This window comes from Alternaria burnsii, assembly GCF_013036055.1.
Source record: "Alternaria burnsii strain CBS107.38 chromosome Unknown 752, whole genome shotgun sequence".
Taxonomy (NCBI): domain Eukaryota; kingdom Fungi; phylum Ascomycota; class Dothideomycetes; order Pleosporales; family Pleosporaceae; genus Alternaria; species Alternaria burnsii.
Window position 1 is genome coordinate 1237703 of NW_024066114.1, and position 426100 is coordinate 1663802.

The following is a 426100-nucleotide window of genomic DNA, read 5'->3' on the forward strand; positions in this document are numbered from 1 at the left end:
ACTCCTCAAAGAGCACAGATACTAACTGATCGGTCAGACTGTAATGAAGAGTGAGTGGGCACAAGTGGCAACAGGCCTTGCTGGGCGCTGGCTGCAAGAACCGGTCTTGTCAGAGGCTAATGGATGCGCGGGAACAAAGCCAAATTCCTCGCACCATGACGAATAAGAGAACGACGGAGGCGCGAGGAGGATACTTATGGACTATCACATTGTCACTGCATTGATTGAACCTCCACGCCAGAATTCGTCGATGTCTGTCAATCAGGAACCAGTATACTTCAAAAGTGGAGGGAAGAGGCAGTGAGTTCTCTTTTGCCATCCATATAAGGGAGGAAGCACTTGCAAGCCAAGCACTAGACATCCAAGACAGACCAGACACGGTAGCGATTGACATTCCGGAGATACTGTTACTCCTCTCTGATGACCAAAAATTAGCCAGATCTTTGAGAATGAGAACGAGAAGGATAGGCGGGAAAAGACTTGGTTGATTCGTGTATGAGCATCAGCTGCATAGACATGTAGTGTACGACGGACTGTGTAATATGCTTTTGCATGCAACGCACCTCTGGATGTCGATCAATCAGTCACGCGATTGTCTGATCTTGGAAAAGATGCAACCTTTACTTCGACCATGAGAACGGTAAAGATCCTGATTCTAATCAACCATCCTGCCTACTACACGAACTCCTATCGTTTCATACATTATCTCACACATCTGTTGTAGGCAAAAGCACTGAGGTTCTCTTGCTCTCCAGGTCGTCTTCTGCATTGCTATTGGCGCGAAGGGCGACAACGAAGTCCTTGCTCCAGTGCTTGTCCAGTGCTTTGGTGAAGACGAGCATATTGGTAGCGGTGCTACCAAACTCTCTATTTCAAGAGTGGCAAATGGGCAGCGAACTTTGATGAGGATTGAATGCAAGACTGACAAAACGTGGAGAGCCGACGTATCAGTTCCAGTAGATCGCAGATAGAGGGCAGCTACCAGATTGGGTAGCTTGTACAAGGAATACATATATTCCCGAGCCTATAATCTTCTTGTTCTTGATGTAGCTATGCCAATCGCGCTGCCAGAGCGATATATTTATGTGTCAAAGATCTCTATAGGATGGTCATTTTGTTCATCGGTAAGCGGAAGAGGGTGTGTTGGAATGCATTGTCCCGTGTGACTTGGGCATCGTAGGCGGAACGGAGGAGAGGGTGTCGAGTATGTATTTCAGTTCTTGTAGGCATCATTTCGAGCAAACATGTACGCGTATTGCACTTTATGGCTGATATTAGGCTCCCAAATCACAATGTGTTGTTGCAATAAGCTGATATAGACGTCTTTCCAAGATTTGATGAATTGGCAAGCACCACTGCATTTGTTTCGCAACCTCGTTATACCTGAGAACGCCCAAATCTTTTTTTTGGAGACATGCTTAAGCTGAGCACCCCTTGCAAAAAAGCAATTCAAACACGGGACGTCAAGCTTGACCTTAACGTTGCTTGCACTCGAAATGGCCAATGTCTACAACATTGCAGAAACTCACCCAGAGCATGCGCATCGTCGCATCGCGTTGCTTCAGCTACACAATCGTGTGGTTTCCAGTCGTCTCCACCAGATTAGGAAGACTAAAAATACAAAAGTATGGAAGCGTGCCGGGATCCGGACGCTGGAGCTATGACGTCGAAGAAGCAAAAATGGGAGGACTGAAGAGTGTCAAGTGCAAGTTTGACGATGATCGTCATAGTTCCCGGGTCGGCTGTCTCATGTTTCCCACTCAGACTGGTCCAGACCCTAGAGAAAAGTTGACAAGATCGACGTCGTGTTAAATTGTCCAATTTCCACCTGCCAGCCTTGCGGAGGATTCCTCAAGAGGAGGCGGATCAGATACCCAAGACGGTGGTCAGAAAAGAACGTTGATGGTGCGCGGGTAGGATGCCGCCAGACGGGAGATGGACCGTCTACCGCGGCCGTAGGGGTATGCTTGTTTTGTGCGGCTTGTGCTTTGCATGGCCATTACTCGTAGACTCTTAGGGACTTGTATGAGTTGTTCGTGCAACGTTGGTTTTGTAGCTTGTAAGCGAGTTTGCTGGCAGTTGTTGAGTGATGCCGTGCCTCCTGACTTCTACACTCCATGTTGTTGCGATTGTCCGTTTGTGGACGCATGACCTGCTGCTGTCTTGGGTGCTTTGGGCTGTATCTTCGCTTTTGTGCAACGGCAAGCTGCATGCGTAAGAGCAGACGTGCATGGCGTGTTTCATGAAGGCAAAGGTTGAGTCTATCGTGACGCTGTGCTCTGCGGCAAGCGATGTTGCGAAGGACTGGTGATAAGCGCCAAGTGGGGCATACGATTTGGCCTGGAGGAGGCTGACCGGCGACTAGTGGTTTCCTCTAGGGCTCAGGATTAACATGGAATCGCCCATCGATATGCAACACTTTTACCCTGCATTGATGTTTCCACGGCGCCGAAGGCAAAGGGGACGGTTGCGCGGTCAACGCAAGGCGATCTGTCGGCGGGCATGGAGGAAGTGGGGGGAGAGCCGCGGGTCAAGGTGTCGGCGACCAAGGAAGATACGAACATGTCGACCAGGAAGGAGCGATAGTATGGCAGATACAAGTATAGATGCGCAAAGCGCGGATGATTCCGTAGACTGGTGAGGTTAGTCAGAACAGCGTGTCTCAGTGTGTGGCAGTACTGTTGGACCGGGCGTGGTAGACCAAGGGCCAAATTCGGCGGCTTCCATTGTATCGTTGTAGCACGCAACATGGAGTGAGAGACGTTAGAGCTACTGCATATCGCGACGCCATTTAGGACTGGTAGACGTCAAACGCGGGCGGTGCATGAGTCGGCGGCCTGTAGACGTCGGCGGCGCAAGGACGTCTTTTTGAAACGGATCTTGGGGTGGAAATTGGACAAGTCCCCCCCAGTTAGCCCTGCGACGAGCATGGCGGAACGTTCTTACGGCCAGTGTCTGCTATCTGTGCTTCGGACTTCTGTATCTGTTTCTACCGTTAATTCTCTTTCCACGTCTCCAATCATTGCATCCAGCGCCATTCTCTCACCCTCCCGTTCTGGCTAGACGCGCCCGGCTAGGTGTATTTCCTGGTTCAGGTGTACTTGCAGCCTGCTTGAGGTGTGACGTTCGCTTCAAACCATTGGACACCAGCCCCCGAGCTGTGAGGGCAGCAGTATGGAGTCGTCGTCGTCGTCTAAGAGGTTGACGAAACGAGAGCGCAACGCGCCTCCAATAGCCTACTTGAATAAATCATCGACACTTAAGCGTGCGCCCAGGTAAGTCGAGGCTGTGTCTGAGGTCAGAACCACGCTGACTTCGCATCTTCACGTAAAGCGCAGCCAGTTACTTCAACCCGAATCTTGGCGGCACGAGTGCATCCTCCCTCTCGCCTGGAGGCTCGACTGCAATCCGCCGCAGCCCTTCGCTCAAGCCCACTCCGCACCACCCATATGTAGACTATCCCCAGTCGCAGGTTGCCCACCTTCCTCCCGCCTCCGTCGGCAGCCCGTTTAGTCTGAATGCAGTGCAAGAAGCTCTGAACGCATCCTCGAGCGCCTCACCCAACAGCAGCGGTCCACGTAGGCCCGCTGGCCCGCAGCACTCGTACACCGACCAGCCCTCGAACAACCGATATCTACGCCAGAGCCGCTCCTTCAACAACAAGATGGACACGACCACGACCCCGCCAACGACGCAGTCCAACAAGACGAACCGCTACAGCGACGGCAGCGGCGATGCGGCCAAGAAGCGCCTCTCGGGCGGCGCAAAGAAGAAGGGCACCTTTTCCAACTTCATGAGCAGCATGCTGGGCTCGCCGCGCCGCCCGACCATCTCGACGCCCACCAACCCCATGCACGTCACCCACGTTAGCATTGACAACCACACGGGCGAGTACACGGTAGGTCGACTATGTTTGCGCCTGCGTCTCACGTACTAATTGTCCTTAGGGCCTTCCCAAGGAATGGCAGCGCATGCTACAACAGAATGGCATCTCCCAGGAGGAGCAGAAGCAGCACCCCCAAGCTGTCATGGATGTGGTCAACTTTTACAAGGACAACGCTGAGAAGAATGAGGACGATGCCATCTGGGACAAGATGGGCCCTACGCAGCCTCAGGGATATGCGTACCAGGCCAACATTCCCCAGAACGCAAACTATGGCTCTGCGCAGCCCCCCCTCAGTCCCCCGCAGAGCCCGCGATTCCCACGGAACGACCTCTCTAGCTTCGAAAACCCCCGTGCGCCCCCTCCAATTCCTCGCAGTATGACCTCGCCCGTTGTTAACCCAGCTCCAGTCAATGTCGCAGCTATGGTTCCCAATCGACCGGCACCCAAGCCTCCGGTTGCTGCTGTTGCATCCACGGCCGCCATGCCTACCAGACCTGCCCCGGCAGCCCCGAGTCCGATCGTCACGCAGCATCAGCCCCCTCGCCAGGAGCATGACGTCCCCCAGCCTGCTTACGCCCACCCATCTCCTTCGGAAAGCCCCAATGGCAGTTCGTCCCGTACCCGATCGAATACCACGGGAGGAGGAACACCGCCACGTTTCGATTCCCCTGCCAGTTCTACCCCGATCTCTCCTGCCCAGCAATACCAGCAGCAACAGCAACAGGCTATGGCCATGGCAACCACAGTACAGCCAAAGGCTCCCCTCGGGAGGAGCGCTAGCCAAAGGGTCCCGCAACCAAACTACGCACCACCCGTCGTCCCTGCGCAATCACAACCGACGCCTCAACAGGTTTTCGCACAGCAATCGGATCCCCAGAACATTCCACTACCATCGCAACAAGCTCGTGTTGGCCCAGCGCCCCGGCCACGTCAAAGGCCTCGGCAGAGCCAGGGACCTGATATCGTGGCCAAGCTCAATGCTATCTGCACAAATGCCGATCCTAGGGAGAGATATCGTAACCTCAGCAAGATCGGTCAGGGCGCTTCTGGTGGTGTTTTCATGGCCTATGAAAATAGTACCAACAAATGCGTAGCCATCAAGCAGATGAACCTTGAGCAGCAGCCCAAGAAGGATCTGATCATAAACGAAATCCTGGTCATGAAAGACAGCAAGCACAAGAACATTGTTAACTTCATGGACAGCTTTTTGCTAAGAGGCGATCTCTGGGTAGTTATGGAGTACATGGAGGGTGGAAGTTTGACAGATGTCGTTACTTTCAACATTATGTCGGAAGGGCAAATAGCTGCCGTGTGCAGAGAAGTGAGTCCGCACGCCTCGCTCCAAGACCTTTACTAACCATTTCAGACACTACACGGCTTGCAACACCTGCACTCCAAGGGCGTTATCCACAGAGACATCAAGTCGGACAACATTTTGCTTTCCCAAGAAGGCAATATCAAGCTAAGTATGTTGAACACAGAATCATAATCATGAGACAAAACTAACGTATCGTACAGCCGATTTCGGGTTCTGCGCGCAAATCAACGAGAGCCACAATAAGCGCACAACCATGGTAGGTACCCCGTACTGGATGGCTCCCGAGGTTGTGACCCGCAAGGAGTACGGCCGAAAGGTTGACATCTGGTCATTGGGTATCATGTCCATTGAGATGATCGAGGGAGAGCCGCCATACCTGAATGAGAGTCCGTTGCGTGCACTCTGGCTGATCGCTACAAACGGAACACCGACAATCAAGGAAGAGCATGCCTTGTCGCCTGTATTCCGGGACTTTTTGGGCTTCTCGCTGAAGGTTGATCCTGACAAGCGAGCTAGTGCTCACGATCTTCTGGTGGTAAGTTTGCTCCAGCAATCCATTTATGATAGCCGCTAACATGAGACAGCATCCCTTTATCCAGACCGCTGAACCACTAGGCACATTAGCGCCACTGGTACAATCGGCGAGGAAAGCAAGGGCAGAAGAGAGACGGAAGAAGGGTGGTCTGTGATTTTCTTATTTCGTCATGAAAGTCTCTTAACACCGGAATTTAGGTACGGGCAATGCGCAAGCCAACGGCCACGATTCGTCAACTTCGAGTACGGATTCGTTTGCTGATTGGTATGGCAAGACGATGGAATTATAAGGTGATGGCACGGTGCAATTTACGAGTGCGCACATCCAAACCCAGTGGCGATTCTCCAAGCGACAAGCCTCTCATGGTCGTGTCGCGGCAGCACCACTAGCTCGGCAGTCGGTATGCAAAGGCCGAAGCCTCATACTGCTGTTATACACAACGAGCATTGTCGAACGAATTAGCAAGCGCGTCCCATCTTGTTCAACAGCTCACATCCGCGAGCATATCTTTCGTGCTGTTTCCAAAGGGCCCGAGTGTCGATGTTGGCGTACATGCCCGTCTCATGATCTGACAGTTTTCTTGGGTTACGGAAGGACGCTGATACCTCTTACATGACTGTCTACTATATATTATGTGCAATCTTTAGTGTCTATACTATTTTTGGGGATTTTCAAACTTGTCCGGTGGTGGCATTCCCGGCATACAGAAAAGTCAAATACAAATATGCTTCCTCTTTCAGTGCTCGAACAGAAAAAGTTTGAATTGAACAGGCTGCTTACACCTTACAATAAAGCTGCATCACAATATCAATGCTGGCTGTGATCATCTGCTGAGTTCGGTTTATTCCCAAAGGCAGATAGCCCTAATCTGTCTATTGAGTCGCTCAGCGTTGATCAGAGAATATTGCGATGAGCGTTGGCATAGGCTGCTTGGTGGTTGTAGTGCCCCAAGCTCTCAAGGGTTGCCCAGGTGTGGCTGAGAACTTCGTCATCCGCCCCGCTAGTCCAGTCGGGCGCAAGAGCTCAGCCTGCGCATATACGACACCGAGTTGCCTCTTGCTAGACTTTCACTCTTACCTATAACACGCCCCTCTCCCAAACCAACCGCATTCTCTTAGTACAAAGCTGAGTTCACTTCTGACTCTGCTACCACTCTTACGTTTTCGACTCGGTGCTCTCCCCTCTACTTTAAGGCACCTGCACCCCCGGAGAGCTTCCCCATACCTATCAAGCCACAAGACGCTGGGAAGCAGGCAGACGTCATGTTTCGCGCACAATCAAACATCTTCGACGATGTTGTCGTGAAAGCGACAGATGAAAATCTCACAAGTGAGAACTGGGAATACATACTGGTACGGTCAGCATTCGCAAGGTGTTGGGCGGCGACCTGGGCACATGTCGCAACCATTGCCCGGTCCACGATCATGCGCCCTTCCACTCCAGCATACGCAAACGTTGCTAACTCACTACGCAGGATGTATGCGACAAAGTCGGATCGTCCGACACGGGCGCCAAAGATGCCGTCGCCGCCATGATTAGGCGGTTAGCACACCGAAACGCGAACGTACAACTATATACCCTCGAGCTCGCCAACGCTCTTAGCCAGAACTGCGGAATTCAAATGCACAAGGAGCTTGCGTCGCGGAGCTTTACAGAGGCGCTGTTGAGACTTGCCAATGATCGGAACACACACCAGCAGGTCAAGGCGAAGATACTGGAGCGCATGGCCGAGTGGACCAACATGTTCGCTAGCGATCCCGACCTGGGAATCATGTCTGGCGCCTATCAGAAGCTCAAGTCACAAAGTACGTTGGAGGTGCATCGGCAATGCGCATGTTGCTAACAAGTCCCAGACCCCAACCTCCGAGCGCCCTCCAAGCCACAAAAGACGCAGATCTCCGACGTCGACCGCCAAAAGGAAGAAGAGGAGCTACAGATGGCGCTTGCAATGTCGATACGAGAGTCCAAAGGTGCCGCGCCGACGGCTGCCAAGTCCAATACCCCTCAGCAGGGCGGATCTGCTCCCAGCGCTCAGCCCGAACAGCCTTCTCAACCCCTACCGTCAGGCACAACTGCGGCAACCGTCTCACGTGTGCGAGCCCTCTTCGACTTTCAGCCGTCGGAGCCCGGTGAACTACAGTTTCGCAAGGGCGACATCATCGCGGTCCTCGAATCAGTGTACAAGGATTGGTGGAAGGGATCGCTACGTGGGCAGACAGGTATCTTCCCGCTCAACTACGTGGAGAAGCTGCAGGATCCGACACGTGAAGAGCTAGAGAGGGAAGCACAAAACGAGGCTGAGGTCTTTGCACAAATAAGGAACGTGGAGAAGTTGCTAGCACTCCTGAGCACTAGCTCACAGCCAGGTGGTGGTGATGCGCGAGACAACGAGGAGATCACAGAGCTATACCACTCGACGCTAGCTATCCGACCGAAACTGATTGAACTTATTGGAAAGTACTCGCAGAAGAAGGGTAAGTCCAATATCAGCAGAGTTGTGATGATCAGCGGCTGACTTTAGCAGATGACTTTACACAGTTGAACGAGAAGTTCATCAAGGCTCGCCGAGACTACGAAGCCATGCTGGAAGCATCCATGTCCCAACCCCAACAACCTGCATACGGTGGCCGTCCTGGATATGGCGCCTATAACGCACCACCTCCCTCGAACTACCAAGGATACCCACCTGTATCCTCTACACCGCAGCAAGATCCGAATCGCTTCGGCTATGGCGCACCCCAGCAACATGGACCCCCTTCGCAAGTTCCACCCCCAGGCTCAAGCCCTGCGTTCTTCATGGTTCCTCCTGGCGAACAGCGGACACAGCAGACTCCGAAGCCAGGACCACCATCGGATCCCTATACGCTACCACCAGGGAGAGTACCAGTAGGAGGGCGGCCGCAAAGCTACGCACCTCAAGAGCTAGCGACCAGCCAATACGACTCACCTGTAGACAACCGTCAATCTTTCCACGCTCCTAGTCAGCCACCTCAAGGCTACGAACAAGGCGGTTACCCACCACAGCAAGGACCTCCGCAGGGACCAGCACAAGGGCAGCAGAACCCGTACGAACAATTGTCCTCCCCGCCTCCACAACAAATCCCACAAGATCAACAGCCTCCGTCGGATCCATACTCGCAACAGCCGCCTCAACAAGGTTATGGTTACCCACCATCACAACCTGGATACGCACCACCTGCACCACCTGGTGCTGCCTCTAGCCCCGCGCCACCTGCCCAAGGTTATCTGGCATATCGCCCTGGAGGACAAGCTCCGAGCGCGCCACCCGTGGGAGGAGATGATGCTTCTGGTTTCTACCGATAGGACCGGTCTTGGAGGAAGATTGCGTGATGATATATCATGTAGTTGATATAGTTGCAGTGTAGCGTAATATCCGGTCTGGAAAGATCAGAATACTACCAATTTGTGACAAGTTTCGTCTGAATTATACATTGTGACGTCTACATGAACTGCATATTGTGACTATCCCGCAATCATCAACATCTCACAGTGAACCATTTCAGCATAAATCTTGTAGACGTCAAGCAAACATTGTTGTGTTCCGTCAAGTTCCGAGATTTAATTCTCGATCACACATTGCATCATTTCAAAGATCAAACATGTTAGCCTTCATCTCTGTAATTCTTCTACAGCTATAGCAATATCCCAATTTTGGGTTCGACCAAGATGAAGTCATAAATGCTCCTTCCCATGCTGAAATGAACATCATGTGCGCCCACAAGATCATTTAACCCCAAAATATGCTCCAAGCTTTTGGTAAACAGTAAGAGTCGTCACATCCCTATATATTCGTGAATCTGAAAAACTCCCTAAGCGCGCTCCCTACGGCCACCACCGTTACCACCCTTGGATACGATGTCGAGGATCATCTGGCGAGCCTCTTCGCAGCCGTCCTTGGTACCGACGATCTCGATAGCCTCATCCTTGGCTTGGTCGCGAGGAACCTGAATCTTGGTGCCTGTCTTCTTACGAAGGTCATTGATTGTGGCACCACCAGGTCCGACGACGAGCCTGTGAGATGTTAGTATCGCTGGATTACTGTATATACCAAAGGATTTAGCTTACCTGTAGCTTCGTGGGTCGGGCAGAATGAGGTAGCCAGTAGAGGAAGGCTTGGAAGCAGCCTTGATGGCATCCTCGAGCCTCTGGCGGGCCTTGGGAAGGCTCTCAGTGGGTCCACGCAGGATCCAGGGGATGGTGGCAGTAAGGTCGGCGCCCTTTTCCGGAGCGTTGTTGTCGACAATCTCCCACGAGTGTGAATCGGCACCAGCGCTTGCATCATCAGTAATCAAAGGCAGAGCGCCGTTGGCACCCTTCCTAGCCTTTCCGGCCTCGGCCTGAGCAGGCTTCGCGGGCACCTGTTCGCCGCCGTGGTCAACGGTAACCTTGTGCTGGTTTCTGAGTTGACGGAAGAACTGGCCGTTGTCTGAGATGGTGTGGTGAAGGTGGCGGGGGACCTGGATGGTCTCGCCTTCTTGACCCTTAACCAGCTCAAGAATGTGCTCCTTAGCCTTCTCGACGGCAGCAGGCTCACCAGTGATCTTCACCTGACTACGGGCAGCACCAGTGGTAGTCTGCTTAGGAATATCGAGTTGGATGTTGAGCTGCGATTCTAGGGAACGACGTGTCTCGCCACCACGACCAATAAGCAAACGGTGCTTGTCGGGAGAAACCTCGATGGTCTCAGTTGTTTGGTTCTCTAGCGAGGAGACTTGCGCCTTGAGGGCGGCAACAATCTTCTCAACAACATTCTTGGGACCTTCAACGCGAATAGCCGACTCGTCAGACTCTGCGCGAGGGAAGCGAACCATGCGAGCCAAGTCACGAGAGTTGTCAGGTCCACCAGCCGAGGTAACGATGGAGCGGATGTTGGCACCGCTGCCACCAATGAGGTTCCTGTGGTGCTTCCTGTCAACCTCCAGAGTCTCAACAATGGTATCGTCAAATTCGCGAGCACGCTCTTGTAGGACCTTCTTGGCTGCCTCAACCGCCTTCTTGGTACCCTTGAGCTTGATCTCTGCGCGACCAGATGGATCAGCGCCATCGCGCGCACCGGGAACGTCAATCTGGCAGCCAGTCTCGAGGCGGATGTTCTCCATCTCGCGACCACCTGATCCAATCAGACGAGGGATATTGCTCTGAGCGACTGAAACAGTGTCGCTGAAAGAGTTGTCCTTGATGTACTGGAGCAGACTGAGTACCTCGTCACGGGCCTCATCTGCACCCTTCCTGGGTCCTCGAACAATGACTTCGTCTTGGTTCTGACCAGACTTGACGTTCTTCTGTGACGATGCGTCTCCCGCCTCGTCATCGTTTTGTGCGCGTCTAGGGAAGTTGATGCGTACACCGTAGCGGTCCTGAAGACGCTCGACCTGCTTGCCACCGGCACCGATCAGGTCACGGTGGAACTGAGGCGCAACCTTCAAGATGTGGGTAGCCTCATCTTCGAGCTTCTTTGCCATGTCAAGAATGTCCTTCTTGCATTGCTGGGCCTTGGCTGAAGGTCCCTTCAGCTCGACCTTGCCGTCATTGATTTGAACATCAACGTCATACTTCTGGCGCAGACGTTGAATGTTCTCTCCGCCCTTTCCAACGAGATGACTCGCGTACTTCTGGGGGTAGTCGAAGGTAGTGACGTGGTTGCGCTCAAGCTCGTCCTTCTCAGCTTGCTCGATGAAAGCGAGAATCTTGGCATTGAGCTCGTCAACAGCATTTGATGGTCCACGAATAGCGAAGCTGTTGTTCGAGCGACTGTGAGGCTCCGGTCGTCGCTGGCCAAACAGCGCCTGAACGGGAACCTGGTCAGGGTTGAGGCCCTGCTGCTGTTCGTTGACAAATTGCTCGATCTTGCGGTGGAACTTGGGGTTAGATTCCAGTCCACGGGTATCGATTTGCGGTTGGTTCTTGGTCAACCCAAGGATGAAGCGCTGAGCATCTTGCAGACCTTGCTGGTATGCCTTGATCTCAGCTGGGGAGGGTCGGCCACGAGGAATGGCGTATTCATCGTACGGGGTCTGGCCTTCGTAGACGAGAATCAACTCTGGTGATTGCTCAGTCTCGTCAGGGAAGACAATGTGAACACCGTGATCCTGTCGGACCTTGGGTGCGTTTTGCTGTCGCAAGAATTGGTGGTAGAAAGGATCGACGTCCATGGTCGCAAAGCGGCTAGGTGGGTGCGACTGGAAGAGGCTCATGATGTCGCCACGGGCCTTCATGCTGTTCTTTCCGTCGCGAGCGTAGATCTCCCAGCCAGTTGGTGCGTCACGGTCAGTAGGTACAACAATGCTGGCCTCGTGCATGCGCTCAAGATCGGCCAGGGCCTTTCGTTGGCGCAGGTAGCGCGTCAGGTTGTGTGCGTGTGCCTGTGAGTTAGGGCCCTTGTGCTCACGAGCAGCGTCCGCAGTAGCCATGGTCATGCTAGCAGCAAGATCCTCGAGCTTGTTGATACCCTGCTCGATCTTGTTGGGCGGGCCGACGATGTAAACGGTCTCGCTGTCGTCCGAGCTTGGGGGCAGGACGATGCTGCAGCCAGTCTCCTCGAGGAAGTCATGGAGAGAGTTGCCCCGCTCGCCGACAATGAACTGGTGTCGGCCACGCTCAATGGACCGTTGCTCGATAGCCAATTGTTGGCGGAGTTGCTGAGCACGACGCTCAAGCTCGGCCTGAATCTGCTGCGCGGCGGCACGGTCACCAGAGACTTGGATGGGGAAGTTGGCCTGGGGCGCAAACTGAGCGGGCTGACCGCGAGTGGTCTGGGGAGGTGCCTGAGATTGCCAAGTGTGGTACTGGGGAATCTGGATGTTGACATCGCGGCCCTGGACAAGCCTTTCGGCGTGGACATTGTTGGGACCAGCAAGGAAGGGGTAGAACTCGGCAGGGATGTCCTTCAGACGCAGGTTCACGGTCGAGGTGCGTTCATTGACGATGGCGTCAATCTCACGACGAGCCATCTCAGCAGTCAGGGCATTGCCCTCAATGTGAACATTGACCACAGTATCCTCATCCTCGCCCGGCTCGGCCTTGGGGACCTGAATGCGGGCGCCGGTGCGCTTGCTGATTTCCTGGATCTTGGAACCTTGACGGCCGATGATGTGGGCACGAACGGAGGCAGGGACGGGGACATCGACGGATTGCTGGTAGTGGTTAGCTTTGGTTCCATTGAGATGCATAGGTGGCTTACCTTGGAGCCGACTTCATTGGCGACTTCCTTGAGAGCCTGCCTGACAGCTTCAACCGGACCGGTGGCCTCGAAGATGAGAGCTCCCTGGCCCTGCTTGTAGTCGAGCTTGGCCTTGGAGCGCCTGTTGATATCGCGGACAATCTCGTTGATGGGCTTCTTCAGCTCACCACGGGGAGCGACTTGGTGGGCGGCGAGCGAAATGCGCTCAGTGTGCTTGCCAGGGATATTCATGGACGGGAGGGCGGGGCCACGGGTAGGAGCGGACTGGGCGGTTGCGCTGCCATTGACACCGTTGGAGGTGACAGCGGCAGGCTTCTTGCCCCAGGTAGGGGCAACAGACGCCTGAGCGCGAGGCTTGACGGGACCGAGAGCCGGGAAGGCCTCCTCGGACTGGGTGTTCAAAGCAGGCTTCTTAGGGGCAGCAGGAGCGTCGTCGGCCTTTTGCTTGCCGGCGGCCTTCTCGCTGAGAGGTGCAGCGGTGTCGGAGGCAGGAGCATGGGCAAGTTCGTCCTCGTCGGGGACGTCCTCGACGGTGACATGGTGGTCAGCATGTTCCTGCATAAGCTTCTGCGCCGGGGTCAGGCCCTCGGTGGCAGAGCTAGCAACTGCTTCAGATGCCATGGTTGAGTATTAAACCGTTTCGACAGATACCAAAGGGCGTTCGCGTGGACGGTGAGAGGGGAAGCTTAGAAGCTCGGAGCCAGCTTGACGTGGTAGGAATGAGTATCGGAAAAAGATGTCGTCCTGTTGTACAAGATCGAGGTCAGCAGGTGGTTGAGAAACCAGTGGAGAAATATAAGGGTAGAGGTAGGGTCCAGTCGCTTGCTCACTGGAACTTTAGTGCGTTGGTTGGCTGTGCGTACCTGGGTACGAGGTAATGTCACCCGGAACTTGGCCCACGGAATTCGTTGCGCAGATTTGTGTGCTGTTGCTCAGCAGGCCATAACGTGGATGTACAGACGGTGAGAGTTCAATTGAATAAATATATCACTATTACAACGGCAGAGGCCCGACTCCGAGGATGCAATGTGGCCAGCCAGACCTCGAATGTCCCAGTAGCTTCGAGGACCGTGCCTGCTGCAGCTGCATCCCGGTCCGCGCTATTCTGAATCCCGCTACGGGTAAAGCGCGCTAGCCTCCACACCTCTTACAACCTCGATAATCCCAATCACCTTAGTTGTTGTTGTCGTCAAGTTTCCGCAGTGGGAGGTTGAGAACCAGGGAAACAGACAGTACCGAGTGCATGATTGGCTCCTTCTAACAACCACCGGTTTGCACACACGACAGAGCTCGAATTTGACGTGAAGAAGGGTTATTTGCAAAAGAAAATACAACTTTGACACCTCCATCTCAACCACCCTGTTTCACCCTATCCATCACCAGCCTCGGTCCACTCCTGCTTGTCCCCTCTTTGGTCGAGTTTCCCACGTTACCGTCGCCCAATACTTCGGGTTGAGCTTTTCGCTGTATTTGCCCCCCAGCATGAGGTGATCACGAATATCCCCTTTGTCGTTATCCCATTTACAGTAGACCTTTCTCATTCCCCCACCCTTCTCCTTGGTAAACCCCATAAACTTCTCCTTGCAAAGCTTGGCACTGGGGTAATAGCTCCACTTAAGCTGGCCGGTAGTCGGAAATCCACCAACGGGAGGAGCATTACCATTGTCGACTGCGATTCTGAAGACCCAATCTATTGGCTTGCCGTCGTGACCGTTTAGGGTGAGCGTCATAACGAGTGGTTTGTCCCAGTAAACCTTTTGCTCGCCATGATTGTCGCAGAATTGGCTCATTCCTCGTTCCCATTCTGAGAAACTAGGGAAGTGGTTCTTGTTTCCCGGGCATGCGTTAAGGTCGAGTCGACGAACAAGATGCGTCGAGGTGCTATTGGACCGTTCGTGGAGCGTTGCCCCGTATGTGGAGTAGCGAGGGGCCAGAGGGGTGGTCAGAACCATGGTCGCAAAGGTGACGAGCCATACGAGGCCTAGTATAGTGGGGTACATGAGTTCAAATCCTCTTGCTTTGTTCTGATCCAAGAGTGTGTGTATTCCTGGAAGCGAAGGTGAGTAGGAGCAGGAGACGATTCTATACTGTTCTATCAATTGTTACCTTCCTGGTACCTGGGTGGGTACGACCTACCCCATCACTCACCACTTGAAATCCGAAGCACAGTGAAGGATACAGATACGAGTGCGTGTCATAGACATCGTGAAGCGAAACCCGGCGTGTACTGTTATACTTCTCGCAAACGTTGATTTGGCCCACAGAGAGGGCAGACTTCATAAGGTGTGGTCACAAAGACAACAAAGAAGCAATCTGCATAGCCCTTCACATGTCAGTCTGAGCCCGAATAACGCGATGAAACACGCGAAATTGAAGTACTAACGATGGCTCTTCGCTAAGAGTAATGGGCGAATGTTAGTGATCTGGGTGATGTTGTAAATGGTATTGAGACTCGGTAGGGTAGTGGGTTATCGGGCATCTTTTCAGGCCATGGGGAGAGAGTGAGGTTGCGTTAGTCAGTGAGGATATACTGGATATGGAGGTGCGTAGGGTAGATGAAATGACGATGGCAAATCGGAGGGTGAATTGACATGCTATCTGGATAAGACCTGGATAGCAAGCAGACTGAGACCTTGGCAACAAATCGGTCATCTGTCAATGACCATGAAGTGTATATCGCGCTTAGGAGACATTCACAACAAACACCTTTGACGTATGAGCGGGGCACAAACGACCTTCTTTGTAAATCCGGAGAATAAAATAGACTAACAAAGACTTTGGTATGGCGCAGCATAGGGCAGTGCCATGTCAGGGAGGTCTAAAACATCAGACCATGAACGCTTTGGGAAGATCCGCACAGTGAACGCATGTAGCGTGACTGGCTTTTGCAAATTGTGAAAAAGTTCTTTAAGTCAACGACTATGCAAATTGCAAATTGCATAGAAACTATCGGACACTGATGATTGCGTAAGGGTATGTGTATTGGGTGTCTACTTCGCTTCCTTCTCTACCCTCCCTTTTGTCTTTCCATATGCACCACCAGCCAATTTCCGCATTTCTAGCGCCCTCTTGTACGGTGGCGCAGTAGGTGGTTGAACGGGATCCAGACTGACTCTGTCCTTGGGCAGATGATACGTTGCATCCGAATCATACGCCGATAGATCACCACAAGCCAGGAACGGTGCTATCCATCGCTGTCCGCCTTCCTCGATGTCGTTTTCATCTTCAGTCTCAGAACCCAGATCAATCTCAATAGCTCCATCCTCTCGAACACGTCGAGTGACCTTCTTCTCCTGTCTCTGTGTGTCCGAAGGTGCTGGGGTAGGTAATTGCGTCCCCGCGCCGAGCGGCTTGTCCAAACTAGCAGTGAAACCTTCTGGTGGACAAAAGCCCTCGCATACAACGAACGCCTCGATACTACTTGCGCGACTACTCCTAGGTTTTGCTACACGCACCCTTTCAAACACGATCTTCAACTGTGCGAACAGCAGATCGACATCCTTGCCTCTAAAAATCTTGGCTACGAACTTGCCTCCAGGTTTCAGGACGCAGAGAGCGAGGTTGAGCGCCGCCCACAAGAGCTGGCTTTGTACGTAAATGTCTAGATCATGCAGTCCAGTGACATCGGGCGCGCCGTCCGAGATGACAAGGTCAACAGGCGATGAGCCTTGAGGTGCAGCGGGATTGTACGTGTCTGGGTCCAGGGCTTTGAGCATCAGAGGAATGGTGGAGGGGTGAGTGATGTCTGCACGCATTGTTGTCACACCTTCGAGGGGGCTCATGGGCTGGAGATCGATGGCCACGATGCGCACGCCTTCTCTAGGCTTTGGTTTGTCTTCCGCTTTTACTTCTGATGGAGGGGTTGCCTGCGAAGTTGACTCTTTCTTGTCAAGACCCAGTACATAACTTCTTGCGGCAGCTTGCTTATCCTGCCAACCTGCTCGTCCAAACTTCTCTCCTTTGATGAGTACACGTGAGAGTACTTGACTCCAACTTCCTGGTGCGGCGCATAGATCGACAACTCGTGTGACTCCTTCGAATAGGTTAAATTCTTCGTCTAGTTGGAGAAGTTTGTAGGCTGATCTGGCTCGCCATCCTTCTTCTTTTGCCAGACGGTAGTAGGCGTCTCTCTTATCCTTGGATGATTTTCCCATATCTGTCTGATTCCGCTATCCCTGCCTCTTTCTGTTTTCCACTGTGATTTTGGTTCTCTACTCCCCGCGATGTGACCAAGTTTACTGCTGTGGGGGATTCGCAGCCACTCTTGACCAATATGTTCACCTAGTTTTGTCCTACTCTTTCTACTTCGTGCTGATCACACAGACAACGCAGATCAGAAAAACGCCGATCAACGAGTGCGAGTCATGCACGTGAAGTGTGGGAAAGTGCTGCTCAGGCTAGAGTGATGTGGGGCACCCCCGAGGCCCCGAACGCCGAAAGTTTTCCAAAAAGTTCGCGCGCGCACCTGTTGCACGACGAAACTCAATCGTCCGACATCCACGATGAAGCGTCCTAATACCGCCCCGCAGAAGCCGTCGCAAAAGGCGCACAAACGCCAAAAAGTCGAGCGTACAAAAGCAGCGCCCTTTCCGAAACCTTTCCCTTCGTCGACGAAAGCCAAGCGCCGGGTGCAACTCAACGAGCTAGGATGGAAGCCCGTGTCTATGCCCGATCGGTTGGACGATGTCGAAGGCTTCTATGGGCTCGAAGAGATTGACGATGTTGAGATCGTCAAAGACCCAGTTACTGGAAATCTCACCTTCGAGACTACTAAGACAGAAGAAGAGGTGGCACAAGATGTAGAGGAAGCATGGCAGCGGGAAGAAGACGAGGCAAAACGCTTGGAGGCGATAACTTTTGGGGATGGCGAGGCAGAGGAGAAAGAAGACACTACACAAGCAGACGCTGCACACGAACCAGCGCAGGAGGACAACGAAGAGGTTGCATGGGAGGGCTTCAGCGACGAAGAGGATGCGCAAACAGCGGCACCTGCGCAGGCGGCAGACGCAGATGTTACGGATGTCGCAGATGCAACTACCACCAATGGCGAGCCAGAAGCGAAGAAACTCACAAAGACGGAGAAAAAGAAGAGGGCCAAGGAAGCAAAGCTCAAGAAACAAGAAGAGGAAAAGGCCAAGGCAGGACTACAGACCACAGATGATGCCGAGGAGGATGAGGATGAGGACGAAGAGGTTGAAGAGGACGAAGTCGAAGATCGCGAAGATGGCGAAACCTTCGGACCCGGCGCATTCGATATTCTGGCGAACCAGCCCGACGACGACGATGACGAGACAGATGTGCGCGCATGGAACGAATTGGACCTTTCCGAAGAGATGCTAGGCGCTTTAGCAAAGCTCAAGTTCTCGAAACCCACCGGTATCCAAGCGTCTACGATACCCGAGATCATGGCAGGGAGAGATGTTATTGGCAAGGCCTCGACAGGTTCGGGTAAAACACTGGCTTTTGGTATCCCAGTCATAGAGTCGTGGCTGGCTGCTCGATCGACGGCCAGAGATCCTGAGGACAAAGCACCCATCGCACTGATCATTGCGCCAACACGAGAACTTGCGCATCAGATCAACGCTCACTTGATCGCTCTCTGCGCGAAGGGTGACTTCGACCCCCCGTACATCGCGTCAATCACGGGTGGTCTGTCCGTTCAGAAGCAGCGCAGGCAATTGGAAAAGGCAGACATCGTTGTCGGTACGCCAGGACGACTGTGGGAGGTCATTAGCGGTGGTCAAGGCCTGCTGCCTAAATTCAAACAGATCAAATTCCTGGTCGTTGATGAGGCTGATCGTTTGTTGAGCGAAGGGCACTTCAAAGAAATGGGAGAGATTCTCAAAGTCTTGGAGCCTGACGATGAGCCCAATGAGAATGGTGACGAGAAACCAGCGCCAGAAACCCAACGCCAAACTCTTGTGTTTTCAGCGACTTTCGGAAAGGACTTGCAAAGAAAGCTCGCTGGCAAGACTAAATATAGCGGAGATCTCATGAGCCAACAACAGTCTATGGAATATCTACTCAAGAAACTCCGGTTCCGCGAAGAGAAGCCGATGTTTGTTGACGCGAACCCGACCTCGCAGATGGCCAGCAAGCTGCAGGAGGGACTCATAGAATGTGCCGGGACTGAGAAGGATCTTTATCTCTATTCTCTACTAATGTTCTACACAAAGAAGCGCGCTCTAGTCTTCACCAACTCAATCTCTGCGGTCCGTCGCATAACACCGTTCCTAACAAACCTGGCTCTGCCAGCTTTACCACTACATTCGAACATGCCCCAGAAAGCTCGTTTACGATCGATCGAACGGTTCAAGGAGCGACCTGGATCCATCTTGGTTGCCACAGACGTTGCTGCCAGAGGTCTTGACATACCCAAGATTGACTTGGTCATACACTACCATCTGCCTCGTGCCGCCGATACATATGTCCATCGATCAGGACGTACCGCACGTGCAGATGCTTCAGGAGCCAGTATCTTAATCTGTGCTCCCGAGGAAGTCGCGGGTGTACGGAGGCTTATTGCTAAGGTTCATGCACGTGCCAGCGATGCTCCTAAATCCAAGAAGACAGCTTTCTTCATCCGTACCCTGGACATTGACCGCCGCATCGTCTCACGCTTGAAGCCTCGTGCTACCATCTCGAAAAAGCTATCTGACACCGTCATCGCAAAAGAGAAGAAGCATAGCGAGGACGATGTACTACGACGAGCTGCCGAAGATCTTGGTGTCGACTACGACAGTGAAGAGTTTGAAAAAGAAGCACCAGGCAAGAGAGGCCGTGGAAGTGGCCGCAAAAAGAAGGAAAAGGAAGCGGGCGAAATGACAAAAGCAGAGATGCAATCACTGCGGGCAGAGCTCAAGCATCTCCTGAGTCAGAGGATCAACACCGGTGTCAGTGCGAGATATCTGACAAGTGGCGGCATCGATGTTGATGCGCTTGTGGCTGGAGAGGGCAATATGGAGTTCTTGGGTAACCTGGATGGACTTGGATTTGACGAAGTTGCTGAATAGTTCTCGCTCCATTTGGACGATACCCACCAAGTTAGATATACGTTACCGCCTTATACTACGAAGTTTCAATCTGTAGACGATGTCAAAATTTCTGGGTCTTTCATGACTTTTTTGCTAGTATATTGTGGAAGGGCGGACGGCAATCTCAAGAACCCAATTTACAAACAACAGATTCTTATAACATTCTCGCTATTCTAACCCTTTTGTTGCTAATCACGTTTGCTCGACAAGCTCTAGGGGCGCTCTGGGTGCTTCTGATAACGTAGGGCTTCTCGTACGCCAGAAGCTAAGAAGAGTATGACGAGTTGTGTGTCTGACGGGCAGAGAGAAACTCAATGAAAGTAAGAAATGACGTAACATGTTCCATTAAACCTCCCGCTCGTATAGTGAGATCTGTTGCCTTAATCGGCTGTTCCCAAAGAAGCTGCACCCGATCTTAAATAGCTACAGGACAAAACACCCGTAAGCTCAGAGAAGAATATATGTCTAATCAACGCATGACACACGAGACCGCAGACATGAAGCCCAGAAACGACGGAGAAACGGCGCCTTCGGACGCGAAACGCGGCCCAGTACCTGAAAACAGCCATGCTGACACTGCAGACGAGCTCGACTCAATGTCGCGCGAAGTTGCTGATAGTCTCCAACATACTCGTGCCCTCTTCCTCCAGGACCTGGTAACGATACTCGTTGTTTATACAGCATCACTGTTTATAGGCCACCACTTCCTTGTTTCACTCTTCTTCATGCTACTTCTAGGACTTGTCGCCGAGATGAGACTGCAGAACATGAAACAGAACTTCGAGAAGGCAATCGCCGCTATACGCCTGGGTTACGACGCTACGATCGAGAACGGCAACGCAACCATGAAGGTCTGTTTCAAAGGCAATGAAGCGATCAAAGATCTGGCCCAGAGTTCGCTCGATATAATATTCAATTCGCAGAAAGCGTTGTACAAGAGTAGCGAAGCCTTCGCCCAGTTGAAGGCAATTCGCGAGAGAGACATCCTTATGTTGCGCAAACAAGAGAATGAGATGCGTCTGGGGTGCTTCCAGGTGTACTTGAGTATCTACGAAGGCCTTATCGATGTGATCGAGCAAATTGTCAAGAAGGTCAAAACTACCGCACCACCGAAAGTCAAGGGTACGAAAACCAACAGCAAGAATCATAACGAAGGCCTCCAGAACAACATCACAGACCCTCTAGAGGTCGTGGCTGCCAAGCTGAAGCAACGTCAGTGGACGACCAAGAAACAGATCGCTGTGGCGGAGAAGATCAAGGCTATACTTGAACGCGACGGCTTGCTCCCAGACGAGATTGATCGACTGGTCAAAGAGGTGGAGGGAGATATCCAGCACTCGCAGAACGCATCACTCCTTCAGCGACCAGTAGGCCCTCGTGCACCCAACACTGGGATTCCGCCATCGCCGCTCAACATGGATGTGGATGGAAAGCTGGAAAGGCATTGTGAAGATTTGGACAAGGGGTTCCAGGGCTTGCATGACCGACCTGTTGCAGAAGACGAGGGCTAAGGAGGGAGATGGTACGGGAGGTATCGCCACTCTATCCCATGATCATTTAGGTCGCATAGAATGTCTGCAGAGATCCCGAACTAGGAGTTATACACACCTGATTGCGACAATGTACTCTGCTATCCACTGTCATAGATAGAGCTTTGGTGAAGAGAAGGTCCAATGTCACATGCCGCGCGTCATTTTCAGGTTCCCTGACCGAAGGTTACATTCAAAAGTACAGGTGTTTGTGAAGGTTCATCTCCTGCAATAACCAAGGTTTCCACGATGCGATCCATCAGCTTCAGCGCGAAGACCAGAAGAAACCTAATCAGGATTCTGGCGTCTTGGCAAAAGGTGACGTGTGCATCATCTACACGTCGCTCGACGCGATGTAGACCCACGACTCTTTCTTGTTACCTAGGTAACATGCAAAGCCTGACATCGAAAGTGTAAGTGGTTAGACACCTATTTGAATATAAAAACGTGAGCATGAAAGTTATTTCTCAACGAAAACGACATGTATGTAGTCGTTTACTTCTAGTTTCGGGCTGATGCGCCATTTTCTGTCACCAGGAGCGGCTAACAAGGCTTTTTGTCTAGCTGAGCATTCTTACCTTATCTTCGAATAAGAATGTCTAAAACGCAGCATAGAGCCAGCGTTGCGAAAATCTTCAACATTGACTTCATGTATATCTCTACGGTGTGCGGCAAACAGGTAGCTCTCTACTTCGGTGGTAAAGTATCCAGGATCAGAAGGGGCTCAATCTATCCTAGCTTTTCTCAGCCTCATGCATGTTGCACGCTCGAGGATGTGCTGACATACAGCGTGATTCGTCAAGTACTCACCGGTCACCTCTTCATAACTTACAGTCGCGTTAATTCTAAGAATACCCAAGTCCTCAACCTCGGCCCCGGACGCCATCGCTTCGTATATTTAAGCCTAACTACCCGCTTGCAGCGTGTAATTACCAGCACACACTCAACGATAGCGGAGTTTTCACGATTGTTTTTTAATTTTGGGGGCATGGCGACGACAAATCGTATTCCATGGCGATATGATTACTGGAAGAGGGATCCCCAGAGATTGGCAGCGTACGACGAACATACTCTAGTATCGGTACATGAAGACAGCGCAAGTCATAGTGTCTAGTATCAATGTACTGGACCTAACTGCTAGCAGACAGGAGTGGTGTTTCAACAACGAGTTATCCACGACGAAGACATTCCCAAGCTATGTGAGCGCACGGCATCACTACAGTCAGAGATAAAGTGGTCATATAATCTGTGCGTGCAAAGCCAAATTTGAACAGTATGATCTACTAATCTAGTGAGAGGCTCGTAACACGCCAGAAGGATAGCGATGGTCAAATACGTCCTATCCCTTATTCTTTGGGTGCTATCGAAGCCATCCACTCTTACTGGAATGTACCGTACAACCACATTCCTAGCTTCAAGTCTATAGAAAGCTGTAACATTACCTTCTCTCCCATAATAGGCAATGAGTCTTGGAAAGGTACGTTCGCTCCTACGCTGCTTTAGTCAGAAGAGCACAACGTCATCCACACAGAACCCAAGGGTCAGATCCGCTGCTCATAACTGATGGAAGTAGGCCTCGTCATCGAAATGAGTACCGCTACGTCGCTAGTCACTTATGATAGCGCTAATCATCGAACATTCGGCCTCTGCCTTCTAAGATTTGAGGAGGATGGGGAACGCCTTGTGCGACGTATCGAACGCCTCCCTAATTTTGCTGCCAACCCACTGTTCGCACCATTTCTCATTGCTGAAATCGCAGTACACGGTACAGAATATCAGATTGACAAAGACTATGGGGCAAGTCTGCGCATGGAGGAAGCGCTGGGCTATTGGTCACAAGACTCAGACGAGCGTGTGGAGAAAGACTTGAACTTTGCAAATATGATACAGTCTTTGAACACACTCTCGATTGCAGTTGCTAACACAGAGTACATCCAAACTAGAATGATATCTGCTATAGAGCTTCTGAACGACCAGGTTCCAGTATGGCCCAAAGAACCTGGGGCTCTTGTTGGTATTGAGTTACAGGAGCAAGCCAGATTGCTACAGCAGTTTACTCTGAATTGGAGGGCTGTATCCAGACGAACAAAGGACAGCGTTCAGTCAATGACACAAACTGTATGTTCCTGAGCCGAGACCCCTAATACTGGCTATGTCTAACAGTAATAGATATACGCAACTCTTCAGCAAAGAGACAACCAGCTCAACCATCGCTACGGTGCCGACATGAGATTGATTACCGCGATCACTCTCATCTTCCTTCCTGGAACCTTCATCGCAACGTTCTTCAGTACGACATTCTGGGATTTCTCTCCTGGTAATAGAGGAGCGAAAGTAACCTACTGGGTATATTTGTACTTTGCAGTTACAATAGGGCTGACGCTCTTGGTGCTCGTAGTATGGAGGAGCTTCAGTGTGTTCAAACGACTGACTACAAGTATGGTGCAAGTAATGCACCGAATACCTTTGCTGGGAAGACTGATAAAGAAGAAACGAGTGGATGATGAAGAGCTGGGGAAGAAGGGCGATTGAGACACTCTTGATGGCTGTATCGTACTCATGGCGAGGCTCTCCTTCCAACTGTAGCCTAACCAGAAACTCCTCAGTCATTACGGCAGTATAAATTTGGTGTGGCGTATGAGGTAAGTCTCGAAAAATCCCGCGATTCGTAGTCCTTAATACACCCGCTTCTACTTTCCGGCCCTAGAACTCCCATCTTGTCCAAGCCGTATGGAGTTCAAGCCCGCCCTGTCATCTGACATCTCATCTCCACTCACCGATTCAATCATAGTTTCCTCATCTCTGGATGTCACTCTCATCCGCCAGCTTCTGAACTTTTTTCCACAATTTTTCCACGCCCTGTGACATGAGCGCAATTATGAAGTCAACGTACATATTTCGTTCGTTCTCGTCCAACATGACGAATGAGAGGATATATACGTATGTGGATATGAAGAACAACTCGACCACAACGAGAGCTGCGGGGCGGTAGGGTGAGCGTGCCACTCGTTCTTGGAGAGTCCAGCTAGTGCATGCACCACTTGATTGTAGTTGATGAAGACCTGGCTGCTTCTCGGCGGAGGTTGCGTGTTGCTGGAATGATTTCTCTGACGGAGATGACATCTTGGAAAGTTGAGGACCCCGACTATTCAGTGATGTTGAACACTAAAAAGGTGGAGTCAGACGGGGCTGGATTTCGAGGAAGGAGCTTGTGTCGGTTTTGTAAGTGAGTAGGTGGGCTTATGTCCTTGTGCTTTACGGCACGGCAAAGAGCAAGGTATCTGTTGGTAAGACCGCCTTGCTGTGCCGCATGGATCACTCTTCCTGCGGTGATATAATCTTCACAGCACGTATAGCATTGGAAAGAAGGGTACTTTGCTGAGTTGGGTACGGGATAAAATTGATGAACGAGTCTACGTAAAAGCAAAAGACTCAACATACAAAGACCTGAAACAAGAGCTCTTGGCTGTGATGGAAACAGCGGCTGTTGAAACGATGCTGACTTTGTGACAAGATGAGTCGCTAGTGCGCTGAATGGATGTGGTGCAATGCGGTGCGGGATCGCTGACTTTCCTTGATCCTCATCTTCTCCAGCTCTACTGGGGAAAGATGTGCGAATCGTACAAAAAGGTTGATGTCATGCAATTGAAATGGTAGAGTAAGATGACGTTGCCTCATGTGATCAATGTTTCAAAGTCCTACTGCGCCGCAGCAACCATGGGACTATGCATGCACCGTGCCACAAGAGGCCTCCCAGTCTCCAGTCTCAACACATTTCCTGTTGCTTCCCTAATGACAGGCTTTCATCCACCCTTAGCTCTACCCCGTACAAATTCATCCCATCCTCAAGCTCCTCATCTTCGTACATCGACCCAATGTCCACCTCATCATCTCTGATCGCTCTACTGTGCCTACGGTGCCTGTATTTCTCCCACTGAACAGCACATATGCTCGCCACGGGTGGGAGGAAGAGAATAGAAGATAGGTCGTACATATCCCAGTATATGATGCTGGAGATTTCTAAGGCGAATAGGACAGCGAAGGCGATGGTGACGGGTCTATTGGCGATTTTGAAAAAGTTGATCGGTTCGTCGTGACGATGCGGAGTATACCGAGGCCTGTACTCTGCTTCGGTAGATGTTGTGGAAGGAGTACCGGCGCGTGAAGGTAGTGCAGATGGAAATGAATCCAAGCTTGGGGATCTTGGTGGAGATGGTTGCTTTGGTAGCGTTGTGTGAAGCTCATTCTTGTAGCTGACGAGTCCAGCCATTGCAATAGACGCGGAAGACACTTCCTGGTTAGTCTGTATGGAGAAGAAGCGCAGAAAGAGGACCCACAAACGTTTAATACACTGGGTGGCTGCTGTGCCTCACTCATCCAAATCGCAGGCGGTGTGACAGATCATGAAATCTGCCTTGCTGTGCCGTAAGAGACATTGGGGGTCACCCTTGTCAGCCATTCGAAACGAGAAAGATGTAACTACGCCATACAGTCTAGGCTGAGAGTCCAATGAGGGCGAAGGAGCGGTATCATAAGGCATCCTTATCACCAATCACCCATTTCGGTTTGCATGCTGCGCGAGATACGCCTTCTTCCACCTCTCATAGCCTTCACTGACACTGGTTCTCTCGTATTCATCTTGATCCTCATCATCACTTTCATTTTCCTCCACATGTACTTCCCACCCGCTCTTCTCCCCTCTTGCGACCACCCTCTTAACCCACATCCTCACCAGCCACCTGCTAATGACCAAACTCAATCCACCTACTCCAATAATAAAGGGGATTAATTGTCCGACACTGCTCCATAGTCCGCTGAGTCCGCTTACATGATTCCAACGTAAAGTCAATTCAAGTTGCAGAATGACGATGACGTGTATCAGAAGATCGAGGATGACGTAGTACCAACCAAGCCAGATCTTCTTTGGCGTTGCAGGGCTGGTGAGGAGAAGAGAAGAAGCCAGCGATACCGAGGTCCATGAAGGTAAGTGTTTCGGGTGAGGTGATGCTGCTGAATAGGCAAGAGCAGCGTATGTTTGGAAAGGTCCGTTGAGAGGGTCGAGGAGGCGGGATTGACGAAGGTGTGAATAGAGGACCAAAGCTTGTGGCGGGAAGCGACATGTCAGAAATGCTATGTAGCTATGTAATTGGCAGTGAAACCACGACGGTGGAGACGGCTCTGCGCCGGCTGGCGTACGGTACTGTCTGGGGAAGAGAATCGATCGTGCGATCACTGGGAAGGTGAGAGGTTTGCCATCGGTGCTCATCTGGTATGGACTTGCTGTAACACAGTGTTGAATATATAGCTCACTCTCATAGACTTCGTGAATGATGCAGAGATCTGGACTGTCTTGTAAGGTATTGGAACCGGTATGAGAAGATGATGCCGAGGTTGGTGATGGCGAAGATGAGATCTCTTGAACAGTGATGCGAGAGGACCGTTTGGAGCTTTCCTGGGAAGCGATACGAGGAGAGTATTCCCATTCTGCTGTTCGTCGCGCCAGGGGATCTGAGCGCGTGCGAACTAGGCTGAGTGGACGAACATGCCCGAAGCTTGATCCTGCCGGTAAGCAACGAGTGCAGAAAGCTCGAGGGCTTTCATGATGCAATCGTGTTTCCACAGAAGCATCATGCAGTGAACTACCTTCGCCTTCAGTCGCATCCTTCTCTTCTATCATCTCTTCATCTATGCTCCGTTGCTGAGATTCCTCCCACATCCTGATTGCGTCCACGAACTCTCTCCTCTTCTCTCTTACCTTCCACGCAGTCCACGGCCTCAAGAACTCCACTACCACCCAATAGATCGTGCAGAGTAACACGAAGAGACTCATAGCCATCATGACCTTCCTCGCCCAGCCAAGAAGACTTGTTTTGACAACATACATCATCAACCATGTGCCGCATGGCGTTGTCTTCATGTCATCCACCCCTGCCCACCAGAACCACACATGCAGACAGATGTTCATAAGGTTGACGACCTCGCACACGACCCGCCTCAAAAAGCTGCCGCGAGAGAAGGTAGCCTTTCTGTACGAGGACTTGGCTCGCACGCCCATCATACAACTCCATGCCAGTATCTGTAGCAACACGAATGCCTCTACGGCGTATACATCGGATGGATTCGAGGCAAAAATCAACGCGACGATAAGGATTGCGACGCTAAATATGCTGACGGAATCGCGCAGTACTTGGACTTCAGATAGGAGGAAGTAGTTTGCGAACCAGACAGCGAGGATTTGTGCGTAGATACCGATACGAATTCCGATACCGTAGATGTCGTTGTTGCCTTCGAAGCCACACGTTGGGTCGAGCGTTGTATGGCTGAGGATGTTGGGGAGCGATGGAAACGAAGTGTGGTGGTACATCAACGCTACGTAGGAAACGGTAACCGAGAGTAATCGTGACGGAACCTGGGAACATGTAACAAGCCAGGAACGAGATACTACATGTTAGCAACTTCTAATAGGCATCAATATCGTGTTGCTGCGCCGCACGCAGTCTATTATTTCTAAGCGCCCAGGTTCAGGCGTAGCGAAAGCCTGAGGCAAGCCATTCGCCACAGGCACAAGATGCTGAAACGGCGCGACACGGTCCATCAGCCGCGCGATAAAAGTGCAAGGTGTTGTAGGCCGCGGACAGCAAGAGCTTTGCATGCTCACACGCGATGTGCAGAACGTTTGGCGGAAGAAAGAGGCGCAGAATGAAAGATCTAAACGTCCTATTATCATGAGTAGTTATCAACAAGCTTACGAGCTATTGCTCTATTCCCAAACTCCAGAAAGATCCTCCGCTGTGGTATGCTCGCTCAAAATGTCCCCAAACACCTTATCCTGATCCTTGTTCCCTTATCGATCGCATGGTGCGCCATGCGTAGTATGTCTCCGCTTTCGCAAACGCATGCGCTGCCATCGATGGGACTCATATGCCGCCGTATGTGGTGTTTCTACTGTCGTGTTTACATGACAGTGCAAGGAATGCAGCAGCAACTGCAGTCGTCTGTGCTGATGCAGCTGCACTTGCCACCCTGAGGCTTGACAATAGAGCCAGCGGCCGAGGAGACGGAGTTTGTGGAGGCAGGCATCTTGGTGTATGAGTTTGCGCGGATCGCGTGGGGTTTGGAGTGTGATGAGTGGGTTGTAGACGGTCGAGTTGTACTTGTTGAGTCGCGAGATGACGGAGTTGCGCTGTGATGATGTCAGTAGTGTCCGCGGTCACAGAGTCGAGTGTGAACATACAGGTTGAGCGATGGAGAGAAAGAGAAAGCTAGGTCTGCGCGAGATGCTGAACAGTTGTGTTTGAGGAGGCAAAGGGGAGATTAATACGGTCGCAGAGGGCATCCAACCCTGCTTCAATGCTGCGCTGCGCATGGCGCTAGGCCAATGACACGCCCACGCTAAAGAAACATGACGTCTCCCCTTGTGGCAGTGAACGTGGCTAACGCCGCGCGTTCGGACATAGGCTCTCGACACATGTATCCATGTAAAATAAGACAAACACAAGGGAGGTATTTATGTAAACGTGCATTGAATCTATCAAACATCTAGACGGTAAAACTATACGAAAGGGTATTGCTGAATATGAGATGAGGAAAGCCCAATACCGTGTCTCGCCGTGAACATGCAGGTCTTGTTCGCGTCTGGCACTTGATATCTCAGACGTCTCTCCAAGTCGGCTGGCTCTTCTCAGCGAATGGAGTTTTGACAGCTGTGCTGAGTTAGCTAGCTTCACGAGGAATGTACGCAGCAGTCTTACCGTTGCTGTCTCCGAACGGGTCATCCTCATCCTCCTCTGGCTCACTGTCTGGCTCGACACGCTGAGGAGGCATAGGAATGCTCGTTGGCCGGGGTGGCTTTGGAGGAGCCGACTCGTTCATGTTCATGCTGGCCATAGCAGCAGATACGTTGCCCTCTTCATTGTCGCTGTCACTGTCGTCATCGATGCTCTTGTCCATGATTTCGAATGCCATGAGACCCTTGACTAGCTCGTCGTTGGCATTAAGAAGACCGCCAATGTACTGCTCTGACTCAACCAAGTGGATATAACGCAAGATTTGGCGACGAAGCTGCTTGCACGTCTCGAAACGTCGCATCACTTCTGGGTTGTCGCTGACTCGCTCTTGCTCACGGTTGATGAGCTGCAGCCCATTGAGCAAGTTTGTGCTAGCGACGTTTGCCGATGCCATCGTCTCGAGCATTTGTCCTTTCTCCCTCTCCAGATTGAATGGCTGGCCTTTGGTCTTCTTCTTGTCTTTCTTGTTCCTACTGAAGAGCGAGGTGGTTGGAAGAGGAGTACCAGCGCCGAGTACAACAGGTGTATTGGTTCTTGAGGATGACGCCTGTTGTGGCTCCGGCCGCCTGTTTCGAGGAGGAGAGGGCGAGTTATCCTCGCGCTCACGTGCGGCCTCGGCATCTTGCTGTCGCACAATTCGAGATTGCTGTGGTTGGGGACGCTTGGTACGAGGGAGTTCTTTGTGTAGTGCTGCTATTCGCTCAAGTCCAGGCGTTCCCTTGTATGCAACAGCCCATCCTCGAAACAGAACGTTGGCCTTCTGCCTAACATCCGCATCAACCGTGTCGTCCCTGGCCAGAATACGAAGTCGCTCGAGGAGGGGCTCGTCTGCAAAAGCTTTCTGGAACCTCGTACCAGCATTCTGGATTAAAGCGTCTAGGATGACCAGGGCGCGGATCTGCCGATGTACGTTGCCGTACTTGCTGATGAAGTGTTTAGAGCATGTCGTATGCACGTAGGGATTTGTCTTACAGCTTCTTTCGCAAAGCTCGTGCTGCTTCCGTAGGACCAGATGCCTGGATGCGAATGACTTCGATGAGATCGACAATGCCACCGACATCCTGCAACGATTAGCTTTGATATGAGATTTGCACGGGCCAACTTACATTCTCCTCGTATTGCTCGCTCGTCAATCGATCTATTTGGACCGTGACAGCCGAGAAAGCGTGTTTCTGCGATGTATCCATTGTCTTAGCGCCTTGTGACAGTGTCCAAAGAAACACAGCGGGCAAGGGTTCTCGAAAATTGGAAGCTCTGTATATGCTTTGGGATCCTTGTGGTGGTGAAGCGTTTTGCGAGAGGACTCTGTTGACGACGAAATTGACGGAGAAATTGACACGGACGGAGCTCTGTGATACAAGGGAAGTGCTTCGAGATCGGAACAGGCACTGCTACAGGAAGATCTCCTACGAAGCGACTCTCTGTTGAGGAGCGGTTCACCGTCATACCAAGAGGCGTGGGAAATCATGATTGTAATGAGAAGAGGTGTACAAAGGACAAATTGAAGTGAGACGATGTAATTGAAAGCATGGTGTGTAGGAACTCTTAAAGAGAAACCAATCTGAAGAACGACTTACAGGCATCGTAAGTTGGTCGCTTGATTTGACCCTTCAGGGTAAGCACCTGCTAAATCTGGAGGCGAAAAAAGCAATGCACTCCCGAACAGGATGTTTGCTTGCTTGTCAGAACGAATTTGGACACAATCAGGGCCTGGTGTTTTCAATAAGGTCTGAAAGCCGTCGGAGGGTCCGTCTGAAGGTTGAGATCCGGTGTTACAGATAAGAATAGACGACCCGGGCTTCCACGAACATGAGTTGACGAGTCGTGCAAAGTCCACAGGGTGAGGTGAGCGGCGATGGAAGAGGCTTGAAGCGAAAGTCTATGTAGTAGTGGCTGCCTATGTGCACGCGGTAGGTGAATGAGCTTCCTTGATCGGGCTGAAGCTACCTACCTTACTCAGCCCCCACTTGCGGGGTGCAACCACACGTCGCGCGACCTCCCCCATCAGGTTTCTTCACTTTACCTCTTGCACACCCCTCGCATATCGTATCGCTGCGCTAGAACCACAATGAACATGGCAAACGCGCTGCATCACGGTTGGAGTGCGGAAGTGACGGGTGCAGGAAATGGCGATGGCGCGTGAGAGGCCCGAAGCGCGTTCACTCACCTTTTCCCACCACACGTTGCTTTTGTCTCGCATCGTCTTAACTAACCTGAGGTATGCAGATATACTCAAATTTCTTTTTCTCCAACCTCTAGTTTCACAGCCATCAATCAGCCCTCGACGCAGTTCCCGACGCCCCAATCACCAATAGCAGCACCCATCCAGCAAAACCAAGCGCGGCGAAGAGCGACCGTTCATGGACGACGGCGACATAACCCTGCTGTTGCCCAGTATCTTGGACTCGGTACTGCAAGCGAGCCTACACATCTCGAGATATATGCTTCTTTGCCGGCAACGCCAGCCAGCCCACCGCTGAAACCTACACGCAACCGAACAAAGTTGACTGCGTTGGCTGCCCATGGAAACACATTGGATGAAAGACACACGAATGCGGAAGCGAGGGCAACGGTCAATCAACGGCGTGTGTCAGAGAGCTTCCGGGTAACGAAACCTGTACGCAAGTCTGCGGCATCCGCATCCAAAGCTCCACCATCTAGGACTACACAATCAGCATTCATTGACGATGTGCGACCACAGAAGCCAGCAGCAGATGATGAAGGAACAACTTTGTCAGATCATGTTCCTACCACTCAAGCCTATGATGTGATGCATCATCGTTTCGCAAGCTCTGAGACTGTTCAGAATGTCAGCCAAGACACCGTGGCCATACGGCCTGTGCAATATTCGGTTGACGTTGGCTTGTTCATTCTCGAAGACGATGATTGTGATGCTACTGAAGCTGGACACGTTGATCTCGACCTGGCTCTGCAGCAACATGAAACTCTGAAATCCGCGGAAGATGATTTCGACTTCGACATCGATGATGATGAACTGCTCGCATTGATACCTGAAGATGGTGGTACATGTTCTGACCTTGCAAAGCCTACTTCGAAGTCCCACGCGCAATCCTACAACACGGACAACGACAGATTATGCCCCACTCCAGGCTCATGCACCGACATTCCTATGATGCTTGAAGAAGTCACCACCAAGACGACTTCACAGCAATTATCAAAAAAGTTTACATCTCCAGTCACTCCGACAACGCGCTTATATGGCAACTCAGGTTCCGCGGAGATTAGGACACCAATCGTCAGGCCGCCGTTCCCTGAATCTGTTCGCGATCGCTCGCCTATTATCGGTCTCTCGTCAAACTCGTTGCTCAGGACGTGTTTTCGCATCGGTGAGGTGATCAATCAGAGTTGTCAAGCATCTAAGTCTGGGAAGCGCATTATGATTGAAATGTACGCTAGAATCCTTGCTTCGGAGCGAACTGGCACAGAGCAACAATTCACATTCTGCGACCTCTTCCATGCCAGGCCGCCTTATATCAAAGGAACATACAGTGCTGCGATCTGGAAGTCGGTGCCCCTGTTCGAGTACGACTGCAGTAGGCTTTTACAACAAGGGCGGATATGTCGGTGCATTGGCACCATGAAGCGAGAGGGAAAAGTGTGGACTATGACCGTGCTTAACATTTGGGAAGCTACCTGGGAAGATATTGAGTGGGTAGAGGCCATTGTGACCTTGTAGCAGCGTCGTGGGAAGTACTCAGGGGTGCTCAAAACAGGGATGATCTATGGGTGATCTAAGCGTCATAATCGACATCATAGCGGCAGCCGTGAGAGAGAGAGAGAGAGAGCTCGATATGCAACGGAACAATGTATTCACTGCATGTCAGAAGATAGTCCAGGAACGTGTTCTGAGTTCTATGCATTTAAAGACGCTGTTTCGTTTTGACAGGCTCAGAGCATGGTTCACCCTTGGTAGGGGCTTGCTTCCACGTGATGATAGGCCATGATTAACCGCCCCGCCAACGTACGGGCCATTGCTGTTCCACCAATTTGACTTCTGCTCACAGCACGTTGCTGAGAGAATGAATTATAAGGGTCGTCCTGCCAGATTCACCCTACGACGCAATGTTGACGGCGGCCATGACGCCAGCCATCGGTAGCGAAGGCGAAACCACCGACTCTCGCAGTGCAGCCATGATGGAGCCTCAACCTCAACTGGAGACAACGCCGCCAAAGACGAATTCGCCCAAAGCACGGTCTCTCTCGGACAGCACGCCCCGTCTTGAGCCCTCTCCGAAGTTCCGCGAACCCGCACGCATGTCCAAAGATGACCAAACTATCGTCGCCAGCCCCAGTACACCGCGTAGGCCAGACTTCCTCTCGCGAGGCCTGTCTCTGCAAATGCCCCCTCGAGAGTCGCCTATGCCCAGTCCCGCGCACTTCGCCGCCCGTGTGCCCCTCTCTCCACAGCTAGATTCGCGTAACACCTACGCGTCGCCTGCTTCTGTCCTGCCCCGACGGTCCCGCGGCGCTGAGTTCTCAAGAGCCTGCACCAACCTCCACCACTCGACGCTCCCCGACCAGTCTTCGCCCGATTCTTCGCCGACCATTACGCAGAAAGGTATCAAGATACCGCCGCGGAAGCCTCGCTCCAACTCAATGCTGCTTGACTCGCCCAATGTGAGCCTACAGGGTGGATGGAGTCATGGCGATAGAACCGCCCCTTCGAGTTCGGTCGGCAGCATCAACATGATGGGCTCAGAGGACTCGAGTAGTTCTTCGGATGAGGTGGATCCACTGGACCCTGAGGACAACGACGACCCTATGATCATGACTCCGCAAGCGAAGACCAACACACTATTCCCAGGGCTCAACGCTGGCAATAACGGTGTCTTTTCCAACCTGTTCTCACCCGGTGGACAGCCCAACTTTGCAAGCATGCATCGAGCGAGATTGCGCAAGGGTAGAAGCCGAAAGAGCTCGAGCTCAGCCAGTGGACACAGCTCCATGGCAAGCCCCGGGCCGGCATCACCGCCAAATGGCAAAGACACGGGATATTTTGCGCGAGAAGCGGCGATGCGTAAAGCGGGTTCGCGACGAGAGAGCCTTTCCCTTTTTGCCAACGACCTCCACATCTCATCTGGAAACGATAGCGGTGACGAGGGCGGTAACATGCCCCAAACTCCGGGTGTAGTAAGACGGGTAGTTTCACGGAGGGGCAATCTACTGGTGAGTACATGAATCCGTACGACGGTACAAGTTGCTAACTTTACTAGCCAAAGTCAAGACAATTCGGTCGCATCAGAGCGGAGCTGTTCGAAGAAGCTGCTCCCGTTGACAGCGAATTTCGCCGCGAAGCCGAGATCATTCGACAAGTGAGAGAAAGCGATACAGATCTAGAACGACCTTCGGGAACCGCGCAATCGTCACCCAACTTGCTGCCAACAGTTCCAGGTCTGGACGGACCCCTTGAGGGTGTGCCAGAGGAAGGTAGCGAAAGCAACATGAGTCTAGATGGATCGACGTCTAAGGGACTTTTCGGTGCCTTTGGCAGTCTACACAGCGGTCGCAATTCGGTCAGCAACGGCTTCTGGGGTTCACGCGCTGCACACACTCCTCCACCGTCCTTTCCTCGTGCAGAATCATCCGCGATGAGCGAGGACATGAACATGGACTCCCCAACTATAGGCGGTGGGGCATCTAGAGCGTCTACGCCAGGGGCAATGCAGCCTCCCACAGCAGCCGAAGCTTTGAAGAAGTCGAACAAACGCCGGCGAGATGACGATTTCGATGAAGCTTCAATCAAACGTCGTGCAGTCTCACCAGGTGTCAGCGTTCACGGCAGCCCAGTCATCTCGCAGTCTCCTGCACAAAGGGACAACAGTCTTTGGGGTACAAATACCAAGGCCAGCCGGGAAACGTCAATAAGTGGTCAATCACATGGTGAACGCTCAAACAGTGGAGGCAGCATGAGCATGACGCCAACATTGGGCCCAAAACGGATAGGTCTACAGGGTATGACCGACACCAACGATGGGCTGATGAAGATGAGCATCGAGTGATTGCCAGGCGTGACCTTGTGTAGAATATTTGTGGCATTGATCATGACTTAGCGCGGCGTTTCCGGGTCTACGAGATCAACAAGGGTCGCTCAAGGTGTATAGATACCCATTGTTAAGATTTAGTTTCGACATGAAGTTCAAAAAAGCGGATAGCTCCAAGTACACTATGATGTTCTGATGCTCTCCCCCCTCCACATTTGTGGTCCCTGCACTTCCCGAACCCCACTAAGCGCTCCTGTCCACCCGCAGCTTCGACAACGCGCCAAACAATTGAGGTCGCAACACGAACCTGATCTCCAACTTCCGCATAGCGACACATCGCAGCCATGTCACGCACAGCAGCTCTCTCCTCTTTCGTCGACAGCGCGCCGCCTGGTGAGGTATGCTCTCCAAATCCACGTGTAGCTCCCGCCAGCACATGTACTGACAACAACCCAGCTTGTCGAAGTTACCAAGGCAATCAAGTCAATCCTCGGCGATGAATCAGTCCAGAACGAACTCTCGCCCGCCTTCCAAAAGTACAACGAGGAGCAGTACACCACAACGAAGCTTCCGGGTGGCAGCACCGAAGTTCTGGTCAGCGAATACAACTCGTTAGGAGACGGCAGATACTACGACATCGATACACAGAGCTCCTTCGACTTTGACCATGCGACTGGCAAGGCAAGCGCAGTCCAGAGCTACGTTGTCGAGAGCGCGCATGACGATCTTCTGTACGTTTCACCTCACAGAGACACCCTCTGGCCATACCGCACCTTGTTTGTGCGAGCTTAGTACTAACACACACCACAGCAAGAGCCTCAACAAGTCTCTCAGCACCCACGCCTCAGAACACTACCCCAAATCCTCCCACGGCGTCTTCCCCGTTCCTTCGTCCCCCTCTTCCCTCGCCATCATCACCGTCGCAAATAAGTACTCCCCCACAAACTACTGGAACGGCCGCTGGCGCAGCTCCTACATCTACGACACCTCCTCCGGCTCCATCTCCGGCAGCATAAAAGTTGACGTGCACTACTACGAAGACGGAAACGTGCGTCTGCTCACCACCAAGGAGGTCAGCCTGAGTGCTGGCGGAAGTGCAAATGGAAGCGACATCATGAGGAAGATTGCTGCCGAGGAGAAGAAGTACCAGGAGGATCTCAACAAGGCGTTTGGTAGTCTGAGTGAGGGCGCTTTCAAGGCTCTGAGGAGGCAATTGCCCATTACGAGGCAGAAGATCGAGTGGGAGAAGATCAGTGGATATAGATTGGGCCAGGACATTGGTGGTGGAAGAAGGTGAGAGCGTTGTCCGATCGATTGATTAGCATAGCGGCTGCTCGAATGCTTGAATGATGAGCAAGAAGAGCGGTATCTTTGAGGAATAGAGGTTACTGAATACGATGCATCCAACAATTCCCATGTCCATTACTGGTGGTCGCTTCGCCCCTCTCTACTGAAGGTAAGAGTTGCTATTATCGAGGTCGGCTCCATCAACAACGAGTCTTATTCTTTGATCATCACTTTTCAGCCTCCACTTCACAGAGACCGCCCGTCTACGCAACAGAGCTTTTGGGATCCCTGAATTCCACGAATATCAACGGACAGAAACAGCAGTCATGATACACATACTTTGAAGAACGACTATGCTTCCTCGAAGAGAGTAGATAGGACGGCTGCTCCTATCGAAACAACACTTCCATGGTATGGCTTCGGCTGCCGGAGCAAAGAAGAGAGAAATGTGGTACAAATCTATATAGTATACTCAACTTGACTATGCAACCTGGACGAATGGAGGAGGAACGGCCCGGTAGATGCTGGTCATTTGCGCAATGGGGTGCTACTTCGAGTGTCTACTCTTCTTCTTGTGCCATCGTAGGCTCCATTATTAATGCGTCCCTGGCCAATTGGTTGACTTGATAGGAATGCACTAGTCTGTCGTAAGGGACGAGCTTCGAAGACCATGGTGTTGTATGACTATACCCGCAGAATCGCTGCTATTACTTTCCAAGAGGTTCTTCATGGTAGGTGTTGTTGACGTTTTGAGTGGCTTATCTGCTCTGCATTGTCACGATACCCGTGATTGAAATGAACGATACTCAGACATAGCATTGCACGTCACTGACACATGTCAACAGGGAGAAGACATACTATGCGCTGCGCATCTTCGTACTATTCAAGAAAGACTTCTCCTTACACACCATGGCATCATCCGCATATGTGAATGCCGAAAATGTCGCATCGTTACTTCTAGCCTATACACGAAAGAATCTTCCAATAGCACGGCACATATCACAGCCATGGTTGAGATAAAGAAAGGAACCCGAAAAAAACATCGTATGGCTGATCGCCAGCTGTGAACGCCATGATTCCCACAATAACGCCTTTGCACAAAAAGTAAATATATTCCTAGCTCATGCCGATCATTTCGTGATGAAGCCCAAGTAATCGGCAACGATGAGTGTCACCATGCTATTAATGAAGTTAGTACTTGAATCCACAACACAGGGAGGGAGAAAACTTACGCATGCGGCGCGATACGCACGTAGTATGTTCCAAATCCACGGTAGAATCTTAGCAAACCCTCCTCCTTCGCAACCTTCTTGAAGCAATCAAACATGCCCTTGTAAGGCAGTGTACCATCAGGTCCCTTTGTCTGCTTCTGCAACCTCGTCTTCATGAAGTCGAATGGCAGAGATAGGAACGATGCGAAGAAACCTGCTACAGCTGAAGCGGTGAGAGTCTGTGTACGGGATGACAGTGATGTGTTCTTGAGTTGCTGTTTCGCTTCCGAGAAGAAAGCCAATTGACCAAAGTTGAGTGCCATAGCGCGGACGACGGTAGGGTAGCTGCCCGCCCATAATCGTGTGACGCCTTCTTGCTTGCTGATGCGGACGAGGGCATCAATGACGGATGTGTAGTTTGCGCGTTGAGCAGCGGGTTTCAGTCCATCGGATTGCATGCGGATGAGCGCAAGATCAGCAGGATTGCCCACAATGGCTGCGAGACCACCTGCGGCTAGACCAGCACCTGCACGTTCCTTGAAGCCAATCGCTGTGCCGTTTTCTTTTGCACGTGCGCTGAGTTGCTTCATGAATGTGTCGAAGAAACCCAGGCGGGCGGTTGTGTAGACGGCTTGGCGAAGGATACCAGCGCTGAGTCCTGTGTAAAGATCCAGGACCTTGCCTTGTGCAATGATATCTCTGAAGACTGTAACTGGGGTCGGTTTGGGTCCAGTCTTTACGCCTTCTCCGGCAAGTTGTAGACGCACTTTTACCATGTCTACGGGTTGAATTACAGTTGTTGCGGTCATGCCTGCGATACCACCGTTTACGAAAGGTAGTGCTGCGCGCATAAACGGTGTATGTAGGAAGTCTGCAGTAGCTTTCTTGGGGTTCTCAGCAGCTTTGGACATGGCGGAGGATGTGTCTTTTAGAACGGCTTCTGAAGATTGCTTTGCGTTTTCGAGGGCGCGAGCGGCGGGCATCTTAAGGGTTTGAGAGCTGGCGGCTGCTGTTGTTGACATTGCGTTGTCAGTGACAGCCAACAGTCTTGATAAGACGAATTATTTGAAGATGAAGACAAAATGGACCAGAGGGGTATATCGCTGTCGCTATGCTGCACGAGAATAGAACAAATGTGAAGAAAGACTGGAACTGATGGAGTAAGAAAGTCCACAAAAGAGACTCCATGCCCGGATCTATATCCCAGCATCATCGCACTACGACATGGCGTCTGCGTAAGGTGCTGGCCTGGGCAGAGCCTCAGCCTGAGACGCAGTTCCCATGCGCCCTTCACCGCGGCCGTGGACGTCGCAAGCTAGCCGGCTATGACATAGATGTACAGCTTCCTCCGGCGCACAGGAAAGATTGGCATCGGACGTGTGAGCGCAGCCGAAAGCTCACGCACGTGCGATAACCCTTCTTTTTCCGATTGCACCCGCGCAAGTAAATTGTGGATGCTGAGAGACGGTGTAGGAGCATAGTTGGGTGCGTACCTCGTGCGCTGAAGTCTGTGCGGAGGATCCAGTCCGCGTCGGAGGAGTGGGGTGTGGGTCGCGGGTTTAGTGGGTATGGTGGTATGCGCTCGACTACCCGCTTTCTAGCATCAAACGACAATGCGACAGTGCAGGTCAAGCTGATAGAACAGAAGAACAAAGTTATGAACAAGGCTGTGAGTGAAGATACTCGGAGGACAGGAGTAGTACGATGATCTGTTATTCCTAGTTGTCAACAAGGCCAGCCAGTCGACCGGTGCCATGAATTGAGGGGTGAGCTGCGTTTCCCCGCATCGAAGAGCTGCCCCAACGAGCCACTGAGGTGAACAGCTGCTCGTCCTACGAGGTGCCAATTGCTGATGGGCCAATCGGGCAGCACCGATTTCCTACACTCTGATGCCATCCTTACTTCACAGGTTTTCATGCTGAAGTTTAACGTGCACGGCGGAGCGGCACAAGCTGGGCGCATTGATTGTCGCGTGTCCAAGCCATCCGTTTTCCCATGTACCGTTGAGGCTCATGTCCTTGCCCACGGTACACCTCGGGAGATACACGATCTTCAGGCACAGAGAATCCCGTCTCTATTGCGCCACATGCGGAACCGCTTGCATGTGAGCGATGACGTTGGTCGTAACGGCCAGCCATCGGCCAATCGAAAGATTGCAACTTCAACACCAGAGCGTTCTGTCGTATGCCAATAAGTCTAACTATCAGCGAACCTGTGTGGCAGTTCATCAAGATGCGCTGTCGCGAAACCCTGGCACAAGGTGCAGTGATCTCACTGTGCTTTTCCGGGTAAGATTTGGATTTCCGTAAACACAACGTGCGTCCGTGCGTCGTTCTTTGCCGATGTGCATGATATGCTCTATGCTTTTTACTCGTTGAGTGTTGATATACCGTCGTTTCGCAGATCGAAGTCAACCAAAGAGATCGTTTTGCTTTGGGCGAGACCCTGGATTCTTTGGCGCTCAATGGGGCGATGTTCAGATCTTGTGCTCAGGTGCGCGGCCAGAGTTGGACTCGGTGACCCGAAGGTATCCGCGGCCGAAGACATCGTGGGTGACGACAAGCTGTGAAGCACTTTACTAACGGAAGAATATTAAAGCGGGTTCTGCCATTGCGTGGTATCAGATCTGTTGCCGAGGGAATGTCCGTGGACAAGTGGAAGGTCAGACATTTTTCGGCACAGGGTCGGGGATGTGGAGGCGCACAGCCGGGTCTGAACGCTTGCAGAAGGAACGAAAGGCTTGCGAACGTATTGTTGAGAATTCATTGTGGTACAGAAGACTGGCACCCTCTTCGGGATTAAGTGCTATCCCGCATAAACAGCGCAGCTTGTCCGCTGTCTCAACATCTTCTGCTAGAATCACTAGATGTTTGCATCTTTGGGTATCATTCAGCCCATCCGAAGCCCAAACGCCGAAACAACACCACATAGACTAAGTTGACATCTCACTGTCACTCGGGTCTCCGAGATCCTCAATATTGCTTGATTGTGTTGGTTGTCGAGTTCTGGGAGCCTGTAGATTTGAGCTCGCATCAGGCATGTCATCGTCGCTACCGTCAATTTTCTGAATTTCCTGACGAGGGGCCTTCACATCATCGTCTGAACTGTCACCTTCAAGTTCAGCTTGCTGCATGCGTTTGATCCTGCGTACGAGGATGGGGTCGGTGCGAACGTCGTTTGCGGTGAGCATCTGAGAAGCAATGTCAGCACAGGCACATAGCGGGAAGAGTAGCCGAACGAGTCGGAATAATATGTGGCGGCACTTACTTTGTCGCATCCATTGACGGGACATTCCACAGCTTTCTGGCCGTCCACTCTGTGAGGGCCCTTTCGGATCATATCGAGGATGGCATTCTTCTCGAATGTGTGAGGACACTTGTTGCTCGAATATGGCTCCTTGAACTGCTGGTACGTGATGGGACACCTCGTGCTGACTGTAGCCCTGTCGACTACAATGTCATCATCATCATCATCATCAAACTCTCCCCGTTGTGTGGTGTCCGTAATGCCAGGCGCTGGCGATCCGGACTCGGTGAACCATGTGTCTTCATGGCCCAGTACGGGGCCGTCGTCGCCGAATTTCGCGTCGTGCACCGTACGCTTGAAGTCGCGGTAGTCGTTGTTACGGGCGTAGCGGCTTGTGTGCGAGCGTGCTGTGTAGGCGTCCTTTTCGCGCTGTATGCGAGCTGCAAACAGCTCGCTCGCACCGGTGAGGGCTACACGAGAACCGTCAAGAGGAGTAGGTCCAGGTGTTGGTCCATCATCCATCTCATCATCATCCCTGTCTCGTGCGTGTGCCCGTTGACTCGCTGCTTGGGTCTGGGTTTGTCGCTGATTTTCGCGCTGCGTCATCTGAGTCTCATACTCTTCTGCCAGTTGCGCAGGCGCATTGCTCCTCAACCATTCCAGGGCTTCCTCGATGCGCTGCGCTGCAATGTCCGAGTCGATGACTGCTCGCATGCTTTCCTCGAGCTTTATAGTCGCCTCGTCTACGTTCGCATGCAGTTCTGCCATGACGCGCTCTTCATCTTCTTTGTCGTCCAGGCTCTTGCCTGCGTCCCATTTCTTCTGTCGCCGGCTTATGTACTCAGCGTGTTCGCGCAGCATGTCATTGACACTGGCAGCAGCATTGGTGATGTGCTCGGTGGCTTGTTTGTTGTGCCTTTTGATATCGTTTATATTACGCCCTTGTAGGTTGCGCAATTCTCGTGTCGCTTCTGCATCGAGGGGGTGAGACGGCTTCTTGTACTCTGGCAGGAGGTCGGCATTGCGGTTACTGCTGCTGGTACGATTTGGAGTAGATGCCACGGACTGGCGACTGGCCGACGGTCTCGCTGTCGAGTGCCGAGTTCGAGACGACATTCCGTCTTCTCTGAGTGGTTTTGCTGCAAGTGTCGTGTTTTGGAGATGCGAAGGCACGAAACACGATGCGGGGAACGCGTCGTTGGAACATTTTGGTACTAGCGTGGTCGCCAGATCACATGTCAATCGCTCTAGGGTTGCTATCTACAGATGCATGGATAACTGCAAATCGCCGGTATGCTAAGCAGTTGAAACACAAAAGGGATCCTTACAGATGTTTCCGATGCGATTTTGTAGGAAACGTACAAACTGCTTTACTAGAGAAGAGTTACAGAAGCGAACGTGTACGGCGTATAAGCTCCGGAATCCTCCCACGCCTATGAACATGTCAGGCAAACAATCACCTCCCATGACCCGCGACGATATCTCTGTGTTCTCACTCTCCCTATAATAAGCTACTAGCACCAAGAATACAACACGCTATTCTGGGCGTTCGATTGTAGCATGCAATTTCCTTCCTTGGTGGGACCGTCGTCCCCCACGCACTTTTGGGTCAAATTCCCGGCCATGCAGAGCCGGCATTCCAAGTCAGCGCCCAGCCGGGCGCATGCCGTAACGTCGGAATAGTGGAGTCAGATCAGCTCATGGCCGCATATTCCAAGCCTTCTCTACGCTATTCTCGCCGTTTATCCATAGACATGTGGTCAGATGAGAGGTCTCCAGGTTAGCGTGTAATCGAGTAGTGGTCTTACTGCCTGTCTCACTACTTTGCACTGGTCATTTTTCAAGATGAATCGTGCAAGACAAAACGTGAAGAAGATGAGGTGTTTGCTTGTTTGAAAGTATTGATATTTGGGCCGTATCGAAATCTACGGTCCACGTCTTAGCCTCTTCGACGCTGACCGATGCGTCTATTATCCAATTTTCCCGAAAAGTGTGTGGTATCATAATATGTTGATGAAGAAATAGTGACCCTCCGAATGCAAGTACTCCGTAAGCTTGAGCGAACATCAATCGCTCCCTAATCGCTATCATAACCATAACGTTCATACGTGCCCCAAGAACGCCACCTCGCACACTCTCCAAGATGCCGTCTTAGAGGTACAACATGTGCAGGGACGTTGCCATGGCCCTGAGTCACGAGACATCTGCCTCCAAGCTGCGCTGTCGTCTCCGGAGTCGACGCGTGCCTTGGCCAGCGTGGCCACGCTTGTGTTGCTTTCGATTCCTTCTCGCCATGCGTCTCAATCTTCACCTCATCACGCTCGTGATCGTAGTTGTAGTCTGTGGTGCCTTGTTGGACAGAGGAAGGCCCTTCTCGATATCGCGCATCTTGTTGGCGTTCTTGCCTGGGGGCGGCGAGTTAAGTCTGATGCCTGTTCTTCGGTTCTGGCGGTTCTGCTTGCCTGTGTCGGCAGTGGAGCGGCCAGTGAAGCGGCGAGAGGCACGACGGATGGATGCTCGAACATCCCATTGGCGCTTCTTTGCGAGCCACCAGAGTACTCCTGAGGCAACTGAGCTGATGTTAGTTCATGCATCTTCAATTCTGTACTGTGAAACGTACTGGATCCAAGCACGACTACGACAGCGACCACAATGATCGCTGCGATAGCACCTCCGGAGAGCTCGAAAGCACCCTTCTGCGATCCCGCAGCACCAGCGTCACTTGGATCTTGCGGGTTGTCGTTGCCGCCATTGTAGCCGGGAGGGGGAAGCTCGCTTCCCGAAGACGAGTCCTGAGCAAGGGCGAGAAGCGGGAGGAGAAGCGAGAAGAGGAGAGGCCTGCTCATGGTGTTGGTATCTAGTGTTGAGATGCGGCGCAGACGGGACAAGTGATCGGATATCAGGTTGCACGAAGATGGCGTGAAGGACGTTCGATCAACTGGAGGAATACCAACAACTCGCTACCGGGACGGAGGGCATGTCTCTATATTTGCCTGCCCGCGTGCGAACATCTTTTACCCAAGCCAATACCTTCCCTATCGCTCGTCCAATACCCCGCCAGTCTCAGGGTTCCTGGGCGGTTACCATCGTGCGCTTGGACGGCAGACCAGGTTGGCTGCCGGAGAATACATCAGGCCATCTTCTTAATATAGCGGCATTGGCGTCGACTTTTGTCGGCTTGGGAGGATAAGCTGAGGGGATTGGCAGGGTGTGATGGGTAATGGGCGCGTAACGTCGTGGATGAAGATCACCGTGCAGCGAAGCTAGGGCGGGCTGAAGTGTGATTGGATGGATCCTGGTAAGAAGCGCCCGGCTAGCATGTCGCCGCACGCTTGTGTTTCAGGGGGAGCATGCCAGAAGACAACTCCTCTTCGTCAACTGCAAAGCGTACTTGTGACAGCTGCCGCTTATCGTAGTCGGTGTGGCCGTAGTACGTAGGTATTTCTGGCTCCTCGTCTCCGGTACGCTTCACGTTAGCCACCAACCTTACGGCGCAATGCGAATCATACGATGCAAAAAAAAGAACTCAGATGACAGGCAAGACGACCTTCCCCGCAAACACTGGCAACACAGGAATTAGTCTGGCGGATGCATGCTGTCACCCAAATCCACAACGGCTGTCAGTGTGATGCGTCGGTGGATACACTTTGGTTCGAGTTGTCGCGTTTCACATTTGCCACGGTGTGTCCGCTGCCACGCCAGGCATCGTCTAGAGATCGATGAGAGGACATCGCCGGTAGTTGAAGAGAATTTGAGCGGCTCAGAGCAAAGCGTAGCAAGAGGTATTGTGCTGTCCTCCGATGAACAGGCTACAGCTGTGATCACTGCAATATGAACGACATTCCGACACGACATGCTGAGAGCACTGGACTTGGAAACTAGTAGTCTTTGTTTCAGATACGACGGAGATCAAAGAGGAAGCAATGATTTGGACTTTGTGACGACAGAGTGTGTCGCAGCAAGAGAGGTGGCCGAGTATAATGAGGTGGAATGCGTGCAGTGAAGCTTCGACAATTGTTCCGCTTTTCGTAGGTATCGTTTCTCGTATCATCGCTCCTGCCATCATGTCTAGCTCGGATGTTCTAGTCGAAGTCATGTGTGGCGTCATGTTGCTGAGTTGTGACTTGCCACAGCAGATGAAGGAAAGAACGACGATGAGGGCAGAGCTGCAAACTTCGCCACCCCTCATTCCTTCCACAACACAACATATCGCTTCCATCTGCAATGAACAGCTAGCCTGTAGTGCTGTTTCTTGCCGTCCATTTACTCTGTCTGGTCCTCACCCCATTTCACCTACTCGCATCCGCATCGCACCTGTCACTGAATAGTCACTTCCCATGGCCGGGCAGGCTGGAGAAGGCGAGCAACTGCCGAAGAAGCAGAACCCCTCAAGACTCAGAAATGAAGTACGCCCACAATCAACTGATGATGAGCGGGATCGCACGAGCACCGCCATTCAGGTTCCGAATAGCGATACGATTGTTCCTGAGACTCAGCCTGGTCACGCTGGAGAGTTCCATCGTGACGACCCTGTTGCCGATAATGAGTCTGAGTTTAGTCTGAGTCCTAATTCCGCGGCCCTTCTGGAGCGCACCGCGGTGACGAAGAAGACGGACACGACTGGATGCATTCTATCCTTTGGCAAGCTTCTTTCGAGGAATCCCATTGGAAGGAATGACAGCTCTGCATCAGCAGCTCCAAGCCCTAACCCATTCGCGATTTCATACTCACAGACAAGGAAAGTTTCCAGCAAGCCACCTCCAAAAGAGGTTACTACTGCCGCGCAGTCTGCTCATCTCGGGTTGAGAACACCTGATATCCAAAAGCACAAGGGTCATGCACCTCGAGGTGAGTAAGCGTCCTACCCAAGGTCGATCTGACTAACATCGTCACTGCGATGGTAGAGCCTGCACACGTTCCACCACCGTGTTCTCCTGACAACGCTCATCTTGGTGAGCCATGTACTACGAGCAACCAACATATGGACGTCGTGAATCAAACGGCCACTGGAAGATCTCAGGAAGAGCCTACTTACACTCTGTAAGAGCTCCCAGCAAGCCGGTAGAACTCCACTAATACGCTTAGGCCCCCGCAGGCGAATGCGATATCTAGAATCCCTCCTTCGGTACAACTTAACGCTAGGCCTGCTTCTGGAATCAACAGGGTCACCGGTGTCAAGAAGGGTAAGAAGCACAGAAAGGAACAGCTCTCTCAGCAGTGTCCAGGTTCACGTCCCCGATCAAGAATCACACCAAGCCACACTCGTCAAACCGGAACGATTGGTGGACCAGCACCTGATACATCCAACGACCCTCGATGCCTCTCCCAATCGAACGCGGATGGCGATGGATTACATGCTTTTCGCGCCCCTCTCGAAGATCGACAAAGGGATGCATATGCTCAAGAGTCACAGTTGCCGAATGAAGAACATGGGTGTATTGCTGACAACAAGGAGTCCTGCAACACTATACCAAGCCTCATGGATACGACCTTCCGAGACTTTCAAGATTCCTCCGCTCAACGCCAGTTTCCTACAGCTTCTGTGCAGGTCCCGTCGATCTTACCTAAGACACTCGATACAACCGAGCCAACGCAACAATCGTTGACAACTTTTCACGATCAAGCTCGTAGTCTCGGTCCTGATAAACGGGTTGCGTTGTCAACCCAGACTTCTGGTCCCTATGCCTTGCCCAACAGTCACGAACCAGTCGAAGCACATGCCGTAACGACTCAGTCTCACCAGCCGAGCTTGTATGCGGACAATGATGGGGTCGCACGTCAGCCAGGGATTAACGAAGCTCATCCGCATGGCGTCCCGGATCGAGAGGGACTTCACCGTATAACCAAATCACGACGAAAGTTACGACCTAGCGGACCAATATCGTATGGTACTCAAGGGCAAGCCGTTTCTCCTAGTGTCGAGCAGGCTATGGAGACCGTGAGAGTAGCACTACTTGCGAACAAGTATCGGGTGCAACATGAGACCACAACGCTCACCCAGAAACATAAGACAGAGCTTGCTGAGCTTCAACGAACGATCGACAATCAGATCCAGTCAATTGCAGATCATGACAGGAGGTACCAGGACCTGAAAAAAACTCTTAGTCAACTCACCAACACGGCCAAGACTAATTCGAGATTCGTCAAAGGCCTTCAGCAAGATTCTGAGGACCTGCAAAAGTCCGCTATAAGCTTCCAGAAAGAGTGCAGAAAGGCATTGACTGAGAAGATCACCGAACTCGAGGACGAAAAGCAGGCGTTACAGAAAGAAGTTGGGACAATGACTGACAAGCTCGCCGCAACCCAACGCAAGATGAGATCGACGCTCGATGACCTTTGGATACGATTTCTCGTATCGGAGTCTAAGAGGGAGGACTTGGCAAAAAACTTGGGCAAGCAGGAAGCTGCACTAAAGGAAGAGCGCAAGAATCGCAATGAATTCGAGAAACAGTTCTTCTCTGACGTCCAAAGCATCCCGCGCCAAGTTGTCGACAGCTCCGTTGCCCTCACTAAGAAGATCGAATTGCTCCAGGCTACGCTCGATAACACTACTGCTCATGGTAGCCAGAATGACCATATCAAAGAGTGTTTAGAGGCCTTGCAACCTCTTCGGCTGGCGCCTGTCTTGACGACGCAGGACATCGACAGGATGAATAGTACACTGAATCTTGTGCACGAACGGTCAGTGACAGTGCTATATATGCTACATGTCACTATACTGATTTATCGCACAGCCTGGATTCGGGTCTCGATACTCTTTCAAAGACCGTAACGAGCACAGCACTATCTAACGCAGAGCTTCAAGAGTTCATCAAAGAACAAATAAACGGTCTCCAGACAGAAATGCTGAGATATGAGGAGGTCGCAGCCGAGAACCGCAAGACGCATGAATCGAACGTCTGTCTCAAGTCGCAACTTGACGCGCAGCAAGAACATTGCACCCGACTAGAAGAGCAGGTCAAGGGTTACGAAAAGGCTGAAGTTGATCTCAAAGCCTCGTGCGAGCAACTAAAACGCGAACTGAAGGTACTGGAAGACGCTCCACCTATCGATACATCAGGGCTTGAGCAGGAAGCCTTTGGCCTCCGCCAGAAGTTGCAGAAGGCGGAAGAAGATCTCACAGCGGTCAATACTAAAGTTAGGGAGATTGAGAGAGAAAGGGATACATACGAAGTAACTGTTTCCAAGCTCATCTTTGCTGCCATGGTTTTGACAATCAGCAGGAATATTGTGAAGACGTCAAGATGCAGCTGCGCGAGTTGCAGCAGAGGCCAACGGTAAGCAGGTCATTCTGTCTCGCGACTTCACTAATTTTGTGAACAGCTTGAAGAACACGCCGCCGTACAAGAGCAGATCGCAAAGAACTGTCAAAGTGAATTCTTGGAGAAAGAGCGTAGCTTCAAGAGAGAGATCCAGCGACTAACAATCGATCGCGACGAGAAAGAGAAAACATTTCAAGAGCTGAACGACAAGCTGAATGTTGCGGAAACCCAACTAGATGAGCTGAGTAAAAACATTCGAACGCTTGAATCAAAGTCGGCCGAGATAACGGACCTCCAAGCACAGCTCCAAAATACGGCAGAAGAGTTGCACAGCAAGAAACGAGATTGCGCAGATTTTAAACGTCGCTTTGAAGAGAAGACGGAGAAGATTTCGGAGCTGCAAGGCCTATATAGCAACCTCCAGGCTGAAGTAACCCAGCATCAAACGACCATGCAGACCATGCGCCGGGACGCTGACAACGAGATTACAAAAATGCGACAACACGCTAGTAACACGCTTCAACTATCCTCTAATCAGGTCTCGAACCTCCAGGAGGAAAAGAAAAGTCTGTCAACTCGACTTGAGCAAGCTCAGATGAATGAGGCCAAATTACAACATGAGGTCGCAGAACTACGAGCTGCAAGAGAAGCAGACATTTCTCGAGTACAAGCGAAAGCAGATGAGAAGAGCCGGAAGCTAGCCGAACAGCATCGCATCGAAGTCGATGATTGGAGGCGCCGCATGAGCCAGAAAGATGCTGCCCTTGAGGAGATGGAAGCGAAAATGCGGCTCGCTGAAGACCAACATAAAACCAAAATCGCGACCGATCGTGAAAAGGCTGAGTCAAACATGCGCAAGCTTGAAGAGCAGTATCGAGATTCTCTTCGAGTGATACGCGAGCAAGGTAATCTCAATCAGCAGGTCGGCTTCCAAGTACATGCTGCCAGAGGAATCCTTGTTGAATCAGGTGAAGCTACCCAGGCAGCGAAGCCTCGGAAAAAAGTCAGCCGGCAAAATCATTCGATGCTCGAAGTCTCTGAGGAACAAGATTCTCATCCCAAGAAGCCGTCGTCAGTCTTTCATGCCGAGTCTTCACAATCTCAGCTCGAAGACGATGATCTGTTTGCAACTCAGTTCGAAGAACAGGGAGAGATCGACGACATCTCCAACGAAACAATTGATGTTTATCATAAGCCTCGAACCGCCACAGAAAGCCATGATGCTCAAAATTTGTCCATGACGCAAGATGCTTCCAAGGGGGATTTGTCACGAGCGCCACAGCGACAGCTCAAGCATCAGGTCTCAAGCTCCTCCGATCTCAGTAACATGTCTACTGACGAATTAACGGTAATGGAGAAGTCCCAACCCGCGTCGACTGGGATGCTTGGAGGCCGCGACCGTAATGGGTTCAAGTCTGGCAACGCATCTTCTAAGTTCTCGCAGACACTGGAAGAGACTCAATGCGTACCGTCTATCGGGTCTCGGAACTACAATCGTGATCCTTTCCATCGTGGTACAGTCCCGACCGATACAGGATTCGCGTCGGTAGCCGACAATGACTCTGTGGCTAATTCACAATCATCTCGATCGTCTGGACGACCAAAATCGCAAGCTAACACAGCATCTCGGATGATGCCGCCTCACAGCAACAGCTCTGATTACCCTCGGCCGAGTGTTGAGGGTCATGCGGTGGATCTTGGAGCATCAACTCGGCATACCATGTATGGCAGTGCTAATCTGAAGCTGAGCAGCAATAACTCCCGGCCGTCAAAGCTGTCTTCACCAAAGCAAATCTATAGCCAGCATGAATCGCGACGCTCCGCTCCAACTGGATTACAACACAGTTCCTCGCAAGACATGAAGCAGGAACATACGAAAAAGCGAAAGAGTAGCATTGACCAGACAGAGAGACATTCAGCCACCAAAAAGCAGCGCTCCAAATCTCAGCCCCGTCCCTTTGAATCCTCACCTGGTCTCCCAAGCCAATCTTCGTGTGTTGCAGTCACTCGTCCCAAAGCACAGAAGATCATGCCATATTCCCAAGTCGGTGCTGCAACTTCATCTCAATCGAAAGCTCAGGTCCTCTCCTCCCGCCCCCGCGCTCGTATCTCTCGTCAAGCTCCGTCTTCTGGCGACGCATACTTCCCTCGTGGTCAATCTTCGTCTCACGTAGCCGCTAGTGGCCCAATCCGGCGTTCCTCGACCCGTATCACAAGGGGCAAGGGTGAGTATGTTCTTGTTGTAGTAGTGTCTAAACGAAGCTAACGCGATCGGTATAGGTAAGAACAGCATTGCGTTCGGGAAAGCCTGCAACGAGCGCTTCAACCGGGAGCTGGACCAGTGGCGGTGAGCAAGTCACTGTAGACATTTTGGGTGGAGCGCGTGCGCAGGAAGTTCGTGTATGTTTGAGGACTTATGATACTCGACATCGATCTCGGTTCAAGTCGCTCGTTTATCAACCGGCGTTCGAGTTATGCAGGAACTACGTAACGTAACATAGTAGGAGGACTCCATATATAGTGATTATAGAGGTAGCGAACTATTCAGAGACTGAATGGTGTTGGGTCTGCTGTTTTTTTTTAATTGAACTGTATTCCACGTTGTCGGTATATCTACGTAGTAAACCCAATGCAAGTATCATACAGTAGAATCTCTGTAAGGTCTGTACTTGCGCAGGAGTGCAGCTGTCCTTTGGAAAGCCTGTATCGCCCGAACGCGCTTCACCAAGCGATTGTGGGTGGCCGGTACCGCTGTTCGAGCAATTAGGCGCTAAGTTTTGTGACGTTGACAGGCTGCTTGAAGCGCTCCTTCGCCACCCACACCACCAACCCACATTCAACGACCTCTTTTCAGAATGTCGTAACTACCCTCATGGGCTTCTCTACACCACATTCATCCTTTGTCTCTCATTCTGCGTCCCTTTTGAGCCATTGCGGCCCCTTGACGACGGCGGCGAGACGGAAGTCCGAAATGGCTCCTTCCTCTACCCCCTACAATGCCGCTCCGAAACCTGGCTCAAGTCGGCGAGAAGCTGGCAAAAATTACAAAGACCAGCTCCGGCTTACGGTAATCTCATACGAAGTGCGGTTTGCCGATATCCATGCCCTCGTGTTGACATTATAGCTGGTAAATTCTATCCTGTCCGAGTCGGTGACAACCACAACAGCCTCAGCAAAAGACCACAAATAGTTGAGCAAAAGTACAAACCTCATCCTCGCTCTCAGTACTCGGTAGCCTGACGGAAAGAAGACATGGCGCTTCATTATTCCCGGTTGTTGACCTCTGCCACTTGCTTCCACAGGCACGGCGGCCATGTCCCTGGACGTGTAATTTTAGTGTCTGAATGACACTAGTATCTCGATTTGACTGCCTACCGAGGTTGACGAGCGACTGTGCTTCAAGTACCGGCAGTATGGACGGCAATAACTGTAGGGCAGGTTCGATCTCCGCTACGACAGCCGCACTAAGCGGGCGCACAACAATCGCTCTCACCTTCAAGGATGGAGGACGCCACGAGTACACTGTGAGTAGCTGCGTCTCCGACTGTTGTCATACTTTTATACGAAGGTTACGACCTTGACTTCGCTGACGTATTCTTCAGATTCGACGTCTCAGCAAGAAACCATAGATTCCGGCTCCGCTGCCCTGGGTAAGTCCTGAACACCTTTGGCCCCTCCTTAGTCTTCCTAGATCCTCCTGTAGGCGCAGGGTGTAGGAGTATCGATCTCCCATATCCTTCCTCGTACACCCGCGTGCCAAGATCAACAAAAGACTTGCACGACCGTTCCGTCCGCACTGTGCGGCAGCTTTCGTGCTCAACTACAACTCTCCGGAGAAGCTCTTGGGCAAGGAAGGGGCACTATCTTTTAAGTCGGCAGGTCGATGCACGATTGGTCCATGGCGAGCTAGCTCCTCCCCGCGAGTGCCGCATGTGGTTTGTCGGTCTCATACATCTTTTCGCCTTGAAGCAAGTTCTTGCAAATTACTTACAAGCATGCTAGGTGACAGCTGGGCATGCAACTCATCCAAAAACTTAAAGAAGATGACGAAAGGTAGTAGATACCACTGAAGTACGTCTCATAGGCGACTGTATCGTTCCTTGCATCTCTCCGTATTTGATACATCGAGTCAGAATCCTCCATCAACAACTTTTGCTGATAAAAACGCAGTGTCTCCTGCATGAGAGATTCAGCCGCCGTACGTATCTCTGCTGGATTCCTACTCCTCCCTATACATATTATCTCCGATGATGATATGCTATTACTCATTCCAATCACCGAACACTCGCTGTCGAAGCCTATCGCTGAGGGTCCTCTTCGTTCGTTTTCGATCAAACTGCGAAATACATGGTGCTGGCACCGATGAGTGTACGCAGTCCGAGGCCAGAAATGCCAGACAGAACGCAATCATGCACTCGAGAAGCCTTACTGAGCACATGTAAAGCCACCGGCATCATCCCCTTAAATGCTTAAACTGACTCTTCCACTCTCTTTCCCCCGCGCCAACTTCAGGTCGGCGCTTTGTTGGGTGGTGCGATGCTCTTCCGAGGTTACTTGCTCGCGGTAGCATCGAAGTCCATATCGCCAACCTCTGGAGATCGTCTCTCTCCCAAGGCCTTGATCCGATGCTAGTTGGCTTGTGTATCGCGTTCGAAAGTGGTGGCAGCAATCATGTGAATCCCGCTTCATCTTGATCAGATGCTTACCCGGTCTTGCCCCTTCCGAGTTGGTTCTCCACGATAAGTACTCTGACGACCTCAAAACGGCAGAGTGCTAATTCCGCGTAGTTTGCCCTTTTCAAATCGTTCACCCAACCCCTGCCTTCATTTTTTCCGCAGTGCAACCGATGCGCGTCGAGTCGGCACGGAGTAAATGTGATTGTTGACATGCGTCATGCTGCGAAGCCGCGACTGCTTCATTCGCGAAGGCAGGAGCTGGAGACTAACAGGTTTCCCAACCCAGCGATGACACTTCTCATGCTCCTCCAGGATTCTGATATTGATGTCGCATGCGACTATGGTAAGCCTCATCTACCCTCTCCCATTATAAGCACACCTGTTGACATTGCTGCAGATGTCTTTTGGTCGTGCATGATCGCAGCAGCAAGCTCATAGAGCTCTCTTTCTATCGTCTTGCGTCCTTCTACTTACTCTCCATCCTCTTTGTCCGGTTTTTGGAGAATATCATCGCCGCAGGAGGGGTAACCCCAAAATCGGGGTATCTTCCCGACTTGGCCGGATCTCTGAACGCCCCAAGGACTTTTGCACAACGCGTCAGTTCCGCCCATGTCCGCAAAGACGAAGGCAACAAGACCACAGATCACAAACGTAACGATGCCATTGCGATGCGAGGTGATGGCAAAATCGCTCCTCCTCGTGTCGTAAGGTAGGTGATGGATAAGTCGCTACATCGAAGATTCGTCCGAAGCCCGTCAGCACAAACCTTGCTAACATCGACCAGCCTTCTCATTATCTGCCAATCATCGCCCATCTAGTCTCCTTACTCGCCTGCTCCGTGTCAATTGCTAGCGCGTGTCACGCACCGCCTATTGCCTTGATCGCCACGCACGAGCCTAAAGAGCGGTCGCTCGACAAACATCATCACGACACAATACTGGCAATATATATCGCTTTGTTTATCTTCCCTTCGCCTTCGGGCATTTGGTCAATTTGAAACGATACAGAGAAGATTAGCATGGCCCCTGCACTAAGGATGACACGCTCAATCAAAGAGAAGCTACCATTTTTTTTTTAGCTTTCCTTTTTGCATGTGCATCCAGGGGGATTCGAATACCCAAGGCGACGACAGCACGGGCCTGCTGCTCGCCCTTTTTTCCCGCTCTCTTTTTGCCTTCGACGCCGGCGACATGAGTGTGGCTATACGGTTTCCAGGCTCATTGGGTATTCATTCAAGCCCACGCGTGTCTTTATATCGCATCTGCTTACTGCCGCTAACATCAAAATGCCCTTCCTCAATTATCGTCAGAGCCTGCTGTTGACATTGGCTCGACATCCTTACCGTCAGCTTGACATCAGTACCCCAGAAGGTATACGCGATTCCACAATGTTTGCTGGCAACAACTCAAAGTACTGTGAAGGTAATCACGCACTTTTCTTGTGCTTCCTTTTCCATAGCTCTTCTTTGTCAGCTCCATCCTTTTTGGTACAATCCGGTGATGGTAGCTTCTTGTTCGTGAACTGGGAAAATTGTGCTCTGACATCGTCTTCCTCTTTTTGGTCAAACCCACGCACGCCAGCCGCGGTATTTTCGACGTCGCGCCGCATTTGTGCACATGATAGTGCCATTCTCTGGACGGCATGGACACCGTCGTTCTGAACAGGATGAACTATCCTCGGGTCTTCTTCCGACTCCATCTCCGCCGATTGATCCCTAATATATTCCAACACATCTCGCTGTCTGACCTGTATGGATTTACCGTTTTTCTTGTCGGTTCGATCTGCGAAGGCATGCAGATAGTGTGTGAGCACTCGAGACGACATGACAAAGCGGCGAAAATTCGCTCTTTCGTTGAACCGGGCATAGCCGGCCGTCTGTGCCTCGAGCTTATGTACCTGGATGAAGGTTTTGTGTGCTTTGCCGGGCTCCAGTCGCTCTTCCTCTCCATTTTTCTTCCGTCGTGACACTCTGACCCTATTCGTCTTCTTCGTAGGTTTGGGGGTGTTCGACGTAGTTCCCATGACGCTTTCGGCCTCTAAGGTGCGCTCAAGGGTGGCGCTTTTGGACTTGTGTGGGATTCCTTTGGGGAGGGTAGGGCTTTGGGTGACGTCGGTACTTATCTCGCAATCAGTGGGCCTGATTGCTTTGTCCTCCAAACCCTTGTAGCAGGGATGGATGGTGATGCTCTGTTCCAACATTTCGACGTAGAAAATCGATATGTTCCGCCACATCTTCGAAGCATGCCATCCTACATGTGCAAGCCTTGCTCATTAGATGGGTGATTCTCATGTATCGTGTTATGATCTTTGATATGACGAGAAGCATCCAAAAGTGGACTGTATGTGAATATGAAAGCGGAAACAGCACCACAATAAATGCTGGAAGATTGTGGGTGACAATTAACATGAAATAAATAGAAAGACATTTTGCAGATTGCTGAGTGGAGATAGGCAGAACACAGGGAAATTTGTACATAAGAAAGTCTGAGACAAAGCATACGCATTACCAGATGACAAGGTAAGCTAAAGCGTCAGGCTGAACTAGAGCGACTTCATGAATTGGAAGAAAGTCAGGTCGTAAACTACAAGAATCATCAGCGAACGTTGGGTCGCGAAGACGTCGATCGACGCTGATTGGCTGACAAGGTTGGCGCTGTGGGACCTCCGCTCCAAGATCCGCATCTGCAAATCGTCACGCCGCGACACCACCACCGTTGACGTCGGCATCACACATCTCCGCCTGTCGCAATGGCGAAGAAAGGTACGCGCTCCTGCTCTCGTACTAGATGCTCTCCTCAAACACCCGATGTACTACCCCGGCCGACCCCCATTGCAGCCACCCGCAACGCACATGTTTGTCTACCTGCGCTGACAATGGCACCTCACAGCAAAGTCCCGTACCATTATGGTGCGCCTGATATCCATGGCCATGACGGGCTACTACCGGACCATGCAAAGACCGCGTGCGCACCAACCGCTGAGCATGCTCAAATACGACCCGATTGGTACGATACCATTGTTCTTCCAGTTCTTCGGACATTGTGCCTGCCTGGTGTACAAGATCTTGCTAGCAGCTGGGCAAGCGCAACTGAGGAAGAGATTAGACTTCGTTATATGGAGGGAGGCGCAGGGAGGCGCAGGAACACGGCTGACAATGCACAGTGCGGAAACAAGTACTCTTCCTCGAGGCGAAACGCGGCAAGAAATAGAACAATTTTTATATCACGAATCAAGCGTACACGAATTGGAAATGTACGGCGGGCATGGCGAACACTGGTTCAGGACTATGGACGGGATGAGAACGGTAGGAGATGGCGCATCGCAAAGATGGAGGTCTCGGCAACCATGCCTACCATCTGGAGTCGCCAGCAGGCATGGAGCAAGTTGCATGCTTGCACACACATGTATTATACGGTCAGCATGGCTCGGCGTTATATACGGGTCAGGGCAGAGCATGTCTGCCACACAACACGCACAATTTCTCCCATGGACTCACACCCACCCTTTTCTGCTTCATCTCACTAGTCATCCGACAATGCTCACCTTTATTCATGTATTCTCCCGCATTCATGTCCCGATTGCCGAGACGAGGACGTCCGCCAAGGTACAGGCTCCGCCCCGCTGCTTGTCTGGCCTCTTGGCCCGACTTGGTGTGCGCGAAAAACTTCGAAACTGGGTCGGCTTGCCTAAAAAGGTCGTTCCGGCTTCGTGAATGCTTGGACTACGTCGCCGATGGGCTCTTTACCAGCCACAAATTACCCCATACATGGTTTTGCTAAGACTCTGGGGTTGCAGGTGATGGGAAATGGCGGAGTCGGCATCACTCTTGGTCTCATCTGTCTACTGGCAGGATAGCCGAGCTTGCGGAAGCGCAAAAGTATAAGATGGTGCTGATCGGTAGCAGTTTAGGATGTTTATGAGCTAGAAGTTTATTGATTATCACAGTCCCAATATGGATCCTGAGAAGATTGACGAGAAACGCTCGGAACACTCCCCTGACACACGCACCGACAACCTCGACTATGAAAACTCCTCGTCGTCACAGGCCGCAATCGAACAACAAAAGTTAGCATCACAACCATCCGGCATACTAGGGACCTTCTCCAAACTCGGCAATCTACCAGAATGGCACGTCCCAGGATTTGGTCTGCTGCAGGGGAAGGCGCTGAACAATGCCATCTCCTGGTGCTCCTGTCTAGCCTTCCTCATGTTCGGTTACGATCAGGGTGTTCTGAGCGGAGTCCTTACCCTTGATGATTTCCAACGCCACTTCCCTCTCATGACACCTCGCGATCGTCCAAACAACCTTTGTTGGCTCGATGCACCGACCAACACCATACCCGACCCGAACATGTGCACAGGTAGCCCAAGTATCCTGTCTGCGTGTGTCGCGGTCTATCAAATCGGGTGTTTCCTAGGCGCTGTGCTCATCTTGTTCTATGGCGAGACTTGGGGCAGAAAGAGCAGTAGTTTCTGGGGCAGCTTCATCATGATTGTTGGAACAGTCATTCAAGTAGCCGCAGGGGGTACTTCTGGGGGCGGAGTCGACGGATATGCTCTGCTGAGTATTGGGCGTGTTGTCGGTGGGATCGGTAACGGCATGGTCACAGCGAGTGAGTACTATATTCATAATGACGTATTACCCTCAGCTAAACATGTTTGCAGCAATCCCCACGTGGCAGTCCGAGTGTGCGAAACCCGAGAAGCGTGGACGTTTGATCATCACTTCGGGAGCAGTCATCGTCGCAGGAGTGATGATATCTTACTGGGTCACCTATGGCTTCTATTTCCTCCCATCGGGCGAGTCTTACTCGTCTGTACGCTGGAGGTTTCCCATCATATTCCAGTCATTCTTCACAGTCCTCGTCATGTACGCAACTCTTTCCATACCAGATCATTGCGCTCTAGATTATACTAATAGCATCCAGGCTCGGCCTCTGTTTCCTACCAGACTCGCCACGATGGCTTGTAATGCGTGGTCGCCACGCCGAAGCTCGACACCTTCTCGCTCGCCTTGCCGACGCACCAGTAGACTCGGAGGAAGTAGACACGGAACTCACGAATATCAAGGATGCGCTCGAAGCGCAAAGCAAGGACGGCCCATTCAAGATGAAGGAGCTTTTGTACAACGGCCCAAGTCAGAACCTAAGGCGTACGCTGTTAGGTGTTGCCGCACAGTTCTTTCAACAGATCTCCGGGATCAACCTCATTGTACGTATATCGTTACACACTAGTTCGGAGCAGAGACTAACCTAAGTTCCTCTTAGACCTACTATGCGACCTACGTTTTCGAGAACTCGCTTGGTTTCGGGCCAGACATGTCTCGTCTCTTGTCCGCCTGCAATGGTACCGAATACTTTTTGGCCGGTCTGGTCGCCATTCCATTGATCGAGCGTGCTGGTCGCCGCAAACTCATGCTCTTTGGTGCATTCGGCATGATGGCTAGCATGGCTATCATGAGTGGTATGACATCAACAGCCAGTGAGAATGAGTTTGGTGCTCCAGTTCTAGAGCCCAAGTACGGTATCACAGCTGTAGTATTCATGTTCGCCTTCAACACCTTCTTTGCCATCGGTAAGCAGCATCTCTTTGGTAGAGCTTCGATATACAAGACCATTTCACTAATTCTTCACCCAGGTTGGCTAGGAATGACGTGGTTATACCCTGCTGAAATTACCAATCTCCGCATCCGCATTCAAGCGAACGCGCTCTCGACATGTTCCAACTGGATCTCAAACTTCCTCATCGTTATGATCACCCCACCCGCCTTCGCCAATCTACAATACAACACGTATACCATGTTCGCCGTCTTCAACGCTTGCCTTATTCCAAGCGTCTACTTCTTCTTCCCAGAGCCAAAGGGCAGGAGTCTAGAAGAGCTGGATGTCATCTTTGCAAGTGCGCATCATGAGGGCATCAACTCGGTCAAGCAAGCGAAGGATATGCCGAAGTTGACGGGGAGGGAATTGGATGTGCAGATTGCGAGATATTTCGGAGGGGATGTTGAGGAGGCAAGAAGGAGAAGTGTTGCGAGTGCTGGGATCACTACATGATGTGAGGCGGGATGTGTAGGTGGGCTCTCTTCGGAGATTTAGTAATAAAGCACTTTATCCAACACAATTCTCACTGCTGGGGAATTGATAGATAATGGAGTTAGCATGTTGCGAACTGGTGCTCCAATATGGCCACGCAGACCCATGCGCTTGGAGCCGCGTCGTGCCGGATTGATGCATGTAAGAAGTTGTGCAGTTTTGATCGTACCCAAGTGTGCCCAGGAAGTCGCGAGCTGGCCACTGCTCCTGCTATTGCCAAACGACCATGCTGACAGATTGCGGATGGCCCGTGGATCCGGCACATCTCTCCAATTCATGCCGTATCAGACTTCCTGATAGCACCAAGGTAACGACAAAGTTCTATAAAACCCGGTAAACACCTACTGATGGGAGCTAGCGCGGTACTATCTCGGCTGCCGCGTGGGTGGAGCTTTTCCGGCCTCTTCCCCTCTTTCCTCCTCCACCCAAACCGTGTCTGACCGTGACAACGACATCCAACTCCATCCCAACTTCGTGTATCATGCTAGAATCATGACGTCGATAAGCTTTGCCCGCCCCGGCAACAAGCAAGACAAGCCTTGGCAGATGGCCTTGTTCCGCCGCTGTGCATAGCGAGCTTCTACTTTGGGTAAAGAGCTTACAGGGCCACGCGCGCTGCAGCAAGCTTGAGCTCGTTGACTTGAGGCTTGAACTTCAGCGCAAAATTGTCGCAAACATCTCGACAAGTCGGCCTTATTCGTACTGTTGAAAAGAGGCATGCCGGGAAAAGAAGGATCAGCAAGGGGAATCTGCAGTTACTTGTTGCATCCCTTGCTGACAATGGTAAGGTAGAGTGACACGACAAGTCATCTGTCGGTTACGTACCGGTACAGCCTAGCCGAGATTCCCAACTATTCTTCTCCCACGCATAGCCCGGGGATCTTCAGAGACAGATGTTATCCGTCCAATGGTCGTGTACAGAGCATCCGCAGTTGCCTGATCCAGACTAATTTCCTGTGCGCGACCATGTAGTCTGACGTTGGCCCCGACTTCAAGCAAGGGATTACGAGGCGGAAGGTTGCATGTAACGCTGCTTGGCTTCGTTCTGGGGCAGTATTTATAAAGATGCAGAACCCGCTGCTTAGCTGGGCAAGCACTTACTGAAGTCTTGGTTATTCTTTTCCCCGACAAGCTTCCCACCATGGCGCGCTTCGCACAACTCGCCACCGTCTTGGCGGCTGCGTCTCTGGCCAGCGCTCGCGCACCTTTTATCAAGGAGCGCCAAGTGCCCGCTGACCCTACTGGCGTCACGACAATTACATCTGCCGCAGGTGCTAAGATCACGTACAAACAGCCTGGTAAAGCAGGTGTATGTGAGACTACCGAAGGTGTTGACGACTATGCCGGCTACATCAGCCTCAACCCGACCACCAACATGTTCTTCTGGTTTTTCGAGGCTCGAGAGAACCCAACAGAGAAGCCACTGGTAAGCAGAATCTCTATGACGAATCACAATGATCTCGACTGACCACTTCCCCAGACGCTGTGGCTGAACGGAGGCCCTGGAAGTGACTCCCTCATCGGACTATTCCAAGAGCATGGTCCCTGCAACGTTACCGAAGATCTCAAGACACAGCTGAACCCCTACTCATGGAACGAGCACAGCAATATGCTGTACCTCTCGCAGCCCGTGGGTGTAGGGTTCTCTTACGAGACTACTGAGACAGATGAAGATGGTCGCTACTCACTTGTCGATCCTGATACTGCCAACACGACCGATGCTGCAGCCATCGGCGCATGGCATATTCTGCAAGCTTTCCTAGAGCTTAGCCCACAGCTCGACCCTGATATCACCAACTTCACTTTCAACCTCTGGACTGAGAGGTAGGTTCTCTCTGAGTATGAAATTGAGCATATTGCTAACGAAGTTACTAGCTACGGAGGTCACTACGGCCCAGGTTTCTACAACTACTTTTATCAGCAGAACCAGAAGATCAAGAATGGCTCAACCGCTGGTGTCGAAGTTCAGATGGACACTCTTGGTGTTATTAACGGTATCATCGACGAACAGATTCAGGCACCTTACTACCCTGAGTTTGCTGTTAACAACACTTACGGCATCAAGGCGGTCAACGACACTGTCTACACCTTCATGAAGAACGCCTACTACATGCCTGAAGGTTGCCACGACCAGATCGAATACTGCAAGCAATCAGACCGCACTACTGAAGATGGCTACCTCACGTGCGCAGAAGCCACCAACCTCTGCCGATCGTTGGTTGAAGAGCCTTACTACGCATTCGGAGGCAGGGGTGTCTACGATATCAGGCATCCTTACGATGACCCTACGCCGCCTGATTACTTCGAGTACTTCCTGAACTTGGCTTCTACCCAAGAGGCAATTGGCGTGAACATCAATTACACTAGCACCAACGCCGCAAATGTGTCACGCGGTTTTGCCTCGACAGGTGATTTCGTCTTCCCCAACTTCCTCGAGGACCTTGAGGAGATCCTGGGTTACGGTGTTCGAGTCGCTCTTCTTTACGGTGACGCCGATTACATCTGCAACTGGTTCGGTGGCGAAGCCGTCTCTCTAGCCGTCAACTACACCGACTCCGAGGCTTTCCGCGCCGCTGGTTACACTCCTTTCCTCGTCGACGGCGTTGAATACGGAGAGGTTCGCGAGTACGGCAACTTCTCGTTCACCAGGATCTACGAGGCCGGCCACGAAGTGCCATACTACCAACCAGTGGCTAGCTTGGAGCACTTCAAGCGTGTGTTAGATCATGTTGTTATCGCAGACGGTAGCCAGGTTGTCACGGATGACTACAGCACGAACGGCACGGCGAAGGCTACTCACACTGAGTCCTTTGTTCCACTGCCGCCTACCAGCACACCCAGTGCTGTGAGCAGGGTTAAGCGAAGCACTGCATAGAGCAGTGGTGAACGTACTCATGCCACATGTTTTATGCCAGGTACCGTGCCACCCAAGCTATGAGAAATGAAATGAGTACTAGACAACACACCGATCTGTGCATAGATCATTTTCTGCAGGCTGTGAGAAGTGACGATCATTTGAACTGACTGAGACCCTCATTAACGATCAGATCCTCAGGCTTTTTGCGCAGCATCCCATGACGTCACGTGTCTTGATGCTGCACGAGCTGTGCACGTTTCCTCTGCTTCAACCACTATCACGATTTTAGCTCACCACGCATATGTTTCGCAGCAGGGAAAACGCCTCTTCGAAAACTAGTCAAATATGCGCATGTCCGATTCTACGCGAATGGATCACCGCACCAGCTCCCGACGCGTAGGGTCGCTAACACGCAACGTCCGCATGCCTTAGCTCAGCCAGGTCCTAGAATGATCACCAATGCTGGTGTCAGGTACAGAGCGCCTTTCGTGAAACATCAACAGATACATTTGGCAATGACAGATTACAAGCGATAGGGTTCCTTTCCCTCGGTAACTTTTCCACCTCTCTCGCAGCAGGGGATCCGCAATGCCCTTCCTATACCGACCCAGTCCTGGGAATCCCTTCGAGTGAGACATGTCTGTCTTGCGCGTGCAGCCAACGCCACCCACCCTGGCATCACGGTGCCGATGCAGGTACGACGAAACGCCGTCGTCATTGAGGGCTCATGAATGAAAAGGCTGCTATTGGGCCTAAACACAATGCCTCATTTCCCACTTTGGCACATGCTTAGCCCCAGGCTACGCGCAATGGTTGCACAATGGGCGAGTGGCATGTATACCCCATGGCAGGATCAGGAAGATTCAAGCGAAGCTGCATGCGGCGCGGATATCCTCACGGTGTACGAGTAAGTTTCTCAAGGTCACTGGATAGGGCACATGTTGACAAAATGCAATAGGCGCCTATTTGTAGACGAGCGCGTGTGCGAAGACCCCACCATTGAGGACGGAAGAGACACATCCCAGCCATGACTATCGAATGATGGTTCGGGCAACGACAAGACATTTCACGGTAACGACAGCCTCTTACCAGCAAGAGGGCGTGTTGACAAAACGCCTTGAACAAACGACCCTGACAACGAGTACGAGGTTCCACGCAACTGCTCAGCTTGGCAAGCGTATGAAGCACCCGTATTGTATTGTGCAGCTATTCGCCCGTCGCAATCATTTTGAATACTGTTGTTCGTTCTACTATCGCAGCTGGCGGACTCATTATTAGCAGGCTCTGATACCTAGCTGGTATGCCTTTGGCTAGTAGCTATTCTGCTGCGATCAGCGCAGCATGCTATGCGTTACCGGTAGATGTGGACGCTAGTCTCCTGCCTGTGCGGCAGGGCGCTGTTACACATGGTAAAGTGGATGGCAACGGAGAAGAACCGATCGAATATTGCTGCTTCTCGAGCTTTACAGTTGAGATACCTACTTCAGGGCGATTGTATGCCTAAAGCACGGTTTCTGGTCACAGGTACAACGATACTTCCACCACGAAAACTTTTCACACAACATTGAAAACGTTGCGATGCCTAATCTTCTGTAAGAAGGCCGCATGCTTGACGAAGTTACTGGCTCTGGTTTTTATTTTTGCTCGACGTACATTGGGAATCAGTAACTGGTTTTCATACGTGCAAAAGTCCCAGTCTATCGAGGTGTCGTTCCCCACTCTTTCCGTCAATATATGGAACATTCAGCTCGAACCTCGCCATGTGCATCTCTGCTGTTCCGTATCTTCGGATACCCTGCTTGGAAGTAGTCCTGGTTTCTTCTGCCACATCTGAAACCTGTCATCCAGTCAGCAATCCTATAGTCTGCTAGTAGGAACCTTCACCGGGGCCTATCACAAAAGCCTCGCTCCTGGCAGGTGAGAGAAGTCGTCTGTGCGCAAGCGGTCCTGCCTGACCTTGATCTGTTTCGCCTTCCGAATTGTTCTCAAGCATAAACGACAACACGCAGCTCAAAAGACATTCAACTCCTCGGTCGTTGACACACATACCCCAACCATGACCTCGACTTTGCAGTTGAGCAACCCCAGCGTCCCGGATCCCGGCGGTGCATGTTTCTATCTCGACCTTCCCCGCGAGTTACGAGACATAATACACTCGTACGCCTTGACATATATGTTTGGCCTGATTAGCGCACCGAACGAGCTTTGTCTCTCGACATTCAAGCGTCGCGGACCTGACCCACGGGACGACTCTTGCTGGTGGAAAGATCCTGCGCCCTGGGTCCCAAAACTCGAGCCTTGCCTCCAGCATGAACGTCCACCGAGCCAGGAAATCGAGAGAGTTACAATGCTGGGCGATCCCAATCCACTTCGCCTAGTTTGTCACCAGACCCGTGCTGAGACACACGGGCTCTTGTTAGACTTGAACAACATTCGCTTCATTTATCGACACGAGCACTGCAACTACTACAACTTATATGGGGACGAATTCAGCAGGGAGATTGACACGAATGAGTTGTTTCGGTTGTTTTATCACCAATGCAGCGCGACCGACAAGAATCGCCTCCGCCGGATAACCATCGAACGAACCTGTGACGCGATTGTACAAACACCCGAAGCCCACAATATCCTGGCAGGCTATATGCGAGACTACGCCCACTACAAAAACATCTCCTTTCTAATTCGCTTTAGACTAGTTCATGATAACCCATGGGAGTTTCATGGGAAAATGACGCAGGTCTTCAGTCTGGTTCTCAAAGGACCACAGATTAGCCGTTTCGCTGCAGCGTCCCTCAAGAAAGGACTTGACATATCTCAGGAGGTGCAAAGGAGACTTCTCCATCTCTCGGGGTCGGCAACGGTACCACATAATGTGCATTTCTTGATACAAGAGGAATCTTCAGAGCACGTGGTGAAAGCGTAGCGCAGGGCGCAGGGCGACAAAAGCCTATCGAGGACGAGCGGCAGGAAAAGCTTTACACAGATGTGCAAATATACCAGCGACACGAAAGGGCTTTGGACATGGTACCTAGGTGACATTGGGGTGATGCCTGGATTGGATTTGCGGTGGAGATGGGGGACGAACTTGGTTTCTCTAAAAGGTTTATCGTTTCAGTCGCCGGCTGTAGATACTGAAAAGATTCATTTCACGGAGTTCTGATACAAGTACTGAACCAAGTTGTCATCGCGGCTTGTCATAATGTCGTTCGTATGCGAATACTTTACAATGTATGTTACGGTTCGTGCACGCCAGCTTACCACAACACTACGCTGCCGCACTATTCTCTGCTAGCACACCATTACTTGTCGCCATGTCTCCCATGGCCTTGCCACTTTGCTTCTGCTTACTCTTGAAGTATTGCGTGAAATCGTGTCTAACCTGATGAATAGTCTCTGCGATGCTCTTTCCCCACACCGGATCATCACTCGCCTTTTCACACATCTTGAAAAAATCCTTCCTCTTCTCTTCATGCGCTGGGTCCCAAAGGCGGTGGAAGTTCTCGCGCGACATGGGATCGATCATCTCGCGCCAGATCTTGATACGGATTTCGGAGTATTTATCGAGAATAGATTCGTCAAGTTCGTCGAGATGGATTCCAGTGAAGCAGTCGTAGAGGGAGCCAACGTCGGCGAAACCGCCCGTCAAACCCATGCCGCCGCTGTTGTTATGTTAGTAGAGCAAGCGCATCAAGGGTGTCGATTACTTACAATGGGTTACATAGATGCGCCGCGTCAGCGACCAGTATTACCTTTCCTACACGGAAACTGGGTGCGCATCTTTGTTGGAGTTTGTAAGGACTCATACTGACGAGCTTGTACTCATCAGGCTTCGGATGACCAGGGAGAATTTGCTCATAACGGAGCGGTTGGCGTTTGATGAGTTCCTCTTTCGAGAGGTCTTCAGAGTCGCCGTATGTCACTCGCCATAAGCCGTCGTTTGTGATCTTGGCAGCCATATACCAGTCTGTTGGGTGGACAATGAAGTTGGAATCCCAGTAGTCGTATCGCTCATCGAATGGTAGGTAGACCTAACATGTTAGCTGTGGAATCATACTCAGATGCTTCACTCATACATTAGTAGCAACAATTTGCTGCTTCAGCGTCTCTCCTGGATACTCTTTTCCAAACAATGCAGTGCGAACACCACTTGATGCGCCATCGGCGCCTACCAGATAATCACCTGTGATCCTCTTTTTCTCGCCATCGTTCGTTTCCACGACCGCTGTAGCGCCATTATCATCTTGTTCTACGCCGACCAGCTTATGACCCCACTTGATTTCAGTATTGGGGTAGCTTTCGAAATGCTTCACGAGTAGCGGACCTAATTGATCTAGCGGCAGCACCACCATTGAGTATTTCGAGTCTTCCGGCTCGCGGCCCATGCCAGCCAAGAAGGTTGTGTCCTGCAACCGCCAACATACACCTCTGGGGTGAAGCCCGACTGCACGTACATCGTCTATGATGCCGGCGCGATGGAAGTCGTAAACTGCTGAAGGTGCATAATGAGCCGCTCTTGGGTTGCCATTGATCTTGGTATCTGCATCGAGGATCGTAACTTTGATGCCGAGATTTTTCGCAAGGAGGACTCCGAGCAAAAGACCGGAGGGACCAGCTCCGACAATAACGACCTGGTAGTGTTAGCGACAGGCGAGAGGCTCACGTAGAAACAAAGCAAACATACGTGGTTGAGTTTCGGCATGGTTACGAATCGGCACTACTGCATGTGAATACTGTGAAAGCATCTGCTAACCAGATGTCATTCTTTAAGATGGCATGTCCCCCGTGGTGGGGCTGTCAAATCCCCGCCTCCAAGGTTCTCCATCCTCATCTCAGAGACATTCGGCTGTGATGCAGGTGCGGGGAAGAGCTCGAGTGCCCCACATGGCAATCGACAAGAGGGGAAGGTGCACGTGACGCACTGAGTAATGACAGTGGAGCCAAGGGTCTAGGAGGGGTCGAGTGCAAGGCTGGCGAAGCGTGAGCTATGACGTAGCCGCTGGAGAGGTGAGCGCGCGTCTCCCCTGATGATCGCAACTCCGGCATCAGACTGGACCCTGATACATCCTAACAAGCCATGGTTGCTAGAGCGAGCACGTCTTACGAAGATGGTGACGAAGACATTGCGATACACCCGGAAGTGTTGGGAAGACGCGCTCCACGCTATTGATACCTCCAGGTCGCGAACATTGTGGAGACTGGAGACGCTCGTATTGGCTGGTGGTGAGATACGAACAGAATTAGAACACACCACCCACGCGCGACGTCATGGCCATGGCAAGTCGCCGTATTGATCTTACAAGACTCGTACACGGCCGCCTCAGCATGTGACGATGCGAGCGACACCGAAACATCCGCTCCGATCTCCTGGCGTCGCATTGTTGTTGGGACCTTGGGAAGCGCAGGGACTCCCGGGCTTGCGAAAATAAGCTTTACCGGCCCTTCAAGGGTTTTCAGCCTCTTGTTCGCCACTATCGCAACCACGAACAGCCGCAACACCATGCGACTAATCTGTTCATCGTTGTATGCGTTCAACATATTTCTTTTCAGCTCGCCAACGCTGTTATGACTCGATGGTACAATATACCTAGGCGCTGCTTGATTCTCGATCATCGCCTAGGAGCCATAGATCCACTCATGTTATCATAGCACACCAAGCTCATTCCCACGATGCCCCTAGGTCTGCGACGATTGGGCCGACGCGCGCTGAGAGGCTTGGACGACCCAGTTATACCCACTGTCTCCTTATCTCGGTTTCCCTCAACCAGACTGATCCCAAGCTTTGGCACGGCCATGTCCACTTTTCTTGCTGCGCCGACAGCCGACCTGGGTATCGATGACTGCAAATCTTGGCTGTAGCGGTGTCCGCGCTTCGTCCAGTGTCGTCAGTCAAGAGCTTCATCAAACGTTGTGCAATCCTGCGGGCGGGAAATCGCTATGAAAGTCGTGGTACGCCGACTCCTGACGGCCTTCAAAAATCTCTGCGTCTCCGGCGAATACAGGCATTCTTATACTCAAACCACTTCGGCGCACTTGCGGCTCATTCCCATCGGACCTCGCGGGCTCCCTAAAATACTTACAACGCCAGTGCAGCCACTCCCGCTGCAGCGATCAGGGTTCTGGAATTTTGGGCTACGATTCTGGTGCCTGTCGCTGATTTTGGCGCTCCCGACGTTCCATGTCCCCTGCAACTTCCGCTCCACCCTCCCTTTGCTAAGCTGACGAACCCGACACCGAACCTTCTGGCCGCTGCGTTTCGACTAGGAAAATTGGGTCGGCACGCCACTACAGAGTTTGAGAACTCTTCCAGTGACGTTCGGGACCGTGTGTGGTATACCCGCACTAGCGGCTCTTATCAATCCCACACACACACACAACGTTGAGACTGCCCACTTTCCATTGCGATCTGAACCAGCAGCTCAAGTCAACGACTCAGTCATTTTTGGGTATTCGTCTCTACCAAATCGTTATCCATTTACTCAGACACTCTCATTACACAGACCACGCCGTATATCCATACTGTGTGCGTTCCTTGGGACTCACGATCCTTCAAACATCCACCTTTAGGTGCATGAACGGTCCCAGATATCAGCCTGCCTATTCAGAACTACCGGCGATTTAGCGCACAAATCGGACACACCACGTGCAACGTTATCTGCACCTAGTCGCGGAAGTCGGTGCGTTGGTAATTATTGCGAGCGCACTGGCGACTCCTGGCGCGCCCAACTAGCCGTCCGATAGTGCCCAAGAGAATACAATATCATCATGAACCCCTTTCAAGATGCTGGCCCATCTCGTCAGGCCAACTTCGAACCTGAGGACCAGATGTCCGCCACTCCTGGTAGGAAACGTGTTGGTTGGCATGAAGAACATCCCGTACGCTCACAACAATCACCCGACGACACAGGCTCTGGGGGGCATAACACGCCCCTCGAACGGTCGGATGTATCACATGATGATCTCCAGAAGATCCGTGCCTCGCTACGTCTAGCTCTTGGAGATGAGCATTTACCGGAAGAGGTCATACAGGAACCTATCGCTGCTCCAAAAGATGTACAGAAGCCTCGCCCAGCCATCCGGAAACCAGGTCCCCGAACGCCACCTCCGGAATTCTATCTCAACGACCAGCCAAACCCATTCGACGACAACGCAGCGACCACTGCTTCGGTTGGTCATGACCTCAAGGAGAGATCAGGGCTTGCTGCTCAACGCCGCGCAGCGAGACTGTCCAAGTCTGTCGGTACTTACTCCGCTCCAATATCGCGGCGCAACTCCAAGGAGATCGCGTCTCCACCTGTCGAACTCCAGAACCTTTCAAAGCAATACGAATCGGTGGGGGAGACCACCGATGATGACGAGGACGACCCCAGATTCATGAAGCGTGCATCCATGATTCTTCGTCAGCACACGATACGAGCTGCTAACGGCCAGCCTGCATTAAGTGCTGAAGACCTGTATCACACCGAAGCACCGCTCGCGTCAGGCCAGGTGACACCAGACGCTATGGACGTTGAGGATGAGCATGTCGTTCGTCCTACCAAGTACCGAACGGGAGTGTTGGGTACTCTCATGAAAATGTCTTCCAATGCAGCACCACCGCCATCATCATCACGCCGACCCGTTCACCATCGAACTCTGAGCACTGGCACGTTCAGCGGAGCGTCAACAGCGGCCAACTCCCCGAACCCATCGCCGCCCGCCTCCGGCTACTCGACCCCACGCGGAGGCCGTCCTTGGTTCCGAAGCCATCACAACAACCAGTCAGCAACATCCATCTCGCAATTAGTCGGATCCTCAGCTCACAGCTTTGCTGCACCTGCGCAACAAGAGCTTGGTCAGGAGTTTGATCAGCAATACAAGAAGACAGCCCGTCCGGGCATGGGCAAGCGTTCTAAGTCTGACGAGTCTATTTTACCTTTCAAGAAGAACAAGAGGAAGGAGGAGGAGATCAAGATCAAAATTCATCTTGCTGGTACACTTGCGCGTCAGAACTATCTGCGCAAGCTGTGTAAAGCGCTCATGATGTACGGAGCTCCTACTCATCGACTGGAAGAGTACCTGAACATGTCGGCTCGTGTCTTGGAGATCGAAGCACAGTTTCTATACATGCCTGGTTGCATGATTGTTGCATTCGACGACTCCTCAGTTCACACCAGTGAGGTTAAACTCGTTCGAACTAGCCAGGGTGTTGATCTTGGCAAATTGCGAGATGTGCACGAGATCTACAAAGATGTGGTCCATGATAGGATAGGTGTGGAAGAGGCTACACCTCGACTGGACGCTATCATGGTGCGCAAAGATAAGTTCAACAAGTGGCTTCGGGTGCCGATGTACGGCTTAGCCTCTGCGACTGTCGGACCTTTCGCGTTCCAAGCTCGATTTATCGACCTGCCCTTCTGCTTCCTTCTGGGATGCCTCATCGGATGGCTTCAACTTGTCGTCGCACCTGGAAATGACCTTATCAGCAACGTTTTTGAGATCGGAGCATCGGTTATCACTAGTTTTGCTGCGCGCGCTCTTGGATCCATCCGGCACGATGGGAAAGAGATCTTCTGCTTCAGCGCTATGGCTCAGTCTAGTATTGCCCTCATTCTGCCAGGTTTCATGGTGCTTTGTGCATCACTAGAACTGCAGAGCAAGCACATTGTCGCTGGGTCCGTACGCATGGTGTATGCTATCATCTATTCCCTCTTCCTTGGATTCGGTATCACGATTGGTACTGTACTATATGGCATGATGGACGGCAATGCAACCTCCCGAACGACGTGCCATGAGCCAATGTCAACGAACTTCTACTACCTCTTTGTCCCTGCGTTCGCAATCTGTCTACAGATTGTTAATCAGGCCAAGTACAAACAAATGCCTTCCATGACAGTCATTGCTTTCATCGGCTGGGTCATCAACTTCCACAGCTCAAAGTACTTCAAGAGCAATGCGCAAGTCAGCAACACTCTCGGAGCACTAGGCATCGGTATCGCCGCTAACGCTCATGCGCGTTTTGGTCGTCACATCGAGAACTGGAGCTTGGACCTGTGGGAGAACAAGATACGACCCGAGTTGGTCAAGGTGCGCAAGCTGTATCGTAGGAAGAGCCATGGACCCATCCGTACACCTAAAGTCGAGCGATCAGCTTATGACCCGACGCACAACAGCAGTGGCCATACATCGCGCGCCAGCTCAGTCAGCGACTTTACGCCACACACCAGGAAAATCGGCTACGGTCTTGCCGCAGCTGCCATGTTGCCAGCTATCTTCGTACAAGTTCCGTCAGGATTGAGTGTCCAAGGTTCTCTGGTATCAGGTCTGACTTCAGCCGACCAGATCGTGCGCAACAGCACCGGCAACGCTACAACACTCAGCACTGCCGACGTAGGCAGCAGCACAACCATCAACTCCATCGCTCTAGACGTTGGTTTTTCAGTTGTTCAGATTGCGATTGGTATCACTGTAGGCTTGTTCTTGGCCGCGCTCATCGTATACCCGTTGGGTAAGAGGAGGTCGGGATTGTTCAGTTTCTAGGCACGGCTGTGCATTACCCGCCTCTTGCATACCCTCGTCGCTGTTACCTTGCGGATTGGTAACGTCCAAACTGGTTCTGTTGCATGGGAAACAACGACATTCATAACATACCTCAGAACGCATTTTCCTCTGTTTTTCAATTTTCGAAGCAAGCGAGTCGAGCATTTGCAGGAGTTTGGGTTGTTGTTTTTCCGTATATAGGCAGCTTCTGTGAAGCTATGACATAGACCTAGACACGATTCTCATAATGTATTACTATCCTCGCCGCTCTCGGGTTGAGTCTCTTCCTTCAAGCATCCTGGTTTTTCACACTCGAAAAGGAGATTATCGTGTGACAGCTGCGCAGAGGATGCGTTACCAAATTCGGTATTGCTGCCATAGCCCCTAACTCGGCATCATTACACATCGGACTCTGCAATGCAGAACTTCGCAATTACTTTTAATTATGTCAGTGTGCCGTAGTCGCATCAAGACTTTCAACTCTGGGTATTTTCATCTTTAACTCCCTCTACAATGTATTATGGGTTGTAGAGGAGTGCCGAGGCGCATTATTACCCCGCAAGCTGCACTTGCCAGACTATAATCCAGTAACATGCCAAACGCCGAAGCGTGTACCCACCTAACATCTCAGGCGTGCACACTGCGGCACGCCGATGTGGCTGATGACGCGCCATCGAATGATTGATGACACGTAGTGTCCAATCTTGGAAATCTACTCTGGGTCTGTGGCTGTTAGCTCTCGATGACGAAGCTCGCGACTTATATACGACACCGTGCGCGACTGTGCAGCAAAAGCAACGTCAACACAGCAATTGCGAATACGCCTAGAGCTGAAGCCAATCGCATCGGCTTTGTTGCCCCTCAACATAACTCGCCGACCAAGCTACCCTTCTCGCTCAACGCGCAATCCAACACGATGACAGTAACGCAGATAATCCGCTTCCATGCTCACTCAGCTTCCGAAGCCGACGATCAAGCCAACGCAGCCGTCAAAGCCCTCAAAGGCGCCAAGGCGCCCGAAAACTATGTCCTAGGAACCCAAATCCAGGACAAGCGTAACTTACAGTTGAGCTCGGAATGGCACGACCCCAAAGCCGAATCCTCAAAGGAAGCAGAAGCGTACCGCGAAACCGTCATCAAAAGTCTTGGAAACCCGGAGAAGATGTTCCATGTCTCATTCAAAGATGGACAGTCAGCTTTCGACAACGGCGGCCCTCTATCCTCACCTTTGGTCGAGTTTGTGCAGATTTACTTCCCGACCGACAAGGTCACAAAGGAGTTCCGGGATAAGATAGAGAAGGACTTCAAGAAGTTCGATGATATCTGCACTCCGGCCGCCAAGGGTAATGGCGCGGTAACATATGGCTGGGTGCTGGAAGAGCAGGAGCACAAGGATGTGAAGAAGTCCAAATGCTTCTTTGTGGCGAGAGGATGGGAGGGTATGCAGTATTTTGAGGATGTAATCAAGACGGACGAGTACAAAGAGGCTGTGAAGATCCTGATGGGATGGCAGGCGCCGTGGGATATGTGGCACGTCAAGAGGGAGTTTTGAGGACAGAAATATATTGTGTGCTGTCGTCAGTTACAAGCAACGTCATGCGACGTATCCTCGGCGGACACCACATAGTTGCTGATTATATCTATTCCATACTGGCCATCACAATGGTTGGTTCTAACCGCGCGGTCTTATCCTAGCTATGCTCCTTTTGGTATATTTTTGATTGCCACTGCTCAATAGGTGACTTCTTGTGAGACGTTATCAAGTACAAATACATGTTATACAGCTTGCGATGCAATCGTCGCATCGTATGATCATCATACAGCATTTAAAGCAATCTGTTTCTGCGTCTAAAAGACCACCCAAACTAGATATAAAAGACAGGATAATACAAAAATTGCGGGACTCCAGCTATGAAGGATGTTGAAAGACAATCCTTGGACTGTGTCGGACGTCATGTACAGAAGGAATCGTTTGCCATCTAGGATTCTGCGTGCCAAGTGGTGTGTCGTTAGGCGAGTTAGGCGCATCTTGTGCAATGTCTACTCGAGCATGTGAGCGTAGAAGACTTGGAGGAGGTGATCTCGGTGTATCAATCGAGCGCATCGATGACAACTCATAGTTTTCGACCACCGATTGACAATTTGGCGAAGCGTTTATGGGTGAAGACAAAGGCGAGGAGTATTTTGTTTTCGCACTGCTGAACCATCCATTGATGGCTGCACCCATGGGAGACGTTAGATCTTGTATGGAACCTGGTCTAAAACCTCTCCCCTCATATGCGTCCATTGGCGGTGGTGTCTCAAGATGCGTTGTAATACTAAATTTTGGGGGTTGTGCACGACTGGACGACCGTACCAGCAGCGACCCAGGTCCGGAAGGGCTTCTAGACAATGACAGCTCTGGCGACTCTATGATCCTGGGTGCTGTTTGCGACTGCATGGATCGAATAGGTGGTATGATAGAAGTCAGATATGGGCTTTTCTTGGGTTGCGATGAGTTAGAAGAGGAGCCATCAAGCGGAAATAGCGAAAGGCGTTGTGTGTACGGTGCGGTCAAGGCCGGTGTAGGAGTGCGACTGGAATAGCACGAGCTTGGAGAAGTCGGCATGGGGCTATGAATTCTTGACGGTGGGCTGGGTGCCTTCCTGGAAGGAATGAATGATTGCAAGAGCAAAGCTTGCGGCGATGTGCACGATGGTGACAGTGCGCCTGAGCTCTCTGTTCGTGGACTTGCCCAATCCAAACTTCGTTGCCGTTGAGGATCTCGACATGGTATATAAATATTCAGGCCGCGTACGCTGGCTTGTCTACCCAGCGGTGTATGCGGTCTCGGAGGTGGTAAGGGCGAAAGAGGTCTTGAAGTAGAAGGATAAGGCGAGACTTGCGATAGATGATGGTATTGGACACCTGCTTCTGCAGAAGAATCCCAAAGATCTAGGGATTTCCTCTTGCTATGTCGGCGAAACCACAGCGATGACTTTGATCGTCCCGCTTCCTCATCTATGAAGTGAAGCCGGTTCTTCACAAGGTGACTCTTTCGCAAGTCACTGTCCAGTCCTTTGAATAAAGGAATCATGTACGGAATGCTTGCAGTAGCGATGCCAAGGCACACCTGAACTTGCGACATGATTGCTGGTTCCCAAAGCCGGTATCGAGGATCGTCGTAGGGTGCGACTGGATACAGCAGGATGAGGCGAACGAGCGCCGCACTCAGCACAAGCATGCGTGGCGCAAAGCATGCGAAGATGGCAAACTTCCTGGAAAGTCGTACTTGAAGATATGCCACAAGGTATACTGATAGCATGATGATGGCGACCTCGGTTGACATATCGAATATGCAATAGACGATCCAGAAAATATGCTGCTTCAATCAGCCGCCGGTCATGTTTAGACCAAACAGCCAGTGCTACTTACCATGTTAGAGCATTTTTGACTTGTGATGTCCCATGGTCGAGGAAGATCGCACTGAAATGCGATCGCCATAACCGATGCTATCGTCCAAGCTGACACCAGAATACCAAAGGCCATGACGATTCGGCGGATGGTACGCTGCATTGCAACAACATTGTAGAACAAAACCAAAATTGACAATTTCGCGAGGCCAATAGCTGCGACATACAAGATCTCGGACGCGTAATAGCCTTTGGTGAGCAGGTCGATCTGATCGAGCATCAAAGGGCCGGCGGTGCCGAGGCCCTCGAATGATAGAACGATAGCTGTTGCTGAGAGGCCGATACCGAATGACTGCATGAATTAATACAAGACAAGAGAAATGGTGTTGAGTAGCTTACGAATGCTAGGAACATGAAAAGGTCATCGATCGTGACTGTGCGAAAAACGATGATTTTCATGATCTGGCGTGCGCCAAAGACGATGACTGTGATGACAAGAGCGGTCCATGACACAATCCTGACGGTGTCCATTCTATCCGACCCGCCATTTGGTGCACTTCGAGAGGAGATGTATGCAAGTGGTAGCTTCATAATCGGAAGGAAAAAAAAGAGAAAAGATCAGAACGCTCGCAAAACCGACCCGAGAGGAAATGATAAGGAAATAGTAAATTTACCAGATGGTTGCGCCCCGTAACACCATAAGCATGAAGAAAGAGAAGGATATGAAGCAGAGAGAATATAGCTGGCTAGACGGATGATGCGCAGGACATCATTGAAGAAGAGCCAAGCGTATGCTTCAGGTTGTCCGGGGTATCTGTAGATTAGACCAAAAACAGTACAGAAGACGATCAATCCTAGAATATCGCCAAAAAATGCTAACGGTACAGCTTACTGTGACATCTGGTTCGGCAGTTATTCCCAAGCTATCGTGGGTCCAAACTGGCTAAATACCAGCAAGTGGTATCTGCCTTGCTATCTGTGGTACCAACACCCATTTTCCGGAATAGTGTGCTGTCGTGCTCTGTCGAGTGCATATTCGACTGGAGAAGGCTGCATCATGCACCTAATCTTGGGGCAAACAGGCGCTTGCAATGATTTGTAGATACTGCTGACGGGTAGCGCGGCTGACAAGCAGTGTTCCTCCCGGCGGGTTTACGCGTTAGGGCGCGGCGCCATCCTCCCCCGCCCTCGATGTAGACGCGCACGAGCACCTACGAACGGCACAACAGCACTGAATCACATAATGATTTTGTGTTGAAGTATATGGCTGAGGACAGCCACGTAAAGGAGGTCGCGGGTCGCGATGCTGGAGGCTGGGTGCCAATGGTGGTATACGGAGTATGCTCGGCTTCTATGCCTTCGACCCGTTACTGATAATCATATCGCTTTCAGATGTTAATACTCGAGCAGAAAGCACGAACAGTCCTCCGAAAACTGCAAGGATACCAGTCCCGTCAGTGATTGTTAGGTTTGAGTGTAATGTTGTTGCCGCATCGCTTCGCTTGTCTTTTCTTAGGTCTTCGTGCAGGACCTACCCCCGGGCCCAGGTACCTCATCCTCTACAGGCACCGAACACTCGGTTGGGCGCTTAGAGTGCTCCTGTCTCGCAGGTCATGGTTTGAAGTAGACAAGGTACCTATTCTTGTGTTAGGCCTACTACGAAGCTAGGTATCAGCATGCGAAGTCGATAGCAGTGGAGGAGACATAAGACGGTGACAGGCGGAGGTCCTGTGCTGTGTTGCCAGAGTGGGCTGATTTGGGCAACGTCGAATCTAAACGTGTCAATGCGATAGGAAGGATGGAAGGTGGACCGGGGCAGACGATAAGGCCTGGCTTCTTGATCTCGCCTAGCGGATGATGTCAGCACCGTCACTATGAAGTGATTTCGTCCCAGGCTCCGCGACAGCTTCTTCATGAACATCGATAAGATCGCATCTTTCGTATCACGCACGACGTGCCTTCAGCCATCATGATGTGTGCTTTCTCTATCGTTAGTACACAATACCTGAGTGTATTGATAGTCTAGAGACGCGTAAACGTCTGCGGTAACTACCGGTCAGAAACCTTGTGCGGCACACCAACTGACACTGTCCTCTGCCGTACATCCGTACCAAAGCGAGTTCGATATACTACACGTTAATGCTATTGTGCTTTGCTTCTGATACTATGGCTTGAGCCGAAGAAGAGCCTTCGACAACTGAGTTGGTGCTGCTTTTGGAACTTGCAACACAGCGTATGATCCTCTTCTAACTGCTTCCATTACACTGGCTATCATCTTCGCTTCATGATTGAGTCGGCTGTTCTTTCAGATCGCCCTCCAGGATGAAGCGTAGACACGGCGCTAGTACCTGACGATTTTCGGTCCGAGCGGCGCTTTCCGACGATCCGAACCCCTTTGGTCTAGTCGCCCCTATTTTGGGCTGAACGTCTCGTCCACCCAAATACTGAAACGAACATCTCTCACTCTGAACAGGTCACTGCCACACACACGTGGCGGCACTCCGCCATCCGGAACGGCGCCACGCACTATCGACCCACTCCCAAAGTTTGAAGGAAACAAACATCCCTTCAAAAAAGCTTGGTTGAGCTTAATCGCATCAATCGTTGATGCTTGTTCGCCAAAAGCATGACGAAGCTCGTGGGTCAGACATGTCAAGTCTTGGGCTTTGGTGTCTGAGCTGGAGATCAACGCTGTGATAGCCAAGCAGCGTTTGATTAGGCCGCGTACGAACCCCATAAAGGTCTATCACATCTGCTTGCTTTTCCATAGGCTTGACGTCTCAAAATCTATATCTTTTTCGCGGTGCTCTCAGTACAAGTAACTGTAACTTTTAATTCTTAATATTCAGTCATTACTGCTATTATTGCCCAACATGAATGCCTCAGCAACCATCCGTGCTTCCTACATCCGCCAGGCGCGGATGAGCATGACGCCTCGCCCAGCCAGCATATCAGACATGGGGGGAGTCCATCTTGAGCCACGTCCCGCTTCAACCGAGAAACTCGAGTCTTTTGTACACGTCGATTACGTCGAACACCGCGACAAATGCCATTCGGAGCGCATCGCACAACCTATTGTCTTCGACATTGAGAACAACCTCGACAGCGAGCAGGCATACATTGACAACCGCTACCTCGAAAACACATCGATCATGGAATGGGACAACAACAACTCAATCAGGGTACGGCTCAAGACCATGTTTACCGTCTTCCCTTACCGCGACCCCATTTACCTAGTGGCAATCATCTTCCTTATTGGCTCGATCGATCTTGTGATCAACGCTTTCTTCGAGCTGCTGCCTCGCGTCATGCCATCTACCGTGTTCGAAACCGAGGATACGGTCGCTGTTCCTACTACGGTGTTGATCGGATCAATCTTCTTCTTCGTGGCTGGCATCTTCGACACCTTCAGCGCCCTCAATATTGACCGCGGCACACTCGAAACGTCGAAATGGGATCCCGAGAGAGTCAAATACCGCCCAGCACTCCTCGGCACACCAGAGTTCAAGTGGATACCTTCATGGCCAAAGGCGTTGGACTTGACGAAGAACAACTTGGCCTTTCAGGCAGGTCTTATCGTTCTCTTCGGCGGTGTTATCTTCATGTTTGCCGGCATCGTCGAATTTCCTGGACTAGTATCAGAAGAAGATCCCTCATTTGGTCTCGTCGTCTTTGGGCCGCAGGTTATACATGGCGCCCTCTTCCTAGGCGCAAACGCTATGCTGGCAGTATTTGAACAAGAGCGCTGGTACAAGCCCAAATGGTCTGATCCAGATTGGCAGAGCGCATTCTTGAATGCGATGGGTGGACTCGGCTTCATGGTGTCTGGTTTCTTTCTGTTCCAAAGGGGAGAGACACAGGAACAAGGTGAACTCAACGCAGCTATTGCCGCAATGGCAGGTAGCTGGGCTTTCCTGATTGGCAGCGTAATTAGATGGTATGTCGTTATGGAGTTCTGGTAGAAGTGGTCATCGCATTGCGTAGATGTCCTGGCAAGTCATGCATATCCATCAGTATGCAACTATTGTTGTGGTTCGCAAGCAATAGACAAAGACAATCTCGCTCCTTACCAAAAAAAAAATCGGTTCCTATAGTAGTCTGGCCATCAATTCTCCATCAACTTATCGAACCGACCGCATCGTTCGCTGGTGGCAATGGCCTACGCGGTGATGCCTCATAGCGACACCATTCCCAGTACGCGCGGAACCGCAATGAGAGGAATACGTACGGAACTTGACGGCTACAATGAAGCTACGCCACGCCGTGCTGAGCTGGTGAAAAATGCCTGGGAGTCGAAGGAAGCAACAAGGCTTACAAGAATTGGTCAGCTGCGAATGACGGGGTACAGAGTGCGATTAGAAATGCTGTGAAGGCGCTATGGGCGGCGTTCTGGGAGGTTTTCGATCCGTGTGACCCAGACTGATGGTGGTGAGGACGCAGAAATAATGATCCCGTTGCTCCGAGAACTGCAACCCGGATGTTGAAACCACTAAACAAGCGCGCTCCACTGATCGTGCGTCTCGTGATTTGGTCCTCCATTCAACTTGTATTAAACGCTGTGTATCAAAGGTATATTCTCATGACAGCATACATCTGACGTTGCATGTTCCTTGAATAATCCCTTCATTTATCAACGGATAGCTCTTGCATGTTAGAACGTCGAATAGAGACGCACATGGTACAATCTAGCACCATGTCACCTCGCTATGCTCATAACCAAATTCCGACGTCAAACTTCTTGCCAAGATGTCTGACACATCTGACACAGCTCGCATATGCCCCAATCACGTGAATCGGTCTGAAACAGGTCTTGCGACATTGCGACGAGGTCGATACGCCACGGCATTGAAGCTGCTGATAGGTCCGAGTGAGCGATCGTAGGATGTGTGAATAGCTCCGGGCTATTGAGGAAGGCATAGCATGAATCATGCATGGTATAACTGCCAACGGTATAGGCATTTGCCCCAGACATCCAACGCCCGCAATTGCAGGTGACAAGGCGATCACACATTGACAGCCTCACAGTACAGGACAGCATGACTCTATGCGCTAGAATTGCGCGGCGGGGTGAAGGTCGAGATGCAGTTGCTCAGGCATAAAAGCCTGCGTCGCGCACTATGTTCAGAGGCGATCAAGCAAGCAACACTTCTCACTTCAGCAATCACTCTTCAATTCCATTCTCTTTGCGTCTGCGACTGCAAAACTGACCTGGTGTCACTCGTTCTAAGTACATACATTCTTTGCTTGTCACCAAAAGCTCTTCAAACCATCAACATGCGTTTCACTATCGCCACCTTGGTCGCTTGTAAGTTCTAGTCTGAGGCGGGCAGAAACTTGGAGATATTGTGTATTGACTTTGATCAGTGGCCGCCGTCTCCATGGCTCAAGTAACACCCAACAATGCCGGCGCTAAGAATGTCGGTGCCGGCAACGGTGCCCAGTTTATCACGGGCGGTTGTGTTTCGGATGCCGACTGCAGCTCGGCTTGCTGCAGTCAAGTCGCAGCTACTGGCGACGGTGTATGTTCTGCCGAAGCAGCTAGCCAGCAGAACGGAAAGACGGGTTGTGGCTTCACCGACCCCAACGCTGATGCTGTGATTGCGGCGGCCAAGGAGCAGGTTGCAAAGCAGGGATTCAAGAGGGTCGTTCGTAGCGAGTAGAGTGTTGCTTCGCAGTCGAGGTTGTCGGTCCAACAATGATAAGATGACTTTTATGATGATAGTCTCAACGGACGTATCCGCTCCCTGCTCCAAAAGCGGCCCAGAGCCGACTGACCCAAAGCGCCAAAACCAGCTCCCTACATGTCTGATCCAGATCGTCTCTAAGCTCAATTGTTGGCATCTTGCCTCCTGGGCCCATCTTTAGCACTTCGGTGGCGATGACATTGCCCTCGCTGTCTTTCCATTGGCTAGGTTCCAGCTCGTTCTTCCTCTGTTTAAGCGCCTTTGTGAAGCCGCCTGGTTTCCCACAAGTCATAATCTCAATCGGTCGACTGCCCTGCGTGGGCATATGTACGACGTGCCATCGGCGCAACCCGAATCGAAGCTGCAAAGCGCCGGGTAGCGTACTGCCTGCTCTGCCTTGAATGTAGTACTCGTTGATGACGAAGGGCGGGTCGTGTGCCTCGTAAAGGACGCTGCTGTTGTCAAAGGCGACCGTCGGCGCGCCGGATTGTAGAAACGTGACTTCCTCGGCACGCAACCTTCGTATGCGAAGCTTGTTGATGCGTGCGTCGAGGAGCGAGGATATCTGGTAGGCGGGCGCGTTCGGGGTATGGATGAAGGTGCCGTAGATGGTAAAAGTGGTGGCTTTCTCGTCCACGACAGCGTAGGCAGGCGGCAGTTCTGGCGGAGGCGTCGCTGGTATGACCATGGGTGGTGGCACCGCGTCGGCAGGGAGCTCTTCGGCAGCTTCGGGCTCAGATGGGCGTCGTGGTGCCGTTGTGGGCGGGGGCGCGACGACGGCCTCTTCATATGAAGGGATAGGCGCGTGGGCGTTTGGGCGAGACATGTTTGCCATGACCAAGACGATGCGCGGAGGATTCTGTTCAGTCAGGCTGGCCGTGTTTCCAACATTGCATGAGGTGACATGTGGGAGGCTGTGTTGCGCCAAGCATGCTGTCGTGTTGATTGAGCGTCTGGAGAGACGGAAAGCCCGGCGTGACGTACATCATCTACAGACCTCGGAATCTTATCCTCTGCCAAGACACCCCACATCATGCCACCGTCCCAACTCTCTGTGCCTCCTAGGACAATTGTGCGCCCTCTCCGACGTCAACCACCTGATGTCCTGGACTGGGCGGTACATCGCCAGACTCCCACACAACTTGTTGCTCTCCAAGCCTGAACACAATTTCACCGCCCTCCGTCATGATGCCGCCGGCGTCTTCATGCTCGAACCAATTCTTGCGCCACTCCTGCCCGTTGATACTTACTCCTTGAACGTAATATCCTTGTCTTCCATCTCCATCGTCTAGGCCCTCAGCCCTGATCCGCAGCGTCTTGTCGTGGTTGACTGTCATGTTGATGTCGGAGAACCATGGGCTTTCCACAAGATAGACAGGAGTAGTCACAACAGGATATAATCCGAGCATCTGCCATATGAGCCAGCAGTTCAGGGCGCCTGCATCGCTGTTCCCAGGGATGCCATTGGTTGCATTGAAGTAGAAGTCATTAGCAAGCTGCCGGCTTCGCTCAACACTCTTCCATTGCTTGTTGAGGTAGTTGTAGAGGTAGGGTGTTTGAAAATCCGGTTCGTTTGCAATGTTGTTGATTGTCGTAATGCCGAGGCCATTCACGCCTAGATCCACACCAGACGTATTCGGTTGGAATACATAGTCGAGACGGGCTTCGAAGTGCGAAGGACCGCCCATCAGCGTGATAACACGCGACATATCGTGGGGAATCACGAAAGAATATTCTGTTGTTTCATCAGCATACATTGGGAACTTGTGTGGATGGACATCATGGCTTACCAAAAGCGGTGCCTTCATAGCTTTCGTCATCCCAATTACAGCTGCCACAATCAGTAATGTCGTACGTCTTGTGAAAAGTTCCGTTTGCGTATCGCGGCATGACGAATCCTGTAAAGTTGCGACTCGAAGACTCAGGATCCCAGCTCAGTTGCCATCCCGCTGACCGGCCAAGGTAGAGATCGCGATCACCAGGTGCTTCGCCAGCGGCAATTTGGCTGACGGCAAAGTCGTTAAGGGAGTACTCTACCGTCTTCGAGACTGCTCGCGTGTTGCGATCAGCTGAGACATAGCCGAGTGGTATCCAATCATCTAGTGCTCCGCGACCTTCTTTGAGCGAGCCTTGCATGTCGACAGGGTTCTCGTCGAAGAACGGCAGGACATCAGCGTCTTTCTTGACTGCGGCATACCCCTCCGTCCAATTGATCATACCTGTCAGACCCTTCACGTAAGCGTCAGCGAGCACGTTGTCCGCATTCGATCCTCCCTGCACCAGACCGTTGTAGTTGCCGGATCGGCCATCTGGAAGATAACCCTCTTGTTTGAACATGTCAATCAGAGATCGGATCATGGACTCGTAGTAGCTCGGCTGGATCAGATGCCATAACGAGACCTGGTTTCTGAAGAGATCCCACTTGGATGGCGATCAGTACAACGTCTGCTTTCAACATGAGGGCAAAAGAATTACCATGGTATAGAAATCATCCCAATATGGCTCATCCGATTCCCATAACGGATTCTCGCCAACACGCTCACTTGGTATGAGGTGCATGAAGTACAGACTAGAGTATAGCAACGCCAGCCTAGTCTTGTTCGCCGACTCCGAAGTATCGACACGAATCTTGGAAAAGACGTCACGGTTCCACTCGTCACGCGATGCCTGTGCGGTATCTTCGATCGACCATGAAGAGAGCTCAGAGTTCTTGTATGCGCATGCTTTGTCCACCGACTTGAAGGAGATACCTACTCGCGACTTGATCTCAGTTGCGTTACTCCAGGTGAAGACTGCTCCGATGCGGTCGTTCATCGGTCCTGAACGGGCTGTCGACCCAGTATACGTAGGTCGAGGTGTCGTACCATTGTTGAACGATCGGAAGTACCGACTGGCGGGAAATGTATTCTTCCCTTTGAAGGCTCGTGCCTCGTCAGGCAAACTATCAAACTCGCCGCACACATACACGGTAACTGGCGCACCAATATTCCATCCACCTGCAATTGAAGTGTATCCAGTGTAGGTGCTGGAGTTTGGCTGAATCTCAACTTCACCACCCGTGTAGAATTGAGTATCCCATGTGCGCGTCAGATGGGGAAGATAGTGTGAGAGGTCTACTAGTACGTGCTTCTCCGATGACGAAGGGTATGTGTAATGGTATAGTCCTGCGTGTCGCGAAGCTGAGAGTTCAATCCCCACGCCAGACTCAAGCTCTGTACGAAAATATCCCACTTGGGCCACATCCTCGCCAACCTAGTTTTTTTGTTAGCAATTGCCCATGCGCCGCACTTGATCATCCTACTCGATTCTGCCAATATGTCTGGTTGTCCAGTATATTGACATCTCCATCAATATTCGTCAGCGGCATCTGCGATGGAAATCCATACTTTGGCCCACCGCCTGTACCCGACTGGTGCATTAGACTAATGCCAGTAACATAACCTTGAGGTGTGTATCCGCCATTGAGCACGCTCATGTTGACCATTTCTTCATAGGTATCAATCCCCAATTTGACCATACCGAAGGGTACTGCTCCGCCAACGAATACATCGCCGCCACCATCTAGAGTCTGTCAGAAACGAGCGCACAGGGAGAATTGGGTGTCTTGCATGCAAGGCCAGGTATGGCGCCTTCAGTCCCAATGAACGGGTTCACGTATTGCGCATAGTCGATGTGATCCTGTGCAAATATGCATCGCGCGATTACAAGCACAGGGAGAAGCCTCGTTCCCATCATGATGGAGAAAGCTAAAGAAACTGGGCAGAGCTTCTAGTCACGTCTTATTCTACCACAGGCGTTTGGGTACCGCTCCCCACGATACCCCGCATGTGCATATCACTTCCTGTAGGAGCGCCATTAGTCGTACATAGTAATCCAGCTTCGGGGTAACGTCGTCAAGCAATCCTCCGTAAACAAGCAGTTGCAGTAAGACATGACGTCGTTCAGGCCCCTCCTGCCTTTCTTGTGCCTGCCAAGACAAGTGCGGAGGCGAGCCACGTGCGCGTTCTCGGGCAATGATTCCGGAGCGGCCAGCGCAGCGAGTACCTGAGAACTTTCCATCACATTTCCATTTCAACTTCGAGTCCAGCGCTCCTAGACGATTCCCATCGAGTGTCTGACGTTGCATACTTCGACGCGTAATATCGCAATGGGGCTCGCCAGTCCTAGCGATTCGCCAGGCGGACATCGCGGCCTCAACCCAGCTTTCATCAACCCTCCATCAATGCTGAGCTACCATGCCGAGCAGCCGTCCTGGACATCGAGGGACTACGATATCGCAGCAAAATCTTCAACCGAGGCTATCTGCTTGGCTTCATAGCAATTTTTTGGAGCTTCAAGGTCCCTCCCATCTTCCCTGAACTTTTCAGCCTTCTCTATGGAATGGATCAGTGCCGAGGTGGAGCTATACGTTCCTGATGAGATGGACCTTAGCTCGTATGCATAAAGCCGATAGGACCACAGGTCGAGAGATTGTATTTAAGGCTTGAGAGTGATGTTGATTTAGGGGATTGCGAGCCCGAAACCGAAGAAGGTAGGCTGGCCGAGTCATTCCGAAAACTTTGCCTCGAGGTCTAGCTACCTCAACCCTAGTTTCCGGATTGCCACCAACCTAGTCTCCTTTCCACAGTCCAGTTTAGGGATGTCGATCAGGGTCCCTCAACTCGCGCAACGTAGGTTTCGATTTCCATGCATGGGACAGATATTTCACGGTTCCTGGCTGGCTGGTAATCGCGGCCGACCAGCGCATGCAAGCACCCAAAACTCTATCTCTAGTGTCCATCGGGTAAATGACGCGCTCAAAGTTGCTTGTCTAGGGAAACAACAGCTCTTTTACTCATATCGAGTGTTCCAACACGCTGAAGCGACTCGCGTCGGAGTTTTCCAGACTCAACATGTTCCTCAGATGAGAACATGGAAAGCGCTATTGTTGTACGTAGGTTTTCCTACCAACTTAAAGCGCTGATCATGCAGCCAGTTCACACTGCGAAGTGCTTTCGATAGATTGTACGGCACCACAAACGTACTACTCTACTGTGGCCACGTGTAGGAGTCACTATAGTTAACTCTTCCAGCAGAAGTCATCCGCCTTTCGTACCGTTCTTTAAAGATGCGACGTCATTCGTCAGCAGAGCATCTTGGGAGCAGAATTGGCCAATCAAAGGTGCCCGGTCTACTAGTCCATCTGTCAGTCCAGTTGTGGCAGTACGTGCGATTGTTGCTGCACGTGGCTGTTCGTCTCACGATCAGATCCGTACCAACGTAGTCGGATCGGGCGTGAATCCGCTATGCTCTAGTATCAGGTTCTCCAACATACATGATGTTTGTGGGGTATTAAGAAGAGAAGCTTGGGATAATGGACTTATCTCCGTTATCTGCGGGAGAATAGTAATCATACGGCATTGTACATGGACGTTATTGAGAACGCTGTTGACCGCAAAGTAAGTGAAGGTTCCCCAGCAGCTCGTTCTAATGACGATGTAGACAGAAGTTCTGTACAGCAGTCATATAGCTAGCAGCTGCGACCACATACGCAGACACTTCGCAATTGTTGTATCGATCAAGACTGCCGCGAGTTGCTGGCGCTTTAGATTTGTAGTACTCGCAGTATCCCGACGCAATGTATCGAAGTCGCTCGAGCACTCACCTATCGGGGAGACTACCTGACGTTGTCGCAACGCATGCTTAGCAACTGACTTTGGGCTGGTACCGGATACCAGCATCGCTCCTTGCTCTCATCTATGGACGACAAGCAACGCCCCCGAAAAAAATCCACGTGTACCTGGTTCTGGTTCCCGATCGTGGGAGATTGTGGCTGTCCACTGCTAGCTCGACATATACCAAACTTTAAATCGGAAATGAGGGAGCTGGGCGGGCATCACCCAATCTGGGCGCAGATCCTGGTGCGGCAACGGATACCGACCCCCTTGGCTTCACGGAAGAGATCTGCGATAGCATTACATGGCACCTTGGCACTAATGTCTAATGTATATATCCATCACTCATGGCCGCATTCTCGAGAACGGAATGTCTACCGGCATAGACGGGCCCGTTGCTAGCGCGCTTCCTAGGCGCATGCTAAGCGGATCAGTGGAGGGGTCCTCTGCTCGGGCCGTCGTTCACGCAGGCTAGCAAAAGTTGCAAAACCAGCGATTGGCCAAGGCTTTTTGGATATGACGATAGCCACGGTCTCAACTGAGCCTTCCCGAACACTAGTTTCAGCCCAAACTAGCTAAGCTCACAAAGCACGCTCCAGAAACATTAGCACCGAGACGAGGCTGGATCCAGCATGAACCCACCCTTTTGTGATGCTGTTATGGGCTTCGGCATTAAAATTTCGAGAAATTGCATACCTCACCACCATCACATCGTCGAAACCCGTACAAGCGGGTTCGGCCAGATCTTCGCCGGACCGTGGGGATACGTAAAATCCTCGGGCACTAGCTCGTCCTATAGCTTATGCCCTACACCCCGAAACTCACGGACTGTTACCTATACATTGGTTTCTGGTTCCGCAAAGCATACATGCCTACCTGATTGATACCCCGCTGGATCATACAATAGCCACCGGGCAATTCACTTGCATTCAATATACGGTCTTCCGCGAGCGCACAGATGTCTTCCCAGTTCGACAACTGGAGGAGCGACCCGAGTGAATCACATGGTCCGTTGATGAGCATTACTTGTTGGTCGCTTGGTGGAGTCTCCCTTCTCTTCCTCGTTGTTCGCTGCGGGATCCGCCAAAGTCAAAAGAAATTTTGGTACGATGATGGTTTGCTTGTAATCAGCTGGGTAAGTGATTCCGACACTGAAGCAGAAACCTGGCCATTAATGCAACGCAGTTCCTACTCCTCGTTCAACTTATCTTGAATCAACTAAGCATAAACCTGGGGTTTGGGAAGCACGCGCTTGACAGTAAGGAAATATAGTAGCCTTCATGATACCAGTCTCTAATCCATGCTCTAGTTGACTTTTCCCATTTTGAGCGCATCACGTATTACGGTGCATCCGGACTTACCGTATCTATTGCTGCCATCATCTTGAGCAAAATCTCGTTTGGCGTCACTTTGCTCCGATTGACAGAAGGATGGCTGAAGGCCTACGTCTGGTTTGCCATCATTACCCTCTTCGCCTTTGCTGTACCGGTAGCTGTCCTTCCTTGGACCCTTTGCAAGCCGTTAACGAAAACATTCGTGAATATTTTACCTGGAACTTGTGTCGACAAACATCCTTCTGTACAATATGGAAGGTTCCAAGCTGGTTCGTTGACCTTATAATGATCCGTGGTGACAGGGCAACTGACATATGGGACAGTATGGGCTGCAATCATGGATATTTCCCTGGCACTACTACCATGGAAAGTCCTATGGAACCTTAAGATGCGTACTGCGGAGAAGATTGGAGTCGGCATAGCGATGAGCTTGGGTCTTTTGTGGGTTGACCTTCTTTTACAACAGGGCCGCGCTGACGGAGTCATAGAGCAGGAGCCACCGCTATCGTCAGAGCAAGATATGTCGAACTGCTGCAAACCCAAGATCTTTCATGTAAGACAACTCCAAGATGGGTTCGTGGCTATTGCTAACAAACCCAGATGAAGCATACAATTCCGTCATTTGGTCAACCGCAGAGTCCGCCATGACGATCGTTGCCACGTCCATCCCCATACTTCGTGTGTTCTTCAAACAAGCAGTCAGCCAAGCGATGTCAAACTACCACAACTCGACGAGCCGAAGCAAATCGAAATCCACTGCTTCAGGAAGCAATCCTTCTCAGCCTTCGAATAATGCAAGCACACTTGCAAACGACACACGTCGTCTGAGCAAAAAGATCACACACATCACAGGCCACACTAGTACGGATTCTCTGTTCAGAGATGATGATATTGAGAATCAGGACCGCAAGGAGGGTTACATAGAGTTGGATGATCTTGTTGTGGACGAGAAGACTGGACGTGTGACAGCGTTGACTCCCGACTCGTTGCCAGACTCTATAACACGCGCACCCATACACGCAGAAGATTGGCCTTTGGGCGAATACTCCTTACCACAGAAAACAGCAGGCTCTAGCCGTGATTGTGGAAGATAATCAGATATTCGGATTGGGTATCGTTCATAATGTCCTCGTTATAGTAACGAATCATGAATTTTCGGCCAACATTCGGCATCACCTAGGAACCAGCGTTCCATCAACATATGCAACCTCAGTGTTTGTTTGCCTCTCGCATTGGTCGCTTTAATCATCCCGATTTTGAGTCGTCAACACCAAGTAAAATCTGAGTGCCGATCCCACTCGCCCTGGTGCTGTGTGTGTTCCCAATTCATTCATGGCTAGCGTCATTGGGAGATCTGCAGGCCCGCCTCCACGACACGACTCGGCAGGCCCCCAGATAGCGCAACTGCAAGCCCACCATCTCAACAACGCCTAGTATCCCCGGACCACCAAGACACACTATGCGCGCACCAGGGGCTTTGTCGCTGTCACAACCAACTACGTCGGTGTCAAGCATCCGCCCAATCAAAAGAGACTCAATGCTCCGACCTGCCTCAATTAGCATGCTAGTACGTGTCTATAGCGTGTCAGGCGCGATTTTGAGGCTGCACTGACAATGCCATCCCTCCAACTCGGCCCTTCTGTCGGCCTTTTAACAACAGAATCAGAATCATTGTTCTACGCTCGCACAGAAGGTTTGCCATCATGAAGGCCCGTACATGCGCTACGATCCCTATCCGACGACCAGGCACACACTACTCCTGAATTAAACTTCCGATACGAAAACGATCAAGAACGATTGGATACTCGTTCATGCGATTCGCCATCGCGACTTCACGCTCTCTACATATATCAAGACCACGAGTGCTGAGTTGTTTCACTCGTTGTCGATACCTTCACTCCTTAGTATTTATCAATCCTTGATCGCAAACATGAAGGCCTCAATCTTCTGCGGCGCCACTCTCTTTTCCTTGGCGGCTTTTGCCTTCCCAGCAAACCTTCTTAACAACCTCGACAAGGACATCAGTGCTGAGCAGCTCGCGGAGATCACTGAGTTGGCAGCAAAGATCTCGAACGAGGTACAGACGAAGCGTCAACTCGGTGCCAGCATCTTACCACCTGGATTCGATGCAAAGGCCCAGCGCATCAGCACTACTGGCGATCATGCATATGTATGTTGTCTCACGGTTCTCGAGAAGTTGTGTGCATGGAATGCTAACAGTTGGATGTATAGATCGCACCAGGTTCGGGCGACCTCCGTGGGCCATGTCCAGGCCTGAATGTAATGGCAAACCACGGTTACCTCCCCCGAAACGGAATTGCAAGTCTCACACAGTTGACAATGGCGTCAAACGAAGGTATATTCGACTTTGATACATCACAAGCCCGCTTTCTAACAATGCTATAGTGTTCGGCATGGGTATTGAACTCTCCGGCTTCTTGTCAGTGCTTGCTACCGTTATGGGTGGTGACATCACTTCAGTATCCATTGGTGGAAAGCCAAAGAGTGGTGGTCTGGTTGGAGGACTCGTTACCGGTCTTGGTCTGATCGGAGAGCCACAAGGGTTGAGTGCAACACATAACCGCTTCGAGGCTGACTGCTCTCCTACACGAGGAGACGTCTACAAAACGTACGTCTTACGCTACACTATCACGCAGTCATGTGACTAACCAGCAGTAGTGGCGACCCAGTCTCTCTCAACCTTCCCCAGTTCGAGCAACTCATCGCCATGCCTGTCGGTCCTAATGGTTACGACCTGACAGTTATGCATCCCTTCCGTGGCAAGCGATACAAGGACTCTGTTGCGACCAACGGACACTACTGGGCCGGACCAGTGACACACTTTGCAATCAACACTGCGACATACCTTTTCACCTACCACTTCTTCTCTAACCACTCCGCGGAATATCCAGAAGGTTATCTCGATGCTGAGACACTTAAGTCTTTCGAGGGTGTTACTGGGCAACCAGGAAGCTTCAAGTGGGCCCCAGGTCGTGAGAGGATCCCAGAGAACGTATGTATTTCCTCTCAACTCTAAGTCTCTTACACTGGCTAATCGACATTCTAGTGGTACCGCCGCGCTATCGGTGACGACTACGGAATCGCAGCCTTCACACTCGATGCTGTAGCTGCGCTTCAAGCACTTCCCTACATGGCGGTCATTGGCGGCAACACTGGCAAGCCCAACACCTTCACTGGCGTCAACATTGCAGACCTCACGGGCGGTGTTTTCAACGCTGAGACGTTACTCGAAGGCAACAACCTCATGTGCTTCGCATTCCAGGCCGTCAACTCCGCTGCCCCGGATATCCTCAAGGGTCTACTCGGAAACGTTCTGGCTGCTGTCCAGAAACTGACCGATGCTCTGAACCCCATCCTTGCGGATCTTGGTTGCCCAGAGCTTGCGAAGTACGACAAGTCTTTGCTTTCAAAGTTCCCTGGAGCTGGTGCAGGACTATAGTCGGCCACAAGGATATCGTTTACAAGCAATATTCTCGTCATTTTCACTTCACACATTGTATTCGTACATTCGCTATAGACTATTAACAGAACACCTTGATTCAAAGTATATTTTACCCATCCTTTCTTGGTACGATCTCTACAGCCTTGCAGCATACTTTAGGGGCCATGAGTAATCACGGCAACGGGTACATAGCGGAGCAAGCTGTCCCAACAACGCAACGTCTCTGACGCATTTCAAATGGAGCTTCACTATCATCGCTTTTGCTGTTTTATAGCACGAAATTTGGCGGTTTCATCTAAGCGTGTCGCGCAGCAAGGAAAGGCAGTGGGAAAGCGACATTTACGCCTTAGCCATCCATGGCTGAGACGAAATCAAGCCTGAATTACGACTTGACATGTGCTCTTGGCAGACGAGAAACAGCTGCGACGAATTGGTAATATTCACTATTGACTTTCGGAACCGTGCGCGCGTCGGCACCCAAGGAACACTTTACGACTCTGTCGTATATATCGGCTCAGTATGTAAAATCTGCGTCTGGGTGATGTGGTCCCAAGGCGCCGCGTCGGGTGTTGGGTTAGGCCAAGATGCCGGAAACCCAGCATGCGTTACAGAGGTGCCTCAAATATCGGGACAACAACTTCCAGGCCAACACCAAGCCTTGGTGCTAAGGCATCCACGTATGCTGCATCACCAAACTTTGAACAGCATATAAGGAGTTCTGGAACAGGTCGTAAAGATTTCTGCAGGAATAATTTGCTGTTGACCAGTCTTTCTTCACTTCCGCTCTTTCTGTCGTTCACTTCTTTCTTATTGTCACCTTCTTTTGACAAGACTTTGAACACAAAATTTGTTGGAAAATACTCGATATACACATATTATAACATAATGTATACCACCAATTTCGCGATTATCGTAAGCCTGGTGCTCGGCGCGATCGCTGCGCCACTCGACATCGGCAGCGGCCGAGTTCAGCTGCAACTCTCGATCGATCTTGGCGGCGAAGGGGCTGCTGCCGCTGGAATCATTGATGCTCGGCAGCTTTTCGATTTCTCTTCCACCCACTTCGTCAACGCTGTCCCAGAGGAAGTCGTCAACGGTACCGAGCCGACTGGCGGTCTCGCCGGCGCATCCGGCACCTTCAACTTCGGCATCAACAGTGCCTCGAATATGATCTGCTACAACATCACTCTGCACAACTTTCAAGGCGAATTCGATTCTCCCGCAACCACGGCGACACATATACACGAGGCCGCACGTGGTGCTAGTGGACCGCCCAGAATCTCATTCCCAAACCCGGAGCCGGTGGAGGGAAACGAAGCAGTCAGGAACAGTGCGGGCTGTATGAAAGGTCCATTTACGACTGGCGTTATGGTTGAAGGAGTGGATTCGGGCGAAGGATTCCATGTCAGCATGATCGAAGCAAACCCGGCAGCGTTCATGGCGGATACCCATTCGAGTCTGGCGCTGCCTGGTGCGGTGAGGGGGCAGATGGCATAATCAATTAGTCTAGCCAATGGTTGTTCAATAATCTTAACAGAGGCTCTTTGCATATGGTCATCTCAGCGAGTTGTCCGAATATCTGCAGTCAACAGTGCACGATTGAGTCACGAACTGGTTAGTGGTCACAATGTGCATCGAATATTCATTTAGCTTTCTCTAGAACCTACTGTTTTTCTTTATTTTTAAGCGGCCACGAGACTAGAGATATCTAGGTACTGCTTATTGTCAGGACCCGGACGAACCTGGCCCATTCCGGCCCAGAATAGGCCGGAATGGGTACAAATACCCCTCTCTCAGTTATCGTGGCTCGACAGCGATTCGTCTCTAGTCTACAAGAGAACAATAGAACCATCACTATTACTAGATGTGCATCCAGTATTCCCTAACGCTATTGTTTGACAAGTATAGCAAGGTACTAAAATATCAAGTAAAAGCAGTAGCGGAATTATTAATGTGCAAACTATTCTACCTAGAGAACAGTTTTAACATTTAATGTCTAATTGTTCCAAATTGTTGGCGCGCTAAAAGTGATGGTAGCGTTCTCTAGCTTAGTCCCTACATTAAGCCGTGGCAGACCTGGCCAGAAGTTGGGAAAGTACTCATCGCCCACCGCATTTGCATTGCGACCATCTTCCACATCTCCATCCCCTTGATACATATCAATGATTTCTAGTGAGGCGCTGTCGGTTTTCTGATTTGGCGTTGTGGCCGCCCAATGGTTCGTTCCTGGAAGCTCGTCGTAGGTGCTGTTGCCGTAGGGCAAGGGCGGTTGTGCTAGTAGTGTATCAACACCCAGAAGATTGTATAAGTCCGTGCTGAACGGTAAGCCAACTGGCACGCTTGGCTTGAAGGTAGCCTGGAACCAGGGCTTATCTGCAGGTTTGGACTCGAAATCGTCGCCTGTGGTATCGTATGGGTAGATTTTGACTGATGATTCGCCGTTGTCTCCTTCAACCCACTCAAATTTAGCTAGATGTTTGGGAATATTCCAGTCTGTCAACATGTCAGTGAAGAGCTTTTCAGAACAACTTCCGCATCGAGAATCAACCAGAATTTAGAACTAACGTACTGGTTCTCCCATTCCAACACGTGTACTTTTGACTGACGTAAATTCTGCTGACTCTGACATTCTTCCTCTCCTCCGTCACTCCAACAGAGTCCGTGTAATTGTATTTAAAGAAGCCCGGAACAATTAGTAGCTCATCATACGGACCGACAGGGCTTTCCGTATACCGGATAACCTGTATCTGCCCAAGGATGCCCACATACTCGCCTTCTACAGCTGACGCATACTGCCGTTCGAGTGGCGCAAATGCCTTAGTTGGTAGGTCGATCGAAGTAGGAATGAAGGTGACAGAATAGACGGTGCCCTTCAGTGTCCATGGTGCAGGCGCAAGTTCGATTGGGGCTGTTGAGTGGTTGTCCCACTGGGCTGCAGATAGCACAGCAAGCTTCAAGAGCAGATATGTAATACCGCACTTCATGGTTATAGCTGATTTGGGAGGGTTGAAGGGGTGTCGCTATCATTCAACTAGCAGAAACCAGTGAGTGGGTAGCGTAAAACTGAGTTTCAAATTGGATGAATGGTGGCGAGGCACTCATCGACTCTGAAACCCATCTCCTAGAACGGTCGCTATCTATATGTATTCTTGAAGTTCGTATACGATACCCCCTAATTCCGCATGACTCGAGTTCTGGATGTAAGCAATCGCTATCTGACTATATCGGGTAAGAGATTGCTATCTAGCAATATAGGGTCGGCATCTCCACAAAAGTCATGCCGAAAGCAGTGGGACCGAGGATAAAATTTACACTACCATGCATTCGACAGTCCAATTCGGGAAGACATCCTAGTATTTCGTCTCGGCGATATATTTTTTAGTGTCATTCATCCCTGAGAGATTTTGATTAGAACGAAGGAACAGAGCCGACGTTTCTGTCAGAGGAAAGAGGAAAAATGTTGGATAAGAGGCCTAGTTTCTTCTGCTTCCGCTCACGATCTATCGTTTCCACTCCGAAGTGGTTTTTATCTTTTTTATTTGCACCTGTTCGAAACAGATCCATGCAGGGATCCTGATCTTCATTTGTATCCAAAAAATGTATCTTTGTCATTTGATCCTGTTGCCCTCAGTTCTCGCATTACCGCTCCTAGATCCAATCTTACAACCTATCACTGACAGTGTCTGGAGCACCCAAGGCGGTCTTGTAGAGACACTTCTAGGGAGTCTCACAGGCACGCTCGGTGCCAAGCAGTCGTACGATTATGTCGTAGTTGGTGGCGGGACAGGCGGCAACACGATCGCATACCGTCTAGCTGAAGCTGGTTTCACTGTCGCAATCGTCGAGGCTGGAGGCTCGTATGAGCTAGGCAAGCCTCTTGTTGGTCCTGCACCTCTTGGTGACATTATTGGCGTTGGTTCAAATCCAGCCGACAGCATCCCAACTGTCGACTACGGCTTGAGGACCGTCCCACAAGTTGGCGCGGGAAATCGTGAGATGCATTACGCGCAAGGCAAGTGTCTTGGCGGCTCTTCGGGCGTGAATTTCATGATCCATCATCGCCCAAACCGAGGGGCTTTGGATGCGTGGGCAGAAGCTGTTGGAGATGAGAGCTATTCGTTCGACCAGTTTCTCCCGTACTTCAAGAAAAGCTTTACATTCACGCCACCGAATCTGGAGACACGTTTGGCTAACGCAACCACGGCCTATGTGGAGAGTGACTTCACTTCATCGCCAAGTTCCCCAATTCAGGTGACATACCCCAACTGGACACCCGTCTGGTCGACTTGGGCAGCCAAGGGGCTAGAAGCCCTCGGGATGAACTTGACGGACAAGTTTAATGAAGGCGTCCTGAATGGCTATCATTATGCGCAAACAACAATAGATCCGCACGCCCAGGTCCGGTCCAGCTCGGCTGAATTTGTATACGCGGCAAGAGATGCAAACATGAGCGATAAACTCACTGTGTATCTGAAATCGCGAGTCGACAAAGTGCGTTTCAACGAAAACAAGACAGCCACTGGTGTCGAAGTCACGGGTGCAGGACTACTAAAATACACCATTTCTGCCAACAAGGAGGTGATTCTTTCGGCCGGTGCGGTACACACCCCACAGCTACTCATGTTATCCGGTATCGGCCCTGCGGAACATCTTGCAGAACATGGTATCGACGTACTGGCGGACCGCCCCGGTGTAGGGCAGAACCTGACGGACCATGCTCTTTTTGGGCCTGCATACGAAATGACACTCGATACCTTGAATAGAATAACTGGAGACCCTATCGCCCTTACAGAAGCTGTTGCTGAATATGCTCTGACGCAAACTGGGCCGTTGACAACAAATGTAGCCGAGTTCCTGGCGTGGGAGCGCATGCCAAGTAGCGCCAATCTGAGCCAGTCCACCTGGGAAAAGTTGCTCGAATTTCCCCAAGATTGGCCTCACATTGAGTATTTCCCAGCGGCAGCTTATATCGGAAATTTCAATATCCCGTGGCTCGATCAGCCAAAAGACGGGAGGATGTATGCGTCCATTCTTGCTGCGTTGGCCGCTCCGTTGTCTCGAGGCAACATTTCACTTGCCAGTGCTTCACCTGCTGTCAGTCCGCTGATCAATCCAAATTGGCTGACTCACCAAGGCGACGTTGAGGTTGCGGTCGCCATGTACAAGCGCACACGCGATATTTTCAATACAGAGGTGATACGAAGCATCCGCGCAAACGATGGCGAGTACTGGCCGGGTTCGGAGGTAGAGACAGACAGTCAGATTCTACAAAATATCCGGACAAGCGTGATGGCAGTTATGCATGCATCGTGTACTGCACGGATGGGGCGCGTTGATGACCCAAACGCTGTTACAGACAATTTGGCAAGAGTAATTGGAGTTCAAGGCCTGAGGGTTGTAGATGGCAGCTCCCTCGCGCTGCTACCCCCTGGGCATCCTCAGGCGTTGATCTATGCTCTAGCCGAGAAAATTGCAGATGCTATCATCAAAAAACTCGAATAGTCCTTCTACAGAGATCTATTTTGAACAGATATTCACTTCCCTCCTAATACATGATGTCGCATCATATTACACTAATAGAATTAGAGTTTGAAATGGACAGACTTTTCCGTTTCACGTCTGCACATTATTTACCGCTTGATCTCAAGTTTACCCCCCAGATACTTGACTTGCCTGGTGATAAGATGTCATGAGGGTCCAGCCGGATTTCCAATGTGTTGAGGAACTGATTGAATAGGCCCTCGTAATGGCTTTGCACCATGTCCATGTAGTCGACATGTGTTCGGTACTCTGTGATGCCTCTAGCATACGCATTATTAAGTAGATCACGGTACAGCCTGTCCATGCGCTCGCTTTCCTCCGGTACGAAGACAAATAACTCAATGGCTATCACATAGTGCGTAAAGACGTGAAAGTCCGAGGAAAAATCAAACCGAGCTTTAATTGTCATCATTTTTGAGACCATATACTACTCATGAAGCTCTCCACCAGACGACAGAATGATGGGAGAAGAGCACGTATGTCTGTTCTTTAGGTAGTGATGATGCGGCATTGATGCCACATCATCAACGGCTCCATTGTAGATTTACCATTGGTAGGAATTCCTTCGTCGCCAACGGCAGATGCCCTGAGATAATCTCCTTGATCTGCGATACAAAACCCTTTGTTGAAGACCTCGGCGCCGTTGATATTGACTAATGCTTCTATGATGACGTCCAACGCTGCACAGACAGTCTGCCGGTAGCCAAACAATGCAAAATCAGCCCTTCAAAAGCCCCATCCTTCTTCTTCGCAGTTTTATAGCAAGAAACCCTCCGGCACGAAACTTAGAGGCCCAAAGAAAGGAGCCAGCTTGTTTTGTATAGCTTGATCTGGGCACAACAAAGCCTGACGTGTCACTGTAGCTATCGTGGTTCCCTCGACGCTGAACGCACCACATGATCTGAGTGCTTAATATAAGCAGTCGACCTTGCGGGGCTGCAATCTTGATCTTTGCTATTTTGGCTTCTGTCCTAGCCCACCCAGCTTTTCTCATTTGTGTACTGTCACAAACGGACAAGGGGATGAGGGAAGAGAATCAGGGAATGATGTCAACAGAATGAACGACAACACGGTTAATGATGTTTGTTTTGGCTTTAGAAGCTACTGTGCGTGATGGCGTAATATCCAACCCAAACACTAATAACGTAGGTGTATGCTTTGTGGCGCACCTGTGCTAAGACCCCACCTAAACTATCCCCATTGTGACCTGTTATAACCCACTTTAGCACAATATAGAATAGAAGATATAAAGATAGTATTAAGAGACTACTCGTACTTTATATCATTAGTTAGTAATAGATTAGGATAGGTAATGCTTAGATATTGTTATTCAAAATAGATAGAGTTAACAAATACAAAAATACATAACGCCCCGCTAAGAGATCGGAAACGCATCCTCTCTAGAACATATACCCTACCTTCGACCCTTCTTTCCTAAGCGATTCGTCGCCTACCAGACCGGATCTGTACAGCGTACCCTACGACTAAGCCCAAACTTAGTATAAGCATGGGCACAAGCAGCCATCGGACGGTTTTCTATATGGCGTAGTGGTTAGCTGCCAGGTATCTTATTGTGCGTTCTTGAGTCCGATACTTACTGTCTCATCACAGGCCTGTTTTCTCACGCCGTCATCTAGTTTCGTGATGACTGGTAACATGACGCATGCCGCTAGTTCGCGCGTACAGGTGTATTTGTTGTTGTACTCGCTGAGGAATGTTGGTACGCGGCAATTCTTGGACGATTGGTGATGAAGAATCGTAGACCATATGGCGGACGTCAGTGTGCTGGTGAAGGATGCGATGGCAAAAATCATAGCTATGATATACAAAGCTCTACTCTGGAAGAAAGAGCGAGATTTCTGAGTGAATTATAAGCGGCAAGTAAGATACACTGCAAGAGAAGAACAATACCTTTATCTTGTCTTCCACCACACTTCTTCTCTTCACCCGCGAAACGCAGATACCTAGTAAACCTGCTGCTGCCCCCAATACCCCTCGGACAAGTGCTAATCTGTCGGTAGTGTCGTTATAGTCGACAGCGATCCATTGTTGTCTTGTCTGCTGCTCTTCGTATATGTCGTTCTGTTCTCTCCAAATGTACCAAGCGCCAGCTGGGAAGTATTGCGCCAAGAGCCATATCGTATGGCTTGTAATGCCGAGTGTGCTAACGGATATGAAGAAGAGTAATACAGCGATCGTAAGGGGTAGAGGGCGGTATGTTCCTAAGGGAGACATAGCGTTCCTATGCTGTAAAGGTCGAAAGAGCAGATAGAGGCTCTGTAACAAACAAAGGTGAAGAAACAGCCCAGATCGGAACGCGCACGCTTTCATCCTAACTGCCTGTTTCATCGCAGTTTGTACTGTCAGATGCTACTGATCATCTCCCGCCTCGAGGACCCGCGTACACATTGGTCGGTTAGATACTGGGTCATCGGCCTGGACCTGCGTGGCTGCGGCTTTTTGCCCGTGCTGCACCCATCTGAACACACCGCAAATCAAGTCCGACGTGGCAAAGTGTCTCAATGATACATTTCCCAGCTTTCAATGTGGTGAGCAGGCTATTCTGTGTAACAACCGAAGTTGGTAACATGTCAGTATGGCTATGGTGTGTATGAAACGCCATTGGTACGGTCTTAGGTAAGCGCCGCAGCGCCGCCGTCTTTTCATGCTGACTCGGGGCCAAGACTGGCAAATCGGATCTTAATGGTAGCTAGGGCCAGAGTCTGCCTTGCGAATTGTCGAATGGAGACGCTTCATAAGAACTGTCTGCTCACATGATGAATAGATGCGCTGTGTTTAGACCGGTTGGACGCCACGTCGAGGTATGACATTGGCTAGCGTTTGGCCGGCACCATATTTGGGATTGACGCGTAAGCATAGCGGAAAACGCATTGGTGGTCTTGCGGTTACGTTAATCAATACATCACAGCCCTCTTAACCACATTCATGGCCTCTTATTTTCCCACAGGTCTGCCTTTCTTCACTCTATCGTCGTCCCTCAGCCTCATGTAGCGGCACGCCACCCAGCTCCGCCGTTCCATGCTGCCCATCAAGCTCACCTCCGTTGATTGTGTGACCGTACTTCGTCGCCATTGGTGAATATGCCGGTGCCTCTGGGTATCCATCTCTTGTCATCTCTGGCGTACCGTGGGGATCTGCAGAGTCGCCATCGCTGGACGGAATCGGAGCGCCCGCGGCATGGCGCTTCGAGCGCTTAAGGATGTACAAGATAGCTACACCAGCGAATGCAATGACTGCAAGACCTCCGACAACGCTACCCGCGATTATAGCGGTATTGCCCGCACCGCCGCCACCAGGGGATTGACTTTCCTCGTTAGAAGGACTCGCTGTCGGAGATGGAGTAGATGCCGAAGGCGACGGGTTGCTGTTCGATACCGGTGTAGCGGAGGCTTCTGATTGGGATACGACTGATGTTGGGTTCGCTGTGATATGTCAGTTGTGAGAAGCGTCCAAGGTTTGTGCCATCCCGCGTACCGTTTGCCGGAAGCTCCTTGTACAGAGTTGTAGACAGTAATGGATGACTCCCCGTCCAGTCGCAGTAGATACGAGTGTATGCGTCAGAAGCGCCAGAGGTGGTGAACATGATATCTGAGTAACAGGATCCATACTCTCCATCGCTATTCGTTTCGTTAACCTTGTTCATCTTACACAACATATGAACAATTCAACTCACCAAGTACTAGTCAAACCTCCAGTTCCATATACCGTCGTGTGGAAGCAACTCGTCCATGCTTCGCAGCCTGTCCTCGGTAATGGAGAAGTTGTGCTCGAGCCGTCAACTTCGAAAGCCGAGGAGGCTTTGCACTTTTGCCAGAGGCTGCCAGTTGTGAAAAGATAGCCCTCCGATCGAGGGAAGGTTGAAACCGCCCCTAGAATAAGGTCAGATCGTCAGATGGCGAAATCAATACGTAGAGTTGGCATACTCACAGATAGGTTGATCGCTTTCGGTGCCAATGTCTTGGTAACCTACAACTACGATACCAGTATCTTGCCTAGGGAGCACTGCAGGAGCGGTCGGTGCAGGCATTGGGGGATTTATCAAGGCCGCTGCTGCGACGCCAACAGAGCCCAACTGCAACAGAAAGGAAAACATGACGAGTTGCAACGAACGTCTAGGCGATAGTACAAGAACCGACAGCGCAAACACTGCTCGGAATTGAGGGTAAAAAGAGCGACAGAGAAGCTCTCATAGTTTGCAACATTGTCGCAGGGTGGGACTTGTCTTTTGGACCCCAACTATCGTGTCATTTAACTACGCCCATCTATCCTGACATCCTAGTCGCGCTCGATGACTGTGAGTGGGTGCAAAAGGCACGGTAATGCATTTGGGGTTTAGGCGATATACGGGGCGGAACTTTGCAGCACGAACAGCGTTGAACTGGGAAAGGCACTTGCCCTATTCCAGTATGGTTGGCGCCCGCCAAATAGGCGTCCCGTTGTGGCTGGGCTGTGAGTTTCAATTCCTAGATCCTGCTTGCAGATATCTGGATTTGGCTGCGACAAGCAATGCGATGCGTGGCTAAAATTCGCCGGTTGGTATAGGCGCAGTGTTGTGCTGGGCGCCACATAGGTTACACCGGGACCACGCGCTGACGCTTTGCGACACGCAAAATCCGGTGTGATGGTAAGTCGTCCTACAGCCCTTATCAATGCTGAAACCGAAGGATTCCTCAACCAATTTGCCAGCTACGCGATCTAGCATGGCTACTAAAGTCATTCGGTTCAGCGTTCGACGGTCAGATATATCGAAAGAATGCATCCGCGCCGAGCGCAACTAAATTCACAATAAACCAGAAGATTCGTTATGTACCTTGAGAACACGCGCTTTCGTTTACTCTGTTAGCAGATCAGCATCAATCACAGTGAACACTTGTAACATGAGACCTAGGCGAGCCTCGGGAAGGAACAAGCTTGGTTGTATAAATTAGTGGGTGTCGCATAGCACAATAAGCCGGGGCCATATTATCCCGCGACCGGCCTTAGCATGCTTCTGTCAGGACATGGACCAGAACGGTCCGGCCTGACTCAGCACAGGGTATAAATACCTGGTAATGGCTATCATAGCTTTATAGCGATCCATCTCAAATCCTCTAAAACAACATGCTCTCTTTTTACCTGATACCGTGCTGTAAGGGACTACGCTCAGGAAGGTATCGCACAGACATACTAAAGTTGTATTGGATAGAAAGAAGAACGGCATAGGCTTTGGGTGGTTATACTATTGTGAGATCCATCAAACCCTCTTCTGCTTCTGGCCAAAGCTCGCCACACATCATACCATGCACGAAAGCTGGCCCCAGAAGTTTGTAATGGCCCGTTCCCTCTTCGGTTGGAAGACTTTGATCGAGTTTTCTCTCTCCTGAAGACCGTGTATAAGCATGTCCTCCTAATCCAACTGGTACCGGACGCCAAACCATGGCGACCTTTCTGTCTGTATCATGACTCTATTCACAATCTTGCCGCGCAGCGTGAGATGTCTGCTATCTTCTGAAGATTTGTATCGTGGTCGAGAGTGCCCGGCGGCACCGGGCTTGAATGCGTTCACTTCTACGGGGCCTGGAACCATCATGTTGATCCAAGTTGGCACCCATGATGGCTAACATTAGTTCATAATAACGGTACATACACGATACTCTCATATATGCTGGCCCGAAAGTGGGGCCTCAGAAACAAAACCATGTCCCGATCCTCTTACTTCTGCCTTTCCACCCCTTTTCAGCCGGCTCCATATCTTCCTTAGTGTAGACATCCGTCTCGAGGTCCATTTCACTCGCTTTCCTAAACTTCGTCTTCTTCAATAGCTTCCAGACGACAATCATCAATAGGAATACTGGTAGCTCCAGGTAGAAGCTGACGAAATCTACGGCGGCAAACTTGGGGCTGAATGAGGACCATCCCTGCACTAGGACGATGAAAGAGTTCAGAACCACGCAGATAATCGGACCCCAAGGGTACATCCAGTTTCGGAAGGGCAGCAGGTGCTCCTTTCCTTGAGCCTTGAGACCTGCGCGGAAACGCAGCGAGGAGATACCAATGCAGATCCAGCTTAGCTGGTTCGAAACACCCACAATATTTTGCAGCCATGTCCAAACCTGGCCAGAGCCTGCAAAAGATAGGGAGAAAAGCACGATAGACACCAAGCTCGTCGTTATGACTGCAACCCATGGAACTTGGTAACGTGTCAGCTTCGTGAACACTTTGGGTGCATGTCCGTTCGCGCCAAGTGTGTAGAGCAATCGTGAGCCAGCGTACAGCGCGTGATTACCAGCAGATATAACGCTGGTTAAGACTACCGCATTAACGAAAGATCCAGCTGCTTTCGAGCCTGCCATTTGGAATGCAATGGTGAAAGGTGATGTGCGAGATGACTTGGTCGAAAGTCCTGGGTAGTCGTACGGTATGTTGAATCCGATCATGATGGCCGTCAGGATGTAGAAGAGCAAAATGCGCCAGAAGACGTTCTCTACAACCCTAGGAAGCGTACGTGCAGGGTCACGCGTCTCTCCGGCGGTGATTGCGATCGATTCGGTTCCTCCGTAGGCAAAAGATGCCGTGACAAAAACTGATGCGAAGCCACCAATGCCACCCACAAAGGGCGCATCTCCGATAGTCCAGTACTTTCCTCCAATGTACCCATAATGGGTGTTGCCACCCGCGTTGACGGCAATACTGAGGATGATGAAGATGATGATGGTTACCACCTTCAGCAGACTGAGCCAATACTCAAGCTCGCCGTATGCCTTGACGTTGATGATGTTCGTCAGAACGATGAGGACCCACACCGCTATACCCACGGCATACCACGGGACGCTATCGCTCCAGTACTGTATCAATAACTGCAAAGCCACCAGGTCTGCGGCGGTGCTGACAGCATCGTTGAACCAGTAATTCCACGTCAGCGCAAAACCAAACGCATCATCCACGTAGCGACCTGCGAACGTGCAGAAGGAGCCCGCGACAGGAACGAAGGCGGCCATTTCGCCGAGCGATAACATGGTGCAGAAGACGATGAAGCCGACGATAGAATAGCAGATGAGTAGCGAAGCCGGTCCACCAGTTGCGAGAGCTTTTCCAGTACCCAGAAATAGGCCAGTTCCAATGGTACCTCCGATTGCGATCATCTGCACCTGCCGGGCGCTGAGGGAGCGGCGCAAGCGATCCTCATTGACGAAGTGAGACTGTATCCGGTCCAACGAGTCGGGCGATGCTGCGACATCATGAGGCGCCTTCTCAGGGTCCGAGGTCGCCATATCTTGGGTGAAATCTGCCGTGATAGTATGCTGCAATGCAAGAGACGAAGCTTAGAGGCTGGCGCATGGAAGCTTTTCATGGCGAAGCTTGAGTGTTCTTAGTGGATAACGAGCGTCTTACCAACAGTCCGCGCGCAAGCCGGCGATCGTTGCATCGTTGGCTAATTTCGCAGTGTATGCAACGGAGCACGTCATTTTGCTTGTAGCGGATTGGTGGCGTGCGGGGGAACCTGAGGGTCGAGTAGCATTTTCACTCGAAGTTTGCATAGCGCTAGCGTACATAAGGTTAGCAAGCGTCCCACCGGACCGGTTATATTACTAACTTTACGAGGAAGCTCGCCTTTTTTTATTTTATGCTAGCTAGCTCTAGACTTATCTTCAGATGTTTCTAGTGTCATCAAAGTCTACGCGACGGTTCTACAGAAGGCGTATCCACTCGATGTGAGATTGTAGCAGATCCTACAGGATGTGGCTGACAGGCTAACTGCGACTTCACTCAACCACGAAAGATCATCCAGAACGACATCTTTCTGCTCATCAGTCCACCTCTACGCCTTTTCATTCTCTTTGATTATATCTGCGGCCTTCTCAGCAACAGCATACATCGTTGCCTGCAAGTGCGCTGCCGGTATCAAGGGCAGGATGCTCGCGTCTACGACCCTCAGCCTTTCTACTCCGTAGACCCTCAATTGTGGATCCACACAACCACCCAACTCTTCGGGCATAAGCGCACATGCACCGCTCGAATGCGCATAGGTTGGATCTAAGGCAGCTGCTTTGATACTGGCGTCAAAGATCTCGTCATCAGTCTGATATTGGGCACCTGGCACGGTCTCGACGGGGGCGTAGCGCTGGAGCTGGGGCGCGTTGGTCCAGTGCTGCCTGTTCCACCGCACCAGTTCGCCAAGAACTAGCTTATCGACTGGGTTTTGGAATGCGTTTCGAACGACGATCGGGTTCGCCGATGGATTCGTAGTGTTGAGGGAGAGAGTGCCTCGAGAGAGAGGCTTCTGCACGGCAGTAGTCGCTCGACCCCAAGGTTGGATCGGGTATTCGCCGGTCGCTGCATATTCGGAGAGATAGTGGTCGACCAGGATCTTACGCTGTGCCATGAAGCCCTTCAGCAGAGTGTCAATCTTCGAGTAGCGTTGCGGTAAGTATGCAGTTGCATTCTGTCCAGAGACAATGGCAGTTATATCAGCATACTTGGCGGAAAAGTCTTTGAATGCAAGGAAGAGCGCTGCATTGCCTCTCCCAAAGGTCCACGGTCCAGTGCGATTAGCAGCATACAGCTCGGCAGCTGTGGCGTTAAAAGCTAGGTCGGGTGTCGTAACGAGCATGTCTGGGTTCGGAACGGACTGATTTGAGAGGTTAAAACGCATGTACAAGGCTTGATGATCCTGGAAGTTCGAACCGACAGCCGGGAGGTCTTTCTTCACGGTGATCTTAGCGGCAGATAGTTCGTCCTTGGGACCAATTCCGGACAGCATGAGCAGGTGTGGTGTAAAGACACCTCCAGCTGCCAGGATGACCTCTTTCGTTGCGTGTACAGATCCGGTGGAGGAATCGACGTTGGACGTACACTTAACACCACTGGCTACAAGCGTACTACTATTCTTGAACAGAATTTCATCCACGTGAGTGTTGGTCAAAAGATGCAAGTTAGTGCGTGTTTGAACTGGGTCGTAGTAAGCTCTGCGAGCATGGCTGCGCTGCTTAGTCGAGTTGTCAATGGAGTTTGGCGTCCAGAATGTGCCAATGGGTCTACTGAAGCCTTCCGGCGAGTGGGGTATGTCGGTCCTAGATACAAAAGATCCCATGATGTCGACGTAGTCTTCATACTGGTAGCTGGGTATCGATACCTTTACTGGCCCGTCGCCATATCTGAGAACGAATTAGCTACGACTTTATGGAGATGGTATTGTGCACCTACGCATTAGCATCGAACGTCATGTTGAAATGACGGCGAACCGCTTCTGAAGGGCCGTCAAAGTGAGTGGACTTTTTGAAGTACTTTGCTAGGTCCTCATATCCCCAACCCGGGTTTCCCAACTGTTCCCATGCATCGTAATCCGCATCAGAGCCCCTATCCCACTGCATGCCATTGACGACTGAACCGCCTCCAACAACATTGCCTACATGTACCATCCAAGTCTTGTTCTGCATGAATGGTTCTGGTGCAGATGTGATGGGATAGTAATTCTCGACATTAATGTTGGCAAAATACGGCACACTCGTCGTGGGTCTGTCGTCGATGACCCCATTTTCGATGACCAGCACGGATACTTGAGTTTGTTAACAAGCCAAATCGTTTTGCCAGACGATGTCGTACTCACTATTTGCATTCTCAGTCAATCGGTTGGCAACTACCAACCCACTGAGTCCTCCGCCCACAACAATGTAGTCATAGGTTGCCGACTCTGAGTACGCTTGTCGCACGTTCACTGCTACTGCTGTGACTGTGGAAAGGAGGCCGAGAAGCACGGCAAGCGAGGTATACCTGACCGACGGCATTTTCGTGTCTTTCGGTTTACTCGGCGACGATATTGACGCAGTATCACATCAGTATCATGGAAGATATACGGTCTTACATCCGGTATGCGAAGGGCGACGATTGCCATGACCTACGGATTTACCCATAGGTTGGGTTAGGAACCTCAACCCCTTCAAGCCTAGTCCATACGTGGAAGGTGGTATGCTGTATTCAATTCATTCTGGATGAACAGATTTGGGTCTTCCCACTCATTTCGGTATCATGCTCGATTTGATGATGTTGTGTTGATCGTGCATCCTTCCTCTGCAGAGTCTCAGAAAGCTCCCCTTCCGGCGCTTGTCAGGCCAATCAAGAACGGTAGGTCGGTGGGGTGCCAAGCGGCGGCGCGGCGGCGAGCTTTCCCCGTTGCATGTCCCAAAGCTCCATCCTTCGGCAGATGTCTTCTTTACTGCAACACCGCCTAGCTGAAACTCTCCGAGGCATGTGTATAACAGCTGCTAGTTGTGTTCGTTTCGTTGCTTCTTTCAGAGTGCTTCAACGTACTAACAAGACCCCCTTACTTCTAGATACGTTACATGTCAGACGAAAGCAAGTTGCAATGCGAATGGCAAGAACGAAATTCTCATGCAAGGAAGTCTGGGCGAACTCCACCTCGTCCTCGCAATATTAAATCCGATATGCAGGTCCCAGATTGAAGTCTTGAGATTTCCAGGCTACGAGACATTGAGCCGTCGCTACAGTGGTGTTGACCGGAGATGTCTCCATCTCTTCGTTACCAGTTCTCGGGATCACTCTCGTTTCCATCCAAATGTGTGCTGTCAATTGCATCTTCCGAGTCGTACAATGGATTCGGCGACAGATTACATCCACACCCCCAACGCGCAAAATCTCACGCCTTCTTTCGTATGTCATACCTCATGGGCTCATACACCGTCGACTTGTCCCACTTGTCTTCCTGCTGAAGCCTCTGCACTCTCATATCAGCGACAACAGCATTCCGCTTCCTGCTGACAACAACCTGCGCAATCCACACGACGATCAAGACTACTGCGCAAACCAAAGTTGGCGCCAACATCATTCTGCTCGCTCTCGCCTCTCTGCACATCCTCTCGCTCCACCCCATATTCTCCATATAGACATTTTCTAGTTGGTCGCAAGCAGCTAGCTCGCGCGTGCGAATGAAGTAGTTATTGGTAGGTGTATAGACAGAATTTGGTATGCAAGTTGCATCTTGCAGACGGGCCTTAGTTTGTGATGTGAAGATTGTAGACGTGAGCGACATAGCGAGCGCCGCAGACCCGAAGAAGATCGAAGAAACAAGCATCCATGTAAAGCTAGAGGGATGAGCTGTTGGGTGCTAAATCGTTTTTTAGCAGTGTTCCACAACGGTCTAGGGTGAGAAAACACACCTTCTCCTTTCTTGACATCCACCACACAACCAGCCATCCCATCAGTCCAGCAACCAGGCCAACACACCCACTCGTCAGAATCCAGATGTCGTTGCTGGTCACATACTCTAGTGTCACTATGTTAAAGTCTTTACCTCCAGAGCCGACAGCGTGCCAGTACGCGCCGCGCTCAGGTGAGCCAAGGTGTCCGACCCATTTGTAAGACCCTGCTGGAACTCTATGATCTAGCGAGGTTGTGTAGTCTGTGGTAAGGTAGACTGTAACAGCAGATAGAGCGAGGAGGGTTGTTGAAGTTGCAAGAGAAGTGGTTTGCAGAATGGTAGGGAGTATTGGGAAATGCATAGCTAGGTTGGCGATATTCTACGATTTTGTATTCGATCGGGATGGAGTAATCGAGATAGAGAGGTGCGAGTATGACGAAACAATACGGAACGAGGAGCTGGCAGCTTGACAACGTTATGTGCGTACGACGAGGAGGTTGTTGGCGGGGTGACATTCCACCGCATCACCGTTGTGCAATGGTGGAACGGGACCCGAGTCGAGCATACTAACGAAACTACGCCTCATTCAGACGGCTTGCAGCATACTCTTGGCCTCAATCGACGGGCAGATGCCTGCACGCGGTGTATAGAGGAAAGAATAAACGCTGCTGCATCATGCGCTCGGCATTTATATGGCTCTGATGTAGGCGGGGCGGACTTGAGTGAGACCCACGATGCGCTCGAACAGCTATCGTGGTGTTATGGCATAGTGTTGCTGCGACAGTGTCAGCAGGGCCAGAGTTCGCTACGAGCATGCCAAGCACAGCTCCGTCTACAACGAAGGATTCCCTTTGCACGTTCCTTGCTCTTATAACAGATACCCCGCCTAGCCAAAGTCTCAATTGTCTTTAGAAGAACAATGAACCAAGTCAACCTTGCGGTTGGCATGGCAGCCATTCACATGCGCGATACACCCAACGACTTTCCAATCATCATTACATGCCACGTTCTCGAGTCTTATATTTCATGCTCAGCCATATTATCTTAGTAGTCGTCTTCGTATCTCTGTTCGTCTCTGCCCTCGTCGTACGCATTCTCCATGTTGTCTCCAAATTGCTCCACACCATCCGCCATGTTATCCCACTTGTTTTCGATATCCTGCGGTATGTCTTCCACCGCCTGGACCTTCTCGCCAGTCCATTCCGCAGCGTTTTCTGGGAAGTTCTCGATATCGTTGACGCCGTTGTCCCACTTTTGCTCCACATCATCGCCAAAGTTTTCTACGCGTCCGACTTGCTCGCCTGTCCACCCTGCGGCGTTTTCGGGGAAGTTGCTGATGTCGTTACCGAACTCGTCGACGCCCTGCGAAACGTTGGCTTTGGCACTGTCCCAGCCGTCTTCTGTAAGGTAGAATTAGTGGGCTGAAGGAACGGATACAGAGTTGTGTGATTACGCACCAATCTTGTCGCCCTCGTGCATCAGCAATGCACCACCTGCAAGACCTGCTGCACCAGCTGCGGCGTACTTCCAGCCATTGCCGCCAGACTTTTTCTCTTCCTGGTGGCCACTGCGGGTAGGATCGTATGAGCTCTGGTTGTATGCGCCTTGGTTGCTGTAGCCATCTTGGCTGTAGCCGTATCCACCTTGTTGTGGCGGAGCACCATAGTTGCCCTGCTGTTGAGCGTAGCCGGGACCAGGATATTGGTAAGTACGCTCGCCGTTGTGCTGGTTCACGAACAGCCAGCGGTTTTCGCGCCCATCCCACTCAGCGTACCAAGGTGGGGAGACTGGTGGTGGCTGTGGGGAGTGCTGTTGGGGTGGGTATTGAGAGTAACCTTGCTGCTGTTGAGGTGGGTATTGAGAGTAGCCGGACTGCTGCTGCTGCTGTTGGTTTTGCTTGTCACCGCCGGTGAAATCGGAGATCAGTTCACTCAGGAAGCCCATGGTGAGTATGTTGTGTTTGTTACGTAGGGTAAGAAGATATTGAAAGAGGGTTGTTAATGTCCAGGTGGATGCAGGTGGGGTGCGGTATTTATTCAATCATCAGCATCAGCCCCTCTCGTACATTGATAAACCCACTACATCTGCAGCTAAATCTGTTCGAGATCGCCCACGATGTGTAACAAATGCGAACGGCCGGAGCTTTGAAACGTGGCGCAATCTCGGTCTGGCGGTGAGGCGGTGCCGCTATCTCCGGCGTCAGAAAAAGCATCACCGGTGCGATTGCCAACGGCGAGAATCTTCAAAGAACTCGTTGACGCGAAAAAGACGAGCAAACACCATTTTGAGGCCACAAAACTCGAATCAACACTGCTGGCTTGACGGGATTGTCAGCATGCATCGGCAGGTAGCCAAGCATCACGAAGCTTTACTTGGCAGGCGGATAGTCCCTCCCGGCTGAGCTAGGCTTTGACATCCCCGCTTTGGTGGACTTTGAGGCGCAGTTCAGGGGCATCTGACGCATTCGCTGCGCCACCCGACCGAGCTGGTGTCAGCAGTATGGTACGCATTCCAATTTTATAGGATTCAGATGTAATCTTTCTGAAGTTTATCACGCCACGTTCAGTCAATGAACTTCACTCCTTACACCATAGGCGTATCGTGCACAGTGATGGCAAGCGTCCCATGCGCCCCATTTCTCAAATCGAGGCCGGGGTGTTACCAACTTTGGGACCGACGCGTCGCAACGTGACTACGCGACACAACACAACTTCCAGATCTCACACCGGGTATTGACAACATACAGAATACCGGTTACAAATCGAGGAAAATGCTACGATCTTCAGGAACCAGACGATGTGTATACAGTGTGATACCTACATTGTGAACGTTGCCCCAAGCAAGATCCAACAACTATCCAGGCCGGTTGAACTTTATGTCGCGTTCATGTTTGTTGGACAGGTGCTGTTGAGAACCCTGGAGACAATGATATGGCAGTTTGGCATAGGTGAAGGTGACCATGTCCTCTGACACCAGGCAAATTCACCGCTCACTTGACATCTGTGACCCCAAATACCTTCACCGTGTAAGCGCTTCGTCGCGTCTCTTTTTCCGTCCTCTTCTCTAGATCCCTCACACCACGCTCTCAATTTCCGATGGTCTTCTCAGCCAATTCGAGCCCATCATGAAGCTCTTCGCGACCTCTATCCTCACTCTCGCCCTCCTGGGCATCGTTACCACTGCTTCCAGTCTCGACGATGAAGCCTGCAACGAAGGCGAGAAGCAGTGCGCTCTCAATGGTCAGATGATTGATCAATGTGTCAACGGCAAGTGGACGATTGTCAATATCTGCAAACCTGGCGATATCTGCGCTGAGCATGCTACAGCTCTGTGTGCTTCGAACCCCGATGGAAACGTCCCGTTCAGCGCAGAGAGCGATACTTCCGCTGTTGAGGATTTTGGTAACGATGGTGTCAAGTTCACTGTCACTGAGGAATGCCATGATGGCGACGCGCAGTGCGATATCCTTCCACTCATCCTACTTAGCCGCTACGCTACCAAGCGCTGCAATAACAGCCACAAGTGGTTCATCGATGTGTTCTGCAACCGAGAGGATGTCTGCATTGCGGAGCCTTATCCTCACTGTGCCAGTCTCGAGGCTGTTGACAAACGTGAAGAAGGTGATAGCAAAGATGGAGGTAAAGACGTCATCAATGCTGTGAGTTTCATGGCTTCTCTTTCCTCAGCTCCTGCGCGTTTGCTGACTGTTTTCAGGTTCAGATCAACAAAGTCGAACTGCCATGCACAAAATGCAAGAGATTTCGCGATGAGTGCACCACGGTAAGCCCCACTCACTTGCTTCTATCTCCTATTCTCTTCAAACTTACTAACAACACTAGAATTGTTACAAGTCGGTCCATTGGAGGACGCGGGCGTGGTGCCAGAAGACATGTATCAACAAGATGAAGGACTACTTTGTTGAAGACGGCAACCATGGAACGTACCGCGGTACCTGTAGGTACTACTGCCCGAACTTGTGACAATAAGTTTCTGCAATAGGATAGCAGGCGGGAGTGAAGTATCTGAGGATCCTCTGTGACACTGGATGGACCAATAGGGCATATGGGTTTCGAAAAGTTATACAGATAGCACAGGCGAATATAGGCCTTAGCATAGCATGGTTAGCTTCTTCGCATGAAACGTACAAGACTCTTTTTCACCTACCCATCACCTGCGTTGACATGTTTATACCGAACTTCCTGCTACATAACGAAGAAGCTCACAAGATGTAGAAGAGCGAATAGGCCAAGACAATGCACATGCACAGAAGAGAACCTTGTATTATCAACTCACTTCGTCCGATTCTTGGGTATCTCTTTCAATCAAAAACAACCTTCTTTCCCTGCGGCGCACCCTTGCCCGCAACATCAATCTTCAACTTCTTGCTCTCCTTTGCCATCTTCGCAGCCTGCCAACTAGGATGCAGTTCGCCCTTGTCGTCACGTTTGACACCCAGGCCCATCTTCCTATCCTTTTTGTCGTCCTTCTTACCCAGTGGCTCTGCGTTGCTTCCACTCTGTTGGAGACCAGGTCCCATGGGCTTGCCTCGTCTTTGACGCTTACCGTCGCCGGCAACGGCTCCTCGTTTGGCGTCGAACTTGACGTTCTGTTGTGCTTTCTCGATGTGTTTGGCTTTTGCGCCAAACTTCATCTCAGCAATCTTTTGACGGGCGCGTTGGCCACGGCGATTCTTTCGTGGAGCGACGTCGACGTCGAGGTCGGAGGCTTCGGATTCAGAGCCACTGAAGTAGGCGGCGTGGCTGAGCGCGGGGAGGAAGGCGGACGAGGTGGGTTTGTCTTGTATGGTTTTGGGTTTGCTTTTCTTGGTGAGTATCGCGGCTTCGTCGGAATCGGAGTCGGATTCTGAATCGGCAGAAGACTCGTCTGAAGCAGGAGCCACAGCGCGCGAGATGGCTGCATCCTCATCTTCGCTGGTCCCGTCTGCCTGTGCGCCTTCTTTCCCATCATCCTCGCTTGCGCTCTCGGCCTCCAGATCGTCGTCGGGGTCGTGTTCGCTTTCGCTGTCTCTGATACTTGGGGGTCGATCGTCGTCCGATATTGAGCCCTCGCTTCCCTCCTCGCCTGAAGATGGCGCAGCTATCCGCGCGCTGAAAGCCATGTATGGATCGTCGCCTTCGTCGCTTGCGTCCTTCATCTCTACGTCTTCCGTCTGGGCAGACTTGGAGCTCTTCGCCTTCTTGTCATCCTTCTGCTTCTTCATGCCCTCCGCCTTGATGTCTTTGTCCCCTTCCTCCTTCTGGTTGCTTTCCTTGGCTTTGCCGGCTCCCAGAATGTTCTTCAAGTCCTCAACGACACCATCCACCACCTTCTTCACATGCACCACCTTGAACAACCTCGCGGTAACATTGAGAGTACTGGTGTCCTTGCTTCCCTCCCTGATACCGGCGATGTATTCCCGTAGTTGCTCCGCGTCCTTCAAGCTTTTGACCCTTGCCAGAGTCTTGCGCAAATGCTGATCGCCTAGCTGCTCCAGGTTCAGCGCCTTCAAAACTTGGTATTCGGCATCCAAGCGAGAAATTGCCTTCTGGTCGCCCTTCTTCTGCGCATCCTTCTTCCTGCGACTATGTTTCTGGCGCTCCAGCGAGGAACCATGTTTCAGCGCTGCGAGAAGCGGCTTTTGCGCAGCTTCGAGGCACTTTTGACAGCTCTTGGCTTGTTTCGCAGGCGTGGCTAGGGAAGCTGGGGGAAGCTTTGCGGTGGGAGCAGGCGATTCGCGCTTTCGTTTCGGCATTCTGGGCGCTCTTTTGGCGTCGTTGTTGCTGTTGCTGTTGTTGGTGTCGAGGTGCCAGTGGAAATTTTGGAAATGCGCCCAGGGCTAATCGATAAGCCCGGCCAGAATTCCACTGCGCGGTATCCAGGCCGCTCTCCACTATTCTTCTGTCACCCTTCTTTCAGTCTGTCACTAACGTCACACATCATATGCGCCTTGGAATATGCCATCGTGCGATATGGTTGACTAATTTGAAACTGATAGGCTCAAATACACGTTACAAAGAATAGTTGACAAGGTTGGTTCATAGCCACTTGTCACACCTTCCAGCCTACTTCACCTTAGATTCAACCCTCATCACGTCTCGCTTCTCAAGCATCATCTCATTCTTGTTCGCTCCTGCTCGTAATGCCGCGTCTCCGGTTCCCAAGGGTGTTGAGGCTGCCTCCGACTAGACGTACCTCCGCCCCGAGCTCCTCTAGGAACAGGAGCCTCAGTATCGATATACACGCTTGGTCCCTGCCCTCGTGGTCGCTCACCATACTCCGTCTGCCCTCCTCGCTGCAGATGCGCCACCATCTCTCCGCTTTGTAGCCCTCTACCGTCAGCCATGGTGGGCATCCGGTGGGACTGAGGCTGCTGTTGCTGCTGCTGGGGCGATCGAGCCTGCCCTTGGCCAAAGAATGCCCCCTGCGGTGCTTGATTGGGTGCACTGCGGAACAGCTGTGGCGGTACCATATCATCATCGTCCGTTTCACGGTTATTATGTTGTGGGAAAAATAGAGGGCCGTCTGTATGGCCATCTGCCTCATGGTCAGCTCTCCTGCATCACTGCTTGCTACGAGGCGCAATGTACGATGCGACCTGTCCTCCTCCTCTGCTCCAGAGGCTTTGAATTTCTTCTTCTTGTTCATTTTACGAGCCCTTAACTTATCACCTAGGACTTCCCAGTAAGAGGTAAGGTATTTGCGCTGTTGGAACTTCCTTGTACGCTCTCCTGGCTTCGATGGTGCTGTAGATAGATCTCGAGCCATATTGTCTATCGAAGGTATCTTAGGGATCCAAAGGGGGTGGGAAGCCCCAGGATCAATCTTATACTTGCGCGCAGTGACTAGAAGGACAAATGGAAGAACAGGTGCCGGCACGATGCTGGACAGTACGAAGGCAGTTGTGAACATGTTACTTACGATGTTTTCTTGATCCGCCATGATTTCCTCGACGAGGAGCACCATTCCCAGAGCCACTCTGACCATTAGCGTGGCCCCTGTGTGATGGTTTTGGAGGAATCACATGGCGGTCTCGATTCTCTTCAAAGCCACTGCCACTAGTATGTCCTTCGCTTCTAGGTACGCGTCTCATACTCTTGCCTGTGGAGTGAGCGTTTACTGGAACATGGGTATATCTGCCCGCTGGCACTAGGAGGCCTTGTTAGTAGCAGATCGACAGTTCACTAAGAGTAGCTTGCCGAAACAAATTGGACGTGGAGGAGGCGTGGAGCATCGGTTAAAACAACACATGCTATTGGAACTGTGAGCTTCGGAAATAAGAGGCTGCCTATGGGGTTGATGTTCTAGGTGGCTATGGGTACAGATTGATGTTGGCTGTGATTTGCTATCTATGGATGAAGGTGCTGATCAACTCATTGCAGGATCCATCAAGGGCGCAGAAGAAAGTAGTTATGTAGGATTGCGATTGGTCTTCGAGCCCTTCACAGGCATCGTATAACATTGCGCCATCAAATCATGGAATGAACACAGACGTTGTTGGTAATTTGGACACACCATATCAAAGGCGTTCTTCAATACACGATATTCTAGATAGCTGACCACTTTACTAGATAGGTGACGATGGGTGGGAAGTCTGTTATGCTAATGCGCAGCTACTTCATCATAAACGGGAATCTAAATCGACATGGGGTACTGCTCCTGACAGCTCAAGGTTAGAAGTATTGCAGACTTCATGGTCTTATAAAATTAGGTCGAGGTTAGTATGACTTGCTGTAAGAGGAGAGTGACCCTTGTATGGCAAGCTGTTGTCTACGCTCTGAGCTTACCCCGCAGTCAACCTTTCAAGCACACAGCACTCAACACCCCAACCGCAATCGTGAATGTGCTACCAGGCTATTGAAAGATATTCTGTTTGTCGTTGCTTATACTACAGGCATGCGATCGACCCCTGTGCAGCGCACGGTCAGCGGGGTCACGGCATTCAAGAAAAGACGGTTCTGGTAGGATACAGATGTCCCGAACATCAACTCAACTGGGACAAAGAACAAGCAGTATCCGTAGAGAAGCCTGACATTGTTGATGATTCCTCAGATATAGATGGAAGCTTGACTGATGACGAGAGCATCTTCTCCACCTCAATTGCGTTAAGTAGATGTACGTCTTTTATCGCAACCGATGGGCAAGACACTGTCGCGGAGATACTGAAGATCCTGATTGAGGACCCTGAGTTGAGATGGGAGAGACTGCTGTGCTTTCAACCCGAGATACCGATTGGGAGACAGGTGAAGGATGTACAATTCTTCCTAGCAGCCTTCGAGAATGATCTACGCACTGAGGCTGATTCTACTCTACAATACCATGCCTGCGCGTTTCTGCGGCGTCGCTTCCGACACATCTCATCACGAATATACGAGCATTACGATATTGAAGAGAAAAGCAGTTCCGGGAATGTCCTCTCCAACGACGGGGACGTTTCTGGGTCGTTGGAGCGACTTGAGCCTATTGCTCTAGATGAGCCCGATTCGACGCTCATGCCTGCCTTCTCGAGCATCCAAGATTTCCTGTTTAAAGGAGTTGCATACCAGTCATTGAAAGAGAATATAAGAAATTTTGTACAACATACGCGCAATCATGAGGAAGAGATGATCGATATCATACTGCGGAATATACATCCACCAAAAGCAGTTTCCCATCCTTTTCAAAAAGATTGGGCAGAAGTGCGACGCGCACACCTAAGTCGATTTCTTTCCTGCCTTGAACTTGAGGCAGAAGAACATAAGCTCTCAGCTTCTGATCGTGCTGGCTTGAAGAAAATTCGTCAACATCCATTCCAGCTTATCGTGAGAGTCATGACGTCTTGGACGAGCGAAACACCCTCATGGCATCATTATCCACTCATACCAGGTATCGATAGCTGTTTGACATATGGAGACGTCTCGGGAACCACAATATATAGTCAGACCGAAATCGAGTCTTTCGAGACATTTGTATGCTCAAGCAAAGCTTTCTTGACGCTCGCAAGAACAATTTCCGGTCTTGTACATAAGAATCGAAGGAATTCTGGGTGTGTTGTATGGCAGCGAGGGCTCGATGCTCAGACTCCTTCCGATGGCAACTTACGTAAAGACGTGTATGACACGATCAGTTATGATTGCGTAAGTTTTTCTGACCTCCTACCACAACTGCACCCATGCAGCTGACCTCTCATAGCCATGTGGGAAAACCATCGTCGACAACTACGCACCATTGTCTACAGAAAGTGCTTATAACCGGTCGCGACAACTGAGGTTACTCTCTGTGCGGCAAATATATCAGCAAGCTGCCTCACAGCACTCGCCGCGAAGTCATTCAACGTTTACCATGCGCCGCTTCTTGTCTTACTTTACGGGTACCGAAGCGTCGAGCAATATCCCGCTTCCCCAGCATCAACCCCCTGACCCGACTGCCAATAACGCGGCGACAAAGCAATGCACAACGCAGTCCGGATCAGTACAGCATAAACACCACTTCATTCATTGGTGTATACCTTGGAGTCGCTACGCCGTACGCATGTCTCCACTGCAGTCATGCCAGATCCGGTCAGACCTCGACTTCTTCAAGCTCCTGAAGCAACGGTATCTACAGTCCAAAGGAAGATACAAGATGCTCCTCTCGTTCAAGAAACCAACTGCCCTACGGTTCGTAAAGGTAAGTCCCTACTTCGCTCTCTGGAATACCTGAAGCCGTTCGTGGCTAACATCCGACTTCAGTTCCGTTTGTACCAACATCAGCTCGTAGATATCCACACGACTGATGACATACCACCTGAGTCTTACAAGAATGAGTATGAATATTACCCAATGCCTGCGGAGACCGTTCCTCCAATCGGCCCCAATCTACTGATGCATTTCTTTACGCATCCAGATGAGAGCCCCTCATATCCAGTGTTACTGCCAAGCATACCGAAACGAAAGAACGACAAGCTCGAACCTTGTCCCATACGTGGCAGCAGGTAGGTCAAACTAACCGATCCGATGATGAGCTGATGCTAATGCGTACAGCCTTGGTTGGGGAATCGACGTCGTGACTGGGATCGACGAGTTCAAGCTCTTTTCTTTAGGCTTGATTGGCACGCTGGCAAGCATGATTTTTGGAATTGTGTGGTCAGTCGTGAGACAGGATATACAGGGTGGATTTGCAGTTGCAGGTTTTCTCTTCACACTTTTCGCATTCGCTATTGCTAGCTTGAAAGCGCTAGACTTCTAGTGCGGGAGTGCCATGGACTAACCGCATGAGATTCAGACGCCAGATTCTGGTTGATCTTGAGGCTTTCGTATGTGATCGATAGAGGCGACAGATGCTTTGGTCGCACTATCTCCAACGAACCCACCGTCAATGCCTACGACATGTGCCTCCAAATCCATCCATGCCTCCACCCCCGAAACCTATACCCCTCATGGCTCCAAATCCACCCATACCACCAGAAACACCTGTCTGTCCTCGTCTTCTCTGGCTACCAGTATCAGCACTTCCATTTACATGATCCATATTCCAAGCGGGATGCGAATTTCCAACGCCATCAAGTCTCACCCCTCCTCCTCCTCCTCCTCCTCCTCCACCACCTTCTCTACCCATACCCATAGGCCCTTGCATGAATGAATCTCTGGAACGACCGGTCCTTCTAGGGTTAGGCAGTCCAAAAAAGCCAGGGTTTATTCCTCGGTTTCCAGGTCCCGGGAAGTTACCAGACGCCCCAGAGCGATGACCACTTCTTCTCTCATTCATATGTCCCAGGAATTCCTGAATGACTTCATCGCCACGTTGTAAGCCTACAAGAGCCGAACCGAATCCAGGGGCGTTGCCCGTTGAGTTTCTTCTATTTGGCGCCTGCAAAGATGATGTCATTGCAAATATTTCCGCCTTGGATGAACCTCCTCGGATAGACCTATGGTTACTGCTCTCGCGACCAGATGGATCTGGGTTCCTGGGCCGTACGGTGGACAAGTGACAGCCTGGTTCGCCAAGCTTGCCATGCTGGTACAGTGGAGGTGGGGTGTCGTCCCTTAGGAAGTTGAAGAGACCCATAGTACTTATTGATCGATCTCAAAGATAACGGTCCGCGTTATCGTTGTAAAGTTAGGTAAGTTTGAGTGATAATCCCGTGTGTTGGAAGATGCCGGGGGTGGTAGTGGACAGAGGTATTGTAGGAGATGTAGGCTGATCTTATATACCGAGTATTTGCTGTGACAGCGTCTTTCCACAAACATGGAAGCAATGGCGACGCCGTTCTGTTGACGTAGATTGAAAGCATGTGAGCTTTTGCATACGTCGAATTGCATGCATGTGGTACGCAAGCACGTTGTAATGGCTGGCAACAAAATGGAATTCTATGATCTATAAACATGAATAGTCATAAATTGTGTCAGAGCTCCTGTCAGTACGTGTTTTTGCATGTCTCAGAAGAATGTGGTCATTCCCTCTTTTCTCCTCAATGCGACGTGAAGGAAGATGTACACGACTACACCAAACCCCAACATACCAGAGATAACTCCGAAACCCATGAGATACTTTGGCTTATCGTCGCCGGGGAACAGGTATGCGCCGTATATCTGCGCAAGATTGCCCATAGCGTTGACGAGCGCAACCGCGATAGCCCTAACCTCAGGCTGCATAGACCCAAACGTTGCGCTCGCAAACGATAGAGAAACGGCGTTCGAGGCCCAGAGACCAGCGGCCATGAGAACAAGTAGTGCGTATCGTGCTGTAAAGTTGTAGATTACACACACGAGAATCGATGTTATGAGGGAAAAGCCGAGCCAGCTTGCTATCACGAGACCTCGGTGGTGGGAAATGGCATCGGCGAAGTACGTAGTGACTGCTGTGCAAACGAAGGCGACGGCATAGATGGGGACGGTCATGTACTGGGCTGTTACTGTGTCCGTGTAGCCAAGCCCAGTCATCAGGGTCGGGTAGAAGTACGAGAGGGTAGAAGAGCCAACGATGACCTGACACCGTTAGACGAGTGCTCTATGATCCACATTAATGGACTTACCATGTAGCCAAGGATGAAGGAAATCGTCCTCCAGTCCATGATAGCAAGACGGAAGGACTTTGCCTTGCCTATCCTCTCCTCTCCCTCAACGTGTGTTCGGACTCCGCCTTCTCGGAGACGCGCGATGGCAATAGCTCGCTCTCGATCGGTGAGCCGTTTTGTGTTAGCAGGGAAGTCCAGCAAGATGAAGTATGCCACCATTGCCCATACAATGGTCGCAGCTCCTTCCACGATGAACAACCATCGCCATCCGCGAAGGCCAGCTGTGCCCTCCATACCGCCGGTTATTGCGCCCGCAAGAAGACCACCGAATGCGCCACTGAGGATCGCAGCCGACATGTATACACCGAAGCGTTTTGACTGCTCGTCTTTCTTGTACCAGGACGATATGATGAGGATAATTCCTGGCGCGAAACCCGATTCGAAGACACCGACGAAGATCCGGAGTACGACAAGGTGTTTGAAGTCGTCGATGACAGCCATACAACATGTCAAAGCTCCCCAAATGATCATGATGGCAGGTAGGTAGATGGACGGCTTGAGGCGGACCAGAAGCATGTTGGAAGGCGGCTCGAAGGCGACATAGGTCACGAAGAATACAACCAAAGCAATGGAGTATTGATCGGAGGTGAGTTGCAGATCGTCAGCCATACCGGCAATCTTCGCATTTCCGATACTGGCAACTCGTTAGCATCGTCTGTCACGCCATTTCGATATAAGCATACTTTGTGCGGTCCATGTATGATAGCAGGTACATCAACCATATCGTTGGGAGCAAAAAGAGGTCAATTTTGCGGACCAGCTTTTCCTCTTCCTCTTTCGTCCATGTGAAGTCCTCAGCGATCTCTACATGCTTCGTTGCGTCCATCTCTTTCACATCTATAGGCTCTAGAGAGTGGCGTGTCGACGACATGGTGTTCCTGTGCGCGAAACGACGGGAGCGGGACGGATATGGAAGCAATGAAGCGGAGCCTGAAACGACAGGCTGTATAGTATTGCGATAGCAGTCGCCGATACGCCTAGATGGGTGCGACACCCATGGTGCTTTATAGTGGAAACGTATCTTGCCCTCAGGTTTTGATGTTTGCCAAAAACAGCATGGACCTCCCCAGATTGCGTTCGGGCCTTTTTCTTACCCCAGGTCTTGAGCTACAAGCCGAAGTTCCCGCATCAGACCAGCCTGCACAGAAAGCTTGACAATAGTGATTGGTCGAGGAACACGACAGAACATGTTCCATGCATTGATTCGGTGCACACCCGACGGTGTGCCTCGAGGCGAACTTTGTGCCACTAAGCGAAGGCAAGTGGTAGCTATCACACGTGCAAGTCGCGTCGGCGCGTAAGCTCGCCACGAGGCCGTTGCTCCTGCGAAGATGGTTGAACCGAGCCTTTACAGCATCCCTGCCTTGTGGACCATGCTCGCATCGTTCTCGCCCGTGGAGAGCATTTGGTACCGATCAACCACACTCCGTTGCCACCAGTTTCTTGTGGGGTGTGTGTGAGTGAGATGTACTTAAACATGCGGGGTGCCAGCCAGGTGGTGTTTGCCTCTTCATCATTTCGGTTTTCCATTCTTTCGCCAGACCCGCCGCACTCCCCAAACCTACACCAGTAGAAATCAATCGGAGATGTCTCCTTCCGCAATCGTACCGCAATCTGACCAGACAGCGCCTGCCAACGGGCACGCCAACAACGGTCAAGTTGAGCAGACTGTCGAGAATCCTGTCTATCTTACTACAGAGCCAAAAGAAGATTTCGACTGGAAAATTACTCTCAAGGGCAAGGTAGTCGCTATTACCGGGGCAAACAGAGGTTGGTAGAAAGGAACACCGAGAGTTGAGAAAAGTGCTGACCTTGCAGGTATTGGACTCGGCCTCGCTACAGTATGCCTTGCCAACGATGCTGCTGAAGTCTACTCCCTGGACCTCTTCGAACCCGGTGAGGAGTTCCAGGCGCTGCAGAAGGCCAACCTCAAGCGCGTACACTACCTGCACTGCGATGTCACATCTGAAGAAAGCGTCACGAAGGCCATCGACCAGATTGTTGCCCAGTCGGGCCGTATCGACGGCATGATCGCCAACGCAGGAATGACCAAACACCAGCCCGCACTCAACTTCGATCGCCCACAGCTCGAACAGCTTTTCAACCTAAACGTTTTTGGCGCGTACTTTTGCGCAACGGCAGCCGCGAAAAAATTCATCGAGCTTGGTATCAAGGGTTCGATCGTCTTCACAGCGTCCATGACATCGTACCGGCCAAACAGGGCAGCACCGTCAGCACCATATGGAGGGACAAAGGGCGCTGTCCGCAACATGGCACATACTCTCGCAATGGAGTGGGCAAAGCACGGAATTCGTGTAAATTCGATATCGCCGGGTTTCGTACGCACGCAGATGACATACTATGTCGAGAGGGCGCCCGACTGGAACTTGAAGATGCAGTACTATGGCGGTATGCCTAGATTGGCCGATCCTCGTGAACTTGGCGGTGCGTATGTGTACCTCCTCTCAGACGGTGCCAGCTACACTACGGGTATCGACATCCCAGTTGCGGGCATTGTCGGCGCCTGGTAGAAGTGTTCTGTTGTTGCTTCTTCGCGTTATACTGCATTGGGTGGAGTCTGTAACTGCCGGCTGGCTTTGGTTGTGTTAGGACCAATTCAACAAAGTTTATTAAAATGCTTCCTTCCTCTGCAAGATGTCAAGTGATGCATGGCGATGTTGTTGTCGATGTCCGTAGTAGTGTCGATCATGTCGTGCAGGTGAGAAGGATGAGGCGACACGTCAAGAAAACGAAATTATAACCCGGGATGCGCAACAGCCACAACTGACTAAGCACGTCTCCTTTGCTGCACGCAGCCTGTATACATCGTGAATCCACCGATACTTCGAGTGGACATTGCTGCTCCTCTTCTATCAGACATGCTCCAAGACCTGTATCATGTACATTAGGCCTCCCCAAATCAGCCGGTGGTGGACAGTGCTTTGGACTGGCGCGGGGCCTTCGAGAGAGTATTCGCCGCGGGCCTTTTCCAGAGTGAACACGATTCCCTTCTCTAACCACCGTCAGATCATCCTGCAAAACTCCGCGAGGTATCAGAAATCCGGGCTCTGCATGCGCTGTGGTATCCTGGGCTAGTTGAGCGTCCTTCCCATTGGCCCCAGCCTCGTTCCCCACGGCAGGCCTAACCGGCGAAAGCGGATCCTCAAGGGCCAAGCGAAGTTCCACCAGCATGCGCAACATCATTCGTAATGCAAGCATCGTCAACAGGCAATCCTAAGCCGCGCAAACCCCGTCCATCTCGAGCGCGAGTAAGTCTGATTGTGTTGACTGGGTGTGAGGCTTTCACTGATTCGACGGTTCCGTCGCTTGCAGGGCTTACGTACAACCACCGGATGGTAAGCTGTTCCCCAAGCACGTGTCCGCCTTGTATCTTTGAACTGTCATGTTCGCTAGCTCTGTATTGGTTACATGCTGCAGGTCTTTTCGTTAACCGGCGGCTAACTTGAACAGCCTTACCTGCAGACGAAGGAGGGTGAAATGTGACGAGCTGAGGCCACGATGTGCGACATGCAGCAAATCCGACAGAGAATGTCTGTGGCCGTCGCCAAATGACCCCACGGGCGGCACGGGAAGCAATGCGTCTGGTTCTGTTCAATCAGAAACTTCACCAGCTCAAGATGGCTCTTCTGCTGCTGCCACGTCGCCAGGGCCTGCTAGACGACCGATTCCAGGTGATATCGATTCTCAGCTCTGGAACAATTCTCCCGAGTTATTGTTCGACTCTCCGTCGACCGTCATCAACTCGTTGCCGTCGCCAAATTCGGCACCTTTGGCCTACTACGACCTGCTTGCCGAGGATGCCATCAACAACATCGACAAGTACAACCTCAATGTTGACCTAGACAGGAACAATTTGTCCAGACAGTCAAGTCCTGTCGCTGATACACCAGGTTCAGGCCCGCAGCTATATTCAAGCCAGCAAGCACCAGAAGCCGAATCGTCGGCACATGAGCAATGGAACTCAATCAACCCCATACCCATGTCTGACGATGAGCTCGTGCTTTTTCAACACTACATTGCTGTGATTGGTCCTATTTTGGACCTGAACGACCCTTCCAGGCAGTTCACGGAAACTGTCCCTTCTCTGGCTGTCCATAACGTAGGCCTCATGAAGTCTCTACTTGCTGTGTCGGCACGGCACATGGCACTCCTAAATGAGCCACAAATCTGTCGGCTAAACATACAAGACCCTTCCCCGGACGGTGACGACGGCAGGATGAGGAGCCTTCAAAGCCCTCTACTACAGGCGGGAACACAATATTACTATGAGACTTTGCAGTACCTGTCGAAGAATCTTTTCTACCCTTCCTACAATAGGTCTAGGGAGATTATATCAACATCTATTCTCATTAGTACCTATGAGATGTGGGACTCTGAAGGCCAATACAGCAACGGAGCCTGGGAGAGACATTTGCGTGGTATATTCTGGATACAGAGGAGCCAAAACAACAACGGAGAGTCCAAAGACCCACTTCGGAGAGCTGCCTGGTGGCAATGGATACGTCAAGATACCTGGGTCGCATTCCGCGAAGGACGTCGCGTTCTAACTATTTGGAGACCGACCAAGCGTTTGATGGACCTAAGCCCGGATGAATTGGCTTTGCGGATTGTGTACATATGTGGGCGGTGTGTAGACTTTGCTGCAAACGAAAAGAAGTACGACCTGAACACTCGCATCGACCAAGCCGGAAAGCTCCTGCAAGCTCTGGAAGATTGGCATCGAGCGCTCCCAGCATCCTTCCATCCCATTCACCGAGGACCGCCACCTGGACCTGGCGCCATGTTTGCGCCCATCTGGATTCACCCCCCTTCGTATGCAGCTGCTGTTCAAACGTTTCACTTTGCGAGAATTATAGTTCTCATCAACCAGCCTTCAATGGGAGGTGTCGACGAATTCCGGATTCGGCAACGTAGCCTGGACGAAAGCGTAGACATGATCTGTGGCATTGCGATGGCACACCAAGGCAGAGAAATTCCAAGTGCCATGGTGAACTTCAAGTCCATCTATGCTGGTAAGCCCTATATCGTCACGCATGTTGTTTGAGATAATGCTTACACTATTCAGCTGGTTTATGCGTTCAAGAGCCCGTCAAGCAAACAGCTATCTTGAACCTCCTCGACCAGACGCTCGATGTCACCAAGTTCCCACCGAAGACACTACTCAACGATCTTACCAGCTATTGGAGGGCCGAAGCATGACCTTCCATCGATCGTACCGAATACAGCCATCCTATCTGAACCTTTCTCCACATATGCATGTCAATTTCTTATCGCTGCACCCATCGAACCGTATGCAACGGACTTTTGGCCCCTCGCTCTGGCTCCACTGTGATGCAGTGGTTCTATGAAGGTGGCCTCATCTGTACACAACTGCGAAAAAGCAAATCGGTGCAAAAGAACCACGTAGCGAGGCTATTGTGGGTCGGTGCGCAACGGAGAACGCCCTGAATTCGAGTGTACTTTCTCCACAAAAGTCACAATGTGGAGACCACTCAGCCGTGGCATAAATCCCTGCATCGTGGGGTAGAAGCGGGGTGCATGATAGAATACTCATCACCTTGTTCAGTCGAACGTGTGCCTCGTTACGAGGCACGTCGGCTGGGGCCCAGTGAGCCGGCCGACGTACCGTTCGCCTCTCTGCAACGTCATACCTGATCCTCGGCACGACCACCAATCAATGAGCCTGAGGGCTGCGGCTTCCCCGAACCAAACATGCCGCAGAGAAACAATACAACATCGGTTCCGAAACCGTTCCGATCGCGTGAACTCTATGCGCTCGATGTCTTTCAAGCTCTGCACATCAGTAAACATTTGAGACATTTCAAAGTGCATATTGTTACCATCCATCATGGCGGTCACCAAAGACAATCGAACACTAGCAATACTCAACGCCGCTGCAAAAGGCAACTATGGCGTCATGGCTGCAATCGCGTACGAAGCTACTGTAAACGTCGCTCACAATTCTGACTGTCTCCAGCTACAACGTTGAGCAATTGACAGCCCTTGTTCGCGCGGCAGAATCGAAGCGATCGCCCTTGATAATCCAGCTATTCCCATCGACCCTCAAGCAACTGCCCCTTCTCGCTCATGCGGCTGCGCATGCCGTGAAAACCGCAACAGTACCTCTATCTTTACACATCGACCACGCGCAGAATGTGGAGCACATCCGAGAGATCATCGCGACGCTACCGGTCGACTCAGTCATGGTTGACATGTCGCATTACGATGAAGCCGAGAATCTAGAGAAGACTCGGATACTGACCAAGGAGTGTCATGACAAGGGCATCGCTGTAGAAGCAGAGAGCGGGCGGATAGAAGGTGGCGAAGATGGTATCGCCGATACAGGAGATCTTGAAGGTATGCCTTCAGACTGCAGACGACCACCATAACGTCCCTCCGTTTCTGACTTTGCATAGCGCTCTTCACATCGCCTGAAGATGTCGACAACTTCATCAACGCCGGTATCGACATACTAGCCCCGTCGATCGGAAACGTACACGGCGATTACGGCCCCGCTGGTCCGAAGGAGGGACAACTACACTACGACCGCCTCGAAGCGATAGACAAGCAGATAAATAAGCGCGTCTTGGTCGCGTTACACGGCACCAATGACTTTCCTGCTGAAGTCATGCAGAGATGTATACGATCTGGCGCAATCAAGCTGAATGTCAACAAGCTTCTACTTGAGGTGGGGAATGAAGTGCTGAGGAAGCACGCACCAACTACTTCCCTAGCGAAGTTGATTGATATGCAGATAGAGGTCATACAGAAGGAGACGGAGAGGTGGATGGACATTTGTGGTAGTAGCGGCAAAGCCTGAACGGGGAATAGACCAACAACACATAACATTATGCTGCTACATCGACCGAGCGTATCTTACTCCCTCTATTGCACTGTACCGTGAGGTTTCCTGGCTCGATCCGGCGCCACCAGAGCAGATGCTGCAATGTCTTCGAGTTTCTGTGTTTAACGCTCAATGCTGAGATGTGCTGCCGAACTGATCGTTCGATGTCTCGAAACCGCAGGCAATGACGAATTCCCTTCACAATTATTTCGCGCCACAAAGACGCTCGTTCTGATTGATTTGTACGCAGGACTTTTAAGCACACCCTGGCAGATACACTGTCTGTATGAATGCGCATCTATAAGTAAAAGGCCTAGCAAATGTATTAAGTTCCATGTTCGAAGGGTTGTTGTCAAAATGATGTTCACCGTACCCAAAGCACCGCTTCGCATCACACAAGCAGATGACGCGCCGCATGTCCACCCACACCCAAGTGCGCGCTACAATGCTGCCATATGCAAAAGAAAGCAAAAAGTATACACGCCTGCAAAAAGAAGGTCTTGCCCGGAATCGAACCGGGGTTGCCGGAAAACTCTGATGTTAAGATCAGAATCCGGAGTGATAACCGCTACACTACAAAACCGATACAAAAACAAAATTTGGAAACAATATATTGTGTGACGTTTGAGGAAGGAGCGATGAGTGTGGGGGAAGGTGCGATGGGCGCAGAGTTTTCTGGTTGGCTGCAGTGGGGTAGAGCGAAAATCGGTATTTTTGCACATTGGTGAGGGGTAAATACGACCCTATCACCCAGACGCCGAAAATGCGGAACACCTCTTGGGAAGGTTTCCGTTCAGTCTGCTACAACGAGTATAACAGAAGAGGCATATGCATCGATAGGTTGCATAGGAGCCTACAATACTACTGAAAGCCACAACCCTTGTCACCCCTGGCCTTTGTAGACTGTAACGCAGCAGAAGGGGCTGACTGGGAAGCGTTTGATTTCTTCCTTGTAGCAAGTACATGTACTCTCGCCCGTTATAAACGCCAATACTCACGCAACGTAGTGCTGTTTGAAGTTGGCTACTCCCCTTTTCTCAAGCTTTATCTGATCGAAGAACATGTGAAGCATGACTCTATGTGTCGTTCTTCAAGAGCTCAACGATCCCTACAGAACATTCCATGACGACTACGTAGCTGCCGGGCTAGACCTTCTTCCTTCTCCGCCCAAAGCGCAACCGGTGTCCAAGCTGATAAGCCACTCTATTAGTTGGCTGAGGTCTGTAGTAGTTTTGTCGGTCAGCATCAGCCTGGAGCACTTCACAGTGTCATGAACTTTTGTCTCGAAGCTCATGGTATTGCAAGGACCTTCAGGCACACTTTTTCATCATACTTACCTGATCTGCATGTCTTGTAATCCATTGTAAACAGCAGGATCAATTCGCGTTATATGATATTAATGCCGTTCAAACTTATCCACCACAATCTTATATTATCGCGGACTATTGTACTTGAAAAAGACTCTGGTGTTCAAGTACAAGACATGGCACCTCGACGCTCATGACAGTGCCCAGCTGCAAGGCGCCATGGACAAGTTACTCCGGGAAGGAGAACTAACGCGCGAAATGACTCGATCACGAGAGCCGGCAGGAGCATTAGTTGTTCGGCGCCTCGTCCGAGCTCTATACCACGACGCCATCATTACAGGCACACCGAGCTGGAGTATGCTGCTGAACGATATCGCGATTGTCGTTCTCACCTCATGCTTCAGCTGCCGTGGTGGAGATCTTCTCGGTGATTCTATGAAGAATAAAGACAAGCGTCCGGATCTCCCTGGCCTGCGGTACTCCGACTTCGAATTCGTCGTTGGCGACGATGGTACGATCGATGACATAAAAACGAGGCAAAAGATGCGTAACGCAAGGGTTTGAAGTAAGCACTCTTCTCATCTGAACCTGTGTCGCAAATAAATACCAGACGCTTCAGGCGGTACTCTTGCATTGTTTCCGCAGCACCATAACCTCATGATCGCTTGCGATACTTCTTGGTCCAATCGCACTCTGGGTGTTAATCATATCGATAGGGACAATTAGAAGCTAACCATAACCATCCTTCTCTTACTGTCATCACTATCGGTAAAACTCTATTACAAGCCGCCTGCTTGCAGCATACACGGGAGGTAAGCGCCTTGTTTCTATACGTCTCAGTAGACCCTGGAGCACTTCACACATTCTCGCGCTTGACTTTGAGACCACAGAATACTGCGAGGACCTTTAGGCAAACTTTTCGTCATGCTTCCCTGAACTGCAGGTCTTACGTTCCGTATGAACAGTGGAATCAATCCGCATCGTTTAATATCGATGTCGTTCAGACTCCTCCACCCCAACCCAATAATAAGTACACTACTAGTCCCAGTACTGCATCCCAACCTAACGCTTTGACTGCATACCCGCCATTTCCTAAGGATCCCAAAATACCACCGAATGTGAGGTCCTTCCTCATCATTGCGGCATTTGCTACCGCGAAGCCCCCGGATACAGTAATGCACTTGACTACATCCGCGTCCCTCAGGCTCATGGTTGAGGAGTACGGAACTAATAAAACAGCGCGTGTTACAAGGATTAGTAAGCTGAATATGGAGTTGGATCGCAGAGCCGGAAGAGCGAGTAGAGCCGCATTGAGAAGAATGTTCGGAATTTGCAGTGTTGCTATCGGTTTGCGACGCTTAGGCGATGGACCGGTCTTAGCCACGTCGCTTGCAGCTGATGTGGGAGCTATATCCGGAGATGAAAGATGCAGCTGGATGAGGAAAAGTGAGACCGCGAAGGAGATGGGTAGGATCTGCCCGAGTAAGATGTACGTGCGCATCCTTGTGGTATCGTATCGGCGCGCTCTTGCTATATATAAGTTAGTATACCCCAATCTATGTGACTTTTTAATAGCTACCCTTCTGCCCCATGTATATGTTCCAGAACCATGTCGCTAAGATCGCAGCCTGAGTCCATACAGCGTTCGGCGCGTCTTTGACCAGATCCTGAGCAAAATCCTGGAATAGGGTTGACTCCAACATCCACCTCTTTAATTTTTCCACGCTGACATTACTGAGGGAGCGGCTCTTGTCCCCACTCCACTCTAAGTAGTGGGTAATTAGGAACATGAGCATATGGTAGGATAACGTTGCGAAACTCATGGAAGCGACAAACGCGTAGATATTAATGTGACGCGCTCGCGCCACCTTCGCTGCATCGAGTTTTTCATTGTCTGCCGTGCTAGACGCGTGAAATATAGATGTATATTGGGAGTATAGCGAGTAGGTAATCGTAATGGTCGCGTAAAGTGCTGCGACAATGTAGGAGAGGAAGATGGTGGTACCAATGTAGCTGTTGGGTGGTGTGGCATAGTATGCCAATGCATCATAACCGGGAATATCCATTTCGGCCGTCGAGATCGATTATAAGGTTTTGAACATTAGCAAGGAACATGTGCGATATGCGGGCTGTATATATTGTCCAGCCAGAGGTTTCAGAAGTGTGCGACGATGCCTGACGTCATGACACACTGGCTGTCTGAGAAACTGTTTTACAGGCAACAGAAATTCGGCGACGCAGACGTTTCTGCGACTCTCCTCCTCGATCAACCAACGTAAAACCACCAAGAACTGCTTAATCTCCTACGTACAAGCTTTAGGAATCATCGTTGAAGCCGCTCGTCGCACTGCTCACATTCGTGTCACCTTCCAGACTCCAGGGTTCCCAGCCTCGTTAGATCGACTTCTTGCGTCACGACGCAGCGCACAACACCAGCTATACTACTCTACGTGCTACACAACCACCGTCTATATAAATTCGGTACTCGAGAACTATCACGATTGCGGTGCGATAGTTTTGGCATCAGAACTGTTTTGACAACGCGTTGAGAAATTGCTTATGTGCGCATTGCATCACTACCCACTATATCTATTGAGAAGAGAACCCCGGCGGTTCTCGGAGCGCGAATGAATCTGTAAGGGTTGCGATGTTGGATGCAAAGACTAATGACTCGACGCCTTGGTGAAGCGAATAACATGATTCGTAAGTATGCTACAGAACCACGGGCTCGTCAACAGGGAGGTCTTAGTGCATGCTATGGCTGGAGTCATCGATGCTCAACACCATAACTCGGGTCCAGGGATCCAGCAGTATCCATAATGGTGCCAACCCCGCAGTTTGTGACTCATGTACAACTGCAGTGGGAGTACGAGTGACATCACGTGCTCTTCCAATAGGAGGTCCAGGTTACTATGCAAGTACCTACTTGGGAAGATGCAGCGGGAATTATACCCACAGTTTCTGCCAAGATATATCAGGCAACAACCGACAAGACGAGGTATATCAGGGGCCTGTCGTCCGTTTTCTAGCTGAATCACATCTTCACACTTTTTCGTGTTAACCTATCCCCACCTAGTCTCTGCCAGATCAGACTAGAGTAAAGACACAGCCACAACCATGTCTTCTCGCTACCGCTCTTCCCGCCATGTCTGTGGCTGTTATGTATACCATTCCGAGACATCTGAGCGGACTTACCTTCCTCAGGTCAAACTTGATGCTCATACAACGATACTTTCAACGGCCGCCCGCACCGTGCTGACGCAGACATTCGTCAACCATTCGAGAGATGCATTGAATGAGGTCCGGTTCGTGTCTACCCATAGCTGATGTGCACGCCACTTTGACAAGGCCACCCATTGACATTAAACAGATATGCGTTTCCGTTATTCGACGGCGTGAGTGTTGTTGAGTTCTTCTGCCAGATCGGCGAGCGCACCATTTACGGTCTAGTGAAAGAGAAGAACGAAGCCAGGAAAACCTACGAGGAGGCCAAGGAGCGTGGCGAAAGCGCAGCACTACTTGAGCAACTGCCTGACGCGGCGGATGTTTTCACAACTGCTATCAGCAATATTCCAAACGGCGCATCTGTACAAGTATCCATCAAGTACGTGCAGGAATTGAAGCACGATGCTGAAGTCGATGGTATTCGTCTCACCATCCCCTCGTCGATCTCGCCTCGTTACGGATACTACCCAGGGAAGCTTCAAGAAACCTCAGCAGAGATTGATTCCAAAGGAATCTCGATAACAGTGGATGTGAACATGGCGCAAGGGATTCCCATCAAGAAGGTCATTTCCCCATCACATCCCATCGAAGTTACCCTCGGATCGCTATCAACCAGTACTAACGACGAAGATGCTTCAATTTCGAGGGGTTCTGCCACACTCGCCTTGGGCACCACCGAACTAGACAAGGACTTTGTCTTGCAGGTGGTTGCGAAAGACGTTGGTATACCTCAGGCGATCCTCGAAACACACCCGACTCTCCCCAATCAGCGCGCGTTGATGACGACATTGGTACCCAAATTTAACATCAAGTCGCAAAAGCCCGAGGTTGTATTCATTGCAGATCGTTCTGGTAGCATGGAAGGCCATATTCCCACTTTGAAGTCGGCGCTCAAAGTGTTCTTGAAGTCGATTCCCATCGGCTGTTCATTCAATATCTGCTCATTTGGAAGCAGCCACTCATTTCTTTGGCCGGAGAGCCGGATGTATGACCAGGATACACTTACGGAGGCTATCCGACACGTCGAAACATTTAGGGCAGATTTTGGTGGTACAGAGACTCTCACTGCGGTTAAGGCATGTTTTGAAGCTCGCGATACTGGACTTCAAACCGAGCTCATGCTGCTTACTGACGGCGACATATGGTCCCAAGAACGGTTGTTCAACTACGTATCCGAGAACACGAAAGGTGGCGACGTCCGTGTATTCCCTATTGGAATCGGTAGTGGCGTTTCTAGTGCGCTGATCGAAGGCGTTGCGAGAGCAGGGAGAGGTTTCGCTCAGATGGTTGCCGACAGCGAAAAGCTGGACAGCAAGATCGTCCGGATGCTTAAGGGTGCACTCACGCCTCATATTAAAGACTACCGTCTCGAAGTCAAATACGAAGACGGCAGCGTTGAATCCGTCGCTGACAGCCTCCGTGTGAAACTCAGTATTGCAGGGGAACCAGAAAGCAAAGCTGCTGTCTCTGAAGCGAAGCCAATCTCGCTTTACGACCCTGACGTCCAAGAAGAGCATCCTAAGGATGGTGAGCCAAAGAACGTCTTCGCAGGTCTACCGGAACTCAAGCGCCCAAACCTTTTGCAAACACCTCATGAAATACCATCATTGTTCCCGTTCAACCGTACCTGCGTCTATCTTATCATGTCCCCAGAGTCATCGCATCTGCAGCCAAAGAGCGTGGTACTTAGAGGTACCTCACCTCAAGGCCCGCTAGAGCTTGAGATCCCGGTCGAAGTGAGAAAGGACGCCGATCAGATGATTCATCAGTTGGCAGCTCGCAAGGCAACACAAGAACTTGAAGAAGGCCACGGTTGGCTATCCGAGGCTACTGTTGACGATGCAGGCGTACTGGTCAAAGACAAACATCGCACCCAGTTCCCTCTGCTCCAGCGACGTGAGGCTGTCCGTCTCGGAGTTGAGTATCAGGTTGGCGGCAAACACTGCTCGTTCGTAGCCGTAGAAGCCAATGAGGCCGAGATTGTAGAGAAGCGGAAGAAAGTACTAGAAGCGACACTGAGTCGGGATGACAAGAAAAATGACAACGACTGGGAGGTATTGGAAGACGGTAAGTACGCCTCTATCCAAATGTGCTCCATGCCCGCCTCTGCGAATGCAAGCGCACGAACCGGTGGGGTTCGTCGGCAGCTCGCCAGTAAGGCAGCCCGTAAGTCTGCTCCATCTTCGGCCGGTGGGGTCAAAAAGCCTCCACGGAAGAGGCGCTCGACTTCTACAAGAGACCCTTGGACCACGAAGAAGCGTAAGCGTACTAACAAGCCTACAGCTTCGTCGGGTGGTTTCACAGCATACGGCGGGTCTCCTTTTGGTGCCCCAGAAGAGTTTAGTGCACGCGCTTCTGTAAGCCAGAGCAGCACTGGGTTCTTTGGCGTAGCCTCTCGTGGTGGAAGAGGTTTGGGTCGAGGCGGTGCAATGCGTCACCGAAAAGTTCCTCAAGCTGAAATCGCAGATCCTACCATCGAAGATGCCGATTTTTTTGGTCTGGACATGGAAGAGAAGGAAGAGTCAGATGAAGACATGGGTTTTGCCCTTATGGACAGCCCTGTGTCTCCCCAAAGTCCAGGTAAAAAATCACGTAACCGTAGGCAAGATCGTGCTAACAGATCAGCGTACTCGCCAACATCGCCGTCCTCACCCAACAGCAAAAGGCAAAAAACTGAAGAAGAAACTGGTAAGTGAATGGCTACTCACATTCGCTTTTCCCATATACTGACATTGTCCCAGGCACCCTTCTTCAACGCCTCATCGCGCGTCAGTCTTTCGAAGGCTCGTGGGCAGCTATCGACAAGCTTCCTCACGATGAGATGAAGCTTGATCACGATGCTGCTAGCAAAGCGATCGCCGAGCTCACTGAGACGAATGCTGACCAGGTCTTGGCTACTGCGACTGTAGTTATGTTCTTAGAGAAGAAGATGCAGGATGAAGAAGAAACTTGGGAGTTGGTTGTTGAGAAGGCGCGCGCCTGGCTTGAGAATGAAGTGTCGGAGGATGTTCTGGCTCAGGTATGGAAGTTGGCTGGGGGCATCGTTGGGTAAAACTGAGTGAACCGATATATCTTGATGGTAAGAGAGCCACCCTGCGGGGGAAGGCGCCTAAGCAAAGACTGGAAATGGAAAGAAAGGTATCACACTTGTGATTGAGAATTCGCTGTCGCCCTAGGCACGAGCGAATGATATGTGCGCTCAATCATCAATGATGCCAATTTCGCATAGCAATGAATCAGAATCCGTGTCATTCAATAGTCTATAGTCTTTTTGATCGCATCGTAAACCCCTGGGAGCGTCAGCGGAAGAGAGCATGCAAACGTCAATAAATCGAGACTTACTGGTAACATCCGGAATGACAAACTGCTCAAACATGAGTCCGGTATGTGTTGCCCACCCTGTCACCCTCTTCACAGGCGCTTCTAGTCTGAGAAATGCCTTTTCCTGGATTGTAGCAGCGACCTCGGCACCTACACCCGCGTTCATCATGCTCTCATGCACTACAATCGCTCTTCCAGTCTTCTTCACGCTTTCTAGGACCGTCTCTCGGTCCCATGGGTATATCGTCCGGAGATCTATCAGCTCAACACTGCATCCGAAATCCTTCTCTGCAGCTGCTATCGCTGCTGAGCATGTGTATAGGGGTGTGCCGTATGAGACTATTGTCACATCCTTGCCCGTCTTGAGGACTTCAGCCTTGTCTAGTGGGAGGTAGAATGCGTCGACAGGGACGTGCTCAACGGCTGCACGATATAGTATCTTGGGCTCCATAAACACGACAGGGTCCTGGCAACGTATCGCAGAAAGGAGGAGTCCTTTGGCTTGAACGGGCGAGCGAGGTATTACGACGCGCAGACCGGGTGTGTGAGTGAAGAGGGCCTCTGGAGATTGCGTGTGATAGCTAATGACGTGTCAGTAGATCTCCACATGGAGGTTTTGGTGTCTTACAGAGCGCCATGTCCGACACTGCCTGATGGCATGCGGATGACTAGCCCTCCACAGTTCACACCCGTGCTCCCCGACCGGTATCTGTACTTGGCCGCCTCATTGTGTATTTGGTCAAACGCCGGGAAGACATAGTCTGCGAATTGAACTTCCGCTACAGGCTTCATGCCCTCTGCAGCTGCTCCAATAGCAAATCCCACAAGCCCCTGCTCGCTCAAGGGAGTGTTGAAGACGCGTTCTGTGCCAAAGTCTCCGGCCAGATTCATGGTACACCGGAAAACACCTCCAAACTGCACGTCTTCTCCAAACACCATGACGCGTTCGTCGGTTTGCAAGGCATATCGCAAGGCTTCATTGATGGCGGTGTAGAGGTTTATACGCTTTGTTTGGCCCTTTTGTATCTCTGCAGAAAACTCGGGGTTGGAGAGGGACGATTTGGCGGTGTGGTGGAGGATGGGCGTTGTATCGTACTCTACTGTACCATTAAGGCGTGCACCAGGTGCTGCAGCCGAGTATTGTTTGCGTTGGAGATGGTGTTGACAGCGGGGTCGAAGTGGTGCTTGTGGGCGTAGTAGATAGCGCGACAATGCGCGGATTGAAGGGGTTCTAGCAGCCATGTCTATAGAAACGAAAGCAACAAGTTCATCCAAAACTCGCGAAAAGATACATGCAATAAAGACATGCTGGGCACAAACATGTAAGCCGACGGTTGTGCGGTTGTATGTCGCGGCTACCTACGGCTCTCCAGGTTTCAACGCTGCGGAGTTAAGCGCGCATGCGCCCGGAGAAGAAGGTGCCACACAGCACGTGATTGAGGTCCTGCCAAGGCTAGAGCTGCTGCACAATGACGATGGACGCCCTGATGGTTCCCACGGCAGGTGGAGACTAGCGTACGCATCTTTCGATATTTTGTGGCTGACCTCTTTCATCATTGCTGGCGTTTGAGGCGCAGAGTATCGTGCATGCAGTTTATATGAGCAGCATTACCCAACAGGGCCAGGTACATGCCTGTGGGAAGCACGGCACAGTGTTTGTGCTTGGCGGCTTGTTGTGAGACTGGGGAAAGCAATTAGAGACTAGTACGATGAAGCTCGAACCGGGGTTTATTGATGCCGGCCCCCTCGAGCACACCGAGGACGCGCACGCATGCTGTGTCGAGGCAGATGTCGTTGAGTGACGCGATGGCAGACTGCTGATTCACCCGGGTACACGGTCTGCGACGAAAGCGTAGAGGACTGGCGCATCCATAATACGCGCGCCTTTGTCCACTTTGAGGCTGCATCTTACGTCTAGATGCACTGACCGTGCGCAGACCCACCAAACCGCTGCTTCCGCATCATTATTTGCGCGCCCACCACAGACCTTGGATTCCACCTCCTTCGCCTAATCCATCTCCTCTATACGGAGACTTTCTTCATCTTTCCGCACTCGGGTGCTCGCCCTGGCCATGAGCGCCTCTCCTTCTCGCGCGGCCGCCAATGGCTCTTCGCTGCGCATTGCTCGACTCGCCTTCCTCGGCCTCTTCCACGCCTTCGCGCCCGTCGTGACCGCGTTGCCCATGCCTTTTGGCGATGTCGTCAAGGCATTCAAGGACGCCGACGAGGACCTCCCCAAGGACTCCAGCGACCCCCAGCTCTGGCTCTACCTGGGTATTGCCATCGCACTTGTTTTGGCCGGTGGTGTGTTTGCGGGTCTGACCATTGCGTGAGTACATCACGGTTCCGCCATTGTGCAACAACGCGCTAACAGCTACCCTCCAGCTTGATGGGCCAAGACGAGATCTATCTCCAGGTCCTGGCTTCCTCCGGCGAGAAGCACGAACGCAAGAACGCCAAGAAGGTCCTGAAGCTGCTTGAGCGAGGCAAGCATTGGGTCCTGGTGACGCTACTCCTGAGCAATGTCATCACAAACGAGACGCTTCCCATTGTGCTGGACAGGTCGCTCGGTGGAGGATGGCCTGCCGTCGTCAGCTCTACCGTTCTCATTGGTACGCGCATTCGCTCCCAGCTACTTTGGTCACGTCTAACCCGTCTCAGTCATCTTCGGCGAAGTCGTCCCCCAGTCCATATGTGTGCGCTACGGTCTGCCAATTGGCGCTGCCATGGCACCCATCGTCCTCGCTCTGATGTACGTCATGGGCGTAATTGCCTGGCCGACTGCCAAACTCCTCGACTACCTCCTCGGCGAAGACCACGGTACCGTTTACAAAAAGGGCGGATTGAAGACGCTCGTCAGCTTGCACCAGTCGCTCGGACTTGAGCATGAACGCCTGAACGAGGATGAAGTTACCATCATCACCGCTGTGCTGGATCTCAAGGCCAAGGCTGTTGGCAACATCATGACGCCAATGAAGGACGTCTTCACCATGTCGTCTGACACCGTTCTGGACGAGAAGATGATGGACAACATCCTGTCTGCTGGCTATTCCCGTATTCCCATCCACACACCCGAGAACGAGAATAATTTCGTCGGTATGCTCCTGGTCAAGATGCTCATCACCTACGACCCAGAGGATGCTTTACGTGTGCGCGATTTCGCTTTGGCTACTCTTCCTGAAACGCGTCCCGAGACGAGCTGCTTGGACATTCTCAACTTCTTCCAAGAGGGCAAGTCCCACATGGTGCTAGTCTCCGAATTCCCAGCTGAGGCCCGCGGCGCCGTGGGTGTCGTCACGCTCGAAGACGTTATCGAAGAATTGATTGGAGAGTAAGCAGTACAACCTCTCAAACCCCGAATCGCTACTAACAAAACTAGGGAAATCATTGACGAATCCGACGTCTTCATCGATGTTCACAAGGCAATTCGTCGCATGGCTCCCGCTCCTCGTGCCCGCGTTCCCCGAGGCAAGGTCATCACCGATATCTCTCGCAAGCCGTCAGAAGCGCAAGCTGTAGACACCGAAACAGATTCGGAACAGAACGGCAAGCCGTCTCTACGCAAGACGTCTTTGCCCGAGATGCCTGAAGGTCACCCCAAGCCCTCCTTCCTGATCCGTCGCCGCAGCAGTGGCAGCAAGGGAGGCGCCTCGCCGCTTCGCAGTGATGATCCAAGCGTCATGCAACACCTCAAACATCTCGGTCCTTCGAACGCTGCCACCAGGCCCAAACAGACTCGCATCAACACGGTTAAGATCAAGCCTGGCCAGACAACCCTGACGCCTGATATTCCCAAGACCATACCAGAAGATGCTCAAGCCCCAACCGAAACAACACGAACCGAGGGTGTGATAACCCAGGATTCTCATGCGCCCGAAGGTGGCATTGGCGAAGGCTTGTTAGCCTCAGCGGGTCGCGAGGCCAGTGACGGCGTTCACAGTGTAGCAGTGGGATATGGTACCATGGCTCCAAGTGGCGATCGCATGTCCTGGAGATCAGGTCGCTCTGGTACACGGGAACATGAGGAAGAACCTACGTCTCCGAAGGGTGGTGCTAACGAAGACGACGAGAATACTCATCTACTTGTCGATAATCGCAACAACGAAAACGGCAGTTCAAGAGGACGGTCACACTCCGTTAGTACCATTGCCTCTCTACGCTCTATCCGCTCGCGTTCGAACAGTCCGCTGAAGAAGCGACATACCGCTCGAAGTGGTAGCATCTCTGAGAACGTCGTAGACTTCAACGGTATCAAGAAGGTTGTCTTGGAGACCACAAGTTCTAGTGACTCCGAGGACAAGGCCAACGGTAGCCAAGCTGATGGTAACGACGACCAAAAGCATTCGGAGGCCGAGTCCTCGCATGCAGGAGGCAAAGGTTCGAGCAAAAAGAAGAGGAAGAAGCGAGGCAAGAAGAAGAAGGGTGGTGCTGGAGACAGCAGCGAATCACAGCCTTTGCTCGGTGATAACTAACCTTATCACCCGTCAAGAGCATGTTGTTAACGCGTGCTCTGCAGAGGTCTTGAGCGAAATCGGTGCGAATGCGAGTGCGAAGTTTCTGAGTCATTTCGAGTCTGATAAAACTAATTGACATGCATCGGCGCCTTCTTGTTTGCCTTGAAAGTTCAAATGGGAAACGTATGAAAATGATGGGCATTGTTAGGACAGGAAATATCTTCGCGACTGTATTATAAAAAAGGTGCCTTGTTTTTTGGACGATGGGTAGTCGTCTTGCGGGCTTGGAATGTATTTGTATAAGCTCAAAAACCTGAATTCATTCTCTCATCATTGCGACCTAACTTCTTGTTCTTGTAGTCTCATTAATCTGACCAAGGATCATACCCTGTGTCTGGATGTGGCCATCCAAGATCTTCCGCAACATCGGACCATCTTAACATTTCGTCTTCATGATTAGTATAACAACCAAAACATAAATGTGGTGGATGCTGCCTTCGTGATACAACGTCAACTGTAGTCTTCTGTTTTCCCTTCCTCTTCCTTTGGGAATAGTGCTCGTTCCGCTGCTTCCCTCCCCATCGACTCAGTGCGTCTGGATGGTTCACACACCACAAGACCATTTCTCGTGCCGCGAACGCATCTTCCACGGAGTCATGTCCCAGTTTCTTATCGGTCTGTACCTTGATATTGAGGAGCTGGTCACATAGATCCTTGAGGCCTCGTCTTTTCCTAACTTTAGGTCCAACGGCTTCAGATGTCAATATTGCTGAGTCAACAACTCGTTGATGCTGAATTCCCAACGCGATGAGATCGAAGTGCAATGATTGGCCGATCAAGACAGTCTCAGTGTCAATGTATTCGAATAATGCAGCGCGTGCTTCCGGCCAACCCTGTAATGCCTTTCCAAGGGAGACGGCTGTGCTCATAGCTTCTTTGGTGATTCCACTGAATTTTGTACGCCAGTCTGTGACGGACTGCGTCGGCTGAACTAGAGTATTGATGAGGATCTCGCCTGTGAGATAGTCAATTGCTGAGATGCGCGCTACCTCCGACTCGTTCTTATCGCCTACGCCTACCATTTCGCAATCTAGCGCGATGGCGGTGCGTTTCGAGATCCCCCAGTGGTAAGCAGAAGCCTTCAAAGGGGCGAGAACCGCATCTTTTCCTATCAAGTTGATTCGATCGGTATATAAAGTGTATCCGTTGGCTTTGAGAACTGCAGGCGGGTGACAGCGTAACCGGAGCGCGGTAAGTGCATTGTACTGTTGCTGCTCCGGGATAACCGTCCACTTTTCAGTTGCCTTCGCTTTGCGTGTTGGTGCTCTCGATTTTCCGCCCGCTAGATTCTGTGGCATGAATTCAACGAAAGCCGGCTCTTCAACGAATTTGCCCCGCTTGGATGCTTCTGACGCACTAGGAGATTCCCTGATAACGGACTGTTGAGGTGCGCTTATGTGAAGGGATGACCCAAGCTTCGAAGTAAGAGAGTCCAAAGCCGTTGACGTTTTAGCGACTACGACAGGAGCTGTTAACTTGACGTCCTCTTCTAAAATTGTGCCTGGGGTATTGGATGTGTTCGGATATATCTTGCTTGAGCCATCTGGAGACGGTGGCACGTGCCTGTTTGTACTGATGTTTTGTAACGGTGTGCCCCTCTTGCGAGCATGGGCAGGGGATTCCAAGTGCAATCCAAGTGCGCGACGGTCTGGAAAAGTTTGGGTGCAGCCAGTCTCCGTGCAAGGTACCAATATGTTTCTGATTGTAGTCGATACACTAGTAGTAGTGGCACTGGCAGTAATAGAAGCGTCGTGTTTGGAGCGAGAATGATCCGTCAGAGCAGTGGCTTTGGCGAATGACTGATTGCAAGATGAACATGGGAATGCTTCAAGAGTCCGGTTGCTGCTCTTCTTTTTCGCCATTGTGGCAGGACTAGTTTGTTGTAATCAGAATTTAACGTTTAGTTGCGTAGCTGGACTTTCGTGAAGTGTCAAAGACTATCTGGGATGCGACGGCAGGCCGGTCAGTTAGTAATGGCACCCCACGCCTCCATGCTGTGTAACCATGGAGGACGACGTGCATCCAACTCCACCCACTCAGTGCTCGCCACGTCGAGCTGTAGAGGATGCATGGTATCTTTTGCTCGAGACTTTCTGATATATACATTAGGTAGGCCACATTTCGCATGTGCGGGCGATTCTTGTCAATCTGCAAGCGAATACAGCAGTTCCTGGTGAATAAGTGATGCAGCTCTGCTCATACTGCTGCAATGGCGCTGCATATGGTGGCCATCCGAGTCAGATATACTCAGAAGTTGCTGGCATCTGAAAGGTTCCTAGGCATCGATGTAAATCCAGCTTTGTACATTTACGTCATGCCTAAATAGAAGGGCGCCGCGACGCACTCTAGGATGCCATGCCGGATAAGGAAAGGTTCGGAACGACAGGTCTGCGGACGCCCGCGTTGATCAAACCCTCGATAACTGTTTGAATTCATTCACCATCACCATCGTCTTTGGCCGAAGAAAGTTCTTACCAAGACAACCACGAAGTAACCCCACATTCTAGTTCTCGATGTAGAAGAGATCGTTGTATCCTACCCCGCATGTCTGTCGTCAGCTCGAAGCCCCGCGTAAGGCGGACAAGTGTGCGACAAGGCGCCCTACAGCAGAGCGATCCATACCCAAATCTTGCGATGACAAGACGCCACCGGTGATATCTCAGCAATTGCTAAGTCTTTAGAGAGTGTTCATGTCAACCAGCAGGGATATCGTGGGTGTCCTGAAGTTGAGGTTTTGCTTATCGTATCTATATAGAGAGCGACTTCCCCTTCGAATCTCGTGCTATATTGCAAGCCTATGTTACGCGAGTATGCTCTCCATAACGCCTCTATCTCTATCTGTTTTCATTGCATACGTCGGCTACATTACGATTTACAGAATCTTCTTCCATCCCTTACGCAGCGTCCCCGGTCCGTTCCTGGCACGCTTTAGCAAATTATGGCTTGTCTGGCATGTTCGAAAAGGCAAATCGCACATCCAATTCCCTAAATTGCACGCCCAGTTTGGACCTATAGTACGCATTGCACCCAATCAAGTCCTAGTATGCGAGGAAGATGCTGTCAAAACTGTTTATGGAGCGGGAACATCATTTACGAAGGGAGATTGGTATCAGATGTGTGCCGCACCGGACAAGAACTGGAAGCCCGTTGATGAAGTCCTCGATCTGTTAACGGAAACGAATATGGAGAAGTATCGCAGGCAAAGAAGAGCCATCGGCCCAGCTTACAGTATCACGGGGCTAGAGAAGCATGAAGGGCTGCTTGATGCTTACATCGATAAATTCGTTGCCAAATTAGAAGATCTGAGGGGGAAAGAGATGGGCCTGGCAAATTGGGGACACATCTTCGCCTTGGACTCTATGAGCCAATTTACTCTAGGAAAGAGCCCTGGGTACACAGACAAAGGCAGTGACGATGGAAACGAGGACGCCAGCCATGCGCTTTGGCAATGCTTTACAGTTATTGGTCTCTTTCCCGGGTTCGTGAAGCTGATGCACAGCATACCGAAAGTTGGTATGTTGCTTATCCTACCCATGTCCCTACTCCTAGGCATCAGGATCCCGAAGATATGGCCCGTGTTCAACTTCTGCAGCCCAAGCATCATGCAAAGATTGAGAACACTAGAGAGCATGAAGGATGTGGAGCTACCCGCCAGCCGCCCTGGTTTCCCCCAAGAGTGTGGAAAGGACGTGGGTGTACCGGAACAGAAAGGAGAGAGCATCGAAGAGACGGACATGCTGGCTACTCTGATGCGTCTCCATAACGATAGAGAGGCGCGCTTTCCTCCTTCATGGGTCCTCTCAATTGCTCTTACCAATTTTGGTGCTGGGCACGACACGCTGATGTTCACGCTTTCTTCGGCCATTTACCATACGTATACGTCGCCTTCAATCCTTGCCCGGTTACGCAAAGACATGGAAAGCCAGGGCGTTACACGGAATAGCACATATTCTGACACCGTCACCAGAGTACCATTGCTCCTTGCTGTTCTGAAGGAAAGTATGAGGCTCTGGCCTACGATCGGGTGGTACCTTCCTCGCCTCGTGCCCGCTACAGGAGTTATGCTGTGCGACACTGATCTTCCTCCGGGTACCACTGTGGGAACAAGCCTCTGGACTTCGCACTTCGGCTCCGAAGTCTTCGCAGAGCCCCACAAATTTGATCCGGATAGGTGGCTACTCGATGGCACCGAGGAGAAGAGAAGAAAAATTGGCAGAATGGACAGCGTATGGATGGGCTTCGGAGGCAGAAGCAGAAGCTGTCCGGGACAGCATCTTGCGAGGTTGTTCGTCATCAAAGCGCTAGCTAGACTAGTCATGAGCTGTGATGTTGAGGTGAACGGAGAGCCGGAGATTGGGGGCTGGTTTCAGTGCACGTTGACGGGCGTAGGTATCAGTGTCAAGGAGAGGAAGTTGAAGTGATGGGCTTTGTAAGTAAGCCAGGTCTGGAAGAAGAGAGCACGGAGAATTTGTAACGCTGAAAAGGGGAAAGTGGAGCAGTGGATGTCTCGCCTTTTCGACTTTGTAATGTTTACTCATCCATCATCTCGGTTGAAAGTGCGCAACTCCAATTCATTGCAAAACGACTGCTTCAGTATGTTCCAAGCTTAGTAGTATGAATTATTCAAACAATGATATGGTAAAGAGCCTCTTTGCATCGCATGAAGAGTATCTGCTTCTATTTCTAGATTTGCGGTGTGAGATCGATATGCGATTTCCCCAGATCTCGCTTCACTAGCGGCGGGAGTTCCTTGCGCTAGAATCCACCATGTTGGCTGGATGCAGACGTCATGACTATGAACGCCGCGAATTGGCCGCCGGGACGTCACAGCTGTCATAGCTCCATTTTTCTTTTGAGAGAACTTATGTGAAGAGTGTGATCGAGCCCTTGTCGATTCAAACATATCATTGCCATTGACCTCCACTTCCAACCCCAAAATCTATAACATTCCGGTTTCCCATCAACAACTCTCTACACACAATGGCTAGCCGAACCTTCACACCAATGCTCCGCCAGGCGGTCCGCGTCTCGCAGCGAAATGCCATGGCGGCACCGTGCCGTCGCTTCCTAAACACCGAGACAGCACCGAGCCTCTACACAGCAAAGGCTCACGTTGTTGGTGCGCGTACAGGGTATGCTGAACATTACATTCGAATATGGAACATTCGGCTGACACCTTTCCAGACATGTAGACGGCGAGAACCTCAAGGTCGACCTGACAATGGCCAAAGCCCTTGGCGGCTCCGGAGATGCCGGAAAGACCAACCCTGAGGAGCTTTTCGCGGCTGGCTACGGTGCATGCTGTACGTGCCCGCCCCCTGCTTGTTTTTAACGAATCGACTGACTTGAATCAAGTCCAATCCGCCATGAACGCCGTTGCCCCCTCCGTCGGCGTAAAGATGCCCACCAAGACCGAAGACTCCATCGTTGAATCGACCGTAGAACTTGTCGGTAGCATGAAGGATCTGGACATGGGATTGCGCGTCCAACTCCTCGTCAAGGTACGCGGATTGGCGAAGGAGGACTTGGAGAAGGTTGTATACAAGGCGAGGCAGGTTTGCCCGTACAGCCGGGCGACCAAGGACAATGTGTACACCACTGTTAGGTGCGAGACCATGTAAAGGACTCATGGCTGCATAGCATTGCATCAGTTCAATGTAAAAGAATAGATTAATAATCCTTTTCAGAGACGGTTCTCTTGCGCTGTCTCGACAACAGCAGCTAACATGCCTTCCGCAACATCTTCTCCATCTTCTGCTTCTGTGACCCATGTTACTCGGCCACTTCGTGGACTGCGTACTTCTAACTCCATCTTCATTTGCTGCACTACGCAGATTACGTCTCCTTCTTTCACTACGTCACCCTCGTCAATCAAGACTTCGACGAGCTTTCCAGGGAACGGGATACTGATATGCGATGGATCAGATGGGTTGCCACGTCTATGATGTGACGTGGCTGCTGAAGCGCTGGCAGATGTTGAGGAAAGGGTTATGGTATATGGTGTTGTTTGAGGATTGGCTGAGGAAGCACCAGAAGGAGTTGTAAAGAGCAGTTCCGCGCTTAGTGAGGTTGGGAAATCGTTTCGTAGGACGCGTGTTAACTCAAGGTGATGGGGTGGTGGTTTCTCATTTGCTTTGGTAGCTGGGGAAGATATGGCTATGGACCAGGCATCGCCTTTTCGGAAGAGAGTGTTGGCTGTCGAAACCGATGCAGTTGAAGAAGATGTCGTGATGTCTGGGCCAATAGTGTTAGGATGGGCTTCGGAGATGCGTTGGGTCGATCGAAGCAGTTCCTCCTGTTTACTTTCTAGCCATTGCGTATCGCATTGACCATCCAGAAAATCCGAATGTGCGACGATAGCTTTCAGCATGTCAAGATTTGTCTTGACTCCTGCGATACGAGTATCTTCTAGAGCCCTCTGCGCTTTACGGACCACGTCTTTCCACGATGATGCTGTTACAATGACTTTGGCGACTAGACTATCAAAATCTGCTGACACTACAGCAGGTCGACCACTGATGAGGTGTGTGTCAACCCGAATGCCGTTGCCTGAAGGAAATTGGAAGGATATGATCTTGCCAATCGATAAAGACCAGTCGTTCTGAACATTCTCCGCAGTGATGCGCAGTTGTATAGAGTGTGCAGGGGGCGGGACTTCTGGGCTACTTGGAGCTACTGGTAGGCCACACTGGGTGAGGGAAGCGCCTTGCGCGAGCAGCAATTGTGCTTTGACGATATCGGTCATAGAAATGGACTCGGTGATTGTATGCTCCACCTGCAACCGCGGATTGACTTCCAGAAAGTAGTACTCTTCTGTTGCTGGGTTCACGAGGAACTCAAAAGTACCAAGTGAGACGTAGTGTATCTACGCAGAGATTAGCGAAGTAGGCTTGGAGCGGGCCGTGATACTAACATGTCTGGCCATTCTCAACGCATCTTCAATCACCTTGGCAATCAGCTTGCGATCAGAAACGATACTTGGTGCCAGCTCAATGATCTTTTGGTATCGTCTCTGAATGCTGCACTCGCGTTCCCAAAGGTGTGTTACAGTCCCACTGCCGTCTCCAATGATCTGAACTTCGATGTGCCGAAAATCTTCGACTGCAGCTTTCTCCGCAAATACTTGCTTAGAAGGGCTCTCTTCGACTGCTCTTTTGAATAAAGCAGGTAGCTGGTCTTTGCTGCGAATCAGACGGATGCCTCGCCCACCGCCTCCATCCACTGCTTTGACCATGATTGGGAAACCCACATGTGATGCAAAGCGCTCGACGTCTTCGACATTGTTAGTCGGTTGCTGGAGAGCTGGAGACACAGGGACATTGCCTGTCCTGGGGTTAGTAATCGCCCAATCTGCATATGCTATAGGTCCTACATTGTTCTGCAAGCTGCCTTGCCTTGAGCTTGTCTCCAGTACTACTCAAGATACCCCATCCAGGACCCACCACTACAGCGCCAGCTTCTTTCCAAACTCTTTTCGAGAAGTCTTCCGACTCTGATAGGAATCCATAGCCTGGATGCACAGCATCGATTTCGTAATGTTTGATGATTTCGATAAGACCATCAATATTCATAAAGGTCGAGGCTGATGGTAGCTTGATTGCGTGGTTTGCTCGTACAGCGTGCGAATCATCGCCCGATACGTAGATGGCATGCGTCTCAATCTCGAGTTCGCGAGCAGAAGAGATGATGCGCGTTGCTATTTCTCCTCTTCAAGATATGTATTAGCTTAGCTTTCCATGATTCGGAACTGCTACTGACCTATTCGCGACAAGGAGTCGCTCTATGGGTCTTCGCGGTGGTTGCGTCATTTCCATTGTCCACTCAAATTACGGAATATTCAGATATTATGCAGTGAAGTCGCTCAATGTTACTATTGTCTGTGAGATGACTCGAAAGGGCGAGTCGCGGAATGGCACCAGGCAGAAATAGGCTTTGTATCGTCAACGAGGCCTCCTTGACATGAATGGTCCACCTAGATCCAACTTGATAGCAAAAGATTTATCGGGGATCCGATTCGACATGGATAATGACATGTTTGCGGTACAGGCGGGATGCAATGGGTGAAGGTAAACGCGGGGAGCTTGAAGATGCCTCGGTTTACCAGACCTACCCCAACATTCTACCACGACCATTCCAACTTGGTCCGGATCATCGCGATGTGACGATTCCACTGTCGCTCCATCTCTGGGGCTTAAAGACACGCTTCTTTACACGCGGTATCTATCGCAATGGCCGGTGACGACCAAAAGGCCGCGTCGAAAGACGCGCCGACGTCATCCGAGACGGCCAAAGACCGACTCGCCCAAGTCAGCTCGCACATGGCCCCGAAGACGCCGAAGCGACGAAGACGCAAAGCCGCAGACTCGGATGCACCCGCAGACTACTCAGACATCCTCGGACAGATTGCGACACTCCGAAAGATCGCCGCGACGCCAGACACGAACAACAGGGGCTACCTGAGGCAGAAGCAGGCGGGAAAGCTATGGGTGCGGGAGAGGGTGGAACAGCTGCTTGACCCCGGCAGCTTCCAAGAAGTAGGCAGTGTGAGCGGGACAGTCAAATGGAAGCAACTTGGGCCTGTGAAAGAAGAACCAGAAGAATATGTGCCTTCGAACAACGTGCAAGGTATGGTCATAGAGATGATACTGGGAAATCGTGTTGACGATTGGCAGGCTTCGGGCGACTACGAGGTCGAAAGATTGTATTCACAGCTGATGACTTTTCTATACGCGCCGGACACGCTGATGGCGCTCTCATGGAGAAAACGGTAAGCTGGTTGTAACGCGGCCGAGATATCGTTACTGACCAGTGCAGATATACATGGAGAAGCTCGCTATCGCGCTGAAACTACCCATTGTCAAACTCGTCGATGGCTCATCAGGCGGCGGCTCCGTCACCACCATCCGCTCTACCGGCTTCTCCTACGTCCCCCCGTTACCTTCCTTCGCACAAGTGGTACAACAACTCAACATGGGTATACCAAACCTAGGCGCCGTGGTTGGACCGGCCATTGGCTTAGGAGCGGCTCGCGTGGTTGCCTGTCACTTTTCTGTCATGGCCGCCGACATTGGCTCCTTGTTCAACGCTGGCCCTAGTGTGGTCAAGAACGCGACATTCGAAGAGGGTCTGTCCTTCACAGATCTTGGTGGGCCAGCAATGCATTGTACCAACGGAACTATCGATAACCTGGCACCAGATGAGGCAGGCTGCTTCGAACAGATACGAAAAGTTTTGGGCTACTTACCTGATTGCGGTACGAAGTTACCTCCAGTAATCGACTGCTCTGATCCAGTCGACCGAATGTCGGAAACCCTCCGGTCCATCATTCCGCGTTCTAAGAATCGCATGTATAACCCGCGCGCTATCATAACCGAAGTCGTGGACCAAGATTCATTCTTTGAAATCGGCGCGCTTTGGGGTACCACAGCCATTGTTGGCCTGGCACGGTTTGCAGGCAAGCCAGTAGGCATCGTGTCTCTAAACTGCGAACAGAATGCTGGCGCGCTGGATGCATTGGGGTCGCAGAAGATCACCCGAATGCTGAAATTCCTGGACGTCTTCAACCTTCCACTCATTCAATTCGTCGACGTTCCAGGTTACGCAATAGGAACCGTAGCAGAGCGCACTGCAACCATGCGGCACGGTGTCACTCTTGCTGCAACCTATTACAGCACAACCATGCCCATCTTCAACGTCATCGTACGCCGTGTCTACGGTGTAGCAGGAGGCATCATGCTAGACTGCCGCGACCCTCGCATGCGCGTTGCTTGGCCATCGGGCGTGTGGGGCTCTTTGCCACTCGAGGGTGGCATTGAGGTCGGGCACTCGTTCGAACTCAAGGAAATTGAAAGAAAAGAAGGTAAAGACGCGCGGGACAAGCGTTATACAGAATTGGAGAACGAGTACAAACGATTGATGAATCCAGTCCGCACAGCGAATGCGTTCGGTATCGAGGAGATTATAGACCCGGCATATACGCGACGAGTGTGTTGTGAGTGGACAAGTCATATGTACGAGAGCTTACTGTCAGAGCGGATTCAGGAGCGGATCGCAGGGAAGTTGCAGCCTTCCTTCGCTTAGGCAATCGGATGTCTTCGAATCCAAGTGCTTCTAGAGCAGATCCTTCAATGCATACAGTTCGGTCTTCAATCCATATCATCACCTATTAGACACTGGTTTTTCACACCGAGGTTGTGCAATTATAGGATGGGGGATACGTTTTCTGGTACTTGTTACTCCTACCCCAAGTATGTTGTCAGACCACGGCTTACCTACACCGCACTTCACTCCATTAGACCTATTGAACGTGCGACATTCAGCCCCACCGCGGTCCGTTTTCCAGCGGCGCGGCAACTCCCACTCTATTGGTACCAATGTCACGGTACCGAGACTTTGCTCGGTGAAGTCGCGCCAGGCTGACCATTTAGGGTATCGCTGAACATGGTAAATCAGGCTGCTACTGGTAATATACCCCCCTTGGCATAACATCAAGTCGAAAATACCCAATTAGGCAAGATGGCTACCATGCCGATGTTTAGACGCGTCTCTCGATATCACAAGCATCTGGAAGCTCCTAACGTCCTACTATATTGAGCATACATCACACAGCCGAATGCTTCATCTTACCATTACGCAAACGCGAAGCAGCAAAACACATTTAGACGTGTGTGGCGTACAAACTCTATGGCTGTATCACCATGTTGTGAGCGAGTCTTGATTCGTCACGGGTGGACGTCTTATATTACCACCAACATATGCGGGGCAAAGATCAATGCGGCCATACCCTGTCGCCTTGCCACAGCCCGCTCGTTTGCATCGTCTCACTTGCATCCAATCTGATGATACGAATTATGATGTGCGGCACGAATCTGGGGTATATAGAACTAACGGGCACGCCCGCACGTCCCGGACGCCCATCAGTGCTAGCCGCCACAACTTCGTCGATCTCGAACTAGCGACGACATTACACTGTACCACTGATCTAGGCTGACATTTGAAGACCGAAACCAGGGATGGCGCCTGTCGGCGCTGCTGCCGCTGCTAGGCAGGCAGAACCAGTATTGACGCGCATCGTTGAAGAGGACCAGATACCGTGGTATAAGAAGAGAAACTTGCGGAGGCTGTATGCGCTCTTGTTGCCGACGTGTATCGGGATTGAGATGACGTCTGGCTTTGATTCGCAGATGATCAATGCGGTGCAGATTGCACCGACATGGCAGATATGTGAGTTCTGATCACAACTACGGGCCTGCCATTGCTAACGACCTAGACTTCAACGAACCACGAGGAGTGCTTCTCGGCATAATTTCTTCAGCATACAACCTAGGTGCGCTCTGCGCTCTGCCACTAGTGCCGTACGTGAACGATAGATTTGGGCGACGATGGGCAATCTTCCTAGGCTCCTGGATCATGGTTGTCGGGGCGCTAGTTCAAGCTTTCTCAATCAGCGGTAGGGCAGGGAACGAGAAAGACGCTCGGAGGTCATGCTAACAGTCGTAGCTGGCATGTACATTGGCGCCAGGTTCATCATCGGTTTCGGCATACCATTCTGCATCATCGCTGGCTCGTCTTTGATGGGTGAGCTTGCGTACCCAAAGGAGCGGCCGATCATGACTTCTCTCTTTAATGCACTCTGGTTCATAGGTTCGCTCATAGCAGCAGGGGTATCGTATGGCACACAGAGTCTCAAAGACGACTGGGCCTGGCGCATACCATCGCTTCTTCAGGCCGCTCCGTCATTACTTCAGATCGTCTTCATCTTGTAATGACCCCTTTTCGCTCACCTGTATCTTTCCCACCTCTGCTAACAGCCCCAGCATGATACCCGAATCACCCCGCTTCCTCATCTCTAGAGACCTTCGTGAAGAAGCCTACCGCACGCTGATCATCTACCATGCTGAAGGCGACAGCTTTTCGCATTTTGCTGCTGCTGAAATGGCACAAATCGAACACACCATTCGCATCGAACTTGAGCACTCGAAGCGCTCCTGGCGCGAGATGATCGCTGTTCCTGGTCTACGCAAGCGCGTCATTATCGGCTCTTTCCTGGGTCTCTTCACCCAATGGTCCGGCAATACCTTGCTGAGTTACTATCTGAACCAACTGCTGATCATGATTGGGTACGACGATCCGGGCTTTGTGGGGAGAGTGAACATCGGACTCAACAGCTGGAACTTGTTCACTGCAGTGTCCTTTTCACTGCTGGTCCGACGCTTTCCACGCCGAAAGATGTATCTCATCTGCGCGACCAGCTTGCTTTGTTGCTATGTTGCTTGGACGGTCGCTGTGCATCGTTACACTGCTACGAAGAGCATCGAGCCAGCGAGGTTGACAATAGCGATTATCTTTTTGTATCAGGCATGTTATAATATCGGTTATAATGCACTTACCTACAGTTAGTTTCGACGAGAGAGTGGTGACAAATGGTGATGCTAACTGCGCTGCAGCATTTCTAGTCGAATTGTTCCCTTTTGCGCAACGTACCAAAGGCATCACCATCTTCCAGTTCTTTAGCAGAACAGCAGTCTTCACTACAACCACCCTCAACCCCGTCGGACTGCAACGCATACAAGGGCGCTGGCTTATAATGTACTGCGCTTGCCTAGTATTTGAAATCGTCTTCATTGTATGTATTCCTCTGCTCACCTAGGCTCCATACTTCCTTCCAAGACGTTTCGTTTACTAACACAACAACTATAGTACTTTATGTTCCCCGAAACCTATGGTCGCACATTGGAAGAACTCGCATTCCTCTTCGAAGATCATGCGCGAGCTGATGAGGCGACGACGCATGTCCAGAAGCAGATGGAATGGTCGGAGAGAAGGTGGAGTCGGATAGAGGAGCGGATGAGTTGGGAGATGGATGTCTTGATCCCAACAGTAGCGCAAAATGGCCGCAGAGAAGAGACAAGGAACGACAGTATACTCCATTCACAAGACGTGATACGACGACATGATCTGATAAGATAGACAACGTATCTAGTGAAGCAGTTCAAGACAAACTACACTACAACATTCACGATTGATCATGTTCTTGGAAACCGACCATGTTGACTACTCATCACTCGAGTTCGTAGCTGTGCCTTCGTGCCCGCAGTGCATGTAGCTGTATGTTTGCAACACACCCTCGTCTTACCTACCTTGGATAACCTCCTCCATATCCCCGCAATTCATGACGAGCCCTGCCAGGATTATCGTGAAGCGTACGAGATGTGTGTGGACTTTTGCAACCACCCGAACAATAGCTTTAATAATCTATCACCGGAACTAGAGGACTCTGTTCATGAAGATACTTAAGAGGATCAGGACAAGCAGGCGTTAAACAACATAGACGCGGTGTAGGGTGAGCTCGCCCGCAATCTACCCAACCACACTAGCAACAATGTTAACGTTTTCGACATGCTTAGTCGCCGCCCTAAGGACTAAGTTAACTAGAGTAGCTGTGTGGGCACCTAGCCTGATCTAAAAGACAACTAGTCGAAAGTTTATAAAGCTGACTACCCAGTTGTCTTACGCGATGACGGGCCTATCACACCATAGGAGAAACTTGAAGTCAAGCAACCACAGTGCCCCCTAAAGGCACGATAGAGTTAATGCCTGCACCAAACTATCGCCGTCCAGAGACGGAGAAGCGCGACCTCGTTCCTGGAATCTCAGATATCAGCTTCTACCCAGTTGGTTGCGCTTTGGGCGGAGATGAAAGAAGGTTCAGCCTGACGGTTACGTGTTCGTCGCGGAATGTTCTATAGGGATCGTTGCGCGCATGAAGAAAGACACACAGAGATATTAATCAACAGCTGTAGCCAAAGAGAATCAGGTCTCCAGCAGACCCAAAGGCAAATGCTTCACCCTCAAAGTCAGACAAGAAGGCGAGGCGACAACGAGCGTCAGCGAGTTCGTCGCCTCCGCCAGCCGCGCAGCGGCGCCCCCCAGAGAAGATTAGCATGGCCCCTGCACTAAGGATGACACGCCCAATCAAAGAGAAGCTACCATTTTTTTGCTCTCGATCTGGCGACTGAGACGATGTGATAATCGGGCCTGGGAATTTTAGAGAAAAGTCCTGTTGCATATAAACGGCTGTGAAGCAATGTCAGCTGCAAACGGTTGATATTTTGGTACGTGAGAAAAGGTCGCTAGACCCTTGCGCAGCAAAAAGAGCGCAAAAAGAAGACTTCCACGCGACTCGAACACGAACTCTCGCGCCACAGCACTGTCGAAGGAGTCAGATCGAAAGAGCAAAAAAATGGTAGCTTCTCTTTGATTGAGCGTGTCATCCTTAGTGCAGGGGCCATGCTAATCTTCTCTGTATCGTTTCAAATTGACCAAATGCCCGAAGGCGAAGAATAGCAAAATTTTGCAGTATATGACGACGGCCGTTGTTGACGGCGCTGCGGGTGCTGTTTAAGGCTCGTGCGCTGTGCATAGCACAAAAAACTGGGTCGGTGGCGGGTAAGTAATCCGAACCCCGAAAAATAGGCTAGCCTGGGACTCCTGATCCGAACAGCCTTTGTGCGACAACTGGAGTCCTGGAATGCTGGCTATCACAGGCGGGCACAGCCCGCCATGATAGCCACAGCTGGAGACATGATCCCTAGGAGGTATTCGCCATCTCTTGTTCTATCTGACACTGGATACTCAGACCGATGTATTCAGCAGGCTGATAGGAATAATTTCTCGATAGCAGGTCGGGTACCTACGTAGTTGTCGCTTCGATCAGGTCAACTAAGACTGCTAGACATGCAATTAGCGGTTTGCAACATCGCACAGTATGATCTCAATGTCCAAATCATCTCTTGACGTTCCCCAATAATAATTGATATCTTGCTGTGGCCGCCACGTCCATGTCCTATTGTGCGCGTGCGAAGTCAGTGTATGTCTCACAGACAATCCGTACCGTAAATTTCCTTGTTAAGCGTGAGAAGAGGTCTCGTATTCTGAACCGGGACGAAATTCAATGTAAGAGGAGCAGAGCCTGCAACAGAACGTGGGTATTGTCGGAGAAGATGCGATGGTGCGAAAGGACAAGACTGGTATGAATTTGATGTTTACCCCTCCACCCCACTTGCACTTCGCGAAACTGGCAGGCACGTCACAAGCGCGATTGCCTCGCGCTTGCCGAGACAAAGTTGTGGCCTGTACGCAAGGAATGCGATATCCAAAAGTCTTCCGGACTACATACAACGTAATTCGTATCCTCAAGCACATGCATTTCAACAAGACGCGAGTCATTCATATGAGGAGACAAGAGTATCATTACTACACATCTACTCCTCCAACAAGTCCATCACCAACTGCGGAATGACTTGTACACCTTCGCCCTGTATCGCGCTGATCGGCACAGCCTGTACATTGCGTCGCCATGCATGCTTGCGGTTACTAGGATGAGGTTGCGCGCCCTTGCTCACATCCGCCAAATATACGCGAAGAGCCTCAAAGTTAGCCTGCGTATCCGGCAAGTCGGCCTTTGTCGCGACGACAAACCAAGGCTTCGACGAGATCGGTGTGGTGCTCAGAAAGGGCAGAGGCTTTGGCGACGGGTCCAGATGCGGTGTGTCAATGAGATCAGACGCGTCGCTAGGGGGCGTGCTGGCACCAGCGGGTCTGTATGTCACCGTCCTACGCTCCGTCTCCGCATTCAGTTCCTTGCCGCGTAGAGTCTCGTACTCGGATACTTCTCGCCAGAGCAGCTTGAGAGCAGCCACAGCGTCACCAGCAGACAAGTCGATGACGAAAGCGAGCACTGCGGCACGTTCAATGTGTCGCAAGAAGCCTAGTCCAAGCCCTTTGTCGAGATGCGCATCCTCGATGAGCCCTGGTACGTCTGCAATGGTAAAGTTCTCGCGCAGTTCTCCATTTGGCCTGCGCGATCTGACAAGTGGCCGTCCTTTGTGGTTGTCCAGAACCACAGTACCAACGTTTGGCTGAAGGGTGGTAAAGGCCCAGTTGCCGACTCGCGCACGGCTATTGCTCAAAGCTCGAAGAAGCGTGCTCTTTCCGGCATTGGGCAGCCCTACCAGTCCCAAGTCGGCCAGAATTTTCAGCTCCAACTGCAGTGAAATCTTCAAGCCCTCGTCTCCCCGCGTGGCCATCTTGGGCCTGTTGTTGAAGGGGGTCATAAAGTGTGGATTACCCAAGCCGCCCATCGCTCCTGCTGCTATCAACATAGGCGTCTCCATGTGCTTGTCCAAGTCCAACCACATGGGCGCTTGTGGTTCAAGGGCTGCAAGGTGCGATCGTCGTGGCGGTGGCAGCTTAGGAAACTTGATCCTACTCAGTTCTGAGGCTATAGTCCCAGGATAGACCAGCCATCGGTCTCTTCTATAGCTTGGCTGCCCCTCCTCCAATTCTTCCGCATCTTCGTTTTGCTGCATTTTCCAGTGCTCTTCCTCCATTATCGCGACCGGGTCATGTCTCTGCAACTCGCGCACAATGGTCCCTACTGGCACCGTGATGAGGACGTCGGCCCCGCGCTCGCCACCTTTGACCTTGCCCTGTCCATTGCGTCCTCTGCCAGCCTTGATTTGTCGCCGGCGAGCAAGCTTGTGTAGCGATGTCTCGCCACGGACTGCTTGTATGTAGATGTTTCCTCCACTACCGCCGTCGCCACCATTTGCAGGCCCTTCTTCAATATATTTCTCGCGCAAGAACGAGACGCAACCGTGGCCGCCGCCACCAGCTTCAACAGTCAAAATGCATCGATCGGCAAAAGGCGTAAGGGCATAGTCGTCTGCTGCGGGGTCTAGTCGCGCATTCGGGTGAGCGCCGGGCTGCTCAGCAGACGTAGAGTTGCGTCTGAGCTGGATCGGAAATCGTTTACGAGGCGGACATCTGCGCGCAGCCGAGGCAAGTGGCACCTGGAGAAAGGCGGGATACAGGAACGGCGTCAGCGTACCGCTTAGGCTATGCGGACGAGCGAACGACATGCGTTAATTGCGAACGTGGCGTGGTCGGGAAGAATGTTCAGTATCATGAATTCCACACGCATAGAATCGCGTCGCGGGACTAGCGAATGACGGCCCCAGATCCGATGATCTGCATCACGCTTGTACAGGCTAATCCAACATGCCTCGGTATCAGCATTGTTAAAGTACATAGGACTTCTTGAAACAAACATTCAGTTGTTGGCCCAATTTCCATCGCCTTTTGACCGACCCCACTCTCGTATCTCAATCCCCAATCCGCCCCATTCTCAATAACGTCTCCGCCCCATATCTAGCCCCATCATGATACGCTGTGCCTTACTCACCCTGGCATCGGTCATGCTCAGAGTTGCCAAGCCCGAGTACTTTAGGTTGGGTGGGAAGCTTGGCCTTTCTAGCAGCCAGCTTGTAACCCTCCATTGGTACCTCAAGTGGGCGCTGCCACTATGGGCCGTACTAGACCTCAACTCGGTACTCAATCGTTTTGCCGAAAGACGATGGATTTGGAAGACGGACAAGAGTATTTGGGATTGGAAGCGTGAAGTTGCTGTGGTGACAGGGGGCTCCGCTGGCATTGGGGGTTGCGTGGTCAAGAAGCTCACCTCTCATGGCATCAGGGTCGCGGTTCTGGACGTTAGCCCTCTGTCAGAGATCTTCACCAAAGGTCCGTTGCGGCACACAACTGCCATGTTTATACTAACCAAGGTAGATGAGCTTGCCCTCGTACGATACTACAAATGTGACATCACGTCGCGAGACAACATCCACCAAGCGGCGGAAGCCATACGATCCGATTTGGGTTCACCGACTATCCTTATCAACAACGCCGGCATTGGTAACGCGTGGACCATCAAGGATATCCCAGAACAGAATCTGAACAAGATGTTCGACATCAACCTTCTGAGTCACTGGAGTACAGTCCAGGAGTTTCTGCCAGACATGCTCGCTAAGAAAAAAGGCCACATCATGGGTGTCGCAAGTCTTGCTTCCTTTGTTGCTTTGGCCGGTGCCGTTGACTACAGCTGCACCAAGGCGGCGCTCCTGGCTTTCCACGAAGGACTGACGCAAGAGATCAAGCATCGTTACAAATGCCCATCAATCCAGACCTCCATCGTCCACCCAAATTGGACCAAGTCTGCTATAACGTCGCATGAGGCCATTGCGGCGGGGCTGAAAAACGTTCGCGCAAAAATCCTACAACCAGAAGATGTCGCCGAGGCCATGGTGGACCAAATTATTCAAGTAAAGAGTGGACAGCTGATTCTGGGCCCAGCGCTATCTCCTAAAATCAGGGCACTGCCTCTTTGGATACAGGAGCTCATTCGAGATAGCCAAGCCTACGTCGTCACCGGCGACGGCTCGACAGCGAGTGGCTAGGTGCATGAACTGTTCCTTCGAGTCGATGATGACACTGGAGCGCGGCAGTTACGAACGGTGCGGTACGGAGCGCACCTTTCCAGCCGCTTGGGGCCAGGATCCTCAACGAGAATAGGGCAGGTTCGACTAGAAACACGGTGCCGCAATCTGAACAGCTGCGTTGGAATTTTGCCGCCCAGCCGAACCAGCAAACAGACGCCGTCAAGGTCGCTGAGGTTACAGAGGTCTGCGCCACGTCAATACCGGGGTCGGCAATCAAATCGCGCTTCTTCTGTCACTTTAGCGAAGTCGATAGTTGATATTTTGCGCAGCACATCATGGGTATGCGACAGAAATGCGACATCTTACTATGTTATATTCGATCGGGCGGCAGATCTCCAAAATGCGGACGATTGAGCGCCACAGCCGGGTTCTGAGCTAATCATAGGTGATGCTATGAGTATTCTCGGGGTTGTATGCAGGTATCATCGACTCAGCCCCATGTTCCTACAGGGACCATGCAAGGTACCTCACACCAACCCTAACTCGGCCCGAACAAAGTGTAACCACACGAAGGACATTGGTCTTTGCGCAAGAGGCGCGGGACTCAATAGTTATATGTCACTTCTTTGTTCTCTGTTTCATGTTCCCGGGTAGCTGTTGTGTTGCGTCTGCTTCGCTGTTGTTACTCTGCTTTGCTTTCCTCAAGTCATTCGTTTCAGATCGTGTGAGCATGCAATGGGCTGGTTCGCGGGAGCTGTATTCGCTTATTGCACCGTATATTTGGTAGTTGGAAGTAATGTTGAATTTAATTGGAAGAGTGAGTGAACTGTTGCACGCGTTGTAGTTGTACCTACTGACAGATCGACGCAGATGCAAGACTCTCTAATACACATATCACGAACGAAAGATTTCCTACATTTCCGCGGCGCGATTTATCCTTTAGCAACGGCACAAGTACATTGGAAACAGTTCAGACTACGTCGAGGGTATCATCGTCTCCTCTTTCTTCTACGTCCAAGTCAGAGAGCAGCACGACTTCGACAGTCATCGTTCATGAGATGACTTCCTCTGAACAGCCCAACACCGCGACCCATTCCTCAGTAGCTGAAGCATGCACTTCGGCCAGTGGAAGTCATAATTTGCCCGCGAAAACATCCACTAGAAGCGAGTCGCCAACGGTATTGCCGACCACCACAGTAGTGCGACAGCCAACTGCACTTTCGTCAATCTTTTTGATCGGCTCCAGACAAACATCTATATCCAGTCACACATCTCCAGGTTCATCTGGAACTGCTTCTTCCATACGCACATCGTCTACTGTCAAAGAACTATCGATTGTTTCAGATGCTGGGTCGACCGCGAACAACCCAATATCCTCTACAGCATGGGTCAACACAGATTCGTCGCGGGTCTCAGATGTCCAGCTGCCCACAAGCATGTCTTCTGCCATCCTCTCATTACAGAGCACACCTTCTACAAACCTACAGCTACCAGTCAGCGTCATCAAATCACAACAGAGCACTCTAGACAGCATCTCAAGCCTGACGGTGTCCGCTACAGCAACAAAACAGGGTGCGACTAGGCTTTCCATGCCTGGAACAGCGTTTTTCACCCCTTCGACAACAATACAACAAGACTCATTGTCTGATACATCAACCGAGGTATTCAATGTAGTGCTACCTTTTACGCAGACGTCATGGGCTTTCTCTCGGACCGTCACTGCTGATGCTATTGCAATCACCACGATGGTAGCTGATTTCTCAAACTCGTCACAAGCTACGGCGACAAATATATCGAGCCCAAAGTTCCTTTCACCCATGACCGAAGATAGCGCGTCTCAAACTTCCACCTTGACGCTGCCAACGCCCTCGGGCGCTCCAACAGCAATCGCTGGACTACCACAGCACTCGGTACTTGGTCTTACAAGCTGGCTGAAATCTAGCTACACAGCAACCAACGATGGTAACAGTTTGGCCACCATCACACGCTTGGCTACGCCGACCAGTATGATATCTATCTCTCAGGCGACCAGTCTTTCTAGCCTAGTGTTGTCAGAAAATTTCTTCTGTTCAACGATCTCGGGATCGTCTCTGGGGTCCATTTCAACCAGCAAAGCAAAGAACGACACGAATACAGCAATCGCGATAGAATCTGTTCAGTCAAGCAGCTTGCTGATCGACAGCTCTACTTTCGCTTTTGGTGGCAGTCTCACCATCTCTGCATCAGTCACATTTGAAGATTCTTTGCTGTCTCGAATCTCGATTCCAACGGATAGTATCGTCGCAATCGTAACCAGTAAGACAAGCTCGACGGCGTCAATACAGGCGACTGGACTGGCAGCTCATTCTGCAACAGAAAATCGCACCGTGTCGTCCTCAGTGCCTCTTAGTACTACGTCCCTAGAAACAAGCGTCCTTCCGAGTGCCGGTACAAATGGATCGTCTCACAGTACGGTCGAAACATCTTCATTCAGTTCGCCAATCTCCGTCTCTCTTACTCAAATCATCATATCCTCTACGACGGGCGGGACTCTGAGCACTGCATCGTCCATCCAGTCTGTAGGGATCCCAACTGCACCATTTGAGTCGGATCGTAACATTACTGTAACATCGCCCACCGCTTCAACAGCCAATACGATGATGTCTCTCTCTTGGTCGCACCCTTCCCTATCAGCATCTCTTGTTGGATCGGGTAACATCTCGCTTCCCAGCGCCACTCAAACATACACTTCTACTGGAACTGCTGCTGTCACTGAGTCAATCAGTACTTCTTATGCTAGCAGATCAGGCAGCTCACACATGTCTCCCGCATTTGGGTCAATCTCTCCCCCCACCACCACGTCTGCCAGTTTCTCTATTCCCACGTCAGCAAGCCCTACCTCGGTCAGCTCTATATCTACATCAAAAAGTGCGACCATTTCTCTAATCAGTACCTTTGTGACGAAGACAAGGACTCAGAGTTCCATTCTGAGCTCGCGCAAAAGCTCATCGTCAAACGACGTTCGCAAGGATTCAACACGGACTCCAAGTGCAGTCCATACATCTACTAGCAGTCCTACCGAGACAGTGCTTGCAGCAGCTGCACCTAAACTGACCCCATCGCAAACAGCTGGGGTTGCTTTGGGTAGTACGGCTGGGGTTCTCCTTGCGATCGTCGCTGCGATCTTTGTCGCTCGCCGCTATCATGCGATGCATGCAGCAAAGCACGAAAGCTGGGGATCCTCTGCTGTCTACCCTAAAGTCGCATACTTGTACGACCCTTCGCTGGGTGAGAATGGTGGTAGAGATGGTGAAGACGATGAGGCATTAGCCTTCATGTCCGGTGGTGCCGGCGGATTGCTATCAACTGGAAGCAGAACACCTCCTCGAGCGCCTCAAAACTCTTTCGATTACGACTCTCATAACTGGCAGTACAGCGACCCTGGTAACCCGTTCAAAGATCCCGAGGACCCATTCCTGGACTGGCGAAGTAGTGACGCGATTAACTCGCCAAGTGAAACTGCATCTGCTCTTGCTGCTGCGGTTGCAGAGTATGGAGCAGGGCCGCAAAAGCCTCTTCCGCCTGTACCGCTTTCCTTGACGCCTCTCTTTCACGATCATGTCATTCCATCGCCAACTTTGAGTCCTATGATCAATGGCTGTAGCTTGCGTCGCAGTCACGCACGATCGTCAAGAGGAAGTAGTGTCAGAAGTCAAAGGTCATTGAGAGGTTTCCGCGCTTGTCCTCCAACATCTCCTAGTTCAACAAATCACCCATCAGGCTCACGTGGTCCGCGACGAAGCCTATCATCCATCCAAGAGGGACACGTCGATGATCCCTTCGTAGATGCGATAGAGCATGATCTTCTTCTACCAGTGGACGTTCGAACGGAAACACCAGATTCAGTGATGGTTTATGCGCCGGTGCCGAGGACACCAATGCGATCAGCCTTGTCAACAATACTCTCGGACGACCAGACATCCACAGCTTCATTACCGAGTATAGCTGCTGCGAAGTCTCTATCAGGTGCTCAACCTCGATCAACTGGTAGCATACTCTTCCCTACATCTAAAAACGACCAATATTCGTATGCTTCGCTTGTTTACGACACCTTACCACTATCACATCCTGACCGGCCGGACAGCGATCAAACAACCGCTCAGAAGAGATGCTCTTTCTTCTCTTCGTCTCGATCCCCACAGCCGACTTCAGTGCCCCGAAACAAAGGCTGGGAAGAGATCAAACGCACTTCCAATGGCACATCCAGTCTTCACTCACCTTTGCCAACACCTCCTCTTCATAGTTTTGCTCCGCCGCGGCCGAACCTCTCTCCTCCACCTCCCCTCAAGAAACGTTCCTTGATCCAACTCCGCCGCAAGACGCCATTGACTGGTACAGGCCAGCTTTTGGTATCGACACGAAATCCTTATCCAGCTTCTTGTACACCGTCGGCAGTGAATACAAACTTCATATTCAACTCGAACAAGAGTTTTGAAGGCCCGCGAATGAGTCTGCTTGCCAAGGTGAACAGCATGGGCGACATAAAAGACGAGGCAGCAAGTCCAAAGAAGAGAAAAGGAAAGGGGCTTGGGTACCGCGATTCTGTCTCCCGGAAGGTGGAGATGAGATCCCGATGGAGTCCTTCGGAAGTAGGGAGGTCATTCTGATCAACTCGGCTCAGGCCGCAGTATCGCATGTAATGTCTTTCCTTCAATTCTCAATCGTTGCTATCGAAGACATGACAGCTTCCGTGTATCTCTGAGTCTTCGATACCATGATCTATCTTTACGACCCCAACTAACCTGCTCCTACGCATCTTCTTAGCCTCTTTTCCTGAATATCGCTGCATTTATTCATAGCATTAGTAGCACTGAAATCTCCTTATCCTGTGCTACTACATAATACCGTTTACTGCAGAACCATTCTCCTGTACATAGGACTGATGCCGCTAGCTTCTCATCATACATAATACAATAATAGTACCTTGTCAACTTGACAATGCCGCTGAGCCGAATTCTTCATACAGTCTCTCCAACATGGCCAAGATACGAGGCACATGGTTAACACCCGAAGACTGTCCGAATCATCTTCGCGAGACCGCATACTACCGTGAAGATCTTGCTCCACTTGGTGAATGAAGCGTGCATCCCTTTCTTGCGGTGAGGACCCATATGCAGCCATCTTTCATACCAAATGCTCCACACATACATGCTTCCTTCCCAATACCCCACATCTATTACCGTGTTGCAAGAAATAAACACGCGCAAGCCCTCTTTTGCACTAAAGCTACAAGCAATGCACTCTTCACATGCGCCCAATCTACAAGCATGCCAGTAACCCACCTCATCGTACGACCCGTAGCCGAAAGCCCACCCCTCTTCCGTCATCGCTCAGTGCAGCCTTTGGGCATCTGCAAGCTCTGCCGTCATGCTAGCCTTAAACCTTATCCCTATATCACGACTCCTACCACCTACCGCTACTGGCTCCCGCTCCCCGGGGCAAAATTCCGGTCGGATACAGCGATCTAATAGGGGGGCGCCAAAGTCAGGGTAATTGTGCTTGTTCCGAGGCTGATGGACTCTAACTAAACCTTGGTGGGTATATGCCGCACACCTGCGTCTTCCCTGTCATCTGCGTCTGTGAGCTGCTGCATGTACGATGGTGTTGCATAGTGTGGAAACGAGATCATGAAAAATATGGTCCAGGGATCGCGTGCCGCAAGGAGAGGAATATGCAGGTAGCTTTTGTTTTTGAATCTCAGCTCGTGTGCGCCTACACACTAGCATCTTGCAGTGTAAGCGCGCTGCAGTGGCGGTAGTGGTAGCGGTGAACCGCGAAATGTTCCAACACCCTCGCAATCGAGCCGCAAAAACCAGGCTGGCATGCGGACGGAGTAAACTCCGGAGTCCTGCGATGCACATGCAGCCTCACCCTGCTTTTCCCAGACTACTTGCCCTATCCCGAGAGCTGCCGTTGAGAAAGGGTGTTCAGCCGAGTTCGACCGACAACTTTGACTTCTAGAAAGGGACAAACAACCTGCATATCTGATGAAACGAAAAAGCAAAAATGGAAACGTCATTCAGCGTTCGCCTCGGCGATTAACAGCAAAGAGGAGATTTGCAATCTTGTATGCAGGCTGATCTCTCGTGTGATGCTCATGGTTCGCATTGGGGTACAATCTAATAGTGTTTGTACATCATAATATCGGGACCGTAAAAGATCCGGGCCCCAAGAAATTCCCCAGCAAACCATCTTCGGATAGCGCGGTATCTGTGCTTCTGGGCACAATGCGGCTTTCTCCGCGTGTTCCCTTGAAGAAGATCCAGAACGTGGAAGCCATGCTGGTATCACAAAGATCGTTCCAGATCATGAGAGAGCCATCGACAATCAAGAGCCCAGAGCGAGATTCGCCACTCCAGCACATGCATCGTCAGTATCCCCATTGCTCTTCTGGCCATCAGCTTCGAGCTAAAAACAAAGGCGCTGACAGCCACCACTACCACTGACCTTCACCATCGTCGTTTGATGAATCACCAATATGCTGGTAGGCAAGCATCAGGCCATATCTACGCCACTGCGCTTATTCTTCTTGCGTGTCCACACATCGTCAAGCCACTCGTGGGGTCCCTCCATCTCAATGGGACCGGGGCACAGTGGAAGCCTCTGTCGGTGTTTCTTCTCATATTCGCGGATCGCGATGTGACACTCGACTTCTTGCGCCATGCGCTTAAGCAGCTTCTTTGCTTGTTCATGATACTCAGGGAGGGTACCAAGAGTCTTTTCTGCCATGATTTTAGCCTCATTTGCCGACCCTTGGACGAGGCTGAAGAAAATTTGACGCCTGTAGAACTCCATGGATGTATCCTGGGGAGGTGTTAGACCACCAAGCTCGCGTGTGAGAATTAGTGGACTCTCTGTGTAGATCCAGGATCGTGCACCGTGAAGTGAAGTGTGGTGTAGTACCTGTACGTCTAGGATGTGTACCTTAGTCGCACCCACGCGGACGGCATTTAGTAGCTCCTGTCTTAGTCCATTGGCGTCTAAACTCGAATTGAGAATAGGATCGTCGGAGTCAAGCTTGACACTCTGGGTCTCAGCCTTTTTGATGCGAAGACGAGTGAAGAGTGTGTGAACTTGTCCTGGGAACAGATGAGGGATTGCCTTGCGTCCGTACACATCCAGGACCTCACAGCCTGACTTGGGCCGAATTTCAACGCTCAAGTCAGTCAGCTCGCCGACGGGCTTCTCAGACCGAGCATTCTTCAAAATGCGCTTGATGCGACCAGAGGTGGATTGGTACTTGCACCAGTTACTGGCGAGCACATTCTTGCAGCAATCTTCAAGGCAGACGGTGTCTTGAAAGTCTGGCTCGCGACGATAGGGAAGAAGCGCAGGACTGATGCGATGGATGTAAAGGCCTGGAGATGTCTTCGACACGTCATGTAGAACATGGGCTGCAGGAGAGAGCACGATGATATGAGTAAGACCAGCCTTCAGGTGTTTGCCTTGCATAGATCTGGCTATGCCAAGGATGACGTCGGTCATCGAGGGGTTGGGACGAGGCGGGTCCCATAGCTGCGAACCCGACTGTGCGATCCCCGACGTCAACTCTTGGAATATCTCTTCGACATCCGCACACACGGATTGAAGCGGGTACAGTACCTCTGGCCTGTTTCCAGTGACATCACGGTGGGTGCAATGAGTGGTGTATAGAGCCAGGCGATCTTCATGGCCAAGATGATGCTATAAAAAGTAAGCAGGTGGCTCCTGGGAACTGCAAAATAGTGGCTCACCAAGGCTCCATTGACAGCGTCCAATGACCTCTCCAGACAAGCTGTGGTGACATAGTACCTGTGATCAACGTCAACTACCATCATCTGCTGCATCGCATGAGCACCGACCCGTTGTCTACCACGAAGATCACATCGATCCCGGTATCAGGCAGAGGGGTTCGGTTGTACAGGACACCCTCGATATCAATAGCGACGCCGAGCTCTTGGTACTCCTCGGTAACAAGCTTTTCCTCTGGGAACAGTCTAATCGCTGCCCGAAGAGTAGTCGGCAATAGTGAGGTTGAGCCTGACACTTGTGCATCGGATGTCTCGTGATCAAAGTCCGTAGGGGAAGGAAGACGCTTGGCAATGCGGCCCATAATGGAGCTGAACTTCTCTCCACTGGATGAATTTAGTAGCTGATGCACAAAACCGTTGGGATCAACGCACTTGCGGGCATTACGTAGCAAGTAAGCCTCGACAGCTTCGTCGCCCGGATACTCTACCGATGAACCTTCCTCGATCCCAACATGAAATGCAAGCGATGTAGTGCCCGTTGGCGAGCTTGAATCTGGCGTATCGCCAACACCAACGCTCGTATCTCCGGTATTCTGGCGACGCAAGAGGGGCAGACCATTTGTGAAAAGCCGCAATTTGGACATACGCCGCTTTGGAGGCTCAGCACGGTGTTCAGGTTTGCTATTCACTTTCTCAAGAGCCTGTTGTGCGCTCATGTGTTCAGCGCCAGCAGCAAAATCAGGAGGCTTGGATGCATGCATAGCCTTGCTCGACAGCATGTCGGTCGAGGGCCAGGGGGGAAATTCAGTGGTGTACACGGAACGTACCGGGCCGCCGCTCTCGGGCTCGTCATAGCTGTTGTTGCGCGGAGACGCCATCGAATGTCCTAGGCTTGAGCCTGAGGCTGACGAGCGGCTGTTTCTATTCTTTCGTATTGTCAGAGGATGGTCGCTGGGAGTGCGACTGACGGGAAGAGGTGTTACACTCCACGGTGCTTTGAGTGGGCGTGCCCAGTCAAACACGGACGACTCGAAGCTATAGTCGGGTGGTAACCCCCAAATATCGCTTTTGATCTCGTCGATGATATCGTCTAGCGGCCCGAATACGTACTGGTCGTCGCTGGAGGTAGGGGTCGACTTACGAAATATCCGCCGTCGAAAAGTTGCTTTGCGCGACTTTTTCTGGATGGTGAGTGGGGGTGGGCATAGAGGTGTGCGGTCCGAGAAGACACCACCAGCTGTTATCGTTGTGATCATCGTGGATTCGCTCGAAACAGCAACAAACGGAAGCTCAGTCACCGCGGTGCGCTCACTCTCACCACGAGTTGTCTCCAAAGCGCGTGGTCTCTCAACGCGCAATGACGTCAATGTCAAACGGAATGGGGATGGATAAGAAGAGTAGCCAATGCGTAAACTGAGATATGCGTTTGGGATGTGGCCATGGTAATAAGAGTCGGCGGAGGGAAGTATTCCAGAAGGAGAAGTGTTGAAATGAGTTGGAAGGTGCGAATGGGTACGTCAACAAACCTGTAACGTTCCTGCCCTGGAGAGCACGCTGTTGAACTTCACTTCAAACTGCGTTTCCGTAGAGAGTTCTTTGCTCATGCATTCATACGTGAATCGATGCCCTATAGGTCTTACGCCATAAATTGATAACTACGCCTCACCAATTTGTGCGGCAGCGACTTCCATTTGCTTCTTCATCTGCTCATGCATCTCGTCGTCCGCTTCGCGAAAGCGAATCTGTCGCAGAAGTAAGCACTGGCTTAGTCAGATATTACTGCAACTTACTATGTCTTCCCCAGCGCCAGTGCCGAATAGGACTGGCTCAGATATACTAGCCTTGACTGCTTTTCTTACGCGATCTTCCCATACTCCTTCCCAGTTCCACTCTCCTGGACGTCGGTTGCGTCCAAGTGCAGATGCACCTTCTGGATTCTCCGCTGTGGGAGGCTCAAGGCTTGGAGATGTTGGATTTGACTGTTGAGATTGCAATACTGGAGCCCGATGCGCCCGCCACGCGTGGTAGGCACCTGGGTTCGCAGCTGCCTCTAACGGGAGTGAGTCCAATATTGATTCTTCACTAAATGTCGAGCGGATGTACTCTAGCATGCGTACGATGGAGTATTCGGCCGTTGGCTGGGAACCGCCGAGGACACCAGGGGTAACATTGGAGTCGGAACGCATAGGAAGTACATTTGAAGATGCACTGACATCACGAGAATTTGGTACAGACCGTCGAGCTCTGCCGAACCAGTGTGGAAAGCCGTGTCGTAAACTGAACCCTCCAGGTGGTAGCCGTTCCTCGTCTGTTGCACTTACGGTATCCGTGTCGGCGGATCCAGTCGTGTAAGTATACGTGGTAAGTGGCGTGAGCAGCGGGTGAAAGACATCGGTAGAGAAGGTCACGAGGGGTGGTATGGCAGGATAGCTGGGTGGAAAAGATATTTGGAAGCGTAAGACTGCGGGCGCATATGGTCCTGTCAAACGTGAATAATGCCGGTCTGCAATGACAGGGAACGCAAGACGATCGCCTAGTCCTATGGTACAGCCTACCTTTTCGCACGAATATTACACCAAACCACAGCGACGGGTCGCCAGGTGTGATACTCAAGAAGATGCCATCAAGCTGTGCATAGCGCAGACGGGAGCTGTGCAGAGTTAGGGAACGTCGCCGCCAAGTCATGTGCCTCGACTCACAACTCGACGAGAAGATGCTGCTTCCGAAAAGACGGGAGAGCCGACGCTGAGACGGACAACGGCATCTCGTGAGCAACGATGATGGTTGTTGGTCGTTCGGCTTCTTACAAGCACGGCGCCTGCGATGATGAGAGCCGAAGCGCGTTTGACGCTAGTGCTAACCGATCTGCGCCCTCACCTGCTTCGGCCTAACGCGCTGTCCCACCTTACCATTCGCTGGGCGTGCAATACCACCAACATGGCCCTGTATCTCACCAGGTCGCGTATGGAGATGCGCGCAAGGTAGGATCATAACGACTATATGCTGCTCGTCCAAGTAGCAGTCCGCAAGTCGTGGCTGTCAGGTCGGACTGATTACTCGTCGGATGCGACACCCGCAAGGAGCAGATTCCAAGCATCACCAGTGGATATGTTCGCAGTAACACTGCGCGCATCCTTCGCAACTGCCAGGTGCCGGACTGCCGCTCAACCCTCGTCGCCCATCTATGTCAGGCCCTGCTCGGGACGTTGTCTGCGGCACTGGGACAAGGCTCTGACTGTGTTGTTGAGACCGATCAGGTGTGCCGGCAGGCTCGCAACGGTCCGGCTGAACGCACACCACCGGACTCACGTCAGAACGCAATAGAGGACGCATGACCGCGTGCGCCGTTGGCACCGACGAGTCAGAGCGGAACTGGCTCACACACACCTACAACGTTGCAAAACGTCGGAGTTCGGGACGTGATATTAGTGATCCCGTCCTGCGACTGCCGAGACATCCTATCCTCAAGCATCAGGATAATGAGCCTTTGCCGTCCTATGCTTATTCTGAGACGCCGTGCCGCGCCTGTGATGATTGATGACCACGTCGTACAGCCCTTGAGTGAAAATGCGCTGGCTCCAGTCAGCTCATCAAGGGAAGCCTTACGCAACGGCGTTACCTGTCGTCGCGACCGAAGGCATACGAAGCCTTGTACGTAGGTAGAGTTGACGCCGGATCGAGCAACAGGCTGCTGCAGAATGATCGGGCAGCGTCAATTCCGATCGACCCACGCTACCGGTTTCGAGGCTGGCTTTTCGTTTTTGTACACTCGTGCCGACAAGCGCGTGAACACCCTAATCCTCCGAAATCTCTCCAACCCACGCCCTCGTCTGGCATCTGCTGTCATCTTCGTCACGGCGCTACGAGTTATGCTATTGCCTAAGAGCAAAGAAGCATGGTGTCTTTTTCGGAGGATTCCATCAGAGCAATAAGAGGGCCAGGGGGCGTAATCCTAAAGACGCTAAAAAAGGCGGTGGCTGTCTCAGACGCTTCCATCTTTTTGCGAACCCTGTCCTCGCGTGGAAATCTGCAGGCCAGCCTTACATATCCACACCGCCATGACCGCTTAGGCCAGGTTGCGTCGAAACAGCCGTTGTGCCTTGACACCTCTCCATCAGCCAGCAGAGATCGCTGGAAAACCGCGACAGCTCACTTACAACACACGACGGACGCATGTCCGGGCCCACCGGAAATCAAATTGCTGGCAATGCCTAGCCGAGCGGTCTGAACTGGGCAGCAGTACAGATGCTACGTCGCCGCAGATGGGCGCAGAGCATGGTCAGCTGATGGAATTCCTAGGGTTATGATGCCTTGATGACTGATGAGAATGCAATCACGATGTGTGACCAGCAATGACAGATGCAAGCACCAAGCCACGTCCTGCGACCCGGTTGGGCCCAATGCGCAGTTGTGGGAAGCTTCGAAACCACGCTGACCGGACAGGGGTGCAAAGAGATGATACCTGGGGCAGCAAATGAAATCGCCGCACGCCTTAGTGTGCCAGGTTGCGATCTGAGGGACACGAAACGCGCTGTGTCGTCCTGCTCGGCCACTCAAGCGATACGACTCGTGCCTTGTGGCGCTGACGACAACCCGGATCGTCATGTATTGCAACAAAGCGACTCCGTCTAATGCAGACTGCCGCGTGACCGGTTGTTGTGCAGTCACCCAATGGCACACGATTCACCGCTATTTTTTGGGAGTTTGTCGGAGCAATCAAGGTATGATGCCATGACAGATGCTGCTCATCATCAATGACAGCGAGGGCCATAGCGAGGGCCCCAGCATCGTGGTCCGAGCTGCTTCTCGAAATTCTGCGGCGAATCTTCTGACTCGCCTCATGTCAAAAGTCTGACCGCGGCGGCGTTCTGGTGCCCCTGAACTGGGCGCTGCGAAAATTAGCATCGCCTTGTGTTCTACACCATAGCCGGCACGGCGTCCTATTTGTCGACGGGGCACCGGCCACTGGGCCGCTCTGTCCTTTTAGGAATGAGGACACGGCCAGCTACGGCCGGCATGTCGTTCACAAAGCGACAGGGTCTCCCCTGCTGTTGCTCGAATCAGGGCGCTAGTGCCTGTGAATGTCGGTAGACGCATGCGGGCTCCTAGCGCCGAGGATTTGGGTCCCGGGGAGTCGGGTTGCTCTGTTGATCCTGTTCCTCTTACGAGCCACGTCCAACGCTCTTGCAACTCTCCCTGGTCCGCCTTACTCGGTTCCTTCTAGCTCGTCCAATGTCATGGATTCCGCCCAACCCGGACCGGTTTGTTCGATGAGCAGAAAGCTTCCCCAGCCCAGCCCTGGCCCACTCTCAGGGGTTTGCATTCGCTTTCGCATGCTCACACAGAGCCCGTCCGGTGACATGGAGTCACAAAAAACAGAGCTAGGTACAGCTCGGCTGCCAGCACTGCACATTCCGGTCGCTTATCGACAGACGGTGGGCTGTTTCGTAGCAACGATGGCATCACGGATCCGCTACTCATTTTACATTTGCTGGTCCCTCCGCTGTCCCTATCCGCCCACACTACGTATCCATACCCACTGGCATCACCGCTTGTTCTCCGTTTCTTCCCCGCCGCCACAATCCTTGCTCATCCCAGCGGTCTATCCGTTTTGAGGACGCCACTTAAATCTTGCTGCTCCTTATATACCTTGTGACGCTCGCGTCCTCTGCAAACTGACTCTGACCTCTGAGCCCTGGAGGTACTAATCTGTCGCAAACTCGCACATGTCTTATTTGTCTCAATCGACTCACACTCTACTTGACATCTACCACACTCAGTCATAGTGCTTGACATTCCTCTTCGACTACCTGCACACCTACACACTCGACCTTCACATTCGACTTCCACACTACCACCATGGCTCGGTATGGCGTGGCAACTGCCGCGGGCAGTGACAGAACACCATTCCCAACTCGACAAATGGCTGTACTTGGTGAGCATCACACAGTTGATGGCTCGTAGCCGTTACTAACGACAGCAGCGTTATGCCGGATATGCGAACCAATCGCGTTCATGTCGATATTTCCGTACGCTTACTTCATGGTCGAATCATTCATGATCGGACAAAGCACCGCCCAGATTTCCATGTACACCGGCATGGTCACCTCCTCTTTCGCATTCATGGAGTGCATCAGTGGCATTTTTTGGGGCCGACTTAGTGATCGGGTAGGACGGAAGAAGGTGCTCTTAGGAGGTCTTTTTGGTACGGGACTGAGCATGTTGCTGTTCGGCTTCTCTCAGAGCCTACCAATGGCATTGATCGCGCGGGCTCTCGGGGGTTTGCTCAACGGGTGAGGTCATAGTGTGATCTAGCGTACGAGCCTCGCTAACCTTATATGCAGGAACATCGGCGTTCTCCAGACCACCGTCGCTGAGCTTGTAACGGATGAGCGACATCAGCGTGAGTTTTGCCATAACTCTAATCATACGCCGCGCGAGACTGACTTTTGATAGCGCGCGCTTATTCCATCATGCCTTTTGTTTGGTGCCTTGGGTAAGAAATTACCGAACACGTTCCGAATTGTCCATGCTGACCGCTTTTTGTAGCACCATCATCGGCGGAGCGCTTGGCGGCTTGCTCGCTCGTCCCGCCAACGTAATGCCGTTTTTCCAGGACACCATCTTTGAGACGTACCCGTTTCTTCTTCCAAACCTGGTCTGCACTGGATTCGTGGTTCTTGGCCTTACCGTCGGCATCCTCTTCTTGGAAGAGACGCACGAGGACCGCAAATACGACCAGGATAGGGGACGCGAAGCGGGGCAATGGCTCCTGCGCAAACTTTGGAAGCGAGAGGCAGAGGCAACATTCGACGACAAGGATGCTTCGCTTGACGAGATGCGATCGATGCTCAGCGACCATGACCACAACGTGCAGGCCTACCGAAGCACTGACAGCTCGCCTACCCTGTGCAGCACGCGAACTTCCATTTCAGAGGTGCCTGAATTCGAATTGGACAAGCAGCTTGCACCAGCGCCAACTTTCCGACAAGCATTCACCAAGCAAGTGATTCTCAATGTGGTGTGCTACGGCATTCTCGCTTTCCACACCATTTCTCTCGAGCAACTCCTCCCGATTCTCATGTCCAAGGATGTACCAGCCAAGGGTTCCCAGCACCTTCCATTCCGCTTCGAGGGCGGCTTCGGGTGGTCAACCCAAACCACTGGAGCATTCCTCGCTGCGCAAGGTTTCCTCCAGATGTTCGCTCAGGTCATCCTGTTCCCGTGGGTCAGCAAGAAGCTCGGCAGTCTTCGCACTTTCTGGATTACCCTAGCCTGCTACCCAGTTCTTTACCTCCTTGCTCCTTACCTGGCTGTCCTTCCTGAAAGCTTGCGCATTCCTGGACTCGCAGTTCTGCTTATCGCCAAGGTTACCTTCCAGTCGCTCTCCTACCCATCCCTGGCCATCATCCTCGCCAACTCATCTCCATCCAAGAAGGTCCTCGGCACGCTGAACGGAGTTGCAATGTCTTCTGCCAGCATCTCCCGCGGCTTTGGTCCTACCGTATCAGGTGCCGTGGATAGCTTGGGCACCTCACTCCACATGTCTGGCCTTGCATGGTGGACTATCGCCGCTGTTGCTCTTCTTGGCTGGCTGCCTGGATTTGCTCTCCAAGAGAGCAAGCGATCGGCTTTCACTGCACAAGAAGACGAAGAGGCCCTCATCGACTCCGACTCTGACGCAGAGTCTGTCATCACTCTCACCCCGGACGAAATCGAAATCGTCCTCTCAAAATAGATACACGCAATCACGACCAAAAACAGTAACGACGCATCTCGACTTGCAGGATTCGGCACAGACCACCTGCCTGGCGTCGACGCGCTGGCAGCGACCTTTTTTCTTTCACAACATAATTTCGGATTATAGAGACACTTTTTGCGGGATGAGATGAGTTCATCACCCGCCGGCGCATCATTATGGGTGCGATTTAGCGACATTGTTTACAGGGCGGCATTTTGGGACAAGACTTTGGTCATTATTTATTAGAAGGGAAAGCTCGATTGTATCGGAGACCAGCAATGGTCGTCCACGAGCCGGCGTTTGTTCAAGAACAGAATACCCCAGTAGTTATTAGTTTCCTCGCTACATTGTATGTTAGATTAGGGTGCCCGAGCACAAATTCATGACTTGGATGATTTCTCAAACACATGATCCCACAAAAGAAGTTTGTTTTGCCATGTGCGTTGTGAGGAGTGCATTAGCTGGTATTGAGTCAGAGCGAGACTGCAGCGGTGAGTTTGATGCTTGTCGGGACCCAGGATAGAGACCGCATTACCCGGATGCCGCAAAACAGGTGTAATGGTATGCATTGCCGATGTGGTCCCTTGTATGTTACGGATGCTTCCTTTTTGCTTCTACACGTGCTTGGATCGGTGTGCCTCATGCACGTGGTGGAGCAACGGGCATCGCGAGTCAGTGACGGGCCAAGGCGTGGATTCAGGACGCCTTGCATTCCGGCTTTTGCCATGAAACGATACATCACGAGGTCATGTTCGGCATATGGATCACTGCGTGGTGACGAATGTCCCATGTACCGCTTGTGGTTGTTGGTATCGAAGGATGGCGACGGATGCTTGCCGAAGCCGAGGCAGTCTAGTCATGTTGCAGCTGGTGTGTAATCAGCACGACAGCCGTTTGCGCAGGCGTTGTCGTGATTGCAGGGCCAAAACGCGAGTGCGAGGAAGAAGTGAGCAGGACATGTTGTTCATATTGACTGTGAATGCGCCCCATACTACATACTCAGCAGAGTAAAAGTCCGCCTACATGGCGAGCATGACGTGCAGCAGCAGCACCACCCACACTCCGCCCACGCCTATCTTACGCTGTAGAGATAAGGCCCGTAGCCGACCTGCTAGCCATCCACGAGCGGGCGAGCAGCGACTTTCGGCTGCGTTGGGGATCATGGAAGACATGCTCCTCGTGCAATCGCATCCCACAGCCCTATCTACGTCGCCTGTTGCGGTTGCTGACGCCTTGATTCAGAGTGCGGGGGGGAGTAAGAAGATTGTCGGCCACCCGTCCTGAGCTCTTCAGAGCTGCTTCGGAGAATAGACGCCTTACGTGCGCGAGCTTCACTAGCCCGAACCCTGCCCGACTTTCTTGCCATGCGCCCTGATGAGCGGCCTCAAGCGCTCTTTGGACGAGTCGTCTCATGACGGGGACAAAGCCTCGCCTTCGGACTCGTCCGTGTCGACCGCGAAGCCTACATCGCCCGCCGCGCCCTCGTCGTCGAGCTCCTTCCGCAACGTGAGCGCCTGCAACCGCTGCCGGCTGCGCAAGAACCGATGCGACCAGCGCCTGCCCTCGTGCGCCTCCTGCGATAAGGCCGGCGTCAAGTGCGTGGGCTATGATCCCATCACCAAGCGTGAGATTCCGCGAAGGTATGAAGTTTGGAGGGGAGCTATCGCGAGTCGCCTCGGCACAGGACTGACCAGTGCAACAGCTATGTCTTCTACTGCGAGACCCGAATCGCATACCTCGAAAATCTCCTGCGGGAGAACTCCATCCCCTTCCAGGACGCCGAGGACTTCAATCCAGCCTTTGTGTCCAATGGCCGCTCCGTCACACCACGACCCATATCCGCCGCACCGCCGCCTCGCAATGGCAACACCAACCCCACCGCCGCCCAGGCCAAGGAGGAGAGCGACAAGTACGATCGCGAGAAGCTTACCAAGCTCGTGTCAAACATTGGCATGGTCTCGGTGCAAGGCGCCAGTGACCCGAGATATCTGGGCTCAACATCTGGCATTTCCTTTGCACGCGTAGTGTTTGCTGCCGTCAAGAGCTCTGTATCCGGCTCTTCTTCTGAGCGCGGGAGCAATCGGGGGACCAAAGCGGCGACCAATGTTGTGGACAGCGGCACCTCGATGCGCGACTCCTTCTTCGGACTCCAGACCAAACCCACCATACGGCAGGCGCCCTTCCCCGACCGGGAGCTTGGTTCGCGCCTCGTTGAGCTGTACTTTGAGCACGCAAACCCACAAATCCCAATCTTGCATCGGGGCGAGTTCATGGTAATGTTTGAGCGTGTGTACGCTTCGGGTGAACGGCATCGTACTTCACGAGAGTCGTACATGCTCAACATTGTGTTTGCCATAGGCGCTGGCATCATCTTGGGCAGCTCCGACTCTGAGGGCTCGCCGACGTCGGATCATGGCCGCTCACCGACAAAGTCACGGTCATCACCACCAAGCAGCAAGAAGCGGCGACTTGCAGGCCACCAGCATCAGCCCGAGGAGTACCACGCGTCCGCAATCGTGCATCTGGAGAACTTCCTGGGCTCCTCACCCGCTGCGGACCGTCCCGACGGCTTCGGCGGCGGCCTTGAAGAACTACAAGCTGTGCTACTGCTCGCAGGGTTTGCTCTGCTGAGACCCGTCGCCCCTGGCTTGTGGTACATTGTCGGTGTTGCAGTCCGTCTTGGAGTGGACCTAGGGTTGCATTACGAGGACGGTGTGGGTATCGACGGGGCGGGTGCGGAAGACCAAACCGCCGGAACCGCGTTCTTCAAATCCGAGGGCAACGGGAATACGACAGCTGCCAGCGGCGGGAACCCTTCGAAAATAGACGCCAAGGAAAGAGGTCGCAGACAGTGGGTCAGGGACCTGCGGAGACGCCTGTGGTGGTGCGTCTACTCGCTGGACCGGCTAGTGAGCACGTGTGTTGGCAGACCTTTCGTAAGTACAGTCTCCATTCTCGGATGGTGCTACCGATCATGTTGGTCACGATCCCGCATGTATGCTACGGCAATTTTGCCAAGAGCTCAATCGTGATGTAGAAATGTTTGGAAAGGCTAACAGGCAAATAGGGTATCACAGACCAGATTGTGACTACCGAGTTTCCTTCGCTTCTCGATGATCGCTATATCACCAAAGAAGGATTCCTGGAACCGCCAGTGCACCAGGAAAAGCCCACGTACAAGATTGTAGCCCATCACTACTTCCGGCTGAGACTACTGCAGTCTGAAATTCTGCAAGTCCTACAGCACCGGCAGGCACAGCAGGCAAGAGCAAGTGGTGCAAACCGAAGCAATGAGTTTATGCACACAAAACTGCCTTCGCCATTCCTGATCAATTTTGAGTCTTTCCGCGCATGGCGCGTGGACATCGACAGGCGATTACTGGAATGGAAAGACTCGGCGCCAACACAGATGGACGCTGGTGTGCAGTTTTCACCGCTGTTCCTAGAGCTCAATTATTGGCAAGCGTTGATCATGCTGTACCGGCAGAGCCTGGTCGTCCCCTCTGGTCTGCAAGAAGAACTGGGCAACACTGGCTCCGACATGGGAAGCCCCTCAATGAGTAATCTTGAGGAACGTGAAGACGAAGACCTGGTTTTCCTCAAGGTAGCCGAAGCTGGCCAGAAGGTTCTGAAGCTGTACCGACAACTGCATCGCGTGCACCTTGTCAATTACACCTTCCTCGCAACTCATCACCTTTTCATGGCTGGTAAGTTTAGTCTTCACCGGAATCCAACAGTGCTAACATATGCAGGCATCTCATTCCTCTATGCAGTGTGGCATAGCGTCCACGTACGCAGTTTATTGGTATGTATATCCAACCCTGTTGTGTAACCGTGGCTACACGTAGCTGGTGTAATATGTAAATCTAACTAATGCAGTCCCTTGACGACGTCGACTTTACCGTCCTTGCCGCAACATCCGTACTGGGTGACCTCGTCGACAAGTGTCCGCCAGCAGAAGCATGCCGCGACGCATTTGATCGGATGAGTAAAGCCACCATTCAGATGTGCATGTCCACGACAGGCTTTGGACCTCAGGCTCTGCGGTCACTCCCGCAAGCACAACAGTACCCAACACAGACTTCGCCAACCACTGCATATAGATCTGCAGCCGATACAGATGCCAGGTCAGATACTGAAATGCAAGGTTATGGAGCAAGGAATACGGGTGGCTTCTTTAGCCACCAACAGCAACAGCAGCAACAGCGTCGACCAGTGCCACGCTTCGACATGAACCTCAAGGATCTTTTCTCAGATGACGAGACAGACAAGCGGTCTTTCAGCCGCGTGAGCAACCAGGTCAATGCCATGCGGCCCCCTCCTGCACCAATGAAAACCGAACAACAAATGCAGCCCTTCACAGCCGACTTGAAAATTTCCCCACAACTCCGCAGTACCCACCAACAACAGAACAGCTTCTTTGCTGCAAGTCCAAATATGACTAGCCCGAACCAACAAAACGCCTTCTCCACCACACCACCTGCCAACCCACCCATGCCCTCGCCATACCAGATTAGCAACCAGGTGCCTTACAACAGCTTTGCGCAGAATGTCACGTCCAGTTATCCCGATCTAGGTTTCTCAGATTTGGATTTCTTGGATAGCTTCCCCGTGCAGGGTGCAAGCAGCGGGACAGACGCAGGCAGTGGCGGAGTACAAGACATAGGGATTGGGTTCGGAATGGGCTTTGGTGATGGGACACATGATTGGAGTGATGTAAGTTGCTTCCTCAGCCTATGAGACAATATGCTAACACAACTCTCTAGGGTAATGGACTGGACCTTTTCGATGGATTCTTCTTCGGACCTGGAGGTACTGGCGGTACGGGTATGTGAAAGCAGGTCTCACAGCCATAGACACCGTTCTTGGTATGTGCTTGCGACGATTGATGAACATGGAGGAAAAGTACCGCCAGCATGTGTACAATGTATCTGACTTGATGGCATCGAGTAAAAGGATACCAGGTAGCTGCCTTTGCCACTCTGCGGCGCAGCCGGAAGTGTAGGGGCAGTGTCGTGGGGTATGATAGGGCGCCCTACCTAAGCGGGAGGCGGCGCTCTCCGATGGATACCTTGTCTTTTGATAAAGACATCGACGGATCTCTGTATATTGTATGATAGACGTCTTGTGCTCGAAGGAGAGCATATTCTGTGGGCGATTCCAATGCAGTCGTTACCTATGCTCAAATCCAAGGTTCTAGGCACAGGGTTGAGGGTGCGAGTCTGCGATTGTATCGATACGATTACTTCTTCCTGTATTCTCCATTGGGGTCAATGCTAATCGCACACTCGTCTCAACGAAAGGCTTTATCCGTACCTTCTCCAAAGCATGAGAGAGCGAGATTTCCTTCCCCTCTTCTGCTCACGCCCAATCCAACATCCACCCAACCACACGGACAGACGATTCAATACAGAATATGACTTCTACTCGATCCAGGACTACTATTCACGTAATTGTCGGCGAACATACTTACAATGTTGCTTGCAGCCTCACCTGACCGGAAATGCGCGGGTATCAAAGAAACTCTATCCGTAGGGCTTTGTTCTCTCCAGGCTACCCTTGTCCTGCGCCCAAACCATAAGCCCTTCCAAACCATCCCCATCCCTTCCATTTGAACCCATGTCGCGCAGAATCGTCCGATTTCCTACTTGACATAGTATTCCATCCATGTTGAGAACCGGTCAGCTCAGCTTGGGTCCAATATTATCAGGGCATGTGGTTGACTCACCCATTCACGTATAATCTTGAATGTGCACCTTCCATGGTGTAATCCACAACACTCCACCCGCTTCATACACGCTCATTACATCAAGTTACTTGCTGTTCATTCAAAACCACAATACCACACTACACTAAGACCAAACTTTATTCATCGAACCTTGTCCAGAAGCTCTGGAACACACCGAAACAGCAATGTGTCTCTACATGATCGTTCACTACGGACCAAATCCCTTGTCACTTAAGCGTATCTTCTCACGTCGGGCCCCTGATCCAAATGAACAACGTATGTCGGAATGGCGAGTAGAGCGCCTAAGTCTAGATCGTTTGCGGGAGCTTTGGCATTTGAGATGTAGGAGCCAGGAGGATTTGATCAAGGTGGAGAAAGACGATGATTTTGACATGGGATACTGATACAAAAAGTCAAGTGCATACATTCACTCATTATCGGCATGGATCGTAGGGGACAAAGTGGAATGAGCTTTTTGAATTCTTCCTCCAGCTGATGTGCAGAAGATTGTCTAAGCTAACCAGAGCATGTGGCTCGGCCTGCCCTCCATCCTCTGTCGAGGAGTGGGCGACCAGTCGTCGTGATCTTCATGGTATCGTTTTGAAGCTAACCGTTACTCCACCCATTGAACAAAAGCACAACAGCTTAGTTCATCTGCCTGACGAGCTGGTTGATGAACTCCTCGCGGTTACCAAGGTCACCGCCCTCGATGAAGTGCTTGAACTTGCGGGTGCGGAAACCACCAGTGGGGGAAGAGAGCTTGAAGGGCCAGAGGAAGTTGGAGACGGCCTTGAAGTTGGGGCCGACGGTGTAGATCTCGTGGATGATGTCCTCAATGCAGGTGATACCGAACTTGCCGAGGTTGGCCTCGATGAGCTCGTTGTCGGTGATCGGCAGGCGCTGCTTGTTGACCTTTCCGTAACCGCGCTTGTAGACAAGCTCGCGGACGGTCTTCAAGTTGGGGTATCCGTAAGCGACGAAGGGCTCGACAATCTTCAGCATCTCGCTGGTGGCCTTGGTGAGGCGGACGAAGACACCGTTGTTGATCTGGAGAAGACGGAGGAGCTGGAGGGTCTTGCGCTTCTTGGGGTCGATCTTGTTGATACTGCGCGAGTTAGAATGCAATTTGAACCGTCTTGAAAAACTTGACATACCCCTTGATACGGACAACAAAGGCAAGGCGGGACTCAGCGGGGACGAAGAGAGAGTTGTCGCGCTTCGCGGCACGCTTGGCCTCGATGACATCGCGCTGGGCCTTTGCGTACTCCTGGGTGTACTTGGCGGCGCGCTCCTTGATGACCTCGCGCTTCTGCTTGCTGGCCTAAGAAATCTTAGCCAACCGTGATACTCCTATCTGCTTGCGCAGGTTCTGGGAGACTGTTATACCTCACGCTTCTTCTTCAACTCAGCGGCCTGAGAGTCGCTGGTCTTCTGGTGGGCCTTCTGCTTCTTGAGCACCGACTCGGGGACAGCGATGTCATTCTGGGTGGGGACGCTGGATGAATTAGCATGACTGCAATGAATTGACACGGCGGTATACTCACGATGAGCGGGCCATTTTGCTGGTGGTTAGTATCCTTGTTGTTGTCGGAAGCTGGAGGAACAAAGTTCGGCTGGCCAGCACGAAATTCATGTGCGGGCGCTAGTGGGCCGCCAAGACAGAACGCAGCGCTAATGCCCCGCTCTATTGGCCCGCTCGTCGAAGCTATCGACATTTTTCTGAGAGCTACCAACTTGCGACAGCTGCTGCAGGTTCGCAAATTTCAAGTTTTACACACACCTACCCGCAGCAATGGGACGAGGTGGAGGTCGCGTGAGTAGACACTGCATGCGCCGCACATGTACAACGCCCACTGACTTCGCATAGGGCGGTGGTCGCAAAGCATTTCGCGGCAAGGGTAAAGGTCGCGGCGGTGGCGGTGGTGGTGGAGGACGCGATACTCGCTCAGAGCCATGGTCCACCATCGAGCGCAAGAATGAGCTCTTCGAGAGCTACTACAAAATGGGAGGCTTTTTGGAAGAAGCAGAGTTCGAGGAGATGTGGAAGGCGCTCCAAACCGACCTGCCCAACAGTTTCCGCTTTACTGGCACCAAGTCTGATGCTCTCGCAGTGCGCGAGATCTTCAAGCAGCGCTATGTCCCCGCCATCGCATCCACGCGCTTCGAAGGCAAGCCAGTGTCGCCTCCTGAGGCCGTCGAGGCCTTCCCCGACGAGCTCGTGTGGCACATGAAGACGCACAAGAAGGTCATTCGACGACATGCGCCCTTTGCCGATTTCCAGAAATTCCTCGTCGCCGAAGCGGCATCAGGCAACATTAGCAGACAGGAAGTCGTCAGCATGATCCCGCCACACTTCCTCGACGTGAAGCCAGGAATGGTGGTTCTTGATATGTGCGCAGCACCGGGAAGCAAGTCGGCGCAGTTGGCTGAAATGATCCACGGCGACGAAGAGGAGCGCGTACAGCGGGTAGCGAACGGCGAGTCGGTTGACCTTACCCAAGATGGTGATTACAGCGACGGCGGACGTTCGACAGGTCTCCTCATTGCGAACGATTCTGACTACAAGCGTGCCGGCATGTTGGTCCACCAAGTCAAACGTCTCAACTTCCCCAACCTGATTGTCACGCAACACGACGCCTCAATTTTCCCTTCGATCGAGCTGCCCAGCGATGGCAACAAGAAGCAGTACCTGAAGTACGACAGGATATTGGCTGACGTGCCCTGCTCTGGTGATGGCACAGCCCGTAAGAACCCGAACGTATGGCAGAAGTGGACCCCCAAGGATGGTCTTGGCCTACACGGTCTCCAGCTACGCATCCTGTTCCGAGGTCTTCAGATGCTGAAGAAGGGTGGCCGTATGGTGTACTCTACTTGCAGTCTGAACCCTGTCGAGAACGAAGCTGTCGTTGCAGCAGCTATTGAGGCTTGCGGAGGAAACTCCAAGGTCCGACTAGTAGACTGCTCCGACCACCTGCCAAACCTGAAGCGAAAGCCGGGTCTCAACTCATGGAAGGTGCTCGACACATCCTCAGTAACCGCTGCAGGAGAGAAGACTGCTCATATGTTCACCAACTGGGAGGCATACCAGAAAGCAAGGGCCAAGTACGAGGTCGAGGAGCCAGAACGCCAGTTCTCCACCAAGGTTACTCCCGGATGTTTCCCACCTGTGCCAAGGTCCGAAGAGGAGCGCATCCCTCTCGAACACTGCATACGTGTCTACCCGCATTTGCAAGACACTGGCGGTTTCTTCATTGCCATTCTTGAGAAGCTGGATGACATCAAGATTGCGCAAGTACAGAACCCAGAGAACGCAGCCAAGGCCCAGAGGTCACACGACATTACTGAGACGACTACCGACTCCTCGATCCCAACCCCTGACGAGAATGTGGTCGAGGCAGATGCTACTAAAGGAGAATCTGCGGATGCCTCTGATGCGGGTCCGTTGAAGCGTAAACTGGAGGAGTCTGAAGACGCTGAAGCGCCCAAGAAGGCCAAGACCGAGGAAGCAGCAACAACACCAGACACCAAACCCGCAACTAATGGCTCAGCTGCCCGTCTGAAGCCAGAGAACCAATCCCAAGCCAAGGAGTACTTTGAGTACCTTCCCTCTGATGACCCAACCATCGCCAACATCATGGACTTCTTCGGCATTGACGATCGCTTCCCACGCGACCGCTTCATGGTCAAGAACAAGGAAGGTCTTTCCCTCAACAAGATTTACTACACCTCCGACCTTGCAAAGACCATTCTTTCGCTGAACAAGGACCGCGGCATGAAGTTCATTCATTGTGGTGTTGTGATGTTCGTTTCGCACAAGATCAAGGACCAGGATCGTACTCAAGCGCCATGGAGGCTGCAAAATGAGGGTATCCGTATCCTTGAGCCATGGGCTAGGAAGCGGATAGTCAAGCTGGAGAAGAAGGAGACATTGCACCAACTCATCCGAGAGATGTTCCCCAAGCTGCCAAAGGAGGGCGACACCGGTCTGGGTGAGGTCGGCGAGCAGCTCCAGCCAATGGACGTCGGTTGCTGCTTTATCCGTGTTGAGAAGGACGAAGAGCAGGGCATCCCATTCCGCATGGTACTGCCACTCTGGAGACATCCTGGCAGCGCCAACCTCATGGTTGACAAGGATGACCGCAAAGCCATGCTGCTTAGGTTGTTCAATGAGAAGGATACCGAGATTATCAACCACGTTGCGGACAAGGCCAAGGCGGAGCAGAAGGCCCTCGAAGCTGAGGAAGCGGCTGAAGACGGTGTCAGTGATGGCGAGCAAGCCACTGAGGCCATGGTGGCCGAAGAAGAAGAGGGAGTTGCGAAAGTCGATGAGGAGGACGTGAAGATGGAAGAGGGTGCCTAGGCGTCATTATCCTTCAAAAGTCACTGGGACACTTTCGGCTTTTGCCCACGATCTATGGTGTGCATCTGGGTTGGCGTTTTGTTATTTTTATTTATTATCTGGAGCATAGCTGCTTAGTCTATCACGCATACCTACGTGTAAATGTCATGATGCAATAGTTCAACACCTTTGTTATCTCACTGGTTTCATGATGTACATTTCTCGAATCACTACCTCCAACAGCTTTCATTACAAGGGTATATCAATACAACCGTAGAGGCGCCCAGCGACAAGATATTGTGTCCCATAAATCATACCTAGAAAAATAAGAAGATGACCAGATAACACCGTTCATCCAAGACGATGCCGACTCCGAAGAAAGCCTGCCTAAGACTTCTCCTTGTCAGCCTTTGTCATAACACTTTTCCCGCTCTTGGTGCTCTTCCCACTCTTCGTACTCTTCAAACTCTTCTTACTTGCACTGCGCTTCAATTTCGCCTTCAGCTTAGTCCACTTCTCGCGCAGACCACCATCTTCATCGTCGTCGTGGTCTTTGGGTCTCTCGACGCTGTCCATACTGCCACGCGGATACTCGAGCTCACTGCCCACATCGATGCTATCGTTGTTCCTGGCATGTTGCTTCCTGGGTGTTTGTTTAAGCGGGGTGTGAATACCGGCGGCAATATCTCTGTTACGACCGAGCAGCATGAATTCGAGGGTTTGCCAAGCGGGCATGTTGGCGATAGGACCGTCTTTTGAGTTTGCTTGGACATCTGGGTTCTTCCAGGGGCAGTGTTCGCGGTGGGATTCGAGAAGGTTGAGGCGCAGGCTTTCAATGGGCACGTCTAGTTTCTTGCTCATCTCCTTGAGGCGCGTGGCGGAGGACAGCCAGAGGCCTAGGCGTTGGAAGCAGTGGTTGCATACCGCAAGGGATATGCGGGATTCTGAGACGCCGGTCCAGCCAAAGAGGGCAAAGACGAATGCCACGATGTCACTGGGCGATAGCGGTGGTTCGATGCCTGCTGAAGTGAAGAAGGATGATGGCACACGTTCAAGGATGTGCTGTATGGATGGCTCGGGGTATGTGATGTGTTCGAGGAGGGGAAGGTCGGCGGATATGGCTTTGAGAAAGCGGTATCGATCGAGCAATTCGGCTGAGCTCTTCGTCCGCGATGCGATAGGGACATGATAGATGTCTTCTGTTCATGCTGTTAGTTGTGTGACTGCTACACGCGCACACGCTATCGTACCTTGACAGCCGCGCTTCCTCCACAAGCAGTCATCCGCATGACCTTCGGTGATGAGATCCTTGTATCTATCTACCAAAGCCTCATCGATATCAAAAGCCAGGTCCTCGCTCATCTCGAGCTCCTTGCCGTTAGCATCTTTGCGCTTTGGCCTCAGCTTTACCGCGACACGGTTCTCACATCCGCCCTTGCAAGCCACGGTATTCCAGATATCGCAGCTCCAGCCCCGCTTTGCCCATTCAACCTCGTTGATGGCATCCGGCTTGGTGGTCCACTTCCGCACATCTGCAAACGTCTTCAGTCTTTCGAGGAAGTGATCTTGGCTGTATGGTTGGAAGTTGGGCGCTTTGCGCGGCGTGGAGGCTTTTGGCGTTGAGGTTTTTGGCGTTACCAAGGTCTTGCCCACGACTTTGATCGTGCCTTCTCTTCGTGGTGTCATAAGCTGTTCCTTGAGCTGTCGGATGCGCTCTTGGCCTTCGGATATACCCCTCTGACGCTCCATGCTCAGATTTGCGCTGCGTGGGCGCTTGCTCGGGTGTTCAGGGCTACCTGCCTCCGAAAGCGCCGAGAGTGAAGCAGTAGAAGCATTCGACTCTTGCAGAGTGCTGGCGAGGGAAGTAGTCGAATTGCTTGCCGTGAGGTTGTCGAGGAGCTTGTGGAACTTGCGCTTCGTGGTCGCAAGCGCGGGCTGCTCTGCCGAAGCCATTCTGTCGGAGGGAGAATAGTGCGCTGTGATGCGGATCTATGGGCGGAATAATCCGAGTTTGATTCTGAGATGCGCGCGTCGGTGAGGATGTCTTTGTGTCGATCTTTGTTTACTGTCGCGTAAGTCGGATGCACAGCTCGGGTGACCGCTCAACGTCGGATGGATGTGTCGAAAACAATACGACAAGACTTCTGCTTCGTGAGACAGGACAGCGGTCTCGAATGTCTGTGCATCGAGACGAGTCGAAAGCCGTTGGTGTTGTTGCTATGGCGTCCAGGCCAGGACGAAAGCAGTAACCTCCGCCCGCAGCGCACAGGCCAGCCCTCGATGGATGATGGGTTGCGTCAATCCACCCGGCTGCAGAACCCCACCAAAGAAACGAGGGGCTGAAGATTGTTAGTGCTAGCCCATGCCCGCCCAAATTGCGCCATCAAGATTCTTCTTGCTAGCATTCGTCATCCTGGCTATCTCCATCTCCAATCCATCGTTGCTTTCTCGTAGTGTTGCTCGCCTCTCTCAACTCAAACACCACATCTACCCGTCGGCCGCACTGCATCCATCACAACACTGGTATACGAATTCGAGTCGAAGCATACACACAATGGCCTACGAGAAGGAATTGGAGATTGCTCTCCTGGCCGTTCAGCGAGCATCCATCCTCACAAAGTCGGTTTACTCGAGCCATTCCAAAGGCACGCTATCCAAGAGCGACTCCTCCCCTGTCACAATCGGCGACTTCGGCGCGCAAGCCCTGATCATCGCATCCATAAAGCATGCTTTCCCCGAGGACGAGGTTGTTGGCGAGGAGGACGCCAACGACCTACGCAAGAACGACTCGCTCCGTGACCTTGTCTGGGATCTGGTACAAGCAGCGAAGCTAGAGGATAGCTCTGCCGAGGAGATGATTGGTGGACCCATCAAGAGCGCAGATGCTATGCTGTCAGCGCTTGACCAGGGAAACAGTGAGGGCGGCAGGAAGGGCAGGATCTGGGCACTTGATCCTATCGACGGCACAAAAGGATTCTTGCGTGGTGGACAATACGCTGTCTGCTTGGGTCTACTCGTAGATGGCGTACCTACCGTAGGTGTCATCGGCTGCCCCAACCTCCCAGTCGACGACCAGGCTCCCCTCACCACGACTACCGGACAAGATGCAGACGACAAGGAGGGTAAGGGCGTGCTATTTGGTGCCGTCAAGGGGCAGGGTGCTACCAGCCGACCGCTGAGCAAGGGTGCTCTCACAGAAGCAAAGGCCATCAAAATGAAGCCCCTCTCAGACGTCACCCAAGCCACATTCTGCGAATCCGTAGAAGCAGGCCACTCATCACAAGGCGACAACGCTGCCATCGCGTCAAAGCTTGGCATCACCAAGCCTTCGGTTCGCATGGACTCGCAAGCCAAGTACTGCTCTATTGCCCGTGGAGCTGGGGACTTGTACCTCAGACTGCCAGTCAGCAAGACATATCAGGAAAAGATCTGGGACCACGCTGCCGGTGTGGTCCTCGTTCAGGAGGCAGGCGGTGAGGTCAGCGATGCGTACGGCAAGCCTCTTGACTTTGGCCTCGGAAGGACACTCAGGGAGAACAAGGGTGTGGTAGCTGCGCCAAAGGATGCGTTTGCAGAGGTTATCAAGGTCGTCAAAGAGGTTTTGAGCGCTAAAGAATAGATAATGTGATGGTCTAAGCAATGATACACATGTCTTGACACCAGATCATGCAGCTACCTCGTGCGAGGAAATGAGACAAGCATTCGTCAGAGCAGTCAACAGAGGGCTGACTGAAGGAGAAAGATCGACTATGATACAGACAAGTTCAAACGATTGAATTGAATCAAGACCAAATTCTAGAGTGAACAGAAAGGATGAACGCCAAAATGCGTAACGTAAAAGAATACAAGTTTCCCATGTCCGCCTACTCCTACTCCAATAGTCCCGTATGCCCACCAAGCCGTAGCTATTTCCCATTTCACCGTATTTCCCTTGGGTATCACCTGCTTTAGATCCTGCCTCCTTGGAGACTGTAGATCCCTAACCTTACTCCTTAAAGTCAATTTAATGTTTCTTTGTAGGACTTGCATCCAAAGAGAATTTTGTGCTATGTTGTTGAAATGAGCAGCAATTGCGTCGCGTCTGCGTGGTCTAGTCTCATGCCGTGATTGTGGTTGTGGGTGTAAGAATACCTCCAACCAGAGTATCATCACCGGACTCGTCTACAAAGGTGCTTTCAGCGCCCGCGTCAAGGTCGTCAGTATCTATGTCCGCCTCGGCACCGGTGTCGTTGACCTCGTCAGACTCTTCTCCGTTATCATCGTTTATGTGTTCAGGCTCGACTTCTACCGGCAGATGTAGTATGTGAGCACTCATGCCGGGCACGGGAGTTAGGTGCATCTGAACTAGCCCCTGTTGAAGTGCTTCGACATCCTCGTTTACGTCTTCAGTCATCTCGACGTTGTTTTCTTCATCGTCGGAATGGTCATAAGCGGCGTGGTAGGGTGAAGGTCCAGATGCACTAATCGTCGTCAAGTTTGCAGGCTCTTCCATGACACCAAATTCTGTTGTTACAGTGATAGAGTCTGGGCTCGGAATGGGTAGGTCGTGCGTGAACGATGCGGAGGAGCCGTCCATGGTCGGATTGCCGGTGCTTTCATCGTACACTGTTGTGAAAAACTCGAACATTGCTCCAGCCAACTCATCTGCCATTCCGCGCTCTTCCTTGTCTTTCCTCTGTTTAGCTATCGCACGGAGCTGTTCCTCTTTCTTCTGTTTGATCTCTGCCTCAAGCCGACACTTCGCGCGAACATTGGGCTTGTGTGTGCACGTCGGACAGTGATAGTTGACAGTGCAGAACGTGCATGTGCAAGCTGGGTTCGAGGATGCGCATTGCTGAAAGGTGTGTTAGTGAACACATAAGAAGAGATGTTGGGAATAGACTTACATCACAGACAAGAACTGCACATTCCGAGCATTCCTTCAGAATTCCCGGACACTGTGGTCGGTTGTCTCCTGCAGGCCTTGGGTACTGACAGAAATACGCACCACAACCACTCCACTGCACGGGATGCCGTGGATTGCAGGGCAATGGAAGCGGGTTCATGATAGCATGGTTAACCGGGACACGTTGAGAATTCGGCGACCAAGCACTAGTGGGTCGGCCGCGAACGCCAGATACACTGAAAGAGCGTGGACGTCCGGTGCTGATAGGAACAAAAGAGAGCGAGGTTGCAAGTTGGAAAGGTTCGGGGTTTGAGATGGAATTGAAGGACGTTGTGGCCGACATATCGACTGACGAGTGCTGAGGAGCAACCATGATCTGCGACTGAGACATGGGTGTCTCGGAAGATTCAGATTCATTGTCACCAGTGGAGTAGAAATCTACATGGGATGACGATGCTGTAGGTGTGCGTTCGGGATCCGGTGTGCTGGCCCTGTTTGGATTGAACTCTGGTATAACAAGACGCTGCGGCGGCTCGTTGTGCGATCGTACGTGCTCTCGCTCGGTGTGCAAATCCCGATAACCACACTTGCGGACCTTTAGCGCTCTGAAATCATGCTCTTTGCAAATGGGGTTCTTGCATGCCCGACATGACACTTTCCAGCGGAAGCTTCGGTAACAGTCGTTGCATAAACCTCTCGGACATGTTTGCTGTTGCAAATCAAGCGAGTCCTGCTTCAAGTACGACAGGATATCGACATCCTCCCCAAGCACGTACTCATACAGGCCGTTGTTCTTCAACTCGCGGACGTAGTCAACAGGCCGAAGCGTGTTGCTGAAGTCCGGATCTTCAAACTCCTTCGTCCGCGGTAATGGTGCTGCGCGTATCTTATCAGCGCCTCTGCCGCCTAATCCGGTGCCTAGCACAGCAATGCCGCCACCACCAGAGAAGATAGGCTCCAGGCAACACCAATGCATGTTTAGTTTTGGTGGCTCTCGATTCGCTGGAGGTACTGGCATTCCGTTGTTCCCGCCGTCTTCGGAATCAGATGAGTCGTCGTCCTGTGCGCTCTCATTCATGAGATTTGGTGATCGGGTGGCGCCAGGGGCCCACCAGAAGCGGTTCTGGTCAGCCTTCTCTTCTTGACTCCTGTCCTCCAATGGTGCAGAAGACCCCGATGCGTGTCCAAGTGTGCCGCCCAATGTGCTGCTGCTGCCGAAAGCCAGGTTTGCGAAATGCCGTGTCTTCACGCGTTTTCTCGGTATCGGTCTGTTGAAAGCGCAACTTGCACAAAGCGTCTTCCGGCAACCCATGCAGTGCATGCGGACACTGCACGACTCGCACCGCTCCAGAATAGTGTCATTACATTGCGCACATTTGACCTCTTCAACAAACGCAGTGTGGCTCCTTCGCTCGTGTACTGGGACATGCTTGCCTTCTCCTGCGGAGTTCCCACCCTCTGGGCCGAGCGGCTCGCCGTCCTCTCCTGTCTCAGCAATCTCCCATAGTCTGCCGTCGTGTTCGCCCAACTTTGTCGTGCCTTCCACAGGACCGATGCGGTTGCTTGATCGCCATAATCTATCAAAGGGCACCCAGACTTCCATGTTCTGCGGTCCTGCTCTTCCTGCGTGGTAGTCCTTCCTCCGGTTGCACCTGCCGCCTGGTGTGGGACACCATGCTGTATCTGTCCAAATTCCTAATTGGTGGCAGATCTCGATGAGCTGGTGTGTGGGGTCGGAATCGGAGTCTCTCCGAATAAGGGAGGAGGGGAGATAGGGTCGCCGGCGGTGGTGACGACAACGGTAGGTGTATAGGCTCTTCAGAGCGAGGTCTCTCTGCATCCATGGCGCGTCCTTTAATGTGTATGGCTCCAGGAAGGGGACAATGTGGTACTTGATGGAGACATTCTTGCAGCCTCGTACGGACAGATGCTGGAGGGTGTCGATGCGCGGGGCAAGGACGCTCCCGACCAGCGCAATTCCTGTCACGGCCGTGTTGCAGAGGTCCAGGCTGGTCAATCGTGTGCCATTCGGCGATATGATCTGCTTCAGCAGTGCGTCGAACGAGTAGGCCTTGGACTGGCGTTCCCTGTTCTCGGGCGTCTCATTGCCTGGCGAGCCCACTGCAACGGCGGGCTGAGGCAATCGAAAGGACAGCGTCTTCCACGCGAGCGGATACCTCTGCAGGAACTGGCGCAAATGACGTGATGTGTGGTAGAGTTCGAGGAGGGTGACGGTGGAGATCTGGGCGAGGAAGGATTCAAGGACAGGCGGGTACGAGGTGATGATTGATTCGAACAGACTGAGGGCGGCCCCCGAATTTACGGCGTCGTTCCGCGTTGTCGTCTCGGTGTGCGTCGTCGGCGGGTTGGGGGCATCGCGGGTGGTGCAGGCCCAGAAGTCGCCCTGGCTGCCGTGGTGTTGCGTGCTCATGCTTCACGGATTGCTGGCGAGAGTGAAGGTGTCTGCACAATCACGGCCGGGGAGGCGAGAGGAGCGACATGCACGGGTGGAGCGCGTTGAGTCGTGTCGCGCAAGCGAAGGTGGTCGTGTGAGATGGCTTGGCCAGCCGTCGGTCGCAAGTCAGGGTTCTTGGGCTTGGGCCAAGGATGAAGGCGATCCGTTGGCCGTCTCCGGGCGATCTTTCTGGCCTCACCGAGAGCCAGGCGCGACTACAACTCCAGCTTCACTCTGATATTCGGCTTACGCTGCCGATACATCTCATCACAGACGCGAAACTTGACATGCCAAGCTGAGACTTTGATAGATACGCATTCGGCCCTCCTCATGCTGGTACCGGCGCCAATCAGCCTATCAGCCAGCGGCACATTGCAGTCCCTCCCTCAGCCTTGCCGCCGCAACCCTCTGCCAACTCAACACGGTGCATCACCTGGCGAAACTAGTGCGCTTTACTTTTGCTTGTTGGTAGACTTGATATTCCAATTCGATTCGCCTGTGCGCGATAGTAATCACACCATCCGCGCTTGCTGTGCGACTGCTACTGAAACGCCTTTACCCCGCTGTCCAGCCTGTGCCCATTCGCCACCCCTAGGGATATCATTGTTGAAGGAAACAAACGCAGAAACTGACAATATTACATAGGATACGCTAAAGGTGAATCAACCAGTGCGCTGGAGACAACTTTAAACAAAATCATTGGCCCATTTAGCCGTGCATCCAATGTTCTCCAACAAAAAGAAAGGGTCGCAGGGACCTTGTGCGCTACTGAATGCACACGCAGGGCGGTATCCGGAGCCCTGGGATGAGAGTGGTTTATATCCGGATTAAACAATACCTCAAGCGAAATGAACACCATCCTAGAACACCCAGTTGCCCTGAGTATCGCGGTCTTCAAGACCGTCAAATAGGACAATATCCCATTGATCCGACTCGTCGTCAGCCGGCGGCCACAAGGAGTTGTCGATGAACGAAAACACAGGAAGATGTTGCCCCGTAGCAGTGGCGTTCAACAGCTTCCCTGCGTCAGAGTCGATGTCGAACACTGGCCGTATGGGCAGCTTCATAAACTCCAACTCCACTGTTCCGAAGAACGGTATGGTATGGCGTACTTTGCCAAAGGGCTGTTTGCTCGGGTCTAGCGACGAGAGGATCTTCTTAAGCACCACAGCACTGCGCGCCGCGATTCTTTCGCGTGGGCTTGCGCTGGCCAGCTTTTCCATCTCGCCGATAAGACGGCAGATCATAGCAAAATCTGTTCCTTTGGTCTTCTTCACCTCGCTCTTTTCCTTTGTGCCCAGCTCGATGACAATGTCGAGTGTGAGAGTGACGGCGGCAATAAACACTCCGATCTCGGCGAAACGACAGCAGGCTTGTGTGATATTTGAGTTGCGAAGGGCAAACCATCTCATCAAGACGTTCCGGCAGGCCTGTAACGCGGTGACCTTGGAGTAATCATATCGGTTGTCCAGATGTGCTCTGAGTAGATAAGGCAAGTGGATGAATATTTTCATCTCAAAGTGCCAGACTTGCACCATCAGTCGTTCCAACGTAGCAAATGACTCTGGTGATCTTGCCGTAGACGGGATGTTCGGCACCTCCCAAAAGTCCTTGGGCATCTCCTTCATGCATAACTCCAGCTGTTCGTCCAGTGCCAGCGCCGCTGAGTATGCTTGGGGTGAGACATCGCGATCAAGCTCTGCCACTTGTCTCGTCATGCAATTGAGTTTCGATCGATGGATCAGATGTGCATCGGCATCTGTCGCAATTGGATAGTCATCCGCGCCGAACGGCAGGCGGAGATGTAGTCCCAGATACCGATCAAGGTCGACGAAGGAGCGCCAGATCGATTTAGCATTCGTGACCGCCGGGATTGCCGGGTTAAGATCCTCTTGCGCGATAATGCGTTGGAACCCCATCAGGTGGGCCAGGCTAAGACCGCGGCGCACAACGAGCCACGACTGCCGCAGTGAAGCACTGTTCATGTGAAAAAAAGCCAAGAGCAACATCGTCTCGAGTCCATGTAGCGTCATCATCTGTTCATCTGAGGAAGTTACAAGCGATGTTACCGTTGAAACATAGTTTTGCATCGTTGCGTCCAAATTCCACATGCTCGAGAGTCGCGAACAGTCGAACTCTGGTGGGAGAGAGTTGATACAAATCGCCAAATGTAAAAGCGTGCGCGCCACGATAATGGTTCGCTCTTGTGCAACGGCTTGCATGTCCAGAGCATACGACTGCAAGTCCTTGTGAACATAGATTTCCTTGGAAGCCCGGTAGATGCCTTCTAGGATCATCCACCCATTAGACGATTCGAAGATGATATCTGCATCATGTTGTGAGGGCAATAGGGCTGCCAGTGTTCGATGATTTCTGTCATAGCCTGCAGGCTGCCCTTTGGTCTCCGGTTTGTCGACCAAGGTACGGATAGAAGGCGCTGACGTCCATGTATATGCTCCGAGCTGGCAACATTAGTGTAAGCGATATGCGGGAATAATGCTGCTTACAATACCGTCGCCCAGTGAGGAGATGCTGTACGCGTCACTTCGGTATCCGGACATATCCGGTTTGCTTTCTTTCTCACTAGAGCCTGAGGCAGTGAGGGTAGGACTGCGCGGCGCAGTATTGACTGCGGCTGTGGTGGCATTTTTACGACACACGAATCTCTCAAATAACTGCTCGAGTTTGCACAGCCTTTCTTGGATGTGTTTTGAGCATGGGTTTACTTCGTCTACCCGATCTGGTCCTGGGTTGTCCATACTTGTGCGAGGGTTGATCGTCGCTGGGCTAACATCGACTTGAACCTTGGGTTTTTTGCCTGTAGTATGTTTAGCATTTATGATTGAGCGTGCATCAATGGGTTGTGATCTCACATTCCCAGCATGCCCGGCGAAGACTCTTAGAGGGTCTCTTCTTGGAAGTGTTACTCGTGTTGCTTAATGAATCCATAATACTCTTAACGACACCAAATAATAGACGCGATGTAGTTGACGGAGACCCAAATTCCTGTCACGGAACCATACCAAATAAGGGCGGCCATGTTACTTTCATAGTAGGGTGAAGGTGTTGCGATGGCAATTGCTGATGTGGAGCTGACTCCTCAGGGCGGCGGCCGGGATTCGTCCGTGACGGAGGCCGAGCATTACTCTAGTTTACTAAGTCATATAGTTCCGGGAATGTGCAACGGCTTCTTCGGCTCGTACAAAAGCATGGCCACCTCAATAAGCGCGGTTTTTCTTAATGTCTAGAAATCCCTCGGTGTTGAGACTCTCGAGATGTTCTGATGTCCTTTCGTTGTTCTGAAGGCTCGTCCGGCGATGGAGTTAGGGAATTGGAATTACTGAGACACCACCGGCAGGAAAGATGCCCCGGCGGATGTAATCCACAGGGCGACCAGTGCTTATGCGGCCAATCTCCGCGGTGTAGGTCACATAAACAAGGCCATGCGCGATGTTGACAAAGTCTGGCAAGTGCCTCTCGGATACGGATACTTTGTCACCAACATGTCCTTCAAGATCGTAATTTCTGGTGTCACTGGTCGCATCGGTGCGCATGTATTGCATCACGCGCTACGAAATCCACTCGTATCGACGGTTATCGCATTGTCACGACGGCCCCCACCCGGGATCGAGACGCACGCTAAGCTCGAGGTAGTGCTGCTTGAGGACTTTACAAAATACCCCGATGATGTGCTTGCGAAGTTGTCCGGAGCAGACGGGTGCATCTGGTACCCAGCCACTCGCGTCTTTTCGCGCCATAGTTACTAATGTTGTCAAGGTGTATGACAACGACTGCTGGTAATCCTGTGTTAGAATTAGAGTATCCCAAGGCGTTCGCTGAGGCCTTTGCATCGACAATGCCAGTCGGCGCAAAGCCCTTTCGGTATTTACACTTGTCAGGTGGCATGGTTGAACGCGATCAAGACAGGTCATTATGGATGAAAGGCTCCATGCGCAAGACCAAAGTAGGCGATTCTTTTTGTTCTATAGACCACGCGCGTATATTGCAGATAAAATGATCCGAAACAAGCTGCCAAAGTGCTGACTTTGCAAAGGGCCGGGGCGAAGTTCAGATGGTCGACTTTGCAAAGACCCACGAGAACTGGATCACGATCGTAGCTCGACCAGGCATGGTCGTACAGAGAGGTAGTATTATTGGTGAAGCTTCGATGATGGTTGCAGGCTCCTCTGGCTCTTTCATTCGATATGACGAGCTTGCGCTTGCACTCATTAATGCGGTCATGCATGGCAGTGAGGAGCTCTTACTCCCTGCGGCGCTCGTGCAGCAAGGCCAGCAGTTGGTGCAGGGGGGTCGGTAAAGAACCCACTCGGTCAAGGACCCATTTGGTCAAGATGGAGGGCAGGCATGGTGGGGAAGATATGTCAGATTCCATTCGATCCACGAGCTGGCGGCGAAGGCGTGGCGCCAAACCATTGCCCAGTGCTGAGCCTCTAGATATGTTTCGCAATAAGTTTCAATATCCGGTACGATCCGTTTATGCGCCTGATCGATGATGGTCCATCCATGCTCATCCGCTAGATGTTGGTATACCCTAATTCCGATGCGTTGTGATGGCGCCAGAGCGGAACATTCTCAGGCGTACATATCATCATAGTCTTCTTCTTCATCGTCCGCAGGCGGCGGTGGCGGTTGCTTCTTCTTCAGAAGTTCTTTGCGATCCAGAGGGCATGTTGAATTCAGCTTAAGCCAAGGACCTATGCAGTCCAGATCGAAGCGATGATCCTCGTGGCACGGCAGCTGGACAACGAGGGGATATTTGTCTATGCATGTACCAATTAGCCGAGCTCCTCGTTCGCTTCACTAAGGCACGCGACCTACCCTCAAGGAATGGGTTCACACAGATGGGACATGTATCGGAAGGCTTCAGCGCTTTCTTCGGTACCCGCTCCAGTTCATCCAAGAAGCTGTTGGGCACACCCTTCAACTCTGTGGGCGGATCGTCGGCATTGGCGCGGAGTACCTCAATCATGTTTGCCAACAGATCCCCATGTTCGTCGCTCTCGTCCGCTGGTCGTCCGCGCATAGTCTCAAAAGCGTTGGCAAGCAAGCGGAACGCCGCCGTCATGTTTTCGGGCTGCGGTAGAGCATTGGCATTTGTGTGAGCGTGGGGATCCGACGTGTCAACCAGTTCAAGCTGAGAAAAGAACGTCGAGAGGTCTGGTCGACGTGAGGGTTGTCGCGTCTTGTCGTCCTCTGTGGAGATGTTGTGTTCGACTGTCTGCGTCAGTCTTTGCACAGCGCCTGTGTTTACCCGCAATTACCTTCGTAGCCAGACATGGTGGCGATTTGTCAGTGTTAGGTTGGGATTTGCGTGTCGGCCGATGTCGTTGCCAGCTGAATTTATGAAGCTACGCGGAGTAAACGCGTCACAGCAGCCTACAGCCCAACGACACGGAGAGGGCGACTGACCCCTCAGTTGTGGCGCAGGTGGCGTTGGGCCGCATTTGTCTTAGCGCCTACTAGCCACACCTCCACCCGACGGCCACTTGAACCCAGAACCAAACACCTCGCCTTGGTATTGTCATGCCATAGTCTTTTCCCTGGATGGGCCGCTGCCCTGTTCTCGTTGCATCGACGTGTGGCGCAGTACTATCCGCCACCCCCTCGCACACTCGCAGACCTCGAAGAAAACTTGGCATCAGGAAAGCTTATCCATGCTGTAGAGATTTTCTGCACACCTACGCGTTCACTCATAGTAGATGGGAAGGTCAAGCGGCCGGTGTCAGTCGCCGAAAGCAACTGCGCAAGATTGCCATGTCAGTGTGCGCCTCCCCTATCGAGCGACGCTACCTGGGAACAGCCCTGGAGACAGGTTGTCGCTCGAGTAACACTTGACTCTGTGCGTATTTTTTTGTATCCGGGGAAACAAGCAAGTCAAGGCCAGGTACAAGTCTCGGCAAGACGCGACTCCATTGAAAACCACTGGCGCGCACTCGAAGCAGATAATTGGGTCGTTGTGGAGCCGGTGATCCAGATCATGCACAGCCTCCTAGTGCCCGCAAGTCGTCACGCACACATTTCACTGACATACCTCACAACACAACCAAAGGGGCGCAGCCGTAGCGGCAACACTGCTACAGGAGTCGGACACAAAAGGCGAGGCAGCCTCTGTGACACTTGAGGTCTGACGCTTCACACTGCCAGTAGGAGACTCACAGCGCACTCTACCACAGCTTTGACCGACGCCGACACTTATTACTTCTCTATAACACAACTCTCTCCATGTCGCTGCTCGTCATGTCAACAGATCCACCTTCCACTTTAGATCGGTTATCGCCTTCCTGGATACGACGCCCAATGTCTCGACGATCGACGTCGCCTCAGAAAGAGTCACGGCCAACAACAGCAAACGGCCTTCTTTCACCAGAGCCAGTACAAGCATCTAGCAACAGCGATGGCTCACGATCACCGCGCTCAAGTTCGTCTGGTCGACGTGGTTCCGTTATGGAGTTAGTCAACAGGTTGCGCTCGTCATCAAATGCCAGCCTATCAAGCAACAAATCACAAGACGCAGACTTTAGTGAAATCGAGAATTGGTTCTTTGGATTTCGAAAGTACAACCAACTAGTCAGCAACACCATCACGCCAAACCAGGCCTATCCATCGAAGGAATTTTCGAAAGCCTCTAAAGCGTTGACGAAAAACTGCGGAGGCAACTTTCTTCATGGCCTGCCAGAGGCAGTATTCGATTTCTCTCTACTTTGGTGTCCTGCAGGGCAGATGATTAAGAAGGACGTCAACGAACCATCCTGGAGCTGGACTGCATATGAGGGTCCGGTTAATTTTCCATTCGACCCTACGACCTGCCCAGATGTTTACAAAATTCCACGGAGCGAGGGCGAATGGTTCCAGTCAGAGGTGGTAAACTTTCACATCGGGCCCGAGTCGGCGCAATATACAGTCCGACGCGAAAAGGGCAACTCCCTGCGCATCCGGTACCCGCCATATTTCCACGCACCACGCGGATCAGATCACAGCAACGAGTCGAATACGCTTCGTTTTACAGCACAAACCATCTCTGCGGACGCCTTCATTGCAGAACAAATACAGCATGAAGAGAAGGATATCCCATGCTCACATCTCATCAACGTTGAGAAGAATTCGCACTGCGGTGTCATAATGGACTACGAATCAGCGATATCTGAGCCATCATCCACAGGTCCCTTTGAGTTTGTTCTGCTGTCTCGCAGCCTATGGCGCGAGCCCTCACCCGACAGCCGGAAACCTGGCTTGAACACCATGCACCCTCCAGGTACACCCATCTGGAACGGAGAGCGATTCCTTTGGGATTCGCGCGTCCACGACCATGACGAGCAATTTGCGACCGGACCCTGGAAGATGCTGAATGTCATGCTGATTAAGTGGGTCGGTGAGCATGCGGAGCGAGTGGCGATTGCGCGGATACACGAAGACGAGTGGCTACAACATAACCCTACGAGGGCGGACATTGTACTTCGTTGAATTTCTTTTGTTTGGTGACGCGCGTTTACGAAGGGCGTGATCGCGTCGGTTTCAACATGCTTGCGCACTACATGACGCGGCCTGTTTCTTTCTGGAGTGATGAGGCGGATAATATAGAAAGATACCATTTGATAGTGCTCTACAAGCACGGGAGGTAGCACATTCTGCTACACGTTTGTTTTGTATCAATACAAGGGGATAGTATGACTCGCTCTCGATTCGGAGAGTGTTCTCGTTTACCAGACGATACCAGATCAACTAGCTGTTCTCTTAAACTCTTGCATCTATGGAAAGTCTTATTAGTTCCATAACGAGCTCCTCGACAACGGTCGCGCTGGCGGAAGTGCAGCCACACAATAGCTCTGCATTGCAATTGCCAGTGATGCTGAGACTAATGTACACAAAAACAGCCTCTTGTCCTGGGTGTAGAGGCTTCACGGTGAAGGTGAACCCGAAACGTCTGCCTTCATTTGTCCGCCCTGCCTTGGCAAGACCTTGTTTTGATCTCAGTCCCTGGCGCCTTCCTCTATGGACGTCCCGCCACTCGAACTGCGCAGATTTCGTATTTGGTCCTTTGACCGCCACTCACACGTTACTCTTCAAGATACCCGCGATGACGGCGCGAAAAGAACGGGCAGCGCAGGAAGCTGTGATACAGAACCTGCGCGCAGAGGGTCAAGCACTACAGAAGAGGTTGGCGGTAACATCTTCTATCTTGTGCGTATTGGTGTTCAACGGCTGACCTGCTGCTAGACCGTGGTCTCAGAATACGGTGTATACTTGAAGAAGTCCAACGGCGTGAGCGAGCTTGTTCGCAGCGAAGTAATGAATTCACAGAATACGACTACAGTCACTGTCCCTAAGACTGCAAGCAAGGATGCCATGATAATTCCAACTAACAATGCCATGGATGCGGTTATACTGGTTCTCATCGATGGGATGAGCCACATGGTACGCCTTTCATCGGAGTTTTTTGTCTTGTATTAACATGCTGGCAGGTTCATGACGAGTTGTACAGCAACAATGGAGGTGCGAAAACTGCGATGCGTCTTCGCGCTGTTGTGCGCGAGAAGCTTGCAGCAGTGCTTCCCGCCATCGCGCGAAGCGGGCAGTATCAAATCGTTATCAAGACCTTTGCTTGTTTGAAGAGACTTCGAGAACGTTTCATCGCTAGGAAGCTTCCGATCCCAGGCCTTAGATCTTTGACATTCCACTTTACCGAATTCACCAAAGTCAGCCCATTCTATGACTTTGTGAACACGGGTGATGAGAACCAGGTGTCGGTAAGAATCAGTGGTAATACTTGCATCTTTTTGTCTTTGACCAATGGGCTGACATACTGGGTTTCAGAAAACCTCAAATTACATATGGCGAGTGGACAGTGCAAACACATATTCTTCTGTGCGGCTGGATCACCAAGATACCACGACACATTGAATCGCCATCTTGCACAGAAGGAGAAAGTGACAATAGTCACCGGCTCGGTTGTTGATGAGAACATCCGTAGGCTTGGCTTGCGTACAATATCGTTCGCCAACGTCTTCAAAGCAAGCCGGCTGAACTATGGAGTTATCGACACTACGACCAAGCCAACTTCTATCAAGGCTCCAGCGGAATTGATTACGCCCAAGGTCTGCCATTCACACTGTCTAAAGATGTCCCACTAATAATGACGTTAGCTTTCGAGTACCTCCGTTACTGCTGTACCGACTAAAGGTCTCACCAGTGTCAGTTTGGTCGCCAAGGAAGTAGACGCGCCTCCTCTTCCGTCACCCCTACCTACTCAAGCTCGCTACGGTCTTGTTCCTATCAATCTAGCAAGGCAGCGACTCGATTTTCGGATGCAAATTCCAACTCCTGCAGAGCTTCAGGCCTACAAAGAACGTAGCAAGGTCCTGGAGCTCTGTATCGATTTCCATTTACATGGAAACTGTATCGCAAGCGATTGTATGTTATCCCATGGCAGCCCTCTGAGTCCAGAAGTTTACAATGTTCTGGAATACAAAGCACTCGGGACACCATGTTCCAAAGGAAGTGAGTGCCGAAGCCTGGATTGCATCAACGCGCATGTTTGCCAGAAAGAGGAGTGCGCTCGCGCGGGCGGGAGGGCGGCCTTGTGTGGGCTGACAGATGCTATGCACCATGTGGATCCGCACGTCGCTGAGTGGGTTGTGGGATATGATGACGCTGTGCAGAGCGACTCACCGGCTCAGGGTGATGTTATCTCTATTGCTGGACCCCGGGTAGATGGTGGTGGCTCAGCGGCGTCTTGGACTACGCGCCTGGACGAGCTTTTATCCTGAACAGTTTCTGCATCGAACCTGGGTGACGGAAGACTATGAAAGAACCTCTGTTGATGTATATATTTAGTCTCTATTCGAGTCTCCGACCAGGGGGCTTCATTGTGTGTGGGGGTCATCGACCATGTCTCCATGACAAGCACATCGGCACAGATGGGCTGGCATTAATGTACACTAGCGGACTGCAACCTCATAGCGTCGCAGCTTAATGACAGTCATGATGGTTCAAGTTCCTGGTGCATTGAAGTGACGTCTGAGTAGCGCAGGTGCCCAAAATTACCGAGCTTTCGTCACCGGGGTCCAACTTTCGCGTCTCTGGACCCTGCATCGCGAACAAAACGCGGCCAGCCATCCCATTTTTCCAGAGTTGTATCCCAATGGCCACCGCACAACTTTTCGAACCTTTGTCTTGAGGAGACGTTTCGGACATGGTCGCATAAGATAACGCACGTTATTTAAGGAAGAACTACTGACTGTGCAAAGTGCTGTAATGCCACCAAGGGAAACGACACTCAAATAGCGTAGTATACCGTTCGACTCGATCTTCCTAAGCGATTGACAATCACCAGCGCTACTGTTGTGCCGGTAGGTACGCCAAAACATTGCGGACTTTCCTCGTCAAATGTCCTACTTCCCCGGCGTGCTCGGATACTTGTCTTCGCGATTACCATGCTTATGCGCCCAGGACGAGGCATCCATACCGCTATGCGTTGCCGTCATATATTTTCGGAACGCCGAAGACATCGAAACAACCTGCTTGAGGTGGGCTTCTGTTACTTCTGGCACTTTGCCGCTTGTTTTGTACTTGGCATCAAACACAGCCAACGCCACAGCGGTTTGGAAGGCTGATGAGGGCTTTTGTTAGTAAAAAGGACTAATTTGCGACTGCTTGTAAGCTTACCGTTTCGAATCTCTCTACCATTCCATTCCAGAGCCTGAACGTCGCGACTTTGGACATATCTCTTGGCGTCATACTCATAGGTGATCTCAGGTCCACCACGTTTGTGATCCTGCTGTAGCTTCTTGAAAAGATTGTCCCATATCTTGTCCCGTGCGTTGTCGCTGAGCGGTTCGTATCCGAGCGACAGATGAATGCGTGACATGAAAGCTTCGTCGAAGTGCCCCACACGGTTTGTGGTCAGGAAGAGTATGCCCTGGAAATAGTCCAACGCCCTTAGAAAGACTACATCAGGTATCAGACTTGTTCCGTTATGATGAGGGGCTTTCATTACCAGATACAATACTGTTGCGCTTCAAATCATGAGTTGTGCGCTGCTCAAGGTATACATCTGCCTCGTCAAGCAGAACTATAGCATCCCAGTCGCTAGCCCTCTTGAAGTAGCGTAAGAGGCTCGTCTCTAACGCTTCGGGCTCGTGACCGAGATCGGCTGCGGTAATGCTGAGCAAAGGACGTTTAGTGTACTCAGCAACGGATTCTATAGAATGATCAGTATTTCTTTGCTAGGAGGTCATGTGAATGAAGCTTTACCAGCTGTGAGCGTCTTCCCGGTACCGGGAGGGCCATGCAGCAGGATGATCTGGCCTTCGCCTTTACCATGAATGAAGTCTGCACTGAACCTTGAAGACTGGTCACTATCCGTGTAAGTTCGAGCTATGGCTTTGATCATCTCCTTGTTGTTATCGTCCATTACGAGGCTACTGATAGCGCCTTCAGCCATGCTCGCTGGTTCGAGGCCTTCAACGTCCAATAGATCTAATTTAAAGTCAGCCGACATGCCTCCGTATGGATTCAAGAACGTACCGTATGCTCGATCTTTTAACACAAAGGCAAACATGTGAGAGGACATCACTTTATATTGTTGGCGCTCAAGCGCTTCGATCTCATCGGGTACGATATCGAGGTAATCGCTGAATCGTTTCTTATCGTACGTCTCTTGTAAGTCAAAGGACACTCGGCAATCCTTGCACTCGCAGCGCGCCATGCGGGTCGCCTCGCGAACTCCATTGGGGTATGTTGCAGGCCAATGATGGTCAATCTTCTCGAATCCCTCGTTTGACCAGGGCGACGAGTCATGTTCGACGACAACACGAGCACGTTTGTACTACCACTTGTCAGCCGTAATACTTTCAAATAGACACCAGTAGCTCTACCATCTTGTTCCCAGCCTTTAGGCCTTTGCCCGTATACTGCAGGAACGCCGGTGCTTTGGAGTAAGCAAAGTAGCGTTTCCCACGCTCAACAAGTCTCTTCTCAGATTCGCCATTGTCATTCTCGTCAATGAAGCGAGCAGGAATAACCTTGAGGCTGGCGATATCTCGTTCATTGTCAAAGACATTGACTTCGACAGTGCGGTAATCAGGCGATATGGTTTTTCCCACAAGCACCAAGTTCCAGACAATTATCTTATAATTGCGATTCATCTTCTCTCCTGCACGCTCAGACGGACCCCCTTCCACCGCATCTAGTATATATGCATTGAGGGATCCGTCATTATCTCTAACGTACACCTGGCTTCCTGGCTTGAGCAGCAACCAATACGTGGCAAACGTGACAGTGGGTACTTTTCTTTCAAGACGCGCTTTGAACTCCTTTGTCGGCACCCCAGACTTCGAATTTAGGTAATCATCCAGGAGATTCAGGTGCTCGTCGAACTTCTCGTTGAAAAGAGTTGTGTGTTTGTTACGGAGAGCTGTATTTCCATTCCGGTATTCGAGCAAGTCTGGAAGGTGATGAAAGAGCTCTGGGTAGGGATAATAGAACAGCCCAGTAACTAGATCGGTGTCCCGCTCATCTGACATCTCCGTATACGAGATCGCAGATTTGAGGATGTTGAGAAGATACTGAGAGTTAATCCTCAGGCTTGTGCTGGTGACTCGATCATGGGTTCCAAGCTTCGTCTTCTTACCATCGGTCATGTCCCCGGTTGTTGTTGTGTTCTGATAATGTGGTGACAAAATATTCTTGATCTCTTGTAATGCAGGTAGTCTGTCATTACTATCTGCAACCTCGAACTCCACAGGTTCTTTGGATGTGTTCGTTGCAATCAAGTACTCTTTGCCGTCGGCCTCACTTCGTCGGAAGTTGACAACATACTGCACACTGCTTTCGTATTCTTTGCTTTCTGGCTCGTCTGAATCGTCCGAGCCGTCCGAGTCATACGCAGAGTGAGTCCAAAAATCAATTTGAGAATCATGTTCGATAACCTCTTCCCATGTTTGCGGATGTATATAGCCATTGACTCTATGGAAGATGGTGATGTCGCCATTACTGATGTCACGCAAAGTGTCTTCATCTTCGCGATACCATTCCATTAGAAGTGCTTCCATGGCCTGTATTAGTCAACAGATATATCCGCAGTATATGATGACAAGAAACTTACTCGCCAAGAGTGGCATGCTGTCCATGGCACGACGAGAAGTTCGGAATCACCGAACCTTACTTTGATATAGCGTTGCTCACTTCTCTTGCCTGTCACTACATTTAAGCCAGTGGCGTCTTCTGAATTGGTTGCGATCGCTTTGTTTATAGCAGAACCGAGACGTTCCATGAGAATTCTCTCTCTGTGCTTCTCTTTGAGAATCTCGGTCTCAGGGGAAGGATGGCCTGCTGCTTTTTTCAGTTTTACTCGTTTTATTCAGATTTGTTTTTTGTTACCATTGGTGCTAGCAGTTTTGCCAGCTTCATGAGACTCTTCTGATGTCGCTGTCGTGGAAGGCACACCTCCCACATCATCGGTGAAAGTAGAGGCATCTTTGTCATCGTCGACGGTCGAACCGGTTTCAACAGGTTCTGAAATATGTATAGAATCCTGGACTGTGTCTTGCAATTTGATGTTTTGCACAGAGATTGGCGAAGGGATTTCTACAGCTGCCATGGCGGGCAGCCGATGATAGACCTGAGTGGCTCTCGATGAGTAAATATCTCCAGTAATCAGTAGAGCTCAGCCCAAGAGCACTGTGGCAGATACAAGTATCTGATCAATGCATAATTTCTTGCCTAAACCGAGTTGAGAGCGTTGAGGAGGAAAAGAGCGCGAAAGAGCTTAACGGATCGAAGGCTGCCTCGAATTGGGATACAGCGGAATTGGCCAGTTAATGACCAGCCTGAGCCGTGATCAGATTATCGGTTTCACCGGTCGGCACATATGCGCTGTTTGAATGTCTGCATGAACTAAGATGAGAAGGGTGGTAAGCAGCTAAAACACATCTACCACGACCTGGTTGTGGCGTTGGTGGCAGGAAAAACCATGCAATAGACCGCAAACAGCTCGCTTGGAGATACACGAGGTGGTACGAAGATAACAGTAAACAGGTTGCCATTCGTCAGAGTGGACACATGACATGCATACCGTAATCAGCTTTTGGGGGCGGAGGATCGAGCTGCATAATCGTGACCAATACAGCGCGGGGTATGCATAGCCTCGTTCGTGTTGTGCAAATAGTCGAGTAATCTAGATTTCAATCTTGTTTTCACATCTGCTAAAATGTCAGTTGAAGGCGCTTTTTCAAGAAACGCGGTCGAGCACCAAGAAGGGTTGACTCTAGTAAGAAGATTTACAGGTGAACTGAAAGGCGATACAACGCTCGAGCGCGCAGCTACCAGCGCGCAGCAAGAGCAGGATGTCATCGCAGAAGCGCAGATGGAAGCGCGAATGCGAACTTTGCTTCAGGATGAAAATCCAAGGTCAGTGAAGGCGCGCGTATTTTGAGTTTCAGAGGCTGACAATTGTGGAAGCAATGCTCTTTTTCACGAGGCTGAGACCGCCAGGCTTCTGCTGATGAAGACACATCAGATATTCGAAACACCAGAATCGCCGTCAACATTAGCAAAGATAGGTTTGAGTCGAAAGACAGCTCGAGCGACGGCGAACGAAGCTCTCCAGAACAGGAATGTCTATGGATTCAGTCAATTGAGCGACTATGTCAACAGCCTTGAATCCGCATGGAAGAGTAAACAGCCGAAAGTGAGACAGCGTCCACGACGAGAGACAACTGAACGTACCCTACTTACCGAATTCCTAGTCTCTTCAACGGTTTCGAAGACTCTGTGGCGGACTTGATGCCCACAAAAATGCATTCGCGATCTTCCCATCCCAGAACGACTACACATCTGCATTATGTGGTAGTCTTAAGTTCATAGTTGCTGCTGCCGTCAATCATGACGAGATCGCGGATACCATCTCGGAAACTGTGACTGAAATTACTGAGAAAGCAGCACGCGCCGCCAAGATTTTACTGGTCTTGCAAACTCGTGAGATACGGATGTTGTTCTCAGAGCTCTACGCTCGTGTGTTCAGCTTTTATCGCGACGCCATAGAGTGGTACATGAGAAGCAGAACCTCACGTTTCTTTGCTAGCTTCAATGAAAAGATCAAGGATCGATACGTAAAGGCCGCAAAAGAGATTGAGGATACCGTTAATGAGATGTATCGATTACAGAGCATTGCTCTATTTGCCATGCAAAAGATCAGGCATACCGAACAAGAGCGGCGCGACGAGATTATGCGACAAAGACATCAAAGTCCCGACTTTTCTGATCTGATAGCTGCAGGGGAAAGAGCACAGCAGTTGCTGTTGAGTTTGCATAAGAGCATGTGCGTCCAATCCTCTGCTGTCCAACCTGTACCAAGTTCTGGGCGTGGCGAGTTCCCTGCTCTTTCCAATGGAGACACGAGGGCGCCCGATCTGATTGATCGAGCAACTGCGGGGAGACTGGCAGCTAATTTGCAGCACTATGTTGTCGGGACTGAAGGTCACTCCCTCTTCAATGACGGTAGCTTTTGGCTTCCAGAGGTTGACGTAGCATCGAAACTCCACGATTGGATGGGAAACGAAGCAAGCTCTCCTACGTTATGGATTTCGACCTTGGAGTTTTCACCGCCTGATATACCAGGCTCACGCGCAGCTGCTTTGAATGCGCTGGTCGCAGCATGGACAGCTGAGCTCCCAATCATTTCGCATTTCTGTGAGCGACCTCGCTTTGCGACACTTGCAAGAGATCGCGAAGTCGAGAAAGTCGGTCTGTTTGGAATAGTATACAGTCTGATCTCTCAGCTTTTGCAATTCGAATTCGAGGGCGACGCGTTCGAAGTTGCTCAGTCGCGAGTAGAAAAGCTTGATGGGTCAGATGCAAGTTGGCCAACTGCTCTTGAGATGCTCTCGGCTCTCTTGCAAGCGACTCCGCATCTCGGAACATGCGTTATAGATGGTCTAAACGATCTGACGTTCGCAGAGGGCGCAAGTTGGTGCAATGACTTTCTTCACATCCTCTTCAGGCACCAGGAGTCTTTCGCAGGCCGTTTCCGGATCCTGCTTACTACCGCTGGTCAGTCTCGAGTCGTGCAGGACCATGTGAGCATCACCGATCGTGTGTTCACTCAGACCGGGACGCGGGAGGTCATTCGCAACGGGCGGTGGTATGATAGATTGGAAAGCTGAGTCGTAGCTGAGATGAGCGATGAAGGTTCGGGAATGTGGGGATCAAAAGCCTGGCTGTTTCCACCCTACTTCCGAGGTTTCTCCCATTTCAAAGATAATAATCCAAAGTGGTATATCAGCAACTCCGCGCTTCATATGCATCATACAGAACCAAAAACCCAGACATGTATCGCCTGACCAATGCAAACCCCCACATTCAGAACATAACCAACCAAGGCTATGTAAGATCCAGAACCTCTACAGCGCTTTCTCTCCATTTCCGCCTATCTTTTCCCTTGAGTACAACTTCCGCTACACTGTCCCCGGTCTTCTCAGGGCTATTCACGTCCACAAAGTCCCAGGCGCCGACAATGCTTTTCCGCAAAACGATTGCTCGCTTTTTCTTCTCTCGTGTCTTCCATGCTGCTGGCGGTGACGTTCGAGATGGCAATTGTGGTGAAGTCGATTCGTGGCTGCGCGGTGATCGGCGGAGAGAAGAAGGTGATGTGTGAGTCGGTGGGGGAGATGCTGGTGTGGGGGCTGCAGGCTTCCCACGAGGTTCCGGTGCGCGCTCAAACACCGGTGATGAGAGTTCCGTCAGGTCAAGCATATCGACCTTGGAAGACACTGACTGTGGTCTCGTTGAGAGGAGTCCTGGTGACGTGAGATCCAGGGTATCATGTTTTGGCGATTCTGATCTTAGCTTCGCTGGAACAAGGCGTGGCGATGTGAGGTCAAGAGATTCGACTTCAGAAGGCGCTGACATGGTTTTGCTGAGACGAGGCGAGGTACGGCGGGGTCGCGATGCACCAAACACATCTTTTATGCTCTTCTTCTTGTTAGACGTAGAGGATGCTGTAGAGGTGTGTGACGCATTGGATGATATCGATGTCAATGGTGGACGCGTCGTAGATGTTGTGGGATGTTGTACGCTGCTACTTCGCTGATGTCGCGTTGACCGTTCCGGCGAAGAAAGGGTCAAATCCAGCGAGTCTGCTTCTTCCGATAGAGATCGGAGCTTTGGTGGTGCTGGCACTGGTGCTGCATCGAGTCCTGGTGTCACACCTCGCCGTTTAGTCGGAGTGACCGATGCTCGCCATGCATCCAATGTTGCTTGCGATGCTACAGACACACCCCGAGACGGTCTTGCAGCTGGTGCGGCTTTGGTGTTCCTTGTTCTTGCTTTCTTCGCAGGTAGTTGAGAAGGAGAGGGATGCGCTGGTGAGTCCGCCAAGTCCAATACTTCTATCGTATCCAGAAGGGGTGGTGTAGAAGGCCGATCGAGGATACTGCTGGTATTAGCCGGCAGCGTCTTCGAACGTTGGATCGGTGCGCGTCTTCTCCGTTTGCTCACACTTGGAGGTAGGTCTAGGAGAACAGGAGATAGCGACTTCTCACGTTCAGGACGTGGTGGCGGTACTGTGACCTGAGTCCTCACCGGGGAAGAAGAAAGCAGGCTAACCACATCGTCTTCCTGCAGCACAAGCTTCCGGACAGGGAGAGGAGGTTCGGCAGTCTTTTCTTGTGTCTTCGCAAGTGCTCGCGAGAGCTTTGAGCCCGGTTTGGTCACTTTGGCGAAGGTTTCGATGCGAGCCTGTGGTTGATCTCCGGCAGTCTTCGTTCGCCTGGGTGCGGCCTTGGCCTTTGGTGCAGCATTGCCAGGCTCCTGCACAGTTGCTGCGCGTTTGGGCTTCTGCTTCGTCTGTCGCTCGACTTCCCAGTCCTGAACTTTGAGTGGTACGCCAACCTTGACGAAGGTCTCCATCACCCATATCCGCGCAGCTTTCTCTGGGTCAAACTTGGTAGGTCCGCGCTTCTTGGGTCCATCCTCTTCCAGATCATCGTCATCGAGGTCTGCATCTCCTCCAGCTTGTTGGGAACTGGGTGGTGGCATTTCCACATCGTCGTCCGGATCTTCCTTGCTAAGGTCGATTTTTACAAGCTCGATAGGCGTGAAGCTGACTCGTAGTTCAGTACAGTTGTCTGTGACCGGGTGCTGTCGTTTCCCGTGTAACCCTTTGATGAGAAGGGCTTCGTCTTCTTGTATGGCCTGGATATCGTTTGAGGGCAACCGATCGAGGCTTCCAGCACGTAAGCGTAGCTGTCGCACTACCAATGATGGCGCTAGACTGCGAACAAAGTGTTTTGCGCCTTCGAGCTTGACCCAGTCGAACGCATCATGGGTGAACTCGCGCAAACCCGAAAAGTCAATCTCCTGATCCCAGTGGATTGACCGGCGCAATTTTTCCAAACCAGCTTGATTCGAAATCGCCGGATGTGTGTAGTAGCCTAGAATGTCCAGCCGCGGGAAGTCGTCTGGGATCTTGAGAGCGCCATGCTTGCGCTTGAAGAGTTTGCTCTCATTCGTCTTTAGCTCATGCTGTAGTCGCTCCCGCCACTCGGCCATGGCCCTGGAGTCGTTCTTCGGAATCTTGCATAGGTCTGCGCCAAATCCTGCCTTGGCCGCCTCGCATGCTGTCTTGGGACCACATCCAGGTATACCCTCAGGAACGTAGTCTCCTCCGCTCATGAGCGCGACCAAGATCATGCCCTCGCGATCCAACCCTGACGGACCGTTCTTCGTTTCGACCGCATCGTATACGTTGACGTGGGTTGGTGTTTTCCCAGACTTCTCCGGTGACCAGTTGCGTATCGTGATGCCACTTCCGAACATGAGAGTGTCTACATCTTCACTCAAAACAGCATCCACAATCCCCTCTCGCTGGAGCAGCGCGCATTCTGCCTCAGCTTCGCCAGGCGCGAGGTGTATAGGGTATCCAAACTGCTTCAACAGCTGCTTTGCGAGAAATTCGGGGATGGAGGCGACGTTCGGACCAGTGCGTTTGTTGCGCTTGAAAGGCGGCTTGTTCGGTCCATCGAAGACGAAGACAGGATGGATCGCAAGGGAGATGAGGCGCAGGAGGCGATAGTAGAAGGTGCGCAAAGCGGGGTTCGTGCCGCCTATTCACGTTTAGCATAACTCAAGCTTGCGCGAAATCGGAGGTATTGACCTTTGCTAGCCTGTATCTGAAAAAGCCATATGGATGTGTCAATAGCAATGCGCAGTGGACGACCAGTCTCTTCGAACTTTTCAACAGCAAGCTTAGAGAGGGCTACGCGCTTTCCCGGGCCGATCTCCTTGTAGATACTGCGAGAATTAGTACAGAACAACTCGGTGCAGAATGCTCAGCTTACCCATGAATACCCATCGCGACTCCATAACCTGCAAACGACTGCGTGGCAGGCTGCCTTGTTCGTGGTGTCGCGACTAGCTGGGGGTTGATAAGATAGTTACCCTGACAACGTCGCGTGGCCCGTCCCGCATTCTGACGGATGCACGTTTGTTCCCCACCTGTACCATTCCTATCGCACTAACATCCAAGACACCCCTCGGAACCGTCTCCAAGACATGGCGCCCCGCGGTCGAAGCGCAACGGCAGGCGACGATGCCCTTACCGACCGCAGTTACGACTCGAGCCCGGATCCGCTGGCCCTCTCCTTTGACGGCACCATCCCCATGTCAGGACGAAAACCCATGCCAAGAGATTCAATGGCGCGAAGCTCGCCGAGCAAGCAGAACCGCAGACTCGAGGCATCCGAGATGATGTTCTCCTCGCCCACCAAGTCGATGATCATGAGCACACCACGAGCGGGCGGCGCAAGCCCCTGGCGCATCAAGGTCACCGTCCAGGCCGAGCCCGGAAGCGACGAAGTAAACGCCGAGTCGCCATCCGTGAAGCGAGTCACGAGGACCAAGACAACGACAGTACCATTGAAGGACCACGAGGCGTCATCTCCCGTCAAACGCCCTCGCGGACGGCCAAGGAAGTCTGACGTAGGGGCCACCCCGAAGTCAAAGCGAAAGGGAACACCAGTCAAGAGAGCGGCACGATCTAGGTCTCCAGAGACCAACATGAAGGCTGGAGAGTCGAGCGCAGCCGACGTGGATACCGACGTGCCTCCCAAGAAGCGCAGAGGGCGGCCCAGGAAGAACGTGCAACTACCGCCGGAGGCATCAGACGCACGAGAAGGCTCTGCGCAAGATGTCACGCCCGTATATCCTTCAAGCTCCAAGTCGGAGACCTCAAGGAAGAGCGCACACTTCGCAGATCTCCCCGGCCCCACTACCGAGACCATGAGCGATGCGCTGATGCACGCTGAGGAACTACCCAATCTAAGCTCGCCGATACAAAGAAGTATGCGACAGGATCTACGGACGCGACAGGGCACTCCGCATGCGAACAAGGTGGTGCTGATGGAATCTGATGAACACGAAGAGGAGGGAGGCGACGTTCTTACACCGGATAGTGGAGAGGACGGGGATCCTATACCAACCAGTGAAGGTGCCGATGTCGATGTTGACATCTCTGAAGACGGTCACGCAAGCCTGCCAACACCCAGCGAAAGCTCCGTCCACTCCAGCGACGCAGGCGATGACTACGGTCAAGCCTTCGAAGACGACGAACCCGAAGACGGAGATGCCGCAGGATTCGGCTCTGACCAGGCCACCACGAGGATGGTCGACGATACCACTATTCAGAACGAGAGCTTCACCATGATATCGCTCGATACACTGCTTAGCAATGGAGCACGTAGTCCGTCAAAACCAGAAGAGGCACAGAACACCGCAGCACCAGCTGTCAAGTCGTCACTCAGGAATGAGTACACAAGGCTGTCCGCAGACACGACGCATGATGCTGGATCATCGAATTCTGAAGAGCCTCCACTACCTCCACCCGAAACTTCTACAGTGCCAGCTGACTCTGTACGGCCAAAATTACCGCGCTTTGTGACGCCTGTTGTAGATGCCGATCTTCCATCAGCACCGCCCGCTCTTGAGTCCGTTCGTTCCAAATCACAAACGCCAACGCTCGGTCGCGTGGTTACTGCTGGTGTAGCTTTGCAAGGTTTATTGGATCCCAATCGTCTTAGTCTCACACCAGAACCTTCTCAACAGGCACTCAACCAAAAGCGCGGTTCGTTAGATGATCTGTTCCGAGGCTTCAGCGAAGGCACCCGGAAAGAGCTTCAAGCAGGTCTGCGTCTTGGTGAGCAGCTCGCTGAGGGCCAAACACACGAAGAGAGTGCGCCTGGTCCTTCGAGCCCTATCAGGAGTCTTCCCACGATGGCTCCCAGACAAGGTGTGTTCCGAATGCAACGAAAGTATCGTCAGTCACGCCTTATTACACCTGAAGACCAAGACCATGTCGCGATACCAGAGGAGCCAATATCAACAGAGCCAGCACCAGCAGAACCCACAGCTATGGAGGGTGAGGTGCAGTATCCGACTCTGAATGTGGAAGAAGAGGAATCCGAGGAGGAGGAGCAGCAGCAGCAGCAGCAGCAGGAAGAAGAGGCACCGTTAAGCCCAGCAAGAAGCGAGGGCGAGATGAGCTGGAGAGTCGACACACCTCCCGCGAAACGCCCTGGCTTATCACCAAGAAACAATGTGATCGAAGAAGCCCAGCAGGATCAGCCCGGAAGACAGACCAAGAAACCTGCGCAATGGGACGACTTCGCTGACATCTGGCAAGAGGAGGCCAGTCGCTCGTTGATTTCAGCTGAGCCAGAGGAAGTGCCTGCAGAGAAGGAAGAATCTTTGCATGACATCTTCACAGAGAACATTCCTACCAAGCCGGCTCGTAGCCAGCTCCTAAGAGAGTGGCGTCGCAAGAGGGCGAACGAACTCCGCCGCGGCGGCGAAGTAGAACCACAGAAAGAGCCCAGTCCTGCACAGCCGGAGCCCGAAGTTCCAGACCAACCAGAGGATGAAGAAGAAGAAGAGCAAGGCAGTGATGTTGTGACGCCATTGTCCGAAGACAAGCCAATGCAGGATGGAGATGAGTCGAGTCCTGCGAGCGAGGCTAGTGATGACACTGGTACATTCTTCCAGTCAAACATGCCGAATGTTTTCAATCAGAAGCAACCATCGCGATTCGAGCAACGGAGGCCGAGACGGCAAGAGAAGGAGAAAGTCAGTTTGGAAGAGCTTCTCGACCAAGGGGAAAGCTACGTTCCAGAGTCTTCGCCGCCAATGGCAACAAAGAAGCCATCTCCGCCAACAAAGACGAACCCGTTCATTGACACACCACCTCGTTTTCCAGCTTTGATGAGCTCACCAAAAAAGAGCAGTCCTTTGAGGAGAGAGCTTCAAAGTGCCGATATCTCAACAAGCTCGGTTCAGTTTGAAGAGTCGACGCTACCACTCGCGCAAAGCTCGCCATTCCACACTGTTGTTGATGGTGATAGCAAGATCTCTGCAGCATCCGATCAACGACAGTTTCGTGTGGAGATGGAGGGTAACACAGCTTCTACCATAGTTCGTGTCCGTGAAGAAGCGAATGAGTACCTTGACGCCTACGAGCCGCAAGAGCGGACCCTGAACGAAATCACGGAGATCACCGAGGAACCGAGCAGGCTTGCATCAAGCCCGCCGAAGATGCAGCAGCGTTTCCAGCAAAGCTTGTTGTCAGCACGTAAGCCTTCGCCGCTCTCCAAGATTTCGCAGCGTTCAGGCGAGTCTCCCGCGCCATCATCGGCTCGTTATAGCGGACCGCAAGTTGTCGACGACTCAGTAGAGACTTCTTCCAGCGTTCAGTCGCAAGCCAGCCCTGAAGTAGCCGCTCGCGAACAACCGACTCTTCTCGATCGCGTAAAGTCTACCATTACACGGCCGCCTCCTCCCGCAGCACATCCGATCATCTCGCGCCTAACACCACTTCCAAAGATCGAGCCTTGGACAAGGACACACTACAAGGCGCTCGACAAACTCTACACAACGCACCTCAAGCACCCTGCGCTCTTCTGTCCATCCATTGTTCCCCCTACGCCGCTTTCAAACACCAACGGCTACCTCCTGCGACAGTTCATCTCTAAGAACGGAAACTTACCTTATGTCGGGGCCACGTTCCACGCCTGGGGTTACAGCATGGTCATGACCGAGAAGCTGGTTGTCATGTGCAGCGTGTTCATGCAGCTTCTGAGTCTTCAGGATGAAGAGGAGTATTTTGAGGTCACTGGAAAGAGGCTTCAGATGGGTGATTGCGCGCCTGGTAACCTTGGCGATCTAATCACTGGTCAAGAGGTATTGAGGCGACTTGCTACTGTCGTTATGGGCGAGAGTGTAAGAAGAGATGAGAGGGAGGGTAGGGAGATTGATCGTAGTGGGGGCTTGGAGGTCGAATGGCCGCGGCGCGGTCGATGAGTGTTGGCTCAGTACCCTGATTGTGTTTGGCGTTTGGGGTTGTGGACTTTGGATATAATGCGATGATACCAGTTCTTTTGTTTAGGGTCGGGCTTTTTGGATTTTGTAGGATACCAAGATACCTCGGCGATGCGATTTCAATGTTATTAATTACCTACCAAGACTTCACTCATATGACGCATGAATACAAAAAGGAAACAGAAGTGGCGCTCTTCGTCTACTACAGACCTGATTCGAGCCCAAAAATTCAGCAAAAAAGGAAGATATATCAGGGCTCAACCGGGATTTGCTAACACATGTTAGTGGTTGATGGAGGCCTGAATCGAACTCTGAACTTACAACCCGGGACCTCCTGCACTTAAGCTTGAGAACCCCTGTTGGTGTTGTTAGGACACTGCTCGTCTTGTAGCACATTGGCGGAGGAGCTTACAAAGCAGGAATCATACGACTAGCTGAGTGGATGTTAGTCGTGGACTTTGCCTCGATGGTTGGGAATGCTTACACCATTGAGCCGGTTATCGGACTGGTTATTTGATGACTAATCGATAAATTAGATCTATTATTGACTTACATTTGAGCAAAAACAGCAAAACCAAGTGAAACTGTTCTGGTAAGGTCCAGATCCAAAATTACGGTGTGGACGTGGGCCTCGTTAAAGTTAGTTAGCAGTAAGTGGAGATTGTGGAGAATGGTGGGGAGACAACATGCAGCAGTGCCTCAACAACCTATGAGCATCGCGCAACGAGTTATTCATTGAGAGCTTCTTAGATAAGCGGAGAAGCGATGTGAGTGTAGTATTCTAAGGCAAACGTATGCCTTGCATTATGATGTTTGTCAGATGCCACTGCACGTACACAACAAAAGCTACCTAGGTACTTGCCGCACAAGGCGGCTAGGTAGTGAGCTACGAAAGGACACTCAGCGAAGGATGCGTTTGTAGAGGTTATTAGGGTTATCAAGGAGGTTTCAAGCGCTAGGGAATATATAATGTAATGTCTGAGCAATGATACATACGATTCTACATCACTATGTTCTTCGTTCTGATGTCTGTATCAAGTGTTCAATGTGGAGCAGAAGACATTGATAGTTCTGTTAGATCTCTGTCAGCTACATTTTGTTCTGTTGTCTATTTTCCGCGTCATAGTTGACTGCCCTTCACTTTATCTAAGTACCCGGTTGGCTACCGCTCTTTCACTTCTTCGCGAGCATCTGAACCTTTTAGTGGTTCCAAAATTTTCAAATGTTCGTTCGTGTGTCCAAGCTTGTGTATGTCCGCTCGCTTTCTTCTCTGCTCTGCACTACAAGCTACCCACTACCTAGGTCTACAGTCGAAGTTATCAGCGCCTTGCAACTCACCAGGTAAAACTTTTCAAAGATACCTCTGCGAATTCCAGACATCTGCTTACGCGCCAACAGGACACCATCTTCTCTTTCACGAACACGATGGACCCGGACCCGGACACGGACCCGAACCCACTGCTCGCGATGGATCCTGGTCCTAGACTCACAGCGCAGACCGAGGTCTCACGCTCACAGCCTTTGGTCAATGAAGCACAGAAACTACTTTCCAAGTACCGTCGTACTGTGAGCGATCGCGTCCAAGATGACTTCTTCATTAGTCATGTGGCTATGGGAGAGCTCACTGATAAGTGTTTCGACGATCTTCGCGAGTTACGTCACGAAGTATTCACAATCATATTGAGGAGACTCAAAGCTCGAAACATCACCTCTACCTTACTGAAACAAGACGCTTTCTGGTGGTGTTTACCGACAAAGTCAGTTTGTCAAATCGTTACTCATCAATACGTTTCCTGACATAGTGCAGCCTGAATCAAACAGATTCTTTTCGTCTCCTCCTGGAAGATCCTCTCGCAGTATCCACCCACCAGCTCAACAGTATGCTCAAGCTGGAGCAGTCGACTCCGGATAGCCCCGAGCCGGCCCCAAACTCGACTCTGTTCTACGTACGCTCCTTCACCATGACGGTAAAAGACATGCATGACGTGTTCCAATCGATGCTTCACGACCGATTTGACATGAATGGGCGTATATTTGGCTGGTTAGAAATCATCGATGGCTGGCGCCACAATGTCTGCATGACACTGAGGTACATCGGACAATCAAAGAATAAGCCCTGGGATCGCCACTCCTCCGACATCTACTCCAAATCTCTTCGGTCGTTCATGAACCGTTTCCTGAAGACCGTAGGTATGGTCTGTCCAGCTGTACTCGAGCAGGCTGTTGTCCATGTATTCACGAATGCAAGCGCTACTGGAGGCGCACCTCTTGGACCTAACATCATCGAGCTGCACGAGCAAGTCTTGATCGCGCTATTCGGTGACGGCGTACTCAACACTGAGGCAGGGGGTAACGATATGGTTGCACTCACGAAGGAAGATCATGAGATCTTCAAATCCCTCGGCACCCAAACTATCTCGGCATTGCAGTTTACAAAGGAAATTTCGACAACGTCCCAACAGGCTCTATTGAGGTACGCGAAGGACGTTCGCACTTACGTAAATCAGCATCCTACCACCACCAAAGGCAAATCGAAGCGGCACGAGTTCACCGACACTACCGAGAGTATGCTCGTCCGACAAGGTACCCCACGAGTGCTTCCAGACGGCTCAGCTGTCATGGTCACGCTCGGATCTGACCTAGGCGATACACACGATGACGATGAAGCGCCCTTCTTCGAGGCTGGTGGTCGTAGTGCCGAGCTTGTTGAGGTTCTGTACAACAACTTTGCGTACTGGGAACAGGGACTGGTTGCATCGTTCGAAGAGGGTTTTACGAAGAAGCTAGCCAAGCAGAACCTGCTTCCATTCTTTGATTTGTTTCCTTGGTTTGTCAAGCATTCAGACGACTATCCATCCGCTATCAACTTTGCTCGGCAGTATATGGAAGCTACCACACCCTTCGTGGTATTGACTTATGGTAATCTGGTATGTCATGAACGAAAGTTGAGGTGCGCATTTAGTGATATTGATCAAGAGCTAATTCCTGCAGTCAACGTACGCGGCCACAAAGAGTTTCCAACCCTTTTCTGAAAGGAACTACAACGCAGAATATGCCTCATTGAGGAAGGATGTCAATCGCAAGGCATATTGGATCGAGCATGTGATGGGCGTACCTCAACTGGCTACGTTTGACGGTGGCTCCGGTTTGACCGCAGGTAAAGAGTTCATCCTGATCCCGTGTTACCATCCAGGTCGGAATGGACATGCTGGCATCATGAAGACTCTCATCACACGCCTGCTGACCATGGTATCTGCTGTGGCATGGTCCGCTATTGAACTTGCGATTTCTGTCGATCAGCACAAGGTTGGTTTTTCACGAAAGCAGAAGTGTGAGGAGATCTTGAAGCTTCTCAAGACAAAGATTGATCCAGAGCATGAATTTGGTAAAGAGATGATGAAACTCAAGTCTGAGTATGTCATCGCTCATACTGTGGAGTCACAAAACAGGTTCATGCGAAAACAGTTCCTCCCAATAGGCAAGCCTTCAAAAGGCATTCTTCCCACGAAGGTCCAGCGAAGGGCTCGTAGATCACTGTTCGACACAGACTTTCAGACTTCGGATGCCTACGGTGGTGGATTCGATGTTGCTATCCAAATTCAGAATTGGAATGGCATCTCGCCGATCGACAACAAGCGTTTCATGATCACTTGGACAGAAGAAGATGGACAAGTCTGGAATATTGCGCCAGTCCTTCTTCCTGACGGAGCTCTACCGAAAGACCAGAACGACAAGCGATACTTGTTCTAGTAAGTTCTCGCGTATTGTGTATTAAACATGAATCTAACCTTGAACAGCACCTCTGGCGGCTTGGATATACGGAACGCTGCCGATGAATCAGTAGGCAATCGGAAGCCACTGATAAATGGCAACAGCAAGGCAGAAACCATACCCATCGCAAGCCTCGCCATCACCATATGCGACCAAGCAAATGCCACGGCCTTCTTTTTGCATTGGGAAGAAGTCACTGGACACTCTATAAACGAAGTTCTTGGATCAAGGCTGGTGATGAAGAACGATACGTCAAACTCTTTCAAAACCGCCGATGATGGCTTCTTACCAGCTTCTTTCTTCGAAAACTCGCCTTCCAAGCGTGGCTTGCCATTCTCGTGGGTCAATCCTACTACTATGATCAAGTCTCCGAACAAATACCTTAGCATCATCCGAGCGAACCTACCTGCGTATCCTGGAGATCTCGTCTGGCTCATAAACCGATTTCTAGAGGAGGTTCTTCCCGAAGGTGGCGACATCGACCCTATTCCTGGATCTATCCACACTAACTCGGTATACAGACTGGTCGTACAGTTCTGCAATCAAGCTAAGTATAAGTACCACCCTCATCTACGGACTTTTCTAGCTTTTGCTAGTATGGCCGAGATGGGCAATGATGAGCGGTTCGTTCCCGCTAATGCCTTCATGAACGTTATGAAAATTATCTTCGGTGATGTCGAGCACAAGAGGAAAACAGCTAGGATCAAGATTAACGGAGAGTCAAAGACTATGGACCGACTTTGGCTCACTGTTGGGAAAGACCGCGAGACCGGCGTCATTCATGATGTTGAGGATCCTGAACTCGAGCAAGATATCATCATCGAAGAAGATGTCACAGAAGACGAGGACGACGAGGTTGGTGCGATTGGAGCTCGGAAGCGGAGGAAGGAAGATGATGAGGATCAAGGCGAAGGATCAAGCATACTCAGAACTCATACTACGAGTACTGAAGACACTGGCGACTCTGATTTTGGTATGGACTTTTTGTAGATGGATTTCTGACCCTCAAAGCCTTATATACTAAGGAGATCAAAACCTTGCGATTACTCAACTCCCCCTTCTAGTCAGCCATCTGTAGTGACAGCAAAATCGCTTTTGATGAGTCCATCGTAGAACTATGAAGGTTGTCCAGAATAACCAGTATATTCACAGGAGTATGCAATAATTTTGGTGGGTGACAACAAAGTCCTCGATATCTAGGCAGACCAAGTGTGTTGATGAAATAAATTGTATACAAAGTCTAAGTTCGCTTTTCCGCTTATACAGAGCCTGACCCGTGAGATGCACAACGGCGGCTATACGCGATTACAGTTCGAGACATACTGCTTTTGACTCGCTTGCTCTACGCTTTTGATGATAGTACAAAGGAAATCATGTCTTGAATAGCGAACGTCAACATCCTAACAGCCTCCGCTTCATTTCATCTTTGCCTTCTCCCTCTTCTCTTGCAGGTAGCGCAACGACTTGGAGAAGCCTGCGGTAAGAGGTCCCTTCAGAGTCTGCACAGTCGAAGGCCACTTGACCGTTTGGTTGATCGCCTTGGTGACCATTTGTGGAACGTCCTTCTCTCTGGCAATCCGCTTGTCGAAGTCACCAGCAACCTGCTTCTTAACTATACCTCCAGAAGACTCGTCTTTGCTTGCTTCCAACATTTCCTGATAATCGCGGCCTGAGATGCCAAACTTGCCGCGGTATTGGAAGTAGACCTTTTCACGGAACTTCTTGGGCAATCGCCTAATCATAGTGGCGCGCCTTTCAGGATCCATGTCTTGTGACATCTTCTGATCGAGGCCCTGGTCTTCTATCCATCCAGCCGTGCGTACCGCGGAGTCGTCAGCGTACAAGATATTTGGTAGTGACATTATGAGGTCGTGGTACAGGTATCTGAAGTTTCGTATTTGATGCGTGACGATGTTGTCAATTTTCTTGGGGTTCTCGCTGCCATATTGCATACGCGGATCGCCCTGATAGCTCAAGCCAGTGATTGTGGAGTATAGTTCCTTCTCAGTGAACTTCTCGGGAAGAAGAAGAAGCGCGCATCGTACGGCAGAGAGGAGGTTACGTTGATTTGCGACACGGAGGTTGGGCTCTTCGTGGAGGATCTTGACGGGCTTGTGTAAGCGGCCGGCGAAGTAGAGGGTGTCCCAATCGGTGAGATCGCGAAGGAGCGTTTCGTAGTTGACGACAGCGTACTTGATCATAGTTCCGTTCACTATCACATACGGATTAAAGTAGGCACCAGCACCATATTTGTCTTGCACATGGCTGACGACCCCTGAACCGAGTGACCCCAGGAAAGAATAGTGGTCTCGGTGTTCGCGCAGATTGAGCGAGTGGAAGTGCTGCGAGAACCGAGGTGTCAAGATAAAGTCTATCATCTTTCCGCCGCCCTTCTGCCACTTGAGTATCGCCTCGGGCGCGTTCGGATGAGGCGATTGCGACGTGCGCGAAGCTGTCGCAGCTGACTGAGGGAAGACACCGGAGCCATAGGCAAACGCATAGGTGACGGGTGGAAATTGCCGGAGAATGCCTCGTAATGATCGCTTGAACTCTTCATTCGTTTGTATCAGCTGGTTCTTTCCAAAGTCCTTGTGTGGTAGCTGTGTAAAATCCTCCAGCGAAGGGGGTTCATCCTCCCACTCTGGAGGCAGCGATTGGAATGCATGTGGCTTGTCGGCGGGTACAGTCTTTTCGGATGAGATGAAACGGCGATTGACCTGAGCCAGAGGCCTTCTGCACCACGCTATCCGGAATATTGGCTGGCGTAGATACATCTTGTATAGATGTCGATGCCTGAGGTTGCGCAAAGTGAGAGGAAGGATGACGTAAGCGCGGTTGCTTCCGTTACGAGCCTTGGCGATCAGATGTTTGCGCCGGACTCTCCTACCGCGTAAAGACGCGACTTCCTCTCATCCCACCCATCCCACACCACTCCACATCAGCAACACTTTATTTGCGTGGTAACTCAGCTGCTGCCATTGGAACACAAGGAAAAAGCATACAAGAACATCACAAAATATCTTCACGACAGCCAAACACCATGGACGCCGCGCTGGCATCACTCCAGGCGCGTCTCGCGACTTTTGGAGGAGCAGCAACGACAACCAAGACGCGACGAACAAGCAGCAGATCAAAAAAGGCAGGTGCAAAGTCAAAAGCAGCCGCATGGCCACTCTCATCACCCTCGGCACAAGATCTAGCATTTGCTGGTTTTGTCTGGAGGCCAACTACCACCAGCCCAGACAATGTACAATGCTTCAGCTGCGAGTGCCAACTCGACGGCTGGGAAGAGTCAGACATACCCGCTTATGAGCACGCAACACACTCACCTAGCTGCGGCTTTGCCGTCATCGCTTGTATCCGCCTGCGTGCCGGTGATCCTGGCAGGACTGAGGAGGATCCAACATCTGACGCGATGGTGGCGGCGCGTCGCGACACGTTTGGCAATATGTGGCCTTTGGACACTAGCGCTGGCTACCCCTCAGTAGACCAAATGGTCGCCGCTGGATGGTTTTATGACCCTTCCGACGAAACTCCAGACGGCGTCACATGTCCATATTGTTCTTTGGCGTTGGACGCCTGGGACATTGGCGATGACCCGAACCAAGAGCACCGTAAACGCTCACCCGAGTGTCTCTTCTATACCCTCTCCGATATCTACAACCCACCCGTTCCTGTCGCAAAGAAAGGCAAACGCGCCTCGAAAGCTAAGCGTCCGTCAGCACGCTCATCCACCGCGTCCACTACCAGCAAGAAGGCCACACGCGGCAAGAAGCGCACAAGTGATGCTATGGAAGACACAGAACTCTCTGTGGCACAGCAACCTGCGCGAGGCAAGAAGCGTATAAGCGATACTATGGAGGACACACAATTCTCCGAGGATGTACAACCAGCACCGAAGCGCGTCCGATCTTCGAGCATCGAGAGTTTTCCAAGCGATCTGCCAGTTGGAACGCCTAAGAAGACACCGACTCAGCCGCATGACAACATCAACTCAGATTTCGACATGTCGAGCCTTCCCGCTGATCTCATGGTTGGCACTCCTAAGAGGACCCCACCTCCCCATAGCGAAGCTGACGATATGGGCAACAATCATGGCTGGGAGCCTGCCGACGTAGACATGCTGTTTGCTTCTCAGGGAGAGGCCCAGGGTCTCATGCAGGACATTCTCATCGATGCCGGCCTGGACAATATCGAGACCGCTGGCTCCACACCTGAACAGATCTACGACGCAGTCACTGCAGGTCTGACAGATCATGAGAAGTCTATGACCATCGAACAATGGGTTCTCTACAACGCGAAGCGAGGCGAGGAGAAACTGCGCATGGCCTGTGAAAGACAAATCATGGCGTTTGAAGCAGAGGGACAACGTGCGATGGCTGTCTTGGAGGCTATCCCCTCAATTTGATTCCCCTACGCGTTTAGTGAGATTTGGAGTACTTCGGAGTTCGGTCGCTTATGATACCCCGGCATATGGACAGGCGTTTGGACGTGTCGGATTTCGACAAGGTTTTGTTTTTGCGTTTCTTGTTGTACTTCTCTGGTAGCCGCATTCGCCCTCTGCCCTCTTTCTTGGGCTTAAGGTGAACCCACGGTCGTAGTTCCCGCAAGGGTTGACTCCTGTGGGGGATCCGTCGTAGCCTAGGAGAAGGGCTGGGATAGGCGAGGCATGTTTGTTGTGGAGGATGTTTGTGCGCCATTGGGCTTTGTTGTTCTGTACTCTACGAGATTACGTTGAATGAAGAGAGACGTTTTGCATGACTTGAGGTGGACCTTGGATGTACAAGCTATGTGATGCGCTGATAGAGTATACAATGCCCTACACATGCAGATAGGTTCCATAACCATACGGTTCGAGTCAGAAGGGGTTTCTAGCGCAACAAACTGCAACAGCCATCCATCTACGTACTGGTAAACGCAGTCGCTTCTCACCTCGACACGATTTGACGCGTATTCACGTGATGGCACATTTCAAGAAGTGAGCTCCAATGAGCGAGGGCATGCGTTCTTCATTCCACAAGGCCTCGTATCCTTTGGAGATTCTCTAAGAACCCACCGCCTCTTTGCTGTTGAGGTTGCTGCTGCTGCTTTGGCACACTACCACTCCGGCCTGGCCTCTGCTGACCCCGGTCCTTGTTCCTCTCCTTCTCTCTGTCGAGTTCTCTTTGCTTGTCTTCTGCCAGCTTGACCAGACTCTCCACAAACTTGGCTCTCGCCTTCTCCTCTGCTGTGCCCTTCCAGACCTGCGCTAGGTCTCTCAAAGCCTGTATCCTTATCTCTGCCTTCTCCATGCCACTTTCTGGGTCGCCGGTGATGAGGTCGGCGATCTCGGTTCGTAGCGAGGCAGCAAATTCCTTGCCTTTCTGTTCGCGCGAAGCGCTGTCTGTGCCAGGCTCGGGGGCGGAGACGCTGATGAGCGAAGCACCTAAGGAGACCTCGGACGGTGGTATTGACCAGTGCATGGCCTCGCCAAAGACCTTGATAACTGTCTCGAGACGCGAGCGGACTGTGGCGAGGGTGCGGAGGTCCGAGATGTATTCTGGAGTTGTCTCATCGGGCTCTTCAAGCGTTGGCTGTGGCGGTTGCGTATCCGGTACATCTGTCTGCGATGTAGTAGGGCTCTTGAGCTCATCTTCGGTTGGCTCTGTCTTCATCGAGATCCCGCCTGGTATGAACTTCTGGACATCGCCCTTCAGCCCATCTGTCAACGTCTCAGTAAGCCCGAACGCCTCTCCACGCAGCACTTCCACCTCGTACGCCAATCGCCCACCGCTCCGTAGGATGTCATCGGTCAACTGTGTCAAGATGGCCGATAATCGCGTCGTGTGCGCATTGAGCTGTGAGAGGAGGTCCTGTGTCTGCGAAGAGAGATCGGCTAACGAGACGGCATTACTCGATTTTGGCCTTGAAGCTAGCGATAGCGAAGGCAGTGTGGCGTTGAGGTATTCGGCGGCATCGAAGCGCGGCTCGAGGAAAGGAGCAAGCGCGGGATCTGATACATGTGTTGATTTGGGCGTCGTCGTCTTCTCTTCAGACACGGCCATGGCGATCGCGGGATTACTAGGAGATGTCGCGGGCGTTCCTGAATGTTGCAGGGAATAGCCGAACGCTCGGAACCTTTAGTTTCCCTCCCGCATAGCTAAATTGTGGGGGAGGGGCTATGACGGCATCTTCCATATCTTGGAGTGCGTCTTTCTTCTGACTGCAATTTTCCATTTGAGTAAATCATTGTATCGATGATACCAGAGGTGAATGCTGAATGACTAGCTAGTCATCCTTGGAAGAGCTCCTCTGCGAGCTGCGGCCTGCGTTTGGGTGGCTAAGTCAAGCTCCACTTTCCAGGCAACACAGGCGCCATCATGCACCCTCACCTCTCTCGTTGACTGATATCCGCGGACGCCAGGCAGCGTCTCACAGGCCATTTAGTCTGCCAAGCGCCTGTAGAAGCAATCTGAGCTCAGGTAGGGCCGCCAATCGCTTTTCTCTGGCTTTTCTATTTCTTCTCTTCCACAACTTCATCGCTGGCTTGGGCGTGATTGCCTGGATTGAGCCTTTCCGTGAATACTGTCTCGCACGAACGAGGAAAGTATACCAACACGATTATCAGCGCGACTCACCTGTTTACAACGTAGTACACAGCTGCTCAAGACTTACATTCCGCGTTACTACCGATCTGCACTGCGCCGCAGCGGCTCGCTGAACCACCGGCCTCAATCCAACACGCACCTGCAATAACGCCAACCACTCCGTAACAACACCAACCTGTTGGCTCTCACTATCTGGCAGGCTATCAAAAGCGCGTCAACATGCCGAGGCGGCACTTCCAGGCCGACCTCCAAAAGGCCGTGGATGGCGTCTCGATCGCGGGCATCTCAAATGTACGCGCTGGTGGCGACGACGGCGAGTTCACATTCATGTGCATTGCAGACGGCGAGCAATTGGAGATCTCAGCCTTGGTTCCAGGTATGTCATTTTCTCGTTCGAACGACTAGCAAGGCACCTTCAGCGGCCAAAACAGCCAGCATGCCTACGCTGCCTTGGTTGAACATAGCTGACAAACTGCACAGAAGTATCCGACTACCCCACTAGCCATACTTGCATGATCTTCGGTGCCGACAATGCCTCTGCTAATGTCGCTGCTGCCCTCAGCGACATCGCTGATGCTGCCTTTGGGAAGACCGTTCCTCAGATTCTTGAGCTAGTTTCTACTAGACTGGAATCAACCGACCGCGATGGCGACCAGCAGATGCTCGACTCACAGGAGTTTGACGATTTCGACGAGGAAGACGAGGAAGACGACGAAGAAGAAGACGAGTATTTTCCCGGTGACGAAGACATGATGCCAAAGCCACAGCTCGCAAACGGTAGTAGCGCATTCCAGGGTGGTGGCCATACGGAAGCTACATCTGCCTTCCGACAACGAATCCGGAGTGATCTCTTAATCGCCAAGAGTGAAGGATTCAAGGTTGGACATCTTGGAGGCTTGATGGACGGCCTTGGTTGTTTTGTCTCTCTCTCTATCCGCATGTCCAAACTCGGCATCTCGGAAGAGGCTATGCAAGCATGGCAAATTGAGCCGACAGAGTACCTCGTCGCAGTCTTTCAATATTCGTCAGGATACAAGAGCATGGACGACTTGAGGTCCTACGATGCGCAGCAAGCTCGACGAAACTTCGGCATCCGTGTCGGCGTTTGTACGACATATAAGCCAACAATGCAAGAAGCGATATCAGCTTTCACAATCTTGAGCAAGGATGAGGAGAAGAAACGGGAAGATTCGCAAGGCGACTCCCAGAGTATCTCGTCAGGACTTCCGAAAGGCTTTCGAAACTCATTTATCTCACGACCTCTAAACGAGCTGTTAGAGCAGCGCTTCCACATGCTCCTAAAGTATCGTTACGGAGGCATGCCATGGCAAGGCTCTGAGTCATTTTACAACGACCAGATCCTGAACGCATCACATACAGATCAGGATGCATCGCACGACAAGTACTACGAAGACGAGCGGGTTAGTGATGCATGGCCAAAGATTGTTACCGATGACCACATTACCTCTTCAGTTGGCCAGGAGCACTCCCTACCTCTTGTAGGGATGCAATTCGTGCTACGACATTTTGTTCGATGTACTGAGTTCTGTCTGATCTGCTTCAGTAGGATGCCAGACGACCTACAAGCGATCAAGCCTTACGTCTGCGACAACCCGCTATGTCTATATCAGTATATGTCACTAGGCTTCGGCCCAAGTATTGAGCATGAGATCTTATCACAGCCGAAAGTTGTTGACCTGCTCGTCAGCTTCTGTTACGCTAGTGCGCGTGGCGGCAGGCTTAGGGAATTCCCTACCGGTCTCAGCCTGGCCGTTCCACCTCCAGTGTCTAACGATAAGGATTATGTCCCGGTTCAACTACCACGAACCTGGGCGTCCCCTGCCGACACTGCACAACCAGTACCTCCGCAAGCCAGTGAGCCACCACCAGCCGCCTTGAGAATGCGATTCAAAGCCGCCTCTCTTGAGATGCTATTCGATGATGCGAGGCAGACCTGTCCTGTATCGAACGGCCAGTGGATCGTGATCCGAACAGACGATAACCCAACCAAGACGCTACATTGTCGCGTGATTGATGCGTCACTTTACCCGGCTGTGAAGGTGTCAAGTCCTGTCATCCCAGTGATTGGAGGAGGAGTTCCGAACGATCCATACGCTATGTCACGCCCAGCTTCATCGCAACAGCAGAAGGTATCGGCTCCACCACCAGATTCAGACACGGAGTTCAGATCTGCAAGCTTTTATATCTACAACCAGAATTTCGATGACTTGAGTACCCTAGAGAAGCCGCAGGCTATCGCGGCGCTGCTTGATCTCTTACCACCTGTTCAAGAGATGAGGAAGTATCTTCTGCGGAAGTCACAGTCTACCTTGAATACTTGGGTTGATCGTCTATCCCCCGCTGTTCTTGGGATACTACGCTGGGTAATCGCGTCAAATCGGGCTTGCATTCTACAGGTCGACAGCGAAGAAGACGCATCAAATGGTCGTAGTTCCGAAGAGCGTCTATATGGTATGGCAGGTTGGGCGCAGTTCCGGTTTGCAATGGGTGCTCCTGACAAGGAGCGCCGATTTATCCATGCCGTGCAAGAGACGACCCAGCGACTTAGCCTCAAATATCCCACTCTATTCGCATGGCATGGCAGTCCTATTTACAACTGGCACACCATCATTCGAGAGGGACTTCACTTCAAGGAAACTGCCCACGGTCGAGCCTATGGACATGGTGTTTACCACGCTCCTGATGTTCATACTAGCTTGGGCTATTCCGCATTCGGTGGCATTTCCTGGACGATGAGCGAGCTGAAAGTCCAACAGACTTTGGCTCTCAATGAAATTGTCAATGCTCCGGCAGAGTTCGTGAGCCAAACTCCGCATCTAGTGGTTGCTCAGCTCGATTGGATCCAGACACGATATCTCTTCATTAAATCACGCGAAGACACTGCAGCAACCACAGAGCCGGGCAACAAGCCGCTTCTATGCGTGGAGCAGGACCCAAGCCGCACGCCTCGTGGTGTAACGGGTAATCTCGTCATACCGCTGCATGCTATTGCTGCCTCTCGACGTCCTAAGGCGAAGGCTACTCGGGTAGATGACGCCCTACCTACAAATGGACCTTGGCTGACAGATGCGCAGAAACACAAGCGGCAGAAAGCTTCTGGAAAGACGCAGTACGATCCCATTGAGATTGAACACGACGACGACGGAGCCAGTGTTGCCACTCTCGATGAAGACCGCATTATTTTCGAGGCTGATGACGAACACAAGTCGGCGCAAGAAGTTAACCCTCTTCCCACACCAAACTCTATTATGGGCGACAAGGGCAAATCGAAGATGGTCTCGATAGCGTCGTTCTCGTCGAAGATCTTTGGCAAGTCATCATCTAGCAAGCCTCTCACCGACTACGTCCCTGGCACCCTGGATTACACAAAGCTGCCGATGCTTCAGATGCCTGCATGGGCAACAACTGCTGCTACCAGGCGTTTGATGAAGGACTTCAAAGACATCATCGATATCCAGAACAGGGAGCCGCCGCACGAACTCGGCTGGCACATCGACGAAGACAAGATGGACAACATCTACCAGTGGATAGTGGAACTGCACTCATTCGATTCCACACTGCCACTTGCAAAAGACATGAAGAGCAAGGACGTCAGGAGCATCGTTTTGGAGCTGCGTTTCGGTAAGGACTACCCCATGAGCCCGCCATTTGTCCGTGTCGTTCGACCTCGCTTCCTCGGCTTCCAACAAGGTGGAGGTGGTCACGTCACCGCAGGTGGTGCCATGTGCATGCAGCTTCTTACCAACGATGGCTGGAGCGCGGTCTCCTCAATCGAATCTATTCTTCTCCAGGTCCGCATGGCTATTTCTAGCCTGGATCCCAAGCCCGCCCGTCTACAAGCAGGTGCCCCAATGGACTATGGTGTTGGCGAAGCGGTCGAAGCGTATATGCGTGCTTGCGCCGTGCATGGTTGGACTGTCCCTACTGGCTTCAAGGAGATGGCTTATGGTGGATCTAGCGCTGGGGATAACAACCCAATCTAGAGGAGTCGGAGTGTGCGCATCTAAGGATGGAGTCAGAGCACCGAACTATGACAGTTTTGCGAGCATTATTCGCTAGCAGCATGGAGTTCACAGATCATGGAGCGAGATAAGATGCCATGTGGGTTTTCAAATCGCAATGAAGTGGCATTTTGATTTTTGTTAGAGGAGTTTCGGTGCATAGCATGGTTCACGGAAAACGGCATACGATACCTTTTGAGTTTTGCATCTTGGCGGGATCTACGTGCAGTAGAAAAGTAGCAATCAAGTGCTTCGCCAATAGCTTTGTACAACATGTGATGGTGTGATGTGTATCAGCCCAGAAGAATCGGACTACTTCGTACTGGGTATCATTAACGTTAGAATATTGAAAAGTGAAAGTCTCTACGATCCACTACATGGACTCTATCCAACTTCCCGCAAGCCAGATGCCTGCACAGCCTGCCAGCGCCGCGGCTCCGTAGGCTTGCTTTGTCCACCCTTGCTCCTCATCTACTTTCCAAGCACCTTCTCTCCGTGCACTGTGTGAGACCTGTTCAGAGCTAACGTTCTCAACACTTTGGTCATGCGATTTCGCCATCTTGACCACACTTCCAGCCTCTCGTACCCATCCTGTCTCGTTCCTCCCCTCTACTTCTACATTCTGCACATTGCCGAAGAAATCCATGACTCGTCTCTCCCGTGCCGCCTGCTCTCCTCCTTCGAAGAGATCGTACCGTATACCTGGGTGACTGTGGATCTTCTCCTCGTCGTAGCTGTCGAACAGGTCGCCCATTGTCAGTTTAGAAGTCGGATCGCGGACTTGCGTTTCCAAAAACTCCAAATTGTAGTATGTGTAGCGGTCAATAACTGCGACGCCAACGTCGTTGTCGGCGTGGTGTGAGTAGGAGGATTGGTCAATCTCTGAGGAGCCGGTTGCGAGGATGTTGGGAGAGTAGAATTTGGAGTACATGGTGTTGGCTTGGCATGTGTCTATCATGAACAGGATTTCGTGGTAGCTGGACATTGATTAGCAGGGTGTTCCATGGGCGTGACAGAGTAGATGGACATACCGTTTCTTCTCCCACATCTGTCCGAATGCATCTGCGAGATCGAATGCACTGATCTCCTCTGCATCTTGGAACTTGAGAAACTCGTTTCCGCCGTGGCCCGTCATGTATACGAGGATGTTACTCCGTTCGTCCGTCATCAGCCTCTTGCTCCGCGGCATATCCTCTCCCACTCTGTCCGTCATCAACCTGATGAAATTCTCAACCGTGACTTCGTAACCCCGGTAGTCTACCTCGATGTTGTCGCCGTAGAGGTCTAGCGCGCGGTCTGCGTTGTTGTAGACGGTACCAGGGAAGGCGTTACGAGGGTTGCACGCCATGTCGTCAGGCAGCATAAGAATGATTTGCGAATCGGGAATCCCGAGACGCTTAACGGTGCGATACAAGGAGAGTACATTGGCGAGATGTCGGTAGTTGAACCAGAAGCGTGATGTCGAGACGAGGACGGCCCAGTTGGATGTATGTTCGCTGGCGACGAAAGGAGCTGCCAGTAGAGGCAGAAGCGCGGTGGACAACTTCATCGCGAAGTCGGTATGGATAGTAGATCCCTGGGAGGTTTGCACAGTGCTTGGAGTGGTATGCGGGCCCGCGACGCGCCCCTAGTCTAGCAGTCCGCGATGCACGTTAGAGTGTTGGCCATCTGACAAATCGGAGATAAGCAATCACTCCGCCAATGATATCCGGCTATCACGTGTGGAGCCTTCCACGCTAGCCGATCACCTTGCATCATCGCGTGCACATGCTCAAGCACGCCATTCCATGTCAGTGCTCCGTTATCTTCCTATCTGGACATCCTGATCTTCTTCCTCTCTTCTTGAATGCTTCCTCGTCCGCACGCTGGCTGAGTCGATTCAGCTCCAGAATATCTCGAGGATGGCACCAGACCGGGGATCCGCATCGTTGGAAAATGAAAGAGGGCATGGTGAAGAGACGGATGATCATGCGCTCGGCCGCAGCAGGTCGGGAGCGCGCAAGTACCTGGCTGAACAGGCGTCGCAGCCACAGAACTTTACGCTCCGAGGTGTTTTGGTAGGCCTGGCGATTGGTGTGGTGATTTGCTTCTCGAATATGTACTTTGGATTGCAGACTGGTTGGGTTTCTGGCATGGCTATGCCTTCTGCTCTGATCGGATTCGCATACTTCAAGGTCGTTGCGAAGACACTCAAGTTGCCATTTACGCCGGTTGAGAATGTTTTGGTTCAATCAGTTGCGGGATCGGTCGGCACCATGCCTCTCGGATGTGGATTCGTAGGAGTAATTCCTGCCCTGAACTATCTGTTGAAACCTGAGGAAAACGGACCTTTGGATATAAGTCTATGGAAGCTGATCGTGTGGTCTGTGGGCATTTGCTTCTTTGGTGTTGTATTTGCGGTACCACTACGGAAAGAGATGATCATCCGGGAGAAGCTCAAGTTCCCGAGTGGGACTGCAACTGCTCTTCTGATCAAGGTGCTCCATGGAGATGAAAAGTCCAAGACGATGATGGTACACGAAGAGATTCAAGATAGGGATGACCAGTCCGATGACGGAGAGGAGGCACAGGGCCTACTACAAGGTTCAAGCGCGCAGCGGGAGGAGCACGATCTTAGGCCGTCCATGGACGACAGCATGAAGGATCCAGATCAAGAGCTTGGAGAAGATGGGGATTGGAGATCTAAGATCAGATTGCTGCTCATCTCTTTTGGCGGATCCGCACTATACACTGTCGTATCGTACTTCATCCCGCAACTCCACGACATACCCGTTTTCGGTCTTCCCTTGGCGCAGAACTGGCTCTGGACTCTGAACCCTTCGCCTGCATACGTGGGTCAAGGTATCATCATGGGTCCTGCTACGACGCTTCATATGCTTCTCGGTGCCATCATAGGCTGGGGCATCCTTTCACCACTCGCCAAGCACAAAGAATGGGCCCCAGGGCCGGTGTCAGACTGGACAAACGGATCAAAAGGCTGGATAGTCTGGATATCTCTTGCCATTATGCTGGCGGACTCCCTTGTTAGCCTTGGGTGGCTTCTTTTGCGCCCCGTCATCACAGTCGCAAGAGCTTACTACCCCACTGCAAAAGAAAACTTCCAATCACATACCTGGAAAGAGATATTCACTCTGAATATCACATCCAAGCCACAGTACACTCAGCTCAGCGATGGCACGTCGGCGAACCCGTTGACAGCGATCAAGCAACATCTCGCTGAAGGTGCTGAGCCGGATGCCCCGCCTGAGCACCTTGTTTCGAACCGTACTACTATCATTGGTCTAATTGCTTCGCTGGTTCTTTGCGTCGCTGCTGTCCATATATCATTCCCAGGCCTCATTCCCTTCCGGCTTACCCTGCTATCGCTCGTACTTGCGCTCGTCCTATCCATTATGGGTGTCCGCGCACTTGGCGAAACAGATTTGAACCCCGTCTCTGGTATCTCAAAGCTCACTCAACTCGTCTTCGCGCTCGTCACGCCCACCACTGGGCCTGGTGCCAAGAATGCGGTCATTATCAACCTTGTTGCAGGCGCCATCTCCGAGTCTGCTGCACTACAAGCAGGCGATCTACTACAGGATCTCAAGTGTGGTCACCTGCTAGGCGCAGCACCGAATGCGCAGTTTTGGGGTCAGATGATCGGTTCAGCATTCGGTGCGGTGTTGTCTGCTGTTGTATACAAGCTGTATACAAACGTATACACCATTCCCGGTGGCCTGTTCGAAGTGCCGACAGGATACGTGTGGGTTTTCACTGCGCGATTGGTGACAGGCAAGGGCTTACCGCCAATGGTCAAGGAATGGGCTAGTGGGGCGGCTGTCATATTCGCCGTAGGTACGATGATCAGAGTCTGGGGTAACAACAGAAAGCAGAGGGGTTTAAGTGGATGGTGGATCGACTTCGTGCCTGGTGGAATCGCGGTCGCTGTTGGTATGACTTGTCACGTCCCTTCCGAAATCTCGCCAACTAACTCATCGTGCAGGCATGTACAACACTCCATCTTTCACGTTGGCGCGTACAATAGGCGGCTTGCTTAGTCTATGGTGGCGGCGATGGAAGGGTCGAAGCGAGACACCTATCATCGTGCTTGCGAGTGGGTTGATCCTTGGCGAAGGACTGTTTAGTATCGTAAACTTGTTACTGGCAAGTTTAGAGGTACCACATCTGTAGGACGTTCCTCGACTAGTCAGATCAGGTTGGTTGTGTTGCAACCTGGTGTTCAATACATCTTACGTGTTCATCTGAACAGGCTCAGTTGCATTGGAATACTCGTCGCTCCATCGTATTCGAATTTCCATTACTTTATGTTCTATTGACAGCCTCCTAGTTAGACTTTTCGTCTACGCGTTTGCATGATCTGTATTACAAGAAACGAGCACGTCGGAAAAGAAATGCGATTTATACAATACCTTCCTCTTTTTCTCTCCTTATGTGCTCTCTTCTCGCTCGCATCGCATTCCAGGGCGTGAGCTGCTTCAAGCCCAGCCACGGCGAATTGATGGGACTAGGCCCTGTATATATGAAGATGTCGTACAGGAAACCACCAAACGCACAGCCAAGGAAGGGCGCTACCATTGGGATCTACATGAGTTAGCAGATGTTATTGAAATGGTCGGAAGACGTACCCAGAAGTAGTAGCCGCCAGCGGACCACACTTCGTGACCATAGCCAACAGCATACGACATCAATCTCGGGCTGAAGTCACGAGCGATGTTAATCGCATAGCCAGTCTGCCAGCCGAAGCAAGATCCGAGGCCGAAGATCAGGAAGAACAAACAAAGAGGGAACCATTTATCGGACTACATGATGGTCAGCATCGTCATACGTTACTGCTATCTGTCGTACCTTTGGGACACCGTTGTTGCTCGGGTCCTTCAACGCGAAGATGACAAACATCAGCAATGTACTTGCGATGAACTCTGAGAAGAACTGGCTTGTCTTTGTAAGAAATGGCTGTGGGTAGGTGCAAAATATTGCTGCTGTAGCCTTCTCGGCAGGAGGCACTGTTCGCATCTTTCCACCTTCAAACCAGTCGATGGAGCTGATGTAGTTTGCGTATACGACACCGGATCCAACGAAACCACCCAGCATCTGCGCAGCGAAGTACATTGGGAACCGCCGCCATGGTAGCTGGCGGTATATGCAGTTGCTGAGGGTAATGGCTGGGTTTAGGTACGCCCCAGAGTCGCCTGCTACGTACAGTCCGAGCATTACGCCTAGGCCCCAGCTGCTTGTTGTTAGTATGCTTTGCCATCTTTCCCCAAATCGGCACTCAACTCACCCCCAGTTTATTGATTGATATTGCCCGAAGCCGTTGCCTCCTGGAGCAGTAGTCTGACCAGCTGATAACAAGACTTGCGCAACAGCTCCATCGCCGAACATCACCATAATGGCAGTGCCCCAGAACTCAGCAAACGGCTCCCTCATCACTGTCCTTATACGCGACCACAGCAACTCAGATGCTGCCCCATGATCATGCTCCTCGTCTATAGGTGCCTGGGGATGCAAGCCGAGTACCGATCGCTTTCGTTGAGCGCTCGACGATGTTCGATTAGGCGAGAGCTCTGAGTTGGTGGAATGCGCCGAATACTGTGTCGGCGCCTGAGTCAGAGGTGTAGCGCTCGTTCCAGACGTGATACTATCTAGGCGGTTCTCAGAATGATCGTCTGCCCAGTCGCGTGTGATTGACGGCCCTGGGGCCATTGGTCCTCGAGTGGTCATAATAAAGGGACGTCAAATGCAACACTAGATGGGGATAGACTAATACAAATGCCTCTTGGCCTCGACAACGGTACCAACATGAGAAAAGTGCTAGCAGATGCACACAAACAGCCTACTCAGCGGACCATGGCTGCTTAAGCACCTCGTTCCATACCCACGGCTCCATGCTAGAAGACGTCACAGCATAATCCCTCATCGCGATGGCAACGCCATTGGAAGATGATCTCGTACTTCCCCTCATTAAACTAGTGAGATCTCCAGCTCGGGGTACGATGCCGCGCACCGTCAGCTTGGGACGTGACTGTTGTGCGCCAGAAATGACGTCTGTCAAGCCTCGGGGCGTTATTTCCGTAAGCAACAAAGCGGACACTTATTCCTTCACTGAGCCAGAGGTTGATGAGCTTGATTTGTGATAGCCTGAGAGAGGATTTGCAAGTGTAGTAGTACAACGGCTGTTATAATCACTGATTTGATACTCCGTTATTCCCGATGGTCGAAGTGTGGGGAGCTTTTGTGGGTTTTCTGGGGTGCGTCGGCGATCGCGATGCCTAGTTAGCGTCGATATCCTTCTGTCTCCAGTCACCACTTCAACAATGGCCGACTCACGTAAAATCAATGCAACAAATCACTCACACCCAGTCCACTTGGACTACACAAACCAACCAAATCAGCACCAACACGAACAATACGACCAATCTGATCGCGGTAATGTAGATTACAATTTGACACAAAACAATTACCAGGCCTACGCAAGCCATACAATGGACGAAGAATATGAGTCTCAATACAACACGCCCACAACAAGCGCGCCTCCAGGCCCTCTGCGCTACGAAATCGGACGGTATGTGCCGTCTGACGGCTACTTCGACTGCGACATGTACGTCCTTGTGAAAGATGCAGGACTCAACAAGACAAACTGCTTTGGGTGCGCTCGGCCGTCCTCGATATGTAAACCAGGGTTCCCAAATTGTCCGCCAGATATAAGATGTATATTTTGCGAAGAGCGCTTCGATACGCACCCAGGGTCCAGCCCAGTAAGTGTCTTCCCTTCTCCTAGGTCTGACGAGTTGCCGTCTTATTAGCTCCGTTTAACATTTGTAGTTTTGCCACAAAATGTGGGCGTTTACGAACTTCTTGCAGAAATACGCAGGCTGGGACATGTCACGCGGTCTCCCAGAAGGCATTCCGGTCAAACCGAACGCTAAGGAAGCGAAATACCTCATTGAACAAGGTTTCATGAAATCGACGCAATACTACGACCATAATATGGTTCGAAAAGAGTTTTACCAATGGCTGGACCCTGTCCGAGATCCAAGGATACCTGTGCACAACTTCTATGGTTTGACCAAGAACCAGAAGACTAAACTCCTCAATGAACAAAACAAGGAAGTTGATGCGCGTGGCTATAGATTCAGAGCGCACCAAAAGCAGAAAGCGGCACATGGGCCAGTCACTCTAGCAAAGGGCAAAAAGCGGGCATACAGCGACGAGACCCACGACAATGCGATGCCACCACCTACTGCACCAACAAAGCGACAGCGGCAAGACGACAACACTTCACACTATGGATACCATACTCCTGCTCGAAGAGACTATGTCGACTCGCCCCCTCTGCCAACAACTATGCAGGAGAACACGGCAAATAGGTTTGGTCAATGTGGAATGAGGGACGTCCAAGATGATGTGTGGGCTCAGAGGGACTCTTTGCCTCTTCCAACAACCCAGCAGGCCATATTGGTGAATGCGTCAGACATCAAAGACAATAAGCGGGCTCAGAGGGACGCTTTGCCTCTTCCTACGACCCAGCAGGCTATGTTGATGAATGCGATAGACATTAAAGATAACAAGCAGGCTCAGAGGGACGCTTTGCCTCTTCCTACGACCCAGCAGGCCATGTTTACAAATACGAGAACGGAACAAGACTACAAACAGGCTCAGAGGGACGCTTTGCCTCTCCCTACAACCCAGCAGGCCATGTTAACAAATACGAGAATCGAACGAGACAATAAGCGGGCTCTGAGGGACGCTTTGCCTCTTCCTACAACTCAGCAGGAGCCACGCTCAGCGCCATTGAATCCGATTCCGAATGAACCACAGTCACACGCATATTCGATGACTCAGGAACAATGCGCACAAACGTCCAACAACGACTCCCCTGATCTGCAGTGGTCAGGCATGATGATCAGGGGCGCGTCCAACAGAGTCTTCTCCAATGATCAACCCCGTGGCAGTCGCGGGCGTGGACGTGGACGTGGACGTGTAAATTCGCGCGGACACTGGAATAACGGCCGTGGACGCGGCTCCTAGTGGTACTGACAACGTCAGTTCATGATATCGGTTTCTCTTGTTCTTAATAACTAGCTGTGCTGGTTCTTCGATACTAGACTTGTTCTGGTCCTCATACTAGCTCTGCTGGTCCTCATACTAGACTTGTTCTGGTCCAGATACTGGCTCTGCCGGTCCTTATACTAGCTCTGCTGGTCCTTATACTGACGTGAATCGGTTACAAGAATAGATACCTCTATTCTTGACACTGCTTGATTACAAGCTGGTGTCTTGATCATCATCAAATAGATTGCTTAATTGAAGGTTTTCGTTAAGGATGTACTTGATAGAAACTCCACTGCATGGAATTTGCACCATCGTACTTGAACACGTTACTAATACAGACACCGATGGATGCTTACAGTATTGCTGCAGCTTCCTCTAACTAGTCTCTTGCATAGTGTTGCATGTGGCATGAATATCCGCGTTTCGCCATGTGTGGTGTTCCGCGCTCGATACAATATGACCGTCGTTGAGGCAGTCGCGGCCTCTGATCGTGGCTGCCATCGTTGGACCTCACCATGACCTAGCGTCCACAAGTCTATATTGTGGACTGCTGCTCTCACTTCTTCACTAGAACACCATGGCTCCGCCGATAAAATACGGCCGATCTAGTTCCAATTCCAACCACTCCAACCTTTCCAACAACGGAAGCAAACACCCTGCAGGTTTTCAATCTGCTTTCGAACCCGTCTCTCAAATCGCTGCAGCGCCAAAACCTGCCAAGTATGCTTGGTGCCTTCCGATCTGGGGAGAACTTGTATTGACATCTGTACTAGGAGGAAGAAGTCCGATGTGACCAAAGATGCCTACATACCACCGAGTTCTTCACCTCCGCCAGACACCCAGACAAAACGCAAGCCAATCAGCAATACAGAGATGCGAGCTCTCGGTATACCGACTCGGGAAAGCATGAGGAAACACGCTCCAATTACACTTCCCCTCGATGACGATGCAACCGAGGCAGCAAAAGCGGAAGTGCGTCCATATAACACAGAATATCGCAACATGTTGAACAATTACGGATACGCCTCGGTGATTGACCTAGCTTACAAGGATGCACGGGATGAGAACCATCCCTTCATGAGCCCAACAAAGACACTGAGCCAACTAAAGATCTGGAGAAGATATGGATTGCTACTACTGGCAAGCTCAGAACTGGATGTGTTAAAGTGTCTGTATGCCGAGGGAATCGCCCCAAACATAAACACGAACGACTCACTACGACGCCTGTACACATCACCTGGGGGTGACATGGACACCGAGTGGGTACAGAGGTATAACCAGGCATTTGCGCCGTGCATATATGTCCGCGAATTAGTTAACAAAGACCAAACGTCACCAACGCATGCCGAGGCCAGACGTGCCATACAACTACTACGGGAATACGTGAGCGGCGACGATGAATTTGCAGGACAAAATGCAGAGATCGACCGGCTGTGTTGGCAGAGTGACAGCGCGGAAGATGACATCAAACAAGGTTACCACTTTTTCCTCGAAGGCCGTTGGCAACGTGCAGCCAAGATCATAACGTTCTGCACTGCTTTGGATGCATTGTTGTCTGATGCTGGAGGAATAATGGACGACTTACCATTACCTTGGAAACTCAAATATGTCGGCTATGCGAAAAGTGCCAGCCATCGAATCTCGAGCTACAACGGAGACCGCAGTCAGAGTTGGTTCTCTGGACTACTGCGCAATATCTTCCAGTATCTCTACCCAGACCAAGGCTTTCAATTGGTGACACATGTAGTCGCCTTCTGTGTCTGCTACGAGGAGTGTCAGATTGGGGAAGAGCTGCTCTCACGAAGCGCTCAGGCATACTACAACACTGGAACAGGAATGGGTGTTACACCTGCTGGGTGCAATGTCAGCTCGGCTAACACAGAAGACATGAGCGCGAAGGATGCAAAGAGGTTGTGGGCTCTCGCTATGGGATTTCGATTGCGCGGCGAATTCGATCGCAACATGGCCCGCGATATGGAAGACCTGCCAGTATACGAAGAATATCAAAAGCCGCAAACGCCGCCGTACGATACCTTGTACGCAAGACGCCGACCAACTCGCAGAGGCAATTCGAAAAAAGAAAGAAGAGATCAAGACACTGCGTTCTCTCATCGCCCATATCGAAGAAACCACGATACCCCTTGAGGAAGTGGACAAAGCACATGAGCGATTGCATGCCGCAATAAAGACAGTCACCAATCATCCCGCCCTTGAAAAGGACCCTACACTAAAAGCAGATACCGATGCGATGGTATCTCGGATATTAGCAGATGTCCACGCTAAGATCGCTGCACTCCGCCACCCATCGTCACCAGCAGTTACCGATGCGATGGTATCTCGGAGATTAGCACAGGCCAAGGCCAAGATCGCCGCCCGCCGCCTATCGTCACCAGAACTATGACTGCGTCGTAAGCCTCCGTGTTTTTGAGCAACCGATTGAAAATGCTGACTGTCAGCTTAGACTTGGCGTTCCAACTCTGTTAGAGTATATATTGAGCTTTCGATAGACATACTGCATTGCGGTTCACGATACCCTTTTATGGTCCTCATGCTAGCTCTGCTGGTCGTCATACCCTTTTATGGTCCTGATACTAGCTCTGCTGGTCCTTATACCGCTCTGCGGTCATTATACTAGACTCGTTCTAGTTCCTTATACTGCTCTGCAGTCCAGATACTGCTGCATGCCTGTTTGAATACTGGTGCGCCAGTCGTGGCATTAGTTATCTGATAGCGATAGGAAGGGAGCATATTGGTCAGGTAGTCTTCGCATTCTCCTAGTTACTTAGCAAACGATTTCGGGACTATCCCTTCCCTTTCCTTGAACTTGCGTGCCCATAGCTGTCCCTCTTCTGCATTTCATCGGGGCTACTAAATAGCCTGGTAAACCCGATGCGTAGGTATCTGTTTTTCACGATCAAGGTGAATCGTCGCATTAGGATAAGCCTGTTTGGGCGATGAATGCTCCTTTCCGTTTGCGCCAAGCCGCTACGTCTGGTTGCGAATATCTACGCTCGCGCAAGCTTTGCTGGCTCGGTAGTCAACATCACAATGGCTCCAAATCGAAGGCAAAGATACACAGCTTTTGAATTTACTCGCCAGGAAAGCCTGGACGACACATACCAATCCGACCACCAATCCGACTACGAATCCGACTCGCTCAACGACGCGGAGCAATACGAAACCAACAAGAACGAGCTTAATACCCGCGAGCCAGAGACGAGAGATGCAGGGCTTCGTGCGCAAGACAAGAGTGGAAAAGTAGTGTTCATAAAAAAGGGAGCGAAGGCCATTGAGAAACAAGCCACTGCGGAGATAAATCCGCCCCGATTCATGGATCCGGGTCCGGAACACGTGTGGAAGATGAAGATAGAGGAACAAGTCGCAATCAAGGATTCATGGGAAAAAATCGACGAAGAGGATGCGCCGGTGCCAAAAACTTGGCTCCCGAAGAGGTTCCAAGAATACCCCGAAGACGCTGAGAGCGAAATTGACCCGGAAATGGCAGACAACCCCGCGTATCTTCGTCAAATAATAAGATCAATGGCGAAACAGTACGCGCGTTGTCGTGCGGAGCTGAAAGAAGAAGAGGCGTTCAGAATCAGGGCTGAATGGGAACGCAACATGGCCCAGAGGAAGGCGAAGCGTTACTGGTCTTACTCTATCCACGTCACCGAAACTGTCGCACTTCCAATCTACAACACTCAACAAATCGAAGACGTGAAGCTTCGAAAGCGCAAGAAAGCTGTTGCTAAACGCGAACGGGCCGTCAAACTAGACCGACTTGCGCAACAAAGCGAGCAAGCCGATTACGAAGTGGCAATGGAGCACCTTCGTAATGAGGTAATTGAGACGAAGAAGAACCTCAACGCGCTACGTGACGATGTTCTTGAAAATGACGCCATCAAAAAGTGCCTTCGAAAGGACGTCATGGCTGAACTAGAGACGGACATGATGGAAGAGCGAACAAGATGGCAAGCGTCGCAAAATCAGAAGCGCCAGGAGCTCAATCGCGAGAGGGAAGAATTCGATCTCGAACGCAATGCCTCGAAAGAGAAAAAGGAACTCGCCACTGTCCAGGCTGTCAGGAGCGACTTGATAGATCAAGGCTACGAGCGAGGCTTGGCTGTAGGCAAGAGATTCACCGCCGTAGAGCAATACTTGAGAGGCTATCACTTCGGCGAAAGGAATGCGAACAAAAAGACGTCAAAGCAATGGCTCCAACAAAGGTACCAGGAGGGCATGAAAGCGGGACAAGAAGAGATGTCCAAGAAGCGCGACCTGGAAATGGAAAAATTCATGGAAGCATTCTTGAAAGAAGTCGCCCATACGAGAGATGATGCCATCCGTAGAACGGAGGAACGACTGGCGGAAAAGTTCCGAGTGTGGATGCAGGAGCGAGAGACAGCTATCCGTCGTAACTCGCGCGCTTATGGCCTGTATGAGGGAACAATCACTCAAATCCGCCGCCAGAACAACGTCGAAGGCTCTGAACACGAAGAAGATGCCTTGGCCACGATCATTGCCACTACCATGGCGGATCAAGTCGTCACTGCTTCTTACACGAATCAGGACCAGAAGACCTGTTGGCGTAACACAATCAACGAAGAGTCGCCTTTATGGATGAATTCCAAGGTCGTGGAGAAGTCGAAATTTTATGAGGCTCTGCACCCGAAGCTGACAAAAGAATTCCAAAAAGCAACGCATCGATTCGAACTTGCAAAACAAGAACAAGAGAAGCAGAAGCAAGCTCACGCTGCTCGGGTAGAGAATGAATGGGCCGCTCGCGACGCTACCGCGCAACGGGAAGAAGGCGAATTTGTACCGGTGAAATCGGGCGCTCCTGCCCCGTATCGTCACCGACTCCTGTTCATCGTCGAGGAACCTCTCGAGGCCGATGAAGCTCAAGAGATGTCCGATAAGGATATGGTGGCTACCTTCTTGAAGAATATACGAGACCAATAGATACTAGCTTCGTGCTGGTCGCAATACTGGCTTCGGCCGGTCCTGATACTGGCTTCGTGCTGGTCGCAATACTGGCTTCGGCCGGTCCTTATACTAGCTTCGTGCTGGTCATGATACTGGCTTCGGCCGGTCCAAGATACTGGCTTCGGCCGGTCCAAGATACTGGCTTCGGCCGGTCCAAGATACTGGCTTCGGCCGGTCCAAGATACTGGCTTCGGCCGGTCCTTATACTGGCTTCGTGCTGGTCGCAATACTGGCTTCGGTCGGTCCTTATACTGGCTTCGTGCTGGTCGCAATACTGGCTTTGGCTGGTCCTTATACTAGCTTCGTGCTGGTCATGATACTGGCTTCGGTCGGTCTTCAGATAGCGACCTTGCGTCCGCTTCCCACACCTTTGTTTCGGTTCATTGTATTAATACATTCCTTTCATAATCTCAACGATGGCATAAACATCGGCGAGTTTCGTTTTGTTCTCATAGTTTGTCAATCAGTAATACGTCATCTACCCTGTGTGCATCTATTGCCTGTATATTTTTGGGGTGTTCGATGCAGTCAGCGAATCTGGCATTCGCATTCCAACTAACCGCTATCCATGCAGTCGAAGCAATGTCGCCTCCGCAGCTATGTATTCCATTTCGCCACAGTGCCCGCATTACTCCAGAGCCAGCGTGAATGCAGATATCCAGTCAAGGTCTTAACATCGAACCAGGGTTTACGACGCTCTACATACTTTCTGACGACTAGAGATCATTCCGGTGTCGCGTTGACAAGCTTACTGCCCTACATTGCTGTTTGTACTGCAAAGCAGCTCACTCCCGGTAATGCGAGCAACACAAAGATACTGGAAAGGAGAGGATTCTGTACGGGTCCTTGGTACACGCAGGCCATTGCAGACTTGGTGGGTGAATAAACGGATCTGTTCGCAAGCAACGCTCTGAGCGGTGTATGGTTGCTTAGTCATTCACGTGTGCCCGGGTGTTGGTGTGGTCTGACGCCATTGCCCCGCTGCCCGCAGGCCGCTGTCACAGGCCGCATTCTACCAAACTTTGACTCACTTTTGAACTGCACAACACAGGTCGGAACCTTCGCGCTACACCCATACAAATTAAACGCATACACGCCTTCGTAACCTTACCACACAATGGCGAAAAAGGGCGCTGCTGGCGGTGGCGAGAACTCGAAGAAAGCACAAGGACAAGCACGCAAGGCTGACGCTGCCGCATCGAAGCAGGCTGCCAAGAATCAACAAGCTGAGAAGGCAGAGGCAGAGGAATGGAGCAAGGGCGCAAAGTCGAATGCGAAGGCGTAGGCTGCACCTTTGTCTCTACCTGCGCAGTAGCTAACAGATCGCAGCGAGGCAGCAGCAGAAAAGGCCGCTGAAGCAGCCCGTAAGAAGGCTGAGAAGGAGGCGCTGCTCCGCGAAGAAGAAGCTTCTCTACCCTCAAAGCCCAAGGGCAAGAACCCCAAAGCCGAGAAGAAGCCCCGCGGCATTGACTCGGCGCTCGGCTCTTTCGACGCGAAGCCTGGCGCTCTCAATGCCACCGGTATCGATAACGCCCTCGACGCTCTGGACATCACAGGCAACAGTCAAGACAAGGTGGATCGCCACCCGGAGAGGCGATTCAAGGCTGCATACGCTGCGTTCGAGGAGCGAAGACTGGAGGAGATGAAGGACGAGAAGGGTCTGCGACGACAGCAGAAGATCGACCAGATCCGCAAGGAGTTTGAGAAGCACCCCGACAACCCATTCAACCAAGTCACTGGATCCTACAATATGACCAAGGAGGAGATGGCCGCGATACGGGAATCAGAGAAGGACAAGAAGGAGAAGAGGCTTGTGGGGGTGTAAACTGTGTGGCTGTGTTCTTTTCGCGTGCTATTCACATTCGGGGCGTTCTGGGTAGACCTGGGACAAGACGCCTCAGCGCATGATTGCTAAACGGGCCGAGGCATATCCTGAGCGAGGTTTGGCTAGACTGCGCCTCTCGAACGACACCATGGGTCTGTAATTTGACCTGCATCTTCAACAATCTCTTCTGCTGCTTTTGCCTGTGACGATCTCCACGGTCTTGGCACCACGAGAGCCCCGCATCATCCCCTAGCTATGCAGGTACAAGTACGCGTCTAGCTGATCTTCTATGGTAGTGCATGCTGGTGCGATTAGCTGTGACGTTCGTCGTGAGAGTACGGTAAGCGACGTGTCTTTTCTTAGCGACTAAACAGCGACAGCAAAAGCACCTGGGCTGCACGGCCAGCAAGCACAAGGGATCGACCGAGTCCAAATATGAAGGGTAAGGCGCCCAGACAATATCCAGAGGCGCCAAAAAGATCAAAGGCCAGAAAAGCAACCAGCCGCCGTGCTGAAACATGCGTGCTAGCCAGCCATTGGCCACGACCAATTCTGTTCCTGCGTTTCGAAACGCCCGCTTACCCAATCCCTGCTCTCACCCGCGCGCTCCTCCCCCGACTTCATTCACCGAAGAAATGGGTCCACGCGAGTCAGATCTGTAGATAATGCCTAGCCCCGTCCTTCACTATGGCTGCTTTTCTCTCACTTCACATTCTGCCTGCAGCTGCGGTGTATACAATCGTTACTTTCCTTCCTTTCTCTCTTTCGACTTGTAGTCGCTTACCTTCTTTTGAACTCTACCCATTCGTTTCTCAACCAACATGAAGTACTTTACTACTGGAGCTGCGCTCCTTGCTACTCTGACTGCAACCGCCGGCGGTGTCAAGCTTGACCCGGAGGATGAGGGTGAGGATATTTTTCCTGATTACAATTCCGGAGCTGACTTGAATAGCGTCCATTCTCAGCGCTACTCGGCAGTATGCGTACGGTCTGATGTCGATGTACCAGGGCAACGCCACAGGTGTAGCCAAGGAAGATATAGGCATCTGGCCCCAACCCCACTACTGGTGGGAAGGCGGTGCGGCATGGGGTGGCATGATAGAGTACAGCCAGTTTTCGGGAGACGATTCGCACGTCAAGACCCTCCAGCAGGCCCTGACTGCCAACTATGGCCCCGACAACGACTTCATCCTGTCTTACCGCAAGAGCCAAACTGGCAACGATGACCAGGCTTTCTGGGCGCTTGCCGTTATGAGTGCGCTCGAGTATCAGTTCCCTGATCCCGCTCAGGCGCCCGCGAGCTACCTCGAGGTCGCAACAAACGCCTTCGAGAACATTGTTGGCCGCTGGGACGAGACTTCCTGCGACGGAGGCCTCAAGTGGCAGATCTACCCCGAAAACGCATACGGTTACAACTACAAGAACTCCATCTCCAACGGATGCGCTTTCGCTCTCGGTGCACGCCTTGCCCGCTACACTGGCGAGCAAAAGTACGCCGACTGGGCTGTGAAGATCTACGACTGGACAAAGAAGGTCGGACTCATTACCGACAAGTACGAGGTGTTTGACGGGACAGACGACAAGACCAACTGCGCCAAGGTCGCAGACGAGACTCAGTGGACTTACAACAACGCCATGTTCCTTCACGGATCAGCCTTCATGTACGACTACACCAATGGCGACGACACCTGGAAGGAGCGTACATCGGGCTTCCTGGACCACGCCGAGTTGCTGTTCTTCCGACCCTTTGAGAACGCCACGGACATCATGTACGAGTGGGCTTGCGAGACAGGCGAGAACAACCGCCCCTGCAATCTCGATCAACAGTCCTTCAAGGCATACCTCTCGCGCTTCATTGCCAAGACTGCAATGGTAGCCCCCTTTACCAAGGAAAAGATTGTTCCATTCCTGAAGGCTTCTGCGGTCGGTGCTGCCAAATCCTGCTCTGGCGGCCCTGATGGCGCTACATGCGGTAGCAAGTGGTACACTGGAAGCTGGGACGGAACCTCTGGTGTCGGTCAACAGCTGTCAGCCTTGGAAGTCACCCAGGCTCTTCTGATGATCCAGAAAGGTACTCTTCCTGCGAAGAACAACAGCGCGCCGAAGCCATTGACTAGCGCTACCCCCGAGTCCAGCTCGACACCAGCCCCTTCATCCGCTACTCCTGTCTCCAGCCAGGTACCTGCTACTAGCGAAGCTGCCCCTGTATCCAGCGTAGTTGTCGAGGCCCCTTCGTCGAGCAAGATCCCATCCAGCGAGGCGCCGTCTAGCGAGGCTCCCGAATTGGTCTCATCGAAGATTCCCGAAGCAGTTCAAGCACCTGCTTCGACCGTGGTGGTTTCTTCGGTAGTCGTTGTTACAAGCACATCGGCTGCGAGCTCTCAGCCATCCTCCTCAGACAAGCCTGCTGGTCAGTCTAACGCTGCCGCGACTACTAGCTGCGTGCGCAACGTGACCAGGACTGTGACTATCTCGCGCGCCTCCTCAACAAGCAGCTGCACACCTAGTGTGACTGAGACTGTATACGTTCCGGCAGCATCTACGACTTCAGGTCTCTTGGTGGACTCTTCTCCTGCTCCTGTCGTACCGCCCGTCTCTACGACATTGATCTCGGCGCCGCCTGCTAACAGCAGCTTGCCCAGCTCGACATCCCCAGCGGAGTTCCTCGGCGCTGGCTCTATGCTCACCAGCAGCTCGGTTTTGGCTGCCGTAGTGGCCGCAATGGCCTTCGCAATGGTGTAAGCACCAGTGCGCACATTGCCTCACATCCTCTTCTTCTTTCTTGTACATATACCCTTCTTGTTTTATAGACCACCATATTCCCGGGCCGCTTGACGGCATCTTACAAAATGTATATTGGTCCTTTTATCTGGCAGAATGCACACGTGACTATTGTAGTACCCGCTTGAGCATTTGCGTGATATGATGGCAAATTTGAAGAATTGCAAAGTACGCACTGTCAAATCGCTTCATCGGTCTGGCATGTCTCCGGGGGTGACATTTTCGGCGATGGGCGCAGGCGACTACCCCACTAGGGAAGGCCGCCAACAATTAACGTGCGATGACATAGGAACCATCCCACTACCCCAGCCGATATCTGCAACCCTCCACATATCCGAGCTCAACAACGAAATAGCGTTCCGGATACGCGCTGTTGAAAGCTTGTCATCCTCAGCAACAAAGCGTGCTGATCGGGTATCGGCTATTCACGTGTCCGCGCAGGATCGGAAGTTACTGTGGCCTGATGTTCTTCTACACGCGACATCTGTAGAGAAAGTGCTAGAACGTGAAGGTGCGTGACAACATGTCTCAGTCTGCACCTGCATGCTAACCAACGTGAACCTTGCAGCTCTCAACGCAGCTTCATCGTCAGCGACTGTGATTTGCAGTGCGCACATCCAACCCCCGTCGCCCCTCGTTCGCTATCGCTATCACCCCGGAACCCACATACAATCGCACACAGCCATAGGAGGCTACACCAACCTTGCTCTTTCGGTGGCGCATACCACCTCTCTCACGGCCGCTGGTAGCATACTCGTGGTCTAGGCAGCCGCCATGGCAACCCAGAAGAGAGATGCGAAGGGCAAGAAGCTCGCCGTCATGAACAAATATGTCTACGACGCCTTCTTGTGGACGTTTTCGATCCTGGTGGAGCTCTTCTTCCGAGAAGTGCATCCCAGGAGTAGTTGGAAGGTGCCAAAGGAGGGACCGGTCATTTTCGTGTGCGCCCCGCATGCGAACCAGGTGAGGCACAATGCTATCGTGTCGCGCAAAGGAGCATGCTAACGGATGGCAGTTTGTTGACCCCCTCATGTTGATGCGAGTCGTCAAGAAAGAATCCGACCGCCGAATCCAGTTCTTAATCGCCGATAAGTCGATGAAGCGCAAGTTTGTGGGTGCAATGGCAGGTTTGACAGGTGTCGTGCCTGTAGGAAGAGCCATGGATATGACGAAGCCTGCAGAGGGCAAAGTATACCTTCCCGATCCCATCAACGATCCAGCCCTTGTTCGCGGTGTAGGCACCAACTTCGAAGATCCAAAGTTCCAAGTCGGCGGCTCGATCGTCCTGCCCAAAGTAGATAATAAGGCGGCGACCGCTGAGATACTCGAGATCAAAGGCCCCGAAGAGATCAGACTGAAGCGTGGCTTCAAGGGAGGTGTTGCCATGCAGCAGATGACTGGGCGAAATGACATGACCAAGGACGGCACATTTGTTGGCGGTGCTGATGCAAAGAAGGGTATTGCTGATGGTTACGAGGGAACTTCCTTCCAGGTCGCGCCCAAGCTCGATCAAACCGAGGTTTACGACGCGGTTCATGCGGTTCTCCATCACGGTGGAAGCATCGGTATCTTCCCTGAGGGTGGTAGCCATGACCGCACAGATCTCCTACCTCTGAAAGGTGAGTAATCCAACAATGGTAGTGGATTGCGTACTGATAAACCTCAGCTGGTGTTGCTATCATGGCGCTCGGTACAGTTGCAACGAAGCCAGACTGCAACTTGAACATTATTCCTGTCGGCATGAACTACTTCCACGCCCACAAGTTTCGATCAAGGGCTGTCATCGAGTTTGGTACGCCAATCCACGTGCCGCCTGAGCTAGCTCAGAAGTTTGATGGACCCGGAAGACGTGAGGCCATCGGCGAGATGTTGGAGACCATTCGCCAAGGACTCATCTCTGTTACCGTTACGACACCAGATTACGATACTCTTATGGTGCGTTCAATACGCTCCCATATGCTCTATCGATACTGACTCTTCTCAGGTCATTCAAGCTGTACGCCGCCTCTACAACTCCAAAGGCACCAAGCTCCCTCTTCCTAGGATTGTCGAGCTTAACCGCCGCCTTGTCCAAGGTTACGAACGCTACAAAGACGACCCTCGCATTGTCGAGCTCAAGAAAGAGGTCACCACGTACAACGGCAAGCTTAAGGCGCTCGGCCTCCGGGATCACCAAGTGCAGTATGCGAAGATGCATCCTATTACAGCATTTGGGCTTTTCTTCTACCGTCTTGGAAAGCTCCTCTTCCTGAGTATGCTCGTCCTTCCTGGAACGCTACTCTTCAGTTTGGTCTTTATCGTCACCAAGGTCGTCTCGATCAAGAAGGCGAAAGAGGCACTCGCCGCATCGAACGTCAAGGTTCAAGCCAGAGATGTCATGGCCACATGGAAGCTTCTCGTCGCTATGGCCGCCGCCCCAGCAGCCTACCTTTGGTACGTTTGCCTAGGACTCTATTGGTACTCCTACAACAACTGCAACGGTTACCTTCCTGCCGGCATCCAGAAGCGTTGGCTCATTCTTCCTCAACTCGTTGTCTATATTACCCTTACATATGGCGCTCTCCGATTCGGTGAGGTCGCCATGGACATTTTGAAGTCACTGGGCCCCCTCTGGAAGATGATGAACCCCTTCTCCAACAGCGAACTCGTCAAGCTACAGGAGCGACGCGAGAATCTAGCCCAGCGTGTCAACGACATTATCAACGAACTCGGACCGGAGATGTACGAGGACTTCCACTCGAAGCGTATCGTCGAGGATCCTTTTGTCAAGCAGGAGCACGACCGTACACCGCCGCAAAAGTCAGACGAGGACGCGAAGACAGAAGCAGGCCAAGACATCGAGACATACGATTACCCTGCTTCGCCTGGTTCCATCAACGAGATACCGCGCAACGAGTCGTTCCACGATCTTGCCAACCAGGACTTCTTTTCTAGTAGACCACAGACGCCAAAGAAGAGCCGCAGCAGGAATAGCAGCAGTGCGAACTTGAGCGGCTTCCAGCTCAAGCCTTTCAGTACCATTGATGGCAATCTGGACGAGGTGAAGAGGAGGTTGACGGACGGTGTCAAGCAAAGGACGAGGAAGAGGAGGAGTAGCGGAGAGGGAAGCTGGGACGACGGCGAGGATGGCGAAGAGTTGATCATAGGCAGGAAAGACCGGTCGTATACCAAGTAGTTTTCAGGGGCGATGACAGTAGCTGGCGGGAGCGGTGTGTTGGTTTTGCTTGTGCTTTAGTACTAAAGATACCACTTTCCTTTCTTCCAGTCGGTTGAAATTGGACTTGTTATGCATGAATACGATTTGCTTGCTATGCTAAGTACTTTCTAAAGGTCATCGCTTGTACATTTCACCCTGCCTACGAATATGCCTCCAATCAATAAATAAACTTACATGGATATTCCCACCCAAAAATGCCATGTCATGCATGCAAACGCTGTGCCCGAAACCCCAACCTTGATGCCTTCAAAGTGGTATCTTGCCTCTGTGCCAAACCCATATCGTCGCCAGAACAGTAACACAAAGAAATCTCTCTACGTGGAGGACGGTGCACGTCTACCCAACAACGGCCTTTTGGCTCAGCTTCTCCAAGAATCCACTCAAATCTTCTTTCTTAATCTCAATCACACACGCTTCGAAACTGTCCATGCGCACTCTGGCGCCTGTCTCTCTAACGACTTCTTGGAACGCGTTGCCGAATCTGTTCATTCCCGATCCTCTATTGTCATCTTCATCTTCTGAATCGTCAGAATCGTTGTCCGAGGAGTCGTCTTCCTCCTCCTCGGATTCACTGTCATCTGCCACTTCATCTTCTTCAAGGCCAGCAGCGAGGTTCCGTGCAACACGTGCTTTGCGTCGTTTTTCCCTTGCCTCGGCCTTTTCAAGCTGTCTCGCTTCCTTCGCTTTGAGTTTCGCTTCGCGTTTCTGGAGACGCGACTTTGCTGACTCGGTGGCACCACCTCCTCCGAGACCAACGACGACGTACAGACCTCGCGAGTCATCCAGGCCAGCCATGACGAGCTCACTGCCTTTGTTCTTGCCTTTTGTGCCGTTGAGTTCGACGATAGCTTCGGCAATCCAGAGAGCGAGCTTAGTAAGGGCACCAGGGTGAGTGAAGAGTCGTACATCAGGGCCTTCTTTCACAACGGCCATGCGGAAGGCGCGAAGGTGGCGAATCTGCCTCTTCTCAATCAGGGCGGTTCCTGTACGGAGGATGGCACGGTGGAGGTGTTGAGCTGTGCTAATGTGTTCGACGAGCTTGTCTATGTCGCCCAAGGCATCGTATGCCGTCCAGAAGCGGCTTGTGATGTGTTCCTGGGCAAGGTCTTGTTGTTCTTGAGTCGATGTCATCTCAGTGTGGTCGTTGGCTCCGACAAAGTTCGAGCTGTCCAAGGCCGATTGGTTGAGGTTCTTTGCGTCGCCGACTTCGAGGATGGCACCCAGGACGACACCAGCGTCGATGGCGGAGAGACATGCTTTCCACCCCCAGCAGCGTACAAATCCCCAGCCGTCCTTCGGGTCGCCTGTGCTTGACTTTGGCGGCACGAGGCCGTCGAGACCGTATTGCGGAGCGAACTTCAGGAGGCGTTCTCGGAGGCCACGCTTGAGCTCCATGTCCATGTGTGTATATCTTTGCTTGCACTCAGTGAGCGAGACGCCCATCTTCGCAAGAAGCTTGGCAAGTCGCTTTTGTCCTGCGTCGCTCCAGATGTGTAGTTTCGCGGAAAGGTAGGGCGAGTGGAGCATGCTCTCGTAAAGAGACCAGTGCCGAAGGAGGAGGAATCGTGGTTCGGGAGAGAGGCGGATAGACTTGTCTGTTGCGGAAAGAGCACTTGTGGGGATCACACCCCATACCTCGCCCAATGTTGCATTACGAGATACACTTGAGGCGTCTGTGACAGGGTTTAATCGTCGCACTTCGTCTCGCAAGACAGAGCGGATATTCTCTCCTCGGTTCCCGTTCCATCCAGCTGAACCGCCTTGTGCTGAGAGAGGATTGAGGCCAACACCGCTTCCTGTCCGTCCGTATAGCTCCAGACTGCTGACACCAACGATGGCGTTCCATAGCAGGTCGTTGTCTTCGCGGCCGAGTTCTGATGCCAGATTGTATACGAGGGAAGAGACAGGGTCTGAGTAGGAGGTGCCGAGCCCGTAGTATTTGTCGAGGGTGGAGGCGTACTTGTTCCGCTTCTTGATCAGCTGCCTTCGTAGACTCTTCAACGACTTCTCCTTCGGTGCGGCTACCGAGGGGGATGCAGAGCGGCTGCGGGAATCTGATCGAGAGAAATCGGAGGAGCCGCCTATTTGATTCGCTACCAGTAATCCTCTTCGCCGTCTCGGTTCGGGTGACGATGGAATTGAGCCTCCCTAGTTACTGTTAGCATGCTCCTCCTTCTGAACAATGAATAGACCCACTGAATTACTCCTCCGCCTTTGTGCTGGTCGCTCATCGTCTGTCATCTCATCCTCAGAGTCGTCCTCCTCGCCCCATGACTTCCTCTTCTTTGGTGCTTGTCCAGACGCCGGTTCCTCATCATCCTGATCGTCCGAGTCATCGCTAATGTCGTCTTCCTCTCCCACCTCTGGCATCTCTTCAAGACCGGCATATGCTTCACGCTCCGCCTGCAGCTCTTCTTCGATATCGCCGTCGTCAAAGACTATGATTCCACCTCTTGACGACTGGTACGAGTGTAGGATCTTGCCCTTGTCCACCCCCGCTTGTCTCCGCACAAACTCTCCCGTTGCGGGGTCCTGACTTATGGGCGCGGCAAAGACGTTGGTAAGATTCCACGGCCGCCTCGCATCCAAGAGCCAAACTTCTACGTCGCCCGTTCCACCCTCTCCATTTTCATCCACATCCAGACCCAGTATCTCTTCCATGTCCACCATGCCTCCCACACCTAAGCATATGACCACGCCTCCGCTTCCACCGTCTGTTGTCCGCATGGGCCGTACCAGGTCTTCTGCCGCTCGTGAGAGGTCGCCATATCCGGCTATGGGTTGTATCTTGTGGGGTATGTAATCGCGCTTCAGTAACGCGGTGAGTATTCGGCAGGCACAAAGCGCGTCTGGTTCGAGGGCGACGAGGAGCAAAACTGGCGGTGCGGCGGCATGTGTGCGTTTTATGAGGTTCTGGTATAGGTGGGCTATCAGGTTTCGCGGGAGGTACATGGCGGTGGCGGTAAAGTGGTTTGCCCTGCGTGCAGGTGTAGGGAAAACGCGCGGAAAGACGCGTCGGGGGATTTGAGAGGGGCTGGTGGGGCGGTGTGAAGCTTATTGTATGCTCAGCATTTGTGGGGAGAATAATACAAGACGTGATTAAAATAAAGAGTAGGGCAGAAGGGCAATTGGCATGCGTGAGTACGGGTGCTTGCACAGCTCGTGGTGGTGCAGTATGGAGGACGGGCTCGACGCGTTCTGCGCTAGCCGCGGAAATGGCCTCGCTCGGACGCGCCTCTGACGTGAACATTCACTCTCATCTCGATTCCGATCGCGACTCGTCTCCTATATCTAATGTCATCGGCATCAGAAGACACTGGTCACTTCGTCCATTTTTAGTTTGTTTGTCCGCGAGACAATAAGGCATTAACTTGCACTTTATTCTCTTGAAATATGCTCTCAACGCGTGCATACACGTCATCATCATAGCCGCACAGCATCATGATGATTGTCTCAGATGAGTTTCTGTATTAGTTATCTAGAGCTGAGAACGGAATGACGGAATGACTCCTTAGAAACGGTGCAGAGTCGTACAAGTATGCATGTGCTTCTCCAGTACATCCGCCACTCCTGTTCCATTCTAAACTCGACAACCCGCTGTCCTTCGACCACTTCTTTAAGCTCTAGAAGTCAGTAACTTCTCGTGTCGTGGATCTCTTGATCCCTGTCAACACTGGCTCTCATGATAGGGCCTGCGAGCTTTCATGTCCTCCTGAGGAGGCACAGCAATTTCGAAGTTACGGGGCAGAGAGTTAGTGTAATCGTATGCTGTGTCCACATCGTTCTCACCGACTGCTTCGAGTTGGACTAGAGATGCGACGATGTCGTAACGGTGGTCGAGGTTCTTGCCGTGCGCATCGCCCCATTTGGTCAGGCCCGGATTGACGACTAAAGCGACGATTCCTTCGTTTAATTCTTCTCCGTCGGAGCCCGGGATGGACTTCATCGACTGTGGGTTGAACTCGTCGCCGATTCTGGGGTAGGTAACTTGAAAGCGGGCGCGCTGGAACGACATGTGCATAGTCAATTCAAAGGCCTTATCCACGATCTGATGGAGCTCAGAGACATCGATCTGGGAGGAAACCGCTGCCAGGCCTATGTTCATGACTTCGACGACATTGTCTCGAGCATTTATCAGACTCTGCTCCAAGGGTTGGTACTTCTCCTTCATCATTCGTTGTGTGATGATTTTCGGATCGACAATACCGCCCACCAGCCTCTCCATCGTGGTGTAGCGCCATGTCTCGCAGAGTACGGACGGAGCCGGCCAGTCGTGGTCGGGAAGTCTATCGAACAATACTGACCAGAGACTCCTTAATATTTCAGTCATGGTCCCAAACATAATGAAAGGGTCTCGGAAGACAAGACCGAGCAAGACTGACCAAGTCCATGCTTCTATCGTGTATTTCTTCTGGACACGACTCATCCGCTCCCCTCTTGCGACGTTTTTCAGTAGGACGACAGAACCAAGAGCTCCGATCACATCAACGTCGGGTTCGAGACGAATGCTACGGCTCGACGTTTTGATAAGACCGGCAAGGTTGCGGTATTCTTGCGCGAAGTGCTCGTCAGTCGTCACTTCTCCCTTTTCGACTCCAGCAAGCAGCTCTCTCTGCAATGCGGCCTTTTGTTCACGCAGGCTATCAGCCTGCAGAGCATCTGCGATTAGAGGGTCCACGACGATGTCGATTGTCTCTGCGGTCTGCTCGTCCCATTGAAGATTTCGACACTCCGCATATGGTAAAACAACCTTCTCGACGAGATAGTTATATCGGGTGGTAGTGTAGTGGCTTTCTATTTCGAGGGCTTGTAGATGCTGATGAAGGTTTTCAATCTGCTCTCGAAGCTCACTACGCTCATCGCGCATCTTCTTGTATGCTTCTTTGATGCTTTCGTACTTCAAATGCAAGTTCTGGAACATGTCGTTCTGTTGTTCTAGCTGCTCTCGTAGCGGTCGTTCATGCCCATCGAATTTACGGTCGATAGTGACAGCGATCTCCGTTTTGTTTCTAGCTGCCATCAGCCTGTCTACCGCTTGTGTGCCCATGTCGTGTCTGTTGTTGCTATCGCTTTCGGGACGGCTATCGTTCTGGGGTGATAGGAAAGACACGACGTTGCCCATAACTGCGGCATTCTGAAAGCGGTTTGTAAGCAAGCGGAGTTGAGAAGAGCTTCGGTCACTTACTGCTGCTGTGGTTGCCGAATCTCCTCTCACCATCTCTTTAAGTGTGCGAAGACAAGCAGTGATGTTGAGCAACGTTTGATATAGGTGTAGGGTAGGTCGCAAGCGTACGATCGCAGGAGGGTCTCCTTAGCGGTGTATCAGCGCAACAAACGGAAGCGCTCTTCTGTTACGCTCACCTTCACCTTCACTTTGAGCCGGAAAATTTCAGCTGTTCGTTGCTATTATCTTTACGATCGTTCTGCACAAACACACCAACCTTTACACGAGAACGAAATCATTCTTCTTGCATACGCGAACAGTCGTTCATCCACCATGATGGGTAGCAGGCTGGTGATCGGTCTTGACTACGGCTGCACCTTTACTGGTAAGTTCTGTGTTACCGTTTTTTATAATCTAGATTGGGACTGACAACACAGGTGTCGCCTTCTGTGAAACCTCCGACACAAGCGTAGCCGAAAAGATCATCGAAGTCATTCAAGACTGGCCCTCTTGCCATACCATAGTCGGTACCAAGGACCAAGTCCCGAGCGAGATCTCATATACAGAAGATGGTATCATGTACGGCGCCCTCATTCCCCCGAACGTGCAGCGTCATATCTGGACCAAGCTTGAGCTCGACACTCAACAGCTTGAAGATTCAACCAAGCTATCGAACGCCAACAGTGCCCAGGACTCAGCCGTACAAGTTGTTTCCGACTTTCTTGCAGAAGTGAAGGTACACCTAGTCAAGAATCTCGACCGACGCTATGGTACAGAGCTGTGGAGGACCCTTCCCATCACATTGGTGGTGACCGTTCCGGCTGTATGGTCTGATGCTGCCAAAGACCGTACGCTAGAGGCGGTCCGTCAAGCTGGTTTTAACAACTACGGATTTCCGCAGCTGAAGAGGGTAGTCACCATCACTGAGCCAGAAGCCGCCGCAATTTATACAATTCAGTCGCTGCGTGGTGGCATTCAAGACAAGCACTTCGCGATCGGGGATGGATTCATCGTTTGTGATATGGGAGGTGGTACTGTGGACCTGATCTCATACCGTGTTGCTGAACTTGAACCGACCATCCTTGAAGAAGCTACTGTCGGCGGAGGTGATAAATGCGGAGGTACCTTTGTTGATCGCGCTTTCATTCATTGGCTAGAGCGCCGTCTAGGCACGGTCGATTTCGCAAAGATCTCTGGCAGCAGGAGCGAAGAGCTTCCACACACATCTATGCCTGTGAAGTTGGGCAAGATGCTTCAAGATTTCGTTCTAGGAGCCAAGGGCGGCTTCTCAGGAAAGCAGAAGAACTACATACGTCTTCCGCCTCCTTTGAGCGCCATTGAGGAGGATTCAGTTAGAGGCATTATCGATGGCGAGATCCTGATTACACCGTAAGTGTTCTGTTTCCCCAAACCCAATGCATACTAAAGCTATCAGCAACGATATGGAGGATATGTTCGGGTTTTCCCTTCGCCGCACCTATGAGCTCTTGTTGGAGCAAATGAAGCAAGCACGCCTCAGTGGCAAGGTACAGATCAACTACATTGTGTTGGTCGGCGGCCTTGCCGAGTCGCCATACATGTTTGATAAGATCCAGACATTTGCAGAAGGCCACGGCCTGCAAGCAATCCGGCCTCCAAACGCTTGGTCCTCCATCGTTCGCGGTGCTGTCGTGAAGGGTCTCGAAGGAGGTGGTCGCGCGCAGATCAAGAATCGTAAGTGCCGTAGGCATTACGGGACCGCTTGTAGTTATCCCTTCCGCCCCACCAAGCATCGGGAGACTGATAGCTACATCTGTTCGTTTACGGGCACGAAGTGGGCTGATGCTCAGGTCGACTGGATGCTCAAGAAGGGTCAGAATCTCTCTACCAACACCGACACTTATGCCAAGATCGAAATGTTCCATCGTTTCTGGTCTCTAGATAGGCCTTCGGCCAGCATCGATTTGATCGCGTCAGATACGGATAGGGCTCCTCTACGCTCCAAGGATAAGGTCGGTTTACGTGCGGGATGTGAAATTCCGACTATACTGACAAGAACCAGGATGTGTACACCGTAGCAACTCTCCATGTCGACCTGAGCAGTGTTCCCCAGAGCGCATTCAGGCGTGATTACAGTCCCGCTGGCGTCATGTACTACAAGCTCAATTACGACATTGAGTTGTCAGTCCAGTCGTCTCTTGAGTACTCTGTCTTGGTCAATGGTATCCGGTACGGATCAGTGACTGCCAAGTATACTTAGATATCTGGCAGCATTCATCTCAGCCATGTATCCGAAATCTCCTACTCGACTTTGTCGTCCCGATGCCGTTTAGGCAGTCTTTTCACATATTCGTTTCGACAGTCGTCTAGCGTCTGGACATTGGAGAAGATGGAACACATTGGACCTGCATCGTATGAAGAAGAAAGACGTTCTGTGGAAACATAGCATGAAATGAAGTCTCGCCATCCCAGGCATTTGTCTTGTAGCTTCAACCTAGTCAGTGCAGCGAGTTTTCACATGTAGTTACTCATCTACTACATAGTTCAAATGGACTGTTAAACCCATTCCCCCTCCCACAATGACCAGACCACCTCTAGCCACTACGCTATTGATTCCCCTTCTCACCCTCCATACATCTCGCTGTCTCCGAACTCCCCTTTCAACCCCTCGCTATCATCAAACCCTCCACCAATCACCCCTTCCCGTCCCGCCAAGCCACCAAACTCTCTCAGCCCAACCGTTCCCTAGCTCATGCACTAATCACGAGACCAAATTCTCATGCACGTCATCTCGCCGCCATACCTCAAACAGTCATACAGCCGGTGAAAAAGTGGGGATGGATGATCCCTGAGGTGCTGAGTTTGAAACGGCAATCGTGAGAAGGTTTAGGGCGCTGTGTGGCGTTGAGTTGGGCACAGTGGCTCGGAGAACACAAAGAGGGGATTTGGGATGGTAGGAGGGTAGCGGAAACGAGGGGCTGGGTGGCTTGCGCCGGTAGTGATGGACGGGACAGTTAGAATATAGACAGGGAGGGCTGGAGCGAGCCGTACCATAACCGACTTCTTGTTGTGCTGGTCGATGGCCGTGGTAGGTGTAGTGTAACGCATCTGCATGACCTGTATATCTGGTGGAGCTGCGGGACGGACTGGGTCTCGAAGAGTGATATTCCGCGGTTGCACAGAGCTGTACGATGGGTAGAGGGTCTCTCGTGTGCCAAAGAACACTCTCCAACGTCCTGGCTGTCTGTCCGCTGTCTCTGTAGCGGCAGGTTGCTCACTGCGCGATCAGAGTGAAGCCCAACTTGGAGATCCCAGATCTAGCACACGATCTTTGCTTCGTATTTTGTGGCCTGTGTTCCAGGTAAATGCCGCACCAAAATGGTATCGTTTTCGTCAGCTGTTGCGGGAAAATCCGAAGCTCTACTGCACCGCATCGCCCGATGTCACCAGGCAGGTTTTCGCGAGTGTCGATCTCTCAAGCGCAAGTCTGACGAAGCACGCAACGGATCTACAGTTCAAATTCGCATGTGACTCTAGTGCTCGGCTGTGTGGTATCAAGCCGACTGGCTGCCTTTGTCTTCCAAATCGTCCAGGACTTGCACACGGTGGTAGTGCGTATCTGAGCTGCAGGTACGGCATCGGTTGTTGCGATGCAAAGGCACGTTGCATCACCAAGCACATCATTCACGGGACTCCGATGAGTAGTTTGCAATTTTGATATTTTTACGTTCAGTGGGTGGTTAATTTTTTGATCCCAAGGTGAGCTAAACCCAGTACTCCCTCCATGACAGTGTGATACCTAGTATCGTAGCGCGATATAATAGAAAAGAAAGAGAAGAACATAACTTGTTGTCGTGATTAGAAACTCTATACCCAAATGCCTTGTGCGCATACTATAACACCATGCTGAGGGCCACAAGAAACCGCTCATTATAATAGTCATAAAAAGAAAGGGGGTGAGACAAACATATCAGAAAACCTGGCTACAATCGAGCGGAGAACGCCGGCGCGTGATAGTGGGAATATCGAAGTTGTTGCTGGGTATCTCATATGTGTGCGTGTGATGCTGGGCCTTGACGTCCTCCTAGTTAGTGTCTTCGTGCGGCTCGAATGGAGGCGCCAACGAGTAGTCTTGCGTTGGTTGTTGCGTATATGGGAGGGGATTGTATGGGTTGTACGGAGCGTATGTTGGGTAGTTGAAAGGCGTCATGAGCATGCTGTTGTTGATGCGTGGTGCAGAGCTTGAAATGACAGGGCTGTCGACGTAGTCTTCCTTCCTTCTTTTCGGAGCCTGGTAATCGTAGCTGGGGGCGATAGGCGCTTGCTGGGTCGACTCTGTCTCTGCCTGATAACCTCTCTTGTTGCTCATCATCCCCCTCGCTTCCTTGCGCAACCTGAGTCTAACACCCTGATCGGAGAACGCCCGCGACAGGTACGTCGACTCGTCGAGACCTTTGAAGTCCTTGGGCAGTACGACCTTGAACTTGTCGCTGGAAATCGAGTAGAGAGATTGAAACTCGCCTTGTAAGGGCAGAAACTCATACATGGTGAAGTGCAGTCTGTAGCTGCCCTGAATCTTGACAGAGATATCGCCAAAGACAAAGAATCCGCCGTCCTTGTTGTCAATATCCTTGAGTCTATGTAGGGAGGAGACCAGAGTGCCTGCCAACGAGTCGTTTGGGGTGAATTCGACGGGTTCATCTCTATCTGGTTTGTATAAAGATACACTGACGAAGATGTAGGGGTTCTGTAAGAAGGTATTCGAAGGATCGGCCCCGTTAGTAAGCTTCAGCTCTACGATCGGTGGTGGATCCACGGGCTTCCGAAACTTCTCCTTGCCCTTGACAGTGACGAGCGCCTCGATAGGCTGTTGGCGGACTTGCAAGTAGCAGGTTGACGGACGTAGATGTTCGGGGCCAGGATTAGCGGCTGGTTGCTGAACATGTATAGTCTGCTGGTAGTTCAAAGGGCGTAGAGGTTCGGGGGCAGGAGCGGCGGCCGGTAGTGGAACAGGCATGCTCGACTGGTAGTAGGGCTGATAGTTGTACGGCGGCATCGAGTGCGGGAACATGGAAGACATCGTGTTCATAGTCCGGCGCTCCATAGTAGAGCTGGACGATCGTGGTAGTGGTTCCCAGAGAATCTTAGATACTCCCAAGAATGTGGAAGTGGAATGAAGTAGGATGGTCGAGAATTCGTAAAAACATTTGGGAACTTATTCCATCCCGCTAGCGGAGTGTGTGATTAATGCGTAAGATCAGGCCTATCGAACCAAGGGTAGAGTGACTGCGGAGGCACTGTACCGCCCAAAGTCCAAAGGCCCTGCTTGCCGTATTAGTGGTGATGATGCGCGCGATGCAGCTTATCGGACAAAGGATAGAATCTCTGTGGAGACACTGTACCGTCCAAACTCCTGCGTGTCCAGTAATAGTGGTGGTAATGAGCGATGAAAGTGCGTGTGGACCACCGTAACCATGGGTGCTGGGCCCTTTTTCGGAGAAACTGTGGCGGAGCGCGACTGCCTGCTCTCAACGATCCAGTTAAGCACCGGTGATAGTAATGCGTTTTTCTATGCTGCCGTTTTTGGAGATGAAGGCACCTCTGGACGGCTTCGGTATGCGAATGGCTTGCGCGGGAGTGGATCTGGCCGTCGTCTCAACGGGACCGAGCTAAAGGCCCGCCTGCGGAGATATGGTCTGCTCCACACTGGACCGTAGTTTTCAAACGGGAAGTGGCGCACGTATAATCAACAACAACAAAGAGTGTTGCACCTGCGTCGCCCAGAACTTGCAGTGTCGAGTTTGTAAAAGGCTGTACTTGTCGCGGTTTTGCCCAAAGGCATAGCACCTGCCGGAGTTCGAGTGGGAGCTGTTCGATTGAGCTCGAGGTTACTCAGGTTTGGTATCGATCCGTGGTAGAGAATATTCGAATATGACAACAAAGAGGGCCGTCTCTAACGGCTTCGATGATATTAGTGTCGTGCTGGTCGACCAGTCAAGCAGCGATGACGTGTCGGCAGGGCAATATTAGAGAAGTCTGTCAAAAGCGTGAGATGAGAAGTGAATTCCAGAGAGAAGGAGAGTGCCTCGAGAGCGATGTCCCGTGGCTCAAGAAGGAAGACGCACGAGAGCAATGCGCAAGATAGAAGAATTGGCCAGGGTACCTCGAAGTACTCGTCTCAATCGGGGCTCCTCTACAGTCGTCGTACGGCTCCGTGGCGGCTTCGACTATGATTCGTCGCTCTCTGTCTAGTCTCAAGAGCAACTGGTGCCGAGCGCGGCCGATCAATGCTGTAGGGTCTCTCCGAGCTAGCGTACTAAGAGATGAACGAGCGGCGGCGTGAATCATGCGAACAAGCTCTAGTGCGGCCAATGGAAGGTCGTCTGGGCTTGTTTCTTCTTCTGTAGGCACGGTTCCTCTGGGAGCTAAGGTTTTCGCTTGTTGACACAGTCCTGGTTGATTTTGCTCTTGCGCCTGGTCAAGTCCGAAGCTGTCTGCGATGTGGTTGATGCGTTTGCTAATGACGTCGAGTGTACAATCGAAAACGACAGGACGGTAAATACTCAGCGTAATACCGGGTTCGCGATGGAGGTGGGAGCTTGTGCAGCCGAACGGTGCATGTGTAAGCGTGCGAGTGCGGCACGGCGGGACGAGGTACAAGAAGGCAAGCTGGTCGCAGATACTGTGCCGTAGTGCGGCGACTGTTGTATATGCTCACAGCACTCTCAAATGAAGCCGAAGAGTGCCCAAGGATTGATTTGGAGCTAGAAGGCACTGCCAGAGCGAGGGTATCCCATGCAGCCGGATGGCAGACCTAGCTGCACAGACTGTGCGGCAGCAGAGCAAGGATAGCAAGACGGCTTGGAATCAACGGCAATCCCAGGTTTAGGGTTGGGAGGGCACTATGCAAGAGCATCGAACGGGGGACCCGGTTGCATGCGACGGAAGAGCCCCATGCCTGTAGGCACTCACAGAGATGCTCGGAATTTAGCCATTGCAACTACTCTACTTGAGAAGTCGCATATAATGCCCCATCGACGCCCAATATCTCAGCATCACGCCGTTCGCCGGCCTGGTTGCTACGGTTCCTCTGATCCGTAGCTCAGAGGCACAGAGCTCTCGAGTTAGTTGAACGGACCCCAACATAACCGTCGGGACCACTCGCAGGCGAGTGCAGTGGTACTGAACACGTCCACACACATGGCGGCTGTCACGCTCTTCCCGACGGCGCACCATGGCGGATCGGGAACGTGCCTCAGGACTCGAGGGCTAAACTGACAGGACCATCGAGCTAGGATACCCACTCCGCAGTCGGTATCACTGCAGTGGACGGCACGCACGCTGCAATGTAGTGCCCGGTGTGGTTCCTGTCGTCAATCGGCCCTGGAACGGACGTGGAACCGCGCATCAAGTGTCTCCATTGGGTGTTGCATAACAAAAGGAGGAATGACGCATGGTGCATACACATCGTCGGGCTGAGGCGGGTGATGTCGTTTGGAGGCTATGAAGATGCATGTGGGGAGGATGATCGCCGTCAAATCGTGCGGTGGCTGGAAAGATTTCTGCAGGGATGTAGCTCGATTCCAAGCGAAGACCGCCGAATGCTCCGTTCTCCTGATGAAAGAAATTCTACGATGTTACACCGTCATCCACACCCCCGTACAACACCCCTTTAGCCACAAACACCCAGCGAGTGGGCAGTCCGCGGGCCTCTTGCGAAACCCTCAGCTCGGCAATCCACCTCTGACAGCAGGGCTATAGCCAACCATGTCCTTAGCGCGCCTTTCCCGGGTCACCATCGCCAGGTAACCGTCGCAGTCGTCAAGGCACGATGATCTGACTGCTAGGAGCTTGCTTGTTGCGCCTCTACGACTGATCGTCTCATTGTCCCGGCGCGTTTCCCTCGTGGCCTATGTCTTGTCCTACTCTCCGTGCGCCGACATGCCGCTGTTCCTGCAGGATACGAGTGCTTCCCGCTATTGGCCCTCTGGATATGTTGCAAATATTGTCCCAACATCGATCTTGTATGCGCTTAATTTACTTTTTCGCTTACTCTGGCGGAGGCTCGGTCTTTCCAGACTTGTCCAGACATCATTGAGTGCCGTCACGGGCTGCGATGAGGTTCACCGTCGCCGAACATCGCGATACTAGCCAGTGCTGCACTCTGGAATATCGCCCACATGTTGAGTCGGACCGCACGCGCAAAGAGGAGGACTGCCCTCGTGCTTTGTTACACGCACCTCAGCCTGCAACTGAGCGGCACATTCAGCCGTGTGCAAGACCGGAAACCTCTGCAGCGCCTACATTCACGGCTGCGGGCCCCTCATGTTGATGTGGGGTGTGTGCGATGACTGCTATCACAAAGACCTCGTGGGCATCCTCCCTGCGTTGTTGGATCCGAGATCTCGCCTGCACAGACAGTGGGCTCATCTTGGAACAAATCGCTACTAGGCTCCTGATTCCGCTGAGCCGTACGCAGCGGACGCAATAAGTCTTAGGCGCCCTAGCCACGTTCACAACTGCCGCACAAAGGTGATCGATGAGGACATGAACGCGTCTGGTTCGCAGAGCTACACACTAACAGCCATAGTATACTCTCGTGACAAAGATCTGGCAGCTTGCTGCAACTACATCCCTCGTGCGTTTGACTAACTAGCTAGCATCAGCAGGCTTGATCTGTACAGATCATGCACTTGCTGGTGATTTGAGATGAGTTTGCATCGTGGCGGTCAGTCGATAAGCACTTGAACATTCCTTTTCTGTCTTTGAAAGTTGGCGAGCCAGTGTTGGCACGATGTCCGTTGTAAACTAACTACGGCACCTTTTGTGGCTACGGCGGATGCAGGAAGGTATGTCAGGTTATTTGATCACCAGCAGTACTCGCAGCGGAAGATCTCTGCTAGTAGCTCGAAAAGACTTGAAAGTATTCCTGATCCGCTGTGGCAACAAAGAACCTCCTTGCCTGCATCGGTCAGCGCTAACTACCGTCCTGCGACACCGAGAGGCATCACAGACTCGAGCCAGTCGCCTTTTGTCTAATATCTATCGCATCAGCCCTGAATGACACGGCACTTTACCAAAGGTTGTACTAGAGCTGCACTCGCCTGCCCTGGCAACGCAACCTTTGAACAGCCGGCTGGACTACCCCTCGTATGCGGCCAGATCTAGATCCACAGTAATTCTAACTCCGTGTTTGTTGCTGTGCGCGTTGGTCACAGTTCTCCACAATCACCCCGCCATGCACATCGATTACTTCGCACAAACAATTCAGGCTCACGGTACATCAGCAATTCCAGCGCCTGTCAGGTCAATCTGATCACTATTGTATCATGCACACGTTGCCCCGAGAGTCTGTTCCAACCAGGAATCGGCGATCAGCGCACAACGAGCTGTTCAGCTCAGCGTGCGATGTGTGGGCCTCATGCGAGCCAAGGGGGTATGATGTAGGTAGACAGATGTTACTGGCTGCGCAAAAGGACATGATCCCTGGACAGAGGGTTGCTGCATGACCGGTGTCGAGCGAGCAAAGCTTCCGGAGCGTCATTGGCTTTGGAACCTGTGGCAGAACTACAGTGACTTTGCCTCGAGCTAGCAAGGTAGCTGGTTCAATGCAGCTGATGCAGAGGCTGATGCAGACATGTTGACTGAAGAAGCAGATCAACAAGCAGACTTCCATCTCGTCCTGATGAAACAAGAAGCATACCGGAGCACTGACAGACGCCTCTTCAAGTGCTTGTGTCTTCACAGCACGATGAACATGAGTTCACCGCCTCCTCAGAATTTTCACGCAGCGTTCTCCACGTAGCGCATACATCTATGGTTGTTGATTGGCTTGATAGTGTGTAGCTCCCACAGCTCTACCATGGTTCGCATCTCCAGCGGCGTGAACCGGCCACACTCAAAATTCGCCGTACGGTTACCGGCAGTGTACATGCTTTTCCCCATTGCGACTTCCGCTAAGATATGGCCGCACGTGCGGCGGGGCAGTTGCTTCCTTCCTTCTTCGGCCTTGGAGATCAGGGTCCAAACATGTCTAACAAGTGAGGTAACAGCCTCCAGCCACACAAGCTTCATTGCTACACCATCTTCTCGAGTCTTACCAGGAGCCTGTCGCTCTTGGGCGGTGCAGTATACGCATCTATCTGCTCGATGCCTGCGTCATCAACGATCGTGGTGCTGTAGCTTGAATACAGCACAGCAATGATGTACTTCATCTCTGCAATTCAGTCAGCATCTACGACCATTTTCTTGGAAGTGGGGCTAGCATAAGGGCTGTCCACATAGAAAAAGAAAGTATAAAGGATCAGCACTTACGATATATCGCCAAGTGACTTCCAACGCACATGCGTCCGCCACTGCGCAGAGTAAGTGTCAGAGTTCAACGTGCTTCGACGAGCAGTACTGACCTTCCAAAGGCCCAAAACCATCGGCTCTCCATATCCTTCCGTTTCTCCTCGTCTAGCTTGTCCAAGTCCAGCCACCGCTCTGGCCTCCACTCGTTTGCGCGCTCGAACACTTCCTCATTGAGGTGCAGTAGGCCTGCGCTTGCGCTCACTCTTACTCCACCTGGAATATGGTACGACGCCTCTTCAGGGCCGAGTTGACAGCCTTGCTGTGGCGTGAACCGTGGCTGTGGGCCGGGGATGGCTGAGTGAAGACGGAGCGTCTCCCAGATGACTGCATGTAAGAAGGGTAGGTTGTCTACCGTCTTCGCATCCGGCAGCTTTGGTGCGGACGAAGGTACAGGCTGCGGTGATAGACCGAGCAGTTCAGCCCGGAGACGGGCCTGAACCTCCAAGTGTCGCGAGAGCTCATGAACAACATAGACCAGTGTTATCCCAGACGTGTCGAACCCTGCCGCAAGATGGTCCAACACCTCGCTCGCAATCTGAGTCTGCAGTGTGTCGTCCCCGACCCCCTTCGTCGCTTTTGCCATACTGTTTTGAAGCTGTTGGTACACCACAGGCCGGTCCTCAATCCGTGCGTCGCCTCTGGTCGAGACAGCACCAGCATCATCGCACATACTCGCCGTCCACTTCTCGATCTCACCGTTTGCCTCATCGACCCACTTTGGCGTCAGTCGGTAGCCTAGCCATTTCTCCACGAAGCTAGTAAATCGCGGGAACTCCTGTGGCCAGAAGTTGTAGGATCGTCGTGAATTGTACAATTCCAGAAACCATGCGAGCTGCTTTCGGTCATCGATTAGGTTCGAGCCTGCCTTGAGCCCGAAAATGAAACACGTCACAATGTCCATCGTCGTTGCGCTGAGCAATGCGTAGATGTTCAGAACGCCCTTGTCACACTCGGCAAATGTCGACTCTAGATAGGGCAAGAAGCGTCTGTAGAGGACTTCAGACGTTTGACCTAACAGCGCTTCGCTTGCAGCGACGTTCGATTTGCTGTAAATGTTGCTCAGCATTCGCTTTCTCTGCGAATGCGGCTTGTTGCGTCCAGTGGAGAACATGTTGTCGACTCTGCGATGAGTCAATAAACGCACGGTCGATCTCGTGACAGTGCTCACCCTCCATAATTCGAAAAGAAACCATACCAATTATACCCATCCTTGGCACTGCTTTTCTCGAAACTTCCCGCATAGACATCTCTGATCCCGCCTTTGACGCAGTTCACGCTGATCTCGTTGGGACCCAAACACACAATCGGGCCCAAGCGGTCGTGAGCTGCTTTCAATGTCGCATTCTCCATACCCCGCCAGCGAACTGAATGCATCCACATTGAGGTAAAACGCGCCAGTGGGTGTGCAGCGGGAACCTTGCGCAATGGATTGCGGACATAGCTGATAAGCACTTGAACGATGAGGAGAACTGGGACAAGGATACCCAAGGCGAAGAACGACAAACCGAGCATCATGGTGTAACGTGTCACACTCTTCGAAAAAAAAAAATTGTGAAGGCGTCTTCGAGATGCAGGAACGCAAAAGAAAGGCCACACGTCAACGACGCCTTGCGAACGACAACTTGCGCGCTAGACGGTGTCCCGCTCATCGGAACATCCCACCATGACATCCCCGCAACACATCCCCTTATCGGGCTTATGTCATGCCCGATCTAACTGCAGATGTACTAGCGACTCAGCCCTATCCGTCGCCATCCAGCCACCAGCATTTTCAGCCTTTACGAAGTCTCAAAATCTGCGTTGAAGTAACTTATCAATATCCATCAACAGTACCAATGACGAAAAGCATCACCAACTACGATCGTCATGTACCTACATGCTTGGCGTGCGGTTTCGGCACCCCGACGGCGATGTCATGTTGTACAGGTCACTCAAGATATGCAATGCAACGCGCTGCGATGCGATGCGATGCAGGTAGGAGTCAAAGCGGCAATTCGCATTGAGGATGAAGTTAAATCTTGATGAACGGCGGTTTTCGGCTTCGTTTTTGACAACGGCAAACGGAGAAACGCAATATGCTTACACAGACCGTATGAGATCGACGTAGAGTGCATCGAAGATCAGACTGGGCGTGCAGTGTTCGGATGAGAAGACGGAGACTGGTGTGATATCATCGACTCGCAATGGCGAGAGCAGCGTGGAAGAAACCCATATTTATGGGCACTCAGGGGTTCGGTGATGGCCGGTGGGTGATGAGTTGTACACTGAGGCACAACGTACCCGGTAAATACTTTCTGTACTACAGAATGTTGTGCGAGACTCGAGCCGGGATGTAAGAGATTAAGGCCCAGGGGTTAATGTCGATGACAGGAGCCAGACAACCCATACCAATAAGAAAGACAACAGCTCAGTGGAGTTGATTGGCAATGTATACTCGCTTTTGGAACAAGTGGCTACTGTCGCTTCTATTCGATCAACCGTGTCTTTCAGTAGATTCCGGTTCCATTCCAATTCTCCCTAACCTGCCCCCAGCCTTGATAATTCCAATTCGTAACATACGCCTCCGACGTCCCATTTCCCCCATTACTCGTCGCATATGCCCCCACCAGCGCACCCGTGAAGCCCCAGGAGATGATATCACCGCCTACGTATGCAAAGTCCTGGATAGGTACGCTGCCGTCAGCGGGTCCGGCACCAAAAGCATAGTGTGTGACGTTCACCGCTCTCAGACTCAGCGTGAGCGGTTTGTTAAGCCAGGAGGCGTACACAGGGACGACTGTGTCGTCAGGAACGGGAATGTAGGATATAGCATGGAAGTGGAAGTGTGGTGCTAGTTTACTGCTGTCGTTGGCTAGAGGGAGCATTGTGACGCCCATTCGTGCGTGGTGGTTCTGCGTCAAGAAAAGTGTTATTCCCGCTTCTTCGTCATGGGCACTAGGGGTGTAATCTAGGTCGAAAGCGAAATTGAACAGTGTGTCGACTTGACGCCGGGATATGAATGTTTGACCGCCGGGACCGGGTGAGTTTCCATCAATGCCTGTAAGATTCAGACTCGAGGGCTTGAGACGCAAGCTGTTGATATGGCTGGGTGGGGAAATGGCGTAGTTTTCTGCGATAGGTGGGCGCCAGTAGACGAAGTGGGGTGGAATCGAGGTGTTTGGTCGGAACTTGATGTTGTTGTCGCCTTCATCTACAAAGGGGCTGTTTTTTGTTAGCAAGTAGTTCTTTCGGGAGGTCTTCTGGCTTACCCGTCACCTGGTAGGTTTTGGATGATGCCAGGGAGTGACCATCCTCGCATCTCGCCCCGGACTGGATGTTGCAGTTCAGGCCATGAGCCGGCTTCCCATGTAACGTTGTACAGGACGGTTTCTCGGCCCATAGGGAAGGTTACCCATTCCGGGCCAGAGCGGACAGCTAACGCTACGCCCCACCATTGACCTGTTGCATCCTGAAAGAGGTCGGCATGGCCTACAGCTTGGACTATTATCTGTCAGATGATGACATATATGCGATATCAGGAAACATTACAGTATTCAGTGGTGTTTGTGTTGGTCAAGATTGGATTTGCGGTATTCGGTTCATACGGTCCATAAAGATCTTTTGATCGTGCTATCGTTTCCATGTGAAGCAGGCCGGTCCCACCTTCTGCTATCATCAGATAGTACCAGCCGTCTTTCTTGAAGATATGTGGTCCTTCCGGTGCCTAGACGAGACGATGAGCGGTAGCCTATGTAATCAGATGAGGTATACTCACAATACCACCAGTACCGTTCCACAGGTTGGTCCAATCACCGAGTAGCTCACCCGTTGTGAGATCGACACGATTGATGTGAATACCGTGGCTACGTTTATCAGCATACCCGGGTAATTGGCTCATGCTCAGAGGCTCAACAATGCTTACGCTACTTTCCATGCATGACTTCCAACAACATACGAGTTGCCCTCGTCATCCCAGTGCGGGCTGATATCGTAACCCTCAAAGTCAAGGTGTACAGCATCAGTCCACTTGCTCTCATCCCACAAGTCTGTCGTCGAGAAGATGATCTGAAACATTAGCATCTCTTCCAACGAGCCGTGACGTAAACGTACGTTATCCCACCTCGAAGAGTCGTTGTCAGCCCTCTTGTCATGCACCATCGTAGTCAAGAGATAGAATGTGTCATTGTGGAAGCGCAATGCAGGCGCCCAGATGCCACTCGTCGACCCAATAGATTCTGCAAGGACAGGCAGTTGACTCTCCCGGTTCAAAGCATGCCCTGTTGTGGTTCAAGTTTCAAATCACTTTTGGAGAAGGGAAATGCAACATACCTACAAGTCTCCAGTTCGTCAAATCCTTGCTAGCATGGATCGGAATACCAGGGAATACATTGAAGCTACTCGAAGCACAGTAGAATGTCTCGTCAAGCTGATGGAATATGCAGCTCGGATCAGGATGGAACTGAATAATATCAATCAACCTTCTTTGTGGAAGTGTATCTGAATGCTTAGCCTACACCAGGTAAGATGGGATTGAACCACCTGGAATTGAAAGCTTGTGCAGATCCTACTCGAGCCAAGGCCGTTGCAATCACCACAACGGAAAATGTGACCAATAGCATGACAACCAATTAGGAATAAAGAATCCGTATCAAATATTGAGATCCGGCGTGTACGACTTTGCAAATAGAGCATTGCACCCACTATTAGTTATACCCTACTCTATTATCGGGTTGCAATTCCACTAACGTCACTGGATCTGCACATCCCCCGCGTTGTTCCTTGCGCGCTAGTGAGGATCGCATAGCCTGCATGCTGTTTACCCGGGTAAACGCAAGCCAAATGGAGTAATAGCAGATTCCGCGACCCTTGTCGCCGCCAAGCCAGCCTGCAATCGACGTATATGAAGTTAAAACACAGCGCATCGAATGCGGATGTGTGGAGATGTCGCGTGTGGGGCACCGGGTAAAGTGATGATCTATTGAGGTGGAAGAGTGGAAGAGGAGGAGCGGAGGTGAGGGTTACGAATTTCGGACGAAAGAGGACCGAGGGGACGTCATTTTGGGCTATCCTTGGGCCATCACAACAATGAACACCAGCGACGATTGAGAAACGACAATACATGTACGTGGTGTGAAGGCCTGGCGTAGGATCATGGTAAAATGGGGCATAGAAGATAGTCCCTTTGGATTATGTATTGAATTGATGTTGATATACGCCCCTCGCTATCCGGTCCCAAGGTATCTCCGTTATGCATGCCAAAATTAAGTAAAAGAACATAATGATACATGAACTGAAAACGCAGGATTTTGTGCTGAACAGAAAGATATCAGACCCTTGCCGTAATTGGGCCAATCGACACCGACAAACAATAATAATGCGGACAGCTTGAACATTCAGCACCGATTACGCATCTTGCATGATAATGTCGTCGTCTTCCTCGCCTTCAGCATCAACGTCCATATCGCCCTCTTCTTCGTCGTAATCGCCATCCGCATCAATGTCTTCATCGTGTTCTTCTTCAATGGGCAAAGCTTTTCCCTTGCCTTTGAAATCGATGCTTCCTCTGGAACTGGCGGAGCTGCGTGTGCTTCTCCGCCCGTTGACGGCAACGGCTTTGACGGCACCTCCGTCTTCGACGTCCTCGCCATTCGTGACGCTTTCACCAAGTCGGCTTCGCGTTCTACGCAGGGAAATGGTGCCTGGTGTGAGGGCGCCGTTTGCGGACGGTGACATGAGATTTTTGGCACCTCTACTAGGCGACAGTTGGATCTTTGATACTGGTGCGGTGTGAATGGACAGTGAAGTGTTTCGTACGCGGTTTGGAGTGCTTGTTCTTCGCCGTGATCCAAATGGCCGTCCTGGTCGACGTCTTTGCGAGGGTTGCCCTGGTATGGGAGGAAAGATCTCGTATCGTGACGGTGGGATTGCCGGCTCATCCATATGGGAACCAGCAAGAGCAACAGTAGAGCCGTTTGCGAGTGGGGTACCAGGAGCCGGTGAACCACCGTTGACGGAGTCTTCGGTGGTAATGGTGGGTATGGCTGCCTCGACGTCATCACCAGTGCCGTTTGTCTTCGCCATCTCCATTTGCACACCCTCCTCAGGCGCAGGCTTTTCCTCCTCTTCTACTTCATCGCGCTGCTGCACAGTTTGCAAGGCAGGTCCATCCTCGTACTGACCCAAACGACCCATAACGTACGGTGTCCATATCAGACAGTCGGGGTTGATCTTTGGGTTGCCTGCAGCGTTGCACTTCTCAATGTACGACTTGAAGTAGTTCAAATCGAGGCGCAGCGCGTACTTCTTCGTGACAGGATCACGTACAAGAGCTCGTAAGCCTTCCAGAGCAGATACAATATCGTCCGGTGTCATCCCCGTGCGGTCTGAGATGGCTGATATACTGATTGCAGCTTTCTGTTGGAGTAGTTCCTCACATAGAACGAGCCGCCAGTATTTTCGATAACTCACCAAACCCATGTCACTGAGTGGTTTTTCTGGGCTTCCAGTCTTTCTCTCGACACGGGTGAGGAGGTAGGAAAACTCAATTAGATACTGCCCATATCCTTTGCGCATGTGAATCGGAAGTACCAGAATACATGAGACGTTGTTGAGCGAGCTGGGCCGCTTTTCTTTCGAGAAATAGCCGACAAAGTGACAGCCGAAATTGTCGTTCTCAGTCATGACGTAGAATAGGAAGGGCTCGACGTCGTAGTAGAGCGTCTTCGAACCGAGGAACAACTTGGCAAGTAGACAAAGATTCTGGCAGTACACGGGATTCTTCCGGCCATCGACCTCGAAGAATGAGTATTTCCCGTCGCGGTAGATCTCGTCGCCTGGAGGGTGCTTCGCTGGGCATTTGAGCTATGACTGTCAGTATACAACCAGGAGAAAAAACCAGGATACTTACCTTATGTCGCCATGCGACGTAGTCCGAGTTCATGTATTTCAGACAGAACTCGCATATGTAAAGCACCCTATTCTTGCTGTACTCCTCTGGATATGGTGCAGCGTGCCAAGTGTCGATTTCCCATCCGCCAAAGTTGACGCATTTGATCTTGCTCGCGGTGGCTGCTTGCTTGTGTGATCGCGCTGGCTCGGGAGGATAGAGTGCGGCCTGCTTCGCTTTCCACTCTTCCTCGGCCTTGATGCGGGCGTCGTCAAAGCGCTTCCTATCAGCAGGCGAAGGGTACGTCTTGGAAGTATCAGCATCAGCTTCGGAAAGCACGCCGCCGTAGGGTTTGCTCTTGGTTTCGTCGAGCTCTTTGTCCATGAAGCCTGGAAACTGTGTGGCGTGCTGGACATGTATCGTTGGGTAGTGTAGGACCTCTGGTGACTCTCGCGCAGCCTGTGCAGCCCGGCGATTCCTTTCGCGACGTTCTCTATCCCGCTCACGTCGTCTCTCTTGCCGCTCTTGTTCAATCGTGAGAGTCTGAATCTTCTTCTTAGGCTTAGACGTGACAATCTGTTGGACTTTCTCGTTGTTGAGATGGAAAGCGATGATCAAGCTCTGGCCCTGAGCCTCTTCGATCCAGGCAAGTGGGCGTTTGTCGTTTCTCTTAGGTTGCCCGCGACGCGCCCTTGCTGGACGTAGCCGACCAGCTTCTGACCCATTCTGCTCTGCTTCGCCTCCACTTTCGTGACCATCCGTCATGACGCTACGAGCACTTCGTATGCTCCTCGATGGTGGTCTGGGTGAGACTGCAGGAACTGATGGTTCGACATCTGAGTTGGTCGCCTCAGAAGGTCTCCGCTTTTTCCGTGTTTGCCTTGAAGGCACCGGTGCCTCCTCCTCTTGTGAAGTCTTGCGTTTGCGCAGTGAACGTAATCCATCTGCTGATTCATCGGGAAGAATTAGCTCTTTGAATATTGAATGTCCTTCGGGGTCAACCCCACGATGTGAAGGCAGCAACTCTTTGGTCAACTTGTTCAGAGATGAACGCCTCCGGCGTGTAGAAGTAGAGGGCCGTTCAGCCTCTTCTTCTTCCTCAGTTCCGAAATTTTGAGTGCAATCAGGGCAACGCCAACGCTTTGCATCTACTCATCGTTAGCAAGGCGCGGTTCCGGGCTGACAAGATAACATACCGTCATCGGATCTTAGCGTGCCAGCCTTACGGGCGCATTGCCGATGTGCTGCAGGAACAACATGTCAGCCACCGAACAAGTAAATTCAAGCATTCTTACTACTGACACACACCATGGTCTCCACACAAAGTGCATGAGAGGGACTCTTCGAAATCCGGGCTTGGATCGTTGTCCTCGTCTAGTCCGCAGTATCTGCTTGGTCAGTTTCGGTTTTACTTTCCAATATTTAGGATACACTTACACGCAGATATTGGGGTTGGCCGACTTGATGACCTCGTCCTCTTCACCATCTTCACTCGCCTGCCATTGGTTCTCCTCCTCAGAATCGGCGTTGCTCGACTCGTCGCTGTTGCTGGACTTGGCGTCGGATGAATCTCTTGCAACATCGTCGCCCTCGTAATCCTCCTCCTCGTCGGATGATTGGGTACGCCGTTGGGCGATCTTGACAGCGCCAACTGGCTCGGCTTCATCCTCGTCGTCGTCTATCTCTTCGCCCTCAGCGTCCACATCTTCACCCTCGGCATCGTCCTCTTCACCCTCGGCATCATCGTCTTCACCCTCGGCATCATCGTCTTCACCTTCAGCGTCATCGTCTTCACCCTCAGCATCATCCTCTTCGCCCTCGGCGTCCATGTCCGTTCCTTCAGCATCGGTCGTATGACCCTCGGCATCGGGCATGTTCTCGGTAGCCGGAGCTTGTTCATACTCTACATCATCCATCTCATACTCGCCATCGGCATCAATGTCTTCAAGTTCGGCGTTGCTCGCAGGCTGGCCCAGGAGCTCTGCCATGGCGAAGTTGACGGCAGAGGCCACCTTGGAGGCAAGATAAGCCACTGTCGCAGTCCCAGTATAGTTTGAGTCCTAAAACATCGGTCGCGCGAGCGATAGCAGCCGCGGAGGCTCTCTCATGCGGTGGTTGGTAAGCGCGTCGTGCCTGTGTCCTAACGCGTTGTTGTGACCCGTGAATCCGTCCACCGCGTGTTTCCACCAAGTAATATCGTGGAATGACTTGTACAGGCAGTGAATGATCAGAGGAAGGTGTCTCGGGCTCGTAGTCGCGTTGGCCGTGGCTGTGGGGAAGGTGGAGGTGCGCGACCTCAGCGGAGGCAATTGTTCCGGGGAAATGGGGACTGAAAGTATCAGGTTTCGCGGTTCGTATGAAAGTGTGGCTCAGTGCGACACCGAGAATAATTGTCGCTCGTCAGGAAACGCCGTGGGCCTGTAACGGCATCCTTTGAAATGACACCCTTTGCGTAGGTCGGGGTCGCTGCCAAGGATGCACGCACGGCCGCACCTCACTTCACGCCGACGCACCTCCAACCAGCCGTCACTGATAACCCACCCCGCAACACCACCGCGACTAAGTACACTACCGCAATCATGGGTGTCCCATTCGAGGCTCTGCTGCCCTACGCCATTATGACGGGCGTAAGTAATTGGCGTGCCTGGGGGCTAGAGAGTGCTAATGAGGGCCTAGTTCTTCGCATTCAGCGCCGTGTCTGTCGGAAAGCTCAAGGAGATGCAGAACGGAGGAAAGAAGACAAGGAGGGGTATCGATGCATGGGACAGGGTGAGTTTCCGGAAGCCTAGGCGCATTGGGAAGATGCTAACTTCAGTACAGCAAAGTACGATCATTTCACGATGACCTCATGCGATTTACTTACGAGACCCCAGTGATGGAGCGCGACCGCCGACTGACCGGATTCATGCGCGGACAGACAGACAAGCCGGTTGCTCCGGAAGGCTTCGAGCTCAACAACCCATGGAGGGTGGGTACGGAGATGCTGGATAGACGACAGGTGCTAACCACGGGCAGTGCGAGCAACGATTCATCTAAGCGATGCGAGCTTTTCCCGCGTCGAAAGCGGAACTGGCATACCTACACAGTATATTACATACCCAATAGTGACTACATCGTGCTGCGAAAGGATCACAGCGTATACGGCAGTTGTAGGGACATGCAAGCAATCAACAATTCTCAATGTTCAGTGCTTTCTCTACTTGATCTCTGATGGCAATCCCGCGATGCCCTCGCGCTCCGCGTCTCCAAACTTCATACCGAAGTGCTCCTCAAGCGCATCTATCCTCTCCTCTTCGCTCTTGAACTCGATTTCCTTGGTCTTTTCCCCTTTTACATTCCATTTCAAAGACTTGGCCGCCAGGCTCAGCTTTCCTACTAGCTCCCCGTCATCGCCCATGATCTTCTTATCAGCTACGACCATCTGCGTGAAGAAAGTCTTCATGCTAGTAGAAGTGAAATAGTTCATCATCGCGTAGTCCTGTGGCTGAAACTCCAACTCACTATACGAGTACTTGATCTCCCAGTCACTATCGTCATTTCTTCGGTATTCGTAAACCCAGAGGCGCTGGTTTGGGTCAGTATTCCCTGGGATGTTGCGCCATTGGAGACGGGCCGATGCAGGTTGAATGTGCTTTTGGATGGTACCCGAGCGCTCAAGAGGCATTGGGACAACAGGCCCGTCAGCCCCGAAGCCAACATCGACGTGGTATTTGGTGTCACCGATGGTGACAAAGTTTACCATATGGGACCAACCGGTCCAACTGTCACCAGCCCAGACCCTACAGCCACCAGAATACAAATTGAATCCCAGCGAATTCAACAGCGTGCCGAACAGTCTGTTGTTCTCCATGCAATACCCACCTCGTCCATTGTCATCGCCAATGATCTTCCTGAACAATTCCTCAGGATGGACAGACACGGTATGATGGGCCGAATAATGCAGGGTTATATTCTCAAAAGGTACCGCTGCTAGCTGCAGTTTTTGGAGTAGTGCAAGGTACTCGAAAGCGTCGTTGGGATCCAGACCAGCCACGTCATATTTTCTCTTTTGTTCCGACAACCCCAGGCGGGCAAAGTATTTTGTTATTTGGTCTTTGGTGTATGTTGCGCGTGCGCTCATGTTGTTGACTGACAGGGACGTTATCGATAGCACAGTAGTGCAGATCCGAATTTGGAACGGGGCGACTGGCGTATGTTTGTTGAATGCGTTGAAAAGACGGCTAATCAGATGAAAGATCCTGAAGCATTGCGAAGAAAGATTCGTGCGCGGGGCACACACTACCTGACGCCAGTATGGTGTCGTCAGGACTACTCAGCGAGGCTCAGCGAATACGAGGGCGAGTCGCGCGGGATGGTGGGGAGAGGTGCCTCCAAGCGCGCATGAACCCTGAGCTCAGACCGGCGGGTCTAGTGAATTGCAGGGATCGCGGTCACCCCTTGACCTCGATCCCCTACCAGAGTAGCGCCTGTATTGGTGCTGCTTGCACGCTTGCACGTCTCTCCTGACCCAAAGTTTCCAAGTTCTCATTGACCATGTCGAGCTGCTCGCCGTGAGCGCCAACCATCCCCGCTGGCTGCGCGAGTACTATTGCTTTGCGCCCCCGTCGCGCTTTCCATCCGAACCTCAACCGCTCACCACCGCGCCGACTCGCCCTTTGTCTTGTCGCCGCGTCGCCCCAGAGCCACCATGACCAGCAATGGCTTACGCACCCAGTACCCCTACGTCGGGGACACACTCAGCCCGCGCGCCCTTTATGACTTCCCCTCACCGACTTCAAACTACCAGTCAGGCATCAATGGCACTGCATCGCCGAGCTTCTTCCCCATGGCCTACCAGATCTCCCCACGATTCGGTGCCAGTGCCTTCATCCCGCCCCCAGAAGTCTTCGTAGACGGCCGCAGGGAGACAATCCGCGAGAATGGCATGTACACACCTCGCAACTCGGGCAAGCGAAGCTCCGACGCCCTGAACACCGACCCCGTGGCCATGCATTTGCTCGTCGAGACGGCAATAGGAGACAGCCAGTATTTTGATATCCTGAGCGTGGAGGAGGTAGAAGCGCTCAAGCAGGAGCAGAAGGGCCTGGACACACGCCTGGGTACTGTCAGGCGGAAGCTAGAGTCCGAGACCAAGATTCGCGATGCGACACGCTCACTGGGACGACTGGCCCAGAAGAAAGCCGGACACAAGCGCGGCCAGAGCAGCAAGAGCAACAAAAGCAGCAAAGGCAGTAACGCCGTGCAGGAATATGACCCCAAGGACCAGGAGGGCCTTGAATCAAGCAACAGGAAGGTTGAGGAGTTTATACGGGAGTGCTTGGAGATTGAGTCTCGCATGCGCATGATCGATATGCAGCTGCTGATGCACACTGCCGCTGTACTTCAGCTTACGCACAAGGGCCCCAAGCACCGTGAAGACGATGCCGAGCTATCAGAGGACCGCTTCCGGAGACCAGACAGCCCCGCCAGCCTAAACACTTACGAAGACGGCAGACTGGGTGGTATTCGTGGAGGCGAGTTCGATGAGCGGAGCTTCTACAGATCCCCAGAGAATCTCGACAACCTTATGAACGTGCTGCAAAGCGGTAAACACCTGACAGCTGCGTCGGAGCGTCAAGACCAAGCGTTGAATGCGACTGCCGCACGACTCCAGGAGATAAACGAGCGTATAAGGTCACTCATCATCGAGGCCAATCCCGAGCGCGATAACGACTTTTCACTACCGCCATTGGCTCTCGAAGGAACGCCCGACGCTACAACCCTGGACCGCCAGCTCGACTTCCTCGATCAAGGTCTTCGCAGTGTCAGCGCTGAACAGATGAACATCCGCAACAACTCGAGACACACTCTCAACCAAGTCGAGGGCCGTCTTGAAGGCATCAACAATCAGTTGTATGCTGTGATATCTCGATCCGACAGTGAACAGGCCGACAAACTCCCACCCCCACCCGCCATCACGGGTGGTGGCTCCACCGAACAGCTCAACTACATGGAAGACTCCTTCTACAACCTTGAGCAGATTCAGTATGCGATGAACGAGCAAATCAACGACCTCCGCTCCAGGGCTCCTGTCACTGTCAGTGATGATTCAGAAGCTGCGGAAAAGGCAGAGAAGTACGAGACTACCATCATGGGCCTTTGGCAGATGATTCTGGCTGGAGAAGAAGAGGCACGTGAACGGAAACGTGAACGACGCCGACTGCTCTCTGAAGACCCTGATGCCAATGAGCAACTCTCGCCGGACGAGGACTACAACGCTAACGAGACATACTCACTTGCTGCATTTTCTTCCAAGGTTCAGTGGTTGTCCAGTCGGGCAGCCAGTCTCAAAGACAAGCAGTCCGTCCTAATGCGCCAAATCAAGCAGCAACGTGAGCTAAACAGCAAGTCCGACGCACAGAAAGAGGCAGAATTTGAGCGGCTCAACACGCAGGTTCTCAGTGCAAGGTCCGAGAAGAAGTCGATGGAGGGTGAGCTCGAGCGTGCAATGGAGCAGCTACAGCAGTTCGACGAGCACAAGATTCAGAATGACTCGCAGATTTTGCGCGAGACGCAAGAGCGAAACGCAGGTCTGGAGGCTCAGCTCATCAACGTTCAAGAACGGGTGATGGCTTTCGAGTCTGAGCTGAAGGAAGCCAAACAACGTGCTGTCGCGTACGAAAATCAACTAAGGGACGTGCAAGAGCAGGCTGTAAACTTCCAAAGCAAGATGCAAGAGGCTGAGAAACGCGCTGCTACATTCGAAGAAGAACTGAAGGATCACCAAGAGCGCAACACCGCGTACAACGTCTCGTCAAGAGAGGCAGAGGATCGCACCGCTGGCTACGAGGCTCAGGTTCGGGATGCCCAGGAACGAGCTCTCAAGCTAGAGAGAGAACTCAGGGACGCTCAAGACAGTGCCCGTAGTGAAGCGGCAACGATCCAAGCCGAACTAACTACCTCTGCGCAGAAGATCCAAGAGGTTACAGCAGCTCTCCAGGCGGTGACGGCCGAGAAGGAGGAGGCAGAGGCGCGCTCCTTGGACGCCACCAACACTCTGAACGCAAAGGAAGAAGAGTTCCGTAGCCTCGAAGGCGAGATCGTTCGTCTCACCACTGAGCTTACCTTTGCCAAAGCAGAGCTTGACGGCGCTTACGGTACTCGCGCACAACGTGCTGCTGATTCGGCTGCAAATCCCGCCATTAAGAGGGAGTTGGATGAGCTGGCCGAGCAGAACCAGGCGCTTCTGGGTGAACTGGAAGCGCTTCGCAAGGTCCAAGACGTTGCCTCTCAGTCCGAAGCTGAGGCCCGCCAATCCGAGCGCAATCTCAAGGCCGAGCTCAAAGGCATGGCTGCTGAGTACGAAGCTCTCACTCGTGATGCTATTCAGAACGAAAAGGACCGCGAAGTCCTCGAAGGGCAGATCGACAAGCTCCGCGATGACAAGGAAGCCCTGGAGCGCGAGCTCAGTGACGAAAAGGTCAAGTGGCTTGGGGTCAGGAGCCCAGGCATGCCGAATGGCGCTGCTGCTCAGCTTGACATGGGGGCGACTAGCATTCGCATGTTGAGAGAAGACTTCAGGAAGATGATGCGGGATCGAACAGCGGAGGGCCTAAAGGCACTGAGAGTGAGTAATGCCATATCATTGTACTGCGGTATGCTAACGATATACAGGCGGAACAAGAAGAACGACGGAAGCTCGAAGCAGTCGTTCGTCAGCTACGGAAAGATGCGATGCCACAACGCTCTAATCTCTCAAGGACCATGACGACACCACAATAGCACGAATTTGTTTGATCGCACCACTGTCTTTGCGCTTCACTTCATCACCGTTGTATTTCTATATACCCACTTTTTCACCTTCTGGATCCGTATCATCGACGCATTACACGCGGAGTTTGGGCATCGACCACAATCTATACTGGCGTTTCTACCACTATGGAAAGCATATATGCATATAAAAGTAATGTATACGATGTGCTTTGCTTGTTGTTTGGCATCAGCATACGAACATACATGGCCTTGGCTTCATCTCTTTAGGTTAATAGACTTGTCGCTGCCTGCAGCCAAAGAATTACGTTTATTGAGGTGGGTCTACATTGGTGATGCGTGTTGACAGCTCCTGCTCTTACGAAACATACTAGTGATGGTACTCGGACCTGAATACGCGACGCTGGTCTTCTTTAAAACGTGTAGCACGCCTCAGAGATAATTGGTGCTAGCGTCCCCACTTTTCCCAAGGCTTTCGTGCCGACCCTATCGTGTCAAGGCCTATCCTCTACAATCCTCACGAGCTGCCGTGTACATCCTCATACAGGCTGCCAGTCGATCAAACATGCCTTTTCGCAGACTGATTTTAGCACATATATCGAGGCTCACACATCTTCTCTTCTGGCCCCATATTCCAAGGCAGCATCCGTGTCTTCCGAGGTGGTCATCTCGAAAAAGCTAGAAGGCGGGCGGGTGGCTTCCGTTGTCTCCACTTGCAGTCTGTCCTCCCCTGCATACGGGTGGCCTTATAGATACTGTGGGGAGAGTAATGTGAGCTGCCAGCTTACAATTGTCCGTGGTACCTGAGTGGGAAGCCTAACGTGGTATTAGCCACGGCTGTGTTTCCTCTCCAGTGAAAAGACATCTGTTTCCATTGGCCGGATGGTGCCTTTCGCGAGAAGAACTACATGCCGTTGCTCTTGTAGCTGCTCGCCGTGTTCCTTTGTATTGTCCCGATCTTACGATTATGCCAGGGCGGTGAGGTATTTGCGACTGACTGAAGGTTAGCCTTGGATGCCTGATGGTGCTATGTAGTATCCTGTGGGGACATGGAAGTTGGAAGGATATAAATACCAGATGAAAGCCGCCTCTATCTGGTACAACACTACTCAGGCTACTACCGCTATCGTCACTTACTACAATACCCGTCCTCTCGTAATCCCTAATCGCACACCATGAAGTCCACTACCATCCTCGCTACCCTCTCCCTCGCGGCTTTGGGCGCCGCCATGCCATCCCCCGACTCCCCTCCTACCGACCCATCACCAGAATACATCAAGTCCTCCTTCTCCTGGGTAGACTGGGTCGACAGCTTAATCGCCGACCCATCTACAGCTCTTACTGTCGAAGAAGCTCTTGCCGCCTTCGAGGCCGGTGCTGAGGACCCCGAGGACCTCACCAAGCGTCAGGAATTTGCAAACTGCCAACAGCTTACTTCTTCCCCTCCATCCGTTGGCGACGCAGTATCTTGCATCAACGATTTGGCTGGACGCGGCAAGGCGGGTCAGAATTGCGATGTTAGCAGCATAGGAGGTGCTGTACAGTGTAGCATTGGAAGTGCCCACATAGTTACCGTAAGGGGAGGTACTAATGCTCCTACAAGCGTGAACTGGTAAGTTTCCTAACTAGGTATTGCATTAGACGAAGTGTGCTGACTTGGGTTTAGCAACGATATTGCACGTTCAGGTGGTATTATCATGGACCGCTGCACACGCGGTGACAACACTGTTTCTGGAACTGCGTATATTCCCCAGGGCGGTGTTGCTGTACATATCCAGCATTCTTAGAGGGGAACTCGGAGGTGTTTTGGCTCGTGGGGTTGCAAAGTGAGGATATCGAACAGACGGCAGGAAGCAGGGTAATACCTGCCTATTATGGACTATATGACATTACGAAAACGCTAGGTTGAACGCAGTAGTAGTACTGCCATCGAATACTGAGTATTTTCTTGTGATTGGAACCTGCTGTAGTGAAGCTTCCTCCGCGCAACATGCCTCTACAATGTTTTCGTAGAGTCCTCGTTCGTGCTGATAATGCAATAGTAGCAAGAAGACTTATACATCAGGATCAGTATGACCCTTGCGTCACTAGGATGATGTTTCATACTACAGGACTTGAGATGCTGCGGCTCGGGTCTTGCGGCCAACAGGTAAATGTGTAGCTCTTTGACGGACAATCAGCATGTGCAGTTCCTTCTCGGAAAAGACCACTGAGAGCAGTACCAGACAGATACACCATGGTCTAATCGGGTCGATTATGTTCCCCACGCTCACCAGTTTGCCAAAGAGGAGTTGGTTACCGCCTGTCATCAATCTAAAAGCAATGAAGCTGTACGAACACCCACCTCAACACGACCCAAACGATCATCGTCAACAGCATCCTCTCCACCTACCCCTCACCCCACCCCTCATTCCAAAGCAAGTTCAGCCAGCCCTATCTCCGCAACCCGGCGAATAAATGCAAAAAGGAAGAACTACTTATCGCCCTTGCAGCCACACAAACCCACGTCGGCCCACCCACACCGCAATCCTCCAAAAAGCAAGGCTGATCAACCATGTCTCAACACCACCTCCCTTTTCCCAGTACAACGGTACCGGAGGCAGGCGGCTGGCTGCGTTCTCCTTGCAGGAACAAAGCCACTTCATTCTCGTTTGGCGCCTGCATGCAGAAGCGAGATAGGGTCGACGTGCACGAGCCAGGTGCTGTGCTACCAAAAAAAGTAAACGGAAAAGGGGAAATTGCATGAATGCATGGATGTGGAACAATGACGATCGACTTTGCCAACACACCACCGCCATGATTCAGCTCGTCTGCGTTGGATTGTCATGTGAATTACATTGTCGTGCTTACTGCATGCACAACTTCTATGCTAAAGATCCGACTGTGAGCCGCCTATCTATCCTCGTCACATAGCCCATCCTCGCATGATAACAGTAATAATCTAGGCATCTAGTGCCGGAATACCAGATAGCGCAATGCAGTGAAAAAAGCGACATAGAAAATCGTGTAGCAAATGGCGACTAGGTTTACAAGTTAAGTAGGCCGAGCTAGAAAGCGGCGGAAACGTGTGATGCGGGGGTATCATACCGCAGAAAGTGGAATAATGTAAATGCTAGAAAGGAATCGTATCATAGTGTGGTAATGCAGTGTGACGAGACAAAAGGAAGAAAGCGATGCGGAGGTTTAGTAGGTCCCTCCTAAACTGTTCCAGGCAGCCAGGACATCGTCACTGACGCTGTCGCGATCGTTACTCGTCATCCTTGGGCTACTCGTGATGTTGTCATCTGGACTCAGATGGCGTGATCTTCTTGTGCTAGCGCTCTTGTAGTAGCTTGACGTTTGTGAGTAGACAGACGTACGTGATCCAGTAGAGTGAATGCTGCTCTGTCGATTTCGCGTTTCAGCGCCCGCGAGCGCCAGTTCACTTATGTGCCGAGCGGTCTTCTTGGGTGGTTTCGGGACTGGTGGCTCGACGATGCTAGGAGCACGAGACGAGGCTTCAGAGACTGGGGCCAAATCTCTAAAACCAGTAGACGTGGGAGGTACCGGGAATGAGATTGCCGTGGGACTGGATGCAGTCCTACTGCGGCGATGGAATGGTTCATCTTTCATTCTCTCTGGCGGTGAACTAATGACACCTTGATCGAGCATAGGGAATTCCTCAAGCTCGTTGCTGGTATCACTGCTCGCCACCTTGACTACGTCCTGGTCGTCAGTGTAAAGTGCGGGCGTCATTGGCGAGGGTAGAGGTGATGGGTGGTCGGTAGTCGTGGGTGATGCTATGCTAGCAGCAAGTGTTGGGGACGTAGGCGGGAACGGATCCACTTGTGAAAACCCGGAGGGCATTGGGAAGTGGTGCGGCAGCCTTCCTCGACTAGCAGGAGAATGATTACGGTCTGACCATGTGTCGCTTACGGAACTATCGCGGAGTTGGCTGGTAGTTGCCTGGCTTTCAGTCGTCGAGGATCTGCCACGTGATGGCGCAAGCGACGAAGATGTACCTGCAGATGCCCGGTGCTTGGACCTGGTCTCGGTGGATTTTACATGACTTGACTCCCGAGAATCTGTTGAAAGAAAAGCGGACGTGCGGTGGGGTGGAGACCTTTCCGCTGCTGGCTTGAGCTGCTTCTCTTGTTCCCGTGTGGGCGCCTGCGATGCGCTCTGTTTGTTCATAGCTGCGCGTTTCTTTCTCATCAGCTCCAGCAAAGCCTCCTCTTCTGCCGTCACTTGCATATATTTGCGCGACCCTTCGGATTGGGGCTGCGGCGCACTTGCTGACGTGCGTGCACTCACAACGCTATGTGCAGTAGGTGACACTGGTGTGGTAACAGCAGTCTGTGGGCGGGAATCTTCGTGTTCATGAATGACCGAAGGCTGCCTCACGTGGCTTATCCGTCTACCACCACTGTGAGTACTGTTTCGAGGATAATGATACGATGGGAGAGGTGGCGGCTCCGGCATGTACATCACTTCCATGGTGGCCGTTGTAGATGTCGAAAGTGTGCTCATCTTTCCAGCTGATTGCCCACGACGGTGTGGGCGAACTTCATATGCCTGTGCTCGTCCAATGACAATCTCCCCCGTGTAGTCGCCACTGTCTAAGCTCTCGCGAACGCTGCCCTTGCGAGATCGTGACCGGTTGTCGCTCTCGTCTTCAGATGACGAAAAGGACAAGACGCTAGAGTCTTTCAGGTTGGTCTTGGAAAGGGCAGACTCTTTAGTCTTTGACGTAGAATACGTTCGATACGTGTCTACTGAGTACTGGCTAGGTGAGGTTAGATGAGTAATGTCAACAATATCCTCGAGCGCGAAGCTGTCCCGTTTGTATGCTGGTGTGGGATCCTGCGATCGACGACTGTAGTTTGGTGCACTCCTTCCTCGCGAGGGCTCACCAGCGGTATAGCTGTGGTCTGGCACAACAGGTTTGAGATCTGAATATATAGCATCGTCATGTGGCTGCTGTGTTTCTTCCGCCTGGCTGTCTTCGCTCTCCTCGTCGAGCGCATCAAACCAATGCTGCACGCCTTTTGGTGGTCGTCGTACATGTATCTTGGCATTGTCATATTGATCCCTCTTGACTTTGCGTACTGGACTTGGGGGAGTCCTTGTTGGAGGATTCTGATACTTCACGTTGGGCTTCTGCAGCTTGGCAGGTCCTGCTTGTGGAGTCGGGTGCCTCGTCATTGGGTGAGGGAAGTACTCCGAGTTCATGGACATGGCAGCCGGTGAGTTCACCATCTTGGTGGGCGAAAGCAATGTACCATAGTTGGGTCCATCACTGTTGTCCTTGGGCTTGGGAAACAGTTTGGAAAGATCCAGGCGGGCAGGTTTACTTTTTCGGTATTCCTTCTTCCTCGTTTCATCCAGGATGGCAGGCGACATTGGACTGGCATCATAGTTGTTGTAACCATGGTCCGTCAATACCGGAGGCTGTCCTCTTCGTAACGCTCTATCTCGGACTGCCGAATCGGAGGTTTGCTGTGAGATATACAGGGGTGAACTCTTCGCGTCGTAGTGCGATCTCAGGGTCGAGTTGGACGTTTGTGGGTGTAGCCGGTGAGTGACGGAACCGTTGTCAGAGCCCTGCCTACTTTCTCCAGTATAGGTGCGTCCTAGGACGTTGGATGATGGCCGTTTTGACATGCTGGGTCGTTTCGGGTGCCCACTGTTCTCCGTAGCTGTTTGCGAGTTTCTCTCGTCGATGTGAGAGCCGAAACTAGCCTCGGATACGGTAATGGACATGTAACCAGGACTTGGTGGGATTGTCGACTGTCTCGATGTCGAGCGATGCAGGGCATCGGACGTGCCCAGTACTCGATGTGCTTTGCTGGACGTATCTTCGTGATGGGAGGGCCTCTCGGGGCCAGAGGGTATCGATGGGGCAGGGTGGACGTCGTGGACGTCAAGTTTGGATCGCGAGCGGCGAGGCAGTGGGAAGGAAAACTTCTTGGGTCCGCGGTCGCCGCGAGCCATGATGCCTGGGACAGCCGCGAGTGGGCAGAGAGAGATTGGTGGCTGTGGTGCGGGCGTGGGTGCGACTCAGTAAAGTTAGAGATACGATGGTGGAGACTGAATCGCGGTATTCGTTGGCGCTACAATGGCAATGGCCACATGGGGTAGGGTGTTGTCGAATGGCACGTCTTGTGCTGCCACCGGCCGGCGCTGACAGGACATGAAGTGATGTTTGCTTTTGAGAGCAGGGAGGCGATCCGATATGCAGTGGAAGAAGTCCGGCAGCTTCGATGGAGGAATCCAAGGGTTCAATTGCGGGCCCCTACGGCGATGCTGCACAGAGCGCTAATCCGGCGTGGACTGGTTGAGTGCTATCTGCAGGAACGGCAGCGCGGCGCGAGTAGTACGATGTCATGCAGCGATGGGACGGGACTATCAAGTTTGCTGAATGTCGGCCCTCTGGGGGCGAGGGGGACAGCGGATTAAAGTGGCAACCCTCCAGAAATCCCAAGAAGATGGGAGAGGGCGGGTATAACCCGCGAGTTATCGCCCAAGGATCCATTGAATTTACCGCCTGTGAGGAGCTGGTGATGGTAGGATCCGCATGGCAGTCGGCTTCAGGGGTCGCTCATGTCATTGCAGACGTGCGGACCGCTTGTGTGCACAAGCGTCGAGCCATGCACGGTCCCAAAGCCACACCTGCAGTCTTCAGACATGCATACCCTGAGTATCTGTCATATGACAGCTCGCCCTTCTCTAGTCGGAATTTGCAGCGCTGCGGCAGTGCGCGGCCACGAGCATTTTCGTCTGTCGCCCGTCGCCGTCGCCGCAAAAGACAGGGCTGGAATCGTCAGGAGCGAAAAACCTACTTGTGGTTGAGAAGGACTAGAGCTCGCCGTACCGAACTTTGTAGGATTGTCCATGCGTCAGTAGACGACACTAGCACCCGCCTAGAGCCTAGTCCTAGGGCAGCGGCGATATGATTCCCCGCTGGACGCCGAACATGAACCATAGTCTCCGACAGAGCCCTGAGCCAGAACCATAACCTCACCACTCCGTCGCCAATTTCCACAACCTGTACCTGCATCATGTCGTGCTGCTTTGCCCACCGGCTTTCTTTCCGATTCACCACCAGCAGCCCACGTCGCACATGTTGCACATCGCCTCGTATCCATTCATCGCGTTGCAACACAAAACGGGTAGCAGCAGCCCTGCAGTGCCCACATAGTGCACATCTGGGTCTGTGAGCATCGTCAGGGGTGAGAGACGAATTGCGCGATTGACCTTCGTCTTTCCCTTCCTGTTCCTCCATAGTGATGGTGCGGCTATCTTCTGATGATCACGAACATCCTCGTGGGGATGCACGTAGCCAAGCCGGCTCTTCGTAGATCCGGCATCTCCTAGCGAAGAAGCGCGGTCCCTTTCCACGCGCTCCACCACGGCTATCTTCTCAGGTTATTGTAAGCTGACCCATGTCATGTACGCGTCGAATTATCAGTATGCTTTGTCTAGCGCTGACGCGGGAGCTCGACACTGTCATAAATGCTTGGTTATGAAATGTTATAGTTCGTTTGGGTATAAGAGAAGGCCCGCACATGAAAGACCGTCTTACTGCCTGAGTCAATATCCAAACACGCGACCACGATACACTTTGGGCACGCAAATGAGGCTATCAGCGAGGTTGACCGAACTCAGCCGAACACATCTAGTGGCATTGGGGCGCTTCGGAGTTTTCACCGCGTTGTTTTGAACATAGATTGCACCGCTGGCACTTGAGGCACCACAAGTTCTGAGGCTTGAGCAGGTCGTTTCAGCTTTTATGGTGTATCCATCTCGTTGGTAACTATGGTTGAATTTCGGAGCAGGTCCTAGTGGTCGTACTGTTAGCTTCTCGCTTGTATGCTTTGAAGGCTACGAATCAGACGCATATATAGTGAGTAATCCCAGGTGTAGAGTATAACGCCTTCATGTGAAACCGAGCATCGGAAGATGGCCTCAGCCATGTGATTGTCCAGTATCCTGCGTAAGTTCCAACACACTGAAATAGCTCAAAGACTTTCGAGTACCTGGGCGATGATATTTCCTGGTAGTTTGGTATTGTAATTGAATTGTTGTGCTATCATTGCTTACTATAAATTACTGCTTCGGCTGAAGGGATGAATTTGTAGTCCTTCTGTGTATCGTCCGGCCAGTTTGAGACTGAAAGACCGATGGCTGGGACAATATTCGCTAGCTGCTCAAAGTGTTTAGGTATCATCCTTTCCATCGGCTGTCATATGAAGAGAACGAGAGGACAGTCATCGCGTGTCTTCGTCATCGCTTCCGCATTGGTGATGCAGCAGGAACCGTGATGTCGCTAGGGCAGACAAGAAGGAGGTTTCTTAACCAACAAGAAGCGACAACGATGCGGTTGCGGATACGAATGGGGAAAAACGTAATGGAGACAATCACATAATGTAGTGCCTTGACGGATATTGTCGTCGCCGTGTCTCGAATAGGATGCGGTCGAAGGAGCCTATCGCAATGTCACCTTTCGCTTGGAGATACATCATTGAGCTTCTGCTGCTATTCAGGTTCGGTGAGTAAGCCCACACAAGAAAGAGCTCGTTTTACAAAGTTGTGTCTTCCCAAGGTCGTGTAGCCAAAGATACTCTAAGGGTATGTGCCGCTACGTGCTTGTTGAACTTGTAGCGCAAAAGCGTGCGTATGGCTTCGAGTAGGGTTTAGTGTATAGGATATATGATGGAAAAATCGAGTTCCTTCCTATCAGCGTGCTTCCATGATGTCCAAGGGTCATCTACATGTAGCAAGGATTCCTGGTTCAACTCTAGACGGCGGTGTAGCAATGAGTGGCCGTCGCCGTTTTCGAGACCACGTCTAGCTTCGCAATTGCATCTTCATTGCGATAGCTGCTTCCGTGTAGAAATTGCATGGCAGGCTTTGTGTATTTGTGTTTATCGGGATGTCATGCAATGTAGCGCTTGTGGCGTCGTACAGCCGTGCCGCTTCCAACACTGCTGCACATGCAGCTATTGCATACGCAACCCAAGCAGTCTCGAAAAAGGATGGCTTCCAATATGCTACTCGTAGCGGTGTGTGTGCGTGTGTGTCTATACAGCAGTGGATAGAGAACAACAAAGACGGCGCTTGTTGTCGTGTTTTGCCACGCCAGAAAAGTTGATGGGATGGCTGACCGAATGCGGCGTCACTCGGCACAAGCCTCGTGACTGGCGGTATCAATATACCGCCCGCAGCGCCCGCAAAGCTGCAGCAATAGCTCAACTATAGCTCCTACACGACACGAGCGTTGAGAGGTCTTTATGTGAGATATAGATGACATGGATACCTGTAGAAGCAACAATAAATCCTACTATAACGAAGCTCTAGAGCTTCCCATTGCGCAATACAGACGGCAAGCTGTCAAGCACCCATGTCAACCCATTAGCGCTAGTCAGTGGCCCACTGCGAGATGCTCTGTCGTGCCTTCGTCTACCTAAACCCCACCACCACTGCCAATCCACACGCAATACCCGACAGAGCCATATACACGACCGTCCTTCGCTTCCCTCGCCTCCTCAGCAGACACGGCGACGTCCTTGGCGGCTCTCCAGTCTCCTGCGTTTCAACCACGCCATCACGTCTCCATACGCTCCTATCTCTCCGTCGGCGGCGACACGTCCGATAGCGACCACGACGATCCCCGTGACGGCCTCCGCGAGCCAGCAGACGACGTGTGTACCGACTGGCGACATGCACAATAACTAGGCCCGTCGTCTTCTCCCGCGTCATTCCTGCTCCGCCGAGCTCGCGCTTTGGTCCCGAGGTCTCAGGTCCCGGATCACCACCACTAACGTTTCCGTGAGCCACTTCACTCGGCAAGTGAACCGAACAAGCTTTTTGAGACCCGTTCTCGCACGCATCACCGACACTCGAAAGAACATCCACGCCCTCCGTCACGCTCACGCAACATGGCCTCTAATGCTGCAGGCCCCAGCGCTGACGGCGTGGCCACGACAGTGCACACTGAAGCCACAGACCCGTATGCCACCATGGGACAGTTCTCCTTCGCGCCAGCAACCAAGACGACAGTAGTCACGACCACATACACGACCACGACCACGTTCCCGCCCCTGTGTGTAAACGCCCCCGGCAGCCTCAGCGAGCGAGACCCCAAGGACTACCCGCTGGCCCACGTCCAGGCTCCCGAGTCAATACGCAAGTTCTACTTTGAATCCGGAGGCGAGCTGGCTTGCTTTGAGGAAGCAGACGCTGCCTCTGAGAAGGTGCGAGAGGTACGCTTTTCCCTCACGCCAGGGATATGCCTGCAGCTGAGGCCTTTCACGTTGCAGCCGCCATGCCCCCCAGCTAACACTTTGACTGCAGCAGAAAACGCTCCGCCAGAACCTACGATCCGCAAACGGCACCCTCAAGAAGGTCGAGTCCTACGACGGCCCGCCAGTCTTCGCGACACCCAGCCGCTCGACGCGTCCAAAGCCACGCGCTCCTCACCAAGGGCTCCGTTCAGTCTCTGGTCGTCGGAAACGGGATAATGCAGACGATTCGCCGCCGCCACCGTCAATCACAAAAGCCGTTGAGCTGCTCGGTACACATCGTCAGAGCAAGAAGCCCAGGTTAGAGCACGACAAGGACGCTCGCATGGCCTCCCGTCCCACATCGAATGAGATGGAGGATCCACACCTCGCTACGCCCGACACAGACATGGCCGGCCTCGGCTCGTCCAAACTCCCAAAACTCCGCAATAATCATCTACACAGCTCCAAGCCTAGAGCTACGTCGCAGCAGATCGGACCGAACCAAACGCCGCCTCGATGGCGGCTTCAGGAATCAAGTGCCCGCCCATCACACTCTAGAGGTAGCCTCTCTGACGACCGAGAGCCAACCCCAGAGCCCTCCTTCCCCACGGGTGTATTCGACGGCCCAGGCGTAGCTGCTACACCTCCAATTGCTGAGTCCGATTTGGAACCAGGTGGACCTTTCGCCGAAGACGCATCTTTTACGCCCTCGCGACTCACTCCCCTTGATACAACTTCGGCGCAAGATGTAAGCTTGCCCAGTCCCAGCCTGTCGCCCATCACGGCTGCCGCAAACCTCGCGCAACAAACGAATGGTGGAGCGTCCTTCTCAGGCACAGAAATGGACTCGGATGTGAATGATGTGTCAGGATTTGACCTGTCACAGGGCACTTCAAGCAGCTCGCACACAGGAGACTTTTCACTTTTTCCTGGTTCCCGACAACGCGACAACGGTGACGGTTCCAATACGCAACTGCCTACTCCTTCTGTCATGGATATACCGAATATGCTCAACTCATTCGATGCTCTGCCAGAGCAGATGAAGTCGTACGTCTTGTACCAGATGCTGCGGAGATGCAAAAAGCCGACCCTACACTTCGTTGCGGATGTCGTCAACCCTGCCCTTAAGAGGGACTTCATCGCCTCGCTCCCTACCGAACTCAGCCTTGAGATCATCAGCTATCTGGATGTCAAGAGTATGTGCAGCGCAGCACAAGTGTCCAAGTACTGGCGGAAACTCACCGATACCCATGAGTCCGCGTGGAAAGATCTGTTAGACAAAGATGGATACAAGCTGCCGCATGGCGAGCTGGAGCGTGCTGTGCAAGAAGGTTGGGGCTGGCAATATCCCCATTCCACTGACAGCTACGAGCGCGACCTGCGAGCTCAATCGGTAGCCTCGAGGTCAGATAGCGAAACCATCTCAGGCTTCTCCACTTCTAGCCTGTCCAGCGGCCTCCAAGATCAGGAGGGTGCAGTGACACGATCCTCGTCCACACGTCAGAAGAGGAAGGCTACAAGTAAGCATAGCAATAGCAGTGGCAAAAAGGCTCGCAAGAGTCGTACCTCCACTAGGACACAGGTTGCCCTCTACTCGCAACCTGCAGATTATCAAGAGGGCCCACATGCTTTTGCTAAGAGAGCAGAAGCCGCCATCTCTGATCCCAACGTTGGCTTGCCCGGCCTTCGTGCTATGCATCTTTTCAAATCTCTGTACCAAAGACATCACCTCATCCGCAAAAGCTGGATGGCGGTAGACACAAAACCAAAGCACATTGCTTTCCGCGCACATCAGCGCCACGTAGTGACATGTCTGCAATTCGACACAGACAAGATCCTGACTGGTAGTGACGATACTAACATCAATGTTTACGACACCAAGACAGGAGCGCTACGAAGCCGCCTCGAGGGCCATGAGGGTGGCGTGTGGGCTCTTCAGTACGAGGGGAACACACTTGTATCTGGATCCACTGACCGCTCAGTGCGAGTATGGGACATCGAAAACGGAAAGTGCACACACGTGTTCCAGGGCCATACATCCACCGTCCGGTGCTTAGTGATCCTCAAGCCAACTCAGATTGGTGAGACCCTTGACGGGCAGCCGATCATGATGCCGAAGGAGGAGCTCATCATCACTGGCTCACGAGACTCCACCCTCCGTGTTTGGAAACTTCCCAAGCCAGGCGACCGCGGCATCATGCAGACTGCGGCGGCATCTAACGATCACGACAACCCGTACTTTGTCCGCGCTCTGACCGGGCACCATCATTCAGTACGTGCAATCGCTGCACACGGCGACACGCTCGTCAGTGGTAGTTACGACTGTACAGTTCGAGTGTGGAAAATCTCAACTGGAGAAGTTCTGCAACGTCTCCAAGGCCACTCGCAGAAGGTGTATAGCGTCGTCCTTGACCACGCGCGCAACCGCTGCATTAGTGGCTCGATGGATAACATGGTCAAGGTCTGGTCTCTGGAAACAGGTGCTTGTATCTTCACCCTTGAAGGCCATACCTCACTTGTTGGTCTTCTCGACTTGAGCCATGAGCGTTTGGTGTCGGCTGCTGCTGATTCGACCCTCCGAATCTGGGATCCAGAGAATGGACAATGCAAGAGCCGACTCTGTGCTCACACAGGTGCCATTACCTGCTTCCAGCATGATGGCCAGAAGGTCATCTCTGGCTCTGACCGAACACTCAAGATGTGGAACGTGAAGACGGGCGAGTTCGTTAAGGACTTGCTCACAGATCTAAGCGGTGTTTGGCAGGTCAAGTTCAACGAGCGTCGCTGCGTTGCTGCTGTTCAGCGAAATAGCATGACATACATTGAGGTAAGCAATTCTCAGTTAAAAGGAGCCCGTCTCTGCTAAGCTGCGCCCCACCTCCAGTAAAGGCTTTCGTCGAGGCTCTTGCTAACAACACATCAGGTTCTTGACTTCGGTGCCTCGCGCGACGGCGTTCCCGCTGATCAACGAGGACGACGTATTGTCGTCAATGCTAGAGGCCACGAGATCGAAGACGTCTCTGAAGGCGAATTAATCGACGTCGAGGCTTAGGCCTCCACACTCTTCCGTTCAACACAGCGAAATACACGACTACACAAACACACCCAGCATACCTTTGGAACCGGCGCGAATGTTTCCCCACATGTTCAAAAGCGATACCCATCACGCGCGTTTTGGCGAATGACTTCACGACACGGCACCCGAACCCTGTTCGTTCGGGTGGCATTATGAACTGCTCTTATTAGCCTGGCTCTGTCCATTACCGTACACCTAGGTGTAGGAACAGCACGTGTGCTAGGATACGATGTTTCTTACATTTGCATAGCTATGGCGTTTACAATATCCTGGGCTGCATCAGTAAGCGTCTACGGACCACAACTACTATGAAGAAGTAGATACATAATTTTATTCACAAATTCTTTTTGATGTTTGACTTGTGCCCTTGTTACGAAGGTGTGCGCGTCTAGACTAAGCCAGCGCTAGTGAATGCGGGATGTGACGCGCTTGCCCCACACTGCCGCGGCTCAGGTCGCAAACACGTCCAGTCCACATTAGCATTCATAAGTTCACATACATTGTCCGACACTGGCTGGAAATGCGGACTTGTTCAAACAACACCTGATGCCGGCGTACTTCTTCCACATTACCTTGGAGCTTTATCCCTCGCGCTCACCACCGGACAAAGCGTTTACCCCTCCGCCGCGAACCGACATCTTCTCGAGACTTCCGGCCCATCGCCGAGCATCGTGGGGCTCTCCCCCTCCACCATCACGCGCCTATAATAGCTTCACAAAGCCCATAGCCTCTAGTAGTGAAACCGGCCAAGCTACTGCTTCTCGCGATCGCCAATCTACTGCCCGTCGATTCAGCCAGCGCACGCGACCATCGTTCTCAGACCACCACGATAGTCCCGTACCGGTCGTCAAACCTCCGAAGAGGCCGGGACACAGACGAACACAGAGCTTTGCGCACAGAGACTGGCGTTTCGACACCATATCTATACTCAGCATCGACATGAACCCGACGAGCACTGAGCTTGATCAAACTCACGCCAACCACCTCAAGCACCCCTCACACGCGCCAAACACCGGCGGTCTCGCGACAAAGGGCAAATTCATACCCTCGGAACCGAAGAACACAGAGGTTGGCTGGGGTGTGGTACATCTCTACCGCGATGGACAGGAAACGCCAGGGCTGTACGACGAGGTGGATGGAGCGAGCAAGGAATTCAACGAGGAAGACTGCACCACCCTGTGCATACTAGCAGTCCCCTCATATATGACACCATCCGACTTCTTGGGCTTCATGGGCGAGCAGACCAGAGAGGAGGTTTCCCACTTCAGACTTATCCGGACAAGCAGAGCGAACAAGTACATGGTGTTGATGAAGTTTCGGGAAGCTGAGAAAGCTAGAGCGTGGAGAAAAGAATGGGACGGCAAGGCCTTCAACAGTATGGAGGTAAGAGAACGTATTGCTGCAGTCAAGGAGCGAGAGCTAACATCGACAGCCTGAGTATTGTCACGTCGTGTTCGTCAAGTCGATCAATTTTCAGAGCGGCGACTCGAACCGCGATCCTACCTCTTATCCCGATATTACGAACGACCCGTTTGCGCCCGCGCCGACCGAACAACCTACTGCACCCCTCCCACCAGCTGGCAACGTCTCTTCGCCAATTGAGGGCCCATCGATCGCTACTTCCCTCACCGCAAAACCGCACGCTCCACCTACGCCTGCTTTGGTAGAGTTACCCACCTGCCCAGTCTGTCTCGAACGTATGGACGAAACAACAGGGCTTTTGACAATTCTCTGCCAGCATGTCTTTCACTGCGCCTGTCTTGAGAAGTGGCGAGGCTCAGGCTGTCCAGTCTGCCGCTACACACAAAATGATGCCTTTGCCTTGAACCGTGGCGCTGATGGCGAGAGCCCGGATAATGAGTGTAGCGTCTGCGGATCCACACAAAATCTCTGGATCTGTCTGATCTGCGGCAACATAGGGTGTGGTCGCTACGACTCGGCGCACGCATTCGCACACTATGAGGCAACGAGTCATACCTATGCCATGGATGTGGTAACGCAACACGTCTGGGATTATGCAGGTGATGGCTACGTCCATCGACTCATACAGAACAAAGCAGACGGCAAGCTCGTCGACATGCCAGCCTCCAACCAGTCCTTCAGTGCACCCGGCATGACAGGCTACTCCAACGACACCGTACCACGCGAGAAGCTGGATAACATGGGTATGGAGTACGCGTATCTACTTACCTCGCAACTCGAATCTCAACGCGCATATTTTGAAGAGCAGCTCGAGCGTGCAGTCGACAAAGCGGCAAAAGCTGCTTCTACCGCTGACGAAGCAAGCCGTTCTGTTGCCTTGTTATCTCAGAAACTCGACAAGCTATCCACTGAGCACGAAGAAGCAACAGCCACCATCGCCTCCCTCACAAAGGAATCCGCTCGCAACGCTCAGAAAGCAGCGTCAGCATCCGACCTCGCCCGCAAACTTACCAAGCAGTACAAGGAAGAGCAGATTGTGAATGAGTCTCTCATGGAGCGCATCAAACACTTGGAAAAGAAAGCCGAAGAAGCGGAGAGCAGAGTCAAGGAGCTTGATGCGCAGAAAGCGGACCTTGAGGAGCAGAACCGCGATTTGAGCTTCTTCATCTCAGGCCAGGAGAAGTTGAAGGAGATGCAGGCGAATGAAGTCATGGGGCTGCAAGAGGGTGAAGTCGAGGGCGGGACGTTGGAAGTCGCCGAGAAGAAGGGCCGAAGGAAAGGCAAAAAGAAGGCTTGAAGTTTGTCAAGCACGCGATGTAGATGGAGTTATGATTTAGCGGCATGCATTGGATGGACGGAGTTGGTTGTAAAACTTGTCAGATACCCCACATAGAATATTTATAGTCCTGGGTAGGGCTTTTGTATCACATTTACCATTATACGATAAACAATCATCACCACACGTCATCACGGGAAAATAATAGTGAAGATAGACCACTAGATTCGCAATGCGCAAGGACTACCCAAACACCACAGTCCAAATTATACGCCCCTTAAAGATGCATCCGGGAAAACAAAACAAAAACAAAATAGGGCTCCAAAACTAGTATATACACAAGTTTCATGTATCTGTGTCCGAAAGGGAGAGAGTAAAAACACAACGTCGTCCCAGGGAACCAGCCGTGTCGGTCGTCAAGTCATGTCATGCTAAAGTCGTGAATAAGGTAGGGAGTTTGGACTCGACCATAGGTAGATCCAAAGAGAGCGTGGTGGAAAACGAAGGATTGACCGGTGTGAATGCATGGACGTGAGATGGAGAGGTGATGAACGCCGATATGTATCCGTTTTGCGCCGTTGGAAAAATCAATGCAGTGGTTGTTTGTAGATGCGTAGTGGGTGAGGTGGTATCCAAGTGGGTAGATAGCCGAGAGCATTCAAAGCGGTAACAGATGATGGGTAGCCATGTCGAATAGTGATCCGACAGTTTAGATCCAATCGTCATCCACGATACTCTTGCTGCCGATCGCAATCTCTCTCTCAAAGCCCAATCCGAGACCAAGGCCGACATCCATCTTAGGTGGTGCCTGGAGTTGTGGCGGAGGCTCGGTCTTCTTCTTGGGGCTTTGCTTGGCTGGGCTCACGTTGCCGTCAGAGCCCATACGCACAGTCTTGACGTCCCAATCGTCTTCAAGTGCAGCGCCGATCCAGACCTTAACGCTGTCGTGAACAGCGCCATAGTACTTGGGGTTGCAGGCGCGGAGGTGACCCATCAGCTTCTCGAAGCCGGAGACTTTGAGTTCTTGACGGAATTCGTTACGTGCTGAGCGGGTGGGGAGTGAAGCTATGATGCCGTTGAGGAGATCAATGTGTGTGGCGAGGTAGTTGGTCGCATCCCATTCTACACCACCAACGTAGGGGGCTGCGGGTACAATGGCGCGTTGACCGGGGAAGTGAGTCTTAGCGTAAGACCTGTCTCCCGTCGGCTTGGGTGGAACAGGGATGACGTTGAGGTGATGGATGAAGATCCAGAAAACCTCCTTGGTGACGTTGGACATCTCTTTGCACCATACTTGGTAGGGTCGTGGTTGGTGCATCTGTAGAATGAACGGAACAGTGGATGCCTGCTTCTCCTTGACTGGATCCTTGAGATACTTCATCAACTCGGTAGCGCGAGTCTCCAGTTCAGCCTCTGGTGCCATGGAGATGTGAGCGAAGATGATCTCGATAATGAGTTCACGCGTAGTGAACTCGCTCGGACCTTTGTGCTCTTCGTCGAAAAGCATAGCCAGCAAGGCTGGGTACAGTGTCGATGAGATCTCGTTAAGCTGCTTGAGAGCGGTAGCAGTCGTGCAGAGTCCCTTGAGACAGCGGAGGAGTTCGTGGAGAAGAGTGTCTTCGTGGTCTTCGCGCCATTCAACCTCCATGATCCGGTGGAGGAGTGCAACCAGCTCAGTCATACCACCGTCCTGGATGAAGTTGTCAACCCAGTCGACGGTTTCGTTACGGATCAACAAGCGGAGTTTGTGCAGCTTGCCAACCTCGACGTTCTGTGGCTTGGGGGTCTTCTTCATGTAGGAGATGAACTCGTCGGCCTTGACAGATTTGGCTCCGTTGGACACAGATCGGTCAGAAGCGTTAGACCTCAGAGATCTCATAGAGGGAGATTTGGGGATAGGAGCTGGCTTTGATGACGTCTTCCGTTCGCCCAACTCGCCCCCCTTCTGCTTCTTTGTAGGAGAGTCACTCCTGTTAAAGGTAAAGGTTCGGCTCCTTGGACGCTCACGCTTAGTTGAGTTTGCTGACTTGTCTTGCGCCTCATCCTCTGCATCCTCAACAGCAGATCCATGTCGAGACTTGGATGACTTCTGTGGTATCTGCTTGGTGTTCTCTCCAATGGAAGAATGTGCAGAGTTTGTCTTGGAGGTTTGTGGAATGTCAAGCTTGTGCATTCGAACAAAGTCGGCCTTGACCTCTAGCTTCAGTGTCCGCATCTGCGCACGCTGGTGGGCGGGAATATTTCGGGATTCCTGATGTTGTTAGCAGAGGGACCAGCTAGACATCGAGAGAGCACTTACCAGAACCTCCTCGAACTCGGCGTCTACCACCTTAGGATCAGGTTTGGCAGATGCCGGGGCACTCTCAGCTTGCTTGGACTTTCCGTTAAAGGCAGCGACGGCGGCCATGACTCGGTTCTGCTTCTTTGTAGGACTTGGCGGAGGCGCCATATCCTTGAGGCTGTAGTCCTTGCTGCCGGTGTCGGTACTCGCTCTACTGAGTATGGGTCTCGGCGGCTTGGTAGGAGAGCTCTCTCTGGTGCGTCCCTCGTTGCCCTTGGTGTCGGACAGAGGAACACGCTCGTTGCTCCGCTTGCGCGAGAAGGTCTCGAGTAACGATGCGGTGGAAGTCGACTTGGGAACAAACATGGACTTGGGTCGCTCCTTCTGGGCAGGTCGGAGCGAGGGCTGGCCGGTCTCGAAGAAGTTGCGCTGTTTGGTGGGCGAGTAGTCTTGCGGTGTGTAGAGGGCGATCTCGTCCTCGACGCTCGGGCGCTGGTCGTTCAGAGGGACTTTGCTGGTGGTGGTGACTTCCTGCTGGGAGCTGAACTCGGCCCAAATGGGAGTGCGCGGTGGGGCCTGTGCATGCGAGGTGCGGGGTGGTGTGGTGTTTTCCTTGTCTCTGCTCTCCTTGACGGGTGACTTGTCTCTCCTGCCCTTGCCGAACATGGCAGCCAGGTTGGTCGACGACTTCGTCTTCTTGGGCTTCTCGCCTGCCTCAACCTCGTCCTGCGCTCGCCGCGCGTCGAGCGATTTCTTGTGAGCGGGCTTGTCCTCCTTCTTCGCCAGTGACCGCAGCGACACGGAGCTGAGTGTCTTTTTGTGCAGGCTCTTCTTGGGGCTCGATTTGGCGTCCTGCGACTTGCGAGGCGACGGCGGGTTGAGGGGGTCGTTCTCTGTCTGGTTTGCCGCGCGCAATTGGCTATGGGGGTGGTCTGGCGGTAGCAAGGGCGCCTGGAAGTTGGAGACGGGCATGTACGGCGGGTTGGATATCTGCGCGGTGTGCAGCGCAGCGCCTTCGGTCGGTGAGCGCCTGTGGCCTTTGTTTACAATAATAGACTTGAGCACTGCAGCGGATTTGTTGCGTCGGTGCCCTGCAGCGGGTGGCGTGGCCATGTCCGGCGTCGACATGATGCTGCTCCAGAAAAAAAGATAATTGTGGAAGCGTGTACTGAGGCCGGGGCCGGGAAGAGAAGGCTTGAAACGTGAATTGTCTATAGCAGAAGGATGGCGGACATATTAGAGGAAGGCGATGATGAGGCAGGTCGACCGTCCGTTTGCGGATACCCATAAACATGCGGGCGATCGTCCCAGCAACCACGCGTGCTAGCATGTGGGGTGCACGCCAATGCATGCCACCGTGACGCGCTAACTTCTATCGACGGCCATATTCATGCGTTTATAGTTTGCATCCGTCATAATCGTCGTCAGGCATGGAAACCTGGAGGAACCGTTTGCCCATGGCTGCTCAGCTGCTGGGGTGCCGACAAAACCTCTCTCCACACACCAACTTCATCTCCCCAATCACACCGCATCCTGCATGTTCGCCGTCGCAAACCTCTGGCCCAAGTCTCTGGCACAGCATTTTATTGTGTTTTGGTGTCTGTGTTGCTCACATGATGGAAGAAGCTAGCATCTGGCCTCGGGAGGATTGACCGCCCACAACAACGCGACATAACAAAGCGAGAGCCATCTGTGTTGTTATGCAGAGGATGCCTATCGCGCACTGACGTCGAGTGTTTTTCACAACACGGCAAGCGATGCCGAAGTATAGAAGCGAAGGATGTATATTGTGTTGTGAAAACCATTATACAACGCTCACTACCTAGGTAGTACGTATCGAGCAGCCAAACTTTCCTCAAACAACAAGACACGATGCCACCCACCCTGCGTATGTGACCACACACCCGGGCCACTCTCATGGCCTATTCGCGCCGCATCACCCCTCAAAGAGAGTTCGCCAAGCCCCTCACGGTCCTCCTTCGCCTCTCCATCTCCCCAATCCTAACTAGTCCTCCCATGATATTCGTTCCCTGGTCTCCGCATCCAGCCGTGCCCACACAGATTCCCTTGCTTTGATCTCCACAGTCACAGATGTTGGGCATGCAAGCCATACCAACGGGACATTCACTTGACAGCCTGCATTGGGTAATAGCAGGATCCGTACAGTCAGTTCCGTCCTTGTTATAGCAGACACCAGCGCCTTCCGTGGTCGTTGCACAGCGACATATCGTGGTCCCGTTGCCAGAACCGCACAGACGGTCGAATGCGCAAGTAGAATCACAAGGGAAGGACGCGCAGACTCCGTTGAAGCATCCTTTGTTCGCAGCGCAGGCATTGTTGCAGCGACCACAGTGAAGAACATCGGTTTTGAGGTCGTGGCAGCCGCCGTCACAAAGTGCAACGCCCTCACCTCCGCAGGTGGGTGGGCTGGGTGTTGCGCTGGTTGTGGACGTAGTCGATGATGTGCCAGACGATGAAGAGACCGTCGTAGTGCCAAAGGATGAAGAAGAGGATGAGGGTAAGGATGTTGATGACGCTGTGCTGCTAATAGAGGATGAAGCACTGCTGCTAACCGACGTGCTCGAACTACCGGAAGTCGATGTCATGCTAGTAGATGAGGACATTGATGACAAGGAGTCTGTACTACTTGCTGTGGACGACAAGATACTACTAAACGACGAACTCGAATCGCTTGACGTCGGAATTACGCTGCTTGACGATTCAGATCCAGTGCTACTAGTTGAGGTTGTCGGGATGCTGCTGGATGGGCCCAATGAAGTGCTTGTGAATGAGACGCTTGAACTGCTAAGCGAGGCGGACGATGCGCTACTACTAGAGCTTTCGGAAGAAGTACTGCTGCCCATGGAGCTTGAAGTATCGGATGAGGTCGAAGAAGAGCTGCTGGAAAGACTCTCGGAAGAAGTAGCGGAGGACAATGAGCTCGTTGGTGTGGTACTCGATGGAGAACTGGGAGAGCTCAGCGTATTACTTGTGATAGGGGTTTCGTCTGAAGTAGTCGACGAGCTACCAGAGCTGGAAGACGCTGTAGTTGGCGCTGTCGAGGTAGAGATTGAAGAGCTGAAAGAACTGAAAGTAGTTGGTGTGCTCGACGAGCTGCTAGATCCAGTCAGCGAGTATGAAGAGCTTCCCGTATTAGATGATGAAGTGGCTGGGCTCGAAGAAGAGCTACCCGTGCTAAGCGATGATGTAGCCGAGCTTGAAGAAGAACTACCTGTGCTTGTGGACGACAATGTGCCCGAGATCACGCTACTAGTGACACTGCTAGATAATGAAGAAGATGTATGTGTGCTTGATGAGGTCGGAAAGCTGGCTGAAGATGAAGGAGTAAACACTGGGCACGACGTGCCAGTCGTCGAGATGCTGGTAATGGTTGTGGTCGCGGTATTGGTCACAGTCTGTGATACATGATCAGCCTGCACACTGTCTCATTCAGCAAACGACTTACAGTTCCGAGGTAGGTGACTATAGCTGTAGTGATGTTCGCACACCCACATGCGGATGAGTATGCTTGTGAGTTACAGTCTTGTGTGGCGTAGGAAGGCTGAGAACCAAAGACCGTCGTTGTAGACCAATCAGTGGGCTGAACTTGTCGAACCCATATTTTGTTCTCTTCCGACGAAGTTGGGAGCGCTATGAGACTCGTAGCGGTGGATGTCAATGTCGGAGAGCACGGTGTCGTTGTGGTAGAGGTTATTCGAGTAATGACCGTAAGGGTGGTGCTTTACTTAATTGTCAGAGAATTCATGTAGCTTTTACGGGTTACAAACATGGGGTTCCAGATGACGCTTGTAGTAAGAAAGTCTTTGCAGTCCTGTCCAGCTTGAATCATACGAGGTAATCCGCCGTCACGCCAGACTGCGCGATAACAGTCATCCTCGAAGCACACTTGCCTAGTGTCGAGAACTGCTGCTAAGACTACAGAAAGGCTGGTAAACGTAACAAAAGTAGAGAATTTCATTTTGACTTTGCAACAAGTGTAGGTCGTTCTGGGTCAATGGGCACACCTATCAACCGAGGGGCTAGAGCAGCCTTTATAAGTCGCTCTCGTCGTCGAAGGGACTAGTTACAGAGATACTGAGCCCAAGGCTCCGCTATCCATTGTCACGCCGCTTCTTGCCCTCGCTACGGCAAAGTGAGTAGTATCGGTGGCGCCCGTGTAAAACATGACAGTGAACATCATGCTCAAGCGAAGGTTCCTGGTTTAGAAACTAGGATACTGTCAGTGTCGCAAACGGGCGTTTTAGTGTTCATGAGGTCATAGTCGATGTTGCGAAATCAGCGACATGTCAGTAGTAGTAGGTCATGAGGGGACAAGCGATGGGTACTGCAATGTTCTGCCTCGCCCAATATGTCCTATGTTGCAGTAAGTCTTGACCCTCCTGACCTTGGTTGTATATAAACTTGCTGGAAATGAAGTAGTGTGCTGGCACAGCAGATCGCCATTGATTCGCATTTCCAGTGGCTAGACAGCGATCCGGTCCTTTACTCAACGATCAGCATACGTAGCTTACGCAGGTACGATACTGTCAAGGAGCCGTTCCATGAAAGGCTAGAGAGAGCTCAGCCACTCCAAGCGATCCTCAAACCTCGTCCTGAAAGTCCGTTCTAGAGTGTATGTCTCAACACTTGTGATGGCCGAAACTCCTGAGGAGCGACACGAGCAGTGAGACTGTGGGGTACCTTACATGACCGTAGCTTCTCAACTAAACTTTTGTCATTTGTCGTAATACGAAGCTTCATGTAAACGCTGCGGGCCTCAGTCTGAAGGAGTGCATTTCCTCCAAATGGACCCTGTAAGTAGTCACCAGTATGTGGCATTGATCCGCATGAATTATTCCCAGTTATCTTCCTCACATATCCTCAAGTATTGTAGAATCTGCAAAATTCGCGTAGTGGAGAGTCGATGTCTGATGACGGGCGTTTTCACTAGGATCGATCGTGTCGTACTAGCTGTCTAGGCGTCTGCATTCAACACCTAAATTGCAGGTTTTACGCCACCAACTTGTAGGTGCGACAAGCTTACGCAGTTGTGGAACATGTCCGTTTACCGAGACATAATGAGACCATTGGTGATGTGAGGACTAACAAGAATGTGAAGTTGGTATTCGTCTTTCCGATTGCGTATCGTTGGTGTTCCATATTCCTGACCTCTTCTCTCCTTAGCATGATTCAATTTTCTTGCTCGAGGGATGGTTCCCGATGCACACATGTCAACTATAGCAGGAGAATAACTACAGGTCGATTACGTCGGCCATCTAACACATTGCCGGTTTATCTCAAGAGAAAGTCCTTAAATTGAGCTTCAGGCTGGCGGGAGGAAGTTTGCATAGAGCATCCCCTGAACCAAGCAGTATATGATACCACCTTGAATATACCATCTTGCCTTCTGCGATTCTTTTTCTGTACGAGTTGTGCTTTGTGAGTCTGCCAACCACGTAGCCACAACAAGATACCACATCGGATAACCGGAAGCGATTCGGTTTACAATCTGGACATGGAAACTGGCAACGGCCGTTACAGCCAGTATTAGCTGTGGTAAGGCTAATTCCGGTAGCTTGCATATCGCGGAGGTTCCATCCCTGGGTTTGGTTGTTCCACTAGTCCGGGGTACGGGGCGCCCGTGTAACGGATGCTGGACGCCGCTGCGGAGAATGGTAACACTCGATGTAAGAAGCAGCCATAAAACAGGGGCCGCTAGTAAAAACAGGGGCAGGTTTGACAGTGTCCAGTAGCGGAAGAGTCCTACGTTCCTAGAAGAGGTCAGACTAGGAACACACTGTGTGGAGATAACTCACCAGTAGTAGCTCTGTACCCACGAGTAAATGCTTGGGAAGCTCTTGTCGCACCACGGCCTGGTTCCAGAGCCGTGCTCTCGGTCACAGAATTCCGCATATGCCAGAACCTGCGGCCCAAGGAATGCCAACGCTATAAGACTGCCAGCCACACATGTGACGGTAATCCTTCGCAAATCACGCATAGTCAACTGCGCAGATAAAACGAAAGGTATGTACCTTGCAACATCGTATAAGAGAATGACGCCACTCAGTAGGCCATTACTCCGCATGAGTGTTGCTGCAGCAAAACAAAGGCCAGAGCCAAGTTTCTGGAGGTCCTCTTGGATTGAAGACATTCCTGTTCCAACTGAAGCCCGAGATTGAGCGTAGAAGAGCATGCCCACAAAATTCAACAGCGAAAACATGGCTTCCGCATAAGGTGCACACATGAACAGAGATGCTGGCGTCAGAACATGCAAGACAGCGGCGATGAATGGGATTATCCGTCGCCGTTGTGGTTCCAGGACCAAGGTCAAAAGGCGATACAGCACTAGCACAGAGAGAAGGTGGCAGACGCTAGAAAGGATGATTCCGGCCAGGACATAGTAGTGCAGGGAGGCCTGTGTATTGCCAGCCATGACTAGGAGATATCAGTGCCGAGCCAAAGAACTGGGCCACCGTTGCTCACATTGACCGGTTAGTCTCAGAAGATACGAATACGCCCCGCTGAAGGCCCACGCTTGCTCGTGGACCAGGCCCCGCTCAGCTGCTTTCACAAAGTACAGTGCATCCCAACGAAGTAGGTTGAGAGCGAGACGCTCATGTCGAGCGAAAAGGGTGAATTCATGGTGCCGTCGATAGTACGTGTCGAACAATATGAGCGCGGAGGTGTCATAGCCAGGACCTGGACAGAACGCTGCAAGCAAGAGGAGCAATGCTTTCCACAGACAGAAGATGGCGATTAGTTGCGTGATCCGTCCCTTGCCACTAAGGCCAAACGTGTTCATTGTCATGGAATTGAGGTTGTCGTGGTTGATGGTCGAAAGCCAAGTGCCACGCTCCGATTGGGCCAGCACTAGCGCCGGCGAAACCTTGTTCCACACCCGCACGCACTCGCCTATCTGGATTTCGGTCGCGACAACTTTTGCGCCCGCTTTCGAACGTTTCGTCAAGTCCATCGTCGCCAATCTCACCCTTCGTCGACCGCCGCCAACACACCAGGTAAGCGCATATCTTCGCCATGAATGCTCGGTAGCATATCAATCGCATGTCTCTTTACGAGCATGTTGCATACAAATGATGGCTAGAGTGCAGAGCGGCTGAAAAGCCCTCTCGCTCTTACGAGATTCAGACCTATAGTGAATGAACATTCGCTAATGGTTTCTGTTCTCTATGACAGCCTCGACAATGCCTCCCAAAGGATCCGGAAAGAAGCCTGCGGCTTTCCCCCAGGCCACCTCTAAGGCCTCTGCCGCCAAGAAGCAAAAGGTCTGCCCATTCCACGAGATTTTGCATGCAAGCGCTAACAAGCAGCAGAACCCTCTCATCGAGAAGCGTCCTCGCAACTATGGCATCGGTCAGGACATCCAGCCCCAGCGCAACGTCGGCCGCATGGTCCGATGGCCGTAAGCAACCCCCAACCCAACCGTGCTCTGCAGATACTGACAACGCGTAGCGCTTACGTCCGCCTTCAGCGCCAGAAGAAGATCCTCAACATGCGCTTGAAGGTCCCACCGGCGATTGCCCAGTTCCAGCACGTTGCTGACCGTAACCTCGCCACCCAGGCCTTCAAGATCCTCAACAAGTACCGTCCCGAGACCAAGGCCGAGAAGAAGGAGCGTCTCACCAAGGAGGCTACCGCCGTCTCTGAGGGCAAGAAGAAGGAGGATGTCAGCAAGAAGCCCTACGTTGCCAAGTACGGTCTCAACCACGTTGTTGGCCTCATCGAGAACAAGAAGGCTTCCCTCGTCCTGATCGCCAACGACGTCGACCCCATCGAGCTCGTTGTCTACCTCCCTGCTCTCTGCAGGAAGATGGGTGAGTGCTAGGAATACGCAAACTGCATATGGCACATCAACTGACATTCATTAGGTGTCCCTTACGTCATTGTCAAGGGTAAGGCCCGTCTCGGTACGGTCGTCCACCAGAAGACCGCCGCTGTTCTCGCCCTCACCGAGGTCCGCTCCGAGGACAAGAACGAGCTCCAGAAGCTTGTCACCGCTGTCAACGACGGCTACCTCGAGTCACACCACAAGGATGCTGCCCGTCACTGGGGAGGTGGTATCATGGGTGCCAAGGCCAACGCCCGCATGGAGAAGCGCAGGAAGGCTGTTGAGAGCGCTATCAAGATCTAAGCAGGTCCTGAGGTGCTTTGAATATTTCATGATGACTTTACGGCGTGTCTCTTACCTCTGCATATAGTCGGTTCACAATACCAACGGAGTTTAGGAGGGTTAAAAGCGGTCGGCAAACGACTGCATTGACTGGAATCAATCACGATAACGCACGCCATTCGCATATTTTGTTTGCTTGTGATGCTCGAGTTCTTATAAATTATCTTTCGTTTTTGTAGAATATGGTCGATTCTCTTGGCACTGCCTCTAGATGCATTCGCACGAGTCCAGGTATTCGAGGCCTGGTTCCAACTTCAATGATGGATGCGACGACCCTTTCTAAAAGTTCTCGATCCTCGTGCCGATACTGCGCTCATCCGCTATTCGGACAAGATCTCCACCCACTACAACATCCGTGAGGCCCAGTCCAACGCTCTTGTATATCACATTACCCTTGACCAACCACTCAATCAGACTCTTATGCGCCTTGTCCTCGCTCTCACGATGCTTCTCCTTCTCTTTACTACCGCCTTTGCCCGCCTTCTTCTTTTCGTTTTTGTTCATCTCGCATTCACCCAATTCCACGCCACCCACATCCAGCCCCTCGGCCTCTATACCCTTGCCAGCCATACATTCTCTCCTTCTCCTCTCCGCATCCCGCTTCAACATGACTAGCTCGCCTATCTCGACGACTTGTTCCGGACCCAAACCTGCTTGCACAATCTCTCCAGCTTCCTTTAGGCATCTGTCCACGCTGTCCACCACTATCGCGCCTCCTTGTTGCGCATGTTTGTGGAAATGTCGGTGGCCGTGCTCAGGTGCTACGTTTTGTTTGATTATATCTGAGTGGAGTTCTGTGCTGTGAGGGGAAAGGGAGCCAATGGCTGCTATGTAGCGACCTTTCTTTCTGCCTTCGGGATTTGTGAGAATGGCTGCGGGGAACAAAGGTGTTGGAGATTGCGTGCATAGGAAAATGCAGCTTGAGGACCGTAGAGTGGCATGGAGGAGACGCGGATACTCGCCGTGTCCTGGGGTGAGTATTTGTATCTTGGGGCGAGGAAGATAATGATGTGGGTCTTGTTGCCCATCCTTTGCCCCTTCTCCTGCTGCTTTCCGATATGTCGGAATATATGATGGATCTGGGTTGAAGTTTGATGGCGGCGCTTCATGTGGGTTATATAGTCTCTCCAGTAGCTGGTGCACGCGCTCGAAGTCTCGGTTTATGATATTGAGGTGGTGGATGTCGTCGCCTCGGAGAAGAAGCGTGAGCCGTATGTGCCAGTAGGCTTGCTTTCCTGCTCCAAACACTACCACATCATGCACGTTTGCTCGCTTCTTAAAGAGCATTGTGCTTGCGAGGGCGGTGCGGAAAGCTGTCATCTCTGACGAGTTCAACAAAGCCCGAGGATTACCAGAACGGTCAAAGAGAGTTAGACTGGCATTTGATGGAGAAGTCTGGAATGCAGAAAGAGATGTTGATCTGGATGCGGTGGTTGCCGAACTCTTGCTTGCTGGAGTTGACGAATGGGAGAGTGCGAGGGAGTCCATCGACGAAGTAACAGAGGCCGTATCTGAAGAACCCGACTCCATTCGTGTTGTTATCCTGACACCTAGACCATCGTTGCTGCAAGAGTCTGTCAACACAATCATTCTGCGTTCATAGCTCCCAGAAGCGACATACCTGCTTGCCGGCGTGACAGTCATTAGTCCACCATCTTTGCTCTTCAAGCTTGTCCCTGCAGACTGAAAGCTTTCACAACACCCATTGTTATCGTCTTCTTCGGTACTGGTAGAGTAGTGGTGCAGCGCATCCGCAAGATTCTGCTGCAGATCGAGAATGTCTTGCTTCGTGAGTTGCAGTAAAAGGGTACGCACGTCCGAATCGGAAAGCACGGTCAATGGCATTGTAGAGCGGTTGATATAGGGATTGCTGGGAAACGAGTGTAATTTATTCGTGTCGTGCAGCAGTATATTGGTTGCTAGTGAAGTCGTCTAGATGTGATGTCAGCGCAGGTACGCTTAAGCTTCCCAAGTGGGGGAGGGGCAGTGCGGCTTTAAACATCAGGGGCGAAGTTCGGGTCGCGACTGAGTAAGCACGTTAAGAAACAAAGTTCGTTGAGTAAGCAAGACTATCTAGAAGATGCTAATTCCGCTAGACGCCATGGATGCAGAGCCTCTTCATATCGCTCGTTGTCATAACCTGTCCGATCTATCTTATAATACATGCATGCTGTTTATGGTATCACCGAGCGTCGTTAAAAGCGTCCAATTTTTGGATGGCAGTTTGCCCAGCCGTCATCTATGCAAAGTAGCTCTTCCACAACACACCCTCAAGGTCCTCCAGTTGTTCTTGTTCAAAAGCCTAAGGTCACAATTAGTACGGATCGTAGTTCGGTTGAAGATGAAAACTTACCTTGACATCAACGTGCCAAGTATCTTGGCGGGTCTTCTTGAAGTCTGCGAGAACAGTCTTGACACTCTTGCCAACCATGCCTGGGTCGGCTGCAGCCTTCCTAGCCAGGGTAGCCAGTACATCGGGCAACCAAGCTGGCGGAGGGCTCTGATATGGGAAGGCTTGAATAAGCGCACCGAGACCTAGCACAGCTGCGTGGCGCGTCAGGACAAGCTTGCCTTGCTCTGTTGTTGGTGTTCCTGGATTGCGCTTCTTTGGCAATGGATTCTTGTTGAGTTGCTTAGTGAACTTCTCCTTGAGCGTGGAGACTTGGCGGTCGCGGAATGCTATGGGGGAGCAACGAATCATGCCCGATAGAGTGGTGGCAGCACCCATGCGTACCTCGAGCTGAGTATCTGAGAGCATGGCAGAGACGCAGTCGAACATGCTCTGCTGCTGCTCCTCGCTCATGAGGAAGAGTCGGCGGAAGTAGATGACCTGAATATTGATCAAGATCCTGAGACGCTGATGCCAACTTGTTGCATTGCGTCCAATGCGAATGAGAGCAGCGATGAAGTCTGCATCCTCGCCTTGGCGATGCGGGATATTCGGTAGATGGCGGAAGACGTGATACGCCAGTGACTGGAGTTCGGGGTCTTCCTTGATGTCCATCATGTGTAGCAGTTGCTCCATGAATACGTCGGGGAAGAATTTAACAAGCGACGTACACTCGTACGATGACAGCGTAGAGTCAAGCCAGAGGAGAACCGTCTTACCACCTGACGTGTATGACGAAGGTGTCTGCTGGCCTGCAGGACGCTCCTGGCGCCAAACCTCGAGGCGATCGAAGACTTCAGTGATGGTCTTGGAGAACTCATCTGTAGGTTGATACGGGCGGACACCAATCGAAGAAGCGTCTTTCTGGGCTTTGATAAGCGTGTCGACATCCTTGTATGATTCGTGGTAACGCGTCCTGAAGATGCTCGCGATGGTCTGGCCCATGGCCTCTCGCACACCCTTGTATGGATGGTCAAGATGCTTCATGAAATCCTCCAAGATCGGCTTCTCGAGACGGAAGTGCCAACCCGCGTCACAGATACATTGCGTAAGCAAATGTACCTTGGAGCTCTCTTTGAAGGCGGCGTTGGACTCCATATCAAGGCGGAAGCTCGCCAGCCAGTCGACCAACGGCCATCCTCGGCGTGGATCCTTCGATTGCAACACAACATGAAGGAATGTGGTCCAGTACCCAGAGTTTTCTGGCGTCAGACCATCCTGGAAGATTCCACGCACAATGGGGAAAACGTACTCCCACACCGCTTCACGCTGATCTGCCTTGAGATCTGGTGCGCATGATAGTAGTGCGGCCATAATCTCAGCGGTGGCGCGGTGCTGATGCTTGTCGCTGCCGTCAGCGTATACGGATTGAGTGAGGTCCTTGATGTCTTCGAACGTCGCCTCTGTTAGGCCGCAGAAGACGAGGTCAAAGGAATGAGTCAAAACCATCGCGCTTGACATACGGAACCTATCAGCGCTGTTATCGCGTGGCTCTTGCTTCATGAAGGCGAAGTAGTTGGAGAACCAAGATCGAGTCAGGTGCTTCGCAATCTTCTGACGGACGCCAGACTCGACCTCATCGTATGATAGCTGCGGTGCGTTGGGCTTGAATGCGGTCATACTCTTGTTCCATACAAGCCAGCCAGGATAATCAAAGTCGACATAGTACTTGGCTTCTGGCTGCGCAAATGATGCAAGATACTCCTCAGTCCAGTTTGGGTCCTCTGGCCTGGTCGGCACCGAAATCTTATCTGGGAGCTCTTCTTCGCTGAGCAAGTACTTCTCGTAGTCGTGTCCCGTGATCGCACGGGTCTGAATGACCGAGTACAAGCCGATAAGCGCACCAGCATAGAGGCCTCGGAGGCTGGGATGTTGATCGATGGATCCCTTCGTGACGAGGTCGATCATCTCGTCGGAAGCAATGCTGTCGTAACGCATTCCCAAGTTGACGATGATGGCGGCGGTCCTACTGACCTTCTTCCAGTGCTCAGTATTGGCGATATGTACAAGCTCCTTGGATAGCTCAGACTTCTTGCCCTCGATGCGAGCGCGCTTCTTCTTGATGTAGTCCCGACGCTTGGTGACCTTGGTATGTACACTGTCGCCCTCGCTAGAGTCGATGGCGTATGCGATGGCCTCTACAACCTCCTTCGGCAGGATGACCATGCGCTCCATTGCTTTACCCATGTCCATAATCTGGAACGTGGCGTTGGTCGCAAGCTTTTGCACTGAAGGCTTATCGGCACCGGTGACTTCAATGAAAGCTTTGATGAGCTTGGGTGTGAAGCGCCAGTCGCGGCTGATAGTCTTCGCTAGGCTACCGAAGAGAAGTGTAAACATGGCACCCTTGATACGAGGGTAGTCGCTTTCGGCCACAGCCTTGACGAAGGCATCTAGTAGAGGTGGGATGACAAGGGGCCTAGCGCCCAGCACGCACTTAACGGCTGATTCGTTGGCTGTCTGCGCCGTGCGTCGGATCTCTGTGTAGACTGAGATACTAGATTCAGCGAGATCAAGCAGCAAAATCATGTCGAGATCTGTCTTGGGTCGCGGATTGGCGTTGTGGCGTAGTCGCTGCAGATGATAGACGTTTGCGCGTCGAACCAGTAAAGGCCGTGGGTACTGCTTTCGCAGTCCGCTGAACCTGAAAGGTCGCTCGTCATTCTCCAACAACCTGGATATCCTGTCAAGCACATGAGCAGACCGCTCGATGCCAACATCGATGAACCACGACCTGTAAGCATTGTACAAAGAATTGAAGCAGGGCACGTCATCAGGCTGCTTCTCGATCAAGAATTGATGCACGTTGTGCAGCATATGGCCAACCTGTCCGCGAAGGTCGTGGATGAGATTGTAGTTGTCATCGCCACGACGCAGCGGGTAGCCAGCTTCGTACTGGAACGTAGGCTTGACCTCTTCATCTTCGGCTTCTCCAAGACCGGCGTCGTCGTCGATGCCTTCTGTGTCCATTGCATCTGCATCAGAGTCGTCATTCGACTCAGCGCCATCAGTGACTTGGTCGTGTCGGACATCAAATAAGACTGAGATACCGGAAATGATCAGACGTAAGAGAACAAGGTTACGAGAGACTTCATCAGACCAATCTTTGCCGGTGCCTTCGCGTTTAATCGGTGAGTCTGGTTGCGTAAGGGCTTTGAGTGCCTTCATGGAGTTGTTGGCGTGGGTCTCGAAAAGCTTGACAGCGAAGTCAATCTCCTCGGAGCTCGGTTTGTGCCACTTGATGTTCAGCTTCTTAATATCAACCTGCCTACCCCACGACTCTGTTGACAAGCCCTGTTCAAGTTCGTCTTGCTCGTAGATGGAGTAATCGATGGTGTAGGTGCATGTAAGGTTAAGTAACAAGTGATGAATGAAGTTGGAAACATGTACGGTGGGCGTACCGCGGCACTTTTGCTGCATGTATTCTGCAATTTCAAAGAGCTCGTCCTTCCATTCAAGAACTGCGTCACCGACATGGACAACACACATGCTAAGAATGCAGAGGTTCCAGACAAGCGCACGGTCGCGTGGGAGCACCTCGGCGCCTGTTGTTCGCGTCGATCCCGCGCCAATCTCATCGATCTCAGTTCGGATACCTGCCAAGAGATGGGGCAACAGACGCTTCAGAGCTTTCTCAGGGTTGATCTTGACAAGACTGTTACAGATGAATGCAATTGCGTCTTTGGCTTGGTGAACAACATGGTTCGTGATGAAGTTCGCAATCTTGTCGAGCGCAATGTCGTAGAGCTCAGGAGAGAGGGCAGCAAGCAGTGGCGTAAAAGCAGCAGGTAGTTGATTGACCACGTACTCTTCAGGGGAACCGCTTCGGACCCTAGATGCATCTGGCAAATTCTCCAAAAGCGTAAAGACGCGACCAAGGAACGTAATCAGGAATTCGTTGAGCCCAGTCGTTGATGACCGCAGGATCATGGCCTCATCCTCGTCACTAAGCTCCTCGTCGTAGTTGATCTCAATGTTTCCGTTGGCGCTCTCTAATCGTTCGACTTGTGAGGTGATCCACTCCAAAGCAAGCCCCGTGTTACCACCAGCGTCGTCCATAGGTGAGGTCGCTCCGTCTCGAGAGGTCTCGTCACTCGACGCCTTCTTGGCCTTTGTGAGGTCCTGGAATGGGATAAGGTAGCACACACCTTGGACATACTGCAAGGTATGTACCGTCTTCTCCAGGTCGTTGGCATCGATACCAGGGAGCGCAAGCCCGAGCACAGAGGTAACGTGGCACCGGAAGCCCTTTGTCTTGGCCATGACCTTGGAGAGCATGTGCAACGCCCTTATAGACGAAATGGTGCGATGCACCTCAACGAGCCCTTGCATTGCGGGGTAGATGCGCTGTAATGCCCCTGGGAGAATCAAGTTGGGCTCAAGGTGTGCCAAGCTCTGTAGAGTGGACAAGGCGTATTGCACGGCTTTGTCGCTCTTGGAGAAGATGCCCATGAATGTGACTTCCCGTAAGCAGAGTACGAAGCGCCTCTTGACTGCATCGTTCAGCTTCCTCTCCTCCGGCACGTCCATCTCACCACTGTGCTCTCGATTCCACCGCAACACAAAGATATCGGCCAGGTAGTATACAAACTGTGCCAGAGGTCTAGTCCAACTACCCGAATTGGATGGATGGAAGAAAGTCTCCACAGCCTGAATCAGCCCTTCAAGCTTAGTAAGAATGGAGTCGGGTTGCTCTGCGCAAGCGGGAGATAGCGACATGGCAATGATGCGGGCGATGTGGTGAGTCGATGGATGCTTCCGTGGGTCACGGTCAAGCATCACAGCCAGGCCTGCACCAAGATCGACCGTACTGCTATACGGCGACGTCGCCTGTCCAACTGGAATTTCGAGCAGCCGCAGGATGGCCGTGAAGATTTGAGACGACTGCTCGCCGGTAAATACTCCATACTGTGAGAAGGGTATATGCGCCGCACTTAGGTTGTCCCTAGATAATCTCGACAGTGTATCGATGTAGTGTGCGTCGAAGAGTCGCGACCGGTTGACGAGCGACCATAGATGGAAGAAGGTCGGGAGGTATTCTTGAGGCAGCAGTTGCTTCATGTCCTCGGGCGCGGGATGGGTTGGGAAAAGCAAGTTCAGCAGGCCCACAACCACGAACGCGTTCTCGCTGAAGGACGTGCTGAAGAAGGGCAGAAGCTCTTCCATTATGGCCGGTATCTCCTTGGGGTCAAAGTATGACTGCGCAAAGGTGCACATCTTGGTCAAGGTACGGATGTTGCGCTTCACGTTGGGCGGGTGTGAGCCTCCGGATTCTGAAGGCAGGACGAACATCTTCAGCTCTCTATACAACGGCCGCCAGTCGAGTATGAGGTCTTTGCCGGGTCGCAGGTAATGTTTACGCCTGTCCATGTGTCAGTCCCCACCTGTCATCCAAAGTCTAATGCTGGTGCCACTTACTTGGTCAACACCATGAACATGCTCGCAAATCGCTCCGCCACAAGGTAATCCAGCCCCGGAGCCAACGCCAGCTCGTAGTAGAGCTTCACCAACTTCACGCGCGTGCTCCGGGGAAGATCGAACTTGAGCGACAGCCAGCCTCGAATCTCGCGTGTCCAGTGTACAGCGCCTGGCGCAAAGTCTCCAGCTGAGACGGCGATGTAGAGGTGCTTCAGACATGTGTTCAGGCTCTCTTCGCGATCGCTCTGGTCTTCTGTCTGGTATGGGAGGTATTCGAAGTAGGGAAATGTTCGCGGACGGCGTCTCTCATCCTCGCCATTGACGCCGCCGTTCGGCTGCCGCCAGTCACTACCCGGTGAGGTGGCACGAGAGGTATCGGGGCCAGAACCAGTGTCGAGGGCGCTCATGAGCTGTGATATTCGTTCGCTGACCGCCATGGTGCTGATTGGTGGTGGTGGTGGTTGACGTAGTGGGTGGGGGTTGAGAGGCGTGTGCCTAGGGCGCAGTGGGGGAGGATAATTGTAAATGCGCAGTCATTAATGTACAGCTACCAATTCACAGTCGCGGACAGACAATGCGGGTGGACTGCGAGACAAACAGTCAGCATGTGGTTGAGTGAACAGTGGCAGTTACAAGCTGTGCACTATGGAGTAATCACCGCACGTGGGTAGCAGTGGACTCGTGTGCGCGCTACTTACTCTACAAATGCGCAGTGTATAAAGCTTCTAGTTGTTGGGCGTGAATGCAGGTGAAGATGTAGTCGGGTGCAATGGTTGTCGGAGAGCGTGGTTCATGTGGGTATCCGGCGCCTCGTCCTGATGACATCTAGCTGGGAGCTCTAACCCTGCAGCCTTAGGCGAATGAGCGGCGGCAGCAACCTCGAGATCGTGGATCGTGGGGTCGAGTATCGCAGTCGCAGTCCAACTTGCACGGAACGGATAATCCGCCTGATTGATCTCCAGAGACCCGTACGCGCTGCTGGGAGGGCAAGGTGCGAGGTGATTCATCATATTCGGACGAAACGCGCTATTATACCGTCGGACTTCCGCCAGGCACTCGAAGACGCGCAATACACAGAAGGCGACTACGCAGTAAGCTACACGTTTCCATCATCTTCTGACCTGCTTGTTTTGCCTCTTTTCTGCCCTGTCCCTAGTTGCAGGGCTACATTCGTCCTCCATTCCTCTACCCACGCTTTCATCTCCCTGCATATTCGTCCCGATGCAAGGCTGGTTGCACGACACGCGACACGTCTGTTGCCTCGTACAGGGATCGCCTCTTGTGTTCTTTGATCCTGCAACACAGCATGTCGGCTGAAAGAACTAAATGTTTTCGCATCTGTATGCTGCTTTTGACTAACTGAACTCCTACAGCGAAGGATGGGTTCCTACTACGACGTAGACGCAATCCTTACCGATGCACAAAAGGTACCATGTACTTTCGAGCTTACCGTTCCTGGCCTCGGCTATCTCGAGGGTAACATGAGCGGCGACATGAAGCAGGGTTCAAAAGTCGAGCTTCCACTATGGCTGGGCGAGATGCTTGCATTGAGGTAAACAACCATGGTCATCATATGCACATTCCATGTTTACAATATCTACAGTCAAAGTCTAAATACATCTTCTCTTGTGACCATCGACCCTCCATCCGCCCTATCTCCGCGTGTTCTGAACGCCCTCAAAGCTGACCCGAGAACCGTCGATTTACGAGCTCTCGCCCCACACTTCTACAATCTTGGCGCACGAATCCTGGAACTGTTTGAGGAGGAAGAAATGATCGAGGTGCTAAGCGATGTAAGTTCTGCTCTAGATTAATGCAACGACGTCGTGCTAACCCGCATAGACATTCAAGGCCAGGGCGGCTCTCATAGCCGATCAAGCCCATAATCCACGAGGTGCGTTAGGCGAAGGCGCCGACTTCATGCGAGGCCTGGATGAGAATGAGCGGCAACGTAAGTGCTGGCCCAGTTTCGCCATATAACTGCTAACCACTGTCAAGTGTTTCGTGCAGCACACGATAGCGCAAAGGGCGTACGGACGTGGATGGCAGATCTGAAGAAGAAATGAAGATAGTCGCAGGATTGCACAAATAAGAGCTGCCAGATGGCTGGTCAGGAGGGGTGGAAGCATCGACTCGCAGGACCTTTGGAAAATCAGAATCGATGACTGCACGACGTAATGATGGTTGACAAAAGCGCATGAGAAGAAGCACAACAACATCAAAAGACGATTGTGACGGTAGTTGTGAGGCAAGCAGCTGTTCGAGCCTACCTTCGAGTACGATACAATACCTTCAAGCAACTAGCAAGCGAATTGAAGATTTGTACGGTGTTCCATGTTTACCGCATTGCCGCACCAAGATTGCTGTTTTGCAATAGTATAGCCAACTGCTCGGGCGGGTAGCCCAAAAAGACAGGCCCATTGAACACCATCTGCGGGACCAGTTTCGGACCTTCGGGCTCTCTAGGCTGTTGCGGTTCTGGGGCGGGGGGTTGTGGTGGGCGTTCTGTAGGCGGTACATGTGTTGTTGGAGCCCGAGGCTGCGACTGTGGCGGTAAACCAAAGTGTGATACTTCGGGCTGTTGCGGTGTTTGTCCCATCATAGCACGGTGATCGATGGGGCATTTGCCAGTCTTGTGAGGTGTCTCGCCAATCGGACGACCAGTGTCAAGTGGCAGTTGTGGCGATGCTGTTGGTACAGAGCCCACCGAGGATGAGCTCTCAGCGTTGGTGTACTTTGCAGGTATCGAGATGCCCCAGGGCCGACTTGGTGATTCGCCAACCCTGACTTCTTTTAGCGGCCGGTCCCGATCAAAGTGGGCGGTCCTTGTCTCGTCTAATGTATGCTCCTCTGGCTCTTCCTCAGGTGGTGGGGTGCCATCGTTGAGACTTGCCGAAACAGCTGAGGCCCAGTTTTGCACCTTGGTATCAGCCTTTGCGTTGGTGTCTAGGTGAAGCTCTGCCTCCGGCTCTTCTTCGATAGCATCATCAGGATCTTCAGGAAGCCACACTTGGTGCTTCTGCCCTAAGCCCTGGATCATATTGACCAGATTGCCATACTTGCGATCGAGCTGCTCTATGCTCTCTTGGTTACTCTGGAAGCGCGTGATGCAGACCTCATGGCTTCTCGGCAGCTCATGTTTGTGTTTCTCAAAGTATTTAGCCACCTCTTCAGGATTATGTTGGTCGAGGAATCGAATGGGGCACACGGCAGCAGAGCCTGACGCCGCTACTGACGCGGTGACCGACGCAGGATTATTGCTGCATATTTCAGCACGGATAGGGTCGGTGAACGAGGGACGTTTTGATCTTCGACCGCGTACGCTTAATCGGGACGTCGAGCTACGTGGAGTGGCAAGCGGGCTGCCTCTGCCACTACCGGATGCGAAGGGACAGGCGAGTTTACTAGGTGTTCCAGCAACAGTGAAGTCTTTCTCTATTGGTGACGTGGCTCTATTGGTCTGTATCTCAGGTAACGGGGCGGGTTTGTCTGCGGACGGACCACTCCATATTTTTACACTGCTATTATTCTCAGACGCATGCAGCTTGACAGCAGCCTCCTCGGCCTTCTGGATGACCAGTGCTCGGCTCTTGCGCTCTACATCATCGCTATTTGCCAACTGCCCCACCAAATTCAAATGTATCCGAGGTTGTTCGTCTCCAACGCGCTCAAGGTCTTGCAGGAAAGTAAGGTGGTCTTGCGACAACGTGTTGGGAGTGAAGCGTTTCAAAAGATCAAGATACTGTTCATCGTCAGCTGTGTCGGCAGAGGTAATTGTGTGCTGAGATGTAAGGCGGTTGTCCGGTTCAGTACATGATAATAAAAGATTGTCTGTCAATGCCGCTGTGCAGCTGCAGGTCTAGAGCTAAAATGTATCATCATAGGAGAGGAAGGTTTGCGAAGAGTCGCCACGTACCTGTTGCTTTGCCCACGAGAGCTTGCTTTCCAGCTGTTTTTGCTGGTCGAATAAAACCTGGTATTCTCCACTAAGCGCGGCAAAGCCTTCAACGAGCTGCTCAGCGAGCTCTGTCACAGTGTTCTGAGCCTCTTCGGCCATGACAAGGTTAGTGAAGTGATGCGTGTAATGCTACTGCAGGGCAGAAGAGCGCAGCAATGATGACGCGGCAAGTGAGGCTCGCAGTCGGGAAAGAAGAAAGAAGAACGGAAGCTCGGCAAAGACTATAGCTTCGGAAGCGACGGTTAGTCCGCGCCACGCTTAGTCACGCCTCACCAGCCACTCACCGCTGCAAGAGCCACCCGATGCTCCATTGCTTGGGAGTCGCGTCACGGCTCGCTGCGCCTTGAATACGTTACGTAGCATCTTACCGTTGGCATCAATTCTTATACACCATGATACCCTGACTGTTGTTCCACAATTGCATCGAATCGCTCCCCTCGTTAACGTAGAAAAGCACGTTGCACTCCCCCCGATATTTCGAAGCTCCTACCCTACAGACCCAAGCCAAGCACCTCAACAATATTCACCATGGGCTCCCTCCACGATTCCCGTATACACAAGTGGTTTGCGACGTCGCCGCCCGTCGCATGGACAGTCAGGCAGCTACGAGAGCTCCTCATTGGGTCGCTGAAGCAAGGCCCCATTCCGCAACATGTTGCGTTCGTCATGGATGGTAACAGGCGATTTGCGCGAAACCACCATATTGAGACAGTCGAAGGACACAATCTCGGGTTTGAGTCGTTAGCAAGGGTACGGGTGACTGGCATTCAGGTGTCGCAACGTTATGCTAACATCGCTACCAGATCCTCGAAGTCTGCTACAAAACTGGCGTCAAGGTTGTCACCATCTATGCATTCAGCATAGAGAACTTCAAGCGCTCGAAGCATGAAGTTGATGCGCTCATGTCTATGGCAAAGGTGAAGCTGCAACAACTGGCTGAGCACGGAGCTCTGCTGGATCGCTATGGTGCATCCGTCCGAGTGCTGGGGCAGCGCGAGCTCATCAGCCCAGACGTACTGGTGGCTGTGGACAAGGCTGTTGCCATGACAGCACACAATAAGAAGTGCGTTGACTTTCGATCCATGAAGAGTATCGCTGACCATGACCAGAGCTGTGCTCAACGTCTGTTTCCCCTACACGTCACGGCACGAAATCACGACCGCGGTCATGAAGACTGTCGAGACGTACAGCACGCCGATACACAACCTGCCTACCCCCTCTAAGCGAACCTTTTCCGAATCGCACATAACCCAGACTATTCGCAAGCAAATGTTGGAGGAGGACACGGAAGGTATAGTGGAACAGTCTGACTCGCGGCCGGCGTCGCCCTCGTCCAAGGAAGCGACTGCGGCTGACGATGGGCGTTCCTCGTCAACTTCGACCGCCATCAACTCGCCTGAGAAGGATGACTTGCATAATGGGCCGACATTTCTGGATCCAGAGTCAATTAGTGCTCAAACTTTAAACGACAACATGATGACGGCTGACGCCCCGCCCCTCGACCTGCTTGTTCGTACCTCTGGCGTTGAGCGGCTGAGCGACTTCATGCTCTGGCAAGCACACGAGAACACTTCTATCGTGTTTCTCAAGTGTCTGTGGCCCGAGTTCGATCTGTGGCAGTTTTTGCCTGTGCTTGTAGAATGGCAGTGGCAGCAGAAGAAGCTGCAGGAGGAGCAGCAGCGGACTCGTGGGCGACCCAAGTCAGACTGAGCGCATCCAGTGCAGCATATGGCGCAAAGCCCTCGCAAGCCATACAACGAGGCAGATCTGAACTTGAGCGAGCATCAAAGATACCCAAGACAAAGCATTCTATTCGTCAACCACTATTCTTTCCACAGCAAACCATATCTTGTAATACATGTCGATCTCGCACTATCGTGGCACGTGTGCATATGCGCAGCTAATGGCCCGCCCATGTCTTGACCGTTTGTGGTTTGCGACCGAACATGCGACACCGCGGACATGCACTAGCTCGTTCCTAGCGCACCGAAGAGCTTCAAACGTCATCTCACCCCCGGAATAACAACCGCTACTAGGGAGCTCCAGCCGGGGTGTGAGCTGAACATGACTTATAATCCGCGCGTTCCGCAGCACCGGGCGGCCATGGCAGCTGTCGTCAGATCCAGAGCATGTAACCTGATCGTGCTTATCGCCCAGTGACACAGCTTACGCACAGGTACCACTTGTTTGGGCCCGGCTACCGACTTCTAAGATAGACTACTTCTTATCAGCAACTTGTTTGGAAAATCCTTGATCTCCTTATAAGCAAGGCACCCTCGCCTCTGGTAACCAGTGCCAATTGCTGGCGCAACAGCAGTAGCGACAACACCATGAACGCCCCAAACCTTCTGACGATACCTATCGAGTTGCGCGAACTCATATACGGCTTCCTCTTCAGCAGTCATACCATCCGGCATGGCTTTAAACATGCCGGTGCCCCTGGCGACGACGCAGAGCCTTCTAATCGCATAGCGCTCCTGCTCAGCTGTCGCCAGGTCTTCGCCGAGGCGCATCGCCATCTTCCACTCAACTGCACTCTACATTTCCGCGGCACAGAGAATCTACTCGAAACACTCCTCTCCGTTGATCAGAGCGTAGTGACGCGACTCCGCCACATTCGAGTTCGTGCGTACCCTTTCCCGTTGTACTCTTCAGGGAGCTCGCAGTACTACCCTACATACTATGCAGCGAATGCGTTCACTCTGCTCCCTGGTCTTTGTCTGGATACGTTGGTTGTAGAGGATTGCTGGCATGGTTTCGGTCTGGGTGATGCTTGGCGAGATGTTACAACTTACTTCGACATCGAGACTCTTCTGAACAGTGACGCTTGGAAGGAACTGACGTATATCACACCGTGTACCGATTTCATTGCCTCGGGCTACGACCACCGGCGCAAACGGTCGGCGCAACCCGAGAACTGGGATGCGCTAATTAAAGAACGCGATGGAGAGGAGTACGGCGCAGAGGTCAAGATGTACATCGTTCCTTATGCGCAGCACACGGCGACTGGAGACGAGAAGACAGAAGACGGGCGCATAATGCAGCCATGGGCAGCAAAGCCAGGCCACGAAGTCAACGAGAATTGGCGCATCGCGGGACCGGAGCAGGACATGAAGGGCGAGGTGAGGATTATCGCAAAGAGAGGTAAGAGGTCGAGAGCTGTACAGCTTGGGCTTGCCGGAAAGAGGACCTGGGAAGAGTTGAAAGGAAAAGAAGCCGGCGGCTTCGCTCCTGAAGGTGAGCAGTATTCCGAAGCGAGTAATGCGACTACAGCTAGCTTACACAACGCAGGATGGATACCATACCACAATGACATGGCCGATGCAGTTGGTTGGATATATGGGGGCCACGGGAGGAGGATGCAACTTGCAAACGCTGCCTTACACAGCTGACTACATCGATTCACAACGCAGCCTATCTACGCGCCTTGGATGTCAACCACGCCAACTCACACCTAAAGGTGGTAAAATTAGCGGCCCCATGGTGGCTTTGTAGATCCTTGTAAGCATTTAGCCTATGTGTACCCGACACTGGGGTGCGACCAGTTTCATGCCGTACACGGATTCCTGGGATGCGATGTGGCGTGGTCCTTACAAGTCAGTCGAATTGCCTCTACACGATGCGCTGCGAAGATACTGAAGAAGTGGGTTTGGAATAGATCAGGATGAATTTTGTGGTATTGGAAGGATATAGTTGCATTATTGTGGTCGCAAGACTATGTCTATTATGATCCCGAAATGGGTAGTCCAAACCATCTCGTAGGATCGCGAGAGCGTACGTGGAATGATGCAAACACCCACTAGCGCTCGAGGCGCGTCAATTTAAACAGGTACCGTCACACAGCCACACACCACTCACCTCGCCGCTGCCTTGCATTGAGCGAGGAGTTCTCCTAATTAGCAAAGTCGCGCTCCGTGGCTTTTGGGAGGTGAAGGGAAGTCGCGGTACAAATACGTCCGTTATGGCACACCAATTATCTATCGTTGACGTCTTCTCTTCACTTCTTCGACTCGCGGGACCAGAAATGCGGAACGGCGCATTGCTTGGTTGTAACAATCAGGCCGCTGCGGCACCTCATAGGTCTCTTATTCTCATTCCCATGCGATAGCTTTCCGCTGCCCAGGTTCTCGTCAACATGGTAAGCACACTAACCGCCTGCGCATGCTGGCCAACCACTGACGGATATTAGATCCAACCACCCGCCATCGTTCTCGTGTTTGCTCTCCACGCTGGATTATCAGTCGCCCAGCAGTATCCGTTACCTGTAACCTATGATACCGTCATCAAATCGCCCATCGACCCTAGCATCACCATATCCTATAAGACACCCGACGCCCATTCGTGTGCAACGGCTTTCGAGGAGCAGAAGCAGTATACTGGATATGTCAAACTTCCTCCGTTTACGCTTGAGCCGTTCCACCAGGATTACTCAATCAATACCTTCTTCTGGTTCTTCGAGGCACGCGAGAACCCCGAAACGGCTCCATTGACGATCTGGTTGAATGGAGGACCTGGCAGTTCAAGTATGTTCGGGCTTTTCGGAGAGATGGGACCTTGTGAGATTGTAGAAGGCCCAGACGGCAGCTATACCACGCAGACCAGGATCTGGGGATGGGACCGCAGTTCCAACGTACTCTTCATCGACCAACCTACCCAAGTCGGCTTCTCATACGATGAGCTCCGCAACGCTTCGGTGGACTTTAGCATACCTGATTACACTGGTCGGGACGAGCTCATGGAACCTTCCCCGCTTCCTGCTGACGCTCCCGAATGGCGCTTCAAGAACGGCACTTTCCCTTCTGCTATTCGAGCCAATACAGAAAACCTGACTATTGTTGCCGCACAAGCATCGTGGCACTTCCTCCAAGGATTCCTATCGGCGTTCCCGCAGTACAACCCTGGCGCTCGACCCCACAGCGATACTGTCGAACCCTGTCATGTTAACCTGTTCAGCGAGAGCTACGGTGGTACTTATGGTCCACTTTTCGCCGACTATTATGAGAGCCAGAATGATCGTCGGGAAAAGGGTGAGATTTCATCCGAAGCGCTCGACATCCGGCTTGGGTCACTCGGCATCGTCAACGGTGCAATGGATGTTTACGGATCGGCACTTTTTGGCCTGGAGTTCATGTACAACAACACCTATGGCATCGAAGGCATTGACCTCACTACCTACCAAAACTTGGTATCGGAACTCCACGTAGACATGGGCTGCCAAGATCTGGTGAGACAGTGCGGCGCGTCGGCAGCCCTCAACGACCCCGAAGGTCTTGGTACCAACCAAGACGTTAACGATCTATGCTACAGTGCTATCTACAATTGCACAGCTGTTTCTAGTGTTGCCTACACCACTGGTAGGAGTATTTACGACTTCCGAGCTGGTCCAACGGTCGGGCCTGCTGTCCCACTCGCAGAGTATTTGAACGGAGAAGGTTTCCTACAATCCATTGGCGCACCAGTCAACTTCACCTCCACTAGCTACACCGTTGCAAATGTTTTCCAATACAGTGAGTTACTATATGGTATTTCCGGTTGCCTGCGCAACAATCTTACTAATGTCCTGTCTAGATGGAGACGCGGCCCGCGGAGGGCAAATCGCCGCTTTAGCGGACCTGCTTGCTCGTGGTATCAAAGTCGCCCTCATCTACGGTGACGCTGATGTCATATGCAATTGGTATGGAGGACAAAACTACTCTCTCGAGATTGCTGGTCTTGTTCCAGGATACAAGACGGCTTTCCCAGAGGCTGGGTATGCGGACATTGTTGTGAATGATTCCTACATTGGCGGGGCAGTCCGTCAATACGGCAACCTCTCATTCTCTCGGATTTATGATGCCGGCCACCAAGTACCGTATTACCAGCCAGAGACCGCTTTTACTGTTTTCACTCGCGTCATCCAAGGCGATGACATCAGTATGGGTCGCAGTGTCGATCTGTCCAGCTTTGGTACCGAAGGCCCTAGCACTTCTGATCACAAAAACGACGCAGGAACCTCTCCCGCACCGATTTGCTGGATTCGGGAGGCATATCTCAGCTGTACTGAGGAGGAAAATGCTGGTATTTCTGCAGGAAATGGCACAGTGAAGGCTGGAATATGGTATCCATCGGAGGAAGACATACCAACTAGGGCCTCGCAGGATGTACCCAAGTCGCGGCCCACTTCGACAACCTCAGTGGCTCTGACGGGTGTATATAGCGCTACCAGCACCCCAACAGTCAAGCAGACCTCCGGAGCATCGTCGCTTAGGCTGAACCTGCCATTTCGCCTTTCGCGTCGCGACATCCATGCGGACCTATTGTTGGAGGAAGATGAAGCTTACAGCCATGGGCGCAACGTAAGGAATGGTCTCATTGGAGGTCTTGCTGCGGCTATCGCTCTGCTGTTGTGAGTGCATTGCACTCTTCTCCTATCTGTCATATAGACCAACTCGCACGCTCATTGAAGTCCACTGCCTTCCTTCAACACTTCGCAAACCATTCGTCACATTGTGGCTGTCACATACGTTCTTGTTCCTCAGAGATTGATTTACTGAAAGATGCGGTATAGAGGTCTACTTTCCATGCTGTGTTGCTGCCGATGCTTCAGACGCCGCGAGGTCTACAAAGGGCCCTTTCCGGACGACGGCGAAAGAGGCCCAATCGTTGTCAAGCAGATGATAGATGACGGACCAGCGCCAACGTACTCTGGTCGGCCAATAGCACGTCTGGATCCGATACCAGAGGCAAGCCCAAGACCCAGCGACGATTTGAGAGATAGAACAGCCATCGCGTCAGGCCAGCCAGTATCTATGCCAAATATGGAAGAGGACCCTTTCGTTTCACCCGTCCAGCGATCGACCCCCTTACTGCAAGATGCAGGGCCATTAACACGCGCACCAAGCAGATGGCCTACAGAGACCATTGCAGTGCCCACGCCTCCTCCTGAGCCAGATGTTGTCGCGCCTCTGGAACTGGCGATGTCCGTGCCGCCTACGCCACCAGAGCCCTTGCCAACCACAACAGTGCCGATAGAAACGTCCTCGCCTACCCCAGCACAGCCAGTACCGCCTTTACTTGAGTCAACGCCCTCTCGAGGCCAGGTACCTAAATTAGTACAACATACAACTACGTCTCCCCCTTCCTCGCCACTTCATACTCCGATAAGTGTCCCGCCGTCACCTGGTCCGGAGCCAACCATAGCAACTTTGCTAGCTCCTCCGCAGCCGTCACTCTACGCACGTATCAAGTCTATGTTTATAGCTATACCAGGAGGTCAGGAAGCCGCCGTCCAGACTGACGGTTCTGTTGATCGACGAGTGCTGTTGCCGCGCGTTGTTGTGAGACTGCCTTCTTCCAAGCGTGCACCGAAAGCTGCAATACCAACGTGGTCCACTGAGGTTTGGTTATGATGCAAGACTAAATTACAGGTAGCATTTATGCCGGAAACACGGTGTGTCTTGTTGGTGATGGGATCGCGCGCTTCAAGTAGCCGGCGGCAGTTTTGCTGGTGACTGACGAATCATTGATACTGAAAGACAAGACACAGTATCACGGTAATGAGCGTGGAATTGGTTAGAGAAAACGAGCAATAGCAGGAAATACATTCTCGAGCGCAGAAAGACTATTGTTTCGCATGCATTGACCCGTTTCGAAGTCAATCTATCTCACTACTGTTCTGCCGTCTATACGGCTACCTTGAATCTATCCAAAATGTGGCTAACATGCTAGCAGACCAGATGACTGCGATTTCACCTAGAGTCGGTCACGAACAAACAGGCTCCCTCGTACTTTGCAGTATGCGATTACTATGTTGACGGAAGTGCATGTTCTCATTTTTTGGCAATTGAGCGTTTCTGGTATGGTTGCGAGTACCAATTAATCTGCTGAGAGTCAACGCGAACCGTGGTAGAGAAGCGAAACTGGTTGATCTGATCACTGCAATAGGTCTACAACTTCCATGTCGGTAGTGACGAACAGTCTCAAGCAGAAGCCACTGAGGATATTTGGATTCCTCCAACAATTACAGAAAGCAGTAGAACGACCGTGCACTACTTCACCTTGGTCTGCCTCGAGAAGGAGCGACCCACTACGACCCTCGCCTCACTCTCACAATAGATAACATAGTGAATACTCGCCTTTCCACTGATTTCAGCCCTCTACAAACTCTACTACGGTCACGAACAATTCAACTCTGCCAAAATTGCAATGACAGTCTTTGCAAACAAGCAAGATTTCAACAACCTAGGTCTTGAGCAATTTCGACAGTCGCACACACATGCCTCGCAGGACTGCTCCATATGTCTCCAACCTCTTGCTGTTCACCCCACTAAAGACGGTATCCCCAACCCAAAATGCCATGCCGCGATTCGCGTCGCCGCCTGCGGCCATATTATCGGCAAAGACTGTCTAGACGCCTGGCTTGAGGTTGGTCATACCTGTCCAACATGCAAACGACTACTCTTCGAAGCCACTGGTGATCCTATCACACAGGCAGACATCAACAATATCCTCCGTATACTGGGTCCGAGTTTTGGTGAAGATGCGATCATGGTGGTTGTTGCGCGACTTATGGCCCGTCAGGAACTAGAGCGTGCGCGGATGAGACAGGCACATGAGATCGAAATGGAGAAGATTAAGGCGGAGGAGATGCAGGAAAACTGCGATAAATTTTCGCTTTCTGACGAGGACTTCTTGGATAGTGGTGATGAGATAGATTTTGACGAGGCTGACGACGATAAGGAGATTGAGCTAGGAGAGGATGAGGACGGTGAGTTCGAGAAAGAAGAACAAGACGAGGACCTAAACTAGACTTTATTGGATTGCCGTATTTCGTGGGGCTTTTAGCAGGTTATGGCAGGTTTTTGACGGACGGGCGGCCGCTTTCTTATAGTGTCCAAACCCAGTTTGCTATAGGAGTCTGGAATATGACCTGCATTGGAACTATCGGCGCAAGGAAACCTAGGCTCCTCTATCGTCATTTTCACCTAATCACTTACTCTCAACTCTTAAATTCGTCCACATCAAACCCGTAACCGGCACCTTGGCCACCGCAAATCCAATCAGCACCTTGACTTGCAGGTTATACGCCTCTCCAAACAACATCCTCACCCGCTCGAGAGTTTCAGGTGAAAGATGTTGCACTAGTTCCGTCCTTTCTAGTAAGCTTTCTGCGAGTTCCAAGGGAAGGATATCGGTCAGGTGGGAACGAATGTAAGGTGTGGAGATAGATGTCACAATAGCGATACCGACCAGACCGCCCAAGGTGCGGAACTGCGATGTAGCTGCTGATCCAACGGCTAGTAATTGTTAGTGGCATGACACTTGAAGTTATGCGTATCAGGGTATAATGTGTGACTTACCCAAATCCCTCTTCTCCATCGCATATGGCACAAGCATGATAAGTCCAGAATTGACAAGACCGGTTCCTGTGCCCGCAATGATCTGGTACGCATACTGACTAGCATCGATGTGCGACGAAGTGTCAATCCACGCGAGCAACGTGATACCGAGAACCTCCATCAGAGAGCCTGCGAGGATGATCCAGCATGGCGGTATCCTGGGTTTTCCCATCAAAGCGCCGGCAACTCCACTGCCAAAGGGTACGAAAGCGCCGTATGTGAGGAGGCGGACAGCAGCTGCGAGAGGGGAGAGGCCATTCACAGTGATGTAGCGTTGGGGAATCTGTGCGATGCATACGAACATGACTGTGCCGGAGAGATAGGTATTTCTGGAGTATATGTTAGGGTGGTTCGAGATAATGGTAGAACTTGGCAGACGTACATGATCATGCCCAGCTGTATGCGACTTTGGCAGAAGCGCCAAGGGAAGACAGGCTCCGGATTCGTGCGATGCTGCGTTGCGTACCATTGCCATGTGAAGAAGGCGATCGCGAAAGGTGCAGAAGCAACGAGTAGGGGAAGAACTTTGTTGGACGACCAGGCATAGTCTAGCGATGCTTGTTGCAGACCTGTAGCAAGCAACACAAGAGTTCCCAGCATCAACGTTGCGCCTAGAAAGTCAAGCCGACGGAGAGTCTGTTTTGAGAAAATGGGGTGTTTCTGCTGCGCAGCAGGTTCGTTGAAGAGTGTTCTCGGAAGTGTGAAGCACAGTGAAATGGCAGTAAGAACTCCTACAGGAACGCTGATCATAATGTCAGTAGGCTCAATAAGTTCCTCCAGGAAAAACACATACTTCAAAAGGAAGATCCACCGCCAGCTCCCGTGCAGTGTAATACCACCACCGAGAAGCGGCCCTGTGATCAAACTGAGTGCAAGCACCATGCTAACACCCGCCATGTACTGTGGGAACTTTCTCTTTGGGACAATCTCCATGAACAGGAGTTGAGTGAGTGCGTATACACCACAGCCTCCAATACCCTGGCACCATCTAAACATGATGAGCTGTATGAGTGTCTGGCTAGCCCCACAGAGTGCCGAGAACAAGGTGAAGATGAGTAGTGCAGCAATGAGTGTGTACTTGCGTCCTGCGATGTCCGACAGTTTCGCCCAGATCATCTGGAGACCTTGAATGAGATTAGACAAGCAACTTAATGAGATTGCAATACGATACATACTGCAGTACGTCAACATGTACGCTGTGAAGAGCCATGAGCTCTTCTCGTAGCCACCTAGTTCATCGGTAATGTCCACAATAGCGGTACTGATGATTGTAGACTCGAGAGTCACAAGGAAAATAGAGACCGTAAGACAAGTGTTGATCAGATAGAGCTTGATACCTGTGATATACTTCGATTCATCAGCCGTAACCACGGTCTCGGCTTCATTAGGGGATGAGGTGTCTGTAAACGCCTTCTCGACACTTGAAGTGTCCATCACAATATCGTCTCTCGAAGTAGAAGACATCTTTGTGGTCTGATCTGAAATATCCGTGAACAAGGCCGAACACAAAGGGACAATATATTATAAGAGGGTGACTATCAGGGGTGTAACAACTGTGCCTCCTAGCGAAAGTGAACACATCATTCTCCTTGCACTTACGATAAGACGGTGCCATGCATCACTGGCTATCGAAACGCATGTATCTAACAACGCACGGCGAAGGATACCGTTCAAGTCCTGGCCGTCCGACGGTATCACAAATCAAGCCTTTCAACTGCCGCATGATATTGCGAGCCGATAGTAAGCTGACGGTCCCCAGACGATGGTATCACAAGAACGCCGCAATAAAGATGTTCCTTGGCCCCCATATGCGAGCCGGAGTAAGATGTCTATATGTGTGGCTGTTCTCGGTGTGCCCGAATTCATGTGGGTGGTGAAGGATACGCCCCGAAGGATGGTTGTGGGGGCGGGGCTATGCGATTGGGGCCACTGTTGCCGCCCGCCTCCCGCCCGGGCGTTGCTTGTTGAACCGGGAGAACTAAAAGTCAACAATAGTCTTGTACCGAGAGACTGGTTAAATGCCCGTTCAAGACCCAATTAGCGAGGCCAATATGCAAAGACCTGTGGGTTAACGAATTGTGCAAGGAAGCTACGCCTCTCGTACGCCCTGACGTGGTGAGGTGTAATCGTTGAAAGTGGCGCGACCCGAATACTTTGCGAACGTATCTATGATGGCCTCTTTTCGCGAGACAGGCTCAGTCTTATGAAGGCGCTCGCTTATCTTGGGATCTTTACGACAATTTAGCCTGATGTTTTCACTGTCTCTTAGTTAATCGGTGGAACAACAAAGAATGCAGCGTAAGTGTATAGATTGACCCATACCAACATCACAGTAGAGTCGCGTCCTCTTCGTGTTATCTCTCATATCCATAACCCAGTTTCTGACACGATTGCCGTCGCTGCGAATGTCGGAAGCCGTTCTCCAGACCTGTCGCCAATCTGGCCCCATGGGATGGCGCTTAGACTGGCAGAATTGATGTTGAGATGGCCGTCGTCGCGGTCGGCGACTCAAAGATGGATGACTGCAGACGCGATAGCTTCACAGATCGTGGTTAGCCTCGGTTTTCAGATTGATAACTGCCACCACAGCCGCTTACTTGTGGGTCGCCACTATGCTCGAACAGCCATCGCGCTTACACCCTCAGTAGAACTAACACGAAGAAGAGCCGTGAACCAACCTCAAACTGGGGCACATACATGCGATTTTAGTAGACTATCGAGTGATGAGTTTCTTTGCTGTCGACTCCAAGCGCCACTGCAATCGTGCTGGTATGCCTGATATGCTCGATATGCTGTTAATAGAGACGTCTTTTCTCATGGCCTAGAACAGCGGATAAATCGACGACAGTCAATTAGCGTTGTCTCGGAGAGAGATAGAAAACCAGAAGGCTGAATGGTGGAAAAAGATAGCGGACGCGGGAGGAAGCTCCTATTGCCACTGAAGACCATCGTAAGCTGCGAACGAGGATGAGACGCTCACATGTTGATATGGTGGTGGCTGATTGTCTAGCTAGAGGTTCCAGGGCGGAAAGACTGCACGGAAGGAGCTTTGATGCGTCTGATAGAGTTCGTGACAATATGAGGAAAGCCCTACGGTGTTGCAAGATATAAAGTCAAGCGCCATGGAGGCTCAACTCGAGCAGTCTCGATCATAAGTTTCTCCAAATCATAGATACCTGAACCTCTTCCTGCTCTAGCCCAGAATGATCATCTCGATCCCAATCGCCATCGGTGTGGCCGTAACCTATGTCAGTGACTCTTCAATGTATGATACAGTCTTAACTTACATGAAGACAGTTTGTGTGTTGCGCCGTATACAACCTATGGTTCCATCCTCTTGCGAAACAGCCAGGGCCGTTCTTTGCTCGTATTTCAGGCATTCCCTCATTCTACCATGCTTGCGTAGGAGACCGTCACATCTGGTCTTGGAGACAGTTCCAGATCTATGGTACGTTCGACGCCAGACTTCCTTCATACATTCCACTGACCCTCTTCCCTAGGCGAAAAATTCCGAGCGACTCCAAATCTTCTTCTCTTCCAGACACCTGAAGCTTACAATGCCATGTTCGGTCACAAAGCGAACGTCAAGAAGTCCCCGTTCTATGAAGTATGGAGGCGTAACAAACATGACCTCAACACATTAGGCTGCACCGATGTTGAAACGCACGCCAGGAGGAGAAAAGCCCTCTCACTAGCTTTTACCGATCAGTCAGTCAAGGCCACCGTACCTTTTGTAGCTCGGCATGTCGATCGCTGGAACGAGTTACTGCCCGGTGAGATTTTCGGTGTCGAGGGATGGTCTGGACCGCAGAACCTTACGGAGTGGACTGACTTCTTGCTCTTCGACATGTTCGGTGACATCTGTTTCGGCAGTTCCAACAATACCAAAGAGCCTGGGCCGAACAATCTGAAGCGTATTCCGTACAACATCACTAGATACCTGCGCTTTTATAATCCTGTAAGTTGCAATTAGCCCCTATGATAGCCCTTGTATCCAGTCTGACGGCCGTAGCTCGCCAAGTCACCATTTCGAAGCTTGTTGCTTTGGCTCAAGCCTCGTGGTTTGGATAACTTGATGAAGGTCATCACCCCGAAGGAAATCAAAGAGTACTTTGCCTTTACTGAAAATCTAGCCATGGGCCGCGTCGAGTCTGAAAGGAAGAACGAAACCGAAAAACGTCCAGCTGAGCGTGAAGATATGTTCCACTTCTTGTGCACAGCCAAGGACCCAGAGACGGGTGATTTTGCGCTGAGTACCGAAAACTTGATAGCCGATGCAAATCTGCTCACTGTTGCCGGCTCAGACACCACGAGTGCAACAGTAACCGCGCTCTTCTTCTTCCTCACTCGCAACCCGAAAGTGTACACAAAGCTGGTCCATGAGATTAGAAACAACTTCGGCAGTGCTGAAGATATAGGCTCAGGTCCGGATCTGATGGCAAAATGCGAGTACCTCAGAGCAGCGGTGTATGAGACCTTGCGCCTCTCGCCAGCTGGCCCCAGCGAGCTTGAACGCACTGTACTTTCGGGTGGTATCAGGATCGCTGGCGAACATATTCCTGGGGGTATCACGATCGGAGTGCCCAAGTGGTCGCTCGGCCGGAACGAAGCCCTATGGGGTGATTACAACACCTTCCGCCCAGAGAGATGGATCGTCTCCGATTCGAATACGCAAGATGAGGTGAACCACTTGAAGCGATCCTTCCATCCTTTCTCCAAGGGCGTAGGAAGCTGCCTAGGTCAGAAGATGGCAATGATACAACTTTGCATGATTGTTGGAAGAACTCTCTGGAGATACGACGTGCGACAGGCTCCTGGACAATGCGTTGGAGAAGGTCGTCCTGATCTTGGCTGGGGCAGAAGGAACCGCGGCCACTTCCAGCTGCGAGACGCGTACATTTCTCTCCGTGAAGGCCCGATCGTCCAGTTCAAGAAGCGGGTGCTATGACCGTGGCCTGTGTGCCGTAGTAGGGTTGTAGGGCTGAAGTCTGGAAGTTGCTGAGCAAGGCTGCAAGATTAGTCCTCGTTCTGTTCTCTTATTGCATCAATAGAAAGTGCGAATGCGCGAGTCAATCTGGTATGAATGCTCTGCCGTCTTTGCTATTGCATGCAGCTCGAAGTCACCATCGCGAGGCAGACAAACTGAATGGTCGCTTTAGTCTATCACGGTGCAGTTGCTATGAAAAAAAAGTGCGTTATTTATTGTTGAGAAATTCGCAGGGACAGCGCCAATAGTGAATGCTGGCTTCGGTGAAGCGGTCGCAGTAGCAGTGGCGAGGACAGCGTTGCATGCGTGCTTTACATGAGCGCCGTTATCTTAGTCATCGACCCTGCCTTTATGGTCGTCTGTATTAAACCGTAAGAACACCCACTAATTTCGACCAAGATCTATCGTACTCGTCGACGCAAACCGACCCCACTGCAGATGTTCACCTTAGCTGGGGACACGCTAAATTGCTGATATCAAGGGGACATTTCACTAACTGCAGCAGCAATCATACGATATCATACTTTTTGTATGTAAAACAAAAACCCAATGGAGTGGCATTCGACGATGGGTTGGCTGACGATGTCGGAACGCTGCCCAATCACTACCAACCCTCGACAATACCTGCTCGATACCTTGTCACTACTAACCCAATCATTTCCAGCAGCAACTACTCCAGGGTTTAAGACATGTGAAAGGTGGTGTTCCAGACTACAAAAGCAAGAGAGGCGAAGGCTTATGGCAAGGGGAGATGTGTCGCTTTCCGGTGAGCGCGTTCGTGAGTCATAGGCCGACGATCCATGCAACCCCCCAGAAGTCGTGCACATCAGGCTGCACCCTCCCAACTCCAACCCTCAGCGATCATCCCCGCATTCAAGGTCTTTGGTATGTTTTCCTATTGCCCACCGACGCCCTTGTTGTCGCCGTGATTTTGCATTCTATTGTTTGCGCTTTGTTGAGCGCGTGTTGAGTGTGCGCGCATTCAAAGCAGGGGAGGCGCAGCTGTCTCAGGTTGTCGCACGCATTCCAAAGGGCGGCAACTCAACCATAAGATTTCAAGGAGACGTGTCGCGATGAGATTTTTCTCTTCAGTCTGCGCGGGCGATGGCGGCCACTGTGCGGCAAGTGAGGCGACGGGGTCGAGTGGACGGGCTGGATTTGGGCCATCGCTCAATCCGGGTCAGTGCGTCGTCATCGCTGGTAATGAGGTAAAGGCACCGGCCGACCTGCGAGCATCAGTAAGGCAGCAGCAACATGACCACCGCTGCACCTTCCGGTATGGCATGCACAAGCAGCCGGCGGCCCCGCGACCACGACAGGCAGACTGCATCAGTGAATGCGACATGGCATCTGCGGGGGGAAGCTGGGGGAGGTGAAGGGAAACGGTCACGCATGATGATGGGAGCCCCTTTTGCTCACAGCAGAATCTTCTCGCTACCGGCTATCTGAAGCTAAGCCCCAATCGCCGCTGTACCCCTGCTCACTAGCGCGCCTCACAGGGCTTGGCGGGCGGGCTTCCAGCACTATAAGTTCTCGGCCTCCCCCCCAACTTTTTTCACGAGATTTCCGCCGAGCCCGCCGTTGTCGCAACACCTCAACCTCTCTACACCATCATCGCCGCACTTGAAAACTCACATTTTCAGCTGCGTGCTCACTAACACTGCGACTCAAAAACTCCGGTGTGCTAAATCCGCACATATCCACTCTCTCAGAGGTCGCGATCGGCGCTAGCTTCATCCAGCTTGCGACAGCCCAACAGCAGCCTCATCCTCAGTCGCAATCTCGACTTACCCCGCCAAAGGCTTGCTGGCTACGCTTTTGGTCACCTTAATTACTCCACTAACTCGCCGTCGTCTCTGCGACAGCTTACTACTCGACGGCATACTTGTCAACGTTTGCGAGGGACACATTCGCTTGTAGCTCTCCTGCCTCCGGTACCGTCTCCACCTATTCCATAGACAGACACACTCCTCCGGCGTCGACCGACCTCGCTCTGCACATCGCGATCTCGTAGTCCGCCCGGCTTGACCGTCGCTGCCGCTTTAGAACACACTCTGACCTGCGCAGTCTGTCAAGATACCTCTCACTCTCCTCAAGAGTCTATCGCTCCAATTCCAATCATAAATTCATCATGGATCCAAACTCCCTGACTTCTCACCCGTCCACCGCCGCACAGGCTCAGACGGTAAGCTCTCGTGATGTCTCCCGTTTGTCAAAATTGTTCTAACGTTCGCTCTCAGTTCGTCGCTCCTGGATCTCTCTCCTACCCCCAGGGCGCGAACCTCGACCTGACTGCGCCTGCCGCTGAGCAGAACACTCAGCAGGTCGCCGAAAATGCGAACGGTGTTGCAACGCCTGCGGCTACTCCCGATACACAGAACGGTCAAGTGCCTTCTGGCATCGTGCCTACTCTCCAGAACATCGTGGCTACTGTCAACCTGTCCGCTCGCCTTGATCTCAAGACCATTGCTCTTCACGCCCGTAACGCCGAATACAACCCCAAGCGTTTCGCTGCTGTGATCATGCGTATTCGCGAGCCTAAGACGACAGCCTTGGTCTTTGCGAGTGGAAAAATGGTTGTAACCGGTGCCAAGTCTGAAGATGACAGCCGCCTTGCTTCCCGCAAATACGCGCGGATTATCCAGAAGCTCGGGTTTAGCGCAAAGTTCACCGTATGTTGTGTTGGACTAAGCATCCCTTCTTCAATGCTAACATTGACATAGGACTTCAAGATTCAGAACATTGTCGGCTCCTGCGACATTCGCTTCCCCATTCGTCTCGAGGGTCTTGCATCTCGCCATCACACTTTCTCTTCCTACGAGCCTGAGCTGTTCCCTGGTCTCATCTACCGTATGATGAAGCCGAGAATTGTCCTCTTGATCTTCGTATCTGGCAAGATCGTCCTTACTGGTGCCAAGGTCCGTGAGGAGATCTACCAGGCTTTTGAGCTCATTTACCCAGTCTTGTCGGATTTCCGCAAGTCTTGAGCGACTTTCCTCTCCAGATTCGGTTTCAATGAGCCTTGACTACATACCCCAGCTGGTGACATGGCTATGACTTGGACCTTTTCTTCTAACTTGTCATTTTTGCGGCATTGCATGGTGTTACGGTGGGCGGCATTTCCTTCTTCATGCCTTTTCGAAACTCCAAATTATCCCTCGACACGATTAGACATCTGCACGCGAGGTGCCTTCAACCCCTCTTAATCCTGGTCACGAAGGCTTTTTACTCTCTTCTGTTTTACTGGCGGGTATGATCACGTCGGCGGCTGGCGTGTGGGATGATACCGAGATTGCTTTATTGAGCCGAGGAAGGAACGTGTGGACGTTCGGAGAGTGCGACCGTAAAAGCTCGCACCGAGGGCTCTCAGAGGTTGACGATATGACACCAGAGTTCCTCATAGATGTTGGTGCTTCAAGCATCCATCGTATGTGTACATGACCCTTAGCCTTGAGACAGGTTAGGCAGTAATGTTATCATGACATAATACTTCGTTTCCCTGCTTGTGACGTGGTGTGGTCCGCGAGGGTGATGTCCTTTCCGTCGGTGGGCTTTGTTGCGTTCCAGTATGGGAGAAATCCAGACCAGTGTGTATCTGTCGGGGCTCGGAAGGTCGTACGAGAGGAAGGGGCCAACGAAGCGGCGAACGATGAAGTTGCAGGTGCGCTGCAGTCTCTTGCGTAGAAGAGGTCATTTCACCTGTAGCTGCATGTGCACTAAGCTCGGAAGGGAAAGTTGCGACAAACGCACTGCGACGTACACGCGCGTGGACGCAGGGAGCCTTTACGGGTGTCCATTGTGATGGAAGACAAGAAACGATCAAAGTCGCGAGGTATACGATCCTCGAAGTCCTAGCGAGAAGATGACTGTCGAGTTAGCAAGCTTCTAAGACGTTTCTCGCTTCAAGCGGGTACTATATTAGACTTAAGCGTTAGAAGATGAGTTGCGCCGTTGCATGTCTCAGTTAGCGGTCGTAGGCTGCTTGGCTCGGGTAGTGATCTTCGTCGATAATGTTTCGAAACATGACGACATGGGAATGACGTGCAGCGTTTCTAACAACCTCTGTACTATTGTTGCGGTTGAGGCTGTCGTGAGGGGTATAACGGTCTACTTTGGTCGTTGCATGAAGTGCAGAGGGAACAAAAAGGGAGGTGAGAGTTGAGATTTTTGATCGAGAACTGTGTAGCGAGCCGGATTATATCTACTGGCAGAAACGCTCCGCGTGATCAGGAATTTGTAGGGTAGAGGGTTAATGTGCGGGTGGGAAACGAGTGGGTCGCGCGCATATGCATGAAGCGCGCGTCAGTAGCTTGGCGCCTTCCTCCTCCTCCTTTCACAGCAACACCATGATCGCATAGCTCATCCTCACCTTAGTCGGCCATGTAGCCGCCACTTCACTTCTCTAGCTATAATTTGTAATATCCTCAGACCGATGCATACCTTCCTTACGCCTTACTACTACCGCCGCCGCCATGATGCGCATTCCACTCTTCCGCATCTGGTACTCGACCACGTACACGACCCTTCTCATAATCCTGCTCCTCCTCCTCGCCGTCACGCCTGCGGATACGATATATCAATCAATCAAATCTGAAGAACTTCAAAAGCTTTTTGTCATTGGTGGCGTCTACCTGCTCACTTGTTTGATTGTACTGTTGATCTACTCGACGCGCATCTACACGAATAGGACTGTGCTTGCGGCCATACCGAAGAGCTATGTGCCAATCGAGGAAGGAGAGGTGGGCAAAGGGGTGCGGAGGATGATTGTGAAGCACTTCAAGAGGAGTGCGGTCATTGCATGGGACAGCAGGCCGAGGGATGTTAGGGGTGAGGTTGACCTAGATGAGGAGAAAGGAGAGGAATCACGGCCGAACACAGCGGAGACGAGGAGGGAGAAGCACAAAACGCACAAAAAGAAAGGCCACCATCACCATCACCATGCGCCTGATGCGACAATCATTCCCGTTTCCATGAAGTCGCTGCCTTGGGGCAATGTCTCGCATCCTGGCTGGGCGTCCCCTTCGTCGCCTGATCTGCCAAACCTGCAGTACTGGGGCGTCATCTGCGAATTGCCCAACCTCATCGAAGCGAAAGCCGTCTCACTCGCGCCGCCAGACCCTGCGATCGAGGAAAGCGCTCCACAGTATCCTGATAATGCGCCGCCTCTGCCGGATGCGCGCATTGTCACCCTCCTTCAGCGTCCGCGTGCAATGGGCTTGCGCGAATACCTCGCTCGCCTCGCAGACTTCGGGCTACTGAATCCACCCTTTCTCGGCGCTACGTTCCTCGCACAATACGAATACGCGCGCTACTCTACCACGAGTTTGACGGAGACAGAATTCAGAGATATCATGGCCGTCTTCGCAGAGATACTCAGTGGGATGACAGAAGTCGACCCCGAAGTTATCGAAGAAGCACGCGCGCAGGACATCGAGTCTGATACGCGCAGCCTCGCACCCACAGAGTCCAGCTCCGAATCAAGCATCTCCTCGCACTCACACCTGCCCTACCGCACACCCCAACTCGAGCGCCAAATCTCCTTGTCCTCTTTCAACAGTTCCCTCTCCACCTCCGATAGTGGTTCAACTCCACATTCGCCTCAGACCGTCCGCACCGCACCATCGCGCCAACAGCGCAGCTCCACTATATTTAGCACGCCACGCACACCCTCACAAAGATCATATGCAGATGCAGAGTCGGACACAGGATCTGTTGTGGTTCATGAAAGACCGCGAAGAAGTCCAAGTACCTTGTTACCCAACTCGAGTGAGAGTTCTTTGGGCAGTGCTGGAAGTGTCATTCGCTTGCATCCTAATCCGAGTGAGGGAGACTTGCCGTACGAGTACAACATTGATGCCGGGTGAAAAGACGGGAGTGCGTGTTAGAAAGCACATCGACACTACATACACAAGCCTGTTTAAAACCGAGTCAGAGGCATAGCCAACATACAGCGATGTCCAGTGACGGGTTACAGGAACGATCAGAGACTTCCACAGAGAAGGAGAAGGGCACGATAGTGGCGCCAGATTTCGGAGTCACGCTATCAACAGCGCAGAAGCAGCGGTCTGTAGGGAAACGGCATCAATGGCCAGGAGGACAAGAAAGGAATCAAATCTGCGCATGCGGACGTACACAGGAAGCATTGTATCCAGCCAGCTTGGTTGAAGCGAAAACGTCCAGCGAACATTGTATATAGCATTCACACCACATACCATTTTACTCTTCATAACATTATGTAATTGAATTATATTTCACAAAACGTTCGAGAACACATTTACTTTCATCGTATGAGCATAAGCCATTATTGAGACTTACTCGGCCACCCAAACAGCAGCCATACCCATACCAGTACCAATGCACATGCTAGTAACACCAATGCTCTGCTTTGTCCTCCTAAGCTCCGTAAGAAGCGTGCTAACCTGCCTAGCACCTGTGACACCCAACGGATGTCCAAAAGCAATAGCACCACCCTTGGGGTTCACCTTCTTCTGGTCCAAGCCAAGTTCGTTGATGCAGTAGAGGCACTGGCTAGCAAACGCCTCGTTGATCTCGTAAATGTCCACATCCTGCTTGTTCAAGCCAGTCTTCTCGAGGACAACGGGGATAGCGGCAGCGGGGCCTACACCCATCATGAGGGGCGGCACACCGACAATGGAAGCTTGGACAAACTTTCCAATGATTTTTTGGCCGAGGCGCTGAGCCGTGCTACGCTTCATGAGAAGAACGGCAGCGGCACCGTCGGAGATTTGAGAAGCGTTGCCGCCGTGGATGGAACCGTCTTTTGCAAACGCAGGACGGATCTTACTAAGAGATTCTGCGGTAACGCCCTCCCTGACACCATCATCCTTGGAAACAGTGATGGTCTCTTCCTTCTTGGTCTTGGGGTTCGTCCACTGGACGGTCACAGGCGCGATCTCCTCATCGAACAGCCCTTGTTTCTGCGCCTCGGTAGCCTTCTGGAACGACGACGCGGCGAATGCATCTTGCTCGCTACGGGAGATACCCTTGGCCTTTGCCATTTGCTCTGAAAGTACACCCATAGGGACCTTGCAGTTTGCAGATTCCTTGTGGGATTCGAGGAGCTCAGAGAACTCAGATACGGCGCCAGGACCATACTGTGTGCTCATGCTCTCAGCGCCGGCGCCGATACCAACCTCGATCATGCCCGACTTGATGGCATTGGCAATGTCAACACATGCTTGTAGACCGGAGGAGCATTGCCTGTTCAAGCTCTTTGTTGCGGTTGTGGTAGGGAAGCCAGCGGCGAGGGCTGCGGCGCGGAACTCGGTTGCACCGCCTCCTGGGGCGAGGACAGCGCCAACAGCAATGTCTTCGACGAGGTTGGGATCGATGCCGGAGCGCTCAATGAGGGCCTTGTAGGCACCGTGGAGGAGGTCGGATGCTTGGGTGTCTTTGAAGCCACCCTTTCCGCCCTTTGTGATGGCGGTACGGAGTGCGCAGGTTACGACAATCTATTGAGATGATTGTTAGTACAGTACTCCGCAGACAAAAAGAGCCCTCAGGTGTATGGACATCACAAGCTAATGCGATAGGCTCGAAAGCGCTAGTGTCGCATCGTTCAAAGATGGGATGTGCAACTCACGTCGTCAGGCTTCTTCTCCAACAGACTCTTCTTTCCCTTGGAGCTCACTGCTCCAGGGCTCCCACTTCCACCTGTGAGATGGCCCTCGACCTGCGTAAGGCGTTCCTGAACTTATAAAACGTCAGCGATCTCGTTCATCACTCGTTGTCCTCGCTGTCTATGCATAACATACCTTTGTTGGGTGCTTGGTTGGCCATTTTGAATAGTAATGTTAATACAGAAGCTGTGTAAAGAAAGAACTAGAGAAGGGGGCTTGGAGTGAAGTATATGGAGCAGCGGACACTACTGTTCGGTCGCGGCAAGCATTAGGTCATTCGCATGCGAATCGCCGAGGTACGTTACGTTTCAGGTTAGCTCGTTTGTGGGGCGCGTCATCCTTTCTGGGGGAGCTAGCTTTCACATGCTCAATATGCGGGCGGCTGGGGTGTCTGCGGACGCTTCACATGTCAATCTGCGCAGTTTGGAAACATTTCCTGATCATGTGCTGCTTGGTGGAGCTGACTGCTGAGTTGCTGATGCTGACCGAAGACATATGTCGCACCAACTAGTGGACATGCAGGTATCCGAGGTGAAGAATATGGTATTGGCGACCGTCTAAAGCCAACGGACACACCGACTACAAGTTGTTCCTCAAGAAGTCTACCAAGCGGAATATTGAGGTAATGTGACAAGACATATCTACGGCCATGTAAAGCCGACCGCCCCGGAACGCCCTGCTCAAACACATCCATCTAATCATGAAAATAATCCTCGGCTCACCGCCTTGCTTCCTCTTCCTGCCATGGATTGTTCATCACCTGTCTCTCCAGTTCGTCTGCAATGCTACCTCTCTGAACCTCCTCATATCCTGGCGGTGGGTCTGACGGAGGCTCAAAATGCTCCTGTTGTGTTCGCGGGCTCGATAACGGACTCGATGCCTGTGGGCTTGATGGCGTAGGCGCCGCAATAACAGGACCGCCGGTACCAAATGCAGAACCATCCAACGGCGGGCTAAGAGGGGGCTCTGGAACTCTGGCGTGTTGTCTGCTCTCCTCGTATGCAGGTAGGTCTTCCAGATGTACGTTGTTCATGTTGACACCGCCAACGCCTCTGCTTCCATCTTCCATGTCACCACCACTCTCCCGCGCTACCTCAACAGCTTGCCGTAACCGCTCTTTTAACCGCTCAAATATGCTTGCGAAGTCGAACGCGCCGCCTTCCTTAAACTCCATGACCAGGTCTAGCTCAGCGTGTTGTGGTGGTATGCCGCCACCTTGGACGGGCTGGATAATGGCTTCCCATTTGTTTGCGCCAAACCAGGGTGCTGTTACGCGGGAATCTGTGACGTTGAGGATGGGTACGGCGAAGGATTGGAGTTGTGGTGTTGGGGTGACAGGGAGGTAGATCATCTAAATGTGAAGGTTAGGCGGCAAGGTCCACAAAATGGGGAGGCCGTATACACACCCGTCGATTTGTGAGGTATACAACACCCGACTTGCATTGCTGCGAGTACGACTCGCTGGGATGATTCCGATGGCTAGTCTGTAGCGAGAGTGTGGTTCGAGGAGGAGACTGGTAGAGTGTCTGTTCGCCAGGGAGAGGTGTGTACCCGCCATTCTCAGCGAGCATGACCCAACTAGTTTTGCGGTTAGGCTTCGTCTTCTTCATCTTTTCCGTCTTGAACCCCATTCTGCTATCCTGAAATGAAAGTTGCCTCAAAAGTACGCCCAAAAGCTACATGCACAATCCGCGGGGTAGTAGAGGGGCAATACGAAGTGCAGCAAGCAAACACCACCAGGTCAGGACGGAGAGAGAATAGACGGAACGAAGAGAGAAGGAGGAGAGGATACTAACTTGACAGACATGGTTGAAACCGACTTGCAGCAAACTTGTTCACGGATAAAGCGTGAATAGTTCGCCCACCAAAGTGTCAATGCAAGCCAACCTTCCTTGTGGGATTGCACTAAGTGTGCCTGCGTGTGAAGTGCCCGCCTGGATATCTATCGGCCCGACCACCGCTGCCTATCAGATGCCGTGTTGCGGTTCCCGCGCAAATGCGAGTGATCTATTTAGCGTGTTGCGTGGGGACGAACGGTGGGGTTGCTAAGGTCTCGAAGTGCGCTGGGGCTGCCTGTCGCGGCGAGCGCGGTTGTCGCGAATGCAAAAAGTGTGGGTTGGAACGGGGTTTATGAACGGCGGGAGGATGCAAGATGCAAAGGTGTGTTCTTAAAACGTGTATGCAGCTCGGGTGCGGTATTTACGTATTCCGACCAAAGACTCCAGGATTGATGCTTTTGTAATAGGTAATGCAACGTTCTGCAGCTGGTGACGATCCCGTGAGACAAGCTTGCGTCACTTGCTGTTTGTGGAACTTCCAAGCCTTCCAGGCCTTAGGCATGGCAGTCATCGGGCGAGATTAGGCGGAGCACAACGCGTGTTGATCGTACAAACATGCATACGTTCACAGATCTCGTTTACTCTTAAGTGGTATGTTTCATTCATAGCCGTAGCCGTTACTTATCAAACGCCATTACCCGCCCGCCGCTAATGCTAATATTGACTCGATCGACACATGCAGTAATGACTCGGAGTAGACAATCGCTATATGCTAGAGACAAAAATAATACACCAACACAAAATATTCAGGGCTCCTCCCTCTCGGTGACCGTCCAGCGCCTCTTAGGCCCTTGACGGTGTTCATACACGTCATCCAACTTTGGTGGTCCCCAAAGCCCAGTATTGCTCTTGGGGGCTACTTTCGCGCCCCAAAGACCGCCAGATGTTGTCGGGGCGCTCTGTTTGCGGACTTGGGCACTGACTAGAGGAGTGGGTTTATCGCTGACCTCCCTCTCTTCTTTAGAGTCCAATTTCGTCAGGTGGTTGCTTGTGTCTGATGCACCGTCCATCTGTGCAATCGAGTTGCTCTTGGATTTGGATGCAGTGGAAGTCTTAGGAGCAGCCTTTGATTGTGGATGCTGGTTTGAGAAGTTGAGGGTCATGTCCGCTTCGGTCGCCGGTGTGCTTGTCCCTGAACCTCCCCATAATCCGCCTGCTGGAGACGCGGTCCCGCTTGTCGCACTTTGCATGAACCTTGAATTCGATCCAGAGCTCAAAGTTCGCCGCATGCTTCCCAACGAGCTCAGACTGTTTCTGTACGGCTCACCAAGCGAGAAGGGCGAGTCAAGTGGACTGCTAGTCGTCGAAGATCCCGTGAATCTTCGCCGCGAGTCTAACGACGGGCTTGCTAGGATGGCTGGAGATTGTGTCTGCCTCTGCGCAGATAGCGGCTTCGAAGGATCGACACCAGGCCGCAGATGGTCGACTGAAGCTGAGAGCTTCATGTCGTAGGTATCTGACATGCCGGGATCCGCTACCGAAAGTCTGCGCTGATGTATTGTGGCCGGCGCAGGTGTCTTTTTAGGCTCGTCTCTCCGAACGGCCATGGAAAGCGATGCTAGACCAATGTCCATCAAGACGGGCTGGTTTGTCATGGCACCTAGCAGAGCATTGCACCCTGCTCCATGAGTTATGAGAATCAGAACCAGCTCTTCCTCATCATCCGCGGTCGAATCGTCGCTGAAGTTTGGGAAGGGGTCGGATTTCGCATGCGATATGGGTGGCGGTGTCAGGCGCAAGGGTTCCTTGAACATGAAGCCGGGAAATTGATCCTTCGGGGGTGCTGTGCCGTGGACTCTATACCACTCCATCATGCCCGCAAGGCCTCTCCTAAACCGCTTGTGCATTGTGCTCCATTCATCGCCGTACTCTCCGCCATCGCCCCAGTTTTGTGGTGGACGCATACTGTCCCATTGGAAGTCTACTTTGACGCAGGCTTCTTGGGCATGCGCGACGTAGCCTCGCGGTATCGGATCGGCCGGAGAGACGGAGTACGAAGGGTTTGGCGGCTGGTAAACGCGTTTGGGTACAGCGGTGGGCTTTGGCGTTTGTATGGGCAGTGCTAGTGGCGCGGTTGCTTCTCTTGACGGCGTTCGTTCGAGACCTAGTGGGCCAGCGTAACTGCTTGAGCGCTCGCGCAGTGGCGCAAACTGTGCCAGACTGCCCATGGCTGTACCAGCGCTCTTGCCAGCGGTGGGTGTGCTGGTCCCAGACCCCCAACCGCCCGGAAAGTTGCCCTTGGTGCTGTTCGGGTTTGGCTGTTCTTGTATGTAGTCGCCTCTGCGCAGTAGATCTGCTTTGGCGCCTGCCACCATCATGGTCGAGTTTGGCGGCGCTGTGATGTCAGCGTAGTATTCGGGAGACAGCCATTCGCCCAGGAAGGCATCGATGCGCAGCAACACCCTCTCCGGGCCTGTGTGGGGTCGCGGTAGTATCTCGAGATTGGGGTCGGCGAGCGGTTCGAAGGTTCGGGGCTGCGACGAGGTAGATTTAGTGCGCGGCGCCTTCTTCGCAGAGGGAGCCAGCGAGCCATTGTTGTCTTTGGAGGGGGGTGTAGGCACGCCCAATTGTGGCGTGGTCGGAGCATGGTATTGCGAGATACCCGCTGCTACTGCCGTGCTCGTCTGGACGCATCGTAGGAAGGGGCTCGAGTGTATGACGATCTTGCGCTTCTTCTTCTTGGGTCCCCCCTCTTTCGAGATGCTCAGCTTGCTCAGGTCGAGATGTGCAGGGTCGTTGCTGGTCGCGTTCTTCGCCTCCTCTGCCTGCTGGATATCTCGTTCGTGCAGCAGTGCCGCTATACGCTGGCCGAGTGCCTTTGCTTGCGACCACCCACCATAAGTGAGAGGCGGGTCGTAGGGCGTCGGTGAGGAGAGATGCCATGCTTTGTCGGCCGCATCGAGACGCGCGCCATGTCTGCGCAGGATGTTAGCGATCTAGCCGGAGTGTGGAGTCGTGAAGGGTGGGTGAGACGGTACCTGGCGACGACTACGACTGCAGGACCCTTTGCCATGCCCCGCTAAAGATGGCTCGCGTCTTGCGTGCAGGAGGAGTCAGCTTGCCTGTGCGACTGTGGCAGATGCGATGCGCCTCCAATACGAATAAGCAAGTTGGTAGGCTTTATGTACGAGGATTGGGAGGGCGTGAAAAGAAAAGTCAAGTAGGCGGCGGCAAAGCTGCGAGTCGTCAAGTGATGCTCCAGGGTTCAACTGTAAGTTTGCGACCCTGCATTGCACAACGCTATGACACCATCGTCGCCCGCAAAGACAGCTGCAGCGAGCATGCCACCCTCGTCCCTCGCTCAAACACAGCTGGAGCGAGCCCAGGGCCACCTGCGTGTTTCGCCGCTCCGCTCCGCTCCGTCGCAGTTTCTCCGCCATGCTACCTACGCACATCTTGTTTACAAAACAGAAACAAACTTGTCGCGCTCCCATATGTCATCTCGTCGTCCGCCGGCGGAGTTAAGACGCTGGTGGGGCCCTACGAGCAACGCCACCAATTTGCATGTGATGACTGATCTGGATTGACTAAACACTCCTACTCGAGATAATCTCCGTTTGTCTCCTTGTGTATCACGTCGAACAACGGCTTCGCACTAAACCACCCAGCCAGCGTACTCCCGATCGTCTTGTGTGTGTAGACCGCGTCCTCCTCCGTAATCTTCACAGTCTCCCCGCCTCGTCCCGCCGCCGCCGCGTCCGCCATCAGCTGTGCTTGACAGCACTTCTCCATGCTTATGAACCAGAACACCGCCTCCTCCACACTCTTGCCCACGGTCAACAGGCCATGGTTCTGGAGTAACGCCGCCTTCTTGTCGCCCAGGCACTTTGCAATGTTCTTGCCCTCCTCCGCGGCTAGTACGACGCCGTTAAACGACTCGTAAATAACGTGGTCGTTGTGGAACGCGCATGAGTCTTGCGTGATGGTGTCCAGTTTGCGACCTAGCGCGCAGAACGTGCGGCCGTAGATGGAGTGCGAGTGTGCTGCAGCGATGACATCGGGGCGCGCGTCATGGACAGCATGGTGTATCATATAAGCTGCTGTGTTCAGCAGTCGGCACTCTCCACCATCGATGACTTCGCCTTTGTCATTGACAAGGATGAGATCGGAAGACTTGATCAAGCTGAAAGCAACACCGAATGGGTTGACCCAAAATGTTGTCGGATCTACAGGGTCCTATATGGTCTTAGTATCTCGTATGTCTGTTATGTGCTCTACTTACCCTCAACGTGATGTGACCAGCCACACCTTCGTCAAAGCCATATTTGCCAAAGATGCGGAAGGCAGCCGCAAGCCGGCCCTTCAGATATGCTCGCTCTTTGTATGGATCGTCAAACTTTGGCGGCTTGGGGAATTTAAGCATCTCCGCCTTTCCATCTTTCTGGTTCAGACCAGGCTCGTTTGGGGCAACCGTGTTGGGCTTGGTCTCGTCGCCTGCTTGGGGCTCAATCGCCGACGGAGGAGACATGTTTGTGATTTTTGAACTGCAAAGTTGACAAGAAGTGAGGATTGTACAATTGAGAAGAGGTCAATAGAAAGCCTTGGAAGTGGCAGCAGGAAGAAGGCACGTTCTCTGTAGTGTCAACAAATGGAAGTCGCGATGCAGTGACTGCCTTCGTACGAGGCGAGATAGACTTCCTTTACCTCGGATCTAACACGTAACTCTATCTGTTCGAGAGCATTATCGGAATCGTCCGATCACCGCTATCCGGCGTTTGCAACGCCAAAGCAGATGCCGTGGTTGGTCAGGTCCTGATAACTGGATGCAGGTGCGGGGCATATGCGCGGGGTAAGCCCTGGATACCGCTCTTCGGCATCCTAGGCAAGCGAATACTCACGGCGGAGACATAAAACTTCCCGTGATTACAACTGATAGTATCAAGGTGATATCTGACAGCAAGAACATACATGCGTAAATGGGATTGATGTCCCCAAGGTGGGTGAGAACTTGACGTCTATCACAGTGTGGTTGTATCTTATCTATCAGAACGTTGAAGCTGGGGCCAGCACTTTACGACGATGTTGAGAAGACAATGCTGATGCTCTAGGTCGGGACGACTGGAATGCAGTCCCCTGTAATGCTTATTTTCGGCGCATATCCTACACCTTCGACCATCATAGTCAGTACGAAGACCACCCTGCATCATGTCGTGCAGCCGGAGGATGGCCACACAGCTGCAGTATACTCGGGGTCTAACGTAGCGCCACTCTGCCACTACAGGGCATACATGTGCTGATCAGTAGAACATATTGCTGCAAGCACTCTATTGGGCAAAAGATTCGGGCATCACCCTGCATCGCTGGAACTCAAAAGTCTCCCATTGCAATATCTAAATTGATAGAGCAATTGAGTAAGTCCCAAGTATTTATGCCTTCTTGTAAACATGCAGGCTGACCTCCACCGGGTAATAACATTCTTTTTCGCGACGTACGTATGACGGCATTTTGGTTCCGCGAGTCGTTCTCGAGAGACAACCCACAGTAAGTTTCATGCACGAATGCATGCAGCCTCGTGGTGATGGGCACGGTGAGACCGAGTCGTGTCAGAAGCTGTGATTGACACTCTGACATGCCGCTTTCCCGTGGCGGTGCCACGAACGTTCAGCTGAAAGAAGGTTGCTTCGCTTGTGGCAACCAATATGAAGTGGAGTTGTCCTGGTCAAAATAACAGAATCGGACAGAAAGCGAACCGCTCCACCTGATGCTGCATGGCAATTTCAGGATCACAAAGAGGAAAGCCAATCAGCCGTGTTGCGCATGGGTGTGCGGCGAACCCGATTAAGTGGGGGTCGCGTACTGTGATCAGACGGGCTGCTCCCGTAAACTCGATCGGCAGTCTGTTCGCGGTACTTGCGCAGTGACTTCAGATGTAGGGGGTGTTTCCGTGTCAGAGGCTGAGCAGCATGCTTGAGTGAGTCGGCACTGGGTAAGATGAACACTTGTGACATTCTGCGCGATCGAACGCTATTGTCTCATGAACTTCGATTGTGATGGATTTCGTCGTGTCGCTTCTTCAAAGGGTAATGAAGTTCCATTTCAGTCTCACCGGAGAGTTTCTGCAATACGCTCCACCGTTCGTGGGTAGCCGAGAAGTAGCGTGCGTACAGTCGGAGGAAAGCATGCGCATCTGAGGACTGCACCGGACCGCCCGGGCATTGTAACCTTTGTAAAGCTACGTCGCGATATTTGGTAACGCTCGGATATGTCTTCTAACTTTCAGAGCTAATAACTATCCAATTGAAGGCATAGCTGCGCACTGGTACCGTTTTCCGTAGCAAGTACGGTCCACCACAGGGCTGAACCACGATTGCAACTCTGCAACAGGGTGACATTTCGTACCAAGTGTCAGGAGTTCACCGATAGCTGATAGACGCGCCATCGCTCAGGGTAGCGCCACGTTGTTCAATAATATTCAATTGCCTGCATTCACTGCATGTGGAGTGTCGGCAGTGAGCGATCGAACAGTGTCCGAACAATGACGCCTGATGTGCATCATCGATAGTGGAGACGCGCATTACCGCCGACATTGTTGAATGCTTCCCAAGTCTGATGCGGCCTCTGCTAAGAGCACGCGATGTTGCGATGGCCTCCACACTTGGATACTCATTCGCAAGCGTTGTCTAAGCTTGCTCAAAACCTAATGCCTTACAGGGTACCTGAGCACGAAGATCCCAAACGTGGATCAATCAAACCATTTCCTTGACGAGTAATCCAGGCTTTCGGAATGGGACAACGATTGGCTCTGCAGGTCCGGACCGCGACGACCTGCCGCCGGGGATCCAGATGATGTGATTTGGACCCGGTCTCTCGAGCCGGATGCCAATTGCCTGACGCGTGGTGCTCCCAATAAGGAAAACTGCAGGTGATAAAGTGCCAAAAAGGTTATTGGTAGGATGCGCCATCGTCTAAAGCGACTAGAGCTGGAGATGGAGACAGCCTTGCAAGTGGAGATAGGTGGAGGTCACGATCTGCGGCTCGAGTCCAAGCTCTCGCATGACGCAGCGTGGGGACGCGAAAAAAGAACAAATCCGACGAAACAATCACACGGGGATAGAATGGAATGCCAGCCTCGAACAGCCTTACAATGTTCCTGCAGAGTTTTCCTTCTTTCGGATTTTCTCACTTGGATCAAAATGTCCGTCCGGTCGTTTGATGTCGTCTAGAGACGTGTCCAACCATGTCATTGCGGATCGATAAGCGAGCTTTGCCGGGGAAGCCAACATCGACAAGAAAGGCTAAAAAGAAAATGCCAAAAGCCAGAAACGTGTCGACTGCTTCTCTCCGCGGCTGGTGAATGGCTCTGCTGAGACCCCGGGCATCTCGTGTACCGATTCCCGGGCAGCGCAAGAGATCGATATGAATGGTGGGTCTTGTTAATTCCCTGCTCCCATCAGCTCTGCACACTGCCTTAGCGGGCCGCCCATCGCTGATGCCAGAAGCAGATCCACTCCAAGGCCTGCAGATATTGGCAAGAAAGCGATTTCAATGGGCCGCTTAACCCAAGAGCGGGAGGACCGTTCCTCCGCCCGCAGATCCACCTGGCCTCTTTGCGACAGTTCAGCACCCATTGTGGTCCACACGAGGTCCACACCAGAGGATTTCGGTCAACCCCGCCTCTATCCTAAACTCCTTCTACCTTAGCGAGACATCCCGTGCGATCTTCTAGTCCTACGGCAGACATGGTCGCCGACCACCATTAGAAGGAGCTAGCGGGTTACTGGTCTTCGCTTGTGCGTTATTGTGGCTTGCCTGAGAACGACATCGAACTTATCGGCGGTTCCTTTGATCGACGCCTCGTCGAGCATGCAAGGAGACAGCACCCTGACGGGAGCGGAGACGGATATGGCGCTTTGTGCTGTTCGTCCAAAAGCAAGCATGCAAAATGAAACGCTAGACATGTGATGTATCACTCCTGCAGAATACATGTCGTTGACATGGTACACACTACCGCTCTACTGGAATCTTGTTCTCCGACAGTCTAGTACAGCCCCGAAGAGCTGCAGATCTCACTAAGCTGTGAGGGACGAGGATCTTGACCACTTCCCCCAAGGCTCTGGTGATTACGCTGGAAGCCATGATAGCTGTATGCTACCAATCTTGAACAAAGAGCTCTTCTAGACTGGCAATAATGTATAGGGAATGGTAGATCTGCTGATTGGTCTCTTGGTCCGACCCAATGCTGACTGATATGAAGGCCACTCTAATCATCATAGCTCAAGCTTCCCCACTCTGTCCAAGTCCTTAGTCGCATTGGCTTGTTGTAGCCGACTACGAGGCAAGCGCAGCCTCCCCACGTACTCCATACGGTGGAGCTCATGCACCATGCTTGCGCGTCAATGCACTCACTCATGCCAAAAACGACTACCAGACGTGTCATGCTCGGTTACGATGCATGATCGCCGACCTGCATTATCGACCTTAGGGTTGTCTTGAGCTATCCATGAAGCTCATCCTGGCTCAGCTGAATTAGCTCATGCGGGCCAGAGCTGTTAACACACTTTGGGATATTCACCAGCTCACACTATGACGGTAAGCTGTTGATCTATACTGTCAAGGTACATATGCCCCGCTCGTGGTCTGTGAGGTCCACCTCAACCGATCGTAGCTGTAGAAGGTATTTCATTATATAGAGACGGCTCGTGGACTATTCGGTACATATTCTTCATGTTACTCCCAATCCATGTTACAGATTTTCAGTAAGTCGCCATCTTTTCCCACATAGCGCTGTGCTGATCCCCCTCTTCTAGAGAGACATAAAAAGAGACGCTCCCAGGCAACTGAAGATCCTCAAACCACAAATAGACGCTCATCCTCCCTGGCATCTATTGAGACTGACACAACATCGTCTCCTCCTTCTACGAGGTATTCATCTTCGCCGCCGTCATTACCAGTGTCCAAAGGCCGACCATCTCCTGCACAGATCAGTTACTCTACCTCCGCAGTACCTGAACTCCAACTCCACACAGTACCTGAAGCTACTGTAAGACCTGCTCCAGTAATAAGGAACTCCTTGCCACTCTCAGCGTCAGCGTCTTCCACCTCGGCTGTATCTACACCGACTCGTGTTATTCCTACAACACCGAACTCAACAGGCCGTAACACACAGCTTGTTTTTGAACTGTCTCCTCAGCCAGACAGTCCAACTTCTCCATCTCCTGTCCGCTCTCAACCATACAATCCACCCTCTCCATCACCCATCCGGCCCTCAGTGAGCGCCTCAGTCTCCACTGAATCTGTAGATACAATCAAACCACTACAACCTTCGACGCCTATCATGCAAACAACTCGACCCACTTCAAGTCGGCAGCAGACAAACGGCGCGAGTGCGGTGCTGTCACCACCGGCTTCGCCTCAAGCTCTCTTCCGTACAAAGGGTCGTCTTCCATCATTCACATCTTCTCGCGCAACTAGCGGGAACTTCAGCACAATGATGTCGTACAACAAGCGAGGAAACAGCAACAGCCACCAAACCTCATTGGTCCAGGACTCGGCAGCCTCTCTCCGGAAGAGAAGTGCGGCCGAGTTAGGCGCAGGCGTTTACCAGAGCATCGGCAATGTCTCCTATGTTGCGTTTCTTGAATGGATCAGGTCCGAGCGTCTAACCACACTCCCCCACAAGGGTAGTCGTTGGGACAAAGTTCTGATCCGCGCGCTATACTTCGCTGAGCAGCTTCACAAATTCGAGCTAGCTGTGAGGCCCTTCGCCCAGGACAGCAGTTCAGCAGCCATCATCGGGTATGGTCATGCGCAGCTGCTTCTCGAGCTTAGCCACCACAACTCTGAGGCTCTTGACAAGGCTTTCTCCGTCTTCTACAAGTTCGCCATGTCATTCCAATCGGTTCTGCATCGTTCAGAGTTGTTGAACGCGAGTTCAGAAATTACCGAACAGATCTGTTTGTTGTACACAGATCTTATTACTCTTGTGGTCGACGTAGCAATCAAGTTCTACAAGACCGTCAAAGGCATGACACCTGGTTCAACCACCCTTGACATTTTCGAGCTGTTCGGTGAAACAATCGAGACCTTCCGTACCCGCCAGAATAATGTGGTTGAATTGATCTGGCAATCTCAGATTGAGAAGGGCCACTTTGAGGAAGAGGAAGCCATCGATGTTCAACATCTGAGCCGATGGCTATCTTCGCAAGATCGTGTGATTGCTGCAATCACCAGGGATCACGAGACTTACGTAGACAACCAAGCGGAGTTTACTTGTCTCTGGTTCCTCAAGCACATGACTAGATTCTTCCAGAGCGACAACCGCGTCTTCCTTGTCACTGGTCAGTCAGGTGCCGGAAAGACGACACTTGCTGGATCGATCGTTGAGCGATTGCAACGACCCATGAGCAAGAAGCAATACGACACACTTTTCTGCTCGTTATCTCCCGACATTCCGACTGCCGCTACATCATTAGCAGTGGTGAAGTCCTTGTTGTTCCAACTTCTCAATCTTCGCATTGGCAACATGGGCGTATACAAGGCTCTTTTCGACGCCTACCACCAATGCAGAAGCTCCGATGACCTCAAGGCCTACGAGGAATGCTTATGGCATGCGCTTGGCGAAGCTCTCAGGAACCCTGTCAGTGGTGGCAACGAACTGGTGATGATTGTCGACGGTCTTGACGAGATTGCGGCCTCTAACAGTGCCTCTATTCAAGCTGCTGGCGTTGTCAGCCCTGCTGATCTGCTTGAGAGGCTGGCTAAGGTCACTCAGCAGGGCAAGGGTGTAAGGCTGATCACATTGTCTTCTTCTATGAAGCTGCCGTCTTCGGCCAAGGGGATCCAGCATCAGATTATCAACGAAGATGTTCGTGACGATCTTCACGCTGTCGCACTACGGGCTCTGATTCACAACCACCACTTCCATGGTCAGCGTCCTTTCGAACAGGAACAAATCTTGGACCGTATCATTCGCATGGCGAACGGGTCATTCCTACACATCACATTGACTTGTGAGTTGCTGAATACCCAGAAGTCACCAGATGCCTTGATGAAGACACTGGAGGGTTTTGAATCTTCCAAGCCGTCTGTCCAGGACTTGATTCTCAAGCTCTTCACTACTCTAAACCCGACCAACGACGCAAAGACATTGCTATCGTGGGTTTTGGCCGCTGAGCGACCTCTGACCATCGACGAGATTCAGACCCTGTTCTCAGTCGACGTACAACGCGGCACTATATCAGAAAAGGGTGTGAACACGAACGAGATCTTCAAGACGCTCGCACCATTGTTCACTCTGCATCAACGCATAGTCCGCTTCAAGCACCCCGTCATTCACTCCACTCTGCATGACTTCTCAGCCAATGGAAAGATTCCTATCCCTCTGAAGGACAGCGAAACGGACATGCTTCTCAGGGTACTTGCTTACTCCAAGCATACTTTGAAGGACCACACAGCCGAACCGACTTTCGACACATTTGATCCTTCAACCCCCGACAGATTATTCAGGAAGCATCCTTTCCTCGAGTACGCAGTGCGATACTGGGTTCTTCATCTCCAGCAGTCTCCTCTGGCTCCTAAGTCGTCTGGCGAGTTCAAGCCCACCGGCGAACTTCAGAAGGTGTTCCCCGAAAGCACCATGTTCCCGATTCTGGAGTCTTACTGCTGGGATACCCAATTGCCTATCCCTGAGGCTCTGGAGTTACAGAGGCTTGTTAGCATCCTTCGCAAGAACATGCTCCCAGAGAACCACCCTGGTCTTCTCCAGACATATCTGTCAATTGTCACAAGCTATCTGCTCATCTCGAACGTTACGGAGGCCACGAAGTATCTCTACCTGTGTACTATCGTCAGTCGTAAGGTCTTGTCGGATATGCATCCCTTGACCTTGGATTGTGCAAGCCAGTTCTTGAAGATTACGGAGACTCAGACAACGACCACTAGGACTGAGATCATGACACGCCGTGAGGAAATTTTGAAGGTGTTGATTACCACCTATGAGCGTCAATACGGCAGCACCTCTGAGCTAGTTATCGAGACTCGCAAGGTTCTGGCCCAGCTTTACGAGACCATCAACGAACAGGAACGCTCCATTGAAATCTACCGCCTCATTCAGGATGCCACCATCCAGCTTTATGGCCGAGACTCGCATCAGGCCCATGATATCCATGATCATCTCCAAGTGACTCTTGGAAAGGGCACAGGCGATCGTGAGATTGAGATCTACGATGACTTCTCTTTCGAAGTTGACCAAGATGATGAAGAGCACGTCGAGATTCTCACCATTTCTACTATCAACGCAATGTTGATCCAGATCCAAAAGCTTCTCACTATGAAGAGGTTTGCTGAAGTCGAGAGGATGTACGTTGAGCTCTGGATGGAGGTCTCATCCAAATGCCGCACTGTCCAATCTGTGGAATGGCACGAGAAGAACATTGAGATTGCCACCTCTTATTCGCAGTTCTTGAAGAGTCAGAAGCGTACCAACGAGTCTGTGGCTATTCTGACCTCAGTCTGGCAGCAGTATGAGTCCCATCATCTGTCCTTTGCGAAGAGCATCGTTCAACGTCTCACAAGCGTTGCCAAGGAGATGAGAAGCATGAATGCGCACTCTCAAGCACTCTCAATTTTCAAGTTTGCCCATTCCTATTACCGCAAGTCCAGCAGCGAAGAGTCCTCTGAGTCGCGTGAAATCAGCCAGCAACTTTCCCAGACTTCCAATGAGCTCGTCCAGCATAGTCTGAACAGCTCTAGCTCTACAACGGAAACTACGACGACCATTTCGGAGTCTGTCTACCAAGACGTGTTTTTCACAACCATATCGAGCTCCAAGACTATTGAGTCTAGCACTATGGCGCTAGCCAAGAAGCTGGTAGTGCAACACATGGCGAAGAAGAACTACACTGCCGCCATCAGTGTTGTCCATGCTACTCTGCAGCGTACATGGTCTTCCTTCCTCGCCAACTCTATCCATGATGTCACCATGGCGACCGTGTTCACTCAGGAGTCAATCGAGCTTGTCGAGCGCCTCGCAGAATGCTATCTGCAGACACGACAGCTTGAAAGGGTCGACGATGTCTACAGCCGCTTCTTCCGCGCTGTTCTAGTCACCGAGAACGTTGACAAGGCCATTTTCGAGAAGTCGAAGAACCTGTTGATCAACTTCTACGACAAGCACGGCTACGCGGACAAGGCAATCAGCACCTACCAGGAGATCTTGGTTGTTTACCGCAACCGTCTGGGCCACACGCACGAGCACACCATCCAGACCTTGTATATCCTCGCTCAGAGATGCCGCAGCCACCCTCGCAACCATGGCTACTGGCTGGACTACTACCTGCAGATCCTCACGGCTCTCAACAAGGACTCTGATGTTTGCCACAAGGATGCTCTGGATGCTATGCTCGTTGTCACGGTCACCTACTGGGAAGACCGCAGGTACGCGGAAGCCGTAACCTTCTACAGAGTACTCTGGAACACTTTCGTCCGCCAGACCAAGCAGCACAAGGTCTTTACCGACGTCAAATTTGTTGAGACACTATACGAGCGATACTACCAGTGTCTGGAGGAGACCAAGGCCAGTTGGTCTGAACTCTACAAGGTGACCAAGGAGTACCGTGAGACTTCCATTGCCGTTTTTGGTGCTGAGTCGACCATCGCTGTCAACGCAACCCTTGCGCTCGCACAGGTGGCTCAGAGCAGCGAGCAGCATATGTCGGAGGCCATCTCGCTCTACGAGGCGGTCTCGCAGTCGGGTAAGCAGGTCATAACCACTACCAGCATCTCGGAGATCAAGCATGCACTGTCATCTCTCTACTCCAAGCAGATGCACTCTTCTTCTTCCAGCAGTATGAAGGCCGAGACCGTGCAGCGTGCTTTGAGTATGTCCGAGTCGCAGTTCGAGCAATCCACGCGCGAGAATGGATACAGCCATGAATCTTCGCTCACAAGCTTGAGGGAACTCTCGTCTCTATACTCGCGCCAGCAGAAGTCGGATGTTGCGGTTAAACAGATCTCAAGGACTGTCTCCGAGATCATTTCAAAGGAGACCTCCTCGCAGAAGCAGATCGAGTCCGCCAGGTCTATCGCTGCGACCTTCCAGGCTATTGAACAGGTCAACACTGCGCATGCGATGGTTCACGAGCTTCACCGTCAAATCTGCGCCAAGGACGCTCGCAACGCATCCAAGTGGTCATTTGACCTGACGAAGAGCGGCCGTACGGCTATCGCCTTCCTCGCATCTCTCCAATACAACCTTCGTAAAGATCTTAGCATCAGCTTCTCGGAGATCTACGCTGATTTGACCATGGAGTACATCTACTGGGTGCAGTTCCACCAGACTCTCGACAACAACGAGAGCCTTACCAACATCCTTCTGGCTGCCGCTCCTCTCCGTTACTTCCTGCGCCGCAACGACCAGAAGGACATGATTGCAGTTGTCGAGGAGCAAGCAGTTGGTCTCTTTGTCAAGCGTGACGCACAGGACTTGAAGGACTTCAGCAAGGAGTCGCCACGCATCTTCATCATTGGTATCCTTGACCATCTGGGCAACGGCCGCAACAAGAACTTCAACCGCGCCGTTATCCTGTCCTCTAATGAGAGCGTGGCCAAATGTACCAAGGCGAAGATGTTCCACGAGGCATACGACATCGCCAACCTTGGCTTCCTCTACGCCAGCAAGCATGACGGCTACAACGGCCCGCGTGCTATCAGCATGGGCTTCAAGCTTGCCTCGCTGCTTGTCGGCCGCGATGGCGAGAAGTGCCCCGACCCTACTCTTCGTAAGAAGATGCTGGTTCTCTCCAACCGTATTGTCAAGAAGATCTTCGAGATTTGCAGGAACCTCAAGATCAACTTTGCTCAGGTCCAGTTGTACGAGCTGAGCCACCTTTCGGTCCTCCTGGGCGAACAGGAAGACTACGAGAGTCTCGAGTGGCTCCTCACAACTCTCTGGCAGACACGCGACGCGCAAAAATCATGGCCCGCCGAGGTGCTCCTCAACCTTGGCCGCCGCCTCATTTGCGCTCGCTACCTTGCCAACGAGGAGGTCAAGGCCATCCGTCTCGCAGAAGACATTGCCTACAACATGCGCCGAGCCCACGGTCCCCGCGCTCCAGTCACCATCGAGACGTACGAGCTCCTCGCCCAGCTCTACACATCGACTGGCAACAAGTACCAAGCGCAAGCTGCCAAGGGCGAAAAGACCGCTGGCCTCGCCGCCGACTACTTCAAGAAGGCCATTGGCATTCACGAGGATATCCTCCGCGTCCTCGTCAACGACCCAGCCAATTCCGCCAACGAGGACGAGGATGACGATGACGATACCACCGCAGAGCTCCTCGCTCGCGAAGGTGTCAACGTCAACAACGCACCCAACTCGCCACCCTCTGCTGCTGTTGATTCCGACGCGCTCGACAAGTCGGCGACAGCGCTCAAGCACCTTCACCTCCTCAAGCTTGCGTACCAGCGCTACGGTGGCTGGCCCAAGTCTTACGACGAGTACGAGCACCTCAACGCCCAGTTGTTCCGCGTGTTCGGTTCAGAGGGCAAGTGGAAGGGTGTTGAGGGTACGGAGAAGTGGGATGCGAAGGCATTTGGTGCTGGCAAGGCTGAGAGCCAGGAGGGTGGCTTCCAGGGTATTGCGGACTGGAGTCTGGGAAGCGATGAGCTGGTCTCTATCGGTCACGGACACGGACAGGGTCAGCACACTGCCATGGTCAACGGAAATGCCATGTTGCACAACAAGAGGATCAATTAAGTGAGGGGCTTTTTGCTGCCTGTTCTTGTGAGCAGATTTTGATCATTTTTTGAAAAGTTCTGGTTTCAAGCACAGTTATCTAGTTGGTAATAGTAATGTTATGGCGTTCTTGAGTCGACTAACCCGTTCATCAACACTTTGGTGCTTTATTTGAGGCTTACATATATACAATGAATCTTTAAAATCTTCGCTCTCTTCTTTTTTTCTTTACTCTTTGCTCAATAACTCTGCGATTGAAGCTGCAGTGGCGTTGTGAATAGGGAAAGTAGGATGTAGCTCATTGAGCCACAAGTACTCATTGACTGGGTACTCGCAAGTGTCGTTCTTGGTGTACCAATCCGGTGTTCCACTGCAACTTTGTTAGCGCTACCCAGTTCGTCTGCATCCACATCGCCAGGAACAACTTACTTCATGTAGGCCGCGCAGTAGTCAGTGACATTCTTCAATCCGGCGGTTTGCTCATAACTAGCGGGGTTCTCAATGACGGCATTGAACAGACCCCAGGTATCATGTATAAAGGCAGTGGTTCCAGTATGGTTCGCCTGGAACGCGTTCACCATCTCACTGAGCCTCTTATTCCAATCCAGGATAACTTTACCCTCGTTCTCCTTTGCGTAACCACCGTCATCTTGGTTCAGCGTCATTGGCGCAAGATTGACAGGCGGCACGCTCAGGAACAAGAAGTTGCGGGCGCCGGTTGCGTATACGTCTTCGAGGAGGCTGCCGTATACAGAGAAGATGGTGTCGTAGAGCGTGGCGTTGTTGAGCCACCAGCTGTTTCCTACGTCGTTGATGCCGATGAAGAAGGCGAAGAGAGACGATGCGGATGACCAGGGTGCGGTATCCGGATGTGCACCATATGTGGGAAGGAATTCGGTGCGGACTTGGTTCTTCATGCTGATGACTGTGGGCGCGTATGGTGTTACGAGGTCGGAGTCAACAGTGGCGCCTCCATAGGCCATGTTGTAGGTAAGAAGGTCACTGGCATTGTAGGTTGTAGAGAGGAATCCAACCCAGTTGGGTCCGTTGGAGGACGTGTAGCCGGGGTACGCCGGGTTGCCGAACGGGTTTGAGGCGCTGGGTTGTGTTCCTTTCACGTCGAAGCCGGTCTGCGTATAGGAATCACCGAAGACGAATAGTTGTTTGACATTCTTCCAGCCAGACCATGATGAGCCGTTCGAGTATGGGGCAGCGAGGCCGGTAGTGGCGAGAGACAGCGCGAGAGCAGTTGATTTGACCATGTTGTTATGAGAGTCCTAGCAGTAACACAGAATGCAAGTAGCCAAGAGATGAGTTCTGAGGAGGAGCGGCCCGTTAAGTATGATGCGAACAGTATTGTACCAGTACCAAACTAATCCGGGTCTCCGGAACAGACGATCTACAGGTGCGAACGAGGTAAATTAGATGAAATTACTCGTTGTATGCAAATACCCCACATATTGGAAATAGAGGGCAAACTACACTGAATCGCTCGCGGAAGAATTCTGGAAAGACGTTTCTGATGCACTAAGAGGGTTGCGCGTGAGTAGTACGCGTAGAAATGCTTGTCCGGAATAGAGTCCGAAGGCATGATGCTCCGTGTTGAAATGGGTATAGCGGGATGATTTGCATCATCATGAACGCGAGGTAGCCTCGACATTGAGGAATTCGTACCTACGTTTGTCGATCTGAAACAAGATGTATAATGATGCCAGGACTTGCATCGTTCGAGGTGTTTGGTGGAAGTTGTGGCGTAGAGGGGGTGCTGCAGGCGGTGCGATTGTTTACGACAGTGTTAATAGCACAGTCCTGTTAGCCCCAAACGGCTTGGGCATAAAGTGAAGAGTACGCGATGCAGTGTGCCACCTCGAGCTGGGTGTGCAGACGCGTTGTGGTATACTTGTCCTCAAGTCTTGTTGTCGGGCTGGGTGGCTGGGAGGCTGGGAAGTTGTGCAGCCCGAACCCAACGCCAATTTTTCAAAAGCTTGCCCAGAGCTGAATTGCAGGGCGAAGTCAGATTATGAATGCGCAGCCTGGTTATTGTGTAAAAAAAGGCATGGTACGATGTGGTCAGATGCGTTGAGTGAAACAGGCCCTCGATTTGTTTCCAAGAGTGGGGCTGTCGCAGGTACTCGTTCATGGCTCGTATAGCTATCATGGATACGGCGAGTCGGTGTCCATGGCATCGGCCGGCAGGCCTCTGTCACGGGATGTAGAAGGCAAACAGCCCTGGAGTGGTCCACAGCAGTAAGGCATGATAACGGAGAGTCGGATGAAGCGGGAGCTGCAAGGCAGGAGTACTGGCATCGGCCGAGCAGGATATTTACAGTACATGTGCAGGCCTCGGGCGACGTCATATACGGAGAAGTTGCTTTGGCATGCTGCGATGGCACGAAAAGGGGAGAAAGGTAAGACGGATAAACAAGAAACAGTGTGGCTAGAAAGCCGGTTAGTCGAGTAGCTCAAACGGGGAAGAGGTGTAGAAGAATAATGGAGTGGCTGATGAAAGATGGCGTAAGGCTGAACAGGCTAACCAACGCAGACCCTGGGCGATGATGGTCCCAGCCGCCAGACAGCTGTAGCGTCGACACATGTCATGCAGGCATTGAAACATTCTCTGCACGCTGCGCTACGTCTTTTCTTAGCTGCTATAAGCAAAACCCTCTGCTAGTCTTGTCCCAGAAATCCAGGGAAACAAAAAGAAAGGCCTGCATCCCTGAACCGGTGCTCTACCAGACTACTCGGCCTCGCAGCAATCCGTATTCCGACTCACCACCACATCGTTGCCAGCGCGCCGTGAAGCTGACAAGGCACCGAAAACCCGACCGATCCTTACGAATCCGACGTCCGAAATGTCCGCTTGCTAGGAACAACGTCACAGCCGATCCCTGCATTCGCTCGACCGCCAAACGTTTATACAAACAGCCCTGCGTATTCAGCGTCCAAGCCCCGCGTATTGTCGGTACCAAGATCCACAGCCACAACCACAACAACCTCATACAGGAAGTAGTGTTACTGCACACAGCCAGTCATGGCTGGAATGGAGAACATCGAGGTGCATAGCAAGGTATGTGCAGTGTCCACGTCGCGCTCCCACGCTGATTGAAGCCAGTCGTACCTTGTAAGATGGGTCAATGTCAACTCAGGACATACCATATCATGGAGCGTTCAACCCCACAAGAAATCTATCAACTTCGGCATCTTCAAGCACCCCGGATCAGCCACCGGCGCAACTCCAAACCTGCCAGCCTCTGCGACTGTCGAAGCCGGTCCTGGCACCCCGAGCCTCGAGCCGCCTACAACGCGCGGACGCGGAGCCTCGACCTCACGAAACGATAGGACCGTCGTGTTAGAGAAGCTGGCGGCCATTGGGCTGAAGCAGGTGCACTGGCATGGGAAATGCGAGGCCGATTTGGTGTCTATGGGCACATACGACGTGCCAGCAGGAGAGGGTGGCATGTACGGATTGGTCTTTGACAACACCTTCTCCAAGACTGTTTCCAAGACAGCCACCTTCGTCCTCATGACATATCCGACGAATGCGGCGCCCAAGTCTGGCCATCACATGCACTATGCGCACGCCATGGCCGGCGCGAGCACAACGAGTCTCCCCAAATCGAGCCCCTCTATGGGCCCCGTCGAATCCTCGGAATCCTTACCACAAGCCTACGCCGAGCGACCAGGATCACAACATACGCAGAAACAAGCCAGTCTTTCTGGCGGCTCGTTCCTTACCGGAGTGCTGCAGAAGAAGAGGAGAAAGAAGAACCAGGGCTATGCCAGGAGGTTCTTCTCCTTGGACTTTACATCGTCTACCCTCTCCTACTACCGAAACGACCATTCCTCGGCATTACGTGGAGCCATACCTTTGTCGTTAGCAGCTGTTGGGGCCAACGAGGACACGCGAGAGATATCCGTCGACTCTGGCGCCGAGATCTGGCAACTACGGGCAAACAACGCGAAAGATTTTCAGATGTGGAAGAATGCACTTGATCGCGCATCAAGATCAGCGTCGGATAGGGGTAACATGGCCTCGCCAACACTACAAATCAAAGACAGTCCATTCCAAAGCCTTGGGCATGTCATGAATGCGGCCGAAGAGAACGAATGGGCAAGGGTCGAAGCCTTGGTCGGCAGAGTTTCTGGTACAAGAGACGCGGTCCGACGGCTGGCTCAGGATACCGATCCCAAGTATGGTGCATCGTCAGCGATAAGCGTTGGCAAGGTCAATGATAGTCTTTCTCCAACACCCTCCGAAGCTGAATCAGGCGACTACTTCCCAGAGCAAAAAGCTCCTGAGAAGATGGCTTTTTGGAAACGCAAGCCGAGCAGTTCTGGCCTTCAGAGTCCGTCTGGTGGTATTTTCAAGAGGAGTGTGTCCGCGCAAGTGGGTGCCGCATCACCTGGGGCCGTTCCTCCTGTACCACCTCTTCCCTCAAATGCGTCGATAAATGGCAGTCTTGCAGTGCCCAAGCGCAATGGTCGTGCAAGCACAATGAGCTACTCAAGCTACACGAGTCATACACACGAGGAAAGCGTTCACGACAACTGCATGGCTTTACTCAAAGATCTGGACTCTGTCGTCAAGGACTTCTCTGAACTGATCAGCGAAAGCAAACAACGACGGATGCCTCCACCTGCACCTCTCTCGGCCGTGGAATCTCGTCATAGCTTTGAATCAGTAGCCGAATCCGTTGATGAGTTCTTCGATGCACCGGATGGCGACGCCAACAGGTCACAGCTCCTTACCATCCGCCGCGACAGCGAAGAGGATAGGCGCGAACGCGAACAATCGCCGGATGCCGACTCGGATGGTGAATCAGAGTCGTCATCAGAAAATGGCAGTGTTGGCATGATGGATCGACCTCGCATGTCACGTGAAACTACTCCAGCGCTTTTCCCTACACGACCCAAGTCACTGACACCACTGCCGCTTGAACCCGTGAAGCGCCGCGGTACGGTCCCAGCTCCAAAGGTACAGCCTCCAAGTCTTATCGCGTTCTTCAGGAAGAATGTCGGCAAAGATTTGTCAACTATCGCGATGCCGGTATCAGCTAACGAGCCTACATCTGCACTGCAACGACTGGCAGAGCAGCTGGAGTACAGCGAGCTGCTCGACGCTGCGGTGACTGCCACGCCAGATAACGGTGAGCGCCTCGTCTACATGGCCGCATTCGCCATATCAGCATTTAGCAACGCTCGTGTCAAGGATCGTGCTATTCGTAAGCCGTTCAATCCCATGCTCGGCGAGACCTACGAACTTGTCCGCGAAGACAAGGGTTTCCGTTTCTTCGCAGAGAAGGTTGTCCACCGTCCCGTCCGTATGGCATGTCAAGCTGAAGCTGCAGAGTGGACGTTTGTGCAATCGCCAACACCGATGCAAAAGTTTTGGGGCAAGAGTGCAGAGATCAACACCGAAGGTCGTGTGCGTATCTTCCTCCACGGTTCAGGCGAACACTACTCCTGGACTCTCGCAACCTCGTACCTTCGTAACGTCATCGCCGGTGAAAAGTATCTCGAACCCTCCGGCACTATGACCATCATCTCAGAGACCACGGGCGCAAAAGCCATCTGCACCTTCAAAGCCGGTGGCATGTTTGCCGGCCGCTCAGAAGAAGTTTCCGTCCAAGTTTTCGACGCCACCGGCTCCGTCCTGCCCATGGGCGCAACAGGAAAATGGACGACCGACCTCCAACTCACATCCAACGGCCAGCCCACCGGCAAGACAATCTGGAAAGTAGGTGACCTCGTCGACAAGGCTGAGAAGCACTACGGTCTGACCACTTTCGCTGCTGCCCTCAACCAAGTCACGGCCATCGAACAAGACCACATGGCCCCCACGGATTCCCGCCTCCGACCCGATCAGCGCGCGCTCGAAGACGGCGATGTGGACAAAGCTGAAGCACTGAAAGCGCGACTTGAGGAGAGACAGCGCAGTCGAAGAAGGGTCATGGAAGAACATGGTGACGAATGGAAACCACGCTGGTTTACCAAGGTCGGAGCTGTGGAAGCTGCGGCGTTGGGTGACGAAGAAGTTTGGAGACTCAAGGGTGGGAAGGATGGGTACTGGGAGTGTAGGGAACGCGGTGACTGGGGTAATGTCCAGGAAGTTTTTGAGACTTAGTGTAGAGTGTTGTTTTTTAGCGACATTTTTTTGGTGTTAGATAGTAAGCGACGTTGACCATATCACGCAGACAGCGCGATTGAGAGAATCCCTGTTGTTGGAATTGATGACGGGCTTTTTGCATCAAAGTTATGTGATGAAGATTATGTGACAAATAGCGTCTGACACGACATGGTACAAAGCGTACAGGATGGTATCAAAACATAATCCTTGGTATATAATACTATGGCAAGAATGGAAGCCGAATGCGGCAGAAAGACCTCATACCCTTATAGATAGCCATGAGTCTAAGGCACCGAAAAACACCGCGCAATGCTAATACCCAAAAGTTGAGAGACTTTTATCTAAGGGTCTACACGGAAAACTGAATCAAAAGAGAAGCTAAGAATCGATACCAAGCCAGGCCAGATCAAGTTGCTTGGTGGCCTGCTCAAATCTCAATATCCATGCCAATGTCCATGTTAGCAATGATATCGTCATCCATCTTGGGTTTTCTGAATGTCGGTAGTCCTTTCCGCTCGGTCTTCTTCTTGCCTTGCTGTGGTTGTTGTGGGTTCGGTGTGCTTGCTCGGCTTGAAGCGTCGCCGTCAAACAGCGCATCGACGTCCAGGTTGTTGTTCTTCCTGGCCGCCTCCTCCTCTTGTGCCTTCCTGGCCTCTTCTTCTGCTTTCCGTCGGGCCATCTCCTTCTTCTGCTCCATCTTTTTCTGACGCTGTTGGTCAAGTTGTGCTTTGCGGACACGCTCAGCTTCTAGGATGCGGTTCTTGCGGTTCAACTCGGCGATACGTGCGGCCGCTGTTTCTGACTGTGTCGCAATCTTGGGCTGGGCATCTGAGCTGGAGCGGTTAAGGAGATGTGCGTACTTCTTCGACTTGGCGATACGTGCGCTGATGTCGGCATCAGTCCAATGGTGGTTCTGCAGGGCCTTGAGATCGTCGTATTTCCTTTGAAGGTATGACTGTGTGGGGACCTTGGCGTTGGCCTCTATAAGAGATTGGCGGTATGCGTCGAGGTCGCTCTCGCTGAAGCGCTGGTTCGACAAGAATTGGAACTGGTAGTCCTTCTTCACGGAGCCGTGTTGGGCGATGACGTATTGGTCCGTCGCGACGCGCTTGCCGTCTTTTCCTTCGAAAACGTAGGGTTTGCCAGCTGAGAAACCTAAAGATAACATGTTAGCATGATGCGCGATGTTGGTGTTGTTCTCCTTACCCTTGATTTGCGCCATCTTGTACAGGGTCCTGCGTTGAGCATCCTGGCCCACACCAACACGTCCAAATGCGCCAGTCATGGCCTCTTCGAAACCTGGGTGGAAACAGACTTCTGAGAAGAATCCTCGACCAACACGAACGGACTCGAAATCGCGTAGGGTGGCAGGCACCTCTTCGCGGGCCTTCTCTGGCACGCGGTCGTCCCACTCGACGTCGCTCTCACCATCAGCATCGACGTCTGAGCCACCGTCTCGGTCGGCAGAGCTGGACCGCCTGCGGCCACTGCGTCGGTCGTCGTTCCGTTGCCGCTGCTGACCGCGCTGCTCACGCTCGCGCTTGTATGCCTCGAGCTTCTCGTTCTTCCGCGGCTGTACCTTGGGGCGACTGCTCTTACGCTCGTCGGCGTCTTCGGAACTAGCCTTGCGCTTCCGGTCGTTCTGGACGTTTGCTGCGCGCCTGGCGAGCTCGGCCTTGAAGTTGGCGCTGCTCATCTCCTCGGCACGTTGACCCAGAATCTCTTCACGGTCCAGTTGTGACAAGCCCAGGATGTGGCGCTTGTCTGCCTCGTCGATGTACTTGCCCTCTAGGGGGTAGGGAACATCTGCAGCGCGCTCTGGTACGTCATCGTCGCGGTCTGAATCCGACTCGTCCATGGCGTCGGATCCTAGCGAGTTTGGCGATGAGGCGGCGGGCGACGAGCTACGTGGAGTCAGCGCCATGGTGCGGCAAGGGGTTGAGGTGGTCGGTGGAGAGTTGGGTGGAGGGCTCAGAGCATTGGAAGCGATGGAAAGTCGCGACGCAGAGGCAGTGGAGGAGGGTGACAAGTGAGAGAGGGTACTCACGCCTCGCCTTCTTCGACGTCTGCATCTTCGTCACCGCCAGCGAGGGCGAAGAGCTCATCGTCGATATCTGACATTGTGAAGGCGGCTCGCGAGGATTTCGCGGTAAAGTCTGGGTCGTAAAGGCGATGGTGGAGGCGAAAACGATGTCGCTGGGGGGACTGCGAGCGGATTCGGGCGTGGTTAGGGGGAAAGAGGATGAAAGAAGAACGTGGGAAGTCCAAAGGTCGGGGAAACGCTCGTTGCGCTTGGGCCATGCCGCGTTGAAAAGTGGGCCTGGTTAGCGTGCATGCAGTGAGCGCATCATACCTCAGCAGACGATTGTTGCGCCTGCTCGGCCCAGGAACAATCGCATTTTGCTTTCACTTTTATTGTACAATAGCTAGGCGTCCAACATGTCTTCCGTCCTGCTTTCACCGCGGGCCGTATCTCACAGTGCAGTCCGCCGCGGGCTCCAATACCCTGTGCTCGAATTCCTCGCCCCAAGTACCACAAGCCGTGCACCACGCCAAACGTCACGCCTCTCCAGTACCGTATCAGCACCACAACCACCACCTCCTCCACAGTCTGAATCTCCGCAATCACGGCCCTCGTTGCAAACACAGAAAAATGGCAAGCCAATACGGCCGCTCACGCAAGAGCAGCAAGAGTTCCTTTCCTCTGCGTTGAGAGTGAACCAGACGGGTGAACTCGCCGCCATCCTGATATACGCTGCCCAATCGCCCGTCATCACACGGTCACACCCGCACTTGCGACCACTTATGAAGCACATGTACGACCAGGAGGCAGGCCACTACAAGTTCTTCAATGAGGTCATCTCCAAGCACCGCATACGGCCCACTGCAATGACACCAATATGGACCGCTGCGGCCACCATGCTTGGCTGGTCGACTGCTGTCATGGGTCGTGAGGCAGCCATGGCCTGTACCGAGGCTGTCGAGACAGAGATTGGTACCCACTACAACGAGCAGGTGCGAGTGCTGCTGGACTGGGCAAACAAGTGCGAGGCGCGGGGCGAAAGTCTGGGCCCCGAGCTGGACAAGTTGGTAGTTGAGCTAAGGAGGATACGAGATGAGGAGCTGGAGCACTTGGATCATGCGGTAGAGAATGATGCCAAGGAAGCGAAGCCATACGACTTGCTTACTGAAGTTATAAGAGGAGGCTGTAGAGGGGCCATCTGGGTGAGTGAACGTGTGTAGTGTGATGAATGAGATGTAACATGTAAATACTGTAACATATGGGACACAAGCATGGGTATTGAATCGAGGGTCGCACGTCGACCTCATTATCAAGTACCCTCTTTTACTAGGATCAAGCGGGTATTGATGTTCCTTGTCTTTCTGCGCAGAAATTCGTTGTATCAAGCAGTAAGAGCAGAAAGGACTAAGAATTGAAAAAAAAGCATAAGTAGAAACTATAACGTAGTAGTGCCTATGTGCAGCACGTAATTAAATTGACGCCAACACCATGTGAGTATATGCTACCAGTTGTCCAAGACCCAAAACGTTAAGCGTGCATCACTCAAACCCACCGCTAAGATCGCTGAGTACACTCCTCATACCCTGTTTCCTTCCACCTTCCACCTTCTTCCGGAGTGCTTCCTTCCTCTTTCCCTCCTTCTTCTCCAGCAACGCTCTTCGCTCTGCCTCTCGTGCCTGAGCGTGAATGTTACTCCTTCCAGTACCACCTCTCCGCACAGCACTCTCTTTCGGAGTACTGTTGCTTGCTGACCGTTCGCTGCTGACAGATAGATTACTAGTCGCCTGACGTATGAGCGAAGGAACGCGGAATCCTGGCGTTGCAGCAGAGCGAGTTGGAGCATGGAAGGCTACATTGGAGTCTCCGCCTACAGATTCGTCGACTGTAGATTGCCGACTCAGGGTCAGACGGTCGATGATGGGTTTCCGCGACGCTGGGACAAAGGCAGCTTCTTGGTCATCTTCGGCGTCGGAGAGCTGCGAGTCTGGTATCACGATGCGTGGGTCTTCAATGAGCTCCGAGATAGAGTCTCTGACATCATCCGCAGTCAGAGGCTTGCGGGCGAGGCTGTCGGATGCGGCTGTGCGGCGCATGTGCGGAGGTGGTCGGTTCTCCTTTTGCGAGTCTTGAGACTTGCGCTTAAGTGGACTGTTTGGCGTTGACAGGTTTTGAGACTGGGCCTGTGAATCTGGAATGGCTATGTCGTCACTTTGGACATTCTCTTGAGACTGCGAGTCGTTCGTGTCCAACTCTTTCTCGGGCATGTTGAGGTAGTCGTACTCGCCCTCGTCGGCAAAATCAGCTAGTGTGTTGAAGAATGCCTTCTTCTTGTCGTCGTCAGCGAGTGCCTTGACTTTCTGGTCTTGCAACAAGGCGTGAGTCTGCTTTTGGAATGCAGCGCGCTTCTTTCGCTGGCGCAACTCGGCCTCGTCTTCGGAATCGGACATGTCGATACCATCGTAGCCGCCAGCCCTGCGCAGACCGCCCTTCCTCTGCATCTTCTTGTAGAGCTCGGCAAGTTGCTTCTCGTCGTCCTTCTTCGTCTTGTCACTGATCTATGTTAGTATCATCAATGTATATGTGAAGATGGAAGCTGAACGTACGCGTAGAAAGCGGCAATCTGGCGCTCGTCAACCTTGACATCGTTGTGGTCGATCATGTCCTTGAGGTCTTCGTCTTCCTCGCCCTCTTCATCGTCACTGGCTCCTCCAAGTCCAGCATACTCATCTTCAGACTCCTCGGCTTGCTCCATGACAGCCTCCCTTGCCATGCTCTTCTTCTTATTGAACTCTTCGACCGCCTTCGCCTTCTTGGCTTCTTGCTGCATCTTCCTGAAAGCATTCTTGCTATGCTTAGGAGGGCGTTGGATGTCGTCCTCGCTCTCTTCCTCAGCATCGACTAGGTCGTCTTCAACGTCAGAGAGCTCAACAGCTGCCCCTCGTCGTCCACGCTGGAGCTTGCCCTTTTGCTTGATCGGTGATTCAGCAACGGGCATCATGACGGTATCGACTGTGGATGGGGGCAGGACAAGGCCTGCTGGCGACCGAGAGAAGGAGAAGCCTGCATCCTGGGTAGGCTCGAAGTCCTCGACCTGCGTTCGCGAAAACTGTGGGGAGGTATTGACTACTTGGCCTATTCCCATGCTGAACTGAGACTCATCACCAGCCTGTGCATTCTTTTGTGGAGACACCAGAGACTGACTGTTGGGAACCAGGAATTCTGAAGCTTGGCTAAAGTTTGCGCCAGGTTGAGTATCAGGCAGGTTCCTTAGGAAGTCCAAAGAATCTTGCTCAGTGTTAACGGCGGTAGCAGGCTGTGAGTCGGACTCCAACTCGGCCATAGTGCCTGCAAACATCTGTGTGAGCCCTATTCCAGCGTTGGCGTTGCCAAAACCAAAAGCGGCCATTGCGTCGTTTTGAGTTGCTGGTTGAGTGGGCGTGGCAGGCCTAGGCACCCCAGCATCGCCATCTTCATCGTCTTCATCGATGACTCGATTGCGAGCACGATTCACCATTTGTCTGCGGACTGGCGCAACCGCGTCGTCGTCATCCATATCGGCATCGGTATCGTCTTGTTGAGCTTGTACCTTCTCCGCTGGCTCATCGTCTTCGTCAGCCATTCCATCGATGAGAGGATCCGCGTCATCTGGGTTGCTTGCTTCGTCTTCGCCATCGTCTTCGATTTGCTCATCTTCGGAGCCCGAGAGAACGAGTTCAGCATCTTCCTGGTCATCGTTCTCCCCCGGGTTGGCATCTTCCTCATCACTACCAACGTAGTCGCCGTCGTCCTCGTCGCTGGATGGGAGATCATCAATGGTCTCGCCGTTTTTCTTCGCCTCCTTTCTCTCCATCTTGGCTAGCTCAAGGTCCTCTTGCCTTTGCTTCTCAAGCATTGCCACCATGTCGTCGATTTCTTCCTGGCGCTTCTCCCTCTCCTCTTCGGTCTCGGGGTTATGGCCTCGCCTGATCAGGTCGGCTATCCTCTCTTCTTTGGCTTTTGCCGTTTGCTGGCGAGCCTTCTGGGCCAGCGAAAACTCCATCTCAAGACGAGTCACTATCTTCTGTCCCTTCTTGCTCTTCGGTGGTGATTTCACCAATTGAGCAAGAGCACGAAGATGTACTAGCGATCCGGCCTCGTGGTCCTTCTTCGTAGGTAACCGATCAAAGACAGGGAATCTACTCTTAGGCTTCTCTACCTGTAGATCGTCATCCGAATCAGAGAGCTCCACCATGTCGTTGTCCGCAGCCTTGTGAATATCTACCACAGCTTTGCCCACAGTCACTGGCTCGGTCTGTTTCATCCAAGGATGCACTGGCAGATGTTGAAACTCAGGTGCTCGCCCTTTACCCTTGTCGAGCTTGACGGACTCGGGTGATTGTGCTTTGTCGTCTGCCGCTGTAATAGAAGTTTGTTGATCTAATGGAATATCCTTCTCGTCCGGAGCATTTTGTCTGGGCGGACTTGTTGGCGGCGTGTCATGTATCTGGTTCGCCTCTGCGTCAGAGGATGCCAATGCTGAGCTGGGTTCTGGTGTGGGGAGGGTTACCACTTCGGCGCCAGGCGCTTGATAGTTGAACTTCTTGAACAGATCCTGTGTCGTGAAGCGCTTCTTCGTTTTGGCTTGGTGGGTAAGCTGCATGTTACGGCTTATGCGCTGCTGGTCCCGCGCCATCGCCTCCATAGCCTTTTTGCCAGCCCTGCGAGTTGGCTTAGCATGTTGTGTGAGCCGCCTACCCCCCTCGCCATCTGACTCGGTGCCTGAACCCTGATCCGCTGGCCGCCGTGCAATCTTCTTGGGCTTGGTTTGTTGTGCTTCCTCCTCCTGTTGCTTCGCCAGTCTTTCCTCTCGAATCCGTCGCACTCGCTCTTGCAGATCGGCATTGTGCAGGGGATGTGAAGATTCGTCTGACTCTGAACCAGCATTCGGTGATCGTCGCGATGGCTTCTTCGCTGGTGACGGGTCTGGCGTGACAAAGAGCCCCGGCGATGATCGTCGTGATCGTACGGTTGGTGATGCAGACGCTTGAAGGCTTGCTGTCTTCGTCCGGGTTGTGGCTGGTTTGCGGATGTTCGCTCGTACAGGCATCGCGTCCTCATCTTCGCTACTTTCAATTGTAGCAAGAATTGGCGTTTCCTGTTGTGCTTCTTGTGGAGCTGCCGATTTTAATGATGAGGAGTTCTTATTGGCAGCTAGTCGTTTCTTCATAAGTTCGTATGCGTCTTCCCCATCGCTCTCTTCTTCCTCATTAGTCTGCTCGATATCCGGTCGAGGGCGTGCTGTTGTGACTGGCTTTGCGCTGATTGTGGGCGTCGCATCGTCTTCAGATGCGGACACTTCATTGTCAGATTCGGCTTCGCTCTCTGAAGAATCCACGGCAGGTTTGCGTAGAGCTGCTAGCAGCTTTGGTCGAGGCTTTGCCGACGCGTCTGTCGCGCGTGCTGGCGAGGTTTGTGCTGATGTCATGGCTAATGATGACAGGACTGGATGGGATCTATATCGATACGAGCCCTGGTTTGCCGTTCGCGAATATGGCGTCTCGATACGTGGTGGTTGCTTTCTGCAGAGGTCGCGTAAGGTCTTCGTTGACGTTACTCGGGAGAAGATCTAGATTCCGGTGTATGGGATCGTGTTAAGCGCGTATTGCAAAAAATGACAATGTACGTAGAAAGACAGGACTAGTTGTGCAAGGCTGCATACGTTCAATTGCAAATACACATGGCGGGGAACTGTCGTTGTTGGAGCAAGCTTGGACTACGCGTGATTCTCGAAGTCGCGACACGCGACGCGACTGGCGCTTGCCACATGTGGCTCGTAAGTGCCGCCATTCCTTTTTCGCGCTCTACCACCCCATCAACATTACGAGACCGCCGACAACGCATCGTCTACAACCAACGTCGCAGCTGGCGATGTCTACCGGAATATCGACAATACATACTTTGCTGCAGAACCTTCATTTTCTTTGTCCGAGTGTACCCACCACTCCCAAGGTCCGCTAACACTCAGCCGAAAACCTCTCCCGAGGTCTACTTCGGCCACCACCAGACATGACACAGAGCTATTCGTCGTCGCGTGTGTTGTGCGAGCGAGCTACATGGGATGCATGCATCCATAGCCCGCAAGAGATTGAATGCCTTGGTTTACCATTCCAGATCCCGACACATCTGTTTATCCATTTACCCTAGATTTCGATCGCTCCCGACACCTTCCAATCATCGTGGTGCGCCTCCGAGCAAAAGATGAACGGAACGGCCGTGTCGCGGACTAATTGGGTAATTTGTTCGCAAGCGTCCACCAGGTGCGTCGTTACGAGTGCCTCAGCCTTACGCCTCGTTTCTTAACTAGCAGGCGTCTGGACCCGCTGCAGGATACACTCCGCCACACAACTCAACATCAGCATGAATGCACACTTCCATGCAATCTCTCCATCCCGTCGCTGAAGGTTCGAGTTGGCCTGCGCAAGATGGAGGCCTGATCACGTTTCATGGGATCTGAATCGTCTTCGCTTACAACAACCTCTACGCGTGAATCAGAAGTGTTGGTGACCCCACCTGTTGCTAGCCTTTTGCTTTTTGAACTTGATGCATGGGAAAGTCACGGAGTGTAGGAGCTGCTTCGCATGAACTCGTGCACTGCCTGGATGGATACCTTGGGCACGCACCACGACGACCACACGCAGCGGCGCCGCAGAACACCCGCTTGGTCAGCTCATCTTCACGATGATCATACATCATCACACTGGTGGTCAGTCCTCTTTACAGCGGGCGCGTTTCGACTTATGCAAGTTGGTGGTCATAGCAGAAGAGCAAGTTGACGTTTTACAGACGTCTTACCTGTTGCGATCGGACCATCGCGTTCCGCCAAAAATAGCACCCGTTCTTCGTCGGTAACGTACCCCAGAAATACCGTTGCCAGCCAAGCAGATCTTGCAAGGGCCGCTTTCACCTTGACTGCTCGCGACCACGCTGGAGCGATCATTCGACGTTATGCGGGATCTGCAGAACTCCTTGCCTTATCTCGCGTCTCAAAGATGACGACAGATGTGAGGAACAAGCGCCCAACACGCTACTACGCGTACTATGTAGTGGCGCGATTGGTGGCTTTTGCCGAAACGAACACGATGTGCTGCAGCAATTGAGCTATTGACGCAACCATCAACAAAGCACCTCTTGTTACTCACGGAACTGGTTGCGAAACGCTTCTGGACTTGTTTTCTAGTGTGGAGTTGTAGGACGCGCTCCGAAAGCCACGCTCCTTTTTTGCAACACCATCCCCAGAGCCGCATTCTTCGCAGGAACAAATGCTGAGACGAATTTCGGGCCAATGACCGAGTGCGTTCTTCTCTTACAACGCGATGGATCGTAGATGGTGGGGTGAGGAGTTGGGCTTAGGTCACGGCTGATGCAAGCGACGGCTCCAGATACCTTTTACGCGTTCGACAGCAAGGTGGAGCGGTACGACAGCTTTCAGATGGCGAGCAGATGCGCGTTTCATGTGGTCTGCTAAATTACCCCTGAGAATGCGGCCCTAGGGTGGTAGCGCTGGGGTCCCTGCAGCGCCGTCGCGGCGATCTCCCTTAGAGCATCGCGACGCTTGACGCGCTCACAAATTCAGATCGCAATAGGAGAGTGAGATCACCGAGGGCATTATTGACGACTAGAGGGAGTCGTTGCATAGTGGGAAACTTTCCGTGCCATAGTTGCATGTTCTAGTACCGGAAGGGTGTGGCTTAGTGACCAGGCATGCGTGCCTGGGTGCCTGCATGCCAAGGCAGTCTCTTAGTGCCTTCTTGAAACCCGTGAAACAGACCACGGGTGCTGCTCTTCTAAACAAGAGCCGTCCGTCTCCGCCCGGGAAATTGGACGATCAATGTCTTCCTGACGGCCTAAGAATTGAGCTTATACCCATCCGTATACCTTTGTCGAAAGCTTCTCGAACGCTTCCATTTCGCGCGCACTCGCCTCCCTTTCATAGTCACCTCTGCTCTTCCCGCCCAACACGGCCCGTGAACCACCAATTTCCGGCATGATACTGCCTTCTACACACACATAGGATAACATGGAGGCCGACGAGGCTCAACTTTACGGATTCCAGACTCCTCAGCAGAGCAACTCCTTCAAGCGACCCCGTCGCAGTCTACAAAGCACCACTCCCTTGAGCAGCGTGACCGAGAGCGTTACTTCCTCCCCTCGACACTCTGGCCAGAACCAGTTTGCACCTCAGCTCTTTGACCACGTCAATGCGCTGAAGCACCTTGACGACCAGCAAATCCTCCAGCTACTATCTGTTGCGCGCAATGGAGGTCAGTCGAATAACAGCCCTGGCGGCGCGTTATTTGCTCACGCGTATCCAGATGGCATGCGTCGTTCGGCCGCAGACAGGTCGTCTATGTCGACTGTCGGAAGCCGCGCGTCCTCATACTTGAGCGTTCCCTCCAGCAGAGTGCCCAGTATGATGTCCGACCCGCGCTCGTCCATCGCATCTACCGACTCCTCTTTCACACACTACAGCGCTGCATCCTCACGCCTTTCTACCGCATCTTCAAACCGACTTTCTACAATATCCACCGCATCGACACCTGCGCCCAAGAACTTTGCCTGCACATTCTGCGACAAGGCGCTCAAGTCGAAGCCGTACTGGAAGTCGCACGAAGAAGAGTTTCACGAGCAGCGACTCACATGGCGATGTCCCGACTGCGAACAGATCTTCCATGCTGGCAAGCGCTTCCGTGAGCATCATACCAAGTTACATGTAAGTCTAGTGTCCTTTCTTTTTCCCGCGTTCCCGCTAACCGTTGACAGGGCTGTGAGCACTGCAAGCAACCTAGGGAGAGCGGACAACCCACTAGCAGGAAAGCATCGCCATGCGTCAAGAAGTACGAGATCGTCATGCACGACAAGGACGCGTGGGGTTGTGGCTTCTGTGCTTCTCTTTTGACCACTTGGGAGGAACGATGCGAGCACATTGCGCTTCATTTTGAAGAGAAGGGTGCATCCAAGTGGAACTTCACGAATGTTGTCCTTGGTCTCTTGAAGCAACCGGAAGTCGCCAACGCGTGGAACCAGATGATGCTCGATCGTCATGGAGACGAACAGAACTGGCCGTCGCTGTCATGGGAGTCTAAGAAGTGCAACCGTTTACGGTACAAGCTCGAAACTAAGTGGGACACCCGCTCCTACGATATCGAGAAGCTGGTGCAGGACACTTATGACTTGGCGGAGATCGAGGTCAAGGACGTTGTCGAACCCACAACGGAGGTCACCCCCGAAGCCACAGAGTCTGTCGACAACAGTCAAGGCGAGATGGTGGAGTTCAAGCTAGAAGCGTCTGACTTCGGCACTGACAACAGGCTCCACAGCTCCCACGGGCTACCGTCCGACCATATGATGATGGATATCGATGCAGTGGAGCCTCCGCAGCCGATGCATCACCAGGACATGCAGCCATCTCAATGGCCTGTCAGCACCGATATGTCTCATTCCATGAGTGCGGCTACTTCGATGGGCGGTTTCGACGCTTTCGGTACCACCATGACTTCGATGCCAACGGATTTCTCGCAACCCATGGCGCAGAGCTTCCAGCCACAGCAACAAAACTGGTCAAATGCCGGCTTTGCATCGACGCCTGACCTACTGAACTACCAACAACCAGCGCAGTACATGGACTACCAGCAGCCCAAAGAGATCGTCTCTGTACCCACGTCGCAGTACGCCAACTTCGCGCACTACCCTCGCCAGAGTCTCCCGCCCAATTTCCTGCAGCAGCAACAGCAACAACAGTCACCTAGCACCCCGACTTCGCGTCGATACGTTCCCAAACTAATTAACATCTCGAACAATTCGAGCCACCGTGGCGTGCAATTGGAACAAGCGCCACCCCCACCTCCTAAAGACGAACACCAGAACCGCTTCTCCCGGCTCATCATGAGACGACGACCCAGCAACATTTCCCAACATAGCATGGTCTCGCACCGTGACATGGGCGGCACATGGGGCGATGTCGACAACTGGGGGTGAATTTGATTCGGTGTCTCACTCTTACCGCGCATTTTCCGCGCATAATAACACACAATCTCCTGCACCCGGCCGGCCCGGTTCTCGCACGGCACTCTCCTTAGAAAGAAACAAACAAACCATAAAGCACCGCAAAAGGTGACTCCGAACCTCGCTGTTCATCTCTGGGTCCTGGCGTCACTATCCGCCCTGCACCCCTAGATGAAGCGAGCTACACGTCACCGCAACGGAGATCGAAATTATTCATCTGCAGCTTCTCAGCTCTTTCTCCTTGTTCTTTTTTTCCTTACGTATACACACACATGTTTTTCCAGCGGGATGGGATGAGGATATACCCATATATGCAGCGATTGCTTTTCATCTTGTTGTCATCGCCGCAACGTAGTTTAGTGTCTTGTTGAGTGTCCACTTTTGGTTGCAGCACCTAATACCCCCCTTTTCATGTTAACCTTTCGATGCCGACGCGATTGATGTAATGATGGGGATTGGAATGAAATTTGGACTTGGAAGGGCAGATACCATATAGAGTAACTTCAATGTGTTTCTTAACTCTGCACACAAACTTGTCTGCTTTCTGCTATGGTGATGGTCTTGTTTGTTGGTGATATTGCTTCAGAAACATGATATTATTATCTTTGGCATCAAGGTTAACGTGTTCATCATATTCCGCAGGCCGGATGGTGCCATGTCTAGATGCCTCCACGCCACCCATGGTAATCCCATCACTAACTCACTTGCGTACCGCGCCTGTCATCCTATCACGTCCCGTTTCCAAATCTTTGTTTCCCCCCGATGTCGGCCCATAAAGGCAGCATACCCAATTTTTCTTTTTCTACCCTTTTCTTCATGTATGTTTTGGATGTGTGGATTGAAACATGCATATGAGCACGTCTCGAAGCCACCTTCCTTTTTTGTTTGCCCTCTCAGGCAGCAGTACCTTTTGTTTCGTTTCATTTGCATCGTGATGGGATTTGAAAGTGCGTACAATGTTACGGCTCAATGGGTGTGTTGTTGTTCGGTCAGGGTATACTCGATTCAAACGTGCATGTGATGCTCCGTCTCACCATGTGTGTGTGATCTTTCATCGTGGTCTGGAAGGCTGTCGGATGTGATCGCAGCGATCCAAGATGGGCATATGATGCTCCATCTTGTTACATGATATGTCGTGAATGTTGTAAGTCGTATGTCGTGAGGTGTGGGGTGTACGTTATGAGTGGTATGGAATGTGTTGTACACAGGTTATCAAGATCGTGACTTGCTCAAAACCTGACATCGAACTTGCGAACTGCCTTGTACCAGCTATCATATGTGATAAAACCCTCGCGCTCACCATGGGCCTTCACCAGCTCATACATGGGTGATGACTCGGGTACGGCGCTCAGAAAGTGGCGTAGAGCCGACCCGTACTCGTTAAATATCCCATGATATTTTTCGAGAATTTCAGACGGCGTAGCGGTGATCTCTTCATCATCGAACTCGTCCGGCTGCTCAGCGGAATTCAAGGCCAACTCCATGTCAAAGAGAGCCGTCCCCAGGCTTGCGATGGTCTTGATGGACTGCAAGTTGCCGTGCTGTGCAAAAACCTTGTCGAAGTCCAACCACATGTAGTGGCGGAAGAGCCATTTGGAAAGCCCATCATTGGCGTATTGGATAGCTGCATCCTTGACAGTGGCGTTAAGAAGTTCATACAGTTCGTCATCGTTACGGCCGATAGCATTCTCGAAGTTGATCAAGTCAATCAGCATATCGACGTGCTGCTCGCGCTTCGGTGCAGGTGTCCCGTACAGTGCCAGTACCTTGTCAATCTGAGCTTCGAAGTCCTTGCGCTGCGCCTTTCCGACCTTGAAGACGCGTAGAGTCTTGCGCTTCAGCTCATCGAAGACAATGACTGCCTCCTTCGCAGGAAAAGCCTTGTTGAGGATTGCGATGATTCGGCTCACAGACTTGCGCTTCGGTCCAGCGACCTTGTCGGCCTTGGAAACGACTCTGTCGTTAGAGTCGGAGGGAGACACAACAATTGTAGACTTCACAGGCTCTTTCTGCTTCGTGGCTGACGCGATAGGGGTCTTCGTCTTTGCCAGCCTTGCTTTGGCCTCTTTCTCCATACGATCAAGCTTCGCTTGCATCTTGCCGAAAACCTTGTCAACCTCTCCCGATCTGGCGATGAAGGCTTTCTCTGTGGCCGCTTGCCTTGAGATGTCTGCTTCAAGCTTAGCTTGAAGTGCCTCCACTGCTTCCTCGCGCTTGGAGAGGGAAGCAACACGCTCATCGAGTTCCTTCTGCTTGTCGGCCATTGCCTTCGTAGAAAGATTGATCTTCTCGAGGCTCGCAATTCGTTGAAGGACCTCGTCGTGCGACTGCTTCTGCCTGATCTCAGCGTCGGCCCTCTTGGCTTCGGCCTCGATTCTCGCAGTCCTCTCCTCCTGCAGGAGCCTCAAGATCCTCTCCAGCTTGCCGTCGTTAGTGGATGATACCGCTGGATCAATCTTTTCTGGAGTAGACTTCGGGGAGGACACAGGTGACGACAAGCTGAGCTGGACAGGAGAGTCGTCCCTGGTTGTGGGGCTAGGAGACGATGAAGACGCAGACGAACTTCCGGTCGAGGTCTTCTCTGTGGGCTTGGCAGATACGTTGAACGAGAAAGACTTGTCTGTGGTCTTCGCTCCAGCATCGGAGTTGCCAAAGATGACCGTCAGTGGTGGTCGGCCAGTAGAGACGTGAGGTGTAGTGCCCTTTGGGTAGGCGGTGCATTCGCGCAGCCAATTCGAGAAACCTTGCCATCCAGTCGGAAGGTCATCGCGGATTTCCTCAATTCTGGCAATGAGAGATGACATCGTCTGAAGATATCCTTCTAGATCCGTCTTCATCCTGGCGCATACAGGGGTTTCAATGTTCCTGACATAATCGCGAATAGTTGAGTCTGGAAGTTTAAGTGTCGGCTCAGGACAGTCATCGGAAATCTTGTCGCGACACTCGGTGAGTAGATGTAGAATCGTAGCTCCGTGCTTCTTGCGCTCGCCTGGAGGAATGGCGCTCATGATGCTTCTTGATATGGGGGTTGACTGTATGATATTGTCAGTTGAAAGTTCTATGTTGGGTGTGCAAGGTTTTGATAATAAAGACAAGCCGTTTTACTATATGATTTTGCGGGACAACGCGGGGCTAATGACGTCGAGATGAAAGGGGTAACATACCTCTTAACGCTGGGTCGTTGCGCTGCACAAGTGGTGGGCGTCGGATGTTGGTGCGGAAGGTCTAGGGTCTTGCAAGATTGAAAAATTATGTGAGACTGATCAACGGTGGTTGATACTGTGGGAGCAAGAAAGTGTTGTTGCTAGGCGTGTAGAGGTTAGAGTGCGAAAAAGATGAGAGTTTACGCGTAGGCCTGGTCATTGAAATGCAAACAGATGTGAAGGCTAGCGCGATGTATAGCGCCCAGGCTGTGCAATACAATACAGCAGAAAAGGATCAATCAGGTGACGGAGCAGGTGACGGTGACGGTGACGGTGATTGTGATTAGCTCAGTAGGCGTTTCGCAGAGAACCTTTCACTGCGCTCCATGAAAACCCAGAGCCATCTTATAAGCTTCCTTCTCTTCCAACTACAAAATGGGAGTGCGAATACAACAATGCTGCCATGTGTCACTCAAGATATACCTCCTGAAGTATGCTGACTCCTAAAGCAATCACTCCCTGCCAAGGTTATAGCTTGTTAGGTACAAGCCATTGCGACAAACTCATGTCGTTCCATAGATAAACGCCCAAGCTCATCATAAGCCTTTCCTGCTGTTGACAGGCTCCGACGCTGATATAGATTGCAACCCTCCCAGTGCTGCAAATATGGTTGCTGATATGTCATTTGTTCGAGCCTTTTGGAGGAACATGAGCCATCGGTAAAAATGATTGAAATAGCTAATGTACGTACTAAAACGATGAATGAGGTGATTCGTAGATATGAGGAACTTGCTCGACACTGAAAGTTTTGTAGTGTTGTGTTGTCATCATTGGCGGTCGCTGGTTCTGGGGTGGCCACATTCCCATAAGAGCTCCCGGTTCCCTTTAGACGTTACGTATTCAGGTGAAACCTTATGACAGAATTTGAACTAGAATTTTCAATCATTCTGGACGTGATGCGATAAAGGTAAAGAAGGACAGAAATGTTGGGTGGTCGCTGACGGGATCGACTTGCCCCACTTCGGACGGACCGGTCCGCCTCCAGGTCACAGAGCATTTTGCGTCTCTTCTCTTGTCTTGTTACCAGGAATGCCCCGACACTCCCTAAACGAAAGCATGGTCGAGTTATCGAAAGTCTGAGTATTGTTGACCACGAGTCAAGGACATAGCACCGAGATTGCTATTAGCAACATGCACTCTCGACTGCATTTCTGACACTGCCTCAACGACACCATCGGCAGTCATATCGAGCTTCGTTTACTTGAATAATGATGCGGTGTCGTAAGGTATCATGGATTAACAGACCAAATGTCGTCAAATCACAGGATGTGATTGAGATTGTGTACATTACAAGAGGTCAACGTAGCTTCTCTTCCTATCTTCAAGCTCGTGCTTTCGGCCAAGTAGATATACACGGTAAAAGCAGGTTAATGAGAACCGAAGACAGTACCAAAAGCTAGAGAAGCTACAGTGTCAGCGAAACAGTTGCGGGAAAGCTCTTGCGCGTTTTGGAAGACAGCATGGTTGACTTACGCAGCAAATACAGATAATCCATATGAACATCTCATGAGCTCGCACCCATATCGAGTTGACGGCGATACCTCCGAACACCCGCGCTCCAAATACCAGGGCCGTAGACTAATGTGTTTTGGATCTGAGAAGTCGCCTAAGTCCTGAAGATATGCACTGTATATCCACAATCCTGCGAGCAAGATGTCATATAATGCACTTATCGTGATTGTAGCGTAGAAGTCGAGAGCCTGCTTGCTGAAAGACATGATTGAGAAGCGAACAAGCCAGACGAACAGTGTTACGATTGCGATGCATAAGTTGCATAAAGTACAGCTGCATGAGGTATCAGAGTCCTGTATTACTATCGTACGCAGAACATTCGAACAGACCTTTCATCCCATATCAAGGGCATCGGCGGTGACTTGCGGTAATTTGCATAGTCATAGACACGTTGATGAGGATCGGAGTTCCAGCCTTTAGTGCCACCTTCTTGCCAAAGCACGGTTCGAAAGCGGTCAGGGTATACGGTTGCGAAGAGCGAGAGAAGTACAATGGCTAGGATCAAATCGAACAATGTGGCGCCGAGAAAGACCAGGTAGGGGTTGCGGTGCATGATGAGCGGTACGGCGAACGGACACCAAATCCATCCTACTGCTACTGGAAACTATGGAGGCGTGCAGTGAGGATTCTTATATCGTTCGAGTGATGAGAAACGACAAGGAGGATGGGCGCTAGAGCAATGTCAACTCACCTGTAGTTCTCTCGGGTACTCATCTGTGTTGCGCCTGTGGCAAGGTCCGGAATAGAATCACTTCGGGTTGCGACTGTTCTTTCCGCCTATGAATGGCAGACATACGGTAATGTGGAGGGGTCCACTACCATAGTGGTGGGTTAGTTGCATGCTCTGCATAAGCCCACTTTTCAGTAAGAACAAGCGCCAAGCAAAGTCGCGCAAATGCCCTCATTTTCAACGTTGAGAAGACACACCTAGACAACGCTCTCAAAGATTGCGTGTTGATTGCGACGAGTGACATGCGCAAAAATGCGTCCATTCTCGTGTGCTCATTTATGTGTTTTAGGACCGCCATGGTCCTGGCCAGGGGCACTCGTCTGCTACCGGTAAATTGTTCATGCTAAGACTTGGATAATTTGACACATGGATTGTCGCAGTCCAGCAGCTGTATGTGGCTGTCATGTTAACTTGAAGAAAACACGAATCAGACCAGGTAGTTCTGGTAGCGTAGCAATGTGACTTGCTTATTTCATATCCGTCTATATCGTACATGTGCGTATGTTTCTCTACGCTCGTATCAGCTGCGCTAATAGTTGCTAGCTGACCCATAATGCGTGTGCTCACCATGACACTTGCAGATCGTCCCTTCTTGAAAATCCCTTTCTCATACGCCCTGCGCAGTCCAGCTCTTCGTGTGCCCCTCGAGCTCTCGCGAGCCTGCCGAAGCTCCGGCTTCATTATACATGTCGCTCTCGTCACGATCCATACTGTCTTGCTATGCGGCATCGATAGCCTTCGTGTCACTTCCACCGGAATGCTCACTGCTTCGTGAGCCAACGGTCGCGTTTTTTCGTAGTACTCGCATATCCTGATGACTCTTTCTAATCCAAACCTTTCAACAGATACCACGTCGCGAACCCGGCAAAGAAAACCATGTTTATTTGATAGGTATAGCGCAGCAGTGTACCGAGCCGGTGGTTTGATTTAGGGGTCATGGTGTGCGCGTCAGGAATGCGGATGAGGCTGGTATCCGCGACTGAAGGTGTGTGCTCAGGTGAGCAAAGGATCACGTTCCGAGGGTGACAGTGACGTCACAAGCATGTCTTCCCGCTCAAGCGTAACTCTGCTTGGACGTCCACAACAACCGACGGTGTACCTCCACCGTGACACTCTTCTATCCCAAGCCTTGCAATGGCGTCTTTCGTTATCTGAAAGCTCATGTGCTACGCGCCTGCTTCGTGCATCAACATCGCGAATCTCGGTATCGCTCTGGGTCACGGCTGAGTCGATTCTTTGCCCTAATTACACAATTATAATCGATCGAGATTGTACTCCTTTGTTACTTTAATCTCATTCGCACCCAATGAACTCAGCCTCTCGGCAGGATCCGATTCGCTGCTCAAAGTGACGAATGTAGCCGCCTGTGGTTTTGCGCTCTGCGGCATCCATTGCGAAGGTGGTGCGTTGAGGTTTGATGTTGACGAGCCGTTGCTTGCTGTCCGGAATTTCATTCGCCGGAGACCAATACTTTCGTCGGTGGCGAGTGGAGGAGTTCGGCGCCACGTTGGTAGTGACCTGACATTAGGTACGCAGCAGCAGACAATGCCGACGGCGACTTCGATTGGGGAGAAACAGACGCGCCACCATGATGCACCAATCGGGTCTTCGTCGACGTTGCCGAAAACATCAATCGCACAGTCGATGCGGAGGACAGCCAGGATGGTACAGCTGCGAGGTGTCAGTAAGGAATGCTCGGGATCGAGTTGCAGCTTTCACTTACAAGCATCCGAGGAGAAACAAGACCATCACCCACAGCTTCTTCTTCCCCGATAGGTCTGCTGCTGCTACGGCAGGCAATGGAGCGAAGAGGATGACACTGTTGAAGAAGACGTGCAATGAGCCGATGATGATGCATGACTTCTTACTCTGCAGCTTACACTCTCCAGGAGGATGGCACATGCTGATCCAACCCGCGAGTGACCAAATATACCAGATCGCGATGAGCGCTATAGACACATAACAGGCTATGCGGGCAAACACTCTCTTCTCGTATAGCCGGAGATAGGATTTCGCGAAGCCCAACTGCACGGTTGCAATCGATGTAGCCCAGCAGATGTCAAGTGCGAACTGCATCTTCAATGCCTGTTAGCCAAACTCCGATGGACGTCAGGTCAAACATACCCGCAGCCAGAATCGCTCCACAACGTCAAAGTTCTTAGTCGGATCCGCCTTGATCTGATCGCTCGTCAAGCCTTCTCCACCCAAGAATACTAGCACGTAGACTAGAGCAACTACGACGAAGCTCATAGCCTGCGAGATGTCAGCATTGATCCGCAACCAAGAATCTGTAGTCCTACCAGAGCAGCCAGCATCAACGCATCTTCGCCCAAGGTATTGACCCTTCGAACACTCCTTGTGTACCATCTCGCTGCTACCACTGCCGCCGCAACCACAAAGCATATGGTAGGCGCGATCAACAACGCAAGTTGCTTGCCATTCACGATATCGAAACGTTCTGAGTTCTTCCCCGCCATGGTCAATATTATCCACCTCTTCTTCACTTCACCGCATATCGGGCGCACGTCAAAGTCGTCAAAGTCGTCGAGAGAGGGGCGAGACTGGAACCAGGATTAGAAAAGCCCCGAGCGGAGCGAACGTATGTAGATAAAGCCAAAAAGGCGATCTCCCAGTTGCCCGGTCCAGAGCACGGAGCTGTCATGCACTATGCTCGTTGAGTCCACCGTCGTCAACGCCTATCTCGCGGGATACCTAGGGTGCCTCAGCCGTGCGGCCCATGCGACATGTCTGCTTACGGCTTTTCGGGAGTCAAAAATTAGTTAGGGAGCGTAGCGGGGGCCGTGCTCCACGTCGCTGATTTGTTGCACATCAGGCGGTCCGACGCGGAACACGGCCGACCTGCATTAATCCTTGCTGACCATTTACTTCTGATCCAATCGAGTCGCCTTAGGGCAGCACACCAACACGCACCCTTCCATGGGGGGCATGCTCGTCCGGAAACCGATACGGCTAAAATGTACTATGACAAGCAAAAAGTAATATAGGAAGCTGGTATGTCTCTGCAATGTTCTGGTAGGTTTCCCATAGTAGTTTCACTGTCGTCGAGGCGACCGGTTGATCAGAAGTAAGAGGACGCTATGGGCGATCCGCGCATATGTCTGCATCATCACATGCGGGGTTGCCGAAGCGTGGAAGCTGAACACCCCCGGAGGCGATGGTTTGCATCCCCTATCGATCACGCCGCCCCAGGCTGGATACCGCGAACTGAAACAAGCCGCCGCCGAGTCGGCCGTTCTTCGTCGCGTGGCCGCCAGGACTAGGATTCTGTGCAAGCGAGGTGGCGCTTCCATCGTGACCCAGAACACGGACTTCACCTAGCGACAAGTTTGTAAGTTTACTTCCCAGATCGTGCACTCCCGCAGCCCAGGGGAACAGCGTTCATCCGAGCAAGTTTATTAGTTCTCAAACCTCAACAGTGCCACGGTCTCGCCCAACGCCAGAAAAAAGCCTCGAGGACGTTTTCCTTTGATTTTGTGGCGGCCCGATCGTGCTCCGAATAAATCTCCGACGTTATACCGTATACCTACGCGTGCGACGGGAGAGTTTCCAAAATGACGTTCTGGAATCAGACCATATAAAACCATATCTAGGATTTCTCCCGGCCATTTGCTGCCTTATTGTTTCGGCCTAAACTTTCCTACTGACGTCATTTTTGATATTGAATATCGGCATAGGATAAACATCGGGCAATGCAGATGCCTATCACAACAGTGCAGTGCGGAGTAGGAGTGAGTAATGGACATCACGTGCATGGCTTATCTGGTACAGTCACAGCGAACCTTGGAATAGAGCACTCAGGGAAGCAAGCGAGCGAGTGAGAAGTGATGCATTCCAAACCACTTATACCACGTTACGTGAAAACCATGCGTAGAGACCTTCGTTACCGTTAAAAGAGAAAACCACAAACCCAATAATCCACCCAGGAGGTCCTCACAGACTCGTCAACCAATGTACACAAACCCCAAAGCGTAGCGAGGAGGTTCTCGCACAATCCCAAAATCCCAACCCTAAAACCATCCTACTACTCTGCCACCAGAAAAGTCTGGCTGGCAACGTTGGCGTACGCTCTTGGGGAAGAGTTCGATCCTGCACATTGGGCAGGAGTTGCTGTCCTTCAGCCATGTGTCGATGCATGTCTTGCCGAAAACGTGACCGCAGGCATTTAGCCTTGCTCCGACTTGCTCTTCTTCGTTGTGGTGGCGATGAGCGTATTGATGGCGGTGGATGTCGGAGATGTCTTGATATGTGTCGACTTCATCGTCGAGCAGTTTTCGTTCAGCTTTGGTCAGAGGCTTGTGGGCGGTCTCTGATGCCTCGCAAGCGAGGTCTTTCAGGCAGATGCTGCAGCAATCTGCTTTGGTGGAGGTTGTGAGGTAGGGAGCCAAGCCGGACTTCTCAAAGGTAGCCTTGTCGGCGTAGACGGGTTTGGTCGAAGCCATGTCAATGGTGATGATGATGATGATGATATGGTAAGATGTCTTGGGTAGGCGTAGTAGTAGTGGTTGTAGTGTCGTCTGAAGATAGTTGGGACGGTATGGTGAGATGATCTTCGAATCCTAGGCCTTTGGAGTTATGATTTTTGCTGATGAAAGAAAAGAGAAGGGAAGGGACAGAGAGGACAGCTTTTATGGCGAACGAGCGAGGAAAGCACAGGCGATGATCTCGGGCGCGGCATCTGAACCATACTGTGAGTCGACACGAGCAGGTCAATGCATCCTATATCCTTTACGTTATTGTAAGCAGAAGTCCGCGGTACCTACCAAGAGTATCACGATACTGTGCCTCAGCGGAGCTTTATGGAGACAAGCGAGCATATCAGATGCTAGATAATCACTCCAGGGTCCATCAAAACATCAACCAAGGGTCCAAGATCCACTGTGGCATTCTACCCCGGAGGTTTATGTTCACTAGCTGTCCCGTGAGAGGATGGATGTATTCAGGATAATCCAGGCAACGGTTCTATGCTGCTCACCATTACATCAACATAGGCAAATTTCCACATCAGCAAAGATAACAAAGATTGATAACCACTATATACAGGGTCTACAGAGTCTCAAACTTCCGGTCGCGTAATCGACTCAAGCCTGCAACGGCTCCGAATGCGATTCTGCCTACACTATCCGTTGGTCTTTCATCCCCAACGAATCCCGGGCAAGCAGCCATGGTCTGCTTCCATTGTCTATGTCCCTCAGCAGCGCTCAAGATATCCGCATGGACCGTTCCAGCCTTGACCATTACCTCTCCACCCAGCCATGGCACAAACGGCTTTCCGTAGACGGCATAGATGGCGAGCACTAGTAGCCCGAGGAGATGAAGACCGAGAAAGATGGAGCCAATGATGATTTCCACAATCGTTATTTTGGTCTTGTTGATTGTGACGCCTTGGTCGGCAACCACTTTCCGCCTTTCATCGTAAGACAGAGTGTACCCTCTGGCTGAATCCAGCCAGTTCTTGTTAGCAAGGTAAGCGCCCACAGTAAACGCTTCTCTTGCAGCGTCCTCCTGCGAAAACCAGTCTACAAAAACTTTCACTTGTCCGATAATGTCATCTTCATCCTCGTGATCATAGCCTTTATTGCATTCCTTCGTGCTTAAATAAGCAAAGGAAAGAGGCATAGATGAGACGCAATTTGAGCCCCAGGGCGTATACCATGTATCGTATTTGGCATCGTACACCTCGGTTCGATTTAGGACGAAAGCGGATGGATTCGAAACGCGTTTCTCGATGAAAGAGCCTTCACCAAAGAGGGCTAGTCCAAGCGCAGTCAGGGGACCGATATGGTATCCTATATCCTGTGTGACGTTTCCAGCATAGGTGCCGTTGACATCCCGAATTGCCAGGCCTTTGTCCCAGCTACTGTCTCTATCCGAGTGCCAGTCGTCGATGCGTGACAGTGAACAATTGTCGAGCAAGGGCCCGGCGCGATTCCCATTCTTGGCAGACGGAAGCTCGAAGTAGCCTAATGACGTTTTGGCTGTTACTCTATAGTAGACAGGGTTCTCTTCGTATAATGCTGTTGTGCTGAGATAGAGCTCTTCTGTGATATCCTGCCGATTGTGTGTAGCTTGCCAGGGTGTGTCGCTAATGTTTGTAGGCATACAAGCCGTTAGATCAATGTCATAGGCCCTAGGACGGCGTGAGTGATACTCTGCAAAGAATACACCTTCTTTGTCACGAACACACTCGCTTGGCCATTCGGCAGCAGTCATGTTCGTATATGTAACCGTTGTGTTGATGCGCGGCACATACTGAAGCTCCTCGTAGACACCGGTGTTGTAGTCCGAGGGTAAGGGTGTGAACCAAAGGTCTGGATAATCGGAATCGGCGATGATCTGGAAATCCCTCCGATAGTCGACAAAAGTGCACTGACTTGGATTCCGACACCTGCCACCAAGGGTCGGCTTGACCCAGAGGAAAGGTTCATAATGGTCCTCCGTAATCGATTCTAGGATGCTACGGAGTTGAATGACTCTAGGCGTGGGGCGGCTACCACCACTGTTGATCAAAGCAGGCACATCAGGAACATAGTGACTACTATATTTGGTGTCCATAGATGCCATTTGTGTGGGGGTGATTCGAACAAAGATCCCCTGAAGGATCTGGAAGACCACGCCTATATTTGGGTCAGCAATGCCTTCCTACTGATATTCACGCAACACATACCGACCAACGTCAACCCAAAGGCCATGTATAATGGTAGACTTCCTACTTTAGAATACATGGTCCATATGCGCGGACTGATCCAGCCTTGGTCTGCGAGCGCCATGGTCTGGCGAAGGTTCAATTTCGTTCTTGCGCCGCCCGTTTGGATGAAAGAAGCCAGAGCCATTGAACAAATTGCCGATGTAATGGGAATAGTGACTAGTGCGACGACTACCTGTATGATCCGCGCTGCCCTGATGGCGTTTTCGTGTTTAGTCAAGATAGCATCTAGCTCCTCTCTGTAGGCATCTTGGTTCCCATAGTCCTGCTTGCTTCCAATCGGCCGCTTACTCGCAATGCAAAACACGGCCCATGTGAAAGCGGATAGCGCGGCGTAGAATATGAAGACTACCAGCGGCCACAGCGATGTGTGTAGGTGTCTGACCACTGGTTCGCGAACAGTCCTGGAGGACGCTCTTGATAAAAACGTCGGCTCATGAGTAGCTTCTGGGACCTTTGGAGTGACCGTATTCACGGGGGCTGTCTCTTGTCCCACTCCTTGCATTCCGTGCAGTTCTCTTTCTTCCATGTTTGCTGTGGTAGGTTCGATAATGAAGAATCCGACGACTCTTACATTCTGCGCTGTACAGGTGATGGGACAGGTTTATTAGACTACACAAATGCCTGTGGCACAGCAACGTTTGTCGTGAGTGCCAAGCCTTGGCTCTCGTATTGATACATATTTGGTATTGATGCTGGGGGCCGTACCGGGTAGCGGCACGGGAGGACCTGATCTTCAGTCGTCGCACCGGGGTTTGGGAGGCATATTTTGAACACCAAGCTTGGTGTCAGTACACAGGAAATATCGACATGTGAATAAAAAGTTTTTAAGGCTTGTCTGCACCAGATTGTGGCGTTAGTTAGCACGTTGCAATTAGGCGTACATAGGTACAATCTCCAGGTCAGCCGCTTGCAAGTCTCGGGGCGTATTTGCTGTTTCTGCATGTTCAGCCTTACAGAACAAATTACGAGGCGTCCCATCGGTCGTCAGGCCAGGCGAGGTTAGAGTGTGGTGTTTTCGGCACGCGATTCATTTCTTTGCAACCACAATAACGCCACGCATGACTCCGGTCCTTCCCCACCAGCTAAACATGGTCTTCGCAACACCGAAGCGTCCTATGCCGAGGCCTAACATTTTGAGTCTACTGTCTTGCTCTGTAAGAAATAGTGCTAGTGGCGCGAAGACATGCTCCGATATATCCGTGATAATTATGGCCTCAGACTTGTATCCCACGTGCTCGAGCTTCGAGCGGTACTCCTGCGGTGTGCTAAAGTTTGCCCAAGGAGCGCCCATGAGTGCAGTGAGAAGACGAAGCATAGTTTTCTGTGTCCATGTTGCGGTTGGAGAAAGGCACAGATCGAAGCCCATGTAGTTGGCTTCGAGTTCAGAGTAAGCGTGTTCGATGATAGGCCAACGTGATGGCGAGAAATGGTACGCTGTGTCCAATGCTAATACCCACCGCTCATCTGAACTCGCTCTTGCCAGTCGTATTGAGTTTTGTAATCTTCCATTCCATGATGTGGGTTTTGACGCATCAGCACAGAAGAGCGATATCTCCACGGTTGAGCCTTTGTTATGCTTGAACTCTTCAACTCGCTCCGACGCAAATCGCGCCTGCGATTCGTCTTTTGTGATCCCAATATAATGGTCAAATGTAGCACATCGCTCTCGTTCGTCCCACCAGTCTTTGTCGCACGTTCGTACAGGTTCTTTGCTCATGAGATAGATGGTCTGATCTCCGCATCCGAAGCCTAGGTCGAGCAGGAATCTTCTTCGTTGCGTTTGTCCTTCGTCGTTGGACAACCCTGCCTCGGCAAGTACAGCTTTCAAGAGATCGCGACATGCTTCGCTCAATGTCTTGGAAGCAGGAGGGCTTTTCCAATAGCCCATATTCATCCACATGGCGGTTGGAACTTGCAGATGCAGTCGCCCATGTTGCAAACCATAGATCGAAGCTTTTTCCTTTTCATTCCTCTGTGAACGTTGCATTATCCAGTAGAATGCAGCGGCCAGCCATACTCCAAATATCTGCATGGATCTTTGGCCGTCCATGCCCAGTTTGCCAGACGAAGTGCTTTCGTGCGAAACCAAGCTGCGGATGTAGGCCTGTATGACGCTGGATAGCGCGAAACCGGTGAAGACAGTGTAGCCAAAGAATAGTCTATCCCACATTGCTGTTTGGTGTGTTGAGGTGATTGGGTGGATAAAGACTTGACAAGCAGGTGAGATCTCGGGAAGCTTCAACGGGCAGTGACGCTAACCGGTTCAAGCGAGCATGTACGACGAGGTGCACATACAACTGACGATATGCGTCAGCAAGTTGAGAAGCCTGCACACTGCGCACTCTAATGTCGGAAAGCTTTTAACTTATTTTCAAGTCTATGAATTTGTTCTGTAATGGAAATGGACATGTCAACATGCCTGGGTATCTACTCTATCGGACCATCTACCGTGCTACGTAAAAGCTTGTTGTATCCAGCAGGAGCACCGGGCTCAACCTGGGTGCTCTTTGACAGTAAGGTACAAGCTAGAAACTCAAGCCTTTTCATTGTTTACTGATGCCTCCACGGCACCTTGACATGGAGCGCATCGGCAACCCGCATGGCTGATATAACACAGCCCTCTAGGAGGACCATACCATCCCAACACCAGCCGCCCACCAGCCATACGTTATCCTCGCCGTTCCTCCAACGCGGCACTGATTTGTCATCCGCACTGAAATTCGAACCGTTGTCGAAGATGGCATTGACGATGCGCTGGCTTTCTGGACTGCGGAGAACGCGCGTGAACTTGCTCCGTTGAGTCACGTGTTGCTGCTCGAGAGGCGTGAAAGGGCAGGTTGTCACGACGACACCGCAGGGCTGGAGATGATGCGACTCGGTCACGGGTGTATCGGCGGTGGATGTGTTGAGATGGATGAGCTGGGCGCCTTTCCTGTCGTTCTTGTTGAGGTCGCTCCCGTGCAGCACTGCCCAGTCTGTATGGACGACGCTCTCCACAACGGCGGTTGGTATGCGCTGCATATGATGTTGGAGGGGTCTGAAGATACGGCCCACGACGTCTGGAGCAACAGCCAAAATCACTTTGTCGAAGTACTCGGTTGTCGTCCCCGCGTCCGATGCACTGCACCACGATATCCGAACCCCCTTTTCGAAAGGCTCCACTGCCGTGACGGTGGCATTGAGGGTAACGTCGATACCTTTGACTAGGCGTTCCTGTACCCCTCCCACGCCGTCTGATACGGTATAGTGCGGCGCGCCATGAGTCCTCCGCTTGTATCCGATGATGTCGCTGGCGGGAAAAGCGAGCAGCGAATTGTGAGGACAGGTAGACACGCTCGACAAGAGTGGGAGCAGGTAGTAGGTGGTGAAGTAGCGCGGGCAATATGTGCGGTCCAGGTACTGCTGCAGCGTCTCGGATTGTCTCGGCCCGACGAAGACACAGCAAAAGGTAAACCACGTGTACGAGAAGGCTAGGTATAGGCACTGCATCAGGTACACGACAATGCCAACTCCGCTGGACCGGGGCGCAAGCTGGTGGAGGTTGGATGCGTGTGTGAAGTACGACGTGTCGCGGCGTCCAGGCGCAATGGCCTCGGATTTGGCATCGTGGCTCACTGCGAATTCGAAAAGGAAGGGCTGCGAGTGGTAGGATATGCGCAGGTAGTCGTAAAGGGCCTTGAGGTTGTTGTAGTAGCCGCCCGCAAAGGCGCGCATGGGCAGATCCACGCGGGTCGAAGCATCCTTGGCGGCAGCATCGGGTAGGGAGATGGAGGCGGCGTCGAGGGAGAGGGTTTTTCCCTAGAATTACTTTTGTCAGTGGAGGCCCCAGAGAGAATGGGCATGGGCATGGGCATGGGCATGGGCGTCAGGCGTCCCTACCGACTCGAAGACCCTGACGGCATATCTTTGGCGGACGTCGTGGAACAACAGGTTCGCGCTAACAAGCCCAGCAAGGCCCGACCCTATTATTGCGACTCTCTCGCGCGCGTGTTCCATGTTGGAACGATGGTAGGCGTCAGCTGTGGAGAGCTGTCGTGTTGTTGTCTAGCAAAACATGACGTGAAATCGACGTTTGGCCTCGGCTGCAGCGCTGCAGTCTCAGAACAGGCATCGTCCGTCTACCCATCGTTACGGACGTTAATCGACAACGGGCAACCCCATGGCCGCGGCGACTAAGCTCGAATAGAACAAAGTGCATCGAGGCACAAATGCATGCCGTGGGGTCGCGCATCCTGTCTTGATGTCATGGTCGAATTGGGACGTGATGATTGGCCACCCAAGCGTGACCACCGCGTCCCTTGCAGCGTTAGCCACCCGACAAGTCCATCTCCACGCTCTGTAACACAACCCTCTGTGTGACCGTCAAAGATATCCTGAGTGTCTGCCGAATGTGAACATGTCAGGGACCGACAAACTCCCCGCCATGCGAGTCGCAGTCATCGGGGCTGGGTACGCTCGCCATTCCTACCCTGAATATCACATGCTAACGCAGCCAAAGTCCCGGTGGATTGACAACCCTGAAGACGTTGCTCGAGGCATCGACACCTGAGCGGCCGATAGAGGCCGTCTTGTTCGAAGCGTAAGGTTACTTCATCTGGTCTCAATCGGACCAACTATCACGTGGCCTGACATCCTCCCCAGCGAAGACAACATTGGAGGCACCTTCCACTACCGCGCCTACGAGAACGCTGAGCTAGTATCATCCAAGCAACTAACGACTTTTTCCGATCACCGCTTTCCACTTTCAGCACCTGACCACATCTCACTTCCGCAATATGTTGCCTACTTGCAGGGCTATGTGGACAAGTTCGATCTACAACCACTTATGAAGATGGGCTGTAGAGTCAGCAAAATCGAACCCATATCTAAACCAGTCGACCAGAAATGGAAGCATCGTGTCAGGTATGTTGACAAGAATAGTGATGGAAAGGAGCGCACTTTCGACTGCTCCCACGTCGCGGTCTGCACTGGACTACATGTCGAGCCCAACATTCCCGCTATCCCTGGTATCGAGAATGTCAAAGGCGAAGCATTCCACTCTTCTCAATACAAGAAGCGGGCGCAGCTTGCGGGCAAAGACGTGCTCATCATGGGTTGCGGAGAGACTGCTATGGGTATGTCACATGCCGGACACATAACGATAAGTATAGGCTAACATACCCAGATGTCGCTTATGAGGCCATGAAGGGCGATGCAAATTCTGTCACCATGTGCTTCAGAACAGGCTTCCTGTCTTTTCCCAAGGCTCTCTCGCGATTCAAAGTTTTCGGCAAGCAGTTCAAAGGAGGCCTGCCCATTGATGGCCTCATCACCAACCTCTTCGAGACAGCCTACGTGCATCGTGCAATAGCTGCGAGTCGCTTCCGTTGGTTCGTGTCGGACTTTGTCATCAAGCGCGTATTGTGGTTCTTGACTGGTACTCAAGCAGGCATGAAGTGAGCTCTTCTCCTACCATGGCGACCGAGCACATGCTAACCTGATGTAGTCAGCACGTTGGCGCACTGCCACATGATCGTCTAGGCAGAGCTTTCGTATTTCTAAACAAGAGTAGCAAAGCGATGCCATACTTGAACAGGCCATACCAAGAGAAACACCCTCTTGCTTTCCTTGGTAATGGCTACGTAGATCCGCCCGAGGATGCGCAGTCAAAAAAATGGGTCGACACTTGCACATTTCCCCAGCGAATAGACGAGACAGGCAGGGTGATATTCGAAGAGCGACCAGACCGAAAAGACTGGAGGCGCATGAAGAACACGGAGGTGCGGCCCAACTGCGTAGTTTACTGCACTGGCTACAAGCAGTCATTCTACTTCCTCGATGAATCATACCCCACTGCGTCCGACGCTACCATACGCAACATCGTCTCGCCTGTGGACACCAGTATATCCTTCATCGGCTTTGTACGGCCCGGTGTTGGCGCTATTCCTCCTATTGCCGAACAACAAGCCATGTGGTGGACAGCGCTCATCACCAACCAAATGGCCATGCCCACCGACCCTCCACACTACCATCTCCTGTCTAAAGAAAGCTCGCGCATTAAATACGGTGTCGATCATAGCGCGTACATGAGTACCCTTGCGAAAGACTTTGGTGGCGCCCCTGGGCTGCGCGAGTTGTACACGGCCCATGGCTTGAAGGTGCTCCTGGTCTACTGCTTTGGAGCGAGCTTTGTGACCTTCTACAGGCTTGTTGGCCCCTTCGAGAGCGACGTTGCTCCTGAAATCACAAAGACTGAGTTGGCAGAGACAATCCTCCGCAGAGGTATTTTAGGGAACCTGTTCTTCGGTGTAAGTTCTGAACCAGAATTGCAGTCAAATATCACATGAACTGACATTGTCACAGGTGATACCAATGATCTTCTACGGTTTGATCAACTCTACAGCTCTGATGCTCGAGATGGTTGGTCTGATACCAAAGGAGAAGCCAGTTGTATGAGTACGAAATGCTTGGTGGTCATTGCGGCCTATCACGCTTATAGGAGCCTGCTATGGTAGATGAATAGATATGAGTAGATGCAAAAGTATTCGCTAGTGATCTGCATTCTAAATTACGGTACTCACCGAGGGTATCTCTCATACTGCGTTGAAACTACAAACATTTACATAAAACTAAAGAGGTGACTAAGAAGAGTTGCTGTTGTCAGCACAAGAGAAAGCCGAATCGATCAACCCATCTCGGTACGCGTCCTTGATCTGCACAATAACGCCGTAAGTGCCGCCGATCGTCAAGAAGATTGAGATGCCAATCAAGATGACGTGGAGCACGTACATAATCTTTTGCCACCAGTTGCCTTTCCAGTAATCCTGGTGATCGTAGATCCAGAGCCATCCAGGCAGTCCCAGCGCCAAAGGAGCAAATGCAATGCTTCCCGCCAGACTGAGCAAGTAGTTGAAAATAGGCACACCAGATGCGATCACGAAACTGATAACCGTCATGAAGGTAACACAGCCAAGCCAAGTACCCCAGTGTACTGGCGTGTTGGCCTGTAGATGTTTTGAGTTCCTCAGGATACGGACGAAGACGTATTTCGCGCTGACGTGTACGTATAGCGCTCCACTGACGCACAGTCCGATCAGTCCGACTCCATAAGCGACCTTCTTGACCGTGGGTCCAGCGCTACCAAGGGAGGGTGATGCGACCCATTTGCCGCACCACTTGTACACGACGAGACTGAAAGAGAGGTACGCGGCTGTGACGAGACCCATGCACCAATTTACGGCTTTGGCGTACTCGCGCGGGTTGCGCATCTCGGACATGACGGGCAGGAACGCTGATGTACCCGCACCGGAGCAGAAGATGGTCGAGGCAGCTGTAATGCCAGCGGCGAAGGTTGGGTGGCCGATGACGTGGTAGCCGAAGTCGTAGGGCCCAGATTGAGGAGCTGCGGCCGGTCGGTCGAGGGTTGTTACTCCGACGCTGTATACATATTAGTCCACGTGGTCATCTACTTTAAATGAAGAGATTGCTTACACAACGATGAAGACAGCGATGAAAACGGATGAGAAACCTGCCCAAGTGATCCAAGACAGCTTCTCGAACTTCCGCACACTCGCACAGAGACCGATCATGATCGCTGCGATGATGGAGAAGTAGTTTGTGCAGAGCGAGTGTTCGCTTAATGCGTTCAAGGCTGTTGACACACCGACCATACCGGAGGCGCCGACAATGATGAACGCAACGAGGAAGAGGATACCGCTGATCTCCTTGACGACGCGGCCACCAACCAACTGACCCATGTCGGCAATCGAGTGACAGCCTGGGTGGTTGTTACGGAACTGGCCCTGCACCAATGCGCACCAGGTGTTTAGCCCTTGCCATCCAAGCACGTTGATGGCACCGGGGAACGCGCCGAGTGTGTACATGGCGCTAGGGATGGTGAGAACACCAGTTGCAAAGATGACTGTAACACGATGATAGTCAGTATGGAACAGTTTTGGTGTAGTTGATTGGATCATGTTACTTACGTTTCAGGAAGATGACTGACGTATGGATCCAGTGCACCGTTCGGAAGTCCTCATACCCCTCTCCTCTCTTGAAGATCTCACCATCACTCTCGACGTCGACCTTGCCGTTGATACTTTCGGAGCTGGTGCTCGGAGCTGGCGCGATGATGTCGTCTTGCTTCTCGGTCGACATGTTGGCGGCGGCAGACAATGATGCCGGACTCTGTTATTAGGCTCGAGCGATGAACTCTGATCTGTCGGTACTTTAGTCACGGTATATATATATCCAAGTGTGCATGTATGCCATGCAACGGCCTTGTCCTTGCACGGTGCACTGATAGTCGATAACCCGCGTGGTATCAGCACGCGGTATCTTAGAATCCGGGGCATTGTGGGCTGGCAGGATCCACAGCCCCGTTGTTTTGGAGGTTGATAGTGGCGATAGAGCAGTGCACGCGACTCCAACGCCTACGCGACTCGGGCGCAGGGGTGTCTCCAATGATACCCCAGCCTCTTGGTACCTGTTACCGGGGATCATCGCAACTCCAACTGATTGGGGAGATTGTGAACTAAGCGGCTTGGAGGTCTTGTATTCGTCTTGGCTGGTATTTGGAGGTGCGATTAGTATGTTCGTTTGGTTCGGTATCCTTAGTGTTCACCCTGCAGGTGACTAGTCTTCCATCTGCATCAGCGATTGCGGTTCCCGGTATATTTTGGCTTTCTGGAACGTAGTTCGTGCGGAGCTAGGCTGCGCATTGCCGTGATCTACCTATCTTACAGAAATGGCCGATAAGTGGCATTGCTCTTTTTTGACGACTGCTAATTAATCTTTGATGCACGGCTGCGGTGCAGTAAAGTATTATCTTTATGCATTAGTTGTTGAAAGAAGAACATCAGATAACTACTAATGGCATCGATTCGAAGATTTAGCTACTCTTTCAGTTTAAGGCCTGCTTCGGCCGGCATGAGTGCTCCCTCGGGTGGCGGGCTCTTCTTTTTGAACTCATCCGCCATCTGTTCCATAGTCACGAATTCAACACCTTCATGCTTCTTGAAGTGCTCAATCAACCTTTCGTGCATCAAGAGTAGATGTGGTCGTCCAGATACGTCAGGGTGGATTGTGATAGGCTAGAGAGTCGCATTAGATCAGCCAATACCTCAAAGTTATACCTTAGTTGAGACTTACAAAGATGAACTCATCATACTCGCGGTAGAAGTAGTCGAAGTGATCTCTCCACAAGTCTTCAGTGTCTCGTGCATTGACAAAGCCATGGCTGTTCGGCGAGGACTTGATAAACATGTGAGGTGGCAGATCCTAGTGTCGTCTGTTAGCGTGTGGTTTACCTTGTACTGCCGATCGTACATACATCAAGATACCAGTTTGCTGGAATCTCAACCAAGCCAGTCTGTTGACCTGCAACGAGCGGCTTCATCCAATCTTTGGCTTTCTTCTCGTAGTCAATCTTAGTCCAAGAGTCTCCAGTTCTGAGATAGTAAGGTTGGCAGTCGTGATGGCTCATGCTGTGGTCGTATTCAATACCATAAGAAAGAAGCAGTTCTGCACCTTCGCGACTCGTCTCCCACCTAAGAAGAAAGTTAGCATGGCGGATGGAAGCAATCAATCCATCGACCTACCAGGGCGCAACACTTCCCCTGGGAGGTTTGCCAGCGAACTCGGTCAACATGCGATATGTCTTGTCAAGCACGTCTCGCTGTTGTTCCATGCTCATATCGACGGGGTTTTCGTGACTGTAACCGTGAAGACCAATCTCGTGCCCAGCGTCGCGTACTGCAGCCATGTCTTCTGGGAAAGTCTCTAGACTATGGCCCGGAATGAACCATGTGGTCTTCATGTCGTACTTCTTGAACAGCTTCAAGAGGCGCTGCGTACCAACTGTGCCAGCAAACAGACCGCGCGAAATGTCGCTGGTACTGTCTTCTCCGCCATACGATCCAAGCCACCCACATACCGCATCTACGTCGACACCATATGAAATAAGAACGCGTTTCTTGCCCATGTTAGCTGTGTTGTGAGGAAAGATGGTGGTGGTCTGTCAGGTAAGGTGTGAATCGGTTCCCGAGGTCAACGGCAGAAGCTGTCAGCCGGATCTGTGTGGGAGAAACAAGACCACATGGTTGATCCGGCATTACTTCCTCTTAATGCCATGATGCCGACCCTGAAAACCATCGCGGGGTAATTAGCAGATAGAATGGTGCTGGAGCCGGCGGCGGCTTGTGCATTTCGTCATTGGACGTGGCAGCTGGCCCCCTGCCTCCATAACGGCGCGCTCGCTTATCAGTCCCGTCTTATCGTCGACCCCAACGACTCCAACTCTCCTCTCCAACTCATCCGAATTCGGTCCTACACGTGGGGACAGGCAATCGCATGAAGCTATGATGACGACGACCACGGTATTGAATGCAGTGATGCAGCACAGTCCTTCGAGTACGTTCATGGTTCATTCTGAATATGCCGGATAAGATGCGCGCAGCACAGATCGTAGAGGTAGGATGACGTCACACGAACTCTCGGAAGCCCATCTAACATAGGCATTTAGTATGAGAAACCATATCAGCTATGTGAGCGACCTATACCTCAGTGCGGCGAGCGTGACCTCCTCATTGAGGTGTACGCAGCTGGCTTTTGTCACTCAGACCTGCAAGTATGGAATGGGCAATTTCCGGCAGAACTGCCAATGATTCCTTCGCATGAGCCTGCTGGCAAAATCGTACAGGTTGGCGCGAACGTACAAGGTTCCTGGAAGGCTGGGGATCGAGTGGGTGTTTTGAATTACAAGAATGCGTGTGGGCAATGCGCAGGATGTCGCCAGCACTCACGGAGATCCAAACGTCCTGATCCGCGCTTCTGTCAAAGACGAATTGTGGCTGGTTTCAGGCATGATGGCGCATTCGCTGAATACATGCTGGCTGACCCAGAAACCACCGTGCATCTCCCGAGCGGAGTTTCTTTCGAACAGGGAGCACCTTTGATGTGTGCTGGAGTAAGTTGGTCTGGTGTCTAAATCGCAAGCAATGCCATTGCTAACATCATCAAAAGGCGACAGTATGGGGCGCATTGCGAAAGCTTAGTCCTCAGGTCCAGCCAGGCGATGCTGTAGCTGTGGTAGGCATCGGAGGTCTTGGACAGCTTGGAGTACAGTTTTCCAAAGCACTTGGATACAGGACGATAGCAATGGATAACCGTCACGAAGGTCGCCAGCTTTCGCTCGACTTGCCTGACCATTTGAGACCCGATCTGGTTATGGACTCAACAGCCAAAGATGCCGAACAGAAGATATCAGAGTTTACTTCCGGCGAAGGCCTCGCAGGCATCGTAGTGTGTACCGATTCGATACAAGCGAACGCCTGGTGCCTCCAACAACTGGGCAACGGTGGTGTTATGGTCCCGCTGGGACTACCAAAAGACAAGTGGCAGTTTGACTCGGAAGCCATGGTGTTCCATGAGCTTACTATCAAGGGCAGCTATGTTGCTAGTGCTGAGGAAGTCGAGTCGATGCTGAAAGTGGTGGCCAAGCACGGAATTTCTTCGCATTTGACTGTTCTAGGCTTCTCGGAAATCCCTAGTCTCGTCGACAGGTATCTGCATGCATCGATGAAAGGCCGACTGGTCGTCAATATTAAAGAGTAAGATTTCATTCGGGCGGAAATTATGGGCGCCAAGTTTTTCCGCGGAATAGCTGATCTCGCCACGAGTTGGGGTCATTTGGAGAGCTTGTTGCGTTAGCATGATTTGTGGAACCACCGACCCACCTACCCGCGATTGGCTACGTAGTACGTAAAAGTATCTCTTCTACATCAATATGTATACTATTTCATAGCAAGATATAGACTCAACATCTGCTTGGTTTTTCTCAGTTGTCGCACAACTTCGTGTCAAGCACCAGGCATTCACCATCATGTCTGTCTTTTTCGACTCTCCTATAAGGTCAGTGGCAACAATGGTCCTGTTTCCATGAGAATGTATGCTGATGCCAGTGAAGTGAGGATCTTGTGGCGGTGGGCGACGCAGAAGCCGTGCTGGAAAGCATCGGTGTTACCGATGGCATACCAGCAAATGAATCCCAGGACTACCATCAGCTGTTAGCTGCTGTTCATGATGTTGCGGAACACATACTACAATTACCGGACTATACGGCACGGACAGATACTGAGAAGTACCCGCGAGAGCAAATACATCGACCATCCGCAGATGAGCAGGATTTTGGTAATGCTTGGGCCCACAAGTTTCTCATAAGTGGCAATCCAAAAGGAAGCTTGTTGAGAGGAAAGACGCTATGTCTCAAAGATAATATCGCAGTGGCTGGAGTGCCACAGTTCTTTGGAACTGATGCCATCCCTGCGTGGACACCTGATGACGACGCCACCGTAGTTAGACGAGCACTAGATGCCGGTGCTGACGTCGTGGGAACGACTATATGCGAGAACTTCTGCAACTCTACCTCGTCCTTTACTTCGGCACAAGGTACCGTCCACAACCCATATGCAAGGGGTTACTCTGCTGGTGGCAGCACATCTGGTGGTTCCGCAGTAGTCGGCGGGGGTCTTGTAGACATCGCAATTGGTGCCGATCAAGGTGGAAGTATCCGCGTCCCGTCATCTTTCTGTGGCTGTAAGTGTACTATAGCTACTGTGCACAACAGTGCCAGGTTATCAAAGACTGACTTGAGTAAATATAGGTGTCGGACTGAAGCCAACACATGGCCTAGTCCCTTACACTGGGATATCCAGCGGCGACGCTATCAATGATCATGCCGGGCCCATAGCAAGATCAGTAAACGACGTAGCATTATGCCTTGACGCAATCAGTGGAAAAGACGACTACGATGATCGTACACTTGGTGCACCGACACACGGTTCTACACAGTACGCAAAAAGTCTCCAAAAGTCGGTCGCAGGATTGAAGATTGGCATTCTCAAAGAAGGCTTTGAGCATCGACTCGTCAACCAAGATGTCAGGTCGACCGTGAGGAAGGCCGTTCAGTCTTTCGAACGTCTCGGTGCTACCGCCGAAGAGATTTCGCTACCTCTCCATCTAGAAGGACCAGCTATTTGGACCATCCAACAGCGGATCGCAGGTACTCTCAACATGTTGGGCTATGCGCACGGTCGAAGAGGTCTCTTCTCAACAGCCTACGAGGCCGCAAGACAGCCATGGACGAACGAAACTTTCCAGAAACTCTTCCCATCCACGAAAAATACCATGATCAACGGCCTCTCTCTTATGCAAAACTATCCAGGTCTTTATGCGAAGACTATGAACCTCGCTCAACAGCTCCGAGACTCTTATGAAAAGCTTTTCCAAGACTTCGATCTTATTGTCATGCCAACGACACCTTTTGTAGCTCCACCGAACATAGATTGGAAGCGAGGGGAGGATGCACCAATGGATGCACTGAAGCCAAGTATGGGCATCACCATCAATACCGCTATCTTTGATGTCACAGGTCACCCGGCCATGTCACTTCCCGTTGGATTTGCCCCTTCGGGTGTCGATCCTGAAGTTAAATTACCGGTTGGCATGCAACTAGTTGGTGGCCTATGGCAAGAGCAGAAGATACTAAACGCGGCTTTCGCGTGGGAGTCGGCAAACGACTGGAAAAGGATTGGCTTTTCAAAAGACCAAGATTCAAGGCTTGCCACGAAGCTATGAAGATACTTTTATTAGACTTCCGATATTTAGATGCAATATATCCCATTATCATCGTAAATTGTATTGATCAGTTGATTGTGTAGCCGCCATCCACAACGAGTGCATGCCCTTGAATGAAGGATGACTGTTCTGAACACAAGAATAGTACTGCGTCAGCGACCTCGTCCGGCGTACCCATCCTCTTCATAGGTGCTATCTCAATGGCAGGCTTCAACGCCTCCACCATAGCTGGCGATGTGGTAGTCATTGGCGTTTCAATGACGCCAGGGCAAACGCAGTTCACACGAATAGCATCGTCGCTATAATCAATGGCATTCGCACGTGTCATATTGATTATAGCAGCCTTTGAGGCGCAGTATGCAGCTGTAGCGTTCTCGTTAATCCAGAGTTCAACATGTCACAAGATGAATGACTTACCAGCACCCGGCCTTGCCACGATGCCGAGCTGACTCGCAATATTGACAATTGAACCCCTTTGCTTGGGATGCTGATCCAAAGGTTTCTGTTTCAGCATGTTTCTTAGCTGTGCGCGACAACTAAGCCACGATCCCTTGTAGTTGATAGCGTTTAGTCGGTCGAAGTGCTCAGTGGTCATGTCCACTGCTTTGATGACATCGCCCCCAAGTACACCCGCGCAGTTGACACCATAATCTAATCTTTTGAATTTGGTAAACACCTCGTCGTTGAACTCGTCAACGAAACCTTCGTCAGCGACATCTCCAGCTCTGTGGAAGACTTGAGCAGATGGATTGATGCTCAGGATGGCGTCTTTGGTCTGGTCAAGGGTTTTCGGGTTCAAGTCGGTAATTGCGATCCGCGAACAGCCTGATCGGGCGAAACCTTTGGCGACGGCCGCCCCAATGCCTGTTTACCATAAGTATGCAGGAAGAACGGCGTATCAATGCGTAAATGCTTACCAGTCCCTCCAGCGCCTGTGATGATTGCTACACCTGGGAGTAATCTTGCAAGCGATGCCATTCTGCTAAAATGCGACGACCTGAGCCAAAGGGGCTGACTCTTCTTCGTTGCGGTCAGAAACGAGCGTCGTCGCAATCAATCAACCAAGATAGGCGCTGGTTGTTTGACTTGCTGCAGCGATGTCCATACTCCGCAAAGATTTACCACCGACATAAAGCCCTGCCGGGGATGTATTGGCAGCTCTTCCCGTTGAGTTCCGCTATCTTGGAGTAAATGGAACGGCTACTCCGAAGATGGCGCGCTAGGCACGGCGCTATCTACCCCTCAGACACAATTGGCCGAGGGCAAAACCTAGAAGTGAAGACAATGACCCACCTCACTCCAATTCCATCTCCAATAATTCTCACCACATGCACGGCCTCGCTCATGTTTGTAGTCACTGCTCAAGGAGCTTCAAGCGAGCAGAGCATTTGATCCGTCATACCCGTACACGTTCGTGCCTCCAAATAAGCGACTCCACGATGACGGCGTCGTAATAACTGATGTCACCATAGATACTAGAGAAAAGCCATACTCGTGTCGGTGCGGAGCAGCTTTTACACGGCGTGACCTGCTTACTAGGCATTGGCGCATCACCCACCATGCCGGCAATCCTGATGCAGAGTCGACAACGTCGACTGAAACTGCCACGACGATAGACGCATCTAGCTTGAACGTGCCCGGCGCAGGGGCCGCCGAAGCGCATCTCGTCCCACAGGCCCATTCACAGCAACTCGAATTGCACACTCATCCTCCTCCGGCTTTCCAAGAGCTCCAGCAGGCGCCACCATATCACGATGAAGGATTCGAGGACTTTCGTGACTTCGTAAACTTCATCGACGGTGTTGGTCTATCAGCCCAATGGACGCCGGAGTACGACTTTGACTGGATGCGACTCGGCGAGCATCATCAAGAATCCCGGCGCCATTCTCGGGAGCCAGAGACCAGATCATCTCCTGGTCCTGAAGACATTGGAACACCTTTCAGCACCTGGCTACCATCAGCGCCAGCCGATGATCAAGTCAATTTGAGATCAAACGGGGAAGATGGTGAGAAGAGAACAAGGAGTGGAACATATAACGTCACGGATGAACATCGCAACTTCTTGGTTTCGCTGCTTGAGAGCTTTCCTTCACCCATCAGCGATTTCCAGATACCCTCTCGACATACACTTACTAGGTATATCACCGCGTTCTTTGGCGGATTCCACTCGCACTTCCCATTTATCCATTCGCCAACATACAAACCGTCATGTTCGCCTTTGGAATTGACCTTGGCTATGTGTGCTGCTGGAGCACAGTATTGCTTCGAGCGACGAAGCTCAGAACGTCTCTTTCGTGTATCAAAAGCCATCGTGTTTCAACGCCTTCGGCAGGAAGAGTCACACTTTGGACCACAGACTCTTGCTTTTATCGCTTCTACCAATATAGTTTCACCAGAAGCGCATTTCACCACTAGACGTACAGGACCATGGTCGCCTCTGGATCTGGCGAAGACCTTATTGATCCTGGTGGGCTTTGCGACGTGGGAAAGGAAAGACCTACTACAGCAAGCATTCGCACTCAGAGGCCTTTTGGTACAAACGCTTCGAGATATCGGCCTCAGAGAGGAGGAACCGAGCAGAAACGTTTCAACTTCCAGAGCAGCAATGTGGGACCAATGGGTACAGCACGAGTCGTCCAGGCGTACCAAGCTCGTAGCATTCTGTTATATCAATGTGCATAGCATCGCATACAACATTCACCCCTTGCTTTGGAGCAGCGAGCTTCATCTGCGATTGCCTTGCTGCACCCCTGTGTGGCAAGCCAGTAGCGCTGCACAATGGTCCGCGCTACAGCGGGATGGGCGAGAAGACCATATGCCCTTCCAACAAGCATTGTCGATACTTCTGCAAGGCACCGCAAACCAAGGTCAGCTACCCAAGCAATGGCTTCTCATTGGTAGTCAGAGGTCGACTGACATATTTCAGAACTCGTACATCCGATACCAAGTCCAATCGGAAACTACATCCTTCTTCATGCGTTGCTTCAGCGGATTCACGTAGTACGAGAACTTTCTTTTCCCGCCACCTCACCTGCCACAATATCAGCTACAGAGCTGCATGTAATCAGTCGTGCTCTCCGGGCGTGGACATCGCTTTGGCAGCAAACTCCGGAATCTATGCTTGATCCTAACAACGAGAGTGGGCCCATCCCATTCACATCAAGCGCACTATTGGTGGTGGCTTACGTGCGCCTATCACTAGATATCGGACCTTACCGTCACCTAGAGTCGCGCAGTGCTGAGGTCATAGCTGACGGTCTAGCAAACGTTCCAGATATTGAGCGCAATGATAACCTACTATCGGCTCTATTGTACTCGACACATGCGCTCAGTATACCTGTCAGATTGGGAATTGACAGAGTTGCGCGAAGCCAAGCGTTCTTTTGGAGCGTTCAGCATGCCATATCCAGCTTCGAGTGTGCTATATTTCTTGGTAAATGGTTATGCTCCATCCCGAGGCCATTCCGAGAGGATTTGCTGTCGCGGTCAGAGCATCGCATTCTTCACTGGGTCCGGTGCATCATCAAAGAAGCGTATGCGGTGATCGACTTCGACGAGGTTGAAGAGAGCGACAGCATCCTAACTGTACCCAGTGAGCCCTACACGCTTGGTCTTGCTGTCCTGAATATCTGGTCACGATTCTTCCGTGGTAATACACAATGGCAGTTTGTTGTTAACTTAGGATTGAGCTTAGAGAAATATATTGCAAAGCTTGTTTAGCCTACGGATCTAATCCTTCGTCCTATGATTCACGAGTTTCACGGCTTAGTTATCACAGAGTCAATAAACATTCGATCCTTCGTGGGTATAAGAAGATATACCGAATCATCAAATGTGAACTGAGCTTTATCATAGAGTATGCTTCTAGGAAGACTACACAACACACACCCTTTCTTTGTCTCACTTCCTACAGCCTACAGCTCTCTAGACCTTATTGTTGTGAATCTTCTCATCCTCAGCCTTGACCGTATCCATGACCTCTTCGTTTCCATCGGCGAAGGCTTTATCCCCAAATGCCATCGCAATCTCCTCCAGCGAATGGTTCGCCGTCTCTACATAGTAGAAGTGAGCAAGGCCTGCTGAGAAGAGGCAGAAGCCCGCGATAACGAGGTAGAAGTATCCACTAATACCCGCAAAAGCGTCAGGTGAAACCATGCCAATGATGAAGTTGAAGATCCAGTTGGACGTAGTAGCAAGCGCCATACCCTTGCTGCGGCCTCGAAGCGGGAAAATTTCAGCAGGCAGCAACCATGGCATTGGACCCCAAGTAAATCCGTAGACGATGTTGTAAAGCATGATAAAAGCGTACTGGCCATTAGCTCGGGTCATTATGGGCATCGAGGCTTCCGTGAAAGCACAGACGACGCCGAGTAATGCCGCCATCAAAACACCACCGAGGATGAGGAGGGGCTTGCGTCCCCATCTATCAGCTAGCCACCATGTAACGACGGTAGCTGCTGTGTAAGGGATGGCATTTGCAGCGGTATAGAGAAGAGACCTCTCATCGGAGAAGCCGGCACTGGCGAGCGTTGAAGGTAGGTAGAACGAAATGATGTTTATACCGTTTAGCTATAGATGTGAAGATGCGAAGTCAGTGTATATCTCACATGCATTTCGTACAGTCATAACTCACCTGAGCAAACATTTGGACGGTGACACCGACAATGGTGCGCTTACGGTATCGAGTAAACATTTCCTATGGCAAAAGTACGTTAGCGTCTATCAAAAAGAGATGAGCTCAATGTGGAAAAGGTGACTCACTATCCAACCGGCTTTGCCAAGTTCAGCTTCGTAAACGACGGCCTCCTGGATTTCGAAGAAGGTCTGTTGAACATGCGGAGCGTCGGTGTCGCCGCTCGAGTGAAGATCTGCGACTGTCTGAAGGCTTTCTTGCATGAATCCGTTGTTGGCTAACCATCTTGGAGTTTCCGGGAGGAAGAACGACATGACTACCAGGATGAAGGACAGGATGATCTGGATAATGAATGGGCCTTGCCAACTCATGTTGTCCGGAAGCATGAAGTGAAAACCGTAGTCAACCCAGCAAGACAACATGTAACCAGCGATTAGGCATGTGTATTCGATGCCAACCATGAGGCCTCGAGCGTGGGGTGCCGCAATTTCGGTTTGGATGATGGGGACTGTCATGGAGAGAAAGCCTACTCCAAAGCCTTGGATCGTTCGTCCGACGACGAAAGTTGCGAAGCCTGGAGCAAAGATTTGGATAAAGGCAGAGAAGAAATATATCAGACCACCGAGACGAACAGTCCTCTTGCGACCGATCATGTCACCAAGACGTCCAGCGATGAGAGCGCCCACGGCGGCGGAAGCTTGCAGGCAAGCGACGGATATCCCCGTGATAGAAGGGTTGACTGCTGCCGTGCTACCATCTGCACCACCATATTCGCTGAAGAAGCGCCTGACGAATACCGGGTTGACCAGCAAGCCAGACATGATGCCTAGCAGAGTCAGTATTTTTCCACAACATACATATATATTCATACGTACCAGAGTTGTAACCGAACAAAGCATCACCAAGACTACCGAAGCCACATGTTGCGAACAACAAGGCCTTTCCTTTGATCGGGTATCTGGCAGTAATCTTCTTCGGCTTCAGCTTGCTTTCGAGCCAGCCTTGTTCAGCCGCAACTTGACCAGCAATCTGGGAGGCGCGCTGCTGGATGTTGGCACTCCGGCTGGCGACCGAGTTGCTACGGGTAGCCATGTTGAAGAGAGTGAAGAGCAAGACAGGCGTAGAGGAATAGTGTCTGTTCTCGAAGACGCGGAGAAGATGCTGTTGAGTGATGGAGAAATCTGGGGAAGCATGACAACTTTATCAACCCCAGATTCTCGCTGTCAAAAGCGCTTGACATGATCGTGTATAGTCAAGTCCTGTCACGGTTCCGGTCCCAAGGTTGGCCCTGCAGCGAAGGAATTTGGTCGGCGTGCACTAATGTGTCACTCGAATAGTCGATCTGCGCTCATCCGCTGTGGTCCTGGTGCGCCAACCAATCAGAAGCGTTCTGGCTAAGAGCCGCGGAACCGATGCTGGGTAGCAAAATGGCCCGACTGGTATGCGCATCCGAAAGTCAGCAACGTGCATGACCCGCCGGAACCGAAACGCGCTCGCGCTCGTTGTCGGACACCAACACTTGACCAGGATATAATCTGGGGGACATAATGGAGAAAATACGCCGCAAACACTCCCGTAAATTATGTCTCGAATCCTGATTTCCTCAGCCGACGTCTACGATTCCAACATCGCTCTCACACAGGATATGTCCTTGGCATCGTCTTCAGAGAATCCAACTACAGCACCGATCAACAAGACTTTCGTCCTGAGCCCTACGAAGCAGTTTTCATACGAAGATCGGCCAATTCCAGAGCTTCGAACACCAAGGCATGTTCGCGTGAGAATTGTAGCTATTGGCCTTTGTGGTTCTGACGTACGCAATCTTTCCTGGTATATTGTACTGCATTGACTAACGTTGATGGCTACCCAGGTACACTACTGGCAGCATGGACGCATAGGGCGATATGTCGTTGATTCTCCCATTACGCTTGGCCATGAGTCTGCAGGCATCGTCGAGGCCTGTGGAGAAGATGTCAAAGGATTATCTGTAGGCGATCGAGTCGCACTAGAACCAGGTGTAGGTTGCAACACATGCGAGACATGTCGCGGCGGCCGCTACAACCTTTGCGAGTCGATGCAGTTCGCTGCTACCCCGCCCTACAATGGCACCTTATCGACTTTCTACTGTCTACCCGAAGAATGCTGCTATAAGCTGCCGTCGCACATATCGTTCCGTGAGGGTGCCTTGGTTGAGCCATTGAGTATAGCTGTACATTGCTGTGGACTCGCCGGAAACTTGCAGGGTAAATCTGTCGCAGTCTTTGGGGCTGGGCCTATAGGCTTGTTGTGCTGTACCGTGGCGCAAGCTTTTGGTGCCGTGAAGGTCATCGTAATAGATGCCGTAGCCACCAGACTGGCATTTGCGACAGACTTCGGCGCGGATGACACATATATGATGGAAGCTGCATCTGCAGAAACCAATGCTCAAAAAATTTCAGAGAAAGCTAGACTGGTCGCAGGTTTTGATGTTGTGGTGGACGCAACAGGAGCAGAGCCATGTATCAACTGCGGTGTAGCCGCTTTGAAACGCGGTGGAATATTCGTTCAAGCCGGGCTCGGGTCTCCAAGCATCGCGTTCCCTATCGGTCAGATATGCGACAAAGAGGCTACTCTCAAAGGGAGCTTTCGATATGGACCAGGAGACTATAAGCTTGCCATTCAGCTGTTGGAGTCTAAGCGCGTTCGACTAGATAGTCTCATAACTCATGAATTCGCCTTCTCGGACGCCGAGGGAGCTTTTGCCAATGTTGCGAACAGAGTCGGCATTAAGTCGCTTATATATGGGCCTGGTATCGATAGGACATTTGCGGAGAGCTGCACCGAGCATATCAGACAGATGTCTGATCTTCCAAAGCTGTAATTTATGATGTGCCGAACACATATCGCGCTGATGTATATATCTCTTTCCAGAACAATGGACGCCCGGCGCAGACTGTTCGCGATGTGACCGCTACAGCGGAGGCTCATTCCAGACAGAATCCCAGAACCAATATAATCCGTTGCCAGTGACATCAACATTATTGTCATCGCTGATCCAATCTGACTCTCCTTCCAGATTGAAGTCCTGTGTGCCGGCGTTTGACCAATCTACATTGTGTCCGCTAGGTAAGTGACCCGTATCACCGTTGTTGGCAGCCCATTGCTGGACGTCAGCGGTGTCATCACGATACGTACCATCGAGACCCGTAGGAAAAACTAGGTAGAGCATAGCATCAGCACGCTTCGTAGTTCGTCGGAAATGCATAAAGAACAACTCACCTCTCTGCACTGATGCCATGCTTTCGTGGACGCGTTGCATTCTGTCCACTGTATTGTGTTGCGGTCTATGATGTCCATTTGATGGCAGCTGCGTCGGCAGACGAAGGGTGTCTTCGACAGACATCAATGCCGTCCCTGCATGCGATCTTGAGATGTCGCTCTCGCCAAATATAGCATCTGCTTCCCTACGCAACAGCATCTGGATGACGTCTCTAAGAACCAAATTGCTCTGCATTGAAAGCTGTGTCTTCTTGCCAAGTAGTTCTTGTAATCGAAATATCCGCGTAATGGTCCTCTTTACTTCTTGTGCTCTGTCTGAAAGTGGATCTGACAATGCTAACACAGCCATGACAATAGCGGAATTGAATAGATTGATAGCCAAGAAAGCTACCAGGTGACTATCAGTGGCTAGCTGAGAAAGCCGCGGTAATTCGGTGACCTTTGACGTTCTCAACGCCGCGTGCCACCACTGCTCGGTGCTCGACATATGGCTTGTATTTAGCGGGCTGGACTCATGGGCTGTAAGGAACGGTGATCCAGTGTTCGTAAGGCTTGCTGGTGATAATGCGACACCATGGCCACTTTCCGGTTGCGTCCTGATGAGATGGTCCACTTGTTTCGCGATCAACGGGCGATTGAAGATAATCAGTAGGTTGTCAAACGTAAGCTGAAGAGATAATGCCTGCATCTGGTGTACGCGCGTAGTGCGAGACTGGTCAATACTACAGTCGGAGGCCATATCAAGTAGAAGATGAGGCGGTAAATGCCGGCGCCACGCCCAAAGCTTTTCCGTCACTTCTAAGATCTGATCAGTGTACTGCGGCCCACTAGGTCGTTCATTGGGTCCCACAGCGCGCATTCCGAAGATAATCTCGATAATAGGTGACGCAATGAGGTAAAGTTTGTTGAGCTCTCGTTGGTAGGACGAGTAGCATATCGTCAAATCGGCTTCTGGAGGACCTCCTGGCTTGAAGTATGGCGACTCGCATATGTCAATTGGATGGTTTGTATTACAGTCCTTCTCGTTAATACCAATAGGCCGGCCGTAAGTGATGGAAGCGAATCTGTCCCATGTGTATATAGTCCACCAAACTCTTTTCCTCTCCTCGATAGAGTGAGAGTCACCTCGTAGCGGCTGGCGATGAAGGCCAATCGATTGCGCCGTTCGAATGGTTGCACCTAGTAACGCAAAAGATAAGTTAGGTTTGCCATGGTAGACATAGTAAGAGCCAAGCAGGATGCACGTCTGAACCGATGAAATCGTACTTTGGTCCATCAGTTCAGTGAGTTGAGAACCCGCGCCTTGGATGAGTGATTGCGACCAAGCGTACCAATCTTCGTCCGGAAAGTCCAGGTCCGTGTCTTTCTTGTGAGATTTGTACCATGCTCCCATACCAATAACAGTGGATAGGAGAAGAAGAAACGACTTTTGTGAGGGATATGCATGACCATCCTTGATTGATTCGAACTTTGCGCGAAATCTTGGCTCGTAGATGACCAAGCTGAACCAATGGACCGAGTCAAAATACTCTTCTAACAGCGCGCGCATCATGTCGGTGGGTGGTAAAGGGTGGCCAAGGATAGCCACTATGCTTTTCCTTTGGATACGATCTAATCGAGGTGCCGGGGCTCTGCCATATACGTCACCACCCGGTATGGCTGATGTTGTCCGCTTCAATGTTGGCTGGCTTCCCAGTCGGTAGATTTGGTGAGCAATATCCATGGCTGAGTTAGCTTCGCCCTCTGCCATACTGGCACGTCTGCTCTCATCGCGACTGTTGATTTCCGTGTCTATCGTCTGATGCGCATCGTCATGGTTCTGCATCGGAGCTGGCGGTTGCTCGCGTGAACCTTCACGGGAAGGACCCCGGGTGCGTTTTCTTTTCGGTGCGCGGGGTGGCACCTCAACATTGCTTACGATACATTCGACATTTGCTCGAATGCAGAGCGCGCAAGGACGAGATATGTCGCACTTCGATTTACTCAGTCCATGGCGCGCGTGACAGGCTGTGGGAGGGCGGAACTAACTCGGCTCTTGTTGCGACGACACCTCTCACACGCGTTGCTAACTCTGGTGGGTAGCTGGCGCCCAGCAGAAGCATCGAGAGTCGCCGAAGACATCGTTTGCGCGTCGCCATGCGTAAAGTCACAATGGAAAATGCAAAGGCACGCGCGATACACGCCAAATCAGCCGCAGGACTTCGCCGAGGTTCGCACGGTTGTGCCGCTTGGACCTAAAATCTCAAGCCACTCCCAGCCACCGCCATCGTTTCCATTACGATCTCCTTGCACAATCTTGTCACGTAAGGCATACAACCCGTATGCTGGACATAGGTTTAGATGCAATGAACAAAGTTTGCAGACAGCTTTGGCGTATAACCTGATTATCACCGCTTCCGTCCTCATGTAACAAGATCACTGCTTTCAACAACCATATCAGATCAGTACGAACAGTCACCAAATACACCACTCGACTTGATCTTTGACGTCACTAAGCACGGTTGCACTCATGGAACATAATCAGGATAGGTACTCGCCATCCGATGTCTCCCTGGAGGAACACCGACCTTCGAAGCGACAACGAACATTGGGACAGCCTGCTCGCGAAGTTGGCCTGATGCGCAGCGTTCCAGATGATCAATATCCAGGTTTTGTCGGCAGCGCCAGTGGAATCTTCTTCATCAGGTCGGTGTATAGTGCGATCCGGCCGTCCACAGTGCCTACAGGTACTACCGCAGAAACGCCTGGGAGCGATATCGTGCCGGGTGAAGATGATCATCTACCTCTAGTGCAGCCCAACTCTTCTGAGCGATTATGGCGAGACGCTGAAATTGCGTTCAGCCAGACACCTCGCATATCATTTCAAGACCTGGTCACATTTTCTGGGAGCTATTTCGCCAATTGGCATACGCTCTACCCCTTCCTACACGCGCCGACTATGTTAGAGTACTTCGACTGCTATGCAAAGAACGGCTTTCCTGAACATGATACTTCGGAAGAGCTTGATCTGGTGATAGTTCGATCGATCATGTCCATCTCGCTTGCAGACCATCGACAATCCTCTGGGCATGGATGTATTCAATACCCTGCCTGTATCGTCTTTCCGTCATACGATGCCGCTGTCGATAGCCTTCGAGCGATTCTTTCACGTCCCACAAGCATACTCACGCTGCAGGCCGCTCTGAGTGTGCAGCTCTTTCTAGTGTCCATGCTCCGCTTGAACGCAGCCTCACGCATCGGAGGGCTCATCATGCGCATGGCCGTGCAGTTAGGCCTTCATCGCTGCCCAGCTAGGTTTTCAGCTTTCACGACAAGTGCAAGAGAACTTCGGCAACGTGTATTTTGGTCACTGTATGCCATCGATCGGTTCATTTCCCAGTCCATGGGCCTACCGCTCGGCCTGCACGATGACGATATCGACGTATGCTTCCCATTAGCAGAACACCACCCACAGACGCATATTGAGCCTTGTAAGTTTGGTCATGGTGTGGTGATGGTCTAGCTCATATCTCACAGGCATCAAACTTCGTCTGCTGCATCTTCAAGCGCAGCAAGCTAGGTTACGCGGCGAAATTATAGAATTGCGCAACAAGTCGTTACACTACGTTCAGAACGATCCCGATAGAGCGACCTCGATCATAGCCAAGCTAAGCCAGTGGTGGAATGATGTTGAGGACTATATCGATCCGGACAGCCAATCTGGAGCTTCTACCTACGCGATCACTGTCTTGACACTGCTTAGACACGAGTCGATCATCTCGTTGTATCGCCCAGTCTTGGCCACCTCTCGCAAAGACGTCGCATACGACGCTGCCTTACAACAGTGCATCAATTCTGCGCGTAGCATCATCACCACTTTACACAGCGCCATCCAGACCAAGTCTAGTATCGGAACGATTCATAATCCACTAGCTTTGTTGTGGCCCTCTTGCACATGGGCTGTATGGATCAGTACATTCATCATGTTTTACGCTGCTCACGAGAGCCGTATCGCCCATACTGTTGTCGTGAGGTAAATGGGTCACGTTCAAAATGGTCTATTCCTGCTGACGCATGCAACAAAGATTCGCAGACAAAAGCCTCGACATACTTCAACATCTTGGGCGACGCGGCAGCACATGGCCTGAAGCAAGCTCGGCTGCCATTCGTGACTTACGAGCTCGAATACTACACAAGCCTATCCAAGCTTTTGCTGGGCATAGGCCAAACGTCTCTGGAGACCCTTCCATCATTCATCAAAGCGAGTCGAGCCTACGTTCGGTCTTGCACGAACCTGCCAGTAAAGACGCTCCAGATCAAAATGATGGTCAAGTGGTCAATGGCGTTGTGCATCACCACGATACATGGGACAAGCCATCCAATTCAGTATTTGAATCTACCGCAACGAGCAATCCAGCTCAAGATAGTACTGCTTTTGGTGAGAGTGATAGCTATTGGAATGTCTTCCTCGGAGCAGAAGGTGCCGACGCCTCATCTCTTGAGTACTCTAGTGGCTTGGACCCGTTCTCTGGTTTCGACATACCTTTTTGGTTTGACCAAGGACAGCACTGGGATTTCTGAAGGTAGCAAGCTTCGATGTCAGTGGGTGCTGCGCGCAGTGGAAATCGGTAACGAAGCCTCGGACTTTCTTTCTCCGTCTCTCCCCGCACTTACCCAAATCGAGCACACCAATGGCGGGACCAGCCGCAGCAGCGCAGCACAGGAAATACAAGCAGTCTGAAGATGGTGTTTCTTAGTCCGAGTATTGCGGCTTAAAAGACAGTACACTTAGTGGCGAAAGATACCAATTCAGTTATTCACGGTTGCCACGCCCATTCTCAATCCTTGCTTTCAGCTCGTCAACAACATGTCTTCAGACGCCAACAAACGCACACACTCTATTGCGACTATGGGCGCTGATGGTATTGGCCCTGAAGTTGTCAATGCCGGCGTTCAAGTCTTGAAGAAATTGGCACAACTAGATGGCACATTCAACCTGCAATTCGAAGACTACGATTGGAGTTCTGAGACCTACAAGAAGACTGGTCAATACATTCCGGATGGAGGATTAGAAAAGCTCAAGAAGCATGATGCCATTTTATTTGGTGCTGTAGGCGCGCCAGGTACGTTACGAGGTACTGAGCTTCGCATATTCATAAGCTAAATGTGTTAATAGACGTGCCTGATCACATTTCCCTTTGGGGCTTGCGGCTTGCTATCTGCCAGACTTTCCAGCAGTATGCGAATGTTCGGCCGACCAAGATTTTCCGAGGAACATCGTCGCCCTTGCGCAATGCGGAGCATGGTGATCTGGATTGGGTAATCGTCCGAGAAAATTCTGAAGGTGAGTACGCTGGACAAGGAGGCCGATCGCACAAAGGCCAAAAATGGGAGACGGCTACAGAGGTTTCCATCTTTACTCGTCATGGCGTGGAACGACTTATACGCTTCGCCTTCGAAACAGCTCAGAGCAGACCAAGAAAACAGATAACAGTGGTCACCAAGAGTAACGCGCAACGTAACGGCATGGTTATGTGGGACGAGATTGCAGCTGAAGTTGCGAAAGACTTCCCCGACGTCAAGTGCGATAAAATGCTCGTCGACGCCATGACGTGCCGGATGGTTCTTGACCCAAAATCGTTAGATACGATAGTAGCGACGAACTTGGTGAGTAACACAATATGTGTCCTCGTCACGGTTTACTGACTTGACAAGCACGCGGATATTCTTTCCGACCTGGCAGCCGCATTGGCAGGTTCCATCGGCATCGCTCCTACCAGCAACCGTACGTACTTTCCTATCTCACAAGCAAGGCACCCTGCTTATACTAAGTGGTAACAGTCGATCCCACACGCCAAAACCCGTCCATGTTCGAACCAATCCACGGCTCAGCTTTCGACATTACTGGCAAGGGTGTCGCAAACCCGGTGGGAACCTTTTGGACAGCATCTGAAATGCTAGCATGGCTAGGCGAGGAGCAAGCTGCGAAGAGATTAATGGAGAGCGTGGAAGCCATCACTGAGCGAGGCATTGCGACTCGCGATCTTGGGGGCAAAGCGTCAACAAAGGAGGTGACCGATGCGGTCTGCGCTGAGCTAGAGAGCATGTACAGTACAAGTCAGTAGAAGCCAAAATCGGCATGATGTTATGGAAACGATAGCCGCAGGTGGAGCTGTATCCCGGTCATTATCCGATACGGAACTTGATTTGCGGCTGATGCAGTTTCGCTTCAGGCTGACACCGTAATAAACGGACGATCACTAGAACACGAAGTCATGTACTGTCTGTTTATACAACCACTGGTATATTTCCATTGCTCTGCTTTCTATATGCATGATCGGTAACTTCAAGGAAGGCATGCAAATATACTCAGGGAGTAGTCAGAACCTAATGGCAGAGCCGCTGTAGATCTCGTCTTCTTCTCGAGGTCCTGATCCAGGACAGGAAAGATTTACCAGCATCTCCATCGGCGTTATCGCGCCGAACCATGCTTGTCGTCTGCGACATGAGGTAGTGGATACATGCGCGACCAACCCAAAGCTAACCCCCGCATCCTTCCCCGCACACCACGACTCAATTATCCATGGCCCAAAACAACTGCCGTGGGATGGCGCATCCCCCACATTATAGTGCCCGTTGCATCCAGCACTTTAGGATCGCATCTTCCATCTATCTGCTGCAGAATCTAGATTGTGCATCGTCCAATTCATCGTCGCTACCGTAGCCAGATACGCGAAGATTGAGCGACCATGCCTCTGGGTATCTTGCAGGATTACAAGCTCGAACATGTCCCGGGAACCGCCCCTCTGAGCGAGCTTGGTCGTATTGATCTTGAGATCTCGACTGATGTTGACCGTGGACTGCTCAAGCATGATGCTACAGGGCAGATTGTACTCGTGCCGCAACCCTCTGATTCACCCAACGATCCGTATAATTGGCCAAGATGGAAGAAAGAGATGGTAGGTTGAACTTTTTGAGACCGATTGGGATGCCTGTACTGACCTGATAGTTTACCCTCGTCATTGCGTACGGATGCGGTTGTGTAGGAGGTAAGCTTGCGAACTCTGGGCACCATGTACTGAGCTAATGGTGCATTTCGCAGCCGTCGGCCCACTGCTAACGCCGGCTTTCGTACCACTGGCACAACAATTCAACGTCCCTCTACAGAGATTTACACTAGGTGAGCTCGATGCCTCATAGTTCCATCATTGGAGCATCAAGCTAACACATGATCCCTTCAAAGGCTGTAATGGTTCTTGTATCGTCGCCATCGCATTTGGGAGTCTTCTGTGCAACACACTAGCTGTGAAGGTCGGAAGACGACCAGTCTATCTTATAACCACGCTGGGTTTGGCGGTGTCGTGCTTCTGGGCTGCAGAATCTACCAGCTTCCCTTCTCTGGCAGCGGCCAGAGCTATCCAAGGGTTGTGCATGGGTATGTTCATTCCACATATGGTCAAGGAGAACTTTACTGACGTCCAAAGCACCCTTCGAGGCACTCATTCCAGCATCAGTCGGAGACATCTGGCATGTACACGAGCGCGGGTTCCGAATGTCCATCTTCAATCTCGGTGTCCTCGGTGGTATCGTAAGTTACTTGGCGCCTGCTGCATTACAGCTAGCTAACATATTCCGCAGAACCTAGCGAGCCCAATCGGTGAGGCACAACAGCAAGATTTCGCGTTCTGAAGCTAACAAGCCCAGCTGGATCCGTCATCCAATACGGCTCTTACCGCATCGCAATGCACGCGATGGGTGGTGCCTTTGTTGTCATGCTCCTCCTCGTCATCTTCTTCATGCCCGAATCCGCGTACCACCGCCACAACGTTCTCAACATCGATACGAGTTCTAAAACGGTAGAGACCGATGCGATGGAGAAGGAGAAGGCCATTGAGCGTATCGAAGACCACGCGATCCAAGCATCCGTCTCTTCGGAGCGTGCCGACCCCTACGTCAAGACTCTTATGCCATGGTCTGGTTATTGGGATCATGTCTCCTTTTGGCGCACATTCTTGCGTCCTTTTGTTGTGATCATGAGCCCTGTAGTCATGTGGGCTACCTTGCTCTTCACGATCTGCATATCTTGGCTTGTCTTGATCTCTATCACGCTGTCGCAGATCTTCTCCGCTCCACCATACAGCTTCTCCGTTAGTGCTGTCGGCGCAACGAATGTCTCTTCATTCGTAGCGTCGTTACTGGCCACGCTGGTAGCCGGACCGATCATCGATGGAGTAGCAAAGTTCATGTCGACGCGCAACAACGGTACTTTTGGTGAGTCCTCTCCATTCGAATTGTGGTCTCAGCCGACTAACAGTTCTACAAGAACCCGAGTTTCGTCTTCCTGTGATGATCACGTACCTGATTTTCACTGCGACCGGATTCTTTGCCTGGGGCCAATCGCTCTACAATCAAGACCCGTGGCCGATTCCCGTCATTGTCTGCATGGGCCTCATTAACCTAGGTGTCCAGTTGGGAACCACCGCCGTGGTAACCTACGTCTCCGACTGCCATCGCGAGCAGGCCGCCGAGGCCTTTGCCATTATGAACTTCATCAAGAATCTCTTTGCATTTGGCTTGACGTTCTATGCCAATGACTGGATCGCGGTACAGGGTGTGAGAGACGCGTTTTATGTTATTGGCGGAACTACCATTGCTGTCACGCTGGCAACGATTCCAATGTACATCTACGGAAAACGTGCAAGGAGTTGGGTGAAGAGGTGTGGAGTGCTTGATAGTGTTCTGAAAGTCGAGTAGAGGGTTTAACCGCGCAATGAAGATCGGTTCGCGTTTTTGCTTGACCTTCCCCGCTGTGAAGTCTGTTCTCTAGAGCGCCCTCGAAACATCTTATATCAGCACTTACGCAAAGCGTTTACGGCGTCGTGTTGCCAATGCTAGGTTATTCTCACTTCGTGCATAAACAATCTCCTTGGCGACTTTCGGCTGTTCTTTCTCCGTATATGGACAGCAAGCAGCAAGCGGAGCTGCTACTGATTGCCAGCAATACGATATGTTCTGCGTTCGACTCGTATGATGACGAACCGATAGACCGCTCGACCCTTTTGTTTCAGTATGAACCTGTGCCGAACATTTTCAGTTGATGTTCAGAAGTAGTTCTCTTGCCATTGTGTAGAGGAGTCTCGCGGTACGTTCGGCATTGTCGGTTTGCTGCAGTCTCGTAGTTGCTCGATGGGTGACGCTGAGGTCGCTGTGGTTCGGCGGGTTTCGAGAAATGGATGCGTGTTATTATCGGGTCGCGTTTCCGGTGCCTTGAGCGTATCATGAGTTTGGTAGGTAAGAAGGGTATCGCTAGATTTTGATTGAGATGCCGCTTGAGCTGCACTGTCAGGATGCCGTGCTTGGAGCCATGCTGCCAATTGTTCGTCGGTTTGTAAAGGCAACCGCTTCCACTCGTCGAGCTTTTCGGCCTTTGAGCGTTGAGGCTGCGAAGCTTGCGATATTGCGCCCGACAAGTGCCCGTCCGTCAATCGTGTTGCGTTCTGAGTTTGGAGCGCGATGAGAGAAGCGGAGAGTGCAGCCTCGGTATCCGCAAGCCGTTTCTCAAGAGCAGTGATGTATGCAGCCGGAAGCCCTCTCTTGCCGCCCTCTTGGTAATGGCATAGCAGCGATGAAGTTCGACATTGAGTGCATATTGGGCTGAGGTCGTTAGCTGAAGCTCCACAGCTGGTATGTAAGTTACCGACATCTTCCGGTCACATTTGCACTTCTTCGATCTGCAGTTCTCACATGCGATAGCATTCAGCTGCACCTCCAAAATGCGATATCAGTGTGTGTACCATCATGTCGGACAAGTTTGCGCACCGCTTCAGTCATCTTGGGATGATGGGTGATGCGATGACGCAGTGCAGAGCTTCAGAAGGTGTGGCTTGGTGATCTGTGCTCGGCCCCTAATTCTGCCTGCGTCCAGCCCCCTTCTCGTTCCGAGTAAACAGCTACTTCGCAGCTTGCGACCGTATACAGGAGAAACACAGCTACGCTGTTAGGCAATCACAACACCGTCTCGTCTGGCTACAATCATTTGCGCTTCTACTGCGACTTTTGAACCAGCCGATGAAGGACATAACACTTCGACTCACATCCGGACGTTTGACTGCGGACCCTGAACCAGCCTCCATCACGACCCATCGATAGACCAGAGGTGAGGATCGACTGACAAAGCTGCAAAGTTCGATAATACCAGACAACGTGTGGACGATCCGGCAGAAGAAATTCCCCGCATTCAACCTTACCTTTTGTACCTCGGACCGCGCTGAATGCAGCTAGCGGCGAGGTGTATGTCGGGCGTCGGGTCATTTGTATCCAGCCTTGTACACACATCTACATGCACGAATCGGACGCTGAACCCGGTTTTGCAAGATGATGGATCCTGTCGTGATACGATATTTATCCGTGTTGCTAAGGGCGTAGTCATTGCATATCCAACCAGAGAGTGACCAAACTTGGCAACTGTACGCTATCTCAGAGAGGCATCTGTATCTGATGTGATCAACGGTCATGCTTCATGGTGAAGGATGCGATCAACCATATCGTCGGGCACGAACCCCGCAAAGCCAAGGAGAAGGGATACTGGATATGCATTCCCTAGTCGGTTCGACGGTCTGTTGAACCGACGAAGTGCTTGGCTTCCAGTATGTAAACTGCGAAAGTGGCATACTACAAATCAAACCAGAGCACCACGAACTTGAATAATCACTTTCTCAGATAACTATGGCACCAGCAGTTGCAGGCCCTGGTGATGGTATCATTGAGCGCGTGGTCGCTGCCGATAAAGTACGTTGGTGGAACAAACCCAATCTCCGGCGTCTCTACCTCCTCTTGGTACCGTTCTGCTTTTTCATTGAGTCTACCTCTGGATTTGATAGCTCAATGATGAACGGAAGTAAGTAGTGTTCACTGAGGTGTTACCAGTGGAACGTGTGCTGATCCTTTATCCGCTACCTAGTGCAAGCTCTCGACTACTGGCAAGAATACTTCAACCATCCCAAAGGAGGGCAACTGGGTTTGCTAGTTGCATGCTACAACCTCGGAGCTATCTCGAGTATCCCACTCGTTTCTCTTGTTTCAGATCATCTTGGAAGGCGGAAGAGTATCGTCCTTGGATCTACTATCATGATCATCGGAGCAGTCATGCAGGGCTTGTCGCAAAATCGTGAGTACACCAGTCCCTGTCAAGGTGAATGGAAGAGCGATCTCTAACTTTTGCTTACTCAGTTCCGATGTTTATCTTCAGTAGAATCTTTTTAGGTCACGGTATCGTTTACGCCATCATATCCGGTGCCGCCCTTCTTGGCGAGTTAGGTCATCCCAAAGAACGTCAGTTCTTGGGAAGCCTTTTCAACGCATTCTTTGGAGTAGGTTCCGTACTTGGTGCTGGTATAGGTAGGACATGTTACCCTTTAAGGCGTGTGTAAAAAATGTACTGATTTTGGCTACCAAATTCTAGTCGTACGTACGCTACTCATTCCGAGCGACTGGTCTTGGCGCCTTCCCTCCATCCTTCAAGCTGTTCCATCTATCATTCAGGTTGTGTTCGCTTTTACGGTACCAGAAAGTCCCCGATGGCTCGTCTCGAAAGACCGCAGTGAAGAAGCTCTCGAGATATTGATCAAGTATCATGCAGAGGGCGATGCTTCCGCTGAGCTACCTCACCTTGAAATTGCCGAGATTCGCAAAGCTTTGGAGTTGGAAAACGAGTCGCGACAACGTGGCTGGGCTGAACTCTTCCAATCGAAAGGCATGCGACATCGCGCCCTTGTCGCCGCTGGACTTGGCGTCTTTGTCCAGTATAGGCAAGTTATGACTGTGTGAAATACATGTGAAACATACACTGACTTCGTATCTCCACACCTGTAGTGGTAACAATCTCATCAGCCAATACCTCGTTCCTATTCTGGAAAAGATCGGTATCGAAGACAGCCACACCCAAGTGCGCTACAACGTCGGCTCCGAGGCGTGGGGCTTCCTCATGGCTCTTGTCATGGCGACCATCACACCTCGATATCCACGACGCAGGATGTATTTACTGTGTGCTAGCTGCTTGTTATGCGTATACACCGCTTGGACTATCGCACAGGCCCGTAACCGAATGACTGGATCAAAGGAAACTGGCTACGCTGTGCTTGTCATGATCTTCCTCTACAAGCCCGCATACAACATCGCTTACAATGCTCTCACCTACGTCTACATGGTTGAGATCTTCCCGTACTATGTGCGTACCAAAGGCCTTTCGTGGTTCCAGCTCTTCAACCGCTGCTCCGTCATGCTGGGTTCCTTCACCAACCCTATCGGACTCCAGGACCTTGACTGGAAGTTCCTCTTCGTGTATATTGCTTTATTGTCTTGCGAGATCGTCTTCATCTACTTCCTGTTCCCGGAGACATACGGAAAGACGTTGGAAGAACTCACGTTCCTGTTCGAAAGTGAGAAGGAAGACCGCGAGGCGCTCGCTGCAACCACTGCCAAGGTGATGGGCCAGGAAGGCAACGTCACTGAGCTTCACGAGGCGCCGGAGAAGAAGGCTTAGGTCGCAGATAGAGTGGTGGCTGCATCTAATCTCAACGGTTCTTGGAAAAGCCGTTGCATTTGGCGCTCACGAAGTGGGTTTTGAAGCCGCTTGGGAGGTCGCCGCATTCCTTCAGATGGTTATGAAACATTTGTGGACAAGAATAGTGGGATAAGGCGATGCATAACTTGTGGCTGTTCAAGCATAACTAATTCTTGCTCTTGCTCTGTCTGAGTTGTAGGATAGTGAATTAGTCTTTCCTATACAACTTCACATAAGCTTCTCGTAGTTGTTGTGGCCTACTGTTAAGGGCAAGCGGCTTGCGTATAGTTGATCAAGAAATATCTCATGCCAGCCCGGCATCATGTTTCCCACCGTTGCCTATCCTGCCGGCCCGCTTCACGGCCTAGCATGCGGCGCAGCAACATATCAAACTGGACCTTGTGCTCGTGGCGGCAACATATCGCTCGAGATTCATCATCGCCAGCCCCTCGAATAATTGAATGAGTTGGCAGTTGCGCGAATCTCCACCCGAGATTTGTAAGTTTGTTTCTATGACACGATGCACCCAATAGTTCGTTCTCTCTTACGACCATTTCACCGATCAAGCGACGGCGGCTACAGGATACTGATCTCCGACTGATCGGGACTTGTGGAGAATATCCCGAACGAATGGGAATCTGGCGGCTTTGAAACAACAACAGACGAGCATGATCTTGGCCAGTGAGGTTACACGACGAACGCAGCGAAGCCTCGATTGCCGCGACCCGACAGGCTGGATTTAGCTTGGGCCGGCCCTGGTACACGTGTCAGTAGCTAGGAAACATCGAATGGCATACTGAGCCTCAAGCCACGGTAGTATCAACGTAGTAAGCGAAGTGTTGGATGTAGATGGAAGGCTACGCAATGTGAGACATACCATCATCCTCTCAGCGTACCTACTCAGTCAGGCATGCTTTTCCTTTTTCCTTGGAAAAGCTGCTGTTGTACGTCTGCGTCTATAGCAACAAGCGCCATCACGTGAATCCTGCCTCATGCATGCATGTGTTGTATGCTTTTCACCGAGACTACGAATGCACGATAGAAGCGACGTGGAATATTCGAAAAATAGACGCATGGCTAAATATTCCTCGACGTTGATAGGTCGCTATTAATAAGTGGGGTTATCGGCTCCGCGCCTAACGATAGCGCAACCCCGCTATCGCGACCCCCAAGAAATCCTCGAAACATTGTCGTCTGAACCGTTTCCACAACCACAACCCCGCGCAAGTTCATGCGATAACCTCCGAGGCTGGAAAGATATATCATGATTCGCTCGATCAGCATATCCAACATGTCTCTCCAACCTCCCCATCCTCACATTGGCTACAGTGGCTGATGAGGCTCGAAGCGCTTATACAACTGTGCCTCAACGTCATCCAAAACGTGATTTCATGATGGGGCCAAAACTAAGAATAAGCCTAGCTGCATATGTTTTAATACCACAGCGGCAAAGACATACGCTAGCCAGCCATGCGGCCACACCCAGCGGTTATACTCAAGCTCTGTACGGCTACAACCACGCTGGTGCTCCGGCCTGACAGCTCCCGATACCTGCGCCGCACGCAGGTGTCCTGGAAATGGCCTTCAGCCGCCTCTCTTGGCACGCTTTTTGGGAGGTTGGATCTGGTCCTTGCGGCTAGCTCGTGCCATGAATGGTGGGTTGGCTCGGTAATGCACCGATTTCCAGAACGAAGGCATAGTTTGCATGTACGCCGCAGTAACAACTGTGTTTGATGTTTCGAGCCTACTCCAATCATGGAAGTGGTCTGTGGAGGCTTATACTGCAGCTGAATGTTGTTATAGTATGGTGATGGTAAGTCTCTAGTATCAGCCTACAGCTTCACCACAGTCTGGCACTTCTCTACTACGTTTGAACGAAGCAATATCTCATCTTCTATCGTCCATTTACGTTTTTTAATTCATCTTGCTGCATTCTTGTAATGCCATATCCGATATCTACATCGGGCCACACTCCTGACATGTCTCGACCACAGAAGAGTCCGATGCACTGGCCGACATTTCCGGACATACCGATTTACCTCGATACTGGTGATGAGCGTGCAACAGCAAAAACATACGGTACTACACCCACAACGCCAACAACACCAGATATAGTGCCTCCACACCGCCCGACACACTTGAGTCCGGCACACATCAACGCACCACCAGTAAGCCCAGTTGAACCGAGTCCGACAACCACTATCGAAACTTCTAGCCACCGATCGATGATCTGGCCAATTCCTGAACCTCCACCGGAGATTCAGCAACAGAAAGATATCTGCCGACCAACTCTTCGCTTCTTCCCAACACAGCGCCCGCGTGTACGCCTCGATACCGTGCCCTCACTTCAGATACCACAGCTGGATGAGAAGACTCCCATCAACAATCTTCATCCAGGCCTTGGCATCATAAACGGCCCACCAAAGCCACCCTCTATCGAAGTGTCCGCCCCTGTGGAAGACGTCGAGGACCAGCCGAACATTGCCGAAAGGATTGAGAAACGGTTGTATCAGTACAGCATCTCCGGCAATGTCATCAAGAGATGGCTCTTAGAGTTACTCAGTTGGGTCTTCAGTGCCTTCTGTATGGCCTCGATTATCGGCGTTCTGATATACTTCAAGGACGACCCCCTCTCGAAATGGACACTGGCGGACAGGACTGGAGTGACACTCAACGCATATATCTCTGTGCTTTCCAAAATGGCGGGAGCAGCTTTGATCCTTCCCGTATCTGAAGCTCTTGGCCAACTGAAGTGGAGTTGGTTTCAGCAAAATTCTAAACGGATGTGGGACTTCGAAATCTTCGACAATGCGTCTCGTGGCCCTTGGGGCTCCATGCTGTTGCTTCTACGCACTAAAGGCAAGGCGTTGGCAGCGCTAGGTGCCATGATCACGCTATGCATGATGGCACTCGATCCTTTCTTCCAACAGGTCGTAAACTTCCCTGATCGCTGGGCGTTAGAGGATACCCCAAGCAAAATTCCAAGAACAATCCGATACGATCCTCATGTCGGTGCGGAATACCTAGACGGTTATGAGCAATCTCAAGACGACCCGGATCTATTTCACGTGGTCGAGAAATTCTCATATAGCAATGGCACGCAGCCTGTCCCTTTTGGAAACGGAACACGCCCAGATATCCCCTTAGTGAGTTGAGACCTGTCCTTGGGTTGATAGTACCATACGTCATCAACGATTGACTTTACGGCGTACTTAGCAATGCTTACAGGGTACAAATGCTAACATGTTGCTCAGTCATGCCCTACCAGTAGATGCACGTGGCCTTTGTACGAGACGCTAGGTGTTTGCAGTCAATGCGCTGACGTATCGGAACACCTCACATACGCTTGTTTGAACACCACAATCGACTGGACGGCGAACACACAAGGACTCTTCGATCTGAAAGAGCCATATCCGAACGGAACTATGTGTGGCTACTTCCTGAACGCTACCAGCGAGGCTCCTGTTATGATGTCGGGCTACCTCTTCGATTCAAATGGCTCTGTGAAAGGAGAAGCTCTAGCAACGCGCGCCTTTCCTTTGACAGCGATTACCACCAAGGAGCCACTCTATGGTAACGGTTCCATCTTATTCAAGAATCATCGCAACACCATCGCCGATGTTCTTCTGGTTTCAGCAAGCGAAGGTCTACCAGACACAGTGTATCAGAACATTCGGCCGGTTGCACAGGAGTGTATCCTGGCTTGGTGTGTCCAGACGATCAAATCCTCCTACGATTACGGCAAGTACAAAGAGGAAGTAGTCAAGACTTACCTCAATGACAGCGCGGGTGATTTTCCTTGGCAAGCATTTTCCTACGTCGATGATCTGGGGAACGACGCCACGGACATGTATTATCTGCAAGACATCAACATCAACAATGGGACCACCCCCGATGGCGCAAGTATATCCGGTTACGGAACGTCGAATACCACGGCGATATCGATCATTCAGGGGCTGATTGATATCTTTCCCTCTTACACGACAGTGATGAATAAGTCTGCTGTCCCTGTCATGCGATATAAGACGTGGCAGGCAGGGCCGCCATGGAATCGTCAGCTCGAATACAACCCTTGGCTTGCACCAAACGTTACGAAACACATGGATAGGCTTGCAACCGCGATGACAAACGTCATACGCTCTGCTCCAAGCAACGAGATGATTACTGGACAGTCATTCAGTAGGGAAACGTACATTTCGGTGCGTTGGGAATGGCTCACCTTGCCGATTGGTCTCTTGATGATGAGCTTCATCTTTTTAGCTGCTACAATATTCAAGTCTGCAATCGAGAAAGAACAACTAGGCGTTCTCAAGAACTCAGCCATCCTGACGCTATTGTACGGCGTGTCTGACGATATGCGCACCAAACTCACACGATCCTCGAGTACAGGTACACCTAGAGCGAAAGCAAAAGAGCTCAAGGTCAAACTGAATCCGAATATGGGATGGAGGGTATCGGGAAACCTCTTTTCGCCAGTCGCTCCACGTCCACCTCAACCACCGCCAGGTTGGATCTGAAGTACAATTTGGAAAGGCTTTGGTTGTTGATGAAAGTTATATTAAGAAAGCTACAAGGTTGTTTTAACTCGACAAGTTTCCTCAAGCACCAGTCCGAGGTTGTCTCGTTTTCGGAGTACATTATAACACAGTATGGAATCGAAACAAAAGAGAAATACAACGAGGGTTACTCGGAAATGAAATGAGAACGTCGCTTGGATGTCGCATCAATGGCCACCGGGGGTACTGAACTTGATCGGCTCAGCCTCAGCGTCTCGTCGATGGCCACCAGTGCTACCGAATTTGATACCTCCAGCTTCTCGTCGATGGCCACCGGGGGTACTGAACTTGATCGGCTCAGCCTCAGCGTCTCGTCGATGGCCACCAGTGCTGCCGAATTTGATACCTCCAGCTTCTCGTCGATGGCCACCGGGGGTACTGAACTTGATCGGCTCAGCCTCAGTGTCTCGTCGATGGCCACCAGTGCTACCGAATTTGATACCTCCAGCTTCTCGTCGATGGCCACCGGGGGTACTGAACTTGATCGGCTCAGC

The 426100-nt window shown here is 51.9% G+C and overlaps 143 protein-coding genes across 143 annotated transcripts; 76 read left to right on the top strand and 67 right to left on the bottom strand.

Moving 5' to 3' along the window:
- Nucleotides 1–3174: 3174 nt before the first annotated feature.
- GT037_006507 (serine threonine-protein kinase ste20) lies at nucleotides 3175–6028 on the top strand (the record flags this gene model as incomplete). Its single annotated transcript, XM_038931554.1, has 7 exons — nucleotides 3175–3275; nucleotides 3334–3898; nucleotides 3948–5207; nucleotides 5253–5352; nucleotides 5405–5739; nucleotides 5789–5885; nucleotides 5937–6028. The coding sequence occupies 7 exons, from the start codon at nucleotides 3175–3177 to the stop codon at nucleotides 6026–6028; spliced, it is 2550 nt and encodes an 849-aa protein (XP_038786051.1).
- Nucleotides 6029–7001: 973 nt separating this feature from the next.
- On the top strand, nucleotides 7002–9063 carry GT037_006508 (class e vacuolar protein-sorting machinery protein hse1; the record flags this gene model as incomplete). Its single annotated transcript, XM_038931555.1, has 4 exons — nucleotides 7002–7091; nucleotides 7214–7544; nucleotides 7593–8213; nucleotides 8264–9063. The coding sequence occupies 4 exons, from the start codon at nucleotides 7002–7004 to the stop codon at nucleotides 9061–9063; spliced, it is 1842 nt and encodes a 613-aa protein (XP_038786052.1).
- A 506-nt stretch (nucleotides 9064–9569) lies between these two features.
- On the bottom strand, nucleotides 9570–15144 carry GT037_006509 (rna binding effector protein scp160; the record flags this gene model as incomplete). The annotated part of the gene is made up of 5 exons (XM_038931556.1): nucleotides 15089–15144; nucleotides 14387–15022; nucleotides 12941–13538; nucleotides 9826–12893; nucleotides 9570–9771 (listed from the first exon to the last, which is right to left on the bottom strand). The coding sequence occupies exons 2-5, from the start codon at nucleotides 14938–14940 to the stop codon at nucleotides 9570–9572; spliced, it is 4422 nt and encodes a 1473-aa protein (XP_038786053.1). The 5' UTR covers nucleotides 14941–15022; nucleotides 15089–15144.
- Nucleotides 15145–15930: 786 nt separating this feature from the next.
- On the bottom strand, nucleotides 15931–17094 carry GT037_006510 (uridine-2-o--methyltransferas-like protein trm7; the record flags this gene model as incomplete). The annotated part of the gene is made up of 1 exon (XM_038931557.1): nucleotides 15931–17094. The coding sequence occupies one exon, from the start codon at nucleotides 17092–17094 to the stop codon at nucleotides 15931–15933; it is 1164 nt and encodes a 387-aa protein (XP_038786054.1).
- A 348-nt stretch (nucleotides 17095–17442) lies between these two features.
- Nucleotides 17443–19953, top strand: GT037_006511 (dead-domain-containing protein; the record flags this gene model as incomplete). Its single annotated transcript, XM_038931558.1, has 1 exon — nucleotides 17443–19953. The coding sequence occupies one exon, from the start codon at nucleotides 17443–17445 to the stop codon at nucleotides 19951–19953; it is 2511 nt and encodes an 836-aa protein (XP_038786055.1).
- A 518-nt stretch (nucleotides 19954–20471) lies between these two features.
- On the top strand, nucleotides 20472–21485 carry GT037_006512 (uncharacterized protein; the record flags this gene model as incomplete). The annotated part of the gene is made up of 1 exon (XM_038931559.1): nucleotides 20472–21485. The coding sequence occupies one exon, from the start codon at nucleotides 20472–20474 to the stop codon at nucleotides 21483–21485; it is 1014 nt and encodes a 337-aa protein (XP_038786056.1).
- A 1162-nt stretch (nucleotides 21486–22647) lies between these two features.
- Nucleotides 22648–24035, top strand: GT037_006513 (uncharacterized protein; the record flags this gene model as incomplete). The annotated part of the gene is made up of 4 exons (XM_038931560.1): nucleotides 22648–22751; nucleotides 22802–22980; nucleotides 23077–23621; nucleotides 23673–24035. Coding segments are annotated over 4 exons (1191 nt in total), but the record flags the coding sequence as incomplete, so codon positions are not given.
- A 264-nt stretch (nucleotides 24036–24299) lies between these two features.
- Nucleotides 24300–24626, bottom strand: GT037_006514 (uncharacterized protein; the record flags this gene model as incomplete). The annotated part of the gene is made up of 1 exon (XM_038931561.1): nucleotides 24300–24626. The coding sequence occupies one exon, from the start codon at nucleotides 24624–24626 to the stop codon at nucleotides 24300–24302; it is 327 nt and encodes a 108-aa protein (XP_038786058.1).
- A 643-nt stretch (nucleotides 24627–25269) lies between these two features.
- GT037_006515 (vhs domain-containing protein) lies at nucleotides 25270–30477 on the bottom strand (the record flags this gene model as incomplete). The annotated part of the gene is made up of 8 exons (XM_038931562.1): nucleotides 25270–25793; nucleotides 27147–27912; nucleotides 28462–28686; nucleotides 28738–28783; nucleotides 29103–29211; nucleotides 29255–30213; nucleotides 30263–30351; nucleotides 30397–30477. The coding sequence occupies 8 exons, from the start codon at nucleotides 30475–30477 to the stop codon at nucleotides 25270–25272; spliced, it is 2799 nt and encodes a 932-aa protein (XP_038786059.1).
- An 881-nt stretch (nucleotides 30478–31358) lies between these two features.
- Nucleotides 31359–36589, top strand: GT037_006516 (f-actin-capping protein subunit alpha; the record flags this gene model as incomplete). Its single annotated transcript, XM_038931563.1, has 7 exons — nucleotides 31359–31429; nucleotides 31550–32833; nucleotides 33343–34477; nucleotides 34525–35263; nucleotides 35635–35690; nucleotides 35749–36023; nucleotides 36103–36589. The coding sequence occupies 7 exons, from the start codon at nucleotides 31359–31361 to the stop codon at nucleotides 36587–36589; spliced, it is 4047 nt and encodes a 1348-aa protein (XP_038786060.1).
- Nucleotides 36590–37709: 1120 nt separating this feature from the next.
- Nucleotides 37710–38812, bottom strand: GT037_006517 (mitochondrial dicarboxylate transporter; the record flags this gene model as incomplete). The annotated part of the gene is made up of 2 exons (XM_038931564.1): nucleotides 37710–37758; nucleotides 37812–38812. 2 exons carry the CDS (start codon nucleotides 38810–38812, stop codon nucleotides 37710–37712), a joined length of 1050 nt encoding a protein of 349 aa, XP_038786061.1.
- A 1570-nt stretch (nucleotides 38813–40382) lies between these two features.
- GT037_006518 (uncharacterized protein) lies at nucleotides 40383–40556 on the bottom strand (the record flags this gene model as incomplete). Its single annotated transcript, XM_038931565.1, has 1 exon — nucleotides 40383–40556. One exon carries the CDS (start codon nucleotides 40554–40556, stop codon nucleotides 40383–40385), a length of 174 nt encoding a protein of 57 aa, XP_038786062.1.
- Nucleotides 40557–40722: 166 nt separating this feature from the next.
- GT037_006519 (chromosomal organization and dna repair protein) lies at nucleotides 40723–42152 on the bottom strand (the record flags this gene model as incomplete). Its single annotated transcript, XM_038931566.1, has 2 exons — nucleotides 40723–40980; nucleotides 41058–42152. The coding sequence occupies 2 exons, from the start codon at nucleotides 42150–42152 to the stop codon at nucleotides 40723–40725; spliced, it is 1353 nt and encodes a 450-aa protein (XP_038786063.1).
- A 1191-nt stretch (nucleotides 42153–43343) lies between these two features.
- On the bottom strand, nucleotides 43344–43882 carry GT037_006520 (uncharacterized protein; the record flags this gene model as incomplete). Its single annotated transcript, XM_038931567.1, has 2 exons — nucleotides 43344–43606; nucleotides 43657–43882. The coding sequence occupies 2 exons, from the start codon at nucleotides 43880–43882 to the stop codon at nucleotides 43344–43346; spliced, it is 489 nt and encodes a 162-aa protein (XP_038786064.1).
- Nucleotides 43883–45373: 1491 nt separating this feature from the next.
- Nucleotides 45374–50649, top strand: GT037_006521 (uncharacterized protein; the record flags this gene model as incomplete). Its single annotated transcript, XM_038931568.1, has 7 exons — nucleotides 45374–45884; nucleotides 45941–46076; nucleotides 46122–47717; nucleotides 47771–48209; nucleotides 48260–48313; nucleotides 48360–50523; nucleotides 50579–50649. The coding sequence occupies 7 exons, from the start codon at nucleotides 45374–45376 to the stop codon at nucleotides 50647–50649; spliced, it is 4971 nt and encodes a 1656-aa protein (XP_038786065.1).
- A 3750-nt stretch (nucleotides 50650–54399) lies between these two features.
- On the bottom strand, nucleotides 54400–55173 carry GT037_006522 (uncharacterized protein; the record flags this gene model as incomplete). The annotated part of the gene is made up of 1 exon (XM_038931569.1): nucleotides 54400–55173. The coding sequence occupies one exon, from the start codon at nucleotides 55171–55173 to the stop codon at nucleotides 54400–54402; it is 774 nt and encodes a 257-aa protein (XP_038786066.1).
- Nucleotides 55174–56926: 1753 nt separating this feature from the next.
- Nucleotides 56927–59027, top strand: GT037_006523 (general substrate transporter; the record flags this gene model as incomplete). Its single annotated transcript, XM_038931570.1, has 5 exons — nucleotides 56927–57587; nucleotides 57640–57844; nucleotides 57903–58185; nucleotides 58242–58548; nucleotides 58612–59027. The coding sequence occupies 5 exons, from the start codon at nucleotides 56927–56929 to the stop codon at nucleotides 59025–59027; spliced, it is 1872 nt and encodes a 623-aa protein (XP_038786067.1).
- Nucleotides 59028–60207: 1180 nt separating this feature from the next.
- On the top strand, nucleotides 60208–61941 carry GT037_006524 (peptidase serine carboxypeptidase; the record flags this gene model as incomplete). Its single annotated transcript, XM_038931571.1, has 3 exons — nucleotides 60208–60492; nucleotides 60547–60890; nucleotides 60942–61941. The coding sequence occupies 3 exons, from the start codon at nucleotides 60208–60210 to the stop codon at nucleotides 61939–61941; spliced, it is 1629 nt and encodes a 542-aa protein (XP_038786068.1).
- A 791-nt stretch (nucleotides 61942–62732) lies between these two features.
- Nucleotides 62733–62954, top strand: GT037_006525 (uncharacterized protein; the record flags this gene model as incomplete). Its single annotated transcript, XM_038931572.1, has 2 exons — nucleotides 62733–62830; nucleotides 62882–62954. The coding sequence occupies 2 exons, from the start codon at nucleotides 62733–62735 to the stop codon at nucleotides 62952–62954; spliced, it is 171 nt and encodes a 56-aa protein (XP_038786069.1).
- A 1025-nt stretch (nucleotides 62955–63979) lies between these two features.
- GT037_006526 (uncharacterized protein) lies at nucleotides 63980–64846 on the top strand (the record flags this gene model as incomplete). The annotated part of the gene is made up of 1 exon (XM_038931573.1): nucleotides 63980–64846. One exon carries the CDS (start codon nucleotides 63980–63982, stop codon nucleotides 64844–64846), a length of 867 nt encoding a protein of 288 aa, XP_038786070.1.
- Nucleotides 64847–65188: 342 nt separating this feature from the next.
- GT037_006527 (fad nad-binding domain-containing protein) lies at nucleotides 65189–66622 on the bottom strand (the record flags this gene model as incomplete). The annotated part of the gene is made up of 5 exons (XM_038931574.1): nucleotides 65189–65582; nucleotides 65632–65951; nucleotides 65997–66326; nucleotides 66375–66551; nucleotides 66605–66622. The coding sequence occupies 5 exons, from the start codon at nucleotides 66620–66622 to the stop codon at nucleotides 65189–65191; spliced, it is 1239 nt and encodes a 412-aa protein (XP_038786071.1).
- Nucleotides 66623–68685: 2063 nt separating this feature from the next.
- Nucleotides 68686–72991, top strand: GT037_006528 (uncharacterized protein; the record flags this gene model as incomplete). Its single annotated transcript, XM_038931575.1, has 2 exons — nucleotides 68686–71407; nucleotides 72249–72991. The coding sequence occupies 2 exons, from the start codon at nucleotides 68686–68688 to the stop codon at nucleotides 72989–72991; spliced, it is 3465 nt and encodes a 1154-aa protein (XP_038786072.1).
- Nucleotides 72992–73348: 357 nt separating this feature from the next.
- Nucleotides 73349–75422, bottom strand: GT037_006529 (uncharacterized protein; the record flags this gene model as incomplete). Its single annotated transcript, XM_038931576.1, has 3 exons — nucleotides 73349–74800; nucleotides 74854–75183; nucleotides 75231–75422. The coding sequence occupies 3 exons, from the start codon at nucleotides 75420–75422 to the stop codon at nucleotides 73349–73351; spliced, it is 1974 nt and encodes a 657-aa protein (XP_038786073.1).
- Nucleotides 75423–77704: 2282 nt separating this feature from the next.
- On the top strand, nucleotides 77705–78793 carry GT037_006530 (uncharacterized protein; the record flags this gene model as incomplete). Its single annotated transcript, XM_038931577.1, has 1 exon — nucleotides 77705–78793. The coding sequence occupies one exon, from the start codon at nucleotides 77705–77707 to the stop codon at nucleotides 78791–78793; it is 1089 nt and encodes a 362-aa protein (XP_038786074.1).
- Nucleotides 78794–80105: 1312 nt separating this feature from the next.
- On the top strand, nucleotides 80106–80491 carry GT037_006531 (uncharacterized protein; the record flags this gene model as incomplete). Its single annotated transcript, XM_038931578.1, has 2 exons — nucleotides 80106–80136; nucleotides 80196–80491. The coding sequence occupies 2 exons, from the start codon at nucleotides 80106–80108 to the stop codon at nucleotides 80489–80491; spliced, it is 327 nt and encodes a 108-aa protein (XP_038786075.1).
- A 64-nt stretch (nucleotides 80492–80555) lies between these two features.
- On the bottom strand, nucleotides 80556–84250 carry GT037_006532 (glycoside hydrolase family 92 protein; the record flags this gene model as incomplete). Its single annotated transcript, XM_038931579.1, has 6 exons — nucleotides 80556–81374; nucleotides 81766–82250; nucleotides 82306–82936; nucleotides 82991–83767; nucleotides 83817–84043; nucleotides 84103–84250. 6 exons carry the CDS (start codon nucleotides 84248–84250, stop codon nucleotides 80556–80558), a joined length of 3087 nt encoding a protein of 1028 aa, XP_038786076.1.
- A 2826-nt stretch (nucleotides 84251–87076) lies between these two features.
- GT037_006533 (uncharacterized protein) lies at nucleotides 87077–88597 on the top strand (the record flags this gene model as incomplete). The annotated part of the gene is made up of 6 exons (XM_038931580.1): nucleotides 87077–87304; nucleotides 87355–87427; nucleotides 87479–87772; nucleotides 87827–87944; nucleotides 87992–88056; nucleotides 88104–88597. Coding segments are annotated over 6 exons (1272 nt in total), but the record flags the coding sequence as incomplete, so codon positions are not given.
- Nucleotides 88598–89433: 836 nt separating this feature from the next.
- On the top strand, nucleotides 89434–90963 carry GT037_006534 (oxidase-like protein; the record flags this gene model as incomplete). Its single annotated transcript, XM_038931581.1, has 5 exons — nucleotides 89434–89673; nucleotides 89736–89859; nucleotides 89910–90132; nucleotides 90183–90516; nucleotides 90571–90963. 5 exons carry the CDS (start codon nucleotides 89434–89436, stop codon nucleotides 90961–90963), a joined length of 1314 nt encoding a protein of 437 aa, XP_038786078.1.
- Nucleotides 90964–91851: 888 nt separating this feature from the next.
- Nucleotides 91852–92463, top strand: GT037_006535 (uncharacterized protein; the record flags this gene model as incomplete). The annotated part of the gene is made up of 1 exon (XM_038931582.1): nucleotides 91852–92463. The coding sequence occupies one exon, from the start codon at nucleotides 91852–91854 to the stop codon at nucleotides 92461–92463; it is 612 nt and encodes a 203-aa protein (XP_038786079.1).
- A 499-nt stretch (nucleotides 92464–92962) lies between these two features.
- On the bottom strand, nucleotides 92963–93950 carry GT037_006536 (uncharacterized protein; the record flags this gene model as incomplete). Its single annotated transcript, XM_038931583.1, has 2 exons — nucleotides 92963–93459; nucleotides 93536–93950. The coding sequence occupies 2 exons, from the start codon at nucleotides 93948–93950 to the stop codon at nucleotides 92963–92965; spliced, it is 912 nt and encodes a 303-aa protein (XP_038786080.1).
- A 613-nt stretch (nucleotides 93951–94563) lies between these two features.
- On the top strand, nucleotides 94564–96468 carry GT037_006537 (gmc oxidoreductase; the record flags this gene model as incomplete). Its single annotated transcript, XM_038931584.1, has 1 exon — nucleotides 94564–96468. One exon carries the CDS (start codon nucleotides 94564–94566, stop codon nucleotides 96466–96468), a length of 1905 nt encoding a protein of 634 aa, XP_038786081.1.
- Nucleotides 96469–96619: 151 nt separating this feature from the next.
- On the bottom strand, nucleotides 96620–98321 carry GT037_006538 (vanillyl-alcohol oxidase; the record flags this gene model as incomplete). Its single annotated transcript, XM_038931585.1, has 3 exons — nucleotides 96620–96852; nucleotides 97056–97187; nucleotides 98192–98321. Coding segments are annotated over 3 exons (495 nt in total), but the record flags the coding sequence as incomplete, so codon positions are not given.
- Nucleotides 98322–99492: 1171 nt separating this feature from the next.
- Nucleotides 99493–100555, bottom strand: GT037_006539 (uncharacterized protein; the record flags this gene model as incomplete). The annotated part of the gene is made up of 4 exons (XM_038931586.1): nucleotides 99493–99950; nucleotides 100003–100145; nucleotides 100202–100397; nucleotides 100456–100555. The coding sequence occupies 4 exons, from the start codon at nucleotides 100553–100555 to the stop codon at nucleotides 99493–99495; spliced, it is 897 nt and encodes a 298-aa protein (XP_038786083.1).
- Nucleotides 100556–102191: 1636 nt separating this feature from the next.
- On the bottom strand, nucleotides 102192–103778 carry GT037_006540 (tryptophan permease; the record flags this gene model as incomplete). Its single annotated transcript, XM_038931587.1, has 1 exon — nucleotides 102192–103778. The coding sequence occupies one exon, from the start codon at nucleotides 103776–103778 to the stop codon at nucleotides 102192–102194; it is 1587 nt and encodes a 528-aa protein (XP_038786084.1).
- A 548-nt stretch (nucleotides 103779–104326) lies between these two features.
- On the bottom strand, nucleotides 104327–106292 carry GT037_006541 (choline dehydrogenase; the record flags this gene model as incomplete). The annotated part of the gene is made up of 3 exons (XM_038931588.1): nucleotides 104327–105662; nucleotides 105712–106063; nucleotides 106115–106292. The coding sequence occupies 3 exons, from the start codon at nucleotides 106290–106292 to the stop codon at nucleotides 104327–104329; spliced, it is 1866 nt and encodes a 621-aa protein (XP_038786085.1).
- An 869-nt stretch (nucleotides 106293–107161) lies between these two features.
- Nucleotides 107162–108023, bottom strand: GT037_006542 (uncharacterized protein; the record flags this gene model as incomplete). Its single annotated transcript, XM_038931589.1, has 2 exons — nucleotides 107162–107629; nucleotides 107682–108023. The coding sequence occupies 2 exons, from the start codon at nucleotides 108021–108023 to the stop codon at nucleotides 107162–107164; spliced, it is 810 nt and encodes a 269-aa protein (XP_038786086.1).
- A 683-nt stretch (nucleotides 108024–108706) lies between these two features.
- Nucleotides 108707–109606, bottom strand: GT037_006543 (uncharacterized protein; the record flags this gene model as incomplete). Its single annotated transcript, XM_038931590.1, has 2 exons — nucleotides 108707–109062; nucleotides 109120–109606. The coding sequence occupies 2 exons, from the start codon at nucleotides 109604–109606 to the stop codon at nucleotides 108707–108709; spliced, it is 843 nt and encodes a 280-aa protein (XP_038786087.1).
- A 1180-nt stretch (nucleotides 109607–110786) lies between these two features.
- On the top strand, nucleotides 110787–111642 carry GT037_006544 (uncharacterized protein; the record flags this gene model as incomplete). Its single annotated transcript, XM_038931591.1, has 3 exons — nucleotides 110787–111320; nucleotides 111377–111442; nucleotides 111502–111642. The coding sequence occupies 3 exons, from the start codon at nucleotides 110787–110789 to the stop codon at nucleotides 111640–111642; spliced, it is 741 nt and encodes a 246-aa protein (XP_038786088.1).
- Nucleotides 111643–111980: 338 nt separating this feature from the next.
- Nucleotides 111981–114646, bottom strand: GT037_006545 (uncharacterized protein; the record flags this gene model as incomplete). The annotated part of the gene is made up of 4 exons (XM_038931592.1): nucleotides 111981–113498; nucleotides 113855–113871; nucleotides 113933–114196; nucleotides 114250–114646. 4 exons carry the CDS (start codon nucleotides 114644–114646, stop codon nucleotides 111981–111983), a joined length of 2196 nt encoding a protein of 731 aa, XP_038786089.1.
- A 736-nt stretch (nucleotides 114647–115382) lies between these two features.
- Nucleotides 115383–116906, top strand: GT037_006546 (uncharacterized protein; the record flags this gene model as incomplete). The annotated part of the gene is made up of 3 exons (XM_038931593.1): nucleotides 115383–115496; nucleotides 115555–116775; nucleotides 116817–116906. The coding sequence occupies 3 exons, from the start codon at nucleotides 115383–115385 to the stop codon at nucleotides 116904–116906; spliced, it is 1425 nt and encodes a 474-aa protein (XP_038786090.1).
- A 74-nt stretch (nucleotides 116907–116980) lies between these two features.
- GT037_006547 (uncharacterized protein) lies at nucleotides 116981–117865 on the top strand (the record flags this gene model as incomplete). The annotated part of the gene is made up of 3 exons (XM_038931594.1): nucleotides 116981–117307; nucleotides 117370–117611; nucleotides 117661–117865. 3 exons carry the CDS (start codon nucleotides 116981–116983, stop codon nucleotides 117863–117865), a joined length of 774 nt encoding a protein of 257 aa, XP_038786091.1.
- Nucleotides 117866–117991: 126 nt separating this feature from the next.
- GT037_006548 (uncharacterized protein) lies at nucleotides 117992–118684 on the bottom strand (the record flags this gene model as incomplete). The annotated part of the gene is made up of 1 exon (XM_038931595.1): nucleotides 117992–118684. One exon carries the CDS (start codon nucleotides 118682–118684, stop codon nucleotides 117992–117994), a length of 693 nt encoding a protein of 230 aa, XP_038786092.1.
- A 371-nt stretch (nucleotides 118685–119055) lies between these two features.
- GT037_006549 (pantothenate transporter liz1) lies at nucleotides 119056–120564 on the bottom strand (the record flags this gene model as incomplete). Its single annotated transcript, XM_038931596.1, has 3 exons — nucleotides 119056–119604; nucleotides 119652–120327; nucleotides 120377–120564. 3 exons carry the CDS (start codon nucleotides 120562–120564, stop codon nucleotides 119056–119058), a joined length of 1413 nt encoding a protein of 470 aa, XP_038786093.1.
- A 715-nt stretch (nucleotides 120565–121279) lies between these two features.
- On the top strand, nucleotides 121280–124913 carry GT037_006550 (uncharacterized protein; the record flags this gene model as incomplete). Its single annotated transcript, XM_038931597.1, has 6 exons — nucleotides 121280–121463; nucleotides 121512–122183; nucleotides 122850–122962; nucleotides 123027–123049; nucleotides 123165–124726; nucleotides 124780–124913. 6 exons carry the CDS (start codon nucleotides 121280–121282, stop codon nucleotides 124911–124913), a joined length of 2688 nt encoding a protein of 895 aa, XP_038786094.1.
- Nucleotides 124914–125562: 649 nt separating this feature from the next.
- On the top strand, nucleotides 125563–126534 carry GT037_006551 (fructose-bisphosphate aldolase; the record flags this gene model as incomplete). The annotated part of the gene is made up of 3 exons (XM_038931598.1): nucleotides 125563–125645; nucleotides 125692–126071; nucleotides 126131–126534. 3 exons carry the CDS (start codon nucleotides 125563–125565, stop codon nucleotides 126532–126534), a joined length of 867 nt encoding a protein of 288 aa, XP_038786095.1.
- A 2331-nt stretch (nucleotides 126535–128865) lies between these two features.
- Nucleotides 128866–129931, bottom strand: GT037_006552 (uncharacterized protein; the record flags this gene model as incomplete). Its single annotated transcript, XM_038931599.1, has 2 exons — nucleotides 128866–129395; nucleotides 129445–129931. The coding sequence occupies 2 exons, from the start codon at nucleotides 129929–129931 to the stop codon at nucleotides 128866–128868; spliced, it is 1017 nt and encodes a 338-aa protein (XP_038786096.1).
- Nucleotides 129932–130982: 1051 nt separating this feature from the next.
- On the top strand, nucleotides 130983–134142 carry GT037_006553 (uncharacterized protein; the record flags this gene model as incomplete). The annotated part of the gene is made up of 4 exons (XM_038931600.1): nucleotides 130983–131170; nucleotides 131236–133670; nucleotides 133716–133778; nucleotides 133832–134142. The coding sequence occupies 4 exons, from the start codon at nucleotides 130983–130985 to the stop codon at nucleotides 134140–134142; spliced, it is 2997 nt and encodes a 998-aa protein (XP_038786097.1).
- Nucleotides 134143–134342: 200 nt separating this feature from the next.
- On the bottom strand, nucleotides 134343–135653 carry GT037_006554 (2-oxoisovalerate dehydrogenase subunit mitochondrial precursor; the record flags this gene model as incomplete). The annotated part of the gene is made up of 3 exons (XM_038931601.1): nucleotides 134343–134380; nucleotides 134433–134992; nucleotides 135040–135653. The coding sequence occupies 3 exons, from the start codon at nucleotides 135651–135653 to the stop codon at nucleotides 134343–134345; spliced, it is 1212 nt and encodes a 403-aa protein (XP_038786098.1).
- An 830-nt stretch (nucleotides 135654–136483) lies between these two features.
- Nucleotides 136484–138883, top strand: GT037_006555 (duf21-domain-containing protein; the record flags this gene model as incomplete). The annotated part of the gene is made up of 4 exons (XM_038931602.1): nucleotides 136484–136740; nucleotides 136797–137023; nucleotides 137073–137742; nucleotides 137791–138883. 4 exons carry the CDS (start codon nucleotides 136484–136486, stop codon nucleotides 138881–138883), a joined length of 2247 nt encoding a protein of 748 aa, XP_038786099.1.
- Nucleotides 138884–139230: 347 nt separating this feature from the next.
- On the bottom strand, nucleotides 139231–140787 carry GT037_006556 (uncharacterized protein; the record flags this gene model as incomplete). Its single annotated transcript, XM_038931603.1, has 1 exon — nucleotides 139231–140787. The coding sequence occupies one exon, from the start codon at nucleotides 140785–140787 to the stop codon at nucleotides 139231–139233; it is 1557 nt and encodes a 518-aa protein (XP_038786100.1).
- Nucleotides 140788–141735: 948 nt separating this feature from the next.
- On the top strand, nucleotides 141736–143346 carry GT037_006557 (uncharacterized protein; the record flags this gene model as incomplete). The annotated part of the gene is made up of 1 exon (XM_038931604.1): nucleotides 141736–143346. One exon carries the CDS (start codon nucleotides 141736–141738, stop codon nucleotides 143344–143346), a length of 1611 nt encoding a protein of 536 aa, XP_038786101.1.
- Nucleotides 143347–143905: 559 nt separating this feature from the next.
- On the top strand, nucleotides 143906–144546 carry GT037_006558 (uncharacterized protein; the record flags this gene model as incomplete). Its single annotated transcript, XM_038931605.1, has 3 exons — nucleotides 143906–144057; nucleotides 144110–144228; nucleotides 144281–144546. The coding sequence occupies 3 exons, from the start codon at nucleotides 143906–143908 to the stop codon at nucleotides 144544–144546; spliced, it is 537 nt and encodes a 178-aa protein (XP_038786102.1).
- A 62-nt stretch (nucleotides 144547–144608) lies between these two features.
- GT037_006559 (uncharacterized protein) lies at nucleotides 144609–146739 on the bottom strand (the record flags this gene model as incomplete). The annotated part of the gene is made up of 4 exons (XM_038931606.1): nucleotides 144609–145790; nucleotides 145839–146248; nucleotides 146298–146632; nucleotides 146684–146739. 4 exons carry the CDS (start codon nucleotides 146737–146739, stop codon nucleotides 144609–144611), a joined length of 1983 nt encoding a protein of 660 aa, XP_038786103.1.
- A 414-nt stretch (nucleotides 146740–147153) lies between these two features.
- GT037_006560 (hexose transporter-like protein) lies at nucleotides 147154–151894 on the top strand (the record flags this gene model as incomplete). Its single annotated transcript, XM_038931607.1, has 9 exons — nucleotides 147154–147550; nucleotides 147598–147692; nucleotides 147740–148911; nucleotides 149925–150148; nucleotides 150195–150374; nucleotides 150425–150686; nucleotides 150742–151319; nucleotides 151372–151550; nucleotides 151625–151894. 9 exons carry the CDS (start codon nucleotides 147154–147156, stop codon nucleotides 151892–151894), a joined length of 3357 nt encoding a protein of 1118 aa, XP_038786104.1.
- A 2294-nt stretch (nucleotides 151895–154188) lies between these two features.
- GT037_006561 (gtp-binding protein obg) lies at nucleotides 154189–155847 on the bottom strand (the record flags this gene model as incomplete). Its single annotated transcript, XM_038931608.1, has 1 exon — nucleotides 154189–155847. The coding sequence occupies one exon, from the start codon at nucleotides 155845–155847 to the stop codon at nucleotides 154189–154191; it is 1659 nt and encodes a 552-aa protein (XP_038786105.1).
- Nucleotides 155848–156147: 300 nt separating this feature from the next.
- Nucleotides 156148–157221, top strand: GT037_006562 (uncharacterized protein; the record flags this gene model as incomplete). The annotated part of the gene is made up of 2 exons (XM_038931609.1): nucleotides 156148–156508; nucleotides 156554–157221. The coding sequence occupies 2 exons, from the start codon at nucleotides 156148–156150 to the stop codon at nucleotides 157219–157221; spliced, it is 1029 nt and encodes a 342-aa protein (XP_038786106.1).
- Nucleotides 157222–158639: 1418 nt separating this feature from the next.
- On the top strand, nucleotides 158640–161849 carry GT037_006563 (uncharacterized protein; the record flags this gene model as incomplete). Its single annotated transcript, XM_038931610.1, has 1 exon — nucleotides 158640–161849. One exon carries the CDS (start codon nucleotides 158640–158642, stop codon nucleotides 161847–161849), a length of 3210 nt encoding a protein of 1069 aa, XP_038786107.1.
- A 1888-nt stretch (nucleotides 161850–163737) lies between these two features.
- Nucleotides 163738–167736, bottom strand: GT037_006564 (uncharacterized protein; the record flags this gene model as incomplete). Its single annotated transcript, XM_038931611.1, has 8 exons — nucleotides 163738–164925; nucleotides 164976–165033; nucleotides 165084–165356; nucleotides 165405–166385; nucleotides 166629–166714; nucleotides 166763–167451; nucleotides 167528–167622; nucleotides 167672–167736. The coding sequence occupies 8 exons, from the start codon at nucleotides 167734–167736 to the stop codon at nucleotides 163738–163740; spliced, it is 3435 nt and encodes a 1144-aa protein (XP_038786108.1).
- A 3095-nt stretch (nucleotides 167737–170831) lies between these two features.
- GT037_006565 (mfs general substrate transporter) lies at nucleotides 170832–172710 on the top strand (the record flags this gene model as incomplete). The annotated part of the gene is made up of 5 exons (XM_038931612.1): nucleotides 170832–170907; nucleotides 170956–171265; nucleotides 171317–171375; nucleotides 171429–171468; nucleotides 171522–172710. The coding sequence occupies 5 exons, from the start codon at nucleotides 170832–170834 to the stop codon at nucleotides 172708–172710; spliced, it is 1674 nt and encodes a 557-aa protein (XP_038786109.1).
- A 1377-nt stretch (nucleotides 172711–174087) lies between these two features.
- Nucleotides 174088–177548, top strand: GT037_006566 (transcription factor cys6; the record flags this gene model as incomplete). The annotated part of the gene is made up of 6 exons (XM_038931613.1): nucleotides 174088–174353; nucleotides 174416–175649; nucleotides 175781–176420; nucleotides 176466–176518; nucleotides 176593–177429; nucleotides 177480–177548. The coding sequence occupies 6 exons, from the start codon at nucleotides 174088–174090 to the stop codon at nucleotides 177546–177548; spliced, it is 3099 nt and encodes a 1032-aa protein (XP_038786110.1).
- A 1538-nt stretch (nucleotides 177549–179086) lies between these two features.
- Nucleotides 179087–179999, bottom strand: GT037_006567 (60s ribosomal protein l7; the record flags this gene model as incomplete). The annotated part of the gene is made up of 4 exons (XM_038931614.1): nucleotides 179087–179546; nucleotides 179596–179762; nucleotides 179828–179936; nucleotides 179986–179999. 4 exons carry the CDS (start codon nucleotides 179997–179999, stop codon nucleotides 179087–179089), a joined length of 750 nt encoding a protein of 249 aa, XP_038786111.1.
- Nucleotides 180000–180233: 234 nt separating this feature from the next.
- On the top strand, nucleotides 180234–182801 carry GT037_006568 (trna (cytosine-5-)-methyltransferase ncl1; the record flags this gene model as incomplete). Its single annotated transcript, XM_038931615.1, has 2 exons — nucleotides 180234–180254; nucleotides 180309–182801. 2 exons carry the CDS (start codon nucleotides 180234–180236, stop codon nucleotides 182799–182801), a joined length of 2514 nt encoding a protein of 837 aa, XP_038786112.1.
- Nucleotides 182802–183167: 366 nt separating this feature from the next.
- GT037_006569 (zf-c3hc-domain-containing protein) lies at nucleotides 183168–184733 on the bottom strand (the record flags this gene model as incomplete). The annotated part of the gene is made up of 2 exons (XM_038931616.1): nucleotides 183168–183979; nucleotides 184031–184733. 2 exons carry the CDS (start codon nucleotides 184731–184733, stop codon nucleotides 183168–183170), a joined length of 1515 nt encoding a protein of 504 aa, XP_038786113.1.
- Nucleotides 184734–185334: 601 nt separating this feature from the next.
- Nucleotides 185335–186399, top strand: GT037_006570 (3-bisphosphate nucleotidase hal2; the record flags this gene model as incomplete). The annotated part of the gene is made up of 1 exon (XM_038931617.1): nucleotides 185335–186399. The coding sequence occupies one exon, from the start codon at nucleotides 185335–185337 to the stop codon at nucleotides 186397–186399; it is 1065 nt and encodes a 354-aa protein (XP_038786114.1).
- A 477-nt stretch (nucleotides 186400–186876) lies between these two features.
- On the bottom strand, nucleotides 186877–193171 carry GT037_006571 (uncharacterized protein; the record flags this gene model as incomplete). The annotated part of the gene is made up of 5 exons (XM_038931618.1): nucleotides 186877–187614; nucleotides 187667–190069; nucleotides 190990–192582; nucleotides 192628–192938; nucleotides 193144–193171. 5 exons carry the CDS (start codon nucleotides 193169–193171, stop codon nucleotides 186877–186879), a joined length of 5073 nt encoding a protein of 1690 aa, XP_038786115.1.
- Nucleotides 193172–193563: 392 nt separating this feature from the next.
- GT037_006572 (uncharacterized protein) lies at nucleotides 193564–194438 on the top strand (the record flags this gene model as incomplete). The annotated part of the gene is made up of 3 exons (XM_038931619.1): nucleotides 193564–193847; nucleotides 193898–194084; nucleotides 194175–194438. 3 exons carry the CDS (start codon nucleotides 193564–193566, stop codon nucleotides 194436–194438), a joined length of 735 nt encoding a protein of 244 aa, XP_038786116.1.
- A 275-nt stretch (nucleotides 194439–194713) lies between these two features.
- Nucleotides 194714–195418, bottom strand: GT037_006573 (zinc finger ring-type protein; the record flags this gene model as incomplete). Its single annotated transcript, XM_038931620.1, has 3 exons — nucleotides 194714–194901; nucleotides 194960–195355; nucleotides 195403–195418. The coding sequence occupies 3 exons, from the start codon at nucleotides 195416–195418 to the stop codon at nucleotides 194714–194716; spliced, it is 600 nt and encodes a 199-aa protein (XP_038786117.1).
- Nucleotides 195419–196378: 960 nt separating this feature from the next.
- Nucleotides 196379–197602, top strand: GT037_006574 (uncharacterized protein; the record flags this gene model as incomplete). Its single annotated transcript, XM_038931621.1, has 1 exon — nucleotides 196379–197602. One exon carries the CDS (start codon nucleotides 196379–196381, stop codon nucleotides 197600–197602), a length of 1224 nt encoding a protein of 407 aa, XP_038786118.1.
- Nucleotides 197603–198215: 613 nt separating this feature from the next.
- GT037_006575 (uncharacterized protein) lies at nucleotides 198216–199905 on the top strand (the record flags this gene model as incomplete). Its single annotated transcript, XM_038931622.1, has 5 exons — nucleotides 198216–198302; nucleotides 198356–198553; nucleotides 198601–198898; nucleotides 198953–199233; nucleotides 199282–199905. 5 exons carry the CDS (start codon nucleotides 198216–198218, stop codon nucleotides 199903–199905), a joined length of 1488 nt encoding a protein of 495 aa, XP_038786119.1.
- Nucleotides 199906–200529: 624 nt separating this feature from the next.
- Nucleotides 200530–203738, bottom strand: GT037_006576 (p-loop containing nucleoside triphosphate hydrolase protein; the record flags this gene model as incomplete). Its single annotated transcript, XM_038931623.1, has 8 exons — nucleotides 200530–200747; nucleotides 200804–201085; nucleotides 201135–201338; nucleotides 201392–201616; nucleotides 201665–201965; nucleotides 202015–203193; nucleotides 203244–203470; nucleotides 203519–203738. 8 exons carry the CDS (start codon nucleotides 203736–203738, stop codon nucleotides 200530–200532), a joined length of 2856 nt encoding a protein of 951 aa, XP_038786120.1.
- A 609-nt stretch (nucleotides 203739–204347) lies between these two features.
- Nucleotides 204348–206301, top strand: GT037_006577 (uncharacterized protein; the record flags this gene model as incomplete). The annotated part of the gene is made up of 3 exons (XM_038931624.1): nucleotides 204348–204547; nucleotides 204599–204827; nucleotides 204886–206301. 3 exons carry the CDS (start codon nucleotides 204348–204350, stop codon nucleotides 206299–206301), a joined length of 1845 nt encoding a protein of 614 aa, XP_038786121.1.
- A 217-nt stretch (nucleotides 206302–206518) lies between these two features.
- Nucleotides 206519–209489, bottom strand: GT037_006578 (flap structure-specific endonuclease; the record flags this gene model as incomplete). Its single annotated transcript, XM_038931625.1, has 3 exons — nucleotides 206519–209241; nucleotides 209292–209428; nucleotides 209476–209489. 3 exons carry the CDS (start codon nucleotides 209487–209489, stop codon nucleotides 206519–206521), a joined length of 2874 nt encoding a protein of 957 aa, XP_038786122.1.
- A 200-nt stretch (nucleotides 209490–209689) lies between these two features.
- GT037_006579 (uncharacterized protein) lies at nucleotides 209690–213484 on the top strand (the record flags this gene model as incomplete). The annotated part of the gene is made up of 1 exon (XM_038931626.1): nucleotides 209690–213484. One exon carries the CDS (start codon nucleotides 209690–209692, stop codon nucleotides 213482–213484), a length of 3795 nt encoding a protein of 1264 aa, XP_038786123.1.
- Nucleotides 213485–214927: 1443 nt separating this feature from the next.
- GT037_006580 (uncharacterized protein) lies at nucleotides 214928–218263 on the top strand (the record flags this gene model as incomplete). Its single annotated transcript, XM_038931627.1, has 4 exons — nucleotides 214928–215259; nucleotides 215310–216429; nucleotides 216494–217251; nucleotides 217300–218263. 4 exons carry the CDS (start codon nucleotides 214928–214930, stop codon nucleotides 218261–218263), a joined length of 3174 nt encoding a protein of 1057 aa, XP_038786124.1.
- Nucleotides 218264–218688: 425 nt separating this feature from the next.
- Nucleotides 218689–220047, bottom strand: GT037_006581 (uncharacterized protein; the record flags this gene model as incomplete). The annotated part of the gene is made up of 1 exon (XM_038931628.1): nucleotides 218689–220047. One exon carries the CDS (start codon nucleotides 220045–220047, stop codon nucleotides 218689–218691), a length of 1359 nt encoding a protein of 452 aa, XP_038786125.1.
- Nucleotides 220048–220313: 266 nt separating this feature from the next.
- On the top strand, nucleotides 220314–221681 carry GT037_006582 (uncharacterized protein; the record flags this gene model as incomplete). The annotated part of the gene is made up of 1 exon (XM_038931629.1): nucleotides 220314–221681. The coding sequence occupies one exon, from the start codon at nucleotides 220314–220316 to the stop codon at nucleotides 221679–221681; it is 1368 nt and encodes a 455-aa protein (XP_038786126.1).
- A 601-nt stretch (nucleotides 221682–222282) lies between these two features.
- On the bottom strand, nucleotides 222283–223317 carry GT037_006583 (uncharacterized protein; the record flags this gene model as incomplete). The annotated part of the gene is made up of 1 exon (XM_038931630.1): nucleotides 222283–223317. One exon carries the CDS (start codon nucleotides 223315–223317, stop codon nucleotides 222283–222285), a length of 1035 nt encoding a protein of 344 aa, XP_038786127.1.
- A 762-nt stretch (nucleotides 223318–224079) lies between these two features.
- Nucleotides 224080–227864, top strand: GT037_006584 (ubiquitin-conjugating enzyme e2 q2; the record flags this gene model as incomplete). The annotated part of the gene is made up of 2 exons (XM_038931631.1): nucleotides 224080–224236; nucleotides 224341–227864. The coding sequence occupies 2 exons, from the start codon at nucleotides 224080–224082 to the stop codon at nucleotides 227862–227864; spliced, it is 3681 nt and encodes a 1226-aa protein (XP_038786128.1).
- A 391-nt stretch (nucleotides 227865–228255) lies between these two features.
- GT037_006585 (uncharacterized protein) lies at nucleotides 228256–229431 on the bottom strand (the record flags this gene model as incomplete). Its single annotated transcript, XM_038931632.1, has 2 exons — nucleotides 228256–228859; nucleotides 228914–229431. 2 exons carry the CDS (start codon nucleotides 229429–229431, stop codon nucleotides 228256–228258), a joined length of 1122 nt encoding a protein of 373 aa, XP_038786129.1.
- Nucleotides 229432–229783: 352 nt separating this feature from the next.
- On the top strand, nucleotides 229784–232052 carry GT037_006586 (oligopeptide transporter-like; the record flags this gene model as incomplete). The annotated part of the gene is made up of 2 exons (XM_038931633.1): nucleotides 229784–231812; nucleotides 231865–232052. 2 exons carry the CDS (start codon nucleotides 229784–229786, stop codon nucleotides 232050–232052), a joined length of 2217 nt encoding a protein of 738 aa, XP_038786130.1.
- Nucleotides 232053–232280: 228 nt separating this feature from the next.
- GT037_006587 (aquaporin) lies at nucleotides 232281–233603 on the bottom strand (the record flags this gene model as incomplete). Its single annotated transcript, XM_038931634.1, has 4 exons — nucleotides 232281–232463; nucleotides 232508–232681; nucleotides 232728–233109; nucleotides 233164–233603. 4 exons carry the CDS (start codon nucleotides 233601–233603, stop codon nucleotides 232281–232283), a joined length of 1179 nt encoding a protein of 392 aa, XP_038786131.1.
- Nucleotides 233604–234196: 593 nt separating this feature from the next.
- On the top strand, nucleotides 234197–235910 carry GT037_006588 (uncharacterized protein; the record flags this gene model as incomplete). Its single annotated transcript, XM_038931635.1, has 2 exons — nucleotides 234197–234637; nucleotides 234705–235910. The coding sequence occupies 2 exons, from the start codon at nucleotides 234197–234199 to the stop codon at nucleotides 235908–235910; spliced, it is 1647 nt and encodes a 548-aa protein (XP_038786132.1).
- Nucleotides 235911–236511: 601 nt separating this feature from the next.
- GT037_006589 (uncharacterized protein) lies at nucleotides 236512–238079 on the top strand (the record flags this gene model as incomplete). Its single annotated transcript, XM_038931636.1, has 2 exons — nucleotides 236512–236654; nucleotides 236708–238079. 2 exons carry the CDS (start codon nucleotides 236512–236514, stop codon nucleotides 238077–238079), a joined length of 1515 nt encoding a protein of 504 aa, XP_038786133.1.
- A 903-nt stretch (nucleotides 238080–238982) lies between these two features.
- Nucleotides 238983–240896, top strand: GT037_006590 (uncharacterized protein; the record flags this gene model as incomplete). Its single annotated transcript, XM_038931637.1, has 1 exon — nucleotides 238983–240896. One exon carries the CDS (start codon nucleotides 238983–238985, stop codon nucleotides 240894–240896), a length of 1914 nt encoding a protein of 637 aa, XP_038786134.1.
- Nucleotides 240897–242037: 1141 nt separating this feature from the next.
- On the top strand, nucleotides 242038–242905 carry GT037_006591 (uncharacterized protein; the record flags this gene model as incomplete). Its single annotated transcript, XM_038931638.1, has 3 exons — nucleotides 242038–242201; nucleotides 242250–242739; nucleotides 242801–242905. 3 exons carry the CDS (start codon nucleotides 242038–242040, stop codon nucleotides 242903–242905), a joined length of 759 nt encoding a protein of 252 aa, XP_038786135.1.
- Nucleotides 242906–243566: 661 nt separating this feature from the next.
- Nucleotides 243567–248701, top strand: GT037_006592 (ctr1 suppressor protein; the record flags this gene model as incomplete). The annotated part of the gene is made up of 7 exons (XM_038931639.1): nucleotides 243567–243651; nucleotides 243698–245483; nucleotides 246135–246240; nucleotides 246292–246489; nucleotides 246542–247145; nucleotides 247193–247461; nucleotides 247511–248701. 7 exons carry the CDS (start codon nucleotides 243567–243569, stop codon nucleotides 248699–248701), a joined length of 4239 nt encoding a protein of 1412 aa, XP_038786136.1.
- A 378-nt stretch (nucleotides 248702–249079) lies between these two features.
- Nucleotides 249080–251695, bottom strand: GT037_006593 (cdc45-like protein; the record flags this gene model as incomplete). Its single annotated transcript, XM_038931640.1, has 2 exons — nucleotides 249080–250891; nucleotides 250940–251695. The coding sequence occupies 2 exons, from the start codon at nucleotides 251693–251695 to the stop codon at nucleotides 249080–249082; spliced, it is 2568 nt and encodes an 855-aa protein (XP_038786137.1).
- Nucleotides 251696–252359: 664 nt separating this feature from the next.
- On the bottom strand, nucleotides 252360–253961 carry GT037_006594 (uncharacterized protein; the record flags this gene model as incomplete). The annotated part of the gene is made up of 3 exons (XM_038931641.1): nucleotides 252360–252366; nucleotides 252418–253877; nucleotides 253929–253961. The coding sequence occupies 3 exons, from the start codon at nucleotides 253959–253961 to the stop codon at nucleotides 252360–252362; spliced, it is 1500 nt and encodes a 499-aa protein (XP_038786138.1).
- Nucleotides 253962–254240: 279 nt separating this feature from the next.
- Nucleotides 254241–256146, top strand: GT037_006595 (uncharacterized protein; the record flags this gene model as incomplete). Its single annotated transcript, XM_038931642.1, has 4 exons — nucleotides 254241–254292; nucleotides 254345–255296; nucleotides 255343–255898; nucleotides 255949–256146. 4 exons carry the CDS (start codon nucleotides 254241–254243, stop codon nucleotides 256144–256146), a joined length of 1758 nt encoding a protein of 585 aa, XP_038786139.1.
- A 1824-nt stretch (nucleotides 256147–257970) lies between these two features.
- GT037_006596 (vosa cocsn) lies at nucleotides 257971–258966 on the bottom strand (the record flags this gene model as incomplete). The annotated part of the gene is made up of 1 exon (XM_038931643.1): nucleotides 257971–258966. The coding sequence occupies one exon, from the start codon at nucleotides 258964–258966 to the stop codon at nucleotides 257971–257973; it is 996 nt and encodes a 331-aa protein (XP_038786140.1).
- Nucleotides 258967–263962: 4996 nt separating this feature from the next.
- GT037_006597 (cytochrome p450) lies at nucleotides 263963–265754 on the bottom strand (the record flags this gene model as incomplete). The annotated part of the gene is made up of 4 exons (XM_038931644.1): nucleotides 263963–264102; nucleotides 264201–264241; nucleotides 264293–265360; nucleotides 265408–265754. 4 exons carry the CDS (start codon nucleotides 265752–265754, stop codon nucleotides 263963–263965), a joined length of 1596 nt encoding a protein of 531 aa, XP_038786141.1.
- A 971-nt stretch (nucleotides 265755–266725) lies between these two features.
- On the bottom strand, nucleotides 266726–268837 carry GT037_006598 (xylosidase : arab-like proteininofuranosidase; the record flags this gene model as incomplete). Its single annotated transcript, XM_038931645.1, has 8 exons — nucleotides 266726–267440; nucleotides 267488–267719; nucleotides 267768–267942; nucleotides 267994–268081; nucleotides 268141–268283; nucleotides 268329–268495; nucleotides 268548–268677; nucleotides 268733–268837. The coding sequence occupies 8 exons, from the start codon at nucleotides 268835–268837 to the stop codon at nucleotides 266726–266728; spliced, it is 1755 nt and encodes a 584-aa protein (XP_038786142.1).
- Nucleotides 268838–269621: 784 nt separating this feature from the next.
- GT037_006599 (histone acetyltransferase myst2) lies at nucleotides 269622–273092 on the bottom strand (the record flags this gene model as incomplete). Its single annotated transcript, XM_038931646.1, has 5 exons — nucleotides 269622–271079; nucleotides 271126–272252; nucleotides 272301–272348; nucleotides 272407–272492; nucleotides 272542–273092. 5 exons carry the CDS (start codon nucleotides 273090–273092, stop codon nucleotides 269622–269624), a joined length of 3270 nt encoding a protein of 1089 aa, XP_038786143.1.
- A 591-nt stretch (nucleotides 273093–273683) lies between these two features.
- Nucleotides 273684–274140, top strand: GT037_006600 (uncharacterized protein; the record flags this gene model as incomplete). Its single annotated transcript, XM_038931647.1, has 4 exons — nucleotides 273684–273731; nucleotides 273781–273873; nucleotides 273920–274072; nucleotides 274120–274140. The coding sequence occupies 4 exons, from the start codon at nucleotides 273684–273686 to the stop codon at nucleotides 274138–274140; spliced, it is 315 nt and encodes a 104-aa protein (XP_038786144.1).
- Nucleotides 274141–274300: 160 nt separating this feature from the next.
- GT037_006601 (arylamine n-acetyltransferase 1) lies at nucleotides 274301–275224 on the bottom strand (the record flags this gene model as incomplete). The annotated part of the gene is made up of 1 exon (XM_038931648.1): nucleotides 274301–275224. One exon carries the CDS (start codon nucleotides 275222–275224, stop codon nucleotides 274301–274303), a length of 924 nt encoding a protein of 307 aa, XP_038786145.1.
- Nucleotides 275225–275791: 567 nt separating this feature from the next.
- Nucleotides 275792–280640, top strand: GT037_006602 (uncharacterized protein; the record flags this gene model as incomplete). Its single annotated transcript, XM_038931649.1, has 4 exons — nucleotides 275792–278710; nucleotides 278758–278793; nucleotides 280035–280465; nucleotides 280520–280640. The coding sequence occupies 4 exons, from the start codon at nucleotides 275792–275794 to the stop codon at nucleotides 280638–280640; spliced, it is 3507 nt and encodes a 1168-aa protein (XP_038786146.1).
- Nucleotides 280641–282036: 1396 nt separating this feature from the next.
- GT037_006603 (uncharacterized protein) lies at nucleotides 282037–284826 on the bottom strand (the record flags this gene model as incomplete). Its single annotated transcript, XM_038931650.1, has 1 exon — nucleotides 282037–284826. The coding sequence occupies one exon, from the start codon at nucleotides 284824–284826 to the stop codon at nucleotides 282037–282039; it is 2790 nt and encodes a 929-aa protein (XP_038786147.1).
- A 656-nt stretch (nucleotides 284827–285482) lies between these two features.
- Nucleotides 285483–285788, top strand: GT037_006604 (uncharacterized protein; the record flags this gene model as incomplete). The annotated part of the gene is made up of 1 exon (XM_038931651.1): nucleotides 285483–285788. One exon carries the CDS (start codon nucleotides 285483–285485, stop codon nucleotides 285786–285788), a length of 306 nt encoding a protein of 101 aa, XP_038786148.1.
- A 2985-nt stretch (nucleotides 285789–288773) lies between these two features.
- On the top strand, nucleotides 288774–292170 carry GT037_006605 (uncharacterized protein; the record flags this gene model as incomplete). Its single annotated transcript, XM_038931652.1, has 3 exons — nucleotides 288774–289097; nucleotides 289189–291945; nucleotides 292042–292170. 3 exons carry the CDS (start codon nucleotides 288774–288776, stop codon nucleotides 292168–292170), a joined length of 3210 nt encoding a protein of 1069 aa, XP_038786149.1.
- A 570-nt stretch (nucleotides 292171–292740) lies between these two features.
- GT037_006606 (ring-10 protein) lies at nucleotides 292741–294913 on the top strand (the record flags this gene model as incomplete). Its single annotated transcript, XM_038931653.1, has 2 exons — nucleotides 292741–293577; nucleotides 293627–294913. The coding sequence occupies 2 exons, from the start codon at nucleotides 292741–292743 to the stop codon at nucleotides 294911–294913; spliced, it is 2124 nt and encodes a 707-aa protein (XP_038786150.1).
- Nucleotides 294914–295601: 688 nt separating this feature from the next.
- Nucleotides 295602–298301, bottom strand: GT037_006607 (gtpase binding protein rid1; the record flags this gene model as incomplete). The annotated part of the gene is made up of 2 exons (XM_038931654.1): nucleotides 295602–297143; nucleotides 297192–298301. The coding sequence occupies 2 exons, from the start codon at nucleotides 298299–298301 to the stop codon at nucleotides 295602–295604; spliced, it is 2652 nt and encodes an 883-aa protein (XP_038786151.1).
- Nucleotides 298302–299045: 744 nt separating this feature from the next.
- On the top strand, nucleotides 299046–300602 carry GT037_006608 (uncharacterized protein; the record flags this gene model as incomplete). Its single annotated transcript, XM_038931655.1, has 3 exons — nucleotides 299046–299061; nucleotides 299463–299591; nucleotides 299644–300602. The coding sequence occupies 3 exons, from the start codon at nucleotides 299046–299048 to the stop codon at nucleotides 300600–300602; spliced, it is 1104 nt and encodes a 367-aa protein (XP_038786152.1).
- A 2383-nt stretch (nucleotides 300603–302985) lies between these two features.
- GT037_006609 (glycosyltransferase family 76 protein) lies at nucleotides 302986–304146 on the bottom strand (the record flags this gene model as incomplete). The annotated part of the gene is made up of 2 exons (XM_038931656.1): nucleotides 302986–303608; nucleotides 303657–304146. The coding sequence occupies 2 exons, from the start codon at nucleotides 304144–304146 to the stop codon at nucleotides 302986–302988; spliced, it is 1113 nt and encodes a 370-aa protein (XP_038786153.1).
- Nucleotides 304147–304375: 229 nt separating this feature from the next.
- On the top strand, nucleotides 304376–305322 carry GT037_006610 (60s ribosomal protein l8; the record flags this gene model as incomplete). Its single annotated transcript, XM_038931657.1, has 3 exons — nucleotides 304376–304593; nucleotides 304644–305005; nucleotides 305060–305322. 3 exons carry the CDS (start codon nucleotides 304376–304378, stop codon nucleotides 305320–305322), a joined length of 843 nt encoding a protein of 280 aa, XP_038786154.1.
- Nucleotides 305323–305640: 318 nt separating this feature from the next.
- GT037_006611 (uncharacterized protein) lies at nucleotides 305641–313605 on the bottom strand (the record flags this gene model as incomplete). Its single annotated transcript, XM_038931658.1, has 5 exons — nucleotides 305641–306925; nucleotides 306983–307293; nucleotides 307628–307663; nucleotides 307715–313112; nucleotides 313169–313605. The coding sequence occupies 5 exons, from the start codon at nucleotides 313603–313605 to the stop codon at nucleotides 305641–305643; spliced, it is 7467 nt and encodes a 2488-aa protein (XP_038786155.1).
- Nucleotides 313606–314547: 942 nt separating this feature from the next.
- On the top strand, nucleotides 314548–315234 carry GT037_006612 (dna replication complex gins protein psf3; the record flags this gene model as incomplete). Its single annotated transcript, XM_038931659.1, has 4 exons — nucleotides 314548–314720; nucleotides 314772–314961; nucleotides 315011–315119; nucleotides 315167–315234. The coding sequence occupies 4 exons, from the start codon at nucleotides 314548–314550 to the stop codon at nucleotides 315232–315234; spliced, it is 540 nt and encodes a 179-aa protein (XP_038786156.1).
- A 272-nt stretch (nucleotides 315235–315506) lies between these two features.
- On the bottom strand, nucleotides 315507–317225 carry GT037_006613 (uncharacterized protein; the record flags this gene model as incomplete). Its single annotated transcript, XM_038931660.1, has 2 exons — nucleotides 315507–316910; nucleotides 317085–317225. 2 exons carry the CDS (start codon nucleotides 317223–317225, stop codon nucleotides 315507–315509), a joined length of 1545 nt encoding a protein of 514 aa, XP_038786157.1.
- A 429-nt stretch (nucleotides 317226–317654) lies between these two features.
- On the top strand, nucleotides 317655–318836 carry GT037_006614 (dehydrodolichyl diphosphate synthase; the record flags this gene model as incomplete). Its single annotated transcript, XM_038931661.1, has 3 exons — nucleotides 317655–317876; nucleotides 317930–318189; nucleotides 318236–318836. The coding sequence occupies 3 exons, from the start codon at nucleotides 317655–317657 to the stop codon at nucleotides 318834–318836; spliced, it is 1083 nt and encodes a 360-aa protein (XP_038786158.1).
- Nucleotides 318837–319456: 620 nt separating this feature from the next.
- GT037_006615 (alpha beta-hydrolase) lies at nucleotides 319457–324514 on the top strand (the record flags this gene model as incomplete). Its single annotated transcript, XM_038931662.1, has 6 exons — nucleotides 319457–320363; nucleotides 320540–320589; nucleotides 321235–321264; nucleotides 321316–322633; nucleotides 322695–323511; nucleotides 323713–324514. 6 exons carry the CDS (start codon nucleotides 319457–319459, stop codon nucleotides 324512–324514), a joined length of 3924 nt encoding a protein of 1307 aa, XP_038786159.1.
- A 796-nt stretch (nucleotides 324515–325310) lies between these two features.
- Nucleotides 325311–325913, top strand: GT037_006616 (zinc ion binding; the record flags this gene model as incomplete). Its single annotated transcript, XM_038931663.1, has 1 exon — nucleotides 325311–325913. The coding sequence occupies one exon, from the start codon at nucleotides 325311–325313 to the stop codon at nucleotides 325911–325913; it is 603 nt and encodes a 200-aa protein (XP_038786160.1).
- A 180-nt stretch (nucleotides 325914–326093) lies between these two features.
- On the bottom strand, nucleotides 326094–327967 carry GT037_006617 (uncharacterized protein; the record flags this gene model as incomplete). The annotated part of the gene is made up of 5 exons (XM_038931664.1): nucleotides 326094–326401; nucleotides 326465–326832; nucleotides 326886–327245; nucleotides 327297–327627; nucleotides 327679–327967. 5 exons carry the CDS (start codon nucleotides 327965–327967, stop codon nucleotides 326094–326096), a joined length of 1656 nt encoding a protein of 551 aa, XP_038786161.1.
- Nucleotides 327968–329706: 1739 nt separating this feature from the next.
- Nucleotides 329707–331451, top strand: GT037_006618 (benzoate 4-monooxygenase cytochrome p450; the record flags this gene model as incomplete). The annotated part of the gene is made up of 4 exons (XM_038931665.1): nucleotides 329707–329751; nucleotides 329801–329951; nucleotides 330004–330461; nucleotides 330516–331451. 4 exons carry the CDS (start codon nucleotides 329707–329709, stop codon nucleotides 331449–331451), a joined length of 1590 nt encoding a protein of 529 aa, XP_038786162.1.
- Nucleotides 331452–333621: 2170 nt separating this feature from the next.
- Nucleotides 333622–334477, top strand: GT037_006619 (tata-box-binding protein; the record flags this gene model as incomplete). The annotated part of the gene is made up of 3 exons (XM_038931666.1): nucleotides 333622–333675; nucleotides 333731–334162; nucleotides 334214–334477. 3 exons carry the CDS (start codon nucleotides 333622–333624, stop codon nucleotides 334475–334477), a joined length of 750 nt encoding a protein of 249 aa, XP_038786163.1.
- Nucleotides 334478–335962: 1485 nt separating this feature from the next.
- Nucleotides 335963–337354, top strand: GT037_006620 (sucrase ferredoxin domain-containing protein; the record flags this gene model as incomplete). Its single annotated transcript, XM_038931667.1, has 1 exon — nucleotides 335963–337354. The coding sequence occupies one exon, from the start codon at nucleotides 335963–335965 to the stop codon at nucleotides 337352–337354; it is 1392 nt and encodes a 463-aa protein (XP_038786164.1).
- A 447-nt stretch (nucleotides 337355–337801) lies between these two features.
- GT037_006621 (3-ketoacyl-thiolase b) lies at nucleotides 337802–339290 on the bottom strand (the record flags this gene model as incomplete). The annotated part of the gene is made up of 3 exons (XM_038931668.1): nucleotides 337802–338962; nucleotides 339094–339203; nucleotides 339266–339290. 3 exons carry the CDS (start codon nucleotides 339288–339290, stop codon nucleotides 337802–337804), a joined length of 1296 nt encoding a protein of 431 aa, XP_038786165.1.
- A 558-nt stretch (nucleotides 339291–339848) lies between these two features.
- GT037_006622 (uncharacterized protein) lies at nucleotides 339849–340761 on the bottom strand (the record flags this gene model as incomplete). Its single annotated transcript, XM_038931669.1, has 2 exons — nucleotides 339849–340481; nucleotides 340537–340761. 2 exons carry the CDS (start codon nucleotides 340759–340761, stop codon nucleotides 339849–339851), a joined length of 858 nt encoding a protein of 285 aa, XP_038786166.1.
- A 953-nt stretch (nucleotides 340762–341714) lies between these two features.
- On the bottom strand, nucleotides 341715–345436 carry GT037_006623 (uncharacterized protein; the record flags this gene model as incomplete). The annotated part of the gene is made up of 3 exons (XM_038931670.1): nucleotides 341715–343884; nucleotides 344510–345144; nucleotides 345191–345436. The coding sequence occupies 3 exons, from the start codon at nucleotides 345434–345436 to the stop codon at nucleotides 341715–341717; spliced, it is 3051 nt and encodes a 1016-aa protein (XP_038786167.1).
- Nucleotides 345437–349648: 4212 nt separating this feature from the next.
- Nucleotides 349649–356662, top strand: GT037_006624 (uncharacterized protein; the record flags this gene model as incomplete). The annotated part of the gene is made up of 2 exons (XM_038931671.1): nucleotides 349649–349664; nucleotides 349716–356662. The coding sequence occupies 2 exons, from the start codon at nucleotides 349649–349651 to the stop codon at nucleotides 356660–356662; spliced, it is 6963 nt and encodes a 2320-aa protein (XP_038786168.1).
- Nucleotides 356663–356869: 207 nt separating this feature from the next.
- GT037_006625 (carbohydrate esterase family 16 protein) lies at nucleotides 356870–357903 on the bottom strand (the record flags this gene model as incomplete). The annotated part of the gene is made up of 2 exons (XM_038931672.1): nucleotides 356870–357011; nucleotides 357071–357903. The coding sequence occupies 2 exons, from the start codon at nucleotides 357901–357903 to the stop codon at nucleotides 356870–356872; spliced, it is 975 nt and encodes a 324-aa protein (XP_038786169.1).
- A 1769-nt stretch (nucleotides 357904–359672) lies between these two features.
- On the top strand, nucleotides 359673–362765 carry GT037_006626 (oxysterol binding protein 1; the record flags this gene model as incomplete). Its single annotated transcript, XM_038931673.1, has 2 exons — nucleotides 359673–359708; nucleotides 359754–362765. 2 exons carry the CDS (start codon nucleotides 359673–359675, stop codon nucleotides 362763–362765), a joined length of 3048 nt encoding a protein of 1015 aa, XP_038786170.1.
- A 430-nt stretch (nucleotides 362766–363195) lies between these two features.
- Nucleotides 363196–364889, bottom strand: GT037_006627 (plus-3-domain-containing protein; the record flags this gene model as incomplete). Its single annotated transcript, XM_038931674.1, has 3 exons — nucleotides 363196–363923; nucleotides 363975–364672; nucleotides 364816–364889. 3 exons carry the CDS (start codon nucleotides 364887–364889, stop codon nucleotides 363196–363198), a joined length of 1500 nt encoding a protein of 499 aa, XP_038786171.1.
- Nucleotides 364890–365207: 318 nt separating this feature from the next.
- GT037_006628 (catabolite repression protein cat5) lies at nucleotides 365208–366011 on the top strand (the record flags this gene model as incomplete). Its single annotated transcript, XM_038931675.1, has 1 exon — nucleotides 365208–366011. One exon carries the CDS (start codon nucleotides 365208–365210, stop codon nucleotides 366009–366011), a length of 804 nt encoding a protein of 267 aa, XP_038786172.1.
- Nucleotides 366012–366329: 318 nt separating this feature from the next.
- On the bottom strand, nucleotides 366330–370255 carry GT037_006629 (mrc1-like domain-containing protein; the record flags this gene model as incomplete). Its single annotated transcript, XM_038931676.1, has 2 exons — nucleotides 366330–367341; nucleotides 367395–370255. The coding sequence occupies 2 exons, from the start codon at nucleotides 370253–370255 to the stop codon at nucleotides 366330–366332; spliced, it is 3873 nt and encodes a 1290-aa protein (XP_038786173.1).
- Nucleotides 370256–372847: 2592 nt separating this feature from the next.
- On the top strand, nucleotides 372848–374805 carry GT037_006630 (uncharacterized protein; the record flags this gene model as incomplete). Its single annotated transcript, XM_038931677.1, has 3 exons — nucleotides 372848–373091; nucleotides 373143–373540; nucleotides 373591–374805. 3 exons carry the CDS (start codon nucleotides 372848–372850, stop codon nucleotides 374803–374805), a joined length of 1857 nt encoding a protein of 618 aa, XP_038786174.1.
- A 1256-nt stretch (nucleotides 374806–376061) lies between these two features.
- GT037_006631 (uncharacterized protein) lies at nucleotides 376062–377840 on the bottom strand (the record flags this gene model as incomplete). The annotated part of the gene is made up of 1 exon (XM_038931678.1): nucleotides 376062–377840. One exon carries the CDS (start codon nucleotides 377838–377840, stop codon nucleotides 376062–376064), a length of 1779 nt encoding a protein of 592 aa, XP_038786175.1.
- Nucleotides 377841–381530: 3690 nt separating this feature from the next.
- GT037_006632 (uncharacterized protein) lies at nucleotides 381531–382754 on the bottom strand (the record flags this gene model as incomplete). The annotated part of the gene is made up of 4 exons (XM_038931679.1): nucleotides 381531–381948; nucleotides 382001–382353; nucleotides 382402–382530; nucleotides 382578–382754. 4 exons carry the CDS (start codon nucleotides 382752–382754, stop codon nucleotides 381531–381533), a joined length of 1077 nt encoding a protein of 358 aa, XP_038786176.1.
- Nucleotides 382755–384305: 1551 nt separating this feature from the next.
- On the bottom strand, nucleotides 384306–384737 carry GT037_006633 (uncharacterized protein; the record flags this gene model as incomplete). The annotated part of the gene is made up of 1 exon (XM_038931680.1): nucleotides 384306–384737. The coding sequence occupies one exon, from the start codon at nucleotides 384735–384737 to the stop codon at nucleotides 384306–384308; it is 432 nt and encodes a 143-aa protein (XP_038786177.1).
- Nucleotides 384738–385341: 604 nt separating this feature from the next.
- GT037_006634 (uncharacterized protein) lies at nucleotides 385342–391000 on the bottom strand (the record flags this gene model as incomplete). The annotated part of the gene is made up of 5 exons (XM_038931681.1): nucleotides 385342–386912; nucleotides 386963–387583; nucleotides 388148–389176; nucleotides 389641–390802; nucleotides 390884–391000. The coding sequence occupies 5 exons, from the start codon at nucleotides 390998–391000 to the stop codon at nucleotides 385342–385344; spliced, it is 4500 nt and encodes a 1499-aa protein (XP_038786178.1).
- Nucleotides 391001–391400: 400 nt separating this feature from the next.
- GT037_006635 (dimethylaniline monooxygenase) lies at nucleotides 391401–393439 on the top strand (the record flags this gene model as incomplete). The annotated part of the gene is made up of 6 exons (XM_038931682.1): nucleotides 391401–391453; nucleotides 391503–391583; nucleotides 391646–392118; nucleotides 392169–392439; nucleotides 392490–393291; nucleotides 393347–393439. 6 exons carry the CDS (start codon nucleotides 391401–391403, stop codon nucleotides 393437–393439), a joined length of 1773 nt encoding a protein of 590 aa, XP_038786179.1.
- A 185-nt stretch (nucleotides 393440–393624) lies between these two features.
- Nucleotides 393625–395140, bottom strand: GT037_006636 (neutral amino acid transporter-like protein; the record flags this gene model as incomplete). The annotated part of the gene is made up of 3 exons (XM_038931683.1): nucleotides 393625–394420; nucleotides 394475–394904; nucleotides 394969–395140. The coding sequence occupies 3 exons, from the start codon at nucleotides 395138–395140 to the stop codon at nucleotides 393625–393627; spliced, it is 1398 nt and encodes a 465-aa protein (XP_038786180.1).
- A 737-nt stretch (nucleotides 395141–395877) lies between these two features.
- Nucleotides 395878–396965, bottom strand: GT037_006637 (glycoside hydrolase deacetylase; the record flags this gene model as incomplete). The annotated part of the gene is made up of 4 exons (XM_038931684.1): nucleotides 395878–396075; nucleotides 396134–396262; nucleotides 396315–396531; nucleotides 396583–396965. The coding sequence occupies 4 exons, from the start codon at nucleotides 396963–396965 to the stop codon at nucleotides 395878–395880; spliced, it is 927 nt and encodes a 308-aa protein (XP_038786181.1).
- A 452-nt stretch (nucleotides 396966–397417) lies between these two features.
- GT037_006638 (uncharacterized protein) lies at nucleotides 397418–398596 on the top strand (the record flags this gene model as incomplete). Its single annotated transcript, XM_038931685.1, has 3 exons — nucleotides 397418–397453; nucleotides 397506–397949; nucleotides 398006–398596. 3 exons carry the CDS (start codon nucleotides 397418–397420, stop codon nucleotides 398594–398596), a joined length of 1071 nt encoding a protein of 356 aa, XP_038786182.1.
- A 268-nt stretch (nucleotides 398597–398864) lies between these two features.
- Nucleotides 398865–400618, top strand: GT037_006639 (amidase signature enzyme; the record flags this gene model as incomplete). Its single annotated transcript, XM_038931686.1, has 3 exons — nucleotides 398865–398893; nucleotides 398949–399577; nucleotides 399645–400618. 3 exons carry the CDS (start codon nucleotides 398865–398867, stop codon nucleotides 400616–400618), a joined length of 1632 nt encoding a protein of 543 aa, XP_038786183.1.
- A 67-nt stretch (nucleotides 400619–400685) lies between these two features.
- GT037_006640 (uncharacterized protein) lies at nucleotides 400686–401596 on the bottom strand (the record flags this gene model as incomplete). Its single annotated transcript, XM_038931687.1, has 3 exons — nucleotides 400686–400981; nucleotides 401036–401482; nucleotides 401536–401596. The coding sequence occupies 3 exons, from the start codon at nucleotides 401594–401596 to the stop codon at nucleotides 400686–400688; spliced, it is 804 nt and encodes a 267-aa protein (XP_038786184.1).
- A 461-nt stretch (nucleotides 401597–402057) lies between these two features.
- Nucleotides 402058–404338, top strand: GT037_006641 (c2h2 transcription factor; the record flags this gene model as incomplete). Its single annotated transcript, XM_038931688.1, has 3 exons — nucleotides 402058–402065; nucleotides 402158–403485; nucleotides 403545–404338. 3 exons carry the CDS (start codon nucleotides 402058–402060, stop codon nucleotides 404336–404338), a joined length of 2130 nt encoding a protein of 709 aa, XP_038786185.1.
- Nucleotides 404339–404542: 204 nt separating this feature from the next.
- GT037_006642 (general substrate transporter) lies at nucleotides 404543–406343 on the bottom strand (the record flags this gene model as incomplete). Its single annotated transcript, XM_038931689.1, has 4 exons — nucleotides 404543–405187; nucleotides 405252–405314; nucleotides 405380–406077; nucleotides 406127–406343. 4 exons carry the CDS (start codon nucleotides 406341–406343, stop codon nucleotides 404543–404545), a joined length of 1623 nt encoding a protein of 540 aa, XP_038786186.1.
- A 490-nt stretch (nucleotides 406344–406833) lies between these two features.
- Nucleotides 406834–408111, top strand: GT037_006643 (uncharacterized protein; the record flags this gene model as incomplete). The annotated part of the gene is made up of 2 exons (XM_038931690.1): nucleotides 406834–407064; nucleotides 407122–408111. 2 exons carry the CDS (start codon nucleotides 406834–406836, stop codon nucleotides 408109–408111), a joined length of 1221 nt encoding a protein of 406 aa, XP_038786187.1.
- Nucleotides 408112–408201: 90 nt separating this feature from the next.
- On the bottom strand, nucleotides 408202–410259 carry GT037_006644 (uncharacterized protein; the record flags this gene model as incomplete). The annotated part of the gene is made up of 1 exon (XM_038931691.1): nucleotides 408202–410259. One exon carries the CDS (start codon nucleotides 410257–410259, stop codon nucleotides 408202–408204), a length of 2058 nt encoding a protein of 685 aa, XP_038786188.1.
- A 759-nt stretch (nucleotides 410260–411018) lies between these two features.
- Nucleotides 411019–414613, top strand: GT037_006645 (3-isopropylmalate dehydrogenase; the record flags this gene model as incomplete). Its single annotated transcript, XM_038931692.1, has 7 exons — nucleotides 411019–411979; nucleotides 412026–412521; nucleotides 412574–412874; nucleotides 413302–413611; nucleotides 413665–414155; nucleotides 414204–414273; nucleotides 414330–414613. 7 exons carry the CDS (start codon nucleotides 411019–411021, stop codon nucleotides 414611–414613), a joined length of 2913 nt encoding a protein of 970 aa, XP_038786189.1.
- A 624-nt stretch (nucleotides 414614–415237) lies between these two features.
- GT037_006646 (mfs general substrate transporter) lies at nucleotides 415238–417242 on the top strand (the record flags this gene model as incomplete). Its single annotated transcript, XM_038931693.1, has 8 exons — nucleotides 415238–415447; nucleotides 415498–415537; nucleotides 415591–415668; nucleotides 415732–415923; nucleotides 415973–416076; nucleotides 416127–416145; nucleotides 416193–416759; nucleotides 416812–417242. The coding sequence occupies 8 exons, from the start codon at nucleotides 415238–415240 to the stop codon at nucleotides 417240–417242; spliced, it is 1641 nt and encodes a 546-aa protein (XP_038786190.1).
- A 1971-nt stretch (nucleotides 417243–419213) lies between these two features.
- On the top strand, nucleotides 419214–421029 carry GT037_006647 (general substrate transporter; the record flags this gene model as incomplete). The annotated part of the gene is made up of 5 exons (XM_038931694.1): nucleotides 419214–419385; nucleotides 419449–419655; nucleotides 419718–419885; nucleotides 419950–420289; nucleotides 420360–421029. 5 exons carry the CDS (start codon nucleotides 419214–419216, stop codon nucleotides 421027–421029), a joined length of 1557 nt encoding a protein of 518 aa, XP_038786191.1.
- Nucleotides 421030–423029: 2000 nt separating this feature from the next.
- Nucleotides 423030–425567, top strand: GT037_006648 (uncharacterized protein; the record flags this gene model as incomplete). Its single annotated transcript, XM_038931695.1, has 2 exons — nucleotides 423030–424196; nucleotides 424305–425567. 2 exons carry the CDS (start codon nucleotides 423030–423032, stop codon nucleotides 425565–425567), a joined length of 2430 nt encoding a protein of 809 aa, XP_038786192.1.
- Nucleotides 425568–425773: 206 nt separating this feature from the next.
- On the bottom strand, nucleotides 425774–426100 carry GT037_006649 (uncharacterized protein; the record flags this gene model as incomplete). Its single annotated transcript, XM_038931696.1, has 1 exon — nucleotides 425774–426100. A coding segment is annotated over one exon (327 nt), but the record flags the coding sequence as incomplete, so codon positions are not given.